The sequence below is a fragment of the Hemitrygon akajei genome, chromosome 19 (genome assembly GCF_048418815.1).
Source record: "Hemitrygon akajei chromosome 19, sHemAka1.3, whole genome shotgun sequence".
NCBI classification, from domain to species: Eukaryota; Metazoa; Chordata; class Chondrichthyes; order Myliobatiformes; family Dasyatidae; genus Hemitrygon; species Hemitrygon akajei.
The window spans coordinates 61,889,943-62,466,658 of record NC_133142.1 but is presented as its reverse complement, the minus strand read 5'-3'; the positions used below and the strand labels follow the sequence as shown (position 1 = coordinate 62,466,658).

The 576,716-nt window shown below is 41.3% G+C and overlaps 1 protein-coding gene and 1 pseudogene across 1 annotated transcript; one reads left to right on the top strand and one right to left on the bottom strand.

The window, feature by feature from the left end:
* Nucleotides 1-225,762: 225,762 nt before the first annotated feature.
* On the bottom strand, nt 225,763-534,838 carry LOC140742090 (FYVE, RhoGEF and PH domain-containing protein 5-like). Its single transcript, XM_073072916.1, has 22 exons — nt 534,580-534,838; nt 527,354-530,516; nt 480,081-480,180; nt 479,564-479,622; nt 462,887-462,917; nt 436,773-436,927; nt 436,103-436,262; nt 422,631-422,715; nt 402,988-403,038; nt 384,129-384,187; nt 379,790-379,861; nt 378,344-378,412; nt 376,033-376,116; nt 375,558-375,637; nt 313,930-313,998; nt 298,798-298,897; nt 295,336-295,461; nt 265,240-265,342; nt 240,375-240,505; nt 235,299-235,427; nt 230,836-230,990; nt 225,763-226,993 (listed from the first exon to the last, which is right to left on the bottom strand). Exons 1-22 carry the CDS (start codon nt 534,836-534,838, stop codon nt 226,957-226,959), a joined length of 5,277 nt encoding a protein of 1,758 aa, XP_072929017.1. The 3' UTR covers nt 225,763-226,956.
* LOC140742139 (uncharacterized) lies at nt 321,216-341,835 on the top strand (annotated as a pseudogene).
* Nucleotides 534,839-576,716: the final 41,878 nt, after the last annotated feature.

Below are 576,716 nucleotides of genomic sequence, written 5' to 3'. Positions count from 1 at the left end.
GGGAAATGCATGTTAGTAGGGAAGTGGTGTTAGGTAAATTGAAGAGATTAAAGGCAGATAAATCCCCAGGGCCAGATGGTCTGCATCCCAGAGTGCTTAAGGAAGTAGCCCAAGAAATAGTGGATGCATTAGTGATAATTTTTCAAAACTCCTTAGATTCTGGATTAGTTCCTGAGGATTGGAGGGTGGCTAATGTAACCCCACTTTTTAAAAAAGGAGGGAGAGAAAAACTGGGGAATTATAGACCAGTTAGTCTGACATTGGTGGTGGGGAAAATGCTAGAGTCGGTTATCAAAGATGTGATAACAGCACACTTAGAAAGAGGTGAAATCATCAGACAAAGTCAGCATGGATTTGTGAAAGGAAAATCATGTCTGACGAATCTTATAGAATTTTTTGAAGATGTAACTAGTAGAGTGGATAGGGGAGAGCCAGTGGATGTGGTATATTTAGATTTTCAAAAGGCTTTTGACAAGGTCCCACACAGGAGATTAGTATGCAAACTTAAAGCACACGGTATTGGGGGTATGGTATTGATGTGGATAGAGAATTGGTTGGCAGACAGGAAGCAAAGAGTGGGAGTAAACAGGACCTTTTCAGAATGGCAGGCAGTGACTAGTGGGGTACCGCAAGGCTCAGTGCAGGGATCCCAGTTGTTTACAATATATATTAATGATTTAGACGAGGGAATTAAATGCAGCATCTCCAAGTTTGCGGATGACACGAAGCTGGGCGGCGGTGTTAGCTGTGAGGAGGATGCTAAGAGGATGCAGGGTGACTTGGATAGGTTAGGTGAGTGGGCAAATTCATGGCAGATGCAATTTAATGTGGATAAATGTGAGGTTATCCACTTTGGTTGCAAGAACAGGAAAACAGATTATTATCTGAACGGTGGCCGATTAGGAAAAGGGGAGATGCAACGAGACCTGGGTGTCATTGTACACCAGTCATTGAAGGTGGGCATGCAGGTACAGCAGGCGGTGAAAAAGGCAAATGGTATGTTGGCATTCATAGCAAAAGGATTTGAGTACAGGAGCAGGGAGGTTCTACTGCAGTTGTACAAGGCCTTGGTGAGACCGCACCTAGAGTATTGTGTGCAGTTTTGGTCCCCTAATCTGAGGAAAGAAATTCTTGCCATAGAGGGAGTACAGAGAAGGTTCACCAGATTGATTCCTGGGATGGCAGGACTTTCATATGAAGAAAGACTGGATCGACTAGGCTTATACTCACTGGAATTTAGAAGATTGAGGGGGGATCTTATTGAAACATTTAAAATTCTAAAGGGATTGGACAGGCTAGATGGTGGAAGATTGTTTCCGATGTTGGGGAAGTCCAGAACGAGGGGTCACAGTTTAAGGATAAAGGGGAAGCCTTTTAGGACCGAGATGAGGAAAAACTTCTTCACACAGAGAGTGGTGAATCTGTGGAATTCTCTGCCACAGGAAACAGTTGAGGCCGGTTCATTGGCTATATTTAAGAGGAAGTTAGATATGGCCCTTGTGGCTAAAGGGATCAGGGGGTATGGAGAGAAAGCAGGTACAGGGTTCTGAGTTGGATGATCAGCCATGATCATACTGAATGACGGTGCAGACTCGAAGGGCCAAGCAGCCTACTCCTGCACTTATTTTCTATGTTTCTATCTCTCAGCATCCCAAGATTGCTTTGATATCAAATATCACTGCAATACCTTAAAAGTGATTACTTTTCAGAAATAGCCCCCTTTGGCCTGAATTACAACATGATGTTTTAATTTCCATTTCATTGTATCCTGTATAGTTTATCTAATTTAATTTCTGAATAGGAGAATGGATGGATTAAAAAAAACATACAATACAAAATTTACAGTTTCCCTATTTTAATATGGCAATCTTCTAAAGTTTCTTTTTTCAAGTGTAATGATATGAATTATTTTAGTAAAGTCCGATATAATGTCATCAAATCTTCAGACTTTGTTTGTAACACTAGTTTTTGCATGAAATCCCTTTGGAAATCTCAACTAACAAGGAAGGCTTACTGCTAACATATGTCAAAGATAACTACAGTATGACACCAGGGAGGCACCTCAACTCAATTCCTCACTGCAATTAATGTAAAAAGAAATTCAGTGGTGTAACGTGACTAATGAAAACTTTTATTTTATGCAATAAATAATTAATATTCAAACTGCCTGCACAAGAACATTGATCTTGTTTTATGATGGTTGAATTAATCAATTAAAATCTTTCAATTAATTTACAAAATCAATTTACAATTGACACTGATGGTTCTTGATTTGTTACATTAGGCACTGTAGAGATACAGAAGTGTGGAATCACAAAAGCTCAATGATGATTCCAGTGGTTGGCACCAGCACCGTAACTGATATTTGCACAAAAGAATACAGGAAAGAGCAACATTTTGTATCGAGAGCATGCCACAGTGTTTAGTGTCTGTTTGTCAGTATTGTGGGTAGCAATGAAAGATCTGCACTATTTCAAAAACAGCAAGTGTATCTTGGATTAGCAATTCTCCCTTAACTGGAGATAGAATTGTTTGGTAGAAAAATCCTTAAAAAATTAATGTATCTGAGTTCAATAGCTAACTAATAGATGATGTTCTGAAAAGCACAAAGGGGATCTCAACCTCTTTTTTGTTACTTAAGACATTTTATAAATGACAATTTAGATTATATCAAAAGTCATTTATGTCAAATGAGATAGTCAAATCATGCTATCTAATCTAGTTCTCCATGACCACATCAGGCATAAGTGCATCTCTGCAAAATGGATGAGACCTTTTAAGTAAATGAAGGTACTGCAGAATCAGCCAACAACACTTTTTATTTTTTAAGCAAATAATGCTAGCTATAGATTGGTAGTTAAACATTCCGGTAACTTTAAATATGGAGACCCACGTAAAATCTACATACTTCTTACCTTGAAACTATCAGAAATAATCAAGACAAGTATTGTTATTGAAAAACTTTATTAAACACACAATGAAAAGTAACTTTTCAGGAAAATGAGTGTGTCTGCAAAATAATATGCAGATAGCTTCTGAGAACAGGGTTATTAAATATGGGAGTCCTGTGTTTAAATATAGTGGATATAAAAACAGTTGTAAACTAGTCACTGAAAAAGTCAAAATTTCACGTGATCAATCTCGTTATAATAGTAGACATTCAACCAGTTAGTTATCATTGATTTTAAATAATTTATCTTTTGGAGGCCCTATAACTGAAATGTGTTCACAATTTTATTCATAAAATGTGGAATATAGGCAGTCCCCGGGTTACGTATGAGTTCCGTTCCTGAGTCCGTCTTTACGTTGGATTTGTACGGAAGTCGGAACAAATACATCCGGTATTATTTAGCGTCAGTTAGTCAAACGTTTGTCTTAGTATATAGTATATATTTTACCTTTCTATGCACACTTAAGAAACGTATGTATTCCAATAATTAAACCACTACGTTGCTTAGTAATAATTGTAGCTTTCATCAGGGCAGGGCTTTTCACATGCTCTATTATTCTCACTTTATCCGTTATCCTTTAAAATTGTTCCGAACGTTGACCGACTGTAGCCTAACGCTTTTCTAATGACCGATGGTGTTTCACCTCTTTCCAAACGCTTTATTATTTCCACTTCATTTTCAATCATGATCGCTTCCCGTCAATGGAACAGAAACACTGCGGGCGGCGGGTCCCGACCTCCGCTGGCTCCCAAGGTCCGCTGTGTCCTAACGACCACCGCACTGAGACAGGTTGAATGGGACAAGTGGGGGCTGTGCTGGGTTTGAGTATTTGATCATACACAATATTCCGCGTGGGAATTTAAAGTGGAGGTGGCAGTGTTTTTTTTTACGAGGTCGAGTTGCGAGCTCGATATCAACCCGGCACGGATGGTACGGGAGTCACTGGATCGACATCAACCCAGCATGGGAGCAGTCTGTCACTGGATCAAATTCGGAAACCTCCGTTTTCCAGCCCGGCGCTGATCTCACTGCGCCACCAGCCGACCGGAACGGGGGTGTGGGGGGGGGGCTGGGTCAGGGTGAATCTTACTAAGAAATATTTAAGCCAAATACAAAGTTAAACACTCAACACAGTGTCAACGGCAACGACTTAAAAATGGTGGACAGCATCACGATCAGACTTAAAATGGCGGACGGCATTCTCCTTCCTCGGTTCGTAAGTACGAGTTGTCCGTAAGTCGGACGTTCGTAACTCGAGGACTACCTGTAGTGTGTCCATGTAACTATTTACCAAATTGGAAGAATAACTGTCCTAGTAGCGAAAGTGGTACTGCACCTCCAGCAATTCCTAGAGCATAGAGCAAATTGAAACATGCTTTAGTTACATTTATGCAGATAATCAGAAAGAGCTGTCCTAAGATGTTGACAACAGCTGTTCTCCAGTGCACTTCCCATGTGGCCATTTGTCATGAGCCCTTTTCAGTCGATCATGTATTCTTAGTCTTTTGAGTTGTTATGAAATGATCATTTGCCAAAACAAAATTCAAAAAGGAGCCATCTTTTTCACTATAAGTCTCCAGACATCTCCTTCGTCCTGGAATGAAAAGCCTCATCCTGAGAGCAGATGCGGCGGAGATGGAGGAATTGTGAGAAGGGGATAGCCAGGACAAAGGAGATGTCTTCCTTTTTTAAACAAAGGGGCTTCCCTTCATCCACCATCAACTCTGCTCTCAAACGCATCTCTCCCATTTCCTGCACATCTGCCCTCACCCCATCCACCTGCCACCCCACTCGGGAAAGGGTTCCCCTTGTCCTTACCTACCACCCCACCAGCCTCCAGGTCCAACGTATAATTCTCCGTAACTTCCGCCACCTCCAACGGGATCCCACTACCAAACACATTTTTCCCTCCCCGCTCTTTCTGCTTTTTGCAGGGATCGCTCCCTACGCGACTCTCTTGTCCACTCGTCCCCCCCATCCCTTCCCACCGATCTCCCTCCTGGCACTTATCCTTGTAAATGGAACAAGTGCTACACCTGCCCTTACACTTCCTCCCTCACCACCATTCAGGGCCCCAGACAGTCCTTCCAGATGAGGCGACACCTCACCTGTGAGTCGGCTTGTGTGGTATACTGCGTCCGGTGTTCCCGGTGTGGCCTTTTATACATTGGTGAGACCCGACGCACACTGGGAGACCGTTTCGCTGAACACCTACGCTCAGTCCACCAGAAAAAGCAGGATCTCCCAGTGGCCGCACATTTTAATTCCACGTCCCATTCCCATTCTGATATGTCTATCCATGGCCTCCTCTATTATCAAAATGAATTCAAACTCAGGTTGGAGGAACAACATCTTATATATCGGCTGGGTAGCCTCCAACCTGATGGCATAACCATTGACTTCTCTAACTTCCGTTAATGCCCTTCCTCCCCTTCTTACCCCATCCCTGACATATTTAGTTGTTTGCCTGTTCTCCATCTCCCTCTGGTGCTCCCCCCCTCCTTTCTTTCTCCTGAGGCCTCCCGTCCCATGATCCTTTCCCTTCTCCAGCTCTATATCAGCTTTTAGCTTCATCCCACGCCCTCCGGTCTTTTCCTATCATTTCCCATTTCCCCCTCCCCCCACTACTTTCAAATCTCTTACTATCTTTCCTTTCGGTTAGTCCTGACGAAGGCCCGAAATGTCGACAGCACTTCTCCCTATAGATGCTGCCTGGCCTGCTGTGTTCCACCAGCATTTTGTGTGTGTTGTTGTTTGAGTTTGACTGCAGGGTGCAAGCAACGGAATTTATGGGCAGTCCAATTAAGGTGGCCTGTTGCCCTTATAGAAGTTTAGCCCTTGCTTACATAGGGTGAAACATTAAAGTGTGTTAGCCAAGGCCTTAGATGGTCTTTAAAAACAGAAACAGTCAGCCATCATGATGGATTTAAACCTAACAAGTTCAGGAAATTGAAATGAATATTTTGTTGCAGTTTGTTTTATACATGGTGTTTCCAATCTAGTCAAACTGCAAGAGAAATATTAGGAAGCTATTTTCAATCAGCTCCATTTTGATTGGGACATTCACTTATATACTCACAAAGAACAGATTAAGGCAGTGACCTTAAAATACTTTCTTGCAACTATCCTGCTCTGTAATCAAAATAACTTATTGCAGGATGATGCACCATCAATAACTCTCAGAGACGGGAGGCGAACAATAGGCTTTCATTAGCAGCAAAACGGAGCACAGCATCTCGGAGACTGAGGGGGGGGGAGCAGTGCCTCCAATCGCCTTTATGCAGGGGTCTGTGGGAGGAGCCACAGGAGCAGTCAGCAGAGGGGCATGTCCAGACATAGTTTACCACACAGGAAGTCAAAAAGAATCTCAAGACTGGTAAAACTGAGATTAATGGAAATATAAATAGAATTTTCTTGACTCAGTTGTGTTATGTTTTATAACTCTCAAACATCCAAAGAAAAACATGGGAGTCCGAGGGATGCATGTAAACTTTGTTTTTATTTTAGTGAGGTGTGCACTTACGACATGGTGATGTGATGATGTATGCCACTCATGTACATTAACACATAGGTAGTGTAGAGGCATCAACACTGGATTTCGAGGTGAGTGGTCCCGAGTTTGAATCTGGCCAGCTCCTTGCATGCTTTTCATCCATGCTGGGTTGAGCATTGAGCTAACAACTTGGCCTCATAAAAAACAGACAAAATGCTTAAGAAACAGAAAGGTTGCTGAACGATGTGCCATAAGGCATGGAGAGGAATAACACATAGCACTCTTTTACGTATAACCAGCAATGTATTATGTAAAAATAAGGAATGATTAATCAAGCAATATATTTACAATATATCAGCATCTGGTATGAAGATAAGACTGACAGGTGTGCTGCTTGTGGTGAGAAGGAAACTTCAGCATATTTTGAGTACATGCAGAGTCAATCTTTCCAGCGGCATGTATACTTGGAGACATAACAACGTTCTCAAAGTTGTAACAGAAGCGGTTCAGCAGAGAGTACTGCAGCACAACTTATCTCATGCCCCATGCTGCACAGAACATCGCATATCATTTGTGAAAGAAGGCTCCAAGTCAAGGGTGTACAGTGTAGGCCCACAATCAAGCATACTTTCTTCAACCAATGATTGGTGCATCAAGGCCGACCTGGATGGGAAAGACAGTTTCCCGGATGCAAATAGTTTTCACCACATTGCGTCCAGATATAATTGTCTGGTCTGACACTACTGGAGTATAAATTTGCATTGTTTGCTGTGTAGCCAAAACTATGTAGTCAGCTTTGAGTTTGCTATTTGCTATGCATGTATCCAATTTAGTAGGAGAATGAAATCTTAAGAATGTAGAAGATAATGGGGTGTTAATGAGATGTGTTAATGACTGGCTGATTACTACTCAGAACCATGGAATACTCAAGTGCTAGCTGAATTGAGGAACCTACTACATAGCATTTACATCGCAACTTCCAATATCTTTCTTTAGCTGTGGAATTGCCTGTTTTCTACTCTGTACAATGGCTGATATAACCTGAAGAAACTTCTATAGGATTAGTAGTCCACTCATTAAATTGGTTGCTGACAACTCTAAATCAAATGGTTAGTAAAATTAAATGGTTTACATCAAGTTACCATATAGTGGTTTCCTCCAAAATTCAAATCTGCACTTTAACGAGGAGTAAGCATTACATTCTATTCTATGCATTTGATGTTAAGTATGTGTTCATAACTACTTGGCTTGAGTTGGAACTGCATTTGAACTGGGTGAATACTACTCAGAGCCATGGAATACTCAAGTGCTATGTGAATTGAGGAACCTACCACATAGCATTTACTTCGGAAGTTCCAATTACTTTATTTTGCTGTGCAATTGAAAGTGTTCTAATATGTACAATGGATGATATAACCTAAAGTAACCTCTATAGGATTAGTCGTCCACTCTTTAAATTGGTTACTGACAACTGTAAATCAAATGGTTAGTAAAATTAAATGGTTTACATCTAGTTACCACATAGTGGTTTTCTTCAAAATTCAACTCTGCACTATAACGAGAGGAAATCTTTACATTCTATTCTATGAATTTCATGTTAAGTATGTGTTCATAACTACTTGGCTTGGCTGGGAACTGCAGATGAACTGGCTGATTAGTACTCAGAGCCATTGAATACCCAAGTGCTAGCTGAATTGAAGAACCTACTACATAGCATTTACATCGGAACTTCCAATATCTTTCTTTAGCTGTGGAATTGCCTGTTTTCTACTCTGTACAATGGGTGATATAACCTAAAGTAGCTTCTATAGGATTAGTAGTCCACTCATTAAATTGGTTGCTGACAACTCTAAATCAAATGGTTCGTAAAATTAAATGGTTTACATCAAGTTACCATATAGTGGTTTTCTCCAAAATTCAAATCTGCACTTTAACGAGCAGTTAGCATTACATTCTATTATATGCATTTGATGTTAAGTATGTGTTCATAACTACTTGGCTTGAGTTGGAACTGCCTTTGAACTGGGTGAATTCTACACTGAGCTATGGAATATTCAAATGCTATCTGAATTGAGGAACCTACCACATAGCATTTACTTCGGAAGATCCAATATCTTTCTTTAGCTTTGGAGTTGCCAGTGTTCTACTATGTAGAATGGGTGATATAACCTTAATTAAATTTTATGTTTAGTAGCTCTCTCATAAAATTGGTTGATGGGTTTACATCATGTAAGCAGATAGTGGTTTTCTCCAAAATTCAAATCTGCACTGTAACGAACAGTAAGCATTACATTCTATCATATGCATTTAATGTTAACTATGTGTTCATAACTACTTGGCTTGAGTTGGAACTGCATTTGAACTGGGTGAATACTACTCAGAGCCATGGAATACTCAAGTGGTAGCTGAATTGAGGAACCTACCACATAGCATTTACTTCGGAAGTTCCAATATCTTTCTTTAGCTTTGGGGTTGCCACTGTTCTACTATGTAGAATGGGTGATATAACCTTAAGTAAATTCTATGTTTAGTAGCTCTCTCATAAAATTGGTTTCTGACAACGCTAAATCAAATAGTAAGTAAAATTAAAAGCTTTACATCAAGTTACCACATAGTGGTTTTCTCCAAAATTCAACTCTGCACTATAATGAGAGGAAATCTTTACATTCTATTCTATGAATTTCATGTTAAGTATGTGTTCATAACTACTTGGCTTGGCTGGGAACTGCAGATGAACTGGCTGATTAGTACTCAGAGCCATTGAATACCCAAGTGCTAGCTGAATTGAGGAACCTAGTACATAGCATTTACATCGGAACTTCCAATATCTTTCTTTAGCTGTGGAATTGCCTGTTTTCTACTCTGTACAATGGGTGATATAACCTAAAGTAGCTTCTATAGGATTAGTAGTCCACTCATTAAATTGGTTGCTGACAACTCTAAATCAAATGGTTCATAAAATTAAATGGTTTACATCAAGTTACCATATAGTGGTTTTCTCCAAAATTCAAATCTGCACTTTAACGAGGAGTAAGCATTACATTCTATTCTATGCATTTGATGTTAAGTATGTGTTCATAACTACTTGGCTTGAGTTGGAACTGCATTTGAACTGGGTGAATACTACTCAGAGCCATGGAATACTCAAGTGCTATGTGAATTGAGGAACCTACCACATAGCATTTACTTCGGAAGTTCCAATTACTTTATTTTGCTGTGCAATTGAAAGTGTTCTAATATGTACAATGGATGATATAACCTAAAGTAACCTCTATAGGATTAGTCGTCCACTCTTTAAATTGGTTACTGACAACTGTAAATCAAATGGTTAGTAAAATTAAATGGTTTACATCTAGTTACCACATAGTGGTTTTCTTCAAAATTCAACTCTGCACTATAACGAGAGGAAATCTTTACATTCTATTCTATGAATTTCATGTTAAGTATGTGTTCATAACTTCTTGGCTTGGCTGGGAACTGCAGATGAACTGGCTGATTAGTACTCAGAGCCATTGAATACCCAAGTGCTAGCTGAATTGAGGAACCTACTACATAGCATTTACATCGGAACTTCCAATATCTTTCTTTAGCTGTGGAATTGCCTGTTTTCTACTCTGTACAATGGGTGATATAACCTAAAGTAGCTTCTATAGGATTAGTAGTCCACTCATTAAATTGGTTGCTGACAACTCTAAATCAAATGGTTCGTAAAATTAAATGGTTTACATCAAGTTACCATATAGTGGTTTTCTCCAAAATTCAAATCTGCACTTTAACGAGCAGTTAGCATTACATTCTATTATATGCATTTGATGTTAAGTATGTGTTCATAACTACTTGGCTTGAGTTGGAACTGCCTTTGAACTGGGTGAATTCTACACTGAGCTATGGAATATTCAAATGCTATCTGAATTCAGGAACCTACCACATAGCATTTACTTCGGAAGATCCAATATCTTTCTTTAGCTTTGGAGTTGCCAGTGTTCTACTATGTAGAATGGGTGATATAACTTTAATTAAATTTTATGTTTAGTAGCTCTCTCATAAAATTGGTTGATGGGTTTACATCATGTAAGCAGATAGTGGTTTTCTCCAAAATTCAAATCTGCACTGTAACGAACAGTAAGCATTACATTCTATCATATGCATTTAATGTTAACTATGTGTTCATAACTACTTGGCTTGAGTTGGAACTGCATTTGAACTGGGTGAATACTACTCAGAGCCATGGAATACTCAAGTGGTAGCTGAATTGAGGAACCTACCACATAGCATTTACTTCGGAAGTTCCAATATCTTTCTTTAGCTTTGGGGTTGCCACTGTTCTACAATGTAGAATGGGTGATATAACCTTAAGTAAATTCTATGTTTAGTAGCTCTCTCATAAAATTGGTTTCTGACAACGCTAAATCAAATAGTAAGTAAAATTAAAAGCTTTACATCAAGTTACCACATAGTGGTTTTCTCCAAAATTCAACTCTGCACTATAATGAGAGGAAATCTTTACATTCTATTCTATGAATTTCATGTTAAGTATGTGTTCATAACTACTTGGCTTGGCTGGGAACTGCAGATGAACTGGCTGATTAGTACTCAGAGTCATTGAATACCCAAGTGCTAGCTGAATTGAGGAACCTAGTACATAGCATTTACATCGGAACTTCCAATATCTTTCTTTAGCTGTGGAATTGCCTGTTTTCTACTCTGTACAATGGGTGATATAACCTAAAGTAGCTTCTATAGGATTAGTAGTCCACTCATTAAATTGGTTGCTGACAACTCTAAATCAAATGGTTCGTAAAATTAAATGGTTTACATCAAGTTACCATATAGTGGTTTTCTCCAAAATTCAAATCTGCACTTTAACGAGCAGTTAGCATTACATTCTATTATATGCATTTGATGTTAAGTATGTGTTCATAACTACTTGGCTTGAGTTGGAACTGCATTTGAACTGGGTGAATACTACTCAGAGCCATGGAATACTCAAGTGGTAGCTGAATTGAGGAACCTACCACATAGCATTTACTTCGGAAGTTCCAATATCTTTCTTTAGCTTTGGGGTTGCCAGTGTTCTACTATGTAGAATGGGTGATATAACCTTAAGTAAATTCTATGTTTAGTAGCTCTCTCATAAAATTGGTTGCTGACAACGCTAAATCAAATAGTAAGAAAAATTAAAAGGTTTACATCAAGTTACCACATAGTTGTTTTCAGCAAAATTCAAATCTGCACTATAAGTAGCTGAAAGTATAACATTCTGCTCTATGCACTTCATGTTAAGTATGTGTTCATAACTACGACTTGAGTTGGAACTGCATATGAACTGGATGAATACTACTCAGAGCCATGGGATACTCAAATGCTAGCTGAATACAGAAAACTGACACATTACATTTGCAAAGGAATTTGCAATTACTTTCTTTTGCTGTGCAATTGAAAGTGTTGTAATATGTACAATGGCTGATATAAACAAAAGTAACTTCTATAGGATTATTAGTCCACTCATTAAATTGGTTGCTGACAACGCTAAATCAAATAGTAAGAAAAATTAAAAGCTTTACATCAAGTTACCACATAGTGGTTTTCTCCAAAATTCAACTCTGCACTATAATGAGAGGAAATCTTTACATTCTATTCTATGAATTTCATGTTAAGTATGTGTTCATAACTACTTGGCTTGGCTGGGAACTGCAGATGAACTGGCTGATTACTACTCAGAACCATGGAATACTCAAGTGCTAGCTGAATTGAGGAACCTACTACATAGCATTTACATCGCAACTTCCAATATCTTTCTTTAGCTGTGGAATTGCCTGTTTTCTACTCTGTACAATGGCTGATATAACCTGAAGAAACTTCTATAGGATTAGTAGTCCACTCATTAAATTGGTTGCTGACAACTCTAAATCAAATGGTTAGTAAAATTAAATGGTTTACATCAAGTTACCACATAGTGGTTTCCTCCAAAATTCAAATCTGCACTTTAACGAGGAGTAAGCATTACATTCTATTCTATGCATTTGATGTTAAGTATGTGTTCATAACTACTTGGCTTGAGTTGGAACTGCATTTGAACTGGGTGAATACTACTCAGAGCCATGGAATACTCAAGTGCTATGTGAATTGAGGAACCTACCACATAGCATTTACTTCGGAAGTTCCAATTACTTTATTTTGCTGTGCAATTGAAAGTGTTCTAATATGTACAATGGATAATATAACCTAAAGTAACCTCTATAGGATTAGTCGTCCACTCTTTAAATTGGTTACTGACAACTGTAAATCATATGGTTAGTAAAATTAAATGGTTTACATCAAGTTACCACATAGTGGTTTTCTTCAAAATTCAACTCTGCACTATAACGAGAGGAAATCTTTACATTCTATTCTATGAATTTCATGTTCAGTATGTGTTCATAACTACTTGGCTTGGCTGGGAACTGCAGATGAACTGGCTGATTAGTACTCAGAGCCATTGAATACCCAAGTGCTAGCTGAATTGAGGAACCTACTACATAGCATTTACATCGGAACTTCCAATATCTTTCTTTAGCTGTGGAATTGTCTGTTTTCTACTCTGTACAATGGGTGATATAACCTAAAGTAGCTTCTATAGGATTAGTAGTCCACTCATTAAATTGGTTGCTGACAACTCTAAATCAAATGGTTAGTAAAATTAAATGGTTTACATCAAGTTACCATATAGTGGTTTTCTCCAAAATTCAAATCTGCACTTTAACGAGCAGTTAGCATTACATTCTATTATATTCATTTGATGTTCAGTATGTGTTCATAACTACTTGGCTTGAGTTGGAACTGCCTTTGAACTGGGTGAATTCTACACTGAGCTATGGAATATTCAAATGCTATCTGAATTCAGGAACCTACCACATAGCATTTACTTCGGAAGATCCAATATCTTTCTTTAGCTTTGGAGTTGCCAGTGTTCTACTATGTAGAATGGGTGATATAACCTTAATTAAATTTTATGTTTAGTAGCTCTCTCATAAAATTGGTTGATGGGTTTACATCATGTATGCAGATAGTGGTTTTCTCCAAAATTCAAATCTGCACTGTAACGAGCAGTAAGCATTACATTCTATCATATGCATTTGATGTTAACTATGTGTTCATAACTACTTGGCTTGAGTTGGAACTGCATTTGAACTGGGTGAATACTACTCAGAGCCATGGAATACTCAAGTGGTAGCTGAAAAGAGGAACCTACCACATAGCATTTACTTCGGAAGTTCCAATATCTTTCTTTTGCTGTGCAATTGAAAGTGTTCTAATATGTACAATGGCTGATATAAACTAAAGTAACTTCTATAGGATTATTAGTCCACTCATTAAATTGGTTGCTGACAACTCTAAATCAAATGGTTAGTAAAATTAAATGGTTTACATCAAGTTACCACATAGTGGTTTCCTCCAAAATTCAAATCTGCACTTTAACGAGGAGTAAGCATTACATTCTATTCTATGCATTTGATGTTAAGTATGTGTTCATAACTACTTGGCTTGAGTTGGAACTGCATTTGAACTGGGTGAATACTACTCAGAGCCATGGAATACTCAAGTGCTATGTGAATTGAGGAACCTACCACATAGCATTTACTTCGGAAGTTCCAATTACTTTATTTTGCTGTGCAATTGAAAGTGTTCTAATATGTACAATGGATGATATAACCTAAAGTAACCTCTATAGGATTAGTCGTCCACTCTTTAAATTGGTTACTGACAACTGTAAATCAAATGGTTAGTAAAATTAAATGGTTTACATCTAGTTACCACATAGTGGTTTTCTTCAAAATTCAACTCTGCACTATAACGAGAGGAAATCTTTACATTCTATTCTATGAATTTCATGTTATGTGTTCATAACTACTTGGCTTGGCTGGGAACTGCAGATGAACTGGCTGATTAGTACTCAGAGCCATTGAATACCCAAGTGCTAGCTGAATTGAGGAACCTACTACATAGCATTTACATCGGAACTTCCAATATCTTTCTTTAGCTGTGGAATTGCCTGTTTTCTACTCTGTACAATGGGTGATATAACCTAAAGTAGCTTCTATAGGATTAGTAGTCCACTCATTAAATTGGTTGCTGACAACTCTAAATCAAATGGTTCGTAAAATTAAATGGTTTACATCAAGTTACCATATAGTGGTTTTCTCCAAAATTCAAATCTGCACTTTAACGAGCAGTTAGCATTACATTCTATTATATGCATTTGATGTTAAGTATGTGTTCATAACTACTTGGCTTGAGTTGGAACTGCCTTTGAACTGGGTGAATTCTACACTGAGCTATGGAATATTCAAATGCTATCTGAATTCAGGAACCTACCACATAGCATTTACTTCGGAAGATCCAATATCTTTCTTTAGCTTTGGAGTTGCCAGTGTTCTACTATGTAGAATGGGTGATATAACCTTAATTAAATTTTATGTTTAGTAGCTCTCTCATAAAATTGGTTGATGGGTTTACATCATGTAAGCAGATAGTGGTTTTCTCCAAAATTCAAATCTGCACTGTAACGAACAGTAAGCATTACATTCTATCATATGCATTTAATGTTAACTATGTGTTCATAACTACTTGGCTTGAGTTGGAACTGCATTTGAACTGGGTGAATACTACTCAGAGCCATGGAATACTCAAGTGGTAGCTGAATTGAGGAACCTACCACATAGCATTTACTTCGGAAGTTCCAATATCTTTCTTTAGCTTTGGGGTTGCCACTGTTCTACTATGTAGAATGGGTGATATAACCTTAAGTAAATTCTATGTTTAGTAGCTCTCTCATAAAATTGGTTTCTGACAACGCTAAATCAAATAGTAAGTAAAATTAAAAGCTTTACATCAAGTTACCACATAGTGGTTTTCTCCAAAATTCAACTCTGCACTATAATGAGAGGAAATCTTTACATTCTATTCTATGAATTTCATGTTAAGTATGTGTTCATAACTACTTGGCTTGGCTGGGAACTGCAGATGAACTGGCTGATTAGTACTCAGAGCCATTGAATACCCAAGTGCTAGCTGAATTGAGGAACCTATTACATAGCATTTACATCGGAACTTCCAATATCTTTCTTTAGCTGTGGAATTGCCTGTTTTCTACTCTGTACAATGGGTGATATAACCTAAAGTAGCTTCTATAGGATTAGTAGTCCACTCATTAAATTGGTTGCTGACAACTCTAAATCAAATGGTTCATAAAATTAAATGGTTTACATCAAGTTACCATATAGTGGTTTTCTCCAAAATTCAAATCTGCACTTTAACGAGGAGTAAGCATTACATTCTATTCTATGCATTTGATGTTAAGTATGTGTTCATAACTACTTGGCTTGAGTTGGAACTGCATTTGAACTGGGTGAATACTACTCAGAGCCATGGAATACTCAAGTGCTATGTGAATTGAGGAACCTACCACATAGCATTTACTTCGGAAGTTCCAATTACTTTATTTTGCTGTGCAATTGAAAGTGTTCTAATATGTACAATGGATGATATAACCTAAAGTAACCTCTATAGGATTAGTCGTCCACTCTTTAAATTGGTTACTGACAACTGTAAATCAAATGGTTAGTAAAATTAAATGGTTTACATCTAGTTACCACATAGTGGTTTTCTTCAAAATTCAACTCTGCACTATAACGAGAGGAAATCTTTACATTCTATTCTATGAATTTCATGTTAAGTATGTGTTCATAACTACTTGGCTTGGCTGGGAACTGCAGATGAACTGGCTGATTAGTACTCAGAGCCATTGAATACCCAAGTGCTAGCTGAATTGAGGAACCTACTACATAGCATTTACATCGGAACTTCCAATATCTTTCTTTAGCTGTGGAATTGCCTGTTTTCTACTCTGTACAATGGGTGATATAACCTAAAGTAGCTTCTATAGGATTAGTAGTCCACTCATTAAATTGGTTGCTGACAACTCTAAATCAAATGGTTCGTAAAATTAAATGGTTTACATCAAGTTACCATATAGTGGTTTTCTCCAAAATTCAAATCTGCACTTTAACGAGCAGTTAGCATTACATTCTATTATATGCATTTGATGTTAAGTATGTGTTCATAACTACTTGGCTTGAGTTGGAACTGCCTTTGAACTGGGTGAATTCTACACTGAGCTATGGAATATTCAAATGCTATCTGAATTGAGGAACCTACCACATAGCATTTACTTCGGAAGATCCAATATCTTTCTTTAGCTTTGGAGTTGCCAGTGTTCTACTATGTAGAATGGGTGATATAACCTTAATTAAATTTTATGTTTAGTAGCTCTCTCATAAAATTGGTTGATGGGTTTACATCATGTAAGCAGATAGTGGTTTTCTCCAAAATTCAAATCTGCACTGTAACGAACAGTAAGCATTACATTCTATCATATGCATTTAATGTTAACTATGTGTTCATAACTACTTGGCTTGAGTTGGAACTGCATTTGAACTGGGTGAATACTACTCAGAGCCATGGAATACTCAAGTGGTAGCTGAATTGAGGAACCTACCACATAGCATTTACTTCGGAAGTTCCAATATCTTTCTTTAGCTTTGGGGTTGCCACTGTTCTCCTATGTAGAATGGGTGATATAACCTTAAGTAAATTCTATGTTTAGTAGCTCTCTCATAAAATTGGTTTCTGACAACGCTAAATCAAATAGTAAGTAAAATTAAAAGCTTTACATCAAGTTACCACATAGTGGTTTTCTCCAAAATTCAACTCTGCACTATAATGAGAGGAAATCTTTACATTCTATTCTATGAATTTCATGTTAAGTATGTGTTCATAACTACTTGGCTTGGCTGGGAACTGCAGATGAACTGGCTGATTAGTACTCAGAGCCATTGAATACCCAAGTGCTAGCTGAATTGAGGAACCTATTACATAGCATTTACATCGGAACTTCCAATATCTTTCTTTAGCTGTGGAATTGCCTGTTTTCTACTCTGTACAATGGGTGATATAACCTAAAGTAGCTTCTATAGGATTAGTAGTCCACTCATTAAATTGGTTGCTGACAACTCTAAATCAAATGGTTCATAAAATTAAATGGTTTACATCAAGTTACCATATAGTGGTTTTCTCCAAAATTCAAATCTGCACTTTAACGAGGAGTAAGCATTACATTCTATTCTATGCATTTGATGTTAAGTATGTGTTCATAACTACTTGGCTTGAGTTGGAACTGCATTTGAACTGGGTGAATACTACTCAGAGCCATGGAATACTCAAGTGCTATGGGAATTGAGGAACCTACCACATAGCATTTACTTCGGAAGTTCCAATTACTTTATTTTGCTGTGCAATTGAAAGTGTTCTAATATGTACAATGGATGATATAACCTAAAGTAACCTCTATAGGATTAGTCGTCCACTCTTTAAATTGGTTACTGACAACTGTAAATCAAATGGTTAGTAAAATTAAATGGTTTACATCTAGTTACCACATAGTGGTTTTCTTCAAAATTCAACTCTGCACTATAACGAGAGGAAATCTTTACATTCTATTCTATGAATTTCATGTTAAGTATGTGTTCATAACTACTTGGCTTGGCTGGGAACTGCAGATGAACTGGCTGATTAGTACTCAGAGCCATTGAATACCCAAGTGCTAGCTGAATTGAGGAACTACTACATAGCATTTACATCGGAACTTCCAATATCTTTCTTTAGCTGTGGAATTGCCTGTTTTCTACTCTGTACAATGGGTGATATAACCTAAAGTAGCTTCTATAGGATTAGTAGTCCACTCATTAAATTGGTTGCTGACAACTCTAAATCAAATGGTTCGTAAAATTAAATGGTTTACATCAAGTTACCATATAGTGGTTTTCTCCAAAATTCAAATCTGCACTTTAACGAGCAGTTAGCATTACATTCTATTATATGCATTTGATGTTAAGTATGTGTTCATAACTACTTGGCTTGAGTTGGAACTGCCTTTGAACTGGGTGAATTCTACACTGAGCTATGGAATATTCAAATGCTATCTGAATTCAGGAACCTACCACATAGCATTTACTTCGGAAGATCCAATATCTTTCTTTAGCTTTGGAGTTGCCAGTGTTCTACTATGTAGAATGGGTGATATAACCTTAATTAAATTTTATGTTTAGTAGCTCTCTCATAAAATTGGTTGATGGGTTTACATCATGTAAGCAGATAGTGGTTTTCTCCAAAATTCAAATCTGCACTGTAACGAACAGTAAGCATTACATTCTATCATATGCATTTAATGTTAACTATGTGTTCATAACTACTTGGCTTGAGTTGGAACTGCATTTGAACTGGGTGAATACTACTCAGAGCCATGGAATACTCAAGTGGTAGCTGAATTGAGGAACCTACCACATAGCATTTACTTCGGAAGTTCCAATATCTTTCTTTAGCTTTGGGGTTGCCACTGTTCTACTATGTAGAATGGGTGATATAACCTTAAGTAAATTCTATGTTTAGTAGCTCTCTCATAAAATTGGTTTCTGACAACGCTAAATCAAATAGTAAGTAAAATTAAAAGCTTTACATCAAGTTACCACATAGTGGTTTTCTCCAAAATTCAACTCTGCACTATAATGAGAGGAAATCTTTACATTCTATTCTATGAATTTCATGTTAAGTATGTGTTCATAACTACTTGGCTTGGCTGGGAACTGCAGATGAACTGGCTGATTAGTACTCAGAGCCATTGAATACCCAAGTGCTAGCTGAATTGAGGAACCTAGTACATAGCATTTACATCGGAACTTCCAATATCTTTCTTTAGCTGTGGAATTGCCTGTTTTCTACTCTGTACAATGGGTGATATAACCTAAAGTAGCTTCTATAGGATTAGTAGTCCACTCATTAAATTGGTTGCTGACAACTCTAAATCAAATGGTTCGTAAAATTAAATGGTTTACATCAAGTTACCATATAGTGGTTTTCTCCAAAATTCAAATCTGCACTTTAACGAGCAGTTAGCATTACATTCTATTATATGCATTTGATGTTAAGTATGTGTTCATAACTACTTGGCTTGAGTTGGAACTGCCTTTGAACTGGGTGAATTCTACACTGAGCTATGGAATATTCAAATGCTATCTGAATTGAGGAACCTACCACATAGCATTTACTTCGGAAGATCCAATATCTTTCTTTAGCTTTGGAGTTGCCAGTGTTCTACTATGTAGAATGGGTGATATAACCTTAATTAAATTTTATGTTTAGTAGCTCTCTCATAAAATTGGTTGATGGGTTTACATCATGTAAGCAGATAGTGGTTTTCTCCAAAATTCAAATCTGCACTGTAACGAGCAGTAAGCATTACATTCTATCATATGCATTTGATGTTAACTATGTGTTCATAACTACTTGGCTTGAGTTGGAACTGCATTTGAACTGGGTGAATACTACTCAGAGCCATGGAATACTCAAGTGGTAGCTGAATTGAGGAACCTACCACATAGCATTTACTTCGGAAGTTCCAATATCTTTCTTTAGCTTTGGGGTTGCCACTGTTCTACTATGTAGAATGGGTGATATAACCTTAAGTAAATTCTATGTTTAGTAGCTCTCTCATAAAATTGGTTTCTGACAACGCTAAATCAAATAGTAAGTAAAATTAAAAGCTTTACATCAAGTTACCACATAGTGGTTTTCTCCAAAATTCAACTCTGCACTATAATGAGAGGAAATCTTTACATTGTATTCTATGAATTTCATGTTAAGTATGTGTTCATAACTACTTGGCTTGGCTGGGAACTGCAGATGAACTGGCTGATTAGTACTCAGAGCCATTGAATACCCAAGTGCTAGCTGAATTGAGGAACCTATTACATAGCATTTACATCGGAACTTCCAATATCTTTCTTTAGCTGTGGAATTGCCTGTTTTCTACTCTGTACAATGGGTGATATAACCTAAAGTAGCTTCTATAGGATTAGTAGTCCACTCATTAAATTGGTTGCTGACAACTCTAAATCAAATGGTTCATAAAATTAAATGGTTTACATCAAGTTACCATATAGTGGTTTTCTCCAAAATTCAAATCTGCACTTTAACGAGGAGTAAGCATTACATTCTATTCTATGCATTTGATGTTAAGTATGTGTTCATAACTACTTGGCTTGAGTTGGAACTGCATTTGAACTGGGTGAATACTACTCAGAGCCATGGAATACTCAAGTGCTATGGGAATTGAGGAACCTACCACATAGCATTTACTTCGGAAGTTCCAATTACTTTATTTTGCTGTGCAATTGAAAGTGTTCTAATATGTACAATGGATGATATAACCTAAAGTAACCTCTATAGGATTAGTCGTCCACTCTTTAAATTGGTTACTGACAACTGTAAATCAAATGGTTAGTAAAATTAAATGGTTTACATCTAGTTACCACATAGTGGTTTTCTTCAAAATTCAACTCTGCACTATAACGAGAGGAAATCTTTACATTCTATTCTATGAATTTCATGTTAAGTATGTGTTCATAACTACTTGGCTTGGCTGGGAACTGCAGATGAACTGGCTGATTAGTACTCAGAGCCATTGAATACCCAAGTGCTAGCTGAATTGAGGAACCTACTACATAGCATTTACATCGGAACTTCCAATATCTTTCTTTAGCTGTGGAATTGCCTGTTTTCTACTCTGTACAATGGGTGATATAACCTAAAGTAGCTTCTATAGGATTAGTAGTCCACTCATTAAATTGGTTGCTGACAACTCTAAATCAAATGGTTCGTAAAATTAAATGGTTTACATCAAGTTACCATATAGTGGTTTTCTCCAAAATTCAAATCTGCACTTTAACGAGCAGTTAGCATTACATTCTATTATATGCATTTGATGTTAAGTATGTGTTCATAACTACTTGGCTTGAGTTGGAACTGCCTTTGAACTGGGTGAATTCTACACTGAGCTATGGAATATTCAAATGCTATCTGAATTCAGGAACCTACCACATAGCATTTACTTCGGAAGATCCAATATCTTTCTTTAGCTTTGGAGTTGCCAGTGTTCTACTATGTAGAATGGGTGATATAACCTTAATTAAATTTTATGTTTAGTAGCTCTCTCATAAAATTGGTTGATGGGTTTACATCATGTAAGCAGATAGTGGTTTTCTCCAAAATTCAAATCTGCACTGTAACGAACAGTAAGCATTACATTCTATCATATGCATTTAATGTTAACTATGTGTTCATAACTACTTGGCTTGAGTTGGAACTGCATTTGAACTGGGTGAATACTACTCAGAGCCATGGAATACTCAAGTGGTAGCTGAATTGAGGAACCTACCACATAGCATTTACTTCGGAAGTTCCAATATCTTTCTTTAGCTTTGGGGTTGCCACTGTTCTACTATGTAGAATGGGTGATATAACCTTAAGTAAATTCTATGTTTAGTAGCTCTCTCATAAAATTGGTTTCTGACAACGCTAAATCAAATAGTAAGTAAAATTAAAAGCTTTACATCAAGTTACCACATAGTGGTTTTCTCCAAAATTCAACTCTGCACTATAATGAGAGGAAATCTTTACATTCTATTCTATGAATTTCATGTTAAGTATGTGTTCATAACTACTTGGCTTGGCTGGGAACTGCAGATGAACTGGCTGATTAGTACTCAGAGCCATTGAATACCCAAGTGCTAGCTGAATTGAGGAACCTAGTACATAGCATTTACATCGGAACTTCCAATATCTTTCTTTAGCTGTGGAATTGCCTGTTTTCTACTCTGTACAATGGGTGATATAACCTAAAGTAGCTTCTATAGGATTAGTAGTCCACTCATTAAATTGGTTGCTGACAACTCTAAATCAAATGGTTCGTAAAATTAAATGGTTTACATCAAGTTACCATATAGTGGTTTTCTCCAAAATTCAAATCTGCACTTTAACGAGCAGTTAGCATTACATTCTATTATATGCATTTGATGTTAAGTATGTGTTCATAACTACTTGGCTTGAGTTGGAACTGCCTTTGAACTGGGTGAATTCTACACTGAGCTATGGAATATTCAAATGCTATCTGAATTGAGGAACCTACCACATAGCATTTACTTCGGAAGATCCAATATCTTTCTTTAGCTTTGGAGTTGCCAGTGTTCTACTATGTAGAATGGGTGATATAACCTTAATTAAATTTTATGTTTAGTAGCTCTCTCATAAAATTGGTTGATGGGTTTACATCATGTAAGCAGATAGTGGTTTTCTCCAAAATTCAAATCTGCACTGTAACGAGCAGTAAGCATTACATTCTATCATATGCATTTGATGTTAACTATGTGTTCATAACTACTTGGCTTGAGTTGGAACTGCATTTGAACTGGGTGAATACTACTCAGAGCCATGGAATACTCAAGTGGTAGCTGAATTGAGGAACCTACCACATAGCATTTACTTCGGAAGTTCCAATATCTTTCTTTAGCTTTGGGGTTGCCAGTGTTCTACTATGTAGAATGGGTGATATAACCTTAAGTAAATTCTATGTTTAGTAGCTCTCTCATAAAATTGGTTGCTGACAACGCTAAATCAAATAGTAAGAAAAATTAAAAGGTTTACATCAAGTTACCACATAGTTGTTTTCAGCAAAATTCAAATCTGCACTATAAGTAGCTGAAAGTATAACATTCTGCTCTATGCACTTCATGTTAAGTATGTGTTCATATCTACGACTTGAGTTGGAACTGCATATGAACTGGATGAATACTACTCAGAGCCATGGGATACTCAAATGCTAGCTGAATACAGAAAACTGACACATTACATTTGCAAAGGAATTTGCAATTACTTTCTTTTGCTGTGCAATTGAAAGTGTTGTAATATGTACAATGGCTGATATAAACTAAAGTAACTTCTATAGGATTATTAGTCCACTCATTAAATTGGTTGCTGACAACTCTAAATGAAATGGTTTGTAAAATTAAATGGTTTAAATCAACTTACCACATAGTGGTTTCATCCAAAATTCAAATGTGCACTTTAACGAGTAGTAAGCATTACATTCTATTCTACGCATTTGATTTAAGTATGTGTTCATAACTACTTGGCTTGAGTTGGAACTGCATTTGAACTGGGTGAATACTACTCAGAGCCATGGAATACTCAAATGCTATGTGAATTGAGGAACCTACCACATAGCATTTACTTCGGAAGTTCCAATTACTTTATTTTGCTGTGCAATTGAAAGTGTTCTAATATGTACAATGGATGATATAACCTAAAGTAACCTCTATAGGATTAGTCGTCCACTCATTAAATTGGTTACTGACAACTGTAAATCAAATGGTTAGTAAAATTAAATGGTTTACATCAAGTTACCACATAGTGGTTTTCTTCAAAATTCTACTCTGCACTATAACGAGAGGAAATCTTTACATTCTATTCTATGAATTTCATGTTAAGTATGTGTTCATAACTACTTGGCTTGGCTGGGAACTGCAGATGAACTGGCTGATTAGTACTCAGAGCCATTGAATACCCAAGTGGTAGCTGAATTGGGGAACCTACTACATAGCATTTACATCGGAACTTCCAATATCTTTCTTTAGCTGTGGAATTGCCTGTTTTCTACTCTGTACAATGGGTGATATAACCTAAAGTAGCTTCTATAGGATTAGTAGTCCACTCATTAAATTGGTTGCTGACAACTCTAAATCAAATGGTTCGTAAAATTAAATGGTTTACATCAAGTTACCATATAGTGGTTTTCTCCAAAATTCAAATCTGCACTTTAACGAGCAGTTAGCATTACATTCTATTATATGCATTTGATGTTAAGTATGTGTTCATAACTACTTGGCTTGAGTTGGAACTGCCTTTGAACTGGGTGAATTCTACACTGAGCTATGGAATATTCAAATGCTATCTGAATTCAGGAACCTACCACATAGCATTTACTTCTGAAGATCCAATATCTTTCTTTAGCTTTGGAGTTGCCAGTGTTCTACTATGTAGAATGGGTGATATAACCTTAATTAAATTTTATGTTTAGTAGCTCTCTCATAAAATTGGTTGATGGGTTTACATCATGTAAGCAGATAGTGGTTTTCTCCAAAATTCAAATCTGCAATGTAACGAACAGTAAGCATTACATTCTATCATATGCATTTAATGTTAACTATGTGTTCATAACTACTTGGATTGAGTTGGAACTGCATTTGAACTGGGTGAATACTATTCAGAGCAATGGAATACTCAAGTGGTAGCTGAATTGAGGAACCTACCACATAGCATTTACTTCGGAAGTTCCAATATCTTTCTTTAGCTTTGGGGTTGCCAGTGTTCTACTATGTAGAATGGGTGATATAACCTTAAGTAAATTCTATGTTTAGTAGCTCTCTCATAAAATTGGTTTCTGACAACGCTAAATCAAATAGTAAGTAAAATTAAAAGCTTTGCATCAAGTTACCACATAGTGGTTTTCTCCAAAATTCAACTCTGCACTATAATGAGAGGAAATCTTTACATTCTATTCTATGAATTTCATGTTAAGTATGTGTTCATAACTACTTGGCTTGGCTGGGAACTGCAGATGAACTGGCTCATTAGTACTCAGAGCCATTGAATACCCAAGTGCTAGCTGAATTGAGGAACCTACTACATAGCATTTACATCGGAACTTCCAATATCTTTCTTTAGCTGTGGAATTGCCTGTTTTCTACTCTGTACAATGGGTGATATAACCTAAAGTAGCTTCTATAGGATTAGTAGTCCACTCATTAAATTGGTTGCTGACAACTCTAAATCAAATGCTTAGTAAAATTAAATGGTTTACATCAAGTTACCATATAGTGGTTTTCTCCAAAATTCAAATCTGCACTTTAACGAGCAGTTAGCATTACATTCTATTATATGCATTTGATGTTAAGTATGTGTTCATAACTACTTGGCTTGAGTTGGAACTGCCTTTGAACTGGGTGAATTCTACACTGAGCTATGGAATATTCAAATGCTATCTGAATTCAGGAACCTACCACATAGCATTTACTTTGGAAGATCCAATATCTTTCTTTAGCTTTGGAGTTGCCAGTGTTCTACTATGTAGAATGGGTGATATAACCTTAATTAAATTTTATGTTTAGTAGCTCTCTCATAAAATTGGTTGATGGGTTTACATCATGTAAGCAGATAGTGGTTTTCTCCAAAATTCAAATCTGCAATGTAACGAACAGTAAGCATTACATTCTATCATATGCATTTAATGTTAACTATGTGTTCATAACTACTTGGCTTGAGTTGGAACTGCATTTGAACTGGGTGAATACTACTCAGAGCCATGGAATACTCAAGTGGTAGCTGAATTGAGGAACCTACCACATAGCATTTACTTCGGAAGTTCCAATATCTTTCTTTAGCTTTGGGGTTGCCAGTGTTCTACTATGTAGAATGGGTGATATAACCTTAAGTAAATTCTATGTTTATTAGCTCTCTCATAAAATTGGTTTCTGACAACGCTAAATCAAATAGTAAGTAAAATTAAAAGCTTTACATCAAGTTACCACATAGCGGTTTTCTCCAAAATTCAACTCTGCACTATAATGTGAGGAAATCTTTTACATTCTATTCTATGAATTTCATGTTAAGTATGTGTTCATAACTACTTGGCTTGGCTGGGAACTGCAGATGAACTGGCTGATTAGTACTCAGAGCCATTGAATACCCAAGTGCTAGCTGAATTGAGGAACCTAGTACATAGCATTTACATCGGAACTTCCAATATCTTTCTTTAGCTGTGGAATTGCCTGTTTTCTACTCTGTACAATGGGTGATATAACCTAAAGTAGCTTCTATAGGATTAGTAGTCCACTCATTAAATTGGTTGCTGACAACTCTAAATCAAATGGTTCGTAAAATTAAATGGTTTACATCAAGTTACCATATAGTGGTTTTCTCCAAAATTCAAATCTGCACTTTAACGAGCAGTTAGCATTACATTCTATTATATGCATTTGATGTTAAGTATGTGTTCATAACTACTTGGCTTGAGTTGGAACTGCCTTTGAACTGGGTGAATTCTACACTGAGCTATGGAATATTCAAATGCTATCTGAATTCAGGAACCTACCACATAGCATTTACTTCGGAAGATCCAATATCTTTCTTTAGCTTTGGAGTTGCCAGTGTTCTACTATGTAGAATGGGTGATATAACCTTAATTAAATTTTATGTTTAGTAGCTCTCTCATAAAATTGGTTGATGGGTTTACATCATGTAAGCAGATAGTGGTTTTCTCCAAAATTCAAATCTGCACTGTAACGAGCAGTAAGCATTACATTCTATCATATGCATTTGATGTTAACTATGTGTTCATAACTACTTGGCTTGAGTTGGAACTGCATTTGAACTGGGTGAATACTACTCAGAGCCATGGAATACTCAAGTGGTAGCTGAATTGAGGAACCTACCACATAGCATTTACTTCGGAAGTTCCAATATCTTTCTTTAGCTTTGGGGTTGCCAGTGTTCTACTATGTAGAATGGGTGATATAACCTTAAGTAAATTCTATGTTTAGTAGCTCTCTCATAAAATTGGTTGCTGACAACGCTAAATCAAATAGTAAGAAAAATTAAAAGGTTTACATCAAGTTACCACATAGTTGTTTTCAGCAAAATTCAAATCTGCACTATAAGTAGCTGAAAGTATAACATTCTGCTCTATGCACTTCATGTTAAGTATGTGTTCATAACTACGACTTGAGTTGGAACTGCATATGAACTGGATGAATACTACTCAGAGCCATGGGATACTCAAATGCTAGCTGAATACAGAAAACTGACACATTACATTTGCAAAGGAATTTGCAATTACTTTCTTTTGCTGTGCAATTGAAAGTGTTGTAATATGTACAATGGCTGATATAAACTAAAGTAACTTCTATAGGATTATTAGTCCACTCATTAAATTGGTTGCTGACAACTCTAAATGAAATGGTTTGTAAAATTAAATGGTTTACATCAACTTACCACATAGTGGTTTCATCCAAAATTCAAATGTGCACTTTAACGAGTAGTAAGCATTACATTCTATTCTATGCATTTGATTTAAGTATGTGTTCATAACTACTTGGCTTGAGTTGGAACTGCATTTGAACTGGGTGAATACTACTCAGAGCCATGGAATACTCAAGTGCTATGGGAATTGAGGAACCTACCACATAGCATTTACTTCGGAAGTTCCAATTACTTTATTTTGCTGTGCAATTGAAAGTGTTCTAATATGTACAATGGATGATATAACCTAAAGTAACCTCTATAGGATTAGTCGTCCACTCTTTAAATTGGTTACTGACAACTGTAAATCAAATGGTTAGTAAAATTAAATGGTTTACATCTAGTTACCACATAGTGGTTTTCTTCAAAATTCAACTCTGCACTATAACGAGAGGAAATCTTTACATTCTATTCTATGAATTTCATGTTAAGTATGTGTTCATAACTACTTGGCTTGGCTGGGAACTGCAGATGAACTGGCTGATTAGTACTCAGAGCCATTGAATACCCAAGTGCTAGCTGAATTGAGGAACTACTACATAGCATTTACATCGGAACTTCCAATATCTTTCTTTAGCTGTGGAATTGCCTGTTTTCTACTCTGTACAATGGGTGATATAACCTAAAGTAGCTTCTATAGGATTAGTAGTCCACTCATTAAATTGGTTGCTGACAACTCTAAATCAAATGGTTCGTAAAATTAAATGGTTTACATCAAGTTACCATATAGTGGTTTTCTCCAAAATTCAAATCTGCACTTTAACGAGCAGTTAGCATTACATTCTATTATATGCATTTGATGTTAAGTATGTGTTCATAACTACTTGGCTTGAGTTGGAACTGCCTTTGAACTGGGTGAATTCTACACTGAGCTATGGAATATTCAAATGCTATCTGAATTCAGGAACCTACCACATAGCATTTACTTCGGAAGATCCAATATCTTTCTTTAGCTTTGGAGTTGCCAGTGTTCTACTATGTAGAATGGGTGATATAACCTTAATTAAATTTTATGTTTAGTAGCTCTCTCATAAAATTGGTTGATGGGTTTACATCATGTAAGCAGATAGTGGTTTTCTCCAAAATTCAAATCTGCAATGTAACGAACAGTAAGCATTACATTCTATCATATGCATTTAATGTTAACTATGTGTTCATAACTACTTGGCTTGAGTTGGAACTGCATTTGAACTGGGTGAATACTACTCAGAGCCATGGAATACTCAAGTGGTAGCTGAATTGAGGAACCTACCACATAGCATTTACTTCGGAAGTTCCAATATCTTTCTTTAGCTTTGGGGTTGCCACTGTTCTACTATGTAGAATGGGTGATATAACCTTAAGTAAATTCTATGTTTAGTAGCTCTCTCATAAAATTGGTTTCTGACAACGCTAAATCAAATAGTAAGTAAAATTAAAAGCTTTACATCAAGTTACCACATAGTGGTTTTCTCCAAAATTCAACTCTGCACTATAATGAGAGGAAATCTTTACATTCTATTCTATGAATTTCATGTTAAGTATGTGTTCATAACTACTTGGCTTGGCTGGGAACTGCAGATGAACTGGCTGATTAGTACTCAGAGCCATTGAATACCCAAGTGCTAGCTGAATTGAGGAACCTAGTACATAGCATTTACATCGGAACTTCCAATATCTTTCTTTAGCTGTGGAATTGCCTGTTTTCTACTCTGTACAATGGGTGATATAACCTAAAGTAGCTTCTATAGGATTAGTAGTCCACTCATTAAATTGGTTGCTGACAACTCTAAATCAAATGGTTCGTAAAATTAAATGGTTTACATCAAGTTACCATATAGTGGTTTTCTCCAAAATTCAAATCTGCACTTTAACGAGCAGTTAGCATTACATTCTATTATATGCATTTGATGTTAAGTATGTGTTCATAACTACTTGGCTTGAGTTGGAACTGCCTTTGAACTGGGTGAATTCTACACTGAGCTATGGAATATTCAAATGCTATCTGAATTCAGGAACCTACCACATAGCATTTACTTCGGAAGATCCAATATCTTTCTTTAGCTTTGGAGTTGCCAGTGTTCTACTATGTAGAATGGGTGATATAACCTTAATTAAATTTTATGTTTAGTAGCTCTCTCATAAAATTGGTTGATGGGTTTACATCATGTAAGCAGATAGTGGTTTTCTCCAAAATTCAAATCTGCACTGTAACGAGCAGTAAGCATTACATTCTATCATATGCATTTGATGTTAACTATGTGTTCATAACTACTTGGCTTGAGTTGGAACTGCATTTGAACTGGGTGAATACTACTCAGAGCCATGGAATACTCAAGTGGTAGCTGAATTGAGGAACCTACCACATAGCATTTACTTCGGAAGTTCCAATATCTTTCTTTAGCTTTGGGGTTGCCACTGTTCTACTATGTAGAATGGGTGATATAACCTTAAGTAAATTCTATGTTTAGTAGCTCTCTCATAAAATTGGTTTCTGACAACGCTAAATCAAATAGTAAGTAAAATTAAAAGCTTTACATCAAGTTACCACATAGTGGTTTTCTCCAAAATTCAACTCTGCACTATAATGAGAGGAAATCTTTACATTGTATTCTATGAATTTCATGTTAAGTATGTGTTCATAACTACTTGGCTTGGCTGGGAACTGCAGATGAACTGGCTGATTAGTACTCAGAGCCATTGAATACCCAAGTGCTAGCTGAATTGAGGAACCTATTACATAGCATTTACATCGGAACTTCCAATATCTTTCTTTAGCTGTGGAATTGCCTGTTTTCTACTCTGTACAATGGGTGATATAACCTAAAGTAGCTTCTATAGGATTAGTAGTCCACTCATTAAATTGGTTGCTGACAACTCTAAATCAAATGGTTCATAAAATTAAATGGTTTACATCAAGTTACCATATAGTGGTTTTCTCCAAAATTCAAATCTGCACTTTAACGAGGAGTAAGCATTACATTCTATTCTATGCATTTGATGTTAAGTATGTGTTCATAACTACTTGGCTTGAGTTGGAACTGCATTTGAACTGGGTGAATACTACTCAGAGCCATGGAATACTCAAGTGCTATGGGAATTGAGGAACCTACCACATAGCATTTACTTCGGAAGTTCCAATTACTTTATTTTGCTGTGCAATTGAAAGTGTTCTAATATGTACAATGGATGATATAACCTAAAGTAACCTCTATAGGATTAGTCGTCCACTCTTTAAATTGGTTACTGACAACTGTAAATCAAATGGTTAGTAAAATTAAATGGTTTACATCTAGTTACCACATAGTGGTTTTCTTCAAAATTCAACTCTGCACTATAACGAGAGGAAATCTTTACATTCTATTCTATGAATTTCATGTTAAGTATGTGTTCATAACTACTTGGCTTGGCTGGGAACTGCAGATGAACTGGCTGATTAGTACTCAGAGCCATTGAATACCCAAGTGCTAGCTGAATTGAGGAACCTACTACATAGCATTTACATCGGAACTTCCAATATCTTTCTTTAGCTGTGGAATTGCCTGTTTTCTACTCTGTACAATGGGTGATATAACCTAAAGTAGCTTCTATAGGATTAGTAGTCCACTCATTAAATTGGTTGCTGACAACTCTAAATCAAATGGTTCGTAAAATTAAATGGTTTACATCAAGTTACCATATAGTGGTTTTCTCCAAAATTCAAATCTGCACTTTAACGAGCAGTTAGCATTACATTCTATTATATGCATTTGATGTTAAGTATGTGTTCATAACTACTTGGCTTGAGTTGGAACTGCCTTTGAACTGGGTGAATTCTACACTGAGCTATGGAATATTCAAATGCTATCTGAATTCAGGAACCTACCACATAGCATTTACTTCGGAAGATCCAATATCTTTCTTTAGCTTTGGAGTTGCCAGTGTTCTACTATGTAGAATGGGTGATATAACCTTAATTAAATTTTATGTTTAGTAGCTCTCTCATAAAATTGGTTGATGGGTTTACATCATGTAAGCAGATAGTGGTTTTCTCCAAAATTCAAATCTGCACTGTAACGAACAGTAAGCATTACATTCTATCATATGCATTTAATGTTAACTATGTGTTCATAACTACTTGGCTTGAGTTGGAACTGCATTTGAACTGGGTGAATACTACTCAGAGCCATGGAATACTCAAGTGGTAGCTGAATTGAGGAACCTACCACATAGCATTTACTTCGGAAGTTCCAATATCTTTCTTTAGCTTTGGGGTTGCCACTGTTCTACTATGTAGAATGGGTGATATAACCTTAAGTAAATTCTATGTTTAGTAGCTCTCTCATAAAATTGGTTTCTGACAACGCTAAATCAAATAGTAAGTAAAATTAAAAGCTTTACATCAAGTTACCACATAGTGGTTTTCTCCAAAATTCAACTCTGCACTATAATGAGAGGAAATCTTTACATTCTATTCTATGAATTTCATGTTAAGTATGTGTTCATAACTACTTGGCTTGGCTGGGAACTGCAGATGAACTGGCTGATTAGTACTCAGAGCCATTGAATACCCAAGTGCTAGCTGAATTGAGGAACCTAGTACATAGCATTTACATCGGAACTTCCAATATCTTTCTTTAGCTGTGGAATTGCCTGTTTTCTACTCTGTACAATGGGTGATATAACCTAAAGTAGCTTCTATAGGATTAGTAGTCCACTCATTAAATTGGTTGCTGACAACTCTAAATCAAATGGTTCGTAAAATTAAATGGTTTACATCAAGTTACCATATAGTGGTTTTCTCCAAAATTCAAATCTGCACTTTAACGAGCAGTTAGCATTACATTCTATTATATGCATTTGATGTTAAGTATGTGTTCATAACTACTTGGCTTGAGTTGGAACTGCCTTTGAACTGGGTGAATTCTACACTGAGCTATGGAATATTCAAATGCTATCTGAATTGAGGAACCTACCACATAGCATTTACTTCGGAAGATCCAATATCTTTCTTTAGCTTTGGAGTTGCCAGTGTTCTACTATGTAGAATGGGTGATATAACCTTAATTAAATTTTATGTTTAGTAGCTCTCTCATAAAATTGGTTGATGGGTTTACATCATGTAAGCAGATAGTGGTTTTCTCCAAAATTCAAATCTGCACTGTAACGAGCAGTAAGCATTACATTCTATCATATGCATTTGATGTTAACTATGTGTTCATAACTACTTGGCTTGAGTTGGAACTGCATTTGAACTGGGTGAATACTACTCAGAGCCATGGAATACTCAAGTGGTAGCTGAATTGAGGAACCTACCACATAGCATTTACTTCGGAAGTTCCAATATCTTTCTTTAGCTTTGGGGTTGCCAGTGTTCTACTATGTAGAATGGGTGATATAACCTTAAGTAAATTCTATGTTTAGTAGCTCTCTCATAAAATTGGTTGCTGACAACGCTAAATCAAATAGTAAGAAAAATTAAAAGGTTTACATCAAGTTACCACATAGTTGTTTTCAGCAAAATTCAAATCTGCACTATAAGTAGCTGAAAGTATAACATTCTGCTCTATGCACTTCATGTTAAGTATGTGTTCATATCTACGACTTGAGTTGGAACTGCATATGAACTGGATGAATACTACTCAGAGCCATGGGATACTCAAATGCTAGCTGAATACAGAAAACTGACACATTACATTTGCAAAGGAATTTGCAATTACTTTCTTTTGCTGTGCAATTGAAAGTGTTGTAATATGTACAATGGCTGATATAAACTAAAGTAACTTCTATAGGATTATTAGTCCACTCATTAAATTGGTTGCTGACAACTCTAAATGAAATGGTTTGTAAAATTAAATGGTTTAAATCAACTTACCACATAGTGGTTTCATCCAAAATTCAAATGTGCACTTTAACGAGTAGTAAGCATTACATTCTATTCTACGCATTTGATTTAAGTATGTGTTCATAACTACTTGGCTTGAGTTGGAACTGCATTTGAACTGGGTGAATACTACTCAGAGCCATGGAATACTCAAATGCTATGTGAATTGAGGAACCTACCACATAGCATTTACTTCGGAAGTTCCAATTACTTTATTTTGCTGTGCAATTGAAAGTGTTCTAATATGTACAATGGATGATATAACCTAAAGTAACCTCTATAGGATTAGTCGTCCACTCTTTAAATTGGTTACTGACAACTGTAAATCAAATGGTTAGTAAAATTAAATGGTTTACATCTAGTTACCACATAGTGGTTTTCTTCAAAATTCAACTCTGCACTATAACGAGAGGAAATCTTTACATTCTATTCTATGAATTTCATGTTAAGTATGTGTTCATAACTACTTGGCTTGGCTGGGAACTGCAGATGAACTGGCTGATTAGTACTCAGAGCCATTGAATACCCAAGTGCTAGCTGAATTGAGGAACTACTACATAGCATTTACATCGGAACTTCCAATATCTTTCTTTAGCTGTGGAATTGCCTGTTTTCTACTCTGTACAATGGGTGATATAACCTAAAGTAGCTTCTATAGGATTAGTAGTCCACTCATTAAATTGGTTGCTGACAACTCTAAATCAAATGGTTCGTAAAATTAAATGGTTTACATCAAGTTACCATATAGTGGTTTTCTCCAAAATTCAAATCTGCACTTTAACGAGCAGTTAGCATTACATTCTATTATATGCATTTGATGTTAAGTATGTGTTCATAACTACTTGGCTTGAGTTGGAACTGCCTTTGAACTGGGTGAATTCTACACTGAGCTATGGAATATTCAAATGCTATCTGAATTCAGGAACCTACCACATAGCATTTACTTCGGAAGATCCAATATCTTTCTTTAGCTTTGGAGTTGCCAGTGTTCTACTATGTAGAATGGGTGATATAACCTTAATTAAATTTTATGTTTAGTAGCTCTCTCATAAAATTGGTTGATGGGTTTACATCATGTAAGCAGATAGTGGTTTTCTCCAAAATTCAAATCTGCAATGTAACGAACAGTAAGCATTACATTCTATCATATGCATTTAATGTTAACTATGTGTTCATAACTACTTGGCTTGAGTTGGAACTGCATTTGAACTGGGTGAATACTACTCAGAGCCATGGAATACTCAAGTGGTAGCTGAATTGAGGAACCTACCACATAGCATTTACTTCGGAAGTTCCAATATCTTTCTTTAGCTTTGGGGTTGCCACTGTTCTACTATGTAGAATGGGTGATATAACCTTAAGTAAATTCTATGTTTAGTAGCTCTCTCATAAAATTGGTTTCTGACAACGCTAAATCAAATAGTAAGTAAAATTAAAAGCTTTACATCAAGTTACCACATAGTGGTTTTCTCCAAAATTCAACTCTGCACTATAATGAGAGGAAATCTTTACATTCTATTCTATGAATTTCATGTTAAGTATGTGTTCATAACTACTTGGCTTGGCTGGGAACTGCAGATGAACTGGCTGATTAGTACTCAGAGCCATTGAATACCCAAGTGCTAGCTGAATTGAGGAACCTAGTACATAGCATTTACATCGGAACTTCCAATATCTTTCTTTAGCTGTGGAATTGCCTGTTTTCTACTCTGTACAATGGGTGATATAACCTAAAGTAGCTTCTATAGGATTAGTAGTCCACTCATTAAATTGGTTGCTGACAACTCTAAATCAAATGGTTCGTAAAATTAAATGGTTTACATCAAGTTACCATATAGTGGTTTTCTCCAAAATTCAAATCTGCACTTTAACGAGCAGTTAGCATTACATTCTATTATATGCATTTGATGTTAAGTATGTGTTCATAACTACTTGGCTTGAGTTGGAACTGCCTTTGAACTGGGTGAATTCTACACTGAGCTATGGAATATTCAAATGCTATCTGAATTCAGGAACCTACCACATAGCATTTACTTCGGAAGATCCAATATCTTTCTTTAGCTTTGGAGTTGCCAGTGTTCTACTATGTAGAATGGGTGATATAACCTTAATTAAATTTTATGTTTAGTAGCTCTCTCATAAAATTGGTTGATGGGTTTACATCATGTAAGCAGATAGTGGTTTTCTCCAAAATTCAAATCTGCACTGTAACGAGCAGTAAGCATTACATTCTATCATATGCATTTGATGTTAACTATGTGTTCATAACTACTTGGCTTGAGTTGGAACTGCATTTGAACTGGGTGAATACTACTCAGAGCCATGGAATACTCAAGTGGTAGCTGAATTGAGGAACCTACCACATAGCATTTACTTCGGAAGTTCCAATATCTTTCTTTAGCTTTGGGGTTGCCACTGTTCTACTATGTAGAATGGGTGATATAACCTTAAGTAAATTCTATGTTTAGTAGCTCTCTCATAAAATTGGTTTCTGACAACGCTAAATCAAATAGTAAGTAAAATTAAAAGCTTTACATCAAGTTACCACATAGTGGTTTTCTCCAAAATTCAACTCTGCACTATAATGAGAGGAAATCTTTACATTGTATTCTATGAATTTCATGTTAAGTATGTGTTCATAACTACTTGGCTTGGCTGGGAACTGCAGATGAACTGGCTGATTAGTACTCAGAGCCATTGAATACCCAAGTGCTAGCTGAATTGAGGAACCTATTACATAGCATTTACATCGGAACTTCCAATATCTTTCTTTAGCTGTGGAATTGCCTGTTTTCTACTCTGTACAATGGGTGATATAACCTAAAGTAGCTTCTATAGGATTAGTAGTCCACTCATTAAATTGGTTGCTGACAACTCTAAATCAAATGGTTCATAAAATTAAATGGTTTACATCAAGTTACCATATAGTGGTTTTCTCCAAAATTCAAATCTGCACTTTAACGAGGAGTAAGCATTACATTCTATTCTATGCATTTGATGTTAAGTATGTGTTCATAACTACTTGGCTTGAGTTGGAACTGCATTTGAACTGGGTGAATACTACTCAGAGCCATGGAATACTCAAGTGCTATGGGAATTGAGGAACCTACCACATAGCATTTACTTCGGAAGTTCCAATTACTTTATTTTGCTGTGCAATTGAAAGTGTTCTAATATGTACAATGGATGATATAACCTAAAGTAACCTCTATAGGATTAGTCGTCCACTCTTTAAATTGGTTACTGACAACTGTAAATCAAATGGTTAGTAAAATTAAATGGTTTACATCTAGTTACCACATAGTGGTTTTCTTCAAAATTCAACTCTGCACTATAACGAGAGGAAATCTTTACATTCTATTCTATGAATTTCATGTTAAGTATGTGTTCATAACTACTTGGCTTGGCTGGGAACTGCAGATGAACTGGCTGATTAGTACTCAGAGCCATTGAATACCCAAGTGCTAGCTGAATTGAGGAACCTACTACATAGCATTTACATCGGAACTTCCAATATCTTTCTTTAGCTGTGGAATTGCCTGTTTTCTACTCTGTACAATGGGTGATATAACCTAAAGTAGCTTCTATAGGATTAGTAGTCCACTCATTAAATTGGTTGCTGACAACTCTAAATCAAATGGTTCGTAAAATTAAATGGTTTACATCAAGTTACCATATAGTGGTTTTCTCCAAAATTCAAATCTGCACTTTAACGAGCAGTTAGCATTACATTCTATTATATGCATTTGATGTTAAGTATGTGTTCATAACTACTTGGCTTGAGTTGGAACTGCCTTTGAACTGGGTGAATTCTACACTGAGCTATGGAATATTCAAATGCTATCTGAATTCAGGAACCTACCACATAGCATTTACTTCGGAAGATCCAATATCTTTCTTTAGCTTTGGAGTTGCCAGTGTTCTACTATGTAGAATGGGTGATATAACCTTAATTAAATTTTATGTTTAGTAGCTCTCTCATAAAATTGGTTGATGGGTTTACATCATGTAAGCAGATAGTGGTTTTCTCCAAAATTCAAATCTGCACTGTAACGAACAGTAAGCATTACATTCTATCATATGCATTTAATGTTAACTATGTGTTCATAACTACTTGGCTTGAGTTGGAACTGCATTTGAACTGGGTGAATACTACTCAGAGCCATGGAATACTCAAGTGGTAGCTGAATTGAGGAACCTACCACATAGCATTTACTTCGGAAGTTCCAATATCTTTCTTTAGCTTTGGGGTTGCCACTGTTCTACTATGTAGAATGGGTGATATAACCTTAAGTAAATTCTATGTTTAGTAGCTCTCTCATAAAATTGGTTTCTGACAACGCTAAATCAAATAGTAAGTAAAATTAAAAGCTTTACATCAAGTTACCACATAGTGGTTTTCTCCAAAATTCAACTCTGCACTATAATGAGAGGAAATCTTTACATTCTATTCTATGAATTTCATGTTAAGTATGTGTTCATAACTACTTGGCTTGGCTGGGAACTGCAGATGAACTGGCTGATTAGTACTCAGAGCCATTGAATACCCAAGTGCTAGCTGAATTGAGGAACCTAGTACATAGCATTTACATCGGAACTTCCAATATCTTTCTTTAGCTGTGGAATTGCCTGTTTTCTACTCTGTACAATGGGTGATATAACCTAAAGTAGCTTCTATAGGATTAGTAGTCCACTCATTAAATTGGTTGCTGACAACTCTAAATCAAATGGTTCGTAAAATTAAATGGTTTACATCAAGTTACCATATAGTGGTTTTCTCCAAAATTCAAATCTGCACTTTAACGAGCAGTTAGCATTACATTCTATTATATGCATTTGATGTTAAGTATGTGTTCATAACTACTTGGCTTGAGTTGGAACTGCCTTTGAACTGGGTGAATTCTACACTGAGCTATGGAATATTCAAATGCTATCTGAATTGAGGAACCTACCACATAGCATTTACTTCGGAAGATCCAATATCTTTCTTTAGCTTTGGAGTTGCCAGTGTTCTACTATGTAGAATGGGTGATATAACCTTAATTAAATTTTATGTTTAGTAGCTCTCTCATAAAATTGGTTGATGGGTTTACATCATGTAAGCAGATAGTGGTTTTCTCCAAAATTCAAATCTGCACTGTAACGAGCAGTAAGCATTACATTCTATCATATGCATTTGATGTTAACTATGTGTTCATAACTACTTGGCTTGAGTTGGAACTGCATTTGAACTGGGTGAATACTACTCAGAGCCATGGAATACTCAAGTGGTAGCTGAATTGAGGAACCTACCACATAGCATTTACTTCGGAAGTTCCAATATCTTTCTTTAGCTTTGGGGTTGCCAGTGTTCTACTATGTAGAATGGGTGATATAACCTTAAGTAAATTCTATGTTTAGTAGCTCTCTCATAAAATTGGTTGCTGACAACGCTAAATCAAATAGTAAGAAAAATTAAAAGGTTTACATCAAGTTACCACATAGTTGTTTTCAGCAAAATTCAAATCTGCACTATAAGTAGCTGAAAGTATAACATTCTGCTCTATGCACTTCATGTTAAGTATGTGTTCATATCTACGACTTGAGTTGGAACTGCATATGAACTGGATGAATACTACTCAGAGCCATGGGATACTCAAATGCTAGCTGAATACAGAAAACTGACACATTACATTTGCAAAGGAATTTGCAATTACTTTCTTTTGCTGTGCAATTGAAAGTGTTGTAATATGTACAATGGCTGATATAAACTAAAGTAACTTCTATAGGATTATTAGTCCACTCATTAAATTGGTTGCTGACAACTCTAAATGAAATGGTTTGTAAAATTAAATGGTTTAAATCAACTTACCACATAGTGGTTTCATCCAAAATTCAAATGTGCACTTTAACGAGTAGTAAGCATTACATTCTATTCTACGCATTTGATTTAAGTATGTGTTCATAACTACTTGGCTTGAGTTGGAACTGCATTTGAACTGGGTGAATACTACTCAGAGCCATGGAATACTCAAATGCTATGTGAATTGAGGAACCTACCACATAGCATTTACTTCGGAAGTTCCAATTACTTTATTTTGCTGTGCAATTGAAAGTGTTCTAATATGTACAATGGATGATATAACCTAAAGTAACCTCTATAGGATTAGTCGTCCACTCATTAAATTGGTTACTGACAACTGTAAATCAAATGGTTAGTAAAATTAAATGGTTTACATCAAGTTACCACATAGTGGTTTTCTTCAAAATTCTACTCTGCACTATAACGAGAGGAAATCTTTACATTCTATTCTATGAATTTCATGTTAAGTATGTGTTCATAACTACTTGGCTTGGCTGGGAACTGCAGATGAACTGGCTGATTAGTACTCAGAGCCATTGAATACCCAAGTGGTAGCTGAATTGGGGAACCTACTACATAGCATTTACATCGGAACTTCCAATATCTTTCTTTAGCTGTGGAATTGCCTGTTTTCTACTCTGTACAATGGGTGATATAACCTAAAGTAGCTTCTATAGGATTAGTAGTCCACTCATTAAATTGGTTGCTGACAACTCTAAATCAAATGGTTCGTAAAATTAAATGGTTTACATCAAGTTACCATATAGTGGTTTTCTCCAAAATTCAAATCTGCACTTTAACGAGCAGTTAGCATTACATTCTATTATATGCATTTGATGTTAAGTATGTGTTCATAACTACTTGGCTTGAGTTGGAACTGCCTTTGAACTGGGTGAATTCTACACTGAGCTATGGAATATTCAAATGCTATCTGAATTCAGGAACCTACCACATAGCATTTACTTCTGAAGATCCAATATCTTTCTTTAGCTTTGGAGTTGCCAGTGTTCTACTATGTAGAATGGGTGATATAACCTTAATTAAATTTTATGTTTAGTAGCTCTCTCATAAAATTGGTTGATGGGTTTACATCATGTAAGCAGATAGTGGTTTTCTCCAAAATCCAAATCTGCAATGTAACGAACAGTAAGCATTACATTCTATCATATGCATTTAATGTTAACTATGTGTTCATAACTACTTGGATTGAGTTGGAACTGCATTTGAACTGGGTGAATACTATTCAGAGCAATGGAATACTCAAGTGGTAGCTGAATTGAGGAACCTACCACATAGCATTTACTTCGGAAGTTCCAATATCTTTCTTTAGCTTTGGGGTTGCCAGTGTTCTACTATGTAGAATGGGTGATATAACCTTAAGTAAATTCTATGTTTAGTAGCTCTCTCATAAAATTGGTTTCTGACAACGCTAAATCAAATAGTAAGTAAAATTAAAAGCTTTGCATCAAGTTACCACATAGTGGTTTTCTCCAAAATTCAACTCTGCACTATAATGAGAGGAAATCTTTACATTCTATTCTATGAATTTCATGTTAAGTATGTGTTCATAACTACTTGGCTTGGCTGGGAACTGCAGATGAACTGGCTCATTAGTACTCAGAGCCATTGAATACCCAAGTGCTAGCTGAATTGAGGAACCTACTACATAGCATTTACATCGGAACTTCCAATATCTTTCTTTAGCTGTGGAATTGCCTGTTTTCTACTCTGTACAATGGGTGATATAACCTAAAGTAGCTTCTATAGGATTAGTAGTCCACTCATTAAATTGGTTGCTGACAACTCTAAATCAAATGCTTAGTAAAATTAAATGGTTTACATCAAGTTACCATATAGTGGTTTTCTCCAAAATTCAAATCTGCACTTTAACGAGCAGTTAGCATTACATTCTATTATATGCATTTGATGTTAAGTATGTGTTCATAACTACTTGGCTTGAGTTGGAACTGCCTTTGAACTGGGTGAATTCTACACTGAGCTATGGAATATTCAAATGCTATCTGAATTCAGGAACCTACCACATAGCATTTACTTTGGAAGATCCAATATCTTTCTTTAGCTTTGGAGTTGCCAGTGTTCTACTATGTAGAATGGGTGATATAACCTTAATTAAATTTTATGTTTAGTAGCTCTCTCATAAAATTGGTTGATGGGTTTACATCATGTAAGCAGATAGTGGTTTTCTCCAAAATTCAAATCTGCAATGTAACGAACAGTAAGCATTACATTCTATCATATGCATTTAATGTTAACTATGTGTTCATAACTACTTGGCTTGAGTTGGAACTGCATTTGAACTGGGTGAATACTACTCAGAGCCATGGAATACTCAAGTGGTAGCTGAATTGAGGAACCTACCACATAGCATTTACTTCGGAAGTTCCAATATCTTTCTTTAGCTTTGGGGTTGCCAGTGTTCTACTATGTAGAATGGGTGATATAACCTTAAGTAAATTCTATGTTTATTAGCTCTCTCATAAAATTGGTTTCTGACAACGCTAAATCAAATAGTAAGTAAAATTAAAAGCTTTACATCAAGTTACCACATAGCGGTTTTCTCCAAAATTCAACTCTGCACTATAATGTGAGGAAATCTTTTACATTCTATTCTATGAATTTCATGTTAAGTATGTGTTCATAACTACTTGGCTTGGCTGGGAACTGCAGATGAACTGGCTGATTAGTACTCAGAGCCATTGAATACCCAAGTGCTAGCTGAATTGAGGAACCTAGTACATAGCATTTACATCGGAACTTCCAATATCTTTCTTTAGCTGTGGAATTGCCTGTTTTCTACTCTGTACAATGGGTGATATAACCTAAAGTAGCTTCTATAGGATTAGTAGTCCACTCATTAAATTGGTTGCTGACAACTCTAAATCAAATGGTTCGTAAAATTAAATGGTTTACATCAAGTTACCATATAGTGGTTTTCTCCAAAATTCAAATCTGCACTTTAACGAGCAGTTAGCATTACATTCTATTATATGCATTTGATGTTAAGTATGTGTTCATAACTACTTGGCTTGAGTTGGAACTGCCTTTGAACTGGGTGAATTCTACACTGAGCTATGGAATATTCAAATGCTATCTGAATTCAGGAACCTACCACATAGCATTTACTTCGGAAGATCCAATATCTTTCTTTAGCTTTGGAGTTGCCAGTGTTCTACTATGTAGAATGGGTGATATAACCTTAATTAAATTTTATGTTTAGTAGCTCTCTCATAAAATTGGTTGATGGGTTTACATCATGTAAGCAGATAGTGGTTTTCTCCAAAATTCAAATCTGCACTGTAACGAGCAGTAAGCATTACATTCTATCATATGCATTTGATGTTAACTATGTGTTCATAACTACTTGGCTTGAGTTGGAACTGCATTTGAACTGGGTGAATACTACTCAGAGCCATGGAATACTCAAGTGGTAGCTGAATTGAGGAACCTACCACATAGCATTTACTTCGGAAGTTCCAATATCTTTCTTTAGCTTTGGGGTTGCCAGTGTTCTACTATGTAGAATGGGTGATATAACCTTAAGTAAATTCTATGTTTAGTAGCTCTCTCATAAAATTGGTTGCTGACAACGCTAAATCAAATAGTAAGAAAAATTAAAAGGTTTACATCAAGTTACCACATAGTTGTTTTCAGCAAAATTCAAATCTGCACTATAAGTAGCTGAAAGTATAACATTCTGCTCTATGCACTTCATGTTAAGTATGTGTTCATAACTACGACTTGAGTTGGAACTGCATATGAACTGGATGAATACTACTCAGAGCCATGGGATACTCAAATGCTAGCTGAATACAGAAAACTGACACATTACATTTGCAAAGGAATTTGCAATTACTTTCTTTTGCTGTGCAATTGAAAGTGTTGTAATATGTACAATGGCTGATATAAACTAAAGTAACTTCTATAGGATTATTAGTCCACTCATTAAATTGGTTGCTGACAACTCTAAATGAAATGGTTTGTAAAATTAAATGGTTTACATCAACTTACCACATAGTGGTTTCATCCAAAATTCAAATGTGCACTTTAACGAGTAGTAAGCATTACATTCTATTCTATGCATTTGATTTAAGTATGTGTTCATAACTACTTGGCTTGAGTTGGAACTGCATTTGAACTGGGTGAATACTACTCAGAGCCATGGAATACTCAAATGCTATGTGAATTGAGGAACCTACCACATAGCATTTACTTCGGAAGTTCCAATTACTTTATTTTGCTGTGCAATTGAAAGTGTTCTAATATGTACAATGGATGATATAACCTAAAGTAACCTCTATAGGATTAGTCGTCCACTCATTAAATTGGTTACTGACAACTGTAAATCAAATGGTTAGTAAAATTAAATGGTTTACATCAAGTTACCACATAGTGGTTTTCTTCAAAATTCAACTCTGCACTATAACGAGAGGAAATCTTTACATTCTATTCTATGAATTTCATGTTAAGTATGTGTTCATAACTACTTGGCTTGGCTGGGAACTGCAGATGAACTGGCTGATTAGTACTCAGAGCCATTGAATACCCAAGTGGTAGCTGAATTGGGGAACCTACTACATAGCATTTACATCGGAACTTCCAATATCTTTCTTTACCTGTGGAATTGCCTGTTTTCTACTCTGTACAATGGGTGATATAACCTAAAGTAGCTTCTATAGGATTAGTAGTCCACTCATTAAATTGGTTGCTGACAACTCTAAATCAAATGGTTCGTAAAATTAAATGGTTTACATCAAGTTACCATATAGTGGTTTTCTCCAAAATTCAAATCTGCACTTTAACGAGCAGTTAGCATTACATTCTATTATATGCATTTGATGTTAAGTATGTGTTCATAACTACTTGGCTTGAGTTGGAACTGCCTTTGAACTGGGTGAATTCTACACTGAGCTATGGAATATTCAAATGCTATCTGAATTCAGGAACCTACCACATAGCATTTACTTCTGAAGATCCAATATCTTTCTTTAGCTTTGGAGTTGCCAGTGTTCTACTATGTAGAATGGGTGATATAACCTTAATTAAATTTTATGTTTAGTAGCTCTCTCATAAAATTGGTTGATGGGTTTACATCATGTAAGCAGATAGTGGTTTTCTCCAAAATTCAAATCTGCAATGTAACGAACAGTAAGCATTACATTCTATCATATGCATTTAATGTTAACTATGTGTTCATAACTACTTGGATTGAGTTGGAACTGCATTTGAACTGGGTGAATACTATTCAGAGCAATGGAATACTCAAGTGGTAGCTGAATTGAGGAACCTACCACATAGCATTTACTTCGGAAGTTCCAATATCTTTCTTTAGCTTTGGGGTTGCCAGTGTTCTACTATGTAGAATGGGTGATATAACCTAAAGTAGCTTCTATAGGATTAGTAGTCCACTCATTAAATTGGTTACGGACAACTGTAAATCAAATGGTTAGTAAAATTAAATGGTTTACATCAAGTTACCACATAGTGGTTTTCTCCAAAATTCAACTCTGCACTATAACGAGAGGAAAGCTTTACATTCTATTCTATCAATTTCATGTTAAGTATGTGTTCATAACAACTTGGCTTGGCTGGGACCTGCAGATGAACTGGCTGATTAGTACTCAGAACCATGGAGTACTCAAGTGCTAGCTGAATTCAGGAACCTACTACATAGCATTTACATCGGAACTTCCAATATCTTTCTTTAGCTGTGGAATTGCCTGTTTTCTACTCTGTACAATGGGTGATATAACCTGAAGATACTTCTATAGGATTAGTAGTCCACTCATTAAATTGGTTGCTGACAACTCTAAATCAAATGGTTAGTAAAATTAAATGGTTTACATCAAGTTACCAGATAGTGGTTTCCTCCAAAATTCAAATCTGCACTTTAACGAGGAGTAAGCATTACATTCTATTCTATGCATTTGATGTTAAGTATGTGTTCATAACTACTTGGCTTGAGTTGGAACTGCCTTTGAACTGGGTGAATTCTACACTGAGCTATGGAATATTCAAATGCTATCTGAATTCAGGAACCTACCACATAGCATTTACTTCGGAAGATCCAATATCTTTCTTTAGCTTTGGAGTTGCCAGTGTTCTACTATGTAGAATGGGTGATATAACCTTAATTAAATTTTATGTTTAGTAGCTCTCTCATAAAATTGGTTGATGGGTTTACATCATGTAAGCAGATAGTGGTTTTCTCCAAAATTCAAATCTGCACTGTAACGAGCAGTAAGCATTACATTCTATCATATGCATTTGATGTTAACTATGTGTTCATAACAACTTGACTTGAGTTGGAACTGCATTTGAACTGGGTGAATACTACTCAGTGCCTTGGAATACTCAAGTGGTAGCTGAATTGAGGAACCTACCACATAGCATTTACTTCGGAAGTTCCAATATCTTTCTTTAGCTTTGGGGTTGCCAGTGTTCTACTATGTAGAATGGGTGATATAACCTTAAGTAAATTCTATGTTTAGTAGCTCTCTCATAAAATTGGTTGCTGACAACGCTAAATCAAATAGTAAGAAAAATTAAAAGGTTTACATCAAGTTACCACATAGTTGTTTTCAGCAAAATTCAAATCTGCACTATAAGTAGCTGAAAGTATAACATTCTGCTCTATGCACTTCATGTTAAGTATGTGTTCATAACTACGACTTGAGTTGGAACTGCATATGAACTGGATGAATACTACTCAGAGCCATGGGATACTCAAATGCTAGCTGAATACAGAAAACTGACACATTACATTTGCAAAGGAATTTGCAATTACTTTCTTTTGCTGTGCAATTGAAAGTGTTGTAATATGTACAATGGCTGATATAAACTAAAGTAACTTCTATAGGATTATTAGTCCACTCATTAAATTGGTTGCTGACAACGCTAAATCAAATAGTAAGAAAAATTAAAAGCTTTACATCAAGTTACCACATAGTGGTTTTCTCCAAAATTCAACTCTGCACTATAATGAGAGGAAATCTTTACATTCTATTCTATGAATTTCATGTTAAGTATGTGTTCATAACTACTTGGCTTGGCTGGGAACTGCAGATGAACTGGCTGATTACTACTCAGAACCATGGAATACTCAAGTGCTAGCTGAATTGAGGAACCTACTACATAGCATTTACATCGCAACTTCCAATATCTTTCATTAGCTGTGGAATTGCCTCTTTTCTACTCTGTACAATGGCTGATATAACCTGAAGAAACTTCAATAGGATTAGTAGTCCACTCATTAAATTGGTTGCTGACAACTCTAAATCAAATGGTTAGTAAAATTAAATGGTTTACATCAAGTTACCACATAGTGGTTTCCTCCAAAATTCAAATCTGCACTTTAACGAGGAGTAAGCATTACATTCTATTCTATGCATTTGATGTTAAGTATGTGTTCATAACTACTTGGCTTGAGTTGGAACTGCATTTGAACTGGGTGAATACTACTCAGAGCCATGGAATACTCAAGTGCTATGTGAATTGAGGAACCTACCACATAGCATTTACTTCGGAAGTTCCAATTACTTTATTTTGCTGTGCAATTGAAAGTGTTCTAATATGTACAATGGATGATATAACCTAAAGTAACCTCTATAGGATTAGTCGTCCACTCTTTAAATTGGTTACTGACAACTGTAAATCATATGGTTAGTAAAATTAAATGGTTTACATCAAGTTACCACATAGTGGTTTTCTTCAAAATTCAACTCTGCACTATAACGAGAGGAAATCTTTACATTCTATTCTATGAATTTCATGTTAAGTATGTGTTCATAACTACTTGGCTTGGCTGGGAACTGCAGATGAACTGGCTGATTAGTACTCAGAGCCATTGAATACCCAAGTGGTAGCTGAATTGGGGAACCTACTACATAGCATTTACATCGGAACTTCCAATATCTTTCTTTACCTGTGGAATTGCCTGTTTTCTACTCTGTACAATGGGTGATATAACCTAAAGTAGCTTCTATAGGATTAGTAGTCCACTCATTAAATTGGTTGCTGACAACTCTAAATCAAATGGTTCGTAAAATTAAATGGTTTACATCAAGTTACCATATAGTGGTTTTCTCCAAAATTCAAATCTGCACTTTAACGAGCAGTTAGCATTACATTCTATTATATGCATTTGATGTTAAGTATGTGTTCATAACTACTTGGCTTGAGTTGGAACTGCCTTTGAACTGGGTGAATTCTACACTGAGCTATGGAATATTCAAATGCTATCTGAATTCAGGAACCTACCACATAGCATTTACTTCTGAAGATCCAATATCTTTCTTTAGCTTTGGAGTTGCCAGTGTTCTACTATGTAGAATGGGTGATATAACCTTAATTAAATTTTATGTTTAGTAGCTCTCTCATAAAATTGGTTGATGGGTTTACATCATGTAAGCAGATAGTGGTTTTCTCCAAAATTCAAATCTGCAATGTAACGAACAGTAAGCATTACATTCTATCATATGCATTTAATGTTAACTATGTGTTCATAACTACTTGGATTGAGTTGGAACTGCATTTGAACTGGGTGAATACTATTCAGAGCAATGGAATACTCAAGTGGTAGCTGAATTGAGGAACCTACCACATAGCATTTACTTCGGAAGTTCCAATATCTTTCTTTAGCTTTGGGGTTGCCAGTGTTCTACTATGTAGAATGGGTGATATAACCTAAAGTAGCTTCTATAGGATTAGTAGTCCACTCATTAAATTGGTTACGGACAACTGTAAATCAAATGGTTAGTAAAATTAAATGGTTTACATCAAGTTACCACATAGTGGTTTTCTCCAAAATTCAACTCTGCACTATAACGAGAGGAAAGCTTTACATTCTATTCTATCAATTTCATGTTAAGTATGTGTTCATAACAACTTGGCTTGGCTGGGACCTGCAGATGAACTGGCTGATTAGTACTCAGAACCATGGAGTACTCAAGTGCTAGCTGAATTCAGGAACCTACTACATAGCATTTACATCGGAACTTCCAATATCTTTCTTTAGCTGTGGAATTGCCTGTTTTCTACTCTGTACAATGGGTGATATAACCTGAAGATACTTCTATAGGATTAGTAGTCCACTCATTAAATTGGTTGCTGACAACTCTAAATCAAATGGTTAGTAAAATTAAATGGTTTACATCAAGTTACCAGATAGTGGTTTCCTCCAAAATTCAAATCTGCACTTTAACGAGGAGTAAGCATTACATTCTATTCTATGCATTTGATGTTAAGTATGTGTTCATAACTACTTGGCTTGAGTTGGAACTGCCTTTGAACTGGGTGAATTCTACACTGAGCTATGGAATATTCAAATGCTATCTGAATTCAGGAACCTACCACATAGCATTTACTTCGGAAGATCCAATATCTTTCTTTAGCTTTGGAGTTGCCAGTGTTCTACTATGTAGAATGGGTGATATAACCTTAATTAAATTTTATGTTTAGTAGCTCTCTCATAAAATTGGTTGATGGGTTTACATCATGTAAGCAGATAGTGGTTTTCTCCAAAATTCAAATCTGCACTGTAACGAGCAGTAAGCATTACATTCTATCATATGCATTTGATGTTAACTATGTGTTCATAACAACTTGACTTGAGTTGGAACTGCATTTGAACTGGGTGAATACTACTCAGTGCCTTGGAATACTCAAGTGGTAGCTGAATTGAGGAACCTACCACATAGCATTTACTTCGGAAGTTCCAATATCTTTCTTTAGCTTTGGGGTTGCCAGTGTTCTACTATGTAGAATGGGTGATATAACCTTAAGTAAATTCTATGTTTAGTAGCTCTCTCATAAAATTGGTTGCTGACAACGCTAAATCAAATAGTAAGAAAAATTAAAAGGTTTACATCAAGTTACCACATAGTTGTTTTCAGCAAAATTCAAATCTGCACTATAAGTAGCTGAAAGTATAACATTCTGCTCTATGCACTTCATGTTAAGTATGTGTTCATAACTACGACTTGAGTTGGAACTGCATATGAACTGGATGAATACTACTCAGAGCCATGGGATACTCAAATGCTAGCTGAATACAGAAAACTGACACATTACATTTGCAAAGGAATTTGCAATTACTTTCTTTTGCTGTGCAATTGAAAGTGTTGTAATATGTACAATGGCTGATATAAACTAAAGTAACTTCTATAGGATTATTAGTCCACTCATTAAATTGGTTGCTGACAACGCTAAATCAAATAGTAAGAAAAATTAAAAGCTTTACATCAAGTTACCACATAGTGGTTTTCTCCAAAATTCAACTCTGCACTATAATGAGAGGAAATCTTTACATTCTATTCTATGAATTTCATGTTAAGTATGTGTTCATAACTACTTGGCTTGGCTGGGAACTGCAGAAGAACTGGCTGATTACTACTCAGAACCATGGAATACTCAAGTGCTAGCTGAATTGAGGAACCTACTACATAGCATTTACATCGCAACTTCCAATATCTTTCATTAGCTGTGGAATTGCCTCTTTTCTACTCTGTACAATGGCTGATATAACCTGAAGAAACTTCAATAGGATTAGTAGTCCACTCATTAAATTGGTTGCTGACAACTCTAAATCAAATGGTTAGTAAAATTAAATGGTTTACATCAAGTTACCACATAGTGGTTTCCTCCAAAATTCAAATCTGCACTTTAACGAGGAGTAAGCATTACATTCTATTCTATGCATTTGATGTTAAGTATGTGTTCATAACTACTTGGCTTGAGTTGGAACTGCATTTGAACTGGGTGAATACTACTCAGAGCCATGGAATACTCAAGTGCTATGTGAATTGAGGAACCTACCACATAGCATTTACTTCGGAAGTTCCAATTACTTTATTTTGCTGTGCAATTGAAAGTGTTCTAATATGTACAATGGATGATATAACCTAAAGTAACCTCTATAGGATTAGTCGTCCACTCTTTAAATTGGTTACTGACAACTGTAAATCATATGGTTAGTAAAATTAAATGGTTTACATCAAGTTACCACATAGTGGTTTTCTTCAAAATTCAACTCTGCACTATAACGAGAGGAAATCTTTACATTCTATTCTATGAATTTCATGTTCAGTATGTGTTCATAACTACTTGGCTTGGCTGGGAACTGCAGATGAACTGGCTGATTAGTACTCAGAGCCATTGAATACCCAAGTGCTAGCTGAATTGAGGAACCTACTACATAGCATTTACATCGGAACTTCCAATATCTTTCTTTAGCTGTGGAATTGTCTGTTTTCTAGTCTGTACAATGGGTGATATAACCTAAAGTAGCTTCTATAGGATTAGTAGTCCACTCATTAAATTGGTTGCTGACAACTCTAAATCAAATGGTTAGTAAAATTAAATGGTTTACATCAAGTTACCATATAGTGGTTTTCTCCAAAATTCAAATCTGCACTTTAACGAGCATTTAGCATTACATTCTATTATATTCATTTGATGTTCAGTATGTGTTCATAACTACTTGGCTTGAGTTGGAACTGCCTTTGAACTGGGTGAATTCTACACTGAGCTATGGAATATTCAAATGCTATCTGAATTCAGGAACCTACCACATAGCATTTACTTCGGAAGATCCAATATCTTTCTATAGCTTTGGAGTTGCCAGTGTTCTACTATGTAGAATGGGTGATATAACCTTAATTAAATTTTATGTTTAGTAGCTCTCTCATAAAATTGGTTGATGGGTTTACATCATGTAAGCAGATAGTGGTTTTCTCCTAAATTCAAATCTGCACTGTAACGAGCAGTAAGCATTACATTCTATCATATGCATTTGATGTTAACTATGTGTTCATAACTACTTGGCTTGAGTTGGAACTGACTTTGAACTGGGTGAATACTACTCAGAGCCATGGAATACTCAAGTGGTAGCTGAATTGAGGAACCTACCACATAGCATTTACTTCGGAAGTTCCAATATCTTTCTTTAGCTTTGGGGTTGCCAGTGTTCTACTATGTACAATGCGTGATATAACCTTAAGTAAATTCTATGTTTAGTAGCTCTCTCATAAAATTGGTTGCTGACAACGCTAAATCAAATAGTAAGAAAAATTAAAAGGTTTACATCAAGTTACCACATAGTTGTTTTCAGCAAAATTCAAATCTGCACTATAAGTAGCTGAAAGTATAACATTCTGCTCTATGCACTTCATGTTAAATATGTGTTCATAACTACGACTTGAGTTGGAACTGCATATGAACTGGATGAATACTACTCAGAGCCATGGGATACTCAAATGCTAGCTGAATACAGAAAACTGACACATTACATTTGCAAAGGAATTTGCAATTACTTTCTTTTGCTGTGCAATTGAAAGTGTTCTAATATGTACAATGGCTGATATAAACTAAAGTAACTTCTATAGGATTATTAGTCCACTCATTAAATTGGTTGCTGACAACTCTAAATGAAATGGTTTGTAAAATTAAATGGTTTACATCAACTTACAACATAGTGGTTTCATCCAAAATTCAAATCTGCACTTTAACGAGTAGTAAGCATTACATTCTATTCTATGCATTTGATGTTAAGTATGTGCTCATAACTATGACTTGAGCTGTAACTGCATATGAACTGGATGAATACTTCTCAGAGCCATGGGATACTCAAATGCTAGCTGAATACAGAAAACTGCCACATTACATTTGCAAAGGAATTTCCAATTACTTTCTTTTGCTGTGCAATTGAAAGTGTTCTAATATGTACAATGGCTGATATAACCTAAAGTAACTTCTATAGGATTAGTAGTCCACTCATTAAATTGGTTACTGACAACTGTAAATCAAATGGTTAGTAAAATTAAATGGTTTACATCAAGTTACCACATAGTGGTTTTCTCCAAAATTCAACCCTGCACTATAACGAGAGGAAAGCTTTACATTCTATTCTATGAATTTCATGTTAAGTATGTGTTCATAACAACTTGGCTTGGCTGGGACCTGCAGATGAACTGGCTGATTAGTACTCAGAACCATGGAGTACTCAAGTGCTAGCTGAATTGAGGAACCTACTACATAGCATTTACATCGCAACTTCCAATATCTTTCTTTAGCTGTGGAATTGCCTGTTTTCTACTCTGTACAATGGCTGATATAACCTGAAGAAACTTCTATAGGATTAGTAGTCCACTCATTAAATTGGTTGCTGACAACTCTAAATCAAATGGTTAGTAAAATTAAATGGTTTACATCAAGTTACCACATAGTGGTTTCCTCCAAAATTCAAATCTGCACTTTAACGAGGAGTAAGCATTACATTCTATTCTATGCATTTGATGTTAAGTATGTGTTCATAACTACTTGGCTTGAGTTGGAACTGCATTTGAACTGGGTGAATACTACTCAGAGCCATGGAATACTCAAGTGCTAGCCGAATTGAGGAAACTACCACATAGCATTTACTTCGGTAGTTCCAATTACATTCTTTTGCTGTGCAATTGAAAGTGTTCAAATATGCACAATGGCTGATATAACCTAAAGTAACTTCTATAGGATTAGTAGTCCACTCCTTAAATTGGTTGCTGACAACTCTAAATCAAATGGTTAGTAAAATTAAATGGTTTACATCAAGTTAGCACATAGTGGTTTTCTTCGAAATTCAACTCTGCACTATAACGAGAGGAAATCTTTACATTCTATTCTATGAATTTCATGTTAAGTATGTGTTCATAACTACTTGGCTTGGCTGGGAACTGCAGATGAACTGGCTGATTAGCACTCAGAGCCATGGAATACCCAAGTGCTAGCTGAATTGAGGAACCTACTACATAGCATTTACATGGGAACTTCCAATATCTTTCTTTAGCTGTGGAATTGCCTGTTTTCTAATCTGTACAATGGGTGATATAACCTAAAGTAACTTCTATAGGATTAGTAGTCCACTCATTAAATTGGTTGATGACAACTCTAAATCAAATGGTTAGTAAAATTACATGGTTTACATCAAGTTACCATATAGTGGTTTTCTCCAAAATTCAAATCTGCACTTTAATGAGCAGTAAGCATTACATTCTATTATATGCATTTGATGTTAAGTATGTGTTCATAACTACTTGGCTTAAGTTGGAACTGCCTTTGAACTGGGTGAATTCTACACTGAGCTATGGAATATTCAAATGCTATCTGAATTCAGGAACCTACCACATAGCATTTACTTCGGAAGATCCAATATCTTTCTTTAGCTTTGGAGTTGCCAGTGTTCTACTATGTAGAATGGGTGATATAACGTTAATTAAATTCTATGTTTAGTAGCTCTCTCATAAAATTGGTTGATGGCAACGTTAAATCAAATAGTAAGTAAAATTAAAGGGTTTACATCAAGTTGTTTTCATCAAAATTCAAATCTGCACTATAAGGAGCTGAAAGTATAACATTCTGCTCTATGCACTTCATGTTAAGTATGTGCTCATAACTATGACTTGAGCTGGAACTGCATATGAACTGGATGAATACTTCTCAGAGCCATGGGATACTCAAATGCTAGCTGAATACAGAAAACTGCCACATTACATTTGCAAAGGAATTTCCAATTACTTTCTTTTGCTGTGCAATTGAAAGTGTTCTAATATGTACAATGGCTGATATAACCTAAAGTAACTTCTATAGGATTAGTAGTCCACTCATTAAATTGGTTACTGACAACTGTAAATCAAATGGTTAGTAAAATTAAATGGTTTACATCAAGTTACCACATAGTGGTTTTCTCCAAAATTCAACTCTGCACTATAACGAGAGGAAAGCTTTACATTCTATTCTATGAATTTCATGTTAAGTATGTGTTCATAACAACTTGGCTTGGCTGGGACCTGCAGATGAACTGGCTGATTAGTACTCAGAACCATGGAGTACTCAAGTGCTAGCTGAATTGAGGAACCTACTACATAGCATTTACATCGCAACTTCCAATATCTTTCTTTAGCTGTGGAATTGCCTGTTTTCTACTCTGTACAATGGCTGATATAACCTGAAGAAACTTCTATAGGATTAGTAGTCCACTCATTTAATTGGTTGCTGACAACTCTAAATCAAATGGTTAGTAAAATTAAATGGTTTACATCAAGTTACCACATAGTGGTTTCCTCCAAAATTCAAATCTGCACTTTAACGAGGAGTAAGCATTACATTCTATTCTATGCATTTGATGTTAAGTATGTGTTCATAACTCCTTGGCTTGAGTTGGAACTGCATTTGAACTGGGTGAATACTACTCAGAGCCATGGAATACTCAAGTGCTAGCCGAATTGAGGAAACTACCACATAGCATTTACTTCGGTAGTTCCAATTACTTTCTTTTGCTGTGCAATTGAAAGTGTTCAAATATGCACAATGGTTGATATAACCTATAGTAACTTCTATAGGATTAGTAGTCCACTCCTTAAATTGGTTGCTGACAACTCTAAATCAAATGGTTAGTAAAATTAAATGGTTTACATCAAGTTAGCACATAGTGGTTTTCTTCAAAATTCAACTCTGCACTATAACGAGAGGAAATCTTTACATTCTATTCTATGAATTTCATGTTAAGTATGTGTTCATAACTACTTGGCTTGGCTGGGAACTGCAGATGAACTGGCTGATTAGTACTCAGAGCCATGGAATACCCAAGTGCTAGCTGAATTGAGGAACCTACTACATAGCATTTACATGGGAACTTCCAGTATCTTTCTTTAGCTGTGGAATTGCCTGTTTTCTAATCTGTACAATGGGTGATATAACCTAAAGTAACTTCTATAGGATTAGTAGTCCACTCATTAAATTGGTTGATGACAACTCTAAATCAAATGGTTAGTAAAATTACATGGTTTACATCAAGTTACCATATAGTGGTTTTCTCCAAAATTCAAATCTGCACTTTAATGAGCAGTAAGCATTACATTCTATTATATGCATTTGATGTTAAGTATGTGTTCATAACTACTTGGCTTGAGTTGGAACTGCCTTTGAACTGGGTGAATTCTACACTGAGCTATGGAATATTCAAATGCTATCTGAATTCAGGAACCTACCACATAGCATTTACTTCGGAAGATCCAATATCTTTCTTTAGCTTTGGAGTTGCCAAGTGTTCTACTATGTAGAATGGGTGATATAACCTTAATTAAATTCTATGTTTAGTAGCTCTCTCATAAATTTGGTTGATGGCAACGCTAAATCAAATAGTAAGTAAAATTAAAGGGTTTACATCAAGTTATCACATAGTTGTTTTCAGCAAAATTCAAATCTGCACTATAAGGAGCTGAAAGTATAACATTCTGCTCTATGCACTTCATGTTAAGTATGTGTTCATAACTACGACTTGAGTTGGAACTGCATATGAAATGGATGAATACTACTCAGAGCCATGGGATACTCAAATGCTAGCTGAATACAGAAAACTGACACATTACATTTGCAAAGGAATTTGCAATTACTTTCTTTTGCTGTGCAATTGAAAGTGTTCTAATATGTACAATGGCTGATATAAACTAAAGTAACTTCTATAGGATTATTAGTCCACTCATTAAATTGGTTGCTGACAACTCTAAATGAAATGGTTTGTAAAATTAAATGGTTTACATCAACTTACCACATAGTGGTTTTCTTCAAAATTCAACTCTGCACTATAACGAGAGGAAAGCTTTACATTCTATTCTATGAATTTCATGTTAAGTATGTGTTCATAACAACTTGGCTTGGCTGGGACCTGCAGATGAACTGGCTGATTAGTACTCAGAACCATGGAGTACTCAAGTGCTAGCTGAATTCAGGAACCTACTACATAGCATTTACATCGCAACTTCCAATATCTTTCTTTAGCTGTGGAATTGCCTGTTTTCTACTCTGTACAATGGCTGATATAACCTGAAGAAACTTCTATAGGATTAGTAGTCCACTGATTAAATTGGTTACTGACAACTCTAAATCAAATGGTTAGTAAAATTAAATGGTTTACATCAAGTTACCACATAGTGGTTTCCTCCAAAATTCAAATCTGCACTTTAACGAGGAGTAAGCATTACATTCTATTCTATGCATTTGATGTTAAGTATGTGTTCATAACTCCTTGGCTTGAGTTGGAACTGCATTTGAACTGGGTGAATACTACTCAGAGCCATGGAATACTCAAGTGCTAGCCGAATTGAGGAAACTACCACATAGCATTTACTTCGGTAGTTCCAATTACTTTCTTTTGCTGTGCAATTGAAAGTGTTCAAATATGCACAATGGTTGATATAACCTAAAGTAACTTCTATAGGATTAGTAGTCCACTCCTTAAATTGGTTGCTGACAACTCTAAATCAAATGGTTAGTAAAATTAAATGGTTTACATCAAGTTAGCACATAGTGGTTTTCTTCAAAATTCAACTCTGCACTATAACGAGAGGAAATCTTTACATTCTATTCTATGAATTTCATGTTAAGTATGTGTTCATAACTACTTGGCTTGGCTGGGAACTGCAGATGAACTGGCTGATTAGTACTCAGAGCCATGGAATACCCAAGTGCTAGCTGAATTGAGGAACCTACTACATAGCATTTACATGGGAACTTCCAGTATCTTTCTTTAGCTGTGGAATTGCCTGTTTTCTAATCTGTATAATGGGTGATATAACCTAAAGTAACTTCTATAGGATTAGTAGTCCACTCATTAAATTGGTTGATGACAACTCTAAATCAAATGGTTAGTAAAATTACATGGTTTACATCAAGTTACCATATAGTGGTTTTCTCCAAAATTCAAATCTGCACTTTAATGAGCAGTAAGCATTACATTCTATTATATGCATTTGATGTTAAGTATGTGTTCATAACTACTTGGCTTAAGTTGGAACTGCCTTTGAACTGGGTGAATTCTACACTGAGCTATGGAATATTCAAATGCTATCTGAATTCAGGAACCTACCACATAGCATTTACTTCGGAAGATCCAATATCTTTCTTTAGCTTTGGAGTTGCCAGTGTTCTACTATGTAGAATGGGTGATATAACGTTAATTAAATTCTATGTTTAGTAGCTCTCTCATAAAATTGGTTGATGGCAACGTTAAATCAAATAGTAAGTAAAATTAAAGGGTTTACATCAAGTTGTTTTCATCAAAATTCAAATCTGCACTATAAGGAGCTGAAAGTATAACATTCTGCTCTATGCACTTCATGTTAAGTATGTGCTCATAACTATGACTTGAGCTGGAACTGCATATGAACTGGATGAATACTTCTCAGAGCCATGGGATACTCAAATGCTAGCTGAATACAGAAAACTGCCACATTACATTTGCAAAGGAATTTCCAATTACTTTCTTTTGCTGTGCAATTGAAAGTGTTCTAATATGTACAATGGCTGATATAACCTAAAGTAACTTCTATAGGATTAGTAGTCCACTCATTAAATTGGTTACTGACAACTGTAAATCAAATGGTTAGTAAAATTAAATGGTTTACATCAAGTTACCACATAGTGGTTTTCTCCAAAATTCAACTCTGCACTATAACGAGAGGAAAGCTTTACATTCTATTCTATGAATTTCATGTTAAGTATGTGTTCATAACAACTTGGCTTGGCTGGGACCTGCAGATGAACTGGCTGATTAGTACTCAGAACCATGGAGTACTCAAGTGCTAGCTGAATTCAGGAACCTACTACATAGCATTTACATCGCAACTTCCAATATCTTTCTTTAGCTGTGGAATTGCCTGTTTTCTACTCTGTACAATGGCTGATATAACCTGAAGAAACTTCTATAGGATTAGTAGTCCACTCATTTAATTGGTTGCTGACAACTCTAAATCAAATGGTTAGTAAAATTAAATGGTTTACATCAAGTTACCACATAGTGGTTTCCTCCAAAATTCAAATCTGCACTTTAACGAGGAGTAAGCATTACATTCTATTCTATGCATTTGATGTTAAGTATGTGTTCATAACTCCTTGGCTTGAGTTGGAACTGCATTTGAACTGGGTGAATACTACTCAGAGCCATGGAATACTCAAGTGCTAGCCGAATTGAGGAAACTACCACATAGCATTTACTTCGGTAGTTCCAATTACTTTCTTTTGCTGTGCAATTGAAAGTGTTCAAATATGCACAATGGTTGATATAACCTATAGTAACTTCTATAGGATTAGTAGTCCACTCCTTAAATTGGTTGCTGACAACTCTAAATCAAATGGTTAGTAAAATTAAATGGTTTACATCAAGTTAGCACATAGTGGTTTTCTTCAAAATTCAACTCTGCACTATAACGAGAGGAAATCTTTACATTCTATTCTATGAATTTCATGTTAAGTATGTGTTCATAACTACTTGGCTTGGCTGGGAACTGCAGATGAACTGGCTGATTAGTACTCAGAGCCATGGAATACCCAAGTGCTAGCTGAATTGAGGAACCTACTACATAGCATTTACATGGGAACTTCCAGTATCTTTCTTTAGCTGTGGAATTGCCTGTTTTCTAATCTGTACAATGGGTGATATAACCTAAAGTAACTTCTATAGGATTAGTAGTCCACTCATTAAATTGGTTGATGACAACTCTAAATCAAATGGTTAGTAAAATTACATGGTTTACATCAAGTTACCATATAGTGGTTTTCTCCAAAATTCAAATCTGCACTTTAATGAGCAGTAAGCATTACATTCTATTATATGCATTTGATGTTAAGTATGTGTTCATAACTACTTGGCTTGAGTTGGAACTGCCTTTGAACTGGGTGAATTCTACACTGAGCTATGGAATATTCAAATGCTATCTGAATTCAGGAACCTACCACATAGCATTTACTTCGGAAGATCCAATATCTTTCTTTAGCTTTGGAGTTGCCAAGTGTTCTACTATGTAGAATGGGTGATATAACCTTAATTAAATTCTATGTTTAGTAGCTCTCTCATAAATTTGGTTGATGGCAACGCTAAATCAAATAGTAAGTAAAATTAAAGGGTTTACATCAAGTTATCACATAGTTGTTTTCAGCAAAATTCAAATCTGCACTATAAGGAGCTGAAAGTATAACATTCTGCTCTATGCACTTCATGTTAAGTATGTGTTCATAACTACGACTTGAGTTGGAACTGCATATGAAATGGATGAATACTACTCAGAGCCATGGGATACTCAAATGCTAGCTGAATACAGAAAACTGACACATTACATTTGCAAAGGAATTTGCAATTACTTTCTTTTGCTGTGCAATTGAAAGTGTTCTAATATGTACAATGGCTGATATAAACTAAAGTAACTTCTATAGGATTATTAGTCCACTCATTAAATTGGTTGCTGACAACTCTAAATGAAATGGTTTGTAAAATTAAATGGTTTACATCAACTTACCACATAGTGGTTTTCTTCAAAATTCAACTCTGCATGAGAGGAAAGCTTTACATTCTATTCTATGAATTTCATGTTAAGTATGTGTTCATAACAACTTGGCTTGGCTGGGACCTGCAGATGAACTGGCTGATTAGTACTCAGAACCATGGAGTACTCAAGTGCTAGCTGAATTCAGGAACCTACTACATAGCATTTACATCGCAACTTCCAATATCTTTCTTTAGCTGTGGAATTGCCTGTTTTCTACTCTGTACAATGGCTGATATAACCTGAAGAAACTTCTATAGGATTAGTAGTCCACTGATTAAATTGGTTACTGACAACTCTAAATCAAATGGTTAGTAAAATTAAATGGTTTACATCAAGTTACCACATAGTGGTTTCCTCCAAAATTCAAATCTGCACTTTAACGAGGAGTAAGCATTACATTCTATTCTATGCATTTGATGTTAAGTATGTGTTCATAACTCCTTGGCTTGAGTTGGAACTGCATTTGAACTGGGTGAATACTACTCAGAGCCATGGAATACTCAAGTGCTAGCCGAATTGAGGAAACTACCACATAGCATTTACTTCGGTAGTTCCAATTACTTTCTTTTGCTGTGCAATTGAAAGTGTTCAAATATGCACAATGGTTGATATAACCTAAAGTAACTTCTATAGGATTAGTAGTCCACTCCTTAAATTGGTTGCTGACAACTCTAAATCAAATGGTTAGTAAAATTAAATGGTTTACATCAAGTTAGCACATAGTGGTTTTCTTCAAAATTCAACTCTGCACTATAACGAGAGGAAATCTTTACATTCTATTCTATGAATTTCATGTTAAGTATGTGTTCATAACTACTTGGCTTGGCTGGGAACTGCAGATGAACTGGCTGATTAGTACTCAGAGCCATGGAATACCCAAGTGCTAGCTGAATTGAGGAACCTACTACATAGCATTTACATGGGAACTTCCAGTATCTTTCTTTAGCTGTGGAATTGCCTGTTTTCTAATCTGTATAATGGGTGATATAACCTAAAGTAACTTCTATAGGATTAGTAGTCCACTCATTAAATTGGTTGATGACAACTCTAAATCAAATGGTTAGTAAAATTACATGGTTTACATCAAGTTACCATATAGTGGTTTTCTCCAAAATTCAAATCTGCACTTTAATGAGCAGTAAGCATTACATTCTATTATATGCATTTGATGTTAAGTATGTGTTCATAACTACTTGGCTTAAGTTGGAACTGCCTTTGAACTGGGTGAATTCTACACTGAGCTATGGAATATTCAAATGCTATCTGAATTCAGGAACCTACCACATAGCATTTACTTCGGAAGATCCAATATCTTTCTTTAGCTTTGGAGTTGCCAGTGTTCTACTATGTAGAATGGGTGATATAACGTTAATTAAATTCTATGTTTAGTAGCTCTCTCATAAAATTGGTTGATGGCAACGTTAAATCAAATAGTAAGTAAAATTAAAGGGTTTACATCAAGTTGTTTTCATCAAAATTCAAATCTGCACTATAAGGAGCTGAAAGTATAACATTCTGCTCTATGCACTTCATGTTAAGTATGTGCTCATAACTATGACTTGAGCTGGAACTGCATATGAACTGGATGAATACTTCTCAGAGCCATGGGATACTCAAATGCTAGCTGAATACAGAAAACTGCCACATTACATTTGCAAAGGAATTTCCAATTACTTTCTTTTGCTGTGCAATTGAAAGTGTTCTAATATGTACAATGGCTGATATAACCTAAAGTAACTTCTATAGGATTAGTAGTCCACTCATTAAATTGGTTACTGACAACTGTAAATCAAATGGTTAGTAAAATTAAATGGTTTACATCAAGTTACCACATAGTGGTTTTCTCCAAAATTCAACTCTGCACTATAACGAGAGGAAAGCTTTACATTCTATTCTATGAATTTCATGTTAAGTATGTGTTCATAACAACTTGGCTTGGCTGGGACCTGCAGATGAACTGGCTGATTAGTACTCAGAACCATGGAGTACTCAAGTGCTAGCTGAATTCAGGAACCTACTACATAGCATTTACATCGCAACTTCCAATATCTTTCTTTAGCTGTGGAATTGCCTGTTTTCTACTCTGTACAATGGCTGATATAACCTGAAGAAACTTCTATAGGATTAGTAGTCCACTCATTAAATTGGTTGCTGACAACTCTAAATCAAATGGTTAGTAAAATTAAATGGTTTACATCAAGTTACCACATAGTGGTTTCCTCCAAACTTCAAATCTGCACTTTAACGAGGAGTAAGCATTACATTCTATTCTATGCATTTGATGTTAAGTATGTGTTCATAACTCCTTGGCTTGAGTTGGAACTGCATTTGAACTGGGTGAATACTACTCAGAGCCATGGAATACTCAAGTGCTAGCCGAATTGAGGAAACTACCACATAGCATTTACTTCGGTAGTTCCAATTACTTTCTTTTGCTGTGCAATTGAAAGTGTTCAAATATGCACAATGGTTGATATAACCTATAGTAACTTCTATAGGATTAGTAGTCCACTCCTTAAATTGGTTGCTGACAACTCTAAATCAAATGGTTAGTAAAATTAAATGGTTTACATCAAGTTAGCACATAGTGGTTTTCTTCAAAATTCAACTCTGCACTATAACGAGAGGAAATCTTTACATTCTATTCTATGAATTTCATGTTAAGTATGTGTTCATAACTACTTGGCTTGGCTGGGAACTGCAGATGAACTGGCTGATTAGTACTCAGAGCCATGGAATACCCAAGTGCTAGCTGAATTGAGGAACCTACTACATAGCATTTACATGGGAACTTCCAGTATCTTTCTTTAGCTGTGGAATTGCCTGTTTTCTAATCTGTACAATGGGTGATATAACCTAAAGTAACTTCTATAGGATTAGTAGTCCACTCATTAAATTGGTTGATGACAACTCTAAATCAAATGGTTAGTAAAATTACATGGTTTACATCAAGTTACCATATAGTGGTTTTCTCCAAAATTCAAATCTGCACTTTAATGAGCAGTAAGCATTACATTCTATTATATGCATTTGATGTTAAGTATGTGTTCATAACTACTTGGCTTGAGTTGGAACTGCCTTTGAACTGGGTGAATTCTACACTGAGCTATGGAATATTCAAATGCTATCTGAATTCAGGAACCTACCACATAGCATTTACTTCGGAAGATCCAATATCTTTCTTTAGCTTTGGAGTTGCCAAGTGTTCTACTATGTAGAATGGGTGATATAACCTTAATTAAATTCTATGTTTAGTAGCTCTCTCATAAATTTGGTTGATGGCAACGCTAAATCAAATAGTAAGTAAAATTAAAGGGTTTACATCAAGTTATCACATAGTTGTTTTCAGCAAAATTCAAATCTGCACTATAAGGAGCTGAAAGTATAACATTCTGCTCTATGCACTTCATGTTAAGTATGTGTTCATAACTACGACTTGAGTTGGAACTGCATATGAAATGGATGAATACTACTCAGAGCCATGGGATACTCAAATGCTAGCTGAATACAGAAAACTGACACATTACATTTGCAAAGGAATTTGCAATTACTTTCTTTTGCTGTGCAATTGAAAGTGTTCTAATATGTACAATGGCTGATATAAACTAAAGTAACTTCTATAGGATTATTAGTCCACTCATTAAATTGGTTGCTGACAACTCTAAATGAAATGGTTTGTAAAATTAAATGGTTTACATCAACTTACCACATAGTGGTTTTCTTCAAAATTCAACTCTGCACTATAACGAGAGGAAAGCTTTACATTCTATTCTATGAATTTCATGTTAAGTATGTGTTCATAACAACTTGGCTTGGCTGGGACCTGCAGATGAACTGGCTGATTAGTACTCAGAACCATGGAGTACTCAAGTGCTAGCTGAATTGAGGAACCTACTACATAGCATTTACATCGCAACTTCCAATATCTTTCTTTAGCTGTGGAATTGCCTGTTTTCTACTCTGTACAATGGCTGATATAACCTGAAGAAACTTCTATAGGATTAGTAGTCCACTGATTAAATTGGTTACTGACAACTCTAAATCAAATGGTTAGTAAAATTAAATGGTTTACATCAAGTTACCACATAGTGGTTTCCTCCAAAATTCAAATCTGCACTTTAACGAGGAGTAAGCATTACATTCTATTCTATGCATTTGATGTTAAGTATGTGTTCATAACTCCTTGGCTTGAGTTGGAACTGCATTTGAACTGGGTGAATACTACTCAGAGCCATGGAATACTCAAGTGCTAGCCGAATTGAGGAAACTACCACATAGCATTTACTTCGGTAGTTCCAATTACTTTCTTTTGCTGTGCAATTGAAAGTGTTCAAATATGCACAATGGTTGATATAACCTAAAGTAACTTCTATAGGATTAGTAGTCCACTCCTTAAATTGGTTGCTGACAACTCTAAATCAAATGGTTAGTAAAATTAAATGGTTTACATCAAGTTAGCACATAGTGGTTTTCTTCAAAATTCAACTCTGCACTATAACGAGAGGAAATCTTTACATTCTATTCTATGAATTTCATGTTAAGTATGTGTTCATAACTACTTGGCTTGGCTGGGAACTGCAGATGAACTGGCTGATTAGTACTCAGAGCCATGGAATACCCAAGTGCTAGCTGAATTGAGGAACCTACTACATAGCATTTACATGGGAACTTCCAGTATCTTTCTTTAGCTGTGGAATTGCCTGTTTTCTAATCTGTATAATGGGTGATATAACCTAAAGTAACTTCTATAGGATTAGTAGTCCACTCATTAAATTGGTTGATGACAACTCTAAATCAAATGGTTAGTAAAATTACATGGTTTACATCAAGTTACCATATAGTGGTTTTCTCCAAAATTCAAATCTGCACTTTAATGAGCAGTAAGCATTACATTCTATTATATGCATTTGATGTTAAGTATGTGTTCATAACTACTTGGCTTAAGTTGGAACTGCCTTTGAACTGGGTGAATTCTACACTGAGCTATGGAATATTCAAATGCTATCTGAATTCAGGAACCTACCACATAGCATTTACTTCGGAAGATCCAATATCTTTCTTTAGCTTTGGAGTTGCCAGTGTTCTACTATGTAGAATGGGTGATATAACGTTAATTAAATTCTATGTTTAGTAGCTCTCTCATAAAATTGGTTGATGGCAACGTTAAATCAAATAGTAAGTAAAATTAAAGGGTTTACATCAAGTTGTTTTCATCAAAATTCAAATCTGCACTATAAGGAGCTGAAAGTATAACATTCTGCTCTATGCACTTCATGTTAAGTATGTGCTCATAACTATGACTTGAGCTGGAACTGCATATGAACTGGATGAATACTTCTCAGAGCCATGGGATACTCAAATGCTAGCTGAATACAGAAAACTGCCACATTACATTTGCAAAGGAATTTCCAATTACTTTCTTTTGCTGTGCAATTGAAAGTGTTCTAATATGTACAATGGCTGATATAACCTAAAGTAACTTCTATAGGATTAGTAGTCCACTCATTAAATTGGTTACTGACAACTGTAAATCAAATGGTTATAAAATTAAATGGTTTACATCAAGTTACCACATAGTGGTTTTCTCCAAAATTCAACTCTGCACTATAACGAGAGGAAAGCTTTACATTCTATTCTATGAATTTCATGTTAAGTATGTGTTCATAACAACTTGGCTTGGCTGGGACCTGCAGATGAACTGGCTGATTAGTACTCAGAACCATGGAGTACTCAAGTGCTAGCTGAATTCAGGAACCTACTACATAGCATTTACATCGCAACTTCCAATATCTTTCTTTAGCTGTGGAATTGCCTTTCTACTCTGTACAATGGCTGATATAACCTGAAGAAACTTCTATAGGATTAGTAGTCCACTCATTAAATTGGTTGCTGACAACTCTAAATCAAATGGTTAGTAAAATTAAATGGTTTACATCAAGTTACCACATAGTGGTTTCCTCCAAACTTCAAATCTGCACTTTAACGAGGAGTAAGCATTACATTCTATTCTATGCATTTGATGTTAAGTATGTGTTCATAACTACTTGGCTTGAGTTGGAACTGCATTTGAACTGGGTGAATACTACTCAGAGCCATGGAATACTCAAGTGCTAGCCGAATTGAGGAAACTACCACATAGCATTTACTTCGGTAGTTCCAATTACTTTCTTTTGCTGTGCAATTGAAAGTGTTCAAATATGCACAATGGCTGATATAACCTAAAGTAACTACTATAGGATTAGTAGTCCACTCCTTAAATTGGTTGCTGACAACTCTAAATCAAATGGTTAGTAAAATTAACTGGTTTACATCAAGTTAGCACATAGTGGTTTTCTTCAAAATTCAACTATGCACTATAACGAGAGGAAATCTTTACATTCTATTCTATGAATTTCATGTTAAGTATGTGTTCATAACTACTTGGCTTGAGTTGGAACTGCCTTTGAACTGGGTGAATTCTACACTGAGCTATGGAATATTCAAATGCTATCTGAATTCAGGAACCTACTACATAGCATTTACATGGGAACTTCCAATATCTTTCTTTAGCTTTGGAGTTGCCAGTGTTCTACTATGTAGAATGGGTGATATAACCTTAATTAAATTCTATGTTTAGTAGCTCTCTCATAAAATTGGTTGATGGCAACGCTAAATCAAATAGTAAGTAAAATTAAAGGGTTTACATCAAGTTATCACATAGTTGTTTTCAGCAAAATTCAAATCTGCACTATAAGGAGCTGAAAGTATAACATTCTGCTCTATGCACTTCATGTTAAGTATGTGCTCATAACTATGACTTGAGCTGGAACTGCATATGAACTGGATGAATACTTCTCAGAGCCATGGGATACTCAAATGCTAGCTGAATACAGAAAACTGCCACATTACATTTGCAAAGGAATTTCCAATTACTTTCTTTTGCTGTGCAATTGAAAGTGTTCTAATATGTACAATGGCTGATATAACCTAAAGTAACTTCTATAGGATTAGTAGTCCACTCATTAAATTGGTTACTGACAACTGTAAATCAAATGGTTAGTAAAATTAAATGGTTTACATCAAGTTACCACATAGTGGTTTTCTCCAAAATTCAACTCTGCAGTATAACGAGAGGAAAGCTTTACATTCTATTCTATGAATTTCATGTTAAGTATGTGTTCATAACAACTTGGCTTGGCTGGGACCTGCAGATGAACTGGCTGATTAGTACTCAGAACCATGGAGTACTCAAGTGCTAGCTGAATTGAGGAACCTACTACATAGCATTTACATCGCAACTTCCAATATCTTTCTTTAGCTGTGGAATTGCCTGTTTTCTACTCTGTACAATGGCTGATATAACCTGAAGAAACTTCTATAGGATTAGTAGTCCACTCATTTAATTGGTTGCTGACAACTCTAAATCAAATGGTTAGTAAAATTAAATGGTTTACATCAAGTTACCACATAGTGGTTTCCTCCAAAATTCAAATCTGCACTTTAACGAGGAGTAAGCATTACATTCTATTCTATGCATTTGATGTTAAGTATGTGTTCATAACTCCTTGGCTTGAGTTGGAACTGCATTTGAACTGGGTGAATACTACTCAGAGCCATGGAATACTCAAGTGCTAGCCGAATTGAGGAAACTACCACATAGCATTTACTTCGGTAGTTCCAATTACTTTCTTTTGCTGTGCAATTGAAAGTGTTCAAATATGCACAATGGTTGATATAACCTATAGTAACTTCTATAGGATTAGTAGTCCACTCCTTAAATTGGTTGCTGACAACTCTAAATCAAATGGTTAGTAAAATTAAATGGTTTACATCAAGTTAGCACATAGTGGTTTTCTTCAAAATTCAACTCTGCACTATAACGAGAGGAAATCTTTACATTCTATTCTATGAATTTCATGTTAAGTATGTGTTCATAACTACTTGGCTTGGCTGGGAACTGCAGATGAACTGGCTGATTAGTACTCAGAGCCATGGAATACCCAAGTGCTAGCTGAATTGAGGAACCTACTACATAGCATTTACATGGGAACTTCCAGTATCTTTCTTTAGCTGTGGAATTGCCTGTTTTCTAATCTGTATAAAGGGTGATATAACCTAAAGTAACTTCTATAGGATTAGTAGTCCACTCATTAAATTGGTTGATGACAACTCTAAATCAAATGGTTAGTAAAATTACATGGTTTACATCAAGTTACCATATAGTGGTTTTCTCCAAAATTCAAATCTGCACTTTAATGAGCAGTAAGCATTACATTCTATTATATGCATTTGATGTTAAGTATGTGTTCATAACTACTTGGCTTGAGTTGGAACTGCCTTTGAACTGGGTGAATTCTACACTGAGCTATGGAATATTCAAATGCTATCTGAATTCAGGAACCTACCACATAGCATTTACTTCGGAAGATCCAATATCTTTCTTTAGCTTTGGAGTTGCCAAGTGTTCTACTATGTAGAATGGGTGATATAACCTTAATTAAATTCTATGTTTAGTAGCTCTCTCATAATATTGGTTGATGGCAACGCTAAATCAAATAGTAAGTAAAATTAAAGGGTTTACATCAAGTTATCACATAGTTGTTTTCAGCAAAATTCAAATCTGCACTATAAGGAGCTGAAAGTATAACATTCTGCTCTATGCACTTCATGTTAAGTATGTGCTCATAACTATGACTTGAGCTGGAACTGCATATGAACTGGATGAATACTTCTCAGAGCCATGGGATACTCAAATGCTAGCTGAATACAGAAAACTGCCACATTACATTTGCAAAGGAATTTCCAATTACTTTCTTTTGCTGTGCAATTGAAAGTGTTCTAATATGTACAATGGCTGATATAACCTAAAGTAACTTCTATAGGATTAGTAGTCCACTCATTAAATTGGTTACTGACAACTGTAAATCAAATGGTTAGTAAAATTAAATGGTTTACATCAAGTTACCACATAGTGGTTTTCTCCAAAATTCAACTCTGCACTATAACGAGAGGAAAGCTTTACATTCTATTCTATGAATTTCATGTTAAGTATGTGTTCATAACAACTTGGCTTGGCTGGGACCTGCAGATGAACTGGCTGATTAGTACTCAGAACCATGGAGTACTCAAGTGCTAGCTGAATTGAGGAACCTACTACATAGCATTTACATCGCAACTTCCAATATCTTTCTTTAGCTGTGGAATTGCCTGTTTTCTACTCTGTACAATGGCTGATATAACCTGAAGAAACTTCTATAGGATTAGTAGTCCACTCATTTAATTGGTTGCTGACAACTCTAAATCAAATGGTTAGTAAAATTAAATGGTTTACATCAAGTTACCACATAGTGGTTTCCTCCAAAATTCAAATCTGCACTTTAACGAGGAGTAAGCATTACATTCTATTCTATGCATTTGATGTTAAGTATGTGTTCATAACTCCTTGGCTTGAGTTGGAACTGCATTTGAACTGGGTGAATACTACTCAGAGCCATGGAATACTCAAGTGCTAGCCGAATTGAGGAAACTACCACATAGCATTTACTTCGGTAGTTCCAATTACTTTCTTTTGCTGTGCAATTGAAAGTGTTCAAATATGCACAATGGTTGATATAACCTATAGTAACTTCTATAGGATTAGTAGTCCACTCCTTAAATTGGTTGCTGACAACTCTAAATCAAATGGTTAGTAAAATTAAATGGTTTACATCAAGTTAGCACATAGTGGTTTTCTTCAAAATTCAACTCTGCACTATAACGAGAGGAAATCTTTACATTCTATTCTATGAATTTCATGTTAAGTATGTGTTCATAACTACTTGGCTTGGCTGGGAACTGCAGATGAACTGGCTGATTAGTACTCAGAGCCATGGAATACCCAAGTGCTAGCTGAATTGAGGAACCTACTACATAGCATTTACATGGGAACTTCCAGTATCTTTCTTTAGCTGTGGAATTGCCTGTTTTCTAATCTGTATAATGGGTGATATAACCTAAAGTAACTTCTATAGGATTAGTAGTCCACTCATTAAATTGGTTGATGACAACTCTAAATCAAATGGTTAGTAAAATTACATGGTTTACATCAAGTTACCATATAGTGGTTTTCTCCAAAATTCAAATCTGCACTTTAATGAGCAGTAAGCATTACATTCTATTATATGCATTTGATGTTAAGTATGTGTTCATAACTACTTGGCTTGAGTTGGAACTGCCTTTGAACTGGGTGAATTCTACACTGAGCTATGGAATATTCAAATGCTATCTGAATTCAGGAACCTACCACATAGCATTTACTTCGGAAGATCCAATATCTTTCTTTAGCTTTGGAGTTGCCAAGTGTTCTACTATGTAGAATGGGTGATATAACCTTAATTAAATTCTATGTTTAGTAGCTCTCTCATAAATTTGGTTGATGGCAACGCTAAATCAAATAGTAAGTAAAATTAAAGGGTTTACATCAAGTTATCACATAGTTGTTTTCAGCAAAATTCAAATCTGCACTATAAGGAGCTGAAAGTATAACATTCTGCTCTATGCACTTCATGTTAAGTATGTGTTCATAACTACGACTTGAGTTGGAACTGCATATGAACTGGATGAATACTACTCAGAGCCATGGGATACTCAAATGCTAGCTGAATACGGAAAACTGACACATTACATTTGCAAAGGAATTTGCAATTACTTTCTTTTGCTGTGCAATTGAAAGTGTTCTAATATGTACAATGGCTGATATAACCTAAAGTAACTTCTATAGGATTAGTAGTCCACTCATTAAATTGGTTACTGACAACTGTAAATCAAATGGTTAGTAAAATTAAATGGTTTACATCAAGTTACCACATAGTGGTTTTCTCCAAAATTCAACTCTGCACTATAACGAGAGGAAAGCTTTACATTCTATTCTATGAATTTCATGTTAAGTATGTGTTCATAACAACTTGGCTTGGCTGGGACCTGCAGATGAACTGGCTGATTAGTACTCAGAACCATGGAGTACTCAAGTGCTAGCTGAATTCAGGAACCTACTACATAGCATTTACATCGCAACTTCCAATATCTTTCTTTAGCTGTGGAATTGCCTGTTTTCTACTCTGTACAATGGCTGATATAACCTGAAGAAACTTCTATAGGATTAGTAGTCCACTCATTAAATTGGTTGCTGACAACTCTAAATCAAATGGTTAGTAAAATTAAATGGTTTACATCAAGTTACCACATAGTGGTTTCCTCCAAACTTCAAATCTGCACTTTAACGAGGAGTAAGCATTACATTCTATTCTATGCATTTGATGTTAAGTATGTGTTCATAACTACTTGGCTTGAGTTGGAACTGCATTTGAACTGGGTGAATACTACTCAGAGCCATGGAATACTCAAGTGCTAGCCGAATTGAGGAAACTACCACATAGCATTTACTTCGGTAGTTCCAATTACTTTCTTTTGCTGTGCAATTGAAAGTGTTCAAATATGCACAATGGCTGATATAACCTAAAGTAACTTCTATAGGATTAGTAGTCCACTCCTTAAATTGGTTGCTGACAACTCTAAATCAAATGGTTAGTAAAATTAAATGGTTTACATCAAGTTAGCACATAGTGGTTTTCTTCAAAATTCAACTCTGCACTATAACGAGAGGAAATCTTTACATTCTATTCTATGAATTTCATGTTAAGTATGTGTTCATAACTACTTGGCTTGGCTGGGAACTGCAGATGAACTGGCTGATTAGTACTCAGAGCCATGGAATACCCAAGTGCTAGCTGAATTGAGGAACCTACTACATAGCATTTACATGGGAACTTCCAATATCTTTCTTTAGCTGTGGAATTGCCTGTTTTCTAATCTGTACAATGGGTGATATAACCTAAAGTAACTTCTATAGGATTAGTAGTCCACTCATTAAATTGGTTGATGACAACTCTAAATCAAATGGTTAGTAAAATTACATGGTTTACATCAAGTTACCATATAGTGGTTTTCTCCAAAATTCAAATCTGCACTTTAATGAGCAGTAAGCATTACATTCTATTATATGCATTTGATGTTAAGTATGTGTTCATAACTACTTGGCTTGAGTTGGAACTGCCTTTGAACTGGGTGAATTCTACACTGAGCTATGGAATATTCAAATGCTATCTGAATTCAGGAACCTACCACATAGCATTTACTTCGGAAGATCCAATATCTTTCTTTAGCTTTGGAGTTGCCAGTGTTCTACTATGTAGAATGGGTGATATAACCTTAATTAAATTCTATGTTTAGTAGCTCTCTCATAAAATTGGTTGATGGCAACGCTAAATCAAATAGTAAGTAAAATTAAAGGGTTTACATCAAGTTATCACATAGTTGTTTTCAGCAAAATTCAAATCTGCACTATAAGGAGCTGAAAGTATAACATTCTGCTCTATGCACTTCATGTTAAGTATGTGCTCATAACTATGACTTGAGCTGGAACTGCATATGAACTGGATGAATACTTCTCAGAGCCATGGGATACTCAAATGCTAGCTGAATACAGAAAACTGCCACATTACATTTGCAAAGGAATTTCCAATTACTTTCTTTTGCTGTGCAATTGAAAGTGTTCTAATATGTACAATGGCTGATATAACCTAAAGTAACTTCTATAGGATTAGTAGTCCACTCATTAAATTGGTTACTGACAACTGTAAATCAAATGGTTAGTAAAATTAAATGGTTTACATCAAGTTACCACATAGTGGTTTTCTCCAAAATTCAACTCTGCACTATAACGAGAGGAAAGCTTTACATTCTATTCTATGAATTTCATGTTAAGTATGTGTTCATAACAACTTGGCTTGGCTGGGACCTGCAGATGAACTGGCTGATTAGTACTCAGAACCATGGAGTACTCAAGTGCTAGCTGAATTGAGGAACCTACTACATAGCATTTACATCGCAACTTCCAATATCTTTCTTTAGCTGTGGAATTGCCTGTTTTCTACTCTGTACAATGGCTGATATAACCTGAAGAAACTTCTATAGGATTAGTAGTCCACTCATTTAATTGGTTGCTGACAACTCTAAATCAAATGGTTAGTAAAATTAAATGGTTTACATCAAGTTACCACATAGTGGTTTCCTCCAAAATTCAAATCTGCACTTTAACGAGGAGTAAGCATTACATTCTATTCTATGCATTTGATGTTAAGTATGTGTTCATAACTCCTTGGCTTGAGTTGGAACTGCATTTGAACTGGGTGAATACTACTCAGAGCCATGGAATACTCAAGTGCTAGCCGAATTGAGGAAACTACCACATAGCATTTACTTCGGTAGTTCCAATTACTTTCTTTTGCTGTGCAATTGAAAGTGTTCAAATATGCACAATGGTTGATATAACCTATAGTAACTTCTATAGGATTAGTAGTCCACTCCTTAAATTGGTTGCTGACAACTCTAAATCAAATGGTTAGTAAAATTAAATGGTTTACATCAAGTTAGCACATAGTGGTTTTCTTCAAAATTCAACTCTGCACTATAACGAGAGGAAATCTTTACATTCTATTCTATGAATTTCATGTTAAGTATGTGTTCATAACTACTTGGCTTGGCTGGGAACTGCAGATGAACTGGCTGATTAGTACTCAGAGCCATGGAATACCCAAGTGCTAGCTGAATTGAGGAACCTACTACATAGCATTTACATGGGAACTTCCAGTATCTTTCTTTAGCTGTGGAATTGCCTGTTTTCTAATCTGTATAATGGGTGATATAACCTAAAGTAACTTCTATAGGATTAGTAGTCCACTCATTAAATTGGTTGATGACAACTCTAAATCAAATGGTTAGTAAAATTACATGGTTTACATCAAGTTACCATATAGTGGTTTTCTCCAAAATTCAAATCTGCACTTTAATGAGCAGTAAGCATTACATTCTATTATATGCATTTGATGTTAAGTATGTGTTCATAACTACTTGGCTTGAGTTGGAACTGCCTTTGAACTGGGTGAATTCTACACTGAGCTATGGAATATTCAAATGCTATCTGAATTCAGGAACCTACCACATAGCATTTACTTCGGAAGATCCAATATCTTTCTTTAGCTTTGGAGTTGCCAAGTGTTCTACTATGTAGAATGGGTGATATAACCTTAATTAAATTCTATGTTTAGTAGCTCTCTCATAAATTTGGTTGATGGCAACGCTAAATCAAATAGTAAGTAAAATTAAAGGGTTTACATCAAGTTATCACATAGTTGTTTTCAGCAAAATTCAAATCTGCACTATAAGGAGCTGAAAGTATAACATTCTGCTCTATGCACTTCATGTTAAGTATGTGTTCATAACTACGACTTGAGTTGGAACTGCATATGAAATGGATGAATATTACTCAGAGCCATGGGATACTCAAATGCTAGCTGAATACAGAAAACTGACACATTACATTTGCAAAGGAATTTGCAATTACTTTCTTTTGCTGTGCAATTGAAAGTGTTCTAATATGTACAATGGCTGATATAAACTAAAGTAACTTCTATAGGATTATTAGTCCACTCATTAAATTGGTTGCTGACAACTCTAAATGAAATGGTTTGTAAAATTAAATGGTTTACATCAACTTACCACATAGTGGTTTTCTTCAAAATTCAACTCTTCACTATAACGAGAGGAAAGCTTTACATTCTATTCTATGAATTTCATGTTAAGTATGTGTTCATAACAACTTGGCTTGGCTGGGACCTGCAGATGAACTGGCTGATTAGTACTCAGAACCATGGAGTACTCAAGTGCTAGCTGAATTGAGGAACCTACTACATAGCATTTACATCGCAACTTCCAATATCTTTCTTTAGCTGTGGAATTGCCTGTTTTCTACTCTGTACAATGGCTGATATAACCTGAAGAAACTTCTATAGGATTAGTAGTCCACTGATTAAATTGGTTACTGACAACTCTAAATCAAATGGTTAGTAAAATTAAATGGTTTACATCAAGTTACCACATAGTGGTTTCCTCCAAAATTCAAATCTGCACTTTAACGAGGAGTAAGCATTACATTCTATTCTATGCATTTGATGTTAAGTATGTGTTCATAACTCCTTGGCTTGAGTTGGAACTGCATTTGAACTGGGTGAATACTACTCAGAGCCATGGAATACTCAAGTGCTAGCCGAATTGAGGAAACTACCACATAGCATTTACTTCGGTAGTTCCAATTACTTTCTTTTGCTGTGCAATTGAAAGTGTTCAAATATGCACAATGGTTGATATAACCTAAAGTAACTTCTATAGGATTAGTAGTCCACTCCTTAAATTGGTTGCTGACAACTCTAAATCAAATGGTTAGTAAAATTAAATGGTTTACATCAAGTTAGCACATAGTGGTTTTCTTCAAAATTCAACTCTGCACTATAACGAGAGGAAATCTTTACATTCTATTCTATGAATTTCATGTTAAGTATGTGTTCATAACTACTTGGCTTGAGTTGGAACTGCCTTTGAACTGGGTGAATTCTACACTGAGCTATGGAATATTCAAATGCTATCTGAATTCAGGAACCTACTACATAGCATTTACATGGGAACTTCCAATATCTTTCTTTAGCTTTGGAGTTGCCAGTGTTCTACTATGTAGAATGGGTGATATAACCTTAATTAAATTCTATGTTTAGTAGCTCTCTCATAAAATTGGTTGATGGCAACGCTAAATCAAATAGTAAGTAAAATTAAAGGGTTTACATCAAGTTATCACATAGTTGTTTTCAGCAAAATTCAAATCTGCACTATAAGGAGCTGAAAGTATAACATTCTGCTCTATGCACTTCATGTTAAGTATGTGCTCATAACTATGACTTGAGCTGGAACTGCATATGAACTGGATGAATACTTCTCAGAGCCATGGGATACTCAAATGCTAGCTGAATACAGAAAACTGCCACATTACATTTGCAAAGGAATTTCCAATTACTTTCTTTTGCTGTGCAATTGAAAGTGTTCTAATATGTACAATGGCTGATATAACCTAAAGTAACTTCTATAGGATTAGTAGTCCACTCATTAAATTGGTTACTGACAACTGTAAATCAAATGGTTAGTAAAATTAAATGGTTTACATCAAGTTACCACATAGTGGTTTTCTCCAAAATTCAACTCTGCAGTATAACGAGAGGAAAGCTTTACATTCTATTCTATGAATTTCATGTTAAGTATGTGTTCATAACAACTTGGCTTGGCTGGGACCTGCAGATGAACTGGCTGATTAGTACTCAGAACCATGGAGTACTCAAGTGCTAGCTGAATTGAGGAACCTACTACATAGCATTTACATCGCAACTTCCAATATCTTTCTTTAGCTGTGGAATTGCCTGTTTTCTACTCTGTACAATGGCTGATATAACCTGAAGAAACTTCTATAGGATTAGTAGTCCACTCATTTAATTGGTTGCTGACAACTCTAAATCAAATGGTTAGTAAAATTAAATGGTTTACATCAAGTTACCACATAGTGGTTTCCTCCAAAATTCAAATCTGCACTTTAACGAGGAGTAAGCATTACATTCTATTCTATGCATTTGATGTTAAGTATGTGTTCATAACTCCTTGGCTTGAGTTGGAACTGCATTTGAACTGGGTGAATACTACTCAGAGCCATGGAATACTCAAGTGCTAGCCGAATTGAGGAAACTACCACATAGCATTTACTTCGGTAGTTCCAATTACTTTCTTTTGCTGTGCAATTGAAAGTGTTCAAATATGCACAATGGTTGATATAACCTATAGTAACTTCTATAGGATTAGTAGTCCACTCCTTAAATTGGTTGCTGACAACTCTAAATCAAATGGTTAGTAAAATTAAATGGTTTACATCAAGTTAGCACATAGTGGTTTTCTTCAAAATTCAACTCTGCACTATAACGAGAGGAAATCTTTACATTCTATTCTATGAATTTCATGTTAAGTATGTGTTCATAACTACTTGGCTTGGCTGGGAACTGCAGATGAACTGGCTGATTAGTACTCAGAGCCATGGAATACCCAAGTGCTAGCTGAATTGAGGAACCTACTACATAGCATTTACATGGGAACTTCCAGTATCTTTCTTTAGCTGTGGAATTGCCTGTTTTCTAATCTGTATAAAGGGTGATATAACCTAAAGTAACTTCTATAGGATTAGTAGTCCACTCATTAAATTGGTTGATGACAACTCTAAATCAAATGGTTAGTAAAATTACATGGTTTACATCAAGTTACCATATAGTGGTTTTCTCCAAAATTCAAATCTGCACTTTAATGAGCAGTAAGCATTACATTCTATTATATGCATTTGATGTTAAGTATGTGTTCATAACTACTTGGCTTGAGTTGGAACTGCCTTTGAACTGGGTGAATTCTACACTGAGCTATGGAATATTCAAATGCTATCTGAATTCAGGAACCTACCACATAGCATTTACTTCGGAAGATCCAATATCTTTCTTTAGCTTTGGAGTTGCCAAGTGTTCTACTATGTAGAATGGGTGATATAACCTTAATTAAATTCTATGTTTAGTAGCTCTCTCATAAAATTGGTTGATGGCAACGCTAAATCAAATAGTAAGTAAAATTAAAGGGTTTACATCAAGTTATCACATAGTTGTTTTCAGCAAAATTCAAATCTGCACTATAAGGAGCTGAAAGTATAACATTCTGCTCTATGCACTTCATGTTAAGTATGTGCTCATAACTATGACTTGAGCTGGAACTGCATATGAACTGGATGAATACTTCTCAGAGCCATGGGATACTCAAATGCTAGCTGAATACAGAAAACTGCCACATTACATTTGCAAAGGAATTTCCAATTACTTTCTTTTGCTGTGCAATTGAAAGTGTTCTAATATGTACAATGGCTGATATAACCTAAAGTAACTTCTATAGGATTAGTAGTCCACTCATTAAATTGGTTACTGACAACTGTAAATCAAATGGTTAGTAAAATTAAATGGTTTACATCAAGTTACCACATAGTGGTTTTCTCCAAAATTCAACTCTGCACTATAACGAGAGGAAAGCTTTACATTCTATTCTATGAATTTCATGTTAAGTATGTGTTCATAACAACTTGGCTTGGCTGGGACCTGCAGATGAACTGGCTGATTAGTACTCAGAACCATGGAGTACTCAAGTGCTAGCTGAATTGAGGAACCTACTACATAGCATTTACATCGCAACTTCCAATATCTTTCTTTAGCTGTGGAATTGCCTGTTTTCTACTCTGTACAATGGCTGATATAACCTGAAGAAACTTCTATAGGATTAGTAGTCCACTCATTTAATTGGTTGCTGACAACTCTAAATCAAATGGTTAGTAAAATTAAATGGTTTACATCAAGTTACCACATAGTGGTTTCCTCCAAAATTCAAATCTGCACTTTAACGAGGAGTAAGCATTACATTCTATTCTATGCATTTGATGTTAAGTATGTGTTCATAACTCCTTGGCTTGAGTTGGAACTGCATTTGAACTGGGTGAATACTACTCAGAGCCATGGAATACTCAAGTGCTAGCCGAATTGAGGAAACTACCACATAGCATTTACTTCGGTAGTTCCAATTACTTTCTTTTGCTGTGCAATTGAAAGTGTTCAAATATGCACAATGGTTGATATAACCTATAGTAACTTCTATAGGATTAGTAGTCCACTCCTTAAATTGGTTGCTGACAACTCTAAATCAAATGGTTAGTAAAATTAAATGGTTTACATCAAGTTAGCACATAGTGGTTTTCTTCAAAATTCAACTCTGCACTATAACGAGAGGAAATCTTTACATTCTATTCTATGAATTTCATGTTAAGTATGTGTTCATAACTACTTGGCTTGGCTGGGAACTGCAGATGAACTGGCTGATTAGTACTCAGAGCCATGGAATACCCAAGTGCTAGCTGAATTGAGGAACCTACTACATAGCATTTACATGGGAACTTCCAGTATCTTTCTTTAGCTGTGGAATTGCCTGTTTTCTAATCTGTATAATGGGTGATATAACCTAAAGTAACTTCTATAGGATTAGTAGTCCACTCATTAAATTGGTTGATGACAACTCTAAATCAAATGGTTAGTAAAATTACATGGTTTACATCAAGTTACCATATAGTGGTTTTCTCCAAAATTCAAATCTGCACTTTAATGAGCAGTAAGCATTACATTCTATTATATGCATTTGATGTTAAGTATGTGTTCATAACTACTTGGCTTGAGTTGGAACTGCCTTTGAACTGGGTGAATTCTACACTGAGCTATGGAATATTCAAATGCTATCTGAATTCAGGAACCTACCACATAGCATTTACTTCGGAAGATCCAATATCTTTCTTTAGCTTTGGAGTTGCCAAGTGTTCTACTATGTAGAATGGGTGATATAACCTTAATTAAATTCTATGTTTAGTAGCTCTCTCATAAATTTGGTTGATGGCAACGCTAAATCAAATAGTAAGTAAAATTAAAGGGTTTACATCAAGTTATCACATAGTTGTTTTCAGCAAAATTCAAATCTGCACTATAAGGAGCTGAAAGTATAACATTCTGCTCTATGCACTTCATGTTAAGTATGTGTTCATAACTACGACTTGAGTTGGAACTGCATATGAACTGGATGAATACTACTCAGAGCCATGGGATACTCAAATGCTAGCTGAATACGGAAAACTGACACATTACATTTGCAAAGGAATTTGCAATTACTTTCTTTTGCTGTGCAATTGAAAGTGTTCTAATATGTACAATGGCTGATATAACCTAAAGTAACTTCTATAGGATTAGTAGTCCACTCATTAAATTGGTTACTGACAACTGTAAATCAAATGGTTAGTAAAATTAAATGGTTTACATCAAGTTACCACATAGTGGTTTTCTCCAAAATTCAACTCTGCACTATAACGAGAGGAAAGCTTTACATTCTATTCTATGAATTTCATGTTAAGTATGTGTTCATAACAACTTGGCTTGGCTGGGACCTGCAGATGAACTGGCTGATTAGTACTCAGAACCATGGAGTACTCAAGTGCTAGCTGAATTCAGGAACCTACTACATAGCATTTACATCGCAACTTCTAATATCTTTCTTTAGCTGTGGAATTGCCTGTTTTCTACTCTGTACAATGGCTGATATAACCTGAAGAAACTTCTATAGGATTAGTAGTCCACTCATTAAATTGGTTGCTGACAACTCTAAATCAAATGGTTAGTAAAATTAAATGGTTTACATCAAGTTACCACATAGTGGTTTCCTCCAAACTTCAAATCTGCACTTTAACGAGGAGTAAGCATTACATTCTATTCTATGCATTTGATGTTAAGTATGTGTTCATAACTACTTGGCTTGAGTTGGAACTGCATTTGAACTGGGTGAATACTACTCAGAGCCATGGAATACTCAAGTGCTAGCCGAATTGAGGAAACTACCACATAGCATTTACTTCGGTAGTTCCAATTACTTTCTTTTGCTGTGCAATTGAAAGTGTTCAAATATGCACAATGGCTGATATAACCTAAAGTAACTTCTATAGGATTAGTAGTCCACTCCTTAAATTGGTTGCTGACAACTCTAAATCAAATGGTTAGTAAAATTAAATGGTTTACATCAAGTTAGCACATAGTGGTTTTCTTCAAAATTCAACTCTGCACTATAACGAGAGGAAATCTTTACATTCTATTCTATGAATTTCATGTTAAGTATGTGTTCATAACTACTTGGCTTGGCTGGGAACTGCAGATGAACTGGCTGATTAGTACTCAGAGCCATGGAATACCCAAGTGCTAGCTGAATTGAGGAACCTACTACATAGCATTTACATGGGAACTTCCAATATCTTTCTTTAGCTGTGGAATTGCCTGTTTTCTAATCTGTACAATGGGTGATATAACCTAAAGTAACTTCTATAGGATTAGTAGTCCACTCATTAAATTGGTTGATGACAACTCTAAATCAAATGGTTAGTAAAATTACATGGTTTACATCAAGTTACCATATAGTGGTTTTCTCCAAAATTCAAATCTGCACTTTAATGAGCAGTAAGCATTACATTCTATTATATGCATTTGATGTTAAGTATGTGTTCATAACTACTTGGCTTGAGTTGGAACTGCCTTTGAACTGGGTGAATTCTACACTGAGCTATGGAATATTCAAATGCTATCTGAATTCAGGAACCTACCACATAGCATTTACTTCGGAAGATCCAATATCTTTCTTTAGCTTTGGAGTTGCCAGTGTTCTACTATGTAGAATGGGTGATATAACCTTAATTAAATTCTATGTTTAGTAGCTCTCTCATAAAATTGGTTGATGGCAACGCTAAATCAAATAGTAAGTAAAATTAAAGGGTTTACATCAAGTTATCACATAGTTGTTTTCAGCAAAATTCAAATCTGCACTATAAGGAGCTGAAAGTATAACATTCTGCTCTATGCACTTCATGTTAAGTATGTGCTCATAACTATGACTTGAGCTGGAACTGCATATGAACTGGATGAATACTTCTCAGAGCCATGGGATACTCAAATGCTAGCTGAATACAGAAAACTGCCACATTACATTTGCAAAGGAATTTCCAATTACTTTCTTTTGCTGTGCAATTGAAAGTGTTCTAATATGTACAATGGCTGATATAACCTAAAGTAACTTCTATAGGATTAGTAGTCCACTCATTAAATTGGTTACTGACAACTGTAAATCAAATGGTTAGTAAAATTAAATGGTTTACATCAAGTTACCACATAGTGGTTTTCTCCAAAATTCAACTCTGCACTATAACGAGAGGAAAGCTTTACATTCTATTCTATGAATTTCATGTTAAGTATGTGTTCATAACAACTTGGCTTGGCTGGGACCTGCAGATGAACTGGCTGATTAGTACTCAGAACCATGGAGTACTCAAGTGCTAGCTGAATTGAGGAACCTACTACATAGCATTTACATCGCAACTTCCAATATCTTTCTTTAGCTGTGGAATTGCCTGTTTTCTACTCTGTACAATGGCTGATATAACCTGAAGAAACTTCTATAGGATTAGTAGTCCACTCATTTAATTGGTTGCTGACAACTCTAAATCAAATGGTTAGTAAAATTAAATGGTTTACATCAAGTTACCACATAGTGGTTTCCTCCAAAATTCAAATCTGCACTTTAACGAGGAGTAAGCATTACATTCTATTCTATGCATTTGATGTTAAGTATGTGTTCATAACTCCTTGGCTTGAGTTGGAACTGCATTTGAACTGGGTGAATACTACTCAGAGCCATGGAATACTCAAGTGCTAGCCGAATTGAGGAAACTACCACATAGCATTTACTTCGGTAGTTCCAATTACTTTCTTTTGCTGTGCAATTGAAAGTGTTCAAATATGCACAATGGTTGATATAACCTATAGTAACTTCTATAGGATTAGTAGTCCACTCCTTAAATTGGTTGCTGACAACTCTAAATCAAATGGTTAGTAAAATTAAATGGTTTACATCAAGTTAGCACATAGTGGTTTTCTTCAAAATTCAACTCTGCACTATAACGAGAGGAAATCTTTACATTCTATTCTATGAATTTCATGTTAAGTATGTGTTCATAACTACTTGGCTTGGCTGGGAACTGCAGATGAACTGGCTGATTAGTACTCAGAGCCATGGAATACCCAAGTGCTAGCTGAATTGAGGAACCTACTACATAGCATTTACATGGGAACTTCCAGTATCTTTCTTTAGCTGTGGAATTGCCTGTTTTCTAATCTGTATAATGGGTGATATAACCTAAAGTAACTTCTATAGGATTAGTAGTCCACTCATTAAATTGGTTGATGACAACTCTAAATCAAATGGTTAGTAAAATTACATGGTTTACATCAAGTTACCATATAGTGGTTTTCTCCAAAATTCAAATCTGCACTTTAATGAGCAGTAAGCATTACATTCTATTATATGCATTTGATGTTAAGTATGTGTTCATAACTACTTGGCTTGAGTTGGAACTGCCTTTGAACTGGGTGAATTCTACACTGAGCTATGGAATATTCAAATGCTATCTGAATTCAGGAACCTACCACATAGCATTTACTTCGGAAGATCCAATATCTTTCTTTAGCTTTGGAGTTGCCAAGTGTTCTACTATGTAGAATGGGTGATATAACCTTAATTAAATTCTATGTTTAGTAGCTCTCTCATAAATTTGGTTGATGGCAACGCTAAATCAAATAGTAAGTAAAATTAAAGGGTTTACATCAAGTTATCACATAGTTGTTTTCAGCAAAATTCAAATCTGCACTATAAGGAGCTGAAAGTATAACATTCTGCTCTATGCACTTCATGTTAAGTATGTGTTCATAACTACGACTTGAGTTGGAACTGCATATGAAATGGATGAATACTACTCAGAGCCATGGGATACTCAAATGCTAGCTGAATACAGAAAACTGACACATTACATTTGCAAAGGAATTTGCAATTACTTTCTTTTGCTGTGCAATTGAAAGTGTTCTAATATGTACAATGGCTGATATAAACTAAAGTAACTTCTATAGGATTATTAGTCCACTCATTAAATTGGTTGCTGACAACTCTAAATGAAATGGTTTGTAAAATTAAATGGTTTACATCAACTTACCACATAGTGGTTTTCTTCAAAATTCAACTCTGCACTATAACGAGAGGAAAGCTTTACATTCTATTCTATGAATTTCATGTTAAGTATGTGTTCATAACAACTTGGCTTGGCTGGGACCTGCAGATGAACTGGCTGATTAGTACTCAGAACCATGGAGTACTCAAGTGCTAGCTGAATTGAGGAACCTACTACATAGCATTTACATCGCAACTTCCAATATCTTTCTTTAGCTGTGGAATTGCCTGTTTTCTACTCTGTACAATGGCTGATATAACCTGAAGAAACTTCTATAGGATTAGTAGTCCACTGATTAAATTGGTTACTGACAACTCTAAATCAAATGGTTAGTAAAATTAAATGGTTTACATCAAGTTACCACATAGTGGTTTCCTCCAAAATTCAAATCTGCACTTTAACGAGGAGTAAGCATTACATTCTATTCTATGCATTTGATGTTAAGTATGTGTTCATAACTCCTTGGCTTGAGTTGGAACTGCATTTGAACTGGGTGAATACTACTCAGAGCCATGGAATACTCAAGTGCTAGCCGAATTGAGGAAACTACCACATAGCATTTACTTCGGTAGTTCCAATTACTTTCTTTTGCTGTGCAATTGAAAGTGTTCAAATATGCACAATGGTTGATATAACCTAAAGTAACTTCTATAGGATTAGTAGTCCACTCCTTAAATTGGTTGCTGACAACTCTAAATCAAATGGTTAGTAAAATTAAATGGTTTACATCAAGTTAGCACATAGTGGTTTTCTTCAAAATTCAACTCTGCACTATAACGAGAGGAAATCTTTACATTCTATTCTATGAATTTCATGTTAAGTATGTGTTCATAACTACTTGGCTTGAGTTGGAACTGCCTTTGAACTGGGTGAATTCTACACTGAGCTATGGAATATTCAAATGCTATCTGAATTCAGGAACCTACTACATAGCATTTACATGGGAACTTCCAATATCTTTCTTTAGCTTTGGAGTTGCCAGTGTTCTACTATGTAGAATGGGTGATATAACCTTAATTAAATTCTATGTTTAGTAGCTCTCTCATAAAATTGGTTGATGGCAACGCTAAATCAAATAGTAAGTAAAATTAAAGGGTTTACATCAAGTTATCACATAGTTGTTTTCAGCAAAATTCAAATCTGCACTATAAGGAGCTGAAAGTATAACATTCTGCTCTATGCACTTCATGTTAAGTATGTGCTCATAACTATGACTTGAGCTGGAACTGCATATGAACTGGATGAATACTTCTCAGAGCCATGGGATACTCAAATGCTAGCTGAATACAGAAAACTGCCACATTACATTTGCAAAGGAATTTCCAATTACTTTCTTTTGCTGTGCAATTGAAAGTGTTCTAATATGTACAATGGCTGATATAACCTAAAGTAACTTCTATAGGATTAGTAGTCCACTCATTAAATTGGTTACTGACAACTGTAAATCAAATGGTTAGTAAAATTAAATGGTTTACATCAAGTTACCACATAGTGGTTTTCTCCAAAATTCAACTCTGCACTATAACGAGAGGAAAGCTTTACATTCTATTCTATGAATTTCATGTTAAGTATGTGTTCATAACAACTTGGCTTGGCTGGGACCTGCAGATGAACTGGCTGATTAGTACTCAGAACCATGGAGTACTCAAGTGCTAGCTGAATTCAGGAACCTACTACATAGCATTTACATCGCAACTTCCAATATCTTTCTTTAGCTGTGGAATTGCCTGTTTTCTACTCTGTACAATGGCTGATATAACCTGAAGAAACTTCTATAGGATTAGTAGTCCACTCATTAAATTGGTTGCTGACAACTCTAAATCAAATGGTTAGTAAAATTAAATGGTTTACATCAAGTTACCACATAGTGGTTTCCTCCAAACTTCAAATCTGCACTTTAACGAGGAGTAAGCATTACATTCTATTCTATGCATTTGATGTTAAGTATGTGTTCATAACTACTTGGCTTGAGTTGGAACTGCATTTGAACTGGGTGAATACTACTCAGAGCCATGGAATACTCAAGTGCTAGCCGAATTGAGGAAACTACCACATAGCATTTACTTCGGTAGTTCCAATTACTTTCTTTTGCTGTGCAATTGAAAGTGTTCAAATATGCACAATGGCTGATATAACCTAAAGTAACTTCTATAGGATTAGTAGTCCACTCCTTAAATTGGTTGCTGACAACTCTAAATCAAATGGTTAGTAAAATTAAATGGTTTACATCAAGTTAGCACATAGTGGTTTTCTTCAAAATTCAACTCTGCACTATAACGAGAGGAAATCTTTACATTCTATTCTATGAATTTCATGTTAAGTATGTGTTCATAACTACTTGGCTTGGCTGGGAACTGCAGATGAACTGGCTGATTAGTACTCAGAGCCATGGAATACCCAAGTGCTAGCTGAATTGAGGAACCTACTACATAGCATTTACATGGGAACTTCCAATATCTTTCTTTAGCTGTGGAATTGCCTGTTTTCTAATCTGTACAATGGGTGATATAACCTAAAGTAACTTCTATAGGATTAGTAGTCCACTCATTAAATTGGTTGATGACAACTCTAAATCAAATGGTTAGTAAAATTACATGGTTTACATCAAGTTACCATATAGTGGTTTTCTCCAAAATTCAAATCTGCACTTTAATGAGCAGTAAGCATTACATTCTATTATATGCATTTGATGTTAAGTATGTGTTCATAACTACTTGGCTTGAGTTGGAACTGCCTTTGAACTGGGTGAATTCTACACTGAGCTATGGAATATTCAAATGCTATCTGAATTCAGGAACCTACCACATAGCATTTACTTCGGAAGATCCAATATCTTTCTTTAGCTTTGGAGTTGCCAGTGTTCTACTATGTAGAATGGGTGATATAACCTTAATTAAATTCTATGTTTAGTAGCTCTCTCATAAAATTGGTTGATGGCAACGCTAAATCAAATAGTAAGTAAAATTAAAGGGTTTACATCAAGTTATCACATAGTTGTTTTCAGCAAAATTCAAATCTGCACTATAAGGAGCTGAAAGTATAACATTCTGCTCTATGCACTTCATGTTAAGTATGTGCTCATAACTATGACTTGAGCTGGAACTGCATATGAACTGGATGAATACTTCTCAGAGCCATGGGATACTCAAATGCTAGCTGAATACAGAAAACTGCCACATTACATTTGCAAAGGAATTTCCAATTACTTTCTTTTGCTGTGCAATTGAAAGTGTTCTAATATGTACAATGGCTGATATAACCTAAAGTAACTTCTATAGGATTAGTAGTCCACTCATTAAATTGGTTACTGACAACTGTAAATCAAATGGTTAGTAAAATTAAATGGTTTACATCAAGTTACCACATAGTGGTTTTCTCCAAAATTCAACTCTGCACTATAACGAGAGGAAAGCTTTACATTCTATTCTATGAATTTCATGTTAAGTATGTGTTCATAACAACTTGGCTTGGCTGGGACCTGCAGATGAACTGGCTGATTAGTACTCAGAACCATGGAGTACTCAAGTGCTAGCTGAATTGAGGAACCTACTACATAGCATTTACATCGCAACTTCCAATATCTTTCTTTAGCTGTGGAATTGCCTGTTTTCTACTCTGTACAATGGCTGATATAACCTGAAGAAACTTCTATAGGATTAGTAGTCCACTCATTTAATTGGTTGCTGACAACTCTAAATCAAATGGTTAGTAAAATTAAATGGTTTACATCAAGTTACCACATAGTGGTTTCCTCCAAAATTCAAATCTGCACTTTAACGAGGAGTAAGCATTACATTCTATTCTATGCATTTGATGTTAAGTATGTGTTCATAACTCCTTGGCTTGAGTTGGAACTGCATTTGAACTGGGTGAATACTACTCAGAGCCATGGAATACTCAAGTGCTAGCCGAATTGAGGAAACTACCACATAGCATTTACTTCGGTAGTTCCAATTACTTTCTTTTGCTGTGCAATTGAAAGTGTTCAAATATGCACAATGGTTGATATAACCTATAGTAACTTCTATAGGATTAGTAGTCCACTCCTTAAATTGGTTGCTGACAACTCTAAATCAAATGGTTAGTAAAATTAAATGGTTTACATCAAGTTAGCACATAGTGGTTTTCTTCAAAATTCAACTCTGCACTATAACGAGAGGAAATCTTTACATTCTATTCTATGAATTTCATGTTAAGTATGTGTTCATAACTACTTGGCTTGGCTGGGAACTGCAGATGAACTGGCTGATTAGTACTCAGAGCCATGGAATACCCAAGTGCTAGCTGAATTGAGGAACCTACTACATAGCATTTACATGGGAACTTCCAGTATCTTTCTTTAGCTGTGGAATTGCCTGTTTTCTAATCTGTATAATGGGTGATATAACCTAAAGTAACTTCTATAGGATTAGTAGTCCACTCATTAAATTGGTTGATGACAACTCTAAATCAAATGGTTAGTAAAATTACATGGTTTACATCAAGTTACCATATAGTGGTTTTCTCCAAAATTCAAATCTGCACTTTAATGAGCAGTAAGCATTACATTCTATTATATGCATTTGATGTTAAGTATGTGTTCATAACTACTTGGCTTGAGTTGGAACTGCCTTTGAACTGGGTGAATTCTACACTGAGCTATGGAATATTCAAATGCTATCTGAATTCAGGAACCTACCACATAGCATTTACTTCGGAAGATCCAATATCTTTCTTTAGCTTTGGAGTTGCCAAGTGTTCTACTATGTAGAATGGGTGATATAACCTTAATTAAATTCTATGTTTAGTAGCTCTCTCATAAATTTGGTTGATGGCAACGCTAAATCAAATAGTAAGTAAAATTAAAGGGTTTACATCAAGTTATCACATAGTTGTTTTCAGCAAAATTCAAATCTGCACTATAAGGAGCTGAAAGTATAACATTCTGCTCTATGCACTTCATGTTAAGTATGTGTTCATAACTACGACTTGAGTTGGAACTGCATATGAAATGGATGAATATTACTCAGAGCCATGGGATACTCAAATGCTAGCTGAATACAGAAAACTGACACATTACATTTGCAAAGGAATTTGCAATTACTTTCTTTTGCTGTGCAATTGAAAGTGTTCTAATATGTACAATGGCTGATATAAACTAAAGTAACTTCTATAGGATTATTAGTCCACTCATTAAATTGGTTGCTGACAACTCTAAATGAAATGGTTTGTAAAATTAAATGGTTTACATCAACTTACCACATAGTGGTTTTCTTCAAAATTCAACTCTTCACTATAACGAGAGGAAAGCTTTACATTCTATTCTATGAATTTCATGTTAAGTATGTGTTCATAACAACTTGGCTTGGCTGGGACCTGCAGATGAACTGGCTGATTAGTACTCAGAACCATGGAGTACTCAAGTGCTAGCTGAATTGAGGAACCTACTACATAGCATTTACATCGCAACTTCCAATATCTTTCTTTAGCTGTGGAATTGCCTGTTTTCTACTCTGTACAATGGCTGATATAACCTGAAGAAACTTCTATAGGATTAGTAGTCCACTGATTAAATTGGTTACTGACAACTCTAAATCAAATGGTTAGTAAAATTAAATGGTTTACATCAAGTTACCACATAGTGGTTTCCTCCAAAATTCAAATCTGCACTTTAACGAGGAGTAAGCATTACATTCTATTCTATGCATTTGATGTTAAGTATGTGTTCATAACTCCTTGGCTTGAGTTGGAACTGCATTTGAACTGGGTGAATACTACTCAGAGCCATGGAATACTCAAGTGCTAGCCGAATTGAGGAAACTACCACATAGCATTTACTTCGGTAGTTCCAATTACTTTCTTTTGCTGTGCAATTGAAAGTGTTCAAATATGCACAATGGTTGATATAACCTAAAGTAACTTCTATAGGATTAGTAGTCCACTCCTTAAATTGGTTGCTGACAACTCTAAATCAAATGGTTAGTAAAATTAAATGGTTTACATCAAGTTAGCACATAGTGGTTTTCTTCAAAATTCAACTCTGCACTATAACGAGAGGAAATCTTTACATTCTATTCTATGAATTTCATGTTAAGTATGTGTTCATAACTACTTGGCTTGAGTTGGAACTGCCTTTGAACTGGGTGAATTCTACACTGAGCTATGGAATATTCAAATGCTATCTGAATTCAGGAACCTACTACATAGCATTTACATGGGAACTTCCAATATCTTTCTTTAGCTTTGGAGTTGCCAGTGTTCTACTATGTAGAATGGGTGATATAACCTTAATTAAATTCTATGTTTAGTAGCTCTCTCATAAAATTGGTTGATGGCAACGCTAAATCAAATAGTAAGTAAAATTAAAGGGTTTACATCAAGTTATCACATAGTTGTTTTCAGCAAAATTCAAATCTGCACTATAAGGAGCTGAAAGTATAACATTCTGCTCTATGCACTTCATGTTAAGTATGTGCTCATAACTATGACTTGAGCTGGAACTGCATATGAACTGGATGAATACTTCTCAGAGCCATGGGATACTCAAATGCTAGCTGAATACAGAAAACTGCCACATTACATTTGCAAAGGAATTTCCAATTACTTTCTTTTGCTGTGCAATTGAAAGTGTTCTAATATGTACAATGGCTGATATAACCTAAAGTAACTTCTATAGGATTAGTAGTCCACTCATTAAATTGGTTACTGACAACTGTAAATCAAATGGTTAGTAAAATTAAATGGTTTACATCAAGTTACCACATAGTGGTTTTCTCCAAAATTCAACTCTGCAGTATAACGAGAGGAAAGCTTTACATTCTATTCTATGAATTTCATGTTAAGTATGTGTTCATAACAACTTGGCTTGGCTGGGACCTGCAGATGAACTGGCTGATTAGTACTCAGAACCATGGAGTACTCAAGTGCTAGCTGAATTGAGGAACCTACTACATAGCATTTACATCGCAACTTCCAATATCTTTCTTTAGCTGTGGAATTGCCTGTTTTCTACTCTGTACAATGGCTGATATAACCTGAAGAAACTTCTATAGGATTAGTAGTCCACTCATTTAATTGGTTGCTGACAACTCTAAATCAAATGGTTAGTAAAATTAAATGGTTTACATCAAGTTACCACATAGTGGTTTCCTCCAAAATTCAAATCTGCACTTTAACGAGGAGTAAGCATTACATTCTATTCTATGCATTTGATGTTAAGTATGTGTTCATAACTCCTTGGCTTGAGTTGGAACTGCATTTGAACTGGGTGAATACTACTCAGAGCCATGGAATACTCAAGTGCTAGCCGAATTGAGGAAACTACCACATAGCATTTACTTCGGTAGTTCCAATTACTTTCTTTTGCTGTGCAATTGAAAGTGTTCAAATATGCACAATGGTTGATATAACCTATAGTAACTTCTATAGGATTAGTAGTCCACTCCTTAAATTGGTTGCTGACAACTCTAAATCAAATGGTTAGTAAAATTAAATGGTTTACATCAAGTTAGCACATAGTGGTTTTCTTCAAAATTCAACTCTGCACTATAACGAGAGGAAATCTTTACATTCTATTCTATGAATTTCATGTTAAGTATGTGTTCATAACTACTTGGCTTGGCTGGGAACTGCAGATGAACTGGCTGATTAGTACTCAGAGCCATGGAATACCCAAGTGCTAGCTGAATTGAGGAACCTACTACATAGCATTTACATGGGAACTTCCAGTATCTTTCTTTAGCTGTGGAATTGCCTGTTTTCTAATCTGTATAAAGGGTGATATAACCTAAAGTAACTTCTATAGGATTAGTAGTCCACTCATTAAATTGGTTGATGACAACTCTAAATCAAATGGTTAGTAAAATTACATGGTTTACATCAAGTTACCATATAGTGGTTTTCTCCAAAATTCAAATCTGCACTTTAATGAGCAGTAAGCATTACATTCTATTATATGCATTTGATGTTAAGTATGTGTTCATAACTACTTGGCTTGAGTTGGAACTGCCTTTGAACTGGGTGAATTCTACACTGAGCTATGGAATATTCAAATGCTATCTGAATTCAGGAACCTACCACATAGCATTTACTTCGGAAGATCCAATATCTTTCTTTAGCTTTGGAGTTGCCAAGTGTTCTACTATGTAGAATGGGTGATATAACCTTAATTAAATTCTATGTTTAGTAGCTCTCTCATAAAATTGGTTGATGGCAACGCTAAATCAAATAGTAAGTAAAATTAAAGGGTTTACATCAAGTTATCACATAGTTGTTTTCAGCAAAATTCAAATCTGCACTATAAGGAGCTGAAAGTATAACATTCTGCTCTATGCACTTCATGTTAAGTATGTGCTCATAACTATGACTTGAGCTGGAACTGCATATGAACTGGATGAATACTTCTCAGAGCCATGGGATACTCAAATGCTAGCTGAATACAGAAAACTGCCACATTACATTTGCAAAGGAATTTCCAATTACTTTCTTTTGCTGTGCAATTGAAAGTGTTCTAATATGTACAATGGCTGATATAACCTAAAGTAACTTCTATAGGATTAGTAGTCCACTCATTAAATTGGTTACTGACAACTGTAAATCAAATGGTTAGTAAAATTAAATGGTTTACATCAAGTTACCACATAGTGGTTTTCTCCAAAATTCAACTCTGCACTATAACGAGAGGAAAGCTTTACATTCTATTCTATGAATTTCATGTTAAGTATGTGTTCATAACAACTTGGCTTGGCTGGGACCTGCAGATGAACTGGCTGATTAGTACTCAGAACCATGGAGTACTCAAGTGCTAGCTGAATTGAGGAACCTACTACATAGCATTTACATCGCAACTTCCAATATCTTTCTTTAGCTGTGGAATTGCCTGTTTTCTACTCTGTACAATGGCTGATATAACCTGAAGAAACTTCTATAGGATTAGTAGTCCACTCATTTAATTGGTTGCTGACAACTCTAAATCAAATGGTTAGTAAAATTAAATGGTTTACATCAAGTTACCACATAGTGGTTTCCTCCAAAATTCAAATCTGCACTTTAACGAGGAGTAAGCATTACATTCTATTCTATGCATTTGATGTTAAGTATGTGTTCATAACTCCTTGGCTTGAGTTGGAACTGCATTTGAACTGGGTGAATACTACTCAGAGCCATGGAATACTCAAGTGCTAGCCGAATTGAGGAAACTACCACATAGCATTTACTTCGGTAGTTCCAATTACTTTCTTTTGCTGTGCAATTGAAAGTGTTCAAATATGCACAATGGTTGATATAACCTATAGTAACTTCTATAGGATTAGTAGTCCACTCCTTAAATTGGTTGCTGACAACTCTAAATCAAATGGTTAGTAAAATTAAATGGTTTACATCAAGTTAGCACATAGTGGTTTTCTTCAAAATTCAACTCTGCACTATAACGAGAGGAAATCTTTACATTCTATTCTATGAATTTCATGTTAAGTATGTGTTCATAACTACTTGGCTTGGCTGGGAACTGCAGATGAACTGGCTGATTAGTACTCAGAGCCATGGAATACCCAAGTGCTAGCTGAATTGAGGAACCTACTACATAGCATTTACATGGGAACTTCCAGTATCTTTCTTTAGCTGTGGAATTGCCTGTTTTCTAATCTGTATAATGGGTGATATAACCTAAAGTAACTTCTATAGGATTAGTAGTCCACTCATTAAATTGGTTGATGACAACTCTAAATCAAATGGTTAGTAAAATTACATGGTTTACATCAAGTTACCATATAGTGGTTTTCTCCAAAATTCAAATCTGCACTTTAATGAGCAGTAAGCATTACATTCTATTATATGCATTTGATGTTAAGTATGTGTTCATAACTACTTGGCTTGAGTTGGAACTGCCTTTGAACTGGGTGAATTCTACACTGAGCTATGGAATATTCAAATGCTATCTGAATTCAGGAACCTACCACATAGCATTTACTTCGGAAGATCCAATATCTTTCTTTAGCTTTGGAGTTGCCAAGTGTTCTACTATGTAGAATGGGTGATATAACCTTAATTAAATTCTATGTTTAGTAGCTCTCTCATAAATTTGGTTGATGGCAACGCTAAATCAAATAGTAAGTAAAATTAAAGGGTTTACATCAAGTTATCACATAGTTGTTTTCAGCAAAATTCAAATCTGCACTATAAGGAGCTGAAAGTATAACATTCTGCTCTATGCACTTCATGTTAAGTATGTGTTCATAACTACGACTTGAGTTGGAACTGCATATGAACTGGATGAATACTACTCAGAGCCATGGGATACTCAAATGCTAGCTGAATACGGAAAACTGACACATTACATTTGCAAAGGAATTTGCAATTACTTTCTTTTGCTGTGCAATTGAAAGTGTTCTAATATGTACAATGGCTGATATAACCTAAAGTAACTTCTATAGGATTAGTAGTCCACTCATTAAATTGGTTACTGACAACTGTAAATCAAATGGTTAGTAAAATTAAATGGTTTACATCAAGTTACCACATAGTGGTTTTCTCCAAAATTCAACTCTGCACTATAACGAGAGGAAAGCTTTACATTCTATTCTATGAATTTCATGTTAAGTATGTGTTCATAACAACTTGGCTTGGCTGGGACCTGCAGATGAACTGGCTGATTAGTACTCAGAACCATGGAGTACTCAAGTGCTAGCTGAATTCAGGAACCTACTACATAGCATTTACATCGCAACTTCTAATATCTTTCTTTAGCTGTGGAATTGCCTGTTTTCTACTCTGTACAATGGCTGATATAACCTGAAGAAACTTCTATAGGATTAGTAGTCCACTCATTAAATTGGTTGCTGACAACTCTAAATCAAATGGTTAGTAAAATTAAATGGTTTACATCAAGTTACCACATAGTGGTTTCCTCCAAACTTCAAATCTGCACTTTAACGAGGAGTAAGCATTACATTCTATTCTATGCATTTGATGTTAAGTATGTGTTCATAACTACTTGGCTTGAGTTGGAACTGCATTTGAACTGGGTGAATACTACTCAGAGCCATGGAATACTCAAGTGCTAGCCGAATTGAGGAAACTACCACATAGCATTTACTTCGGTAGTTCCAATTACTTTCTTTTGCTGTGCAATTGAAAGTGTTCAAATATGCACAATGGCTGATATAACCTAAAGTAACTTCTATAGGATTAGTAGTCCACTCCTTAAATTGGTTGCTGACAACTCTAAATCAAATGGTTAGTAAAATTAAATGGTTTACATCAAGTTAGCACATAGTGGTTTTCTTCAAAATTCAACTCTGCACTATAACGAGAGGAAATCTTTACATTCTATTCTATGAATTTCATGTTAAGTATGTGTTCATAACTACTTGGCTTGGCTGGGAACTGCAGATGAACTGGCTGATTAGTACTCAGAGCCATGGAATACCCAAGTGCTAGCTGAATTGAGGAACCTACTACATAGCATTTACATGGGAACTTCCAATATCTTTCTTTAGCTGTGGAATTGCCTGTTTTCTAATCTGTACAATGGGTGATATAACCTAAAGTAACTTCTATAGGATTAGTAGTCCACTCATTAAATTGGTTGATGACAACTCTAAATCAAATGGTTAGTAAAATTACATGGTTTACATCAAGTTACCATATAGTGGTTTTCTCCAAAATTCAAATCTGCACTTTAATGAGCAGTAAGCATTACATTCTATTATATGCATTTGATGTTAAGTATGTGTTCATAACTACTTGGCTTGAGTTGGAACTGCCTTTGAACTGGGTGAATTCTACACTGAGCTATGGAATATTCAAATGCTATCTGAATTCAGGAACCTACCACATAGCATTTACTTCGGAAGATCCAATATCTTTCTTTAGCTTTGGAGTTGCCAGTGTTCTACTATGTAGAATGGGTGATATAACCTTAATTAAATTCTATGTTTAGTAGCTCTCTCATAAAATTGGTTGATGGCAACGCTAAATCAAATAGTAAGTAAAATTAAAGGGTTTACATCAAGTTATCACATAGTTGTTTTCAGCAAAATTCAAATCTGCACTATAAGGAGCTGAAAGTATAACATTCTGCTCTATGCACTTCATGTTAAGTATGTGCTCATAACTATGACTTGAGCTGGAACTGCATATGAACTGGATGAATACTTCTCAGAGCCATGGGATACTCAAATGCTAGCTGAATACAGAAAACTGCCACATTACATTTGCAAAGGAATTTCCAATTACTTTCTTTTGCTGTGCAATTGAAAGTGTTCTAATATGTACAATGGCTGATATAACCTAAAGTAACTTCTATAGGATTAGTAGTCCACTCATTAAATTGGTTACTGACAACTGTAAATCAAATGGTTAGTAAAATTAAATGGTTTACATCAAGTTACCACATAGTGGTTTTCTCCAAAATTCAACTCTGCACTATAACGAGAGGAAAGCTTTACATTCTATTCTATGAATTTCATGTTAAGTATGTGTTCATAACAACTTGGCTTGGCTGGGACCTGCAGATGAACTGGCTGATTAGTACTCAGAACCATGGAGTACTCAAGTGCTAGCTGAATTGAGGAACCTACTACATAGCATTTACATCGCAACTTCCAATATCTTTCTTTAGCTGTGGAATTGCCTGTTTTCTACTCTGTACAATGGCTGATATAACCTGAAGAAACTTCTATAGGATTAGTAGTCCACTCATTTAATTGGTTGCTGACAACTCTAAATCAAATGGTTAGTAAAATTAAATGGTTTACATCAAGTTACCACATAGTGGTTTCCTCCAAAATTCAAATCTGCACTTTAACGAGGAGTAAGCATTACATTCTATTCTATGCATTTGATGTTAAGTATGTGTTCATAACTCCTTGGCTTGAGTTGGAACTGCATTTGAACTGGGTGAATACTACTCAGAGCCATGGAATACTCAAGTGCTAGCCGAATTGAGGAAACTACCACATAGCATTTACTTCGGTAGTTCCAATTACTTTCTTTTGCTGTGCAATTGAAAGTGTTCAAATATGCACAATGGTTGATATAACCTATAGTAACTTCTATAGGATTAGTAGTCCACTCCTTAAATTGGTTGCTGACAACTCTAAATCAAATGGTTAGTAAAATTAAATGGTTTACATCAAGTTAGCACATAGTGGTTTTCTTCAAAATTCAACTCTGCACTATAACGAGAGGAAATCTTTACATTCTATTCTATGAATTTCATGTTAAGTATGTGTTCATAACTACTTGGCTTGGCTGGGAACTGCAGATGAACTGGCTGATTAGTACTCAGAGCCATGGAATACCCAAGTGCTAGCTGAATTGAGGAACCTACTACATAGCATTTACATGGGAACTTCCAGTATCTTTCTTTAGCTGTGGAATTGCCTGTTTTCTAATCTGTATAATGGGTGATATAACCTAAAGTAACTTCTATAGGATTAGTAGTCCACTCATTAAATTGGTTGATGACAACTCTAAATCAAATGGTTAGTAAAATTACATGGTTTACATCAAGTTACCATATAGTGGTTTTCTCCAAAATTCAAATCTGCACTTTAATGAGCAGTAAGCATTACATTCTATTATATGCATTTGATGTTAAGTATGTGTTCATAACTACTTGGCTTGAGTTGGAACTGCCTTTGAACTGGGTGAATTCTACACTGAGCTATGGAATATTCAAATGCTATCTGAATTCAGGAACCTACCACATAGCATTTACTTCGGAAGATCCAATATCTTTCTTTAGCTTTGGAGTTGCCAAGTGTTCTACTATGTAGAATGGGTGATATAACCTTAATTAAATTCTATGTTTAGTAGCTCTCTCATAAATTTGGTTGATGGCAACGCTAAATCAAATAGTAAGTAAAATTAAAGGGTTTACATCAAGTTATCACATAGTTGTTTTCAGCAAAATTCAAATCTGCACTATAAGGAGCTGAAAGTATAACATTCTGCTCTATGCACTTCATGTTAAGTATGTGTTCATAACTACGACTTGAGTTGGAACTGCATATGAAATGGATGAATACTACTCAGAGCCATGGGATACTCAAATGCTAGCTGAATACAGAAAACTGACACATTACATTTGCAAAGGAATTTGCAATTACTTTCTTTTGCTGTGCAATTGAAAGTGTTCTAATATGTACAATGGCTGATATAAACTAAAGTAACTTCTATAGGATTATTAGTCCACTCATTAAATTGGTTGCTGACAACTCTAAATGAAATGGTTTGTAAAATTAAATGGTTTACATCAACTTACCACATAGTGGTTTTCTTCAAAATTCAACTCTGCACTATAACGAGAGGAAAGCTTTACATTCTATTCTATGAATTTCATGTTAAGTATGTGTTCATAACAACTTGGCTTGGCTGGGACCTGCAGATGAACTGGCTGATTAGTACTCAGAACCATGGAGTACTCAAGTGCTAGCTGAATTGAGGAACCTACTACATAGCATTTACATCGCAACTTCCAATATCTTTCTTTAGCTGTGGAATTGCCTGTTTTCTACTCTGTACAATGGCTGATATAACCTGAAGAAACTTCTATAGGATTAGTAGTCCACTGATTAAATTGGTTACTGACAACTCTAAATCAAATGGTTAGTAAAATTAAATGGTTTACATCAAGTTACCACATAGTGGTTTCCTCCAAAATTCAAATCTGCACTTTAACGAGGAGTAAGCATTACATTCTATTCTATGCATTTGATGTTAAGTATGTGTTCATAACTCCTTGGCTTGAGTTGGAACTGCATTTGAACTGGGTGAATACTACTCAGAGCCATGGAATACTCAAGTGCTAGCCGAATTGAGGAAACTACCACATAGCATTTACTTCGGTAGTTCCAATTACTTTCTTTTGCTGTGCAATTGAAAGTGTTCAAATATGCACAATGGTTGATATAACCTAAAGTAACTTCTATAGGATTAGTAGTCCACTCCTTAAATTGGTTGCTGACAACTCTAAATCAAATGGTTAGTAAAATTAAATGGTTTACATCAAGTTAGCACATAGTGGTTTTCTTCAAAATTCAACTCTGCACTATAACGAGAGGAAATCTTTACATTCTATTCTATGAATTTCATGTTAAGTATGTGTTCATAACTACTTGGCTTGAGTTGGAACTGCCTTTGAACTGGGTGAATTCTACACTGAGCTATGGAATATTCAAATGCTATCTGAATTCAGGAACCTACTACATAGCATTTACATGGGAACTTCCAATATCTTTCTTTAGCTTTGGAGTTGCCAGTGTTCTACTATGTAGAATGGGTGATATAACCTTAATTAAATTCTATGTTTAGTAGCTCTCTCATAAAATTGGTTGATGGCAACGCTAAATCAAATAGTAAGTAAAATTAAAGGGTTTACATCAAGTTATCACATAGTTGTTTTCAGCAAAATTCAAATCTGCACTATAAGGAGCTGAAAGTATAACATTCTGCTCTATGCACTTCATGTTAAGTATGTGCTCATAACTATGACTTGAGCTGGAACTGCATATGAACTGGATGAATACTTCTCAGAGCCATGGGATACTCAAATGCTAGCTGAATACAGAAAACTGCCACATTACATTTGCAAAGGAATTTCCAATTACTTTCTTTTGCTGTGCAATTGAAAGTGTTCTAATATGTACAATGGCTGATATAACCTAAAGTAACTTCTATAGGATTAGTAGTCCACTCATTAAATTGGTTACTGACAACTGTAAATCAAATGGTTAGTAAAATTAAATGGTTTACATCAAGTTACCACATAGTGGTTTTCTCCAAAATTCAACTCTGCAGTATAACGAGAGGAAAGCTTTACATTCTATTCTATGAATTTCATGTTAAGTATGTGTTCATAACAACTTGGCTTGGCTGGGACCTGCAGATGAACTGGCTGATTAGTACTCAGAACCATGGAGTACTCAAGTGCTAGCTGAATTGAGGAACCTACTACATAGCATTTACATCGCAACTTCCAATATCTTTCTTTAGCTGTGGAATTGCCTGTTTTCTACTCTGTACAATGGCTGATATAACCTGAAGAAACTTCTATAGGATTAGTAGTCCACTCATTTAATTGGTTGCTGACAACTCTAAATCAAATGGTTAGTAAAATTAAATGGTTTACATCAAGTTACCACATAGTGGTTTCCTCCAAAATTCAAATCTGCACTTTAACGAGGAGTAAGCATTACATTCTATTCTATGCATTTGATGTTAAGTATGTGTTCATAACTCCTTGGCTTGAGTTGGAACTGCATTTGAACTGGGTGAATACTACTCAGAGCCATGGAATACTCAAGTGCTAGCCGAATTGAGGAAACTACCACATAGCATTTACTTCGGTAGTTCCAATTACTTTCTTTTGCTGTGCAATTGAAAGTGTTCAAATATGCACAATGGTTGATATAACCTATAGTAACTTCTATAGGATTAGTAGTCCACTCCTTAAATTGGTTGCTGACAACTCTAAATCAAATGGTTAGTAAAATTAAATGGTTTACATCAAGTTAGCACATAGTGGTTTTCTTCAAAATTCAACTCTGCACTATAACGAGAGGAAATCTTTACATTCTATTCTATGAATTTCATGTTAAGTATGTGTTCATAACTACTTGGCTTGGCTGGGAACTGCAGATGAACTGGCTGATTAGTACTCAGAGCCATGGAATACCCAAGTGCTAGCTGAATTGAGGAACCTACTACATAGCATTTACATGGGAACTTCCAGTATCTTTCTTTAGCTGTGGAATTGCCTGTTTTCTAATCTGTATAATGGGTGATATAACCTAAAGTAACTTCTATAGGATTAGTAGTCCACTCATTAAATTGGTTGATGACAACTCTAAATCAAATGGTTAGTAAAATTACATGGTTTACATCAAGTTACCATATAGTGGTTTTCTCCAAAATTCAAATCTGCACTTTAATGAGCAGTAAGCATTACATTCTATTATATGCATTTGATGTTAAGTATGTGTTCATAACTACTTGGCTTGAGTTGGAACTGCCTTTGAACTGGGTGAATTCTACACTGAGCTATGGAATATTCAAATGCTATCTGAATTCAGGAACCTACCACATAGCATTTACTTCGGAAGATCCAATATCTTTCTTTAGCTTTGGAGTTGCCAAGTGTTCTACTATGTAGAATGGGTGATATAACCTTAATTAAACTCTATGTTTAGTAGCTCTCTCATAAATTTGGTTGATGGCAACGCTAAATCAAATAGTAAGTAAAATTAAAGGGTTTACATCAAGTTATCACATAGTTGTTTTCAGCAAAATTCAAATCTGCACTATAAGGAGCTGAAAGTATAACATTCTGCTCTATGCACTTCATGTTAAGTATGTGTTCATAACTACGACTTGAGTTGGAACTGCATATGAACTGGATGAATACTACTCAGAGCCATGGGATACTCAAATGCTAGCTGAATACGGAAAACTGACACATTACATTTGCAAAGGAATTTGCAATTACTTTCTTTTGCTGTGCAATTGAAAGTGTTCTAATATGTACAATGGCTGATATAACCTAAAGTAACTTCTATAGGATTAGTAGTCCACTCATTAAATTGGTTACTGACAACTGTAAATCAAATGGTTAGTAAAATTAAATGGTTTACATCAAGTTACCACATAGTGGTTTTCTCCAAAATTCAACTCTGCACTATAACGAGAGGAAAGCTTTACATTCTATTCTATGAATTTCATGTTAAGTATGTGTTCATAACAACTTGGCTTGGCTGGGACCTGCAGATGAACTGGCTGATTAGTACTCAGAACCATGGAGTACTCAAGTGCTAGCTGAATTCAGGAACCTACTACATAGCATTTACATCGCAACTTCCAATATCTTTCTTTAGCTGTGGAATTGCCTGTTTTCTACTCTGTACAATGGCTGATATAACCTGAAGAAACTTCTATAGGATTAGTAGTCCACTCATTAAATTGGTTGCTGACAACTCTAAATCAAATGGTTAGTAAAATTAAATGGTTTACATCAAGTTACCACATAGTGGTTTCCTCCAAACTTCAAATCTGCACTTTAACGAGGAGTAAGCATTACATTCTATTCTATGCATTTGATGTTAAGTATGTGTTCATAACTACTTGGCTTGAGTTGGAACTGCATTTGAACTGGGTGAATACTACTCAGAGCCATGGAATACTCAAGTGCTAGCCGAATTGAGGAAACTACCACATAGCATTTACTTCGGTAGTTCCAATTACTTTCTTTTGCTGTGCAATTGAAAGTGTTCAAATATGCACAATGGCTGATATAACCTAAAGTAACTTCTATAGGATTAGTAGTCCACTCCTTAAATTGGTTGCTGACAACTCTAAATCAAATGGTTAGTAAAATTAAATGGTTTACATCAAGTTAGCACATAGTGGTTTTCTTCAAAATTCAACTCTGCACTATAACGAGAGGAAATCTTTACATTCTATTCTATGAATTTCATGTTAAGTATGTGTTCATAACTACTTGGCTTGGCTGGGAACTGCAGATGAACTGGCTGATTAGTACTCAGAGCCATGGAATACCCAAGTGCTAGCTGAATTGAGGAACCTACTACATAGCATTTACATGGGAACTTCCAATATCTTTCTTTAGCTGTGGAATTGCCTGTTTTCTAATCTGTACAATGGGTGATATAACCTAAAGTAACTTCTATAGGATTAGTAGTCCACTCATTAAATTGGTTGATGACAACTCTAAATCAAATGGTTAGTAAAATTACATGGTTTACATCAAGTTACCATATAGTGGTTTTCTCCAAAATTCAAATCTGCACTTTAATGAGCAGTAAGCATTACATTCTATTATATGCATTTGATGTTAAGTATGTGTTCATAACTACTTGGCTTGAGTTGGAACTGCCTTTGAACTGGGTGAATTCTACACTGAGCTATGGAATATTCAAATGCTATCTGAATTCAGGAACCTACCACATAGCATTTACTTCGGAAGATCCAATATCTTTCTTTAGCTTTGGAGTTGCCAGTGTTCTACTATGTAGAATGGGTGATATAACCTTAATTAAATTCTATGTTTAGTAGCTCTCTCATAAAATTGGTTGATGGCAACGCTAAATCAAATAGTAAGTAAAATTAAAGGGTTTACATCAAGTTATCACATAGTTGTTTTCAGCAAAATTCAAATCTGCACTATAAGGAGCTGAAAGTATAACATTCTGCTCTATGCACTTCATGTTAAGTATGTGCTCATAACTATGACTTGAGCTGGAACTGCATATGAACTGGATGAATACTTCTCAGAGCCATGGGATACTCAAATGCTAGCTGAATACAGAAAACTGCCACATTACATTTGCAAAGGAATTTCCAATTACTTTCTTTTGCTGTGCAATTGAAAGTGTTCTAATATGTACAATGGCTGATATAACCTAAAGTAACTTCTATAGGATTAGTAGTCCACTCATTAAATTGGTTACTGACAACTGTAAATCAAATGGTTAGTAAAATTAAATGGTTTACATCAAGTTACCACATAGTGGTTTTCTCCAAAATTCAACTCTGCAGTATAACGAGAGGAAAGCTTTACATTCTATTCTATGAATTTCATGTTAAGTATGTGTTCATAACAACTTGGCTTGGCTGGGACCTGCAGATGAACTGGCTGATTAGTACTCAGAACCATGGAGTACTCAAGTGCTAGCTGAATTGAGGAACCTACTACATAGCATTTACATCGCAACTTCCAATATCTTTCTTTAGCTGTGGAATTGCCTGTTTTCTACTCTGTACAATGGCTGATATAACCTGAAGAAACTTCTATAGGATTAGTAGTCCACTCATTTAATTGGTTGCTGACAACTCTAAATCAAATGGTTAGTAAAATTAAATGGTTTACATCAAGTTACCACATAGTGGTTTCCTCCAAAATTCAAATCTGCACTTTAACGAGGAGTAAGCATTACATTCTATTCTATGCATTTGATGTTAAGTATGTGTTCATAACTCCTTGGCTTGAGTTGGAACTGCATTTGAACTGGGTGAATACTACTCAGAGCCATGGAATACTCAAGTGCTAGCCGAATTGAGGAAACTACCACATAGCATTTACTTCGGTAGTTCCAATTACTTTCTTTTGCTGTGCAATTGAAAGTGTTCAAATATGCACAATGGTTGATATAACCTATAGTAACTTCTATAGGATTAGTAGTCCACTCCTTAAATTGGTTGCTGACAACTCTAAATCAAATGGTTAGTAAAATTAAATGGTTTACATCAAGTTAGCACATAGTGGTTTTCTTCAAAATTCAACTCTGCACTATAACGAGAGGAAATCTTTACATTCTATTCTATGAATTTCATGTTAAGTATGTGTTCATAACTACTTGGCTTGGCTGGGAACTGCAGATGAACTGGCTGATTAGTACTCAGAGCCATGGAATACCCAAGTGCTAGCTGAATTGAGGAACCTACTACATAGCATTTACATGGGAACTTCCAGTATCTTTCTTTAGCTGTGGAATTGCCTGTTTTCTAATCTGTATAATGGGTGATATAACCTAAAGTAACTTCTATAGGATTAGTAGTCCACTCATTAAATTGGTTGATGACAACTCTAAATCAAATGGTTAGTAAAATTACATGGTTTACATCAAGTTACCATATAGTGGTTTTCTCCAAAATTCAAATCTGCACTTTAATGAGCAGTAAGCATTACATTCTATTATATGCATTTGATGTTAAGTATGTGTTCATAACTACTTGGCTTGAGTTGGAACTGCCTTTGAACTGGGTGAATTCTACACTGAGCTATGGAATATTCAAATGCTATCTGAATTCAGGAACCTACCACATAGCATTTACATGGGAACTTCCAATATCTTTCTTTAGCTTTGGAGTTGCCAGTGTTCTACTATGTAGAATGGGTGATATAACCTTAATTAAATTCTATGTTTAGTAGCTCTCTCATAAAATTGGTTGATGGCAACGCTAAATCAAATAGTAAGTAAAATTAAAGGGTTTACATCAAGTTATCACATAGTTGTTTTCAGCAAAATTCAAATCTGCACTATAAGGAGCTGAAAGTATAACATTCTGCTCTATGCACTTCATGTTAAGTATGTGCTCATAACTATGACTTGAGCTGGAACTGCATATGAACTGGATGAATACTTCTCAGAGCCATGGGATACTCAAATGCTAGCTGAATACAGAAAACTGCCACATTACATTTGCAAAGGAATTTCCAATTACTTTCTTTTGCTGTGCAATTGAAAGTGTTCTAATATGTACAATGGCTGATATAACCTAAAGTAACTTCTATAGGATTAGTAGTCCACTCATTAAATTGGTTACTGACAACTGTAAATCAAATGGTTAGTAAAATTAAATGGTTTACATCAAGTTACCACATAGTGGTTTTCTCCAAAATTCAACTCTGCAGTATAACGAGAGGAAAGCTTTACATTCTATTCTATGAATTTCATGTTAAGTATGTGTTCATAACAACTTGGCTTGGCTGGGACCTGCAGATGAACTGGCTGATTAGTACTCAGAACCATGGAGTACTCAAGTGCTAGCTGAATTGAGGAACCTACTACATAGCATTTACATCGCAACTTCCAATATCTTTCTTTAGCTGTGGAATTGCCTGTTTTCTACTCTGTACAATGGCTGATATAACCTGAAGAAACTTCTATAGGATTAGTAGTCCACTCATTTAATTGGTTGCTGACAACTCTAAATCAAATGGTTAGTAAAATTAAATGGTTTACATCAAGTTACCACATAGTGGTTTCCTCCAAAATTCAAATCTGCACTTTAACGAGGAGTAAGCATTACATTCTATTCTATGCATTTGATGTTAAGTATGTGTTCATAACTCCTTGGCTTGAGTTGGAACTGCATTTGAACTGGGTGAATACTACTCAGAGCCATGGAATACTCAAGTGCTAGCCGAATTGAGGAAACTACCACATAGCATTTACTTCGGTAGTTCCAATTACTTTCTTTTGCTGTGCAATTGAAAGTGTTCAAATATGCACAATGGTTGATATAACCTATAGTAACTTCTATAGGATTAGTAGTCCACTCCTTAAATTGGTTGCTGACAACTCTAAATCAAATGGTTAGTAAAATTAAATGGTTTACATCAAGTTAGCACATAGTGGTTTTCTTCAAAATTCAACTCTGCACTATAACGAGAGGAAATCTTTACATTCTATTCTATGAATTTCATGTTAAGTATGTGTTCATAACTACTTGGCTTGGCTGGGAACTGCAGATGAACTGGCTGATTAGTACTCAGAGCCATGGAATACCCAAGTGCTAGCTGAATTGAGGAACCTACTACATAGCATTTACATGGGAACTTCCAGTATCTTTCTTTAGCTGTGGAATTGCCTGTTTTCTAATCTGTATAATGGGTGATATAACCTAAAGTAACTTCTATAGGATTAGTAGTCCACTCATTAAATTGGTTGATGACAACTCTAAATCAAATGGTTAGTAAAATTACATGGTTTACATCAAGTTACCATATAGTGGTTTTCTCCAAAATTCAAATCTGCACTTTAATGAGCAGTAAGCATTACATTCTATTATATGCATTTGATGTTAAGTATGTGTTCATAACTACTTGGCTTGAGTTGGAACTGCCTTTGAACTGGGTGAATTCTACACTGAGCTATGGAATATTCAAATGCTATCTGAATTCAGGAACCTACCACATAGCATTTACTTCGGAAGATCCAATATCTTTCTTTAGCTTTGGAGTTGCCAAGTGTTCTACTATGTAGAATGGGTGATATAACCTTAATTAAACTCTATGTTTAGTAGCTCTCTCATAAATTTGGTTGATGGCAACGCTAAATCAAATAGTAAGTAAAATTAAAGGGTTTACATCAAGTTATCACATAGTTGTTTTCAGCAAAATTCAAATCTGCACTATAAGGAGCTGAAAGTATAACATTCTGCTCTATGCACTTCATGTTAAGTATGTGTTCATAACTACGACTTGAGTTGGAACTGCATATGAACTGGATGAATACTACTCAGAGCCATGGGATACTCAAATGCTAGCTGAATACGGAAAACTGACACATTACATTTGCAAAGGAATTTGCAATTACTTTCTTTTGCTGTGCAATTGAAAGTGTTCTAATATGTACAATGGCTGATATAACCTAAAGTAACTTCTATAGGATTAGTAGTCCACTCATTAAATTGGTTACTGACAACTGTAAATCAAATGGTTAGTAAAATTAAATGGTTTACATCAAGTTACCACATAGTGGTTTTCTCCAAAATTCAACTCTGCACTATAACGAGAGGAAAGCTTTACATTCTATTCTATGAATTTCATGTTAAGTATGTGTTCATAACAACTTGGCTTGGCTGGGACCTGCAGATGAACTGGCTGATTAGTACTCAGAACCATGGAGTACTCAAGTGCTAGCTGAATTCAGGAACCTACTACATAGCATTTACATCGCAACTTCCAATATCTTTCTTTAGCTGTGGAATTGCCTGTTTTCTACTCTGTACAATGGCTGATATAACCTGAAGAAACTTCTATAGGATTAGTAGTCCACTCATTAAATTGGTTGCTGACAACTCTAAATCAAATGGTTAGTAAAATTAAATGGTTTACATCAAGTTACCACATAGTGGTTTCCTCCAAACTTCAAATCTGCACTTTAACGAGGAGTAAGCATTACATTCTATTCTATGCATTTGATGTTAAGTATGTGTTCATAACTACTTGGCTTGAGTTGGAACTGCATTTGAACTGGGTGAATACTACTCAGAGCCATGGAATACTCAAGTGCTAGCCGAATTGAGGAAACTACCACATAGCATTTACTTCGGTAGTTCCAATTACTTTCTTTTGCTGTGCAATTGAAAGTGTTCAAATATGCACAATGGCTGATATAACCTAAAGTAACTTCTATAGGATTAGTAGTCCACTCCTTAAATTGGTTGCTGACAACTCTAAATCAAATGGTTAGTAAAATTAAATGGTTTACATCAAGTTAGCACATAGTGGTTTTCTTCAAAATTCAACTCTGCACTATAACGAGAGGAAATCTTTACATTCTATTCTATGAATTTCATGTTAAGTATGTGTTCATAACTACTTGGCTTGGCTGGGAACTGCAGATGAACTGGCTGATTAGTACTCAGAGCCATGGAATACCCAAGTGCTAGCTGAATTGAGGAACCTACTACATAGCATTTACATGGGAACTTCCAATATCTTTCTTTAGCTGTGGAATTGCCTGTTTTCTAATCTGTACAATGGGTGATATAACCTAAAGTAACTTCTATAGGATTAGTAGTCCACTCATTAAATTGGTTGATGACAACTCTAAATCAAATGGTTAGTAAAATTACATGGTTTACATCAAGTTACCATATAGTGGTTTTCTCCAAAATTCAAATCTGCACTTTAATGAGCAGTAAGCATTACATTCTATTATATGCATTTGATGTTAAGTATGTGTTCATAACTACTTGGCTTGAGTTGGAACTGCCTTTGAACTGGGTGAATTCTACACTGAGCTATGGAATATTCAAATGCTATCTGAATTCAGGAACCTACCACATAGCATTTACTTCGGAAGATCCAATATCTTTCTTTAGCTTTGGAGTTGCCAGTGTTCTACTATGTAGAATGGGTGATATAACCTTAATTAAATTCTATGTTTAGTAGCTCTCTCATAAAATTGGTTGATGGCAACGCTAAATCAAATAGTAAGTAAAATTAAAGGGTTTACATCAAGTTATCACATAGTTGTTTTCAGCAAAATTCAAATCTGCACTATAAGGAGCTGAAAGTATAACATTCTGCTCTATGCACTTCATGTTAAGTATGTGCTCATAACTATGACTTGAGCTGGAACTGCATATGAACTGGATGAATACTTCTCAGAGCCATGGGATACTCAAATGCTAGCTGAATACAGAAAACTGCCACATTACATTTGCAAAGGAATTTCCAATTACTTTCTTTTGCTGTGCAATTGAAAGTGTTCTAATATGTACAATGGCTGATATAACCTAAAGTAACTTCTATAGGATTAGTAGTCCACTCATTAAATTGGTTACTGACAACTGTAAATCAAATGGTTAGTAAAATTAAATGGTTTACATCAAGTTACCACATAGTGGTTTTCTCCAAAATTCAACTCTGCAGTATAACGAGAGGAAAGCTTTACATTCTATTCTATGAATTTCATGTTAAGTATGTGTTCATAACAACTTGGCTTGGCTGGGACCTGCAGATGAACTGGCTGATTAGTACTCAGAACCATGGAGTACTCAAGTGCTAGCTGAATTGAGGAACCTACTACATAGCATTTACATCGCAACTTCCAATATCTTTCTTTAGCTGTGGAATTGCCTGTTTTCTACTCTGTACAATGGCTGATATAACCTGAAGAAACTTCTATAGGATTAGTAGTCCACTCATTTAATTGGTTGCTGACAACTCTAAATCAAATGGTTAGTAAAATTAAATGGTTTACATCAAGTTACCACATAGTGGTTTCCTCCAAAATTCAAATCTGCACTTTAACGAGGAGTAAGCATTACATTCTATTCTATGCATTTGATGTTAAGTATGTGTTCATAACTCCTTGGCTTGAGTTGGAACTGCATTTGAACTGGGTGAATACTACTCAGAGCCATGGAATACTCAAGTGCTAGCCGAATTGAGGAAACTACCACATAGCATTTACTTCGGTAGTTCCAATTACTTTCTTTTGCTGTGCAATTGAAAGTGTTCAAATATGCACAATGGTTGATATAACCTATAGTAACTTCTATAGGATTAGTAGTCCACTCCTTAAATTGGTTGCTGACAACTCTAAATCAAATGGTTAGTAAAATTAAATGGTTTACATCAAGTTAGCACATAGTGGTTTTCTTCAAAATTCAACTCTGCACTATAACGAGAGGAAATCTTTACATTCTATTCTATGAATTTCATGTTAAGTATGTGTTCATAACTACTTGGCTTGGCTGGGAACTGCAGATGAACTGGCTGATTAGTACTCAGAGCCATGGAATACCCAAGTGCTAGCTGAATTGAGGAACCTACTACATAGCATTTACATGGGAACTTCCAGTATCTTTCTTTAGCTGTGGAATTGCCTGTTTTCTAATCTGTATAATGGGTGATATAACCTAAAGTAACTTCTATAGGATTAGTAGTCCACTCATTAAATTGGTTGATGACAACTCTAAATCAAATGGTTAGTAAAATTACATGGTTTACATCAAGTTACCATATAGTGGTTTTCTCCAAAATTCAAATCTGCACTTTAATGAGCAGTAAGCATTACATTCTATTATATGCATTTGATGTTAAGTATGTGTTCATAACTACTTGGCTTGAGTTGGAACTGCCTTTGAACTGGGTGAATTCTACACTGAGCTATGGAATATTCAAATGCTATCTGAATTCAGGAACCTACCACATAGCATTTACTTCGGAAGATCCAATATCTTTCTTTAGCTTTGGAGTTGCCAAGTGTTCTACTATGTAGAATGGGTGATATAACCTTAATTAAATTCTATGTTTAGTAGCTCTCTCATAAATTTGGTTGATGGCAACGCTAAATCAAATAGTAAGTAAAATTAAAGGGTTTACATCAAGTTATCACATAGTTGTTTTCAGCAAAATTCAAATCTGCACTATAAGGAGCTGAAAGTATAACATTCTGCTCTATGCACTTCATGTTAAGTATGTGTTCATAACTACGACTTGAGTTGGAACTGCATATGAACTGGATGAATACTACTCAGAGCCATGGGATACTCAAATGCTAGCTGAATACGGAAAACTGACACATTACATTTGCAAAGGAATTTGCAATTACTTTCTTTTGCTGTGCAATTGAAAGTGTTCTAATATGTACAATGGCTGATATAACCTAAAGTAACTTCTATAGGATTAGTAGTCCACTCATTAAATTGGTTACTGACAACTGTAAATCAAATGGTTAGTAAAATTAAATGGTTTACATCAAGTTACCACATAGTGGTTTTCTCCAAAATTCAACTCTGCACTATAACGAGAGGAAAGCTTTACATTCTATTCTATGAATTTCATGTTAAGTATGTGTTCATAACAACTTGGCTTGGCTGGGACCTGCAGATGAACTGGCTGATTAGTACTCAGAACCATGGAGTACTCAAGTGCTAGCTGAATTCAGGAACCTACTACATAGCATTTACATCGCAACTTCCAATATCTTTCTTTAGCTGTGGAATTGCCTGTTTTCTACTCTGTACAATGGCTGATATAACCTGAAGAAACTTCTATAGGATTAGTAGTCCACTCATTAAATTGGTTGCTGACAACTCTAAATCAAATGGTTAGTAAAATTAAATGGTTTACATCAAGTTACCACATAGTGGTTTCCTCCAAACTTCAAATCTGCACTTTAACGAGGAGTAAGCATTACATTCTATTCTATGCATTTGATGTTAAGTATGTGTTCATAACTACTTGGCTTGAGTTGGAACTGCATTTGAACTGGGTGAATACTACTCAGAGCCATGGAATACTCAAGTGCTAGCCGAATTGAGGAAACTACCACATAGCATTTACTTCGGTAGTTCCAATTACTTTCTTTTGCTGTGCAATTGAAAGTGTTCAAATATGCACAATGGCTGATATAACCTAAAGTAACTTCTATAGGATTAGTAGTCCACTCCTTAAATTGGTTGCTGACAACTCTAAATCAAATGGTTAGTAAAATTAAATGGTTTACATCAAGTTAGCACATAGTGGTTTTCTTCAAAATTCAACTCTGCACTATAACGAGAGGAAATCTTTACATTCTATTCTATGAATTTCATGTTAAGTATGTGTTCATAACTACTTGGCTTGGCTGGGAACTGCAGATGAACTGGCTGATTAGTACTCAGAGCCATGGAATACCCAAGTGCTAGCTGAATTGAGGAACCTACTACATAGCATTTACATGGGAACTTCCAATATCTTTCTTTAGCTGTGGAATTGCCTGTTTTCTAATCTGTACAATGGGTGATATAACCTAAAGTAACTTCTATAGGATTAGTAGTCCACTCATTAAATTGGTTGATGACAACTCTAAATCAAATGGTTAGTAAAATTACATGGTTTACATCAAGTTACCATATAGTGGTTTTCTCCAAAATTCAAATCTGCACTTTAATGAGCAGTAAGCATTACATTCTATTATATGCATTTGATGTTAAGTATGTGTTCATAACTACTTGGCTTGAGTTGGAACTGCCTTTGAACTGGGTGAATTCTACACTGAGCTATGGAATATTCAAATGCTATCTGAATTCAGGAACCTACCACATAGCATTTACTTCGGAAGATCCAATATCTTTCTTTAGCTTTGGAGTTGCCAGTGTTCTACTATGTAGAATGGGTGATATAACCTTAATTAAATTCTATGTTTAGTAGCTCTCTCATAAAATTGGTTGATGGCAACGCTAAATCAAATAGTAAGTAAAATTAAAGGGTTTACATCAAGTTATCACATAGTTGTTTTCAGCAAAATTCAAATCTGCACTATAAGGAGCTGAAAGTATAACATTCTGCTCTATGCACTTCATGTTAAGTATGTGCTCATAACTATGACTTGAGCTGGAACTGCATATGAACTGGATGAATACTTCTCAGAGCCATGGGATACTCAAATGCTAGCTGAATACAGAAAACTGCCACATTACATTTGCAAAGGAATTTCCAATTACTTTCTTTTGCTGTGCAATTGAAAGTGTTCTAATATGTACAATGGCTGATATAACCTAAAGTAACTTCTATAGGATTAGTAGTCCACTCATTAAATTGGTTACTGACAACTGTAAATCAAATGGTTAGTAAAATTAAATGGTTTACATCAAGTTACCACATAGTGGTTTTCTCCAAAATTCAACTCTGCACTATAACGAGAGGAAAGCTTTACATTCTATTCTATGAATTTCATGTTAAGTATGTGTTCATAACAACTTGGCTTGGCTGGGACCTGCAGATGAACTGGCTGATTAGTACTCAGAACCATGGAGTACTCAAGTGCTAGCTGAATTGAGGAACCTACTACATAGCATTTACATCGCAACTTCCAATATCTTTCTTTAGCTGTGGAATTGCCTGTTTTCTACTCTGTACAATGGCTGATATAACCTGAAGAAACTTCTATAGGATTAGTAGTCCACTCATTTAATTGGTTGCTGACAACTCTAAATCAAATGGTTAGTAAAATTAAATGGTTTACATCAAGTTACCACATAGTGGTTTCCTCCAAAATTCAAATCTGCACTTTAACGAGGAGTAAGCATTACATTCTATTCTATGCATTTGATGTTAAGTATGTGTTCATAACTCCTTGGCTTGAGTTGGAACTGCATTTGAACTGGGTGAATACTACTCAGAGCCATGGAATACTCAAGTGCTAGCCGAATTGAGGAAACTACCACATAGCATTTACTTCGGTAGTTCCAATTACTTTCTTTTGCTGTGCAATTGAAAGTGTTCAAATATGCACAATGGTTGATATAACCTATAGTAACTTCTATAGGATTAGTAGTCCACTCCTTAAATTGGTTGCTGACAACTCTAAATCAAATGGTTAGTAAAATTAAATGGTTTACATCAAGTTAGCACATAGTGGTTTTCTTCAAAATTCAACTCTGCACTATAACGAGAGGAAATCTTTACATTCTATTCTATGAATTTCATGTTAAGTATGTGTTCATAACTACTTGGCTTGGCTGGGAACTGCAGATGAACTGGCTGATTAGTACTCAGAGCCATGGAATACCCAAGTGCTAGCTGAATTGAGGAACCTACTACATAGCATTTACATGGGAACTTCCAGTATCTTTCTTTAGCTGTGGAATTGCCTGTTTTCTAATCTGTATAATGGGTGATATAACCTAAAGTAACTTCTATAGGATTAGTAGTCCACTCATTAAATTGGTTGATGACAACTCTAAATCAAATGGTTAGTAAAATTACATGGTTTACATCAAGTTACCATATAGTGGTTTTCTCCAAAATTCAAATCTGCACTTTAATGAGCAGTAAGCATTACATTCTATTATATGCATTTGATGTTAAGTATGTGTTCATAACTACTTGGCTTGAGTTGGAACTGCCTTTGAACTGGGTGAATTCTACACTGAGCTATGGAATATTCAAATGCTATCTGAATTCAGGAACCTACCACATAGCATTTACTTCGGAAGATCCAATATCTTTCTTTAGCTTTGGAGTTGCCAAGTGTTCTACTATGTAGAATGGGTGATATAACCTTAATTAAATTCTATGTTTAGTAGCTCTCTCATAAAATTGGTTGATGGCAACGCTAAATCAAATAGTAAGTAAAATTAAAGGGTTTACATCAAGTTATCACATAGTTGTTTTCAGCAAAATTCAAATCTGCACTATAAGGAGCTGAAAGTATAACATTCTGCTCTATGCACTTCATGTTAAGTATGTGCTCATAACTATGACTTGAGCTGGAACTGCATATGAACTGGATGAATACTTCTCAGAGCCATGGGATACTCAAATGCTAGCTGAATACAGAAAACTGCCACATTACATTTGCAAAGGAATTTCCAATTACTTTCTTTTGCTGTGCAATTGAAAGTGTTCTAATATGTACAATGGCTGATATAACCTAAAGTAACTTCTATAGGATTAGTAGTCCACTCATTAAATTGGTTACTGACAACTGTAAATCAAATGGTTAGTAAAATTAAATGGTTTACATCAAGTTACCACATAGTGGTTTTCTCCAAAATTCAACTCTGCACTATAACGAGAGGAAAGCTTTACATTCTATTCTATGAATTTCATGTTAAGTATGTGTTCATAACAACTTGGCTTGGCTGGGACCTGCAGATGAACTGGCTGATTAGTACTCAGAACCATGGAGTACTCAAGTGCTAGCTGAATTGAGGAACCTACTACATAGCATTTACATCGCAACTTCCAATATCTTTCTTTAGCTGTGGAATTGCCTGTTTTCTACTCTGTACAATGGCTGATATAACCTGAAGAAACTTCTATAGGATTAGTAGTCCACTGATTAAATTGGTTACTGACAACTCTAAATCAAATGGTTAGTAAAATTAAATGGTTTACATCAAGTTACCACATAGTGGTTTCCTCCAAAATTCAAATCTGCACTTTAACGAGGAGTAAGCATTACATTCTATTCTATGCATTTGATGTTAAGTATGTGTTCATAACTCCTTGGCTTGAGTTGGAACTGCATTTGAACTGGGTGAATACTACTCAGAGCCATGGAATACTCAAGTGCTAGCCGAATTGAGGAAACTACCACATAGCATTTACTTCGGTAGTTCCAATTACTTTCTTTTGCTGTGCAATTGAAAGTGTTCAAATATGCACAATGGTTGATATAACCTAAAGTAACTTCTATAGGATTAGTAGTCCACTCCTTAAATTGGTTGCTGACAACTCTAAATCAAATGGTTAGTAAAATTAAATGGTTTACATCAAGTTAGCACATAGTGGTTTTCTTCAAAATTCAACTCTGCACTATAACGAGAGGAAATCTTTACATTCTATTCTATGAATTTCATGTTAAGTATGTGTTCATAACTACGACTTGAGTTGGAACTGCATATGAAATGGATGAATACTACTCAGAGCCATGGGATACTCAAATGCTAGCTGAATACAGAAAACTGACACATTACATTTGCAAAGGAATTTGCAATTACTTTCTTTTGCTGTGCAATTGAAAGTGTTCTAATATGTACAATGGCTGATATAAACTAAAGTAACTTCTATAGGATTATTAGTCCACTCATTAAATTGGTTGCTGACAACTCTAAATGAAATGGTTTGTAAAATTAAATGGTTTACATCAACTTACCACATAGTGGTTTTCTTCAAAATTCAACTCTGCACTATAACGAGAGGAAAGCTTTACATTCTATTCTATGAATTTCATGTTAAGTATGTGTTCATAACAACTTGGCTTGGCTGGGACCTGCAGATGAACTGGCTGATTAGTACTCAGAACCATGGAGTACTCAAGTGCTAGCTGAATTGAGGAACCTACTACATAGCATTTACATCGCAACTTCCAATATCTTTCTTTAGCTGTGGAATTGCCTGTTTTCTACTCTGTACAATGGCTGATATAACCTGAAGAAACTTCTATAGGATTAGTAGTCCACTGATTAAATTGGTTACTGACAACTCTAAATCAAATGGTTAGTAAAATTAAATGGTTTACATCAAGTTACCACATAGTGGTTTCCTCCAAAATTCAAATCTGCACTTTAACGAGGAGTAAGCATTACATTCTATTCTATGCATTTGATGTTAAGTATGTGTTCATAACTCCTTGGCTTGAGTTGGAACTGCATTTGAACTGGGTGAATACTACTCAGAGCCATGGAATACTCAAGTGCTAGCCGAATTGAGGAAACTACCACATAGCATTTACTTCGGTAGTTCCAATTACTTTCTTTTGCTGTGCAATTGAAAGTGTTCAAATATGCACAATGGTTGATATAACCTAAAGTAACTTCTATAGGATTAGTAGTCCACTCCTTAAATTGGTTGCTGACAACTCTAAATCAAATGGTTAGTAAAATTAAATGGTTTACATCAAGTTAGCACATAGTGGTTTTCTTCAAAATTCAACTCTGCACTATAACGAGAGGAAATCTTTACATTCTATTCTATGAATTTCATGTTAAGTATGTGTTCATAACTACTTGGCTTGAGTTGGAACTGCCTTTGAACTGGGTGAATTCTACACTGAGCTATGGAATATTCAAATGCTATCTGAATTCAGGAACCTACTACATAGCATTTACATGGGAACTTCCAATATCTTTCTTTAGCTTTGGAGTTGCCAGTGTTCTACTATGTAGAATGGGTGATATAACCTTAATTAAATTCTATGTTTAGTAGCTCTCTCATAAAATTGGTTGATGGCAACGCTAAATCAAATAGTAAGTAAAATTAAAGGGTTTACATCAAGTTATCACATAGTTGTTTTCAGCAAAATTCAAATCTGCACTATAAGGAGCTGAAAGTATAACATTCTGCTCTATGCACTTCATGTTAAGTATGTGCTCATAACTATGACTTGAGCTGGAACTGCATATGAACTGGATGAATACTTCTCAGAGCCATGGGATACTCAAATGCTAGCTGAATACAGAAAACTGCCACATTACATTTGCAAAGGAATTTCCAATTACTTTCTTTTGCTGTGCAATTGAAAGTGTTCTAATATGTACAATGGCTGATATAACCTAAAGTAACTTCTATAGGATTAGTAGTCCACTCATTAAATTGGTTACTGACAACTGTAAATCAAATGGTTAGTAAAATTAAATGGTTTACATCAAGTTACCACATAGTGGTTTTCTCCAAAATTCAACTCTGCAGTATAACGAGAGGAAAGCTTTACATTCTATTCTATGAATTTCATGTTAAGTATGTGTTCATAACAACTTGGCTTGGCTGGGACCTGCAGATGAACTGGCTGATTAGTACTCAGAACCATGGAGTACTCAAGTGCTAGCTGAATTGAGGAACCTACTACATAGCATTTACATCGCAACTTCCAATATCTTTCTTTAGCTGTGGAATTGCCTGTTTTCTACTCTGTACAATGGCTGATATAACCTGAAGAAACTTCTATAGGATTAGTAGTCCACTCATTTAATTGGTTGCTGACAACTCTAAATCAAATGGTTAGTAAAATTAAATGGTTTACATCAAGTTACCACATAGTGGTTTCCTCCAAAATTCAAATCTGCACTTTAACGAGGAGTAAGCATTACATTCTATTCTATGCATTTGATGTTAAGTATGTGTTCATAACTCCTTGGCTTGAGTTGGAACTGCATTTGAACTGGGTGAATACTACTCAGAGCCATGGAATACTCAAGTGCTAGCCGAATTGAGGAAACTACCACATAGCATTTACTTCGGTAGTTCCAATTACTTTCTTTTGCTGTGCAATTGAAAGTGTTCAAATATGCACAATGGTTGATATAACCTATAGTAACTTCTATAGGATTAGTAGTCCACTCCTTAAATTGGTTGCTGACAACTCTAAATCAAATGGTTAGTAAAATTAAATGGTTTACATCAAGTTAGCACATAGTGGTTTTCTTCAAAATTCAACTCTGCACTATAACGAGAGGAAATCTTTACATTCTATTCTATGAATTTCATGTTAAGTATGTGTTCATAACTACTTGGCTTGGCTGGGAACTGCAGATGAACTGGCTGATTAGTACTCAGAGCCATGGAATACCCAAGTGCTAGCTGAATTGAGGAACCTACTACATAGCATTTACATGGGAACTTCCAGTATCTTTCTTTAGCTGTGGAATTGCCTGTTTTCTAATCTGTATAATGGGTGATATAACCTAAAGTAACTTCTATAGGATTAGTAGTCCACTCATTAAATTGGTTGATGACAACTCTAAATCAAATGGTTAGTAAAATTACATGGTTTACATCAAGTTACCATATAGTGGTTTTCTCCAAAATTCAAATCTGCACTTTAATGAGCAGTAAGCATTACATTCTATTATATGCATTTGATGTTAAGTATGTGTTCATAACTACTTGGCTTGAGTTGGAACTGCCTTTGAACTGGGTGAATTCTACACTGAGCTATGGAATATTCAAATGCTATCTGAATTCAGGAACCTACCACATAGCATTTACTTCGGAAGATCCAATATCTTTCTTTAGCTTTGGAGTTGCCAAGTGTTCTACTATGTAGAATGGGTGATATAACCTTAATTAAATTCTATGTTTAGTAGCTCTCTCATAAAATTGGTTGATGGCAACGCTAAATCAAATAGTAAGTAAAATTAAAGGGTTTACATCAAGTTATCACATAGTTGTTTTCAGCAAAATTCAAATCTGCACTATAAGGAGCTGAAAGTATAACATTCTGCTCTATGCACTTCATGTTAAGTATGTGCTCATAACTATGACTTGAGCTGGAACTGCATATGAACTGGATGAATACTTCTCAGAGCCATGGGATACTCAAATGCTAGCTGAATACAGAAAACTGCCACATTACATTTGCAAAGGAATTTCCAATTACTTTCTTTTGCTGTGCAATTGAAAGTGTTCTAATATGTACAATGGCTGATATAACCTAAAGTAACTTCTATAGGATTAGTAGTCCACTCATTAAATTGGTTACTGACAACTGTAAATCAAATGGTTAGTAAAATTAAATGGTTTACATCAAGTTACCACATAGTGGTTTTCTCCAAAATTCAACTCTGCACTATAACGAGAGGAAAGCTTTACATTCTATTCTATGAATTTCATGTTAAGTATGTGTTCATAACAACTTGGCTTGGCTGGGACCTGCAGATGAACTGGCTGATTAGTACTCAGAACCATGGAGTACTCAAGTGCTAGCTGAATTGAGGAACCTACTACATAGCATTTACATCGCAACTTCCAATATCTTTCTTTAGCTGTGGAATTGCCTGTTTTCTACTCTGTACAATGGCTGATATAACCTGAAGAAACTTCTATAGGATTAGTAGTCCACTCATTTAATTGGTTGCTGACAACTCTAAATCAAATGGTTAGTAAAATTAAATGGTTTACATCAAGTTACCACATAGTGGTTTCCTCCAAAATTCAAATCTGCACTTTAACGAGGAGTAAGCATTACATTCTATTCTATGCATTTGATGTTAAGTATGTGTTCATAACTCCTTGGCTTGAGTTGGAACTGCATTTGAACTGGGTGAATACTACTCAGAGCCATGGAATACTCAAGTGCTAGCCGAATTGAGGAAACTACCACATAGCATTTACTTCGGTAGTTCCAATTACTTTCTTTTGCTGTGCAATTGAAAGTGTTCAAATATGCACAATGGTTGATATAACCTATAGTAACTTCTATAGGATTAGTAGTCCACTCCTTAAATTGGTTGCTGACAACTCTAAATCAAATGGTTAGTAAAATTAAATGGTTTACATCAAGTTAGCACATAGTGGTTTTCTTCAAAATTCAACTCTGCACTATAACGAGAGGAAATCTTTACATTCTATTCTATGAATTTCATGTTAAGTATGTGTTCATAACTACTTGGCTTGGCTGGGAACTGCAGATGAACTGGCTGATTAGTACTCAGAGCCATGGAATACCCAAGTGCTAGCTGAATTGAGGAACCTACTACATAGCATTTACATGGGAACTTCCAGTATCTTTCTTTAGCTGTGGAATTGCCTGTTTTCTAATCTGTATAATGGGTGATATAACCTAAAGTAACTTCTATAGGATTAGTAGTCCACTCATTAAATTGGTTGATGACAACTCTAAATCAAATGGTTAGTAAAATTACATGGTTTACATCAAGTTACCATATAGTGGTTTTCTCCAAAATTCAAATCTGCACTTTAATGAGCAGTAAGCATTACATTCTATTATATGCATTTGATGTTAAGTATGTGTTCATAACTACTTGGCTTGAGTTGGAACTGCCTTTGAACTGGGTGAATTCTACACTGAGCTATGGAATATTCAAATGCTATCTGAATTCAGGAACCTACCACATAGCATTTACTTCGGAAGATCCAATATCTTTCTTTAGCTTTGGAGTTGCCAAGTGTTCTACTATGTAGAATGGGTGATATAACCTTAATTAAATTCTATGTTTAGTAGCTCTCTCATAAATTTGGTTGATGGCAACGCTAAATCAAATAGTAAGTAAAATTAAAGGGTTTACATCAAGTTATCACATAGTTGTTTTCAGCAAAATTCAAATCTGCACTATAAGGAGCTGAAAGTATAACATTCTGCTCTATGCACTTCATGTTAAGTATGTGTTCATAACTACGACTTGAGTTGGAACTGCATATGAACTGGATGAATACTACTCAGAGCCATGGGATACTCAAATGCTAGCTGAATACAGAAAACTGACACATTACATTTGCAAAGGAATTTGCAATTACTTTCTTTTGCTGTGCAATTGAAAGTGTTCTAATATGTACAATGGCTGATATAACCTAAAGTAACTTCTATAGGATTAGTAGTCCACTCATTAAATTGGTTACTGACAACTGTAAATCAAATGGTTAGTAAAATTAAATGGTTTACATCAAGTTACCACATAGTGGTTTTCTCCAAAATTCAACTCTGCACTATAACGAGAGGAAAGCTTTACATTCTATTCTATGAATTTCATGTTAAGTATGTGTTCATAACAACTTGGCTTGGCTGGGACCTGCAGATGAACTGGCTGATTAGTACTCAGAACCATGGAGTACTCAAGTGCTAGCTGAATTCAGGAACCTACTACATAGCATTTACATCGCAACTTCCAATATCTTTCTTTAGCTGTGGAATTGCCTGTTTTCTACTCTGTACAATGGCTGATATAACCTGAAGAAACTTCTATAGGATTAGTAGTCCACTCATTAAATTGGTTGCTGACAACTCTAAATCAAATGGTTAGTAAAATTAAATGGTTTACATCAAGTTACCACATAGTGGTTTCCTCCAAACTTCAAATCTGCACTTTAACGAGGAGTAAGCATTACATTCTATTCTATGCATTTGATGTTAAGTATGTGTTCATAACTACTTGGCTTGAGTTGGAACTGCATTTGAACTGGGTGAATACTACTCAGAGCCATGGAATACTCAAGTGCTAGCCGAATTGAGGAAACTACCACATAGCATTTACTTCGGTAGTTCCAATTACTTTCTTTTGCTGTGCAATTGAAAGTGTTCAAATATGCACAATGGCTGATATAACCTAAAGTAACTTCTATAGGATTAGTAGTCCACTCCTTAAATTGGTTGCTGACAACTCTAAATCAAATGGTTAGTAAAATTAAATGGTTTACATCAAGTTAGCACATAGTGGTTTTCTTCAAAATTCAACTCTGCACTATAACGAGAGGAAATCTTTACATTCTATTCTATGAATTTCATGTTAAGTATGTGTTCATAACTACTTGGCTTGGCTGGGAACTGCAGATGAACTGGCTGATTAGTACTCAGAGCCATGGAATACCCAAGTGCTAGCTGAATTGAGGAACCTACTACATAGCATTTACATGGGAACTTCCAATATCTTTCTTTAGCTGTGGAATTGCCTGTTTTCTAATCTGTACAATGGGTGATATAACCTAAAGTAACTTCTATAGGATTAGTAGTCCACTCATTAAATTGGTTGATGACAACTCTAAATCAAATGGTTAGTAAAATTACATGGTTTACATCAAGTTACCATATAGTGGTTTTCTCCAAAATTCAAATCTGCACTTTAATGAGCAGTAAGCATTACATTCTATTATATGCATTTGATGTTAAGTATGTGTTCATAACTACTTGGCTTGAGTTGGAACTGCCTTTGAACTGGGTGAATTCTACACTGAGCTATGGAATATTCAAATGCTATCTGAATTCAGGAACCTACCACATAGCATTTACTTCGGAAGATCCAATATCTTTCTTTAGCTTTGGAGTTGCCAGTGTTCTACTATGTAGAATGGGTGATATAACCTTAATTAAATTCTATGTTTAGTAGCTCTCTCATAAAATTGGTTGATGGCAACGCTAAATCAAATAGTAAGTAAAATTAAAGGGTTTACATCAAGTTATCACATAGTTGTTTTCAGCAAAATTCAAATCTGCACTATAAGGAGCTGAAAGTATAACATTCTGCTCTATGCACTTCATGTTAAGTATGTGCTCATAACTATGACTTGAGCTGGAACTGCATATGAACTGGATGAATACTTCTCAGAGCCATGGGATACTCAAATGCTAGCTGAATACAGAAAACTGCCACATTACATTTGCAAAGGAATTTCCAATTACTTTCTTTTGCTGTGCAATTGAAAGTGTTCTAATATGTACAATGGCTGATATAACCTAAAGTAACTTCTATAGGATTAGTAGTCCACTCATTAAATTGGTTACTGACAACTGTAAATCAAATGGTTAGTAAAATTAAATGGTTTACATCAAGTTACCACATAGTGGTTTTCTCCAAAATTCAACTCTGCACTATAACGAGAGGAAAGCTTTACATTCTATTCTATGAATTTCATGTTAAGTATGTGTTCATAACAACTTGGCTTGGCTGGGACCTGCAGATGAACTGGCTGATTAGTACTCAGAACCATGGAGTACTCAAGTGCTAGCTGAATTGAGGAACCTACTACATAGCATTTACATCGCAACTTCCAATATCTTTCTTTAGCTGTGGAATTGCCTGTTTTCTACTCTGTACAATGGCTGATATAACCTGAAGAAACTTCTATAGGATTAGTAGTCCACTGATTAAATTGGTTACTGACAACTCTAAATCAAATGGTTAGTAAAATTAAATGGTTTACATCAAGTTACCACATAGTGGTTTCCTCCAAAATTCAAATCTGCACTTTAACGAGGAGTAAGCATTACATTCTATTCTATGCATTTGATGTTAAGTATGTGTTCATAACTCCTTGGCTTGAGTTGGAACTGCATTTGAACTGGGTGAATACTACTCAGAGCCATGGAATACTCAAGTGCTAGCCGAATTGAGGAAACTACCACATAGCATTTACTTCGGTAGTTCCAATTACTTTCTTTTGCTGTGCAATTGAAAGTGTTCAAATATGCACAATGGTTGATATAACCTAAAGTAACTTCTATAGGATTAGTAGTCCACTCCTTAAATTGGTTGCTGACAACTCTAAATCAAATGGTTAGTAAAATTAAATGGTTTACATCAAGTTAGCACATAGTGGTTTTCTTCAAAATTCAACTCTGCATTATAACGAGAGGAAATCTTTACATTCTATTCTATGAATTTCATGTTAAGTATGTGTTCATAACTACTTGGCTTGAGTTGGAACTGCCTTTGAACTGGGTGAATTCTACACTGAGCTATGGAATATTCAAATGCTATCTGAATTCAGGAACCTACTACATAGCATTTACATGGGAACTTCCAATATCTTTCTTTAGCTTTGGAGTTGCCAGTGTTCTACTATGTAGAATGGGTGATATAACCTTAATTAAATTCTATGTTTAGTAGCTCTCTCATAAAATTGGTTGATGGCAACGCTAAATCAAATAGTAAGTAAAATTAAAGGGTTTACATCAAGTTATCACATAGTTGTTTTCAGCAAAATTCAAATCTGCACTATAAGGAGCTGAAAGTATAACATTCTGCTCTATGCACTTCATGTTAAGTATGTGCTCATAACTATGACTTGAGCTGGAACTGCATATGAACTGGATGAATACTTCTCAGAGCCATGGGATACTCAAATGCTAGCTGAATACAGAAAACTGCCACATTACATTTGCAAAGGAATTTCCAATTACTTTCTTTTGCTGTGCAATTGAAAGTGTTCTAATATGTACAATGGCTGATATAACCTAAAGTAACTTCTATAGGATTAGTAGTCCACTCATTAAATTGGTTACTGACAACTGTAAATCAAATGGTTAGTAAAATTAAATGGTTTACATCAAGTTACCACATAGTGGTTTTCTCCAAAATTCAACTCTGCACTATAACGAGAGGAAAGCTTTACATTCTATTCTATGAATTTCATGTTAAGTATGTGTTCATAACAACTTGGCTTGGCTGGGACCTGCAGATGAACTGGCTGATTAGTACTCAGAACCATGGAGTACTCAAGTGCTAGCTGAATTGAGGAACCTACTACATAGCATTTACATCGCAACTTCCAATATCTTTCTTTAGCTGTGGAATTGCCTGTTTTCTACTCTGTACAATGGCTGATATAACCTGAAGAAACTTCTATAGGATTAGTAGTCCACTCATTTAATTGGTTGCTGACAACTCTAAATCAAATGGTTAGTAAAATTAAATGGTTTACATCAAGTTACCACATAGTGGTTTCCTCCAAAATTCAAATCTGCACTTTAACGAGGAGTAAGCATTACATTCTATTCTATGCATTTGATGTTAAGTATGTGTTCATAACTCCTTGGCTTGAGTTGGAACTGCATTTGAACTGGGTGAATACTACTCAGAGCCATGGAATACTCAAGTGCTAGCCGAATTGAGGAAACTACCACATAGCATTTACTTCGGTAGTTCCAATTACTTTCTTTTGCTGTGCAATTGAAAGTGTTCAAATATGCACAATGGTTGATATAACCTATAGTAACTTCTATAGGATTAGTAGTCCACTCCTTAAATTGGTTGCTGACAACTCTAAATCAAATGGTTAGTAAAATTAAATGGTTTACATCAAGTTAGCACATAGTGGTTTTCTTCAAAATTCAACTCTGCACTATAACGAGAGGAAATCTTTACATTCTATTCTATGAATTTCATGTTAAGTATGTGTTCATAACTACTTGGCTTGGCTGGGAACTGCAGATGAACTGGCTGATTAGTACTCAGAGCCATGGAATACCCAAGTGCTAGCTGAATTGAGGAACCTACTACATAGCATTTACATGGGAACTTCCAGTATCTTTCTTTAGCTGTGGAATTGCCTGTTTTCTAATCTGTATAATGGGTGATATAACCTAAAGTAACTTCTATAGGATTAGTAGTCCACTCATTAAATTGGTTGATGACAACTCTAAATCAAATGGTTAGTAAAATTACATGGTTTACATCAAGTTACCATATAGTGGTTTTCTCCAAAATTCAAATCTGCACTTTAATGAGCAGTAAGCATTACATTCTATTATATGCATTTGATGTTAAGTATGTGTTCATAACTACTTGGCTTGAGTTGGAACTGCCTTTGAACTGGGTGAATTCTACACTGAGCTATGGAATATTCAAATGCTATCTGAATTCAGGAACCTACCACATAGCATTTACTTCGGAAGATCCAATATCTTTCTTTAGCTTTGGAGTTGCCAAGTGTTCTACTATGTAGAATGGGTGATATAACCTTAATTAAATTCTATGTTTAGTAGCTCTCTCATAAAATTGGTTGATGGCAACGCTAAATCAAATAGTAAGTAAAATTAAAGGGTTTACATCAAGTTATCACATAGTTGTTTTCAGCAAAATTCAAATCTGCACTATAAGGAGCTGAAAGTATAACATTCTGCTCTATGCACTTCATGTTAAGTATGTGCTCATAACTATGACTTGAGCTGGAACTGCATATGAACTGGATGAATACTTCTCAGAGCCATGGGATACTCAAATGCTAGCTGAATACAGAAAACTGCCACATTACATTTGCAAAGGAATTTCCAATTACTTTCTTTTGCTGTGCAATTGAAAGTGTTCTAATATGTACAATGGCTGATATAACCTAAAGTAACTTCTATAGGATTAGTAGTCCACTCATTTAATTGGTTGCTGACAACTCTAAATCAAATGGTTAGTAAAATTAAATGGTTTACATCAAGTTACCACATAGTGGTTTCCTCCAAAATTCAAATCTGCACTTTAACGAGGAGTAAGCATTACATTCTATTCTATGCATTTGATGTTAAGTATGTGTTCATAACTCCTTGGCTTGAGTTGGAACTGCATTTGAACTGGGTGAATACTACTCAGAGCCATGGAATACTCAAGTGCTAGCCGAATTGAGGAAACTACCACATAGCATTTACTTCGGTAGTTCCAATTACTTTCTTTTGCTGTGCAATTGAAAGTGTTCAAATATGCACAATGGTTGATATAACCTATAGTAACTTCTATAGGATTAGTAGTCCACTCCTTAAATTGGTTGCTGACAACTCTAAATCAAATGGTTAGTAAAATTAAATGGTTTACATCAAGTTAGCACATAGTGGTTTTCTTCAAAATTCAACTCTGCACTATAACGAGAGGAAATCTTTACATTCTATTCTATGAATTTCATGTTAAGTATGTGTTCATAACTACTTGGCTTGGCTGGGAACTGCAGATGAACTGGCTGATTAGTACTCAGAGCCATGGAATACCCAAGTGCTAGCTGAATTGAGGAACCTACTACATAGCATTTACATGGGAACTTCCAGTATCTTTCTTTAGCTGTGGAATTGCCTGTTTTCTAATCTGTATAATGGGTGATATAACCTAAAGTAACTTCTATAGGATTAGTAGTCCACTCATTAAATTGGTTGATGACAACTCTAAATCAAATGGTTAGTAAAATTACATGGTTTACATCAAGTTACCATATAGTGGTTTTCTCCAAAATTCAAATCTGCACTTTAATGAGCAGTAAGCATTACATTCTATTATATGCATTTGATGTTAAGTATGTGTTCATAACTACTTGGCTTGAGTTGGAACTGCCTTTGAACTGGGTGAATTCTACACTGAGCTATGGAATATTCAAATGCTATCTGAATTCAGGAACCTACCACATAGCATTTACTTCGGAAGATCCAATATCTTTCTTTAGCTTTGGAGTTGCCAAGTGTTCTACTATGTAGAATGGGTGATATAACCTTAATTAAATTCTATGTTTAGTAGCTCTCTCATAAATTTGGTTGATGGCAACGCTAAATCAAATAGTAAGTAAAATTAAAGGGTTTACATCAAGTTATCACATAGTTGTTTTCAGCAAAATTCAAATCTGCACTATAAGGAGCTGAAAGTATAACATTCTGCTCTATGCACTTCATGTTAAGTATGTGTTCATAACTACGACTTGAGTTGGAACTGCATATGAACTGGATGAATACTACTCAGAGCCATGGGATACTCAAATGCTAGCTGAATACAGAAAACTGACACATTACATTTGCAAAGGAATTTGCAATTACTTTCTTTTGCTGTGCAATTGAAAGTGTTCTAATATGTACAATGGCTGATATAACCTAAAGTAACTTCTATAGGATTAGTAGTCCACTCATTAAATTGGTTACTGACAACTGTAAATCAAATGGTTAGTAAAATTAAATGGTTTACATCAAGTTACCACATAGTGGTTTTCTCCAAAATTCAACTCTGCACTATAACGAGAGGAAAGCTTTACATTCTATTCTATGAATTTCATGTTAAGTATGTGTTCATAACAACTTGGCTTGGCTGGGACCTGCAGATGAACTGGCTGATTAGTACTCAGAACCATGGAGTACTCAAGTGCTAGCTGAATTCAGGAACCTACTACATAGCATTTACATCGCAACTTCCAATATCTTTCTTTAGCTGTGGAATTGCCTGTTTTCTACTCTGTACAATGGCTGATATAACCTGAAGAAACTTCTATAGGATTAGTAGTCCACTCATTAAATTGGTTGCTGACAACTCTAAATCAAATGGTTAGTAAAATTAAATGGTTTACATCAAGTTACCACATAGTGGTTTCCTCCAAACTTCAAATCTGCACTTTAACGAGGAGTAAGCATTACATTCTATTCTATGCATTTGATGTTAAGTATGTGTTCATAACTACTTGGCTTGAGTTGGAACTGCATTTGAACTGGGTGAATACTACTCAGAGCCATGGAATACTCAAGTGCTAGCCGAATTGAGGAAACTACCACATAGCATTTACTTCGGTAGTTCCAATTACTTTCTTTTGCTGTGCAATTGAAAGTGTTCAAATATGCACAATGGCTGATATAACCTAAAGTAACTTCTATAGGATTAGTAGTCCACTCCTTAAATTGGTTGCTGACAACTCTAAATCAAATGGTTAGTAAAATTAAATGGTTTACATCAAGTTAGCACATAGTGGTTTTCTTCAAAATTCAACTCTGCACTATAACGAGAGGAAATCTTTACATTCTATTCTATGAATTTCATGTTAAGTATGTGTTCATAACTACTTGGCTTGGCTGGGAACTGCAGATGAACTGGCTGATTAGTACTCAGAGCCATGGAATACCCAAGTGCTAGCTGAATTGAGGAACCTACTACATAGCATTTACATGGGAACTTCCAATATCTTTCTTTAGCTGTGGAATTGCCTGTTTTCTAATCTGTACAATGGGTGATATAACCTAAAGTAACTTCTATAGGATTAGTAGTCCACTCATTAAATTGGTTGATGACAACTCTAAATCAAATGGTTAGTAAAATTACATGGTTTACATCAAGTTACCATATAGTGGTTTTCTCCAAAATTCAAATCTGCACTTTAATGAGCAGTAAGCATTACATTCTATTATATGCATTTGATGTTAAGTATGTGTTCATAACTACTTGGCTTGAGTTGGAACTGCCTTTGAACTGGGTGAATTCTACACTGAGCTATGGAATATTCAAATGCTATCTGAATTCAGGAACCTACCACATAGCATTTACTTCGGAAGATCCAATATCTTTCTTTAGCTTTGGAGTTGCCAGTGTTCTACTATGTAGAATGGGTGATATAACCTTAATTAAATTCTATGTTTAGTAGCTCTCTCATAAAATTGGTTGATGGCAACGCTAAATCAAATAGTAAGTAAAATTAAAGGGTTTACATCAAGTTATCACATAGTTGTTTTCAGCAAAATTCAAATCTGCACTATAAGGAGCTGAAAGTATAACATTCTGCTCTATGCACTTCATGTTAAGTATGTGCTCATAACTATGACTTGAGCTGGAACTGCATATGAACTGGATGAATACTTCTCAGAGCCATGGGATACTCAAATGCTAGCTGAATACAGAAAACTGCCACATTACATTTGCAAAGGAATTTCCAATTACTTTCTTTTGCTGTGCAATTGAAAGTGTTCTAATATGTACAATGGCTGATATAACCTAAAGTAACTTCTATAGGATTAGTAGTCCACTCATTAAATTGGTTACTGACAACTGTAAATCAAATGGTTAGTAAAATTAAATGGTTTACATCAAGTTACCACATAGTGGTTTTCTCCAAAATTCAACTCTGCACTATAACGAGAGGAAAGCTTTACATTCTATTCTATGAATTTCATGTTAAGTATGTGTTCATAACAACTTGGCTTGGCTGGGACCTGCAGATGAACTGGCTGATTAGTACTCAGAACCATGGAGTACTCAAGTGCTAGCTGAATTGAGGAACCTACTACATAGCATTTACATCGCAACTTCCAATATCTTTCTTTAGCTGTGGAATTGCCTGTTTTCTACTCTGTACAATGGCTGATATAACCTGAAGAAACTTCTATAGGATTAGTAGTCCACTGATTAAATTGGTTACTGACAACTCTAAATCAAATGGTTAGTAAAATTAAATGGTTTACATCAAGTTACCACATAGTGGTTTCCTCCAAAATTCAAATCTGCACTTTAACGAGGAGTAAGCATTACATTCTATTCTATGCATTTGATGTTAAGTATGTGTTCATAACTCCTTGGCTTGAGTTGGAACTGCATTTGAACTGGGTGAATACTACTCAGAGCCATGGAATACTCAAGTGCTAGCCGAATTGAGGAAACTACCACATAGCATTTACTTCGGTAGTTCCAATTACTTTCTTTTGCTGTGCAATTGAAAGTGTTCAAATATGCACAATGGTTGATATAACCTAAAGTAACTTCTATAGGATTAGTAGTCCACTCCTTAAATTGGTTGCTGACAACTCTAAATCAAATGGTTAGTAAAATTAAATGGTTTACATCAAGTTAGCACATAGTGGTTTTCTTCAAAATTCAACTCTGCATTATAACGAGAGGAAATCTTTACATTCTATTCTATGAATTTCATGTTAAGTATGTGTTCATAACTACTTGGCTTGAGTTGGAACTGCCTTTGAACTGGGTGAATTCTACACTGAGCTATGGAATATTCAAATGCTATCTGAATTCAGGAACCTACTACATAGCATTTACATGGGAACTTCCAATATCTTTCTTTAGCTTTGGAGTTGCCAGTGTTCTACTATGTAGAATGGGTGATATAACCTTAATTAAATTCTATGTTTAGTAGCTCTCTCATAAAATTGGTTGATGGCAACGCTAAATCAAATAGTAAGTAAAATTAAAGGGTTTACATCAAGTTATCACATAGTTGTTTTCAGCAAAATTCAAATCTGCACTATAAGGAGCTGAAAGTATAACATTCTGCTCTATGCACTTCATGTTAAGTATGTGCTCATAACTATGACTTGAGCTGGAACTGCATATGAACTGGATGAATACTTCTCAGAGCCATGGGATACTCAAATGCTAGCTGAATACAGAAAACTGCCACATTACATTTGCAAAGGAATTTCCAATTACTTTCTTTTGCTGTGCAATTGAAAGTGTTCTAATATGTACAATGGCTGATATAACCTAAAGTAACTTCTATAGGATTAGTAGTCCACTCATTAAATTGGTTACTGACAACTGTAAATCAAATGGTTAGTAAAATTAAATGGTTTACATCAAGTTACCACATAGTGGTTTTCTCCAAAATTCAACTCTGCACTATAACGAGAGGAAAGCTTTACATTCTATTCTATGAATTTCATGTTAAGTATGTGTTCATAACAACTTGGCTTGGCTGGGACCTGCAGATGAACTGGCTGATTAGTACTCAGAACCATGGAGTACTCAAGTGCTAGCTGAATTGAGGAACCTACTACATAGCATTTACATCGCAACTTCCAATATCTTTCTTTAGCTGTGGAATTGCCTGTTTTCTACTCTGTACAATGGCTGATATAACCTGAAGAAACTTCTATAGGATTAGTAGTCCACTCATTTAATTGGTTGCTGACAACTCTAAATCAAATGGTTAGTAAAATTAAATGGTTTACATCAAGTTACCACATAGTGGTTTCCTCCAAAATTCAAATCTGCACTTTAACGAGGAGTAAGCATTACATTCTATTCTATGCATTTGATGTTAAGTATGTGTTCATAACTCCTTGGCTTGAGTTGGAACTGCATTTGAACTGGGTGAATACTACTCAGAGCCATGGAATACTCAAGTGCTAGCCGAATTGAGGAAACTACCACATAGCATTTACTTCGGTAGTTCCAATTACTTTCTTTTGCTGTGCAATTGAAAGTGTTCAAATATGCACAATGGTTGATATAACCTATAGTAACTTCTATAGGATTAGTAGTCCACTCCTTAAATTGGTTGCTGACAACTCTAAATCAAATGGTTAGTAAAATTAAATGGTTTACATCAAGTTAGCACATAGTGGTTTTCTTCAAAATTCAACTCTGCACTATAACGAGAGGAAATCTTTACATTCTATTCTATGAATTTCATGTTAAGTATGTGTTCATAACTACTTGGCTTGGCTGGGAACTGCAGATGAACTGGCTGATTAGTACTCAGAGCCATGGAATACCCAAGTGCTAGCTGAATTGAGGAACCTACTACATAGCATTTACATGGGAACTTCCAGTATCTTTCTTTAGCTGTGGAATTGCCTGTTTTCTAATCTGTATAATGGGTGATATAACCTAAAGTAACTTCTATAGGATTAGTAGTCCACTCATTAAATTGGTTGATGACAACTCTAAATCAAATGGTTAGTAAAATTACATGGTTTACATCAAGTTACCATATAGTGGTTTTCTCCAAAATTCAAATCTGCACTTTAATGAGCAGTAAGCATTACATTCTATTATATGCATTTGATGTTAAGTATGTGTTCATAACTACTTGGCTTGAGTTGGAACTGCCTTTGAACTGGGTGAATTCTACACTGAGCTATGGAATATTCAAATGCTATCTGAATTCAGGAACCTACCACATAGCATTTACTTCGGAAGATCCAATATCTTTCTTTAGCTTTGGAGTTGCCAAGTGTTCTACTATGTAGAATGGGTGATATAACCTTAATTAAATTCTATGTTTAGTAGCTCTCTCATAAAATTGGTTGATGGCAACGCTAAATCAAATAGTAAGTAAAATTAAAGGGTTTACATCAAGTTATCACATAGTTGTTTTCAGCAAAATTCAAATCTGCACTATAAGGAGCTGAAAGTATAACATTCTGCTCTATGCACTTCATGTTAAGTATGTGCTCATAACTATGACTTGAGCTGGAACTGCATATGAACTGGATGAATACTTCTCAGAGCCATGGGATACTCAAATGCTAGCTGAATACAGAAAACTGCCACATTACATTTGCAAAGGAATTTCCAATTACTTTCTTTTGCTGTGCAATTGAAAGTGTTCTAATATGTACAATGGCTGATATAACCTAAAGTAACTTCTATAGGATTAGTAGTCCACTCATTAAATTGGTTACTGACAACTGTAAATCAAATGGTTAGTAAAATTAAATGGTTTACATCAAGTTACCACATAGTGGTTTTCTCCAAAATTCAACTCTGCACTATAACGAGAGGAAAGCTTTACATTCTATTCTATGAATTTCATGTTAAGTATGTGTTCATAACAACTTGGCTTGGCTGGGACCTGCAGATGAACTGGCTGATTAGTACTCAGAACCATGGAGTACTCAAGTGCTAGCTGAATTGAGGAACCTACTACATAGCATTTACATCGCAACTTCCAATATCTTTCTTTAGCTGTGGAATTGCCTGTTTTCTACTCTGTACAATGGCTGATATAACCTGAAGAAACTTCTATAGGATTAGTAGTCCACTGATTAAATTGGTTACTGACAACTCTAAATCAAATGGTTAGTAAAATTAAATGGTTTACATCAAGTTACCACATAGTGGTTTCCTCCAAAATTCAAATCTGCACTTTAACGAGGAGTAAGCATTACATTCTATTCTATGCATTTGATGTTAAGTATGTGTTCATAACTCCTTGGCTTGAGTTGGAACTGCATTTGAACTGGGTGAATACTACTCAGAGCCATGGAATACTCAAGTGCTAGCCGAATTGAGGAAACTACCACATAGCATTTACTTCGGTAGTTCCAATTACTTTCTTTTGCTGTGCAATTGAAAGTGTTCAAATATGCACAATGGTTGATATAACCTAAAGTAACTTCTATAGGATTAGTAGTCCACTCCTTAAATTGGTTGCTGACAACTCTAAATCAAATGGTTAGTAAAATTAAATGGTTTACATCAAGTTAGCACATAGTGGTTTTCTTCAAAATTCAACTCTGCACTATAACGAGAGGAAATCTTTACATTCTATTCTATGAATTTCATGTTAAGTATGTGTTCATAACTACGACTTGAGTTGGAACTGCATATGAAATGGATGAATACTACTCAGAGCCATGGGATACTCAAATGCTAGCTGAATACAGAAAACTGACACATTACATTTGCAAAGGAATTTGCAATTACTTTCTTTTGCTGTGCAATTGAAAGTGTTCTAATATGTACAATGGCTGATATAAACTAAAGTAACTTCTATAGGATTATTAGTCCACTCATTAAATTGGTTGCTGACAACTCTAAATGAAATGGTTTGTAAAATTAAATGGTTTACATCAACTTACCACATAGTGGTTTTCTTCAAAATTCAACTCTGCACTATAACGAGAGGAAAGCTTTACATTCTATTCTATGAATTTCATGTTAAGTATGTGTTCATAACAACTTGGCTTGGCTGGGACCTGCAGATGAACTGGCTGATTAGTACTCAGAACCATGGAGTACTCAAGTGCTAGCTGAATTGAGGAACCTACTACATAGCATTTACATCGCAACTTCCAATATCTTTCTTTAGCTGTGGAATTGCCTGTTTTCTACTCTGTACAATGGCTGATATAACCTGAAGAAACTTCTATAGGATTAGTAGTCCACTGATTAAATTGGTTACTGACAACTCTAAATCAAATGGTTAGTAAAATTAAATGGTTTACATCAAGTTACCACATAGTGGTTTCCTCCAAAATTCAAATCTGCACTTTAACGAGGAGTAAGCATTACATTCTATTCTATGCATTTGATGTTAAGTATGTGTTCATAACTCCTTGGCTTGAGTTGGAACTGCATTTGAACTGGGTGAATACTACTCAGAGCCATGGAATACTCAAGTGCTAGCCGAATTGAGGAAACTACCACATAGCATTTACTTCGGTAGTTCCAATTACTTTCTTTTGCTGTGCAATTGAAAGTGTTCAAATATGCACAATGGTTGATATAACCTAAAGTAACTTCTATAGGATTAGTAGTCCACTCCTTAAATTGGTTGCTGACAACTCTAAATCAAATGGTTAGTAAAATTAAATGGTTTACATCAAGTTAGCACATAGTGGTTTTCTTCAAAATTCAACTCTGCACTATAACGAGAGGAAATCTTTACATTCTATTCTATGAATTTCATGTTAAGTATGTGTTCATAACTACTTGGCTTGAGTTGGAACTGCCTTTGAACTGGGTGAATTCTACACTGAGCTATGGAATATTCAAATGCTATCTGAATTCAGGAACCTACTACATAGCATTTACATGGGAACTTCCAATATCTTTCTTTAGCTTTGGAGTTGCCAGTGTTCTACTATGTAGAATGGGTGATATAACCTTAATTAAATTCTATGTTTAGTAGCTCTCTCATAAAATTGGTTGATGGCAACGCTAAATCAAATAGTAAGTAAAATTAAAGGGTTTACATCAAGTTATCACATAGTTGTTTTCAGCAAAATTCAAATCTGCACTATAAGGAGCTGAAAGTATAACATTCTGCTCTATGCACTTCATGTTAAGTATGTGCTCATAACTATGACTTGAGCTGGAACTGCATATGAACTGGATGAATACTTCTCAGAGCCATGGGATACTCAAATGCTAGCTGAATACAGAAAACTGCCACATTACATTTGCAAAGGAATTTCCAATTACTTTCTTTTGCTGTGCAATTGAAAGTGTTCTAATATGTACAATGGCTGATATAACCTAAAGTAACTTCTATAGGATTAGTAGTCCACTCATTAAATTGGTTACTGACAACTGTAAATCAAATGGTTAGTAAAATTAAATGGTTTACATCAAGTTACCACATAGTGGTTTTCTCCAAAATTCAACTCTGCAGTATAACGAGAGGAAAGCTTTACATTCTATTCTATGAATTTCATGTTAAGTATGTGTTCATAACAACTTGGCTTGGCTGGGACCTGCAGATGAACTGGCTGATTAGTACTCAGAACCATGGAGTACTCAAGTGCTAGCTGAATTGAGGAACCTACTACATAGCATTTACATCGCAACTTCCAATATCTTTCTTTAGCTGTGGAATTGCCTGTTTTCTACTCTGTACAATGGCTGATATAACCTGAAGAAACTTCTATAGGATTAGTAGTCCACTCATTTAATTGGTTGCTGACAACTCTAAATCAAATGGTTAGTAAAATTAAATGGTTTACATCAAGTTACCACATAGTGGTTTCCTCCAAAATTCAAATCTGCACTTTAACGAGGAGTAAGCATTACATTCTATTCTATGCATTTGATGTTAAGTATGTGTTCATAACTCCTTGGCTTGAGTTGGAACTGCATTTGAACTGGGTGAATACTACTCAGAGCCATGGAATACTCAAGTGCTAGCCGAATTGAGGAAACTACCACATAGCATTTACTTCGGTAGTTCCAATTACTTTCTTTTGCTGTGCAATTGAAAGTGTTCAAATATGCACAATGGTTGATATAACCTATAGTAACTTCTATAGGATTAGTAGTCCACTCCTTAAATTGGTTGCTGACAACTCTAAATCAAATGGTTAGTAAAATTAAATGGTTTACATCAAGTTAGCACATAGTGGTTTTCTTCAAAATTCAACTCTGCACTATAACGAGAGGAAATCTTTACATTCTATTCTATGAATTTCATGTTAAGTATGTGTTCATAACTACTTGGCTTGGCTGGGAACTGCAGATGAACTGGCTGATTAGTACTCAGAGCCATGGAATACCCAAGTGCTAGCTGAATTGAGGAACCTACTACATAGCATTTACATGGGAACTTCCAGTATCTTTCTTTAGCTGTGGAATTGCCTGTTTTCTAATCTGTATAATGGGTGATATAACCTAAAGTAACTTCTATAGGATTAGTAGTCCACTCATTAAATTGGTTGATGACAACTCTAAATCAAATGGTTAGTAAAATTACATGGTTTACATCAAGTTACCATATAGTGGTTTTCTCCAAAATTCAAATCTGCACTTTAATGAGCAGTAAGCATTACATTCTATTATATGCATTTGATGTTAAGTATGTGTTCATAACTACTTGGCTTGAGTTGGAACTGCCTTTGAACTGGGTGAATTCTACACTGAGCTATGGAATATTCAAATGCTATCTGAATTCAGGAACCTACCACATAGCATTTACTTCGGAAGATCCAATATCTTTCTTTAGCTTTGGAGTTGCCAAGTGTTCTACTATGTAGAATGGGTGATATAACCTTAATTAAATTCTATGTTTAGTAGCTCTCTCATAAAATTGGTTGATGGCAACGCTAAATCAAATAGTAAGTAAAATTAAAGGGTTTACATCAAGTTATCACATAGTTGTTTTCAGCAAAATTCAAATCTGCACTATAAGGAGCTGAAAGTATAACATTCTGCTCTATGCACTTCATGTTAAGTATGTGCTCATAACTATGACTTGAGCTGGAACTGCATATGAACTGGATGAATACTTCTCAGAGCCATGGGATACTCAAATGCTAGCTGAATACAGAAAACTGCCACATTACATTTGCAAAGGAATTTCCAATTACTTTCTTTTGCTGTGCAATTGAAAGTGTTCTAATATGTACAATGGCTGATATAACCTAAAGTAACTTCTATAGGATTAGTAGTCCACTCATTAAATTGGTTACTGACAACTGTAAATCAAATGGTTAGTAAAATTAAATGGTTTACATCAAGTTACCACATAGTGGTTTTCTCCAAAATTCAACTCTGCACTATAACGAGAGGAAAGCTTTACATTCTATTCTATGAATTTCATGTTAAGTATGTGTTCATAACAACTTGGCTTGGCTGGGACCTGCAGATGAACTGGCTGATTAGTACTCAGAACCATGGAGTACTCAAGTGCTAGCTGAATTGAGGAACCTACTACATAGCATTTACATCGCAACTTCCAATATCTTTCTTTAGCTGTGGAATTGCCTGTTTTCTACTCTGTACAATGGCTGATATAACCTGAAGAAACTTCTATAGGATTAGTAGTCCACTCATTTAATTGGTTGCTGACAACTCTAAATCAAATGGTTAGTAAAATTAAATGGTTTACATCAAGTTACCACATAGTGGTTTCCTCCAAAATTCAAATCTGCACTTTAACGAGGAGTAAGCATTACATTCTATTCTATGCATTTGATGTTAAGTATGTGTTCATAACTCCTTGGCTTGAGTTGGAACTGCATTTGAACTGGGTGAATACTACTCAGAGCCATGGAATACTCAAGTGCTAGCCGAATTGAGGAAACTACCACATAGCATTTACTTCGGTAGTTCCAATTACTTTCTTTTGCTGTGCAATTGAAAGTGTTCAAATATGCACAATGGTTGATATAACCTATAGTAACTTCTATAGGATTAGTAGTCCACTCCTTAAATTGGTTGCTGACAACTCTAAATCAAATGGTTAGTAAAATTAAATGGTTTACATCAAGTTAGCACATAGTGGTTTTCTTCAAAATTCAACTCTGCACTATAACGAGAGGAAATCTTTACATTCTATTCTATGAATTTCATGTTAAGTATGTGTTCATAACTACTTGGCTTGGCTGGGAACTGCAGATGAACTGGCTGATTAGTACTCAGAGCCATGGAATACCCAAGTGCTAGCTGAATTGAGGAACCTACTACATAGCATTTACATGGGAACTTCCAGTATCTTTCTTTAGCTGTGGAATTGCCTGTTTTCTAATCTGTATAATGGGTGATATAACCTAAAGTAACTTCTATAGGATTAGTAGTCCACTCATTAAATTGGTTGATGACAACTCTAAATCAAATGGTTAGTAAAATTACATGGTTTACATCAAGTTACCATATAGTGGTTTTCTCCAAAATTCAAATCTGCACTTTAATGAGCAGTAAGCATTACATTCTATTATATGCATTTGATGTTAAGTATGTGTTCATAACTACTTGGCTTGAGTTGGAACTGCCTTTGAACTGGGTGAATTCTACACTGAGCTATGGAATATTCAAATGCTATCTGAATTCAGGAACCTACCACATAGCATTTACTTCGGAAGATCCAATATCTTTCTTTAGCTTTGGAGTTGCCAAGTGTTCTACTATGTAGAATGGGTGATATAACCTTAATTAAATTCTATGTTTAGTAGCTCTCTCATAAATTTGGTTGATGGCAACGCTAAATCAAATAGTAAGTAAAATTAAAGGGTTTACATCAAGTTATCACATAGTTGTTTTCAGCAAAATTCAAATCTGCACTATAAGGAGCTGAAAGTATAACATTCTGCTCTATGCACATCATGTTAAGTATGTGTTCATAACTACGACTTGAGTTGGAACTGCATATGAACTGGATGAATACTACTCAGAGCCATGGGATACTCAAATGCTAGCTGAATACAGAAAACTGACACATTACATTTGCAAAGGAATTTGCAATTACTTTCTTTTGCTGTGCAATTGAAAGTGTTCTAATATGTACAATGGCTGATATAACCTAAAGTAACTTCTATAGGATTAGTAGTCCACTCATTAAATTGGTTACTGACAACTGTAAATCAAATGGTTAGTAAAATTAAATGGTTTACATCAAGTTACCACATAGTGGTTTTCTCCAAAATTCAACTCTGCACTATAACGAGAGGAAAGCTTTACATTCTATTCTATGAATTTCATGTTAAGTATGTGTTCATAACAACTTGGCTTGGCTGGGACCTGCAGATGAACTGGCTGATTAGTACTCAGAACCATGGAGTACTCAAGTGCTAGCTGAATTCAGGAACCTACTACATAGCATTTACATCGCAACTTCCAATATCTTTCTTTAGCTGTGGAATTGCCTGTTTTCTACTCTGTACAATGGCTGATATAACCTGAAGAAACTTCTATAGGATTAGTAGTCCACTCATTAAATTGGTTGCTGACAACTCTAAATCAAATGGTTAGTAAAATTAAATGGTTTACATCAAGTTACCACATAGTGGTTTCCTCCAAACTTCAAATCTGCACTTTAACGAGGAGTAAGCATTACATTCTATTCTATGCATTTGATGTTAAGTATGTGTTCATAACTACTTGGCTTGAGTTGGAACTGCATTTGAACTGGGTGAATACTACTCAGAGCCATGGAATACTCAAGTGCTAGCCGAATTGAGGAAACTACCACATAGCATTTACTTCGGTAGTTCCAATTACTTTCTTTTGCTGTGCAATTGAAAGTGTTCAAATATGCACAATGGCTGATATAACCTAAAGTAACTTCTATAGGATTAGTAGTCCACTCCTTAAATTGGTTGCTGACAACTCTAAATCAAATGGTTAGTAAAATTAAATGGTTTACATCAAGTTAGCACATAGTGGTTTTCTTCAAAATTCAACTCTGCACTATAACGAGAGGAAATCTTTACATTCTATTCTATGAATTTCATGTTAAGTATGTGTTCATAACTACTTGGCTTGGCTGGGAACTGCAGATGAACTGGCTGATTAGTACTCAGAGCCATGGAATACCCAAGTGCTAGCTGAATTGAGGAACCTACTACATAGCATTTACATGGGAACTTCCAATATCTTTCTTTAGCTGTGGAATTGCCTGTTTTCTAATCTGTACAATGGGTGATATAACCTAAAGTAACTTCTATAGGATTAGTAGTCCACTCATTAAATTGGTTGATGACAACTCTAAATCAAATGGTTAGTAAAATTACATGGTTTACATCAAGTTACCATATAGTGGTTTTCTCCAAAATTCAAATCTGCACTTTAATGAGCAGTAAGCATTACATTCTATTATATGCATTTGATGTTAAGTATGTGTTCATAACTACTTGGCTTGAGTTGGAACTGCCTTTGAACTGGGTGAATTCTACACTGAGCTATGGAATATTCAAATGCTATCTGAATTCAGGAACCTACCACATAGCATTTACTTCGGAAGATCCAATATCTTTCTTTAGCTTTGGAGTTGCCAGTGTTCTACTATGTAGAATGGGTGATATAACCTTAATTAAATTCTATGTTTAGTAGCTCTCTCATAAAATTGGTTGATGGCAACGCTAAATCAAATAGTAAGTAAAATTAAAGGGTTTACATCAAGTTATCACATAGTTGTTTTCAGCAAAATTCAAATCTGCACTATAAGGAGCTGAAAGTATAACATTCTGCTCTATGCACTTCATGTTAAGTATGTGCTCATAACTATGACTTGAGCTGGAACTGCATATGAACTGGATGAATACTTCTCAGAGCCATGGGATACTCAAATGCTAGCTGAATACAGAAAACTGCCACATTACATTTGCAAAGGAATTTCCAATTACTTTCTTTTGCTGTGCAATTGAAAGTGTTCTAATATGTACAATGGCTGATATAACCTAAAGTAACTTCTATAGGATTAGTAGTCCACTCATTAAATTGGTTACTGACAACTGTAAATCAAATGGTTAGTAAAATTAAATGGTTTACATCAAGTTACCACATAGTGGTTTTCTCCAAAATTCAACTCTGCACTATAACGAGAGGAAAGCTTTACATTCTATTCTATGAATTTCATGTTAAGTATGTGTTCATAACAACTTGGCTTGGCTGGGACCTGCAGATGAACTGGCTGATTAGTACTCAGAACCATGGAGTACTCAAGTGCTAGCTGAATTGAGGAACCTACTACATAGCATTTACATCGCAACTTCCAATATCTTTCTTTAGCTGTGGAATTGCCTGTTTTCTACTCTGTACAATGGCTGATATAACCTGAAGAAACTTCTATAGGATTAGTAGTCCACTCATTTAATTGGTTGCTGACAACTCTAAATCAAATGGTTAGTAAAATTAAATGGTTTACATCAAGTTACCACATAGTGGTTTCCTCCAAAATTCAAATCTGCACTTTAACGAGGAGTAAGCATTACATTCTATTCTATGCATTTGATGTTAAGTATGTGTTCATAACTCCTTGGCTTGAGTTGGAACTGCATTTGAACTGGGTGAATACTACTCAGAGCCATGGAATACTCAAGTGCTAGCCGAATTGAGGAAACTACCACATAGCATTTACTTCGGTAGTTCCAATTACTTTCTTTTGCTGTGCAATTGAAAGTGTTCAAATATGCACAATGGTTGATATAACCTATAGTAACTTCTATAGGATTAGTAGTCCACTCCTTAAATTGGTTGCTGACAACTCTAAATCAAATGGTTAGTAAAATTAAATGGTTTACATCAAGTTAGCACATAGTGGTTTTCTTCAAAATTCAACTCTGCACTATAACGAGAGGAAATCTTTACATTCTATTCTATGAATTTCATGTTAAGTATGTGTTCATAACTACTTGGCTTGGCTGGGAACTGCAGATGAACTGGCTGATTAGTACTCAGAGCCATGGAATACCCAAGTGCTAGCTGAATTGAGGAACCTACTACATAGCATTTACATGGGAACTTCCAGTATCTTTCTTTAGCTGTGGAATTGCCTGTTTTCTAATCTGTATAATGGGTGATATAACCTAAAGTAACTTCTATAGGATTAGTAGTCCACTCATTAAATTGGTTGATGACAACTCTAAATCAAATGGTTAGTAAAATTACATGGTTTACATCAAGTTACCATATAGTGGTTTTCTCCAAAATTCAAATCTGCACTTTAATGAGCAGTAAGCATTACATTCTATTATATGCATTTGATGTTAAGTATGTGTTCATAACTACTTGGCTTGAGTTGGAACTGCCTTTGAACTGGGTGAATTCTACACTGAGCTATGGAATATTCAAATGCTATCTGAATTCAGGAACCTACCACATAGCATTTACTTCGGAAGATCCAATATCTTTCTTTAGCTTTGGAGTTGCCAAGTGTTCTACTATGTAGAATGGGTGATATAACCTTAATTAAATTCTATGTTTAGTAGCTCTCTCATAAATTTGGTTGATGGCAACGCTAAATCAAATAGTAAGTAAAATTAAAGGGTTTACATCAAGTTATCACATAGTTGTTTTCAGCAAAATTCAAATCTGCACTATAAGGAGCTGAAAGTATAACATTCTGCTCTATGCACTTCATGTTAAGTATGTGTTCATAACTACGACTTGAGTTGGAACTGCATATGAACTGGATGAATACTACTCAGAGCCATGGGATACTCAAATGCTAGCTGAATACAGAAAACTGACACATTACATTTGCAAAGGAATTTGCAATTACTTTCTTTTGCTGTGCAATTGAAAGTGTTCTAATATGTACAATGGCTGATATAAACTAAAGTAACTTCTATAGGATTATTAGTCCACTCATTAAATTGGTTGCTGACAACTCTAAATGAAATGGTTTGTAAAATTAAATGGTTTACATCAACTTACCACATAGTGGTTTTCTTCAAAATTCAACTCTGCACTATAACGAGAGGAAAGCTTTACATTCTATTCTATGAATTTCATGTTAAGTATGTGTTCATAACAACTTGGCTTGGCTGGGACCTGCAGATGAACTGGCTGATTAGTACTCAGAACCATGGAGTACTCAAGTGCTAGCTGAATTGAGGAACCTACTACATAGCATTTACATCGCAACTTCCAATATCTTTCTTTAGCTGTGGAATTGCCTGTTTTCTACTCTGTACAATGGCTGATATAACCTGAAGAAACTTCTATAGGATTAGTAGTCCACTCATTTAATTGGTTGCTGACAACTCTAAATCAAATGGTTAGTAAAATTAAATGGTTTACATCAAGTTACCACATAGTGGTTTCCTCCAAAATTCAAATCTGCACTTTAACGAGGAGTAAGCATTACATTCTATTCTATGCATTTGATGTTAAGTATGTGTTCATAACTCCTTGGCTTGAGTTGGAACTGCATTTGAACTGGGTGAATACTACTCAGAGCCATGGAATACTCAAGTGCTAGCCGAATTGAGGAAACTACCACATAGCATTTACTTCGGTAGTTCCAATTACTTTCTTTTGCTGTGCAATTGAAAGTGTTCAAATATGCACAATGGTTGATATAACCTAAAGTAACTTCTATAGGATTAGTAGTCCACTCCTTAAATTGGTTGCTGACAACTCTAAATCAAATGGTTAGTAAAATTAAATGGTTTACATCAAGTTAGCACATAGTGGTTTTCTTCAAAATTCAACTCTGCACTATAACGAGAGGAAATCTTTACATTCTATTCTATGAATTTCATGTTAAGTATGTGTTCATAACTACTTGGCTTGGCTGGGAACTGCAGATGAACTGGCTGATTAGTACTCAGAGCCATGGAATACCCAAGTGCTAGCTGAATTGAGGAACCTACTACATAGCATTTACATGGGAACTTCCAGTATCTTTCTTTAGCTGTGGAATTGCCTGTTTTCTAATCTGTATAATGGGTGATATAACCTAAAGTAACTTCTATAGGATTAGTAGTCCACTCATTAAATTGGTTGATGACAACTCTAAATCAAATGGTTAGTAAAATTACATGGTTTACATCAAGTTACCATATAGTGGTTTTCTCCAAAATTCAAATCTGCACTTTAATGAGCAGTAAGCATTACATTCTATTATATGCATTTGATGTTAAGTATGTGTTCATAACTACTTGGCTTGAGTTGGAACTGCCTTTGAACTGGGTGAATTCTACACTGAGCTATGGAATATTCAAATGCTATCTGAATTCAGGAACCTACCACATAGCATTTACTTCGGAAGATCCAATATCTTTCTTTAGCTTTGGAGTTGCCAAGTGTTCTACTATGTAGAATGGGTGATATAACCTTAATTAAATTCTATGTTTAGTAGCTCTCTCATAAATTTGGTTGATGGCAACGCTAAATCAAATAGTAAGTAAAATTAAAGGGTTTACATCAAGTTATCACATAGTTGTTTTCAGCAAAATTCAAATCTGCACTATAAGGAGCTGAAAGTATAACATTCTGCTCTATGCACTTCATGTTAAGTATGTGTTCATAACTACGACTTGAGTTGGAACTGCATATGAACTGGATGAATACTACTCAGAGCCATGGGATACTCAAATGCTAGCTGAATACAGAAAACTGACACATTACATTTGCAAAGGAATTTGCAATTACTTTCTTTTGCTGTGCAATTGAAAGTGTTCTAATATGTACAATGGCTGATATAACCTAAAGTAACTTCTATAGGATTAGTAGTCCACTCATTAAATTGGTTACTGACAACTGTAAATCAAATGGTTAGTAAAATTAAATGGTTTACATCAAGTTACCACATAGTGGTTTTCTCCAAAATTCAACTCTGCACTATAACGAGAGGAAAGCTTTACATTCTATTCTATGAATTTCATGTTAAGTATGTGTTCATAACAACTTGGCTTGGCTGGGACCTGCAGATGAACTGGCTGATTAGTACTCAGAACCATGGAGTACTCAAGTGCTAGCTGAATTCAGGAACCTACTACATAGCATTTACATCGCAACTTCCAATATCTTTCTTTAGCTGTGGAATTGCCTGTTTTCTACTCTGTACAATGGCTGATATAACCTGAAGAAACTTCTATAGGATTAGTAGTCCACTCATTAAATTGGTTGCTGACAACTCTAAATCAAATGGTTAGTAAAATTAAATGGTTTACATCAAGTTACCACATAGTGGTTTCCTCCAAACTTCAAATCTGCACTTTAACGAGGAGTAAGCATTACATTCTATTCTATGCATTTGATGTTAAGTATGTGTTCATAACTACTTGGCTTGAGTTGGAACTGCATTTGAACTGGGTGAATACTACTCAGAGCCATGGAATACTCAAGTGCTAGCCGAATTGAGGAAACTACCACATAGCATTTACTTCGGTAGTTCCAATTACTTTCTTTTGCTGTGCAATTGAAAGTGTTCAAATATGCACAATGGCTGATATAACCTAAAGTAACTTCTATAGGATTAGTAGTCCACTCCTTAAATTGGTTGCTGACAACTCTAAATCAAATGGTTAGTAAAATTAAATGGTTTACATCAAGTTAGCACATAGTGGTTTTCTTCAAAATTCAACTCTGCACTATAACGAGAGGAAATCTTTACATTCTATTCTATGAATTTCATGTTAAGTATGTGTTCATAACTACTTGGCTTGGCTGGGAACTGCAGATGAACTGGCTGATTAGTACTCAGAGCCATGGAATACCCAAGTGCTAGCTGAATTGAGGAACCTACTACATAGCATTTACATGGGAACTTCCAATATCTTTCTTTAGCTGTGGAATTGCCTGTTTTCTAATCTGTACAATGGGTGATATAACCTAAAGTAACTTCTATAGGATTAGTAGTCCACTCATTAAATTGGTTGATGACAACTCTAAATCAAATGGTTAGTAAAATTACATGGTTTACATCAAGTTACCATATAGTGGTTTTCTCCAAAATTCAAATCTGCACTTTAATGAGCAGTAAGCATTACATTCTATTATATGCATTTGATGTTAAGTATGTGTTCATAACTACTTGGCTTGAGTTGGAACTGCCTTTGAACTGGGTGAATTCTACACTGAGCTATGGAATATTCAAATGCTATCTGAATTCAGGAACCTACCACATAGCATTTACTTCGGAAGATCCAATATCTTTCTTTAGCTTTGGAGTTGCCAGTGTTCTACTATGTAGAATGGGTGATATAACCTTAATTAAATTCTATGTTTAGTAGCTCTCTCATAAAATTGGTTGATGGCAACGCTAAATCAAATAGTAAGTAAAATTAAAGGGTTTACATCAAGTTATCACATAGTTGTTTTCAGCAAAATTCAAATCTGCACTATAAGGAGCTGAAAGTATAACATTCTGCTCTATGCACTTCATGTTAAGTATGTGCTCATAACTATGACTTGAGCTGGAACTGCATATGAACTGGATGAATACTTCTCAGAGCCATGGGATACTCAAATGCTAGCTGAATACAGAAAACTGCCACATTACATTTGCAAAGGAATTTCCAATTACTTTCTTTTGCTGTGCAATTGAAAGTGTTCTAATATGTACAATGGCTGATATAACCTAAAGTAACTTCTATAGGATTAGTAGTCCACTCATTAAATTGGTTACTGACAACTGTAAATCAAATGGTTAGTAAAATTAAATGGTTTACATCAAGTTACCACATAGTGGTTTTCTCCAAAATTCAACTCTGCACTATAACGAGAGGAAAGCTTTACATTCTATTCTATGAATTTCATGTTAAGTATGTGTTCATAACAACTTGGCTTGGCTGGGACCTGCAGATGAACTGGCTGATTAGTACTCAGAACCATGGAGTACTCAAGTGCTAGCTGAATTGAGGAACCTACTACATAGCATTTACATCGCAACTTCCAATATCTTTCTTTAGCTGTGGAATTGCCTGTTTTCTACTCTGTACAATGGCTGATATAACCTGAAGAAACTTCTATAGGATTAGTAGTCCACTCATTTAATTGGTTGCTGACAACTCTAAATCAAATGGTTAGTAAAATTAAATGGTTTACATCAAGTTACCACATAGTGGTTTCCTCCAAAATTCAAATCTGCACTTTAACGAGGAGTAAGCATTACATTCTATTCTATGCATTTGATGTTAAGTATGTGTTCATAACTCCTTGGCTTGAGTTGGAACTGCATTTGAACTGGGTGAATACTACTCAGAGCCATGGAATACTCAAGTGCTAGCCGAATTGAGGAAACTACCACATAGCATTTACTTCGGTAGTTCCAATTACTTTCTTTTGCTGTGCAATTGAAAGTGTTCAAATATGCACAATGGTTGATATAACCTATAGTAACTTCTATAGGATTAGTAGTCCACTCCTTAAATTGGTTGCTGACAACTCTAAATCAAATGGTTAGTAAAATTAAATGGTTTACATCAAGTTAGCACATAGTGGTTTTCTTCAAAATTCAACTCTGCACTATAACGAGAGGAAATCTTTACATTCTATTCTATGAATTTCATGTTAAGTATGTGTTCATAACTACTTGGCTTGGCTGGGAACTGCAGATGAACTGGCTGATTAGTACTCAGAGCCATGGAATACCCAAGTGCTAGCTGAATTGAGGAACCTACTACATAGCATTTACATGGGAACTTCCAGTATCTTTCTTTAGCTGTGGAATTGCCTGTTTTCTAATCTGTATAATGGGTGATATAACCTAAAGTAACTTCTATAGGATTAGTAGTCCACTCATTAAATTGGTTGATGACAACTCTAAATCAAATGGTTAGTAAAATTACATGGTTTACATCAAGTTACCATATAGTGGTTTTCTCCAAAATTCAAATCTGCACTTTAATGAGCAGTAAGCATTACATTCTATTATATGCATTTGATGTTAAGTATGTGTTCATAACTACTTGGCTTGAGTTGGAACTGCCTTTGAACTGGGTGAATTCTACACTGAGCTATGGAATATTCAAATGCTATCTGAATTCAGGAACCTACCACATAGCATTTACTTCGGAAGATCCAATATCTTTCTTTAGCTTTGGAGTTGCCAAGTGTTCTACTATGTAGAATGGGTGATATAACCTTAATTAAATTCTATGTTTAGTAGCTCTCTCATAAATTTGGTTGATGGCAACGCTAAATCAAATAGTAAGTAAAATTAAAGGGTTTACATCAAGTTATCACATAGTTGTTTTCAGCAAAATTCAAATCTGCACTATAAGGAGCTGAAAGTATAACATTCTGCTCTATGCACTTCATGTTAAGTATGTGTTCATAACTACGACTTGAGTTGGAACTGCATATGAACTGGATGAATCCTACTCAGAGCCATGGGATACTCAAATGCTAGCTGAATACAGAAAACTGACACATTACATTTGCAAAGGAATTTGCAATTACTTTCTTTTGCTGTGCAATTGAAAGTGTTCTAATATGTACAATGGCTGATATAAACTAAAGTAACTTCTATAGGATTATTAGTCCACTCATTAAATTGGTTGCTGACAACTCTAAATGAAATGGTTTGTAAAATTAAATGGTTTACATCAACTTACCACATAGTGGTTTTCTTCAAAATTCAACTCTGCACTATAACGAGAGGAAAGCTTTACATTCTATTCTATGAATTTCATGTTAAGTATGTGTTCATAACAACTTGGCTTGGCTGGGACCTGCAGATGAACTGGCTGATTAGTACTCAGAACCATGGAGTACTCAAGTGCTAGCTGAATTGAGGAACCTACTACATAGCATTTACATCGCAACTTCCAATATCTTTCTTTAGCTGTGGAATTGCCTGTTTTCTACTCTGTACAATGGCTGATATAACCTGAAGAAACTTCTATAGGATTAGTAGTCCACTCATTTAATTGGTTGCTGACAACTCTAAATCAAATGGTTAGTAAAATTAAATGGTTTACATCAAGTTACCACATAGTGGTTTCCTCCAAAATTCAAATCTGCACTTTAACGAGGAGTAAGCATTACATTCTATTCTATGCATTTGATGTTAAGTATGTGTTCATAACTCCTTGGCTTGAGTTGGAACTGCATTTGAACTGGGTGAATACTACTCAGAGCCATGGAATACTCAAGTGCTAGCCGAATTGAGGAAACTACCACATAGCATTTACTTCGGTAGTTCCAATTACTTTCTTTTGCTGTGCAATTGAAAGTGTTCAAATATGCACAATGGTTGATATAACCTAAAGTAACTTCTATAGGATTAGTAGTCCACTCCTTAAATTGGTTGCTGACAACTCTAAATCAAATGGTTAGTAAAATTAAATGGTTTACATCAAGTTAGCACATAGTGGTTTTCTTCAAAATTCAACTCTGCACTATAACGAGAGGAAATCTTTACATTCTATTCTATGAATTTCATGTTAAGTATGTGTTCATAACTACTTGGCTTGGCTGGGAACTGCAGATGAACTGGCTGATTAGTACTCAGAGCCATGGAATACCCAAGTGCTAGCTGAATTGAGGAACCTACTACATAGCATTTACATGGGAACTTCCAGTATCTTTCTTTAGCTGTGGAATTGCCTGTTTTCTAATCTGTATAATGGGTGATATAACCTAAAGTAACTTCTATAGGATTAGTAGTCCACTCATTAAATTGGTTGATGACAACTCTAAATCAAATGGTTAGTAAAATTACATGGTTTACATCAAGTTACCATATAGTGGTTTTCTCCAAAATTCAAATCTGCACTTTAATGAGCAGTAAGCATTACATTCTATTATATGCATTTGATGTTAAGTATGTGTTCATAACTACTTGGCTTAAGTTGGAACTGCCTTTGAACTGGGTGAATTCTACACTGAGCTATGGAATATTCAAATGCTATCTGAATTCAGGAACCTACCACATAGCATTTACTTCGGAAGATCCAATATCTTTCTTTAGCTTTGGAGTTGCCAGTGTTCTACTATGTAGAATGGGTGATATAACGTTAATTAAATTCTATGTTTAGTAGCTCTCTCATAAAATTGGTTGATGGCAACGTTAAATCAAATAGTAAGTAAAATTAAAGGGTTTACATCAAGTTGTTTTCATCAAAATTCAAATCTGCACTATAAGGAGCTGAAAGTATAACATTCTGCTCTATGCACTTCATGTTAAGTATGTGTTCATAACTACGACTTGAGTTGGAACTGCATATGAACTGGATGAATACTACTCAGAGCCATGGGATACTCAAATGCTAGCTGAATACAGAAAACTGACACATTACATTTGCAAAGGAATTTGCAATTACTTTCTTTTGCTGTGCAATTGAAAGTGTTCTAATATGTACAATGGCTGATATAACCTAAAGTAACTTCTATAGGATTAGTAGTCCACTCATTAAATTGGTTACTGACAACTGTAAATCAAATGGTTAGTAAAATTAAATGGTTTACATCAAGTTACCACATAGTGGTTTTCTCCAAAATTCAACTCTGCACTATAACGAGAGGAAAGCTTTACATTCTATTCTATGAATTTCATGTTAAGTATGTGTTCATAACAACTTGGCTTGGCTGGGACCTGCAGATGAACTGGCTGATTAGTACTCAGAACCATGGAGTACTCAAGTGCTAGCTGAATTGAGGAACCTACTACATAGCATTTACATCGCAACTTCCAATATCTTTCTTTAGCTGTGGAATTGCCTGTTTTCTACTCTGTACAATGGCTGATATAACCTGAAGAAACTTCTATAGGATTAGTAGTCCACTCATTTAATTGGTTGCTGACAACTCTAAATCAAATGGTTAGTAAAATTAAATGGTTTACATCAAGTTACCACATAGTGGTTTCCTCCAAAATTCAAATCTGCACTTTAACGAGGAGTAAGCATTACATTCTATTCTATGCATTTGATGTTAAGTATGTGTTCATAACTCCTTGGCTTGAGTTGGAACTGCATTTGAACTGGGTGAATACTACTCAGAGCCATGGAATACTCAAGTGCTAGCCGAATTGAGGAAACTACCACATAGCATTTACTTCGGTAGTTCCAATTACTTTCTTTTGCTGTGCAATTGAAAGTGTTCAAATATGCACAATGGTTGATATAACCTATAGTAACTTCTATAGGATTAGTAGTCCACTCCTTAAATTGGTTGCTGACAACTCTAAATCAAATGGTTAGTAAAATTAAATGGTTTACATCAAGTTAGCACATAGTGGTTTTCTTCAAAATTCAACTCTGCACTATAACGAGAGGAAATCTTTACATTCTATTCTATGAATTTCATGTTAAGTATGTGTTCATAACTACTTGGCTTGGCTGGGAACTGCAGATGAACTGGCTGATTAGTACTCAGAGCCATGGAATACCCAAGTGCTAGCTGAATTGAGGAACCTACTACATAGCATTTACATGGGAACTTCCAGTATCTTTCTTTAGCTGTGGAATTGCCTGTTTTCTAATCTGTATAATGGGTGATATAACCTAAAGTAACTTCTATAGGATTAGTAGTCCACTCATTAAATTGGTTGATGACAACTCTAAATCAAATGGTTAGTAAAATTACATGGTTTACATCAAGTTACCATATAGTGGTTTTCTCCAAAATTCAAATCTGCACTTTAATGAGCAGTAAGCATTACATTCTATTATATGCATTTGATGTTAAGTATGTGTTCATAACTACTTGGCTTGAGTTGGAACTGCCTTTGAACTGGGTGAATTCTACACTGAGCTATGGAATATTCAAATGCTATCTGAATTCAGGAACCTACCACATAGCATTTACTTCGGAAGATCCAATATCTTTCTTTAGCTTTGGAGTTGCCAAGTGTTCTACTATGTAGAATGGGTGATATAACCTTAATTAAATTCTATGTTTAGTAGCTCTCTCATAAATTTGGTTGATGGCAACGCTAAATCAAATAGTAAGTAAAATTAAAGGGTTTACATCAAGTTATCACATAGTTGTTTTCAGCAAAATTCAAATCTGCACTATAAGGAGCTGAAAGTATAACATTCTGCTCTATGCACTTCATGTTAAGTATGTGTTCATAACTACGACTTGAGTTGGAACTGCATATGAACTGGATGAATACTACTCAGAGCCATGGGATACTCAAATGCTAGCTGAATACAGAAAACTGACACATTACATTTGCAAAGGAATTTGCAATTACTTTCTTTTGCTGTGCAATTGAAAGTGTTCTAATATGTACAATGGCTGATATAAACTAAAGTAACTTCTATAGGATTATTAGTCCACTCATTAAATTGGTTGCTGACAACTCTAAATGAAATGGTTTGTAAAATTAAATGGTTTACATCAACTTACCACATAGTGGTTTTCTTCAAAATTCAACTCTGCACTATAACGAGAGGAAAGCTTTACATTCTATTCTATGAATTTCATGTTAAGTATGTGTTCATAACAACTTGGCTTGGCTGGGACCTGCAGATGAACTGGCTGATTAGTACTCAGAACCATGGAGTACTCAAGTGCTAGCTGAATTGAGGAACCTACTACATAGCATTTACATCGCAACTTCCAATATCTTTCTTTAGCTGTGGAATTGCCTGTTTTCTACTCTGTACAATGGCTGATATAACCTGAAGAAACTTCTATAGGATTAGTAGTCCACTCATTTAATTGGTTGCTGACAACTCTAAATCAAATGGTTAGTAAAATTAAATGGTTTACATCAAGTTACCACATAGTGGTTTCCTCCAAAATTCAAATCTGCACTTTAACGAGGAGTAAGCATTACATTCTATTCTATGCATTTGATGTTAAGTATGTGTTCATAACTCCTTGGCTTGAGTTGGAACTGCATTTGAACTGGGTGAATACTACTCAGAGCCATGGAATACTCAAGTGCTAGCCGAATTGAGGAAACTACCACATAGCATTTACTTCGGTAGTTCCAATTACTTTCTTTTGCTGTGCAATTGAAAGTGTTCAAATATGCACAATGGCTGATATAACCTAAAGTAACTTCTATAGGATTAGTAGTCCACTCCTTAAATTGGTTGCTGACAACTCTAAATCAAATGGTTAGTAAAATTAAATGGTTTACATCAAGTTAGCACATAGTGGTTTTCTTCAAAATTCAACTCTGCACTATAACGAGAGGAAATCTTTACATTCTATTCTATGAATTTCATGTTAAGTATGTGTTCATAACTACTTGGCTTGGCTGGGAACTGCAGATGAACTGGCTGATTAGTACTCAGAGCCATGGAATACCCAAGTGCTAGCTGAATTGAGGAACCTACTACATAGCATTTACATGGGAACTTCCAATATCTTTCTTTAGCTGTGGAATTGCCTGTTTTCTAATCTGTACAATGGGTGATATAACCTAAAGTAACTTCTATAGGATTAGTAGTCCACTCATTAAATTGGTTGATGACAACTCTAAATCAAATGGTTAGTAAAATTACATGGTTTACATCAAGTTACCATATAGTGGTTTTCTCCAAAATTCAAATCTGCACTTTAATGAGCAGTAAGCATTACATTCTATTATATGCATTTGATGTTAAGTATGTGTTCATAACTACTTGGCTTGAGCTGGAACTGCCTTTGAACTGGGTGAATTCTACACTGAGCTATGGAATATTCAAATGCTATCTGAATTCAGGAACCTACCACATAGCATTTACTTCGGAAGATCCAATATCTTTCTTTAGCTTTGGAGTTGCCAGTGTTCTACTATGTAGAATGGGTGATATAACCTTAATTAAATTCTATGTTTAGTAGCTCTCTCATAAAATTGGTTGATGGCAACGCTAAATCAAATAGTAAGTAAAATTAAAGGGTTTACATCAAGTTATCACATAGTTGTTTTCAGCAAAATTCAAATCTGCACTATAAGGAGCTGAAAGTATAACATTCTGCTCTATGCACTTCATGTTAAGTATGTGCTCATAACTATGACTTGAGCTGGAACTGCATATGAACTGGATGAATACTTCTCAGAGCCATGGGATACTCAAATGCTAGCTGAATACAGAAAACTGCCACATTACATTTGCAAAGGAATTTCCAATTACTTTCTTTTGCTGTGCAATTGAAAGTGTTCTAATATGTACAATGGCTGATATAACCTAAAGTAACTTCTATAGGATTAGTAGTCCACTCATTAAATTGGTTACTGACAACTGTAAATCAAATGGTTAGTAAAATTAAATGGTTTACATCAAGTTACCACATAGTGGTTTTCTCCAAAATTCAACTCTGCACTATAACGAGAGGAAAGCTTCACATTCTATTCTATCAATTTCATGTTAAGTATGTGTTCATAACAACTTGGCTTGGCTGGGACCTGCAGATGAACTGGCTGATTAGTACTCAGAACCATGGAGTTCTCAAGTGCTAGCTGAATTGAGGAACCTACTACATAGCATTTACATCGCAACTTCCAATATCTTTCTTTAGCTGTGGAATTGCCTGTTTTCTACTCTGTACAATGGCTGATATAACCTGAAGAAACTTCTATAGGATTAGTAGTCCACTCATTTAATTGGTTGCTGACAACTCTAAATCAAATGGTTAGTAAAATTAAATGGTTTACATCAAGTTACCACATAGTGGTTTCCTCCAAAATTCAAATCTGCACTTTAACGAGGAGTAAGCATTACATTCTATTCTATGCATTTGATGTTAAGTATGTGTTCATAACTCCTTGGCTTGAGTTGGAACTGCATTTGAACTGGGTGAATACTACTCAGAGCCATGGAATACTCAAGTGCTAGCCGAATTGAGGAAACTACCACATAGCATTTACTTCGGTAGTTCCAATTACTTTCTTTTGCTGTGCAATTGAAAGTGTTCAAATATGCACAATGGTTGATATAACCTAAAGTAACTTCTATAGGATTAGTAGTCCACTCCTTAAATTGGTTGCTGACAACTCTAAATCAAATGGTAAGTAAAATTAAAAGGTTTACATCATGTAAGCAGATAGTGGTTTTCTCCAAAATTCAAATCTGCACTTTAACGAGCAGTAAGCATTACATTCTATTATATGTATTTGATGTTAAGTATGTGTTCATAACTACTTGGCTTGAGTTGGAACTGACTTTGAACTGGGTGAGTTCTACACTGAGCTATGGAATACTCAAATCCTATCTGAATTCAGGAACCTACCACATAGCATTTACTTCGGAAGTTCCAATATCTTTCTTTAGCTTTGGAGTTGCCAGTGTTCTACTATGTAGAATGGGTGATATAACCTTAAGTAAATTCTATGTTTAGTAGCTCTCTCATAAAATTGGTTGCTGACAATGCTAAATCAAATAGTAAGAAAAATTAAAAGGTTTACATCAAGTTACCACATAGTTGTTTTCAGCAAAATTCAAATCTGCACTATAAGTAGCTGAAAGTATAACATTCTGCTCTATGCACTTCATGTTAAGTATGTGTTCATAACTATGACTTGAGTTGGAACTGCATATGAACTGGATGAATACTACTCAGAGCCTTGGGATACTCAAATGCTAGCTGAATACAGAAAACTGACACATTACATTTGCAAAGGAATTTGCAATTACTTTCTTTTGCTGTGCAATTGAAAGTGTTCTAATATGTACAATGGCTGATATAAACTAAAGTAACTTCTATAGGATTATTAGTCCACTCATTAAATTGGTTGCTGACAACTCTAAATGAAATGGTTTGTAAAATTAAATGGTTTACATCAACTTACCACATAGTGGTTTCATCCAAAATTCAAATCTGCACTTTAACGAGTAGTAAGCATTACATTCTATTCTATTCATTTGATGTTAAGTATGTGTTCATAACTACTTGGCTTGAGTTGGAACTGCATTTGAACTGGGTGAATACTACTCAGAGCCATGGAATACTCAAGTGCTATGTGAATTGAGGAACCTACTACATAGCATTTACATCGCAACTTCCAATATCTTTCTTTAGCTGTGGAATTGCCTGTTTTCTACTCTGTACAATGGGTGATATAACCTAAAGTAGCTTCTATAGGATTAGTAGTCCACTCATTAAATTGGTTTCTGACAACTCTAAATCAAATGGTTAGTAAAATTAAATAGTTTACATCAAGTTACCATATAGTGGTTTTCTCCAAAATTCAAATCTGCACTTTAACGAGCAGTTAGCATTACATTCTATTATATGCATTTGATGTTAAGTATGTGTTCATAACTACTTGGCTTGAGTTGGAACTGCCTTTGAATTGGGTGAATTCTACACTGAGCTATGGAATATTCAAGTGGTAGCTGAATTGAGGAACCTACCACATAGCATTTACTTCGGAAGTTCCAATATCTTTCTTTAGCTTTGGGGTTGCCAGTGTTCTACTATGTAGAATGGGTGATATAACCTTAATTAAATTTTATGTTTAGTAGCTCTCTCATAAAATTGGTTGTTGGGTTTACATCATGTAAGCAGATAGTGGTTTTCTCCAAAATTCAAATCTGCACTGTAACGAGCAGTAAGCATTACATTCTATCATATGCATTTGATGTTAACTATGTGTTCATAACTACTTGGCTTGAGTTGGAACTGCATTTGAACTCGGTGAATACTACTCAGAGCCATGGAATACTCAAGTGGTAGCTGAATTGAGGAACCTACCACATAGCATTTACTTCGGAAGTTCCAATATCTTTCTTTAGCTTTGGGGTTGCCAGTGTTCTACTATGTAGAATGGGTGATATAACCTTAAGTAAATTCTATGTTTAGTAGCTCTCTCATAAAATTGGTCTCTGACAACGCTAAATCAAATAGTAAGTAAAATTAAAAGCTTTACATCAAGTTACCACATAGTGGTTTTCTCCAAAATTCAACTCTGCACTATAATGAGAGGAAATCTTTACATTCTATTCTATGAATTTCATGTTAAGTATGTGTTCATAACTACTTGGCTTGGCTGGGAACTGCAGATGAACTGGCTGATTACTACTCAGAACCATGGAATACTCAAGTGCTAGCTGAATTGAGGAACCTACTACATAGCATTTACATCGCAACTTCCAATATCTTTCTTTAGCTGTGGAATTGCCTGTTTTCTACTCTGTACAATGGCTGATATAACCTGAAGAAACTTCTATAGGATTAGTAGTCCACTCATTAAATTGGTTGCTGACAACTCTAAATCAAATGGTTAGTAAAATTAAATAGTTTACATCAAGTTACCAGATAGTGGTTTCCTCCAAAATTCAAATCTGCACTTTAACGAGGAGTAAGCATTACATTCTATTCTATGCATTTGAATAGTTATGTGTTCATAACTACTTGGCTTGAGTTGGAACTGCATTTGAACTGGGTGAATACTACTCAGAGCCATGGAATACTCAAGTGCTAGCCGAATTGAGGAAACTACCACATAGCATTTACTTCGGTAGTTCCAATTACTTTCTTTTGCTGTGCAATTGAAAGTGTTCAAATATGCACAATGGCTGATATAACCTAAAGTAACTTCTATAGGATTAGTAGTCCACTCCTTAAATTGGTTGCTGACAACTCTAAATCAAATGGTTAGTAAAATTAAATGGTTTACATCAAGTTAGCACATAGTGGTTTTCTTCAAAATTCAACTCTGCACTATAACGAGAGGAAATCTTTACATTCTATTCTATGAATTTCATGTTAAGTATGTGTTCATAACAACTTGGCTTGGCTGGGACCTGCAGATGAACTGGCTGATTAGTACTCAGAACCATGGAGTACTCAAGTGCTAGCTGAATTGAGGAACCTACTACATAGCATTTACATCGGAACTTCCAGTATCTTTCTTTAGCTGTGGAATTGCCTGTTTTCTACTATGTACAATGGGTGATATAACCTGAAGTAACTTCTATAGGTTTAGTACACACTCATAAAATTCGTTGTTGGCAACTCTAAATCAAATGGTAAGTAAAATTAAAAGGTTTACATCATGTAAGCAGATAGTGGTTTTCTCCAAAATTCAAATCTGCACTTTAACGAGCAGTAAGCATTACATTCTATTATATGTATTTGATGTTAAGTATGTGTTCATAACTACTTGGCTTGAGTTGGAACTGACTTTGAACTGGGTGAGTTCTACACTGAGCTATGGAATACTCAAATGCTATCTGAATTCAGGAACCTACCACATAGCATTTACTTCGGAAGTTCCAATATCTTTCTTTAGCTTTGGAGTTGCCAGTGTTCTACTATGTAGAATGGGTGATATAACCTTAAGTAAATTCTATGTTTAGTAGCTCTCTCATAAAATTGGTTGCTGATAATGCTAAATCAAATAGTAAGAAAAATTAAAAGGTTTACATCAAGTTACCACATAGTTGTTTTCAGCAAAATTCAAATCTGCACTATAAGGAGCTGAAAGTATAACATTCTGCTCTATGCACTTCATGTTAAGTATGTGTTCATAACTACGACTTGAGTTGGAACTGCATATGAACTGGATGAATACTACTCAGAGCCATGGGATACTCAAATGCTAGCTGAATACAGAAAACTGACACATTAAATTTGCAAAGGAATTTGCAATTACTTTCTTTTGCTGTGCAATTGAAAGTGTTCTAATATGTACAATGGCTGATATAAACTAAAGTAACTTCTATAGGATTATTAGTCCACTCATTAAATTGGTTGCTGACAACTCTAACTGAAATGGTTTGTAAAATTAAATGGTTTACATCAACTTACCACATAGTGGTTTTCTTCAAAATTCAACTCTGCACTTTAACGAGGAGTAAGCATTACATTCTATTCTATGCATTTGATGTTAAGTATGTGTTCATAACTACTTGGCTTGAGTTGGAACTGCATTTGAACTGGGTGAATACTACTCAGAGCCATGGAATACTCAAGTGCTAGCCGAATTGAGGAAACTACCACATAGCATTTACTTCGGTAGTTCCAATTACTTTCTTTTGCTGTGCAATTGAAAGTGTTCAAATATGCACAATGGCTGATATAACCTAAAGTAACTTCTTTAGGATTAGTAGTGCACTCCTTAAATTGGTTGCTGACAACTCTAAATCAAATGGTTAGTAAAATTAAATGGTTTACATCAAGTTAGCACATAGTGGTTTTCTTCAAAATTCAACTCTGCACTATAACGAGAGGAAATCTTTACATTCTATTCTATGAATTTCATGTTAAGTATGTGTTCATAACTACTTGGCTTGGCTGGGAACTGCAGATGAACTGGCTGATTAGTACTCAGAGCCATGGAATGCCCAAGTGCTAGCTGAATTGAGGAACCTACTACACAGCATTTACATGGGAACTTCCAATATCTTTCTTTAGCTGTGGAATTGCCTGTTTTCTAATCTGTACAATGGGTGATATAACCTAAAGTAACTTCTATAGGATTAGTAGTCCACTCATTAAATTGGTTGATGACAACTCTAAATCAAATGGTTAGTAAAATTAAAAGGTTTACATCATGTAAGCAGATAGTGGTTTTCTCCAAAATTCAAATCTGCACTTTAACGAGCAGTAAGCATTACATTCTATTATATGTATTTGATGTTAAGTATGTGTTCATAACTACTTGGCTTGAGTTGGAACTGACTTTGAACTGGGTGAGTTCTACACTGAGCTATGGAATACTCAAATGCTATCTGAATTCAGGAACCTACCACATAGCATTTACTTCGGAAGTTCCAATATCTTTCTTTAGCTTTGGAGTTGCCAGTGTTCTACTATGTAGAATGGGTGATATAACCTTAAGTAAATTCTATGTTTAGTAGCTCTCTCATAAAATTGGTTGCTGATAATGCTAAATCAAATAGTAAGAAAAATTAAAAGGTTTACATCAAGTTACCACATAGTTGTTTTCAGCAAAATTCAAATCTGCACTATAAGGAGCTGAAAGTATAACATTCTGCTCTATGCACTTCATGTTAAGTATGTGTTCATAACTACGACTTGAGTTGGAACTGCATATGAACTGGATGAATACTACTCAGAGCCATGGGATACTCAAATGCTAGCTGAATACAGAAAACTGACACATTAAATTTGCAAAGGAATTTGCAATTACTTTCTTTTGCTGTGCAATTGAAAGTGTTCTAATATGTACAATGGCTGATATAAACTAAAGTAACTTCTATAGGATTATTAGTCCACTCATTAAATTGGTTGCTGACAACTCTAAATGAAATGGTTTGTAAAATTAAATGGTTTACATCAACTTACCACATAGTGGTTTTCTTCAAAATTCAACTCTGCACTTTAACGAGGAGTAAGCATTACATTCTATTCTATGCATTTGATGTTAAGTATGTGTTCATAACTACTTGGCTTGAGTTGGAACTGCATTTGAACTGGGTGAATACTACTCAGAGCCATGGAATACTCAAGTGCTAGCCGAATTGAGGAAACTACCACATAGCATTTACTTCGGTAGTTCCAATTACTTTCTTTTGCTGTGCAATTGAAAGTGTTCAAATATGCACAATGGCTGATATAACCTAAAGTAACTTCTTTAGGATTAGTAGTGCACTCCTTAAATTGGTTGCTGACAACTCTAAATCAAATGGTTAGTAAAATTAAATGGTTTACATCAAGTTAGCACATAGTGGTTTTCTTCAAAATTCAACTCTGCACTATAACGAGAGGAAATCTTTACATTCTATTCTATGAATTTCATGTTAAGTATGTGTTCATAACTACTTGGCTTGGCTGGGAACTGCAGATGAACTGGCTGATTAGTACTCAGAGCCATGGAATGCCCAAGTGCTAGCTGAATTGAGGAACCTACTACACAGCATTTACATGGGAACTTCCAATATCTTTCTTTAGCTGTGGAATTGCCTGTTTTCTAATCTGTACAATGGGTGATATAACCTAAAGTAACTTCTATAGGATTAGTAGTCCACTCATTAAATTGGTTGATGACAACTCTAAATCAAATGGTTAGTAAAATTACATGGTTTACATCAAGTTACCATATAGTGGTTTTCTCCAAAATTCAAATCTGCACTTTAATGAGCAGTAAGCATTACATTCTATTATATGCATTTGATGTTAAGTATGTGTTCATAACTACTTGGCTTGAGTTGGAACTGCCTTTGAACTGGGTGAATTCTACACTGAGCTATGGAATATTCAAATGCTATCTGAATTCAGGAACCTACCACATAGCATTTACTTCGGAAGATCCAATATCTTTCTTTAGCTTTGGAGTTGCCAGTGTTCTACTATGTAGAATGGGTGATATAACCTTAATTAAATTTTATGTTTAGTAGCTCTCTCATAAAATTGGTTGATGGCAACGCTAAATCAAATAGTAAGTAAAATTAAAGGGTTTACATCAAGTTATCACATAGTTGTTTTCAGCAAAATTCAAATCTGCACTATAAGGAGCTGAAAGTATAACATTCTGCTCTATGCACTTCATGTTAAGTATGTGCTCATAACTATGACTTGAGCTGGAACTGCATATGAACTGGATGAATACTATTCAGAGCCATGGGATACTCAAATGCTAGCTGAATACAGAAAACTGACACATTACATTTGCAAAGGAATTTGCAATTACTTTCTTTTGCTGTGCAATTGAAAGTGTTCTAATATGTACAATGGCTGATATAAACTAAAGTAACTTCTATAGGATTATTAGTCCACTCATTAAATTGGTTACTGACAACTGTAAATCAAATGGTTAGTAAAATTAAATGGTTTACATCAAGTTACCACATAGTGGTTTTCTCCAAAATTCAACTCTACACTATAACGAGAGGAAATCTTTACATTCTATTCTATGAATTTCATGTTAAGTATGTGTTCATAACAACTTGGCTTGGCTGGGACCTGCAGATAAACTGGCTGATTAGTACTCAGAACCATGGAGTACTCAAGTGCTAGCTGAATTGAGGAACCTACTACATAGCATTTACATCGGAACTTCCAGTATCTTTCTTTAGCTGTGGAATTGCCTGTTTTCTACTATGTACAATGGGTGATATAACCTGAAGTAACTTCTATAGGTTTAGTACCCACTCATAAAATTCGTTGTTGGCAACTCTAAATCAAATGGTAAGTAAAATTAAAAGGTTTACATCATGTAAGCAGATAGTGGTTTTCTCCAAAATTCAAATCTGCACTTTAACATTGTAAGCAATACATTCTATTATATGTATTTGATGTTAAGTATGTGTTCATAACTACTTGGCTTGAGTTGGAACTGACTTTGAACTGGGTGAGTTCTATACTGAGCTATGGAATACTCAAATGCTATCTGAATTCAGGAACCTACCACATGGCATTTACTTCGGAAGTTCCAATATCTTTCTTTAGCTTTGGAGTTGCCAGTGTTCTACTATGTAGAATGGGTGATATAACCTTAAGTAAATTCTATGTTTAGTAGCTCTCTCATAAAATTGGTTGCTGACAATGCTAAATCAAATAGTAAGAAAAATTAAAAGGTTTACATCAAGTTACCACATAGTTGTTTTCAGCAAAATTCAAATCTGCACTATAAGTAGCTGAAAGTATAACATTCTGCTCTATGCACTTCATGTTAAGTATGTGTTCATAACTACGACTTGAGTTGGAACTGCATATGAACTGGATGAATACTACTCAGAGCCATGGGATACTCAAATGCTAGCTGAATACAGAAAACTGACACATTACATTTGCAAAGGAATTTGCAATTACTTTCTTTTGCTGTGCAATTGAAAGTGTTCTAATATGTACAATGGCTGATATAAACTAAAGTAACTTCTATAGGATTATTAGTCCACTCATTAAATTGGTTGCTGACAACTCTAAATGAAATGGTTTGTAAAATTAAATGGTTTACATCAACTTACCACATAGTGGTTTCATCCAAAATTCAAATCTGCACTTTAACGAGTAGTAAGCATTACATTCTATTCTATGCATTTGATGTTAAGTATGTGTTCATAACTACTTGGCTTGAGTTGGAACTGCATTTGAACTGGGTGAATACTACTCAGAGCCATGGAATACTCAAGTGCTATGTGAATTGAGGAACCTACCACATAGCATTTACTTCGGAAGTTCCAATTACTTTATTTTGCTGTGCAATTGAAAGTGTTCTAATATGTACAATGGATGATATAACCTAAAGTAACCTCTATAGGATTAGTCGTCCACTCATTAAATTGGTTACTGACAACTGTAAATCAAATGGTTAGTAAAATTAAATGGTTTACATCAAGTTACCACATAGTGGTTTTCTTCAAAATTCAACTCTGCACTATAACGAGAGGAAATCTTTACATTCTATTCTATGAATTTCATGTTAAGTATGTGTTCATAACTACGACTTGAGTTGGAACTGCATATGAACTGGATGAATACTACTCAGAGCCATGGGATACTCAAATGCTAGCTGAATACAGAAAACTGACACATTACATTTGCAAAGGAATTTGCAATTACTTTCTTTTGCTGTGCAATTGAAAGTGTTCTAATATGTACAATGGCTGATATAAACTAAAGTAACTTCTATAGGATTATTAGTCCACTCATTAAATTGGTTACTGACAACTGTAAATCAAATGGTTAGTAAAATTAAATGGTTTACATCAAGTTACCACATAGTGGTTTTCTCCAAAATTCAACTCTGCACTATAACGAGAGGAAAGCTTTACATTCTATTCTATGAATTTCATGTTAAGTATGTGTTCATAACAACTTGGCTTGGCTGGGAACTGCAGATGAACTGGCTGATTAGTACTCAGAGCCATTGAATACCCAAGTGCTAGCTGAATTGAGGAACCTACTACATAGCATTTACATCGGAACTTCCAATATCTTTCTTTAGCTGTGGAATTGCCTGTTTTCTACTCTGTACAATGGGTGATATAACCTAAAGTAGCTTCTATTGGATTAGTAGTCCACTCATTAAATTGGTTGCTGACAACTCTAAATCAAATGGTTAGTAAAATTAAATGGTTTACATCAAGTTACCATATAGTGGTTTTCTCCAAAATTCAAATCTGCACTTTAACGAGCAGTTAGCATTACATTCTATTATATGCATTTGATGTTAAGTATGTGTTCATAACTACTTGGCTTGAGTTGGAACTGCCTTTGAACTGGGTGAATTCTACACTGAGCTATGGAATATTCAAATGCTATCTGAATTCAGGAACCTACCACATAGCATTTACTTCGGAAGATCCAATATCTTTCTTTAGCTTTGGAGTTGCCAGTGTTCTACTATGTAGAATGGGTGATATAACCTTAATTAAATTTTATGTTTAGTAGCTCTCTCATAAAATTGGTTGATGGCAACGCTAAATCAAATAGTAAGTAAAATTAAAGGGTTTACATCAAGTTATCACATAGTTGTTTTCAGCAAAATTCAAATCTGCACTATAAGGAGCTGAAAGTATAACATTCTGCTCTATGCACTTCATGTTAAGTATGTGCTCATAACTATGACTTGAGCTGGAACTGCATATGAACTGGATGAATACTATTCAGAGCCATGGGATACTCAAATGCTAGCTGAATACAGAAAACTGACACATTACATTTGCAAAGGAATTTGCAATTACTTTCTTTTGCTGTGCAATTGAAAGTGTTCTAATATGTACAATGGCTGATATAAACTAAAGTAACTTCTATAGGATTATTAGTCCACTCATTAAATTGGTTACTGACAACTGTAAATCAAATGGTTAGTAAAATTAAATGGTTTACATCAAGTTACCACATAGTGGTTTTCTCCAAAATTCAACTCTACACTATAACGAGAGGAAAGCTTTACATTCTATTCTATGAATTTCATGTTAAGTATGTGTTCATAACAACTTGGCTTGGCTGGGACCTGCAGATAAACTGGCTGATTAGTACTCAGAACCATGGAGTACTCAAGTGCTAGCTGAATTGAGGAACCTACTACATAGCATTTACATCGGAACTTCCAGTATCTTTCTTTAGCTGTGGAATTGCCTGTTTTCTACTATGTACAATGGGTGATATAACCTGAAGTAACTTCTATAGGTTTAGTACCCACTCATAAAATTCGTTGTTGGCAACTCTAAATCAAATGGTAAGTAAAATTAAAAGGTTTACATCATGTAAGCAGATAGTGGTTTTCTCCAAAATTCAAATCTGCACTTTAACGAGCAGTAAGCATTACATTCTATTATATGTATTTGATGTTAAGTATGTGTTCATAACTACTTGGCTTGAGTTGGAACTGACTTTGAACTGGGTGAGTTCTATACTGAGCTATGGAATACTCAAATGCTATCTGAATTCAGGAACCTACCACATGGCATTTACTTCGGAAGTTCCAATATCTTTCTTTAGCTTTGGAGTTGCCAGTGTTCTACTATGTAGAATGGGTGATATAACCTTAAGTAAATTCTATGTTTAGTAGCTCTCTCATAAAATTGGTTGCTGACAATGCTAAATCAAATAGTAAGAAAAATTAAAAGGTTTACATCAAGTTACCACATAGTTGTTTTCAGCAAAATTCAAATCTGCACTATAAGTAGCTGAAAGTATAACATTCTGCTCTATGCACTTCATGTTAAGTATGTGTTCATAACTACGACTTGAGTTGGAACTGCATATGAACTGGATGAATACTACTCAGAGCCATGGGATACTCAAATGCTAGCTGAATACAGAAAACTGACACATTACATTTGCAAAGGAATTTGCAATTACTTTCTTTTGCTGTGCAATTGAAAGTGTTCTAATATGTACAATGGCTGATATAAACTAAAGTAACTTCTATAGGATTATTAGTCCACTCATTAAATTGGTTGCTGACAACTCTAAATGAAATGGTTTGTAAAATTAAATGGTTTACATCAACTTACCACATAGTGGTTTTCTTCAAAATTCAACTCTGCACTTTAACGAGGAGTAAGCATTACATTCTATTCTATGCATTTGATGTTAAGTATGTGTTCATAACTACTTGGCTTGAGTTGGAACTGCATTTGAACTGGGTGAATACTACTCAGAGCCATGGAATACTCAAGTGCTAGCCGAATTGAGGAAACTACCACATAGCATTTACTTCGGTAGTTCCAATTACTTTCTTTTGCTGTGCAATTGAAAGTGTTCAAATATGCACAATGGCTGATATAACCTAAAGTAACTTCTTTAGGATTAGTAGTGCACTCCTTAAATTGGTTGCTGACAACTCTAAATCAAATGGTTAGTAAAATTAAATGGTTTACATCAAGTTAGCACATAGTGGTTTTCTTCAAAATTCAACTCTGCACTATAACGAGAGGAAATCTTTACATTCTATTCTATGAATTTCATGTTAAGTATGTGTTCATAACTACTTGGCTTGGCTGGGAACTGCAGATGAACTGGCTGATTAGTACTCAGAGCCATGGAATGCCCAAGTGCTAGCTGAATTGAGGAACCTACTACACAGCATTTACATGGGAACTTCCAATATCTTTCTTTAGCTGTGGAATTGCCTGTTTTCTAATCTGTACAATGGGTGATATAACCTAAAGTAACTTCTATAGGATTAGTAGTCCACTCATTAAATTGGTTGATGACAACTCTAAATCAAATGGTTAGTAAAATTACATGGTTTACATCAAGTTACCATATAGTGGTTTTCTCCAAAATTCAAATCTGCACTTTAATGAGCAGTAAGCATTACATTCTATTATATGCATTTGATGTTAAGTATGTGTTCATAACTACTTGGCTTGAGTTGGAACTGCCTTTGAACTGGGTGAATTCTACACTGAGCTATGGAATATTCAAATGCTATCTGAATTCAGGAACCTACCACATAGCATTTACTTCGGAAGATCCAATATCTTTCTTTAGCTTTGGAGTTGCCAGTGTTCTACTATGTAGAATGGGTGATATAACCTTAATTAAATTTTATGTTTAGTAGCTCTCTCATAAAATTGGTTGATGGCAACGCTAAATCAAATAGTAAGTAAAATTAAAGGGTTTACATCAAGTTATCACATAGTTGTTTTCAGCAAAATTCAAATCTGCACTATAAGGAGCTGAAAGTATAACATTCTGCTCTATGCACTTCATGTTAAGTATGTGCTCATAACTATGACTTGAGCTGGAACTGCATATGAACTGGATGAATACTATTCAGAGCCATGGGATACTCAAATGCTAGCTGAATACAGAAAACTGACACATTACATTTGCAAAGGAATTTGCAATTACTTTCTTTTGCTGTGCAATTGAAAGTGTTCTAATATGTACAATGGCTGATATAAACTAAAGTAACTTCTATAGGATTATTAGTCCACTCATTAAATTGGTTACTGACAACTGTAAATCAAATGGTTAGTAAAATTAAATGGTTTACATCAAGTTACCACATAGTGGTTTTCTCCAAAATTCAACTCTACACTATAACGAGAGGAAATCTTTACATTCTATTCTATGAATTTCATGTTAAGTATGTGTTCATAACAACTTGGCTTGGCTGGGACCTGCAGATAAACTGGCTGATTAGTACTCAGAACCATGGAGTACTCAAGTGCTAGCTGAATTGAGGAACCTACTACATAGCATTTACATCGGAACTTCCAGTATCTTTCTTTAGCTGTGGAATTGCCTGTTTTCTACTATGTACAATGGGTGATATAACCTGAAGTAACTTCTATAGGTTTAGTACCCACTCATAAAATTCGTTGTTGGCAACTCTAAATCAAATGGTAAGTAAAATTAAAAGGTTTACATCATGTAAGCAGATAGTGGTTTTCTCCAAAATTCAAATCTGCACTTTAACATTGTAAGCAATACATTCTATTATATGTATTTGATGTTAAGTATGTGTTCATAACTACTTGGCTTGAGTTGGAACTGACTTTGAACTGGGTGAGTTCTATACTGAGCTATGGAATACTCAAATGCTATCTGAATTCAGGAACCTACCACATGGCATTTACTTCGGAAGTTCCAATATCTTTCTTTAGCTTTGGAGTTGCCAGTGTTCTACTATGTAGAATGGGTGATATAACCTTAAGTAAATTCTATGTTTAGTAGCTCTCTCATAAAATTGGTTGCTGACAATGCTAAATCAAATAGTAAGAAAAATTAAAAGGTTTACATCAAGTTACCACATAGTTGTTTTCAGCAAAATTCAAATCTGCACTATAAGTAGCTGAAAGTATAACATTCTGCTCTATGCACTTCATGTTAAGTATGTGTTCATAACTACGACTTGAGTTGGAACTGCATATGAACTGGATGAATACTACTCAGAGCCATGGGATACTCAAATGCTAGCTGAATACAGAAAACTGACACATTACATTTGCAAAGGAATTTGCAATTACTTTCTTTTGCTGTGCAATTGAAAGTGTTCTAATATGTACAATGGCTGATATAAACTAAAGTAACTTCTATAGGATTATTAGTCCACTCATTAAATTGGTTGCTGACAACTCTAAATGAAATGGTTTGTAAAATTAAATGGTTTACATCAACTTACCACATAGTGGTTTCATCCAAAATTCAAATCTGCACTTTAACGAGTAGTAAGCATTACATTCTATTCTATGCATTTGATGTTAAGTATGTGTTCATAACTACTTGGCTTGAGTTGGAACTGCATTTGAACTGGGTGAATACTACTCAGAGCCATGGAATACTCAAGTGCTATGTGAATTGAGGAACCTACCACATAGCATTTACTTCGGAAGTTCCAATTACTTTATTTTGCTGTGCAATTGAAAGTGTTCTAATATGTACAATGGATGATATAACCTAAAGTAACCTCTATAGGATTAGTCGTCCACTCATTAAATTGGTTACTGACAACTGTAAATCAAATGGTTAGTAAAATTAAATGGTTTACATCAAGTTACCACATAGTGGTTTTCTTCAAAATTCAACTCTGCACTATAACGAGAGGAAATCTTTACATTCTATTCTATGAATTTCATGTTAAGTATGTGTTCATAACTACGACTTGAGTTGGAACTGCATATGAACTGGATGAATACTACTCAGAGCCATGGGATACTCAAATGCTAGCTGAATACAGAAAACTGACACATTACATTTGCAAAGGAATTTGCAATTACTTTCTTTTGCTGTGCAATTGAAAGTGTTCTAATATGTACAATGGCTGATATAAACTAAAGTAACTTCTATAGGATTATTAGTCCACTCATTAAATTGGTTACTGACAACTGTAAATCAAATGGTTAGTAAAATTAAATGGTTTACATCAAGTTACCACATAGTGGTTTTCTCCAAAATTCAACTCTGCACTATAACGAGAGGAAAGCTTTACATTCTATTCTATGAATTTCATGTTAAGTATGTGTTCATAACAACTTGGCTTGGCTGGGAACTGCAGATGAACTGGCTGATTAGTACTCAGAGCCATTGAATACCCAAGTGCTAGCTGAATTGAGGAACCTACTACATAGCATTTACATCGGAACTTCCAATATCTTTCTTTAGCTGTGGAATTGCCTGTTTTCTACTCTGTACAATGGGTGATATAACCTAAAGTAGCTTCTATTGGATTAGTAGTCCACTCATTAAATTGGTTGCTGACAACTCTAAATCAAATGGTTAGTAAAATTAAATGGTTTACATCAAGTTACCATATAGTGGTTTTCTCCAAAATTCAAATCTGCACTTTAACGAGCAGTTAGCATTACATTCTATTATATGCATTTGATGTTAAGTATGTGTTCATAACTACTTGGCTTGAGTTGGAACTGCCTTTGAACTGGGTGAATTCTACACTGAGCTATGGAATATTCAAATGCTATCTGAATTCAGGAACCTACCACATAGCATTTACTTCGGAAGATCCAATATCTTTCTTTAGCTTTGGAGTTGCCAGTGTTCTACTATGTAGAATGGGTGATATAACCTTAATTAAATTTTATGTTTAGTAGCTCTCTCATAAAATTGGTTGATGGCAACGCTAAATCAAATAGTAAGTAAAATTAAAGGGTTTACATCAAGTTATCACATAGTTGTTTTCAGCAAAATTCAAATCTGCACTATAAGGAGCTGAAAGTATAACATTCTGCTCTATGCACTTCATGTTAAGTATGTGCTCATAACTATGACTTGAGCTGGAACTGCATATGAACTGGATGAATACTATTCAGAGCCATGGGATACTCAAATGCTAGCTGAATACAGAAAACTGACACATTACATTTGCAAAGGAATTTGCAATTACTTTCTTTTGCTGTGCAATTGAAAGTGTTCTAATATGTACAATGGCTGATATAAACTAAAGTAACTTCTATAGGATTATTAGTCCACTCATTAAATTGGTTACTGACAACTGTAAATCAAATGGTTAGTAAAATTAAATGGTTTACATCAAGTTACCACATAGTGGTTTTCTCCAAAATTCAACTCTACACTATAACGAGAGGAAAGCTTTACATTCTATTCTATGAATTTCATGTTAAGTATGTGTTCATAACAACTTGGCTTGGCTGGGACCTGCAGATAAACTGGCTGATTAGTACTCAGAACCATGGAGTACTCAAGTGCTAGCTGAATTGAGGAACCTACTACATAGCATTTACATCGGAACTTCCAGTATCTTTCTTTAGCTGTGGAATTGCCTGTTTTCTACTATGTACAATGGGTGATATAACCTGAAGTAACTTCTATAGGTTTAGTACCCACTCATAAAATTCGTTGTTGGCAACTCTAAATCAAATGGTAAGTAAAATTAAAAGGTTTACATCATGTAAGCAGATAGTGGTTTTCTCCAAAATTCAAATCTGCACTTTAACGAGCAGTAAGCATTACATTCTATTATATGTATTTGATGTTAAGTATGTGTTCATAACTACTTGGCTTGAGTTGGAACTGACTTTGAACTGGGTGAGTTCTATACTGAGCTATGGAATACTCAAATGCTATCTGAATTCAGGAACCTACCACATGGCATTTACTTCGGAAGTTCCAATATCTTTCTTTAGCTTTGGAGTTGCCAGTGTTCTACTATGTAGAATGGGTGATATAACCTTAAGTAAATTCTATGTTTAGTAGCTCTCTCATAAAATTGGTTGCTGACAATGCTAAATCAAATAGTAAGAAAAATTAAAAGGTTTACATCAAGTTACCACATAGTTGTTTTCAGCAAAATTCAAATCTGCACTATAAGTAGCTGAAAGTATAACATTCTGCTCTATGCACTTCATGTTAAGTATGTGTTCATAACTACGACTTGAGTTGGAACTGCATATGAACTGGATGAATACTACTCAGAGCCATGGGATACTCAAATGCTAGCTGAATACAGAAAACTGACACATTACATTTGCAAAGGAATTTGCAATTACTTTCTTTTGCTGTGCAATTGAAAGTGTTCTAATATGTACAATGGCTGATATAAACTAAAGTAACTTCTATAGGATTATTAGTCCACTCATTAAATTGGTTGCTGACAACTCTAAATGAAATGGTTTGTAAAATTAAATGGTTTACATCAACTTACCACATAGTGGTTTCATCCAAAATTCAAATCTGCACTTTAACGAGTAGTAAGCATTACATTCTATTCTATGCATTTGATGTTAAGTATGTGTTCATAACTACTTGGCTTGAGTTGGAACTGCATTTGAACTGGGTGAATACTACTCAGAGCCATGGAATACTCAAGTGCTATGTGAATTGAGGAACCTACCACATAGCATTTACTTCGGAAGTTCCAATTACTTTATTTTGCTGTGCAATTGAAAGTGTTCTAATATGTACAATGGATGATATAACCTAAAGTAACCTCTATAGGATTAGTCGTCCACTCATTAAATTGGTTACTGACAACTGTAAATCAAATGGTTAGTAAAATTAAATGGTTTACATCAAGTTACCACATAGTGGTTTTCTTCAAAATTCAACTCTGCACTATAACGAGAGGAAATCTTTACATTCTATTCTATGAATTTCATGTTAAGTATGTGTTCATAACTACGACTTGAGTTGGAACTGCATATGAACTGGATGAATACTACTCAGAGCCATGGGATACTCAAATGCTAGCTGAATACAGAAAACTGACACATTACATTTGCAAAGGAATTTGCAATTACTTTCTTTTGCTGTGCAATTGAAAGTGTTCTAATATGTACAATGGCTGATATAAACTAAAGTAACTTCTATAGGATTATTAGTCCACTCATTAAATTGGTTACTGACAACTGTAAATCAAATGGTTAGTAAAATTAAATGGTTTACATCAAGTTACCACATAGTGGTTTTCTCCAAAATTCAACTCTGCACTATAACGAGAGGAAAGCTTTACATTCTATTCTATGAATTTCATGTTAAGTATGTGTTCATAACAACTTGGCTTGGCTGGGAACTGCAGATGAACTGGCTGATTAGTACTCAGAGCCATTGAATACCCAAGTGCTAGCTGAATTGAGGAACCTACTACATAGCATTTACATCGGAACTTCCAATATCTTTCTTTAGCTGTGGAATTGCCTGTTTTCTACTCTGTACAATGGGTGATATAACCTAAAGTAGCTTCTATAGGATTAGTAGTCCACTCATTAAATTGGTTGCTGACAACTCTAAATCAAATGGTTAGTAAAATTAAATGGTTTACATCAAGTTACCATATAGTGGTTTTCTCCAAAATTCAAATCTGCACTTTAACGAGCAGTTAGCATTACATTCTATTATATGCATTTGATGTTAAGTATGTGTTCATAACTACTTGGCTTGAGTTGGAACTGCCTTTGAACTGGGTGAATTCTACACTGAGCTATGGAATATTCAAATGCTATCTGAATTCAGGAACCTACCACATAGCATTTACTTCGGAAGATCCAATATCTTTCTTTAGCTTTGGAGTTGCCAGTGTTCTACTATGTAGAATGGGTGATATAACCTTAATTAAATTTTATGTTTAGTAGCTCTCTCATAAAATTGGTTGATGGGTTTACATCATGTAAGCAGATAGTGGTTTTCTCCAAAATTCAAATCTGCACTGTAACGAGCAGTAAGCATTACATTCTATCATATGCATTTGATGTTAACTATGTGTTCATAACTACTTGGCTTGAGTTGGAACTGCATTTGAACTGGGTGAATACTACTCAGAGCCATGGAATACTCAAGTGGTAGCTGAATTGAGGAACCTACCACATAGCATTTACTTCGGAAGTTCCAATATCTTTCTTTAGCTTTGGGGTTGCCAGTGTTCTACTATGTAGAATGGGTGATATAACCTTAAGTAAATTCTATGTTTAGTAGCTCTCTCATAAAATTGGTTTCTGACAATGCTAAATCAAATAGTAAGTAAAATTAAAAGCTTTACATCAAGTTACCACATAGTGGTTTTCTCCAAAATTCAATTCTGCACTATAATGAGAGGAAATCTTTACATTCTATTCTATGAATTTCATGTTAAGTATGTGTTCATAACTACTTGGCTTGGCTGGGAACTGCAGATGAACTGGCTGATTACTACTCAGAACCATGGAATACTCAAGTGCTAGCTGAATTGAGGAACCTACTACATAGCATTTACATCGCAACTTCCAATATCTTTCTTTAGCTGTGGAATTGCCTGTTTTCTACTCTGTACAATGGCTGATATAACCTGAAGAAACTTCTATAGGATTAGTAGTCCACTCATTAAATTGGTTGCTGACAACTCTAAATCAAATGGTTAGTAAAATTAAATGGTTTACATCAAGTTACCACATAGTGGTTTCCTCCAAAATTCAAATCTGCACTTTAACGAGGAGTAAGCATTACATTCTATTCTATGCATTTGATGTTAAGTATGTGTTCATAACTACTTGGCTTGAGTTGGAACTGCATTTGAACTGGGTGAATACTACTCAGAGCCATGGAATACTCAAGTGCTAGCCGAATTGAGGAAACTACCACATAGCATTTACTTCGGTAGTTCCAATTACTTTCTTTTGCTGTGCAATTGAAAGTGTTCAAATATGCACAATGGCTGATATAACCTAAAGTAACTTCTATAGGATTAGTAGTCCACTCCTTAAATTGGTTGCTGACAACTCTAAATCAAATGGTTAGTAAAATTAAATGGTTTACATCAAGTTAGCACATAGTGGTTTTCTTCAAAATTCAACTCTGCACTATAACGAGAGGAAATCTTTACATTCTATTCTATGAATTTCATGTTAAGTATGTGTTCATAACTACTTGGCTTGGCTGGGAACTGCAGATGAACTGGCTGATTAGTACTCAGAGCCATGGAATACCCAAGTGCTAGCTGAATTGAGGAACCTACTACATAGCATTTACATCGGAACTTCCAATATCTTTCTTTAGCTGTGGAATTGCCTGTTTTCTAATCTGTACAATGGGTGATATAACCTAAAGTAACTTCTATAGGATTAGTAGTCCACTCATTAAATTGGTTGATGACAACTCTAAATCAAATGGTTAGTAAAATTACATGGTTTACATCAAGTTACCATATAGTGGTTTTCTCCAAAATTCAAATCTGCACTTTAATGAGCAGTAAGCATTACATTCTATTATATGCATTTGATGTTAAGTATGTGTTCATAACTACTTGGCTTGAGTTGGAACTGCCTTTGAACTGGGTGAATTCTACACTGAGCTATGGAATATTCAAATGCTATCTGAATTCAGGAACCTACCACATAGCATTTACTTCGGAAGATCCAATATCTTTCTTTAGCTTTGGAGTTGCCAAGTGTTCTACTATGTAGAATGGGTGATATAACCTTAATTAAATTCTATGTTTAGTAGCTCTCTCATAAATTTGGTTGATGGCAACGCTAAATCAAATAGTAAGTAAAATTAAAGGGTTTACATCAAGTTATCACATAGTTGTTTTCAGCAAAATTCAAATCTGCACTATAAGGAGCTGAAAGTATAACATTCTGCTCTATGCACTTCATGTTAAGTATGTGTTCATAACTACGACTTGAGTTGGAACTGCATATGAACTGGATGAATACTACTCAGAGCCATGGGATACTCAAATGCTAGCTGAATACAGAAAACTGACACATTACATTTGCAAAGGAATTTGCAATTACTTTCTTTTGCTGTGCAATTGAAAGTGTTCAAATATGCACAATGGCTGATATAACCTAAAGTAACTTCTATAGGATTAGTAGTCCACTCCTTAAATTGGTTGCTGACAACTCTAAATCAAATGGTTAGTAAAATTAAATGGTTTACATCAAGTTAGCACATAGTGGTTTTCTTCAAAATTCAACTCTGCACTATAACGAGAGGAAATCTTTACATTCTATTCTATGAATTTCATGTTAAGTATGTGTTCATAACTACTTGGCTTGGCTGGGAACTGCAGATGAACTGGCTGATTAGTACTCAGAGCCATGGAATACCCAAGTGCTAGCTGAATTGAGGAACCTACTACATAGCATTTACATCGGAACTTCCAATATCTTTCTTTAGCTGTGGAATTGCCTGTTTTCTAATCTGTACAATGGGTGATATAACCTAAAGTAACTTCTATAGGATTAGTAGTCCACTCATTAAATTGGTTGATGACAACTCTAAATCAAATGGTTAGTAAAATTACATGGTTTACATCAAGTTACCATAGAGTGGTTTTCTCCAAAATTCAAATCTGCACTTTAATGAGCAGTAAGCATTACATTCTATTATATGCATTTGATGTTAAGTATGTGTTCATAACTACTTGGCTTTGCTGCGAATGTCGTGGTTTTTCGTGCTTTTCAAATGACCAGGAGACGCAGAAGATTCTTCAAGAAGGGTTAAACTTTAATTTGCAAATCAAAGCTGAGACAGTCATTGAGCTGGTCGCTGACTGCCTCCCAATTCTCGGATACAGCCGCTTTTTAAAGCAAACCTGGTTTAGCTGCATTAACATATCCAAGCGGTGCATATCACAGTTACTATTGTTTTTACCTATTGACTTATTTGTTCTAGTCGACTATATAGTTTTAATTACACAGCAGACATGTTCAAAGCAAAATATCCCTACATATTGTCTCTACATTGCTTTAGTTACACAGCCGACAAGTTCAAAGCAAAATATCCCTACATATTGTCTCTACATTGCTTTAGTTACACAGCCGACATGTTCAAAGATCCCTGAGTTACTGTTCATTAACACATATTGTCTCTACATTCAATTGGATACCTGATTAGCATATATTGACACATCATTGTCCTTTAGCATTTCACAGTTTTGGTTACACAGCAACTTCACAGCTGGCGACCGCTCCCAGCCACCTCTCCCTAGCATATACCAACACACCATAGTTTTTAGCATTAAGTTTTATACTCCATAAAGTTTTATACTCCATAATATTCATATTCTCCAATATATTCCCCCTTTGAGACCCCTCTGGGTCTCACACTCACAGAGAGAGAAGACTAAGAGTCTGCGCACAAAAGCCCCAATAAACTCAAGCACTTATTCCCAAATCTCGGGTTAAACTAAAATTTCCTGCGCCAAGACCTCAAAGTATTCTCTCCCTGTTACCCTGGGCCGCTGAGCCAAAAACCTGTCCCTTTGTACCTGAGACAGGGAAAAAGATTCAAAAGCCCTTACAATCTACTCCCACACTGTCGTTCTGCTCCTGTTCATCCTGCAGGTGTTGTAGGCTGTAACGATACATTTCCGGTGTTTCTGTCTCCACTACGCCAGCTTCAGCAATCGTCACGAGCATCGGAAACTGTTTGGTTGCAGCACGCACTACAAAAGATTTGAGACAAGGAAGAAAACAGCACAGCACAAGCACACAGCTCAACAACACAATACTGACAGTTATTGCTACTTTAGTCATCCATGCTCCCCATCCTCCGAGTCTACTTTCTAACCAATCAAAGAACTGATGTCCGAACCCTGCATTCTGTTTGACCTCCGTCCGCAGATTCCTTAACTTATCCATTGCTCGGGTGAAAGACTCTTCTGGGCTAGTATTGTTCGGTATGAAAGTGCAGCATTGGTCTCCAAACATTACACACTGTGGTGAACTAGATATACCTGTCTGACTGCTCCTGTGGCTCCTCCCAAGACCCTGCTGACTACCCCTGTGGCTCCTCCCACAGACCCCTGTATAAAGGCGACTGTGGCCTGCTGCTCTCCCTCATTTTCCCCAGGATGTAGTGTTGTTCTTCAGTCAATAAAAGCCGATATCTCACTTCCTAAGTCTCGGCGTGAGTTATTGATGGTGCATCAATTTTATTGACTGAAAGTTACAACATGGAAACCGCTTTACGCCCAGAACGCCTAGACTTGGACCCCCGAGACCCTGGAGCAGCTCTTGCCTTTGAACACTGGCTGGTGTGCTTCCAATCGTACTTAGAGGAGGTTCGTGCCACCGACTCGGCTGTTCGGCACAAACTTCTCTTCTCGAGGGTCGCCCCAAAAGTTTATTCGTTCATCAGGGACATATCCACCTACGAGGAGGCGCTTGCCGCCCTCTGAAGACAGTACCTGCAGCCAGTAAATCCAGTTTATGCACGGCACCGCTTGGCAACGCGAAAACAGCGGCCTACGGAGTCGACTGCTGAATTTCTTCGCGAGTTACAGACACTCGCGCGGGCCTGTGACTGCCAAGCGCTCACAGCGGAACAGCATAAGGAACTCTTGGTCCGAGACGCTTTTGTGACTGGGGTTCGGTCAGTGTGTATCCGCCAGCGGCTGCTGGAAAAAGCTGATCTTACCTTACGCTCCGCGATAGAGACGGCCGATTCGATAGAGGCTGCGCAGTTGTACGCCGAAGAAGTCCAGCCGAGCGATTCCCCGGTTCCGAGCGAATTCGCCAACGCCGCTGCCAGTCGCGGTATCTCAAACCCCACGAATTCGCCAGGTATGAAACTCTGTTACTTTTGTGGGCTTCGGAAACATGCCAGGGACAGCTGCCCGGCGCGCGAAGCGACGTGTTCCAGCTGCGGGAAGAAGGGCCATTTCGCCAAGGTCTGTAAATCTAAACCGCGCCCGGGGTCGAGCAGCGCTGCGTCTGAGACCTGGGGGCCGCCATTTTGCATGACCGGATGTGGACTACCATCTTTGCCGGCGTCACCAGGCCCCGCCCCCGCCTCGCCATCTTGCATGCCCGGATGTGAGCGGCCAACTTTGCCGGCGTCACCAGGCCCCGCCCCCGACACGCCCCGTTCAACGCTGACTTCCGTGACCCTCGATCAAAGCGCTCTGCACCAGCTCGCAAGGTCGATGATGGACATCCTGGTGGAGGGGCACAGGACTAGCTGCCTGTTTGACACGGGCAGCACTGAGAGTTTTATTGACCCGGCCACAGTGAAACGCTGCGGACTCGTGACACGGCCGGTCCGTCAGAAGATCACCTTGGCTTCAGGGTCGCATTCCACAGACATCCGGGTGGGTTGTGTAGCGACATTGGTGGTGCAGGGCACAGAGTATCGGAACTTTGCGTTCCTGGTCATGCCTCGGCTGTGCGCACCTGTGCTATTGGGGCTGGACTTCCAGAGCCATCTCGAAAGTGTGACTATGGCATATGACGGGCCCCACCCACCACTCACTGTCAGGAATCCTCAGTTTGGTGGGACTTCGCCATATACTCCGTTACCACACGCACATACACCCCGAACCCCACATCCCGCCCAGCACCATGTCGATAGCTGTGCTGCTGACACTATTTGCAACCTCTCCACCCTCAAGATCCCTCCCCCATCGCTGTTCACCAACCTGACCCCCGACTGTAAACCTGTGGCAACTAAAAGTCGGAGGTACAGTGCGGGGGACAGGGCCTTTATTCATTCAGAGGTGCAGCGGCTGTTCAGGGAGGGGATCATTGAGCCAAGCACAAGCCCATGGCGGTCCCAGGTGGTCGTTGTTCGGACTGGGCAGAAAAATAGGATGGTTGTGGACTACAGCCAGACCATCAATAGATACACGCAGCTTGACGCGTACCCCCTACCCCGCATCGCGGATATGGTCAACCAGATAGCTCAGTACAAGGTGTACTCGACAATTGATCTGAAATCCGCTTATCACCAGCTCCCCATCCACCCAGAGGACCGCCCCTACACCGCCTTCGAGGCGGGTGGCAGGCTCTATCACTTTCTGCGCGTCCCGTTTGATGTCACAAATGGGGTCTCGGTCTTCCAGAGGGAGATGGACCGGATGGTGGACCAGTACAAACTGACGGCCACATTTCCCTATCTAGATAACATCACCATCTGTGGTCGCGACTGGTCGGACCATGACGCCAACCTCCAACGTTTTTTCCAGGTGGCCGATGCTTTGAACCTCACTTATAACAAGGACAAGTGTGTGTTCAGAACCACACGGCTCGCTATCCTTGGGTATGTCGTGGAGAACGGGATCATTGGCCCTGACCCCGACCGTATGCGCCCCCTGTTAGAACTCCCTCTTCCCACTACTCTCAAGGCCCTCCGGCGGTGCCTGGGTTTTTTTTCCTATTACGCCCAATGGGTTCCCCATTACGCAGACAAGGCCCGCCCCCTGGTCAAGTCTACCACCTTTCCCCTCTCTGCCGAGGCCCGCGCGGCCTTCAGCTGCATTAAAGGGGACATTGCCAAAGCAACGATGCATGCGGTAGACGAGACCATTCCCTTCCAAGTAGAGAGTGACGCCTCTGACGTCGCGCTGGCTGCTACCCTCAATCAGGAAGGCAGGCCAGTGGCGTTTTTTTCTCGTACCCTTCAAGGCTCTGAACTTCGGCACTCCACGGTGGAGAAAGAAGCCCAAGCCATAGTGGAAGCTATTCGGCACTGGAGGCACTATCTCGCCGGCAGAAGGTTCACCTTGCTGACCGACCAGCTCTCGGTTGCGTTCATGTTCAGCAGCCAACAGCGGGGCAAAATCAAAAATGATAAAATTTTGTGATGGAGAATGGAACTCTCCACCTATACTTACGATATCCTGTACCGGCCTGGCAGGCTCAATGAACCGTCTGATGCCCTATCCCGGGGACCGTGTGCTAGTGCCCAGCTCGACCAGCTGTATGCCCTTCATGCCCAACTTTGCCACCCGGGGGTCACCCAGTTTTATCACTTCATTAAAGCCCGGAACCTGCCGTACTCCCTGGAGGACATCAGGACGATGACCAGGGACTGCCAGATCTGCGCTGAGTGCAAACCGCACTTCTACCGTCCTGACACCCGCCCTTTTGAGCGACTGAGTATTGACTTTAAGGGCCCCCTTCCCTCCACTGACCGCAATGTCTACTTTCTCAGTATTATTGACGAGTACTCGCGATTCCCCTTTGCCGTTCCCTGCCCCGACACTACTACCACGTCGGTCATCAAAGTCCTGCGCCAGCTCTTCACACTGTTCGGATATCCCTGCTATGTCCACAGTGATAGAGGGTCCTCCTTTATGAGTGACGAGTTGCGCCGGTTCCTGCTTGCTAGGGGCATAGCTACTAGTCGCACCACGAGTTATAATCCCCGGGGGAATGGCCAGGTGGAGAGGGAGAATGCCACAGTGTGGAAGGCCATACTTTTAGCCCTTAAGTCACAAGGGTTGCCGGTCTCCCGATGGCAGGAGGTCCTCCCTGAGGCACTCCACTCTATCCGCTCCCTGTTGTGTACGTCCACTAATGCCACCCCTCACGAACGCTTATTCTCTTTTCCCAGGAAGTCTGTCACTGGGACCACCCTGCCAGTTTGGCTGACGTCCCCGGGGCCAGTGCTGCTGCGTAAACATGCGAGGAGTACTCACCACTGGTCGAGAAGGTTCACCTCCTGCATGCTAATCCCCAGTATGCCTACGTGGTCTTGCCTGATGGGCGGGAGGACACGGTCTCTGTCCGCGACCTGGCGCCCGCCGGAGCAGCAGACCACTACCCCGAGCACTCCACGGTAACTTTGCACCCTGTACCCGAAGTGACTCCGCGCGCACCGTGCCCCACACAGACTCCGTATGCGTCTGTTCCAGGGCCCTCGCTCACACGCGAGGGATCCCTGACACCTCCTGTTGGGACAGAATTAACCCACTCTCCGCCTTCGGAGCACACACCACCTCCGGCACCTGTGCCGTCATCACCTCCGGCTCCTGTGTAATTGCAGCCGGAGCTACGTAGATCGCAGCGAACGATTCGACCACCTGATCGACTTAACCTGTAAATATGCTTGGGAATTTTTTTAAACAAAGGGGGGGTGAATGTGGTGAACTAGATATACCTGTCTGACTGCTCCTGTGGCTCCTCCCAAGACCCTGCTGACTACCCCTGTGGCTCCTCCCACAGACTCCTGTATAAAGGCGACTGTGACCTGCTGCTCTCCCTCATTTTCCCCAGGATGTAGTGTTGTTCTTCAGTCAATAAAAGCCGATATCTCACTTCCTAAGTCTCGGCGTGAGTTATTGATGGTGCATCACACACACACCCCCTTTCTCTGCCAAAAGCCAAACCAGTACCTGTTTTGCCACGCCACCCTGCTAGTTGCAGCTAGCTGTTGCCTTAAGGCCTCCAGTGCATCATCGGTGTAGTTGATGAACCTCTGTTGATTATAGTATATATAGTTTATCCATTCAACAGTTTTGCTTACCCCTATCACAGGTATGATAGCTTCCCAGTGAGCATCTCGTGCGGTGTCAGGCATGTTATTCGATTGGTTTGCATGCAGTAACTCATCAATGCTAACGGTAAAGCATCGACCCAATTAAGTTTAGTATCTGCACAAATTTTGTTTAATTTGGCTTTCAGGGTTCCATTAATTCTCTCTACCATGCCCTGCGACTGAGGGTGGTATACACATCCAAACCTTTGCTTTATCCTCAGCGCCTGTAGTACCAGTTTGACCACTTTCTGGATAAAAGCTGAACCATTGTCTGAGCTAACTTCTGTAGGTATTCCAAACCTGGGGATTACTTCATTTGTCAGGAATTTCACCACTGTCTTTATCATGTCTACGTAATCGATCATTAAATGTTTAAATGGTCCTTCAGGTACGGGAATGTGGCCTATTGGGGTTGTAATTCCCTTCCGAACATTATTTTGTGCACATACCTCGCACCGTGATAAGACAAAGTCCATTGAAGCCTGTAAATAAGGTGACCAAAAACCATCCTTTTTTATTTTCCTTATCACTTCCCCCTTTGCACAATGGTCAATCCCATGCGCTTCTGAAATCAGAATCGTCAGTAGAGGGGTGGGCGCTACCAACAAGCCGTCTTCCGTGCTCCACAAGCCTTCCGGGTTCTGCTTGGCCCCCCTTTTTCTCCACATTGTCTGTTCTGCCAAAGTTGCCTTACCTTGTATTTCAATTAGGTCCTCCACGTCAGGTTCTGGAGTTAGGCTTACCTGGGGGGCAATGACGGCTGACATACATCCAGACGCTTTTCTAGCTGCCTCGTCTGCAGCTTGATTTCCCTTTGTTATTACATCGTTTCCCTTTTTATGTGCCTGGCATTTGACCACAGCCAATGCTTTAGGTTTCATTATGGCTTTTATTAAGTCTAGAATTTGCTGACAATGTTGTATGGGAGCTCCGCTACTTTTTTTTTTAAAAACCTCTCTGCGTCCACACTGCCCCGAACAAATGGCATACTCCGTGAGCATATGCTGAATCAGTATAGGTGTCTACTTTCTCACCTTCCATCATTTCACACGCAGCTGTCAGAGCTTTGAGTTCTGCTAGTTGGGCGGAACACGGTTGGGGTCAGGACTCCATCCTAATAATCTTATAGCTCGACTGATCCTGTTGCACCACTGAGAATCCTGCGTGATTTCCATCATAGTCCCTATAACAAGAGCCGTCTACGAACAGAACCTGTTTATCTATCTCCTCTAGTGGTTCTGACCGTAAGTCTGCTCTCAATTTGGCAAATGCCATCGTCTTCCCTACTCAATCATGGGGTTCTCCTTCATAGTCTAAAGGGACAAAATCGGCTATATTACTGGTAGTGCATCTCTGTATAGTTATGTCAGGAAATGTCAATAGCATCTGATACGCTGCTATCCTGGCTGGTGTCAACACAAATTTCCCTTTTTCCAGCAGTTCTGCTACTTTGTGGTGCTGACTGCAATTCCTGCTTAATAGTACTGAAAGCTATCTCCGCCTCTCCATTCCACTGTAAGCCGTTCTTTAAATTAGTATGTCCTGCTTCTTTCATTATCTTTCTTAAAGGTGCCACAATCTCAGCATATTCTCCTATCCAATCTGAGCTGTACCCTGCCATTCCCAAAAATGTCATCATCTGCCCTACAGTCTGGGGTTTTGGGGCCTTAGCTATTGCCTCAATCTGATCTGGTGCTATCGCCTTCACTCCCTTGGATATTACCCTGCCTAAGTACTCCACTTGCTGCGTGCAGAATTGCAGTTTCTTTTTGGATACTTTATGTCCTCCGTGCGCTAGCTTCTCTAACAGAGTTACAGTGTCCTGCTTACACTGTTCCTCGCTGTGGGAGCAAATCAACAGGTCATCCACATATTGTAACAATGTACTTCCCAACGGCATGCCCTCTAGGTCTGCCTTCAATACCTGATTAAAAATGTGTGGTGAATGTTTAAATCCTTGCGGCATTCTGGTATAGGTATACTGGGCGCCTCTGTAGGTAAATGCAAACAAATACTAAGCACTCCTATTTAAGCAACCCCTGCACTGTCGACGCTATTCCTTCTTTATTTTCTGGTCTTAGTGGGTATCGTGGTCTCCTGGGTGGAATTGCTCCTCTCTTTAGCTTTATTTCCACCGGACTAGCTGTTTTTATTTTCCCTACGTCCGCGTCATGCTGTGACCACAGAATAGGCGGCAACTCATCTAACCTTTTATCTTTCTGCTGGCCTCTTTCCTTTCCCAGCAAGGGCATGTGTGGTTGGGGAGTTATTTCGACCTCTCTCACTGTCCCTACCATATCTACACTTACCATTATTTTAATACAATTGTTGTCTTCTGATATCCACACCTCTGGCGTGATTTTCCTCCACACTGTTACGGTTTCAGCACTCTTAACTAAAGGTCCTAAGTCTTTAGACTGATATCCCTTATTTATCACCAACGTTACGTGGGGCGCAGCCTCCGGTATCCTGTACCATTTTTCTAAAAAGGTGTTCCACTTAACTTGTAGAGCTGCCCCTTGCTTTCCAATCATCACAGCCTCCCCTTCCAGGTGCTGCTGGGTACATACCTCTAGGTGCCACCGCTCCTCTAACTCCCTGTTCTGAGTCTCGTCAAAAATCACTGTACAATGTAGCTCAGATTTGGGCACTACAGCCCTAGGTAATACAGCCTGCACGCCCTTTTTCCATTTTTCCCAGGTTTCCTGAATCTGATCTGCAATGTCTCCTATCCAAAAGGCATTAGCCTTCTTGTCTTCTTGCACTATCAATTGAACCCCTGCTCTTTTCACACTCAGCCCATTTCTGGTGCATTCTAATTTTAATTCCAGTTTCAACAAGGCATCTCTGCCTAACAAATTAATCGGAGTTCCTTTAAGTACTAGCACCGGCAAAACAATTTCTTTACTTCCCATTCTCAACCGCACTGGAGCCGTGCACTGTGTTAACTGTGTTTTCCCGATAACCCTACCGTCTTAATAAACTTTCCTGACATGGGAAGGTGAAGGGCATACTGTGGCTGGCTGATTACATTCCCAGCACAATCTCTCTACCTCTCTTTCCCACTGTCTTCTCACTGGTCTCCTTTGCCCATAGCTCCTCTGTCCCCCTCCTTGGGACTTCCAGTCCTGTCTGGGCTGTTTGAATTTAGTTTGTTCCTGATAGAACATTTGTGGGGATGCTCCCTCAAAGTTAATTATTGGCATGGGGTTTTCCAGCCCTTGTCTTACAGCAGTGTTTTGTCCAGTTCGATGGCTGTACTCGAACCGGTGGTTGTTGGCAGCATCTTTTTATTTTTCTCTTTTTCCTTCTTTTTGAGTTCTTCGAGCTGCATTTGTGTTAACTTTCTTTGCACCTCTTCCTGCTGCTCAGTCAACCTTCGTTTGTCTTTCCGGTATTTCTCAACGGCATGGACTACGTGGTCTCTAAATTCTTGTGGGGTCTTTGACGTTAGCCCAACCACCTCCTCCAGTTTGGATTTTACTTGTGGCGGCATTGCATCCAAAATGCTATGTCGGAACAGTGAGGTCATAAATAAGCTATTCTCCACCTCTTGCTCAGTCTCCAGTCTCCACCTTTTCAACTGGTTTTCTACGTAGGCTGCTGGGTTTTCAGTGTCTCCCAGTGGATCCCCTTTTAAGGCTTTGGGGTCCACTTTGGGCGGATAAAGCTTTCTGAGGGCCTGCCATACCCTCTGCCTCACTCTGTCAAACCCGTCTCCATCAGTTCTTGGGTCGTTCGAGTTTACTATGCCAGCCATTTCCATTAGTTCGTTAAATTTGGAGGTTCCCATCAACCTTATCAACAGTGCCTTCAAATCTCCCATAGCCAATAATCGTCCTGCTGTTTCTTCCTCAAAGGCTCTCATCCATTTCCCTGCTCCTTCATGTAAATTGGGCAGAGTGTTTTTCAGCCCTTCTAGGTCCTGGGATCCCCAAGGGATATACTGCACTTGTCCTGATCCTTTAACTAACAATGGCATCATTCTTCCTCCTCCTTCCCACCTGCCCTGGCTTTCCTCCTCCCCTGACTCCCCATCTGTCTCTGGGTATGTCTTTACTGCCTCCCACACAAATGTCTCCGGGGTTCTGCTCTTCCCTCGGTCTCCCTGTGGAGTCCTTCCTTTCTGTCTTGATTCAATGCCTGGTGGACCCCTTGAATATTTTTCACATCTCTCCTGGTAATCCCATTTTTGTAACTTATCTGACTCTCTCTCTACTTCCGCAAGCCGCTCCCCTACTGCCTCCTTCTGTCCTTCTAGGCTTCTGCCCTCTACCTCTTCCCCATAAATTCTCACACCCTCTCTCTCTCTCCACTTAACTCTTGCTCCTCAAATGAGTCACCTTCTCTAGTCTGTTTATTCCTATGGTATAATCGGTACTCCTCATATTCCTTCGCCTCCCTCAAGTATATCATCCGTTCAATCTGTTCTTGCATTTCTCTCTGTACCTGTTCTATCTTTATCTTTTCTGCCTGCATCTCCTGCCATATCGCCGCTTTTTCCTTCTCATATTGTTTTTTCTCCTCCTCATTATCCCAAACCTGTACTTCTCCCTGCATGTTTACTGTTCCCGTTAGCAGGGGGCACTGCTTAGGGGTTCCTTCCTCATTATAGGGAGGGGGGTTTTCTGTTGCCAGCCTCTCACTGTACCTTTCTTTCTCACACACACACACACACACACACACACACACACACACACACACACACACACACACACACACACACACACACACACACACACACACACACACACACACACACACACACACACACACACACACACACACACACACACACACACACACACACTGTTTCTCCAGCACCTCTGTATCTTTCTCACTTGCAATCAATATTCTACCTGTCCTCCTCAGCCTTTCTCCCTCCGTTCTAAAGAGTTTTAGCACTTCCATTTCTTGTTCTCTTTTTTGCTCCCTTTTCTTAGATTTATCTTTTGATTTGTACTTTTTAGTTAGTTCCTCCATTTCTTCGCACAAACTTACATCAAATGTTCCTTCTTTTGGCCACTTTGTGACCAGGTTTTTGGTTATTTTTTCCCATTTTTCTGAAGTTTTTGTGATCTCATTTTGAAAAAATGGGAATTTTTTGCTCAGAATCTCTACTGCTGTTCCTTTACCTGTCATGTTATTCTCTCTTGTTAATGTACTTTTTTCCCCTAATTCTATTCTAACACCTCGCCCGAGCAGACCCTTCTCGCAAGGCGGTAACCGCGAGGACTTTTTTCCCTAATTCTATTCTAACACCTCGCCCGAGCAGACCCTTCTCTCAAGGCGGTAACCGCGAGGACTTTTTTCCCTAATTCTATTCTAACACCTCGCCCGAGCAGACCCTTCTCTCAAGGCGGTAACCGCGAGGACTTTTTTCCCTAACTCTATTCTAACACCTCGCCTGAGCAGACCCTTCTCTCAAGGCGGTAACCGCGAGGACTTTTTCTTAACGTATTAACTTATTTGTACTTACCCTCACTGCGGTGTTCTTGAGCAATCCTCTGAGCCTCCTCCGTTAACCCCCAATTCTGCCAGATTCTTTGGACCGGAGAGACCCTTTGGCAGCGGTTCCACACTTCCGAGACTCCAAGACCTCCTCAAAGCCAACAGAATTCTTAGTCCAAATTGTCGCAAAAAAGCGCTTTCCTTTTGTTTTGGGTGCACCCATAATTCTGTTAGCCTTGTGGGGGTCCCTAGAGGACCGGGAAGCGTTCCCAATCTGCCGTTTCCCTTCCGCGGGTCTCTGCCCGATCCTGCCGACTGACGCCAATTATGTCGTGGTTTTTCGTGCTTTTCAAATGACCAGGAGACGCAGAAGATTCTTCAAGAAGGGTTAAACTTTAATTTGCAAATCAAAGCTGAGACAGTCATTGAGCTGGTCACTGACTGCCTCCCAATTCTCGGATACAGCCGCTTTTTAAAGCAAACCTGGTTTAGCTGCATTAACATATCCAAGCGGTGCATATCACAGTTACTATTGTTTTTACCTATTGACTTATTTGTTCTAGTCGACTATATAGTTTTAATTACACAGCAGACATGTTCAAAGCAAAATATCCCTACATATTGTCTCTACATTGCTTTAGTTACACAGCCGACAAGTTCAAAGCAAAATATCCCTACATATTGTCTCTACATTGCTTTAGTTACACAGCCGACATGTTCAAAGATCCCTGAGTTACTGTTCATTAACACATATTGTCTCTACATTCAATTGGATACCTGATTAGCATATATTGACACATCATTGTCCTTTAGCATTTCACACAGTTTTGGTTACACAGCAACTTCACAGCTGGCGACCGCTCCCAGCCACCTCTCCCTAGCATATACCAACACACCATAGTTTTTAGCATTAAGTTTTATACTCCATAAAGTTTTATACTCCATAATATTCATATTCTCCAATACGAACTGCAGATGAACTGGCTGATTACTACTCAGAGCCATGGAATACTCAAGTGCTAGATGAATTCAGGAACCTACCACATAGCTTTTACATCGGAACTTCCAATATCTTTCTGTAGCTTTGGAATTGCCAGTTTTCTACTCTGTACAATGGGTGATATAACCTGAAGTAACTTCTATAAGTTTAGCACCCACTCATAAAATTGGTTGCTGACAACTCTAAATCAAATGGTAAGTAAAATTAAAAGGTTTACATCATGTTAGCAGATAGTGGTTTTCTCCAAAATTCAAATCTGCAGTATAACGAGCTGAAAGCATTACATTCTATTCTAGGCATTTGATGTTAAGTATGTGTTCATAACTACTTGGCTTGAGTTGGAACTACATTTGAACTGGGTGCATACTGCTCAGAGCCATGCAGTACTCAAATGCTAGCTGAATTCAGGAACCTACCACATAGCGTTTGCAATGGAACTTACAATATCTTTCTTTAGCTTTGGAATTGCCAGTTTTCTACTATGTAGAATGGGAGATATAACCTGAAGTACCTTCTATAGGTTTACTACCCACTCATAAAACTGGTTGCTGTCAACTCAAAATCAAATGGTAAGTAAAATTGAAAGGTTTACATCATGTTTAGTAGCTCTCTCATAAACTTGGTTGTTGACAACGCTAAATCAAATAGTAAGTAAAATTAAAAGGTTTACATCAAGTTATCACATAGTTGTTTTCAGCAAAATTCAAATCTGCACTATAAGGAGCTGAAAGTATAACATTCTGTTCTATGCACTTCATGTTAAGTATGTGTTCATAACTACGACTTCAGTTGGAACTGCATATGAACTGGATGAATACTACTCAGAGCCATGGAATACTCAAATGCTAGATGAATACAGGAAACTACCACATAACATTTGCAATGGAATTTCCAATTACTTTCTTTTGCTGTGCAATTGAAAGTGTTCTAATATGTACAATGGCTGATATAACCTAAAGTAACTTCTATAGGATTAGTAGTCCACTCATTAAATTGGTTGCTGCCAACTCTAAATCAAATGGTTAGTATAACTAAATGGTTTACATCAAGGTACCACATAGTGGTTTTCTCCAAAATTCAAATCTGCACTATAACGAGATGAAAGCTTTACATTCTATTCTATGAATTTCATCTTAAGTATTACGTTGGAACATGATCTTCAAGTAAAGCAGCTAGAAGCAGCTGCAAAGGAAAAGGCTGAGGAATGGGCTGCAAAGGAAAAGGAACGGGCTGAGGAACGGGCTGCAAAGGAAAAGGCTGAGGAAAGGGAGCAGGTGTTCAAACTAAAGGAATTAGAGATGAAACGGGGTCATGAGCTCCAGCTAAAGCATCTAGAAGCAGAAGCAGAAGAGAAAGAGAAACAAAGGAGCCATGAATTGGAGCTGGACAGGCGAAAGCAAGAGCGAAGAGCTCAAGGGCAAGAGAGAGAGGAGGGGTTTGATGTTAGTCAGGCGTTGAGGTTGGTCCCCCCCTTCGAGGAGACGGATGTTGATAGTTATTTCTTGCTTTTTGAGAAGGTGGCAGTGAATCAGAAGTGGCCCAGAGAGCAGTGGGTGGCGTTGTTACAAAGTGTGTTACGAGGGAAAGCACAGCGGGTATATGCCGCGCTGCCCCCAGAAGGGGAAGAGAATTATGACCAAGTAAAGGAGGCCATTCTCTGAGGTTACGAGTTAGTACCTGAGGCGTATAGACAAAGGTTCCGAAATTTAAGGAAAGGGTGGAATCAAATGTATACCGAGCTAGCCCACGAGAAGGGTGTGCTCTTGGACTGTTGGTGCACCACGGAAAAGGTGGCCGAGAATTATGGGCGTCTCAGGGAGTTATTTTTGATTGAGGAATTTAAAGGTCGTGTTCCGGAAGAGATCCGAATGTATTTAAATGAGAGGACAAATCAGTCCATCTCAGAAATGGCTAGGTTCGCAGATGAATATGCCCTAACCCACAAGACAAAGTTTTCCTCGCCAAAAAGTTACCCGAGAGACCGTCGGAATGGTAGGGAAAGCCCGCCGGCTGAGGCGGAGATCCCGCCGGGAGCTAGTAGGAAAAGTGAGGATAACAGGCAGGAAACCTGGAGATTTCCTGGTTTAACCTGTTTTAATTGTGGAAAGGTGGGTCATATTGCATCTAAATGCTTTGCTCCGAGAAAGGAGCCAGAGAGAGAGAGAGCAGCGATCCCTATCGGGCGTGCAGTGGTAATCAGAAAATCGGCAAGAGGGTCCCAGGGGAGCAGAGAGCGCGAGGGGTCAGAGATTTATCTGTCACCCGGAACTGTGTCTGTGAGGAAGGGGGACCCGCCCATCCCCGTACGGATTTGGAGAGACATGGGGGTGGAGCTATCATTAATTAGCCGTAACGTATTACCATTCGGACCTCCGACGGGCGAGGTAGCCCTGAGAGGCATAGGAAACTGGACCGAGGTAGTGCCTTTGCATAGGGTCCTTCTAGATTGTGAGTTGGTGTCGGGACCAGTGGAAATGGGGGTCCTGCCGGAGTTGCCGGGGGAAGGCGTGGACGTCCTTCTGGGTAACGACCTAGCGGGTGGGAAGATTGGAGCAGCCGTGAAGCTAAAAACCCAGCCCGTGAGAGTTGAGGCCCCGCCCATAGAGTCCCCGAGCTATCCCGCATGCGTGGACACTAGCAGCCTGTCGAGAGCGGCAGCTGAGAAAGCGAGCAGTTTAAAATTGGCTCAGACGTTTTTACCGACCCTGTGCCACGAGGGTTTCGAGGGTGGTAAAATGAGGAATAGTAACGTAAAAGGGGATAAAGGAGAGAAAGGAGAGAAGGTAGATCTTCCTTTAGCGAAGAAAAAGGTCCTAGAGGTAGGAAATAAAGATGAGAAACAGATAAAGCTGTTAAAAGGTCCAGGATTGGACCTGGATGAGTCTAAAGGTGTTCCCGATAATGAAATGAGGGCAGTCCTCGATGAAAAGGATGCCATTACCTTGAAGAAGTCTGCTGGATTGGCAGATGAGGTTGTTCCAGCCCAAGGGGTTGAGTTTACTTCGGAAGTGAGTTGCCCAGAGAGTAACTGGGAGTATCAGAGGAAGTTAGAATTTGAAAAGGGTATGGGGATTGAAAGCCTGGAAGAGGCCAATGCCCCGTTTGAGTGTGTCCAAGATTCACGGGGAGGCCCGTGGTCCTAAACCTAGTCACGGAGCTCAGAAAAAGTCTGAGGTATTTGACTCGGCTGGACGAGACGGCCGTCCTTTTGGATCAGATAGACTTGGTTCGGGGAAGAAAGGGTTAACCTTGGGAAGTGTGAGTTCCCAGATGGTTGTGCTGAAGGGGGTGTTCAGAGTTAATGTGGAGTTTATGAATGGGGAGATAACTGTTGTTGTGGAGGAGAACGGTAAATCTGTAGTTCCCAAATCGAAGGAAAAAAAGTTAAAGTCCAGATTGATGCCTGCGCATCGATTACAGGTTGATTTGGAATGTAAAGGGGCCTCACACGCTATTGTTATTCAAGGAAGCACTGTGAGGAAGCCGAAATTTAAATGTGGCCGGGGAAAAAGGTTCAAACTGAAACCCATCAGCCTGCATGGTTTTGACAAAAGGGTTAACTACCTGTGTAGCATTAAAGAATTGGGTGGAAATTCTCATGATGGACTACGTTGGAGACACGGAGTTAAAAGAATAACCCTTGTGGAAAGGAAAGGTGGGAGAGTACCTCGCCAAATTACTCAAGTTCCCCACGGGGGGACTCACTGGAAAAGGCGATGGTTAATAGAAATGCCATTTTTAAACAGCAACACCGGTTGTACGGGTTTGCGCCAAAGCCTGTGAAATATAAAGACAACCCCTTTGGAGACCTACCAGTGAAATAACACAACTGAAACGATTAGTATTTGTATAAACTTTTGTAGATGCACCTAAGCTAAGATCACACCTCCTTAGTTGTGTGGCTGAAGAAAATAAATAAAAATAGGTGGTTATTGAGCTGAAGTTTGATGCTACCAGACTTTAGTACGGTACGTGAGGTTAAGATATTAAAGAAAGGCGCACTGTAATTGTTACCTGTTTTGATACTGACTGGAATGTATAACGGTAGTACTCTGTGAAGAGAAAACCTTGTGTAGTATGTTAGAGTCCAGAAAAAAATATCCTGAACCAACCTGTTTTTAACCGCTGGTAAAAAACTTTTAAGAGGGGAGGTGTTATGACCTCAGCCCCCTCCTTTGTGAGAATCGCAAGAGCCCTAGTCAAGGGGGGGGTCAACTGACCCAAGAGGGGGAGAGACGTGCTGAATAGACACAGGAAATGGGAGAGAGAGAGGGAGACGTGCGGAAGACCACGTTCTCCCGAGAAGCAGAATAAAGTGACTCTGACTATTGTCTCATGAAGACCACGTGGGCTGGGTGATGGGGGAAAGATTGCCTCACCCCCCCACCCTGATTTACATCTACAACCCTGCCAGTCCAGATAAAAGGTGGGCTGCCGAGGCGGGGCCTGAGACGCACCAGAAGACACGCTAGAAATCCTGTGACAGAGTTTTGATAGCGACAGCCGGTGGTGGGGTTCATGTGCGTCTTTTCCTTGCCTGGGATTGGCGACCCCACAACGGAAGAACGGCTTAGCTACAGGGGAGGCCACAGATGAGCGTTCATTCCCCCAACGAGGCTCCGACAAACCGAACTCCTCCAGGTTGGAAAACCGGTCAGGTAACTGTTTCATCCCATCTCTCTCTCTTTTTTTTAACAAAAGTGCACCAACGCGACACCACAACCGACGGCAGCTGGTGGAACTGCAGTGACCGCAAAAGACTTTTAGATATCCAGCAAACAATATATATCTGCATTACCCCTAGACAACGATAGAGCTTATTTCTGATTGATTATTACTATACCTGTGCTTTAGATTGAGTTGTCACGACGTATATGATCTGAATGTTTTGTATTAACCATACGTTTGTGCCCCTTTATAAATAAAAACGTTTGAAAATAGTAGCACCAGGCTTCAGCGGACCTCTCTATCTTTGCTGGTAAGTCACCCGGTTACTGGGGAACGTAACAGTACCAACACATAAAATTGGTTGCTGTCAACTCTAAATCAAATGCTAAGTAAAATTAAAAGGTTTACATCATGTTAGCAGATAGTGGTTTTCCCCAAAATTCAAATCTGCACTTTAACGAGCTGTAAGCATTACATTCTATTCTATGCATTTCATGTTAAGTATGTGTTCATAACTACTTGGCTTGGCTGGGAACTGCAGATGAACTGGCTGATTACTACTCAGAGCCATGTAATAATCAAGTGCTAGCTGAATTGAGGAACCTACCACATAGCGTTTGCAATGGAACTTCCAATATCTTTCTTTAGCTTTGGAATCGCCTGTGTTCTGATATGTAAAATGGGTAACATAACCTAAAGTAAATTCTATAAGTTTAGTAGCCCACTCATAAAATTGGTTGGCTGACAACCAGAAATCAAATGGTAAGTAAAATTAAAAGGTTTACATCAAGTTAGCACATTGTGGTTTTCAGTAATTCAAAACTGCACTATAACGAGTTGAAAGCATTACATACTATTCTATGCATTTCATGTTAAGTATGTGTTCATAACTACTTGGCTTGGGTGTGAACTGCAAATGATCTGAATGAATACTACTCAGCACCGTGGAATACTCAAATGCTAGCTGAATTCAGGAACCTACCATATAGCATTTACTTCCAATATCATTCTTTAGCTTTGGAATTGCCAGTGTTCTACTATGTAGAATGGGTGATATAACCTAAAATAACTTCTATAAGTTTAGAAGACCACTCATAAAATTCATTGCTGACAACTCTAAATCAAATGGTAAGGAAAATTAAAAAGTGCACATCAAGTTAGCACATAGTGGTTTTCAGCAAAATTCAAATCTGCACTATAACGAGCTGAAAGCATTACATTCTATTCTATGCATTTCATGTTAAGTATGTGTTCATAACTACTTGGCTTGAGTTGGAACTGCATTTGAACTGGGTGAATACTACACAGAGCCATGGAATACTCAAATGCTAGCTGAATACAGGAACCTACCACATAGCATTTACTTCCAATATCATCCTTTAGCTTTGGAATTGCCAGTGTTCTACTATGTAGAATGGGTGACATAACCTAAAGGAAATTCTATAAGTTTAGTAGCCCACTCATAAAATTGGTTGGCTGACTACCAGAAATCAAATGGTAAGTAAAATTAAAAGGTTTACATCCATTTGCCAGAGAGTGGTTTTCAGCAAAATTCAAATCTACTCTATATCTAGTTGAAAGCATTACATTCTATTCTATGCATTTCATGTTAAGTATGTGTTCATAACTACTTGGCTTGGGTGCGAACTGCAAATGAACTGAATGAATACTACACAGAGCTATGGAATACTCAAATGCTAGCTGAATTCAGGAACCTACCACATAGCATTTACATTGGAAATTCCAATATCTTTCTTTAGCTTTGGAATTGCCAGTGTTCTACTATGTAGAATGGGTAATATAACCTAAAATAACTTCTATAAGTTTAGAAGCCCACTCATAAAATTCATTGCTGACAACTCTAAATCAAATGGTAAGGAAAATTAAAAGGTTTACATCATGTTAGCAGATAGTGGTTTTCCCCAAAATTCAAATCTGCACTTTAACGAGCTGTAAGCATTACATTCTATTCTATGCATTTCATGTTAAGTATGTGTTCATAACTACTTGGCTTGGCTGGGAACTGCAGATGAACTGGCTGATTACTACTCAGAGCCATGTAATAATCAAGTGCTAGCTGAATTGAGGAACCTACCACATAGCGTTTGCAATGGAACTTCCAATATCTTTCTTTAGCTTTGGAATCGCCTGTGTTCTGATATGTAAAATGGGTAACATAACCTAAAGTAAATTCTATAAGTTTAGTAGCCCACTCATAAAATTGGTTGGCTGACAACCAGAAATCAAATGGTAAGTAAAATTAAAAGGTTTACATCAAGTTAGCACATTGTGGTTTTCAGTAATTCAAAACTGCACTATAACGAGTTGAAAGCATTACATACTATTCTATGCATTTCATGTTAAGTATGTGTTCATAACTACTTGGCTTGGGTGTGAACTGCAAATGATCTGAATGAATACTACTCAGCACCGTGGAATACTCAAATGCTAGCTGAATTCAGGAACCTACCATATAGCATTTACTTCCAATATCATTCTTTAGCTTTGGAATTGCCAGTGTTCTACTATGTAGAATGGGTGATATAACCTAAAATAACTTCTATAAGTTTAGAAGACCACTCATAAAATTCATTGCTGACAACTCTAAATCAAATGGTAAGGAAAATTAAAAAGTGCACATCAAGTTAGCACATAGTGGTTTTCAGCAAAATTCAAATCTGCACTATAACGAGCTGAAAGCATTACATTCTATTCTATGCATTTCATGTTAAGTATGTGTTCATAACTACTTGGCTTGAGTTGGAACTGCATTTGAACTGGGTGAATACTACACAGAGCCATGGAATACTCAAATGCTAGCTGAATACAGGAACCTACCACATAGCATTTACATTGGAAGGTCCAATATCTTTCTTTAGCTTTGGAGTTGCCAGTGTTCTACTATGTACAATGGGTGATATAACCTTAAGTAAATTCTATGTTTAGTAGCCCTCTCATAAAATTGGTTGCTGACAACGCTAAATCAAATGGTAAGTAAAATATAAAGGTTTACATCAAGTTATCACATAGTTGTTTCCAGCAAAATTCAAATCTGCACTATAAGGAGCTGAAAGTATTACATTCTGTTCTATGCACTTCATGTTAAGTATGTGTTCATAACTACTTGGCTTGGGTGCGAACTGCAAATGAACTGAATGAATACTACACAGAGCTATGGAATACTCAAATGCTAGCTGAATTCAGGAACCTACCACATAGCATTTACTTCCAATATCATTCTTTAGCTTTGGAATTGCCAGTGTTCTACTATGTAGAATGGGTGACATAACCTAAAGGAAATTCTATAAGTTTAGTAGCCCACTCATAAAATTGGTTGGCTGACTACCAGAAATCAAATGGTAAGTAAAATTAAAAGGTTTACATCCATTTGCCAGAGAGTGGTTTTCAGCAAAATTCAAATCTACTCTATATCTAGTTGAAAGCATTACATTCTATTCTATGCATTTCATGTTAAGTATGTGTTCATAACTACTTGGCTTGGGTGCGAACTGCAAATGAACTGAATGAATACTACACAGAGCTATGGAATACTCAAATGCTAGCTGAATTCAGGAACCTACCACATAGCATTTACATTGGAAATTCCAATATCTTTCTTTAGCTTTGGAATTGCCAGTGTTCTACTATGTAGAATGGGTAATATAACCTAAAATAACTTCTATAAGTTTAGAAGCCCACTCATAAAATTCATTGCTGACAACTCTAAATCAAATGGTAAGGAAAATTAAAAGGTTTACATCCAGTTAGCACAGAGTGGTTTTCAGCAAAATTCAAATCTACACTATATCTATCTGAAAGTATTACATTCTATTCTCTGCATTCCATGTTAAGTATGTGTTCATAACTACTTGGCTTGGCTGGGAACTGCAGATGAACTGGCTGATTACTACTCAGAGCCATGTAATAATCAAGTGCTAGCTGAATTGAGGAACCTACCACATAGCGTTTGCAATGGAACTTACAATATGTTTCTTTAGCTTTGGAATCGCCTGTGTTCTGATATGTAGAATGGGTGACATAACCTAAAGTAAATTCTATAAGTTTGGTAGCCCACTCATAAAATTGGTTGGCTGACAACCAGAAATCAAATGGTAAGTAAAATTAAAAGGTTTACATCAAGTTAGCACATTGTGGTTTTCAGTAATTCAAAACTGCACTATAACGAGTTGAAAGCATTACATACTATTCTATGCATTTCATGTTAAGTATGTGCTCATAACTACTTGGCTTGGGTGTGAACTGCAAATGAATTGAATGAATACTACACAGAGCTATGGAATACTCAAATGCTAGCTGAATTCAGGAACCTACCACATAGCATTTACTTCCAATATCATTCTATAGCTTTGGAATTGCCAGTGTTCTACTATGTAGAATGGGTAATATAACCTAAAATAACTTCTATAAGTTTAGAAGCCCACTCATAAAATTCATTGCTGACAATTCTAAATCAAATGATAAAGAAAATTAAAAGGTGCACATCAAGTTAGCACATAGTGGTTTTCAGCAAAATTCAAATCTGCACTATAACGAGCTGAAAGCATTACATTCTATTCTATGGATTTCATGTTAAGTATGTGTTCATAACTACTTAGATTGAGTTGGAACTGCATTTGAACTGGGTGAATACTACACAGAGCCATGGAATACTCAAATACTAGCTGAATTCAGGAACCTCCCACATAGCATTTACATCCGAAGGTCCAATATCTCTCTTTAACTTTGGAGTTGCCAGTGTTCTACTATGTACAATGGGTGATATAACCTTAAGTAAATTCTGTGTTTAGTAGCCCTCTCATAAAATTGGTTGCTGACAACGCAAAATCAAATGGTAAGTAAAATTAAAAGGTTTACATCAAGTTATCACATAGTTGTTTCCAGCAAAATTCAAATCTGCACTATAAGGAGCTGAAAGTATTACATTCTGTTCTATGCACTTCATGTTAAGTATGTGTTCATAACTACGACTTGAGTTGGAACTGCATATGAACTGGATGCATACTACTCAGAGCCATGGAATACTCAAATGCTAGCTGAATACAGGAAACTACCACATAACATTTGCAATGGAATTTCCAATTACTTTCTTTTGCTGTGCAATTGACAGTGTTCTAATATGTACAATGGCTGATATAACCTAAAGTAACTTCTATAGGATTAGTAGTCCACTCATTAAATTGCTTGCTGACAACTCTAAATCAAATGGTAAGTAAAATTCAAAGGTTTACATCCAGTTAGCACAGAGTGGTTTTCAGCAAAATTCAAATCTACACGATATCTAGCTGAAAGTATTACATTCTATTCTCTGCATTTCATGTTAAGTATGTGTTCATAACTACTGGGCTTGGCTGGGAACTGCAGATGAACTGGCTGATTAGTACTCAGAGCCATGGAATACTCAAGTGCTAGCTCAATTCAGGAACCTACCACATAGCATTTGCAATGGAACTTCCAATATCTTTCTTTAGCTTTCGAATTGCCAGTTTTCTACTATGTAGAATGGGTGATTTCATCTGAAGTAACTTCTATAGGTTTAGTACTGTCATGACCCCAGCCCCCTCCTTTGTGAGAATCGCAAGAGCCCTAGTCAAGGGGGGGTCAAATGACCCAAGAGGGGGAGAGACGCACCAGAAGACACGCTAGAAATCCTGTGACAGCGTTTTGATAGCGACAGCCGGTGGTGGGGTTCGTTTGCGTATTTTCCTTGCCTGGGATTGACGACCCCACAACGGAAGAACGGCTTAGCTACAGGGGAGGCCACAGATAAGCGTTCATTCCCCCAACGAGGCTCCGACAAACCGAACTCCCAGGTTGGAAAACCGGTCGGGTAACTGTTTCATCCCATCTCTCTCTCTCTTTCTAGCAAAAGTGCACCAACGCGACACCACAACGACGGCAGCTGGTGTAACTGCAGTGACTGCAAAAGACTTTTAGATATCCAGTAAACAATATATATCTACATTACCCCTAGACAACGAAAGAGCTTATTTCTGATTGATTATTACTATACCTGTGCTTTAGATTGAGTTGTGACGACGTATATGATCTGAATGTTTTGTATTAACCATACGTTTGTGCCCCTTTATAAATAAAAACGTTTGAAAATAGTAGCACCAGGCTTCAGCTGACCCATCTATCTTTGCTGGTAAATTACCCGGTTACTGGGGAACGTAACAAGTGGGTTGCTCGTCCCGGATTTGAAACCAAAGGGGAGGGTCAGTGAATCGGGCTGTAAGTCCAAACTTAAATCTGGTTACGCAGGTAGCCAGACAGGAAACCAGCACAGATGGATGTGGGTGAATTTATGAGAAACCCGACTGTAGAGGCGCTAGGGACGGCTACCAAATCAGACTTGGTAAATCTGGCAAAGGGGTTAGGCCTGGCAGAGGTGAGGTCATCAATGAAAAAGCAGGAAGTGCGAGGGGTCATAAATCAGTATTACATTGGGAAGGAGGTGTTTGCAGCTGAGGATTTGGAAAATATCCCCGAAAAGAGATTAGCGAGTGGGACAGATCAGGTAGAGTTGGAGAAAGTAAGGTTGGAACATGATCTTCAAGTAAAGCAGCTAGAAGCAGCTGCAAAGGAAAAGGCTGAGAAACGAGCTGCAAAGGAAAAGTAACGGGCTGAGGAACAAGCTCATTAGCTCCAGCTAAAGCAGCTAGAAGCAGAAGCAGTAGAGAAAGAGAAACAAAGGAGCCATGAATTGGAGCTGGACAGGCGAAAGCAAGAGCGAAGAGCTCAAGGGCAAGAGAGAGAGGAGGGGTTTGATGTTAGTCGGGCATTGAGGTTGGTCCCCCCCTTCGAGGAGACGGATGTTGATAGTTATTTCTTGCTTTTTGAGAAGGTGGCAGTGAATCAGAAGTGGCCCAGAGAGCAGTGGGTGGCGTTGTTACAAAGTGTGTTACGAGGGAAAGCACAGCGGGCATATGCCGCATTGCCCCCAGAAGGGGAAGGGAATTATGATCAAGTAAAGGAGGCCATTCTCCGAGGTTACGAGTTAGTACCTGAGGCGTATAGACAAAGGTTCCGAAATTTAAGAAAAGGATGGAATCAAACGTATACCAAGCTAGCCCATGAGAAGGGTGTGCTCTTGGACCATTGGTGCACCGCGGAAAAGGTGGCCGAGAATTATGGGCATCTCAGGGAGTTATTTTTGATTGAGGAATTTAAAGGTTGTGTTCCGGAAGAGATCCGAATGTATTTAAATGAGAGGACGAATCAGTCCATCTCAGAAATTGCTAGGTTCGCAGATGAATATGCCCTAACCCACAAGACAAAGTTTTCCTCGCCAAAAAGTTACCCGAGAGACCGTCGGAATGGTAGGGAAAGTCCGCCGGCTAAGGGAGAAACTCCGCCGGGAGCTAGCAGAAAAAGTAAGGATAACAGGCAGGAAACCTGGAGATTTCCTGGTTTAACCTGTTTTAATTGTGGAAAGGTGGGACATATTGCATCAAAATGCCCTGCTCCGAGGAAGGAGCTGGAAAGAGGGAAAGCAGCTATTCCAATAGGCTGTGTTGCGTCGATCAGAAAATCGACAAGAAGGCCCCAGGTAGATGGAATACAGGAGGGGTGGGAGACATTTAGGTCCGAAGGAACCGTGTCTGTGAAGAAGGGGGACCCACCTATCCCCGTACGAATTTGGAGAGACATGGGGGCGGAGCTATCATTAATTAGCCGTAACGTATTACAATTTGGACCTCGGACGGGAGAGGTAGCCCTGAGAGGCATAGGAAACCGGACCGAGGTAGTGCCTTTGCATAGGGTCCTTCTAGATTGTGAGTTGGTGTCGGGACCAGTGGAACTGGGGGTCCTGCCGGAGTTGCCGAAGGAAGGCGTGGACGTCCTTCTGGGTAACGACCTAGCGGGTGGGAAGATGGGTGCCGCCGTGAAGCTGACCACCCAGCCCGTGAGAGTTGAGGACCCTCCCTCAGATAAAAAAATCTATCCCGCATGTGCGGTCACTCGCAGCATGTCGGAAAGGACAGATGAGACCGAGAGCGGTTTGAATCTGGCCAGTTTTGATTTGGCCGAGACGTTTTTACCGACTCTGTACCAGCGAGAGTCAGAGGAAGGTAAACTGGAGAGTAGGGAGGAAAGAGAGAGTAATCGGGAAGAGGTAGACTTGTCCTTAGCAAGAAGACATTTAGGTCCGAAGGAACCGTGTCTGTGAAGAAGGGGGACCCTTAGCAAGAAGAGCGGAAACAGAAAGTTGACGAGGAGCTGTTAGCCTTGAGAGAGTCGGTTCTCTCTGAGACTGAACTGGAGGCAGAGCCAGAGGGTTATTATCTCCAGGAGGGGGTGTTGATGAGGAAGTGGAGACCCCCCGCGGTGCCGGCCGATGAGGACTGGGCGGTGATACATCAGATAGTAGTCCCGAAAGTATATCGGGACAAAATTCTTGACTTAGCCCATAAGGGACCTTTAGGTGGGCATTTAGGAATAAAGAAGACAGTGGAGCGGGTTCAGAGAGAGTTCTATTGGCCAAACCTGAGAAAAGATATTACTGAGTATTGTAAAAGATGTCATACATGCCAGGTGGTGGGTAAGCCGAATCAAGTTATCCCTAAGGCCCCCCTCCGACTTATCCCCGCATGTGAGGAGCCTTTCTCCCGAGTCATTGTGGATTTTGTGGGACCCTTACCTAAAACTGCGAGTGGGCGGCAGTATATCATGACCCTGATGTGTGCCGCTACACGATTTCCCGAGGCCGTGCCTCTGGGTAATATTAGGATCTCTGCGGTGGTGAAGGCCCTTATTAAATTCTTTACCACCGTGGGGCTGCCCAAGGGGATACAATCAGACCAGGGAAGTACATTCACGTCTAGCACATTTCGGCAGCTGATGACCCAACTAGGGGTAAGGCAGATTCTGGCCTCTGCGTATCACCCGGAGTCACAGGGAGCGTTGGAAAGGTTCCACGCTACCCTAAAGACCATACTTAAAGCTTATTGTCAGGAGAACGTTCGAGACTGGGATGAGGCTTTACCCCTTTTGTTATTTGCCGTAAGAGGTACAGTCCAGTGCTCCCTGGGGTTCAGTCCGTTCGAGCTGGTTTTCAGTCACAGGCCCAGGGGACCCCTAACCCTACTGAAAGAAAAGTGGTCTAGCCCGACCGTCCAAGTCAGTGTGATCGACTATGTGCTGAAATTCCGGGAAAGGCTGCATAAAGTATGCGCCTTGGCAAAAGAAAACCTTAAAGCCTCCCAGGAAAAAATGAGTCAGTGGGCTCAAAAATGACCTGAGAGCGAGAGAACGAGAGTTTCACGTGGGCGACCGGGTCTTGGTCCTATTCCCGGTAGCTACCCACCCCCTTAGGGCGAGGTTTCAAGGACCATATACAGTGCGTAAGAAAATAGACTCGCTGAATTACGTGATCGAAACCCCCGACCGGCGAAAGCCGACCCAGTTAGTTCACGTGAACATGATGAAAGGGTATCATGAACCCACCCCCGCGGTGGTTGGTGCGGCCATGAAAGCCGGTGAGGTAGAGGGGGATGGTAAGGAGGGACCAGAACGGTTTGACAAGATAGGTATAGTCCCCACCAGATTAGAGAACTCTATCGTATTGGCGAGCCTTGCGGATAAAGTTGGCCACTTAAAGCCTGAACAGCGGGAGCAGGTAATACAGCTCGTTAACCGGCATGCAGACTTATGTCCAGATGTTCCCCTAAGGTGTAGTGGGACGCAACATGATGTGATAGTTACCTCAACCCAACCTATTAAACAAGCCCCTTATCGGATGAATTCTGAAAAAAGCCAGCTAGTAGAGAAGGAGATTGAATATATGCTAGCTGCTGGCATAATCCGCGAATCCTCTTCCGCGTGGGCTTCTCCTTGCGTGGTTGTCCCAAAGCCGGACGGGACCATAAGATTCTGTACCGATTACCGGAAGGTCAACGCGGTTACCCAGACCGATGCTTACCCTATTCCCCGGGTGGATGATTGCATTGATCAAGTGGGGAAGGCAAAGTACATCACAAAAATTGATTTGTTAAAGGGGTACTGGTGCGTTCCTTTAACGGACAGGGCTCGAGAGATTTCAGCCTTTGTCACCCCGTCCGGGTTGTACGAGTACAACGTTATGCCGTTTGGGATGAAAAATGCCCCAGGGACATTTCAGCGGATGATAGACGCTGTGATAAAGGGGTTAACCCACACCAAGGCTTATCTTGCCGATGTGGTAGTTTGGAATGACACCTGGGAGGAGCATCTGGGGGCTGTAGAAAGTTTGTTTACCCGAATGTCGGCAGCCCACCTTACAGTAAACCTCGCCAAGAGTGAATTTGGTCATGCCACGATCACCTATCTGGGGTATGTGGTGGAAGACGGGCAGTTGGCCCCTGTGAATTTCAGCAAAATTCAGATCTACTCTATATCTAGTTGAAAGCATTACATTCTACACATAGCATTTACTTCCAATATCATTCTTTAGCTTTGGAATTGCCAGTGTTCTACTATGTAGAATGGGTAATATAACCTAAAATAACTTCTATAAGTTTAGAAGCCCACTCATAAAATTCATTGCTGACAACTCTAAATCAAATGGTAAGGAAAATTAAAAGGTGCACATCAAGTTAGCACATAGTGGTTTTCAGCAAAATTCAAATCTGCACTATAACGAGCTGAAAGCATTACATTCTATTCTATGCATTTCATGTTAAGTATGTGTTCATAACTACTTGGCTTGAGTTGGAACTGCATTTGAACTGGGTGAATACTACTCAGAGTCATGGAATACTCAAATGCGAGCTGAATTCAGGAACCTACCACATAGCATTTACATTGGAAATTCCAATATCTTTCTTTAGCTTTGGAGTTGCCAGTGTTCTATTATGTACAATGGGTGATATAACCTTAAGTAAATTCTATGTTTAGTAGCCCTCTCATAAAATTGGTTGCTGACAACGCTAAATCAGATGGTAAGTAAAATTAAAAGGTTTACATCAAGTTATCACATAGTTCTTTTCAGCAAAATTCAAATCTGCACTATAAGGAGCTGAAAGTATAACATTCTGCTCTATGCACTTCATGTTAAGTATGAGTTCATAACTACGACTTGAGTTGGAACTGCATATAAAATGGATGAGTACTACTCAGAGCCACGGAATACTCAAATGCTAGCTGAATACAGGAAACTACCACATAACATTTGCAATGGAATTTCCAATTACTTTCTTTTGCTGTGCAATTGACAGTGTTCTGCTGTGTAGAATGGTTGATATAACCTGAAGTAACTTCTATAAGTTTAGTACCCACTCATAAAATTGGTTGCTGACAACTCTAAATCATATGGTAAGTAAAATTAAAGGGTTTACATCATATTAGCAGATAGTGGTTTTCTCCAAAATTCAAATCTGCACTATAACGAGCTGAAAGCATTACATTCTATTCTATGCATTTCATGTTAAGTATGTGTTCATAACTACTTGACTTGAGTTGGGAACTGCATATGAACTGGCTGACTACTGCTCAGAGCCATGGAATACTCAAATGCTGGATGAATTCATGAACCTACCACATAGCATTTACATTGGAACTTCCAATATCATTCTTTAGCTTTGGAATTGCCAGTTTTCTACTATGTAGAATGGGTGATATAACCTAAAGTAAGTTCTATAAGTTTAGTACCCACTCATAAAATTGGTTGCTAACAACTCTAAATCATATGGTAAGTAAAATTAAAGGGTTTACATCCAGTTGTCAGAGAGTGGTTTTCAGCAAAATTCAAATCTACTCCAGATCTAGTTGAAAGCATTACATCCTATTCTATGCATTTCATGATAAGTATGTGTTCATAACTATTTGGCTTGGCTGGGAACTGCAGATGAACTGGCTGAATACTACACAGAGCTATGGAATACTCAAATGCTAGCTGAATTCAGGAACCTACCACATAGCATTTACAATGGAATTTCCAATATCTTTCTTTAGCTTTGGACTTGCCAGTGTTCTACTATGTAGAATGGGTGATATAACCTAAAGTAGCTTCTATAAGTTTAGAAGCCCACTCATAAAATTGGTTGCTGACAACTCTAAATCAAATGGTAAGGAACATTAAAAGTTGCACATCAAGTTAGCACATAGTGGTTTTCAGCAAATTTCAAATCTGCACTATAATGAGCTGAAAGCATTACATTTTATTCTTTGCATTTCATGTTAAGTATGTGCTCATAACAATAGACAATAGGTGCAGAAGTAGACCATTCGGCCCTTCGAGCTTGCACTGCAATTTTGAGATCATGGCTGATCATCTCCTATCAATACCCGGTTCCTGCCTTGTCCCCATATCCCTTGATTCCCCTATCCGTAAGATACCTATCTAGCTCCTTCTTGAAAGCATCCAGAGAATTGGCCTCCACTACCTTCCGAGGCAGTCCATTCCAGACCCCCACAACTCTCTGGGAGAAGAAGTTTTTCCTTATCTCTGTCCTAAATGTCCTACCCCTTATTCTCAAACCATACCCTCTTGTACTGGTCTCTCCCAGCATCTGGAACATATTTCCTGCCACTATCTTGTCCAATCCCTTAATAATCTTATATGTTGCAATCAGATCCCCTCTCAATCTCCTTAATTCCAGCGTGTACAAGCCTAATCTCTAACCTCTCTGCGTACGACAGTTCTGACATCCCAGGAATTAACCTTGTGAATCTACGCTGCACTTCCTCTACAGCCAGGATGTCCTTCCATAACCCTGGAGACCAAAACTGTACACAATACACCAGGTGTGGTCTCACCAGGGCCCTGTACAAATATAAGAGGATTTCCTTGCTCTTTTACTCAATTCCCTTTGTAATAAAGGCCAACATACCATTAGCCTTCTTCACTGCCTGCTGCACTTGCTCATTCACCTTCAGCGACTCAGGAACAAGGACTCATATATCTCTTCGTATTTCTCCCTTACCTAACTTTACACCATTCAGATAATAATCTGCCTTCCTGTTCTTACTCCCAAAGTGGATAACCTCACATTTATTCACATTAAACGTCATCTGCCAAGTATCTGCCCACACACCCAGCCTATCCAAGTCACCCTGAATTCTCCTAACATCCTCATCACATGTCACCCTTCCACCCAGCTTAGTATCATCAGCAAACTTGCTGATGCTATTCTCAATGCCTTCATCTAAATCGTTGACGTAAATTGTAAACAGCTGTGGTCCCAGTACCGAGCCCTATAGTCACCACCTGCCATTCCAAGAAACACCCATTCCCCACTACCCTTTGCTTTCTATCTGCCAACCAGTTTTCTATCCATGTCAATGCCTTCCCCCCAATGCTATAGGAGATTGATTTAACCCACCAATCTCCTATGTGGGACCTTATCAAATGCCTTCTGAAAATCGAGGTACACTACATCCACTGGATCTCCCTTGTCTAACTTCCTGGTTACATCCTCGAAAAACTCCAATAGATTAGTCAAGCATGATTTATCCTTGGTAAATCCATGCTGGCTCAGCCCAATCCTATTACTGCTATCTAGATATGCCACTATTTCATCTTTAATAATGGACTCTAGCATCTAGAGAAAGCAATGCATTCAGCTCGTAAGGGTTTGCACTTCACGTTTGCTCAAAAGTACTAGGTGCTAACTTGATATTAAAATTTTAATTTTACTGAACATATGATTCAGGGTTCTCTGCAACTAATTTTCTGAGAGTAGTTTTAAGGTTGGGAATGTTACTTCAATTAATATCAGCATCTGCACTGAATGGGATTTTAGCGTTTTCAAAGTAAAAGAAAGCTAATGGCAGTTCCAATGTAAATGCTATGTGGTAGGTTCCTGAATTCAGCTTTATTTTGAGTATTCCATGGTTCTGAGTAGTATTCATTCAGTTTTTATATATATAAACCTCAATCTGAATAGTTATGCAGACATACATAACACAAAATGCACAGAATAGGAAGTATTGCTTTGAGCTCATAAGAATCTACACATCACGTTTGCTCAAAACTACTACGTGCTAACTTGATGTTAACATTTTAATTTTACTTAACATATAATTTAGAGTTGTCTGCAACAAATTTAATAAGTGTGCTATTAAAGTTAGAGATGGTACTTTAACTAATATCACATTTTGCACTGAATGCAAAATTTAGCGTTTTCAAAGTAAAAGAAAGCTAATGGTAGTTCCAATGTAAATGCTATGTGGTAGGTTCCTGAATTCAGCTTTATTTTGAGTATTCCATGGTTCTGAGTAGTATTCATGCAGTTTCTATACAGATACACCTCAACCCGAGTAGTTATGTGCAGATATATAACAGAAAATGCACAGAATAGAAAGCAATGCATTCAGCTCATAAGAGTATACACTTCTAGTTTGCTCAGAAGTACTAGGTGCTAACTTGATGTTAACATTTTAATTTTACTTACCATATGATTTAGAGTTGTCTGCAACCAATTTTCTGAGAGTGCTACTAAACTTTGAGAAGTTACTTTAACTAATATCAATATTTGCACTAAATGGGACTTTAGCGTTTACTAAGGAAAAGAAAGCTAATTGCAGTTCCAATGTAAATGTTTTGTGGTATGTTCCTGAACTCAGCTTTATTTTGAATATTCCATGGTTCTGAGTAGTATTTATGCCGTTTCTACACATTTCCACCTCAAGCTGAATAGTTATGCAGACATACATAACACAAAATGCACAGAATAGAAAGTAATGCATTTAGCCCATAAGTGTGTACACTTAAAGTTTGCTGAAACGCTCTAGTTGCTAACTTGATGTATACATTTAAATATACTGACAATATGATTTACAGTTGTCTACAACCAATTTTCTGAGAGCGCTATTAATGTTAGAGAAGTTAGTTTAACTAATATCACAACTTGCACTGAATGGGACTTTAGCGTTTCAAAGAAAAAGAAAGCTAATGGCAGTTGCAATTTAATTGCTTTGTGGTGGGTTCTGGAATTCAGCTTTATTTTGAGTATTCCATGATTCTGAGTAATATTCATGCAGTTTCTATATAGCTACACCTCTACCTGAGTAGCTATGAGCACATACTTTTAAAATGCATAAAATGGAAAGTAACGCATTGAGCTCATAAGAGTGCATACATCACGTTTTCTGAAAAGTACTAGGTGCTAACTTGATATTAACATCTTAATTTTATTTACCATATGATATGGAGTTTTCTACAACCAATTTTATGTGTGTGCTATTAAGGTGAGAGAAGAGACTTTGACTAATATCAACATTTGAACTGAATGGGACTTTAGCGTATACAGAGAAAAGGAAAGCGAATGGCAGTTTCAATGTAAATGCTATGTGGTAGGTTCCTGAATTCAGCTTTATTTTTGAGTATTCCGTGGATCTGAGTAGTATTCATGCCGTTTTTATATATTAAAAACCTCAATCTGTATAGTTATGCAGACATACATAACACAGAATGCACAGAATAGGAAGTAATGCTTTGAGGTCATAAGAGTCTACACATCAAGTTTGCTCAAATGTATTACATGCTAACTTGATGTTAACATTTTAATTTTACTTACCATATAATTTAGAGTTGTCTGCAACAAATTTAATAAGTGTGCTACTAAAGTTAGAGATGTTACTTTAACTAATATCACATTTTGCACTGAATAGTACTTCAGTGTTTTCAAAGGAAAAGAAAACTAATGGCAGTTCCAAGTACACTTCAAGTTAATGGCAGTTCCAAGTACACTTCAAGTTTGCTCAAAAGTACTAGGTGCTATCTTGATGTTGACATTTTTATTTTACTTACCATATGATTAAATGTATTACATGCTAACTTGATGTGAACATTTTAATTTTACTCATCATATAATTTAGAGTTGTCTGCAACAAATTTAATAAGTGTGCTACTAAACTTAGACATGTTACTTTAACTAATATCACCAATTGCACTGAATGGGACTTTAGCGTTTACTAAGGAAAAGAAAGCTAATGGCAGTTCCAATGTAAATGTTACGTTGTACGTTCCAGAACTCAGCTTTATTTTGAATATTCCATGGTTCTGAGTAGTATTTATGCTGTTTCTACACATTTACACCTCAAACTGAATAGTTATGCAGACATACATAACACAAAATGCACATAATAGAAATTAATGCATTTAGCCCATAAGTGTGTATACATAAAGTTTGCGGAAACTTACTAGTTGCTAACTTGATGTATACATTTAAATATACTTACAACATGGCTTTGTCAAGGCAGTCGTCCCTTACAAGTCTGATTGAATTTTTTCAGGATGTGATTAAACACATTGATGAAGGAAGAGTAGTAGATGTAGTTTATATGGATTTCAGCAATGCATTTGATAAGGTACCCTATGCAAGGCTTATTGAGAAAGTAAGGAAGAATGGGATCCAAGGGGACATTGCTTTGTGGATCCAGAACTGGCTTGCCCACAGAAGGCAAAGAGTGGTTTGTAGATGGTCATATTCTGCATAGAGGTAGGTGACCAATGGTGTGCCTCAGGGATCTGATCTGGAACCCTTACTCTTTATGATGTTTCTAAATGAGCAGGATGAGGAAGTGGAGGGATGGATTACTAAATTTATTGATGATACAAAGGTTGGAGGTGTTGTGGATAGTGTGGAGAGCTGTCAGAGTTTACAGCGAGACATTGATAGGATGCAAAATTGGGCTGAGAGGTGGCAGATGGGGTTCAACCCAAATAAGTGTGACGTGATTCATTTTGGTAGGTCAAATATGGTGGCAGAATATAGTACTAATTCTTGGCAGTGTGGAGGATCAGAAGGATCTTGGGGTCCAAGTCCATAGGATGCTCCAAGCAGCTGCACAGGTTGACTCTGTGGTTAAGAAGGCATATGGTGTATTGGCCTTTGTCAATCATGGAATTGAATTTAGGAGCCGACAGGTAATGTTGCAGCTATATAGGACCCTGGTCAGATCCCACTTGGAGTATTGTGCTCAGTTCTGTTTGCCTCAATACAGGAAGGATGTGGAAGCCATAGAAAGGGTGCAGAGGATATTTACAAGGATGTTGCCTGGATTGGGGAGCATGCCTTATGAAAACAGGTTGAGTGAATTCGGCCTTTTCTTCTTGGAGCAACGGAGGATAAGAGGTCATCTGATAGAGGTGATAAGATGATGTGTGGATAGAACATGGCACATAGAACATAGAACAATACAGCACAGTCCAGGCCCATCGGTCCACAATGTTGTTGCGACCCTTAAACTCTGCCTCCACCTTAAATTCCTCCATATACTTGACTAGTAGTCTCTTAAATTTCACTCACGCATCTGCCTCCACCACTGACTCAGGCAATGCATTCCATACACCAACCACTCTCTGAGTAAAAATCCTTCCTCTAAAATCCCCCTTGAACTTTCCACCCCTTACCTTAAAGCCATTCCTCTTAATATTTTGTATACCTCTATCATGTCTCCTCTCATCCTCCTCCTCTCCAGAGAGTAAAGCCCTAGCTTCGTTAATCTCTCATCATAATGCACACTCTCTAAACCAGGCAGCATCCTGGTAAATCTCCTCTGTACCCTTTTCATTGCTTCCACATCCTTCCTATAGTGAGGTGACCAGAACTGGACACAGTAATCCAAGTGTGGCCTAACCAGAATTTTATAGAGTTGCATCATTACCTCATGACTCTTAAACTCTATCCCTCGACATGAAAGCTAACACTCCATAAGCTTTCTTAACTACCCTATCTACCTGTGAGGCAACTTTCAGGGATCTGTGGACATGTACCCCCAGATCCTTCTGCTCCTCCACACTCCCAAGTAACCTGCCATTTACTTTGTACTCTGCCTTGGAGTTCGTCCTTCCAAAGTGTACCACCTCACACTTCTCCGGATTGAACTCCATCTGCCACTTCTCAGCCCACTTCTGCATCCTATCAGTGTCTTTCTGCAATCTTCGACAATCCTCAACACTATCCACAACACCACCAAACTTTGTGTCATCTGCAAACCTGCCAAGCCACACTTCTACCCGCACATCCAGGTCATTAATAAAAATCATGAAAAGTAGAGGTCCCAGAACCAATCCTTGTGGGACACCACTAGCCACAACCCTCCAAGTCTGAATGTACTCCCTCTGCCATGACCCTCTGCTTTTTGCAGGCAACCCAATTCTGAATCCACCTGGCCAAACTTCCCTGGAACCCATGCCTTCTGACTTTCTGAATAAGCCTACCGTGTGGTACCTTGTCAAATGCCTTACTAAAATCCAATTAGATCACATCCACTGCACTACCCTCATCTATATGCCTGGTCACCTCCTCAAAGAACTCTATCAGGCTTGTTAGACATGATCTGCCCTTCACAAAACCATGCTGACTGTCCCTAATCAGACCATGATTCTCTAAATGCCCATAGATTCTATCTCTAAGAATCTTTTCCAACAACTTTCCCACCACAGACGTAAGGCTCACTGGTCTATAATTACTTGGACTATCCCTACTACCTTTTTTGAATAAGTGGACAACATTCACCTCTCTCCAATCCTCCAATACCATTCCCATGGACAATGAGGACATAAAGATCCTAGACAGAGGCTCAGCAATTTCTTCCCTCGACTCATGGAGCAGCCTGGGGAATATTCAGTCAGGCCGCAGAGACTTATCCATCCTAATGTATTTTACCATCTCCAACACCACTTTTCCCTTAATATCAGCATGCTCCAGAACATCAACTTCATTCATATTGTCCTCACCATAATCAAGTTCCCTCTCATTGGTGAATACCGAAGAGAAGCATTCATTGAGGACCTTGCTCACTTCCACAGCTTCCAGGCAATTCTTCCCACCTTTATCTCTAATCGGTCCTATCTTCACTCCTATCAACCTTTTGTTTTTCACATAATTGAAGAATGCCTTGGGGTTTTCCTTTACCCTACTCGCCAAGGCCTTCTCATGCCCCCTTCTTGCTCTCCTCACCCCTTCTTAAAATCCTTTCTTGCTACCATATATTCCTCAATAGACTCATCTGATTTTTGCTTCCTAAACCTCACGTCTGCTGCCTTCTTCCATCTGACTAGGTTCTCCACCTCACTTGTCACCCATGGTTCCTTCACCCTACCATTTTTTTTATCTTCCTCACTGGGACAAATTTATCCCTAACATCCTGCAAGAGATCCCTAAACATCGACCACATGTCAATAGAATATTTCCCTGCAAAAACATCATCCCAATTCACACCCGCAAGTTCTAGCCTCAGAGCCTCATAATTTGCCCTTCCCCAATTAAAAATTTTCCTGTCCTCTCTGATTCCATCCTTCTTCATGATAATGTTTAAGGCCAGGGAGCGGTGGTCACTGTCCCCCAGATGCTCACCCACTGAGAGATCTGTGACCTGAACCAATTCGCTACCTCATACTAGATCTAGTATAGCATTCCCCCTAGTCGGCCTGTCAACATACTGTGACAGGAATCTGTTCTGGATGCACTTCACAAACTCTGCCCCATCTAAACCATTGGAACTAATCAGGTGCCAATCAATATATGGGAAGTTAAATTCAGTCATGATAACAACCCTGTTATTTTTGCACCTTTCCAAAATCTGCCTCCCAATCTGCTCCTCGGTATCTCTGCTACTACCAGGGGGTCTACAAAATACCGCCAGTAGAGTAACTGCTCCCTTCCTGTTCCTGACTTCTATGCACACTGACTCAAAAGGGGATCCTGCTGCATTACCCACCCCTTCTGTAGCTGTAGTAGTATCTTTGACCAGTAATGCCACCCTCCTCCCCTTTTCCCCGCTGTCTATCCCTTTTAAAGCACTGAAATCCAGGAATATTGGGAATCCATTCCTGGCCTGGTGCCAGCCAAGTCTCTGTAATGGTCACTACATCATAATTCCATGTATGTATCCAAGCTCTCAGTTTGTCACCTTTGTTCCTGATCCTTCTTGCATTGAAGTACACGCACTTTAGCCCTTCTACCTTCCTAACTTTACACTCTTTATTCTGTTTCTCTTTCCTCAAAGCCTCTTCATATGTTAGATCTGGCTTTAGTCCATAGACCATACTTGCAGCTCTCGCATGACTTTATCCTCTTCCACCTCACTATCTGCTCTAGCATTTTGGTTCCCCTCTCCCTGCAATTCTAGTTTAAACCTGTCGGGTTCTGTTGGGTTATGGTGGGACTCAAGTGCAGACCAATGAATGCTCTTTTACCAGGATTTATTAGGGAGCACAAAGGCAACAGTCTTTCAAAAAAACAGGAGGCAGGCACGAATCCGAAATGGCAGTCAGAGGTCTTACCCAGGAAAGGCAGTCCGACGAGGGCAGACGATCCAGAGCGCACAGGCAAATATCAGGTCCCAGAACAGGCAAAATCCAAAAACACAGAATCAGGCAAAATCGGTTGGCAGCAGTCGCAATGACAGGCTAGAACGACACAGGTTTGAGCTGGGATGAACTGGCAGAGAATGCGAGTCAAGGCAGGGTTTCAATGGACAGGGTAATGAGTGAAAATAGAAACAGGTGGGTGCAAGTGAGGAGACAAGCAGTTAATTGGAGAAAGTCCAATAAGGAAGGGGGCTGGGCCAAAACCCACATGGCCAGGTGAAAGAAAGCAGAAATTAAAGACTGTCGTGGTCCAGAGCTACCAGCAGAGGCCCTTCGACCTAGTGTTCAGGCCGGATCCTTAACCAAACCCTTCGGAGCAGCACTAGCAAACCTTCCCACAAGGATGTTAGTCCCCCTCCAGTTCAGGTACAACCCATCCTGTCAGAACAGGTCCCACCTTCCCTGGAACAAGGCCCAATTGTCCAGAAACATGAAGCCCTCCCTCCTGCACCAACTCCTTAGCCACGAATTTAGCTGCATTATCTTCCTATTTCTAGCCTCACTAGCACATGGCACGGGTAGCAATCCTGAGATTGCAACCTAGGAGGTCCTGTCCTTCAACTTTGCACCTAACTCCCTAAATTCTCTTTGTAGGACCTCCTCCTTCTTCCTATCCACGTCATTGGTCCCTACGTGGACCACGACATCTGGCTGCTCACCTTCCCTCTTGAGAATACTGAGAACTTGATCCGAGATATGGTGGACCCTGGCACCAGGGAGGCAACAGACCATGCGGGATTCTCAATCTCTTCCACAGTACCTCTTACCTGTCCCCCTAACTATCAAATCCCTTATCACTACTGCTCTCCTCTTTTCCCTCCTTCCTTTCTGAGCTGAGGGTCCAATCTCGGTGCCAGAGACATAACCACTGTAACTTGTCCCTGGTAGGTCGTCCCCACCAACAGTATACTTATTATTGATGGGAATAGCCACAGGGATGCTCTGCTCATTCTGTCTATTCTGCTTCCCTCTCCTGACAGTCACCCAGCTACCTGCATCCTGACTTTTAGGGGTGACTATCTCCCTGTAACTCCTGTTTATTTCTGCCTCTGCCTCATGAATGATCTGAAGTTCATCCAGCTCCAGCTCCAGTTCCCTAAATCGGTTTGTCAGGAGCTGCAGCTGGATGCACCTTTTACAGGTGTAGTCAACAGGAACAATTGTGCTCGCCCTGACTTCCCACATACTGCAAATGGAGCACTCGATTGCCCTAACTGCTGTCTCCATTACCTACTCCTAAGTTAATTAGAGTTATTTAAAGGAGCTGACCCGGCCTTACCTCACCGGGAGCAAGCTCGTCCTCAGCCTCTGCTCGCTGAAGTCTCTCAAGCCAAAGCCTTCCTACTCTGTCTCCCACTACTCCGTTGCCCGCTCTGTTAATCTGCTCACTTTTTAAACTCTCCCGCTGCGTCACAGGCCGACTTTTACTCACTTGCGCAGACGTGCCCTGTTCACACTGCCGAAGATAATTCAGAGGCTTTTTCCCAGGGCTGAAATGGTTGCTACAAGAGGACACAGGTTTAAGGTGCTGGGGAGTAGGTACAGAGGAGATGTCAGGGGTAAGTTTTTTCATGCAGAGAGTGGTGAGTGCGTGGAATGGGCTGCCAGCAACGGTGGTGGAGGTGGATACGATAGGGTCTTTTAAGAGACTTTTGGATAGGTACATGGTGCTTAGAAAAATAGAAGGCTATGGGTAAGCTTAGTAATTTTTAAGGTAGGGACATGTTCGGCATGTAGGGACATGAAGGGCCTGTATTGTGCTGTAGGTTTTCTATGTTCCTATGTTCTATGGTCTGTGCGCTATAGTCTATGCTCTCTGCTCTATGGTCTTTGCTCTATGTTCTATGTTGTCTGCTCTACGTTCTGTGGTCTATGCTCAATGCTCTATGCTCTGTGAAGTATGCCACATGGTCTATGCTCTATGTCCTATGCTGTATGGTGAATGCTCTTTGATATTTGCTCTATGGTCTATGCTCTATGGTTTATGTTATATGGTCAATGTTCCCTGCTTTATGTTCCATATTCAATGCTCTATGGTGTATAGTCTATGGCTGATGTTCTCTGCTCTATGCTCTGTGGTCTGTGCGTTATGATCTCTGATCTATGTTCTATGAGCATTGCTCTATGTTCTGTTCTCTATGCTGTATGGTCTGTGGTCTATGCTCTATGCTCTGTGGTCTACGCTCTATGGTCTGCGCTCTGTGTTCTATGCTCTACACCTCATGGTCTCAGGTCTATGCTCTATTGTCTATGCTCTATTTTGTATGCTATATGCTCTATGCCTGATAGTCTATGCTCTCTGCCTTATGTTCTGTGTTCTATGTTCTATGATCTGTGCTCTATGGTGTGTGCTCTCTGTTCTATGTTCTGTGATCTATGCTCTGTGCGCTATCATCAATACTCCATGCTCCATGGTCTATGCATTATGATTTATGTTGTATGGTCTGTGTACTTTGCTCTACAGTCTATGCTGTCTGCTCTATGTCCTGTAGTCTATATGTGCTATGCAATGTGACCTATGCTCTGTGTTCTATGCTCTATGGTTTATGGTCTATGATCTATGCTCTACCCTTTATGAACTATGTTCGCTGCTCTATGTTCTGTGGTCTATCCTCTGCAGTCTTTGGTCTGTGGGCTATGGTCTATGATCTGTGTTCTATGGTCCATGAGCTATTGTCTATGCACTCTGCGCTATGTTCTGTCATCTATGCTCTTTGTTCTATGGTCAATGCTCTATGCACTATAGTCTATCATCTGTGCTTCATGCTCTATGCTCTATGCTCTCTGCTCTATGTTCTTTGGTCTATGCTCTATATGAGCTTTATGTTGAATATGCAATGCTGTATGCTCTGTGGTCTATGTTCTATGCTTTGTTGTCTGTTCTCTATGCTCTAAGGTCTAAGCTCTACGTTCTATGCTCTGTGCTTTGTGTCCTATGGTCTGTGCTCTATGTTTTCAGCTCTATGCTCTATCGTTTATGCACTATGGCATGTGCTCTCTGCTCTCTGGTTTATTTCCTATGGTCTATGCTCTATGCTCCATGGTTGATTATCTCTGCTCTATATTCTGTGGTCAGTGTTCTATGCTCTATGGTCTATGACTTCTGCTCTATGTTTTGTGGTCTATGCTCTCTGCTGCATGCTCTCTACTCCATTCTCTATGCTCTATGTTCTATGGTCTATGTTCTCTGCTCTAAGTTCTGAGGTCGATGCTCTATGCTCTATAGAGTATGGCACATGGTCAATAGTCTATGCTCTATGAGCTTTCCTCTATATTCTATACTCTGTGCTGTATGGTCTGTGGTCTATGCCCTATTCTCTATTTTCACTGCTCTATGTTCTGAGGTCTATGTTCTCTGCTCTAATTTCTGTGGTCTATGCTCTATGCTGTAAGAAGTATGACACATGTGGTCTGTGCTGTATGTTCTATTTTCTATGGTTTATGGTCTATGATCAATACTCCAGGCTCTCTGCTGTACGGTCTATGGTCTATGCTCTATGCCCCATGGCCTATGCTCTGCTCTATGTTCTATGCTATATGTTCTAAGGTCTATGTACTCTGCTCTAATTTGAGATCTATGCTCTATGCTGTAAGAAGTATGACACATGTGGTCTGTGCTGTATGTTCTATTTTCTATGGTTTATGGTCTATGATCAATACTCCAGGCTCTCTGCTGTATGGTCTATGGTCTATGCTCTATGCCCCATGGCCTATGCTCTGCTCTATGTTCTATGCTATATGTTCTAAGGTCTATGTACTCTGCTCTAATTTGAGATCTATGCTCTATGCTGTATGGAGTATGCCACGTGGTCTGTGCTCTCTGGTCTATTCTCTATGGTGTATGGTCTATGATCAATGTTCCATGCTCTATGCTCTATTGTCTATGCTCTAGGCTCTATGATCTATGTTCCATGGACAATTCCCTTTTCTCTACGGGCTATGCTCTGTGGTCTACACTCTTTGCTCTATGCTTTATGGTCTATGGTCTATGCTCTATGGAGTTTGCTATCTGCTCTATGGTCTATGCTCTATGTTCTCTGCTCTAACATCTATGGTCAATGCTCAACGTTGTATGGTGTATGCCACCTGGTCTATTGCCTCTTGTCTATGTTCTATGCTCTAGGCTCTGTGCTCCATGGTCTATCGTCAATGTTCTATGGTCTATGCTCTGTGCTCTATGCAGTGTGGCCTAGGTTTAATGGTCAGTGCTCTGTGGTCTATGCTCTCTGCTCCATGGTCTATCTTCTATGTTCTATGTTCTCTGCTCGAAGTTCAGAGGTTGATGCCCTATGTTCTATAGAGTATAGCACATAGTCTAATGTCTATGCAATATGTTCTATGAGCATTCCTCTATATTCAATATTCTAAGCTGTATGCTCTGTGGTCTATGCTCTATTCTCTATGAATTGAGAATTAGACCCATGTTCTAAGGTCTATGTTCTCTGATCTAATTTCTGTGGTCTATGCTCTATGCATGTGGAGTATGCATAAGAACATAAGAAATAGGAGCAGGAGTAGGCCATCCAGCCCATTGAGCTTGCCCTGCCATTTTATAAGATCATGGCTAATCAGCTCCATCTACCTGCCTTTTCCACCATAACCCTTAATTCCCCTACGATGTAAAAATCTAGCTAACTATATCTTAAATATATTTAGTGAAAAAGCCTCAACTGCTTCCCTAGGCAGAGAATTCCATAGATTCACCACTCTCTGGGAAAAAGTTTCTCCTCATCTCTGTCCTAAATCTCCTCCCCTGAATCTTGAGGCAATGTCCCCTAATCCTAGTCTCACCTACCTATGGAAAAAACTTTTCTACTTCTATCTTATCTAGTCTTTCAAAATTTTGTATGTTTCTATAAGATCCCCTCTCATTCTTCTGAATTCCAGAGAGTATAGTCCCAGGCGACTCAATCTCTCCTCATAGGTTAACCGCTTCATCTCTGGAATCAACCTGGTGTACCTCCTCTGCACTGTCTCCAAAGCCAGGATATCCTTCCTCAAGTATGGAGACCAGAACTGCACACAGTACCCTGTATAGTTGCAGCATGACCTCCCTGCTCTTCAATTGAATCCCTCTAGCATTAAGAGCCAACATTCCTTTTGCCTTCTTAATAAACTGTTGCACCTGCAAGCCAACTTATTGTGATTCATGCACAAGCACTCCCAAGTCCCCCTGCACAACAGCATGCTGCAATCTTTCACCATTTAAATAATAATCTGCTCCTCTATTATTCCTTCTGAAGTGAATGATCTCGCATCTTGCAAAGTGTATGACACATGGTCTATGGTTAATACTCTAGGCTCCATGCTGTATGGTCTATCATCTATGTTCTATGGTCTATGCTCTATGCTCTGTCCTCTATTGTTATGCTCTATGGACTGTGCTCTATGCTCTATGCTGAATGGTCAATGATCTCTCTTCTATGTTTTGTGGTCAATGATCTCTATGGTCTACGACCTTTTCTCTATGTTCTGTGATCTGTGCACTATGCTCTACTGTCTATACTCTGTGGTCTAAACTTTGTGCTCTTTTTCAATATTTTTACTAATATTATATAAATTGCATGAAAAAAAACATAAGGATACAAGTAATACAAATTACATTACATTTAAATCACAGTATCCCATATTCAAAATCAATCATGTAGAAAAGAAGATTGAATTATGAAATGGAATGAAATAAAAGAATTGTATTTTATTTTAAAAAATCTACCCCGACTACCAAAATGAGCTAGTTGTTGAAAAAAAGAGAAAAACTACCTTACCATATAATATATTAATAATGGCTCAGATCCATACTTTAATAACAGTTCAAAGATTATGAATGTAACTCAGAAAGGGTCCCCATAACATTAGAAAATCATGTTTAGAATCAGAAATCTAACAACGAATCTTCCCTAGATCAAGGCACAACATAATTTCAGATAGCTATTGAACATGAGTGGGCGGGGCAGCATCCTTCAATTTGAGCAAGATCGCCCTCCTGGCCATAAGAGACATAAAGGCCAATACCTGCAAATTAGAAGGCTTCAGTTTTGTAATACTATCAACAATACCAAACATGCAGTCAAGGGATTGGGCTTAAAACTAATATTGAAAAGTACAGAAAAAGTTTGAAATACATTAATCCAAAACATATAAATTTATGTGGCCACTCCATTAGTGCACCTATCACAATAGGGGGAAATAGCTGCGCAGAAATGAGAGAGCTTTAGACATATGAACTCTAAGTACCACTTTGAATTGTAATAAAGAATGACGAACACATAATGATGAAGAATTAATCAATTTTAAAATACTCTTCCAGCTCTCTTCAGATATGAAAATCCTTCTCCCAGTCTCCTTTAATTTTATCTAAAGAAGCCTTTTTCAGTCCCTACAGCAGACCATAAATATAAGATTGTTAGACTGTTGTCAAAGGGTTTCAGATTAAAAATTTTATCTATGATATTCTTATCTGGACTTGTAGGAAATGTATGTAGTTGGGATCTTAAAAAATCTCTAATCTGTAAGTATTGAGAAAAGTGAGTATTGGAAAGGTTAAATTTTGTTGAAAGTTGCACAAAAGAAGACAGATTCCCTCCATCAAACAAATCCTGAAATTGTTTAATACCTAATCTATTCTATTCTTTAAAAGATAGGTCAATTAAAGATGGTCTTAAAAAAAACAATTAGAAAAGATGGGACTTGAGAGGGAGAATCTCAGTAAACCAAAATGTTTTCTAAACTGTAACCAAATCCTCAAAGTATGTTTGACCACCACATTCTCAGTTAGTTTATTTAAAGATAAAGGAAGCGAGGATCCAAGTAAAGAAATAATGGAAAATTTCATACCAGAGTTGACTTCCAAAGAAACCTATTTAGGGCAAATGTCATGGTTAATGTAATATATCCAGAACATAATATTTCATATACTAACTGCCCAATAATGTAATCTAAAATTGGGTAAGGCAAAGCCTCCATTCTGTTTGGTTTTTTGAAGGCGAGCTTTATTTATTCGAGGTTTTTTTATTCCTCCATATATAGGAAGAAAGAATTGAATCCAAAGAGTCAAAATAAAAGATTTAGGAATAAAAACAGGCACAGCTTGAAAAAGGTATATAAATTTAGGTAAGATATTTATTTTAATAGAATTAATTCGGCTGATCAGTGATAAATTAGAAAGTGTTTTTAACATAATTCATTAAAGTTAAAAAAAATTCCTTAAATAAATCTTTATAATTCTTAGTAATTGTTACTCCTAAATACGTAAATTGTTTTCTTAAAATTTTAAAAGGAAGGTTAATATCAGTTGGTATTAAATTGTTTAAAGGAAACAGTTCACTCTTATGTAAATTTAATTTATATCCTGAGAACTGACTAAAATTAGTCAGTAGACGGAACACAAATGGTAAAGAGGTTGTAACATTAGATATAAAAAGCAATAAGTCATCAGCATAGAGCGACACTTTATGGATAGTACCTCTCCTTAAAATACCAGTAATCTCTTTAGACTCTCGAAAAGCAATTACTAAGGGTTCTATTGCCAAATCAAAATGCAGAGGGCTCAAAGGACAACCTTGTCTATTTCCACGTTGGAGTTTAAAGGGTTTAGAATTCTGAAGATTAGTAAGAACCTTCAAGATTAGTAAGAGTGGAGGGAAATAAATAAAGTAATTTAATCTGATGAATAAAATTAGGTCCAAAATTAAATTTTTCTAAGGATGTAATGTTCCATACCCCGTGGGTATTCTTGTAACTGTCTTATGACCACGATGTAATTGAGTATCTGGTGAGCATGATGTAATGGTCTTGTGATGGTGGGGTGATGTAATTTCCCACCAGTGAGAGGTCATGAGATGGCCTGTTTCAACAGGCATACAATGGGAAAGCCTTGTTGTGATGCAGGTCAGTTCATTGTTTAATTTGTCAGTTACTCCGTTATGCTGCGTATTCATCTCATGACGCAGTTTTGTTTTAAAGTGGAGTTTTATTTTCTGTCTTAAGTCTCAAAGGTTATTGCCAGCAGTCTCACCAAATGCTGCCAGTTATGGTTTCTACCTTTGCAGTCCAGTCGGAAAGTGAAGAAATTACCGAAGTATGGAAAACCCGAAGGATTGAGTAAAGTTGGTATTGTCGGCGGTAAAGCAGGATTGACCTTATTGAACCCTCGTTCAAAGAGATAGTAACATACATCCGAAATAATCCCTGCTATAACAGCAGGAAGTATTGGACACAGTGTTATTCGCCACAGGAAAGGTCTGTTCCTTTAGGCCGTTTTTATTTCCTTTGTTGTAAATCCTTCAGGCAAGGCATATTTCCACTGGGATCAGCAGTAACTTCATATTGTCGAGGAATTCATTACTTCAGGAAAGTCTCTCCTAATTGACTGTCTAAATCACTTGGACTTTTACATTTATCACTTTAAGACTGTGTTCGCATTTATCGCTTTAAGAACTGTTCAACTGTTCAAGTTGCCCTGTAGCAGTTAACTTCTGGTTAAGTTAGTCATTTGTTTACTTTTCATTTGTTGTTGAGCTGAGTTTAAATAAATGTTTAATTTGTTTATAAAAAACCAGTCTCAATTCTATATTCATTGTTGCCGTACCATAACAGTAAAAAAATAATTCCATTCAACTGTGTCAAAGGCCTTCTCCATATCCAAAGATATCACACATTCTGATATTTCCTTAGATTGAGAATGCATAAAATTTAACAAACACCATATATTAAAATGGGAATATCGATTTTTAATAAATCCTGTCTGATCATCTGAAACTATAGAAGATATAATATTTTAAGTCTACGAGCCAATACTAAAGATAAAATTTTAGTTTCAAAATTGAGTAAAGAGATAGGTCTATATGAAGAGCATTCAGTAGGATTCTTAATCTTTTTGAGAATAAGTGATATGGAAGCTTTGTAAAAAGACTGCGATAATCTTCCTACCTTGAAGGAATCTGTAAGGGTAGAACATAAGTGTGGTATAAGCAAGGAGGAGAAAGCCTTATAAAACTCTCTTGAGAATCCATCAGGTCCTGGGGATTTCCCAGAATGCAATTCTCGAATAGCCTGAGCAATTTCCTCTTGGGAAATGGGTAGATCCAATTGTCTATGATCATCTATCGAAAGACTAGGAATATTTAATTGATCTAAAAAATTATTCATTGCAATATTATCATTAACAGAGTCAGAACTATACAATTTGGAATAAAATTCCCTAAAAGTGTCATTAATTTCAAAGTGATCAGTTGTCATATCCCCATTAATTTTACGTATTTATTTAATTTGTTGCTTGGCTATAAATGGTTTCAATTGATTAGCCAATAGCTTACCAGTTTTATCTCCATGAATATAAAATTGACTTCTATCTTTTAATAACTGGCTTTCAATTGGATACGTTAAAAGATCATATTTAGTTTGGTTTCAATACGTCTCTTATATGTTTCAGGATCAAGTACCGAAGCACATTTATGATCCAGTTGTTTTAACTGATTAGCTAGTTCATTTCTCTCTTTGTTAGCTTTTTTTAATAATTGCAGTATCAGAAATAATTTGACCCCAGATATATGCTTTAAAAGTATCCCATATAATAAGACTAGACATCTCTTCCAACGTGTTTTCTTCAAAAAAAAAGAGTAATTTGATTTTTCATAAATTTTTAAAAGTCCTTATCGGATAACAGAGTTAAATTAAATCACCAAAATCTACTCATAGGGATAGGACCAGGAAGATTTAGAGATAGAAGTACAGGAGCGTGGTCAGAAATAGCAATCTCTTTATATTTGATCAATCAAATCAATGGAATCATTTGACTGTCAATAAAAAAATAATCAATCCTGGTATAAGAATGATGGACATGAGAGAAAAAAGAATACTCCCTGTCTGTCGGATGATGAAAATGCCAAGCATCAACTATACCACATTTAGTTGGAACAGACTGGATAAACAAAGCTGATTTATTAAGTGTGGCTGGTTTGACAGATAAGCGATCTAATACTGGAACTAATCAGCAGTTAAAATCTCCTCCCATTATAAGAGAGTAAGTACATAAATCTGGCAAAAACGAAAATAGGTGTTCAAAAAATCCTGGATTGTCTACGTTGGGGGCATATACATTAGCAAAAATAATCAATTTATTGTCTGAACTCCCTGATACAATGACACATCGACCATTAGGATCTGAAATAACTTTATGCTGAACAAAGGAAACCGTATTATCTACAAAAATCAAAACTCCACGTGATTTTGCATTAAACGAAGAATGGAATTGCATACCTTTCCACCGAGTAAAAAAAAAGGTAAACTATCACAGCTGCGTATATGTGTTTCTTGTAAGAAAATAATGGGTGCTTTAAATTTTTTAATATAAGCAAACTCTTTGTCCGGTTTAATGGGGTGATTCAGCCCTTTCACATTCAAACTAAATAAGTTAATATTTCAACCATTTTAAATACAAATCATTATGCAATTAAAAGATCTGGCCATAAGCTATTAAAACTAGAAAGCAAATCGTCACGTAAGGTAGTCAAACAGGCAATCAGATAATCAACCCAACACAGCTCCCAGAAAGATATAGGCCCTAGCCCCTCCTCCACCCAAAGCCAGAAGGCTGACCAATAGACAGTCAGCGAGCTAACAACTAAGTTCCCTCCCCAAAAAATCCTGCTGACAGAAACTCTGGTCCTTCAAGGTCAATTATGTCCCTATCAAGCCACAACATAAAAAGAAAAATAACTCAGTATTCAAAAATATAAAAGGGTCAATTTAAACAAATTCAAAGAAAACTATGTTAAAATAAAGCCTCAAAATGGGATATAAGTATCAAAAAATATATAACAAAAAACAGTATATGAACAGCCAAAACATAAGCTTATTGAAACCTTATTTCAAATTCATATTAACAGAAGAAAAAATTGATCAGATATGAAGTATAAGTTTTAGACTTCAGCCTTCAGAAACTCTTTTGCGCCTTCAACCAACTTTATTCTTCTTTGCAATCCGTTCTTCAGAACAATACTCAGACGGGCAGGAAACTGAAGGGATGGTTTAAATCCTTTATTGTAAAGTTCCGACATAACTTCTTAATATTTCGTACATTCAGCCATAACTTCAGGCGAATAGTCTTCCACAAATCTGACCTTGTAGCCATGGAAATCAATCATTCCTAGTCAACGGGTATGGCGAATTAAAAGGTCCTTAATACGAAATTCATGAAAACTTAGAATGACCGACCTGGGTCTCACTGCTGACGACAAAGGCTTCAAAGTCGGCGAGCGATATGCTCGATTGAGCTTTGGCTCAGAAATGAATAAAACAGGGAATAACTGTTTCAGAAAGTTTCCAAAGAACTTCGTAGGGTCAGTGCCTTCAATTGATTCTTCAGGACCCAGAATTCGCAAGTTATTTCTCCTGTTTCTATTTTCTAGACTGATAATCCTTTTCATCATTTTTTCATTGGCTAAGGATAACTCTTTGTAGAGTTTAATTATATCTTCAACATCCGCTTCAAGTGTCACAAACTTTGCAGTATTTTCCTGAATTCGGTTCTCATGCTCAGTTAGTTTGTTGGATTGTATCCAATTTGCCATTAAGTCTTTGAAACTCCTCAGAAAATTCCGATTTTTGCCATTTAAGGAAGTCAATGATTGAATCCAAAGTGACTGGGGATGTATCTTCTGTTTCTCTTCTGTGTTCTAAAGCTTTTGTTCTTTTCCCAGCCATAGTCGAACAGTATTAAAGTATTATAATAAGGTTTCAAAAAAAAAAAACCTGGTAGGAGACAAAAAAGTAAGTAGGGTAGGAGCAATCTAAAATGATGTTTTTCTATCGGCTGCCAACAGGGCTCTGAACATTGTGCTCTTTATCCATTTTTCTATGCTCTATGCACTATGGTATACGGTCTATGGTTTATGCTCTCTTCTCTATGTTGTGTGGTCTATCCTCTGCAGTCTGTGGGCTATAGTCTATGCTCCATGTTCCATTGACTATGCTCTCTACTCTGTCATCTGAGGTCTGTAGTCTAGGCTCTGTGCTCTATGTTCTATGGCCAATGTGCCATGCTCTATGTTCTGTAATCTATTGAGTATGGTTTATTCCCTATGGTCCATGATCTATGCTCTCTACTCTGTGTTTTGTGTTCTGTGGTCTATGGTCTGTGGCCTGTGATCTATCCTCTGTGGTCCATGCTCTATCACCTGTGCTCTGTGGTCTATATTCTATGGTCCTTCCTCTGTATTCTGTGGTCTATGCTCTATCATCTACACTCTATGTTCTATGGTCAGTTCTCTGTGCTCTGTGATTTATGGTCCATGTTCTATAATCTAAGCACAATGGTGTGTATGGTGCTAAAATATTCACATTCGACCTAATTTGGGCTCAGGGTTTTGTAAGTAGCAGAGCAGCTACCTCGCTGCGACCTACTGAAAGTCATCCCTTGAGCAAAACTTTTGTTGGCCAATAAATCCTACCTAACTACAAGGAGGGCGGGCACCCCCTCAGGGTTTTGCTTTGGCAGCTTGAGTCCAAGCACCCTGCACTTAGAGACAAACCTGCTGAGTTTCATGGCTTTGGAGGTGGGCAGACTCAATGGTGGTGCTGCTGCAGGAAACTGGTTTGTATTGGATGCACATGGAAGATCAAAGGCAGCGAGCTGACTGCTGGCTGTGTGCCCAGAGACCTGAGTTCTTTGGACAGAGAGCTCAGAAAAAGTGATACAACAGGCTTATAACATCGTAAATCAGCAAGTTGTTTGCTATGTCCCCCCTTTTGCTGTGAAATGGTGACACCTTTTTCCTTTAGTAGGGAGAGAGAGAGCCTGTGGTACATCGAATTACCAGGTGAATGAGTGGTCTTTGGGGTACTGCAAGTCTGTATCTGCATGCTTGAGTGCTTGGTGGGGTTGCCATTGCTTTTTTACTGATGGAAGGGGGGGGGGATCGTTGCTTTGCTGCTGCTTATACATGGGTGGGGGAAGCTGGGGCTAACATTTAATTGTCATTCATTTTTGGGGTACTCCTCTGTTTTCATGGATGTTTGTGAAGAAAAAGAATTTCAGGATGTATATTGTATACATTTCTCTGACATTAAGTGTACCTTTAAACTTTTTAAAGTACTGAACCACTTGAATGTTTTATTAGAAAGAAGTAAGAACTTTTTGAAGATGCCCTGCATTATATTATTATTCAATAAATTGGTAAAATAATCAACTCTTCACTGAGAAGTGGTGGAAGGTTACCCCTGCATTCCTAGAGGAGCCTGGAAAATTTAGCAGTGTCTACATATGAGAGTAGCATGTCATGGTGACTTTCCTGCACCATGGAACCCTGCTCTCAACGATTGTTAGACTGAAGGGAGAGGATGTAAGGCAATGGTTTTAAATGAAAGCTCATATTGAGACTCAGAGTGTGGCAGATGTTTGCTGATAAAAGGAAGATCACTTATCAACTTATATGATGCCAAAATGCTATTCATTGAATAAATTACACTGGTTTTCAAATGTTTATTAATACCTCATACTTTTCACTCAAACTTTCTTTGGCTTCCTTCACCATCAGGCATCAACTTCAGCCTGTGTATGATTGTGTAACATAAATAGAATGGATTATTATCCAGATGGATTTCTACTCAGCACATAGTACATATAATTTGTTTTCTGTGACATTCATTCCATCTTCAGGGTCTCTGCAAGTTTACATTCAGGCAGAAAATCTGTAAAATGATTTCTATCTTGTTCACTAGCACACAAGCAACTTCTACAGCTAAGCTCAGCTTCTACTCCTCATCTTCTACCTCATCTCCACCCTCACCTTTTCCAAAAGACCCTGATCTACAGCCATCTCACCAGTCTGGCCCACCTTTAATTTCCAATTGAGTGTTGTAGGTTTGCAAACTGTGTTGCTGTGAGTCAATATGAGGTTGTTGTCAAGCATGTTGTCTTACTTCTGGCAACAGGATTTCACTTCAGATTTCCATTGGTTCACAAATGAGACAGACACACACACACAAACACTGAGTTTATACATAGATTTCCATTAAGTTGCATTTATCTCAAATAATTCTCATCAAATGCTCCACTAGAAAATGTAGGAGTGAAAGACAGTGCTCCCAAATAATGACACCAACTGAAAAGTCCCAATCCATGCACAACACTGGGCTGAAAATCACTAGAAAGCATCCACTCTCCTTGGGATTAATCAAAAATGATAATCCCAGTTTGACCTTCTATTTCTGAACATGAATAATGCAGATCTTTAATCTATTCTTGCTCAGCACACCTTCACAATATAGCGTTTTTCTGTTGAGGACGTCAAGTAGCCTGTAGGGACATTTAAAATCAGACCTCGAGGGTTTACAGTACTTCATAAATTGATCTACTCAGGGATCTGTGTCGATACCATCATCGCCTACTCCACAAGATAACCCAGCTCAGGATAGCTGATATTCAATCAGAAAAGCAGCAAAATGTTAAAATGGTCCTGTAGTTGACAGGCTGTGTGGAACGCTGGACATCAGCAGATGTACACAACTCCAATCATTCTCCATCAGATACATTCAATGAAGAATCATCTTGAGATGTAAAGATACTCGAGCACATCAGTGGATCACAGTGGTCCCATTGCACTGCTACTGATGGATCAAACAAGTAAGGAGTGTTTCAATGTGAGGAGGCACCTTGGCTGCTATAACACAGATGCATCAAGCATGGCTTCAATCCACCTGCAATACAGAACACAAACAGCAGCAGTTAGTAATGTAACAGCAAACAGTGAAAAATGTGGCAGAAGCACATTAATGTGCAATGAATGGATGGATATGAACTTGTGTAGGCAGAAGAATTTAATTACTACCTTGATTTCTTTGGTACAACATCATAAAACAAGGGTCTTATCCTGTTCTATGTTCACTGTTCCTATGGTAGGGTAGTCAGAAACATGAGGGCTTAGGTTTAGGGATGTTTTAAATGAAATTAAAAAGTTTCTAAACCTCGACTGATGGTGCAATGACATCAGTGCCGGACTCCAGAATGGAGGTTCCCAGGTTCGAATTCAGTTCCTGAGTAAGCTTTCCATTGTGCCAGGTTGAGTGTTGAGCTCACAACTTGACCTCGTAGAATAAAGAAAAATACTGCGAAATGTCTGCGCCTTGTAAGGCATGAAAAGGCCCGACGCTGGCCTCTCAGGCCTGAGTCAATGTCATCATCAGTTCTATTAGACAGGCAATGGTTGGAGTTCACAAATGATTGTATATGAGAGGAAATCATGATGCTTAAGAGGCATTTAGATAGGCACATAGAAAGATAAAGACTTAATTCTGTTGATTCTATAATAGTGCAGTGGAACAATGCACCATTTTTGAATGAATCAGGAAAACACTAAGTCTGCATTTCATAGATTAGGAAAAAACAGTCTATAATCTATATATTGGGAGCAGACTCCATCAACTGAGATCACCACAGTCCTTATTTCATGAACTGGGACACACACAGACTACATTCCACAAAGAGGGATGCATAGTCAGTGTTCCAGAAACTGAGAAAAAAGACATACTGTATTCTATAAACTAGGAACAGGCTCGGTCTGCATTCCATAAACTGGCAACAGATATACTCTGTAGGAACTGACAACAGATTTTACTAGAAGAACTGGCAACAGATACAATTGGCCTGCCAAAAAACTGGGTCATACACAGAACAAGGGGACCAATATCCTGGTAGGCAGATTTGCTAGAATTACTGGGGAGAGTTTCAACTAGTTTGGCAGGGGAATGGGAACCAGAGTGATGTCAGATTAATAGGGCAGTATAGTATAGAGGTAGGTGCAATGTGTAGAGAGACTGTGAAGAAGGAAATGTGTAAAAATAACAGGATTGTTGATGTGGGAGATTTCAACATCCCTAATATAAACCAGGATCTTAGTGTTTAGATGCAACATAATTTAAGTATATCCAGGTAGTCTTTAAGATCAATAAGTAGATGGTCCAACAAGAGGAGGGGTCATACCGGACCTGGAGTTGGGTAATAAGCCTGGATGAGTGGGTGAAAAATTAGGGAACAGTGACCTTAACTCCTTAACTTTCTTCATTAGTCAGGCAATTCAGTTTAAGAGCCACAAGGTAATGTTACATACAGCTCTATAAAACACTGGTTAAACCACACTTGCAATATTGTGCTCAGCTCTGGTTGCCTCAATATAGGTAGGACCTGGAAGATTTAGAGAGGATGTAGAGGAGATTTACCAGAATGCCACTTGAATTCAAGGGCATGTCGAAAGCTAGGGCTTTTTCCTGTAGAGTGAAGGAGGATGAGAGGTGACTTGATAAAGGTGTACAAGATGATGAGGATAGAGTGGATAGCCAGAGATTTTTTTTCCCCAGAACAGAATACAAGGGGAATTGATTGGAGGAAAGTATAGGGGCGATATCAGGGGTATGTTCTTTACCCAGAGAGTGGTGGGTGCATGGAAAGCTCTGCCAGGGGTGATGATAGAGGCAGATAATTAAGGACATTTAAAAATCTCTTAGATAGGCATATGAATGACAGAAAAACAAGGGAAGAGCTAGATTGATCTTAAAATAGGTTAAAGGTTCAGAACAACAATGTGGACCGAAGAGCTTGTACTGTGTTGTAACATTATATGCTCTGTTTTTTATACACCAATGATCTGGATGACAGAACTGTTGGCTTTGTGGCCAGGTTTGCATTCGATTGAGAAATATATGGAGAGGTAGGTAGTTTGGAGGAGGCAAGTAAGCTGCAGTAGGACTTGACCAGACTAGGAGACTGGGCAAAGAAACGGCAGATGGATTGTATTGTAAGGGAGTGTTGGATCATGCGCTTTGGTAGAAGGAATAAAGGCATAGATTATTTTCTAAATGAGGAGTGAATTCAGAAATTGGATATGCAAATAGACTTCAGAATCCAAGAGCAAGATTCTATAAAAGTTAACTTGCAGGTTGAGTCAATAGTAAGGAAAGGAGGTGTTAGCATGCATTTCAAGAGAATTAGAATATTAAAGCAAAAATGTAATGCTGAGGCTTTATAGGGCAATGGTTAGACCACACGGAGTATAATGAACAGCTTTGAGCCCAATTTATAAGAAAGGATGTTCTGGCATTGGTGAAGGTCTGTCCTTATCAAGGGATCAGAGGTAGAGTGTCAGTAACTTTAAATTCCTCAGCGTAATCATTTCAGAAGATTAGTCTTGATAAAAGGTCTCGGCCCAAAATGCCAACTGTTTATTCTTTTCCATAGATGCTGTCTGGCCTGCTGAGTTCCTCCACCATTTTGTATGTGTTGCTTGGAAAACTATGTACAATTTTGGACACCCTGTTTTAGAAAAGAATGGTTAAACTGTGTAGAGTGCCGAGAAGGTTTAGCAATACTGGTGGACTGGAGGTTGGCCAAACCAGGTTGTTCTCCTTGAACATAGGAGAATAAGAAAAGACCCTCGAGAGGTGTTTAAAATTATGATGCAGTGATGAGTGTGTGGAATGAAGTTCCAGAGGAAGTGGTTGAGGCAGGTAGGCTTAGAGATTTTAGGGCTGAATACAGGAAATTGGGACTAGCTGGGTGGGCGTGTTGGCATGGACTGTTTGGGATGAAGGGCTTACCTTCATTCTGTATTGTTCTATGACTCTAAATGTTTACTGTCTAACATTATATCAGCAGGAATGACTTTCATGCTAACAAATAAAAAGCAACAATATCTAAACAAAATGACATGTAAATCTACAATCATCTGCCTGTGAGGCTGCAATATCAGTACTGAGTAAAGAGAAAACTCATACGTAGTGTGGAGGCCAGGTAAACAAAGCAGATATACTAAGTAAACTGAATCTAGGGAAGATGGTGCTCTGTCTGTAGCAGGTAACTAAGGGTATGTAATTTGTCTGCTACGGATTGTAATAGTTCATACAACCCCATGCTGGTCATATCCACATTACACCATTGCGCACATGTCTGTATCCTAATGCCAACCTGCATACTGCTTTGGCTGGGACCAATGTTACCAACATCTCAGCCTTTAAAACTAGATTACCATTAGGAATTCTACTCCTCTCATCCCTTATGGTGATGGGATTGAGAGTAAAGTTATATCTGTAGATCAGCAAACACCATGAGCTCAGCTCCCCAGACATTAAAACCAGAATAGCATAAGAGCAGAATTAAGTCATTTTGCCCATCAAGTCTGCTCCGCCATTCTATCATGGTTGGTTTACTGTCCTTCTCAACCACATTTTCCTGCCTTCTCCATGTAACCTTTGGTGCCTTTACTAATCAAGAACCTATCAACTACCACTTTAAATATACGAAATGACTTGGCCTCCACTGTCATTGCCAGCTGTCTGTGGCAATGAATTCCACAGATTCACTACCGTCTAGCTCAAGAAATTCCTCTATATCCCTGTTCTGAAGGGAGTCCCTCTATGCTGAGACTGTGCCTTCTGGTTCCAGACTCCCCCACTGGTTTTCACATCCACTGCATTTAAGTTTGTCAATATTTGATAAGTTATTGATGATTAGCCACAGCTGTGTGCTGTGGCGATGGTTTCTTTCTTACCTCTGTGCTGTGTGGATATCCTCAGCTTTGAAAGAATAGTAAAGGCTGGTCTTATGGTAGAGCTGGAACTCTGCACTGGGTGCACAGGACTCCCCATCCTTCCATTGTTTGATGGTGAAGCCCAGGAGAGGCAAAGTCTCTGCAGCAACTTTGTCCTGTCACAAAACAAAGACTGCTTAAGCTTTAGCCTTTAATCTGAATTGGTCCATTCCCGAACACCAACAAATCCACCTTAAAATTCTGACCACTCTGAATCCTCCTGGGCTTTAGTTTCTCCCCTAAAATCTATTTGGATTGTTGTCTATTTGGACTTTAGCAAGGTCCTGCATGGCTGGTTGGTCTGGAAGGCTATGTCCCCTGGAATCCAGGGAAAGCTGTTAGGTGGATACAACATTGGCTTTGGAGGTAGGAAGCAGAGCTGGTTAAAGGTTGTTTCTCAGAATGGAGACCAGTGACTGGTGCATTATTCTTTATGCAAGTACACAGAGCTTGATTAATAAGTTTGTAGATGATATGAAACTAGATGTCATTAAAGGTTAATATAAATAACAGAAGGATCTTAACCTATTAAGGAAGTGGACTGAGGAGAGGCAATTGGATTTTAATAAACATTACTGTAAGGTTATATGTTTTGGAAAGACAAACCAGAGTAGGATCTATACTGTGAAGGACACTAAGGAGTGTAATGGAACAGCGGAACTTAAGAGTACAAGTGCATACTTTGTTGAAATCTCCAACACAGATAGTATTGTAAAAAAGGCATTTGGCAACCTGGCCTTTAACAGTCCAGGCATTGAGTACAAGAGTTGGGACATGATGCTACAATTATGTAAGTCATTGGTTAGGCCACACTGGAGTACTGTGTACAGTTTTGGTCACCTTATTATAGGAAAGAGTTCAGAGAAAATATATAAGGATGTTGCTAGGACTTCAAGGCCTCAGTTATCCGGAGGGTTTGACCAGGTTAGGTCTTTACTTCTTGGAACACAGAGAATGAGGGGCGACTAATAGAAATGCTTAAAATTATGAGAAGCAAACATAAAGGTGGGTGGTAAAACTCTTTTCCTATAGGTAATGGAATCCAAACTAGAAGGCATAGGTTTAGGATGAAGGAGAAGTCTTTAAAAGAGTCCTGAGGGGCAACTTTTTCATGCAGAAGGCAGTAAGTGTATAGAGGGAGCTGCCAGAGGAAATGGTTCAGGCAAGTACAGTAGTACAATTTAAGAAGCACTTGGATAGGTACAGGGTGGGGTGGAGCTTGGTGGAACATAGGCTGAACACAAGAAATTGGGACAAGTTGGGTGGTCACCATGATTGGCATGGACTGTTTGGGCCAAATGGCCTTATACATATTGTATTGTTCTATTAATCTAATCTTCTCATAATGGATTCTTGGCCTAAACCATTGACCCTGCTCCTCCAGGTGTGGACTGACAGTGAATGAAATGTACAGAGTTTGGAGAAGAGATTCACCAGGTTGTTGCCTGGAATGGATAAGTCTAGAACTGGAGGGTACAGGTTTAAGGTGAGAAGAGAGAAATTTAGAGCAGAGGCCTGTTTCTATGTTGTAATGTTCTATGGTTCTATGTGGTTATTTGGACTGGAAAGATTAAATGTGATTAGAGTAAGTAGTATCATAGTCAGCATGGATGAGGTGGGCTGTAGAGGCCTGTTTCTAATCCATATTATTATGTTTTAAAACTGAAAAACAACACATACAGTAACTCCCCCATGGCATCCTCAAAGGACTGAAACAAATTAGTTGAATGTGATCTTCCTTCATAAATCCATACTAACTCTATTGAATCCTCTCCAGCACTGGCAACGTTTTGATTGGAGTAAGGGTAACTATGAGGCTATCAGGCAGGAACTTGGAAGGATAAATTGGAAACATATGTTATCAGGGAAAAGTATGGAAGAAATGTGGCTTATGTTCAGGGGATATTTGTGTGGGGTTCTGAGTAGGTACATTCCAATGAGACATGGAAAGGATGCTAGGGTACAAGATCCGTGGTGTACAATGGCTACTGTAAATCTAGTCAAGAAGAAAAGAAAAGCTTAAAAAGGTTCAAAAAACAAGGTAATGATATGAATCTAGAAGATTATAAGGCTAGCAGGAAGGAGCTTAAGAATGAAATTAGGAGAGCCAGAATGGGCCATGAGAAGGCCTTGCGGACAGGATTAAGGACAACCCCAAAGGCATTCTACAAACATGTGAAGAGCAAGAGGATATGACATGAGAGAATAGGACCAATCAAGTTTGACAATGGAAAAGTTTGTACGGAACCGGAGGAAATAGTGGAGGTACACATGAATACTTTGCTTCAGTATTCAGTACGGAAAAGGATCTTGGAGATTGTAGGGATGACTTGCAGTGGACTGAAAAGCTTCAGAATGCAGATAGTAAGAAAGAGGATGTGCTGGAGCTTTTGGAAAGCATCAAGTTGGATAAGTCACTGGGACTGGACAAGATGTACCCCAAGCTACTGTGGGAAGCGAGGGAGGAGATTGCTGAGCCTCTGGCAATGATCTTTGCATCATCAATGAGGACTGGAGAGGCTCTGGAGGATTGGAGGGTTGCGGATGTTGTTCCCTAATTCAAGAAAGGGAGTAGGGATAGCCCAGCTAATTATAGGCCAGTGAGTATTACTTCAGTGGTTGGTATGCTGATGAAGAAGATCCTGACAGGAAGGATTTATGAACATTTGGAGAGGCATAATATGATTAGGAATATTCAGCATGGCTTTGTCAAAGGCAGATCGTGCCTTACGAGCATGACTGAATTTTTTGAGGATGTGACTAAACATACTGATGAAGGTAGAGCAGATGTAGTGTGTATGGATTTTAGCAAGGCATTTGAAAACGTACCCCATGCAAGGCTTATTGAGAAGGTAAGGAGGCATGGAATCCAAGCGGACATAGCTTTGTGGATCCAGAACTGGCTTGCTCACAGAAGGCAAAGATTGGTTGTAGACAGGTCATATTCTGCGTGGAAGCCAGTGACTAGTGGTGTGCCTCAGCGATCTGTTCTGGGACCCCTACTCTTTGTGATTTTTATAAATCACCTGGATGAGGAGGTGGAGAGATGGGTTAGTAAATTTGCTGATGACACTAAGGTTGGGAGTGTTGTTGATAGTGTGGAAGGCTGAAAGAGGTTACATCAGGACATTGATAGGATGCAAAACTGGGCTGAGAAGTGGCATATGGAGTTCAACCCAGATAAGTGTGATGTGGTTCATTTTGGTAGGTTAAATATGATGGCAGAATATAGCATTAATGATAAGACTCTTGGTAGTCTGGTGGATCAGAGGGATCTTGGGGTCCGAGTCCATTGGACATTCAAAGCTGCTACGCAGGTTGACTCTGTGGTTAAGAAGGCATACGGTGCATTGGCCTTCATCAATTGTGGGATTGAGTTTAAGAGCCAAGAGGTAATGTTGCAGCTATACAGGACCCTGATCAGACACCACTTGGAGAAATGTGCTCAATTCTGCTCAAATGTGCCTCACTATAGGAAGGATGTGGAAACCATAGAAAGGGTGCAGAGGAGATTTACAAGGATGTTGTCTGATTGGGGAGCATGCCTTATGAGAATAGGATGAGTGAACTCAGCCTTTTCTCCTTGGAGTGACGGAGGAAGAGAGGTGTCATGATAGAGGTGTACAACATAATGAGAGGCATTGATCGTGTGGATCGTCAGAGCCTTTTCCCCAGGCCTGAAATGGCTAGCATGAGAGTACGTAGTCTTAAGGTGCTTGAAAGTAGATACAGAGGAAATGTCAGGGGTAAGTTTTTTTTACGCAGAGAATAGTGAATGCATGGAATGGGCTGCCAGCGGCAGTGGTGGAGGCAGAAACAATAGGGTCTTTTAAGAGACTCCTGGATGGCTACATGGAGATTCGAAAAATGGAGGGCTATGGGTAAAGCCTAGGTAGTTCTAAGGTAGGAACATGTTCGGCACAGTTTTGTGGGCCGAAGGGCCTGTATTGTGCTGAATGTTTTCTGTGTTACTATGTTTCACACAGTGATTGCAGTGTGCATCATCACAAGTTCCCCAGCGGCAATTTAGCCCAATAACTATTGGCACCAACATCACAGCAGGGTCAAAGGTCACATCTAGTGTTGGTAATTGGATGGGCTGAAGTTTGGCAGTACTGCCAATAGGAAACCAACTGATTCCAACAACACAAACTGAGAAAAACAAAACCTCTCCAGTATTTTAACATCAGATGGGTGTGTAGTCGAGGGGATGTATGTGTTTTTGGGCTGCTTGGGGCAGCGGCGAGAATTGTGGGGACACAGCAAACATGGATATCACAAGCTGCTGGGGTGAACAAGGATTGGTGGCCCTAGTCATGAGTCAGTTATTGGTTTACATGGGTTACGTTGAGGGTGGGAGACAGTTCAGAGGAAGACCTGGTACAGTAAAACCAGTTACATGCAGTGTGATGGGGTACTCTCACCTCTCTACTCCTGTACGTGTACAAAACTTTATCATGTATGACAAACCAAAGCTTCTTCCATTGCCGTCTACTTGCTTTCCGTCTCTGAAGATCGCCGCTCATTGACACCCCTTCATGTGAGCTTGCTGTCTGGAAGTACAGTCAAAACGTGAGAATTGAAGATGGCCCAACTTTTCATCAACCAAAAATGAGGAGTCCCAGGGTCAGAGTCACTCCCAGAGCTAGACTTCAGCTTAATTTTGCTAAAATTGGAGGAATGGTGGAGAATGAAAAATGTTGTCTAAGGTGGGGGAGTCTGAGAGCAGAGGACAGACACAGCCTCAAAATAGAGGTGCGATCATTTAGAATAGAGATGAGGAGAAATTTCTTTAGTCACAGAGTGGTGAATCTGGAATTTGTTGCCACAGGCAGCTGTGGAGGCCAAGTCAGTGGGTATACAATGCCTACAAAAAGTATTCACCCCTTTGGAAGATTTCGTGTTTTATTATTTTACAACATTGAATAATAATTTATGAATAATTTTTAGTACAGCACATTACAGGCCCTTCGGCCCACAATGTTGTGACAACCCTCAAACACTGCCTCCCATATAACCCCCCACCTTAAATTCTTCCATATACCTGTCTAGTAGTCTCTTAAATTTCACTAGTGTATCTGCCTCCACCACTGATTCAAGCAGTGGATTCCACGCACCAACCACTCTCTGAGTGAAAAACCTTCCTCTAATATCCCCCTTGAATTGCCTTCCCCTTACCTTAAAGCCATGTCCTCTTGTACTGAGCAGTAGTGCCCTGGGGAAGAAGCGCTGGCTGTCCACTCTGTCTATTCCTCTTAATATCTTGTACACCTCTATCATGTCTTCTCTCATCCTCCTTCTCTCCAAAGAGTAAAGCCCTAGCTCACATTGTATCAATGTGGATTTAATTTGGCTTTTTTGACACTGGTCAACAGAAAAAGAGTTTTTCATATCAAAGTGAAAACAGATCTCTACAAAGTTATCTAAATTAATTACAAATATAAAATACAAAGTAATTGACAATAGACAATAGACAATAGGTGCAGAAGTAGACCATTCGGCCCTTCGAGCCTGCACTGCCATTTTGAGATCATGGCTGATCAATTCCTATCAATACCCGGTTCCTGCCTTGTCCCCATATCCCTTGATTCCCCTATCCATAAGATACCTATCTAGCTCCTTCTTGAAAGCATCCAGAGAATTGGCCTCCACTACCTTCTGAGGCAGTGCATTCCAGACCCCCACAACTCTCTGGGAGAAGAAGTTTTTCCTTAACTCTGTCCTAAATGACCTACCCCTTATTCTCAAACCATGCCCTCTGGTACTGGACTCTCCCAGCATCTGGAACATATTTCCTGCCTCTATCTTGTCCAATCCCTTAATAATCTTATATGTTTCAATCAGATCCCCTCTCAATCTCCTTAATTCCAGCGTGTACAAGCCCAGTCTCTCTAACCTCTCTGCGTAAGACAGTCCAGACATCCCAGGAATTAACCTTGTGAATCTACGCTGCACTTCCTCTACAGCCAGGATGTCCTTCCTTAACCCTGGAGACCAAAACTGTACACAATACTCCAGGTGTGGTCTCACCAGGGCTCTGTACAAATGCAAGAGGATTTCCTTGCTCTTGTACTCAATTCCCTTTGTAATAAAGGCCAACATTCCATTAGCCTTCTTCACTGCCTGCTGCACTTGCTCATTCACCTTCAGTGACTGATGAACAAGGACTCCGAGATCTCTTTGTATTACTCCCTTACCCAACTCTATACCGTTCAGATAATAATCTGCCTTCCTGTTCTTACTCCCAAAGTGGATAACCTCACACTTATTCACATTAAACGCCATCTGCCAAGTATCTGCCCACTCACCCAGCCTATCCAAGTCACCCTGAATTCTCCTAACATCCTCATCACATGTCACACTGCCACCCAGCTTAGTATCATCAGCAAATTTGCTGATGTTATTTTCTATGCCTTCACCCAAATCGTTAACGTAAATGGTAAACAGCTGTGGTCCCAATACCGAGCCCTGTGGCACCCCACTAGTCATCACCTGCCATTCCGAGGAACACCCATTCACCGCTACCCTTCAAGTCAGTAATTAGTAGATGCACCTTTGGCAGCAATTATAGCCTTGAGTCTGTGTGAATAGTCTCTAACAGCTTTGCACATCTGAACACTGCAATTTTTCCCCACTGTTCTTTACAAAACTGCTCAAGCTCTGTCAGATTGCATAGGGATCGTAAGTGAACAACCCTTTTCAAGTCCAGCCACAAATTCTCAATAGGTTTGAGTTCTGGAAATATATATAGCTTGACCACTCCAGGATATGAACTTGGTTGTATTTAAGCCATACTCGTGTAGCTTTGTCTTTTTCTGTCAATCAGTGTCAAAAAAGCCAAATTAAATCCACTTTGATTCAAAGTTGTAAAGCAATAAAACATGAAAACTTCCAAGGCACTATGCTTAAGGCAGTGGTTGATAGATTCTTAATTAGATAGAGTATGAAGGGAAAGGGAAAGAAGGCGGGAGATTAGAGCTGAGAGGGAAATGGATCAGCCAAATGGACTAATTCTGCTCCTATATTTTATGGCTAGAATTGATTCCAGATCATCTGGGGAAGTGGCAAAGGAATGGCAGATGGGTCCACAAATACAAGAAAATCTGCAGACACTGGAAATCCAAGGCAACACATACAAAATGCTGGAGGAATTCAGCAGGCCAGGCAGCACCTATGGAAAGGAATAAACACTCGAATTTTCGGCTGAGACCCTTCATCAGGACTGGGAAAAAAAGATGAGAAGTCAGAATAAGAAGGTGGGGGGAGCGGAAGAAGAGTAAAGGTTTTAGGTGATGGTGAAACTAGGAGAGAGGTAAAGTAAAGAGCAGGAAGTTGATTGCTGAAAGATATAAAGGGCTGGAGAAGGGAGAATCTGATGAGAGAGTAGAAGACCATGGAGGAAAGGGAAGGAGGCAGAGCACCAGAGGGGCAGGTAAGGATCAAGGTAAGAGAGGGAAACAGGATTGGGGAATGGTGAAGTGGTGCGGGTGGGGGAGGGCGGCAATTTTCAGGAGTTCGAGAAATCAATGTTCATGCCATCAGATTGGAGGCTACTCAGACAAAATATAAGGTGTTGCTCCTCCAACCTGGGTGTGGCCTCAATGCGGCAGTAGAGGAGGCCATGGACTGACATGTTGGAATGGGAATGGGAAGTAGAATTGAAATGGGAGATCTTGCTTTTTCTGGCAGATGGAGCATAGGTACTTGGCGAAGCAGTCTCCCAATCTATGTCAGGTCTCACTGATATACACGAGGCCATACTGAGTGCATCGGATATATTTGATGACACAACAGATACACAGGTAAAATGTCGCCTCACCTGGAATGAGTGTGTGGGGCCCTGAATGGTAGTGAGAGGGGAGGTTTAGAAGCAGGTGTAGCACTTGTTTTGCTTGTACAGGTAAGTACCAGGAGGGAGATCAATGGGGAGAAACAAGTGGACAAGGGAGTTGCGTAGAGAGACTAATGGGATGACCCACCAAGCATTTTGCTTTCTGTTTTCCCCTACACGACACCTCTAGGGAGTGCTGTACAGAGTTTAATGAAAGCAGCAAGGCATGTGCACAGGGTGGTGAAGAAGGTTTATGGCTGAGAGTACTAACGTTGAATGTCATGTTACAGTGCTACCAAATGCTGGTTAGAGTTCTGTGTGCAGTTCTGGTCACCGTACTACTGAAGGATATGATTAGGCTAGAGAAGCTACAGAAAACATTCACAAAGACATTGCTGGGATTGGAGGGCTTGAGTTAGAAAGAGGGGCTGGACAGACTGAGTCTGTTTTCTCTGGAAGTTACTTAAGGGCTTAAGTAACTACGCTGACTTTTTTTTCCACAGGGTAGGGGAATCTGAAACTAGAGGGCATAGGCTTAAAGTGAGTGGAGAAAAATCTGCGAACCTGAGGGGCAAATAAAAAATCAAGATGGCGGCGCGACACAGCTTGTAGCGGCCACTCCGGAGCAGATATGTTATTTGTTAAGCGCGGGTGCCTTGCGCAATCCTAATCTAATGAAAAACGGACGTGGGAGCACAGAGCACCATCTGGAAATCTCCAGGGAGGCCCTCTTCGTTGCTGCTGCTGCTGTGAGGTCCGGGTCTCCGCTGAGAAGAACAGGCCCCCAGTCCTTGGGGTCACGTTGCCAGTGGTCTTAATACGCTCGGCAGAAGATGGTGCTCAGAGAAACTGTGCTGGAGGGGATGGTCAGAAGCTCGGAGGTTCGACAGACTCGGAGTCCACTGCGGTCAGGTCACTTTCAGTGTGTGCTGTGTCTGCGAGGCTGGGTTCGACGGAGCTTTCACTGTGTGCTGTGTCTGTGAGGCTGAGTCGGGTGGTGCCGTGGAAGTCCATAGCGGGGGTATTCCCTTCTGTCGCCGGCTTGGGATGACGAGTCTATCGGGACCCCGAGGACTTGTGGAAACTGTGTGGTGGTTTCTTTCAAACTTATAGTCTTTTAATATCTTTGGACTATTTTTACCATGCCCATGGTCTGTTTATTTTAATCAATTATGCTATTGTTTGCACTGTTGTAACTATGTGGTTTTGTGCAAGTCTTGTAGCTTTAGTTTTTGATCTTGTTTTGTCTGGTGGGTGTGGAACTCCTTTCCGGTGAATGTGCTAAGACGGTAGCGCGATATTAATACGGCAGCCTCTCCGGACTCTGGATTGGGGATTGCCAAACGTTATGTAGATTTTCTGGTGTAGTCTGTTTTGTCATGTGCTTTTGTGATATCATTCTGGAGGAACGTTGTCTCATTTTTTAACTGCCTTGCATTTGTGGTTTTTAAATGACAATAAACTGAATCTGAATCTGAATATTAGTGGCTGGAATCTAGAAAAAGCTGCCAGAGGAAGTGGGCACAATTACAACATTTAAAAGACTTTGGGATTAGTACATAGATAGGAAGGGTTGAGACTAACTTTGGTAGACAAGATGAATTTGGGTTGAAGGGCAAATTCCCATGCTGCAAATGTCAGTTATGATCGCTCCTGGAGTGATCCTTACCTCTAGCCAAGCCACTTGTTTTGTCCTCTGTTTGCCACTGTGTGGTGTGTGAAGAATGTTGAACATGGAGGAGAAGCGTTTGGTGGGTGAGTGAGCCAGTGGTGGCTGAAGGACCTCTTCCTTCCGGGAGCCTGCAGAAGAAGCATGGAGAATAAAAGATTAGTTGACAGACCAGAGGGAAGGATTGAGATCCATCTTTGGATCTCAGTGGAAAAGGAAATTTGTTTCTGGATTCCAGGAGAAAGGAACTGTAATCCCAGATCCTGTTGGAAGGAAAATCATTTGATAGATAGATAGATAGATACTTTATTCATCCCCATGGGGAAATTCAACATTTTTTCCAATGTCCCATACACTTCTTGTAGCAAAACTAATTACATACAATACTTAACTCAGTAAAAATATGATATGCATCTAAATCACTCTCTCAAAAAGCATTAATAATAGCTTTTAAAAAGTTCTTAAGTAGTTTACTTAAATACATTAAATACAATCAACCCGGCACTTTAACATATCTTACTCCTGGCGGTTGAATTGTAAAGCCTAATGGCATTGGGGAGTATTGACCTCTTCATCCTGTCTGAGGAGCATTGCATCGATAGCAACCTGTCGCTGAAACTGCTTCTCTGTCTCTGGATGGTGCTATGTAGAGGATGTTCAGGGTTTTCCATAATTGACCGTAGCCTACTCAGCGCCCTTCGCTCAGCTACCGATGTTATACTCTCCAGTACTTTGCCCACGACAGAGCCCGCCTTCCTTACCAGCTTATTAAGACGTGAGGCGTCCCTCTTCTTAATGCTGCCTCCCCAACACGCCACCACAAAGAAGAGGGCGCTCTCCACAACTGACCTATAGAACATCTTCAGCATCTCACTACAGACATTGAATGACGCCAACCTTCTAAGGAAGTACAGTTGACTCTGTGCCTTCCTGCACAAGGCATCTGTGTTGGCAGTCCAGTCTAGCTTCTCGTCTAACTGTACTCCCAGATACTTGTAGGTCTTAACCTGCTCCACACATTCTCCATTAATGATCACTGGCTCCATATGAGGCCTAGATCTCCTACAGTCCACCACCATCTCCTTGATGTAACCTTTTTTTTTAGGAATTTGTTCAGTCTAAGAAACAGACAGCAGAAGAACAAGCCTTTCAGCCCAATAGATCCATACCTACAGCATAGAACATAGACCAGAGATCACAGAAGAATACAGCACAGGAACAGGCCATTTGGCCCACAGTGTTACTCTGAATGAGCTAAAAAGCCAATCAAAAAACACCCAAACACTGATCCCTCCTATCTACACTATGTCCATATCCCTCCATCTTCCATGTGCCTATTAAAACATCTCTTAAAAGCCTCTAATAGGTTTGTGTCTACCACAATATCAGGCAGCCCATTCCAGGCATCCACCACTCTCTGAGTAAAATACTTACCCCTAACATCTCCCTTGAACCTGACCCCTCTCACCTTCAATGCATGCCCTCTGGTATTAGGTATTTCAACTGTAGGAAACAGATGTTCTCTGTCCACTCTCTTTGCCTCTCATAATCTTGGAAACATAGAAAACCGACAGCACAATACAGGCCCTTTGGCCCACAAAGCTGTGCCGAACATGTCCCTACCTTAGAACTACCTAGGCTTTACCCATAGCTCTCTGTTTTTCTAAGTTCCACGTAGCCATCCAGGAGTCTCTTAAAAAACCCTATCATTTCTGCCTCCACCACCGGCAGGCCATTCCACGCACTCACCATTCTCTGCGTAAAGAACTTACCCCTGACATCTCCTCTGTACCTACTTCCAAGCACCTTGAAACTATGCCCTCTCGTGCTAGTCGTTTCAGCCATGTGGAAAAGCCTCTGACTATCCACACGATCAATGCCTCTCATTATCTTGTACATCTCTATCAGGTCACTTCTCATCCTCCGTCGCTCCAAGGAGAAAAGGCCAAATTCACTCAACATATTCTCATAAGGCATACTCCCCAATCCAGGCAACATCCTTGTAAATCTCCTCTTCACCCTTTCTGTGGTTTCCACGCACTTCCTGTAGTGAAGTGAACAGAATTGAGCACGGTACTCCAAGTGGGGTCTGACCAGGGTCCTATATAGCTGCAACATTACCTCTCGGCTCTTAAACTCAATCCCACGATTGATGAAGGCCAATACACCATACGCCTTCTTAACCACAGAGTCAACTTGTGCAGCTGCTTTGAGTGTGCTATGAACTCGGTCCCCAAGATCCCTCTGATCCTCCACACTGCCAAGAGTCTTACCATTAATGCTATATTCTGCCATCATATTTGACCGACCAAAATGAACCACGTCACACTTATCTGGGTTGAACTCCATCTGCCACTTCTCAGCCCAGTTTTGCATTCTATCAATGTCCTGATGTAACCTCTTTCAGCTCTCACACTATCAACAACACTCCCAACCTTTGTGTCATCAGCAAATTTACTAACCCATCACTCCACTTCCTCATCCAAGTCATTTATAAAAATCACAAAGAGTAGGGGTCCCCGAACAGATCACTGAGGCACACCACTGGTCACCAACCTCAATGCAGAATATGACCCGTCTACAACCAGTCCTTGCCTTCTGTGGGCAAGCCAGTTCTGGATCCACAAAGCAATGCCCCCCTTGGATCCCATTCCTCTTTACTTTCTCAATAAGCCTTGCATGGGGTACCTTTTCAAATGCCTTGCTAAAATCCAAATACACTATATCTACTGCTCTACCTTCATCAATGTATTTAGTCACATCCTCAAAAAAATTCAGTCAGGCTCGTAAGGCACAACCTGCCTTTCACAAAGCCATGCTGACTATTCCTAATCATATCACGCCTCTCCAAATGTTCTTAAATCCTGCCTGTCAGGATTTTCTCCATCAATTTACCAACCGCTGAAGTAAGACTCACTGGCCTATAACTTACTGGGCTATCCCTATTCCCTTTCTTGAATAAGGGAACAACATCTGCAACCCTCCAATCCTCCAGAACCTCTCCCGTCCTCATTGATGATGCAAAGATCATTGCCGGAGGCTCAGCAATCTCCTCCCTCACCTCCCACAGTAGGCTCGGGTACATCTTGTCCAGTCCCATTGACTGATCCAACTTGATGCTTTCCAAAAGCTCCAGCACATCCTCTTAATATCTACATGCTCAAGCTTTTCAGAACGCTGTAAGTCTTCCCTACAATCGCCAAGATCCTTTTCTTTGGTGAATACTGAAGCAAAGTACTCATTAAGTACCTCTGCCATTTCCTCTAGTTCCATACATACTTTTCCACTGTCACACTTGATTGGTCCTATTCTCTCACGTCTTATCCTCTTGCTCTTCACATACTTGTAGAATGCCTTGGGGTTTTACTTAATCCTGTCCATCAAGGCCTTCTCATCACACCTTCTGGCTCTCCTAATTTTTTTTAATCACTAATTTGTATTGCAACACCAACAAATTACATCCAGTACAACCAGCTGCTGATTACATTTTGACTGTTTAAGCCTGCCAACCCACAACCCTCATCCCCACCCACCCCTCCACCAACCAACTGAATAGTAGTGCATACACAGACAGACCATTCCTATTTTAACAGAAGATCTTTAAAGTTAGATATCACATTTGTCCACATTAAGATTGTGTTTGGTCGTGCATCATTTTCTCTTGCTGATGATAATTCCAGGTAAGAAATGTCCAAAAAGCACCGAAGCCAGTGAGTACTTCATGAGGAGGTTTTAAATGCTGGACTACAATCTTCTTAGCTGCAGTCAAGCCTGCCAGCCAGATTTTGCGTGTGTTTTCCGTAAGGGAAAGGTGGGAGTCATCATTTAGAAGAGGTACAGCGGGGTCCATTGATAATTGTATCCCTGTTAGTTCCATAAGAGTACTGATAACCTTCTCCCACAAACCAAAAACCCCTGGACATTCCCATACAACATGTATAAAAGAGCCAGTGGTTCCGTGGGGGCAAAATGAGCAATATGGGTCAGGAACCAGTCCCATTTGATGTCTAATTCTCAGTGTTAGATATGCTCTATGACAAAATTTCAAGTGTATATACCGATAATTTGGGTTTTTCAAAGCACTGGCAGCGTTATCCCAAATTGCATCCCAGTCTAAGTTTTGTCCCAATTCAGATATGTCCCTGTCCCAGGCTTTCATTCCTGATGTGGGCATACATTTCTGGGAGTCTAATTTATCATACATAAATGACACTATCTGTCTTGGAGCACTCTGAATCCAATTTAAAATGGGATGGTCCTTTAAATCTGACCCCCAGGGAACCCTGTAGGCTTTACAAGCTGATCTTACTCTAAAGTAGAAGAAAAGAGAGTGTTTATCAATATTATATTGAGATACCAGTTCTTGAAAGCTAAGGATAGTACTTGCCCCATTAATATCTTGAAGAGTATTAACACTTTTGTCTTCCCAAGTTCTGTTACTGAATGGTTTCCCCCCCAGATAGAAAATTATTATTGTTTCATAATGGAGATGATTTGCACCATATTCTTTTAAATTTTAGGAATTTTTCTGCTGCTTAACACTTGTAGCATATGGGTTAAAATTGGACCATAATACAAATCACATTTTTTGGTAGACATACCTATAAGGAGAAAGTCCTTCAACCTTATTGGTGCTATTAGCTCTTGTTCTATATTTTTCCATGATGAAACTTTATCCTCCTTCATCCAATAGCTAAGACTTTTTAATACAAATGCCCAGTGATACAGTTTAAAATTTGGACTTGCCAATCCCCCATCCGACTTTTTGAATTGTAAAGCTGACCACTTTATATTGGGTTGTTTACCGTTCCAACATAGCATTGTAGTAAGGAGTCCAGTTTTTGCCAATATCCTGCTGGAGGTGCAAGTGGGATCATTGAGCTTATAAAATTAATGTAGGGTAAGATGTTTATTTTAATGACCAATATACGGGCTGGGACTGATGCTGGCAGGTGTCTCCATCTATTAATATCTTCTATTTTTTTCAAAATTAAAGAGTAATTTGCTTTAGCCACAGACGATAGGGAAGTATTAACTTTAATACCCAAGTAGAGGACCTCATTTGTAACATTAATCTGGGGAGGGAGTTACACCTTATTTTTATCTGTATTAATCAGCATCAGTGCTAATTTTGACAAATTACCTTTGTATCCTGAAAGAAAACCAAATTGCTTCAGTGTTTTTAAAACATAGGGGAGAGTTTGTTGAACATTTGCCATATAAACTAATGTGTCATCTGCGTAAAGTGATATCGAATGTGATGTTGTACTTATTGTAATAGGGGAGATCTGAGGAGAGTTTCTAATTAAATGTGCAAGTGGTTCAATAGATATAGTAAAAATTAAAGGAGACAGAGGGCCCCCTTGTCGTGTGCCCCGTCCTATGTCAAATAACTCTGAGAAACCTCCTCCCACACATACCCGGGCTGAAGGATTAGCATACACTGTTTGAATCATATTGATAAATTTATCGCCAAACTTAAATTCTTTTAGAACTCTCCAAAGAAATGACCACTCAAGGTGATCAAATGCTTTTTCAGCATCTAGAAATAGCAGGCCACAGGCAGGCGGGATTTTATGTGTTGCACTCAGTATGTGTAAGAGCTGGTGAATATTATCAGATGCGAGACGTCCCCTGATAAAGCCTGTTTGATCTGGGCTAATTATTTTCCCAACTACTGTCTCAGACTCTGGAAAATACTTTGAGGTCAGCATTATCAAGGAGATTGGACGGTGATTGGCACACTCCAAGGGGTCCTTACCGGGCTTAGGTATAACTGTGATCAGGGCTGTGTTTAGATCTCTATGGAAAGCGCCATTTCAAATAGCATAATTTAATGTTTCTAACCATACTGGACCAAGAATATCCCAAAGTGCTATGTAAAGTTTCACAGGTATGCCGTCTATATCTGGCGTATTTGTAGCTTTGACTGCCTTGAGTAGCTCATCCAGTGTATTAGGAGAGTCTAGAGTTTTGGTGTCCTCTAATGACAATGTAGGGAGTTCTAAACCACTAAAAAAATCGGTGAAGTCATTCACAGAAGGAACTGAGCCACTTGTATACACTTCTTTAAAGTAATTCTTAAAGGTCTCGTTTATTTCCTCTGTTGAAGATACTACTCCATGTTTAGCACATCTAATCACTGGTATAGACCCTTTAGCTTCCTGTTGTTTGAGCGTTAGTGCCAAAAGATGGCTCAGTCTGCTGCCTTCTGCATAATACTTAACATTTGGTTATATGGATCATATATTCTGCTCTGCTTCTTAATAAATCATCTAATCCTGCTTGTTTTGTTTTGAACTCGTTTTCTTTTGTTATGGTGCATCTCCTTTTGAGATCATTCTCCAAAACCTTACATTGTTCTTCTAGGGTGGAAATCTTTTGAAGCCAGCTTTTATGTAGGTGGGAACTGAACCATATGGTGTTATTTCATAAGAAACCCTTGATGGAGGCCCAAATCACTGTCACATCCAAGACACGATTTTTATTTAAATTTATAAATTCCATCAGTTTTGTTCTCAGTTGTATTTGAAATTTGTCGTTTTTTAGAAGGGTGAAGTTAAACCTCCACCTAGTAGCCTTATTTTTGATATTGCCATAATTAAAAGCAGATATAACTGGGTTGTGATCAGATAGATGTCTGGGCAAAAATCATATTGAGTGTACCAAAGGCAGCAAACTAGAGGATATAAGAATGTAATCTATCCGAGAGAAAGTTTTATGTCTTGTGGAGAAGAAGGTATAGTCTTTAGCAGATGGATTATGCACCCTCCACACATCAGTTAAATTTAAATCTGTTAGAAAGAGGTTAAGTGCTTTGGAAGCAGATTCTTGAGAGCTTGATATAGTTGAGGAAGATTTATCAAGGTTATTGTTTACCAAACCATTCATGTCAAACCAACATATAGTTGGTAGTCAGTTAACTTCAGTAATTGTGAGGTAATTGAGGGAAAAAATTCAGCCTCGAATATAGTTGGGGCATATAGGCTAATGAATGCAACTTTTTTATTCTGAATGGATGTACAGCAAAAAGCTAGACGTCCTTCATTGTTGGAGCCAGTCCTTTCAATTGATACATTAATATCATAACTCCTTTCGTACGAGTACCATCAGCTGATGCCACAACGGGTTTATAAAAGCAGTTTTGAACCCTGGGAATGTCATTAGGTTTAAGATGTGTTTCCTGTAACAGCGCGATATCTATTTTCTTTCTGAGTAAGAAATCTAAAACCTTTGAACGTTTGTAGGGAGAGTTTAATCCTCTAACATTAAGTGATACAATAGTAAGATTTTCTAATTTATCTGTGTTGCTCATCTTCCTGGATCTGATGTTGTAAGTTGGTGTTGGAGCCCTGAGTTACACTCCCCCTCCCATCACCCCTCACATTCAACCCTTTACTTTGTAACATCTGTGAGTGTCACTTAGCAATGTCAGACATTGAACATTAACCGCCCCCCTCCAGCACCAACAAATTAGAAAGGCAAAGCTGTTCTCATAGACAATCATATCAAAGAGACAAGAAAAAACCTGGTCAAACCCATTAACCTATATAATTAAAACCATTCCTGTCTCAAATATAGTTTAACACATAATCAAGACCCCCAACAGAGCTCTTGCAGGAGACTGTTGCTTTAATAGACTGTCGCTCAGCGATGACGCCAGTGACGCCTTACCTGGTGCCCAAGAACGTAAACAAGTCTACTGGAGCCATAACCCGAAATGAACATGTAGAACTAAGGTTATTTAGAACCTTAGAAGCTTAGAAGCTTCATTCTTGAAGAAGTATGATATTTGGGTGTGTTGAATATTATCTTAGAAAGTAAAAGATAAAAAGCATATACTAGGTGGATTTATATCACATTACCATGTTATCCTTGTACTAACAAGTTAACTGAGCCATTGCCTTAAAACTCTGACCTGCAATACTCAGAAACAAACTGGCCCCTTAATTAACTAAATACAAAAGTGCATCGAATGACTTTCCAATAAAAGAATAACCAGAAAACAGCACACCTAGGACACTAACTTGCCCGTGCCTATTAGAATGCGCATACAGGCTGGTCCGAGCTCTTAATGCAGTTCCATCTCCTCCTGAGGGGCGTGTGGACTTTGTCCAGAGTCTTCTTCCATATCTCCCAGCACCAATGATTTCAGGGCTTCTTTTGCTTCCTCTGCCGAGTTAAACGACATCTTCATGCCCTTGATATTCACTCTCAAAATCGCCGGGTATATGAGGAACGAGTCAATCCCCTTCTGTCGAAGCTTAGCGTGGATCTCCTTGTATCCCTGCCGTTCCTGCATCGTGTCGGGGCTGTAATCGATGAAGAACTGCAGCTGGGTGCCATCAGGGAAAGTAGGTTTGGCTTTTCTCACGCTCTCCAGGATAGCCTGCCGGTCGGTGTACAGTAGAAGCCTAAAGACAATGGTCCACGGTCTTGAGATGTTGTTGGAAAAGATCCTACGTGCTCTATCGATCTCCAATGGAATGCTGTAGGAATTCTTGAGCACTGGAATCCAATTAGGCAGCATCTCCTGGAGGTAGCCTCTTGGATCGTCACTCTCAGCGCCTGTCGGTAAGTTGACCAGCCGTACATTGTTTCTTCTGGATCTATCCTCCAGGTCATTTAACTTCTTCCGTATCTTAGTAACCTCCGCGAGACAGGAGCTAGTATCTTTTTCATTCTTGTGTAAGCTAACCTGAATGTTGTCTGTTTTGTTGAAGACTGTACTATTTATTTATTTATTTATTTATTTATTTAAGCATGAATGTCTGCTTGCTCTTTTAACGACCGGAGAATGTTGCCATTCTCTGCCATATGCTTCTGTATGGGGTTGAAAGCCTTTTCCAGCAATTTCTTTAGCAAGTTTCTTGCTGTGATTCTGTCTCCATTGCCATTGTTTGCTTAATTAGCATAGCTATTTCCTCAGATGAATCACTAGCTTGGTGTTGTCTGCTGGTATCTTGTTTCTTGGTTGAATTTCAATCTTTTTTTTGAGGTCATGTCTTTAGTTAGATCTTTATCCAACTCAAACTGTATTAAGACCGCCTATGAACTCTAAGGAACGTGAAAAAAGAGGGTTATATGTCAGTGCTCAGTGCTGTGCTGCCTTCTTGCCTCGTGCCTCACCGGAAGTCCCTGGCTCTTCTAATTTCATTCTTAAACTCCTTCCTGCTAACCTTATAATCTTCTAGATTCCTATCATTACCTAGTTATTTTGAACCATTCATAAGCTCTTCTTTCTTCTTGACTAGATTTACAATGGCCTTTGTACACCGCGGTTCCTGTACCCTAACATCCTTTCCATGTTCCATTGGAACATACCTACTCTCAGAACCACACACGAATATCCCTCTAAACATTTGCCACATTTCTTCCGTACATTTTCCCTGAGAACATCTGTTTCCAATTTATGCTTCCAAGTTCCTGCATGGTATTTCCCCTTACTCCAATTAAACATTTCCCTAACATGTCTGTTCCTATCCCTCTTCAATGCTATGGTAAAGGAGATAGAATTGTGGTCACTATCTCCAAAATGCTCTCCCACTGATAGACATGACATCTTACCAGGTTCATTTCCCAATACCAGATCAACTACAGCCTCTCCTCTTGTAGGCTTATCTACATATTGTGTCAAGAAATCTTCCTGAACTCACCTAACAAACACTGCTCCATCTAAACCTCTCACTCTAGGGAGATGCCAATCAATATCTGGGAAATTAAAATCTCCCACCACAACCACCCTGTTATTATTACTCCTTTCCAGAACCTGTCTCCCTATCTGCTCCTCTATGTCCCTGTTACTATTGGGTGGTCTATAAAAACACCCAGTAGGTTTATTGACCCCTTCCTATTCCTAACTTCTACCCACACAGACTTTGTAGACAACCTCTCCTTTTCTGCAGCCATGACACTATCTCTGATCAACACTGCCACGCCCCCACCTCTTTTGCCTCCCTCCCTGTCCTTTCTGAAACATCTAAAGCCAGACACTTGAAGTAGCCATTCCTGCCTGTGCACCATCCAAGCCACAACATCATAGCTCCAAGTGCTGATCCACGCTCTAAGCTCATCCGCTTTATTCATAACACGCCTCACATTAAAATAGACACATATCAAACCATAGGTCTGAGCGTGTCCCTTCTCAATCACTTGCGTATCCTCCCTTTTGCACTGCCTCTAAGCTTTTCTATTTGTGAGCCAACCTCCCTTTCCACCATCATTTCAGTTCGGTTCCCATCCCCCATCAGTTCTAGATTAAACTCTCCCCAACAGCCCTAGCAAACCTCCCCACCAGGATATTGGTCCCTCTCAGATTCAAGTGCAACCCATCCTTTATGTACAGTCACATCTGCCCTAGAAGAGGTCCCAATGATCCAGAAATCTGAATCCCTGCCCCCCCCCCAATCCCTCAGCCATGCATTTATCCTCCACCTCATTCTATTCCTACATCACTGTTGCGTGGCACAGGCAGCAAATCCAAGATTACTACCTTTGAAGTTCTGCTTCTCAACTTCTTTCCTAACTCCCTGTAGTCTGTTTTCAGGACTTCCTCTCTTTTCCTACCTATGTTGTTGGTACCAATATGTACCACAAGCTCTGGCTGTTCTTCCCATTTGAAGATATTGAGGACGCGATCAGAAACATCACAGACCCTGGCAACTGGGAGGCAAACTACCATCCGTGTTTCTTCCCTGCATCCAGAGAATCACCTATCTGACCCCCGAACTATAGAGTCCCCAATCACTGCTGCAATCTTGTAAACCTCTATCAGATCTCCCCTCAGCCTCTGACATCCCAGAGAAAACAATGAGTAGAGCATGGGAAATGGGGTGCTTCAGGGATCTGTTCTGGGACCCTTACTTTTCGTGATTTTCATAAATGACCTGGATGAGGAAGTGGAGGGATGGGTTAGTAAGTTTGCTGATGACACAAAGTTTGGAGGTGTTGTGGACAGTGTGGAGGGCTGTCAGAAGTTACAACAGGACATTGATAGGATGCAAAACTGGGCTGAGAAGTGGCAGATGGAGTTCAATCCAGATAAATGTGAGGTAATTCATTTTGGTAGGTCAAATATGATGGCAGAATATAGTATTAATGGTAAGACTCTTGGCAGTGTGGAGGATCAGAGGGACCTTGGGGTTCAAGTCCATAAGATGCTCAAAGCAGTTGTACAGGTTGACTCTGTGGTTAAGATATGGTGTATTGGCCTTCATCAATCGTGGAATTGAATTTAGGAGCCAAGAGGTAATGTTGCAGCTATATAGGACCCTGGTCAGACTCCACTTGGAGTACTGTGCTCAGTTCTGGTCGCCTCAATACAGGAAGGATGTGGAAGCCATAGAAAGGGTGCAGAGGAGATTTACAAGTATGTTGCCTGGATTGGGGAGCATGCCTCAGCCTTTTCTCCGTGGATTGACAGAGGGTGAGAGGTGACTTGATGGAGGTGTATAAGATGATGAGAGGCATTGATTGTGTGGATAGTCAGAGGCTTTTTCTGGGCTGCAATGACTAGCACAAGAGGACACAATATTAAGATGCTTGGAAGTAGGTACAGAGAAGATGTCAGGGATAAGTTTTTTACACAGAGAGTAATGAGTGCTTGGAATGGGCTGCCGGTGACAGTGGTGGAGGTGGATATGATTGGGTCTTTTAAGAGACTCCTGGATAGGTACATGGAGCTAAGAGAAATCAAGGGCTATGGGTAACCCTAGGTAATTTCTAAGGTAAGGACATGTTCGGCACAGCTTTGTGGGCTGAAGGACCAGTATTGTGCTGTAGGTTTTCAATGTTTCTATGTATGTGACACAAAGTGGGACAAGACTGGAAGACCTCTAGTGAATGGTAGGGTCAGAGGCCTTCTTATGAGACACTGGAGGATCCCGAACCACCATCATCACCACCTATGTAACTAATGCAAATTGGGAAATACGAGGCAAAATTACCTTAAGTAAAGGACAGGACATTCACAAGTGGGACATGTGAATGCACCCTTAGAAGTTAGAATAGGATACATAGCATTAGCACATTCTATAGTGCTAGTTGAATTACCCTGGGAGCAGGAACATATACTGGGGAGTGATTACATGGTCAAAGCAGTGCTGTATGATTTGGTTACCCAGTTAACTGTATGATTTGGTGAATGCCAACTGGTACGAATGACATATGTCACAGACAGTAAGTGAATATCAGGATATAATATGAATAATAAGTGAAATGTGGATAAAACCGGAGGAGATAAGCAACGATCACATGGTACAGCAAATCATTGCACAGAACTCGGTCATTTGCATGGTACAAGCATGACTGCGGAAAAATGGCTGGCCCAGACCCCAAACCACAGAGGCAATATGGGTTTCCAAAAAAAGCTGAGGAAAATGCATAAGATAATACAGAATTTGGTACAACAAGGGGTACTGAGGCCAGTAGCCTCCACTAATAACTAACCCATATGGCTAGTGAGGAAACCAGATGGTAGTTGGAAGCTGACAATAGACTATCAAGAGCTGAATAAAGTAATCCCCTTAACAGCCCCAACTGTAGCAACTAACCTGGAGACAGTGGTCAAACGAATGAAAGAGAGAAATGGTTCACAGTTTTAGATATAAACAATGGATTTTGGTCTATCCCACTAGAAACAGAGTGTTAATACAAGTTTGCATTTACATTCCAGGGTCAGCAGTATACAGGGACTGCCCTACCACAAGGATTCCATAAGTCCCCATCTATATTTCACCAGTATTTAGGGGAAGGGCTGAGATGGTTCTGAAAGCCTGAATGCTTGGTCCAATATGTAGATGATCTACTCTTGCAGACTGAAACTAAGCAGGAACATTATCAGGTATTGACAGAACTGCTGCAATTAGTACATGCATTGGGACTAAAGGTAAACCCTAAAAAAGCACAGGTAATGAAGCAAGAAGTTAGTTATTTGGGAATGACCTTGACACTGGGAAAAAGAAACATTGATAAGCAAAGAGTAGAATTGGTTATGAAACTGCCTATTCCCCAAGATGTGAAAGGGCTGAGGTCCTTTCTGGAGCTGGTAGGATACTGTAGGGATCATATTGATGGATTTTCCACTAAGGCAGCTCCTTTAATGGAATTACTGAAAAAGAATGTGGTGTAGGAATGGAAATCAGAACACATCCAGGCCATCACAGTGGCAAGCACTGGCCACTGTGCCTGCTCTAAAAACCCCAAATCTAAATGAGCCATTCTCATTGGAGGTTGTGACAACTGACACCACCCTCTTAGCAATGCTATTACAGGAGACACATGCAGAGTTAAGACCAGTAGCATATGCTCTCACCAGTAGAAGGGGTATACTGTATGTGAAAAACACTTGATAGCAATTTTCTGGGCAGTACAACATTTTGCCTACATGTTGGATTTAATCCAATTACAATACTGACAGAACATACCCCCACACAACTGTCCACAGGAGGATGTAGAATACAGGGAGAGTAGAATGGAAAGGACACTAAGGGACATAGGTAAGTTTCTGTCAGGTTCTTTCAGGGTTTTCAAAACTAACAGGAAATTGATCACTCCAGAACCCCAATTAACTAAAACTACACCAGAGCCTGAATGTAGTGAGACGTCATGTAATACAAATATGGTAGGATTAGTGTTAGAAGATATAGGGGAATTTGTCACTTTGGTACTATGATACCAGCAAGTGCAGGTAATTTTTAATTTAACTGAAATAATGGTGCCTGAATGGTGCTCATCTACAACAAGACGATTATTTACTCACCATTTTGGGAGACAACTAAGCAGGAGTGAGTTTAGGTCAATCAAAAATAGAAAGAAAAGAGGACTATTGGAATTAGTGAGAGCAGGTTACGCATCAGGGGTAGCAACAGTCAATACCTTAGATATAGCAGAATTGGACTATCAGATACAGTCTCCTCAGCTAAAAATGTGGGATATTACTGGAGGAAATTATTGGGATTAGATGCAAACTAGTCAGATTGGCCGGAGTGCATCGCAGGTAACACTGGATTCACTTAAATTTCTGAAAACTCTTCAGGATACAACAAATTTGATAAATGACCGCATAGACCTCCTATCTAAAGGAACACATAGATCTGTGGTACCTATACTAGTTGATTACTTGCCACGGTTGATATGAATTTTTTACAACTTGATGCACATCAAGTACCAAATTGGATATCAGATGAGCAATTAATAGAATGGGTTGGAGAAGAGGTTCCCTTATGTCGTATTAGAAGTCTTACACTATCCAATAGAGTTCTAGATACTTGTGATGATGGTAAAGGGAGGTTTTATTTTGGTGCAGTATTTCACATTCCGTCATGGAAATAATTTTGAACTTACTCATTGAAAAGGGTTCACACTGTGGGTAAATATTATGAGAATATTTGGATATCCTTAAGTAACCCACCAAAACATGCTATTGTTATGAATGGTATTGGAAGAGGGTTAGATTTATCGAAATGTCATCGAGGCGGAAGCCACTGGGCTTGTCCAGAAGAGATGACAAGACAGAAATTTGTGGATTGTGGTTTCAATACTTATGAGAATTGTTCATTGTCTATTTTGCCTGTGAATGATTCTTTCCTGCAGTATGCACTGGTGGGTCGAACATATTATATAGCAACATCAGCCATGAGTTAGTTATACTAAGGGATGGAAGGAGTATCCTTTGGAAAGTTACAATATTGTGATGTGACTTTAAATTTGACTATTGGAGGATAAACTTTGCCTCAACCAGCAGTGGAGAAGGTGGTGGAGGAAAAGCTTGCAATCCAATGAACTGATAAGGATTGATATTGGTGGGACTATGTTGTAACTGAGTTGCCACCAATACCTTATTTGACTGCAGACTGGACACAAATTGTGGAAGAGGCAAAGGAGATAATTCATCAATGGACTGAATATACAGAAGTTATTAAGACACATGCTAATGTGTGGAGCCGAAAGAGATGGGGGAGATTTTGAACAATTTCTTTTCTTCGGTATTCACTAAGGAGAAGGATATTGAATTGTGTAAGGTAAGGGAAACAAGTAGGGGAGTCATGGAAACTATGACAATTAAAGAGGAGGAAGTACTGGCGCTTTTAAGGAATATAAAAGTGGATAAATCTCTGGGTCCTGACAAGATATTTCCTAGGACCTTGAGGGAGGTTAGTGTAGAAATAGCAGGGGCACTGACAGAAATATTTCAAATGTCATTAGAAATGGGGATGGTGCCGGAGGATTGGCGTATTGCTCATGTGGTTCCATTGTTTAAAAAGGGTTCTAAGAGTAAACCTAGCAATTATAGGCCTGTCAGTTTGATGTCTGTGGTGGGTAAATTAATGGAAAGTATTCTTAGAGATGGTATGTATAATTATCTGGGTAGACAGGGTCTGATTAGGAACAGTCACAGTGGTGTGGGGATAGTTGTCCAAATGAGTTTCAGGGTATAGTTGTGATGGAGGTCCTAGAGAGTTTCAGGGTAGTGTGGTGATCATGGCCCAGGTGATTTTCAGGGCAGTGTGAGGACAGTGGTCCCAGTGAGTTTCAGGTTATCATATAATCATATAACAATCTCAGCACGGAAACAGGCCATCTCGGCCCTCCTAGTCCATGCCGAACTCTTAATCTCACCTAGTCCCACCTACCCGCACTCAGCCCATAACCCTCCACTCCTTTTCTGTCCATATACCTATCCAATTTTACCTTAAATGACACAACTGAACTGGCCTCTACTACTTCTACAGGAAGCTCATTTCACACAGCTATCACTCTCTGAGAAAAGAAATACCCCCTCGTGTTTCCCTTAAACTTTTGCCCTCTAACTCTCAAATCATGTCCTCTCGTTTGAATCTCCCCTACTCTCAATGGAAACAGCCTATTCACGTCAACTCTATCTATCCCTCTCAAAATTTTAAATACCTCGATCAAATTCCCCTTCAACCTTCTACGCTCCAATGAATAGAGACCTAACCTGTTCAACCTTTCTCTGTAACTTAAGTGCTGAAACCCAGGTAACATCCTAGTAAATCGTCTCTGCACTCTCTCTAATTTATTGATATCTTTCCTATAATTCGAGAGAATAATTGAGAGGATAGTGGTCGTGATGAGTTCCAGGATAGTGTGGGGATAGTGGTCACAGTGAGTTTCAGGGCAATGTGGGAATAGCAGACCCTGTGAGCTTCAGGATGGTGTGGGGATAGTTGTCCAAATGAGTTTCAGGGTATAGTTGTGATGGAGGTCCTAGAGAGTTTCAGGATAGTGTGGTGATCGTGGCCCAGGTGATTTTCAGGGTAGTGTGAGGTCAGTGGTCCCAGTGAGTTTCAGGTTATTGAGAGGATAGTGGTCGTGATGAGTTCCAGGATAGTGTGGGGATAGTGGTCACAGTGAGTTTCAGGGAAATGTGGGAATAGTAGTCCCAGTGAGTTTCAGTGATGTGTGGAGATGGTGGTCACAGTGAGTTTCAGGGAGGTGAGGGGATAGTGGTCACAGTCAGTTTCATTGCAATGTGGGAATATTGTTTCAGGGTGGTGTGGGGATAGGTCAAGGTCCTAGGGATATTCCCTAGGAACTTGAGGGAGGTTAGTGTAGAAATAGCAGGGGCTCTGACAGAAATATTTCAAATGTCATTAGAAACGGGGATGGTGCTGGAGGATTGGCGTATTGCTCATGTGGTTCCATTGTTTAAAAAGGTTTCTAAGAGTAAACCTAGCAATTATAGGCCTGTCAGTTTGACGTCAGTGGTGGGTAAATTAATGGAAAGTATTCTTAGAGATGGTATATATAATTATCTGGATAGACAGGGTCTGATTAGGAACAGTCAACATGGATTTGTGCATGGAAGGTCATGTTTGACAAATCTTATTGGATTTTTTGAAGAGGTTACGAGGCAAGTTGATGAGGGTAAAGCAGTGGATGTTGTCTATATGGACTTCAGTAAGGCCTTTGACAAGGTTCCGCATAGAAGGTTAGTTAGGAAGGTTCAATTGTTAGGTATTAATATTGAAGTAGTAAAATGGATTCAACAGTGGCTGGATGGGAGATACCAGAGAGTAGTGGTGGATAACTGTTTGTCAGGTTGGAGGACGGTAACTAGTGGTGTGCCTCAGGGATCTGTACTGGGTCCAATGTTGTTTGTCATATATATTAATGATCTGGAAGATGGGGTGGTAAATTGGATAATGAAGTAGGTTTTCAAAGTTTGCAGAGAGATTTAGGCCAGTTAGAAGAGTGGGCTGAGCGATGGCAGATGGAGTTTAATGCTGATAAGTATGAGGTGCTACATTTTGGTAGGAATAATCCAAATAGGACATACATGATAAATGGTAGGGCATTGAAGAATGCAGTAGAACAGAGTGATCTAGGAATAATGGTATATAGTTCCCTGAAGGTGGAATCTCATGTGGATAGGGTGGTGAAGAAAGCTTTTGGTATGTTGGCCATTATAAATCAGAGCATTGAGTGTAGGAGTTGGGATGTAATGTTAAAATTGTACAAGGCACTGGTAAGGCTGAATTTGGAGTATTGTGTACAGTTCTGGTCACTGAATTATAGGAAAGATGTCAACAAAATAGAGAGAGTACACAGAAGATTTACTAGAATGTTACCTGGGTTTCAGCACCTAAGTTACTGAGAAAGATTGAACAAGTTAGGTCTTTATTCTTTGGAGCGTAGAAGGTTGAGGGGGGACTTGATAGAGGTATTTAAAATTATGAGGGGGATAGATAGAGTTGATGTGGATAGGCTTTTTCCATTGAGAGCAGGGGAGATTCAAACAAGAGGACATGAGTTGAGACTTAGGGGGCAAAAGTTTAAGGGTAACATGAGGGGGAATTTCTTTACTCAGAGAGTGGTAGCTGTGTGGAATGAGCTTCCAGTAGAAGTGGTAGAGACAGTTTTGGTATTGTCATTTAAAGCAAAATTGGATAGGTATATGGACAGGAAAGGAATGGAGGGTTATGGGCTGAGTGTGGGTCAGTGGGATTAGGTGAGAGTAAGCATTCGGCACAGACTAGAAGGGCCAAAGGGCCTGTTTCCATGCTGTATTGGTTATAATAAGGCAAATAAAATATTGAGTGACTCAACCTTATGGGATAAGATTTGGAATTGGGGCTCAAATGTTCAAATACATCCATGGGTAAGAATAATCTCTCATGCTTCTGTAATATTAATTTTATGTACAGTGATAGTTGTATGGTTTAATGTGTATATTGTATCAACTTAGAAGATGGAAGGCTGAAATTATGCAAAAGGTAGAGGGTGATGATTTTGCAATACTGAGAAAATGATGACTGGTATAAAAATTGTATGAATTTAGTAAGTAAATGTTATAATGTAAGTGCAGCACTCCTGCTGGGGATCCATGGCAATCCAATGGATAGTCAACAGAGTAGTGGAGGATAGTGATCCTAAGATAAATATCTTTGGATCAAGAGGAGGAAGATGTTGGCCAGAAAGAACAACAACTTACAAATCAGTGAATTCAAATGAATCAAGGACAGTGGAAGCAGACAAATTGTCTTTGTTCTTGCCATACGCTTGGAGATGGAAGCTGCCATTTTGTGAAGACACTCTATTTTCCATTTTGTGAGCTTGACATGCTGGGATTGATCAATGTTTTAAAAGAAGACACAATGATACTTCAAGTAATCTGCTGGACTGGAGATCATTTCCAAATAAGAAGCTATTTGTGAGATGTTATTTGGGTGGCTATAAAATCCAGGTTTGTGAATGTTGGGGTAGATGCTTGCCTGAAGTGATTCGAGCTCATTGCTGATTGAGAACAAACAGCTATAAATTATCAATTGTCACTTGATTGGAGAGGGCAATAAATGGATGCTGGCTTGAAGCAGAGTCAATAACAAGTTTTTAAAGGACAGACACATGACCTGTGCCCAATGACACTGGAATGCAATATTTGAATTGATAAGGAATGGATATAAAAGTGGATGCTTCGTGTGTGCTTGTAGCAGTAACTTTGAAGAATAACCATCACAGATACAAGCATGAGCAACCCTCTGTGAAACAAGTGGCGAGTGCATCTGAACAATGAGGAACACCGGGCCAGAGTAAACTCCTTTGCCCGGGTAACACCTTTGCTATTCTTTGATTATTCAGGGAGAGTCAGAGACTTGGAGTTGGCTGTGGTCGGAGCTCCCAAAGTGCTGTATCGGCAAGCTGCGGCACTGGAGGTTCATGGCAGGAAGAGTTTTTCTTCCTTCTACCGTCTGTGTGAGATGATGGGCTGTCAGGACTTTGAGACTTTCTTTTAAACCGTGCATGGACTGCTCTTACGGTATTGTTTTGCACTGTTGAAACTATGTGTTATAATTATGTGGTCTTTGTCAGTTAGTCTTTTATCAATTATGGTATTGTCTGCACTGTTGAAACTATATGTTAACTATAACTACATGTAACTATGTGGTTTTGTGTATGTCTTGTAGCTTTAGGTTTGTCTGATGGGTTCCCCTTTCTGGGGAACGTGCTAAGACGGTAGCGCGATATCAATATGCAGCAGCCTCTCCGGACTCTGGATTGGGGATTACCAAACGTTATGTGGTTTTTCTTGTGTGGTCTGTTTTGCGCTTTTTCATGATATTATTCCGGAGAACGTTGTCTCATTTTTTAACTGCATTGTATTTGTGGTTTATTAATGACAATAAACTGAATCTGAATCTGACTTAGCAGGTGTGCACACAAGGTATTTAGTGTATGAATTCATGTACTTGTTAGTTTAAACAATAAAGGTAGTTGACAGTAAATACAGATCTCTCTGTGCCTCACTAATCATCATTATAAGTAGTATTTTTTACAACAGTCCATACAGTTTATATATATATATAAGCAGTTACTTCTACATTGTGTTTTATAGGATTGCTTTTATATTTATATTTTATTTTTGTTTCTTTAATGTGTTCTTTATGCCCATTGTGTATTTTATGCCAAATTATTTTGTTCTTTACACTCAGACGCTGGAGATATTGTAATGAGAGATGCAGAGATGGCAAAGGAACTGATTGCGTATTTTGCATCAGTCTTCATAGTGGAAGATATCTGCAGTATACTGGACATTCAAGAGTATCAGAGAAGTGAAGTATATGCAGTGAAAATTATGACTGAGAAGGTGCTCAGGAATCTTAATCTCCTGGACCTGATGGAATGCACCTCGGGTTCTGAAGGAAGTAGTTGGAGAGACTGTGGAGACATTAACGATGATCTTTCAAGAATCAATATATTCTAGATGACTGGAAAATTGCCAATGTTACTCCACTATTTAATAAGTGTGGGAGGCAGCAGAAAGACCTATTAGCCTGACATCAATGGTTGGGAAGTTGTTGGAATTGATTGTTAAGGATGAAACTACGGAGTACCCGGAGGCACATGACAAGATAGGCCAAAGCCAGCATGGTTTCATGAAGGAAAATCCTGCCTGACAATTCTACGCAACCCTGTAAGACCCCATGGAATTACAGGGAAGTTACTAGCATGGGTGGAGCATTGGCTGGTTGGCAGAAAACAGAGAGTGGGAATAAAGAGATCCTATTCTGGCTGACTGCCAATTACCAGTGGAGTTCCACAGGGGTCAGTGTTGGGACTACTGTTTTTTTTACAACATATGTCAATGATTTGGACTATGGTATTAATGAATTTGTGGCTAAATTTGCTGATGATACAAAGACAGGTGGAAGAGCGGGTAGTGTTGAGGAAACAGAGAGCCTGTAGAGAGACTTTTCTAAGCAGTGGTGAAAATCCATCAACTTGCAATTAGTGGGAACTACTCCAGAGTCCAACAGATTCTGTATCCCCAGGGCCAGAAGGAATATACCTCAGGTTATTACAGAAAGTAAGGGAGAATATTTGCATCCTCACTGGCCACAGGACTAGCAACAGGGTTCATGTTATTCCTTTGCTCAAGTAAGGGAGGAGAGATAACTCTGGGAATGATAGACCAGTGGGCAAATTATTGGATAAGATTCTTGGAGACAGGATATATGAGCATATGGAGAAGCATAATCTAATTAGGAATAGTCAGCATAGTTTAGTGATACTTCATGAGCCTGACTGAATTTGTTGAGGATGTTCAAAGAATATACTGAGGAAGGTAGATCAGTAGACGTGGTGTATATGGATTTCAGTAAGTTAGGAAGCATGGAATCCAGGGAAACTTGGCAGTGCAGATTCTGCATTGGTTTGACTATATAAGTCAGAGTGTGATTGTAGATGGAGTGCTTTCTGCCTGGAGGTCAGTGACCAGTGGTGCTTCACAGGGATCTGTTCTGGGACACCTGCTTTATGATATTTTTAGAAATTACTTGGATGAGGAAGTGGAAGACACACAAAATGCTGAAGGAATTCAATAGGTCAAGTGACATCTGTGGAAAGAAATAAACTGTCAATGTTTCAGGGTGAGGACCTACATCAGGACTGGAAAGGAAGGACGGAAAAGCCAGAATAAGAAGTTGGGGGGGGGGGGGGGGGAGAGGGCTCAGGAGAAAGAGTACAGCTTGTAGGTGATAGGTTAAACCAAAGTGATTAGGAGGAATTAAGTAAGAAGTTAGGAGGTGGAAAAGAATAAGAGCTAAGAAGAAGGAATCTGATAGGATAGGAGAGTGGACCATTGGAGAAAGGGAAGGAAGAGTGCACCAGGGAGGAGAGATAGGCAGGCAAGGCAAAGAGAAGTTGTAAGAGAAGAGATCCAGAGTGGGGAATGGAAGATGAGGGAAAGGGGAGGAGTAAAAAATTACCACAAATTAGAGAAATTGAAGTTCATACCATTGGAGGCTACCCAGGTGGAATATGAAGTGGTGCTCCTCAAAGCTGAGAGTCACCTCATCGTTACGGTAGAGGAGGACATGAAGGGTCTTGGCCTGAAACATCGACTGTTTACTCCTTTCCATAGATACTACCTGACCTGCTGAGTTCTTCCAGCATTTTGTGTATGTTCCTCTGGATTTCCAGCATGCAGAGCTGGGGTTAAGAAATGGCAGAAGGAGTTCAATCTGGAAATGTGTGACGTGATTCATTTTTGATGGTCGAATTTGAAGACAAAATACAGTATCCATGTCACTAGATCCCTCAAAGGTGCCGCACAGTTGATAAGGTTGTTAAAAAGGTGCATGGTGTGCTGGTTTTCATTAGTTGAGGTTTGAGTTCAGTAACTGATAAGACCACACTTGGAATATTGTATTCATTTCTGGTTGACTCATTATAGGAAGGATGTGGAAGCTTTAGAGATGTTGCAGAGGATATTACCATGATACTGCCTAGATTAGAGAGCATGTCTTATGAGGATAGGTTGGGCGAGCTAGCGTTTCGCTTTGGAACAAAGGAGGTTGAGAGGTGACTTGATAGAAGTGGACAAGATGTTAAGTGGAGTAGATCAAGTGGATTGCTGCAGACATTTTCCCAGGGCAGAAATGGCTTATATGAGGAGTATAATTTTAAGGTGATTGGATGAAAGTATGGGGTGCTTGTATCAATGGTAAGAACATCATACATAAAGTAATAGGTGCATCAAATGCCATGCCAGTGGTGGTGGCAGAGGCAGATACATTAGGGACACTTATGAAACTCTTAGGTGCAGTAGGTATGTACTGTAGATGAAAGAAATACAGAAACACAGAAAACCTACAGCACAATACAGGCCCTTCAGGCCATAATGCTGCGCTGAAAATTTACTTACTTTAGAAATTATCTAGAATTACCAATAGCCCTCTAAGTTTCTAAGCTCCACGTACGTATCCAGGAGTCTCTTAGAAGACCCGATTGTATCCGATATGGATATGTAGGAGGAAAATAGGAAAGGGTTGGATTCATCTTAGAACAGGTTAAAGAGTCAGCACATTGTGGACCAAAGTGACTGTAATGTTCTGCTTTCTATATTCTTTGTACAAAGGCCACAAATCAATAACCTATTATTGACTACTTCCAATAATAGCCAGAGGTCATGGTACATGTTGGTACAAATGACGTAGGCAGGAGAAGGGTAGAGGTCCTGCGCAGTAAGGTTAGGAAGGAGGTTGAAGAGTAGGTGGTAATCTCCAGATAACTCCCAGTGCCACGAGCCAATGAAGATCAGAACAAGAAGATAGTGCAGATGAATGAGTGGCTGAGGAGATGGTGCAGGGGGCAGGATTTCACGTTCTTGAATTATTAGAACTTTTTTTGGGGAAAGGGTGACTTGTACAATTGGGATGGGTTGCACCTGAACTGAAGGGGAACCAATATCCTGGGATGGAGGTTTGCTAATACTATTGGGGAGGGTTTAAACTAGATTTGCAGGGGGGTGGGAACAGAAGTGAAGAGGCAGAGGATGGGGCGGTTGGCGCATAAGTAGTGACAGCTTATAGGGAGTTTATGAGAAAGAATAGGCAAATGATAGAGCAAAGAAACACTCGGCCAGATGGCTTGAGATGTGTCTATTTTAATGCAAGGAGTATCATAAGCAAGGTGGATGAACTTAGAGTGTGGATCAATACGTGCAACTATGATGTTGCGGCCATTACAGAGACTTGGGATGACTCAAGGGCAGGAATGGCTGCTGAGTGTGCCAGGCTTCAGCTGTTTTAAAACAGACAAAGAGGGAGGAAAAAGAGGAGGGGGAGTGTCATTGCTAATGAGGGATTGTATCATGGCTGTAGAAAAGCAAGAAGTCACGGAGGGATTGTCTACTGAGTCAGTGTGGGTGGAAGTCAGAAACAGGAAGGAAGCAATAACTCTACTGGGTATTTTTATTGACCCCACCCCCCAAATAGTGACAGAGAATCGAGGATGCAGATTTTGGAAAGATGCAATAATAATAGGGGAATTGTGATGGGTGATATTAACATTCTTAACATTGCTGCCTCCATGGAGCAAGGGGTTCAGATATGATGGAGTTTGTTAGGTGTGTTCCGGAAGGTTTCCTGATGCAATAAGTAGATAAGCCAACTAGTGGAGAGGCTTGATCTGGTATTGGGAAATTAAGCAAGCCAAGTGTCAGTGGGAGAGCATTTTGGAGATAGTGATCACAACTCTATCTCCTTTACCATCACGCTGAGGAGGGATAGGAGCAGACAATTTGGGAAAACAGTTAATTGGGGTGGAGGAAATATGATGCTATTAGGCAGGAGCTTGGAAACATAAATTGGGAGCAGATGTTCTCAGAGAAATACACAGCAGAAATGTGGTAAATGTTAATTAGACCCCACTTGGCATACTGTGTTCAGTTCTGGTCACATCATTAAAGAAAGGAAGGGGATGGTCTAGAAAGAGTACAGAGGAGATTTACAAGGATGTTGCCTGGATTGGAGTGCATGCCTTATGAGAATATGTTGAGTGAATTTGGCCGTTTCTCCTTGGAGCGACGGAGGATGAGAGGTGACCTGATAGAGGTGTATGAGGCATCAATCGTGTAGATAGCAGAGGCTTTTTCCCAGGGTTGAAATGGCTAACACAAGAATCCAGCAGGCAAGCAATCTTTCTCATACTATATTTAAAATTACTTTTATTTATTGAGATACAGTGTGGAATAGGCCCTTCTGGCTCTTTGAGCTGTACTGCTCAGAAATCCACCAATTTAATTCTAGCCTAAACACGGGATAATTTACAATGACCAATTAACGTACCAACTGGTACATCTTCGGGCTGTGGGAGGAAGCCAGAGCAGATGGAGGAAACACATACAAGCATGCGGGGAATGAACAAGCTCCTTATGGCAGCGGCAGGAATTAAACCCGGGTCGCCTGTACTGTAAAGAGTAGTCCTAATTACTACACTAACTGCCACCCGCTATGTTGTGCTCTACAACAGTCACAGGAGGGGGAATGGAGAAGGAAGTGAGAAGTGGAGAATGAAGACAGATCAAAGGGCAGTAATCTCTGCTGTGGAACATGTTCATTACCTGTCCTCTGCAGCTGTTTGTGACACTGATCACATACCCGAGCCAGCCTGCCCTTCAGATAGCCAAGTGGATATTTGTTCCTGCAGCATGTTCGACAAACAACCTGAGAGACAAAGGTACAAGTAAGTGGGTGCCACTATCCTCTCAATTTTGCACCATTCATTGATTCCCAGCTCCAAACATCCAGCCCATGGATGTCAGTCATCTCTTTACTCCATGATCAAAGTTACAGCAACTTTGTTTCAGTATTCACTATGGAAAAGGATCTTGGCAATTGTTGGGATGTCTTGCAGTGGACAGAAAAGCTTGAGAACATAGATATTAAGGAAGAGTATGTGCAGGAGCTTTTGGAAAGCATCAAGTTAGATAAATCACTGGGACCGGACAGGATGTACCCCAGGCTACTGTGGGAAGCGAGGGAGGAGATTGCTGAGCCTCTTACAATGATCTTTGCATCATCAATGAGGACCAGAGAGGCTTCGGAGGATTGGAGGGTTGCGGATGTTGTTCCCTTATTCAAGAAAGGGAGTAGGGATAGCCCAAGAAATTATAGGCCAGTGAGTCTTACTGCAGTGGTTGGAAAGTTGATGGAGAAGATCCTGAGAGGCAGTATTTATGAACATTTGGAGAGGTATAATATGATTAGGAATAGTCAGTATGACATTGTGAAAGGCAGGTCGTACCTTACAAACCTGATTGAATTTTTTGAGGGTGTGATGAAGGTAGAGTAGTAGATGTAGTGTATATGGATTTTAGCAAGGCATTTGATAAGGTACCCCATGCAAGGCTTATTGAGAAGGTAAGGAGGCATGGGATCCAAGGGGACGTTGCTTTGTGGATCCAGAACTGGCTTGCCCACAGAAGGCAAAGAGTGGTTGTAGACAGGTCATATTCTGCATGGAGGCCGGTGACCAGTGGTAGGGATCTGTTCTGGGACCCCCACTCTTTGTGATTTTTATAAATGACCTGGATGAGGAAGTGGAGGGATGTGTTAGTAAATTTGCTGATGACATAAAGGTTGGGGGTGTTGTGGATGGTGTGGAGGGCTGTCAGAGGTTACAGCGGGACATTGATAGGATGCAAAACTGGGCTGAGACGTAGCAGATGGAGTTCAACCCAGATAAGTGTGACGTGGTTCATTTTGGTCAAATATATTATGGCAGAATATAGCATTAATGGTAGGACTCTAGGCAGTGTGGAGGATCAGATGGATCTTGGGGTCCAACTCCATAAGATGTTCAAAGCAGCTGTGCAGGTTGACTCTGTGGTTAAGAAGCCTATGGTGTATTGGCCTTCATCAATCGTGGGATTGAGTTTAAGAGCCGAGAGGTAATATTGCAGCTATATAGGACCCTGATCAGACCCCACCTGGAGTACTGTACTCAATTCTGGTCGCCTCACTACAGGAAGGACGTAGAAACCACAGAAAGGGTGCAGAGGAGATTTACAAGGAGGTTGCCTGGATTGGGGAGCATGCCTTATGAGAATAGGTTGAATGAACTCGGCCTTTTCTCCTTGGAGCGATGGAGGATAAAAGGTGACCTGATAGAGATGTACAAGATAATGAGGGGCATTGATTGTGTGGATAGTCAGAGGCTCTTCCTCAGGGCTGAAATGGCTAGCACGAGAGGGCATAGTTTTAAGGTGCTTGGAAGTGGGTAGAGGAGATGTCAGGGGTAAGTTTTTTACACAAAGAGTGGTGAATGCGTGGAATGGGCTGCTGGTGGTGGCGGAAATGAGAGGGTCTTTTAAGAGACTCCTGAACGGCTGCATAGAGCTCAGAAAAATAGAGGGCTATGGGTAAAGACTAGGTAATTCTAAGGTAGGGACATGTTTGGCATAGCTTTGTGGGTCGAAGGGCCTCTATTGTGCACTATGTTTTCTATGTTTCTTGGAAACCCTCAAAAGGTTTCAGAGATATAATGATGGATCTGGACATGTTCTTGAATGAGCAAGGCTTAAAGGGATATGAAATAAATGCAGGCTAGTAGGATTAGTGTAGATAGGATATGGAGGCAGAATTGGGCCAGTTGGCCCATTGAGTTTGCTCTGCCTCATGGCTAATCCAATTTTCCTGTCAGCTCTGATCTCCTGCTTTCTCCCTGTATCCCCTTCTTGCTTTGACCAATCAAGAATCTATTAACCTCTGACAAATAAACATAGACTTGGCCTCCACGGCTGCCTGTGACAAAGAATTCCACAGATTCGCTACTTTCTGGTTAAAGAAATTCCTCTTCATTTTCATTCTAAAAGGACATATCTCTATTCTGAGGTTGTGTCCTCTGATCTTAGATTCTCCCACTAGAGGAATGAATATCCTGGGAGGGAGATATACTAATGCTGTTGAGGAGGGTTTAAATTAGATTTGCAGGGAGGGTAAGAATGGAAGTGAAGAGGCAGAGGATGAGGTGGTTGGCACACAAGTAGAGTCAGCTTGAGAGGAAGGATAAGCAGATGATAGAGCAAAGATGCACTCAGCCAGATGGTTTGAGATGTGTCTATTTTAATGCAATGAAATGAGTATCATAAGCAAGGTGGATAAACTTAAGAGTGTGGATCGATAGGTGGAACTATGACGCTGTGGCCATTACAGAGACTTGGATGACTCTGGGTAGGAATGGCTGCTGAGTGTGCTGGGCTATAGATGTTTCAAAAAGGACAGGAAGGGAGGCAAAAGAGGTGGGGGAGTGGCACTGCTGATCAGGGATAGTATCACAGCTGCAGAAAAGGAGGAAGGCATGAAGGGATTGCCTACTGAGTCATTGTGGGTAGAAGTCAGAAACAGGATGGGTGCAATAACTCCCCCCAATAGTAACAGAGACTGGAATGGTGCAATAATAATGGGGTTGTTGTGATGGATGATTTTAACTTTTCTAAGGCATCTCCTTAGAGCAATAGGTTTAGATGGAGTGGAGTTTATTAGCTGTTTTCAGGAAGATTTCCTGACACAATACATAGATAAGCCAACTGGAGGAGAGGCTGTACTTGATCTGGTATTGGAAAATGAACCTGGTCAGGTGACAGATCTCTTGGTGGGAGAATCTATCTCTTTTACCATGGCAATGGAGAGGGATAGGAGCAGACAATTTGGGAAAACATTTAATTGGGGTAGGGGGAAATACAAACATTTGTATGATGCTATTAGGCAAGAACTTGGAAACATAACTTGGGAGCAGATGTTCACAGGGAAATGCATGGTAGAAATGTGGTAAATGTTTAGCAAACATGTGCAGGGCATTCTGCATAGGTATATTCCAATGAGGCAGGGAAAGCATGGTAGGGTAAAAGAACTATGGTGTACAAAGGATGCAGAAAATCTAGTTAAGAAGAAAAGAAAAACTTAGAAAAGATTCAAGAACCCTGTTTGACTTCTAGAAAGCTGTTAGAGCTCTAGAAAATTACAAGGGTGCTAGGAAGGAGCTCGAGAATGAAATTAAGAGAGGTGGAAGGAGCCATGAGAGGCCTTGGTGAGCAAGACTAAGGAAGCCCCAAGGCATTCTACAAGTATGTGAAGAGAATGAACTGTGTGTGATTAGGATCAATCTGGAGTGACAGTGGAAATATGTGCATGGAGTCAGAGGAGGTAGCAAAGGTACTTGATGAATACTTTGTTTCAGTATTTACCAGTGAAAAGGACCTTGGTAATTGTAGTGATGACTTACAGTGAATTGAAACGCCTGAGCATATAGACATTAAGAAAGAGGATGTGCTGGAGCTATTGTAAGGTATTAAGTTAGATAAGTCACTGGGACCAGATGAGATATAACCCAGGCTACTGTGGGAATCAAGGGAGGAGACTGCTGAGCCTCTGGCAATGATCTTTGCATCTTCAATAGGGATGGAAGAAGCCCAGAGGATTGGAGGGTTGCAATTGTTGCTCCATTGTTCAACAAAGGGAGTAGAGATAACCCAGGAAATTATAGACCAGTGAGTCTTACTTCAGTGGTGGGCAAGTTGTTGGAGAAGATGCTAAGAGGCAGGATTTATGAGCATTTGGAGAGACATACTCTGACGAAGAGTAGTCTTTGTCAAGGGCAGGTCGTACCTTACGAGCCTGATTGAATTCTTTGAGGAGGTAACAAAACACATTAATGAAGGTAGAACAGTGGATGTAGTGTATATGGATTTCAGTAAGACATTTGATAAGGTTCCCATGCAAGGCTCATTCAGAAAGTGATGAGGCATGGGATCCAAGGAGACCTTAATTATAGATCCAGAAGTGGCATGCCCACAGATGGCAAAAGGGTGGTTGTGGATGGTTCATATTCTTCATGGAGGACAGTGGTTCTGTTCTGTTCTGTTCTGTTCTGGGACCCCTCCTCTTTATAAATGACCTGGATTAAGAAGTAGAAGGGTGGGTTAGTAAGTTTGCTGATGACACAAAAGTTGGGGGTGTTGTGAAGGGGTTACAGCAGGACATTGTTAGGATGCAGAACTGGGCTGAGAAGTGGCAGATGGAGTTCAACCCAGATATTTGTGAAGTAGTTCATTTTTCTGTCAAATTTGAAGACAGAATATAATATTAATGGTAAGACTCTTAGCAGTGTGGAGGATCAGCAAGATTTTGGGGTCTGTGTCCGTAGGACACTTAAATCTGCTCTGCAGATTGACAGTGTTGTTAAGAAGACATTCATAACATCTATCAACAGTGGGATTGAGTTCAAGAGCAGGGAGGATATATAAAACCTTAGTTAGACACCATTTGGAGTACTATGTTCAGTTCTGGTCACATCATTACAGGAAGGATGTGGATACTATAGAAGGTGTGCAAAGATTTACAAGGATGTTGACAGCATGCTTTATGAGAATAGTTTGAGTTGTTAGGTACCCCTAGGGTTCATATTTTCTGTGGACAACCACTTTAAAATGGCGGGAGAATGATACTGGCTTTTGGACACTGTTTGAGCTGCTAATGAGAGAGAGAGAGAAGAGGAGGAAGGGGCACCCAGCGCAGATGTGAAAGAGAGAGACAAAGATTTAAAGTTATGGCTCCATGGCTGATTATTTACTTTTGCTCCAAGGACACTTTATTTGTCTGCTTGTAAAATTCTTGCTGAGACAGCAAGGCAGGACCAGGTGATGGACATGATGGATGGCTGGTACCCCGGCAGGGCAGAGAAAAGACGAGTCTGCTGAGACACAGGGAGACACGCCACAGGACACTGAAGGAGCATTGTGCACCCACACGAAGGTGGGGGCTTGAAGGATCGATTCGGGGGAATCGATCAGAGGCTCACAGTGTGTGAAGGCAGACTGGTGGGGGCTTGTGTGTGTGTCCACCCTCACCTGGGTAATGGGCTCACCACTGAAGAACGGTCTGGCCGGGAACGGAGGGGTCACAGTCGGTGACCACAACAGCACAACAGGACAAGAAGACAACGGAAGGTTTGCCTGCTGCAACTGCTCATCTCTCACTCTCTCTCTCTCCCCAACGGTACAATGGCAACTACCTCGACCTAAACTAAACTGAACTAAACTCTGCACCATCATAAGACTATTCATTTACCCCTAGACATTGATAGAGCTTGGTTTTGATTTCTATTTCTACACTTCTGTATATATCATTGCTAACCTGTTTTATATGTATATTTGCATTTTATTGTACTGTATTACTTAGTTTACTAATAAACACCTTTAGTTACAGTACCACCAGACTCCAACGTATTATTCCATTCTGCTGGTTTGGTAACCCGTCACGGGGTACGTGACAGAGTGAACTTGGCTTTTTCTCCTTGAAGCAATGGTGAGAGACATTGATCATGTGGATAGCCAGAGGCTTTTTCCCAAATGGCTAACATGAGGGGACAAAGTTTTAAGGTTTTTTGAAGTAGGTACAAGGGGGATGTCAGAGGCAAGTTTTTCACACGGAAAGTGATGAGTGCATGGAATGCACTACTAGTGATGGAGGTAGAAGTGGGTACAATAGGGTCATTTAAGAGACTCTTACATAGGCACTTAGAAAAAATAGTTCTATGCAGTAGGGAAATTCTAGGCAGTTTCTAGAGTAGGTTACATAGTTGGCACAATGCTGTGGGACAAAGGGCCTGTAATGTGCTGTAGATTTCTATGTTCTATCCTCTCCACATCCACTCTCTCAAGGGCTTTCATGATTCAATAAGTTTCAATGAGGTCACCCTTCATTCTTCTGAATACCAGTGAATACAGACCCAGAGCCATCAAACGCTCTTCATATGACAAGCCATTCAATCCTGGAATCATTTTTGTAAATCTCCTTTAAACCTTCTCCAGTTTCAGCACATCCTTTCTAAGATAAGGGGCTCAAAACTGTTCACAATATTCCAAGTGATCAAAACAAGAGGGCACAACTGAGAGGATGGAATATGTGGGGTAAGTTTTTTTTATTTTGAGAGTGGTTGCTATCTGGGACACACTACCAGAGCAGGTGGTCAAATAAGATGCAATCAGTATGTATGAGAGGCATTTAGACAAGCACTTAAATAGGCAGGTCCCTGAGTGAACAAATGGGATTGGTATAGATGGCAAAATATCGACATGGACATGGTGGGCCAAAGGGCCTGTTTCTGGCTCATAATGTCTAGGTTGGATTTTGCCTGGAACATTAATCTCCAGACCTTAGTACAGACTTGGCCAACATGGAGAAATGACCTAATCAAGAGGTGAGGTAAGAGTGGCAGCTCGTAATATCAAGATGAAATTTGATATCAAATAACCCAGGTGAAACTGAAGTCAGTAAGTGTTGTAGGGGAAAGAATAGTGAAGGGTCATAAATAGTAAACAGCCATATGAATCCTGTAGCTCCAAAACAGCTCAGAGGCTGTTTGGTGTGGTGAGAAACTCATCTCCCAACACCCCAAGACCTTTCGGCAATGCCAAGGATCAAGGCCTTGCACAGCAGACCCCATAGTGCCTAGGGTCATTGAATAATAGAGACATGCAGCACAGAAACAGTTGCTTTGCCCCACTACACTGTGCTACCCTCATGTTCTACACTGTTCTACTCTGTACGATACTGTACTGCTCCACACTGTTCTACATCACACTGTACACCACACTGTATTATACTTTTTCACTGTACTACTTCACACTACATCACACTGTGCTGCTACACACTGTATTACACTGTTCTATACTGTGCTACTCCACACTGTATTACTGTTCTACACTGTGCTACTCCACACCGTACTATACCACAGTGTACTACACTGATTGGCCTAATTTCAAACAATAACGAGATGGTCAACAAAGAAGAAGTCATCACCCTGACATAGTGGTGTCAAGCGAACAACCTCTCCCTCGATGTCGTAAAAACAAAGGAGCTGGTTGTGGACTACAGGAGGAATGGAGGGGGCTAACCTCTATTGACATCAATGGATCTGGTGATGAGAGGGTAAACAGCTTTAAGTTCCTCGGCATACACATCACCAATGATCTCATATGGTCTTTATATACCAGCTGTGTGGTGAAAAAGGCACAACAGCGCCTCTTTCACCTCAGAGTTGTCTACGGTTGTATGGGCCCTGAAATCCTAAGGACTTTCTGCAGGGGCACAACTGAGAACATCGTGACTGGTTGCATCACTGTATAGTATGGGAACCATACTTCCCTCAATCTCAGGACTCTGCAGAGAGTGGTGCGGACAGCCCAGCGCATCTGTAGATGTGAACCTCCCACTATTCAGGACATTTACAGAGACAAGTGTGCAAAAAGGGCCCAAAGGATCATTGGGGACTCGTGTCACAAACTGTTCCAGCTGTTACCCTCTGGGAAATGGTACCGCAGCATAAAAGCCAGGACCAACAGGTTCCGGACAGCTTCTTCCACCAGGCCATCAGACTGATGCAACTACCGTATATTTCTATGTTATACTGACTATCCTGTTGTACATAATACTTATTATAAATTACTACAATTGCACATTGCACATTTAGGTGGAGACATAACGTAAAGATTCCTACTCCTCATGTATATGATGGATGTAAGTAATAATGTCAATTCAATTCTATGTCCATGCTGACCATCCATAGTAGTCTCATTTACTCGCACTTGATCCATAGTCTTTTATGCCCTGGCAGTTCAAGTGCTTAGACAGATACTTCCCTCAATTCAACAAATCCAACCTGTCCAGTCTCTCCAGAAAACTAAAACACTTTATGCTAGCCAACATCCTGGTCAAGCTCCAGTATTTCCTTCTGACACAATGTTCAGATATGGCCCAGGTGGGGGAGGGGGAGACAGGGAGAGAGAGGGAGACTGGCTGAAGTGGATCAACAGTGTACTGACTACCATCAGTGGCTGGAATCTCTTCTGGCATTCAAAGGGGGACATGCCACTGGAGGATGACTGGATGCTATTGTGCACAGTCTCTGCCCAAACCAATTGGGAGCTCCAGGATGTGGGATTGGATGAAGGAAGGCAGTGCAAGGTTGTCTCCAACTCCTGATTCAGTCTGGCTGTTAAATTGGAAATGGAAACCAGATGAGAAGCTGGTTGTGGCTCCCACAAGAAAACAGCAAGCCTTTCAAAAGAAGGATATGAACTATGGTGCTCAATCAGACATTATGTCCTGAGGGAAGCAGGGCAGCCTGAACACATGCTGAACCAGGAGGGTGGCAGTCTCACAAATCAACAGGAGCTTAGGGAGAGCAATAAAGTGGATAGCCTTGGAGAATTGACCCACAATGACCAGAATGGTAGCGTTTCCATTAGACAGGTGCAGACCAGTGAAGAAATCCACAGAGAGCTGGGACCAAGTGCAATGGGGCACAGGCAGTGGACATAGCAGACCCACAAAGTGCTAGCATGATATCTTGTTTTGAGCATGTGGGGCAGGCAGAGATGAAGTCGTGGACATCCTGGGACATAGATGGTCACAAAAATTGTCCCTTGATGAACTCCCAGGTCCACTGAATTCAGGATGGTCAACTAGACAAAAGGTGTGACACCATTCCAACACTTTGGAGTGCACCTTAGAGGGGACAAACAGTCAGTTGGAGGTCCCCCACCTGGGCCTGGATCCAACTGTTGGGTGGCCTTCATCTCCACTTCCATTCCCTAAATCACCAGAGCAGCAATGCACAAGTGAGGAAGTATGGGCTCTGGACTGTCTTTGTCCTTAGACCCATCTAACTGCCAGAAGAGAGTACCAACCTTGCTGGAGATAGGTGAGGATGAAATTAAACCAGGTGAAGAAGAGGACATAACATGCTTGATGGGCGTTGAATCTCTTAGTGTCCCAAACGTAGGAGATATACTTGCAATCTATCCAAATCAAAAAATCAAATCAAATCTGCCCCTACAGCTAATGTCGCCATTCTTCCAGAGCCTCCTTGTTAGCCAGAAGTTCTCATTTCTTAACATCGTAGTTACTCTTGGCTAGAGTTAAGGAAGGGCACAAGTGTGCAGCCAACTATCTGCAGACAGGCCTGAGAGAGTACAGCTCCTATGCTGACATCTGATGCATCAACCTTAACAATGAATGGCCGGGATGTGTCTGGGTGTTTGCAACAATGGGGCAGTGGTGAAGCACTGCTTTAGTTCTGAGAATACTTGGTCTGCTTCATTTGTCCAATTAAATCCTATAGAGGTCACCTGGTGAGTGCATTTATGGAGGCCGCATAGAGCTGAAAGTTCGGATTAAGCGGTGATAAAAGTTTGCTAACCCCATGAAGCGCCACACCTATTTGAGATAGGCATTGGCTCCCACATGCATTGGCTCCACTGTGGACTTGGTGCTGGGAATTCAGATGCTGATCTAAAGAGTAGGAAGCTCAAGATTCAAAGATTCAAAAATTCAAAGTATGTTTATTATCAAAGTATGCATGCACTCTACAACCTTGAGATTCATCTTCCCAGACAGTCACAAAACAAAGAAAACCCTGGAACTCATTCAAAGAAAAGCAGCCAACCACCCCTTCCACACACACAACCCCGACACGCAAATAAGTTTTAAAACAAGTGAAAAACAGTATAAAACACAAAAATCAGAAGAGTCAGGCATATTCAGTTCATCTGAGTTCATTTCAATTTAGCTCTTTGTCATTTGTTATCTGCAGGCCACCCCATTCAAAATCACCCAAAATGGCAACAAAAAAAGGAACAACTAGAAAGACATTATAATATGTACTAAAGAATCCAATCCACAAACTGCATTGATTAAACCTTGTCCAAGACCCAGGACTCCAGCACAATCCTGTGGCAGCATTGAGTGAGAGGGAGAGACGGATCATTAAAATGTAGGGATATCTTCCTCTAGGAGCAGCAAGTGAGAGGGAGAGAGATGGTGCTGAACACCCGCTCTCCTTCCATTCAAACCTTGTTGATTGCAATCTTCCTCAATACTTCAATTGGCAAGACTGACAAGAAATTGAGTTGATCATGGGCTTGCGCCGCATTCTAGACTTCTTGGCCTCAAGGCCACACACTTCACCTGAAGCCTCAACAAAACACTCAAAGATAGCAAAGTGCCAGATCACTCAATTGGCTCGAAACTGCTCCACCAAAATGTATATCACAGGCTCCAAAAGTAGCAGAACACATTTGAAAGAAAAAAAATGCAAAAGAAGCAAAGGAGGTAGTTTGCGAACAGTCTGGAGGATGTTGCCCTTGATTGCATCATTCGCTGGCACTATTTTCTTCTGGCCAGGGACTTTCTTTCTCTGTGCCACTCAGTTACCTGCTGTTTTACTCGAATAGCTAGATTAATCACATCATCCAAACTGTCCTGCTCATCACAGAGTGCAATCTCATGTCAGACCCCTGCGTTTAGTCTGCGCTGCAAGGCTGTGATGAGGAATCTCGCATTTCATCCTGTCTCCACTGCACGTGTGCCGAATTTAACTCACCATCCCTCTACCTTGGCACACTGGATCAGCAGGCAGCCTCCTGATCCAGTACTAGATGGTCAAAAGCTCTCCTTAACTTTACAACAAAATGTTGAAATGAATGGGCAGTGAGTGAGCCTTACTCCCGTAGAGCGTTAAACGGGCTGAGTGGACCTCTATACAGGAGATTTACCACTTACGCTAATTTATGCACATCATAAGCAAACTAACCAGGCTGGGCTTGGAAAGTCAGCTCACACTGGGTAATGAAATTCCTGCAGTCACCAGGGTATCTGTCCAGACAGACAGACAGACATACTTTATTGATCCTGAGGGAAATTGGGTTTCATTACAGTTGCACCAACCAAGAATAGTGTAGAAATACAGCAATATAAAACCATAAATAATTAAATAATAATAAGTAAATTACGCCAAGTAGAAATAAGTCCAGGACCAGCCTATTGGCTCAGGGTGTCTGACACTCCGAGGGAGGAGTTGTAAAGTTTGATGGCCACACGCAGGAATGACTTCCTATGATGCTCAGTGTTGCATCTCGGTGGAATGAGTCCAGTGGAGGAATACACTGGAAAAAATGTTGAATTTCCCCATGGGGATGAATAAAGTATCTATCTATCTATCTATCTACCTGATTCTGCTATGGTCACAGGATTCAGGGAATTATGGCTGATGTTGTTAGGCCAGCAGAACAAGAGGATCTCCAAGAGCTGGGAGTGGGACTGATGTGGCCTAAGGCTGCTGAATTGTACTTGTCTGAGTGCTAATGGCTGTCAACTGACACTGGCTGTCGGCTGTAAGCTCATGGACCATGTCTGTGAGAGCAGAGATGGCTGCCACCTGATTCTCATTATCTGTGGTGAGCTGCGGAACTGTTGCTATGATGGATGACATCTATTTCTCCACCTCAGACTGGGCTCGCTGAATTGAAATTATCTGTCGCATTGCTTCAGTCACTTCCCCCAACATAGATTGGATTGCCTGGAACTTCTCCCTTACCTGGCTAATAAACCTTGGGACCACGGTCAGCTGTTCTGTCTCTGCTGGGTCCACTTTCTTGATTGAGATTTGCCGACACAATGTTTGGATATGGTTGAAGTGCAGAGAAAGAGTGAGACACTAAAGCAAGTTAAGTTCACTGACTTCAATGAGAACTGTTGCAGAATTTAAAAGAAAGCAATAAACACTGGTCCACAGGGCAGTTAACTAAAACCCTCTAACTGAAAGTTAAATGCTAACACTGTGGCTGGAAACAATAACTAAATACCACTCCTTTACAGTGTCTGTCAAAATGGTAGTCCTCTTTCCAGACAAAAAACGAGGGTAAGCAGGGAGCATAAAAGTTGCTGTGCTTTTAGTCAACTCAACAACACTAGAATGAAAAGAGGGGAGTTAAGTACCATCATAATTAAACAGTGATTAGCTGGAATGTACACAGCCACGAGTGAGCTTGCCAACCCTTTTCTTCAGCCTACCTGCACAGGTGCGTAAATCTCACAGCAAAATCCAGGTTGTGACGCTTTCCAACTATGTGGTGACCAGAATTGTACACTCCATTTGTGATCCAAGCAATATCTTATGAAGTTGTCCCATAACACCCCTGCTGTTGTATTCTATGGCCTGTCTCATGAAGGAGTAGACATTCCGCATGCTGCTTTCACCATCAATTTTGTTATTGCTGCCACTTTCCTGATTCTTCAACTTGTGTAGCAAGATCCCTCTATTTCTCAATGCTCCCTAAGGACTCTATAGGTCACTTGTTGAGTCTGATCATTATTTGTCCACCCAATGTGCATCACCTCACCCTTATAAAGATTAAGTTCCATCTACCCATATTACCAACTGATCACTCTCATCCCATACCTAACTTTGTCCTTATTATCCACACCACCAATTTTTGTGTAATCTGCAAACATACTAATCATAAAATCTACATTCATATACACACTCATTGGCCACTTCGTTATATATACCTGGCCATTAATAAAAAATTCTAATTAGCATATCATGAAGCATAAAAGCACGCAGACATGGTCAAGAGGTTCAGTTGTGTTTAGTCAAACTATCAGAATGGGGAAGAAATGTGATCTAGGTGACTTTGACTGTGGAAATTATGGAATGATTATTAGTGCCAGTCAGGGTGGTTTGAGCATGGATAGAGTGGATAGCTAGCACTTTTCCCCCAGGGTGGAAATAAGTAATATGAGAGGACATACTGCTCCTGTAAGATGTGGCAGCTTCACAGTCTCACTGATGATGATATCTTTGGGAAGTGCACCTAGCTGTAAATCCTGACAAACTGGAGCATGAATTGGAGGTTCTCAAGATCCAATGGGTACCTGAGGGCTTCATTGATGAGATGTTTATAAAGGCGGCCATGCCTAAGGTCCAGGCTTCAGATAAATGACTGACCATCAGGGGAGTAAGGGCAGTGGGCAGACAGAGCAAGATTCCCCTGTGGCTATTCCCCTCATTTAACAGATACACCTTTTTAGATACTGTTGAAGGCAATGCTCTTTTAGGGGCTAGCAGCATCAGTCAGGTCTCTGGTACTGTGATTGGCTACAAGGCTCAGAGATAAAGCTGCAGTCAGACAAGGCAATAATGATTGGAGACCATTGTGAGAGGGACAGACAGGAGATTCTGTGGGTGCAGAAAACATAACAAGATGGTGTATTGCTTCCTGTGTGCCCAGGTAAAGGATATCTTTCAGTGGCTACAAAGAATTATCGGACTCCGCCTTCCACATACGGACATGTAAGACATATTCTCTTTATGTCCGCCTTTAATCTCTCCCTTTTCCCACTTAAACTTTGAAATTTCAACTTTACTCAGTCGGATCTGTAGAGGCACAGTTATAATTATGGCTACTCTCAGAAGCACCAAAATAAATCTGGTCCGGGCAATGGGAAGCCCAAAACAGCTGACAAATTCTCAGAGGAACCCCCCTCCCCCCGGGTGAAGAGACTGGAGTCTCAAATCAGCAGTATCGGCATTGAAATAACTCAATTAAAAGAGAAATTTGAAGGAAAAGTTGACTCTCTGAGCCTTGATCTTAAAGAAGTTAGTCGAAATGCTGCCAACCTTTCTTCTCGTTTGGAAAAAGCCCAACAAGGGATTATCGATCTCGAAGCTCGATCACGTTGGAATAATATTTGAATTGTTTTGTTAATAGAGAAATCAGAATCGGCCGACACACTGGATTATTTCGCAAAAATGTTTCAGTCTTTATTTCTGGAGGTTTGTTTACAGCCTTCAGATATCGAAATGGCTCATTAGAATAGGCACTTTAAAATCCCTGGATCAAGGTAAAAACAGACACATTGTTGTGCGTTTTCTCCGTTTCAGAGACAAAGTCCGTATTATTAAACTTGCGAGAAAAAAAAGCCTATTTCAGTATCAAGATTCAGAGATTCATTTTTTTGAAGATTTTCCACGCGAAATTGCTAAGAAGCATGCTGGATTTGCATCGGTTATGAAACTAGCATATCAAAAAAAGCTTTTTCCACTGCTTCAGTACCCAGCTAAATTAAGGCTTTTTGTCAAAAAGTCTGGCGCTCATATTTTTGATGATCTGGCCGAAGCATTGCGTTTTATTAACTCTTTACCTGATGGATCTGATGACAACTCTGAAGCCTGAATGATATATAATGGCTTGATTGTCGTGCGGTGTAAAGAGTGATGATGAGATTGGAAGATTTGATGGTTACAGAACGTCTTTACTTTAAAATGCATTTTTATCTCTGAAAAAGACTGGTTTGGATGGCTTTAACCTCAGAAGACATAGCGGGAGAACTGTTGATAGACTGTAGATAAGTCTGAACCATTTAGAATTTTTTCTCTGCAGCATTTAAATGAATTAATTGTTTTGTTTTTGTATCGTATGCTTTTGTAAAGATGTTTTAAGTAATTATTTGGATTTCCTTATGTTTTAAAGATAGATTGGACAATTTAAAGATGGCAATTGTTTTTCTTTTGTGCAAATATTTCAAGAATTGTTTTGGATGTGTTTTTCTTCCCTTATCTAATATTATGAAGGTTACTTTCAAATTGAAGGTCATTTTGTTTTACAAGAAAAACACTTTACTTCCAAGTTAATTATATTGAGATATATGCTGACTGTATTGACTGTTCGGTAGAGGGAGACAGAGATTACTTTTTTCACTTTAATTTTACTTAGGTAGGCGGAGTTTGTATTTGCATCTATGCTTTTCTTGGGGCTTGCACCGATTGATATTGACTTGTTTCTGGGCTTTGTACTTTGGGTGGGTTTTTTTTCTTTTTTATCCCCATTATGAAATCCCGGAGCATACGCCAATTATTTTAATTGTTGTTCATCTCCACCATTTTCGCCTACCTTATCCTGACATGCGTCTAACTACTCTTTTTAGATACAAAGTTCCATGATAATATCTAAATATTTAAACGTTTTAACTTGGAATGTTTCTGGTTGGAATCATCCTACGTAAGAAAACATTTAAAGTAATTAACCAATTCCAGCTTGATATAATCTTTGCTCAAGAGACGCATTTCAGGTTATGTGATAAAAATCAATTTTTTAAATTTTGGAAGGTCCTCAGTTTCATGCAAACTCCCAGAGTAAAACTAGAGGTGTCTCTATTTTTATTGATTCCAATATTCCTTTTAATCAGGAGGATATTATAGCCGATATTAATGGTAGATTTTTGATTGTTAAAGGAATAATTTGTAATAGAAAAATGGTTTTGGTTAATATTTATGGACCAAATGTTGCTGATCCCTCATTTTTAAAGCTCTCATTGCTCTATTACCTGATTTAAATGAACATATATTATTAATGGGTGGTGATTTTAATACTTGTTTAAATGCTTTAATGGATAAGTCATCATCCAAACATCAACTCCCTAATCGTTCTGCATCACTTATTAATTATTTTTAATTGATTATGGTTTAATTGAGATCTGGAGACATATGCACCCTAGTGATAGAGAATACTCTTTTTTCTCACATGTTCATAATAAATATTCAAGAATCAACTATTTTATAGTTGACCCTCGACTTTTATTTAATGTTCAGAAATGTGAGTATGATGCGATTGCTATCTCTGATCATGCTCCTTTAAACTTAATATTTGAACTGAAAGATGTTGTTTCTACCAGACCATTTCATTTTGGTGTTTTCCAGAACATTTATTACAAAGTTCAGAATTTGTTGAGTTTATTGAAGCTCAGATAAAAGAGTTTTTTTCTTTAATAATATAAGAAACATCTCAAAGTTAGCAATTTGGGATACATTAAAAGCTTATTTACGTGGTCAAATTATTTTGTATATAGCTAAACTGAAGAAACAAACAAGAATGGAATTAGATAAAATCTCTAAACAAATTAAAGAATTAGATAACATCAATGCAATCTCTCCAAATGTTTCATTTAAAAGAGTAGAATTACAATCACAGTATAATTTATTACTAACATATCCTATTGAAGGATATTTGCTTAAATTGAAAAGTCAATTTTATATTTTGGGGATAAAAACTATAAGCTCTTAGCTTCCCAATTAAGAGCAGCCAGAGCTAAAAGACAAATTTTAAAGATTTGTAAAAATAATGGAGATATAGCAAGTAACCATGAGGAAAGTAATAATATTTTTAAAGATTTTTACTCTGATCTTCATAGATCTCAATTTCCTGCAGATTCCTCCAAAATGAAGTCTTTTTTACATAAGATTAAATTTCCACAAATTTCTGTTGCAGATCAACAGATGCTTGAGCATGAAATTCAGAAAGCAATTTTATCAATGAGGTCAGGTAAAGCTCCTGGACTTGATGGTTATTTAGTGGGATTTTATAAAAAATTTGAAAGATTACTTTCTCAGTATCTTTTGGAAATATTTCATGAATCCTTTGAGAAGGGTAATTTGCCAACTTTTTATGAAGCAACTATTTCCTTAATTCTTAAAAAAGATAAAGATCTTGTTGAATGTTCATCATATAGACCTATTTCGCTATTAAATGTGGATGCAAAAATTCTCTCTAAAATAATGGCCTCGCTTGGAAAATATTTTAACTAAAATCATATCTGTGGATCAAACGGGCTTTTTTAAAGGCCGTTACTCTTTCTCTAATGGTCAAAGATTGATGAACATTATATATTCATCAATATCTAAGCAACCTCAATGTGTTATCTCTCTCGATGCAAAAAAGGCTTTTGATAGAGTTGAGTGGCCATATTTGTTTAAAGTATTAGTATTACAAAGTATTAGAAAAATTATAAAGTATTATAAGTATTTAGAAAAGTATTAAAATATTAGAAAAATTTGGTTTTTGTAATAATTTCAATAGGTGGATTCAAATGATTTATAAGAATCCTATTGCCACGGTCATTACTAATAACTGTAGGTCTCCTTTTTTCTCACTTTCTCGTGGTACTAAACAGGGATGTCCATTAAGCCCTTTATTATTTAATTTTGTATTGGAGCCTTTAGCTATAACATTATGTGAAGCTAAAAATATTCATGGTATCTCTATGAATGGAACCATGCATAAGACTTCTCTTTATGCAGATTATCTTTTGGTTTTTATTTTGAATCTTGAGGAATCAATTCCTAATCATTTGGAAACACTTAAGGATTTTAGTAAATTTTCAGGATATAAACTTAACATGAATAAAAGTGAATTGTTTCCAGTAACTGTCCATGTTAGTATATATAATGATATTCCTTTTAGAATTGTTAATACATTTAGATACTTAGGTATTATAATTACTAAAAAATATAAAGATCTTTACAAAGCTAATATAGTTCCTTTAATGGACTCCATGAAACAACTATTTTCTAGATGGAATCCACTTACTCTTTCTTTAATAGGTCATATCCATGCTGTGAAAATGATGATTTTACTTAGATTTTTATATATTTTCCACAATATATCTTTTTAATTAAAAAATTTTTTGATCAAATTGACTCTCTTATTTCTTCCTTTATTTGGAACAATAAGAGACCACAAATTTACAAGTATCATTTACAAAACTCGAAAAAAGATGGTGGACTTGCTCTTCCTAATTTAAGACTATTATTGGGCTGTAAATATGAGACAATTATGTTTTTGGTTATACTGGCTTGATAAGAACCAAAAACCATTATGGATTGATTTGGAATTAAAAGCTGTTAAACAATTTCATTTAACTTCAGTATTAGGAGCTCTATTACCTTTACAGCTCTCTAAAATTCCAAATTTAATTCTTTACCCAGTTATTAAACAAGCTTTACGGATTTGTGTTCAGTTTCGTAATTTAAAAAATTTTTAAACAATTTAAATTGTCTAGTTTTTTATATCAAAACTTTTCATTTAAACCTTCAATAACTGACCCCATTTTTCTCCTATGGAGAAATAAAGGGATCCGTTTTACAGATTTATTTTGTGATGGTCGTTTGATGACTTTTGAAGCGTTAATTAACAAATATTCTCTCGCTCATACAGATTTTTTTGCAATATTTTCAGGTTAGACATTTTTTACAACAATATTTACCTAAGTTTCCATTTTTATAAGAATCTGATTTGTTGGATACCATTTTGAAGTTGAATCCTTTAGTGAGAGGTTCCATTAGCAGAATTTATAATTTATTTTTGTCACAAAAAGAGAACCTACCACTAAAGATTAAACAAGATTGGGAGAGAGAACTTAGTATGACCTTTGTAAATGAAGATTGGCTTCAAGTTTTGAAAAACGTAAATTCGTCTTCTATATATGCCAACCACTGTTTAATTCAATTTAAAATTGTTCACCATTATTATTTAACAAAGGAGAGACTATCTAAAGTACCTAGTATAGACAACTACTGCGATAGATGTAAAACTGAAGTAGCTACTCTGTCACAAATGTTCTGGTCATGTTCTTCATTAAAATTGTTTTGGAAATCTTTATTTTCTACTATTTCTAAAGCTCTGAAAATTAATTTACAACCTAATACAAACCCCATTTCCAGAAAAGTTGGGATGTTTTCCAAAATGCAATAAAAACAAAAATCTATGATATGTTAATTCACGTGAACCTTTATTTAACTGACAAAAGTACAAAGAAAAGATTTTCAATAGTTTTACTGACCAACTTAATTGTATTTTGTAAATATACACAAATTTAGAATTTGATGGCTGCAACACACTCAACAAAAGTTGGGACAGAGTTAAAATAAGATTGAAAAGTGCACAGAATATTCAAGTAACACCGGTTTGGAAGACTCCACATTAAGCAGGCTAATTGGTAGAAGGTGAGGTATCATGACTGGGTATAAAAGTAGCGTCCATCAAAGGCTCAGTCTTTGCAAGCAAGGATGGGTCGTGGCTCACCGCTTTGTGCCAAAATTCGTGAGAGAATTGTTAGTCAGTTCAAAAGGAACATTTCCCAATGCAAGATTGCAGAGAATTTAGGTCTTTCAACATCTACAGTACATAATATTGTGAAAGGATTCAGAGAATTCAGAGACATTTCAGTGCATAAAGGGCAAGGTCGGAAACCACTGTTGAATGTGTGTGATCTTCGAGCACTCAGGTGGCACTGCCTAAGAAACCGTCATGCTACTGTGACAATTATAGCCACCTGGGCTCGGGGGCACTTCGGAAAACCATTGTCACTTAACACAGTCCGTCGCTGCATCTAGAAATACAACTTGAAACTGTATTACGCAAGGAAGAAGCCATACATCAACTCTATGCAGAAACGCCGGCAAATTCTCTGGGCCCGAGCTCATCTCAGATGGACCAAAAGACTATGGAACCGTGTGCTGTGGTCAGATGAGTCCACATTTTAGCTAGTTTTCGGAAAAAATGGGCGTCGAGTTCTCCATGCCAAAGATGAAAACGACCATCCTGATTGTTATCAGCGAAAGGTACAAAAGCCAGCATCTGTGATGGTATGGGTGTGCATCAATGCCCACGACATGGGTGAGTTGCATGTATGTGAAGGTACCATTGACTCTGAGGTGTATATTAGGATTTTAGAGAGACATATGTTGCCATCAAGGCGACGTCGCTTCCCGGGACGTCCATGCTTATTTCAGCAGGACAATGCCAGACCACATTCTGCCTGGGCTACACAGCGTGGCTTTGTAGACACAGAGTGCGTGTGCTTGTCTGGCCTGCTGCCAGTCCAGATCTATCTCCTATTGAAAATGTATGGCGCATCATGAAGAGGAGAATCAGACAACGGAGACCACGGACTGTTGAGCAGCTGAAGTCTTATATCAAGCAAGAATGGACAAAATTTCCAATTGCAAATCTACTATAATTAGCATCCTCAGTTCCAAAACGATTAATAAGTGTTATTAAAGGTGATGTAACACAATGGTAAACATGCCTCTGTCCCAACTTTTGTTGAGTGTGTTGCAGCCATCAAATTCCAAATTTGTGTATATTTACAAAATACAATTAAGTTGGTCAGTAAAACTATTGAAAATCTTTTCTTTGTACTTTTGTCAGTTAAATAAAGTTTCACGTGAATTAACATATCACAGATTTTTGTTTTTATTGCATTTTGGAAAATATCCCAACTTTTCTGGAAATGGGGTTTGTAGATTGACTGTTCTATTTGTAATAGTTCCGCATCATATTCATGGTATTTCATCTTCAGATCAATATGTTATTGCATTTGTTACACTACTGGCAAGAAGGGCTATTTTATTAAAATGGAAAGATATCTCTTCCCCTACATTAATTGAATGGTTCTCTCAAGTAATGTTATGTCTCAGTTTGAAAAAAATTAGAAGTAGAATTTTTGATCCTTGATTCGATTTTGAGAGAAGGTGGGGTTCTTTTGCCAAATATTATCATTTAATTTGAATTATTCTATATGGTTTCCTTCCAATTTTATATTTTTTATAAATATGAATTGGCGGTTGATGACTCTTTTTTAAATATATTTAGATGATGGTCAAACGTATTGCTCCGGGGGGTTGATTCCTAATGGGGTTTTTTTGTAGTCAGTGGGGTTTTTTTCTAGTTAGACATGGTTCCCAATGTGAATCAAATTGTTCCAACTTATGATTAACAGATGTTGTTATCTTCTCCATTTTATAAATGTCCATTGTAATTTCCATCATGCATTTAAGGTTGGGCTCTCCTGTGATAACCATTTCCTAGTAAGAGTCTTTTTACCCACCACCAGCAGTATTTTCATTAAATATTTATCTCTTTTCAACCTTTCTTGAGGTATATACCCAAAATATATGGTCTTACTTTCTAAGGGTATTTCACATTTAAAGATGTCTTGTAGGGCATTGTCTATCCCACTCCAATCGTCTTTGATAACAGGGCGTTCCCAGAAAATATGATAATGGTTTGTATTTTGATTTCCACAATTTCTCCAGCAAACTGGGAGGTTACAATCATAATGGGATTTCTGAGAGGGTGTAATAAAAATAACTTATCAAATTTTTCCATCCGAACTCCCTCCATTTCTGTGAACTGGTACACTTCCATTGATACCTCCATATTGTTGTCCATTCTTCCTCAGATGTAATTATCCCTCCTTCCTTCTCCCATTTTGTTTTAATGTATGAAGTCTAATGTGCTTTAAGATTTGACAAACCCTTATACTTGCTTGAAATGATTCTACTACCATTATCTGAATTATATGCTTTACTAAATAGCTCTATCAAACATGTTCTTGCCTTGGTTACATTTTTAACTGTCCTATTAACATATTGTCGCATCTGTAAATATGGATAAAAGTCTTGTTTTTCTAGTAAGTGTTTCTCTTCAAGCATTTCAAAACTGAACAGTGTTCCTTTTCTCATTATATTGCAAAGAACTGTTATTCCTTTAGCTGTCCAGTCCTTAAATCTAGCATCCAGTTTATTCGGCATAAAATCCGAGTCATACAGTATGCACACCATTTAAGAATTGTAATATCTCCCTCCTGTTTATATTCTTTTATAATAGTTTGCCCTCAAGTTTTCTTATATACATGAGGAATCAGAAGGACGAGCGTGGTTCTGAGTTGTGTAAATTTGAATGCAAGGAATATTGTAGGACAGAAGGTAGGGTGAAGATACATCTCTACTAAGGGAGGTGTAAGGCACCCCTTCACTCTGCTAGCCTGCAGGTTACCTTTGGGCAAGGTGTAGCATCTGCTTAGGCACACCCCCTCCCCAGTCAGAGTCATATAAAGCCATGGAGGCAGCTGGTGGATGGTCATATAAACAGCTACTACTTATCATGTCCTGATTATGCAAACACTGATGCCAGGCAGATAATCTCTGAAGAGTATTGATAATGGCTGGGGATACCCATCTTGTAAAGACACTGCCCAGAAAAAGGCAATGGCAAACTACTTCTGTAATACAAATTGCCCAGGATAATCATGATCATAAAAAGACCACGATCAACCGCATCATACGACATGGCACATAACGAATAAGCAATTCTAAGGAAGGCAGATGAGCTTAGGGCATAGATCAGCATGTGGAATTATGACATTGTAGCCATTAGTGAGACTTGCTTGCAGGAGAGGCAGGACCTGTAGTACAATGTTGCGGGTTTCCATTGTTTTAGACGTGATAGCATAGGAGGAATTAAAGGGGCATTACTAGTCGGAAAATGTCAAGGCAGTGCTTAGTCAGGACAGACTGGAGAACTCGTCTAGTGAGGCTTTATGGGTAGAACTGAGGAATAAGAAAGATATGACTACGTTAATTGGATTATATTATAGACCACCCAACACTCCAAGGGATTTAGAAGAACAAATCTGTAGAGAGATTGCAAGCTGTTGCAAGAAACATAAAGTTGTGATAGTAGATGATTTTAATGTTCTGCACATTGACTGAGATTCCCACACTGTAAAAGGGTTGGATATGAAAGAGTTTGACAAATATGTTCAGGAATATTTTCTTAATAAGTACACAGAAGTCCCAACCAGAGGGAGCGTGATACTGGATCTCCTGTTATGGAAATGAGACAGGGCAGATGATAGAGATTTGTGTGTGGGGGGGGGGGGGGGGGAGACACTTTGCACCTGGTGATCATGCCATTTGTTTCAAGGTAATTATAGAAAAGGATAGATGAAAATTCTAAATTCAAGAAAAGCCTTTTTTGATGGTAGCAGAAAGGATCCAGCAAGTGTGGAACGGGACAGATTAGTTTTCTGGCAAAGGTGTACTTGGTAAGTGGAAGGCCTTCAAAAGTGAAATTTTGAGAGTGGAGTTTTGCATGTTCCTGTCAGAATAAAAGACAAGGATAACAGGTTTAGGGAATCTTATTTCCAAGAGATATTGAGACTCTAGTTGAGAAAAAAAAGTAAGCGCATAGTAGTATAGATAGGTAGGAAGAAATGAGGTACTTGAAGAGTATAAGAAATGCAAGAGAACACTTAAGAAGGAAATCAGGAAGGCTAAAAGAAGGCATAAGGTTGCTCTTGCAGACAAGGTGAAGGAGAATATTAAGAGCTAAAGGATAGTAAAGGACAAAATATAAAATTGATCCTCTGGAAGATCAGAATGAGATGGGGGAGATCTTCTTTGCATCTGTATTTACTTGGGAGATGGACACAGAGTATATAGATTTAAGTCAATGCAGCTGCAAGGATGTCTGGGGCAAATTATTGTGAATAAATCCCCAGTGCCTGACAATGTTCCCTCAGACCCTCTGTAAGACTAGAGCAGAAATTGCAGGGGCCCTAGCAGAGATATTTAAAACATCCTTAGCCATGGCTCAGGTGCCTGAGCACTAGAGGATAACTAATGTTGTTCCATTGCTTAAGGAAGGCTCTAAAAATAAAGCAGGAAACTATAGGCTGGGGAGCCTGACATCAGCAGTACGGAAGTTCTTGGAAGGCATTTTAAGGACCGGATATATATGTATTTGGATACACAAGGATTGATTAGGGATGGTCAATATGGTTTTGTACATGCTAAGGCGTGTCTAACCAATCTTATAGAGTTTTTCAAGGAAGTTACTAGGAAAGTTAATGAAGGCAAGGCAATGGCTGTTTTCTACATGGACTTCAGCAAGGCCTTTGACAAGGTCCCGTATGGAAGGATGGCCAAGAAGGTTCAGTCATTTGGCATTCACGATGAGGCAGTAAATTGGATTAGACATAAGCTTCACAGAAGAAGCCAGAGAGTAGTTGCCTCTTTTACTGGAGGCCTGTGATTAATGTTGTGCCACAGTGATTTTTAAGCTGGACAAAAGATTTCAAAAATACCAGATGCAAATGAATGGAGTCAAGTGTGAGATATTGCAGTGTGAGAGGACCAGCCAGGATAGATCTTACACAGTGAGTGGTAGTACATTGAGAAGTGCAGTAGAACAAAGGGATCTGGGTATACAGATGCACAACTCTTTGAAAGTGTGCCCCAGGTATTTAGGGTGATAAAGAAATCTTTTGGCACATTAACCTTTATAAATCAATGTATTGAGTACAGGAGTTGGGATGTTATGTTGAAATTGTATAAGGTGTTGGTGAGGCCTAATATGGAAAATTGTTCCGGTTTTGGTCACTTATCTACAGGAAAGATGTAAATAAGTTTGAAAGAGTGTAGAGAAAATTTACAAGGAGTTTGCTGAGGCTTGAGGATCTGAGTTCTAGGGAAAGGTTAAATAGGTTAGGACTCTATTCCCTAAAACGTAAAAGATGGAGCAGAGATAGTGATTGTGATATACAAAATTATGAGGGGTAGAGATAGGATAAATGCAAACAGGCTTTTTCCACTGAGGTCATGGGTTAAGGGTGAAAGGTGAAATAATTAAGGGGACCATGAGGGGGAACTTCTTTATTCAGTGGTTGGTGAAAGTGTGGAATGAGCTGTCAGCACAAGTGCTGGATGTGGGGTTGATTTCAATATTTAAGAGAAATTTGGATAGATACTTAGATGGGAGGGGTATGGAGGACTATGGTCAGTGGAGGTTGATGGACCTAGGCAGATGAATGGTTCAGCACAGACAAGACGGACCGATGGGGTCTGTTTTTCTGCTGTAGTGTAGTATGATTCTATGTGCTTATTAAGTCTCTTAAATGTTCCTAAGGTATCTGCTCTACCACAACCCTCAGCAGTGTTGTGTGTGTGTGTGCGTGTGCGTGCGTGCGTGTGTGTGTGTGTGTGTGTGTGTAAAAAACTTGGAATGAAGTCTCTAGCTATCCACTCTGTCTATCCCTCATATCACCTACACACCTCTATTGATATCTCTCATTCTCCTTTATTCCAAAGAAAAAATCCCTAACTCACTCAACCCATCCTCATAAGATATGCTCTCTAATTTAGGCAGGATTCTGGTAAATCTCCTCCACACCCTCTCCAAAGCTTTTGCATCCTTAATGGCAACCATAAATGAACACAGTACTCCCCATGTGGTCTAACCAGGTTATGGAGTTGCAGTAGCCAGAGGTTGTTGTATACCTTGATACAATTGATACACTGTAAGTAGACATGGGATGAAAACCTACAGAATGATTACAGGTGAGTTGGATAAAAATTTAAAATGCAGGACCTCGAGGTGCTACAAGGCTTCTCACAGGTTGGCGATGCTTGCTTAAAAGGAGAGCTTTGCAGGTGTTCGGGCTTTTTCCGGTGGCCCAATCAGAGGCAGGAGCAGGCCACAGCAATGAGGTTTCTTGCAAACTGGCAATGCTTGTTTAAAAGTACAGAAAGCCATTGTTAGGAGCAGGCCAGTGGTCTCTGACTTTGGCTCAAAGGAGGATTCAGCTCAAAAGAGGCATTGGCTCTAGGTAAGCTTCTTTATTTTTCTCTTACTGTACCTGGTGTAATAAATGGCTGTTGCATGCCGGATGTTGGAATCCAGAGTCACCCAGGGAACTACATCTGTGTGAAGTGCATCCAGCTGCAGCTCCTTGAAGACCGTGTTAGGGATCTGGAGCAACAGCTGGTGACCTTTGGCTTGTATGGGAGAGAGAGGAGATAATCGATCATAGATACAGGGAAGTAGTCACCCCAAAGCTGCAGGAGGCAAGTAGCTGGATGACTGTCAGGAGAACTGGAAATATGAATAGGCAGTTAGCACAGAGCTCTCCTGTGGCCATTCCCTCAAAAATAAGTATGCTGCTTTGGATACTGTTGTGGGGGATGACATCCAGGGAGTGCCATGGAGATAGGGTTACTGGCATTGAGCACAGGTCCATGGTGCAGAAGGGAAAGAAGGAGAAGAGGGGAGCAGTAGAGATAGGGGACTCAATAGTCAGGGGAATGGACAGGAGATTCTGTGGATGTGAATGGGACACACGAATTATATGTTGCCTCCCAGGTGCCAGGATCAGAGGATCAGTGACACCTCAGACTGCGTCCACAGCATTTTGAAGAGGGATGGAAAGCAACCAAATGTCTTGGTCCATGTAGGAAAAGAAAAGAGGTCCTGAAAAGAGAATTTAGAGAGCTGGGTAGAAAGCTGAGAAGCAGGACCTCCAGGATAGTAATTTCTAGATTGCTGCCTTTCCCATGCACCAGTGAGGGTAGAAACAGGATGATATGGCAGATTGAAGCATGGCGGAGAAGCTGGTGCAGGGGGCAGGGCTTCAGGTTCTTGGATCATTGGAATCTCTTTTGGGGAAGGTATGACAAAAATGACAGGTTGCACTGAACGCAAGAGGGCCGATATTCTTGTGGGCCGGCTTGTTAGAACTTTTGGGAAGGGTTTAAACTAATATGGCAGGGGTGCAGGAGGCAGACTAATGGATGGTTAAAAAAAAAACAAAGATAGCCTGTAGTCAGACTGTCAGGAAGGGCAGGCAAATGATAGGACATAATTGCAGGCAACAGGGTGAGTATCAGTGCATTAGGGGTGCAGAATCAAAAAGGGTAGAAGATATAATTATCAAAATGTTATACAAGGAGTGATTGATAAGTTTGTGGCCTAAGGTAGAAGGAGATGAATTATATGCACTGCAGGTCAACTCTTTGAGTGATTATGCAGTAAGTTTGAAGTTAATAATGCATCTCATTCTACCTTAGGCCACAAACTTATCAATCACCCCGATGAATTATTAATTAATGAGTTATTAACTTCAAACTTTCTGCATAATCACTCAAAGAGTTGACCTGCAGTGCATGTAACGAGAGCTGTATAACTCATCTCCTTCTACTTTAGGCCAACAAACTTATCAATCACCCCTGCTGTGGACACTTTCTGGAGGTCCAAGATCCATATGCTCCACGACTGTTGGACTAAGTGTGTAAATGTAGGAGGGGACTATGTTGAAAAATAAATATGCTAGGTTTTCAAAATTTGACTCCTTCTACCTTAGGCCACAAACTTATCAATCACCCCTTGTATCTCAATACATGGAGTACAAAAAGTAAGGTGGATGATCTTGTTGCACAATTACAGACTGTCTGATATGATGCTATGGCCATCACTGAATTGTAGCTGAATGATGGTTGTAGCTTGGGGCTGAATGTCCAAGGTTACGGGTTGTATCAGTGGGAAAGGAAGGTAGTCAGAGGGGGTGGCATGGCTCTGCTGGTAAAGAAAGGCATCAAATCAGTAGAAAGGTGTTACATAGGATCAGAAAATGTTGAGTCCTTGTGGGTTGAATTAAGCAACTGCAAGGGTAAAAGGACCCTGATGGCAGTTATATACAGGCCTCCCAACAGTAGCTGGGATGTGGACCACAGATTACAACAGGAAATAGAAAAGACGTGTCAAAGGGGCAATGTTATGATAGTCATGGGAGATTCTTAACATGCAGGTCAATTGGGAAAATCAGGTTGGTAATGGATCTCAAGAGAGTGAGTTTGTTCAGCACCTATAAGATGGCTTCTTAGAGCAGTTTGTTGTTTAGCCTACGAGAGGATCAGCTATTCTGAATTGGATGTACTGTCATGAACCAGATGTGATTCGGGAGCTTAAAGCAAAAGAACCCTTAGGAGGCAGTGATCACAATATGACTGAGTTCAACTTGAAATTTGATAGGGAGAAAGTAAAGGCTGAAGTAGCTGTATTTCAGTGGAGTAAAAAAAAAATTACAGTGGTATGAGAGAGGAGTCAGCCAAAGTAAATTGGAAGGAAATGTTGACAGGGATGGCAGCAGAGCAGTAATGGCATGAGTTTCTGTGGGAAAATGAGGAAGGTGTAGGATAAATGTATTCCAAAAACAAAGAAATACCCAAATGGCAAAATAGTACAACCACAGCTGACAAAGGAAGTCAAAGCTTCCTTTGAGCAAAGTAAGAGCAAAAGGGAGCAAAAATTAGCAGGAAGACAGGATTGGGAAGCTTTTAAAAACCTACAGAGAGCAAGTACAATAGTCATTAGGAGGGAAAAAAATGAAATATGGAAGTAAGCTAGCAAACAATATCAAAGTGGATAGTAAAAGTTTTATGAAGTATGTAAAAATTAAAAGAGAGATGAGAATAAATATAGGCCCACTAGAAAATTAGGTTGAAGAAATAATAATGGGGGACAAGGAGATGGCAGATGAACTAAATGAGTACTTTGTATCTGTCTTCACTGTGGAAAATACTGGCAGTATGCCAGATGTGGAAAGATGTGAAGGAATAGAATTGGGTGCAGTTACTATTACAAGGGAGAAAGTGCTCAAAAAGATGAAAAACCTCAGGGTACATACATCACCCAGACCAGATGAACTGTGCCCTCAGGTTCTGAAAGAGGTAGCGGTAGAGATTGTGGTGACATTAGAAATTATCTTTAAAAAATCATTGGATTCCAGTCATGCCAGCAGACTGGAAAATTGAAAATGTCACTCCATTCTTTAAGAAAGGAGGAAGGCAATAGAAAGGAAATTATAGACCAGTTAGCCTGACCTCAGTGGTTGGGAAGATGTTAAGAGTCAATTGTTAAGGATGAGGTTATGGAGTACTTTGTGACACAGGACAAGATAGGACAAAGTCAGCATGGTTTTCTTAAGGGAAAATCTTGCCTGATGAACCTGTTGGAATTCTTTGAGGAGATTACCAGTAGGATAGATGAAGAGGATGCAGTGGATGTTGTATATTTGGATTTTCAGAAGACCTTTGACAAGGTACAACACATGAGGCTGCTTACCAAGTTAAGAGCCCATGGTATTTTAGTAGAGTTACTAGCATGGTTAAACTTTATAAGGATCATATCATGAGACCAGGGGCAACATGTTTCTGTTAGTGTGAAGTCTAGACAAAGCATGTGCAGGGAACCTTATCTCCAAGAGATATTGAAGCTCTGGTTAGGAAAATGAAGGAAGTATACATGCTTTTAGCTAGCTAGGTATGAATAAACATTACAGCACAATGGAGGTCCTTTGTATTATGATGAAGATAACCCACTCTAAGATCAATTTAAACCACAATTTTTCTATCATCTATGTGTCAATCTAAGAGTTTCACAAATGCCTTTAATTTATCTGCCTCTACTGCCTACCCTGACAGCATGTTTCATGCACCCACCAATCTCTGTGTGTAAAACAGTACCTCTGACATCTCTCATAGTTCCCTCCAATCACCTTAAAATTATCTGCACTCATAGTAGCCATTTCCACACTGGAAAAAAGTCTCTGGCTACCCACTTGATCCATGTCTCTTATCATCTTGTATACCTATATCGTCACCTCTCATCCTCTGTCTCTCCAAACAGAAAAACTCATAAAATATGCTCTCTCATTCAGGTAGCATCCTGGTAAATGTCCTCTGCACCCTCTATAATGAGACAACTAAAAGTGAACATAATATTTTAAGTGTGGTCTAACCAGGGTTTAATAGAGTCGTAACATTGCCTCATGGCTCCTGAACTCAATAAACATAAAATGTTTAAGAATAGGTTAAGACGAAAATCAAGGCAAAAAGAGAATATGAGGTTGACTTGGCTGGCAGAATTAAGGCAAATCACAAGAAGTTCTTCAATTATATTGACAGTTAAAGAGAGACTAAGTCCTCTTAAAGACTATTCAGGCTGCCTATGTGTAGATCTACAGGAGATTACCAAATATTTTAGTGTCTATTTCTCTTCACTGTTTACGAAGGAGAATATCATAGACTTCAAAGAAATGAGGGTATAATAGTGAGGACATATTACAGGAAGGAGAAATTGTAGCTTGAAGCACATTACGATTGGCACATCTTCAATACTGACCATGTGCACGGCTGGACCTTATGGGGAAGAAACTGCAGAAGTCCTCAGAGACTTTTTGTGCTGTGTGTGATTATGTCATTCTCTGTCAGTGTGTTGAGGGTGAGGACTAGATATGTGAAGGGTTACAGGTTAGAACTTGCATTCCCATGATATACGTAAGGACTTGGTTGTAAGAGATGGACTTGCCTTCCCACACGTATTACACATGAGGACTGGGGTTCTGACAGATGGACATACCTTCCCACAAGTGTTACAATGCAGGCGACTCCATGGGAGGGTGAAACCAACTGTGCACAGCATACACATCAGCACATGGGAAGCAGGGATGAGCACAGGCACTGTGCTTCCCAGGCAACTGTTCACCTACACAAGGAGAAAGACAAACACAAGTACAAAGATGACATATAATGTTGCAATTTTGAGACTCCCCATCACACACCATTTCTGCCACAGGACTTTTCTCTTTGGAGCGTAGAAGAATGAGAGGGGACTTGATAGAGGTCTACAAAATTATGAGAGGCACAGATAGGGTGGATAGTCAGTACCTGTTTCCCAGGGCACCAATAGCAAACACCAGAGGGCATATGTACAAAATTAAGGGAGGGAAGTTTAGGGGAGACATCAGGGGTAAGTTTTTTTACACAGAGGATTGTGAGTGCTTGGAATGACTTGCCAGGGATGGTGGTGGAGGCCAAAACATTAGGGGTATTTAAGAGCCTCTTGGACAGGCACATGGATGAAAGAAAAATGGAGGGTTATGGGGTAGTGTGGGTTTAGTACGTTTTTTTAAAGGATTATATGGGTCAGCACAACATGGAGGGCTGAAGGGCCTGTACTGTGCCGTAATGTTCTATGGTTCTAGGAGGCATGCTACCTGTGTACATTCACTTTGAATACCTCTGCTCCTGTTCCAGATGTGGGAATGACCAGTGAGAGATGCAGGCTTCTTGTCTTCCCTACACTGACATCCAAACAAGCTCTGCACATCTGTAGGTCTGTGGTTATTTAGTTGTGTCTCTGTGGTCATGTGGTTTGGTGTGCATGGGGGCTGGGTGAGTGTCTTTATGGGGCCAAGGGCATATGGTTCTGCCTGTTCCTCCAGAGGTAAGGACGTGTGCATGGGTCTGTCTGTGTTTCTATGGGAGTGTAGGTATGTGGGGGTCAGCTCAGCTTTGTGTGCAGATATGTATATGGGTGTGTGAGTGAGTGTGTGTGTTTGCATGTATGTCTGTGTGCTTGTGGTCTGTGTCTGGTTGCATGGCTCTTTAAATCTACGGAGTGTGAGTATCGGTTTGTAGCTCTGTAGAAATATGGATATCTAGGTGTCGGGGGGGGGTTATCTGTGTGTATCTGTGGCTGTGATCTCAAGGTCTGCAGTAGTTGAGGGTCTGTGAGTCTCTGGTTGTATGTGTATATGTGGATCAGTTGTCTGTGAAATGTGTCTGTGGTAGTTTGGGTCTTTGAGTGTGCTCTGTGGGTTTGAGGGAATATGGGTGGGTGGGTGTGGGATTATGTGGGTCAATGGTCTGTGTGTGTCTGTGGTCGTTTGACTCTTAGTGGTGTGTGTATGTGAATTTGTAGGTCTGTAGACATATGAGTATCTGGGGGGGGGGGGGGTGTGTGTGTGTGTGTGTGTGTGTGTGTGTGTGTGTGTGTGTGTGTGTGTGTGTGTGTGTGTGTGTGTGTGTGTGTGTGTGTGTGTGTGTGTGTGTGTGTGTGTGTTTGTTTCTAGGACGGTGGTCTGTATGTGTGCTTGTGCTGCTTTGGCTGTTTAGAGTTGGATGTGTGTGAATCTGTAGGCCTGTGGAAATTTATATGAGTAGTCTCTTTCTGCACTTGTATGCATTCTGAGTCTGTGGGTTTATGTGGGTGTAGCAGTAAATGGGGCTGTACCTGTTTGGGTGTGTGTTTCTGTGGGAGGGAGTGTGGAGATATCTGTGTCAGTGGCTATGTATGAACCTGGGCTGCTGGGTGTGGGGATCTGAGTTTCTATTGTTTTGTGGATGTCTATGTTTGTGTGTCCATGAGTGAGTGTATTTGTAGGTGGTCTGCCACTCTGTGAGGGTTTGTAGAGTCTGTGGGTGGAGATCTCTGACACTGTGGGTGTGTATATGTTTGTTGGTATCACAGAGTCTGGTCTGGACCTATGGGATGTGTGGGCTTGTGGTTCAGTTGTGGGTTCCCTGTGTGTCTGGCTAGGTGTGTGGGCTGTGGGTGGTCTGTGGCTGTGTTCGCATATTGTCATTGGCGGGCACTTGTATTGTGCCCAAGTCTGTGGGTGTGTGCCCAAGTCTGCACACAGGTCTGCTAGTGTTTGCTGTGAGCCTGCTGGAGTTTGGAAAAGTGGATGTGTGGTTCTGTGGGTGTGTATACCTATGGATTCTGGGAGTGTGGCTGTGTTAGAGTGTCTGTGGGGAAATGTGTGCACGTGGGGAAGTGCTAGCCAATGTGACTCAGGCAGTGCATGGTAATGCAAGCAGGAACAGGGGATTGAGGGACTGTGGTTCTGGGAACGCGACAGGGCAGGGTACATGAGTGTATGACTAACGTCTGGGAGTTCTGTGACCGTGGGTGTCTGTGTGTGTTTGCGTGTCTATTTCTGGAGTATCTGTGTATTTCTGTGTGCGAGTGTGAGTATATGTGTGTATGTATTTGTGGAGTGTGTGTCTCTGTGAGTGCATATATATGTATTTGTGAGATTTGCGGGTATGTATGTGCCTTTATCAAGTGCGTGTGTGTGTATTTGTGCAGTGTGCATTTGTAAGTGTGGGGAACCTTATCAAATGCCTTACTGAAATCCATATACACTATATCCACTGCTCTACCTTCATCAATGTGTATTGTTACATCCTCAAAGAATTCAATAGGGCTCGTAAGACACGACCTACCCTTGACAAAGCCAAGCTCACTATCCCTAATCAGACTATGCCTCTCCAAATTCTCATAAATCCTGCCTCTGGGGATCTTTTTCAAAATCTTACCCACAACTGAAGTAAGACTCACTAGTCTATAATTTCCTGGGTTCTATTTACTCCCTTTCTTGAACAAGGGAACAACATTGACAACCTTCTAATCCTCTGGTACTTCTTCCATCCGTATTGATGTAAAGATCATCGCCAGAGGCTCAGCAACCTCTTCCCTTACTTCCCACAGTAGCCTGTGGTATATCTCATCTGGTCCTGGTGACGTATTTAACTTAATGCTTTTCAAAAGATCTAGCACATCTTCTTTCTTAATATCTATATGCTCAAGTGTTTCAGTCTGATGTTAGTCATCCTGGAAGTATTTGTGGAGCATATGTGTGTGTATGTTTATTTGTGGAGTGAGAGTGTGTGTGCGCGCACACATGCGTGTGTGTGTGAGATCCATGTGTCTGGGGCTGAGCGTTGGCTGCATGCAATGGTGGGTCTCTCAATCAGTTATGTCCTGCTGCTGTTGTTTGCTGTTACATACCACACTATGGAGCAGAGGTAGTGCTGCGCCTGTCAGGAACCTGAGCCCGATCCTTCCACCAGTGGGACCCAAATTTCCCTACACCTGAGTGGCTATTCTGAGACCAGTATTCAGGTGTGTGTGTGTGTTTGAACCATGGCTATATGGGATGTACACTTGTCTTTGGGTGATGGATATATATGGACCACAAGAAGTGGCAAGCAAAGAATGGACCACAGTGGGAAGTGGAGGCTATCAGACACCAACCTCGGGCTCCTCTGGTAAGGCCAGCGCAAGTTGTACAATCCGTAGATGCTCCACGGCTGTGCTGAGTGCAGACACCCAATTGTCGCAGTCTTGAGCAGAGCTGACAAGGAAGGAAGACATGAAGCCATGACATGGTCCATCTCAGCTGATAAGACCAGTTCCAGTGACAAATCTTTCCTAACTTTTCAACATGTTTATTTGCTGCTTCATCACATTAAGAAGATTGAAATGCATCTGCCACAGTTAGATCTCTACCACTGGACAAAATAACCATATAACCATATAACAATTACAGCACGGAAACAGGCCATCTGGGCCCTTCTAGTCCGTGCCAACGCTTACACTCACCTAGTCCCACTGGCCCGCATTCAGCCCATAACCCTCCATTTCTTTCCTGTCCATATACCTATCCAGTTTTACTTTAAATGACAATACCGAACCTGCCTCTACCACTTCTACTGGAAGCTCATTCCACACAGCTACCACTCTCTGAGTAAAGAAATTCCCCCTTGTGTTACCCTTAAACTTTTGCCCCCAACTCTCAAATCATATCCTCTTGCTTGAATTGCCCCTACTCTCAATGGAAAAAGCCTATCCACGTCAGCTCGATCTATCCCTCTCATTATTTTAAATACCTCCATCAAGTCCCCCCTCAACCTTCTACGCTCCAAAGAATAAAGACCTAACTTGTTCAGCCTTTCCCTGTAACTTAGGTGCTGAAACCCAGGTAACATTCTAGTAAATCTTCTCTGTACTCTCTATTTTGTTGATATCTTTCCTATAATTTGGTGACCAGAACTGTATACAATACTCCAAATTCAGCCTTACTAATGCCTTGTACAATTTCAACATTACATCCCAACTCCTATACTCAATGCTCTGATTTATAAAGGCCAGCACACCAAAAGCTTTCTTCACCACCCTATCCACATGAGATTCCACCTTCAGGGAACTATACACTATTATTCCTAGATCACTCTGTTCTACTGCATTCTTCAATGCCCTACCATTTACCATGTATGTCCTATTTTGATTAGTCCTACCAAAATGTAGCACCTCACACTTATCAGCATTAAACTCCATCTGCCATCATTCAGCCCACTCTTCTAACTGGCCTAAATCTCTCTGCAAAGTTTAAAAACCTACTTCATTATCCACAACGCCACCTACCTTAGTATCATCTGCATACTTACTAATCCAATTTACCACCCCATCATCCAGATCATTGATGTATATGACAAACAACATTGGACCCAGATCCCTGAGGCACACCACTAGTCACCGGCCTCCAACCTGACAAACAGTTATCCACCAATACTCTCTGGTATCTCCCATCTAGTAGTAAAATCCATTTTACTACTTCAATATTAATACCTAACAATTGAACCTTCCTAACTAACCTTCCGTGCGGAACCTTGTCAAAGGTTTGTCAAATTCAGACAAAACTACCAGCTTTTAGACATAGACTGAAAAAGGTGCCCTGGGAATAGTGGAGATACATAGGAGATTCCCCGGGATGCTGCCTGGGATCAAGCTTTTCAGTTACAAGGGGTGACTGTAGTGACTGGTTAACAAAGTTCATGACATAATCCAGTGATATTAAAACCAAATTTCTAATTAGAGTCATAGAAAAGTACAGCACAGAAACAGGTCCTTCAGCCCATCTAGTCCATGCCAAAACCATTTGAACTGCCTACTCCCATTAACCTGCACTGGGACCATGTCCCTCCATATCCCTACAATCCACGCACCTATACAAACTTTGCTTAAACAATGAATTTGAGCTCACATGCTTTACTTGTGCTGACAGTTCATTCATCACTCTCACCACCTCTCATGTTCCCCTTAAACTTTTCACCTGTCACACTTAATCCATGGCTTCTGGTTGTAGTCCCACCAAACCTCAGTGGAAAAAAACCTTGCTTGCATATAACTATTTATACCTCTTATAATTTTGTATACCTCTATCAAACTTCTGTACTCCAAGAAATAAGAGCTGACCTATTCAATCTTTCCTTATAACTCAGGTTCTTCAGACCCAGCAATATCCTTTCAACCTTATTAACATCATTTCTGTGACTCCCAAATTAGGTCTCACCAACGCCTTCAACAATATTCCATCTCCTGTATTCAATACTTCAATTTATGAAGGCCAATGTGGCAAAAGCTTTCATTATAACCCTATCTACCTGTAACACCACTTTCAACGAACTATGGACATGTATTCACAGATTCCATTGTTCCACCACACTCCTCAGTGCTCTACCGTTCACTGTGTAAGACCTACCAAGTTTGGTGCTACCAAATTGCAACACCTCGCACTTGTCTGCAAAAAATTCCACCTACCATTTTTCAGCCTATTTTTCCAGCTGATCCAAATCCCTCTGCAAGCTAGGATGGCTTTCCTTGCTATCCAATGCCCTCTCAATCTTGGTATCATCTGCAAATTTGCTGATCTAGTTAACTACTTTATCATCTATATCACTGATACAGATGACAAACAACAATGGACCCAGCACTAATCCTGCAGCACTCCACTAGTCACAGGTCTCTAATCAAAGAGGCAACCATCTACTACCATTCTCTGGCTTCTCCCACAAAGCCAATGTCTAATCCAATTTACTTTTGCATCTTGAATGCTGAGTGACTAAACCTTCTTGACCAATCTCCCATGTGGGACCTTGTCAAATGCCCACATATGCAACATCCACTGCCTGGTAACTTCCTCGAAAAACTTTATAAATTTGATTAGACATGACCTACAATGCATGAAGTCATGGTGACTATCATTAATCAATCCATGTCTATCCAAATGCTTAATTATCCAGTCCGTTAGAATACCTTCCATTAGCTTTCTCACAACTCAAATTCACCATCCTATAGTTTCCTGGTTTATGTTTAGAGCCTTTTTATAAAAATAGAAAAACACTGGCAATACTCCAATCCTCTATTACCTTCCCTGTCACTATGATGACAGGGACCCCCATCTCTGTTGGGGCCCCAGCAATTTCTACACTTGCCCTCTTAGGATCTGAGGGAACAACTTGTCAGGCCCTGGGGATTTATCCATCCTGATTTGCCTCAGCATAGCAAACACCACCTCCTCTGTAACCTGTATAGGGTCCATGAAGTTGATGCTGGTTTACCTCACTTCTATAGACCCTGTCTGTCTTCTGAGTAAATATAGATGCAAAAAATGTATGTAAGATCTCTCCCATCTCTTTTGACTCCACAAATGGATTATCATTTTGATCTTCCAGAGGACCAACTTTGTCCCTTTGTATAGCCTTTGTACACCACGGTTCCTGTACCCTACCATCCTTTCCCTGTTTCATTTGAACGTACCTATGCAGAACACAACACAAATATCCCCTGAACATTTGACACATTTCTGCCGTGCGTTTCACTGAGAACATCTGTTCTCAATTTATGATTCCAAGTTCCTGTCTGATAGTTTCATATTTTCCCCTTACTCCAATTAAACGTTTCCCTAACTTGTCTGTTCCTATCCCTCTCCAACACTATGGTAAAGGAGAGAGAATTTGATCACTATCTCCAAAATGCTCTCCCACTGAGAGACCTGACACCCGACCAGGTTCATTTCTCAATACCAGATCAAGTACATCTCTCCTCTTGTAGGCTTATCTACATATTGTGTTAAGAAACCTTCCTGAACACACCTGACAAACTCCACCCCATCTAAACCACAGTCTAATAAGATGCCAATCAATATTGGGGAAATTAAAATCTCCCACCATGACAACTTTGTTATTATTACACCTATCCAGAACCTGTCTTCCTATCTGCTCCTCGATGTCCCTGTTACTATTGGGTGGTCCATAAAAAACACCCAGTAGAGTTATTGACCCCTTCCAGTTTCTAACTTCTACCCACAGAGACTCAGTAGATAAACCCCTCTTTTCTGCAGCCGTGACACTATCTCTGATCAGCAGTGCCACACCCCTACTTTTTTTGCCTCCCTCCTTGTCCTTTCTGAAACCTCTAAAGCCTGGCACTCTAAGTAACCATTCCTGCCCCTGAGCCAATCAAAGTCTCTGTAATGGCCACAACATCATAGCTCCAAGTACTGATCCATGCTCTAAGCTCATCTGCTTTGTTCATAATGCTTCTTGCGTTAAAATAGACACATCTCAAACCATCAGTCTGAACATATCCCTTCTCCATCACCTGCCAATCCTCCCTCTCGCACTGTCTCCAAGCTTTCTCTATTTGTGAGCCAACCACCCCTTCCTCCATCTCTGCAGTTCGGTTCCCACTCCCCAGCAATTCTAGTTTAAACTCTCCCTAATAGCCTTAGCAAATGTCCCCACCAGGATATTGGTCCCCCTCGTATTCAAGTGCAACCCATCCTTTTTGTACAGGTCACGCCTGCCCCAAAAGAGGTCCCAATGATCCAGAAATCTGAATCCCTGACCACTGCTCCAGTCTCTCAGCTATGCATTTATTCTCCACCTCACTCTATTCCTATACTCACTGTCGTGTGGCACAAGTAGTAATCCTGAGATTACTACCTTTGAGGTCCTGCTTCTCAATTTCCTTCCTAACTCCCTGTAGTCTTTTTTCAGGACCTCCTCCCTTTTCCTATCTATGTCGTTGGTACCAATATGTACCACGACCTCTGGCTGTTCACCTTCCCACTTCAGGATATCGTGGACGCAATCAGAAATATTCTGGACCCTGGCACCTGAGAGGCAAACTACCATCCACATTTCTTTCCTGCATCCACAGAATCGCCTGTATGACCCCTCCCTAACTATAGAGTCCCCTATTACTGCTGCCATCCTCTTCCTTTCCCTATTCTTCTGAGCCACAGGGCCAGACTCTGTGCCAGAGATGCAGCCACTGTTGCTTCCCCCAGATAGGCTACCCCCCACCTCCCCACCAACAGTACAATCATAGAACCATAGAACATTACAGCACAGAAACAGGCCTTTTGGCCCTTCTTGGCTGTGCCGAACCACTTTGCTGCCTAGTCCCACTGACCTGCACCTGGACCATATCCCTCCATACACCTCTTATCCATGTACCTGTCCAAGTTTTTCTTAAATGTTAAAAGTGAGCCCGCATTTACCACTTCATGTGGCAGCTCATTCCACACTCCCACCACTCTCTGTGTGAAGAAGCCTCACCTAATGTTCCCTTTAAACTTTTACAGTCTGTGGTCTCTCAACAAATTTGTTCCTCTAAATCCTGTAGAATGTTGGGTGGTGTGGAATATACTCCTATTAACGTGGTCATACCTTTTGTATTTTTCATTTCCACCCAGAACGCCTCACTAGATGAGTTCTCCAGCCTGTCCTGACGGAGCACTATTGTGACATTTTCCATGATTAGTAACACCATCTCTCCTTCTTTGGAATACCGGAACATTGAGTTGCCAGTCCTGCCCCTCTTACAATGAAGTCTCGCTAATGGCTACAATATCATAATTATAGGTGTTGATCCCTGTCCTGAGCTCTTCTACCTTTCGTACAATATCTCTTGCATTGAAATATTCATAGCTCAGGAAACTAGTTGCACCATGCTCAACCTTATAATTCCCGACTTAGTCTGAGGTCTTACCAAAATCCGTCTTCACAGCCTCTCCACTAACTGTTCTGGCACTCTGGTTGCCATCCCCTGAAACTGTAGCTTAAACTCCACTGTGCAGAATTAGTCCTCTCCAATTCAGGTGTAACCTATCCCTTCTGAACAGGTCCTACCTTCTCTGGAAAAGAGACCAATGCCAGGGTCCCTCTTATACCAACTCTTTAGCCACGTGTTAAACTGTATAATCTTCCTATTTCTGGTCTCGCTTGCAGGTGGCACAGGTAGCAATCCTGGGATGACAACTCTGGAGGTTCTGCCCTTTAACTTAGCACCTAACTTCCTGAACTCACTTTGCAGAACCTCATCACTCTTCCCATCCGTTATTGGTACCTGCTTCTGTTTTCTCTGGTACAGACACAGCTGAGTAGGAAACTTGATAGAGGTGCATGAAATCTTAAAGGACATAAATAGAATAGGTAGTAATAAACTTTTCCTAATGGCAAAGGTTTAAATAACCAGAGGTGTGGGTTTATTATTTCAAAGTGAGAAATTCTCAATTTTTTTTTTTAACCCAGGGTGTGGTTGGAATCTGGAATATGAAGCCTGTGGTTGTGGTGGGAGCAGGTGTTGTCACAAGATTTAATTATTGTCTAGTTGAGCACTTAATCACAAAGGTATAGAAGGCTCACCAAACGCTCAGTGAATGTTGGAGCCAGAGCCAGCAATTAAGAGGCAAACATTCAGGGAACAGTCATTTTGCAGCAACCATTTCTGAGTGTGGCCATACATAAGTTATTGGCCATATTCCAACTGAGTGAAAGAATTAGAGCTAGAGCTGGACATACTTGGGGTTATCTGGGATGCTGAGAACATCATAAAAGTTATAGTGAGGTAGTAACACCTACTAAGACACAGGTAGCAGATAGTTGAGAAACAAATGGGAAAAGTAGAGGGAGCAAGCAGACCATTAAAATATACCCCTGAGAGGACTAGAATATAAAAGCAAAGACACAATGTTAAGGCTTTATAAGGTATTGGTCAGATCATATTTGGAGAATTGTGAACAATTTTGAGCCCCATATCTAAGGAACAATGTGCAGGTGTTGGAGAGGTTCTACAGGAAGCCTACAATAAAGATTCTTGTGGTGAAAGGGTTAATGCATATGGAGCGTTTGCTGTCTCTGAGCCTAGACTTACTGGAGTTCAAAAGAATGAGGGGGCTCTCAATGAAACTTACTGAATATTGAAAGAACTGGATTGAGTTGACATGTAAAGGATGGTTTCACCAGTGGGAGAGTCTAGGTTCAGAAGGTTCTGCCTCAGAATACATGTATATCCCTTCAGAACAGTATTTCTTTAGTCAGAGTGTGGTGGATTCTTTACCAGAGATGGCTGTGGGGCCAAATGATTAGATATATTTAAAACAGTAGTTAATAGGTTCCTGATTTGTAAGGGTATCAAAGATTATGGGGAAAGCCATGATCAGGAGGTTGACAAAGAATAATAAATCAGCCATGATGGAATGGCTGAGTAGATACAATGGGCCAAATAGCCTGATTCTGCTCCTAATCTTATGGAGCACAAGTCCTAAAGCAATATATTTGGATACCTCTTGGGAGAGGATTGGGGAGAGGGATGAGACATTATGCACCCTGATTTGTGGCAGCAGGCCTGTCTTTCGGCCTCAATTGGAGCGGTAAAAGCTGATAGGACCATAGTAATAGGAAACTTAATAATTAAAGAATTAGGCAGGAGATTCAGTGGCCACAAAAGGGATTAGGATGGTTTGTTTCCTCCATAGTGCCAGGGTCAGGTTGTCTCAGTGACTGCAAAACATTTCCAGTGGGGGAAGAGGAACAGTCAGAAGTTATTGCGTGCATTGGGTAGGGAAAGGAATGATGTCCTTCAGACAATACAGAAAGTAGGGCCTCAGAGGTAATAATCTCTGGATTATTTCTAGTGCTACACGCTAGTGAGGGTAACAACAGGAAGGTATGGCAGATAAATGTGTGGTTGAAGTGTTGTTGCAGTGGGCAGGATTTCAGATCTGTGACCAGTTGGGATCCCTTCTACAGTAGAGGTGATCTGTACAAGCGGGACAGTTTTCAGCTGAATTCAAGAGGCCCCAATATCCCAGCAGGGATATTTCCTGGTGCTACCATAGAGGGTTTAAATTGGGTTGCAAGGGAGTAGAATCCAAAGCAGAAGTGAGACAAATGGGAGGCTGCAGGTTGAGATAGAATTCAATGACAATGCAGTTAGTCATCAAGACAGGCAGCAGCAGCATGGCAGGGAACAAAGAAAGAGTTGGATTAAGCTGTATTTATTTCAGTGCAAGAAGCCTGACAGGGAAGGCATATGGACTCAGGGCATGGATGGGGATTACAGAAATATTGCTAAGACAGGAATGACATTTGAATATTCTAGAGTACAGGTGATTTGGGGAGGATAGAGGAGTGGGAGTGCATTTCTGATTAAAGAGAACATCACAGCAGTAGTCAGAGATGAAATTACTGGAAGATCATCTAGTAACACTTTATGGGTGGAGCTGAGAAATAAGAAGGAGGTGATCACGTTGTTGGGATTGTAACATAGGCCACCTAACAGCCAATGGGAATTAGAACAATAAAATGCAGGGAGTTTGCAGAAAGTTGCAAGAATAATAGGATTATCATAGTAGGGTATTTTAACTTCACCAAAATAGACACGGTGCTAAGGCTTAGAAAGGGTAGAATGTGTTAGTGTTCAGGAAAGTTCCCTTGCGCAAAATATCAAAGGCCCTATGAGGGAGAGGACAAAGGTTGACCTATTCTTTGGAAAAGGTGCTTTGGGACAAGAGATTCTGCAGATGTTGTAAATCTTGAGGAACACACACAAATGGTGGAACAACTCTAAGTCAGGCCGCATCTGTGGACAGGAATAAATGCTTAAGACCCTTAATCAGGATTGGAAAGGAAGGCAGCAGAAGTCTGAACGAGAAGGTGGGGAAAGGGGTGGAGTACAAATTGATATGTGATGGGTGAGACCAGGAGAGGGGGAAGGTGGGATGAAGTAAGAAACTGGGAAGTGATAGGTGGAAGGGGTAAAAGGCCAAAGATGGAAACAGATAGGAGAAGACAGTGAACCAAGGAAGAAAGGGGAGGAGGTGATGGACAGGTGAGGAGAATAGAAGGGGTGAGAGGAGAACCAGAATAGAGAATAGAAAAAAAGAGAAGGGGTGGGGAGAGAAATTACAAAAGTTAGTGAAATTGATGTTTTTGCCATTAGGTCGGAGGCTACCCAGATGGAATATGGGGTGTACTACTCCAGCCTGAGTGTGGTCTCGCCATAACTGTGAAGGAAGCCATGGACTGACAGGTCCAAATGGCAATGGGAAGTCAAATTGAAATAGGTAGCCACTGGGAAACCATGCCTTCAGTGGCAGATGGAGTAAAGGTGCTCAATGAAGTCGTCTCCCACTCTACATCAGCTCTCATCATCATAGTGGAAGCCAAACTGGGAGTACCGGTTACAGTAGATGACCCTGACAGATTTGCTGGTGAAGTGTCACCTCACCTAGAAGGACTGCTTGGGGGCCTGAATGGTAATGAGGGTGGAGGTGTCCATAAGTGTCCGGAGGCAGATCAATAGGGAAGATCAAGTGGACACGGGAGTTGTGTAAAGAAAGATCCCTATGTAAAGTGTGGGGGATGGGAAGCGAAAGATGTGCTTATTAGTAGGGTCTCATTTTAGATGGCTGAGGTTATGGAGAATGATGTGCTGGATATAGAGGCTAATGGGTAAAGACAAAGTGAACTGAATCTCCCTATTATGGTAGTGGGCAAGAGAATGAGACAGCAAGGACAGATGTGAGGGAAATGGAGGAGATGTGGGTGACGGCATCTATAGTGGTGGAAAGAAAACCATGTTCTTTGAAGGAGGAGGACATCTTAGAAGTTCTGGAATGGAAAGCCTCATCCTGAGAACAGATGCAGTAGAGGTAGGAACTAAGAAAAGGTTATACTGTTTTTTTTACAAGCAACAGGGTGGGCAGAGGTACAGTCAAGATAATGAGAAACAGTAGGTATATAAAAATATATCATTAGACAGATGTATCAGAGATGGAGACAAAGGAATTGAGCAAGGGGAGAGAAGAGTCAGAGATGAACCAAGTACATTTGAGGGCAGGGTGGAGCAGTTCTACTTGTTTTAAATTAGTGAAGAAATGAGTCCTGGTCCACTGGTTAATGTTTGAAATTGGATCAAGGCAAATTTTGATGCCATTAAACCACAACTTGCAGAAGTTGGGAATGGAATTGAGAGTTGGGCTGATTTCTCTTGCTCTCCCCTGAATGTTCATACTTTCTCTGCAGCTCCAAGGTTATGAAATGATCTGGCTACCGTACATTTTTGCCCTGCTGGTGTGATGAACTGGGACCGAGATTTGCATAATTTGTGTTTTTTTTCTCTCTCTCTTTCTCTGCACGGTAGTTTTGGGTCTTTCGTTTTTTATAAATTGGGTTATTAGGGTTTCTTGCTTCCTGGCTGCCTGTAAGCAGACAAATCTCAAGATGTATAATTTATACATTCCTTAATAATAAATGTGCCTTGAATCTTTGAAGTTAGCTGGACCATAAAAGACTATAAGATATAAAAGCAGAACTAGACATTTGGCCCATCGAGTCTGTTGCACAATTAAAGCGTGGCTGATTTATTATCCCACTCAATCCCATTCCCCTGCCTTCTCCCTCTGAAAGTGGATCCTTGTCTTCCTCACGGGAAACTACAAACAAAGTGGATTGGAAATAACATATCTTTGCTGACGTTCAACACTCAATAATGTGTTTAGTCCACTGCTCTACTCTCAATTTGTTGATGACAGAACTATTGTTGGCAGAATTTCAGACAGTGGTGTGGAACTGTTCAGGAGTGAGAATAATCAGCTGGTTGAGTGATAACTTTGCACTCAACATCAGTAAGACCAAGAAATTGATTGTGGACTTCAGGAAGGGAAAGTCAAGAGGTCTTCATCAAGGGAAGAGGAGTGAAAAAGGACACCAAGTTACTGAGTATCAATGTCTCTGAAGAACTGTTGTGAGCCCAACATGTGATGCAAAGAAGGCACAATAGAGGCTATGCTTCACTTGGAGTTTGAGGAGACTTGGTATGTCACCAAAGACTCTTACAAATTTCTACAGATATGCCATGGAGAGTATTGTAACTGGTTACATTCCCATCTGGTATGTAAGGACCACTGCATAGGATTGGAAAAAGTGCAGAAATTTGCAATTCAGCTATCTCCATCGTGGACACCAGCCTTCTCAGCATCGAGGATGCCTTCAAAAGGTGATGCCTCAAAAGACAGCATCCATCATTAAAGATCCTCATCACCCAGGACTTGCCCTTTTCTTACTGCTACCATCAAGCAGGAGGTACAGGACCCTGATGACACACACTCAATGCTTCAGAAACAGCTTCTTCCCCTCTGCCATCAGATTTCTGATGGGGCAATGAACGCATATACACTTCCTGACTATTTTTTTCCTCTTTTTGTTCTTTTTGAACAACTTAATTTAATTATATGTATTTCTTAATGTAATTTATGTTTTTATTATTATGCATTGCAATATATGTCTGCCGCAAGACAAATTTCACTGCATATGCCAGTAATGTTAAACCTGGTTCTGATACTGAACATTTGATGCCCTTACTAATCAAGAACCTATCAACATCCACTTTAAATATACCCAATGACTTGGTCTCCACATGCGTATGTGGCAATGAATTCCGCAGATTCACCATCTTCTGGCTAAAGAAATTCCTCCTTATCTCTATCCTAAAGTTGGATTGGATTACATTGTTCATAAGCAAAGTGGAAAACTGTTAAAAGTGAGATATCTAGTATTCAAAGTCTGCATATTCCTGTTAGAGTGAAGAACAAGGCTGATGCGTAAGCAGAGCTATTAAGGCTTCAGTCAGGATGAAGAAGTGGGCAAGTACAGGCAGCTGGGATCAAGAGAATCCCAGGAGGAATCCTAGAGATGTTGTAGTATAATTAAAAAGGAAATCAGAGTACACAAAGGGGGCATAAGCTTTGACAGATGATTAAGCAGAATCCAAAGAGATTTTATAATTGTAAATTGTATTAAGGGGAACAATGTAATGAGAGAGAACAAAGACCAAAGTACATATTTGAATGGAGCCATTGGAGATGGCTGGGATCCTCAAAGGTAATTTTGTGTTTTACCGTGGAGAAAGACATAGTGCCATAGAACACTACAGCACAGAAACAGGTTCTTTGGCTCATCTAGTCCATGCTAAACCATTAATTGACATACTCATATTAACCTGCACTTGGGCTATAGCCCTCCATTTCACTCCTTTCAGTGTATCTATCCAAATTTCTCTTAAATGTTGAAATTGAACCTGCATCACACTCATACCACCCTCTGAGTGAAAAAGCTTCCCCTCATGTTCCCCCTCAATATTTTACCTTTCACCCTTAACCCATGACCTCTAGTACTTTTCGCACCAACCTCAGTGGAAAAAGGCTGTTTGCATTTACCCTATCTATGCCCCTCATAACTTTGTGTACCTCTATCAAATCTCCCCTCAATCTTCAGTGTTCTAGGGAATAGAGTACTACTCTATTAAACTATTCCCTATAACTCTCTGCACTCTTTCAATCTTATTTGCATCTTTCTTGTAGTTAGTTGACTAAAACTGCTCACAATACTCCAAATTAAGCCTCACCAGCATCTTATACACCTTCAACATCGCATCCTAACTTCTGTACTGAATAAATTGATTTATGAAGGCCAATGTGCCAAGAGCTTTCCTTACAACCCTATCTTCCCTTGATGCCAATTTCAATGAATTATGGATCTGTATTCCCAGATCCTTCTGTCCTACTGCACTCGTTAATGCCCTGCCACTTGCTCCAATGGGTGGTCCTTCCAAAGTGTAACACTTCATACTTATCTGTATTGAATTACATCTGACATTTTTCAGCCTGTTTTTCCAGCTGGTCCAGATCCTGCCTGCAAGCTTTAATGTAGATGACAAACAATGGATTCAGCACTGAACCCACCAGTCAGAAACCTCCAGTCAGAGAGACAATCATCTATAACCACTGTCTGGGTTCTCCCACGAAACCCATGTCTAATCTAATTTACTACCTCATCTTGAATGGCAAGCAAGTGAACCTTCATGATCAACCTCTCATGCAGGATCTTGTCAAATACCTTGCTAAATTCATTGTAGGCAACATCAACTACCTTGCCTTCATCAAATTTTCTGGTAACATCCTTAAAAACTCTATAAGACCAGTTAGACACAACTTACCATGCACAAAGCCATAACCAGTCCCTAAGAATACCTTCCAATAATTTTCCAATTACTGATGTCAAGTTCACTGGCCTATAACTTCTTGGCTTATTCTTAGAGCCTTTCTTAAACAGCGGAACAACATTCCAATGTTCTGGAATCTCATGAGTGGTTAAAAATGTGTTAAATATCTCTGCTAGGGCCCCTGCAATTTCTACATGAGTCTTTCACACAGTCTGAGGGATACCTTGTCAGGTTCTGGGGATGTATCCACTCCAATTTGCCTCTAGACAGCACACACCTCCTCTTCTGTAATTTGTACAGGGTCCATATACTCACGACTGCTTTGCCTCACTTTTATAGACCTGAGACAGTTAATGGAGAGGTTTTGGGGACAGTCTGCTTTACAGACTACATTTGGGGAACGGACAAGGATGGCAGTGGTAATAGGGATCTCTATAGTTAGGAGAACAGATGGGTGATTCTGTGGACGCGAAAAAGAAACGAGGATGGTAGTGTGTCTCCTAGGTGCCAGGGTTCGTGATATTTCTGAACACCTCCACAATATCCTGAAATGGGAGGGTGAGCACCAGAGGTCATGATACATATTGGTAACAATAACATAGGCAGAAAAAGGGTGGATGTCCTAAAAGCAGAATAAAGGGAGTTAGGAAGGAAGCTGAGAAGCAGGACCTCAAGGGTGGTGGACTACAAATTACAACAGGAAATAGAAAAGGCTTGCAAGAAGTGCAGTGTTATGATAATTGTAGGGGATTTTAACATGCGAGTGGATTGGGAAAATCAGGTCGGCACTGGATCTCAAGAGAGGGAATTTGTAGAATGTCTACGAGATGGCTTTTTAGAACAGTTTGTTGTTGAGCCCACTAGGGGATCGGCTGTACTGGATTGGGTATTGTGTAATGAACCAGAGGTGACTAGAGAGATGGAAGTGGAGGAATCTTTAGGAGGCAGTGATCACAACATGATTGAGTTCACTGTGAAATTTGAGAAAGAGAAGCCGAAATCCGATTTGTCGGTATTTCAGTAGAGTAAAGGAAATTACAGTGGCATGAGAGAGGAACTGGCCAAGGTTGACTGGAAAGGGACACTAGCGGGAAGGACGGCAGAGCAGCAGTGGCTGAAGTTTATGCGAGAAGTGAGGAAGGTGCAAGACAGATATATTCCAAAGAAGAAGAAATTTTCGAAAGGAAAAAGGATGCAACCTTGGCTGACAAGAGAAGTCAAAGCCAAAGTAAAAGCAAAGCAGAGGGCATACAAGGAAGCAAAAATTAGTGGGAAGACAGAGGATTGGGAAGGTCATTATGAGGGAAAAGATGAACTATGAAAGGAAGCTAGCAAATAATATCAAAGAGGATACTAAAAGCTTTTTTAAGTATATAAAGCATATATGTCAAACTCAAGGCCCGCTGGCCAAATCCGGCCCGCGGTGGAATTATCTTTGGCCCGCGAGATAATATCTAATTACTATTAAAGCTGGCCCCAGTAATCGAAGCGCCTATGGCGCATGATATGGCTAATGCTGAGTTTATTCAGGTACCAGGTTTTCAGGGTTTTTAGTGTTTATTCGGCAGTCTTGCTCGGCAGTCTTCTTCATAAGAAACGGAATTTGTAAAGTGAAACACTTTGTAGTTATAGCAGAGACTGAGACACATGAGAGCAGGCTGAAAAAACGGAGGCAACGAAAGCTGCGTTCGCACGCGTCCGACTGATCCGGCCCGCATGAAGCTGCATTTTGCTCAATCCGGCCCGTGACTTAAAATGAGTTTGACATCCCTGATATAAAGAGTAGATATACAGGCTCTATAAGGCACTGATAAGACCTCACTTGGAATACTGTGTGCAGTAGACAGCTAAGAGTAGATATAGGACCAATAGAAAATGATGCTGGAGAAATTATAATGGGAGATAAGGAGATGGCAGAGGAACTGAACGAGTATTTTGCATCAGTCTTCACTGAGGAAGACATCAGCAATATACCGGACATTCAAGGGTGTCAAGGAAGAGAAATATGCGCAGTCACAATTACGACAGAGAAAGTACTCAGGAAGCTGAATAGTCTAAGGGTAGATAAATCTCCTGGACCAGATGGAATGCACCCTCGTGTTCTCAAGGAAGTAGCCGTGGAGATTGCAGAGGCATTAGCAATGATCTTTCAAAAGTTGATAGATTCTGGCCTGGTTCCGGAGGACTGGAAGATTGCAAATGTCACTCCGCTATTTAAGAAGGGGGCAAGGAAGCAAAAAGGAAATTATAGACCTGTTAGCTTGACATCGGTGGTTGGGAAGTTGTTGGTAGTCGATTGTCAAGGATGAGGTTACGGAGTACCTGGAGGCATATGACAAGATAGGCAGAACTCAGCATGGTTTCCTTAAAGGAAAATCCTGCCTGACAAACCTAGTGCAATTTTTTGAGGAAATTACAAGTAGGCTAGACAAGGGAGATGCAGTGGATGTTGTGTATTTGGATTTTCAGAAGGCCTTTGACAAGGTGCCGCACATGAGGCTGCTAAACAAGATAAGAGCCCGTGGAATTACGGGAAAGTTACATACGTGGATAGAACGTTGGTTGATTGGCAGGAAACAGAGAGTGGAAATAAAGGGATCCCATTCTGGTTGGCTGCCAGTTACCAGTGGTGTTTCACAGGGGTCTGTGTTGGGACCGCTTCTTTTTATTTTGTATATTAACGATTTGGATTATGATTATAGATGGCTTTGTGGCTAAGTTTACTGATGATACAAAGATAGGTGGAGGGGCCGGTAGTGCTGAGGAAACAGAGAGTCTGCAGAGAAACTTGGATAGATTGGGGGAATAGGCAAAGAAGTGGCAAATGAATTACAATATCAGAAAATGTACGGTCATGCACTTTGGTAGAAGAAATACAACAGGCAGACTATTATTTAAATGGTGAGAGAATTCAAAGTTCTGAGATGCAACAGGACTTTGGAGTCCTCGTGCAGGATACCCTTAAGGTTAACCTCCAGGTTGAGTCGGTGGTGAAGAAAGCGAATGCAATGTTGGCATTCATTTCTAGAGGAATAGAGTATAGGAGCAAGGATGTGATGTTGAGGCTCTATAAGGCACTGGTAAGACCTCACTTGGAATACTGTGTGCAGTTTTGGGCTCCTTATATAAGAAACGATGTGCTGGCATTGGAGAGGGTTCAGAGAAGATTCACTAGAATGATTCCGGGAATGAGAGGGTTAACATATGAGAAATGTTTGACTGCTCTTGGACTGTACTCCTTGCAGTTTAGAAGAATGAGGGGGGACCTCATAGAAACATTACGAATGTTGAAAGGCATGGACAGAGTGGATGTGGCAAAGTTGTTTCCCATGGTGGGGGAGTCTAGTACGAGAGGACATGACTTGAGGATTGCAGGGCACCCATTCAGAACAGAGATGTGAAAAAATTCTTTTAGCCAGAGGGTGGTGAATCTATGGAATTTGTTGCCACGGGCGACAGTGGAGGCTAAGTCATTGGGTGTATTTAAGGCAGAGATTGATAGGTATCCGAGTAGTCAGGGCATCAAAGGTTATGGTGAGAAGGCGGGGGAATGGGACTAAAGGGGAGATTGGATCAGCTCATGATGAAATGGGCTGAATGGCCGACTTCTGCTCCTTTGTCTTATGGTCTTATGGTAATCTTGGGATTGCTGCCTGTGCCATGCAACAGTGAGTATGGGAATAGAATGAGGTGGAGGATAAATGTCTGGCTGTAGGATTGGAGCGGGGGCAGGGTTTCAGAGTTTTGGATCATTGGGACCTTTTCTGCGGCAGGCGTGACCTGTAGAGAAAGGACGGGTTGCACTTGAATCCGAGGGGGACCAATATCCTGGCAGGGAGGTTTTGCTAATGCTATTGGGAAGGGCTTAAACTAGATTTGCAGGGGGGTGGGAACTGAAGTGAAGAGTCACAGGATGGGAAGGTTGGAGTACAAGTAGAGACAACTTGTTGGGAGTCTGTGAGGAAGAATAGGCAGATGGTTTGAGATGTGTCTATTTTAATGCAAGGAGTATCATAAACAAGGCGGATGAACTTGGAGCGTGGATCAATATGTGGAACTATGATGTCGTGGCCATTACAGAGACTTGGATGTCTCAGGAGCAGGAATGGCTGCTGAGTGTGCCAGGCTTCAGATGTTTCAAAAAGAACAGAGAGGGAGGCAAAAGAGGTGGGGGCATGGCATTGCTAATTAGAGATAGTGTCATGGCTGTAGAAAAGGAGGAAATCACAGAGGGATGGTCTACTGAGTCAGTGTGGGTGCAAGTCAGAAACAGGAAAACGGGCAGTAACTCTACTGGGTGTTTTAATAACCTCCCGCCAATAGTAACAGACATATTGAGGAGTAGATAGAGAGGCAGATTCTGGATAAGAGCAATAATAATAGGGTTGTTGTGATGGAAGATTTTAACTTTACTAATATTGACTGGCATCTCTTTAGCACAAGAGGTTTAGATGGGGTGGAGTTTGTTAGGTGTGTTAGGTGTGTTGAAGGTTTCCTGCCACAATATGTAGATAAGCTAACTAGAGGGGAGGCTGTACTTGATCTGGTATTGGGAAATGAACCCGGTTAGGTGTCAGATCTCTCGGTAGGAGAGCATTTTGGAGGGAGTGACCACAACACTATCTCCTTTACCATAGTGCTGGAGAGGGATAGGAGCAGATACTTTGGGAAAACATTTAATTGGGGTAGAGGGAAATATGATGCTATTAGACAGGAACTTGGGTGCATAAATTGGGAGCAGACGCTCAGGGAAATGCACGGCAGAATTATGGCAAATGTTCAGAGAACGTTTGCATGGAGTCATGCATAGGTATGTTTCATTGAGCCACGGAAAGGATGGTAGGGTAAAAGAACCATGATGTACAAAGGATATAGAAAATCTAGCTAAGAAGAAAAGAAAGGCTTACAGAAGGTTTAAGAAACTAGGTACTGTTAGAGCTCTAGAAAATTACAAAGTTGATAGGAAGGCACTTAAGAATGGAATGAGCAGAGCCATAAGAGGCCATGAGAAGGCCTTGGTGAGCAGGATTAAGGAAAATCACAAGGCATTTTACAAGTATGTGAAGAGCAAGAGGATATGCCATGTGAGAATAGGACCAATCAGGTGCACTAGTGGAAACGTGTGCATTGAGTTGGAGAAGGTAGCAGAGGTATTTAAAGGATATATAATTATAATTATATATAATATAATGGTATATACAATTATCTGGATAGACAGGGTCTGATCAGGAACAGTCAACACGGATTTGTGCGTGGAAGGTCATGTTTGACAAATCTTATTGAATTTTTTGAAGAGGTTACGAGGGAAGTTGACGAGGGTAAAGCAGTGGATGTTGTCTATATGGACTTCAGTAAGGCCTTTGACAAGGTTCCACAGTGAAGGTTAGTTAGGAAGGTTCAATTGTTAGGTATTAATATTGAAGTAGTAAAATGGATTCAACAGTGGTTGGATGGGAGATGCCAGAGAGTAGTGGTGGATAACTGTTTGTCAGGTTGGAAGCCGGTGACTAGTGGTGTGCCTCAGGGATCTGTACTGGGTCCAATATTGTTTGTCATATACATTAATGATCTGGATGATGGGGTGGTAAATTGGATTAGTAAGTATGCAGATGATACTAAGGTAGGTGGCGTTGTGGATAATGAAGTAGGTTTTTAAACTTTTTAAACTTGCAGAGAGATTTAGGCCAGTTAGAAGAGTGGGCTGAACGATGGCAGATGGAGCTTAATGCTGATAAGTGTGAGGTGCTACATTTTAGTAGGAATAATCCAAATAGGACATACATGGTAAATGGTAGGGCATTGAAGAATGCAGTAGAACAGAGTGATCTAGGAATAATAGTGTATAGTTCCCTGAAGGTGGAATCTCATGTGGATAGGGTGGTGAAGAAAGCTTTTGGTATGTTGACCTTTATAAATCAGAGCATTGAGTATAGGAGTTGGGATGTAATGTTAAAATTGTACAAGGCATTGGTGAGGCCAAATTTGGAGTATTGTGTACAGTTCTGGTCACCGAATTATAGGAAAGATGTCAACAAAATAGAGAGAGTACAGAGAAGATTTACTAGAATGTTACCTGGGTTTCAGCACCTAAGTTACAGGGAAAGATTGAACAAGTTGGTCTTTATTCTTTGGAGCATAGAAGGTTGAGGGGGGACTTGATAGAGGTATTTAAAATTATGAGGGAGATAGATAGAGTTGACATGGATAGGCTTTTTCCATTAAGAATAGGGGAGATTCAAACAAGAGGACATGAGTTAAGAGTTAGGGGGCAAAAGTTTAAGGGTAACACAAGGGACAATTTCTTTACTCAGAGAGTGGTAGCTGTGTGGAACGAGCTTCTAGTAGAAGTGGTAGAGGCAGGTTCAGTATTGTCATTTAAAGTAAAATTGGTTCGGTATATGGACAGGAAAGGAATGGAGGGTTATGAGCTGAGAGCGGGTGAGTGGGACTAGGTGGCCTGCTTCCATTCTGTAATTGTTATATTGTATATGGTTAATACTTTGCTTCAGTATTCACCAGGAAAAAAGTCCTTGGCAATTGTGGGGATGATTGAAAAGCTTGAGAATATAGACATTAAGAAAGAGGATGTGCTGGAGCTTTTGAAAAGCATTGTTAAATAAGTCACCAGGACCAGATGAGATATAACGCAGGCTACCATGGGAAGTGAGGGAGGCGACTGTTGAGCCTCTTGCAATGATCTTTGCATCATCAATAGGGACAGAAGAAGTACCAGACGATGGAGGGTTGCAAATGTTATTCCATTGTTCAAGAAAGGGAGTAGGGGTAATCCATGAAATTATAGACCGGTGAAGACGATGAAGACAAAGACGACGAAGACAAAGACGACGAAGACGAAGAAGACGAAGATAATTAAGACAAAGACAATGAAGATAAAAAGACAAAGACGAAGATGATGAAAACAAAGATATAGACGAAGACGATGAAGATGAAGAAAATGACGAAGATGAAGAAAATGAAAATGAACAGGAGGAGTTAGGAGGAGAAGATGGAGGGGGGAGAAGGTGGAGGGGGGGAGAAGGTGGAGGGGGGGAGAAGGTGGAGGGGGAGAAGGTGGAGGGGGGAGAAGGTGGAGGGGGGAGAAGGTGGAGGGGGAGAAGGTGGAGGGGGGAGAAGGTGGAGGGGGAGAAGGTGGAGGAGAAAGAGAAGAGGAAGGAGGAGAAAGAGAAGAGGAAGAAGGTAGGGAGGAGGATGAGAAGGGTAAGACTGAGGAGGAGATGATGAAGATGAAGACAAAGATGAAGAGAATGAAGATGAAGAACATGATGAAGATGAAGAAAATGAAGCTGTAGAATAGGAGGAGGAGTAGAAGGAGAAGATGAAAGAGGAGGAGGAGAAGGAAGAGATGAAGGAGAGGAGGAGATGAAGGATGAGGAGGATGAGAAGATTAAAGAGGAGGAGATGAACGAGTAGGAGGAGACGATGAAGGCGGAGGAAGAGGAGATGATGGAGGAAGAGAAAATGGAGAAGAGGAAAGAGAAGATGAAGGCAGAGGAGATGAAGATGAAGACAAAGACGAAGCCAAAAAAAAAACAAAAATGAAGATGAAGAAAATGAAGACAGACAATGAAGATAAAAAGATGAAGATGAAAACAAAGATGAAGACGAAGACGATGAAGAACATGAAGATGAATAGGAGTTAGGAGGAAAAGATAGAGGAGCAGTAAGGAGGGGGAGAAGATGGAGGGGGGAGAAGGTGGAGGGGGGAGAAGGTGGAGGGGGGAGAAGGTGGAGGGGGGAGAAGGTGGAGGAAGAGAAGAAGATGGAGGAAAAGAGGAGGAAGGAGTAAGAGAGGAGGAAGGAGAAGGTGGGGAGGAGAAGATGGAGGGGAGGTGATGGAAAAGATGGAAGAGAAGATGGAGGAGATGAAAGAGGAAGATGAGAAGGTGGAGGAGGATGAGAAGATGATGCTGAAGATGACAACGAAGATGAAGATGAAAACGAAAGCAAAAAGATGAAGGCAAAGAAGACGAAAATGAAGATAAAGAAGACGAAGATGAAAAACATGAAGATGTAAAAGATGATGAGAATGAGAAGTAGGAGTAGAAGATGGAGGAGGAGGAGGAGAAAATAGATGGAGAAGGAGAAGAAGATGAAGGAGGAGGGGGAGGAGATGGAGAATGAGGAGGAGGTGCACATGAAGAAGGAGAGGGAGGAGGAGGAGGAGAAGGACCAGGACAAGATGAAGGAGGAGGAGGAGGGGAAGATGAAAGAGGAGGAGAAGGAGAATGAGGAGGTGCAGATGAAGGAGAAGAAGGGAGAAGATGGAGGAGACAACATGAAGGAGAAGGAGAAGATAAGGGAGGAGAGGAGGAGGAGGACAGGAAGGAAAAGATGGAGGAGGAGGACCAGGACAAGATGGAGAAGGAGGAGAGGGAGGGGGAGCAGGAGCAGAGGGGGGGGGAGCGGAGCAGATGGGGGGGGAGCGGAGGAGAAGGTGGAGGGGAGGAGAAGGAGACCATGGAAGAGGACATGAAGGTGAAGGATGATGAAGAGTAGGAGAAAATGGAGGAGTAAAAGAAGATAGAGGAGGAGTTGAAGGAGGATGAGGAGGTGGAGGAGATGAAAGAGAGGAGGAAATGGAGGAGAAGATGAAGTAGGAGGAGGAGAAAATGAAAGAGGAGCAGGAGAAAATGAAAGAGGAGCAGGAGAAGGAACAGATGAAGCAGAGGAGAAAGAGATAAAGGAAAAGATGGAGCAGGAGCAGAAGATGGAGGGGGAGGAGAAGATCAAAGAGGATAAGGAGGAGAAGATGAAGGGTAGGAGGTGGAGGAGATGGAGGGGATGGAAAGATTGAGGAGAATGTGGAGGGGGAGATGGAGGAGGAGGAGATGGAGTAGGGGAGGTGGAGGAAAACATGGAGGAGAAGATGGAGGAAGAGAAGATTGAAAAGAAGATGGAGGAGAAGGATGAGAAGATGGAGCAGGAAATGAAGATGGATGAAGACAATAATGAAGATGATCAAGATGAAAACGAAGACTAAGAAGATGAAAACAATAAATACAAATGAGGAAAATGAAGATGAAGACAAAGACGAAGATGAAAACGAAGACGAAGATTAAGAAAATGAAGACGATGAAGACGAAGACGATGAAGATAAAGAAAATGACGAAGATAAAGAAAATGAAAATGAATAGGAGGAGTTAGGAGGAGGAGTTAGGAGGAGGGGGAGGAGGGGGAGGAGATGGAGAAGGAGAAGAAGATGGAGGAGTGGAGGAGATGGAGAATGAGGGGGAGGTGCACATGGAGGAGAGGGAGGAGGAGGAGAAGGACCAGGACAAGATGGAGAAGGAGGAGGAGAGAAAGATGAAAGAGGATGAGAAAGAGAAGATGGAGGAGGAGAAGAAGGAGAATGAGGAGGAGGTGCAGATGAAAGAGAAGGAGGACGGAAAAGCAGAAGATGGAGGAGACAACATGAAGGAGGAGGAGGACAGGAAGGAAAAGATGGAGGAGGAGGACAAGATAGAGAAGGAGGAGGAGGAGATGGGAGAGAGGGAGGAGGAGCAGGAGCAGCAGAAAAGATGGAGAAGGAGGAGGAGGAGGGGAAGATGGAGGAGAAAGAGAAGAGGAAGGAGGAGAAAGAGAAGAGGAAGGAGGAGAAAGAGAAGAGGAAGAAGGTAGGGAGGAGGATGAGAAGGGTAAGACTGAGAAGGAGGAGATGATGAAGATGAAGACAAAGATGAAGAGAATGAAGATGAAGAAAATGAAGCTGTAGAATAGGAGGAGTAGAAGGAGAAGATGAAAGAGGTGGAGGAGAAGGAAGAGATGAAGGAGAGGAGGAGCAGGAGGTGGAGATGGAGGGGGAGGAGGGGGAGGAGGGGGGGAGGAGGGGTAGAGATGGAGGGGGGGGGAGGAGGGGTAGAGATGGAGGAGGGGGAGGAGGGGTAGAGATGGAGGAGGGGAGGAGGGTGAGGGGGAGGAGTGTCAGGAGGGTGAGGAGGGTGAGGAGGGAGAGGAGGGTGAGGAGGGAGAGATGGAGGAGGCAGAGGAGATGGAGGAGATGAAAGAGGAAGAGGAGAAGGTGGAGGAGGAGGAGAAAATAGATGGAGAAGGAGAAGAAGATGGAGGAGGAGGGGGAGGAGATGGAGAATGAGGAGGAGGTGCACATGGAGGAGAGGGAGGAGGAGGAGAAGGACCAGGACAAGATGGAGAAGGAGGAGAGAAAGATGAAAGTGGATGAGAAAGAGAAGATGGAGGAGAAGAAGGAGAATGAGGAGGAGGTGCAGATGAAAGAGAAGGAGGACGGAAAAGCAGAAGATGGAGGACACAACATGAAGGAGGAGAAGATAAAGGAAGAGAGGAGGAGGAGGACAGGAAGGAAAAGATGGAGGAGGAGGACCAGGACAAGATAAAGAAGGAGGAGGTGGAGATGGAAGAGAGGGAGGAGGAGCAGGAGCAGCAGAAAAGATGGAGAAGGAGGAGGAGGAGGGGAAGATGGAGGAGAAAGAGAAGAGGAAGGAGGAGAAAGAGAAGAGGAAGAAGGTAGGGAGGAGGATGAGAAGGGTAAGACTGAGAAGGAGGAGATGATGAAGATGAAGACAAAGATGAAGAGAATGAAGATGAAGAAAATGAAGCTGTAGAATAGGAGGAGTAGAAGGAGAAGATGAAAGAGGAGGAGGAGAAGGAAGAGATGAAGGAGAGGAGGAGCAGGAGGAGGAGATGGAGAGGAGGGGGAGGAGATGGAGGAGGGGGGGAGGAGCGGTAGAGATGGAGGAGGGGGAGGAGGGGTAGAGATGGAGGAGGGGAGGGGGGGAGGAGGGGAGGGGGGAGAAGGTGGAGGGGGGGAGAAGGTGGAGGGGGGGAGGTGGAGGGGGGGGAGAAGGTGGAGTGGGGGGAGAAGGTGGAGGGGGGGGAGAAGGTGGAGGGGGGGAGAAGGTGGAGGGGGGAGAAGGTGGAGGGGGGAGAAGGTGGAGGGGGGGAGAAGGTGGAGGGGGGAGAAGGTGGAGGGGGGAGAAGGTGGAGGGGGGGGAGAAGGTGGAGGGGGGAGAAGGTGGAGGGGGGGGGAGAAGGTGGAGGGGGGGGAGAAGGTGGAGGGGGGAGAAGGTGGAGGGGGGGAGAAGGTGGAGGGGGGGGGAGAAGGTGGAGGGGGGGGAGAAGGTGGAGGGGGGGAGAAGGTGGAGGGGGGAGAAGGTGGAGGGGGGAGAAGGTGGAGGAAGAGAAGAAGATGGAGGAAAAGAGGAGGAAGGAGGAGAAGGTGGGGAGGAGAAGATGGAGGGGAGGTGATGGAAAAGATGGAAGAGAAGATGGAGGAGATGAAAGAGGAAGAGGAGAAGGTGGAGGAGGATGAGAAGATGATGCTGAAGATGACAACGAAGATGAAGATGAAAACGAAAGCAAAAAGATGAAGGCAAAGAAGACGAAAATGAAGATAAAGACGAAGATGAAAAACATGAAGATGTAAAAGATGATGAGAATGAGAAGTAGAAGTAGAAGATGGAGGAGGAGGAGGAGAAAATAGATGGAGAAGGAGAAGAAGATGAAGGAGGAGGGGGAGGAGATGGAGAATGAGGAGGAGGTGCACATGAAGGAGGAGAGGGAGGAGGAGGAGAAGGACCAGGACAAGATGAAGGAGGAGGAGGAGGAGGGGAAGATGAAAGAGGAGAAGGAGAATGAGGAGGTGCAGATGAAGGAGAAGAAGGACAGAAAGGGAGAAGATGGAGGAGACAACATGAAGGAGAAGGAGAAGATAAAGGAGGAGAGGAGGAGGAGGACAGGAAGGAAAAGATGGAGGAGGAGGACCAGGACAAGATGGAGAACGAGGAGAGGGAGGGGGAGCAGGAGCAGGGGGGGGGGGAGCATAGCAGATGGGAGGGGGGAGCGGAGGAGAAGGTGGAGGGGAGGAGACGGAGAAGGAGACCATGGAAGAGGACATGAAGGTGGATGATGAAGAGTAGGAGAAAATGGAGGAGTAAAAGAAGATAGAGGAGGAGTTGAAGGAGGATGAGGAGGTGGAGGAGATGAAAGAGAGGAGGAAATGGAGGAGAAGATGAAGTAGGAGGAGGAGAAAATGAAAGAGGAGCAGGAGAAGGAACAGATGAAGCAGAGGAGAAAGAGATAAAGGAAAAGATGGAGCAGGAGCAGAAGATGGAGGGGGAGGAGAAGATCAAAGAGGATAAGGAGGAGAAGATGAAGGGTAGGAGGTGGAGGAGGTGGAGGGGATGGAAAGATTGAGGAGAAAGTGGAGGGGAGATGGAGGAGGAGGAGATGGAGTAGGGGAGGTGGAGGAAAACATGGAGGAGAAGATGGAGCAGGAAACGAAGATGGATGAAGACAATAATGAAGATGATCAAGATGAAAACGAAGACTAAGATGAAAACAATAAATACAAATGAGGAAAATGAAGATGAAGACAAAGACGAAGATGAAAACGAAGACTAAGAAGATGAAAACAATAAATACAAATGAGGAAAATGAAGATGAAGACGATGAAGATGACCAAGACGATGAAGACAAAGACGACGAAGACGATGAAGACGAAGATAATTAAGACAAAGACAATGAAGATAAAAAGACAAAGACGAAGATGAAGATGAAAACAGACAAAGATATAGACAAAGACGATGAAGATGAAGAACATGACGAAGATGAAGAAAATGAAAATGAACAGGAGGAGTTAGGAGGAGAAGGTGGAGGGGGGGAGAAGGTGGAGGGGGGAGAAGGTGGAGGGGGGAAGAAAGTGGAGGGGGGAAGAAAGTGGAGGGGGGAAGAAAGTGGAGGGGGGGAAGAAAGTGGAGGGGGGAAGAAAGTGGAGGGGGGAAGAAAGTGGAGTGGGGAAGAAAGTGGAGGGCGAAGAAAGTGGAGGGGGGAAGAAAGTGGAGGGGGAGAAGGTGGAGGGGGAGAAGGTGGAGGGGGAGAAGGTGGAGGGGGGAGAAGGTGGAGGGGGGAGAAGGTGGAGGGGGAGAAGGTGGAGGGGGAGAAGGTGGAGGGGGGAGAAGGTGGAGGGGGGAGAAGGTGGAGGGGGGGAGAAGGTGGAGGGGGAGAAGGTGGAGGGGGAAGAAGGTGGAGGGGGAGAAGGTGGAGGGGGAGAAGGTGGAGGGGGAGAAGGTGGAGGGGGAGAAGGTGGAGGGGGGAGAAGGTGGAGGGGGGAGAAGGTGGAGGGGGGAGAAGGTGGAGGGGGAGAAGGTGGAGGGGGGAGAAGGTGGAGGAAGAGAAGAAGATGGAGGAAAAGAGGAGGAAGGAGGAGAAGGTGGAGGAGGATGAGAAGATGATGCTGAAGATGACAACGAAGATGAAGATAAAAACGAAAGCAAAAAGATGAAGGCAAAGAAGACGAAAATGAAGATAAAGAAGACGAAGATGAAAAACATGAAGATGTAAAAGATGATGAGAATGAGAAGTAGGAGTAGAAGATGGAGGAGGAGGAGGAGAAAATAGATGGAGAAGGAGAAGAAGATGAAGGAGGAGAGGGAGGAGGAGGAGAAGGACCAGGACAAGATGAAGGAGGAGGAGGAGGGGAAGATGAAAGAGGAGAAGGAGAATGAGGAGGTGCAGATGAAGGAGAAGAAGGACAGAAAGGGAGAAGATGGAGGAGACAACATGAAGGAGAAGGAGAAGGTAAAGGAGGAGAGGAGGAGGAGGACAGGAAGGAAAAGATGGAGGAGGAGGACCAGGACAAGATGGAGAAGGAGGAGAGGGAGGGGGAGCAGGAGCAAAGGGGGGGGGGGAGCATAGCAGATGGGAGGGGGGAGCGGAGGAGAAGGTGGAGGGGAGGAGACGGAGAAGGAGACCATGGAAGAGGACATGAAGGTGAAGGATGATGAAGAGTAGGAGAAAATGGAGGAGTAAAAGAAGATAGAGGAGGAGTTGAAGGAGGATGAGGAGGGTAAGACTGAGAAGGAGGAGATGATGAAGATGAAGACAAAGATGAAGAGAATGAAGATGAAGAAAATGAAGCTGTAGAATAGGAGGAGTAGAAGGAGAAGATGAAAGAGGAGGAGGAGAAGGAAGAGATGAAGGAGAGGAGGAGCAGGAGGAGGAGATGGAGAGGAGGGGGAGGAGATGGAGGAGGGGGGGAGGAGCGGTAGAGATGGAGGAGGGGGAGGAGGGGTAGAGATGGAGGAGGGGAGGGGGGGGGAGGAGGGGAGGGGGGGAGGAGGGGAGGGGGGAGAAGGTGGAGGGGGGGAGGTGGAGGGGGGGGGAGAAGGTGGAGTGGGGGGAGAAGGTGGAGGGGGGGAGAAGGTGGAGGGGGGGAGAAGGTGGAGGGGGGGAGAAGGTGGAGGGGGGAGAAGGTGGAGGGGGGGGAGAAGGTGGAGGGGGGGGAGAAGGTGGAGGGGGGGAGAAGGTGGAGGGGGGGAGAAGGTGGAGGGGGGGGAGAAGGTGGAGGGGGGAGAAGGTGGGGGGGGAGAAGGTGGAGGGGGGGAGAAGGTGGAGGGGGGAGAAGGTGGAGGGGGGGAGAAGGTGGAGGGGGGGGAGAAGGTGGAGGGGGGAGAAGGTGGAGGGGGGGGAGAAGGTGGAGGGGGGGAGAAGGTGGAGGGGGGAGAAGGTGGAGGGGGGGGAGAAGGTGGAGGGGGGGAGAAGGTGGAGGGGGGGAGAAGGTGGAGGGGGGGAGAAGGTGGAGGGGGGAGAAGGTGGAGGGGGGAGAAGGTGGAGGAAGAGAAGAAGATGGAGGAAAAGAGGAGGAAGGAGGAGAAGGTGGGGAGGAGAAGATGGAGGGGAGGTGATGGAAAAGATGGAAGAGAAGATGGAGGAGATGAAAGAGGAAGAGGAGAAGGTGGAGGAGGATGAGAAGATGATGCTGAAGATGACAACGAAGATGAAGATGAAAACGAAAGCAAAAAGATGAAGGCAAAGAAGACGAAAATGAAGATAAAGACGAAGATGAAAAACATGAAGATGTAAAAGATGATGAGAATGAGAAGTAGAAGTAGAAGATGGAGGAGGAGGAGGAGAAAATAGATGGAGAAGGAGAAGAAGATGAAGGAGGAGGGGGAGGAGATGGAGAATGAGGAGGAGGTGCACATGAAGGAGGAGAGGGAGGAGGAGGAGAAGGACCAGGACAAGATGAAGGAGGAGGAGGAGGAGGGGAAGATGAAAGAGGAGAAGGAGAATGAGGAGGTGCAGATGAAGGAGAAGAAGGACAGAAAGGGAGAAGATGGAGGAGACAACATGAAGGAGAAGGAGAAGATAAAGGAGGAGAGGAGGAGGAGGACAGGAAGGAAAAGATGGAGGAGGAGGACCAGGACAAGATGGAGAACGAGGAGAGGGAGGGGGAGCAGGAGCAGATGGGAGGGGGGAGCGGAGGAGAAGGTGGAGGGGAGGAGACGGAGAAGGAGAACATGGAAGAGGACATGAAGGTGGATGATGAAGAGTAGGAGAAAATGGAGGAGTAAAAGAAGATAGAGGAGGAGTTGAAGGAGGATGAGGAGGCGGAGGAGATGAAAGAGAGGAGGAAATGGAGGAGAAGATGAAGTAGGAGGAGGAGAAAATGAAAGAGGAGCAGGAGAAGGAAAAGATGAAGCAGAGGAGAAAGAGATAAAGGAAAAGATGGAGCAGGAGCAGAAGATGGAGGGGGAGGAGAAGATCAAAGAGGATAAGGAGGAGAAGATGAAGGGTAGGAGGTGGAGGAGGTGGAGGGGATGGAAAGATTGAGGAGAAAGTGGAGGGGAGATGGAGGAGGAGGAGATGGAGTAGCGGAGGTGGAGGAAAACATGGAGGAGAAGATGGAGCAGGAAACGAAGATGGATGAAGACAATAATGAAGATGATCAAGATGAAAACGAAGACTAAGATGAAAACAATAAATACAAATGAGGAAAATGAAGATGAAGACAAAGACGAAGATGAAAATGAAGACTAAGAAGATGAAAACAATAAATACAAATGAGGAAAATGAAGATGAAGACAAAGACGAAGATGAAAACGAAGAGGAAGATTAAGAAAATGAAGACGATGAAGACGAAGACGATGAAGATAATGAAGACAATGAAGACGAAGACGATGAAGATAATGAAGACAATGAAGACAAAGACGATGAAGACAAAGACGACGAAGACGATGAAGACGAAGATAATTAAGACAAAGACAATGATAAAAAGACAAAGACGAAGATGAAGATGAAAACAGACAAAGATATAGACAAAGACGATGAAGATGAAGAACATGACGAAGATGAAGAAAATGAAAATGAACAGGAGGAGTTAGGAGGAGAAGGTGGAGGGGGGGAGAAGGTGGAGGGGGGAGAAGGTGGAGGGGGGAAGAAAGTGGAGGGGGAAGAAAGTGGAGGGGGGAAGAAAGTGGAGGGGGGAAGAAAGTGGAGGGGGGGAAGAAAGTGGAGGGGGGAAGAAAGTGGAGGGCGAAGAAAGTGGAGGGGGGAAGAAAGTGGAGGGGGGAAGAAAGTGGAGGGGGAGAAGGTGGAGGGGGAGAAGGTGGAGGGGGAGAAGGTGGAGGGGGAGAAGGTGGAGGGGGGAGAAGGTGGAGGGGGAGAAGGTGGAGGGGGAGAAGGTGGAGGGGGAGAAGGTGGAGGGGGAGAAGGTGGAGGGGGGAGAAGGTGGAGGGGGGAGAAGGTGGAGGGGGGAGAAGGTGGAGGGGGGAGAAGGTGGAGGGGGAGAAGGTGGAGGGGGGAGAAGGTGGAGGGGGGAGAAGGTGGAGGGGGGAGAAGGTGGAGGGGGGAGAAGGTGGAGGGGGGAGAAGGTGGAGGGGGAGAAGGTGGAGGGGGAGAAGGTGGAGGGGGAGAAGGTGGAGGGGGGAGAAGGTGGAGGAAGAGAAGAAGATGGAGGAAAAGAGGAGGAAGGAGGAGAAGGTGGGGAGGAGAAGATGGAGGGGAGGTGATGGAAAAGATGGAAGAGAAGATGGAGGAGATGAAAAAGGAAGAGGAGAAGGTGGAGGAGGATGAGAAGATGATGCTGAAGATGACAACGAAGATGAAGATGAAAACGAAAGCAAAAAGATGAAGGCAAAGAAGACGAAAATGAAGATAAAGAAGACGAAGATGAAAAACATGAAGATGTAAAAGATGATGAGAATGAGAAGTAGGAGTAGAAGATGGAGGAGGAGGAGGAGAAAATAGATGGAGAAGGAGAAGAAGATGAAGGAGGAGGGGGAGGAGATGGAGAATGAGGAGGAGGTGCACATGAAGGAGGAGAGGGAGGAGGAGGAGAAGGACCAGGACAAGATGAAGGAGGAGGAGGAGGGGAAGATGAAAGAGGAGAAGGAGAATGAGGTGCAGATGAAGGAGAAGAAGGACAGAAAGGGAGAAGATGGAGGAGACAACATGAAGGAGAAGGAGAAGATAAAGGAGGAGAGGAGGAGGAGGACAGGAAGGAAAAGATGGAGGAGGAGGACCAGGACAAGATGGAGAAGGAGGAGAGGGAGGGGGAGCAGGAGCAGAGGGGGGGGGAGCAGAGCAGATGGGAGGGGGGAGCGGAGGAGAAGGTGGAGGGGAGGAGACGGAGAAGGAGACCATGGAAGTGGACATGAAGGTGAAGGATGATGAAGAGTAGGAGAAAATGGAGGAGTAAAAGAAGATAGAGGAGGAGTTGAAGGAGGATGAGGAGGCGGAGGAGATGAAAGAGAGGAGGAAATGGAGGAGAAGGAAGTAGGAGGAGGAGAAAATGAAAGAGGAGCAGGAGAAGGAACAGATGAAGCAGAGGAGAAAGAGATAAAGGAAAAGATGGAGCAGGAGCAGAAGATGGAGGGGGAGGAGAAGATCAAAGAGGATAAGGAGGAGAAGATGAAGGGTAGGAGGTGGAGGAGGTGGAGGGGATGGAAAGATTGAGGAGAAAGTGGAGGGGAGATGGAGGAGGAGGAGATGGAGTAGGGGAGGTGGAGGAAAACATGGAGGAGAAGATGGAGCAGGAAACGAAGATGGATGAAGACAATAATGAAGATGATCAAGATGAAAACGAAGACTAAGAAGATGAAAACAATAAATACAAATGAGGAAAATGAAGATGAAGACAAAGACGAAGATGAAAACGAAGACTAAGAAGATGAAAACAATAAATACAAATGAGGAAAATGAAGATGAAGACAAAGACAAAGATGAAAACGAAGACGAAGATTAAGAAAATGAAGACGATGAAGACGAAGACGATGAAGATAATGAAGGCAATGAAGACGAAGACGATGAAGATAATGAAGACAATGAAGACGTAGACGATGAAGACAAAGACGATGAAGACGAAGACGACGAAAACGAAGACGATGAAGACGAAGATAATTAAGACAAAGACAACGAAGATAAAAAGACAAAGACGAAGATGAAGATGAAAACAGACAAAGATATAGACGAAGACGATGAAGATGAAGAACATGACGAAGATGAAGAAAATGAAAATGAACAGGAGGAGTTAGGAGGAGAAGATGGAGGGGGGGAGAAGGTGGAGGGGGGGAGAAGGTGGAGGGGCGGAGAAGGTGGAGGGGGGGAGAAGGTGGAGGGGGGAGAAGGTGGAGGGGGGAGAAGGTGGAGGGGGGAGAAGGTGGAGGAAGAGAAGGTGGAGGAAGAGAAGAAGATGGAGGAAAAGAGGAGGAAGGAGGAGAAGGTGGGGGAGGAGAAGATGGAGGGGAGGTGATGGAAAAGATGGAAGAGAAGATGGAGGAGATGAAAGAGGAAGAGGAGAAGGTGGAGGAGGATGAGAAGATGATGCTGAAGATGACAACGAAGATGAAGATGAAAACGAAAGCAAAAAGATGAAGGCAAAGAAGACGAAGATGAAAAACATGAAGATGTAAAAGATGATGAGAATGAGAAGTAGGAGTAGAAGATGGAGGAGGAGGAGGAGAAAATAGATGTAGAAGGAGAAGAAGATGAAGGAGGAGGGGGAGGAGATGGAGAATGAGGAGGAGGTGCACATGAAGGAGGAGAGGGAGGAGGAGGAGAAGGACCAGGACAAGATGAAGGAGGAGGATGAGGGGAAGTTGAAAGAGGAGAAGGAGAATGAGGAGGTGCAGATGAAGGAGAAGAAGGACAGGAATGAAAAGATGGAGGAGGAGGAGAGGGAGGGGGAGCAGGAGCAGAGGGGGGGGGAGCATTGCAGATGGGAGGGGGGAGCGGAGGAGAAGGTGGAGGGGAGGAGACGGAGAAGGAGACCATGGAAGAGGACATGAAGGTGAAGGATGATGAAGAGTAGGAGAAAATGGAGGAGTAAAAGAAGATAGAGGAGGAGTTGAAGGAGGATGAGAAGGCGGAGGTGATGAAAGAGAGGAGGAAATGGAGGAGAAGATGAAGTAGGAGGAGGAGAAAATGAAAGAGGAGCAGGAGAAGGAACAGATGAAGCAGAGGAGAAAGAGATAAAGGAAAAGATGGAGCAGGAGCAGAAGATGGAGGGGGAGGAGAAGATCAAAGAGGATAAGGAGGAGAAGATGAAGGGTAGGAGGTGGAGGAGGTGGAGGGGATGGAAAGATTGAGGAGAAAGTGGAGGGGAGATGGAGGAGGAGGAGATGGAGTAGGGGAGGTGGAGGAAAACATGGAGGAGAAGATGGAGCAGGAAACGAAGATGGATGAAGACAATAATGAAGATGATCAAGATGAAAACGAAGACTAAGAAGATGAAAACAATAAATACAAATGAGGAAAATGAAGATGAAGACAAAGACAAAGATGAAAACGAAAACGAAGATTAAGAAAATGAAGACGATGAAGACGAAGACTATGAAGATAATGAAGACAATGAAGAAGAAGACAATGAAGATAATGAAGACAATGAAGACGAAGACGATGAAGACAAAGACGACGAAGACGATGAAGACTAAGATAATTAAGACAAAGACAATGAAGATAAAGACAAAGACGAAGATGAAGATGAAAACAGACAAAGATATAGACAAAGACGATGAAGATGAAGAACATGACGAAGATGAAGAAAATGAAAATGAACAGGAGGAGTTAGGAGGAGAAGATGGAGGGGGGGAGAAGGTGGAGGGGGGGAGAAGGTGGAGGGGGGGAGAAGGTGGAGGGGGGAGAAGGTGGAGGGGGGAGAAGGTGGAGGGGAAGAAGGTGGGGGGAGAAGGTGGAGGGGGGAGAAGGTGGAGGGGGGAGAAGGTGGAGGGGGGAGAAGGTGGAGGGGGGAGAAGGTGGAGGGGGGAGCAGGTGGAGGGGGGAGAAGGTGGAGGGGGGAGAAGGTGGAGGAAGAGAAGAAGATGGAGGAAAAGAGGAGGAAGGAGGAGAAGGTGGGGAGGAGAAGATGGAGGGGAGGTGATGGAAAAGATGGAAGATTAGATGGAGGAGATGAAAGAGGAAGAGGAGAAGGTGGAGGAGGATGAGAAGATGATGCTGAAGATGACAACGAAGATGAAGATGAAAACGAAAGCAAAAAGATGAAGGCAAAGAAGACGAAAATGAAGATAAAGAAGACGAAGATGAAAAACATGAAGATGTAAAAGATGATGAGAATGAGAAGTAGGAGTAGAAGATGGAGGAGGAGGAGGAGAAAATAGATGGAGAAGGAGAAGAAGATGAAGGAGGAGGGGGAGGAGATGGAGAATGAGGAGGTGCAGATGAAGGAGAAGAAGGACAGAAAGGGAGAAGATGGAGGAGACAACATGAAGGAGAAGGAGAAGATAAAGGAGGAGAGGAGGAGGAGGACAGGAAGGAAAAGATGGAGGAGGAGGACCAGGACAAGATGGAGAAGGAGGAGAGGGAGGGGGAGCAGGAGCAGAGGGGGGGGGGGAGCATAGCAGATGGGAGGGGGGAGCGGAGGAGAAGGTGGAGGGGAGGAGACGGAGAATGAGACCATGGAAGAGGACATGAAGGTGAAGGATGATGAAGAGTAGGAGAAAATGGAGGAGTAAAAGAAGATAGAGGAGAAGATGAAGTAGGAGGAGGAGAAAATGAAAGAGGAGCAGGAGAAAATGAAAGAGGAGCAGGAGAAGGAACAGATGAAGCAGAGGAGAAAGAGATAAAGGAAAAGATGGAGCAGGAGCAGAAGATGGAGGGGGAGGAGAAGATCAAAGAGGATAAGGAGGAGAAGATGAAGGGTAGGAGGTGGAGGAGGTGGAGGGGATGGAAAGATTGAGGAGAAAGTGGAGGGGAGATGGAGGAGGAGGAGATGGAGTAGGGGAGGTGGAGGAAAACATGGAGGAGAAGATGGAGCAGGAAACGAAGATGGATGAGGACAATAATGAAGATGATCAAGATGAAAACGAAGACTAAGAAGATGAAAACAATAAATACAAATGAGGAAAATGAAGATGAAGACAAAGACGAAGATGAAAACGAAGACTAAGAAGATGAAAACAATAAATACAAATGAGGAAAATGAAGATGAAGACAAAGACGAAGATGAAAATGAAGACGAAGATTAAGAAAATGAAGACAATGAAGACGAAGACGATGAAGACAAAGACGATGAAGACGAAGACGATGAAGATAATGAAGACAATGAAGACGAAGACGATGAAGATAATGAAGACAATGAAGACGAAGACGATGAAGACAAAGACGATGAAGACGAAGACGAAGACGATGAAGACGATGAAGACGAAGACGATGAAGACGAAGATAATTAAGACAAAGACAATGAAGATAAAAAGACAAAGACGAAGATGAAGATGAAAACAGACAAAGATATAGACGAAGACGATGAAGATGAAGAACATGACGAAGATGAAGAAAATGAAAATGAACAGGAGGAGTTAGGAGGAGAAGATGGAGGGGGGGAGAAGGTGGAGGGGGGAGAAGGTGGAGGGGGGAGAAGGTGGAGGGGGGAGAAGGTGGAGGGGGGAGAAGGTGGAGGGGGAGAAGGTGGAGGGGGGAGAAGGTGGAGGGGGAGAAGGTGGAGGAAGAGAAGAAGATGGAGGAAAAGAGGAGGAAGGAGGAGAAGGTGGGGAGGAGAAGATGGAGGGGAGGTGATGGAAAAGATGGAAGAGAAGATGGAGGAGATGAAAGAGGAAGAGGAGAAGGTGGAGGAGGATGAGAAGATGATGCTGAAGATGACAACGAAGATGAAGATGAAAACGAAAGCAAAAAGATGAAGGCAAAGAAGACGAAAATGAAGATAAAGAAGACGAAGATGAAAAACATGAAGATGTAAAAGATGATGAGAATGAGAAGTAGGAGTAGAAGATGGAGGAGGAGGAGATGGAGTAGGGGAGGTGGAGGAAAACATGGAGGAGAAGATGGAGCAGGAAACGAAGATGGATGAAGACAATAATGAAGATGATCAAGATGAAAACGAAGACTAAGAAGATGAAAACAATAAATACAAATGAGGAAAATGAAGATGAAGACAAAGACGAAGATGAAAACGAAGACTAAGAAGATGAAAACAATAAATACAAATGAGGAAAATGAAGATGAAGACAAAGACGAAGATGAAAACGAAGACGAAGATTAAGAAAATGAAGACGATGAAGACGAAGACGATGAAGATAATGAAGACAATGAAGACGAAGACGATGAAGACAAAGACGACGAAGACGATGAAGACGAAGATAATTAAGACAAAGACAATGAAGATAAAAAGACAAAGACGAAGATGAAGATGAAAACAGACAAAGATATAGACGAAGACGATGAAGATGAAGAACATGACGAAGATGAAGAAAATGAAAATGAACAGGAGGAGTTAGGAGGAGAAGATGGAGGGGGGGAGAAGGTGGAGGGGGAGAAGGTGGAGGGGGAGAAGGTGGAGGGGGGAGAAGGTGGAGGGGGGAGAAGGTGGAGGGGGAGAAGGTGGAGGGGGGAGAAGGTGGAGGGGGGAGAAGGTGGAGGGGGGAGAAGGTGGAGGGGGAGAAGGTGGAGGGGGGAGAAGGTGGAGGGGGGAGAAGGTGGAGGGGGGAGAAGGTGGAGGGGGAGAAGGTGGAGGGGGAGAACGTGGAGGGTGGGGAAGGTGGAGGAAGAGAAGAAGATGGAGGAAAAGAGGAGGAAGGAGGAGAAGGTGGGGAGGAGAAGATGGAGGGGAGGTGATGGAAAAGATGGAAGATGGAGGAGATGAAAGAGGAAGAGGAGAAGGTGGAGGAGGATGAGAAGATGATGCTGAAGATGACAATGAAGACGAAGACGATGAAGACGAAGATAATTAAGACAAAGACAATGAAGATAAAAAGACAAAGACGAAGATGAAGATGAAAACAGACAAAGATATAGACGAAGACGATGAAGATGAAGAACATGACGAAGATGAAGAAAATGAAAATGAACAGGAGAAGTTAGGGGGAGAAGATGGAGGGGGGAGAAGGTGGAGGGGGAGAAGGTGGAGGGGGGGAAGGTGGAGGGGGGGAAGGTGGAGGGGGAGAAGGTGGAGGGGAGAAGGTGGAGGGGGAGAAGGTGGAGGGGGGAGAAGGTGGAGGGGGGAGAAGGTGGAGGGGGGAGAAGGTGGAGGGGGGAGAAGGTGGAGGGGGAGAAGGTGGAGGGGGGAGAAGGTGGAGGGGGGAGAAGGTGGAGGGGGGAGAAGGTGGAGGGGGGAGAAGGTGGAGGGGGGAGAAGGTGGAGGGGGAGAAGGTGGAGGGGGAGAAGGTGGAGGGGGAGAAGGTGGAGGGGGGAGAAGGTGGAGGGGGGAGAAGGTGGAGGGGGGAGAAGGTGGAGGAAGAGAAGAAGATGGAGGAAAAGAGGAGGAAGGAGGAGAAGGTGGGGAGGAGAAGATGGAGGGGAGGTGATGGAAAAGATGGAAGAGAAGATGGAGGAGATGAAAGAGGAAGAGGAGAAGGTGGAGGAGGATGAGAAGATGATGCTGAAGATGACAACGAAGATGAAGATGAAAACGAAAGCAAAAAGATGAAGGCAAAGAAGACGAAAATGAAGATAAAGAAGACGAAGATGAAAAACATGAAGATGTAAAAGATGATGAGAATGAGAAGTAGGAGTAGAAGATGGAGGAGGAGGAGGAGAAAATAGATGGAGAAGGAGAAGAAGATGAAGGAGGAGGGGGAGGAGATGGAGTATGAGGAGGAGGTGCACATGAAGGAGGAGAGGGAGGAGGAGGAGAAGGACCAGGACAAGATGAAGGAGGAGGAGGAGGGGAAGATGAAAGAGGAGAAGGAGAATGAGGAGGTGCAGATGAAGGAGAAGAAGGACAGAAAGGGAGAAGATGGAGGAGACAACATGAAGGAGAAGGAGAAGATAAAGGAGGAGAGGAGGAGGAGGACAGGAAGGAAAAGATGGAGGAGGAGGACCAGGACAAGATGGAGAAGGAGGAGAGGGAGGGGGAGCAGGAGCAGAGGGGGGGGGAGCAGAGCAGATGGGAGGGGGGAGCGGAGGAGAAGGTGGAGGGGAGGAGACGGAGAAGGAGACCATGGAAGAGGACATGAAGGTGAAGGATGATGAAGAGTAGGAGAAAATGGAGGAGTAAAAGAAGATAGAGGAGGAGTTGAAGGAGGATGAGGAGGCGGAGGAGATGAAAGAGAGGAGGAAATGGAGGAGAAGGAAGTAGGAGGAGGAGAAAATGAAAGAGGAGCAGGAGAAGGAACAGATGAAGCAGAGGAGAAAGAGATAAAGGAAAAGATGGAGCAGGAGCAGAAGATGGAGGGGGAGGAGAAGATCAAAGAGGATAAGGAGGAGAAGATGAAGGTGGATGAGGTGGAGGGGATGGAAAGATTGAGGAGAAAGTGGAGGGGAGATGGAGGAGGAGGAGATGGAGTAGGGGAGGTGGAGGAAAACATGGAGGAGAAGATGGAGCAGGAAACGAAGATGGATGAAGACAATAATGAAGATGATCAAGATGAAAACGAAGACTAAGAAGATGAAAACAATAAATACAAATGAGGAAAATGAAGATGAAGACAAAGACGAAGATGAAAACGAAGACTAAGAAGATGAAAACAATAAATACAAATGAGGAAAATGAAGATGAAGACAAAGACAAAGATGAAAACGAAGACGAAGATTAAGAAAATGAAGACGATGAAGACGAAGACGATGAAGATAATGAAGGCAATGAAGACGAAGACGATGAAGATAATGAAGACAATGAAGACGAAGACGATGAAGACAAAGACGATGAAGACGAAGACGACGAAAACGAAGACGATGAAGACGAAGACGATGAAGACGAAGATAATTAAGACAAAGACAATGAAGATAAAAAGACAAAGACGAAGATGAAGATGAAAACAGACAAAGATATAGACGAAGACGATGAAGATGAAGAACATGACGAAGATGAAGAAAATGAAAATGAACAGGAGGAGTTAGGGGGAGAAGGTGGAGGGGGGAGAAGGTGGAGGGGGGAGAAGGTGGAGGAAGAGAAGATGGAGGAAAAGAGGAGGAAGGAGGAGAAGGTGGGGAGGAGAAGATGGAGGGGAGGTGATGGAAAAGATGGAAGAGAAGATGGAGGAGATGAAAGAGGAAGAGGAGAAGTTGGAGGAGGATGAGAAGATGATGCTGAAGATGACAACGAAGATGAAGATGAAAACGAAAGCAAAAAGATGAAGGCAAAGAAGACGAAAATGAAGATAAAGAAGACGAAGATGAAAAACATGAAGATGTAAAAGATGATGAGAATGAGAAGTAGGAGTAGAAGATGGAGGAGGAGGAGGAGAAAATAGATGGAGAAGGAGAAGAAGATGAAGGAGGAGGGGGAGGAGATGGAGAATGAGGAGGAGGTGCACATGAAAGAGGAGAGGGAGGAGGAGGAGAAGGACCAGGACAAGATGAAGGAGGAGGAGGAGGGGAAGATGAAAGAGGAGAAGGAGAATGAGGAGGTGCAGATGTAGGAGAAGAAGGACAGAAATGGAGATGGCGGAGACAACATGAAGGAGAAGGAGAAGATAAAGGAGGAGAGGAGGAGGAGGACAGGAAGGAAAAGATGGAGGAGGAGGACCAGGACAAGATGGAGAACGAGGAGAGGGAGGGGAAGCAGGAGCAGAGGGGGGGGGGGGAGCATAGCAGATGGGAGGGGGGAGCGGAGGAGAAGGTGGAGGGGAGGAGACGGAGAAGGAGACCATGGAAGAGGACATGAAGGTGAAGGATGATGAAGAGTAGGAGAAAATGGAGGAGTAAAAGAAGATAGAGGAGGAGTAGAAGGAGGATGAGGAGGCGGAGGAGATGAAAGAGAGGAGGAAATGGAGGAGAAGATGAAGTAGGAGGAGGAGAAAATGAAAGAGGAGCAGGAGAAGGAACAGATGAAGCAGAGGAGAAAGAGATAAAGGAAAAGATGGAGAAGGAGCAGAAGATGGAGGGGGAGGAGAAGATCAAAGAGGATAAGGAGGAGAAGATGAAGGGTAGGAGGTGGAGGAGGTGGAGGGGATGGAAAGATTGAGGAGAAAGTGGAGGGGAGATGGAGGAGGAGGAGATGGAGTAGGGGAGGTGGAGGAAAACATGGAGGAGAAGATGGAGCAGGAAACGAAGATGGATGAAGACAATAATGAAGATGATCAAGATGAAAACGAAGACTAAGAAGATGAAAACAATAAATACAAATGAGGAAAATGAAGATGAAGACAAAGACGAAGATGAAACCGAAGACTAAGAAGATGAAAACAATAAATACAAATGAGGAAAATGAAGATGAAGACAAAGACGAAGATGAAAATGAAGACGAAGATTAAGAAAATGAAGACGATGAAGACGAAGACGATGAAGATAATGAAGACAATGAAGACGAAGACGATGAAGACAAAGACGACGAAGACGATGAAGACGAAGATAATTAAGACAAAGACAATGAAGATAAAAAGACAAAGACGAAGATGAAGATGAAAACAGACAAAGATATAGACGAAGACGATGAAGATGAAGAACATGACGAAGATGAAGAAAATGAAAATGAACAGGAGGAGTTAGGAGGAGAAGATGGAGGGGGGGAGAAGGTGGAGGGGGGGAGAAGGTGGAGGGGGGGAGAAGGTGGAGGGGGGGAGAAGGTGGAGGGGGGAGAAGGTGGAGGGGGAGAAGGTGGAGGGGGGAGAAGGTGGAGGGGGGAGAAGGTGGAGGGGGGAGAAGGTGGAGGGGGAGAAGGTGGAGGGGGAGAAGGTGGAGGGGGGAGAAGGTGGAGGGGGGAGAAGGTGGAGGGGGGAGAAGGTGGAGGGGGAGAAGGTGGAGGGGGAGAAGGTGGAGGGGGGAGAAGGTGGAGGGGGGAGAAGGTGGAGGGGGAGAAGGTGGAGGGGCAGAAGGTGGAGGAAGAGAAGAAGATGGAGGAAAAGAGGAGGAAGGAGGAGAAGGTGGGGAGGAGAAGATGGAGGGGAGGTGATGGAAAAGATGGAAGATTAGATGGAGGAGATGAAAGAGGAAGAGGAGAAGGTGGAGGAGGATGAGAAGATGATGCTGAAGATGACAACGAAGATGAAGATGAAAACGAAAGCAAAAAGATGAAGGCAAAGAAGACGAAAATGAAGATAAAGAAGACGAAGATGAAAAACATGAAGATGTAAAAGATGATGAGAATGAGAAGTAGGAGTAGAAGATGGAGGAGGAGGAGGAGAAAATAGATGGAGAAGGAGAAGAAGATGAAGGAGGAGGGGGAGGAGATGGAGAATGAGGAGGAGGTGCACATGAAGGAGGAGAGGGAGGAGGAGGAGAAGGACCAGGACAAGATGAAGGAGGAGGATGAGGGGAAGATGAAAGAGGAGAAGGAGAATGAGGAGGTGCAGATGAAGGAGAAGAAGGACAGAAAGGGAGAAGATGGAGGAGACAACATGAAGGAGAAGGAGAAGATAAAGGAGGAGAGGAGGAGGAGGACAGGAAGGAAAAGATGGAGGAGGAGGACCAGGACAAGATGGAGAAGGAGGAGAGGGAGGGGGAGCAGGAGCAGAGGGGGGGGGGAGCATAGCAGATGGGAGGGGGGAGCGGAGGAGAAGGTGGAGGGGAGGAGACGGAGAATGAGACCATGGAAGAGGACATGAAGGTGAAGGATGATGAAGAGTAGGAGAAAATGGAGGAGTAAAAGAAGATAGAGGAGGAGTTGAAGGAGGATGAGGAGGCGGAGGTGATGAAAGAGAGGAGGAAATGGAGGAGAAGATGAAGTAGGAGGAGGAGAAAATGAAAGAGGAGCAGGAGAAGGAACAGATGAAGCAGAGGAGAAAGAGATAAAGGAAAAGATGGAGCAGGAGCAGAAGATGGAGGGGGAGGAGAAGATCAAAGAGGATAAGGAGGAGAAGATGAAGGGTAGGAGGTGGAGGAGGTGGAGGGGATGGACAGATTGAGGAGAAAGTGGAGGGGAGATGGAGGAGGAGGAGATGGAGTAGGGGAGGTGGAGGAAAACATGGAGAAGATGGAGCAGGAAACGAAGATGGATGAGGACAATAATGAAGATGATCAAGATGAAAACGAAGACTAAGAAGATGAAAACAATAAATACAAATGAGGAAAATGAAGATGAAGACAAAGACGAAGATGAAAACGAAGACTAAGAAGATGAAAACAATAAATACAAATGAGGAAAATGAAGATGAAGACAAAGACGAAGATGAAAATGAAGACGAAGATTAAGAAAATGAAGACGATGAAGACGAAGACGATGAAGATAATGAAGACGAAGACGATGAAGACAAAGACGATGAAGACGAAGACGATGAAGATAATGAAGACAATGAAGACGAAGACGATGAAGACGAAGACGAAGACGATGAAGACGAAGACGATGAAGACGAAGATAATTAAGACAAAGACAATGAAGATAAAAAGACAAAGACGAAGATGAAGATGAAAACAGACAAAGATATAGACGAAGACGATGAAGATGAAGAACATGACGAAGATGAAGAAAATGAAAATGAACAGGAGGAGTTAGGAGGAGAAGATGGAGGGGTGGAGAAGGTGGAGGGGTGGAGAAGGTGGAGGGGGGGAGAAGGTGGAGGGGGGAGAAGGTGGAGGGGGAGAAGGTGGAGGGGGGAGAAGGTGGAGGGGGGAGAAGGTGGAGGGGGAGAAGGTGGAGGGGGAGAAGGTGGAGGGGGAGAAGGTGGAGGGGGAGAAGGTGGAGGAAGAGAAGGTGGAGGGGGAGAAGGTGGAGGAAGAGAAGAAGATGGAGGAAAAGAGGAGGAAGGAGGAGAAGGTGGGGAGGAGAAGATGGAGGGGAGGTGATGGAAAAGATGGAAGAGAAGATGGAGGAGATGAAAGAGGAAGAGGAGAAGGTGGAGGAGGATGAGAAGATGATGCTGAAGATGACAACGAAGATGAAGATGAAAACGAAAGCAAAAAGATGAAGGCAAAGAAGACGAAAATGAAGATAAAGAAGACGAAGATGAAAAACATGAAGATGTAAAAGATGATGAGAATGAGAAGTAGGAGTAGAAGATGGAGGAAGAGGAGATGGAGTAGTGGAGGTGGAGGAAAACATGGAGGAGAAGATGGAGCAGGAAACGAAGATGGATGAAGACAATAATGAAGATGATCAAGATGAAAACGAAGACTAAGAAGATGAAAACAATAAATACAAATGAGGAAAATGAAGATGAAGACAAAGACGAAGATGAAAACGAAGACTAAGAAGATGAAAACAATAAATACAAATGAGGAAAATGAAGATGAAGACAAAGACGAAGATGAAAATGAAGACGAAGATTAAGAAAATGAAGACGATGAAGACGAAGACGATGAAGACAAAGACGATGAAGACGAAGACGATGAAGATAATGAAGACAATGAAGACGAAGACGATGAAGACGAAGACGATGAAGACGAAGACGAAGACGATGAAGACGAAGACGAAGACGATGAAGACGAAGACGAAGACGATGAAGACGAAGACAATTAAGACAAAGACAATGAAGATAAAAAGACAAAGACGAAGATGAAGATGAAAACAGACAAAGATATAGACGAAGACGATGAAGATGAAGAACATGACGAAGATGAAGAAAATGAAAATGAACAGGAGGAGTTAGGAGGAGAAGATGGAGGGGGGGAGAAGGTGGAGGGGGGGAGAAGGCGGAGGGGGGGAGAAGGCGGAGGGGGGGAGAAGGCGGAGGGGGGGAGAAGGCGGAGGGGGGAGAAGGCGGAGGGGGGAGAAGGCGGAGGGGGGACAAGGCGGAGGGGGGACAAGGCGGAGGGGGGACAAGGCGGAGGGGGAGAAGGCGGAGGGGGAGAAGGCGGAGGGGGGAGAAGGCGGAGGGGGGAGAAGGTGGAGGGGGGAGAAGGTGGAGGAAGAGAAGAAGATGGAGGAAAAGAGGAGGAAGGAGGAGAAGGTGGGGAGGAGAAGATGGAGGGGAGGTGATGGAAAAGATGGAAGAGAAGATGGAGGAGATGAAAGAGGAAGAGGAGAAGGTGGAGGAGGATGAGAAGATGATGCTGAAGATGACAACGAAGATGAAGATGAAAACGAAAGCAAAAAGATGAAGGCAAAGAAGACGAAAATGAAGATAAAGAAGACGAAGATGAAAAACATGAAGATGTAAAAGATGATGAGAATGAGAAGTAGGAGTAGAAGATGGAGGAGGAGGAGGAGAAAATAGATGGAGAAGGAGAAGAAGATGAAGGAGGAGGGGGAGGAGATGGAGAATGAGGAGGAGGTGCACATGAAGGAGGAGAGGGAGGAGGAGGAGAAGGACCAGGACAAGATGAAGGAGGAGGAGGAGGGGAAGATGAAAGAGGAGAAGGAGAATGAGGAGGTGCAGATGAAGGAGAAGAAGGACAGAAAGGGAGAAGATGGAGGAGACAACATGAAGGAGAAGGAGAAGATAAAGGAGGAGAGGAGGAGGAGGACAGGAAGGAAAAGATGGAGGAGGAGGACCAGGACAAGATGGAGAAGGAGGAGAGGGAGGGGGAGCAGGAGCAGAGGGGGGGGGGAGCAGAGCAGATGGGAGGGGGGAGCGGAGGAGAAGGTGGAGGGGAGGAGACGGAGAAGGAGACCATGGAAGAGGACATGAAGGTGAAGGATGATGAAGAGTAGGAGAAAATGGAGGAGTAAAAGAAGATAGAGGAGGAGTTGAAGGAACATGAGGAGGCGGAGGAGATGAAAGAGAGGAGGAAATGGAGGAGAAGGAAGTAGGAGGAGGAGAAAATGAAAGAGGAGCAGGAGAAGGAACAGATGAAGCAGAGGAGAAAGAGATAAAGGAAAAGATGGAGCAGGAGCAGAAGATGGAGGGGGAGGAGAAGATCAAAGAGGATAAGGAGGAGAAGATGAAGGGTAGGAGGTGGAGGAGGTGGAGGGGATGGAAAGATTGAGGAGAAAGTGGAGGGGAGATGGAGGAGGAGGAGATGGAGTAGGGGAGGTGGAGGAAAACATGGAGGAGAAGATGGAGCAGGAAACGAAGATGGATGAAGACAATAATGAAGATGATCAAGATGAAAACGAAGACTAAGATGAAAACAATAAATACAAATGAGGAAAATGAAGATGAAGACAAAGACGAAGATGAAAATGAAGACTAAGAAGATGAAAACAATAAATACAAATGAGGAAAATGAAGATGAAGACAAAGACGAAGATGAAAACGAAGAGGAAGATTAAGAAAATGAAGACGATGAAGACGAAGACGATGAAGATAATGAAGACGAAGATAATTAAGACAAAGACAATGAAGATAAAAAGACAAAGACGAAGATGAAGATGAAAACAGACAAAGATATAGACGAAGACGATGAAGATGAAGAACATGACGAAGATGAAGAAAATGAAAATGAACAGGAGGAGTTAGGAGGAGAAGATGGAGGGGGGGGAGAAGGTGGAGGGGGGGAGAAGGTGGAGGGGGGGAGAAGGTGGAGGGGGGGAGAAGGTGGAGGGGGGGAGAAGGTGGAGGGGGGAGAAGGTGGAGGGGGGAGAAGGTGGAGGAAGAGAAGAAGATGGAGGAAAAGAGGAGGAAGGAGGAGAAGGTGGGGAGGAGAAGATGGAGGGGAGGTGATGGAAAAGATGGAAGAGAAGATGGAGGAGAAGAAAGAGGAAGAGGAGAAGGTGGAGGAGGATGAGAAGATGATGCTGAAGATGACAACGAAGATGAAGATGAAAACGAAAGCAAAAAGATGAAGGCAAAGAAGACGAAGATGAAAAACATGAAGATGTAAAAGATGATGAGAATGAGAAGTAGGAGTAGAAGATGGAGGAGGAGGAGGAGAAAATAGATGTAGAAGGAGAAGAAGATGAAGGAGGAGGGGGAGGAGATGGAGAATGAGGAGGAGGTGCACATGGAGGAGAGGGAGGAGGAGGAGAAGGACCAGGACAAGATGGAGGAGGATGAGGGGAAGTTGAAAGAGGAGAAGGAGAATGAGGAGGTGCAGATGAAGGAGAAGAAGGACAGAAAGGGAGAAGATGGAGGAGACAACATGAAGGAGAAGGAAAAGATAAAGGAGGAGAGGAGGAGGAGGACAGGAAGGAAAAGATGGAGGAGGAGGACCAAGACAAGATGGAGAAGGAGGAGAGGGAGGGGGAGCAGGAGCAGAGGGGGGGGGGAGCATTGCAGATGGGAGGGGGGAGCGGAGGAGAAGGTGGAGGGGAGGAGACGGAGAAGGAGACCATGGAAGAGGACATGAAGGTGAAGGATGATGAAGAGTAGGAGAAAATGGAGGAGTAAAAGAAGATAGAGGAGGAGTTGAAGGAGGATGAGGAGGCGGAGGTGATGAAAGAGAGGAGGAAATGGAGGAGAAGATGAAGTAGGAGGAGGAGAAAATGAAAGAGGAGCAGGAGAAGGAACAGATGAAGCAGAGGAGAAAGAGATAAAGGAAAAGATGGAGCAGGAGCAGAAGATGGAGGGGGAGGAGAAGATCAAAGAGGATAAGGAGGAGAAGATGAAGGGTAGGAGGTGGAGGAGGTGGAGGGGATGGAAAGATTGAGGAGAAAGTGGAGGGGAGATGGAGGAGGAGGAGATGGAGTAAGGGAGGTGGAGGAAAACATGGAGGAGAAGATGGAGCAGGAAACGAAGATGGATGAAGACAATAATGAAGATGATCAAGATGAAAACGAAGACTAAGAAGATGAAAACAATAAATACAAATGAGGAAAATGAAGATGAAGACAAAGACAAAGATGAAAACGAAGACGAAGATTAAGAAAATGAAGACGATGAAGACGAAGACGATGAAGATAATGAAGACAATGAAGACGAAGACGATGAAGATAATGAAGACAATGAAGACGAAGACGATGAAGACAAAGACGACGAAGACGATGAAGACGAAGATAATTAAGACAAAGACAATGAAGATAAAGACAAAGACGAAGATGAAGATGAAAACAGACAAAGATATAGACAAAGACGATGAAGATGAAGAACATGACGAAGATGAAGAAAATGAAAATGAACAGGAGGAGTTAGGAGGAGAAGATGGAGGGGGGGAGAAGGTGGAGGGGGGGAGAAGGTGGAGGGGGGGAGAAGGTGGAGGGGGGAGAAGGTGGAGGGGGAGAAGGTGGAGGGGGGAGAAGGTGTAGGGGGGAGAAGGTGGAGGGGGGAGAAGGTGGAGGGGGGAGAAGGTGGAGGGGGAGAAGGTGGAGGGGGAGAAGGTGGAGGGGGGAGAAGGTGGAGGGGGGAGAAGGTGGAGGGGGGAGAAGGTGGAGGGGGAGAAGGTGGAGGGGGAGAAGGTGGAGGGGGAGAAGGTGGAGGGGGAGAAGGTGGAGGGGGGAGAAGGTGGAGGGGGGAGAAGGTGGAGGGGGGAGAAGGTGGAGGGGGGAGAAGGTGGAGGGGGGAGAAGGTGGAGGGGGGAGAAGGTGGAGGGGGAGAAGGTGGAGGGGGAGAAGGTGGAGGGGGGAGAAGGTGGAGGGGGAGAAGGTGGAGGAAGAGAAGAAGATGGAGGAAAAGAGGAGGAAGGAGGAGAAGGTGGGGAGGAGAAGATGGAGGGGAGGTGATGGAAAAGATGGAAGATTAGATGGAGGAGATGAAAGAGGAAGAGGAGAAGGTGGAGGAGGATGAGAAGATGATGCTGAAGATGACAACGAAGATGAAGATGAAAACGAAAGCAAAAAGAAGACGAAAATGAAGATAAAAAAGACGAAGATGAAAAACATGAAGATGTAAAAGATGATGAGAATGAGAAGTAGGAGTAGAAGATGGAGGAGGAGGAGAAAATAGATGGAGAAGGAGAAGAAGATGAAGGAGGAGGGGGAGGAGATGGAGAATGAGGAGGAGGTGCACATGAAGGAGGAGAGGGAGGAGGAGGAGAAGGACCAGGACAAGATGAAGGAGGAGGATGAGGGGAAGATGAAAGAGGAGAAGGAGAATGAGGAGGTGCAGATGAAGGAGAAGAAGGACAGAAAGGGAGAAGATGGAGGAGACAACATGAAGGAGAAGGAGAAGATAAAGGAGGAGAGGAGGAGGAGGACAGGAAGGAAAAGATGGAGGAGGAGGACCAGGACAAGATGGAGAAGGAGGAGAGGGAGGGGGAGCAGGAGCAGAGGGGGGGGGGAGCATAGCAGATGGGAGGGGGGAGCGGAGGAGAAGGTGGAGGGGAGGAGACGGAGAATGAGACCATGGAAGAGGACATGAAGGTGAAGGATGATGAAGAGTAGGAGAAAATGGAGGAGTAAAAGAAGATAGAGGAGGAGTTGAAGGAGGATGAGGAGGCGGAGGTGATGAAAGAGAGGAGGAAATGGAGGAGAAGATGAAGTAGGAGGAGGAGAAAATGAAAGAGGAGCAGGAGAAGGAACAGATGAAGCAGAGGAGAAAGAGATAAAGGAAAAGATGGAGCAGGAGCAGAAGATGGAGGGGGAGGAGAAGATCAAAGAGGATAAGGAGGAGAAGATGAAGGGTAGGAGGTGGAGGAGGTGGAGGGGATGGACAGATTGAGGAGAAAGTGGAGGGGAGATGGAGGAGGAGGAGATGGAGTAGGGGAGGTGGAGGAAAACATGGAGAAGATGGAGCAGGAAACGAAGATGGATGAGGACAATAATGAAGATGATCAAGATGAAAACGAAGACTAAGAAGATGAAAACAATAAATACAAATGAGGAAAATGAAGATGAAGACAAAGACGAAGATGAAAACGAAGACTAAGAAGATGAAAACAATAAATACAAATGAGGAAAATGAAGATGAAGACAAAGACGAAGATGAAAATGAAGACGAAGATTAAGAAAATGAAGACGATGAAGACGAAGACGATGAAGATAATGAAGACGAAGACGATGAAGACAAAGACGATGAAGACGAAGACGATGAAGATAATGAAGACAATGAAGACGAAGACGATGAAGATAATGAAGACAATGAAGACGAAGACGATGAAGACGAAGACGAAGACGATGAAGACGAAGACGATGAAGACGAAGATAATTAAGACAAAGACAATGAAGATAAAAAGACAAAGACGAAGATGAAGATGAAAACAGACAAAGATATAGACGAAGACGATGAAGATGAAGAACATGACGAAGATGAAGAAAATGAAAATGAACAGGAGGAGTTAGGAGGAGAAGATGGAGGGGTGGAGAAGGTGGAGGGGGGGAGAAGGTGGAGGGGGGAGAAGGTGGAGGGGGGAGAAGGTGGAGGGGGGAGAAGGTGGAGGGGGGAGAAGGTGGAGGGGGAGAAGGTGGAGGGGGAGAATGTGGAGGAAGAGAAGGTGGAGGAAGAGAAGGTGGAGGGGGAGAAGGTGGAGGAAGAGAAGAAGATGGAGGAAAAGAGGAGGAAGGAGGAGAAGGTGGGGAGGAGAAGATGGAGGGGAGGTGATGGAAAAGATGGAAGATTAGATGGAGGAGATGAAAGAGGAAGAGAAGGTGGAGGAGGATGAGAAGATGATGCTGAAGATGACAACGAAGATGAAGATGAAAACGAAAGCAAAAAGATGAAGGCAAAGAAGACGAAAATGAAGATAAAGAAGACGAAGATGAAAAACATGAAGATGTAAAAGATGATGAGAATGAGAAGTAGGAGTAGAAGATGGAGGAGGAGGAGATGGAGTAGTGGAGGTGGAGGAAAACATGGAGGAGAAGATGGAGCAGGAAACGAAGATGGATGAAGACAATAATGAAGATGATCAAGATGAAAACGAAGACTAAGAAGATGAAAACAATAAATACAAATGAGGAAAATGAAGATGAAGACAAAGACGAAGATGAAAACGAAGACTAAGAAGATGAAAACAATAAATACAAATGAGGAAAATGAAGATGAAGACAAAGACGAAGATGAAAATGAAGACGAAGATTAAGAAAATGAAGACGATGAAGACGAAGACGATGAAGACAAAGACGATGAAGACGAAGACGATGAAGACAAAGACGATGAAGACGAAGACGATGAAGATAATGAAGACAATGAAGACGAAGACGATGAAGATAATGAAGACAATGAAGACGAAGACGATGAAGACGAAGACGATGAAGACGAAGACGATGAAGACGAAGACGAAGACGATGAAGACGAAGACGAAGACGATGAAGACGAAGACAATTAAGACAAAGACAATGAAGATAAAAAGACAAAGACGAAGATGAAGATGAAAACAGACAAAGATATAGACGAAGACGATGAAGATGAAGAACATGACGAAGATGAAGAAAATGAAAATGAACAGGAGGAGTTAGGAGGAGAAGATGGAGGGGGGGAGAAGGTGGAGGGGGGGAGAAGGCGGAGGGGGGAGAAGGCGGAGGGGGGAGAAGGCGGAGGGGGGACAAGGCGGAGGGGGGACAAGGCGGAGGGGGGACAAGGCGGAGGGGGGACAAGGCGGAGGGGGGCAAGGCGGAGGGGGGACAAGGCGGAGGGGGGACAAGGCGGAGGGGGGACAAGGCGGAGGGGGGACAAGGCGGAGGGGGAGAAGGCGGAGGGGGGAGAAGGTGGAGGGGGGAGAAGGTGGAGGGGGGAGAAGGTGGAGGAAGAGAAGAAGATGGAGGAAAAGAGGAGGAAGGAGGAGAAGGTGGGGAGGAGAAGATGGAGGGGAGGTGATGGAAAAGATGGAAGAGAAGATGGAGGAGATGAAAGAGGAAGAGGAGAAGGTGGAGGAGGATGAGAAGATGATGCTGAAGATGACAACGAAGATGAAGATGAAAACGAAAGCAAAAAGATGAAGGCAAAGAAGACGAAAATGAAGATAAAGAAGACGAAGATGAAAAACATGAAGATGTAAAAGATGATGAGAATGAGAAGTAGGAGTAGAAGATGGAGGAGGAGGAGAAAATAGATGGAGAAGGAGAAGAAGATGAAGGAGGAGGGGGAGGAGATGGAGAATGAGGAGGAGGTGCACATGAAGGAGGAGAGGGAGGAGGAGGAGAAGGACCAGGACAAGATGAAGGAGGAGGAGGAGGGGAAGATGAAAGAGGAGAAGGAGAATGAGGAGGTGCAGATGAAGGAGAAGAAGGACAGAAAGGGAGAAGATGGAGGAGACAACATGAAGGAGAAGGAGAAGATAAAGGAGGAGAGGAGGAGGAGGACAGGAAGGAAAAGATGGAGGAGGAGGACCAGGACAAGATGGAGAAGGAGGAGAGGGAGGGGGAGCAGGAGCAGAGGGGGGGGGAGCAGAGCAGATGGGAGGGGGGAGCGGAGGAGAAGGTGGAGGGGAGGAGACGGAGAAGGAGACCATGGAAGAGGACATGAAGGTGAAGGATGATGAAGAGTAGGAGAAAATGGAGGAGTAAAAGAAGATAGAGGAGGAGTTGAAGGAACATGAGGAGGCGGAGGAGATGAAAGAGAGGAGGAAATGGAGGAGAAGGAAGTAGGAGGAGGAGAAAATGAAAGAGGAGCAGGAGAAGGAACAGATGAAGCAGAGGAGAAAGAGATAAAGGAAAAGATGGAGCAGGAGCAGAAGATGGAGGGGGAGGAGAAGATCAAAGAGGATAAGGAGGAGAAGATGAAGGGTAGGAGGTGGAGGGGATGGAAAGATTGAGGAGAAAGTGGAGGGGAGATGGAGGAGGAGGAGATGGAGTAGGGGAGGTGGAGGAAAACATGGAGGAGAAGATGGAGCAGGAAACGAAGATGGATGAAGACAATAATGAAGATGATCAAGATGAAAACGAAGACTAAGAAGATGAAAACAATAAATACAAATGAGGAAAATGAAGATGAAGACAAAGACGAAGATGAAAACGAAGACTAAGAAGATGAAAACAATAAATACAAATGAGGAAAATGAAGATGAAGACAAAGACAAAGATGAAAACGAAGACGAAGATTAAGAAAATGAAGACGATGAAGACGAAGACGATGAAGATAATGAAGACAATGAAGACGAAGACGATGAAGACAAAGACGACGAAGACGATGAAGACGAAGATAATTAAGACAAAGACAATGAAGATAAAAAGACAAAGACGAAGATGAAGATGAAAACAGACAAAGATATAGACGAAGACGATGAAGATGAAGAACATGACGAAGATGAAGAAAATGAAAATGAACAGGAGGAGTTAGGAGGAGAAGATGGAGGGGGGGAGAAGGTGGAGGGGGGGAGAAGGTGGAGGGGGGGAGAAGGTGGAGGGGGGAGAAGGTGGAGGGGGGAGAAGGTGGAGGGGGGAGATGGTGGAGGAAGAGAAGAAGATGGAGGAAAAGAGGAGGAAGGAGGAGAAGGTGGGGAGGAGAAGATGGAGGGGAGGTGATGGAAAAGATGGAAGAGAAGATGGAGGAGAAGAAAGAGGAAGAGGAGAAGGTGGAGGAGGATGAGAAGATGATGCTGAAGATGACAACGAAGATGAAGATGAAAACGAAAGCAAAAAGATGAAGGCAAAGAAGACGAAGATGAAAAACATGAAGATGTAAAAGATGATGAGAATGAGAAGTAGGAGTAGAAGATGGAGGAGGAGGAGGAGAAAATAGATGTAGAAGGAGAAGAAGATGAAGGAGGAGGGGGAGGAGATGGAGAATGAGGAGGAGGTGCACATGAAGGAGGAGAGGGAGGAGGAGGAGAAGGACCAGGACAAGATGAAGGAGGAGGATGAGGGGAAGTTGAAAGAGGAGAAGGAGAATGAGGAGGTGTAGATGAAGGAGAAGAAGGACAAAAAGGGAGAAGATGGAGGAGACAACATGAAGGAGAAGGAAAAGATAAAGGAGGAGAGGAGGAGGAGGACAGGAAGGAAAAGATGGAGGAGGAGGACCAGGACAAGATGGAGAAGGAGGAGAGGGAGGGGGAGCAGGAGCAGAGGGGGGGGGGAGCATTGCAGATGGGAGGGGGGAGCGGAGGAGGTGGAGGGGAGGAGACGGAGAAGGAGACCATGGAAGAGGACATGAAGGTGAAGGATGATGAAGAGTAGGAGAAAATGGAGGAGTAAAAGAAGATAGAGGAGGAGTTGAAGGAGGATGAGGAGGCGGAGGTGATGAAAGAGAGGAGGAAATGGAGGAGAAGATGAAGTAGGAGGAGGAGAAAATGAAAGAGGAGCAGGAGAAGGAACAGATGAAGCAGAGGAGAAAGAGATAAAGGAAAAGATGGAGCAGGAGCAGAAGATGGAGGGGGAGGAGAAGATCAAAGAGGATAAGGAGGAGAAGATGAAGGAGGAGGGGGAGGAGATGGAGAATGAGGAGGAGGTGCACATGAAGGAGGAGAGGGAGGAGGAGGAGAAGGACCAGGACAAGATGAAGGAGGAGGATGAGGGGAAGTTGAAAGAGGAGAAGGAGAATGAGGAGGTGTAGATGAAGGAGAAGAAGGACAAAAAGGGAGAAGATGGAGGAGACAACATGAAGGAGAAGGAAAAGATAAAGGAGGAGAGGAGGAGGAGGACAGGAAGGAAAAGATGGAGGAGGAGGACCAGGACAAGATGGAGAAGGAGGAGAGGGAGGGGGAGCAGGAGCAGAGGGGGGGGGGGAGCATTGCAGATGGGAGGGGGGAGCGGAGGAGGTGGAGGGGAGGAGACGGAGAAGGAGACCATGGAAGAGGACATGAAGGTGAAGGATGATGAAGAGTAGGAGAAAATGGAGGAGTAAAAGAAGATAGAGGAGGAGTAGAAGGAGGATGAGGAGGCGGAGGAGATGAAAGAGAGGAGGAAATGGAGGAGAAGATGAAGTAGGAGGAGGAGAAAATGAAAGAGGAGCAGGAGAAGGAAAAGATGAAGCAGAGGAGAAAGAGATAAAGGAAAAGATGGAGCAGGAGCAGAAGATGGAGGGGGAGGAGAAGATCAAAGAGGATAAGGAGGAGAAGATGAAGGGTAGGAGGTGGAGGAGGTGGAGGGGATGGAAAGATTGAGGAGAAAGTGGAGGGGAGATGGAGGAGGAGGAGATGGAGTAGGGGAGGTGGAGGAAAACATGGAGGAGAAGATGGAGCAGGAAACGAAGATGGATGAAGACAATAATGAAGATGATCAAGATGAAAACGAAGACTAAGATGAAAACAATAAATACAAATGAGGAAAATGAAGATGAAGACAAAGACGAAGATGAAAATGAAGACTAAGAAGATGAAAACAATAAATACAAATGAGGAAAATGAAGATGAAGACAAAGACGAAGATGAAAACGAAGAGGAAGATTAAGAAAATGAAGACGATGAAGACGAAGACGATGAAGATAATGAAGACAATGAAGACGAAGACGATGAAGATAATGAAGACAATGAAGACAAAGACGATGAAGACAAAGACGACGAAGACGATGAAGACGAAGATAATTAAGACAAAGACAATGATAAAAAGACAAAGACGAAGATGAAGATGAAAACAGACAAAGATATAGACAAAGACGATGAAGATGAAGAACATGACGAAGATGAAGAAAATGAAAATGAACAGGAGGAGTTAGGAGGAGAAGGTGGAGGGGGGGAGAAGGTGGAGGGGGGAGAAGGTGGAGGGGGGAAGAAAGTGGAGGGGGAAGAAAGTGGAGGGGGGAAGAAAGTGGAGGGGGGAAGAAAGTGGAGGGGGGGAAGAAAGTGGAGGGGGGAAGAAAGTGGAGGGCGAAGAAAGTGGAGGGGGGAAGAAAGTGGAGGGGGGAAGAAAGTGGAGGGGGAGAAGGTGGAGGGGGAGAAGGTGGAGGGGGAGAAGGTGGAGGGGGAGAAGGTGGAGGGGGAGAAGGTGGAGGGGGGAGAAGGTGGAGGGGGAGAAGGTGGAGGGGGAGAAGGTGGAGGGGGAGAAGGTGGAGGGGGGAGAAGGTGGAGGGGGGAGAAGGTGGAGGGGGGAGAAGGTGGAGGGGGAGAAGGTGGAGGGGGGAGAAGGTGGAGGGGGGAGAAGGTGGAGGGGGGAGAAGGTGGAGGGGGGAGAAGGTGGAGGGGGGAGAAGGTGGAGGGGGAGAAGGTGGAGGGGGAGAAGGTGGAGGGGGAGAAGGTGGAGGGGGAGAAGGTGGAGGGGGGAGAAGGTGGAGGAAGAGAAGAAGATGGAGGAAAAGAGGAGGAAGGAGGAGAAGGTGGGGAGGAGAAGATGGAGGGGAGGTGATGGAAAAGATGGAAGAGAAGATGGAGGAGATGAAAAAGGAAGAGGAGAAGGTGGAGGAGGATGAGAAGATGATGCTGAAGATGACAACGAAGATGAAGATGAAAACAGACAAAGATATAGACGAAGACGATGAAGATGAAGAACATGACGAAGATGAAGAAAATGAAAATGAACAGGAGGAGTTAGGGGGAGAAGGTGGAGGGGGGAGAAGGTGGAGGGGGGAGAAGGTGGAGGGGGGAGAAGGTGGAGGAAGAGAAGATGGAGGAAAAGAGGAGGAAGGAGGAGAAGGTGGGGAGGAGAAGATGGAGGGGAGGTGATGGAAAAGATGGAAGAGAAGATGGAGGAGATGAAAGAGGAAGAGGAGAAGTTGGAGGAGGATGAGAAGATGATGCTGAAGATGACAACGAAGATGAAGATGAAAACGAAAGCAAAAAGATGAAGGCAAAGAAGACGAAAATGAAGATAAAGAAGACGAAGATGAAAAACATGAAGATGTAAAAGATGATGAGAATGAGAAGTAGGAGTAGAAGATGGAGGAGGAGGAGGAGAAAATAGATGGAGAAGGAGAAGAAGATGAAGGAGGAGGGGGAGGAGATGGAGAATGAGGAGGAGGTGCACATGAAAGAGGAGAGGGAGGAGGAGGAGAAGGACCAGGACAAGATGAAGGAGGAGGAGGAGGGGAAGATGAAAGAGGAGAAGGAGAATGAGGAGGTGCAGATGTAGGAGAAGAAGGACAGAAATGGAGATGGCGGAGACAACATGAAGGAGAAGGAGAAGATAAAGGAGGAGAGGAGGAGGAGGACAGGAAGGAAAAGATGGAGGAGGAGGACCAGGACAAGATGGAGAACGAGGAGAGGGAGGGGGAGCAGGAGCAGAGGGGGGGGGGGAGCATAGCAGATGGGAGGGGGGAGCGGAGGAGAAGGTGGAGGGGAGGAGACGGAGAAGGAGACCATGGAAGAGGACATGAAGGTGAAGGATGATGAAGAGTAGGAGAAAATGGAGGAGTAAAAGAAGATAGAGGAGGAGTTGAAGGAGGATGAGGAGGCGGAGGAGATGAAAGAGAGGAGGAAATGGAGGAGAAGATGAAGTAGGAGGAGGAGAAAATGAAAGAGGAGCAGGAGAAGGAACAGATGAAGCAGAGGAGAAAGAGATAAAGGAAAAGATGGAGCAGGAGCAGAAGATGGAGGGGGAGGAGAAGATCAAAGAGGATAAGGAGGAGAAGATGAAGGGTAGGAGGTGGAGGAGGTGGAGGGGATGGAAAGATTGAGGAGAAAGTGGAGGGGAGATGGAGGAGGAGGAGATGGAGTAGGGGAGGTGGAGGAAAACATGGAGGAGAAGATGGAGCAGGAAACGAAGATGGATGAGGACAATAATGAAGATTATCAAGATGAAAACGAAGACTAAGAAGATGAAAACAATAAATACAAATGAGGAAAATGAAGATGAAGACAAAGACGAAGATGAAAACGAAGACGAAGATTAAGAAAATGAAGACGATGAAGACGAAGACGATGAAGATAATGAAGACAATGAAGACGAAGACGATGAAGACAAAGACGACGAAGACGATGAAGACAAAGATAATTAAGACAAAGACAATGAAGATAAAAAGACAAAGACGAAGATGAAGATGAAAACAGACAAAGATATAGACGAAGACGATGAAGATGAAGAACATGACGAAGATGAAGAAAATGAAAATGAACAGGAGGAGTTAGGAGGAGAAGATGGAGGGGGGGAGAAGGTGGAGAGGGGGAGAAGGTGGAGGGGGGAGAAGGTGGAGGGGGGAGAAGGTGGAGGGGGGGAGAAGGTGGAGGGGGGAGATGGTGGAGGAAGAGAAGAAGATGGAGGAAAAGAGGAGGAAGGAGGAGAAGGTGGGGAGGAGAAGATGGAGGGGAGGTGATGGAAAAGATGGAAGAGAAGATGGAGGAGAAGAAAGAGGAGGAGGAGAAGAAAGAGGAAGAGGAGAAGGTGGAGGAGGATGAGAAGATGATGCTGAAGATGACAACGAAGATGAAGATGAAAACGAAAGCAAAAAGATGAAGGCAAAGAAGACGAAGATGAAAAACATGAAGATGTAAAAGATGATGAGAATGAGAAGTAGGAGTAGAAGATGGAGGAGGAGGAGGAGAAAATAGATGTAGAAGGAGAAGAAGATGAAGGAGGAGGGGGAGGAGATGGAGAATGAGGAGGAGGTGCACATGAAGGAGGAGAGGGAGGAGGAGGAGAAGGACCAGGACAAGATGAAGGAGGAGGATGAGGGGAAGTTGAAAGAGGAGAAGGAGAATGAGGAGGTGTAGATGAAGGAGAAGAAGGACAGAAAGGGAGAAGATGGAGGAGACAACATGAAGGAGAAGGAAAAGATAAAGGAGGAGAGGAGGAGGAGGACAGGAAGGAAAAGATGGAGGAGGAGGACCAGGACAAGATGGAGAAGGAGGAGAGGGAGGGGGAGCAGGAGCAGAGGGGGGGGGGGAGCATTGCAGATGGGAGGGGGGAGCGGAGGAGGTGGAGGGGAGGAGACGGAGAAGGAGACCATGGAAGAGGACATGAAGGTGAAGGATGATGAAGAGTAGGAGAAAATGGAGGAGTAAAAGAAGATAGAGGAGGAGTTGAAGGAGGATGAGGAGGCGGAGGTGATGAAAGAGAGGAGGAAATGGAGGAGAAGATGAAGTAGGAGGAGGAGAAAATGAAAGAGGAGCAGGAGAAGGAACAGATGAAGCAGAGGAGAAAGAGATAAAGGAAAAGATGGAGCAGGAGCAGAAGATGGAGGGGGAGGAGAAGATCAAAGAGGATAAGGAACAGAAGATGAAGGGTAGGAGGTGGAGGAGGTGGAGGGGATGGAAAGATTGAGGAGAAAGTGGAGGGGAGATGGAGGAGGAGGAGATGGAGTAGGGGAGGTGGAGGAAAACATGGAGGAGAAGATGGAGCAGGAAACGAAGATGGATGAAGACAATAATGAAGATGATCAAGATGAAAACGAAGACTAAGAAGATGAAAACAATAAATACAAATGAGGAAAATGAAGATGAAGACAAAGACAAAGATGAAAACGAAGACGAAGATTAAGAAAATGAAGACGATGAAGACGAAGACGATGAAGATAATGAAGACAATGAAGACGAAGACGATGAAGATAATGAAGACAATGAAGACGAAGACGATGAAGACAAAGACGACGAAAACGATGAAGACGAAGATAATTAAGACAAAGACAATGAAGATAAAGACAAAGACGAAGATGAAGATGAAAACAGACAAAGATATAGACAAAGACGATGAAGATGAAGAACATGACGAAGATGAAGAAAATGAAAATGAACAGGAGAAGTTAGGAGGAGAAGATGGAGGGGGGGAGAAGGTGGAGGGGGGGGAGAAGGTGGAGGGGGGGAGAAGGTGGAGGGGGGAGAAGGTGGAGGGGGGAGAAGGTGGAGGGGGGAGAAGGTGGAGGGGGAGAAGGTGGAGGGGGGAGAAGGAGGAGTGGGGAGAAGGTGGAGTGGGGAGAAGGTGGAGGGGGAGAAGGTGGAGGGGGGAGAAGGTGGAGGGGGAGAAGGTGGAGGGGGGAGAAGGTGGAGGGGGAGAAGGTGGAGGGGGAGAAGGTGGAGGGGGAGAAGGTGGAGGGGGAGGTGGAGGGGGGAGAAGGTGGAGGGGGGAGAAGGTGGAGGGGGGAGAAGGTGGAGGGGGGAGAAGGTGGAGGGGGGAGAAGGTGGAGGGGGGAGAAGGTGGAGGGGGAGAAGGTGGAGGGGGGAGAAGGTGGAGGGGGGAGAAGGTGGAGGGGGGAGAAGGTGGAGGGGGAGAAGGTGGAGGAGGGAGAAGGTGGAGGAGGGAGAAGGTGGAGGGGGGAGAAGGTGGAGGGGGGAGAAGGTGGAGGGGGGAGAAGGTGGAGGGGGGAGAAGGTGGAGGGGGGAGAAGGTGGAGGGGGGAGAAGGTGGAGGGGGGAGAAGGTGGAGGGGGAGAAGGTGGAGGGGGAGAAGGTGGAGGAAGAGAAGAAGATGGAGGAAAAGAGGAGGAAGGAGGAGAAGGTGGGGAGGAGAAGATGGAGGGGAGGTGATGGAAAAGATGGAAGATTAGATGGAGGAGATGAAAGAGGAAGAGGAGAAGGTGGAGGAGGATGAGAAGATGATGCTGAAGATGACAGCGAAGATGAAGATGAAAACGAAAGCAAAAAGATGAAGGCAAAGAAGACGAAAATGAAGATAAAGAAGACGAAGATGAAAAACATGAAGATGTAAAAGATGATGAGAATGAGAAGTAGGAGTAGAAGATGGAGGAGGAGGAGGAGAAAATAGATGGAGAAGGAGAAGAAGATGAAGGAGGAGGGGGAGGAGATGGAGAATGAGGAGGAGGTGCACATGAAGGAGGAGAGGGAGGAGGAGGAGAAGGACCAGGACAAGATGAAGGAGGAGGATGAGGGGAAGATGAAAGAGGAGAAGGAGAATGTGGAGGTGCAGATGAAGGAGAAGAAGGACAGAAAGGGAGAAGATGGAGGAGACAACATGAAGGAGAAGGAGAAGATAAAGGAGGAGAGGAGGAGGAGGACAGGAAGGAAAAGGTGGAGGAGGAGGACCAGGACAAGATGGAGAAGGAGGAGAGGGAGGGGGAGCAGGAGCAGAGGGGGGGGGGGAGCATAGCAGATGGGAGGGGGGAGCGGAGGAGAAGGTGGAGGGGAGGAGACGGAGAAGGAGACCATGGAAGAGGACATGAAGGTGAAGGATGATGAAGAGTAGGAGAAAATGGAGGAGTAAAAGAAGATAGAGGAGGAGTTGAAGGAACATGAGGAGGCGGAGGAGATGAAAGAGAGGAGGAAATGGAGGAGAAGGAAGTAGGAGGAGGAGAAAATGAAAGAGGAGCAGGAGAAGGAACAGATGAAGCAGAGGAGAAAGAGATAAAGGAAAAGATGGAGCAGGAGCAGAAGATGGAGGGGGAGGAGAAGATCAAAGAGGATAAGGAGGAGAAGATGAAGGGTAGGAGGTGGAGGGGATGGAAAGATTGAGGAGAAAGTGGAGGGGAGATGGAGGAGGAGGAGATGGAGTAGGGGAGGTGGAGGAAAACATGGAGGAGAAGATGGAGCAGGAAACGAAGATGGATGAAGACAATAATGAAGATGATCAAGATGAAAACGAAGACTAAGAAGATGAAAACAATAAATACAAATGAGGAAAATGAAGATGAAGACAAAGACGAAGATGAAAACGAAGACTAAGAAGATGAAAACAATAAATACAAATGAGGAAAATGAAGATGAAGACAAAGACAAAGATGAAAACGAAGACGAAGATTAAGAAAATGAAGACGATGAAGACGAAGACGATGAAGATAATGAAGACAATGAAGACGAAGACGATGAAGACAAAGACGACGAAGACGATGAAGACGAAGATAATTAAGACAAAGACAATGAAGATAAAAAGACAAAGACGAAGATGAAGATGAAAACAGACAAAGATATAGACGAAGACGATGAAGATGAAGAACATGACGAAGATGAAGAAAATGAAAATGAACAGGAGGAGTTAGGAGGAGAAGATGGAGGGGGGGAGAAGGTGGAGGGGGGGAGAAGGTGGAGGGGGGGAGAAGGTGGAGGGGGGAGAAGGTGGAGGGGGGAGAAGGTGGAGGGGGGAGATGGTGGAGGAAGAGAAGAAGATGGAGGAAAAGAGGAGGAAGGAGGAGAAGGTGGGGAGGAGAAGATGGAGGGGAGGTGATGGAAAAGATGGAAGAGAAGATGGAGGAGAAGAAAGAGGAAGAGGAGAAGGTGGAGGAGGATGAGAAGATGATGCTGAAGATGACAACGAAGATGAAGATGAAAACGAAAGCAAAAAGATGAAGGCAAAGAAGACGAAGATGAAAAACATGAAGATGTAAAAGATGATGAGAATGAGAAGTAGGAGTAGAAGATGGAGGAGGAGGAGGAGAAAATAGATGTAGAAGGAGAAGAAGATGAAGGAGGAGGGGGAGGAGATGGAGAATGAGGAGGAGGTGCACATGAAGGAGGAGAGGGAGGAGGAGGAGAAGGACCAGGACAAGATGAAGGAGGAGGATGAGGGGAAGTTGAAAGAGGAGAAGGAGAATGAGGAGGTGTAGATGAAGGAGAAGAAGGACAAAAAGGGAGAAGATGGAGGAGACAACATGAAGGAGAAGGAAAAGATAAAGGAGGAGAGGAGGAGGAGGACAGGAAGGAAAAGATGGAGGAGGAGGACCAGGACAAGATGGAGAAGGAGGAGAGGGAGGGGGAGCAGGAGCAGAGGGGGGGGGGGAGCATTGCAGATGGGAGGGGGGAGCGGAGGAGGTGGAGGGGAGGAGACGGAGAAGGAGACCATGGAAGAGGACATGAAGGTGAAGGATGATGAAGAGTAGGAGAAAATGGAGGAGTAAAAGAAGATAGAGGAGGAGTTGAAGGAGGATGAGGAGGCGGAGGTGATGAAAGAGAGGAGGAAATGGAGGAGAAGATGAAGTAGGAGGAGGAGAAAATGAAAGAGGAGCAGGAGAAGGAACAGATGAAGCAGAGGAGAAAGAGATAAAGGAAAAGATGGAGCAGGAGCAGAAGATGGAGGGGGAGGAGAAGATCAAAGAGGATAAGGAGGAGAAGATGAAGGGTAGGAGGTGGAGGAGGTGGAGGGAATGGAAAGATTGAGGAGAAAGTGGAGGGGAGATGGAGGAGGAGGAGATGGAGTAGGGGAGGTGGAGGAAAACATGGAGGAGAAGATGGAGCAGGAAACGAAGATGGATGAAGACAATAATAAAGATGATCAAGATGAAAACGAAGACTAAGAAGATGAAAACAATAAATACAAATGAGGAAAATGAAGATGAAGACAAAGACAAAGATGAAAACGAAGACGAAGATTAAGAAAATGAAGACGATGAAGACGAAGACGATGAAGATAATGAAGACAATGAAGACGAAGACGATGAAGATAATGAAGACAATGAAGACGAAGACGATGAAGACAAAGACGACGAAGACGATGAAGACGAAGATAATTAAGACAAAGACAATGAAGATAAAGACAAAGACGAAGATGAAGATGAAAACAGACAAAGATATAGACAAAGACGATGAAGATGAAGAACATGACGAAGATGAAGAAAATGAAAATGAACAGGAGGAGTTAGGAGGAGAAGATGGAGGGGGGGAGAAGGTGGAGGGGGGGGAGAAGGTGGAGGGGGGAGAAGGTGGAGGGGGGGAGAAGGTGGAGGGGGGAGAAGGTGGAGGGGGGAGAAGGTGGAGGGGGAGAAGGTGGAGGGGAGAAGGTGGAGGGGGGAGAAGGTGGAGTGGGGAGAAGGTGGAGGGGGAGAAGGTGGAGGGGGAGAAGGTGGAGGGGGGAGAAGGTGGAGGGGGAGAAGGTGGAGGGGGGAGAAGGTGGAGGGGGGAGAAGGTGGAGGGGGGAGAAGGTGGAGGGGGAGAAGGTGGAGGGGGAGAAGGTGGAGGGGGAGAAGGTGGAGGGGGAGAAGGTGGAGGGGGAGAAGGTGGAGGGGGGAGAAGGTGGAGGGGGGAGAAGGTGGAGGGGGGAGAAGGTGGAGGGGGGAGAAGGTGGAGGGGGGAGAAGGTGGAGGGGGGAGAAGGTGGAGGGGGAGAAGGTGGAGGGGGGAGAAGGTGGAGGGGGGAGAAGGTGGAGGGGGGAGAAGGTGGAGGGGGAGAAGGTGGAGGAGGGAGAAGGTGGAGGGGGGAGAAGGTGGAGGGGGGAGAAGGTGGAGGGGGGAGAAGGTGGAGGGGGGAGAAGGTGGAGGGGGGAGAAGGTGGAGGGGGAGAAGGTGGAGGAAGAGAAGAAGATGGAGGAAAAGAGGAGGAAGGAGGAGAAGGTGGGGAGGAGAAGATGGAGGGGAGGTGATGGAAAAGATGGAAGATTAGATGGAGGAGATGAAAGAGGAAGAGGAGAAGGTGGAGGAGGATGAGAAGATGATGCTGAAGATGACAGCGAAGATGAAGATGAAAACGAAAGCAAAAAGATGAAGGCAAAGAAGACGAAAATGAAGATAAAGAAGACGAAGATGAAAAACATGAAGATGTAAAAGATGATGAGAATGAGAAGTAGGAGTAGAAGATGGAGGAGGAGGAGGAGAAAATAGATGGAGAAGGAGAAGAAGATGAAGGAGGAGGGGGAGGAGATGGAGAATGAGGAGGAGGTGCACATGAAGGAGGAGAGGGAGGAGGAGGAGAAGGACCAGGACAAGATGAAGGAGGAGGATGAGGGGAAGATGAAAGAGGAGAAGGAGAATGAGGAGGTGCAGATGAAGGAGAAGAAGGACAGAAAGGGAGAAGATGGAGGAGACAACATGAAGGAGAAGGAGAAGATAAAGGAGGAGAGGAGGAGGACAGGAAGGAAAAGGTGGAGGAGGAGGACCAGGACAAGATGGAGAAGGAGGAGAGGGAGGGGGAGCAGGAGCAGAGGGGGGGAGCATAGCAGATGGGAGGGGGGAGCGGAGGAGAAGGTGGAGGGGAGGAGACGGAGAATGAGACCATGGAAGAGGACATGAAGGTGAAGGATGATGAAGAGTAGGAGAAAATGGAGGAGTAAAAGAAGATAGAGGAGGAGTTGAAGGAGGATGAGGAGGCGGAGGTGATGAAAGAGAGGAGGAAATGGAGGAGAAGATGAAGTAGGAGGAGGAGAAAATGAAAGAGGAGCAGGAGAAGGAACAGATGAAGCAGAGGAGAAAGAGATAAAGGAAAAGATGGAGCAGGAGCAGAAGATGGAGGGGGAGGAGAAGATCAAAGAGGATAAGGAGGAGAAGATGAAGGGTAGGAGGTGGAGGAGGTGGAGGGGATGGACAGATTGAGGAGAAAGTGGAGGGGAGATGGAGGAGGAGATGGAGTAGGGGAGGTGGAGGAAAACATGGAGAAGATGGAGCAGGAAACGAAGATGGATGAGGACAATAATGAAGATGATCAAGATGAAAACGAAGACTAAGAAGATGAAAACAATAAATACAAATGAGGAAAATGAAGATGAAGACAAAGACGAAGATGAAAACGAAGACTAAGAAGATGAAAACAATAAATACAAATGAGGAAAATGAAGATGAAGACAAAGATGAAGATGAAAATGAAGACGAAGATTAAGAAAATGAAGACGATGAAGATGAAGACGATAAAGACGAAGACGATGAAGATAATGAAGACGAAGACGATGAAGACAAAGACGATGAAGACGAAGACGATGAAGATAATGAAGACAATGAAGACGAAGACGATGAAGACGAAGACGATGAAGACGAAGACGATGAAGACGAAGACGATGAAGACGAAGACGATGAAGACGAAGATAATTAAGACAAAAACAATGAAGATAAAAAGACAAAGACGAAGATGAAGATGAAAACAGACAAAGATATAGACGAAGACGATGAAGATGAAGAACATGACGAAGATGAAGAAAATGAAAATGAACAGGAGGAGTTAGGAGGAGAAGATGGAGGGGGGGAGAAGGTGGAGGGGGGGAGAAGGTGGAGGGGGGAGAAGGTGGAGGGGGGAGAAGGTGGAGGGGGAGAAGGTGGAGGGGGAGAAGGTGGAGGAAGAGAAGGTGGAGGGGGAGAAGGTGGAGGAAGAGAAGAAGATGGAGGAAAAGAGGAGGAAGGAGAAGGTGGGGAGGAGAAGATGGAGGGGAGGTGATGGAAAAGATGGAAGAGAAGATGGAGGAGATGAAAGAGGAAGAGGAGAAGGTGGAGGAGGATGAGAAGATGATGCTGAAGATGACAACGAAGATGAAGATGAAAACGAAAGCAAAAAGATGAAGGCAAAGAAGACGAAAATGAAGATAAAGAAGACGAAGATGAAAAACATGAAGATGTAAAAGATGATGAGAATGAGAAGTAGGAGTAGAAGATGGAGGAGGAGATGGAGTAGTGGAGGTGGAGGAAAACATGGAGGAGAAGATGGAGCAGGAAACGAAGATGGATGAAGACAATAATGAAGATGATCAAGATGAAAACGAAGACTAAGAAGATGAAAACAATAAATACAAATGAGGAAAATGAAGATGAAGACAAAGACGAAGATGAAAACGAAGACTAAGAAGATGAAAACAATAAATACAAATGAGGAAAATGAAGATGAAGACAAAGACGAAGATGAAAATGAAGACGAAGATTAAGAAAATGAAGACGATGAAGACGAAGACGATGAAGACAAAGACGATGAAGACGAAGACGATGAAGATAATGAAGACAATGAAGACGAAGACGATGAAGACGAAGACGATGAAGACGAAGACGAAGACGATGAAGACGAAGACGAAGACGATGAAGACGAAGACAATTAAGACAAAGACAATGAAGATAAAAAGACAAAGACGAAGATGAAGATGAAAACAGACAAAGATATAGACGAAGACGATGAAGATGAAGAACATGACGAAGATGAAGAAAATGAAAATGAACAGGAGGAGTTAGGAGGAGAAGATGGAGGGGGGGAGAAGGTGGAGGGGGGGAGAAGGCGGAGGGGGGGAGAAGGCGGAGGGGGGGAGAAGGCGGAGGGGGGGAGAAGGCGGAGGGGGGACAAGGCGGAGGGGGGACAAGGCGGAGGGGGAGAAGGCGGAGGGGGAGAAGGCGGAGGGGGGAGAAGGTGGAGGGGGGAGAAGGTGGAGGGGGGAGAAGGTGGAGGAAGAGAAGAAGATGGAGGAAAAGAGGAGGAAGGAGGAGAAGGTGGGGAGGAGAAGATGGAGGGGAGGTGATGGAAAAGATGGAAGAGAAGATGGAGGAGATGAAAGAGGAAGAGGAGAAGGTGGAGGAGGATGAGAAGATGATGCTGAAGATGACAACGAAGATGAAGATGAAAACGAAAGCAAAAAGATGAAGGCAAAGAAGACGAAAATGAAGATAAAGAAGACGAAGATGAAAAACATGAAGATGTAAAAGATGATGAGAATGAGAAGTAGGAGTAGAAGATGGAGGAGGAGGAGGAGAAAATAGATGGAGAAGGAGAAGAAGATGAAGGAGGAGGGGGAGGAGATGGAGAATGAGGAGGAGGTGCACATGAAGGAGGAGAGGGAGGAGGAGGAGAAGGACCAGGACAAGATGAAGGAGGAGGAGGAGGGGAAGATGAAAGAGGAGAAGGAGAATGAGGAGGTGCAGATGAAGGAGAAGAAGGACAGAAAGGGAGAAGATGGAGGAGACAACATGAAGGAGAAGGAGAAGATAAAGGAGGAGAGGAGGAGGAGGACAGGAAGGAAAAGATGGAGGAGGAGGACCAGGACAAGATGGAGAAGGAGGAGAGGGAGGGGGAGCAGGAGCAGAGGGGGGGGGAGCAGAGCAGATGGGAGGGGGGAGCGGAGGAGAAGGTGGAGGGGAGGAGACGGAGAAGGAGACCATGGAAGAGGACATGAAGGTGAAGGATGATGAAGAGTAGGAGAAAATGGAGGAGTAAAAGAAGATAGAGGAGGAGTTGAAGGAACATGAGGAGGCGGAGGAGATGAAAGAGAGGAGGAAATGGAGGAGAAGGAAGTAGGAGGAGGAGAAAATGAAAGAGGAGCAGGAGAAGGAACAGATGAAGCAGAGGAGAAAGAGATAAAGGAAAAGATGGAGCAGGAGCAGAAGATGGAGGGGGAGGAGAAGATCAAAGAGGATAAGGAGGAGAAGATGAAGGGTAGGAGGTGGAGGGGATGGAAAGATTGAGGAGAAAGTGGAGGGGAGATGGAGGAGGAGGAGATGGAGTAGGGGAGGTGGAGGAAAACATGGAGGAGAAGATGGAGCAGGAAACGAAGATGGATGAAGACAATAATGAAGATGATCAAGATGAAAACGAAGACTAAGAAGATGAAAACAATAAATACAAATGAGGAAAATGAAGATGAAGACAAAGACGAAGATGAAAACGAAGACTAAGAAGATGAAAACAATAAATACAAATGAGGAAAATGAAGATGAAGACAAAGACAAAGATGAAAACGAAGACGAAGATTAAGAAAATGAAGACGATGAAGACGAAGACGATGAAGATAATGAAGGCAATGAAGACGAAGACGATGAAGATAATGAAGACAATGAAGACGAAGACGATGAAGACAAAGACGATGAAGACGAAGACGACGAAAACGAAGACGATGAAGACGAAGACGATGAAGACGAAGATAATTAAGACAAAGACAATGAAGATAAAAAGACAAAGACGAAGATGAAGATGAAAACAGACAAAGATATAGACGAAGACGATGAAGATGAAGAACATGACGAAGATGAAGAAAATGAAAATGAACAGGAGGAGTTAGGGGGAGAAGGTGGAGGGGGGAGAAGGTGGAGGGGGGAGAAGGTGGAGGGGGGAGAAGGTGGAGGAAGAGAAGATGGAGGAAAAGAGGAGGAAGGAGGAGAAGGTGGGGAGGAGAAGATGGAGGGGAGGTGATGGAAAAGATGGAAGAGAAGATGGAGGAGATGAAAGAGGAAGAGGAGAAGTTGGAGGAGGATGAGAAGATGATGCTGAAGATGACAACGAAGATGAAGATGAAAACGAAAGCAAAAAGATGAAGGCAAAGAAGACGAAAATGAAGATAAAGAAGACGAAGATGAAAAACATGAAGATGTAAAAGATGATGAGAATGAGAAGTAGGAGTAGAAGATGGAGGAGGAGGAGGAGAAAATAGATGGAGAAGGAGAAGAAGATGAAGGAGGAGGGGGAGGAGATGGAGAATGAGGAGGAGGTGCACATGAAAGAGGAGAGGGAGGAGGAGGAGAAGGACCAGGACAAGATGAAGGAGGAGGAGGAGGGGAAGATGAAAGAGGAGAAGGAGAATGAGGAGGTGCAGATGTAGGAGAAGAAGGACAGAAATGGAGATGGCGGAGACAACATGAAGGAGAAGGAGAAGATAAAGGAGGAGAGGAGGAGGAGGACAGGAAGGAAAAGATGGAGGAGGAGGACCAGGACAAGATGGAGAACGAGGAGAGGGAGGGGGAGCAGGAGCAGAGGGGGGGGGGGAGCATAGCAGATGGGAGGGGGGAGCGGAGGAGAAGGTGGAGGGGAGGAGACGGAGAAGGAGACCATGGAAGAGGACATGAAGGTGAAGGATGATGAAGAGTAGGAGAAAATGGAGAAGTAAAAGAAGATAGAGGAGGAGTTGAAGGAGGATGAGGAGGCGGAGGAGATGAAAGAGGGGAGGAAATGGAGGAGAAGATGAAGTAGGAGGAGGAGAAAATGAAAGAGGAGCAGGAGAAGGAACAGATGAAGCAGAGGAGAAAGAGATAAAGGAAAAGATGGAGCAGGAGCAGAAGATGGAGGGGGAGGAGAAGATCAAAGAGGATAAGGAGGAGAAGATGAAGGGTAGGAGGTGGAGGAGGTGGAGGGGATGGAAAGATTGAGGAGAAAGTGGAGGGGAGATGGAGGAGGAGGAGATGGAGTAGGGGAGGTGGAGGAAAACATGGAGGAGAAGATGGAGCAGGAAACGAAGATGGATGAGGACAATAATGAAGATGATCAAGATGAAAACGAAGACTAAGAAGATGAAAACAATAAATACAAATGAGGAAAATGAAGATGAAGACAAAGACGAAGATGAAAACGAAGACGAAGATTAAGAAAATGAAGACGATGAAGACGAAGACGATGAAGATAATGAAGACAATGAAGACGAAGACGATGAAGACAAAGACGACGAAGACGATGAAGACAAAGATAATTAAGACAAAGACAATGAAGATAAAAAGACAAAGACGAAGATGAAGATGAAAACAGACAAAGATATAGACGAAGACGATGAAGATGAAGAACATGACGAAGATGAAGAAAATGAAAATGAACAGGAGGAGTTCGGAGGAGAAGATGGAGGGGGGGAGAAGGTGGAGAGGGGGAGAAGGTGGAGGGGGGGAGAAGGTGGAGGGGGGAGAAGGTGGAGGGGGGAGAAGGTGGAGGGGGGAGAAGGTGGAGGGGGGAGAAGGTGGAGGGGGGAGATGGTGGAGGAAGAGAAGAAGATGGAGGAAAAGAGGAGGAAGGAGGAGAAGGTGGGGAGGAGAAGATGGAGGGGAGGTGATGGAAAAGATGGAAGAGAAGATGGAGGAGAAGAAAGAGGAGGAGGAGAAGAAAGAGGAAGAGGAGAAGGTGGAGGAGGATGAGAAGATGATGCTGAAGATGACAACGAAGATGAAGATGAAAACGAAAGCAAAAAGATGAAGGCAAAGAAGACGAAGATGAAAAACATGAAGATGTAAAAGATGATGAGAATGAGAAGTAGGAGTAGAAGATGGAGGAGGAGGAGGAGAAAATAGATGTAGAAGGAGAAGAAGATGAAGGAGGAGGGGGAGGAGATGGAGAATGAGGAGGAGGTGCACATGAAGGAGGAGAGGGAGGAGGAGGAGAAGGACCAGGACAAGATGAAGGAGGAGGATGAGGGGAAGTTGAAAGAGGAGAAGGAGAATGAGGAGGTGTAGATGAAGGAGAAGAAGGACAGAAAGGGAGAAGATGGAGGAGACAACATGAAGGAGAAGGAAAAGATAAAGGAGGAGAGGAGGAGGAGGACAGGAAGGAAAAGATGGAGGAGGAGGACCAGGACAAGATGGAGAAGGAGGAGAGGGAGGGGGAGCAGGAGCAGAGGGGGGGGGGGAGCATTGCAGATGGGAGGGGGGAGCGGAGGAGGTGGAGGGGAGGAGACGGAGAAGGAGACCATGGAAGAGGACATGAAGGTGAAGGATGATGAAGAGTAGGAGAAAATGGAGGAGTAAAAGAAGATAGAGGAGGAGTTGAAGGAGGATGAGGAGGCGGAGGTGATGAAAGAGAGGAGGAAATGGAGGAGAAGATGAAGTAGGAGGAGGAGAAAATGAAAGAGGAGCAGGAGAAGGAACAGATGAAGCAGAGGAGAAAGAGATAAAGGAAAAGATGGAGCAGGAGCAGAAGATGGAGGGGGAGGAGAAGATCAAAGAGGATAAGGAGGAGAAGATGAAGGGTAGGAGGTGGAGGAGGTGGAGGGGATGGAAAGATTGAGGAGAAAGTGGAGGGGAGATGGAGGAGGAGGAGATGGAGTAGGGGAGGTGGAGGAAAACATGGAGGAGAAGATGGAGCAGGAAACGAAGATGGATGAAGACAATAATGAAGATGATCAAGATGAAAACGAAGACTAAGAAGATGAAAACAATAAATACAAATGAGGAAAATGAAGATGAAGACAAAGACGAAGATGAAACCGAAGACTAAGAAGATGAAAACAATAAATACAAATGAGGAAAATGAAGATGAAGACAAAGACGAAGATGAAAACGAAGACGAAGATTAAGAAAATGAAGACGATGAAGACGAAGACGATGAAGATAATGAAGACAATGAAGACGAAGACGATGAAGACAAAGACGACGAAGACGATGAAGACGAAGATAATTAAGACAAAGACAATGAAGATAAAAAGACAAAGACGAAGATGAAGATGAAAACAGACAAAGATATAGACGAAGACGATGAAGATGAAGAACATGACGAAGATGAAGAAAATGAAAATGAACAGGAGGAGTTAGGAGGAGAAGATGGAGGGGGGGAGAAGGTGGAGGGGGGGAGAAGGTGGAGGGGGGGAGAAGGTGGAGGGGGGGAGAAGGTGGAGGGGGGGAGAAGGTGGAGGGGGGGAGAAGGTGGAGGGGGGAGAAGGTGGAGGGGGGAGAAGGTGGAGGGGGGAGAAGGTGGAGGGGGGAGAAGGTGGAGGAAGAGAAGAAGATGGAGGAAAAGAGGAGGAAGGAGGAGAAGGTGGGGAGGAGAAGATGGAGGGGAGGTGATGGAAAAGATGGAAGAGAAGATGGAGGAGAAGAAAGAGGAAGAGGAGAAGGTGGAGGAGGATGAGAAGATGATGCTGAAGATGACAACGAAGATGAAGATGAAAACGAAAGCAAAAAGATGAAGGCAAAGAAGACGAAGATGAAAAACATGAAGATGTAAAAGATGATGAGAATGAGAAGTAGGAGTAGAAGATGGAGGAGGAGGAGGAGAAAATAGATGTAGAAGGAGAAGAAGATGAAGGAGGAGGGGGAGGAGATGGAGAATGAGGAGGAGGTGCACATGGAGGAGAGGGAGGAGGAGGAGAAGGACCAGGACAAGATGGAGGAGGATGAGGGGAAGTTGAAAGAGGAGAAGGAGAATGAGGAGGTGCAGATGAAGGAGAAGAAGGACAGAAAGGGAGAAGATGGAGGAGACAACATGAAGGAGAAGGAAAAGATAAAGGAGGAGAGGAGGAGGAGGACAGGAAGGAAAAGATGGAGGAGGAGGACCAAGACAAGATGGAGAAGGAGGAGAGGGAGGGGGAGCAGGAGCAGAGGGGGGGGGGAGCATTGCAGATGGGAGGGGGGAGCGGAGGAGAAGGTGGAGGGGAGGAGACGGAGAAGGAGACCATGGAAGAGGACATGAAGGTGAAGGATGATGAAGAGTAGGAGAAAATGGAGGAGTAAAAGAAGATAGAGGAGGAGTTGAAGGAGGATGAGGAGGCGGAGGTGATGAAAGAGAGGAGGAAATGGAGGAGAAGATGAAGTAGGAGGAGGAGAAAATGAAAGAGGAGCAGGAGAAGGAACAGATGAAGCAGAGGAGAAAGAGATAAAGGAAAAGATGGAGCAGGAGCAGAAGATGGAGGGGGAGGAGAAGATCAAAGAGGATAAGGAGGAGAAGATGAAGGGTAGGAGGTGGAGGAGGTGGAGGGGATGGAAAGATTGAGGAGAAAGTGGAGGGGAGATGGAGGAGGAGGAGATGGAGTAAGGGAGGTGGAGGAAAACATGGAGGAGAAGATGGAGCAGGAAACGAAGATGGATGAAGACAATAATGAAGATGATCAAGATGAAAACGAAGACTAAGAAGATGAAAACAATAAATACAAATGAGGAAAATGAAGATGAAGACAAAGACAAAGATGAAAACGAAGACGAAGATTAAGAAAATGAAGACGATGAAGACGAAGACGATGAAGATAATGAAGACAATGAAGACGAAGACGATGAAGATAATGAAGACAATGAAGACGAAGACGATGAAGACAAAGACGACGAAGACGATGAAGACGAAGATAATTAAGACAAAGACAATGAAGATAAAGACAAAGACGAAGATGAAGATGAAAACAGACAAAGATATAGACAAAGACGATGAAGATGAAGAACATGACGAAGATGAAGAAAATGAAAATGAACAGGAGGAGTTAGGAGGAGAAGATGGAGGGGGGGAGAAGGTGGAGGGGGGGAGAAGGTGGAGGGGGGGAGAAGGTGGAGGGGGGAGAAGGTGGAGGGGGGAGAAGGTGGAGGGGGAGAAGGTGGAGGGGGAGAAGGTGGAGGGGGGAGAAGGTGGAGGGGGGAGAAGGTGGAGGGGGGAGAAGGTGGAGGGGGGAGAAGGTGGAGGGGGGAGAAGGTGGAGGGGGGAGAAGGTGGAGGGGGAGAAGGTGGAGGGGGAGAAGGAGGGGGGAGAAGGTGGAGGGGGGAGAAGGTGGAGGGGGAGAAGGTGGAGGGGGAGAAGGTGGAGGGGGAGAAGGTGGAGGGGGGAGAAGGTGGAGGGGGGAGAAGGTGGAGGGGGGAGAAGGTGGAGGGGGAGAAGGTGGAGGGGGGAGAAGGTGGAGGGGGAGAAGGTGGAGGGGGAGAAGGTGGAGGGGGGAGAAGGTGGAGGGGGGAGAAGGTGGAGGGGGAGAAGGTGGAGGAAGAGAAGAAGATGGAGGAAAAGAGGAGGAAGGAGGAGAAGGTGGGGAGGAGAAGATGGAGGGGAGGTGATGGAAAAGATGGAAGATTAGATGGAGGAGATGAAAGAGGAAGAGGAGAAGGTGGAGGAGGATGAGAAGATGATGCTGAAGATGACAACGAAGATGAAGATGAAAACGAAAGCAAAAAGATGAAGGCAAAGAAGACGAAAATGAAGATAAAAAAGACGAAGATGAAAAACATGAAGATGTAAAAGATGATGAGAATGAGAAGTAGGAGTAGAAGATGGAGGAGGAGGAGAAAATAGATGGAGAAGGAGAAGAAGATGAAGGAGGAGGGGGAGGAGATGGAGAATGAGGAGGAGGTGCACATGAAGGAGGAGAGGGAGGAGGAGGAGAAGGACCAGGACAAGATGAAGGAGGAGGATGAGGGGAAGATGAAAGAGGAGAAGGAGAATGAGGAGGTGCAGATGAAGGAGAAGAAGGACAGAAAGGGAGAAGATGGAGGAGACAACATGAAGGAGAAGGAGAAGATAAAGGAGGAGAGGAGGAGGAGGACAGGAAGGAAAAGATGGAGGAGGAGGACCAGGACAAGATGGAGAAGGAGGAGAGGGAGGGGGAGCAGGAGCAGAGGGGGGGGGAGCATAGCAGATGGGAGGGGGGAGCGGAGGAGAAGGTGGAGGGGAGGAGACGGAGAATGAGACCATGGAAGAGGACATGAAGGTGAAGGATGATGAAGAGTAGGAGAAAATGGAGGAGTAAAAGAAGATAGAGGAGGAGTTGAAGGAGGATGAGGAGGCGGAGGTGATGAAAGAGAGGAGGAAATGGAGGAGAAGATGAAGTAGGAGGAGGAGAAAATGAAAGAGGAGCAGGAGAAGGAACAGATGAAGCAGAGGAGAAAGAGATAAAGGAAAAGATGGAGCAGGAGCAGAAGATGGAGGGGGAGGAGAAGATCAAAGAGGATAAGGAGGAGAAGATGAAGGGTAGGAGGTGGAGGAGGTGGAGGGGATGGACAGATTGAGGAGAAAGTGGAGGGGAGATGGAGGAGGAGGAGATGGAGTAGGGGAGGTGGAGGAAAACATGGAGAAGATGGAGCAGGAAACGAAGATGGATGAGGACAATAATGAAGATGATCAAGATGAAAACGAAGACTAAGAAGATGAAAACAATAAATACAAATGAGGAAAATGAAGATGAAGACAAAGACGAAGATGAAAACGAAGACTAAGAAGATGAAAACAATAAATACAAATGAGGAAAATGAAGATGAAGACAAAGACGAAGATGAAAATGAAGACGAAGATTAAGAAAATGAAGACGATGAAGACGAAGACGATGAAGATAATGAAGACGAAGACGATGAAGACAAAGACGATGAAGACGAAGACGATGAAGATAATGAAGACAATGAAGACGAAGACGATGAAGATAATGAAGACAATGAAGACGAAGACGATGAAGACGAAGACGAAGACGATGAAGACGAAGACGATGAAGACGAAGATAATTAAGACAAAGACAATGAAGATAAAAAGACAAAGACGAAGATGAAGATGAAAACAGACAAAGATATAGACGAAGACGATGAAGATGAAGAACATGACGAAGATGAAGAAAATGAAAATGAACAGGAGGAGTTAGGAGGAGAAGATGGAGGGGTGGAGAAGGTGGAGGGGGGGAGAAGGTGGAGGGGGGAGAAGGTGGAGGGGGGAGAAGGTGGAGGGGGGAGAAGGTGGAGGGGGAGAAGGTGGAGGGGGAGAATGTGGAGGAAGAGAAGGTGGAGGAAGAGAAGGTGGAGGGGGAGAAGGTGGAGGAAGAGAAGAAGATGGAGGAAAAGAGGAGGAAGGAGGAGAAGGTGGGGAGGAGAAGATGGAGGGGAGGTGATGGAAAAGATGGAAGATTAGATGGAGGAGATGAAAGAGGAAGAGAAGGTGGAGGAGGATGAGAAGATGATGCTGAAGATGACAACGAAGATGAAGATGAAAACGAAAGCAAAAAGATGAAGGCAAAGAAGACGAAAATGAAGATAAAGAAGACGAAGATGAAAAACATGAAGATGTAAAAGATGATGAGAATGAGAAGTAGGAGTAGAAGATGGAGGAGGAGGAGATGGAGTAGTGGAGGTGGAGGAAAACATGGAGGAGAAGATGGAGCAGGAAACGAAGATGGATGAAGACAATAATGGTGGGCAAGTTGTTGGAGAAGATCCTGAGAGGCAGAATTTATGAGCATTTGGAGAGACATAATCTGATTAGGGATAGTCAGCATGGCTTTGTCAAGGGCAGGCTGTGCCTTATGAGCCTGACTGAGTTCTTTAATTATGTAACACAACACATTGATGAAGTCTGTATAGTGTATATGGATTTCAGTAGGCACTTGTTAAGGTTCCCCATGCAAGGCTCCTTCAGAAAGTAAGGAGGCATGAGATCCAAGGAGATCTTGCTTTGTGGATCCAGAATTTGCTTGCCCACAGAAGGCAAAGAGTGGTTATAGATGGGTCATATTCTGCATGGAGGCTGGTGACCAGTGGTGATCTGGGACCCCTCCATTTTGTGACTTTTATAAATGACCTGGATGAAGTAGAAGGGTGGGTTAGTAACTCTGCCGATGACACAAAAGTTGGGGGTGTTGTGGAGAGTCTGGAGGGTTGTCAGAGGTTACAGCGGGACATCGATATATTGCAGAACTGGGCTGAGAAGAGACAAATGGACTTCAACTCAGAAAAGTATGAAGTGGTTCATTTTGGAATGTCAAATTTGAAGACAGAATACTATATTGATGGTAAGATTCTTGGTAGTGTGGAGAATCAGTAAGATCTTGGAGTCTTTGTCAACAGGACACTCAAATCTGCTGCGCAGGTTGACAGTGTTGTTAAGAAGGCATATGGTGTGTTGGCATCCATCAACTATGGGATTGAGTTCAAGAGCCATGAGGTAATGTTACAGCTATATAAGACCTTATTTAGACCCCACTTGGAGTACTGTGTTCAGCTCTGGTCACCTCACTACAGGAAGGATGTGGATACTATAGAAAGAGAACAGAGGAGATTTACAAGGACGTTGCCTGGATTTAGAGCATGTCTTATGAGAGTAGGTTGAGTGAACTTGGCCTTTTCTCCTTGGAGCGATGGAGGATGAGAGGTGACCTGATAGAGGTATATAAGATGATGAGGGGCATTAATCATGTGGACAGACAGAGTCTTTTTCCCAAGGCTGAAATGGCTAACATGAGGGGCATAGTTTTAAGGTGTTTGGAAATAGGTACCAATGGGATATCAAGGGTAAATGTTTTGCACAGATGCGTGCATAGAATGCACTGCTGGTGGCGGTGGTGGAAGTGGATACAATAGGGTCTTTTAACATTGTAGGCCAAAGGGCCTGTATTGTGCTGTAGATTTCTATGTTCTATGTACAGGAGAAGAGGCAGTGGATCTGTTAAAACATAGGTAAATCTTGATGGCCTGACCAGGTACATCCCAAGAATGCAGTGGGAAGCTAGAAAACAAATTGAGGGAATCTGGCAGAGATATATATATATCATCATTAGTGGAAAGTGAAGTGTCAGAAGACTGGAGGGTGGCCAATGTGCCTAAATTTAAAAAGGACTGTTAAGAAAAATTAGACCAGTAAATGGTAAATGGTAGGTAAATTAGCGGAGGGAATTCTGAGGGATAAGATGAACAAGCATTTGGAAAGATAGGGGTTGATTATGGACAGTCAGCACAGCTTTGTATGTTGCATATCATGTCTCTGGAATTTGATTTTGCTTTGATATTGTGACTGAGAAGATTCATGAGGGCAGGACAGTAGATGTGGTCTATATAGATTCAGTAAGGCCTTTATAGGGTACTATTGAAAGTTAGCCACCATGGGATCCAGGGAGAGTTAGTGAATTAAATAGGGAATTGGCCTGATAATAGGAAGCAGGGTGATGGTGAAAGGCCTGAGAATCAAGGTATGCCTTATGGCTTGTTGCTTGGTATTGAGAAACTACACAGCATGATTAGTAAATTTGCTGATGACAATAACATAGGTGGTGTCACTGAAAGTAAAGGTGGAGAAAGGTTGGGGCATTTTTTTCCACTGGAGTGTAGAAAACTGAGGGGTGATCTTATAGAGATGTATAAAAACGAGAGCCACAGTTAGGATAAGGGAATTGAGATCTAGGGGACTTGTTTAAAAGAGAGCGGTGAGAATTAACAAGGACCAAAGGTGGTGTGTGTTTATGGATTGCACAGCCAAAGGAAGTGGTGAGGTACTGCATTAACAACATTTATAAGGTACTTAGACACATACATGGATAGGAAAGCTGAGAGCAGGGATTCCTAACCTGGAGTCCTCAGGCCCCTCAGTTGATGTTAAGGCTCAATGGCATAATAAAATGTTGGGAACCCTTGGGCTAGAGGGATGTGGACCAAATGCAGACAAATGGGTCAAGCTTAGATGGGAATCTTGGTGAGACTGCTTCCATGCCCTATAACCTTAAAATGGCAAGGGGCAAACTATGAGGGTATTAGACAGGAACTAGGGAACAACTGTTGCTGAATGAATGCATATCTGAGACATAAAGGGTGTTTAAAGACTAACTGTGCAGAATAGGTATATCCCAGTCACAGTAAAGACAAGAATGGCAAGGTAGAGAAATTTTCATTAAGATTTAGGCAGTGAATTTATCCAAGAAGGAAAAGATGAAATAAGGCTTAGGAAGCAAAGATGAAATGGGGCTCTTGAAGATTATAAAAAAGCTGGAAAAGAACTCAACAGAGGAATTAGAGCCAGGAGAAGCCAGGAAAAGTCAAACTGAGGGGAAGGACCTGGTAGAAGTTTGTAAGACTGAATGACATAGATAAAATAGACAGCCAATGTTTTCTTCCCCCAACCACCCCTAGGTTAAAATGTCTTATAGAAGAGAGCATGTGAGAAGGATAAGTTCAAAAATGTGTGGAGCAAGCTGTTGGTTTACACAGTGGTCAGTGCCTGGACTGCACTGCAATGGTGGTGATACAAGCAAATATGACTTGAACTTAAGAGGTCTTAGATAGGAACGAACATGGTAGTAGAAGATGTCATTGCCACCTTACACCCACCCATTGCAATATGAATACACTGTGGAGAGTATTTGAACATCACCAACCCCCAATTTCCCCATGAATATAGAGAGGGGGTGTTTGAACATCACTGCCCAATCCCCCACTATCACCAGTATTCACCATTGACCACTGTAAGACAGGAATATACCCACCCTGACACTGACCCTCACCCTAGGAGGGATAAGCTGAAGCATAGCACTGGTACCTTGCACAGAGGGTGAGCGATCCATGTACACCTTGGATCCTGAGCACATTCTCCACCGTGTCAGCACAGAGCTTCCTCACCTGACAATGGAATGCAGCAAAGAATGAGCAGGAGACTCAGGGTCACATCCATGGTGAGGGACAGGCAGGTGGGGCATTGCAGGTCTTTATGGACAGTAGGTAAATACATAAGTGCAGTGTGCGAACACTGACAGTGTGTAAGGAAGGTCCAGACTGAATCATCTTGACACAGGCGGATTTTGGCCAAGGGTTCACACATGGGGTTAAGATGAAGGGTGCCCACCACTGTGGATGTTGGGCTAAATGGACTATTCCTGCATTGTGTGAGTGGATGTCTTCAACACTCCCCCTTCGCAGACCAAAGTGGTGGAGGAATGCCTTGCACAGGTGGGGAGTGGGAAGGGGCATCCCAACACCCCCTCCACAAATACTTTCACACCCACCCCACTATTTACCTTTAGGGTTTCCAGCGGCAGGACCTTCCGTAGCTGACATTTGCCACCACGTCTTGGCACCGTATACAGCAACATATCACTCAGCTGTGGAGACAATGATAATTTACTAAGTCATTTATCCTGTGAGCCTCATCTACCGTCTGATCTCATACTTCCTGTAATGTCAGGAGCTGAGAGAAGTTGTGGACACAATCTCAAGGTCTTGTAAAATCATGAGGGACATTCAGGAGGTGAATCGTCACAATCCCTTATCTCAGGGTATGGGAGTCTAAAACTAGAGAAAATAGGTTTAATGGGAGTGATTTAAAGGTGATCTAAGAGGCAAATTATTCATAATGTGATGGTATATGGAAACTGATGGAGGAAGTGGTAGAGGTAGGTACAGTAGGATTAAAGAGATATGGGACTAACTCTGTTAGAGAGATTGGCTGGAATGGACAAGTTGAATCAAAGGGCCTGTTTCTCTCCTATGACTCTATGTACTTACTTATATGGTCATAAGGCTAATAATAAACAGAACTGTATGAATTGCTACACCTTGGATTATGCAATTCAAATATTCATGGGATCTAAATGTAGCAAATTATGAAAGAGCACAGTAAATATGCAAACATGTTAACATACAGCAAACAGTAGCCCAGAATAATAAATGAAATATAAAGCAAGAACGAGAAAAATCAAACACAAGGAAATCTGCAGATGCTGGAAATTCAAACAACACACACAAGATGTTGGTGGAACACAGCAGGCCAGGCAGCATCTATAAGGAGAAGCACTGTCGACGTTTTGGGCCGAGGCCCTACGTCAGGACTAACTGAAAGGAAAGATAGTAAGAGATTTGAAAGTAGTGGGGGGAGGGGGAATGCGAAATGGTAGGAGAAGACCGGAGGGGGTGGAATGAAGCTAAGAGCTGGAGAGGTGATTGGCGAAAGTGATACAGAGCTGGAAAGGTGATTGGCGAAAGTGATACAGAGCTGGAGAAGGGAAAGGATCATGGGACGGGAGGCCTAGGGAGAAAGAAATGGGGGGAAGCACCAGAGGGAGATGGAGAACAGGCAGAGTGATGGGCAGAGAGAGAGAAAAAAAACAAACAACTAAATATGTCAGGAGGGGTATTAATGGAAGTTAGAGAAGACAATGTTCACGCCATCAGGTTGGAGGCTACCCAGCCGGTATATAAGGTGTTGTTCATGCCATCAGGTTGGAGGCTGGTGTGGTATACTGCGTCCAGTGTTCCCGGTGTGGCCTTTTATAACTTATCCTTGTAAGCGGAACAAGTGGTACACCTATCCTTACACTTCCTCCCTCACCACCATTCAGGGCCCCAGACAGTCCTTCCAGGTGAGGCAACACTTCACCTGTGAGTCGGCTGGTGTGGTATATTGCATCCGATGCTCCCGGTGTGGCCTTTTATATATTGGTGAGACCCGACGCAGACTGGGAGACCATTTCGCTGAACATCTACGCTTGGTCCGCCAGAGAAAGCAGGATCTCCCAGTGGCCACACATTATAATTCCATGTCCCATTCCCATTCTGATATGTCTATCCATGGCCTCCTCTACTGTCAAAATGAATCCAAACTCAGGTTGGAGGAACAACACCTTATATACCGGCTGGGTAGCCTCCAACCTGATGGCATGAACAGTGACTTCTCTAACTTCTGTTAATGCCCCTCCTCCCCTTCTTACCCCATCCCTGACTTATTTAGTTGTTTGTTTCTTTTCTCTCTCTCTCTGCCCATCGCTCTGCCTGTTCTCCATCTCCCTCTGGTGCTTCCCCCACTCCCCGCCCCCCCACCTTTCTTTCTCCCTAGGCCACCCGTCCCATGATCCTTTCCCTTCTCCAGCTCTGTATCACTTTCGCCAATCACCTTTCCAGCTCTTGGCTTCATCCCACCCCATCCGGTCTTCTCCTATCATTTCGCATTTCCCCCCCTCCCCCCACTACTTTCAAATCTCTTACTATCTTTTCTTTCAGTTAGTCCTGACGAAGGGTCTCAGCCCGAAACGTCGACAGTGCTTCTCCTTATAGATGCTGCCTGGCCAAGTCTTTATGCATATTTAAGGCAGAGGTTGATAGATTCTTGATTGGTCTGGGTATGAAGGGATATGGGGGGGGAAGGCTGGAGAATGGGGCTGAGAAGAAAACTGGGTAAGCCATGATGAAATGGCGGAGCAGACTCGATGGGCCAAATGGCCTAATTCTGCTCCTATATCTTATGGTATTATGGTGAATATTCATTGATAACATTTACACCATGCAGGCAAGTTAGGCCCTAATATAAGTTCAAATAAAGCAAGTGTATATTACCAGGAAGCAGTATCGAGGCTGCATGGCTCCATCAGTCAGTCTCAGTAGACGTCCCTCTTTGATAAACATCTGCAGCAACAAAGTGGCAGGTAAATGGATGCTCCAAAGTGCTGCTCAAAAACCACACTCCTCCCCATATCTCCTGTCACTCAACAATGAAGGGTATAATGCTCCAAAACACAAAATGTTATTCTTTTTTAACCCTGGGATGTCCAGAATGGTTATGTCAGCACTGCCCTTTGCCCGGCGTAGTGTGACAATCTGTTGAGGATTGTGAGCTACAGATTGTGAGAGGACATTGATCCAATAACTAGTAGTTGCTCCCCCCCCCCATACTGATACGAGCTAATCTTCCACCACTCTGTGGACCACTCAGCCACAAACGTAATCCCTTTTCTCCCTGGATCTCACGCCCAGACCACTTGGGATTCCCCTCATTTCCATACAGAGCAGCATACCCATTCGCTGAGGACTCTACTTCACTGACACTGAATTCCCATTCCATATAGTCTTGCTTCTGCACTGAATGGTATCCAGTCCTCCAACTCTCCACTCTTGTTTTGGATTATATTCTGATTTATTGCATCTGGCTTTATTCTCATTAATTGTGTCTCTGGTCTAGTATTGGACAAGATTCCCAATCCTTGAGGTCTCCACCCATGTACTGCCAATATTTCCATTACCTTTACTTCTGCATCAGATTATTCAATTCCAACTGCTCCCCACTCTCCCATTTCTTATGCTCCCAAATTCTGCATAAAACTGCATTCCCATTCTCTATAATCCCTGCTCCTGCACTAGATGACATTCCTATTCTATACCATTTGTCACTTATTCACTGTACAGAATTCCCATTGCTTATGTCCCCTTTTCTGTTCTGGATGGGTTTCCTGTTCCCAGTACTGCATTGGAAGATATTCCCATTCCATGTCATTCCCTGTGCTCCCCATTCCTGTACTGGATAGTATTTCCATTCTCTATGCTCCTGCAGTGAACATTATTCCCGTTCACAGAGATTCCCCACTTGTATTGGATAATACTCCTATCCTGATGAGCCTCCCACTGCTGCACTGAACGTTATCCAAATTCTATAACATACTTCTATATTTCAGTGGCTCTATTGTCTGTGGTCCCTACACTGTCACTAGAAGGATGGTCATTTCTGCACTGGACTAGATTTCTATTCCTGCTGCTCCCCACTCCTGCATTGGACATTATTCCCAATCTGTCCGTTCCCCACTCCAGTTATGGCTGTTGTAAGGGTCTGTACTCTTACAAACATGGTCTGTTCTAACCTCTAATATTGCTGTCCCTGCTACACCCAATCTTAATGACAGCCCCAGTCTGGCTGCAGGCACCAGGGCTGCCACCACAGACACTGGCTGTCAGTGCAAGAAGAGAAGTACAGTAAATGGTAGGTTGAGAGCCAGGAAAGAATATACTCACCCTATCGGACTGGAAACCCTGATGGAAGCCCTTCACTCGGTACTCAATGTCAAGCAGTTTCTGAAAGCTCTCCTGTTTGAAGACGAAAATAAGAATCATCAAGGGAATTGGCAAGTAGATAGTCAGAGATGGAGAGAGTGCAAAACAGACAGTAGAACAGAGATGAATGGAGGGATTGGGATGGAAGGTGAAGGAGGTATGAGAGAAAGGGTAATAAGTAATCTTGGGATTACTACCTGTGCCACGTGACAGTGAGAATAGGATGAGGTGAAGGATGAATGCGTGGCTGAGGGATTGGAGCAGGGTGCAGCGATTCAGATTTCTGGATCATTGGGACCTCTTTTGGGGCAGGAGTGACCTGTATGAAAAGGACTTGAATCCCGGGGGACCAATATCCTGGCAGGGAGGTTTGCTAAGGCTACTGCGGAGAGTTTAAACTGGAATTGTTGGGGGAGGGAACCCAACTGAAGAGACTGGGGAAGAGGAGGTTAGTTCACAAATAGAGAAAGCTTGTAGACAGTGCGAAAGGGAGGATAGGCAGGTGATAGAGAAGGGGTCCACTCAGACCGAAGGCTTGAGATGTGTCTATTTTACTGCAAGGAGTGTTGTGAACAAAGCGGATGAGCTTAGAGCATGGATCAGTACTTGGAGATATGATGTGGTGGCCATCACAGAGACTTGGATGGCTCAGGGACAGGATTGGTTACTTCATGTGCCCGTTTTAGATGTTTCAAGAAGGACAGGGAGGGAGACAAAAGAGGTGGGGGTGTGGCACTGTTGATCAGAGATAGTGTCACAGCTGCAGAAAAGGTGGACGCCATGGAAGGATTGTCTACGGCGTCTCTGTGGGTGGAGGTTAGAAACAGAAAGGGGTCAATAACTTTACTGGGTGTTTTTTATAGGCCACCTAATAATAACAGGAATATTAAGGAACAGATAGGGAAACAGATCCTGGAAAGGTGTAATAATAACAGAGTTGTCATGATGGTAGATTTTAATTTCCCAAATATCGATTGGCATCTCCCTAGAGTGAGGGGTTTAGATGGGGTGGAGTTTGTTAGGTGTGTTCAGGAAGGTTTCTTGACAGTATGTAGATAAGCCTACAAGAGGAGAGGCTGTACTTGATCTGGTATTGGGAAATGAACCTGGTCAGGTGTCAGATCTCTCAGTGGGAGAGCATTTTGGAGATAGCGATCATAATTCTATCTGCTTTACAATAGCATTGGAGAGAGATAGAAAGAGACAAGGTAGAAAGGCGTTTAACTGGAGTAAGGGGAATTATGAGGCTATCAGGCAGGAAATTGCAGGCTTAAACTGGAAACAGATGTTCTCAGGGAAAAGTACAGAAGAAATGTGGCAAATATTCAGGAGATATTTGTGTAGAGCTCTGTATAGGTATGTTCCAATGAGACAGGGAAGTTATGGTAGGCTACAGGAACCGTGGTGTACAAAGGCTGTAATAAGTCTAGTCAAGAAGAAAAGCTTACAAAAGGTTTAGAGAGCTAGGTAATGTTAGAGATCTAGAAGATTATAAAGCTAACAGGAAGGAGCTTAAGAAGGAAATTAGGAGAGCCAGAAGGGGCCATGAGAAGGCCTTGGTGGGCAGGATTAAGGAAAACCCCAAGGCATTCTACGAGTACATGAAGAGCAAGAGGATAAGACGTGAAAGAATGGGACCTATTAACTGTGACAGTGGGAAAGTGTGTATGGAACCGGAGGAAATAGCAGAGGTAATGAATACTTTATTTCAGTATTCACTAAGGAAAAGGATCTTAGTGATTGTAGTGATGACTTGCAGTGGACTGAAAAGCTTGAGCATGTAGATATTAAGAAAGAGGATGTGCTGGAGCTTTTGGAAAGCATCAAGTTGGATAAGTCGCCGGGACCGGACAAAATGTACCCCAGGCTACTGTGGGAGGCAAGAGAGGAGATTGTTGAGCCTCTGGTGATAATCTTTGCATCATCAATGGGGATGGGAGAGGTTCCCGAGGATTGGAGGGTTGCAGATGTTGTTCCTTTATTCAAGAAAGGGAGTAGAGATAGCCCAGGAAATTATAGACCAGTGAGTTTTACCTCAGTGGGTAAGTTGATGGAGAAGATCCTGAGAGGCAGGACTTATGAACATTTGGAGAGGTGTAATATGATTAGGAGTAGTCAGCATGGCTTTGTAAAGGAAAGGCAATTTTTTGAGCATGTGACTAAAGACATTGATGAAGGAAGAGCAGTAGATAGGCTTTTTCCATTGAGAGTAGCGGAGATTCAAACAAGAGGACATGATTAGAGAGTTCGGGGGCAAATGTTCAGGGATAACATGAGGGGGAACTTCTTTACTCAGAGGGTGGTAGCTGTATGGAATGAGCTTCCAGTAGAAGTGGAAGCAGGTTTGATTTTGTCATTTAAAAAAAAAATTGGATAGGTATATGGACAGGAAAGGAATGGAGGGTTATGGGCTGATGCAGGTAGGTGGGACTAGGTGAGAGCAACCATTTGGCACGGACTAGAAGGGCCGAGATGGCCTGTTTCCATACTGTAATTGTTATATGGTAATAGATGTAGTGTATATGGATTTCAGCAAGGCATTTCATAAGGTGCCCCATGCAAGGCTTATTGAGAAAGTAAGGAGGCATGGGATCCAAGGGGACATTGCTTTGTGGATCCAGAACTGGCTTGCCCACAGAAGGCAAAGTGTGGTTGTAGATGAGTCATGTTCTGCATGGAGGTTGGTCACCAGTGGAGTGCCTCAGGGATCTGTTCTGGGTTAGTAAGTTTGCTGATGACATAAAGGTTGGAGGTGTTGTGGACAGTGTGGAGGGCTGTCAGAGGTTACAGCAGGACATTGATAGGATGCAAAACTGAGCTGAGAAGTGGCAGTTGGAGTTCAACCCAGATAAGCGTGAAGTTGTTCATTTTGGTAGGTCAAATATGATGGCAGAATAGTGTATTAATGGTAAGACTCTTGGCAGTGTGGAGGAACAGAGGGATCTTGGGGTCCGAGTCCATAGGTCGCTCAAAGCAGCTGCGCAGGGTGACTCTGTGGTTAAGAAGGCGTGTGGTGTATTGGCCTTCATCAATCGTAGAATTGAATTTAGGAGCCAAGAGGTAATGTTGCAGCTATATCGGACCCTGCTCAGACCCCACCTGGAGTACTGTGCTCAGTTCTGGTCGCCTCACTACAGGAAGGATGTGGAAGCCATAGAAAGGGTGCAGAGGAGATTTACAAGGATGTTGCCTGGATTGGGGAGCGTGCCTTTTGAGAATAGGTTGAGTGAACTCAGCCTTTTCTCCTTGGAGTGACAGAGGACGAGAGGTGACCTGATAAAGGTGTGCAAGGTGATGAGAGACTTTGATCATGTGGATAGTCAGAGGCTTTTTCCCAGGGCTGAAATGGTTGCCACAAGAGGACACAGGTTTAAGGTGCTGGGGAGTAGGTATAGAGGAGATGTCAGGGGTATGTTTTTTACTCAGAGAGTGGTGAGTGCGTGAAATGGGCTGCTGGCAACGGTGGTGGAGGCGGATACGATAGGGTCTTTTAAGAGGCTTTTAGATAGGTACATGGAGCTTAGTAAAATAGAGGGCTATAGGTAAGTCTAGTAATTTCTAAGGTAGTGACATGTTTGGCACAACTTTGTGGGCTGAAGAGCCTGTATTGTGCTGTAGGTTTTCTATGTTTCTGTGTTTAAGTGGGGTTAGGGAAGGAAAAGGGGAGGAGTGTGGAGAGAAGGAGGGAGGAGCAGGAAAATAGGGCAGAAGAGGAAGTGGGGTAGAAAGCAGGGTGGAGAGAGAGAGAAAAGTAGAAGGATGAAGGTAACAGGAAAGGTGGTAAGTGGAAGAGGGTGGGAGATGGGAAGAGGGAAGTGGTAGAAAGGTGTGGAGGTGGGAATGGGTGGGGTGAGAATATGCCTATGGTGTGTAGGTGTGAGCATGTGTTCATTTGCTGTGGAGGAGGGTGTTTGCATTCCAGGCAATGGAAACTACTCCATCCCTCTCCTAACATGCCTTGTAGATGGTGGGATGATGATGATTCTGGAATCACATCAGCCTGATGCCCTCCTTCCTCAAAAATTAATTTAAAGGAATCTATTCCTTTTGTTTGCCTGCTGATTTTCCAATGTACTGATGGCCCTGGTGTGATTTACAGTGTGGTTCCCCAATTACCTGTTTGGTGATTTAATTATGCCACTGTGTTCCTGTGTGGGCTCAAACTGCACTGGTCTCAGTTTGTCCCTCTCTGTCTCTGTACCTGTCCCAGTTTCACCCTGACCTAGTCTCTACCAGTCCTTGTCCCAACCCATCCCATCCCTATCCTGGGACATTCCGATAGCAAACTATGAATCCTTACTCCGTGTTTCACACTCAGCCGGACCTGGTCACAGACTTCATCCACGACAACCAGCACAGCTGCAAAGCGAAGAAAAGGTTATCATCAATGAAGGGCTGAGAACTGAGGTCATCCCTACACCACCGACTGCAACAGAGGTTTCTAGGTCAGTGAGAGAGACCAGACTGTGCATGAGGAAATGTCCTGTGCTGAACGGAAAAGCAGATGACTGGCCAGACCTACCACTTCTGAGGGCTGGGGACCAGAACAACAGGCTTTAATCACATTGTAGCTCACCCACAGTAAAGAACACATCCAGTGCTCAGTACAGAAGGCTAAGGAGGTGTAGGCTCCAATACTGCCATGTGGCATCAAATGGTGAGGAAGCAAACTACCCATCCCTCCGCCTCCTGGCTACCTATTACTTCCACCCCACCCACAACCATCCACCCCATCCCTCACCCTCCCTTCTTCCCCTTGCATCCCTCCCCCTACTCCATTTCTGACCCACTCTGCCAAATTTACTGTGCACCTCGAGCACATTCCTCCTTTTTCTTGGCCCTTCACACTACAACCATTGACATATGTGACCATCAGTGTGCTGCACACATGCGGTGAGACCTACAACTATGAGAACACTCCTATTCTCCACTGTCCCTCCACATCTCCCACTACTGTCAGTGTTGGTCAAAGTCCACGGTGGTGGTCACTGCTGTCTGTCCCGTTTCAGCAACGTTCTAGTTAAATATTCAGCAGGTCAGGCAGCATCTGCAGAGAGCAAAACAAATGTTCATGGGAAAAAACCCTTATAGTATTCAGAAATAAGACCTGGCAAGTGATGAATTTGATGTTGCTAACTAGGTGAAGCAAGAACCAAATCGTATGAATGATAGAATAGATCTATTTAGGGAGCTAAACACACAAATTGCTGGAGGAACTCAGCAGGCCCAAGCAGCATCTTTCGAAAAAAGTACAGTTGATGTTTTGGGCCGTGACCCTTTGGCAGGGTTCACTACTTGGATTTCCAGCATCTGCAGATTTTCTCTTGTTTGCTATTTAGGGAACCGGCAACTTTACAACTAGATTAATGTCAGGCTTGTTTACAGTATATTCCATATTGTTTTACTGCAGGTATGGGAGCACAATGTTGCAAGTGAAGCATTGTAGGATTAATGCCTCTGCCTTGTGCTAGTGAAGGTAAGAATTAGAAGGGTATGGCAGATAGCTGGAGTTCAGAGATTCAAATTCGTGGATCATTAGAATTTTTTCTAGGACAGAGGAAACCTAGACAAAATTTAAAAAATCATGGATCAGCACTTTATTTACTAGATACATTTACGTGAATTAAAAATTCATTGTGATGTGTTGGTCAGGGTGAAATATGCAACAAAACAATGTTCAACCATTATAAAGAATCATATTAAAAAGGTTAGAGGCTAAAGTACTGGTATGGAGTAAAATGCATAAATACCAGCATTTATTTACATATTATAAAAAGTGTTTTAAAGTGCAGTGCAGTGACAGGGGTAATAGTTGGAACAGGGGCAAACTAGAATAGTTGATCAGGTTAACAGCCTGGGGCAAGAAGTTTTTAAGATGTTATGAAGTTTTTTGTTTTAATAGCCCTGGAGCACTTTCCAGAAGGGAGCTTTGAAAAAGGCAGTCTGCAAGTGGATAGTATCAGCAATGATTTTTCTTGCCTGCTTCTTTGACCTGGACACATACAAGCTCTGTGTGATGGCAGACAGCAGCAAATGACCTATTCTGCTGACCTGACAGTTTGCTGGAGTTTTTGTACATTGTGAAAGGATGCTGCACCAGAGTAATGGCTGATGTGAGGATGACGGCAATGTCAAATTATATCAGTATGTTCTGCGGAAGATGGAATTTTACTAACTGCAGCAAGAAGTACATTGTCTGCACAGCTTTTTTCTTAATAAAGGAGAAATGATTCTACCACAAGAAGATGGGAAGCACCTGAACTGGAGAGTCCAATATGCTGTCTGATGGATTTGTCAATGCATTAGATGTGGGAGGAGTGGAATCTAAAAATGGCAATGATGTAGATGGGAAGCTGCAAAGTGACAGCAAGTTGAAAAGACAAAACGGACACTAGCACACCAGGGAGTAGGGAAAGTCTATGGGATAAAATCGTGTTTCAATGACAGGTAAAGTTCAGATGGTTACATGAGATTGGGATATGTTACCCATTACAGCAGTATGGCAATGGGAGGGACTGTTGGCAGCTAGATGTTCCGGGGTAGAAGTGCTATAGGCAGGATTGAAGTGGAGGTGATTTGCATTTTTTATTAAAGTGAGCATCATGTAGAAGTTCAAAAGTTACTCCTGTCGTTAGTCATGAAATTATTCATGTAATTTATAACCATATGTCCCCTCAGACTTCTGAATGGTCCATGAAACCATGACACTACCTCATTATTTATCTTTTGCACTATTTATTTCTTTTTGTAACTTATAGTAACTTTTACTATAATTTCTAATGAAATTTCTCCACATCTCTGTTTTAAATGAATGCTCCTCTATCCTGAGGCTGTGCCCTTTTGTCCTAGACTCCACCACAATGGGAAACATCCTTTTCACATCTACTCTGTCTAGGCCTTTCAACATTCAGAAGGTTTCAATGAGATCCCCCCTCATCCTTCTAAATTCCAACTAGTACAGACCCATAGCTATCAAACATTCCTCGTATGATAACCCTTTCTTTCCCAGAATCACCTTTGTGAACCTCCTCTTAACCCTCTCCAATGCCAGCACTTATTTTCTCATGATACTCAAGGTGAGGCCTTACCAGTGCCTTATAAAGCCTCAGCATCACATCCTTGCTCTTATATTCTAGACCTCTTGAAATGAATGCTAACATTGCAGTTGCCTTCCTCACCACCTGCAAGTTTTAACCTTTAGGATGTTCTGCACAAGGACTCCCAAGTCCCTTTGCATCTCAGAATTTTGGATTTTCTCCCCACTTAGAAAATAGTCTGCACATCTATTTCTACTATCAAAGTACATGACCATGCATTTTCCAACACTGTATTTCATTTGCCACTCTCTTCCCATTCTCCTAATCTAAGTCCTTCTGCAGCCTACCTGTTTCTTCAACACTACCTGGCCCTCCACCAATCTGCAAACTTGACAACAAAGCCATCTATTTCATCATCTAAATCATTTATATAAAGCATAAAAAGAAACGGTCATAACACCAGCCCCTGTGCAACACCACTAGTCACTGGTTCAATCATATTACGATCACTGCCTACTAAGGGTTCCTTTACATTAAGTTGCCAAATAAGATCTGGGTTATTACACAATACCCAATCTAAGATAGCCTTTCCTCGAGTAGTGTCAAGCACAAGTAGCTCTAAAACATCATCTTGTAGGTATTCAAGACATTCCTTGCAATCCGACACCAACCTGATTTTCCCAATCCCCTTGCATATTGAAGTCCCTCATTACAGTTGTATCATTACCCTTATTACATGCCCTTTCCAGCTCCCTTTGCAATCTCAACCCTACATCTTAGCTACTATTTGGAGACTTACATATGACTCCCATAATGATTTTCTTACCCTTGCAGCTTCTTAACTCCACCCACAGAGATTTGATATTCTCTAATTCTATGTTACCTCTTTCTAAAGATGTAATTCCATCTCTTATCAATAAAGCCACATCACCGCCTATGCCTTCCTCCCTATCCTTTTGATACAAAATAAATCCTTTGATGTTAAATTCCCACTGTGGCCTTCTTTCAGCCATGACTCAGTGATGTCCACAATGTCATACCAACCAATCTGTAATTGTGCCACAAGCTCGGCCACCTTATTCTGAATGCTACATGCATTTAAATAAAGCACCTTCAGTCCTGCATTCTTGATAATAAACCTGATTCTGATTCTGATCTTAGGTTATGTACTGCAGTGCTGCCGCAAAACATCAAATTTCACAGCATGTCAGTGATAATAAACCAGATTTGGATTTTGAGAAGCTATTACCATCGGTGGCAAAGCAGGTAATAGGGTAGAATAGGTGACTGAGGTGACAGTGGGGTCAGTGACTATTGTTCTATAAATTTTAATTGTTATAGAAAGGGACATAACTAGTCCACAGGTTCAAGTTCTAAATTGGAGCAAGGTGAATTTTGATGGTATTACACATGCTTATGGGATATCTGGCAAGCGGGAGGCTTCTAAAAATAAAATGAAGCTCATAGTTTGCATGTCCCTGTTAGAGTGAAGGGTCAGACTGGCAGGAGTAAGGAACCCTGGATGATGTGGAACACTAATGTTCTGGTCAGGAGAACAATAGAGGAATGGGTTAGGTATAGGCAGCGTGAATCAAGCAAAGCTCTGGAGGAATATAGGGAACACAGAAGTATACTCCAGAAGGAAATCAAGAGGACAAAAGGGGAGGCATGAGATATCATTGACAGAAAATATAAAGGAGAATCCAAATAGATTTTATACTTTATTTAGAATCAGAATCAGGTTTACTTGCACTGACATAAGTTATGAAATTTGTTGTTTTGTGGCAGCAGTACAGTGTAGGCATAGCAAATTACTATAAGTTCCAATAATTAAAAAATAAATAAGTAGTGCAAAAGAGGAATAGCAAGGTAGTGTTCACAAGTTCATGGACTGTTCAGAAATTTGGATAGCAGAGGCGACAAAACTGCTCATAAAATATTAAGATTGGGTCTTCGGGCTCTTGTAGCTCCCCGTTGATGGTGGTAATGACTAAGAGGGCATGTCCCATATTGTGAGGGTCATTCGTGATCAATGCTACCTGCTTCAGACACCATCTTTTAAAAATGTCCTTTAGTGTGGAGGCTTATGCCTGTGATAGAGCTGGCTGAGTCTGCAGCCCTCTGAAGCCTCTTAAGATCCCGCGTACCTCCGTACTAGACGATGATACAACCAGTCAGAATGCTCTCCAAAGTACATAGGTAGAAATTTGCTAGTGTCTTTGGAAACATACCAAATTTCATCAAACTCCTAATGAAATATAGCCACTAGCATGCCGTTTTTACAATTGTATCAATATGTTGGGCCCAGGTTAGATCTGAGATGTAGATGTTCAAGAACTTTCCACCACTGACACCTCAGTGAGAGTTGGTGTATGTTCACCCAACTTATCCATCCTGAAGTATACAATTTCATTTTTGGTCTTTCTGACATTAAATGCAAAATTGTTATTGATACACCACTCTACCAGCCAATCCATTTTACTCCTCTATACCTCCTCATTTCCAACTGAGATTCTGCCAACATCAGTAGTGTCATTAGCAAATTTATAGATGGTGCTTGAGCTGTGTTTAACCAAACAGTCATGAATGTAGAGGGGCAGAGCAGTGGACTATGCATACATCTTTGAGGTGCACCTGTGTTGATTGTTAGCGAAGAGGAGATGTTACCACTAATCTCCCAATGAGAAAGCCATGAATCTAATTGCAAAGGGAGTTACAGAGGCCCAGGTGTTGAAGCTTTTTGGTTAGTATTGATTGAATGATGGTGCTAAATGCTGCACTGCAATCAATAAACAGCAGCTTGACACATTGCTGCTCTCCAGGTTGTCCAAGGCCAAGTGAAAAGCCTGTGTGACTGCATCTGCTGTAGACCAGCTGTGGTGGTAGGTAAATTGCAGCGGGTTCAGGTACTTGGTCATGCAGAAGTAATAAGGAGTACTTCTAGAGTCACAAGAGAGAGAATTAGGCCTCTCAAACACCTAAGTAGATACCTTTGTGTGGAGATGTCTGGAATATGGAAGACAGGGGGACCTCCACGGCCCCTTGATGACTACACTTGCAAGAAGTGCATCCAACTGCAGTTTCTTACAAATCATGTTAGAGAACTGGAGCTGGAGCTGGGTAAACTCTGGATCATTTGGAATGAGGTTGATTGACAGCAGATACAAGGAGATAGATACATTAAAGGTGCATGACAGAGGTAACTGGGTTACCATCAGGAGGGATAAAGGGGATATGCAGCAAATGAAGGATACCCCTGTGGCTATTCACCTCAATGGGGGCAGGGACCCAGCAGAAGAAAGCCTCAGCAGTCAGGCCTGTAGAAATGAGTCTGGCTCAGTGGCTCATAAGTTAAGAGGGAAAGTGGAGAGAAGATGAAAACAATTGGGATAGTGGATTCAGTGGTCAGAGGAACAAACAGGAGATTTGTGGATGTGACAGAGTCCCCCAGATGGTATGTTGCCTCCCAGGTGCCAGGGTCAGAGATGTCTCAGATTGGGTCGACAGCAATCTTAAGGAGGAGTGTAAGGAGCTAGAAATTGTGGTACATATTGGTAGCAACAACATAGCTTGGAAAAGGGACGAGATCCTTAAGAGAAAATGTGTGGAGCTAGGTAGAAAGGTGAAATTCAGTACCTCAAGGGTGGTAATCTCTGAACTTCTGCCTGTGTCACACAATAGTGAGGGAAAGAGGGTGATCTGATATATGAATATGTGACTGAGGAATTGGTGCAGGTGGCAGGTTTCAAATTTGTGGGTAATTGGAATTTCTTCTAGTGAAGGTATTTCCTATACAAAAGTGATGGGTAACACCTGAACTTTAGGGAGAACCAATATCTTTATGGAGAGGTTTGCTAGAGCTGTTGTAGAGGACTTAAACTAGTTTGGCAGAGGGTGGAACTGCAGTGATAGGTCAGAGGATGGGACAGTTGGTGCAAAAGAAGATGCAGTATGTAGAGACAATGAGGAAAGAATAGGCAGTGGAAAGGGGATAATTACAGTTATGGTAACTGTTATGGGATGAAATGTGTCTATTTTAATGTGAGTAGTAGCAACAAGAGCAGTGATCATAGAACATGGGAGAGGATTCTTAGAGACAGGATTTAAGGGCATTTGGAGAAGAGTACTATGATTAGGGTTAGTCAACATTGTTTTGTGATATAAAGATTGGTGGTGTTGTGAACTAAGTAGAAGGTTGTTGTTGGTTACAACAGGATATTGATAAAATGCAGAGCCAGGCTTTAGAAGTGGCAGATAGAGTTCAACCCAGAAAAGTGTGAAGTGATTCATTTTGGAAATGATTCACCCTTGTAAGTAAATTACAGGGTTAATGGCAGGATTCTTAGCCGTGTGGAGGAACAGAGTGATCTTGAATCCTTAAAGTTGCTGTGCAAGTTGATATCATTGTTAAGACGGTGTATGGTGTATTGACTTTCATTAGTTCTTGGACTGATTTCAAGAGCCATGATGTAATATCGCTGCTCTATAAGACCCTAGTTAGATCACACTTGGAATATTGTGTTCAGTTCTGGTCACCTCATTTTAGAAAGGATTTGGAAGCTTTATAGAGGGTGCAGAGGAGATTTACCAGGCTGCTCCCTGGATTGGAGAGTATATTTTAATAGGATAGTTTGAGCAAGCTAGGGCTTTTCTCTTTGGGAAGGGGAAGGATGAGAGTTGACTTGATAGAGGTGTACAATATCATAAGGGACTAACAGCTTATGGATAGCTAGAGACTTTTACCCAGAGCAGAAATGGCTAACATAAGGGGCCTAATTTTAAGATGTTTGGGGAAATGTCAAAGATCTTTTTTTTACACAGTGAGTGGCAGGTTAATGCAACATACTGCCAGGGGTGGTGGTAGAGATAGACATTCTTAGCTAGGCATGTGGATCAAAGAAAAAATCGTGAGTTAAATGAGAGGGAAGGGAAGGGTTTGATTGATCTTGGAGTAGGTAAATGGTTGGCACAAAATTGTGGGCTGAAGGTTCTGAACTGGACTGTACTATTATCTTCTATTTTCTATGTGAGAAGGTAGACAGATTTCCAAGGTGTGATCAGGTTCACGTACACCTGGGGAAATCCCTGCAGCATCTGGTGACACGGAGATCTGTGTCTTAGAGGCCACTGTCAGAACATCTATCAAGAGGGTGAAGACACACAAGGCCCTGATGGTGTACACTGAAAACCTGTGCCAAATTATTGGCAGGACTGCTCAAGGGCATCTTCAATCTTTCACTGTTGCAGTCAGAATTTCCCACCTGCTTCAAAATATCAAAAATCATACCAATGCCCAAGAACAGCAGGGTAAGCTGCATCAAGGACCATCGCCCAGATGCACTCCCATCTATTATGATGAAGTGTTTTGAGAGGTTGGTCAACTCCTGCCTAAGCAAGTACTTGAACCTGCTGAAATTTGAAATAGGTCTACAGAGGATGCAATCTCACTAGCTCTCCACTGGGTCTTGGATCACCTGGACAATAGTAATACTTATGTCAGGCTAGTATTTATTAATTACGGCTCAGCGTTCAACATAATCATACCCTCAGTTCTAATCAATAAGCTCCAAAACATGGGCCTCTATACCTCCCTCTGCAACTGGATTCTTGACTTACTCATCGATAGAGCACAGTCAATGCAGATTGGAAATAATATTTTCTACTTACTGACAATCAACACTGGTGTATCTCAAGGATGAGTGTTTAACCCACTGCTTTACTCTCTCTACACTCACAAATGTGTGGTTAGGTGCAGCTCAAACACCATTTATAAATTTGCTGATGACACAAATTTTTTTGGCAGAATTTCAGATGGCAACAAGGAGGTGTGCAGGAGTGAGATGGTTCAGCTGATTGATTGGTGCTATAACAACAGCCTTGCACTCAACATTAGTAAGAAGAAGGATTAATTGTGGACTTCAGGAAGGGGCAGTCAAGGGGACACACACCAGTCTTCATTGAGAGATCAGAAGTGGAAAGGGTGAGCAGTTTCAAATTCCTGGATGTCAATATCTCCGCAGGCATGACAGCAGCTATATTTCATTAGGAGTTTGAGGAGACTTAGTATGTCAACAAAGATTCTAACAAAATTCCTATAGCTGTATCGTGGAGAGCATCATTATAGGTTGCATCACTGTCTGGTATGGAGGACCACTGCACAGGATCAGAAAAAGCTGCAGAAAGTTGTAAGATCAACGAGCTCTACCATGGGCAATAGTGGCCCCAGCATCAAAAAGACCTTCAACATGTGATGGCTCAAAAAGGTGGCATCCATCATTAGCAACACCCCCATCACCCACAACATGCCCTCTTCTCATTGCTACCATCAAGGAAGAGGTAAAGAAGCTTGAAGGCAAACACTCAACACTTCAGAAACTACTTCCGAATGGATAACGAACCTATGTACACTACCTCACTACTTTTTTGTTTCCTCTTTGCACTACTTATTTAATTTAATTTAATCTATGTTGTAATTTATAGTTTTTTATCATGTATTGCAATGTACTGCTGCCACAAAACAACATATTTCACAACATATGCCAGTGATAATGAGTGGAGAGCTAGTTAGATGTTTCAGAAAGGACAGGGAGGGAGGCAAAAGAGGTGGGGGCGTGTCACTGTTGATCAGAGATAATGTCACAGCTGCAGAAAAGGTGGATGTCATGGAGGCATTGTCTACGGAGTCTCTGTGGGTGGAGGTTAGGAACAGGAAGAGGTCAATAACTCTACTGGGTGTTCTTTATGGGCCGCCCAATAGTAACATGGATATCAAAAAGCAAAAAGGGAAACTGATCCTGGAAAGGTGTAATAATAACAGAGTTGTCATGGTGGGAGATTTTAATTCCCCAAATATTGATTGGCATCTCCCTAGAGCAGGGGTTTAGACAGGGTGGAGTTTGTTAGGTGAGTTCATGAAGGTTTCTTGACAAAATATCTAGATAAGCCTACAAGAGGAGAGACAGCACTTGATTTGGAATTGGGAAATGAACCTGGTCAGGTGTCAGATCTCTCAGTGGGAGAGCATTTTGGAGATCGTGATCATAATTCTATCTCCTCTACAATAGCATTGGAGAGAGATAGGAACAGACAAGTTAGAAAAGCATTTAATTGGAGTAAGGGGAATTATGAGGCTATCAGGCAGGAAATTGCAGGCTTAAATTGGAAACAGATGTTCTCAGGGAAAAGTACGGACGAAATGTGGCAAATATTCAGGGGATATTTGTGTAGAGCTCTGTATAGGTACGTTCCAGTGAGGCAGGGAAGTTATGGTAGGGTACAGGAACCGTGGTGTACAAAGGCTGTAATAAATCTAGTCAAGAAGAAAAGTTTACAAAAGGTTTAGAGAGCTAGGTAATGTTAGAGATCTAGAAGATTATAAAGCTAACAGGAAGGAGCTTAAGAAGGAAATTAGGAGAGCCAGAAGGGGCCATGAGAAGGCCTTGGCGGGCAGGATTAAGGAAATCCCCAAGGCATTCTACAAATATGTGAAGAGCAAAAGGATAAGACATGAAAGAACAGGACCTATCAAGTGTGACAGTGGGAAAGTGTGTATGGAACTGGAGGAAATAGCAGAGGTACTTAATGAATACCTTACTTCAGTATTCACTATGGAAAAGGATCTTGGTGATTGTAGTGCTGACTTGCAGCAGACTGAAAAGCTTGAGCATGTAGATATTAAGAAAGAGGATGTGCTGGAGCTTTTGGAAAGCATCAAGTTGGATAAGTCACTGGGACGGATGAGATGTACCCCAGGCTACAGTGGGAGGTGAGGGAGGAGATTGCTGAGACTCTGGAGATGATCTTTGCATCATCAATGGGGACAGGAGCAGTTCCGGAGGATTGAAGGGTTGCGGATGTTCTTCCCTTATTCAAGTAAGGGAGTAGAGATATCCCAGGTAATTATAGACTAGTGAGTGTTACTTCAGGAGTTGGTAAGTTGATGGAGAAGAACCTGAGAGGCAGGATTTATGAGCATATGGAGAGGTATAACATGATTTGGAGAATCAATTTGGAGAAGGAAGTCTGAGAATTGGAGTGGGAGAGCAGCGGGAGCCATTTTGATTTTTTCTTCTTCTCATTGGAGTTAAGAGAGGCGGGACTGCGCAGGAGTGTGATGTCGGGCAGTGAAGCACATTAGATCTAAAAGGATCACAGCTTTATACAGCGGGAGGTGTCGTTTTGTGGGCAGCGGAGTGAGCCGGGAGCAGAGTGAAGGCTTAAGGGCTTGGGCTCAACGAGCTTAGGTGGAAACGAGCGAGGCAAGGTAGGTTTAGGTTTCACTTTTTCCTGTTATTGAGGAAAAGGGGAAGTATGAGTGTGAAGGCAGCTTGTTGTTCTTGGTGTTGGATGTGGGAGGTCCTGGAGTCTCCTAGCCTCCCGGACGTCCACATCTGCGCCAGGTGCACCGAGCAGCAGCTCCTAAGGGACTGTGTTAGGGAACTGGAGCTGCAGCTTGATGATCTTCGTCTGGTCAGGGAGAGTGAGAGGAGAGAGAGGAGTTACAGGCAGGTGGTCACACCGGGGACACGGAAGGTAGACAAGTGGGTCATGGTTAGGAGAGGGAAGAGGAAAGAGTCAGGTACTAGAGAGTACCCCAGTGGCTGTACCCCTTGACGATAAGTACTCCTGCTTGAGTACTGTTGGGGGTGACAGCCTACCTGGGGGAAGGAACAATGGCTGTGCCTCCGTCACAGAGTCCGGCCCTGTAGCTCAGAAGGGTAGGGAAAGGAAGAGTAAGGTAGTAGTAATAGGGGACTCGATAGTTAGGGGGTCAGATAGGCAATTTTGTTCACGCTGTCAGGAGAGCCGGATGGTAGTTTGCCTCCCTGGTGCCAGCGTCCAGGATGTTTCTGATTGTATCCAAGATATCCTGAAGTGGGGGGGTGAGGAGCCAGAGGTCGTGGTACATATAGGTACTAATGACATAGGTAGGGAAAAGGAAGAGGTCCTGAAAGGAGGATATAGGGAGTTAGGAAGGGAGTTGAGAAGAAGGACCGCAAAGGTAGTAATCTCGGGATTACTGCCTGTGCCACACGACAGTGAGAGTAGGAATGGAATGAGGTGGAGGATAAATGTGTGGCTGAGGGATTGGAGCTTGGGGCAGGGATTCAAGTTTCTGGATCATTGGGACCTCTTTTGGGGCAGGTGTGACCTGTACAAAAAGGACGGGTTGCACTTGAATCCTAGGTGGACCAATATCTTGCGGGGAGATTTGCAAAGGCTACTGGGGAGACATTAAACTAGATTGGATGGGGGGTGGGAATCAAATTGAAGAGACTAGGAGAGAGGAGGTTAGTTCACAAATAGAGAAAGCTAGTAGACAGTGTGTGAGGGAGGATAGGCAGCTGACAGAGAAGGGGAGCACTCAGACCGAAGGTGTAGGGGAGAAAGAAAAAAAAGATAATAAAGTTATTTGCACCGTTAGGGATAAACAGAGAGTAAGAGGTGGAGAATTTCTTAAATTCATCTATTTTAATGCTAGGAGCATTGTAAGAAAGGTGGATGAGCTTAGAGCATGGTGTGATACCTGGAAATATGATGTTGTAGCTATTAGTGAAAATTGGTTGCAGGAGGGGTATGATTGGCAACTAAATACTCCTGGATTTCATTGCTTCAGGGCTGATAGAATCAGAGAGACAGAGGGGGAGGTGTTGCATTGCTTGTCGGAGATAATACTACAGCGGTGCTTTGGCAGGATAGATTAGAGGGCTCGTCTAGGGAGGCTATTTGGATGGAATTCAGGAATGGGAAAGGTGTAGTAGCACTTATAGGGGTGTATTATAGACCACCTAATGGGGAGTGAGAATTGGAGGAGCAATTTTGTAAGGAGATAGCAGATATTTGTAGTAAGCACAAGGTTGTGATTGTGGGAGATTTTAATTTTCCACACATAGACTGGGAAGCCCATACTGTAAAAGGGATGGATGGTTTGGAGTTTGTAAAATGTGTGCAGGATAGTTTTTTGCAGCAATACAAAGAGGTACCAACTAGAGAAGGGGCAGTGTTGGATCTCCTGTTAGGGAATGAGATAGGTCAGGTGACGGAGGTATGTGTTGGGGAGCACTTTGGGTCCAGTGATCACAATGTCATTAGTTTCAATATAATTATGGAGAAGGATAGGACTGGACCCAGGTTTGAGATTTTTGATCGGAGAAAGGCTAACTTTGAGAAGATGTGAAAGGATTTAGAAGGAGTGGATTGGGACAATTTGTTTCATGAGAAGGATGTAATGGAGAAATGGAGGTGAAATTTTGAGGGTACAGAATCTTTATGTTCCTGTTAGGTTGAAAGGAAAGGTTAAAAGTTTGAGAGAACCATGGTTTGCAAGGGATATTGGAAACTTGGTTTGGAAAAAGAGAGAGATCTACAATAAATATAGGCAGCATGGAGTAAATGAGGTACTCAAGGAATATAAAGAATGTAAAAAGAATCTTAAGAAAGAAATTAGAAAAGCTAAAGGAAGATATGAGGTTGCTTTGGCAAGTAAGGTGAAAATAAATTCAAAGGGTTTCTACAGTTATATTAATAGCAAAAGGATAGTGAGGGATAAAATTGGACCCTTAAAGAATCAGAGTCAACAGCTTTGTGTGGAGCCAAAAGAGATGGAGGAGATTTTGAACAATTTCTTTTCGTCTGTATACACTAAGGAGAAGGATATTGAATTGGGTAAGGCAGGGGAAACAAGTAGGGTAATTATGGAAACTATGATTATTAAAGAAGAGAAAGTATTAGTGCTTTTAAAGAATATCAAAGTGGATAAGTCTCCAGATCTTGACAGGATATTCCCTAGGACCTTGAGGGAGGTTAGTGTAGAAATAGCAGGGGCTCTGACAGAAATATTTCAAATGTCATTAGAAACGGGGATGGTGCCGGAGGATTGGTGTATTGCTCATGTGGTTCCATTGTTTAAAAAGGGTTCTAAGAGTAAACGTAGCAATTGTCTGCCTGTAAGTTTGACGTCAGTGGTGAGTAAATTAATGGAAAGTATTCTTAGAGATGGTATATATAATTATCTGGATAGACAGCGTCTGATTAGGAACAGTCAACATGGATTTGTGAGTGGAAGGTCATGTTTGACAAATCTTACTGAATTTTTTGAAGAGGTTACTAGAGAGGTTGACAAGGGTAAAGGATGTTGTCTATATGGACTTCAGTAAGGCCTCTGACAAGGTTCCACACGGAAGGTTAGTTAAGAATTAATATTGAAATAGTAAAATGGATTCAACAGTGGCTGGATGGGAGATGCCAGAGAGTAGTGGTGGATAACTGTTTGTCCAGTTGGAGGCCGGTGACTAGTGGTGTGCCTCAGGGATCTGTACTGGGTCCAATGTTGTTTATCATATACGTTAATGATCTGGATGATGGGGTGGTAAATTGGATTAGTAAGTATGCAGATGGTACTAAGATAGGTGGCGTTGTGGATAATGAAGTAGGTTTTCAAAGCTTGCAGAGAGATTTAGGCCAGTCAGAAGAGTGGGCTGAAAGATGGCAGACGGAGTTTAATGCTGGTAAGTGTGAGGTGCTACATTTTGGTAGGACTAATCAAAATAGGACATATATGGTAAATGGTAGGACATTGAGGAATGCAGTAGAACAGAGTGATCTAGATAATGGTGCATAGTTCCCTGAAGGTGGAATCTCATGTGGATAGGGTGGTGAAGAAAGCTTTTGGTATGCTGGCCTTTATAAATCAGAGCATTGAGTATAGGAGTTGGGATGTAATGTTAAAATTGTACAAGGCATTGGTGAGGCCAAATTTGGAGTATCGTGTACAGTTCTGGTCACCAAATTTTGGAAAGATGTCAGCAAAATAGAGAGAGTACAGAGAAGATTTACCAGAATGTTACCTGGGTTTCAGCACCTAAGTTACAGAGAAAGATTGAGCAAGTTAGCTCTTTATTCTTTGGAGCATAGAAGATTGAGTTGGGACTTGATAGAGGTATTTACAATTATGAGGGGGATAGATAGAGTTGATGTGGATAGGCTTTTTCCATTGAGAGTAACGGAGATTCAAGCAAGATACATGAGTTGAGAGTTAAGGAGCAAACGTTTAGGGGTAACATGATGGGGAACTTCTTTACTCAGAGAGTGGTAGCTATGTGGAACGAGCTTCCAGTAGAAGTGGTAGAGGCAGGTTCGATTTTGTCATTTGAAAAAAAATTGGATAGGTATCTGGACAGGAAAGGAATGGAAGGTTATGGGCTGAGTGCAGGTAGGTGGGACTAGGTGAGAGTAAGCATTCAGCACGGACTAGAAGGGCCGAGATCGCCTGTTTCCGTGCTGTAATTGTGAAATGGTAATATGGTTATATTAGGAATATTCAGCATGGCTTTATCAAGAGCAGGTCATGCCTTATGAGCCTGATTGAATTTTTTTAAGGATGTTACTAAACACATTGGTGAAGGTAGAGCAGTAGATGTAGTGCATCTGGATTTCAGCAAGGCATTTGATAAGGTGCCCCATGCAAGGCTTATTGAGAAAGTAAGGAGGCATGGGATCTAAGGGGACATTGCTTTGTGGGTCCAGAACTGGATAGCCCACAGAAGGCAAAGAGTGGGTGTAGACGGGTCATATTCTGCACCAGTGGTGTGCCTCAGGGATCTGTTCTGGGACCCTCACTCTTCCTGATTTTTATAAATGATCTGGATGAGGAAGTGGAGGGATGGGTTAGTAAGTTTGCTGATGACACAAAAGTTGGGGGTGTTGAGGATAGCGTGGAGGGCTGTCAGAGGTTACAGCGGGACATTGATAGGATGCAAAACTGGGCTGAGAAGTGGCAGATGGAGTTCAGCCCAGATAAGTGTGAAGTGGTTCCTTTTGGTAGGTCAAATATGATGGCAGAATATAGTATTAATGATAAGACTCTTGGCAGTGTGGAGGATCAGAGGGATCTTGAGGTCCAAGTCCATAGGACGCTCAAAGCAGCTGTGCAGGTTGACTCTGTGGTTAAGAAGGCATACGGTGTATTGGCCTTCATCAATCGTGAAATTGAATTTAGTGGTAATTTTGCAGCTATATAGGACCCTGGTCAGTCCCCATTTGGAATACTGTGCTCATTTCTGGTTGCCTCACTACAGGAAGGATGCCGAAACCATAGAAAGGGTGCAGAGCAGATTTACAAGGTTGTTGCCTGGATTGGGGAACATGCCTTATAAAAAAAGTTGAGTGAACTCAGCCTTTTCTCCTTGGAGTGACAGAGGATGAGAGGTGACCTGATAAAGATGGACACTATAAAATGATGAGAGGCATTGATCGTGTGGGTTGTCAGAGGCTATTTTCCCAGGGCTGAAATGGTTTGCCACAAGAGGGCACAGGTTTAAGGTGCTTGCGAGTAGGTACAGAGGAGATGTCAATGCTAAGTTTTTTTACCCCAGAGAGTGATGACTGCATAGAATGGGCTGCCAGCAACGGTGGTGGAGGCGGATACGATAGGGTCTTTCAAGAGACTTTTGGATAGGTACATGGAGCTTAGAAAAATAGAGGGCTATGGATAAGCCTAGTAATTTCTAAGGTCGGGACATGTTCAGCACAACTTTGTGGGCCGAAGGGCCTGTATTGTGCTGTAGGTGTTCTATGTTTCTATGTTCTACGATATTAAACCAGATTCCAGTTCTGATTCTGGTTTATCCTAGAACAAGGTGAGAGTCTGTAGAATAAGTTGCAGGAACCGTAGCTGAAATATTGATCATTATTAGTGATGAGTGAAGTGTCGAAAGACTGGAGGGTTGCTAATATTGTACCTTAATTTATTAGGGCTGCAAAGAAATATCTGGAAACTGTAGAGCAGAAAACCTAAAGTCTGTGGTAGGTAAGTTACTGGAGAGGATTCTGAGGGATCAGATGCATCTTGAAAGACAGGGTAATTAGGGATAGTTTGCATGGCTTCGTGCATGGGAAATCATGTTTTATGAACTTGATGAAGTTTTTGAAGAAGTGATCATGGAAATTGATGAAGGCAGAGTAGTAGCATGGTCATATTGGCTTCATGAAGGCCTTTGATAAAGTTCCATAAGGCAAGTTGCTCAGAAAGGTTGGATCCAGGGGGAGTTGACTAATTTGAGGCATGAAGAAATACAAGAGATTCTGCAGATGCTGGATATCTTGAGCAGCAAACACAAAATGTTGGAGAAACTCAGTCGCTCAGGCAGAATTATGGAGAGGAATAAACAGTCAATGTTTCAGGCCAAGATCCTACATACAGTTGAATTGATAGTAGGAAACAAAGGGTGATGGTAGAAGCTTGTTTCCTGGATGCGAGACCTGTGACTAGTGGTGTGCTTCAAGAGTCAGAACTTGGCCCATTGTTCTTTGTTATCAATGTCAGCAATTTGGATACGAATGTATAAACATTGTTAGTAAGTTTGCAAATGACACAAAAATATGTGGTATAGTGGACAGTGAAGAAGGTTATCAACAAGACAGAGGCATCTTGATCAGCTAGAGGTGGATGGTGGCACTCCGACCAACCACCAAACCAAAGCACATGCATTCTTCTTTTCAACCTTTCATCACCATGTGAAATCCTGTCCAGCAGGTAAGTGACATAGATTTAAGAAACAGCAAACTCAGTTCCAAATTACCCAATATCAGTAAAGTTTTCATGCATTAATATTTCCATGCATAAGAACTCTACCTCTGTCAGTACAGAGAATTTACCATCTATCTGTGTTGACCAGAGGAGAGGTCTCCATAGACTTTCCCTGCTCCCTGCAGAAAGTGGACAGAGGAATGGCAAATGGAGTTAAGTCAGGTAAGTGTTAAGTATTGCAGTTTGGAATGTCACATTTAGGTAGCATCTCACAGTTCCTCCTGATTCCTGATGTGAGTCCTATTGTAGAATCAAGAAATTTCAAATACATGAAGTACATGGACCCCAGAAGGTGTAGACAGAGTGGAAGAAAGGCATCCTGTCCTTCAAAAGTCAGGGCATTAGGAGTTAGGGTGTTATAAGGTGGTTATAAGATGTAGTTGAGGCAGCACTTCGAGTATTGTTTTCAGTTTCTGGTTACCCTGCTGTACACAGGAACAAGTCCAAAAAATATTTATAAGGATTAAAGAAGCTGAGTTAAGAGAGAAGCTGGAGAAGCAAGGACTTTTTTCCTTTCAGCACAGAAGACCAAGATTTTAAAGAGGTACATACATAAAATAATAAAAGGCATAGGCAGAGTGAATGCACTCAATCATTTTCCCAGAGCTGCAGGGTATGTATAAAGTAAAAGGCAAAAGATTTAATAGAAACTATTTAATATTTAAAAGATTTAATAGGAACAAGGGCAACAGTTTCCATGCAGAGAGAATGAGCTGCCAGAAGAAGTGGTTGAACCAATATATCAACAATATTTAAAAGGCCTTGGACAGTTACATGGATAGAGAAGGTTTACACGGTTATGCCCAAACAGGACATGAGTAAATGGCACTAGCTTGGATAGGCATCTTGGTCAGCATGGATCAGTTGGGCTGTAACACCTGTTTCCCTGCTGTATGACTCCAGGACTCTCTAATGAGTGTTGCAAGGACAGTGTTAAAGTACTGAAATTGGAAGTTGTTAATCCCAGAATGGAGGCAGCAGGCAAACAGCACATTCGGCCAATTTAGAGTGTTGCAGTTCCATTCATACTATGCTGAGTTATGGTCACTGTGCCCACTTCCACATACAAGATGCAGCCCTCAGGATTTCAACACCTTCATAATCAGTCAAGCAGATCACTGCCACTCAACTGATAGCAGCTGTCCCATCCGTGGTTGAATCTTACCCCTCCTGCCCAATCACACATCACCCCTTCAACTGACAGGCCCTCCTGCCCAATCACACACCTAACCTATCAAATGATGGACCATCTCACCCAGTCACATACCCCCCCCCCCCCCCATCAGTGGGTGAACCGTTTTGTCCAGTTACATACCTCTCCCATCATCAGACAGGCCATCCTGCCCAATCACACACCTCTCCCATCAGCTTTCCGGCTCCCCAGACCAACCACATGTTTGTTGAATCTACTTTCATAGACAATTCATTAGAACTACAGGTAGCGGAGTAGAGCGGAGTTTCTTTTTGATTCGATGCCAACTGCAGTACATTTGAAGTTTTGTAATGATGTTTTGTGATTATAATTCTAGAATTACCTTTCGTGTCTTCATATTCAGTAGTGTCTGGACACAAATACTTTAAATAATCTGGAAAATAAGCAAATAGAGGTGAGATAAGAGCATGCTGCACCCATGATATTCAGGATCTGCACCCAAGATGTATTCCTTTCTTTTTTCTTTTCAAATCTTTTTATTAATTTTTAAGAAAAACATAAGAAAAATATTAGTACAAAACATTTGAGAGTACATAATAGATTAATTAACAATCAAATATGTATTAATCAATACATAGAGTCTCTCAAACTCATAGTATAATGTAAAGGAATTAAGAGAAAAAAAAAAGAAAACCCCCCCAAAAAAAAAACAACAACTAAAAAAAAACACTAAAAAAAAACTAACCAACATGGGCAATCGCATAATGTTAAATACATACAGTAGTGCCAATGACTCCCAACCTCCATCCACACAATTCAGGATAGTAGCAATAAGGTTCAGGATCAGACCATTTAATTCATATGAAAATGTTGAATAAATGATCTCCAAGTTTCCTCAAATTTAACTGAAGAATCAAAAACCACACTTCTAATTTTTTCTAAACTCAAACAGGAAATAGTTTGAGAAAACCACTGAAATACAGTTGGAGGGTTAATTTCTGTCCAATTCAGTAAAATAGATCTTCTAGCCATTAGTGTAACAAATGCAATCATTCGTTGGGATGAAGCGGATAAACACTTATTATCTATCATTGGTAGACCAAAAATTGCGGTAAAAGGATGTGGTTGGAGATTAATATTTAAGACTCTTGAAATAATATTAAAAATATCTTTCCAATAGTTTTGTAAACAAGGACAAGACCAAAACATATGAGTCAACGAAGCTATATCAGAATGACATCTATCACAGGTTGGATTAACATAAGAATAAAATCGAGCAAGTTTATCTTTAGACATGTGAGCTCTATGTACAACCTTAAATTGTATTAGAGCATGTTTAACACAGATAGAGGATGAGTTTACCAATAATAAAATTTTTTCCCATTGCTCAATAGATATAGGGCAATGCAGTTCTTCCTGCCATTCCTTCTTAATTTTTTCTGATATATCTGGTTGTACATTCATAATCATATTATAAATGATAGCTACTAAGCCCTTTTGACAAGGATTAAGAGCTAAAATTCTTTCTGTAATGTCCAATGGACATTCTTTCGAAAAAGACTTTAGTTCATTATATAAAAAATTTCTAACTTGTAGATATCTAAAAAAATGGGTTTTAGATAAATTATATTTATTAGATAACTGTTCAAAGGACATAATGTTATCATCCAAAAACAGATCACGAAAACATGTTATACCTTTTGTTTTCCATAAAAAAAAGGCTTGATCTATAGATGATGGTCGAAAAAAGTAATTAGATGTTATAGGACTTGACAGCATAAACTTATTCAAACCAAAAAATTTACGAAATTGAAACCAGATTCGTAATGTATACTTGACTATAGGATTAGGTAGTTATCTGTTTATTCGTTTTGAATAACGAAAAAGGAAGTGAAGATCCTAAGATTGAGATCAATGAGAAATCTTGCACAGATTTACATTCCAAATTTACCCATTGTGGGCCAGCAACTGTAGTCGATTCTTGTATCCAAAATATCAAATACCGTATATTAACTGCCCAATAGTAAAATCTTAAATTTGGTAGAGCCAAACCGCCCTCCTTCTTAGGCTTCTGTAAATATTTTTTAACTAACCTAGGATTTTTGTTCTGCCACAAATACGAAGATATTTTAGAATCAACTATATCAAAAAAAGATTTAGGAATAAAAATTGGTAATGCTTGAAATAGATATAGAAATTTAGGTAGTATCATCATCTTAATGGCATTAATTCTACCTACCAAAGACAAAGATAGTGGGGACCACCTATTAGCAAGTTGCTTAATTTGATCTATTAAAGGCAAAAAATTAGTTTTAAATAAATCTTTATGTTTTTTAGTAATTTTAATACCTAAATAAGTAAAATAGTCTGTAACAATTCTATATGGTACCTGATTATAAATTGAAGTATGCATATTTAATGGAAAAAATTCACTCTTATTAAAATTCAATTTATATCCAGAAAAATTACTAAATTGAGCAAGCAAAGAAGAAATAGCAGGAATAGATCTTTCAGGGTCAGATATATATAATAACAAATCATCTGCATATAATGATACCTTATACATCGTCTCCCCACGGGTAATACCTAAAATATTGGGTGATTCACGAATAGCTATAGCCAAGGGTTCCAAAGCAATGTCAAATAATAAAGGGCTTAAAGGACAACCTTGCCTTGTACCCCGAAATAACTGAAAAAAAGGGGATCTTTGATTATTAGTGAAGACCGAAGCTAAAGGTTTCTGATATATTAATTTAATCCATGATATAAATTTTGAACTAAAATTAAAATGTTGCAAAGTATTAAATAAATATGACCATTCGACTCTATCAAATGCTTTTTCGGCATCTAAGGAAATGACACATTCTGGGATTTTAGATGAAGAGGTATAAGCAATATTAATTAATTTTCTAATGTTAAAAGATGAATAGCGATTTTTAATAAATCCAGTCTGATCCTCAGAAATAATCCGAGGCAATATATTTTCTAATCTAATAGCCAAAATTTTACTAAAAATCTTAAAATCCGTATTCAGCAAAGATATAGGCCGATAGGATGCACATTCAGTGGGGTCTTTATCTTTTTTAAGAATTAAGGAAATAGAAGCTTCATAAAAAGATTGTGGTAGTTTACCTATACTTAATGCATCTTTAAGAATTTTACAAAGCCAAGGAGAAAGTATAGAAGAAAAGGATTTAAAAAATTCTGCAGAAAAACCATCTGGACCTGAAGCTTTACCCGAGTTCATTAAGAAAATAGCCTTTTCTATTTCAGACTCCGTAATAGGTGTGTCCAAAAATACACTATCCTCAACAGTTACTTTTGGAATATTCAATTTCCTTAAGAATTCACTCATTATAGAAGAGTCTTTAGTACATTCTGATTGATATAAAGAATTATAAAAATCTTGGAAGGCTTTATTTATCTCTTTATGATCAATCGTCAAAGTACCATCTTGTTTGCGAATCTTAGTAATTTGTCGCTTATCCGAAACAATTTTCAATTGGTTAGCTAGTAGTTTACCAGACTTATCTCCATATGTATAAAATTGAGCTTTCGATTTAATTAACTGACTTTCAATCGAGGAGGTTAATAATAAACTATGCTCCATTTGAAGTTCCACCCTTTCTTTATAAAGTTCTTTACTAGGGGTCAATGAGTAAATCTTATCAATTGCCTTAATTTTATCAACTAATGTTAATATTTTAGAATTAGTTTGTTTCCTAACTCTGGCAGAATATGAAATAATCTGTCCACGAATATATGCCTTAAAAGTATCCCACAGAATTCCACTAGAGATGTCTGCTGTAGAATTTATTGAGAAAAACAAATCAATTTGCTGTTTAATAAAGTTAACAAAGTCAGAGTCCTGCAGTAAAACAGGATTAAACCTCCAACCTTTAGTACTAATATATGAATCCGTCACCTTAATAGATAACTTCAAAGGTGCATGATCAGATATAGCAATAGAGTCATATTTGCAATCCATAACGTCTATAAGTAAATGCTGATCAATGAAAAAGTAATCAATTCTTGAGTAATTATGATGCACATGGGAAAAGTATGAGAACTCTTTGTCATTAGGGTGTAGAAAACGCCAAATTTCACAAATAGCTGAATCAATCATAAAAGAATTAATAAGAGAAGCCGATTTGTTCGGAAAAGTTTGAATGGGCTTGGATCTATCCATCAAAGGGTTTAGACAACAATTAAAATCCCCGCCCATTATCAATCTATATTGATTCAGATTAGGAAAGGATGTAAATAAGCATTTAAAAAATTCAGGACAGTCAATATTTGGAGCATAAACATTAACTAAAACAACTTTTTGATTAAAAAGTAAACCAGTAATAAGCAAAAATCTACCTTGCGGATCTGAAATTGTTTCATGATGTATAAAAGCAGTTGATGAGTCTATAAAAATAGAAACACCTCTCACTTTGGCTTGCGAATTTGAGTGATACTGTTGGCCCTTCCAAAACCTAAACAACCTCTGACTATCCACCTTCCTTACATGAGTCTCTTGTACAAAAATAACATTAGCATTCATTCTATGGAATACTTTGAATACTTTTTTCCGTTTGATCGGATGATTTAAACCATTAGTATTCCAAGAAACAAAGTTAATAGTCTTATCCATATTGACAATATATATTACAGTTAACATATAGGTTTGAAAGAAAAGTGAACTCATGAACCCGGAAGAGGGAAGTAAGTTCAAAGGGAAACCGGAAGTCACAGCACTGCAGCCATTTTTGTAGTTTCATATAAGCCCATGAAATAAAACTAAGCAAAAAGCAAGCAAAAAAAAGAAAAAAAAGAAAAATCCCCCTCCCACCACCCTCAAAACCCCAGGAAAAAAGCCAAACAGAGGCAAGCAAGCGATCTAATACTAAAATTACCCCCTTGTCTCAAGACGGCAACTCAAACGTAACAAAGTTAAAAAAAATACAAACAACCCACATTATAAAAAAGGGTTGATATAGCAAAAGTTAAAATATAAAATTAATGTTATAAATGTATATAAACAAAAGGGTTAAAAAAAATTAAAACAATAAATGAAAGTTTAAAACTTTCAAACACATCAAAACAGTTATGACGCTACAAACACTGGAATCTGTCGAGAAGAAGAAACGCCATTTTATTTTTTCCCAATCTTAATATTCAAATGCTAAGTGTAAAAAAAGAGCGTATATCGATTTAAAAAAGAAAAAAAAATAACCCTAATAGGTCATTTTCAACGCTAATCGATTAATAATATATAAAAATATAAAATCAGAATAAGCCCAGTAAAAAAAAAGAGCTTTAACCGTATGTAAGAAATACATGTGAACCGTATCAAAAAAACAACCCCAAGCGTCAATCTATAACAGATCCAAATCTATAGGCTAAATTACATTGGTCAGCCCGATCAAATGTCATTGTTCCAGGAAACCTTGAGCATCCGCTGGCGATTTAAACAGCCGAAAAGATCCATCTTGAAGGGTGACTCTCAGGTGTGCTGGAAACAGCAACGCTTGCTTGTAGCCTTTCTGGTGAAAATTCGACATAACCGATCTGAAAGCCAGCCTAGCCCGTAATACCTCCGGGCTATAGTCCTCCAGAATGCGAAAATTAAAATTTTGATAGGTTATCATACCTTTTTTACGAGCCGCACGAATCAGACGTTCTTTGATATGAGGATAATGGATTCTAAGAATTACGTGCCACGGTTTCAGACTTGAATCTGCCTGAAATCTGGACACCCGATGAGCCCGATCGATTATCGGGGGATTATCCAGGACTTCTGCGCCCAGGACATCCACTAGAAATTTAGAGAAGAAAACGGTCAGATCACCGCTTTCAAATTTTTCCGGGATCCCAATTAACCGAAGATTTTGTCTTCGAGAACGATTTTCCAAATCAGTAATTTTAACTTTATAACGATCCATCTGTTGGATCATCGGTTTGCTCTTCTTGCATTTTTTCGATTATACGATCCTTCTTACGAGCGGCTTCTTCAAGAACCAAAATGCTTGCTTGTTGTTCTTTTGATTCCCGTGAAAGGGTCAGGAACTTTTCTTCGAGTGATTTCAAACGTTTGTCATACTGTGAAAATCTTCCAAGTAATTTTTTCTCCAGATCTTCAAATTTAGCTTCTATAAACTTCACAACAACTTCTAAAGTTAACGGTTCTTTCGTCTGTTTCGGTTCTTTTGCTTTAGACATTTCAGCAAGTTGAGAATAATTCAAATAGTTTAAAAAGAAAAATTCTATATGTTTAGACCCCTTTAAAATAAGTTTAAGGGGTGTTTGTAGGTTAAAAAAACGTAAAAGGTTTGGAGCAAAGCCTAGATGCGGTTTACTCCATGAGCGCCATCTTGAGACCTGGAGATGTATTCCTAGTACTTTACAGTGTTGACTTCCAGAGGATTTGCTGGCACTTCTGGACTGAGTTTGTTGCTTCTCAAATCCATGTCACTAATCATTCGAGGCCTTAGAATTCCATCTCTCATCCAATGGGCACCTCATCCAGAATATGGCCTCCCACAACCCTTCTTCAAGAAGCTGGTACTCAGAGTCACCACCAATCCCAAGCATACACAGCATATTGTCCTCTCCTGCCTTTCATCATCTTGTGAAATCCCTCCCTAGTGGTTAGTGACATTGATTCGAGATGTAGCAACCAAGGTCTTAATTACCAGAAAATTCATCTCAGTAGTATCTCACTAACATTTCTCTGTCCATTCTGGGACATGAAGCCAAGCTTTTCCATCTACCCATGCTGAACAGAGGAGAGCTTCTCAGCCCAATCCCACCCACCTGCAGGCACTGCTCTATTTCACATTCTGTTTAATGTGACGAGAGCAACCATTTTCTACACTGCCTCTGGGTGAAATCAATGGTGCTTGTCTCCCTCCCCACCCCCTAGCCCTCTGCCAATCACTTTAATTTACCGTTGCCTAGTTATTGACCTGTCACTAAGAGAAATAGACCATAAGACCATGACCGAGAAAAAAGATTAGGCCATTAGGCCCATCGAGTCTACTCCACCATTTGATCATGGCTAATTTATTTTCTTCTCAACTACATTCTCTCTCTACAACACACACAAAATGCTGGTGGAACACAGCAGGCCAGGCAGTATCTATAGGGAGAAGCGCTGTCAACGTTTCGGGCTGAGACCCTTCGCCAGTCCTGACGAATGGTCTCGGCCCAAAATGTCGACAGCACTTCTCCCTATAGATGCTGCCTGGCCTGCTGTGTTCCACCAGCATTTTGTGTGTGTTGTTGTTTGAATTTCCAGCATCTGCAGATTTCCTTGTGTTTACATTCTCTGTCTGTAGCCTTTGACACTCTTACTAATCAGGAAGCTATCAATCTCTGCTTTAAATATACCAAATGATTTTGCCTCCAGTCATCTGTGGCAATGAATTTCACAGATTTCTCTGGCTAAAGAAATTCATCCTCAGCTCTATCCTAGACTCCCCCACAATTTGAAATATCTTCCCTACATCCATTTCAATATTTGGTTTATGTATATTCCGTATACTTACTGTATATGTTGCCACCTTGAGACTCACTTCTTCCAGACAATTACAGGGAAAATAAAATGCAATAGAATTTTACAAGAACAGCAGGAACTAGTGATACAATCAACACCGACTACATGGCTCACAGGGCATCAGGCCAGAAGTTGATGCAGGGTAAATTCAGCCACTGTCATCCCATCACTTTAATAGCAAGATAGTGTAGCTAGGACGTAGATCCCTTTATCTGATGCACCAAATCATTCAGGTCAGTTATAACACAGATGAACTGTAGAATAAACATCCCTTCTGCATTGCCTAGTTCTTTTTGAAGAACTTTGTGTCCTTTACCTCGCTATCAAATTACTGTTTATTTCTTACTCCTGTTTAACTTCTCAAAATGCATCACCTTGAATTTGTTGCAATTGTACGTGGCCTATCAGCGGCATCAACAGAGCTTTACCAAGAGGCATTTTCCGCAGGTCAGCGGCGGTTGTTTAAAAAGGGAGCTTCAAGTGTGTTTGTCAATTATACATGGCCTATCAGCGGCTATAACTGGAGCACTAGCCATGAGTTAGATAGCAGGGAAGGTTCAGGCATAAAAAGGAGACACTGCATAATGGAGTGGCCTGAGGCAGAGTGGTAGGGCTTTGGCTCATTCGGGCTTCAGCAAGGTAAGTGGTGAGTGGACTTCATTTTTTTTCTTTCCATTTTTTTTTTTAAGAGGGATAAAGAGCATGTCTGTAGGGCTAGTACTTTCCTCTGGGTGTCAAGATATGGGAATACTGTCTCCCACATGGCCACATCTGCACCAGGTGCATTGAGATGCTGCTTCTGAGAGACCGTCTTAGGGATCTGGAGCTGCAGCTTTATGGCCTGCAGCTTATTAGAGAAAGTGAGCAGGAGATAGATAGGAGCTACAAGGAGTTAGTCACCCTGAGGATGCAGGAGGTAGATAAGTGGGTGACTGTCAGGGAAGGGATGGGAAGAGCTCAGATAGTAGATAGCACCCCTGTGGCCATCCCCCTCAGTAATCATTATCTCATTTTGGATGCTGTTGAGGGGGGTAACCTGACAGAGGACAACCATGGCGATCGGGTCTCTGGCACTGAGCCTGGTTTCATGGTGCAAAAGGGAGAGAAGAAGATGAGGAACGTGGTAGTCATAGGGTATTCCATAGTGAGAGAAACAGGAATTTCTGTCAGCCTGACAGAGATACCAGCATGGTGTGTTGCCTCCCACGTGCCAAGGTACAGGATGTCTCCAATCAGGTGCAGAGTATTCTGGTGAGAGGGTGAACAGCCAGAAGTCTTGGTACACGTTGATACCAATGACACAGGTAGAAAAAGGGAGGATGTCCTGAACAGGGAGTTGGGTAGGAAGCTGAAAAGCAGGACCTCCAGGGTAGTAATTTTGGGATTGCTGCCTGTGCCACATACTAACAAGCACAGGAATAGCAAGATCAGGCATATTAATGCATGGCTGAGAGACTGGTGTAGGGGGCAGGGCTTCAGGTTCCTGGATCATTGGGGCATTTTCTGGGGGAGGTACAACCTGTACAAAATCCTAGCAGGCAGGTTTAATAGGGCTGTTAGGGAGGGTTTAAACTTATTTGATGGGGGGGGTGGGAACCGGAGTGATCAGGCTGAGGAAGAGGAAGGCAGAAATAGATCAAAGATAGCATGCAACAGAGATGATAGAAAGGACAGACAGTGGGATGAGTTACAGGGCATTAGAGGCATGGTGCAGTTAAAACACAAAGCAACAAATACTGGACTGAAAGTGTTGTATCCGATTGCACGCAGCATAAGAAATAAATTGGATGATCTTAAAATACAGCTACAGATTGGCAAGTATGACATTGTGGCCATCTCTGAAACTTGGCTAAAGAATGGCTGCCATTGGGGGTTGAACATCCAAGGATATACATATATCGGAAAGATAGGTTAGTAGGCAGATGGGGCAGTGGCCCTGTGTATAAGAAACGATATTAAATCATTAGACAGGGATGACATAGGATCGGTAGGTGTAGAGTCTCTATGGATTGAGTTAAGAAATGGCAAGGGTGAAAGGGCCCTAATGGCAGTTGTATACAGGCCTCCAAACAGCAGCCGGGATGTGAATTATAAATTATAGCAGGAGACAGGAAAGGCATGGCAGAAGGGTAATGTCATGATAATCATTGGGAATTTTAACATGAAAGTGGATTGGGAAAACTAGGCCAATACAAGACCACAAGAGAGAGAATTTGTAGAAAGTCTAAGGAATGGCTTTTTAGAACAGCTTGTTGTTGAGCCCATAGCAGATCCTAGAACATAGAACGATACAGCACAGTACAGGCCCTTCGGCCCACAATGTTGTGCCAACCTTTAGATCCTGCCCCCCATATAACCCTCCACCTTAAATTCCTCCATATACCTGTCTAGTAGTCTCTTAAATTTCACTACTGTATCTGCCTCAGGCAGTGTATTCCATGCACCAACCACTCTCTGAGTAAAAAACCTTCTTCTAATATCCCCCTTGAACTTCCCACCCCTTACGTTAAAGCCATGTCCTCTTGTATTGAGCACTGGTGCCCTGGGGAAGAGGTGCTGGCTGTCCACTCTATCTATTCCTCTTAATATCTTGTATAGCTCTATCATGTCTCCTCTCATCCTCCTTCTCTCTAGAGAGTAAAGCCCTAGCTCCCTTAATTTCTGATCATAATGCGTACTCTCTAAACCAGGCAGCATCCTGGTAAATCTCCTCTGTACCTTTTCCAATGCTTCCACATCCTTCCCATAGTGAGGCGACCAGAAGTGGACATAGTACTCCAAATGTGGCCTAACCAGAGTTTTATAGAGATGCATCATTACCCTGCGACTCTTAAACTCTATCCCTCGACTTAGGAAAGCTAACACTCCATAAGCTTTCTTAACTACCCTATCTACCTGTGAGGCAACTTTCAGGGATCTGTGGACATGTACCCCCAGATCCCTCTGCTCCTCCACACTTCCATGTATCTTGCCATTTACTTTGTACTCTGCCTTGGAGTTTGTCCTTCCAAAGTGTACCACCTCACACTTCTCTGGGTTGAACTCCATCTGCCACTTCTCAGCCCACTTCTGCATCCTATCAATATCTCTCTGCAATCTTCAACAATCCTCTACACTATCCACAACACCACCAACCTTTGTGTCACCTGCAAACTTGCCAACCCACCCTCTACCCTGACACCCAAGTTGTTAATAAAAATCATGAAAAGTAGAGGTCCCAGAACCGATCTTTGTGGGACACCACTAGTCACAACCCTCCAATCTGAATGTATTCCCTCCACCATGACCCTCTGCTTTCTGCAGGCAAGCCAATTCTGAATCCACCTGACCAAACTTCCCTGGATCCCATGCAGTTTGGGAAGTCAAAGCTTGTATGTGTTTGTGACAAGATCTGAAGGATTGTTCTAAAGTGGACTGTTCCTTTAAGAGAGAGAGGGAGAGAGGGAGCGAACAGCTCGTGTACTAATTCAACAGCAGGGACAGAGAGAAAGTCTGTGAGTTGCCTTGGAAACTGGAGCTATATGATGGACAGCTCGTGTTCAGCACTTGGAGCAAGTGCTCGTGTTCAGCATGCAAGGTCAGTCGACTTTTTAATCAGACACACGACGCCAGAGGCAAGGAGGACACTGGTGAGCTTTGTGTGCCACGACAAGGGTGGGGTTTTTGCTCACAGTGTGGACAAAGTGGTGACCGGTGGGGAGCTATCGGTGTGTTTAACTCTGGTTTGGGTTGATAACTCCACCACAGAAGACGGCATCCTCTTTTTGTGGTCCCAGTTGGTGACTGTAAGTTTCGGGAGCGGGAGGATGACGTGAAGGATCGGCATCGGCATCAGGAAAACAAACCAACTCTCTTTCTGTCTCTCTCCAACTCTACTCAAATCAAATTCCAGAACTGAACTGATTACTTACCATACCACCGTAAGACTGTATCACCTAATCACCTGAGCTGGGGAAGCTTGGGAACCTTATTTACTCACCTATATATATGCATATACTCTGCTAACCTGTTTACCTTATCTTGTTTTATATTACTTTATTCACGTAGTTACTAATAAAATAGAGTTTATAACTAAAGACTCAGACTCCAGGTGTGTCCATTTCTGCTGGTTCTTTTTAACCTGTCACGGGATACGTAACAGTGTCTGTCACCATAAAAGGTGTAAGGACCTTGAATAACAAGTGTAGGGAACCTCGCATTTCAAGAGATATTGAGGACTGGTAAAGAAAAAAAAGGAGGTGCATAGCAAGTATAGGCAGGTAGGAACAAATGAGGTGCTTATTGAGTAAAAGAAATGCAAAAAACACTTAAGAAAGAAATCAAGTGGGATAAAAAAAAGGGATATGGATGCCCTAGCAGACAAGGTAAAAGGAGAATCCTAAGGGATTCTACAGATATGCAATAGTGAAAGGATTGCAAGGGAGAAAATTGGTCTTCTGCAAGATCAGAATGGTAAGCTATGTGTGGAGCCAAAAGATGTGAGAGGTCTTAAATAATTTTTTTCCTTATGCTTTTATTCAGGAGACAGGCACAGAGTGTATAGAAGTGAGGCAAAGCAACAGGAACTTCATGGACCCTATACAGATTACAGAGCAGGAGGTGTTTGCTTTCGAGGCAAACCAGGGTGGATAAATCCCTAGGGCCTGACAAGGTCTTCCCTTGGACTCTATGGGAGGCAAATGTACAAACTGCCGTGGCCCTAGCAAAGATATTTCAATAATCCTGAGTGACAGAAGAGATACCAGAGGATTGGAGGATAGCCAATGTTACTCCACTGTTTACATGGACTGATTAAGGATAGTCAGCATGGTTTTGTGTGTGTTAGGTCATGTCTAAACAATCTTATAGAGTGTTCTGAGGAGGCTACCATGAAAGTGGGTGAAGGCAAGCCAGTGGATATTGTCTACATGGATTTTTGCAAGGCATTTGATAAGGTTCCAAATGGGAGGCTAGTCAAGAAAGTTCAGCCACTCAGCATTTTACATGAGGTAGTAAACTGGATTAGACATAGGCTTTGTAGGAAAAGCCAAAGAAGCCAGGTAGTACATGGTTGCCTCTCTGACTAGATGCCTATGACTAGTTGAGTACCACAGGAATCAGTGCCATTGTTGTGTCATCTATATCAACAATTTGGATGATAATGCGGTTAATTGGCTTCAGCAAATTTGCAGATGACACCAAGATTGGGGGTGTAGTGGACAGCAAGGAAGGCTATCATGGCTTGCAGAGGCATTTGAATTAGCTGGAAAAATGGCATGAAAAATGGTAGATGAAATTTACTGGAGACAAATGAGAGGTGTTGCACTTCAGTAGGACCAACCAGGGTAGTTCTTAAACAGTGAACACTAAGGCACTGAAGAGTGTGGTAGAGCAAAGGGATCTAAGAATACAGGTCCACAATTCATTGAAAATAGTGTCACAAGTGGATAGAATCGTAAAGACAGCTTTTGAAACATTGGCCTTCATGAATAAAAGTATTGAGTACAGGAGGTGAGATGTTATGTTGAAGTATAAGACATTGGTGAGGCCTAATTTGAAGTATTGTGTAGAGTTTTGATCACCTATTTACAGGAAAGTTGTAAATAGGGTTGAAAGAATGCAGCAAAAATTTACAGGGATGTTGCTGGGACTGGAGGGCCTAAGTTATAAGGAAAGATTGAATAGGCTAGGGCTTTATTCCTTAGAATGTAGAAGATTGAGAGATTTGACAGAGTTATACAAAATTATGAGGGGTATTGATACTGTAAATACAATAGGCATTTTCCACTGAGGCTGGGTGGGACTACAACCAGAAGTCATGTGGTAAGGGTGAAAGGTGAAAAGTTTAAGAGGAACATGATGAGAAACTTCTTCATACCAACTGATGAGCTGCCTTAATAACTGTTGTCCAGTAGCACTCACAGTTACAGTGGTGAAATGCTTTGAGAGATTGGTCATAACTAGAACCTACTCCTGCCTCACCAAGGCCTGGGCCCACTGCCATTTGCCTATCACAACAATAGGTCTATGGCAAATGCAGTCTCAAAGGCACTTCACATGGCCCTAGATCACCTGGACAATACAAACACCTATATCAGGATGCTGTTCATTTACTAGAGCTCAGCATTTAACAACCTTCATTCCCACAGTCCAGATTAATAAGCTACAGAACATGGGCCTTTGTACCTCCCTCTGCAACTGGATTCTCTACTTCCTAACCAGAAGATCACAATCTCTGCGGATTGGAAATAACATCTTCTCCTCATTGACAATCAACACTGGTGCACATCAGGGGTGTGGCTTAGCCCACTGCTCTACTCTGTCTATACCCATGACTGTGTGGCTAGGCATAGCTCAAATATCATCTATAAATTTGTTGGTAGAAACTCAGATGAAAATGAGAGAGCGTACAGAAGCAAGATATACCAGCTAGTTGATGCAGCACTAACCATGCACTCAACGTAAGACGAAAGAGCTGATTGTGGACCAGTAAGGGTAAGATGAGGGAATATGAACTAACTCAAACTACCTGCGTCTCAATATCACCAAGACCAAGGAGATGGTGGTGGACTTTAGGAGATCTAGGCCTCATATGGAGCCAGTGATCATTAATGGAGAATGTGTGGAGCAGGTTAAGACCTACAAGTATCTGGGAGTACAGTTAGACGAGAAGCTAGACTGGACTGCCAACACAGATGCCTTGTGCAGGAAGGCACAGAGTCGAATGTACTTCCTTAGAAGGTTGGCATCATTCAATGTCTGTAGTGAGATGCTGAAGATGTTCTATAGGTCAGTTGTGGAGAGCGCCCTCTTCTTTGTGGTGGCGTGTTGGGGAGGAAGCATTAAGAAGAGGGACGCCTCACGTCTTAATAAGCTGGTAAGGAAGGCGGGCTCTGTCGTGGGCAAAGTACTGGAGAGTTTAACATCGGTAGCTGAGCGAAGGGCGCTGAGTAGGCTACGGTCAATTATGGATAACTCTGAACATCCTCTACATAGCACCATCCAGAGACAGAGAAGCAGTTTCAGCGACAGGTTACTATCGATGCAATGCTCCTCAGACAGGATGAAGAGGTCAATACTCCCCAATGCCATTAGGCTTTACAATTCTACCGCCAGGACTTAAGAACTTTTTAAAGCTATTATTAATGCTTTTTGAGATGGTGATTTAGATGCATATCATATTTTTTTTTTACTGAGTTAAGTATTGTATGTAATTAGTTTTGCTACAACAAGTGTATGGGACATTGGAAAAAAGTTGAATTTCCCCATGGGGATGAATAAAGTATCTATCTATCTATCTATCTATCTAATCCTCATAAAGGGATCATAAGTAGGGAGAGTGAGTAATTTCCTGGGTGTCAAGATCACTGAGGATCTAACCTGGTCCCAACATGTCAATGCAGCTATAAACAAAGGCAATACAGCAGCCATATTTCATATTATCCAGTTTGGATAAGTACGTCAATGGTAGAGATATGGAGGGCTATGATCCTGGTACAAGTCAATGGGAGTAGGCAGTTTCGGTTGTTTTTGCATGGACTGGATGGGCCAAAGGACTGTTCCTGTGCTGTATTTTTCTATGACTCTGTAACTGTAGCTAAACTTGTAGCACAGTTGCAGATTGGCAGGTATGATGTTGTGGGCATCACTGAATTGTAGCTGAAAGAAGATTATAGCTGGGAGCTTAATGTCCAAGGACTCACATTGTATCGAAAGGACAGGCAAGTAGGCAGAGGGGGTGTGTTGGCTCTGTTGGTATAATATTAAATTAGATTGTTAGAAAAGTAAATCAATTGCAGTAAGTTTATATATGTATATTAAATAGTGCAAAAACATAAATAGGATCAGAAGGTGTTGAATCATTGTGGCGAGAGCTAAGAAACTGCAAAGGTAAAAAGACACTGATGGAAGTTATAAACAGAGCCCCAAACAGTAGTAAGGATGTGGTCTACAAATTACAATGAGAGATACAAAATCACAATGTTGCCATAGTCTTGGGGGGGGGGGGGGGGTTTCAATATACAGGTAGATGGGAAAATTAGGTTGGTGCTGGATCCCAAGATGGGGAATTTCTAGGACGCCTACAAGATGTCTTTTTAAAACAGCTCATGGTTGAGCTCACTAGGGGATCAGCTATTCTGGATTGGGCATTGTGCAATAAACCAGAGGAAAGCTTGAGGTGAAGGAACCCTTAGGAGCCAGTGATCATGATAGAATTCACCCTGAAATTTGAGAAGGAGAAGTTAAAATCAGATGTATCAGTATTACAGTGGAATAAAAGGAGTTACAGAGCCATGAGAGAGGAAATTGACTGGAAAGGAACACTGACAGGGATGATGGCAGAGCAGCAATAGCTGGAATTTTTGGGAGCTATTTGCAAGGTACAGGATATATACATTCCAAAGAAAAAGAAGTATTCTAAAAACAGGATGACACAACAAGAGAAGTCAAAACTTATGTTATGGCTTGTTATGGCTAACAAGAGAAGTCAAAACTAACACAAAAGCCAACGAGAAGGCATATAGTAGATCAAAAGTTAGTGGGAAGTTGGAGGATTGACAAGCTTTTAAAAAACAACAGAAGGTAACTAAAAAGGTCATAAAAAAGTAAGCTAGCCAATAATATTAAAAAGGATACAAAAGCTTCTTCAGATATATAAGTTGTAAAAGAAAGGTGATAGTAGATATTGGACTACTGGAAAATGATGCTAGAGAGGTAGTAATGAGAGATAAGGAAATGGCAGACAAACTGAATAATTAACAAGAGAAAATCTGCAGATGCTGTAAATCCAAACAACACACACACACAATGCTGGAGGAACTCAGCAGGCCAGGCAGCATCTATGGACAAGAGTATAGATGACGTTTCGGGCCAAGACCCCCATCAAGATTGGAGAAGAAAAGATGAGGGGCCAGAGTAAAAAGTTTGGGGGAGGGGAGGAAGAACGCAAAGTGATGGATGAAACCAGGAGGGGAGAAGGATGAGCTGAAGAGTTGGGAAGTTGACTGGAGAAAGAGATACAGGGTTGGAGAAGGGGGAAGCTGATAGGAGAGGACAGAAGGCCATGGAGGAAAGAAAAGAAGGAGCTTCAGAGAGAGGTGATGGGCAGGTAAGGATATAAGGTGAGAAAGGGAAATGGGAATGAGGAATGGTGAAGGAGAAGGGTTGAGGCATTACCGAAAGTTCGAGAAATCAATGTTCATGCCATCAGGTTGGAGACTACCCAAATGGAATATAACGTGTTGCTCTTCCATGCCAAGTGCGGCCTCATTGCAAAAGTAGAGGAGGCCATGGACTGACATGGAGGAATAGGAATGGGAAATGGAATTAAAATGGGTGGTTACTGGGAGATCTGGCTTTTTCTGGTGGATGGAGCATAGGTGCTTGGCAAAGTGGTCTGTCAATCTACATCAGGTCTCACTGATATTCAGAAGGCCAACTGGGAGCACCGGACATGACCCCAACAGACTCACAGGTGAAGTATCACCTCATCTGGAAGGACTGTTTGGGGCCCTGAATGGTAATGAGGGAGGAGATGTAAGGGTAGGTGTAGCACTTGTTCTGTTTGCAAGAGTAAGTGCCAGGAGGGAGATCAGTGGGGAGGAAAGAATGGACAAGGGAGTCGCATAGGGAACGATCCCCGCAGAAAACAAGAAGTGTGGGGGGGGGGTGGGAGGGAAAAATGTACTTGGTGGTGGGATCCCACTGAATATGGCAGAAGTTACAGAGAATTATGCTGAATGCAGAATAAGTATTTTGCAGAAGTATTTTGCATCAGCCTTCATTATGGAGGACACCAGCAGTATGCCAGATGTTCAAGAGTGTCAGGGGGCAGAAGTGTGAAGTTCTGTCACTTCTCACTTCTGCCCCCTGAACAACGTTCTTGGGAAAATGAAAGGTCTGAATGTAAATAAGTCACCTGGACCAGATGGTGTACACCCCTAGGGTTCTGAAAGAGGTGGCTAAAGGGGTTGTGGAGGCATTAGTAATAACATTTCAAGAATTAATTGATTCCAGCATGCTTCAGAAGGTATGGAAAATTGCAAATGTCACTCCACAGATAAAAGAAAGGAAATTATAGGCCAGTTAATCTCACCTAGGTAGTTAGGAAGATGTTGAAGTTATTTGTTAAGGATGTGGTTTTGGGGTACATGATAAAATAGGCCATAGGCCATGGTTTCCTTAAGGGAAAATCTTGCCTGTGGAATTCTTTGACGATATAACCAGCAGGATAGACAAAGTGGATGTTGTGTACTTAGATTTCCAGAAGGTGCCACACATGAAGCTGCTTAACAAGAGCCCATGGTATTATAGGAAAGATACTAGCATGAATAGAGCTTTTGCTGATTAGCAGGAGGCAAAGAGTGGGAATAAAGGGAGCCTTTTCTATTTGGCTGCCAGTGACTAGTGGTGTTCCGCAGGGACAGTGTTGGGATGCTTCTTTTTGAGTTATGTGTCAATGATTTGGACAATGGAATTGATGGCTTTGTGATCAAGTTTGTGAATAATATGAAGACAGGTGGAGGAGCAGGTAGTTTTAAGTAAGCTGAGAGGCTGCAGAAGGACTTAGACAGATTAGGAAAATGGACCAAAAATGGCAGATGGAATACAGTGTCAGGAAGTGTACATTCGTGCAATTTTGTAGAAGAAATAAAAGTGTAGACTATTTTCTACATGAAAAGAGAATTCAAAAATTTGAGGTGCAAAGGGACTTGGGAGTTCTCCTGCAGAATTCTCTAAAGGTTAATTTGCAGTTTGAGTCAGTGATTAGGAAAGCAAATGTGATGCTAGAAATATAGAAACATAGAAAACCTACAGCACAATACAGGCCCTTCACAATACAAAGATGTGACGAACATGTCCCTACCTTAGAACTACCTAGGGTTACCCTTAGCCCTCTATCTTTCTAAGTTCCATGTAGCCATTCAGGAGTCTCTTAAAAGACCCTATCGTTTCCGCTTCCACCACCGCCGCCAGCAGCCCATTCCACGCACTCACTACTGCCTGCATAAAAAACTTACCCAACATCTCCTCTGTACCTACTTCCAAGCACCTTAAAACTATGCCCTCTCGTGCTAGCCATTTCAGCCCTGGGGAAAAGCTTCTGACTAGCCACACAATCAATGCCTCTCATTATCTTGTAACACCTCTATCAGGTCACCTCTCATCCTCCATTGCTCCACGGAGAAAAGGCCGAGTTCATGCAACCTATTCTCACTCTCATAAGGCACGCTCTCCAACACAGGCAACATCCCTGTAAATCTCTTCTGCACTCTTTCTATGGTTTCCACGTTCTTCCTGTAGTGAAGCAACCAGAATATTTAGCAATCATTTGAAGAGGACTCGAATATAAAAGCAAAGATGTAATGATAGGGCTTTATAAAGCACTGGTGAGGCCTCATTAAAGTATTGTAGACAGTTTTGGGCCCCTTATTTAAGAAAGGATGAGCTGACATTGGAGAGGTTTCAAAGGATGTTCATGAAAATGAACCTGGGATTGAAAGGCTTGTCACATATGTGGAGTGTTTGATGGCTCTAGGCCTGTACTCACAGGAATTCAGAAGAATGAAACCTACTGAGTGTCGAAATGCCTCGATAAGATGGATGTGGAAAGGATGTTTCCTTTAATGGGTGAGTCTACACCTGAGGATACAGCCTCAAAACAGTGGGACGTCCATTTAGAACAAAGATAAAGAAGAATTTCCATAGCCAGAGAGTGGTGAATCTGTGGAATTTGTTGCCACGGGTGATTGTGGAGGCCAAGTCTTGGGGTACATTTAAGGCAGAGGTTATAGGTGTTTAATTCGTCAGGGCATAGGGGATATGAGGGAAGGCAGGAGATTGGTGCTGAGTGGGAAAATGGATCACGCAGGATAAAATGGCAGAGCAGACTCGATGTGTGTGTGTGTGTGTGTGTGTGTGTGTGTGTGCGTGCGTGCGTGCATGCGTGCGTGCAAGGATCCCAGAATGTGACAGCATGGATCATGGCTAGATAAGGTAATGAAGGAAACATACCTCCAGGGTGGTAAGGGTGAGGAACAAGCTAGTGGAAGTTCAATTGCAACACTTAACAGAAGAATGGATAGGTACATGAATGAGAAGGGTATGAAGAACTATGGTCTGGGTGCAGGTACATTGGCATGGACAAGATGGGCCAAATAGCCTATCCCCGTGCTATAATGTTCTATTGCGTCATTAGCTGAGGACATAGAAAATGAGAGCAGTATAGGTTCAAATGCATAGAACATTCATTAGGCAACACCACACTATGAGAAGGGCATGAATGCACAGAGAAAGATTGGGTAAGATCCACTAGGATATTGCCTGGGATGGAATGTCTCAGTATGACGAAAGACTGAATAAGCTGGATCTGTATTCCTTGGAGAAGAAAAAGCTGAAGGAGGACCTCGCAGAGTTATACAGGATGATGAGCAGTACAGAGTACGAACCTCCCAACCACACAGCACGGGTTCAGGGTAAGGAGCAGATACGGGTCCCCCTACCTGTTAGGTGATGATGGTAGAGTGACACTTGCCGGAGGGTCCTGAAGAGCTGCTGCTTCACACGGGCACACTCTGAGACAGGCACCTGGAAAACCAGGAAGACAAATATAAAAATCTCCATTCCAAGCAAATCATACAATTCACTACAAAGTCTGACCCAGGAATGGCGTGTAACAAAGTACTGAACACACAGGACATCCAAAATATTCACACACAGAATCAAAGATAGGGTACACCGTCTCTCAGCAGGAAGGAACATGCAGAGACAAATGGAGAGTGCTAAAAGTCAGGATGAAGTTCAAGGAATCTTCAGCAGTTGTCCAGACCAATAAAGGCCTGTATTATAGAACAAATAATGATACACTACAGAACAAGTCATGATGTTGTGCCAACCTTTGAACTTACTCTAAGATCAATCTGACCCTTCCCTCCAATATAACCTATTTTTCTAACATCCATGCGTCTATCTAAATGTTTTTAAATTACATGTATAGGAAACAGGGAGCAAATAAGGTACTTGAGGAGTATAAAAAATGCAAAAAAAATTTAAGAAAGAAATCAGGAGGGCTAAAAGACATAAGCTTGCTTTGGCAGTCAAGGTGAAGGATAATCCAAAGAGCTTCTACAGGTATATTAATAGCAATAGGATAGTAAGGGATAAAATTGGTCCTCTTGAAGTGGTCCTCTTGGAGTGGTCGGCTATGTATGGAACCAAAAGAAATGGGGGAGATCTCAAATGATTTTTTTGCTTCTGTATTTACGAAGGAAACTGGCTTGGAGTCAATATAAATACGGCAAACAAGTAGTGAGGTCATGGAACCTATACAGATTGAAGAGGATGAGGTGCTTGTCATCCTGAGGTAGATCAGAGTAGATAAATCCCCAGGACCTGACAGGGTATTCCCTCGGAACTTGAAGGAGACTAGTGTTGAAATTGCAGGGGCCCTGGCAGGTATATTTAAAATGTCCGTATCTACAGGTCAGGTGCCAGAAGATTGGAAGATAGCTCAAGTTGTTCTGTTGTTTAAAAAAGGCTCTAAAAGTAATCCGGGAAATTATAGGCCGGTAAGTTTGACATCAGTAGTAGGTAAATTATTGGAAGGAGTACTAAGAGATAGGATCTACAAGTATTTGGATAGACATGGTCTTATTAGGGAGAGTCAACATGGCTTTGTTCGTGGTAGGTCATGTTTAACAAATCTATTAGAGTTTTTCAAGGAGGTTACCAGGAAAGTGGATGAAGGGAAGGCAGTGGATGTTGTCTACATGGACTTCAGTAAGGTCTTTGACAAGGTCCTGCATGGGAGGTTAGTTAGGAAGATTCAGTTGCCAGGTATACATAGTGAGGTAGTAAATTGGATTAGACATTGGCTCAATGGGAGAAGTCAGAGAGTGGTAGTGGAGGATTGCTTCTCTGAGTGGAAGCCAATGACTAGTGGTTTGCCACAGGGATCGGTGCTGGATCCATTGTTATTTGTCATCCATATCAATGATCTGGTTGATAATGTGGTAAATTGGATAAGCAAATTTGCTGATGATACAAAGATTGGAGGTGTAGTGGACAGTGAGGAAGGTTTTCAAAGCTTACAGAGGGATTTGGACCAGCTGGAAAAATGGGCTGAAAAATGGCAGATGGAGTTTAATACAGACAAGTGTGAGGTATTGCACTTTGGAAGGACAAACCAGAGTAGAACATGCAAGGTAAATGGTAGGGCACTGAGGAGTGCAGTAGAACAGAGGGATCTGGGAATACAGATACAAAATTCCCTAAAAGTGGCGTCACAGGTAGATAGGGTAGTAAAGAGAGCTTTTGGTGCATTGGCCTTTATAAATCAAAGTATTGAGTTTGAGTTGGAATGTTATGGTGAGGTTGTATAAGGCATTAGTGAGGCCAAATTTGGAGTATTGTGTGCAGTTTTGGTCACCGAATTACAGGAAGGATATTAATAAGGTAGAAAGAGTGAAGAGAAGGTTTACAAGGTTGTTGCTGGGACTTGAGAAACTGAGTTACAGAAAAAGGTTGAATAGGTTAGGAATTTATTCCCTGTAGCGTAGAAGAACGAGGGGAGATTTGATAGAGGCATATAAAATTATGAATGGGTATAGATAGAGTGAATGCAAACAGGCTTTTTCCACTGAGGCTAGGGGAGAAAAAACCAGAGGACATGGGTTAAGAGTGAAGGGGGAGAAGTTTAAAGGGAACATTAGAGGGGGCTTCTTCACACAGAGAGTGGTGGGAGTGTGGAATGAGCTGACAGATGAAGTATAAATGTGGGCTCACTTTTAACATTTAAGAACAGCTTGGACAGGTACATGGATGAGAGGTGTATCGAGGGATATGTTCCAGGTGCAGGTCAGTGGGACTAGGCAGAAAAATGGTATGGAACATCCAAGAAGGGCCAAAAGGCCTGTTTCTGTACTGTAATGTTCTATGGTTCTAAAGTTGTGCCGAGCATGTCCCTACCTTAGAAATTACTAGGCTTACCTGTAGCCCTCTAGTTTTCTAAGCTCCATGTACCTATACAAAAGTCTCTTAAAAGACCCTATTGTAGCCACCTCCACCACCGTTGCCGGCAGCCCATTCCATGCACTCACCACTCTCTGAGTAAAAAACTTACCCCTGACATCTCCTCTGTACCTACTCCCAAGCACCTTAAATCTGTGACCTCTTGTGGCAACCATTTCAGCCCTGGGAAAAAGCCTCTGACTATCCACACGATCAATGCCTCTCATCATCTAATACACCTCTATCAGGTCACCTCTCATCCTCTGTCGCTCCAAGGAGAAAAGGCCGAGTTCACTCAACCTATTCTCATAAGGCATGCTCCCCAATCCAGGCAACATCCTTGTAAATCTCCTCTGCACACTTTCCATTGCTTTCACATCCTTCCTATAGTGAGGTGACCAGAACTGAGCACAGTACTCCAAGTGGGGTCTGACTACTTAGCTGCAACATTACCTCTCAGCTCCTGAATTTAATTCCACGATTGATGAAGGCCAATATACAGTACACTGTCTTAACCACAGAGTCAACCTGCGCAGCTGCTCTGAGCGTCCTGTGGACTCGAACCCCAAGATCCCTCTGATCCTCCACACTGCCAAGAGTCTTATCATTAATACTATATTCTGCCATCATATTTAACCTACCAAAAGGAACCACTTCACACTTATCTGGGTTGAACTCCATCTGCCACTTCTCAGCCCAGTTTTACATCCTATCAATGTCCTACTGTAATCTCTGACAGCCTCCACACTATCCACGACACCTCCAACCTTTATGTCATCAGCAAACTTACTAACTAATCCCTCCACTTCCTCATCCAGGTCATTTGTAAAAATCACAAAGAGTAAGGGTCCCAGAACAGATCCCTAAGGCACTCCACTGGTGACCAACCTCCATGCAGAATATGACCCCTCTACAACCACACTTAGCCTTCTATGGGCAAGCCAGTTCTGTATCAACAAAGCAATGTCCCCTTAGATCCCATGCCTCCTTACTTTCTCAATAAGCCTTGTATGGGGTATCTTATCAAATGCCTTGCTGAAATCCATATACACTACATCTACTGCTCTTCCTTCATCAATGTGTTTAGTCACATCCTCAAAAATTCAATCAGGCTCGTAAGACCTGCCCTTGACAAAGCCATGCTAACTATTCCTAATCATATTATACCTCTCCAAATGTTCATAAATCCTGCCTCTCAGGATCTTCTCCATCAACTTAACAACCACTGAGGTAAGACTCACTGGTCTATAATTTCCTGGGCTATCTCTACTCCCTTTCTTGAATAACGGAACAACATCCGCAACCGCAATCCACAATTGTGTTCAATTCTGGTCACCTCATTATAGGAAGGATATGGAAGCTATGGAGAGGGTGCAGAGGAGATTTACCAGGATGTTGCCTGCTTTGGAGAACAAGTCATATGAAGCTAGGTTAGCAGAGCTGGGACTTTTCTCTTTGGAATGTAGAAGAATGAGAGGGGACTTGATAGAGGTCTACAAGATTATGAGAGGCACAGATAGGGTGGATAGTCAGCACCTGTTTCCCAGGGCACCAACAGCAAACACCAGAGGGCATATGTACAAAATTAAGGGAGGGAAGTTTAGGGAAGACATCAGGGGTAAGTTTTTTTACACAGAGGGTTGTGAGTGCCTGGAATGACTTGCCAGGGATGGTGGTGGAGGCTAAGACATTAGGGGTATTTAAGAGCCTCTTGGACAGGCGCATGGATGAAAGAAAAATAGAGGGTTATGGGGTAGTGTGGGTTTAGTACTTTTTTTAAAGGATTATATGGGTCGGCACAACATGGAGGGCTGAAGGGCCTGTACTGTGCTGTAGTGTTCTATGGTTCTATGGCTTAAACCTCCAATCCTCCAGAACCCTTCCCATTACCATTGATGATGCAAAGATTATTGCCAGAGGCTCAGCAATCTCCTCCCTCGTCTCCCACTGTAGCCTAGGGTACAACTCATCCGGTCCCAGCAATTTATCCAACTTGATGCTTTCCAAAAGATCCAGCACATCCTCTTTCTTAATATCTACATGCTTAAGCTTTTCAGTCTGCTGCAATTGATCACTACTCTCACGAAGATCCTTTTCCATAGTGAATACTGAAGTAAAGTATTCATTAAGTACCTCTGCTATTTCCTCCGGTTCCATACAAACTTCCCCACTGTCACACTTGATAGGTCCTATTCTTTCACGTTTTATCCTCTTGCTCTTCACATACTTGTAGAATGCCTTGGGGTTTTCCTTAATCCTGCCTGCCAAGGCCTTCTCATGGCCCCTTCTAGCTCTCCTAATTTCCTTAAGCTCCTTCCTGTTAACCTTAAAATCTTCTAGATCTCTAACATTACCTAGCTCTCTGAACCTTTTGTAAGCTTTTCTTTTCTTCTTGACTAGACTTATTACAGCCTATGTACACCACAGTTCCTGTATATTACCATAACTTCCCTGTCTCTTTGGAATGTACCTATGCAGAACTCCACACAAATATTAACCATATAACCATATAACAATTACAGTACGGAAACAGGCCACCTCGGCCCTTCTAGTCCGTGCTGAATGCTTACTCTCACCTAGTCCCACCTACCTGCACTCAGCCCATAACCCTCCATTCCTTTCCTGTCCATATGCCTATCCAATTTTTTTAAATGACAAAATCGAACCTGCCTCTACCACTTCTACTGGAAGTTCGTTCCACACAGCTACCACCCTCTGAGTAAAGAAGTTCCCCCTCATGTTACCCCTAAACTTTTGCCCCTTAAATCTCAACTCATGTCCTCTTGTTTGAATCTCTCCTACTCTCAATGGAAAAAGCCTATCCACACCAACTCTATCTATCCCCCTCATAATTGTAAATACCTCTATCAAATCCCCCCTCAACCTTCTATGCTCCAAAGAATAAAGACTTAACTCGTTCAACCTTTCCCTGTAACTTAGGTGCTGAAACCCAGGTAACATTCTAGTTAGATGTATATTCCCCGAACATTTACTGCATTTCTTCCATACTTTTCCCTGGGAACATCTGTTTCCAATTTAAGCTTCCAATTTCCTGCCTGATAGCCTCATAATTCCCCTTACTCCAATTAAACACTTTTCTAACTTGTCTGTTCCTATCTCTCTCCAATGCTATTGTAAAGCAGATAGAATTATGATCACTATCTCCAAAATGCTCTCCCACTGAGAGATCTGACACCTGACCAGGTTCATTTCTCAATTCCAAATCATGTACAGTTCTCCTCTTGTAGGCTTATCTACATATTGTGTCAAGAAACCTTCCTGAACCCACCTAACAAACTCCACTCTATCTAAACCCCTTGCTCTAGGGAGATGCCAATCGATATTTGGGAGATTAAAAACTCCCATCACAACAACTCTGTTAGTATTACACCTTTCCAGGATATGTTTCCCTATCTGCTCCTCGATATCCCTGTTACTATTGGGCGACCTAGAAAAATCACCCTGTAAAGTTATCGACCCCTTCCTGTTCCTAATCTCCACCCAGAGACTCCGTAGACAATCCCTCCATGACGTCCACCTTTTCTGCAGCCGTGACATCATCTCTGATCAACAGTGCCACACCTCCACCTCTTTTGCCTCCCTCCCTGCCCTTTCTGAAACATCTAAAACCTGGCACTTGAAGTAACCATTCCTGTCTCTGAGCCATCCAACTCTCTGTAATGGCCACCACATCATATCTCCAAGTACTGATCCACGCTCTAACCTTATCTGCTTTATTCACAATACTCACTTTAAAATAGATACATCTCAAATCTTCGGTTTGAGTGAGCCAGCCGCCTCTTCCCCAGTCTCTTCAGTTTGGTTCCCACTTCCCAACAATTCCAGTTTAAATTTTCACCAGAAGCCTTAGCAAACCTCCCCACCAGGATATTGGTCCCCCTGGGATTCAAGTGCAACCCGTCCTTTTTGTACAGGTCACACCTGCCCCAAAAGAGGTCCTAATGATCCAGAAATCTGAATCCCTGCCTCCTGCTCCAATCCCTCAGCCACGCATTAATCCTCCACCTCATTCTATTCCTATTCTCACTGTCGCGTGGGACAGGCAATAATCCCGAGATTACTACCTTTGCAATCCTGTTTCTCAACTGCCTTCCTAACTCCCTGTAGTCTTTTTTCAGGACCTCTTCCATTTTCCTACCTATATCAATGGTACCAATATGTACCACGACCTCTAGCTGTTCTCTCTCCCACTGCAGGATATCTTGGACGCAATCTGAAACATCCCAGACCCTGGCACCTGGGAGGCAAACTACCATCCAATTTTCTTTCCTGCGTCCACAGAATCGCCTGACTGACCCCTTAACTATAGAGTCCCCTATCACTACTGCTTTCTTCTTTCTTTCCCTACCCGTCCTTATCAAATACCTTACTAAGATCCATATACATCACATTCACTGCTCTACCTTTATCAATGTACTTTGTCACATCGTCATAGATTTCAATCAGGCTCGTGAGGCATGACCATCCCTCACAAAGCCATACTAACTATCCCTATTCAGATTATGCTTCTCCAATTGTTCATAAATCCTGTCTCTATGAATCCTCCCCAAAACTTTGCTCACCACTGACATAAAACGCATTGGTCCATAACTCCCAGTGTTATTCCTACTTCCTTTCCTGAACAAAGGAATAACTTTTGCCACCCTCCATTCATCCAGTACAGCTCCTGTGGCTAGTGAAGACGCAAAGATCATCACCAAAGGCACAGCAATCTCTTCCCTCAAATCTCGTAGTATCTTATGAATCCTAATATTTTTCAAACTTTCTAACACATCCTCTTTCTTAACATCAATATGTTCAACCATATCTGACTGTTTTACATTGAGCTCACAATCATCAAGGTTCCTCTCAGGTTGAACATGGGCAAGGAACCCCCTCCTGAGTACTATCTACTGTCCTCCCTCAGGACAGTATGCTTCAACATGATGAACAGTTGGAATGGGTACAGAAAGCAGTGTTAGAACAGTGACATCTACCCAACCACATGGAACATTGTCTCATTCACAACAAGCAGGATAAACCCAATACACCGACCTGCCCAATTAGTGCATGCTCAACCATCAGGGAAGTGAAGGCAGTGATGTCAATAGCCTGCTCATAATGTCCAGTTTGGGATTCTCCATCTCAACCCAGGTTCCAGACATCATCTCAGCCTTGGTCCAAACAAGAGCCTTGAGCCTATCTTGAAGGAAGAGTTAAAGCAGCTGACCTCCAGCACAGCAGTTGCTTTTGAGTATTCTGTGAATAGCTGTGTTTGAGGTGTCAGTGCTGAGGATTTGTCTCAAGAGGCTTTGGCCCAGGGCTGAGCAATCTGTGGTCTTGGTGTTTAATGATGGTAGTCACATACTCCTCCTGCAGGATGTGGGAGGTCAGAGACACTTCCGGTGTCCGTGATAATTATAGCTGTGGATAGCTGCAGTTCCTGACTGACCACATCGAGCAGATGGAGCTTTGTTTGGACTCCAGGATGCTGAAAACATCATAGATAGCAGCTTTAGTGACATAATCACCCAGTGGATACAGGTAGGAAAGATGGAGGGATCAGGCAGACAGTCCCTCAGCCAGGGCTGCCTCTGATGTACAAAAGGCTGGGGCGGAGACAAGGAAAGAGATATAGTGATAGAAGACTTGATTATCATGGGGACAAACTGGTGAACCAGTGGCCATGAACAGGACTCCAGGATGGTGCATTACCAGGATCAAAGATGTTCTTTTCAAGGTTGAGAGTGCAGTAGCAAATGAAGGTCATAGTGCACAATGGCAGAAAAGGAATCGGATCCTGCATAGTGAATCTGGGGTGTTAGGCAGAAGGTTACTAAGTAGGATCTTCAAGAATTGTAAGCTCTGGATGCCACGTGCTAAGTGATGATAGGAATAAGCGGATAGGAGATGTGAATATGTGAGTGAGGACGTGGTGCAGGAGGGAGGGATTCATGTTCTTGGATCATTGAGGTCTCTTCTAGAGCAGTGGAGTGATGCATTTTGGGAAGTTAAGGCAGGGCAGGACATATACAGTGAATGGCAGAGTCTTGGGGACTGTTGTAAAACAGAGAGGCCTAGTACTACAAGTATGTAGTTCCCTGAAAATGGTGAGAATAATAAGTGCTGTGCCTCTGTTCAAGAAAGGAAGTAAAGATAATCCAGGTAATTTAGGCCAGTGAACATTAGGTCAGTGGTAGGGAACCTATTGATGAGAATACCTAAGAATACGATTAATGTGCATTTGGTCTACTTAGGGACAATCAACAAGACATTGTGAAAGGCAAGCAAAGCTATACAAACTTGATAGAGCATTTTAATGAGGTGACAAAGAAACTTGGATGAAAATAAGACAGTGAGTATTATGTACATGGACTGTAGAAAGGTATTTGAAAAGGTTCCATGTGGTAGGTTGTTACAAAAAATAAAGATCCACGGGAGGGTGAGTTGCAAGTTTGGTTTCAGAACTGGTTTGCCATTAGAAGGCAGAGAGCAGAGGTGGAAGGCTGTGATATTCTGGCTATAGGTCCATGACCAGTTGTGTTCTTCAAGAATCAGTTTTGGGATTTCTTTTGTTTGTCAGAATCAGAATCAGCATCAGGTTTATTATCACTGCCTGTGTTGTGAAATTTGTTAACTTAGCAGCAGCAATTCAATGCAACACATAATATAGAAGAAAAAAGCAAAAATAAAGTATATGAATATTGCATAAAGTAAAATTACTGTATATGAATATTGAATAGATTAAAAATTGTGCAAAAACAAAAATAATATATATTAAAAAGTGAGGTAGTGTTCAAGGATTCAATGTCCATTTAGGAATCGGATGGCAGAGGGGAAGAATCTGTTCCTGAATCACTGAGTGTGTACCTTCAAGCTGCTGTACCTCCTACCTGATGGTAACAATGAGAAAAAGGGCATGCCCTGGGTGCTAGGGGTCCTTAATAATAGACTTTCTGAGACACCACTCCTTGCTGATGTCCTGGGTACTTTGTAGGCTAGTACACAAGATGGAGCTGAGTAAATTTATGACCCTCTGTAGCTTCTTTCGGTCCTGTGCAGTAGCCACCCATACCAGACAATGAGGCAGCCAGTCAGAATGCTCTCCACAGTACACCTGTAGAGTCTTTGAGTGTTTTTGTTGACATACCAAATCTCTTCAAACTTCTAATGAAGTATAGTCACTGTTTTGCCTTCTTTAAAGCTACATCAATGTTTTGGGACCAGGTTAGATACTCAGAGATCTTGACACCCAGGAACTTGAAACTCTCTCCACTTCTGATCCTTCTATTGGTATGTGTTCCTTCATCTTATCCTTCCTGAATTCCACAATCAGCTCTTCATCTTAATGATGAGTGCAAGATTGTTGCTGTGACACCACTCTACTAGCTTCTCACTTCTGTAGGCCTTCTCATCTCCATCTGAGGTTCTATCAACAATGGTTGTTTCATTAGCAAATTTAAAGATGGTCTTTGAGCTGTGCCTAGCCACACAGTCATGTTTATACAGAGAGTAGAACAGTGAGCTAAGCACACACTCCTGAGGTGTACCAGTTTTGATCTTCAGCGAGAAGGAGATATTATTACCAATCCGCACAAATTGTGGTCTTCTGGTTAGGAAGTTGGGGATCCAATTGCAGAGGGAGGTACAGAGGCCCACGATCTATAACTTATCAATTAGGATTGCGGGAATGACGGTGTTAAATGCTGAGCTATAGTCGATGAACAGCATCCTGACATAGGTGTTCGTATTGTCCAGGTGGTCTAAGGCTATGTAAAGAACCATTGAGATTGCATCTGCCATTGGCCTATTGTGGAGATAGGCAAATTGCAGTAGGTCCAGATCTTTGCTGAGGCAGTTCAGTCTAGTCATGACCAACCTCTCAAAGCATTTCATTAATGTAGATGTGAACGCTACTGGGCAACAGTTATTAAGACAGCTCACATTATTCTTCTTAAACACTGGTATAATTGCTGCTTTTTTAAAGCAAGTGGGAACTTCCACCCATAGCAGTAAGAGGTTGAAAAAGTCCTTGAATACTCCCGCCAGTTGGTTGGCAGAAGTTTTCAGAGCCTAACCAGGTACTCCATCGGGGCCTTCCGCCTTGCAAGGGTTCACCCTCTTTAAGAACACCCTAACATTGGCCTCTGAGACAAAGATTACAGGGTCACCAGGTACAGCAGGGACCTTCACAGCTGTAGTTATATTCTCCCTTTCAAAGTGGGTATAGAAGGTTCATCTGGTATTGAAGAATCAATGCCATTCATGCTATTGGGTTTCGCTTTGTAGGAAGCAATGTCTTGCAAACCCTGCCAGAGTTGCTGTGCATCTGATGTCACTTCCAACCGCAATCAAAATTAACTCTTTGCCCTTGAAATCGCCCTCCGCAAATTATACCTGGTTTTCTGGTACAAACCTGAGTCAACAGACTTGAATATCACAGATCTAGCCTTCAGCAGACAATGTACCTCCTGGTTCATCCATGGCTTTCGGTTTGGGAATGTACAGCAAGTCTTTGTAGGCACACACTCATCCACACAGGTTTTAATGAAGTCTGTAACAACTGCAGCATATTCATCCAGATTCAAAAATGAATTCCTGAATACAGTCCAGTCCACCGACTCAAAGCAGTCTTGTAGGCTCTTCTGTGCTTCCCTTGTCCATACCTTCTTGGTCCTCACTATTGGTGCTGCAGTCTTCAGTCTCGGCCTGTACTCAGGGAGTAGAAGTATAGCCAGGTGATCAGACTTCCTGAAGTGAGGGCATTGAATAGCACGGTAGTGGTGTAACAATGGTCATTAAAACCTGTGTGGATGAGTTTCTTCTGGTATTGCAAGTGATCCATTGATGGTAATTGTTTAGTGATTTTTTTTTTCAGACTGGCCTGGTTAAAATCCCCCAAAATGAGGGTGAAGGCATCAGGGTACGCTGTTTTGTGCATATTGATCCCATTTCTCAGATCAACTAAAGCCTGATTGACATTGGCCTGAGGTGAAATCAAGGTGCACTGGCCTTCATCAATCGTGGGATTGAGTTTAAGAACCAAAAGGTAATATTGCAGCTACATAGGACCCTGGTCAGACCCCACTTGGAGTACTGTGCTCAGTTCTGGTCGCCTCACTGCAGGAAGGATGTACTACATAGAAAGGCAGCAGAGGAGATTTACAAGGATGTTGCCTGAATTGGGGAGCTGCCTTATGAGAATAGGTTGAGTGAACTCGGTCTTTTCTCCTTGGAACAACGGAGGATGAGAGGTGACCTGATAGAGGTGTTTAAGATGATGAGTGGCATTAATTGTGTGGATAGTCAGAGGCTTTTTCCCAGGGTTGAAATGGTTGCCACAAGAGGACACAGGTTTAAGGTGCTGGGGAGTAGCTACAGAGGAGATGTCAGGGGTAAGTTTTTTACTCAGAGAGTGGTGAGTGCGTGGAATGGTCTGCCAGCGATGGTGGTGGAGGCAGAAATGATAGGGTCTTTTAGAGACTCCTGGATGGCTACATGTAGTTTAGAAAAATAGAGGGCTATGGGTAAGGTAGGGACATGTTCAGCATAGCTTTGTGGGCCGAAGGGCTTGTATTGTGCTGTAGGTTTTCTATGTTTCTATGTTATACCACTACCACAATGATCACAGAAATTTCACGTGGTAGGTAAAATGCTAGATATAACTGCTAGATATTCCAGGTCTAGTGAGCAGAATTGGGACAGCGCTGATATACTTGTGCACCAAGAGGAGTTGATCATGAGGCATTCTCCTCCACCTCTGCTTTTGAGAGACTCTATAGATCTCTCCTGATATTTGTGATACATATGAATGATTTGGATGGATTAGCAAGATTTGTGGAGTTGTGGACAGTGTAATGGATAGTCAAGAAATACAGCGGGATATTGTTCAGGTATAGAGGTAAGTGGCAGATGGACCAGTTTAATCTGGGCAAGTGTGAAATGTTGTAATTTGGGAAGTCAAATGAAAAGAGAAAACATCTGATGAATGATATTCATCTTAATATCATTGAGGTATGAGCTATCTTGAAGGTCCAGTTCCATAGTTCACTGAAAATAGCTGGGGAAGTGGATAAGGTGGTTAGGAAGCTGTATGGCATTCTTGCTTTCATTGGTAGGGGTAGTGAGTAAAGAAGTCATGCTGCACCTATATGAAACTTTAGTAGACAGTACTTGGCGTATTGTGTGTCATTCTAATCACCTCATTATAGGAAGGATGTGGAGTGGGCGCATAAGAGGATGCAGCCTGTGTTAGAGGGCATTAGTTATAAGGAAATGTTCAAACTTTGGTTGTTCTCCCTAGAGAGTTAGAGGCTGTGTTTTTAAAGCTATTTAAATATTGAATTTTATTATATGTTATAGCCAAATAATAAAAAATCACTTTTTAAAATTATGAGAAGCATAGATAGGGTAGACAGTCAGAATCTGTTTTGGTAGAAATGTCAAATTCCTGAGGTTAGAGTAAGGGAGGTTTACAGGCAACAGAAGGGGCATTTTATTTTGGCAGATAGTGGTAGGTGTCTGGAATGGGTTGCCAAAGGTATTTGTGGAATCAGGCCATTTCAGGTAGACACATGAACATGAGTTTATCTAAAATGGCCTTTGAACATGATTATGAGTCTATCCAAAAGGGTGCTTTTAGGTAGGCACACGAATATGATGGGAATGTATATGGATGATACATAAGGAGAACCTTTATTATAAATTGGCATCAATATCAAATGGCCTGTCCAATGCTGTACTGTTCAATGTTCTATAGGCCAAATAATACAGAAACAGGAGATGCAGTTAGTTCTTTGGAAGATAAAAGGAATTTGAAATTTTACAGAGAAGTTGAGCAATAAATGTGATTTAATGCCATTTAGAATGAGGTGGTTGCATTTGGTGAAACAACCAAATTATTATTTGTTTAGCAAAGTTATAAATATCATTCCTATTTGTATGAGAACAATTTGGAAAGAGTTACCTCAGACTGCAGGGGAGCAGTGGAGATTCCAGGTGCCTTCCAGCAGCTCTCTTCCAGAAAGGCAATACTGCTGTCAAACTGCTCAATATATGTGAAGTATATGCTCAGTCTTAGTCCATATTTTGACAATGCACAACCCAAACTCGGCCCAGTCTGATCCCTGGCAGCAAAACAGACAGAAGTCATTCAGGCAGGTACATTCCCTGTCATCCATGTTGGAGTATCCAGCTACATGGCTCTTCACTCGTGGTACTCTGAAACACCAACACCCCAAACCCCTGAGACGTCATGCATCCCCAAAACATGGAAGCACAGAAAGGGCCTAACAACCAACTCACGGGAGCCTGCTCCTGGCCAAGGAATCACTTTCAGTGTTATGATGTCCTTAGTTGTTTCCAGATTAACTAAGTGACCTTTTACCTTTAGTTGGTGCCTTCCATCAACCCTGGGCCCCTGCAGTGGGACAAATGACTTCAGCCCAGCTGAGGCAGAGTCGGTGACTCTACACTAATCAACCACCTCTGAACCCAAAGTATTATCTTTGATCCATAGGACAGGCTAAGGAGAAGAGTCACAAGTTAGCCGTGATCTGCTACAATGCTGCTAAACAGTCTCCATCCACACTCAGCAACCCCGCCCCCCCCTTGTTACGGAAATGCTATGCAGGTACCACTCCAGGATGCTTCGTTCCAGCTCTCTCAGTATCTCATGGTGAACTGTGCGTAACTCATTGATGAGGTGTAGGGTATGGGTCACTCCTTCTTGGTCAACAACCAGCTGTCCATTACTATCATCCATGATCCTTGTGACCATCTCTCTGAAGTTCTGTTGAAACAGAAATGTCCAAAACTGTAAAACTAAAAACACAGTACATGGCATTCCATATTTGACTTTCTATGGCAGTACCCCCACCTCCCAAGCCTAGACAATAACAACCTTGTCCAATCACACAACTCCCACCTTGACCCACTACGCCTACAATTTCTCTCCATTAACACAGAGGGGACAAGGAACAAGAGCTGCATAATTCTGATTCTGGTTTCAGACAGTTGTACTGAACTTCGATGAGGCCACACTTTTCATTGCTCTGTCATATGAAAAGCATCATTAAGCTTGAGAAAGTGCAATAAATATTTATGAGAATGTTATAGCGTCATGGAGCATCATTGTTCTACATACGTAATTGGAATTGGTTTATTATTTTTCACATGTGAAAAGCTTACCTTGCACTATTATTCATACCGAGCAAATATTACCTCGTGCATGGAGATAGTGCAATGTAAAACCGAATGCAGAATAAAGTACAGGATAAATTTTGTAGCTGTTACACTTTATTTCTGCATTCTTTTGTTGTCTTACCATGTTCTAGCTCAATACACTATGCTGTGATTTGATATGCAGTAAGCTTTTCACTGTATCTTGTTACAAGTGATAATAATAAACCAATTCCAATATAGTTGGCCCTCCTTATCCGCAGCTTCCGCATGTGTGAGTTCAACCAACTGCAAATTGCGAAAACCCGGAAGTGCTCTTCCAGCACTTGTTTGAGCATGTACAGACTTTTTTCTTGTCATTATTCCCTAAACAATACAGTATAACAACCATTTTACATAGCATTTACATTGTATTAGGTATTATAAGTAATCTAGAGATGATTTAAAGTATACGGGAGGATGTGTGTGGATTATCGTGCATCGGGATCAAAAAAATCGGAAGTTCTCTTACTAAGTAAGTCGGAACAGGTACATCCAGTATTATTTAGCATCAATTAGTCAAATGTTTGTCTTAGTATATAGTATATATTTTACCTTTCTATGCATATAAAACACTTAAGAACATATGTTTCAGCGCCGGGCTCGAGAATGGAATTTTCCGAGTTTGATCCAGTGACAGACCACTTCTGAAAAGCCCAAAACCCCAAAACCCAATAATTAAACCACTGCGTTGCTTAGTAATAATTGCAGCTTTCATTGGGGCACAGCCTTTCTCACTTTGTCCTTTAAAATTGTTCCGATCGTTGACCAACTGTAGCCTAACGCTTTTACAATGACCGAAGGCGTTTCACCTCTTTCCGATCGCTTTATTATTTCCACTTTATTTTCAATAGTGATCGTGATTATTTTCGTGAACAGAAACACTGCGGATTCAGAGCTCTGGCGTGGGTCCTAATGTCCACTGCACTAAGACAGGTTAAATAAGGTCTGGGGTTCCGCTGGGTCCTAAGGTCCAATGCATAAAGACAGGCTGAATATGGGACTTGAGCATCCGCGAATTTGGTATCCGCGAGGGGTCCTGGAACCAATCCCCCGCGGATAAGGAGGGCTGACTGTACCAGCTAAGTGGTGGTAGTAAAGTACAGGTGCAGTACAGTTAGACAATAGATGCAACATCATAACAAAGTAGATTGTGAGGTCAAGAATAACATACTGGAGGAACGCAGCAGGTCAGACTGTATCTATGGAGTGAAATAAAAAGTTAACATTTCGGGCTGAGATTATGAGGTCAAGAGCTCAAGTTATCATATTAGGAAACCAGTCTATTATAACAGTGGCATAGAAGTTGTCCTTGAACCTGGAGCAGCATACTTTCAAGCTTTTCTGCCCAATGGGATAGATTATCTGGGGTGGGTGGGGTTTTTGATTACGATGGCTGCTTTATTGAGATAGCAAGAGGCATAGAGAGGATGTGCTGAGCTATGCTCATAACTCTGTGCAGTTTCTTGTGGTCATGGGAAGAGCAGTTCCAAATCAAGCCATAATGCATTCAGGTAGGATGCTTTCTATGGTGCAGTGATAAAAATTTATAAGGGTCAACAGGAGCATACTGGATTTCTTTAACCTCCTGAGGAAGTAGAGGCATTTCCTTGATCATCATGTTTATATGGTTAAGTAGCACAAGCTCTCACAACCCCCCCCCCCATCAGAAACGTCCATCGGGGGAGTAGAGCCCCCAGTCTGCGTGGCTTGCCTGGGTGGCCAGCCTTGCCGGCGAGGTGCGGGTACCCTCACTGGTTGCTCACTGTCCAAGTGCGCTGGTTTGAGGTGGTCCACTGTAAAAGTCTCTTCCCGGCCACCCACCTCCATGACACACGTGGTTCCGTTGTGCCGGATCACCTTGAAGGGTCCCTCTTACAGCCGCTGTAGAGGTGACCTGCGCATGCCCCTGCGAATAAAAACATACTCACAGTCTTGGAGGTCTTTAGGGGTGAAGGATGGCGTGGGACCATGCCTGGAGATTGGGACCGGTGCCAGGGTCCCTACCTTGTCCCGCAGCCTCGTTACCAGCGCTGCTGGAGTTTCTTCCGAACCTCGTGCCTCTGGTATGAACTTGCCTGGGACCGTTGGGGGGGCACCATAGACCAATTCCACCGAGAAGGTGTCCAGGTCCTCCTTGGGGGCTGTGTGGATGCCCGGTAGGACCCAGGGAAGCTCGTCTGTCCAGCTGGGGCCCTTGAGGCACGCCATCAGGGCTGACTTGAGATGCCAGTGGAATCGTTCTACCAAACCGTTGGAATGGGGATGGTACGCTGTGGTTTGATGCAGCTGGGTGCCCAGGAGCTGCACCAGTGCTGTCCACAAACCAGACGTGAACTGTGCCCCTCTGTCGGAGGTGATGATCGTTGGGAGGCCGAACCTGGTGATCCAGTTTGCAATGAGCGTCCTGGCACAGGACTCAGTGAATGTGTCTGCGAGCGGTACGGCTACTGGCCATCTGGTGAACCTTTCTACCATGGTAAACATATACCTGAGTCTAGCAGGGGGCCAACAATATCCACATGGATGTGTTGGAACCTCCTTTGCGTTGGCTGGAACTGCTGGAGGGGAGCCTTCACGTGCCACAGGACTTTGACGGTCTGGCAGTGTACAGTGTCCGACCTGTTTGCGCAAACCATGCCAGATGAATTTGTCCGCTACCAGATTGATGGACGCCCAGATGGACGTGTGGGCCAGGTCGTGCAGCGTGTCGAACACCCGGCGCTTCCATGCCGCTGGTACCACGGGTCGGGGTTTGCCGGTAGACACGTCACACAAGAGTCGATCCGCTGCCGGGCCGATGGAGACGTCCTCCAACTGGAGCCCCGAAATGGCGGTGCGGTAAGCCGGGATCTCGGCGTCTGACCGTTGTGCTTCCACCAGTGCTGCATAGTCTATTCCTGAGGACAATATGTCTACTGAGTGGAGGCAGGGGCGAGACAGTGTGTCGGCGATGACGTTGTTCTTCCCTGCAATGTGGCAGACGTCCGTGGTGAATTCTGAAATAAAGGACAGGTGCCTCTGCTGCTGAGCCGACCATGGGTCCGATACCTTGGCCAGTGCGAAGGTGAGGGGCTTGTGGTCCGTATATGCGGTGAACTCCCTTCCCTCGAGGAAATACCGGAAATGCCGGACAGTCAGGTAGAGTGCTAGCAACTCTCTGTCGAAAGCCTCTGGTGGCCATAGAAAGCGAGTGGTCGCCACTGGTCCTCGACAAGCTGCTCCAGGACTCCGCCAACTGCCGTGTCGGAAGCGTCTACTGTGAGTGCCATGGGTACATCGACACTCCGGTGCACTAGGAGGGCTGCCTTCGCTAGCTCAAACGCCTCCGTGGACTCCATGTACCATGCCACTTCTTTGGCCTTGCTGGCCATCAGGCTGAACAAGGGTCTCATGATGCAGGTCGCCGCCAGCACGAACCGATGATAAAAGTTGTCCATCCCTACGAACTCCTGCAGGCCCTTGACCGTGCTGGGCTTGGGGAACTGGCGGATGGCCTGGACCTTGTCCGGTAGGGGAACTGCGCCATGTCGGTTGACTCTATGGCCCAAGAAGTCGATCTCAGTCAGCCCGAACTGGCACTTCGCTGGATTGATTGTCAGTCCGTGGTCGCTCAGGCGTTGGCAGAGCTGGCGCAAATGTGCCACGTGCTCTTGGTGTGAACTGCTGGCCACCAGGGTATCATCTAAGTAAATGAAAACAAAATCCAGGCCGCATCCCACCGAGTCCATGAGCCTTTGGAAAGTTTGGGCTGCATTCTTGAGACCGAAAGGCATCCTCAGGAATTCGAACAAGCCGAACGGGGTGATGAGGGCACATCGTCAGGGTGCACTGGGATCTGATGGTATAGGGGATACCAGGTTGATTTAGGAGAAGATGGTTCGCAGGTTCGCCGTGAAGTCCTGGATGTGGAGTACCGGGTATCTGTCAGCGGTTGTGGCATCGTTGAGCCTCTGTAGTCTCCGCAGGGCCTCCATCCTCCTGCGGACTTAGGCACCATGTGCAGCGGGGATGCCCACGGGCTGTCTGAGCGGCATACGATTCCCATCTCTTCCATCTTACGGAACTCCTCCTTGGCGAGGTGGAGCTTTTCGGGTGGGAGCCTGCGAGCTTGGGCGTGCAGCGGCGGTCCTTGCGTGGGGATGTGGTGCTGCATGCTGTGCTTGGGGTCGGCCATGGAGAACTGTGGGGTGACTATGGAGGGGAATTCCACCAACACCCTGGCGAATTCGTTATCCGAGAGGGTCACGGAATCCAGGTGGAAGGCCGGTAGCTTGGCTTCTCTGAGCTGGAAAGTCTGGAACATCTCGATGTGGACCAAACGCCGGCCTTTTAGGTGAACCAGAAAGCAGTTGGCCCATAGGAAATCTGCCCCTAGTAGTGGCTGTGACACCGCTGCCAACGTGAAAGTCCAAGTGAAACGGCTGGACCCAAAATGCAGTGAGATAGTTTGTGGGCTGTACATCCGAATACTGATGCCATTTGCAGCAGTGAGTTTTGGGCCTGGGACCGTGTTACGAGTGTCCCTGTTCAAGGGGGGGGGGGGGAGTACGCTGACCCTGCGTGGGTCGCTAAAATCCTCACTCGCGAGGAGGAGGCGAATGTCCTCTGGCATTTGCTCAAGGAACAACTGTTCAAATAAAAGGCACGGCTTATGGCCATCCATGAGCGCCAGCATATCGTTCATGAGCTCGGATGGCGTGCGGTCACCCAGGCGGTCCATGTGTAGGAGCCCGTTCGCGGCAGGAGAGTCCGAAGGTACGGATCAGGAGCGCATTAAGCTTAGTGTACCTGTCCTCCGTTGGTGGCTGGCGTAGGAAGTCGATGATCAGCCTGCCGACTCCTGGTCAAGCGTGCTGACCATGGCGTTGGCTATAATGTCTCTGATATTGAACTGGGCCTCAGCCTGCTCGAACCAAATGTGGGGCTGAGTGGCCCAGAAAGTTGGGAGCTTCAGAGAGACCGCGCTGTGCAAGTTGCTCGAACTCATGGCTGGTCGCTGAGTCACCAGCTCCAGATGTCGTCTGGAATGTCGGGGTCACCAATGTAGTCACACGCAACGCGCTACTAAAGAAACGCACAGAGGCAGAGAGAGCTGAACTCAGAATGCCTTTACTGATTCAAAATCGCGCACTTAAATCTCCCCTCCCATGGGCCTCTGTGACCCGTGGGTTGGATGTGGCATCAGACTGTCCCCAGAAGGTCCGCCCCAAGCGGGTAGTTCCAAACGTGTTACCACGTGTCTGCCCGCGGCTCCCGATGGCGGTTCGAGTCCCGTGTGTGCAGGACGCCACACTAAACTATAACCATATAACCATATAACAATCACAGCATGGAAACAGGCCATTCCGGCCCTCCTAGTCCGTGCCGAACTCTTAATCTCACCTAGTCCCACCTACCCGCACTCAGCCCATAACCCTCCACTCCTTTCCTGTCCATATACCTATCCAATTTTACCTTAAATGACACAACTGAACTGGCCTCTACTACTTCTACAGGAAGCTCATTCCACACAGCTATCACTCTCTGAGTAAAGAAATACCCCCTCGTGTTTCCCTTAAACTTTTGCCCCCTAACTCTCAAATCATGTCCTCTCGTTTGAATCTCCCCTACTCTCAATGGAAACAGCCTATTCACGTCAACTCTATCTATCCCTCTCAACATTTTAAATACCTCGATCAAATCCCCCCTCAACCTTCTACGCTCCAATGAATAGAGACCTAACTTGTTCAACCTTTCTCTGTAACTTAAGTGCTGAAACCCAGGTAACATCCTAGTAAATCGTCTCTGCACTCTCTCTAATTTATTGATATCTTTCCTATAATTCGGTGACCAGAACTGTACACAATATTCCAAATTTGGCCTTACCAATGCCATGTACAATTTTAACATTACATCCCAACTTCTGTACTCAGTGCTCTGATTTATAAAGGCCAGCATTCCAAAAGCCTTCTTCACCACCCTATCTACATGAGACTCCACCTTCAGGGAACTTTGCACTGTTATTCCTAGATCTCTCTGTTCCACTGCATTCCTCAATGCCCTACCATTTACCCTGTATGTTCTATTTGGATTATTCCTGCCAAAATGTAGAACCTCACACTTCTCAGCATTAAACTCCATCTGCCAACGTTCAGCCCATTCTTCTAACCGGCATAAATCTCCCTGCAAGCTTTGAAAACCCACCTCATTATCCACAACACCTCCTACCTTAGTATCATCAGTATACTTACTAATCCAATTTACCACCCCATCATCCAGATCATTTATGTATATTACAAACAACATTGGGCCCAAAACAGATCCCTGAAGCACCCCGCTAGTCACCGGCCTCCATCCCGATAAACAATTATCCACCACTACTCTCTGGCATCTCCCATCTAGCCACTGTTGAATCCATTTTATTACTCCAGCATTAATACCTAACGACTGAACCTTCTTAACTAACCTTCCATGTGGAACTTTGTCAAAGGCCTTGCTGAAGTCCATATAGACTACATCCACTGCCTTACCCTCGTCAACATTCCTCGTAACTACTTCAAAAAATTCAATAAGGTTTGTCAAACATGACCTTCCACGCACAAATCCATGCTGGCTACTCCTAATCAGATCCTGTCTATCCAGATAATTATAAATACTATCTCTAAGAATACTTTCCATTAATTTACCCACCACTGATGTCAAACTGACAGGTCTATAATTGCCAGGCTTACTTCTAGAACCCTTTTTAAACAATGGAACCACATGAGCAATACGCCAATCCTCCGGCACAATCCCCGTTTCTAATGACATCTGAAAGATCTCCGTCAGAGCTCCTGCTATCTCTACACAAACTTCCCTCAAGGTCCTGGGGAATATCCTGTCAGGACCCGGAGATTTATCCACTTTTAAATTTCTTAAAAGCGCCAGTACTCGTCATAGGTTCCTTACTTGTTTCCCACACCTTACTCCATTCAATATCCTTCTCCTTAGTGAATCCCGAAGAGAAGAAATCGTTCAAAATCTCTCCCATCTCCCTCGGCTCCACACATAGCTGACCACCCTAATTCTCTAAGGGACCAATTTTATCCCTCACTATCCTCTTGCTTTTAATATAACTGTAGAAGCCTTTCGGATTTACTTCCACCTTATTTGCCAAACCAAACTCGTAACTTCTTTTAGCTTTTCTAATCTCTTTCTTAAGTTTCCTTTTACATTCTTTATATTCCTCGAGCAATTCCTTTACTCCATGCTGCCTATATCTATTGTAGACATCCCTCTTTTTTTGAACCAAGTTTCTAATATCCCTTGAAAACCATGGCGCTTTCAAACCTTTAACCTTTCCTTTCAACCGAACAGGAACATAAAGATTCTGTACCCTCATAATTTCACCCTTAAATGACCTCCATTTCTCTATTACATCCTTCCCATAAAACAACTTGACCCAATCCACTCTCTCTAAATCCCTACGCATCTCCTCAAAGTTAGCCTTTCTCCAATCAAAAATCTCAACTCTAGGTCCAGTCCTGTCCTTCTCCATAATTATATTGAAGCTAATGCTATTGTGATCACTGGACCCGAAGTGCTCCCCAACACATACATCTGTCAGCTGACCTAGAAGTGCTAGAAGTGTTGCTTCACCAACAACTCATACAATTGCAACAGAATGTTCCTACTCCATAGCAACGCTCTTTCTGATGTAAGTCAGTGTGGCAAGGTGGCACAGATGAACCATGGCAACTTGTGCAGGCAGCTGCAAAACTTCTAAATGTTCTACTGAACTACTCTCACTGAAATCTGCAGCCTGTAATTTCCCCGTAAGTAACGTACTTTTGAACTGTCTTAATTAACTAGTAATTTCACAATCTTCTGAAGGACTCAGTGGACTTAACTCTCAAGTATACAGGTACGGTAACTTTAAACAGATGAAGGTACATTGCTATGGCTGAGAGAACTGGAGGATGGGAGGATTCCAAGATAGACTGAAATGCAGAAGAATGAAACTTCCAATACTCAACATCTTGCTAGTAAATGTAGTCACTGGAGAACAAGATTGACGACCCCTGGGGAAGATTACTGTATCGGAGGGAAATGTGAAATTGCTGTGTTTAGAGGTTCATGGAGACATGTCTCACTCTAGACACACTTGATACATCAATAAGTTCCAAGGGCTTCTCAAAACGGCAGATGGACCAGACAGCTGGTTTGGAGAAGGAAAAAAGTTGGAGAGGTCTGTGTTTCATGATAAACTCTACAGTGTTTGGACACCGTGGTCTTGTCACATTCTTGTTCCTTTGACATGGAATATCTAACGATTAAGTGCCGACCATTCTACTTACCAAGAGAGTTTTCCTCCCTGATCTTGACTACAGTTTACATACTATCAAGGGCAGTTGTTAAACAGACTCTCAAAGTACTGCCATCAGCAAACAAGAGGCAACATATCCTGATGCCTTTCAAACCATTGTCAGAGACTTCAATCAAGCTTGTTTGAAGGAATTACTGCCCTTTATCATCAACATATAACCTGCAGCACCAGTGGTCCCAACACATTCAACCACTGCGACTATGATTAAGAATGCAGACTGTTCCATTGCTAGACCACATTTTGGGACACTTGGCTGTCCTCCTCCTACCTGTATTCAGGCAGAGGCTAAACAGCAAAGCTCTAGAGATAAGGACAACAGAACGATGGTTGGGGGGCAGAGAAGTGGCTAAGGGATTGCTTTGAGTCGATGCACTGTGCCCTGTTTAAGGACTCATCACAAGATCTGAACAGATATACCAAAGTTGTAACAGACTTCATAGAAACAGTCATAAAGAGAGTGTCTTCCCCAACCAGAAACTCCAAATGATCTATGAGATGTGCAATCTGTAAGGGCCAGATCAATGGGATTCAGGTCTGGTGACCAAGTAAGATGCAAGTATAATCTCTGGAAAGCCATCTCACATGCAAAGTGGCAAGTCTGAACCAAACTTGAATCACTGAAGGATGCTCAATAGCTGTGACAGGGTTTGAATAATAGGGTTCCACAAAGTGAAACCAAGTGACATAGGTGACAACAAGCCTTCGCTCCCAGATGAGCTCAATGCCATCTATCCTCACCATGACCACCAAAACACAGAGGAACCTGCACAAGTTCCCATAGCCCCGATGACCCTGTGATTTCAGTTTCTGAGGTTGACTTGAAAGCGTTGTCCAGGAGGTGAACTCACAGAAAGCATCCAGCCCAGATGGGGTATTTGGCCATGTACTAAAGACCTGTGCTGATCAACTGGCTAGAATTCAGTTTTGGTCTCCAAATTTGAGGAAGGACATTCTTGCTATTGAGGGAGTGCAGCATAGGTTCACGAGGTTAATTCCCGGGATGGCGGGACTGTCATATGTTAAAAGATTGGAGCGACTGGGCTTGTATACACTGGAATTTAGAAGGATGAGAGGGGATCTGATTGAAACATATAAGATTATTAAGGGATTGGACATGCTAGAGGCAGGAAAAATGTTCCCGATGTTGGGGGAGTCCAGAACCAGAGGCCACAGTTTAAGAATAAGGGGTAGGCCATTTAGAACACAGTTGAGGAAAAACCTTTGCACCCAGAGAGCTGTGGATCTATGGAATGCTCTGCCTCAGAGGGCAGTGGAGGCCAATTCTCTGGATGCTTTCAAGAAAGAGTTAGATAGAGCTCTTAAAGACAGCAGAGTCAAGGGATATGGGGAGAAGGCAGGAACAGGGTACTGATTGTGGATGATCAGCCATGATCACATTCAATGGTGGTGCTGGCTCGAAGGGCTGAATGGCCTACTCCTGTACCTATTGTCTATTGTCTAATGTTTGCCAATACCTTTTATCTCTCATTTCAGCAGTCCGGGGTACCCATCTGCTTCAAGCAGGCTTCAGTTATACCAGTGCCTAAGAACAATTTGCCTCAATGACAATTGTCTAGTAGAATTTACATTCACTATGATGAGGTACTTTGAGAGATTGGTGATGAAACATATCAACTCCTGCCTGAGAGGCAACTTGGATCCACTCCAGTTTTCCTACTCTCACAATGTCCACAGCAGATGCTACTTCATTAGCTCTTCACTCAACCCTGAAATATCTGATCAGAAAAGGATGCTCTTCATTAACAACAGCTCAACATTCAATACAATCACCCACACAAAACTAATCAATAAACTTCAAGACTTTGGCCTCAATATCTCTTACACAATCTTCATCAGCACAGTGTACTACAAGGCTGTGTGCTAAGCCTCCTGCTCCACTTGCTTTACACTTATGACAGTGAGGCTAAGCGCTGATTCAATGTCACATTTAAGTTTGCTGATGACACCACTGTTGCTGGCCAAATCAAAGGTGGTGATGAATCAGCATATAGGAGGGACATTGAAAATTTGGCTGAGTGATGCCACAACAACAACCCCTCACTCAATGTCAGCAAGACCAAGAAGCTGATTATTGACTTCAGGAGGAAGAAAATGGAGGTCCATGAGACCTCCATTTCTTATTGGGGGATCAGAGGTGGAGAAGGTCATTAACTTTAAATTCCTCAGTGTTACCATTTCAGAGGATCTGTCCTCAGTCCAGTGGGTAAATGCCATTATGAAGAAAGCACCGCAGGCCTCTATTTCCTTAGAAGTTTGTGAAGATTTGGAATGAGAAGTCTTTGCCAAACTCTGTAGATGTTCAAAGGTCCAATTTAATGTCAGAGGAATGTATATAATATACGTCCTGAAATGCTTTTGATGTGTGGTGAAGAGTATATTGACTAGTTGCATCACAGCCTGGAAAGGAAATACCAGTGCCCTTGAACAAAAAGAGTGGATCGGCTAGTCCATCACAGGTAAAGCCCTACCTACCATTGAACACATCTACACAGAGCGCTGTCACAGGAAAGCAGTATCCATCATCAAAGCCCCCACCATCCAGATCATGCTCTCTTCTCACTGCTGCCATCAGGAGGAAGGTATAGGAACCTCAGGACCCATACCAGCAGGTTCAGGAATTGTAATTACTCCTCAACCATCAGCCTCTTGAACCATAGAATCATAGAACATTACAGCACAGAAACAGGCCTTTTGGCCCTTCTTGGCTGTGCCGAACCATTTTTTTTTGCCTAGTCCCACTGACCCGCACCTTGGCCATATCCCTCCAAACCCCTCTCATCCATATATCTGTCCAAGATTTTCTTCATCTGGCAGCTCATTCCACACTCCCAGCACTCTCTGCGTGAAGAAGCCCCCCCAATGTTCCCTTTAAACTTTTCCCCCTTCACCCTTAACCCATGACCTCTGGTTTTTTTCTCCCCTGGCCTCAGTGGAAAAAGCCTGCTTGCATTCACTCTATCTATACCCATCATAATTTTATACACCTCTATCAAATCACCCCTCATTCTCCTATGCTCCAGGGAATAAAGTCCTAACTTATTCAACCTTACTCTGTAACTCAGTTTCTCAAGTCCCGGCAACATCCTTGTAAACCTTCTCTGCACTCTTTCAACCTTACTAATATCCTTCCTGTAATTAGGACCAAAACTGCACACAATACTCCAAATTCGGTCTCACCAATGTCTTATACAACCTCACCATTACATTCCAACTCTTATACTCAATACTTTGATTTATAAAGGCCAATATACCAAAAGTTCTCTTTACAACCCTATCTACTTGTGATGCCACTTTTAGGGAATTATGTATCTGTATTCCCAGATCCCTCTGTTCTACTGCACTCCTCAGTGTCCTACCATTTACCTTGTATGTTCTACCTTTGTTTGTCCTTCAAAGTGCAATACCTCACACTTGTCCACATTGAACTCCATCTGCCATTTTTCAGCCCATTCCTTCAACTGGTCCAAATCCCTCTGCAAGCTTTGAAAACCTTCCTCACTGTCCACAACACCTCCAATCTTCGTATCATCAGCATATCTGTGGATTAAATTTGCCACATTATCATCCAGATCATTGATATAGATGACAAATAACAATGGACCCAGCACTGATCCCTGTGGCACACCACTAGTCACAGGCCTCCACTCAGAGTAGCAATCCTCCACTACCACTCTCTGGCTTCTTCCATTGAGCCACTGTCTAATCCAATTTACTATATCTCCATGAATACCTAGCAACTGAATCTTCCTAACTAACCTCCCATGAGGGACCTTGTCCTTACTGAAGTCCATGTATACAACATCCACTGCCTTCCCTTCATCCGCTTTCCTGGTAACTTCCTCGAAAAACTCTGATAGATTGGTTAAACATGACCGACCATGCACAAAGCCATGCTGACTGTTTCTAATAAGTCCCAGTCTATCCAAATATTTGTAGATCCTATCTCTTAGTATTCCCTCCAATAATTTACCTACTACCGATGTCAAACTTACCGGCCTATAATTTCCCGGCTTTCTTTTTGAGCCTTTTTTAAACAACGGAACTACATGAGCTATCCTCCAATCCTCCGGCACCTGACCCGTGGATATCGACATTTTAAATATTTCTGCCAGGGCCCCTGCAATTTCAACACTAGTCTCCTTCAAGGTCCAAGGGAATACCCTGTCATGTCCTGGGGATTTATCTACTCTGATTTGCCTCAAGACAGCAAGTACCTCCTCCTCGTTAATCTGTTTAAGTTCCATGACCTCCCTACTTGTTTGCCTAGTTTCCATAGACTCCATTCCAGTTTCCTTAGTAAATACAGATGCAAAAAAACCTTTTAATATCTCTCCCATTTCTTTTGGTTCCATACATAGCCGACCACTCTGATCCTCAAAAGGACCAATTTTATCCCTTACTATCCTTTTGCTCTTAACATACCTGTAGAAGCTCTTGGGATTATCCTTCACCCTGACTGCCAAAGCAACCTCATGTCTTCTTTTTGCCCTCCTGATTTCTTTCTTAAGTATTTTCTTACTCTCTTTATACTCCGCAAGCATCTTATTTCCTCCCTGTTGCCTATACATATTGTACATCTCTCTTCTTCTTTATCAGAGGTCCAATATCCCTCGAGAACCAAGGTTCCTTATTCTTATTCGTTTTGCCTGACAGGAACATACAAACTCTGCACTCTCAAAATTTCTCCTTTGAAGGCCTCCCACTTACCAATCACATCCTTGCCAGAGAACAACCTGTCCTAATCTACACTTCTTAGATCCTTTCTCATTTCTTCAAATTTGGCCTTTTTCCAGTTTAGAACTTCAACTCGAGGACCAGATCTATCTTTATCCATGATCAAGTTGAAACTAATGACATTATGATCACTGGAACCAAAGTGTTCCCCTACACACACTTCCGTCACCTGCCCTAACTCATTTCCTAAAAGGAGATCTAATATTGCATCTTCCCTAGTTGGTACATCTATATATTGATTTAGAAAACCTTCCTGAACACATTTCACAAACTCTAACCCATCTAGACCTTTAATAGTATGGGAGTCCCAATCAATGTGTGGAAAATTAAAATCCCCAATAATCACAACTTTCTGTCTCCTGCAATTGTCTGTTATCTCTCTGCAGATTTGCTCCTCCAATTCTTGCTGACTATTGGGTGGTCTATAATACAACCCTATTAATGTGGTCATACCTTTCCTGTTTCTCAGCTCCACCCATATGGCCTCAGTAGACAAGCCCTCTAATCTTTCCTGCCGAAGCACTGCTGTAATATTTTCCATGACTAGCTGAGCCACCCCCCCCCCCCCCCCACCCTTCATCCCTCTGCCTCTATCACGTCTGAAACATCGGAACCCTGGAACATTGAGCTTGCCAGTCCTGCCCCTCCTGTAGCCAAGTTTCAGTTATGGCTATGGTGCCATAATTCCACGTGTCAATCCAGGTCCTCAGCTCATCTGCCTTTCCCACAATACTCCTCGCATTGAAATATACACACCTCAGAAGATTGTTACCACCACATACAACCTTACTATTTATGACTTTGCATGAACTACTAACATCATTTATTTTTACCCCTGTTCCACTATCTACTCTGGCACTCTGGTTCCCATACCCCTGCATATCTAGTTTAAACCCTCCCCAATAACACTAGCAAACCTTCCTGTAAGGATATTGGTCCCCTTGTAGTTCAGGTGTAACCCGTCTCTCTTGTACAGGTCCCACCTGCCCCAGAAGAAGTCCCAATGATCTAGAAATCTGAAACCCTGCCCCCTACACCAGTTTCTCAGCCACGTGTTCATCTGCCAGAGCATCCTACTCTTACCCTCACTGGCACGTGGCACAGGCAGCAATCCGGAGATTACTACCCTCGAGGTCCTTTCTTTCAACTTCCTACCAAGCTCTCTGTACTCACTCTTCAGGACCTCCTGACTCTTTCTGCCTATGTCATTGGTACCAATGTGTACCACAACATCTGACTGATCACCCTCCCATTTCAGGACGCTGTGCACATGATCAGAGACATCCCTGATCCTTGCACCTGGGATAACTAGAGCAGAGAATTTCACTCACCCCATCATGGACACTTTCCCGCTCCTATGACCTCACTTTCAAAGACATAAGAGACTCTTAAAAACCTTATTGTATCCACCACCACCACTGTCGCACTCCACAAACCCATCATTCTCTGTGAAAAACATACCCCTGACATAATCTCTGTATCTACTTCCAAGCACTTTAAAACCATTATACCTCATATTAGCCATTTCAGCCCTGGAAAAAAGCCTCTGGTTATCCACATGATCGATGCCTCTTATCATCTTATACACCTCTATCAGCCTCTGTCACTCCAAGGAGAAAAGGCAAAGTTCACTCAACCTATTCTCATAAGGCAAGCTCTCCAATCCAGGCAACATCCTTGTAAACCTCCTCTGCAATCTCTCAATTGTATCCACATCCTTCCTGTAGTGAGGAAACCAGAACTGAACACAGTGGGGTCTGACCAAGGTCTTATGTAGCTGTAACATTACATTATGGCTCTTGAACTCAATCCCATGGTTGATGAATGTCAACACAACATACACCCTCTTAACAACATTGTCAACCTGCGCAGCAGCTTTGGGTGTCCTATGGGCACGGACCCAAGATCTCACTGATCATCCACATTGTCAAGAGTCTTACCATTAATATTACATTCTTACTTCAAATTTGACCTTCCAAAATGAACCACTTCATACTTATCTGGGTTGAACTCCATCTGCCACTTCTCAGCCCAGTTCTGCATCCTATCAATGTCCCACTGTAACCTCTGACAACCCTCTAGATTATCCACAACACCTCCAACCTTTGGATGGGGAACCTCATCAAATGCCTTACTGAAATCCATATACACTACATCCACTGCTGTACTTTCATCAATGTCTTTTGTTATATCCTCAAAGAATTCAATTAGGCACGACCTGTCCTTGACAAAACCATGCTGACGATCCTAATCAGATTATGTCTCTCGAAATACTCATAAATCCTGCCTCTCAGAATTTTCTCCAACAACTTGCTGAACTATAATTTCCTGGGTTATCTCTGCACCCTTTCTTGAACAAGGGAACAACACTTGCAACTTTCCAATCCTCTGGTACTTCTCCCATCCCTATTGATGCAAAGATCATTGCTAGAGGCTCAGTAACCTCTTTCCTCGCTTTCTAGTGTAGCCTGGGGTATATCTCATCCACTCCTGGTGACTTACCTAACTTAATGCTTTTCAAAAGCTACAGCACATTCTCTTTCTTAATATCTATATGCTCAAGCATTTCAGTCCACTGTAAGTCATCCCACAATTACCATGGTCCTTTCCCCTGGTGAATACTAAAGCAAAGAATTCATTAAGTACCTCCACTAACTCCTCTGACTCTTCACTATCGTACCTGGTTTGTCCTATTCTCACAGGGCTCATTCTCTTGCTCTTCCTATATGTGTAGAATGCCTTGGGGTTTGCCTTAATTCTGCTCACCAAGGCCTGCTCATTGCCCCTTCTAGCTCTCCTAATATCAATCTTTCAGCTCCTTCCTGGCAACCTTGTAATTTTCTAGAATTTTATTAGTACCTAGCTTCTTGAACCTTTTGTCAGCTTTTCTTTTCTTAACTAGATTTTCCACATCCTTTGTACACCATGGTCTGTTACCCTACCATCCTTGCCCTGCTTCAATAGAACATGCCTATGCAGAACGCCATTCAAATGTTCCCTGAAATTTGCCACATTTCCACTGAGAACATCTGCTTCCAATTTATGCTCCTAAGTTCCTGCCTAATAGCATCATATTTTCCCCTACACCAAATGTTTTTTTTCCCAAATTGTCTACTCCTATCCCTCTTCAGCAGTATGATAAAGGAGATCAAGTTGTGATCACTACCTCTAAAATGCTCCCCCACCAAGAGATCTGACACCTAAAACCTGGCACACTCAGCAGCCATTCCTGCCCCTGAGCCAAGTCTCTGTAATGGCCAGAGACCATTGTTGTTATTTTTCCTTTTGTATTTGCACAGATTGTTGTCTTTTGTATGTTGGTTGTTTGTCCATCCTGTTGAATGTGGCCTTTCATTGATTTTATTAATTTCTTGGATTTAAATGTGTAGGCCCGCAAGAAAATGGAAAATGAATATGGTGACATATAAATACTTTGATAATAAATTTAACTTTGAACTGCAGCTTTTCTTTTTTTTTATTGGTTTTTTTATGCATTTTCTACATCACCACAGATAGAAAAAAACCCCAAACCAAAATGAAGAAAATTAATACAGTGCAAAAATAAACATACAATAATAATATAATACAAAAAAGATAATTGAGAAAGCACCCAAATTGAAGTCATGTAAAGTTAGTATCCTCCCCAAGCCCCGCAACAAAAAAAACTCCAGACCAACCACAACACAATATAGAGAATATAAATCAGGACATTCAAACCCCCAAAACTGTAAATACACTTGAAAACAGAAGATAATAATGCCTACTACCAAAAAAAAAAGAGCTGAAAGCAAGGGACCAAAAAAAAACCTTAATTAGGAGGAAGGTAATGAAAGTACTCAATAAAAGGTCCCCAGACCTTATGGAACTTTATATCCGAATTAAGAACTGAATAATGAATTTTTTCAAGGTCTAAGCAGGACATAATATCATTAAGCCATTGAGCATGTGTGGGCGGGGCAACATCTCTCCATCTAAGGAGGATTAAACGTCTAGCCAGGACAGAAGCAAAAGATAATATTGTACACTTAGTCGAACTCAAACGTATATCTGTCTCACCCAAAAAACCAAACAAAGCAATTAAAGGGTTAGGTTCTAAGTGGTGATTCAGAATATAGGATAAAGTTATGAAGACATCTTTCCAAAATTTCTCTAAGCTAGGACAGGACCAGTACATATGAATAAGAGAGGCCTCGCCCCTTTTGCATTTATCACAAAGAGGACTAATATTTGGGTAAAATCGAGATAATTTAGATGAACAATCTTAAGTTGTAAAAGGCAATGGTGAGCACAAAGAGAGGTTGAAGTAACCGATTTGAGAATCGAGTCCCAAGTCTCATCAGATAAAGAGATACTTAAATCATGCTCCCAAGCCATTCTAATTTTATCCACAGGGGCACGCCGTAAGAATGCTAATTTATCACGAATAAATGATATTAAACCTTTACCCACTGGATTAATAGAAAGAAAGAAATCCATAACATTTTTCTCAGGCATTTCAGGGAAGTTAGGAATTAAAGGATTAATAAAGTGTCTAATTTGGAGATATCTAAAAAAATGGGCATTAGGCAGATTGAACTTAACAGAGAGCTGTTGAAAAGATGCGAAGCGATTATCACTAAAAAGATCTTCAAAATGTCTAATGCCCTTCCTATACCAATCATGGAATGTTGAATCATACATAGTAGGTAAAAAAAAAAGGTGATTATGTAAGATAGGACTAGAAGAGGAAAAACCATAGAAACCATAAAATTTCCTAAACTGAGCCCATATTCGCAAAGTGTGTCTAACAAGAGGATTAACAATTAATCTAGACAAACTACTAGGGAGTACAGAGCCAAGAAGTGCAGAAATAGATAAATCTTTAGTGGAACTCAACTCCATTGCCACCCAATTAGGGCACTCGGGTTGGCTATGGAAAAAAGACCAAAAGGTAGCACAACGAATATTGGCTGCCCAATAATATAAACGAAAGTTAGGTAAGGCCATGCCACCCTCTTTTTTAGATTTTTGGAGATAAACTTTATTAATTCTGGAACGCTTATTCTTCCACAGATATGACAAAATAATAGAGTCTGAGGAATCAAAAAATGTTTTAGGAATAAAAATTGGGATTGATTGAAATAAATATAAAAATTTAGGGAGAACATACATTTTAACAACATTAATACGACCTACCAAAGACATAGATAGAGGTGACCATTGTGACAGACTCTGTTTTGTAGTATATAAAAGATTGGCAACATTTTCACGAAAAAGATCTTTAAACTTCCTTGTAACTGTAATCCCTAGATAAGTAAATTGATTATGAACTACTTTAAAAGGGAGGTCACGAAATGCTAATTCTTGTGCTTCTTTATTAATTGGGAAAAGTTCACTCTTATGTAAATTAAGTTTATAGCCAAAAAACTGGCTAAACTGATCAAGAAGTGAGAACATTGGAGGTAAGGATGTAGACGGATTTGAAAGAAAAAGTAATAAGTCATCAGCATAAAGAGAAACTTTATGCTCAACACCCCCCCTCCAAATTCCGGTCAATTCAGGACAGCTTCGAAATGCTATCGCCAAAGGTTCTATAGCCAAATCAAAGAGAAAGGGACTTAAAGGGCATCCTTGATGGGTGCCACGTTTGAGGTTAAATAACTGGGATTTCTGAAAATTAGTCAAAACAGAGGCAGTAGGACACAGATACAGCAATTTGATCCAAGAGATAAAACTTTGACCCAAGTCAAATTTTTCTAAAACTGCAAAAAGGTAGTTCCACTCTATACGATCAAATGCTTTCTCCACATCGAGGGAAATAACACATTCAGGAATCCCAGTTGAAGGTGAATATAAAATGTTAAATAAACACCAAATATTAAAAAAAGGAAGACGGTTTTTAATAAAACCAGTTTGATCATCAGAAATAATAGAGGAAATAACAGTTTCTAATCTATAAGCCAAAACTTTGGCTTAGATTTTAACATCAACACTAAGCAAAGAAATCGGCCTGTACGAGGAACACTCTGTTGGGTCTTTACCCTTTTTTAATAAAAAAATAATAGATGCCTCATTAAAAGAGGGTGGCAATTTACCATAATTAAACGAGTCAGATAGTACTGAGAGTAACTGAGAAGAAAGAAGTGAAGAGAATGATTTATAAAATTCTACGGGGAACCCATCAGGTCCAGGAGATTTCCCTGAAGACAATGCAGAAATTGCAAAAGATATTTCTTCTGATGATATAGGCGCATTAAGTTTGGCTTTAAAATCAGATGAAAGCGAAGGAATATTCAGATTATTTAAAAAAAGATCAACAGAAATATTCTCATTCAGAGATTCAGAGGAATAAAGTTGAGAGTAAAAATTTTTAAATACGTCATTGATTTCTAAGTGATCCGATGTAAAGTCTCCATTTTCCTTCCGGATCTTTGTAATATGTTGTTTAGCTTTAGAATGCCTCAGCTGATTAACTAGAAATTTACCAGATTTGTCACCATGAATATAAAAGCGACTCTTACTTTCAAGAAGTTGGCATTCTACAGGTTGAGTAGACAGAAGATTAAATTTAGTTTTAAGTTCTACACACTTCTTGTATAATTCAGGATTCTTAGTTTGAGCATACAGTTGATCTAATTCTTTAATCTGATTAATGAGGTCTAATCGATCTGTACAGGACTTTCTATTAAGATTTGCTGTATAGGAAATTATTTGACCCCTCAAATATGCTTTCATGGCATCCCAGACAATCTGGGATGACATTTCAGATGACGTATTGGTGTTAAAATAAAAGGTTATCTGATCCTTAATAAATTTTAGAAAATCATCATCCGATAATAAAGTCGAGTCAAGATGCCAGTGTTTATTCCTCTGAGGGAGACCAGGAAAATTTAAAGACAAAGTAATTGGGACATGGTCAGAAATCAGTATACTCTGATAATCACAAGAATAGACAAATGGAATAAGTTGATTATCAAGTAAAAAATAGTCAATTCTAGTAAAGGTATGGTGAACATGTGAAAAAAAAGAATAATCTCTCTCAGTGGGATGAAGGAAACGTCATATATCTGAGATACCATAATTAGAAAGAAAAGAGTGAATAGCTAAAGCAGATTTAGTAGGTGATCTAGTAACAGAGGACGATCGATCCAAATTAGGATCTAACCAACAATTAAAATCGCCACCCAGTATAAGAGAATATGAGTTTAAATCTGGTAGTGAGGAGAAAAACGTTCAAAAAAATTAACATCATCAGAATTGGGAGCATACAGGTTTGCTAGTACAACTTTAGTATTATGTAATTTACCAGAAACAATAATAAAATGGTCATTTGTATCAAATATCTTATTATGGAGTTGAAAAGGAATATTTGAATTAATAAGGATGGAAACCCCCTTAGCTTTGGCGGCAAAGGATGAATGAAAATGCTGACCCGCCCACTTTGACAAAAGCCGAGAATTATCAAAACTATGAATATGAGTTTCTTGAAGGAAAGCAATGTCAGCTTTGAGTTGTTTAATATGAGAGAAGACCTTCCTTCTTTTAACAGGATGATTCAATCCCTTTACATTCCAGCTCACAAATTTAAGTGTATTAACCATTATCGATTGTTAGTGCATAGAAGGTAGCAGGCATATAAAAAATCAAGCAGTACAGTAACAGTCTGGGAGCAAAAATGTAAACATAGATCAGTAGAATCAAAACAGAGTCATGTCCTGAATAACAAGGGAAAACAAAAGAAACAGTGAGTAGTGTTGGAACTGGAGAATCCACCCCACCCTCGCAACCCAAAACTAGATGGCTACCCGAAAAAGCAGCTAGCTCTACAAAAAAAAATTAACCCAAAAATGACTTCCAGTTCCGTTTCGTTAACAAAAGTTCCGTATAAATAATATAGCAAATAATAGCTAATTTATGCACTAGAGAACAGAATTACAAATAGGAACAACTTCAACAGAAAAAGTATAAAATTTAATACAAAAAAAATCAGAAAAGAAAACTAAAACTAACCTACCCGCGAAAAATTATAAAAGATTGAAAGAAAAAAAAGGGGGGGAAAGGGGGAAATTATAAATTTTTCACCGGTTTTTCACCAGCCTGTCTACCTGTGATGCCATTCTCAACGAAATATGCACCTGTGCTCCTAGTTTCCACTGTTTCTGAGTGCTCTACATTCATAGTACAATTCCCACACCAGTTTAACTTTCCAAAATGCATCACCTCACACTTAACTGTATTGAAATTCATTTGCCACTCTTCACGCACTTCCATAATTGATGAAGGTCCCTCTGTAATCGACAATAACTTCCTAAATCAACAACCACCTCCTGAAAGTCATCCGCAAAGTTGCTGATCAAGTTTTAAACATTCGCATCCGAATAATTTATATAAATAGCAAATAACAGTGTTAACACCAACTCCTGCAGCACACTACCCCTCAATGGCCTATGTTCTGCAAAACAACCTTCAACCACCAGCCCCTGCTTCCAACCAAAATTTTCAAAGCAAATTTTGAATCTAGGTAACTAAGTTTCCTGAATTCCATGGGACCTAAACCTCAAGACCAACTTACCATACAGGACCTTTTCAAAGGTCTTGCTACAATCCAAATGGTCATATCACAGCTTTACCCTCACCTACCCTTACTCTTTAAAATTGGACTTGAGTTATAAGGAGAGGCTGAGCAGGCCAGTTCTTTTTTTCCCTTGGATCAGAGGAGACACAAGACTGACCTTATAGAGGTATATAAAATCTGAGTGGCGTTGATAGGGTGAACTCATGTAATCTCTTTACAAAGAAAGAAAATCAAAAACTCATGTGTATTCTTTAAGATGAGAGGGGAAATATTTCAAAGAGGTCAAAGCGGCAACTTTTATATGCAGAGGGAGTTGGTGAGGTAAGTACAATAATAACTTTCAAAAGACATTTGCACAATGCTGTAGTAATTTTATGTACTGCACTATACTGCTACTGCAAAAAAAAACAAATTTTATGATATATGTGAGTGATGAGAAACCTGATTCTGATATCTCTATTATAGCCATATAATAATTACAGCACGGAAACAGGCCATCTCGTCCCTTCTAGTCTGTGCCGAACGCTTACTCTCACCTAGTCCCACTGACCCACACTCAGCCCATAACCCTCCATTCCTTTCCTGTCCATATACCTATCCAATTTTACTTTAAATGACAATACCGAACCTGCCTCTACCACTTCTACTGGAAGCTCGTTCCACACAGCTACCAGTCTCTGAGTAAAGAAATTTCCCCTCGTGTTACCCTTAAACTTTTGCCCCCTAACTCTCAACTCATGTCCTCTTGTTTGAATCTCCCCTACTCTCAATGGAAAAAGCCTATCCACGTCAACTCTATCTATCCCCCTCATTATTGTGAATACCTCTATCAAGTGCCCCCTCAACCTTTTACGTTCCAAAGAATAAAGACCTGTAACCTTTCCCTGTAACTTAGGTTCTGAAACACAGGTAACATTCTAGTAAATCTTCTCTGTACTCTCTCTATTTTGTTGACATCTTTCCCATAATTCGGTGACCAGAACTGTACACAATACTCCAAATTGTGAACTGAGAGTGGAAAGGGGGCAGGGAGAGGGGAATCATGGTTGGGAAAAGGGGAAGGGAGAGGGGAGGGTGTGGGAAACACCAGAGAGACATTCTGTAATGATCAATAAACCAAATGTTTGGAGTCAAATTTCCCTACCTGGTGTCTCAGCACTGGGTGTGCCTGCATCTGAGCCATCTCACACCACCCCACCCTGGCAATCTTTCTCCCCACCTATCCCACACTCTTCCTGCGGTGCTCCACCTCACCATTCCCAACATCTTTTGGTCCCACCAGTCTTAGAAACTCACTCTCTACTCCATGTTGACAATTACCCTAGCTTGTGTGCCTAAAACTTACGCATGACTAGTACTGTACATGAATAGGAAAGGTTGAGAAGCATGTGGGTTAAATGTGAGCAAATAGGATGATCTTTGATGGGAATGTTGGTCAGCATGGACCAGTTGATTGAAAAGATCTGTTTCTGCATTGTATGAATCTCTGACTCTATATGACCCCATGACATACAAATCAGGATCATGGGTCAAACAGTCTCAGCAGAAACTGAGAAATTAGTTAAGTACTTTGATATGGATTCTGTTATGTTTTGTAACTTCAAAATATTAAACTAAACTAATTCAAAGAAACTCACAGGAGTCTGAAATATAGCCGTATACTTTGAGTTTACTTTAAGCGAGGCATGCACATATCACGATGATGTACGCAATTAATGTACTTGACACTTCACCCATAATTATTTAAACGAAAAAGGATGTTTAATCAAACATATATTCAAGATTACTCAAATATAATTGAAATATAAAATACATAAGCTCCTCCAAACTCCACCTCAATATAGAATGCAGACATCCACAGCATCGTAAATTTTAAATTATTCCAGTCAGGCTTAAAGATTCACTGTGAAGAATTTCTTACTATAGTGGGATAATGCCTTTTCTGACAAGGGGGATCGCTCTGCTGAGCATGTGAGACTTGTGGCTGTGAAACAATCTCAGGTACTGGGGCATCCTCCATGGTGGTTACAGGAGTTGACTCTGGGACTGCAGGAAGATATTCTGATGGCTCTGGACACCTTCTTCCTTTTTCTTCTTCTAGTTTATGCATCTTGATTTTGGGAAAGTGCATTCAGCTCACTGGAGTATTTTCTTATTAATCCTTCATTTGCTCCTTTTACAATCTGAGCTCTCCTCTTGGCTTCCTCATCCACAACATCTGACTAATACTCTGTTTCCATATCTCCATTGACTCCTTTCTTTTTGGCCTTCCATTCATCCAGCTGGGCTTTGGTCTTTGCATCTATTTTACAAGCAGTTTTTTGTCTCCCAGTTAAGTTTTTGCAACAACCTTAATATATGCAGAGTAGATTCTGGTTCTTTATACTCACAAAAGCCGAATGTTTACAATTTTCCTAAAACTCCTTGAACTCTCTTCCAGCTCAAAACTAAGCCACATTTTGCAAGTAACTGTCTGATTAACGTATCAGAAGCTTACAATCTGATCCCAGATATGTTGCCTACGAAAACTGTTGTAGTCAAATCAGAGCTTTCGTCACTTTCACAATTCTTCTGACCAGCCTGGTCTTTCCCTGGTCCAATATGCTTTCCAACCAAAGGCACAGAGGTTGTCACGAACATTTGTTTGCATTCTGTTGGGCAACAATTCATAGTGTTTGGCATGGAGACAGTTGTGGCATTATCCAGTATCTTTCTAAATTCGCTTTCAGATAGATAGCTTCATTGCAGGGGATTTGGCATGCATATTGTGGATGGTCTCCAATCAAGTTTTAGTTGGTTCAGCCAGTCACACCCTCTTGATGCTGGTCCTTCTGTTTTTACCACATACTGGCTTGTTGGTTGTTGTATTTTACAGTTATGAATATCATTCCAACAGGAGTTATCTTTTCTCCAGTATAAGGTCTTAGACCATAAGACCAGGACTCCTTTTCTTTTTGATTCCATTTATGAAGTCTAAAGCATTCTGCAATCAACAATGGCTTTGGTTCTCAGTGTTCCTGCATTACTATGACAAGCTCATTTCTACAGGTTTCATTGAAGTAGTCAAACTTCAAAGCAAACTGAATGGCTTTAACCCGAATGCACTCAGCAAAATTGACACTTGTTTCTCATTGGTTATTTTATTTGCTTGAAAATACTTTGCGAATAGTTCATGATACACAAGCCAGTTGCCTGTTGTGCAATCAAACTCATCAATATTTCCAATGTAATCGGATTAGTATCACCCGGTGCTCATAGTTTATGAACTCTGAATTCTTCCACTTACTGCCTTAATAAAAACTCAGTTGTGTCTTCCCTTCCAAAGAGCATGTACTGGTTGCTCTTGTTTTAAACTTGACCATCTCTCCACATGTTAGGGTGCCTTTTTTTAAACACACTGATGCTCTCGCAGTGTTTTATTTTATTTTGAACATCTCGCTGCATTTAACAGGTTGGCAACCGTGTCGGGTTCGTTTTAAAAATACATCATCACCAATTTTATGTTTTGTAACTTCAAAACATTAAACTAATTCAAAGAAACTCACAGGAGTCCAAAAATATGGGTGTATACTTTGAGCTTACTTTAAGCGAGGTGCACATGTATCACATAGTAATGTGATTACGTATGCAATTCATGTATTTTACATTTAACCTGTAATTATTTAAATGACCAAGAATGCTTCATCAAACCATATACAAGATTACTCAAATATTATTGAAATATTAAATACACTACAGATTCTTCCTCAGAAGTTGTTTCCTGCAGTTCATTCTCATCCTAACATCTGAAGAAACCATCATCACAGACATTTGAAGATCCACAGCACATCTTGCACTGACATCCCCAGGAACGTTAAGTAAACACTGCTACTCACCAAATGTAGGTCCTGAAGAAGATTCACAAACCTGTGTAAGGGAGACAAATGGAGAGGTACTTAGTAAACATGGAGGGGTAGAGAAGAGTATAAAATATACAGCTGGATAGTAGAGGAACAGGCCCTTCAGGCCAATATGTCTGTGCTGATCATGATGCCAACATACACACTCGCTCTCTAGATAAGTAGGTGTACCTTCACTCCCTGTCATTGGGGAAATGTACTTACACAATCTCTGGACATGTATAGATGGTGTACAGTTAGGGAGATGTACATACAGTAATTCAGGGCATGAATCTACACTCTCTCTGACTTTGGGGACTTGCACCTATGCTGTCTCTGTATTCACGGTCAGCACCTATACTAGCGATAATTAACTGCAGTGCCTGCAGTTAGAAACATTTACGTACACTCTCTCTTTATCAGGAATATGTTCCGTCCGATGCTGTCTCTGTAATTAGGGACCTACACTCTCTCATTAGTTAGTGACATGTACCAATACTGCGTCTGTAGTCAGAGACATGTGTCTAATTTCGCTCTACAGTTTGAACGTGTTCCTGCACTGTCTGTGTAGAGAGGGGCATGCAACTATAGTGAGGAATATGTAATACAGTGGTATGCAAAAGTTTGGGCACCCCTGGTCAAAATTTCTGTTACTGTGAATAGCTAAGCAAGTAAAAGATTACCTCATTTCCAAAAGGCATAAAGTTAAAGATGACACATTTCTTGAATATTTTAAGCAAGAAAACTTTTGTATTTCCATCCTTTACAGTTTCAAAATAACAAAAAAAGGAAAAGGGCCCGAAGCAAAAGTTTAGACACCCTGCGTGGTCAGTACTTAGTAACACTCCCTTTGGCAAGTATCACAGCTTGTAAATGCTTTCTGTAGCCAGCTAAGAGTCTTTCAATTCTTGTTTGGGGGATTTTCACCCATTCTTCCTTGCAAAAGGCTTCTAGTTCTGTGAGATTCTTGGGCCGTCTTGCATGCACTGCTCTTTTGTGGTCTAGCCACAGATTTTCGATGACGTTTAGGTCGGGTGACTGTGAGGGCCATGGCAAAACCTTTAGCTTGCACCTCTTTGAGGAAGCCCATTGTGGATTTTAAGGTGTGTTTAGGATCATTATCCTGTTGTAGAAGCCATCCTCTTTTCATCTTCAGCTTTTTTAGACAGCGTGATGTTTGCTTCCAGAATTTGCTGGTATTTAATTGAATTCATTCTTCCCTCTAACAGTGAAATGTTCCCCACGTGCCCAAAGCACAAGCCCAAAGCATGATCGATCCACCCTCGTGCTTTACAGTTAGCGAGGTGTTCTTTTCATGAAATTCTGCACCTTTTTTTCTACAAACATACCTTTGCTCATTGCGGCCATAAAGTTCTATTTTAACTTATCAGTCCACAGGACTTGTTTCCAAAATGCATCAGGCTTGTTTAGATGTTCCTTTGCAAACTTCTGATGCTGAATTTTGTGGTGAGAATGCAGAAAAGGTTTTCTTCTGATGACTCTTCCATGAAGGTCATATTCATGCAGGTGTCGCTGCACAGTAGAACAGTGCGCCACCACTCCAGAGTCTCCTAAATCTTCCTGAAGGTCTTTTGCTGTCAAACAGGGGTTTTGATTTGCCTTTCTAGCAATCCTACAAGCAGTTCTCTCAGAAAGTTTTCTTGGTCTTCCAGACCTCAACTTAATCTCCATCATTCCTATTAACTGCCATTTCTTAATTACATTATGAACTGAGGAAACAGTTACCTGAAAACACTTTGCTATCTTCTTATAGCCTTCTCCTACATACTTTAATTTTCAAAGTGCTAGGCAGCTGCTTAGAGGAGACCACAGCTGCTTATTGTTGGAGCAAGGTTTGAGGAGTCAGGGTTTGAAATTTAAAGCTTTGAAATTTGCATCACCTGGCCTTTCCTAACGATGACTGTGAACAAGCCATAGCCCTAACAAGCTAATTATGGTCTGAGACCTTGGTAAAAGTTATCTGAGAGCTCAAATCTCTTGGGGTGCCCAAACTTTTGCATGGTCCTCCTTTCCTTTCTTTCACTCTAAAATTGTACAAAACAAAAATAATACACTAACCTTGCCTAAAATGTTGAAAAGAATGTTTCATCTTTAACTTTATGACTTTTGGAGATCAGTTTATCTTCTACTCATTTAACTATTCACAGTAATACAAATTTTGACCAGGTGCGCCCAAACTTTTGCATGCCACTGCACGTTCTTTGTAGTTAAAGACAGAGACATTCTCTGTGTTGTGGATAGTGTGGAGGGCTATCAGAGGTTACAACGGGATGCCGATAGGATGCAAAACTTGGCTGAGAAGAGGCAGATGGAGTTCAACCCATATAAGTGTGATGTGGTTCATTTTGGTAGATCAAATGTGATGGCAGAATATAGTATTAATGGTAAGACTCTTGGCAGTGTGGAGGATCAGAGGTATCTTGGGGTCCGAGTCCATAGAAAATTCAAGGCTGCTGCAGGTTGACTCTGTTGTAAAGAAAGCATACAGTGCATTGGCCTTCAACAATCAGGGAATTGAGTTTAGGGGCTGAGAGGTAATGTTAACCCTGGTCAGACCCCACTTGGAGTACTGTGCTCAGTTCTGGTCGCCCCACTACAGGAAGGATGTGGAAACCATAGAAAGGGTGCAGAGGAGATTTACAAGGACGTTGCCTGGATTGGGGAACATGCCTTATGAGAATAGGTTGAGTGAACTCGTCCTTTTTTCCTTGGAGTGACGGAGGATAAGAGGTGACCTGATAGATAGTCGAAGACTTTTTCTCAGGACTGAAATGGCTAGCTCGAGAGGGCACAGTTTTAAGGTATTTGGAAGTAGGTATGGGGAGATATCAGAGGTAAGTCTTTTACGCAGAGAGTGGTGAGTGCGTGGAATGGGTTGCAGGTGATTGTGGTGGAGGTGGATGAGACAGGATCTTCTAAGAGACTCCTGGACAGGTACATTAAGCTCAGAAAAACAGAGGGCTATGTGTAACCCTAGGTAACTTCTCAGGTAAGGACATGTTTGGCACAGCTTTGTGGGCCGAAGGGCCTGTATTGTGCTGTAGGTTTTATATGTTTCTAATGACTGACTGGCAAGAGACAGTGAGTGGGAATAAAGAGGACCTTTTCTGGGTGGCTGCCAGTGACTAGTGGTGTTCCTCGGGGCCAGTTACTTTTCACATTGTTTGACAATGATTTGCATAATGGAATTGATGGATTTGTGGCAAAGTTTGCGGATGATACGAAGATGGGTGGAAGGGTAGGTTGTGCTGAGGAAGTAATGCGATTGCAGCAGGACTTAGACAAATTGGAAGAATGGGCAAAAAAGTGGCAGATGGAATACAGTGTTGGGAAATGTATGATAATGCATTTTGGTAAAAGGAACAAAAGTGCAAACTGTTTTCTAAATGGGGAGAAAATTCAAATGGGGTGCAAAGCAACTTAGGAGTCCTTGTACAAGATTCCCAGAAGGTTAATTCACAGGTTGAGTCAGTGGTAAAGAAGACAAATGTGATGTTGGCATTCATTTCAAGGGTAACAGAATATAAAAACAAAGAGATAATGCTGAGGCTTTATAAGACACTAGACAGGCTGCACTTGGAGTTTTTGGCCCATATCTCAGAAAGGATGTGTTGTCATTGGAAAGAGTCCAGAGGAGGTTAATGAAGATGATTCCAGGAATGAAGTAGTTAATATATGAGGAGTGTTTGGGCAGCTTTGAGCCTGTACTCACTGGAATTTAAAACCTACTGAATGTTGAAAGGATGTGGAGAGGATGTTTCCTCTGGTGGGTGTGCTGAGAACAACAGGGCACAGCCTCAAAATTGACGGGTGATCATTTAGAACAGAGGTAAGGAGGAATTTTTTAAGCCAGAGAGTAGTGAAATCTGTGGAATGTTCTGCCATAGATAGCTGTGGAGGCCAAGACCATGGCTTTATTTAAAATGAAAATTGATCGTTTCCTGATTGGTCAGGACATCAAATGTTATGGCGAGATTACAGGTATGGGGGGGTTTAGTGAGATTTGGGATCAGCCATGATGGAATGGTAGAGTAGACTTGATAGGCTGACAGGCCTAATTCTGCTCCTATATCTACTGCTCCTATATTACACTTGAACTGGAGGGAAGCCAATATTCTATTGGGCAGATTTGCTAGTGAAAATTTAAACTAAATTAACAGGGTTTGTGATCCAAACCTGAAGTGAGATAAATGAAAGATTGTAAGTTCAGATAGAATTCAACAATAAAAATTTCAATAGACAAGACTGACAGGAATATGGCTGAGAGAAACGCAAGAATAAATTGCATTAATTTCAATGCAAGAAGCTGGGCAGGTAGCTATTTCGGATTGGGATATTATAACCATTTCCATAGGCTAAAGGAGGGACAGGACTGATAGCAAGGACTGGTCCCACACCAACATGTTCAGCAACCATCAGCTCTTGAACAGGCATGGATAACTTCATTCACCACTACTCTGAACTGATTTTATGATCTACAGACTCACTTTCAAGGACTCTTTACAATTTACGTTCTCAGTATCGCTTTTATTTGCACAGTTTGAACTCTTTGGCAGAATAGAATTGAACCTCCTCAGTGAAAGAGATTTAGAAGGGGCAGAATTTGTTAGGTGCATCCAGGAGTATTAAACTAACATGTAGATAGTCCGATAAGAGAGCAGTCATACTGGGTGTGATGTTAAGAAATAACCCAGCCAGGTGACTGACATTCCAGTGGGAGAACAGTTATGGAACAGTAATACATCTCTTTAAGTTTTAAGGTAGCTATAGATAAAGATAAGTATGGAACTTGTAGGAGAGTATTATGTTGGAGCTGGGCAGATTCCGAGAGCATTAGGCAGAAACAAAATCATTGTCAGTTGTTAATAGGGACCAGCTGTTTCTGAGCAAGTCCACATCTGACATTTGAAGGAGGCATTAGAAGGCCTTGGTGAGTAGGATTAAAGAAAACCCCAAGATGTTCTACACATTTGTCTAGAGTGAGGATAGGACTGATCAGGGATAGAAGAGGAAATATGTGTGGAGACAGAGAAGGTCAGTGAGGTCCTTGAACAATATTTTGCTTCAGGATTCACCAGTGAGAGGGACTTTGACATTTGTGAGGACAGCATAAAACAGGCTGATGTAGTAGATCATGTTAATGTTAAGAAAGAGAATGTGCTGGAAACTTTAAAAATATAAGGCTAGATAAGTCTCCAAGGCTGGACAGAATATACCCCGAGTTACTACAGGAAGCAAGGAAAGAGATAGTTGTGCCTTTGGCAATTATCTTTGTGTCTTCACTGGCTACAGGAATAGTACCAGATGATACGAAAGCAGCAAATGTAGGTTCAAGAAAGGGAGCAGAACTGTGAGTATTACCTCAGTGGTGCAAATTACTGGGGATGATACTTAGAGACAGAATTTATGAGCATTTCAGGAAGCACAGTTGGCCAAGTTATGCCTCATGAGTCCAACTGGATTCTTTGAGGATGCGACAAAGCACGTAGATGAAGAAGGTAGAGCAGTAGATGAAGGGTTCTGATAAAGTTCCCCATAATAGGCTCATTCAGAAAGTCAGGAGGCATGGGATCCAGGGAAACTTGGCTGAGTTTTCATAGTAGGAAAGGCAACTGAGCTCGGAACATGGATTAACACATGGAATTATGATATTGTAGCCATTAATGAGATGATTACAGGAGGGGCAGGACTGGCAGCTGAATATTCTGGGGCTTTGTTGTTTTATATGTCATAAAGTGGATGGGTTAAAGGGGAAGGGGTAGCACTAGTAGTCAGGGAAAATGTCATGGCAGTGCTCAGTCAGGACAGACTGGAGAACTCGCTTAGTGAGGCTTCATGGGTAAAACTGAGGAGTAAGAAAGGTATGGTCACATTAATGGGATTACATTATAAACTCCCCTCCCCCAACCGTCCGTGGGATTTAGAGAAGCAAATTTGCAGAGAGATAGCAGACTGTTGCAAAAATGTAAGTCTGTGATAGGTGATTTAAACTTTCCATATATTGACTGGACCTCCCATATTTTAAGGGGCCTTGGAGGGAAAAAGAATTTTTCAGATGTTTCTTTAATCCCAAATAAAGAAGTCCCAAATAAAGAGAGTGCAATACTAGATCTCCTATTAGGGAATGAGTTAGAGCAGGTAAGTGGGAGGCCTTCAAAAGTGTAATTTTGAGAATACAGTGTTTGTATGTTCCATCCAGTCAGAGTAAAAGGTAAGGATAACAGATTTAATGAACCTTGGTTTTTGAGAGATATTGAGGGCCTGTTTAAGAAAAAGAAGGCAGGAGCAAATGAGGTACTTGAGGAGTATAAGAAATGTAAGAGAACGTTTAAGAAGGAAATCAAGAAGGCTAAAAGAAGACATCAGGTTGCTCCAGGAGTCAAGGTGAAAGAGATTCTTAAGGTCTTCTACACATTAAGAGCATATTAAGAGCAAAAGGATAAGGAGGAACAAAATTGGTCCGCTCAAAGATCTGAGAGGTAATTTATGCGTGAAGCCAAATGAGATGGTGGAGATCTTAAATGGAGTTTTTGCAGCTGTATTTACTCAGGAGATAGACACAGAGTCTATAGATGTGAGGCAAAGCAGGAACGAGGTCATGGACTCTATACAGATTTCAAAAGAGGAGATGTCTGCTGTCATGAGGCAAATTAGGGTGGCTAAATCCCCAAGGCCTGAAAATGTGTTTCCTCATACCCTGTGGGAGGCTAGTGCAGGAATTGCAGTGGCCCTGGCAGAGATATTTAAAGCATCATTGTGACAAGTGAGATGCTGGATCCATTGGAGGATAGCAAATGTTGTTCCATTGTTTAAGAAAGGCTCTAAGAGTAATCCGGGAAATTATAGGCCTCTGAGCCTGACATCATAGAAACATAGAAAATCTATAGCACGTTACAGGTGTAAAGGGTTTCTTATGTTACTGCGTATAGTAATCAAAATGGCTTCTTTGTTAAGTAAAAGTAGGGATGCTTCTTTGTTATGGCAACTTTGTTATGAGCTGTGGTTTTGTGGGCTTTTGGGAAGCTGGAGAGGAGATCGCGAGGAAGGTGGACGGTGCTGGAGGCACTCTGGTTGATCATTGAGGGTGGTCCCAGGAGCGCGGGTCGTGGAGGTCGAAGAAGATCGAATAGTGGACTGAAGATTTCGATAGTTGAGCTCCAATGACTGTGCACTAATTGACTGAACCCTGATAAGTTCTGGCGCATTTTCTTTCCTTTCTTTTCTTTCATATATATTGTATCGCTATTAATCACTTAGTTCTAGAAAGATTTATAAAGTGTATTCAGTAAACGTACATGGTATGTGGTTTGATATTGTGTGTGCGAGTTTGTATTAGTGTGCATTTCACAGCATCCACTTATACAGGAGACACGGTTTGGTGGGTGGACGAATTTTCCCCTAGACATACACCAGCCGATTGCGTGAGCATTACATTTATGGGGTGCTTGTCCCGGATTGAATTTTCGACAAGCTGTGTAAATCGCCACATTCAGTAGTGCGGTGATGGATCGAGATAAGATTGTAAACTGGTGTGAGTTAGAGGACGTACCGGTGAATTATGCGTGTGTGTTAAGCAGGGTGGATTTCCACATTTCGGAAGGTGCATTAGTGCAGGGGTAGAGTTTGGTCAAAGGTATGGGGCAGATAGAACTGGCGGCTAGAAGGTTCGATAAAGAGGTGGAGGTTAACTGGGTGTTGGTTCGTATGAGTGCTGACGTCATGACGTTGGAACTGCCAGTGACGGTTAGCGTCCCGGGGGGAGGCTCCACACCCTCCCAGAGGACGAAGGTGAGGAGACACCAGAGGAGGAGCTAGATGTGACCCCAGGGGAGGTGACAGTAACCAGTAAGGGCGGGTCAAAGTGGGAAGGCTTGGCCAGACTCTGCCCCCCCCCCCCCCCCCCCCAGCTAGAGGGGAGGCCTCCGAGCTTCAGACGCCCTTAACTCCCTGGTGGGAGTGGCCGAGAGGCCACAGCCGAAGCTGGGGGTTTTCTCAGGAGCCACACCTACTCCGGACGGGGAGGTTGGCTATGATACCTGGATCGAAAACACGTCCCTGTTATTAGAGGCATGGCCAGGCTCAGATGAGGAAAAGAGACAGCGATTGATGGGAAGTTTGAGGGGTGCGACGGCCAGAGTAGTCCGGGAGCTGAAAGCTGAACAGCCCTCGGCTTCATCGGCGGAGTATTTAGAAGCTTTGGAGGGAGCGTTTGGGATGTCAGGGCTGCTTTTAGCGGAGTTTCACCACATGGACCAATGGAGGGGGGGAAAGCTCTCAGAATACATATTTCGGCTGGAGAGAATGCCTACTGGGTTGCGGCGCCGGGGGGTAGTGAAGGCAGATGAAGTGACGAGAGTGAAGATAAGTCAGATACTTAGCGGTTCCCTAGAGGAGGACAAGGTGGCTTGGAGTCTCCGGCAGTCCTATAAAAAGAGCCCCCCTCCATCACTCGGGCAGCAGATTAGAGAGTTGCGGGAGGAAGAGAACGCGTTGGGCCGAAAAAGGGGCTCGGGCCACCGGAAGCGATCCTCAGCGATACAGAAAGTGGTGGCTGGGTTAAGGTCCGAGAAACCCAAGAGGAGTAGGGATGGACAGGGAGAGTACCCCCTTCAGGGGACGACCCATGCAGTGGGCTGGGAGAGGTGGCGTCCCGGGAGAGGAGGGGCGGCAGGTAGTGTGTGCTATAACTGTGGGAAAGGGGGGCATTTCCAGCGGGAATGTGAGCGGCCAGGGGTGTGCTACAGCTGTGGGGAAGAGGGACATTTTCGGAGTGATTGTGAGAGACAAGGCATCCAGCGAAGGGCAAGCCCCTGGGCACCTAAGAAGGGAGAGGTGTTGGGAAACTTAGCAGAGACTCAGTCAGGGAACGAACTGGAGTCTCTGGAGGAACATGTTCCCAGTAATCAGCCAGGGGACCGCTGAAAGCCCAAGCCTTTATTCCGGCTGGGCTGGTGGGACCCTGTTCCAGTGTGTGCCTACGGATAGAGGAAATTTATGCAAAAGCCATCCTCGACACATGATCGCAGGTTATCTTATTGTACCGGTCGTTCTACAACAAATATCTAAAGCACTTGCCAGTAAACCCATTTGACACACTTGAGATTTGGGGTGTGAGCGAGGGTGATTATCCATACGATGGGTACCTGTCAGTGAGATTGGAATACACGGAGGGCGATGTGGGAGTGTCTGAAGCTATTGAGACATTGGTGTTGGTTTGTCCAGACCCGGTGGAAACCGGTGGCACTGCCCTTCTGGTGGGGACTAACTCCCCCCTTGTGAGACGGCTCCTGGGAGCCAGTAAGGAGAAGGTGGGGCAGAACTTTCTGGAGACCCTCTCGGTACACCCAGTGTTTTGAGCAGTGTTCGAAAAAGTGGGTGACACCCCCAAGGGCTGGATCCTGAGTGCAAACAAGGGAGGGTGTGGTGTACGCAGGCGAAGCCTAAAGTGATATAGCCAAGGGAGGTGGCACTCAGGATGGGGACCTCCAGATTCCCTGGAGTGCCAGCGGGCGAAGCCCTGTTAGTAGACGCCCCGGACGATCTTGAGGGGGAGACACGATTTCCAGCGGGGGTGCTGGTGAGGCCCGAAGTGCAGAGGCCAGTGGTGGTACATGCGAGGCGGATTGCCTTGAGTGTCAGGAACACTACGGCAAGAGAAATCACCTTTAAGAGAGGGATGCTGCTGGCATATTTGTTCCCAGTGATGGTAATGTCTAGCACACCAGTGAGGCCCACTAAAGGGGAAGGATTGGAAAACAGAGGAAAGCTGACCACCGAGGCCTTTAACTTTGGGGATTCTCCTGTGTCACCGGAGTGGAAATGCAGGCTGGTGGAGAAGATGTTGAAGCTGGAAGATGTTTTTTCTCTTGGCGAGTTTGATGTGGGCTCCCCACTCCCCGTACCATCCGAGAGACTGAGGACACCCCGTTCAGAGAGAGGTCACGGCGACTGGCCCCTGCAAATGTGGAAGACGTGCGGCAGCACTTGTGAAAGTTGAAGGAAGCTGGGATCATCACTGAGTCCCGAAGCCCCTATATGTCCCCAATAATAGTGGCCCGGAAGAACAGAAGGGTACACGTGTGTGGACTACAGGACTTTGAATCGGCGAACTGTCCCTGACCAGTATACCGTCCCAAAGGTCGAAGACACGCTGGCCTGCCTGAGTGGAGCGAAGTGGTTTCGTGTGCTGGACTTGAGGAGTGGATATTACCAGATCCCGATGAGTGAAGCTGATAGAGAGAAGACAGCCTTTATCTTCCCACTGGGGTTCTTTCAGTTCGAACAAATGCCCCAAGGCATATCGGGGGCCCCAGCCACCATCCAGAGGCTCATGGAGAGAACTGTGGGGGATATGAATCTGCTCGAGGTGCTGGTGTATCTGGATGATCTGATAGTGTTTGGATCTACTTTGGAGAAACATGAGGAGAGGCTGCTGAAGGTGTTAAGCTGGCTTAAGGAGGAAGGGTTGAAACTTTCCCTGGACAAATGCCAGTTCTGTAAGCAGTCGGTCGGCTATGTTGGCCACATAATTTCGCAAGAAGAAGTGGCTACTGATCCAGCTAAGATAGACGCAGTAACCACCTGGCCGAGACCCCAGAAGGTGAACGCCCTACACTCGTTTTTGGGGGTACTATGAGTATTACCGGCGATTCGTGAAAGGATACGCTAAAATGAGTCACCCGTTGACCCAGCTATTGTGTAGCTATTCACCCATGGGGAAGAAAAGGAAGGGGGACCGAGGGCAAGAAGCAGGATGATACTGGAACCCGGCAGAGCCTTTTGGATCGAGATGGGATGATCAATGTGAGGAGGCGATCCAGTCTCTGAAAAGGGCGCTGACACAGGCCCCGGTGTTGGCTTTTGCCGATCCCCAGAAGCCCTATGCGCTGCACACTGATGCCAGCCGAGAGGGTCTAGGGGCTGTCCTGTACCAGGAACAGGGCAATGCGTTGAGACGGGTGGCATTTGTCAGTTGAAGTTTGTCGCCATCTGAGAGAAACTATCCCACTCACAAGTTGAAGTTCCTGGCGCTGAAATGGGCAGTGGTGGACTATCTATACAGGGCCAAGTTTGAGGTGAGAACGGATAACAATCTTCTCACTTACATCCTGACTTCGGCGAAATTGGATGCCACAGGTGGTTGGCAGCTTTATCGGTATATGATTTCAGCCTTTAGTACCAGCCGGGAAGCAGGAATGTCGATGCGGATGCTTTGTCACGGCGGGAGCATGAGGAACCGGAGACGGACGGGAGTGGGAGAGCATTCATGCCCCTGGAGTGAAAACCATGTTTATCAGTTTGCTATCACCGTGAAGGCTGAGGAAAAGGGGAGGCTGGAGCGAGCAATGGACCCATTGGGGGCTTCTGATGATGCTCTGCCCCCGGTTTACTGTGACCTGACTGCACTGAAGACTGAACAGTTGCCGGAACTAAGTCCGGGGGAAGTGGCAGCTGCTCAGAGAAATGACCTGGGCATTGGCACTGTGTGGAGCGCAGTGGAGAAGGGGGATGTGGCGTGGGCAGAGAGGACAAAACACGGTTCAGTGCCTCCGTTATTGAAGGAATGGCCTCGGTTAAAGTTGATGAACCAAGTCTTGTACCAGGCCACATTGCCCCCAGACTACCCCCGGCATTGGCAGCTGGTCATGCCTGAGAAATATCAGAAGCCTGCTCCAGGCACTGCATGATGATTCCAGGCACTTGGGGGTGGAAAAGACCAATGGATTACTCAAGGACCAGTTTTACTGGCCCCGGATGAGGGGGGAGGTTGAAGAATACTGTAAGAAGTGCAGTCGTTGCATCAGGAGGAAGACCCTGCCTGACTCTGTCACACTTGCAGAGTGTGGGACCCCTGGACCTGGTGTGTATGGATTTCCTGTCTATTGAGCCAGACACCAGCAACACCACAAATGTCTTAGTTATCACGGATCACTACACTCAATATGCTCATGTGTTTCCCACTAAGGATCAGAAAGTGACTACAGTGGCAAAGGTGTAATGGGAGAAGTACTTTGTTCATTATGGCCTTCCCAGGCGGATCCATAGTGATCAGGGACGGGACTTCGAGAGCCGGCTTATCCATGAATTACTGGGTATGCTTGGGGTTGAGAAATCCAGGACCACACCCTATCACCCACAGGGTGATCCTCAGCCTGAGAGGTTTAACCGGACCCTGTTGGATAAGCTCAGGACTCTGGAGATTGGTCAGAAAAGTAAGTGGAGTCAGCACATCGGGCATTTGGTTCACTGTTACAACTGTATTCGCAATGACGCTACAGGGTACTCACCTTATTATCTGATGTTCGGGCGGGAAGTGAGGTTGCCCATTGACTTGTGTTTTGGGACTGAGGCGGGTGAATTACCTTCGAAGCCATATCTGAAGTATGTTTTCAATATGAGGAGAGAGCTGAGAAGGGCGTACGAGTTGGCTGAGGCAGCGGCCACCAAGCAGAATCAGAGGAATAAGAGGACGTATGATCAGAAAATAAAGTTCACTCAACTATTGCCGGGAGACTTGGTCCTTATACAGAATTTAGGACTACCTGGTAAGCACAAGCTGAGAGCCAGATGCCGAATCTACCTGTTTACCGGGTGAAACCCGAGGATGGGAAGGGGCCTGTCAAGGTACTCCATCAGAATCACCTGTTGCCCCTGGGTCAAGAAGTGCAGGTGGATCAAGAGTCTGAGTGGGAGGTTACGCCTAGTAGGAGGACTCTGCAAGGGCACGGGGTGAGGAAAGAGCCTGCTGCGGAAGAGACGGGACCAGTCCTCACCCCAGAAAGGGATATTGCTTCGGAAGACGATGATTCAGATGTGTGGCATCTGTTTCTGTTCGTTAATTCCCCAGTACTGGAAGAAGAGGCTCCTGGCCCTTCCCCCACTGAGATAGGTGAGAGGAGGGAGGGTGTTGAGGGGCAGATTGAGATACAGCTGGCATTGGGGGGAGAGAGGGTGGAACCTGAACACGAGACAGAGGGCTCTCAGGTGAAGAGGGATCTCAGCGAGGGAGAGGGTGAGGGTCCAACAGGTAGATCTGGGGTGTCCCCCGTGGTGTCTGAGCTGGAAGGGTCAGCAGAGGAGGTACGGCGGTCTCAGAGAAGTAGGCACCCCCCGGAGCGATTGACATATGCAGCGCAGGGAGAACCGAGTGTGATCTCTACTGCCCTGGAAAGTTTTGTCACTGCTTTCTGCACCTGGGTTGGGTTTTGTGTTTTGCAAGAAGCATTGGGGAACTCTGTTAGTGTCATGAGGGCGTGCCTTTTGTTGGTGGGGAGAGAGTGTAAAGAATTTCTTATGTTACTGCGTATGTTAATCAAAATGGCTTCTTTGTTAAGTAAAAGTAGGGATGCTTCTTTGTTATGGTAACTGGTGAGAGAGTGCTTTCTCTTGCAGCTTGTTTGGGTTATGATTACTGATAATGAGAATTGTATCAATTTGTTAACCAATTGGGATAGGTGTTATTCTTTCTTGTGGTTCTGTGAGCTGTGGTTTTGTGGGCTTTGGGGAGTTGGAGAGGAGATCGCAAGGAAAGTGGACGGTGCTGGAGGCACTCTGGTCAATCACCGAGGGTGGTCCTAGGCGCGCGGGTTGTGGAGGTCGGAGAAGATCAAATAGTGGACCGAAAACTTCGATGGTTGAGCTCCAATGATTGTGCACTAATTGACTGAACCCTGATAAGTTCTGGCACCTTTTCTTCCCTTTCTTTTCTTTCATAAATATTGTATTGCTATTAATCACTTAGTTCTATAACCATATAACAATTACAGCACGGAAACAGGCCATTTCGGCCCTTCTAGTCCATGCCGCATGCTTACTCTCACCTAGTCCCACTGGCCCGCACTCAGCCCATAACCCTCCATTCCTTTCCTGTCCATATACCTATCCAATTTTACTTTAAATGACAATACCGAACCTGCCTCTACCACTTCTACTGGAAGCACGTTCCACTCATTCTAGTAAGATTTATAAAGTGTATTCTGTAAACGTACATGGTGTGCGGTTTGATATTGTGTGTGCGAGTTTGTATTAGTGTGCATTTCACAGCATCCATGTATATGGGAGGCACAGTTTGGCAGGTGGACGAATTTTCCCCTAGACATACACCAGCCGATCGCGTGAGCATTACACAGGCCCTTCAACCCACAACATCGTGCTGTCCATGTAACCTACTCTAGAAGCTGCCTAGAATTTCCCTACCACACAGCCCTCTATTTTTCTAAGCTCCATGTACCTATCCAGGAGTCTCTTAAAAGACTCTATCATATCAGCCTCCACCACCATCCCCAGGAACAGACTGTGTACTTACTTTGTCCTAATTACAGAGACAACGTAAGTGCATGTTCAGAAAGCACACAGAGAAGGTATGTGCATGCCCTAACAACAGAGAGTTTACGTACATGCCAAGGTGTATGTTATTGTACAGAGAGTGTACGTACATGCTCCAACAGCAGAAGTAATGCAGGTATGTACATATCTCTAACTATTGGTACATAATGTGTACAGAGTGTGTGGGTGCCCATCCCTTTCTGCAGGCAGTGTCAGTTCATGTCCATATCTACAGAGACAATGTAGTTAGAAACACAGAAAACCTACAGTACAATACAAGCCCTTTGGCGCATGATGCTGTGCTGAACATGTACTTATTTTAGAAATGACCTAAGGTTACCCATAGCCCTCTATTTTTCTAAGCTCTATGTACCTTTCCAGGAGTCTCTTAAACGACTCTATCATATCAGCCTCCACCACCATCGCTGGCAGCCCATTCCATGCCCTCACCACACTCTGCATAAAAAATTTGCCCTGACATTCCTCAGCACCTACTTCCAAGCACCTTAAAACTGTGCCCTCTCGTGCTAACCATTTCAGCCCTGGGAAAAAACCTCTGACTATCCACGCGATCAAAGCCTCTCATCATCTTATACACCTCTATCAGGTCACCTCTCATCCTCTGTCGCTCCAAGGAGAAAAGGCCGAGTTCACTCAACCTATTCTCACAAGGCATGCTCCCCAATCCAGGCAAAATCCCTGTAAATCTCCTCTGCACCCTTTCTATACTTTCCACATCCTTCCTGTAGTGAGGTGACCAGAACTGACCACAGTACTCCAAGTGGGGTCTGACTAGTCACTAAGTACCTCTGCTATCTCCTCCAGTTCCATACACACTTTTCCACTGTCACACTTGACTGATCCTATTCTCTCATGTGTATCCTCTTGCTCTTCACATACTTGTTGAATGCCTTGGGGTTCTCCTATTCATGTCAGTATCTTTTGTGTAACGCCATAGGATTTCATCTTGTTAAGAAACCTCATGTGTGGCACCTTGTCAAATGCCTTCTGAAAATTCAAGTAAATGATATCCACTGCCTTTCCTTTGTTACTTTCCCTGCTTGTTACTTCCTTGAAGAATTCTAACAGATTTGTCAGGCAAGAATTCCCCTCACAGAAACCATGCTGACTTTGATTTATCTTATCATTAGTCTCCAAGTTCCTCAAAACCTCAACCACTGAGGCTACCTGACCTATAATCTCCTTTCCTTTGCCTTCTTCCTTTTTAAAGAATAGAGCGACATTTACAATTTTCCAGTCCTCTGGAACAATGCCAGAATTAAGTGATTCTTGGAAGATCATAACCAATGCACCTATTATCTTTTCATCAACCTCTTACAGAAGTCAGGGGTGTAGTCCATCTGGTCCAAGTGACTTATCCAGCTTAAGACCTTTCAGTTTGCCTAGCACTTTTACCTTCATAATAACAATGGCATTCATTCCTGCTACCTGACACTCACGGACCTCTGGCATGCTGCTAGTGTCTTCCACAGTGAAGCCTGATGTGGTATTTATTAAGTTTATTTCCCATTTCTTTGTCCCCCATTACTACCCCACCAGCAACATTTTCTAGTGGTCTGATATCAATTCTTAACATCCTTTTACTCGTTATATAACTGAAAAAACTTACAGTATCCTGCCTTATATTATATTATCTTTTCCCTTCTTGTAGCTTTTTTGGTTGCCTTTTGTTGGATTTTTAAAACTTCTCAATCATCCATGATTCATCTGCCATATTCTCCTATTCTTACCCTCATTAGCCATGGCTCTGGGAGTAATCCAGAGATACCATCTTCAAGGTCCTGATTTTTAACTTCTTTCCTAACTCTGTAAGACCTCACCCCATTCTCTACCCATGTCATTTGTGCCAATGTACATGCTTCCAATTGCTCACAATCTCCTTTGTGAATTTTCTGCTTATGTTGGCTCTTATCCCTGCTCACCCTCTTCGTGGGTAGCTCAGCCAAATCCTCAGTATGTTGTCCTCAAGAGGGCCACTCCACTAAAAGCAGGTGAGGTGGTGCAAGCAGATATGATATACAAATGGCAGCATTTACCTACATTCATTTATTTTCTCCATCTCCCTCTGTCTCTCTCCCCCTGCCCCATCCCTTTCTCTCACTGCAGTTAGAGACGTATACACAGTTACCCTCTGCACTTAGGGACATGTATCTCTCCCTCTCGCTCTCTTTAGCACTCTTCGTAGTTGCTGGCATAAACAGAGGCATACCCACTATATCTGGCAGTGTACACTGACACACACTCTCTCACACAAGCACATGCACACACTCATTCATTCTCTCTCTCTTGTTCAGGAGACACACTTACGCTCTCTCTGAAGCGGTCATCATTTTTGCAATGCGATATCCTTTAATTTCTGTGTTACTCTACAAGGAAGTAAAGAAACATGGAGACATTTATTGACATATCCAAGTATCATATCATTCCCAAAGTGTAGCCATAACATGTAAAAACAAAAAAGAATCAGCCAGACCTTTGCTGATTAAAATGGAGAGCCATTATATACTGTTGCAAACAATGAACTCTGCAGAAACTAGCTGAAGGCTGGGTCCCAGCCATTAACAGCTGATGTATTTCAATCACTGCCAGTTCAGCCCTGATTGTGCTGTGTTTGTGGACTTTGCATGATTTCACTCTGTGCAGGTGTTCCACTTTTCTCCCACATCCAACTAACATCCCACCATCAACTGCCACCTATGAAGTTAATGTCAGAAAAGAATTGCTGGGTGTGTGTAAGAGTGAAGTTATTAAAGGAAAGTAGGAGCCAGAACGCACATAGTAGGCATCATAACTTCTGTGTTTCATTAGGTATGGAATGGTCTACCTGTGTAGTCAGCTCCTCCGACTCGGAACTGTTTCCCGTCTGCTCACTGGAGGCCATCTCCTCATGGGACTGATGCACTGCCAGGACCTCACTGTCCACACTAGAACGACAAACACTGAGGTCAACTATGCTGCTCAATACTAGACTGGGACTTTCTTGCCCACCAGCTCATGATAACTGAGAAAAGACACTCTTCTGGGCAAGAGACTAAAATAGGATCAAAGGTGATGCAAAGAATTTGGATGCAGGGAATAATGGGGACTTAACACCACTCCTCTTAGTCACAGTTAATTATACACTTCAGAGCACCCTCCACCTTCTCCCCATATCTTTCTGGCATTCTGGACTATCTTCCTCCTCCTGGAGTATGGTTTTGCAACTCTGACTTCTCTTGCCAAGGGGGCAGAGAATTCCACAGACTTACTCCCTCCGAGAAATAGAACTTCTCCTGACCTCATTGCCAGTCGGCAATATCCGAACTCCGAAGCCATGTTTCCAGATTCTGGAACCTCCACCACAGGGAACACCCTCCCTGCATTCAGCCCATCCAATCCGATCAGAACAGTATGTTTCTATGAGACCCCTTCTGATTATTCGATCTTCCAGGGAATAACAGCCTAACCCCCATCCAACACCAACTTCATCTTAACATTAAGATTTAAGATTGCTATGGAGAAGAATAAGTACAGACCTGGCAGAAGTGCATTAAATTGGGGCAGGGCAAATTATGAGAGTACAGCTGCTTTTGGGCAAGACAATAGGGAAATCAGGAGGGCAGAAGGAGGTATCACATTGATTTGGTAGCAGGGTTAAAGAGGTTTTTCAATTACAATACAAAGTAAAAGGACGATTAGCAAGAGAGACTAGTACTCTGTGCTCCAATTTATCTTTGGCGTGCAGTAATTTCTTTGGATGCCAATGAGATTAGGGTAATAGGCAATAATGCTTTGGATCATATACATGTACATTGAAATATTGAAATATACAATGAGATGCACAGTTTGCCTCAAATAAGTGAGGAATGTCTGAGCAGCCCACAAATATCACCATGCTTCTAACATCAACATAACACGCCCACTACAGGCAGTCCCCGGGTTACGTACGAGTTCCATTCCTGAGTCCATCTTTAAGTTGGATTTGTACGTAAGTCGGAACAAGTACATCCGCTATTATTTAGCGTCAGTTAGTCAAATATTTGTCTTAGTATATAGTATATATTTTACCTTTCTATACATATAAAACACTTAAGAAACGTATGTATTCCAATAATTAAACCACTGCGTTGCTTAGTAATAATTGTAGCTTTCATCGGGGCAGGGCCTTTCACATGCTCCATTATTCTTACTTTATCCGTTATCCTTTAAAATTGTTCTGATCGTTGACCAACGCTTTTCTAATGACTGATGGCGTTTCACCTCTTTCCAAACGCTTTATTATTTCCACTTTATTTTCAATCACGATCGCTTCCCGTCAATGGAACAGAAACACTGCGGGTGGCAGGTCCCGACCTCTGCCGATTCCCAAGGTCCGCTGGGTCCTAAGGACCACCGCACAGAGACAGGCTATATGGGACAAGTGGAGGCTGTGCTTGGTTTGGGTATTTGATCATCCACAATATTCCATGTGGGAATTTAAACTGGAGGTGGCAGTGTTTTTTTTAACAAGGTCGAGTTGCGAGCTCGACATCAACCCAGCAGGGATGGTACAGGAGTCACTGGATCGACATCAACCCAGCACGGGAGCAGTCTGTCACTAGATCGAACTTGGAAACCTCCATTCTCCAGCCTGGCGCTGATCTCACTGTGCCACCAGCTGACCGGAATAGGCGGGGTCAGGGTGAATCTTACTAAGAAAAATTTAAGTGAAATACAAAGTTAAAAACTCAACACAGTGTCAACGGCAACGACCAATCCGACTTAAAATGGCGGACGGTGTCGCGATCTGACTTAAAATGGCAGACGGCGTTCTCCTTCCTTGGTTCGTAAGTACGAGTTGTCCGTAAGTCGAATGTTCGTAACTCGGGGACTACCTGTATTCATTAACTCTAACTGTACATCTTTGGAACTTGGGTAAAAACCAGAGCACCCGGAGAAAACCCAAGCATGGGGAGAAAATACAAACTAACAAGCAGAGGCAGGAATTTAACTGCAATTGTTGATCACTGTAAAGCAATTGCACTCACCACTATACTGCAATGAAGAAGGAATTTGTAGCCTTGAAGCACATTAAGGAGGGCAAATCTCCAGCACCTGAGCAAATGTATCCAAGACTTTATGGGGGGGGGGGGGGGGGGGTGAGGATGACATCACAGAGGCCCTTGTAGAGATAAGTACTTCGTCGTTAGCCACTGAAGAATTTCCAGGAGACTGAAGTGTGGCTAATATTGTTCCATTATTTCAGAAGGGTAACAAAGACAGGCCAAGGAACTACAGGCCAGTGAGTCTGACTTCAGTTACTAGAAGGAATTCTGAGGGACAAGACCTACAATCACCTGGATAGTCAAGGCCTGATCATGAATAATTAGCATGATTTTTCGTATAAGGTCATGTCTTACAAATCTTTAGGAGTCTTTAGAAGAGGTAACTCAGGGAGAAGATGAAGTGGATGTTCTCAAGGTCCCAAATGCAAAGCTAATTTGTAAGGTTAGATTGCAAGGGGATTCAGAATTGACTCAGTGTTAGGAAGCAAAGAGTTACAGTTGAAGGTCAATTCTCCAACTAGAGGCCTCCCAAGGTCAGTATTATTTACTGAAATTATGTGGATAAGAATGTACATCACATGATTAGCAAATTTGCTGATACTAATTTACGGAGTCTTTTTGATAGTGAAACAAGTTACAATGAATTGCAAAGAAATCTTAATCAGACATGGAGATAGGCTGAGGATTAACAAATAGATTTCAATTTACATAAATGTAAAATGATGCATTTTGGGTGGGGTAGTACTTGTACAGTGCACAGCAGAGCACTTGCTGAGTGATGTGGAACAGAAGACCCTGGGAGTATACAGTTCACTGTAAGTGGCTGCGCAAGTAGACAGGGTGATGAAGAAGGCAATCAGCATGCTGGTATCGAGGCTAAATGCAGACATATTATGTTGTAGTTATGTATGTAAGTAATTGGTTAGGCTGCACTTGGGGTATTGTGTGCAGTTTTGGTCATCTGTTAAAGGAAGCTGGAGAAGGTACAGAAGGGATTTATGGAGATGCTTCCTGGTCTCCAGGGCTTGAGTTATAGCGAGTGATTGTCCATTCTGGATCTTCATTTCATGGAGCACAGGAGAATGAGGGGTGATCTCAATAAAGTCATGATCAATATGGATAAGACCTTCCCCTAGGATTGGGAGACCAAAACTAAAGGACACAAATCCAAGATAAGAGGGGAGAATTAAAAAGAAACCTGAAAGTTAACTTCTTTACACAGAGGGTAGTGAGTACACAGATTAGCTGCCAGAAGAAGTTGTTGAGGCAGGTATAATTACAAGATTCAAAAGACATTTGGATCGTTACATAGAAGGTGGGGCTTGGAGATGGGGTGTGGTCAACTGAGATGAGTAGGAAGGATGTTGTGGTCAGCATGGAATCAGTTGGGCAGAGGGACCTGCTTCTGAGCTGTATTATTCTTATGACTCTAAATCCATACCTGATATGTGAAGGGAATTTAAAGACCTACACAAGGATGGCAAGGTAAAGGGAAACTTGGATCACAAGAGAGGTGATGAATTTAGTCAAAAAGAAAAATAAAGCATTTGTAAGGTTTAAGGAAGTTAAAATAAAATTCAGCCCTTGAGAAGAAAGAAAATAACTCAATGAAAGAATCAGGAGAGCCAGAAGGAACCGTGTAAAGACCTAGTCATGTAGGATTAAAGTGATCCCCAAGGTATTCTATACATATGTCGAGCAAGAGGATAACTAGGAAGAAGATGGCACAAGGATAAAGGAGGAGCTTGCTTGGAGGCAGAAGATGTGGGTGAGATTGTAAATGAGTACTTTGTAACAGTATTTGCCAAGGAGAAGGGTGTGAAGGATAGAGAGATCAGTGTGAGCTGTAGTAATAAGCTAGAGCATTTTGAGATAAAGAAAAAGGTTCTGTTGGGTCTCTTGAAAATAATTAAGTTGGGTATGTCCCAGGTGGGTTATAGCTGAGTTTATTAAGAGAAGCAAGAGGACAGATTGCTAAGGCCCTGGCCTAGATATTCAGGTCCTCTGCAGCCAGAGGCAAGGGCCCAGAGGACTGGCAAATAGTTAGTGTTATGAACTCAGCAGGTCGGGCAGCATCCGTTGAAAGAAGCAGTCAACGTTTCGGGTCGAGACCCTTCGTCAGGACTAAAGAAGGAGGGGGCAGGGGCCCTATAAAGAAGGTGGGGGAGGGTGGAAAACCAATCAGAGGAAAGATCAAGGGGTGGGGGAGGGGAAGCAGGGAGGGGATAGGCAGGAGAGGTGAAGAAGGAATCTAAGGGGAATGCACTATGGGTAGTAGAAGAAGGCAGAATCATGAGAGGTGATAGGCAGCTGGAAGAGGAGACAGAGTGAAGGTGGGATGGGGGAAGGGAGAGGGAGGGAATTACCGGAAGTTGGAGAATTCGATGTTCATACCAAATGGCTGGAGACTACCCAGACGGTATATGAGATGTTGTTCCTACAGCCGAAGTTTGGCCTCAACATGGCAGTAGAGGAGGCCATGTATGGACATATCTGAATGGGAATGTGAAGGAGAGTTGAAGTGAGTGGCAACTGGGAGATCCTGTCTGTTGTGGCAGACGGAGCGTAGGTGCTTGACGAAGCAGTCCCCCAATCTGCGTCGGGTCTCGCTGATGTAGAGGAGGCTGCACCGGGAGCACCAGGTGGAATAGATTACCCCAACAGACTCACAAGTGAAGTGTTGCCTCACCTGGAAGGACTGTTTGAGACCCTGAATGGTGGTAAGAGAGGAGATGTAGGGACAGGTGTAGCACATCTCATATACCATCTGGGTAGTCTCCAACCCCTTGGTATGAACATCGAATTCTCCAACTTCTGGTAATTCCCTCCCTCTCCCTTCCCCCATCCCACCTTCACTCTGTCTCCTCTTCCAGCTGCCTATCACCTCTCATGACTCTGCCTTCTTCTACTACCCATAGTGCTTTCTCCTTAGGTTCTTTTTTCACCTCTCCTGTCTATCCCCTCCCTGCTTCCCCTCCCCCACCCCTTGATCTTTCCTCTGATTGGTTTTCCACCCTCCCCCCACCTTCTTTATAGGGCTCTTGCCCCCTCCTTCTTTAGTCCTGACGAAGGGTCTCGACCCAAAACGTTGACTGCTTCTTTCAATGGATGCTGCCCGACCTGCTGAGTTCATCCAGCTCTTTTGTACGTCTTGATTTGACCACAGCATCTGCAGTGTACTTTGTGTTTAAGTAGTTAGTGTTGTTCTGTTATTCAAAAAAGAAAACTAGGATAATCTTGGATGCGATAAACCAGTGAATTGAATTGATGAAATATGAAGGTAAATTAGCCAATAATATCAAAGAGGATACCAAAAGATTTTTCAGATATATTAAGAGTACATGAGAGGCGAGAGTAGGTATCGGACTGCTGGAAAAAGATGCTGGAGAGGTGATAAAGGGAGACAAGGAAATGACAGATAAACTGAATAAGTATTTTGGATCAAACCTCACTGTGGAAGACATTAGTAGTCCGAAAGTTCAAGAATGCCAGGGTGCGGAAGTGAGCGTACTTGCTATTACTAGGGAAAAGTTGCTTGGGACGCTGAAAGATCTGAAGGTAGATAAGTGACCTGGAGCAGATGAACTGCATCCCTGGGTTCTGGTTAGTCAATATAACATAGAAATACAATTGTGTCAGCATGAATTAAGCAGTCTGATGGCCTGGTGGAAGAAGCTGCACCCCTAGGTTCTGAGTAGATTGTGGAAGCATTACTAATGATCCTTCAGGAATTGAATTGACTTTATTACTTACATCATATACATGAGGAGTAAAAGTCTTTACATTGTGTCTCTGTCTAAATGTGCAATGTTCATTTTATAGTAATTTATAATAAATAGTATGTACAACAGGATAGTCAATATAACATAGAAATACAATTGTATCAGCATGAATTAATCAGTCTGATGGCCTGGTGGAAGAAGCTGTCCCGGAGCCTGTTGGTCCTGTTGGTTTTTATGCTGCAGTATCGATTCCCGGGTGGTAGCAGCTGGAACAGTTTGTAGTTGGGGTAACTCGGGTCCTCAATCATCCTTTGGGCCCTTTTTATGCACTTGACTTTGTAAATGTCCTGAATAGTGAGAAGTTCACATCCACAGATGCGCTGGGCTGTCCGCACCATTCTCTGCAGAGTCCTGCAACTGAGGGAAGTAAAGTTCCCAGATCAGGCAGTGATGCAGCCAGTTAGGATGCTCTCAATTGTACCCCTGTAGAAAGTTCTTAGGAATTGGGGGCCCATACCAAACTTCTTCAACCGTCTGAGGTGAAAGAGGCACTGTCATGCTATTTTCACCACACAGTCGGTTTGTACAGACCACATGAGATCCTTCGTAATGTGCTTGCCAAGGAACTTAAAGTTGTTCACTCTCTCAACTCCAGATCCATTGATGTCAATAGGAGTTAGCCTGTCTCCATTCCTCCTGCAGTCCATAACCAACTCAGGCAGGGTGAAGGCCAAGGTCTCTGTGGTGTTGAATGCTGAACTGTAGTCCAAGAACAGCATTCTCACAAAAGCATCCTTCTTTTCCAGATGTGCAAGGACACAGCATACAGCTGTGACTATTGCATCATCTGTCAACCAATTGTGTCAGTAGGTGAATTGTAGGGGTTCAGTGTGGGTGGCAGCATGCTGCAGATGTAGTCCTTGACCAGCCTCTCAAAGCATTTGCTAATTATTGAGGTGAGTGCAACAGGATACCAGTCATTCAGACGTTACCTTGGTCTATTTATATATAGAAACAATGGTGGATGTTTTGAAGCAGGAGGGCACTCTACACTGGGTAAGGGAGAGATTAAATGTGTCTACAAACACACCTGCCAGTTGTGCCACACACATCCTGAGTACCCGCCCCAGGATGCAGTCCGGTTCAGCAGCCTTGCGACTGTCCACTCTTTGGAAACACCTGTGTACTTCAGCCTTAGAAATTACCAAACTGCAGGTCTCTTCAGAGGCTCTCCTCAGAGGCTCAGTGTTGACGACATCGAATCGAGTGTAAAAATCTGGAAGAAAGGCAATGATGTTGGAAACACCACTGCATTTAGCTTTGAAGTTTGCAAAGGTGTGCAGACCTTGCCATAAGCTGCGTGTGTTGTTGGCGGAGAGCTGAATCTGGATCTTGTCCCTGTATTGCTGTTTCGCTGGCTTCATGACTTCGTGCAGATATTAACTGCATTTCTTGAGTTCCTGTTGGTCACCGGCAACATAAGCTCTGTGTCACGCAGTAAGTGCTGCACACGCGGAACTATTGCTCTAGGGTTTCTGGTTTGGATACACCCTGACCAATCGCTGGGGGACAACATCCTTGATGCACTTCTGAAAGAAGCTCGTGACCCCTTCCACGAACCAGAAGACATCCTCATCATGAAAGACATTCCAGTTGACATCATCAAAGCAGTTCTATAGTGTGGAGGCTGACTGGTTGGACCAACAATGGACAGTTTTAATTATGGCCGCCTCTTGTTCCAGCTTCTGCCTATTCCTTGGCAGCAGCAAGATAGAGGACTGATTCGATTTTCCAAATGGCGGGCGAAGGTAGGCATTGCGGAAGGGAGAGTACCAGTGGTCAAGTGTGTTATCTCCATGAGTGCTCACTTGGATGTGCTGACAAAACTTCAGAGAGACTTTAGTCAGCGACGCTCAATTAAAATCACCAGCCACGATGAAGGCAGACTCTCTATGTGCAGTCTCCAAGGTGCTGATGGTCTCGTACAGTTCCTTGAGAGCCAGGTCAGTACCAGCCTGCAGCAGAATAGACACAGCTGTGATAATAACAGCCATGAACTCCCGAAGCAGCCAAAAAGGTCATAAGCAAAAGCCACAGTAGTGCAAGGTACTCCAGGTCAGCTGAACAAAAGGATTTGGGGGCATGCACATTCCAGGGTTTGCACCAAGCATTATTGACCATGAAGTATACCCCACCTCCTTTACTCTTCAGTGAATCTCACAAATACAGTAGGGAAGCTATTGCAGAAGATTTGGGAGAGGATTTATGAACATTTAGAAAACCATGGTCTAATTAGCAACAGTCAAATGACTTTGGGTGGGGCAAGTTCTGTCTTGCTAAAGATTGAATTTTTGAAGAAGGTGACAGTGATTTGTGAAAGTAGATCATAAGACCACAAAACATAGACGCAGAATTATGCTATTCGACCCATTGAGTCTGCTCTTTTGAACCTCCTTTGAACCATCTCCAATGTTAGTACATCCTTTCTTAGATAAGGGACCCAAAACTGCTCAAAATACTCCAAATGAGGCCTCACCAGTGACTTATAAAGCCTTAACATTACATCTTTCTTTGCTTTTCTATTCTAGTGAATAGAAAAGAATAGTGAACGCTGACATCACATTTGCCTTCCTCACCACTGACTCAACCAGCAAGTTAACAAATCCTGCTTGAGGACTCCCAAGTCCCTTTGTACCTCTGATTTTTGAATCTTCTCCCCATTTAAAAAGAAGTCTACATTTTTATTTCTTCTCCAAAAGTGCATGACCATACACTTCCCAACACTGTATTCCATCTGCCAATTCTTTGACCATTTTCCTAATCTACTTAAGTGCTTCTGCAGCTTCCCTGCTTCCTCAAAACAACCTACCCTTCCACCTTTATTTGTATCTTCTACAAATTTGGCCATGAAGACATCAATTTGATGGAAATCATTGACATAACCTTCAAAAAGAAGCGGTCCCAACACCAACCACTGCAGAACCCCATCAATCACTGGCAACCAACTAGCAAAGGCTCCCTTTATTCCCACTCTTTGCCTCCTATCAACCAGTCAATCCTCTATCCGTGTCACTATCTTTCGTGGAATACCATGGACTTTTATTTTGCTAAGCAGCGTCATGTGTGGCACCTTGTCAAATGCCTTCTGAAAATCCAAGTATGCAACAACCACTGATTCTCCTTTGTCTATCCTGCTTGTAATCTCCTCAAAGAATTCCAACAGATTTGTCAGGCAAGGTTTTCCCCTTAAGGAAACCATGCTGACTTTAGTCTATTTTATCATGTGCCTCCAAGTACCCTGTATCCTCATCCATAACAATCGACTCCAACATCTTCCATACCACTGAGGTCAGACTAATACCTATAATTTCCTTTCTTCTGAAGGAAAAAAGTGGTGTTGGAGGTGAAAGAGAAGAGCCGGCATCCTGGTGAGGTTGGGACAGCGTGCTAATCAGCTGCCACACCCTAGCAAACTGCTGACTAACGTTCAGTCCCTGGACAATATGCTGTGCGAACTGAGAGCCAGAATCTCCTATCGGCAGGAAACAAAGTAATGTAACATTTTGTGCTTCTTGAAGACCAGGCTGACAGAGGAGATACTGTATCGCGCCATCAAGCCCTCTGGGTTCTCCCTGTTCTGGGTGGACAGGTCTAAAAACCTCTCTGGGAAGAGTAAAGGAGGTGGGGCATGCTTAATGGTCAAAAATGCTTGGTGCAACCCCTGGAATGTGCATGCCCTCAAATCATTTTGTTCCCTAGATCTGGAGTACCTGGTGCTGCAGTGTAGGCCTCTCTAGTTGCCTATGGAGTTCATGCCTGTTATTATCACAGCTGTGTCTATTCCACTGGAGGCTGATACTGACCTGGCTCTCAAGGAACTGTACGACACCATCAGCACCCTGGCGACTTTACACCCAGAGGCTGCCTTCATCATCGCTTAATAGAATGTCACTGTCTGAAGTTTCTCCAAAGTTTTGCCAACACATCCAGGTGAGCACATGGGGAGATAGCATACTCAACCACTGCTACTCTCCCTTCCGCAATGCGCTCCTTCGGCCACTGTTGGAAATTGGATCATTCCTGTCTTCTATAATGAGGATGTCTCTGAGTTCACGGAAGGGGTCACGAGTGTAACACTTATGCGACAGGCAGGTATATGTCTAGGGGGAAAATTCCAGGCACCCACCAAACCCCGCCTCCCGTATACGCAGATGCTGTGGAATACACGTTAATGCAACGTCACACACACAATATCAAGCTCACACCAGGTACGGTTACAGAATACACTTTATGAATCTTACTAGAACTAAGTGATTAATAACGATACAATATATATGAAGGAAAAGAAAATAAAGAAAAGTCGCCAAAACTTATCAGAGTTCAGTCAATTTAGTGCACATTGTTGGAGCTCAACCACCGAACTCTTCGCTCTCCTCCGACCTCCACGACCCCGCACCTAGGACCACCCAAAGTGATCAACCGAGCAATGCAACACGCGTCCACCTTCTTCGCTGTGTTCTCCCCGACTCCCGAAAAGACCACAAAATCCCAGCTCCCAGACCCACAAAAGAAAATAACATCCAACCCAATTGGTTAACAAATGGGTTGTTATCAGCAATTTTCACCTAAACAAGCTGCGAGAAGCTTCGAGAATGCTCTGCAAGAAAACACTTCCTCACCAGTTAGCATAACAAAGAAGCAGTTTTACTTTTAACAAACATACGCAGTACATTCTCCCCCCCCACCAACAAAAAGTCATGCCCTCATGACATTACCAGAGTTCCCCAATGCTTCTTGCAAAACACAAAACCCAACCCAGGTGCAGAAAGCAGCGACATAACTTCCCAGGGCAGTAGAGATCACACTCGGTTCTCCTGGCACTGCAAATGTCAACCACTCCAGGCGGTGGTTGACTTCTTGAGATCTCTGAAGGAAAAGTCTTTTCGGGAGACAGGGAGAAGACGGCGAAAAAGGTGGACATGTGCCACACTGCTCGGTTGATCACTTCGGGTGGTCCCAGGTGCGGGGTCGTGGAGGTCGGAGGAGAGCGAAGAGGGGTCGAATGGTTCGATGGTTGAGCTCCAACGATGTGCACTAAATTGACTGCACGCTGATAGGATCTGGCGCCTTTTCTTTATTGTCTTTTCCTTTACTTCTCTGAGATCTCCGTACCCCTTCTACTGACCCTTCCGCCTCAGACACCACGGGGGACACCCCAGGTCTACCTGTCGGACCCCACCCTCTCCCACACTGGGCTCTCTCTTCACCTGAAAACCCTCTGGCTCGCGTTCGGGTTCCACCCTCTCTCCCCCCAATGCCGGCTACCTCTCAGTCTGCCCATCAACACCCTCCCTCCTCTCACCTAACTCAGTAGGGGAAGGGCCAGGAGGCTCCTCCTCTGGTACTGAAGCGCTAGCGAATAGGGCCACACATCTGAATCATCGTCTTCCGAATCGGTATCTCTTCCCAGGGTAAGGACTGGTCCCGCCTCTTCCGCAGTGGGCTCTTCCCTCGCCCCGCGCCCTCACAGAGTCCTTGTACTAGGCGTAACCTCCCACTAGCTCTTTATCCACCTGCACTGCTTGACCCAGGGGCAGCAGGTGATTCTGATGGAGTACCTTGACAGGCCCCTTCCCATCCTCGAGTTTCACCCGGTAAATCGGTAGATTCAGTATCTAGCTCTCTATCACATAGGGGGTGGCAGCCCATCAATCTGCCAACTTGTGCTTACCGGGGAGTCCTAAATTCCGTATAAGGACCCGGTCTCCCAGCAATAGTTGGACGAACTTCACTTTCTGATCATATCTTCTCTTATTCCTCTGATTCTGCTTGGTGGCCAACGCCTCAGCCAACTCGTACACCCTTCTCAACTCTCTCCTCATATCCGACACATACTTCAGATAGAGCTTTGCAGGTAATTCACCCGCCTCAGCCCCAAAACACAAGTCCCGCCCGAACATTAGATAATAAGGCGAGTACCCTGTAGCATCATTGTGAGTACAATTGTAACAGTGAACCAAATGCCCGAAGTGCCGATTGGACTTACTTTTCTGTCCAATCTCCAGCATATCCAACAGGGTCCGGTTAAATCTCTTGGGCTGAGGATCACCCTGCGGGTAGTCCTGGATTTCTCAACCCCAAGTATAGTCAGTAATTCATGGATAAGCCAGCTCACAAAGTCCCGTCCCTGATCACTATGGATCCGCCTGGGGAGGCCATAATGAACAAAGTGTTTCTCCCATAACACCTTCGCCACTGTAGTCGCTTTCTGATCCTTAGTGGGAAACACCTGAGCATATGGAGTGTAATGACCCATGATGATTAAGACATTCACAGTGTTGCTTGTGTCCGGCTCAATCGACAGGAAATCCATACGCACCAGGTCCAAGGGTCCCACACTCTGCTAGTGTGACAGAGTCAGGCAGGGTCTTCCTCCTGATGCAACGACTGCACTTTCTACAATATTCTTCAACCTCCCCCCTCATCCGGGGCCAGTAGAACTGGTCCTTGAGTAATCCATAGGTCTTTTCCACCCCCAAATGCCTGGAATCATCATGCAAAGCCTGGAGTACAGTCTGCCGATACTTCTCCAGCATGACCAGCTGCCAACGGCGGGGTTGGTCCGGAGGCGCCGTGACCCGGTACAAGACTTGGTTCTTTAATTTTAACCGAGGCCATTTCTTCAATAACAGAGGCGCTGAAGCATGTTTCACCTTCTCTGCCCACGCCACATCCCCCTTCTCCACCGCCCTCCACACAATGCCAAGACCCAGGTCATTTCGCTGAGCAGCTGCCACTTCCCCCGGACTTAGTTTCGGCAACTGTTTAGTCCTCAGTGCAGTCAGGTCACAGTAAACTTGGGGCAGGGCGTCACCAAAAGCCCCCAAGAGGTCCACTGCTTGCTCCGGCCTTCCTCTTCCCTCAGCCTTCGAGGTGATAGCAAACTGACACATGGCTTTCACTCCAGGGGCAGGAATGCTCTCCCACTCCTCGTTGATCTCCGGTTCCCCAGGCTCCCGACGTGACAAAGCATCCGCATCGACATTCTTGTCTTCCCGGCCGGTACTTCAGGCTGAAATCATGTACCGACGAAGCCGCCAACCACCGATGTCCTGCGGCATCCAGTTTCACTGAAGTCAGGATATAAGTGAGAGGATTGTTATCCATTCTCACCTCAAACTTGGTTCCGTATAGGTAATCGCTCAACTTGTCCACCACCGCCCATTTCAGCACCAGGAACTCCAATTTGTGAGTGGGATAGTTTCTCTCAGATGGCGACAAGCTTTGGCTGACAAATGCCATCAGTCTCAATGTGTTGCCCTGTTCCTGGTACAGGACAGCCCCTAGACCCTCTCAGTGTGCAGTACATAGGGCTTCTAGGCATCGGCAAAAGCCAACACCGGGGCCTGGGTCAGCGCCCTTTTCAAAGATCGGAACGCCTCTTCACATCGATCATCCCATCTCGAGCCAAAAGGTCCCACCGGGTTCCAGTATCCTCCAGTGTCTTGCCTTCAGTTTCTCTTCCTCTTCTTCCCCACCGGGGGACAGCCACACAACAACTGAGTCAACGGGTGACACCTTTTAGCGTATCCTTTCGTGAATCACCGGTAATACCCACAGAACCCCAAAAACAAGCGTAGAACGCTCACCTTTTGGGGTCACAGCCAGGTGGTCACGGCGTCTATCTTAGCTGGATCAGTAGCCACTTCTTCTTGCGAAATTATGTGGCCAACATAGCCGACCGACTGCTTACAGAACTGGCATTTGTCCAGGGAAAGTTTCAACCCTTCCTCCTTAAGCCGGCTTAACACCTTCAGCAGCCTCTCCTCATGTGTCTCCAAAGTAGATCCAAACACTATCAGATCATCCAGATACACCAGCACCTCGAGCAGATTCATATCCCCCACAGTTCTCTCCATGAGCCTCTGGAAGGTGGCTGGGGCCCCCGATATGCCTTGGGCCATTCGTTTGAACTGAAAGAACCCCAGCGGGCAGATAAAGGCCATCTTCTCTTTATCGGCCTCACTCATCGGGATCTGGTAATATCCACTTCTTAAGTCCGGCACACTAAACCACTTCGCTCCACTCAGGCAGGCCAGCATGTCTTCAACCCTTGGGACGGTATATTGATCAGGGACAGTTCGCCGATTCAAAGTCCTATAGTCCACACACATGCGTACCCTTCCGTTCTTCTTCCGGGCCACTATTATTGGGGACGCATAGGGGCTTCGGGATTCAGTGATGATTCCAGCTTCTTTCAGCCAGCACAAGCTCACACGTCTTCCACATCTGCCGGGGCCAGTTGCCGTGACCTCTCTCTGAACGGGGTGACCTCAGTCACTCGGATGGTATGGCAGGTGCTTTTGGAGCAACCCACATCAAACTCGCCCTGAGAAAAGACATCTTCCAACTTCAACATCTTCTCCACTAGCCTGCGTTTCCATTCCAGCGACACAGGAGAAACCCCGAAGTTAAAAGCCTCGGTGGTCAGCTCCCCTCGGTTTTCCAATCCTTCCCCTTTAGTGGGCCTCACTGGTGTGCTAGACATTACCATCACCGGGAACAGATGTGCCAGCGGCATCCCTCTCTTAAAGGTGATTTCTCTTGCCGTAGTGTTCCTGACACTCACGGCTATCCGCCTCGCATGTACCACCACTGGCCTCTGCACTTCGGGCCTCATCAGCTGGAAATTGTGTCTTCCCCTCAAGATCATCCGGGGCATCTAATAACAGGGCTTCGCCCGCCGGCACTCCGGGGAATCTGGGGGTCCCCATCATGTTACACCTGTGCCCCCCCTCCTTTTTGAGAATCGCAAGATCGCTATTAAGTCAGGTCAGGAGACCCAGGAAATGAGAGAGAGACGTTTGGAATGTCCTGACCCCGGCGATACAAAGCCACGGAACAGGTCTTTTCCGTCTTTTGGAGACGGAATTGTGTATTGAGTACTGTACTTCATGGAAAGCCCTCAGGCAACGTGGGCTGGTTGGGGGGATGGCATCATTCCACCCTGATTGACATCTGAGACCCTGTGAGTCAGGATAAAAGAGGGACTGGGGCACAGCTCTACACACGCACCAGGAGAAACGCTAGAAGTTCCGTGACAGCGTTTAATAGCAATAGATAGATAGATAGATACTTTATTCATCCCCCATGGGGAAATTCAACTTTTTTCCAATGTCCCATACACTTGTTGTAGCAAAACTAATTACATACAATACTTAACTCAGTAAAAAATATGATATGCATCTAAATCACTATCTCAAAAAGCATTAATAATAGCTTTTAAAAAGTTCTTAAGTCCTGGCGGTAGAATTGTAAAGCCTAATGGCATTGGGGAGTATTGACCTCTTCATCCTGTCTGAGGAGCATTGCATCGATAGTAACCTGTCGCTGAAACTGCTTCTCTGTCTCTGGATGGTGCTATGTAGAGGATGTTCAGAGTTATCCATAATTGACCGTAGCCTACTCAGCGCCCTTCGCTCAGCTACCGATGTTAAACTCTCCAGTACTTTGCCCACGACAGAGCCCGCCTTCCTTACCAGCTTATTAAGACGTGAGGCGTCCCTCTTCTTAATGCTTCCTCCCCAACACGCCACCACAAAGAAGAGGGCGCTCTCCACAACTGACCTATAGAACATCTTCAGCATCTCACTACAGACATTGAATGACGCCAACCTTCTAAGGAAGTACAGTCGACTCTGTGCCTTCCTGCACAAGGCATCTGTGTTGGCAGTCCAGTCTAGCTTCTCGTCTAACTGTACTCCCAGATACTTGTAGGTCTTAACCTGCTCCACACATTCTCCATTAATGATCACTGGCTCCATATGAGGCCTAGATCTCCTAAAGTCCACCACCATCTCCTTGGTCTTGGTGATATTGAGACGCAGGTAGTTTGAGTTGCACCATATCACAAAGTCCTGTATCAGTTTCCTATACTCCTCCTCCTGTCCATTCCTGACACACCCCACTATGGCCGTGTCGTCAGCGAACTTCTGCACATGGCAGGACTCCGAGTTATATTGGAAGTCTGATGTGTACAGGGTGAACAGGACCAGAGAGAGTACGGTTCCCTGCGGCACTCCTGTGCTGCTGACCACCGTGTCAGACCTACAGTCTCCCAACCGCACATACTGAGGTCTATCTGTCAAGTAGTCCACTATCCAATCCACCACGTGAGAGTCTACTCCCATCTCCGTTAGTTTGTGCCTTAAGATCTTGGGCTGGATGGTGTTAAAGGCACTAGAGAAGTCAAGGAATGTAATAGCCGGTGGAGGGTCCACGTGTGTCCTTTCCCGTTGCCCCGGGATTGAGGCCCTACCACGGAAGGCAGCTTAGCTAAGGAAGAGATCACCACCGACACCATTTCGAAGGATTGACATCATAAAACGGAAAACCGGGCAAGTTCTAAACCTCCGTCTCTCTCTCCAACCAAAAGCTGCAGCTTGAATGAACTTGAGTGACTTTTATATTTCCATCAGACAATACATTATCCCCTAGACAACGATAGAGCTATTTCTTATTTATTATTATACCCGTGCTTTTAGATTTAGTATTGACGACGTATATTATCTGTATGTTTGCATTGATATTATTTTTTGTGTATTTCATCAATAAATACTGTTAAAAATAGTACAATCAGACTTCAACGGACCTCTCTATCTTTGCTGGTAAGTGACCCAGTTACGGGGTACGTAACAATTGGGGTTCTCGTCTCGGGATTTGACACCAAATTGGGAGGCCAGTGAATCGGGCTTGTAAGTCCAAACTTGGATCTGGTTATGCGGGTAGCCAGACGGGAAACCAGCAAACATGGACGTGGATGAATTTATAGAAAACCCGACTCTAGAGGCGCTAGAGGCGGCCACTAAATCAGGCTTGATAAATATGGCGAAGGGGCTAAACCTCGCAGAGGTGAGGTTGTCAATGAAAAAGCGGGAGGTGCAAAGGGCCATAACTCAGTATTATACTGAGAAGAATGTGTTTGCAGCTGAGGTATTGGAAAATATCCCTGAAAAGGTACCAGCTAGTGGGACGGCTCAGTTAGAGTTGGAGAAGTTAAGGTTGGAACATGCAATTAAGTTAAAGCAGCTGGAAGCAGCTGAGAAGGAGAAAGAAAGAGCCGAGAAAGAGAAAGAGAAAGAAAGGGCCGAGAGACAAAGGGAGCATGAGCTCCAGCTAAAGGAGTTGGAGGTGAAAAGGGAGCAGGACAGGGCTGAGAAACAAAGGGAGCATGAAATTCAGTTAAAACAGCTGGAAGCAGCTGAAAAAGAGAGAGAGAGGGCCGAGAAGGAGAGGGAAAGAGCCGAGAAAGAGAGAGAGTATGAGGAGGCAGAGAAACAGAGGAAACATGACTTGGAGATGGAGAAGTTAAGGCAAGAGCGAAGAGATCAAGGGTCAGACCGAGAGGAGCGGTTTAATGTTAGTCGGGAGTTGAGGTTAGTACCTCCGTTCGAGGAGACGGATGTTGATAGTTATTTCTTGCTTGTTGAGAAGGTGGCAGTGAATCAGAAGTGGCCCAGAGATCAGTGGGTGGCGCTGTTACAAAGTGTGTTAAAAGGGAAGGCACAACGAGCATATACGGCGTTGTCCATGGAGGAGGAAGAGGCGGAGAGTTATGACAAAGTAAAAGCCGCCATTCTCCAGACTTATGAATTGGTACCTGAAGCGTATAGACAAAAGTTCAGAAATTTAAAGAAAGGGTGGAATCAGACGTATACCCAGTTTGCCTATGAGAAGGGTGTGCTCTTGGACCATTGGTGTACAGCAGAAATAGTGGAAGAGGATTTTTGACATCTCAGGGAGTTAATTCTGATTGAGGAATTTAAAGGTTGTGTTTCGGAGGATATCCGGATGTATTTGAATGAGAAGCCGAATAAGTCCATCTCAGACTTTGCTAGGTTCGCAGATGAATATGCCCTAACCCACAAGACAAAGTTTTCCTCAAATAAAAGTTACCAGAGAGATCGTGGGAATGATAGAGAAAGCCCACCGGCTGAGGCAGAGGTCCCGCCGGGAGCTAGTGGTAAGATTGAGGAGAGGCAAGACGGAAAGGGATTTCCGGGCTTGACCTGTTTTAATTGTGGAAAGGGGGGACATATTGCATCTAGGTGCTTTGCTCCGAGGAAGGAGACAGGAAAATGGAAAGCAGCCGTCCCTATAGGATGTGCCGTGGTAATCAGTAAATCGACAAGAGAGCCCCGGGTAGACAGAGTACGAGAAGGGTCTGAGACTTGTATGTCAAATGGAACCGTTTCTGTGAGGGAGGGAGACACACCAGTTCCAGTACGGATCTGGAGAGACACGGGAGCTGAACTATCATTGATCAGCAGTAAGGTACTAGATTTTGGTCGCAAGACGGGAATGGTAGCTGTGAAAGGAATAGGAAAAGGAACGGAAATGGTGCCCTTGCATAGGATCATTATGAATTGTGAGCTAGTCTCTGGACCAGTTGAAATGGGGGTGCGATCAGAATTCCCGAGAACTGACGCGGACGTCCTTCTGGGTAATGATTTAGCCAGTGGTAAGGTTTGGTCAGCAATGACGCTGATGAGACAGCCGGTGAGTGTTGCTGTCCCGCCCCTAGATTCCAAGATCTATCCCGCATGCGCGATCACTCGCAGCATGTCGAGAAAGGCAGCTGAGAACGAGAGCAGTTTAAATCCAGCCAGTATCAATTTGGCTGAGACGTTTTACCCACCCTGTACCACGAGGGTTTAGAGGGTGGTAAAACTAAGAGTAGTAAAGTGAAAGAGAGCAAGGGAGAGGAGGTAGACCTTCCCTTAGCGAGGAGAAAAGTTCTAGAGGCACGAAATAAAGATGAGAAACAGAAAAAGCTGTTAAAAGGTCCAGAGTTGGACATGGATGATCTGTCTGGTTTGGCAGAACTGTTTGAAGAAGTTGAAAATTCTAAAGGTGTTCCCGATAATGAAATGAGGGCAGTCCTAGATGAAAAGGATGCCATTACCTTGAAGAAGTCTGCTGGGTTGGCAGATGAGGTTGTTTCAGCCCGCGGGGTTGAGTTTACTCCGGAAGGGAGTTGCCCAGAGAGTAGCTGGGAGAGTCAGGGGAATTTAGAATTTGGACCGGGTATGGGTATTGAAAGCCTGGAAGGGGCAAATGTCCCGTTTGAGTGTGTCCAAGATGTGGATGCACGTGGTACTGAACCTAGTAATGGAGCTCAGAAAAAGTCTGAGGTATTTGATTCAGTTGAAAAGGAATGCAGTCCTTGTGGGTCAGATAGACTTGGTTCAGTGAAGAAAGGGTTAACCTTGGTAATAGTGGGAAGTGAGAGTTCCCAGGTGTTTGTGCTCGAAGGTGTGTTAAAAGTTAGTGAGGAGATCAAAAGTGGGGAGATGAATATTATTATTGAAAGAGAAGGGAAATATGTAGTTCCCAAATTGAATGAAGAAAATTTAAAGGCTGGACTGATATCAAAAGCAGCAATCAGGCTACAGAGACAATGGCATGGTACCACAAAGCCTGTGAATCAATTACAAGTTGAGTTGGGAGGTAACAGGGCCCCACACGCTATTGTTATTCCAGAGTGTGGTGTGAAAAGGCAGAATTTGAAATGATGTTTGAACAAAGAATTTGAACTGAAAACTAATAGCCTGAAGGATCCTGAAGAGAAAACTAGCAACTTGCGTAAAATTAAAGAATTGGGTGGAAATTCAGAAGATGGTCTAAGTTTGGGACACATTGTTGATAAAATAACTCCTATGGAAGGAGCGGACGAAAGCTTATTTCGCCAGGGTGCACAAGCTCCCCATGTGGGAATTAACCGGAAAAGAGGCGAGGGTTAATGGGGACGCCATTTTTAAATAGCAAAAGCCGGTTTTAAGGGATTTCGACAAAGCATGTGAATAATAAAAGACAACCCCCATGGAAGCCTGCCTGTTAAGTTTGAAAGCAACATAATGATTAGTATTTGCATGAACTTTTGTAGTATACCCATAAGCTAAGATCACAACTCTTTAGTTTTTGTTGGCTAAAGAAAAATAAGACCTAAAAATAGGTGGTTATTAAATTGGAGTCTGATGCTACAAGACTTCAGTAAGGTACAAGATGTTAAGATATTAAAGGAAGTGACAATGTAATCGGTAACCATCTAGATACTGAATTGAATGTATAACTGTATTACCCTGTAGAAAAAAAAACTTTTGTATGGTGTTAGATTCTAAAATCCTGTAAGACTCTGTATTACTTGGTTTTTTTCCGATGGTAAAAAACGCATTGAAGGGGGTGTTACACCTGTGCCCCCCCTCCTTTTTGAGAATCGCAAGATTGCTATTAAGTCAGGTCAGGAGACCCAGGAAATGAGAGAGAGACGTTTGGAATGTCCTGGCCCCGGCGATACAAAGCCACGGAACAGGTCATTGTCTCTTGGAGACGGAATTGTGTATTGAGTACTGTACTTCATGGAAGCCCTCAGGCAACGTGGGCTGGTTGGGGGATGGCATCATTCCACCCTGATTGACATCTGAGACCCTGTGAGTCAGGATAAAAGAGGGTCTGGGGAACAGCCCTACACACGCACCAGGAGAAACGCTAGAAGTTCCGTGACAACGTTTAATAGCGATAGCCGGTGGAGGGCCCACGTGTATCCTTTCCCATTGCCCCGAGATTGAGGCCCTACCACGGAAGGCGGCTTAGCTAAGGAAGAGATCACCACCGACACCATTTCGAAGGATTGACATCATAAAACGGAAAACCGGGCAAGTTCTAAACCTCCGTCTCTCTCTCCAACCAAAAGCTGCAGCTTGAATGAACTTGAGTGACTTTTATATTTCCATCGGACAATACATTATCCCCTAGACAACGATAGAGCTATTTCTTATTGATTACTATTATACCCGCACTTTTAGATTTAGTATTGACGACGTATATTATCTGTATGTTTGCATTGATATTATTTTTGTGTATTTCATCAATAAATGCTGTTAAAAATAGTACCATCAGACTTCAATGGACCTCTCTATCTTTGCTGGTAAGTGACCCAGTTATGGGGTACATAACAATCACAAGTGCCACCTCCCCTGGTCGGATCACCTTAGGCCTCATCTGCGTACACCACACCGTCCCTCATTTATACTCCGGGTCCAGCCCTTGGGGGGCACCCCCTTCTTCGAATACCACCCAAAACACTGGATGCACCGAGAGGGTCTCCATGAAGTTCTCCCTCCCCCTTCTCCTTACAGGCTCCCAGGAGCTGTCGCACAACGGGGGAATTAGTCCCCACCCAGGAGGGCAACACCACCGGTTTCCACCGGGTCCGGACACACCAACACCAACGTCTCAATAGCTTCGGACACTCCCTCATCGCCCTCCGAGAACTCCAATCTCACTGACGGGTACTCATCATACGGGTAATCACCCTTGCTCACACCCCAAATCTCCAGTGCGTCAAATGGGGTTACGGGCAAGTGCTTTAGATATTTGTTGTAGAATGACTGGTACAATAAGGTCACCTGCGATCCTGTATTGGGAATGGCTTTTGCATAAACTCCCTCTATCCGTAGGCACACACTGGAACAGGGTCCTACCAACCCATCCGGAATAAAGGCTTGGGCTCCCAGATGGCTCCTCCTCTCCTGGGATGGCCGCCACTCCCAGCCCATTGCACGAGCTGCCCCCTGGAGGGGGTACTTTCCCTGTCCTTCCCCTCAAGTGGGGGGTCCCTACCGCCTTGGGACCCCTTGGGTTTCTCGGTCCTCCACCCAGCCACCACTTCCTGTATCGCTGAGGATCGCTCCCGGTGGCCCGCGCCCCTTTTCCGTCCCAATGCTCTCTCTTCCTCCTGCACCTCTCTAATCAGCTGCCTGAATGATGGAGGGGGGCCCTTTCTATAAGCCTGCCGGATACTCCACGCCACCTTGTCCTCCTCCAGAGAACCACTGAATATCTGACTCATCCTCACTCTCGCCACTTCGTCTGCCTTCAATACCCCCCGGCGCCACAACCCCATAAGCATTCTCTCCACCGAAATATGTACTCGGAGAGCTTCTCCCCCCCTCCATTGGTCCATGTGGTGAAACTCCGCTAAAAGCAGCCAGGGATCCCCCGACAACCCAAATGCTCCCTCCAAAACTTCTATACACTCCTCCACTGAAGCCCCGGGCTTTTCAGCTTTCAACTACCAGACTGCTATGGCTGCCGAACCCCTCAAACTTCCCACCAATCGCTGTCTCTTCTCCTCATCCAAGCCCGGCCACTCCTCTAACATCAGGGACGTATGCTTTAACCAGGTCTCATAGTCCACCTCCCCATCCGGAGTAGGCTTGGCTCCGGAGAAAACCCCCAGCTTCTGCCGTGGTCTCTCAGCCACTCCCACCAGGGAGTTAAGGGCGGCTGCCAGCTCGGAGGCCTCCACCCTATCTGGGGGGCGGGGCCTGGCCACGCCTTCCCACTACGACCCCCCTTTACTGGTGATGGGCACCTCCCCAGGGGTCAATCTAGCTCCTTCTCCGGTGTCTCCTCACCGTCGTCCTCAGAGAGCCCGCCTCCCCCGGACGCTGACTGTCGCTGGCAGTTCCAACGTCCTGACGTACAAACCAACACCCAGCTTCTCTCCATCTCTTTACCACACCTCCGTGCTACCTGTTCTATCAACCCCATACCTTTGACCAAATTCAACCCCCGCACTAACGCACCATCCGAAACCCGAAAATGCTCACCACATACACATAATGCACCGGTACATCTTCTAAATCACACCAGCTTACAATCTTATCTCTGTCCATCTCCGCACTACTGGGCATGCGCGATTCCACAGCTAATGAAAATCCAATCCCGGACACGAGCACCCCACAAACGTAACACTTACGCGACAGGCTGGTATATGTCTAAGGGGAAAATTCCAGCCACCCACCAAACCCCGCCTCCCGTATACGCAGATGCTGTGGAATACACGTTAATGCAATGTCACACACACAATATCAAGCTCACACCAGGTACAGTTACAGAATACACTTTATGAATCTTACTAGAACTAAGTGATTAATAACGATACAATATATATGAAGGAAAAGAAAATAAAGAAAAGGCGCCAAAACTTATCAGAGTTCAGTCAATTTAGTGCACATAGTTGGAGCTCAACAATCAAACCGTTTGACCCCTCTTCGCTCTCCTCTGACCTCCACGACCCCACACCTGGGACCACCCAAAATGATCAACCGAGCAGTGCAGCACCCGTCCACCTTCTTCGCCGTCTTCTCCCCAACTCCCAAAAAGACCACAAAATCCCAGCTCCCAGACCCACAATAGAAAATAACATCCAACCCAATTGGTTAACAAATGAATACAATCCCCATTATCAGCAATTTTAACCTAAATAAGCTGCGAGAAGCTTCGAGAATGCTCTGCAAGAAAATACTCCCTCACCAGTTAGCATAACAAAGAAGCAGTTTTACTTTTAATAAACAAAGAAGCCATTTTGATTAACATGCGCAGCACGAGCTACTTCCGGAAGTGCATTGAGGATTTTGGCTCCCAAAAATCGGTCAGTGTGTATCCAAACCAGAAACGCTGATCAACAGTTTTGTGTGTGCAGCAGTTACTGCGCGACACAGAGCTTATGTTGCTGGTAACCACAGAAACTCAAGAAATGCAGCTACGATCTGTGCAAAGTCATCAAGGCAGCGAAACAACAATACAGAGACAAGGTCCAGACACAGCTCTCCACCAACAACACATGCAATTCATGGCAAGATCTACACACCATCACAGACTTCAAAGCTAAACGCAATGATGCTGCCAACATTACTGCCTCTTTCCCGGATGAGCTAAAACTTTTTTATGCTCGGTTCAATGTTGCCAATACTGAGCCCCTGAGGAGAACTGCCAAAGAGACCTACACCTTGATCACCTCTGAGGCTGAAGCACCAGGTGTTTCCAGCGAAGGGACAATTGCAAGGATGCAAGACCGGACGGCATCCAAGGGAGGGCAGTCAGAATGTACCTGGCACAACTGGCAGGTGTGATTACAGACATTTTTAATCTCTCCCTCACCCAGTGTAGAGTGCCCTCCTGCTTCAAAATATCCATCATTGTTCCTTTATCTAAAAAGACCAAAGTAACATGTCAGAATGACTGGCGTCCTGTCACATTCGCCTCAATAATAAGCAAATGATCTGAGAGGCTGGTCAAGGACTACATCTGCAGCATGCTACCACTCACACTGGACCCCATAAAAATTCACCTCCCAACACAACCAATTGGTAGATGACACAATGGCCACAGCTCTACACACAGTCCTTACACATCTGAAAAAGGATGCTTATGTGAGAATGCTGTTCTTAGACTACAGTTCAGCATTCAACACTGTTATTCCCTTCAGGCTCAACAAGAAGCTTAGAGACCTTGGCCTTCACCCTGCCTTGTGTAGCTGGATCCTGGACTTCCTGTCAGATTGCCGGCAGGAGTGGGCTCCCTCACCTCTGCCCCTCTGACCCCTCTGTCCCAAGCAACTTCCTTTACCCTCAATATATCCATATCTGTGTCACCACCCACAGCTCCAATCTGCTATTTAAATTTGCCAATGACACTACATTGATTGGCTTAATCTCAAATAATAATGAGGCAGCCTAGAGAGAAGAAGTCATCACCTTGACACAGTGGTGTCAAGAAAACAACCTCTCCCTCAATGTCACAAAAACAAAGGAGCTGGTTGTGGACTACAGGAAGAATGGAGACAGGCTAACCCCTATTGATATCAATGGATCTGGGCAAGGCAGCGGCTAGGAGTTTGAAGAGATTTGGCATATCAACAAATACACTCAAAAACTTCAATAATTGTACCGTGGAGAGCATTCTGACAGGCTGCATCACTGTCTGGTAAGGAGGGGCTACTGCACAGGACCGAAAGAAGCTGCAGAAGGTTGTAAATCTAGTCAGTTCCATCTTAGGTACTAGCCTACAAAGTGCCCAGGACATTTCCAGGGAGCAGTGTATCAGGAAGGCAGCATCCATTATTAAGGACCTCCAGTACCCAGGGCATGCCCTTTTCTCACTGTTACCATCAGACAGGAGGTACAGAAACCAGAAGGCACACACTCAGTGATTCAGGAACAGCTTCTTCCCTCTGCCATCCAATTCCTAAATGGACATTGTATCTTTGGACACTACATCACTTTTTTAAAATATACAGTATTTCTGTTTTTGCACATTTTTTAATCTATTCAATATACGTAATTGATTTACTTGTCTATTTATTATTTTATTATTATTTTTTTTCCCTGCTAGATTCTGTATTGAATTGAACTGCTGCTGCTAAGTTAACAAATTTCATGTCACATGCTGGTGATAATAAACCTGATTCTGATCTGAGAGGGTGAACAGCTTTAAGTTCTTTGGCATACACATCATCAAAGATCTCACATGGTCTGTACATACCAGCTGTGTGGTGAAAAAAAGCACAACAGCGTTTCTTTCACCTCAGATGGTTGAAGAAGTTTGGTATGGGCCCCCAGATCCTAAGGACTTGCTACAGGGGCACAATTGAGACCATCCTGACTGGCTGCATCACAACCTGGTATCAGAATTGTACTTCCTTCAATCGCAGGACTCTGCAGAGAGTACTGCAGACAGCTCAGTGCATCTGTAGATGAGAACTTCCCACTATTCAGGACATTTACAAAGACAAGTGTGTAAAAAGGGCCCGAAGGATCATTAGGGACCCGAGTCACCTCAACCACAAACTGTTCCAGCTGCTACCAACCAGGAAATGATACCACAGCATAAAAGCCAGGACCGACAGGTTCCGGGACAGCTTCTTCCACCAGGCCATCAGACTGCTTAATTCATGCTGACACAATTGTATTTCTACGTTATATTGACTAGCCAGAACCCAGGGGTGAAGTTCATCTGGTCCAGGTCACTATCTACTTTCAGATCTTTCAGCGTCCCAAGCATCTTTTCACAAGTAAAAGCAAATGCACTCACTTCTGCACCCTGGCATTCTTGAACTTCTGGACTACTAATGTCTTCCACAGTGAGGATTGATACAAAATACTTATTCAGTTTATCTGTCATTTCCTTGTCTCCCTTTATCACCTCTCCAGCATCTTTTTCCAGCAGTCCGATACCTACTCTCGCCTCTCATGTACTCTTTATGTATCTGAAAAAAATCTTTTGGTATCCTTTTTGATATTATTGGCTAATTTACCTTCATATTTTATCTTTCCCCTCCTTATTTTAGTGACTTCTGTTGATTTTTAAAAGCTTTCAAGTAGAGCTGTAGATTATAGTATGACATTTGACAAAATCCTTCAAGTTCCACTAATCCTCAAGATAAGATGCATGGGATCTACGGTGACTTGCCTGCTCAGGTTCAGAATTGATTGCCCATAGAAGACAGAGGCTAGTAATTGATCCATGACGAGTGGAGTTCCACAGGGATCTGTATGGGGACTTAAGGCATTTTACTTATAAATAACCTAGATAAAAATGTACAAACTTATTAAAGTTTGCAGACTATTCAATAATTGTTGGTGTGGGTAGCACAGAAGAGTGCTAAAGGAGACAGCGAGATACAGATCAGTTGCACCTATTGAGTTGAGTCGAGTTGAGTTGCTTTTATTGTCATTTCAACCATAAGTGCTGGTACAGTACACAGTAAAAACAAAACAACATTCCTCCAGGACCATGGTGCTACATGAAAGAAGACAAAACTACACTGGACTACCTGAAACAACACAAAACTACATTCAGACCTACATGGGACTACATAAAGTGCACAAGACAGTACAATAATTAATAAAAAAGACAACAGGCACAGTAAAGCGCAAATTACAATGTAATAGTAAAAAATGTAAATGTAAACAATGTTTTAGCAGGTATTTAGAAGGAAATGAGCAAAAATTGCAAAAGGAGTGGAGTGCTGTTCAGGGTGTGTGTGTGTGTGTGTGTGTGTGTGTGTGTGTGTGTGTGTGTGTGTGTGTGTGTGTGTGTGTGTGTGTGTGTGTGTGTGTGTGTGTGTGTGTGTGTGTGTGTGTGTGTGTGTGTGTGTGTGTGTGTGTGTGTGTGTGTGTGTGTGTGTGTGTGTGTGTGTGTGTGTGTGTGTGTGTGTCAGACTAGACTCTGGGAATGGAGGAGTCTAATGGCTTGGGGGAGAAAACTGTTACACAGTCTGGTCGTGACAGCCCGAATGCTTCGGTACCTTTTGGCAGAGAAATGACAGATGATGTTTCTTTTGTTTAAATGTAAGCTGGTGCTCTTTGGGAAATCAAACGTAAAGGTGCAATACACTGTAACGGCAGAACTAAAACTGTTGATGTACAAAGGAATCTTAGTGTCCAAGTCCATAGCTCCCTGAAGGTGGCCGCACAGGTTGATTGGGTGGTAAACATGAGGAAATCTGCAGATGCTGGTAATTCAAGCAACACATACAAAATGCTGGTAAAATGCTGGTGGAACACAGCAGGCCAAGCAGCATCTATAGAGAGAAGCACTGTCAACGTTTCGGGCCGAGATCCTTCGTCCTACTTTGGTTCTGTCTTCACTAAGGAGGACATAAGTAATCTTCCGGAAATAGTAAGGGACCGGGGGTCTAGTGAGATGAAGGAACTGAGGGAAATACATGTTAGTAGGGAAGTGGTGTTAGGTAAATTGAAGGGATTAAAGGCAGATAAATCCCCAGGGCCAGATGGTCTGCATCCCAGAGTGCTTAAGGAAGTAGCCCAAGAAATAGTGGATGCATTAGTGATAATTTTTCAAAACTCCTTAGATTCTGGATTAGTTCCTGAGGATTGGAGGGTGGCTAATGTAACACCACTTTTAAAAAAAGGAGGGAAAGAGAAACCGGGGAATTATAGACCGGTTAGTCTGACATCGGTGGTGGGGAAAATGCTAGAGTCGGTTATCAAAGATGTGATAACAGCACATTTGGAAAGAGGTGAAATCATCAGACAAAGTCAGCATGGATTTGTGAAAGGAAAATCATGTCTGATGAATCTTATAGAATTTTTTGAAGATGTAACTAGTAGAGTGGATAGGGGAGAGCCAGTGGATGTGGTATATTTAGATTTTCAAAAGGCTTTTGACAAGGTCCCACACAGGAGATTAGTGTGCAAACTTAAAGCACACGGTATTGGGGGGTATGGTATTGATGTGGATAGAGAATTGGTTGGCAGACAGGAAGCAAAGAGTGGGAGTAAACGGGACCTTTTCAGAATGGCAGGCAGTGACTAGTGGGGTACCGCAAGGCTCAGTGCTGGGACCCCAGTTGTTTACAATATATATTAATGATTTAGACAAGGGAATTAAATGCAGCATCTCCAAGTTTGCGGATGATACGAAGCTGGGAGGCGGTGTTAGCTGTGAGGAGGATGCTAAGAGGATGCAGGGTGACTTGGATAGGTTAGGTGAGTGGGCAAATTCATGGCAGATGCAATTTAATATGGATAAATGTGAGGTTATCCACTTTGGTTGCAAGAACAGGAAAACAGATTATTATCTGAATGGTGGCCGATTAGGAAAAGGGGAGGTGCAACGAGACCTGGGTGTCATTGTACACCAGTCATTGAAGGCGGGCATGCAGGTACAGCAGCCGGTGAAAAAGGCAAATGGTATGTTGGCATTCATAGCAAAAGAATTTGAGTACAGGAGCAGGGAGGTTCTACTGCAGTTGTACAAGGCTCTAGAATATTGTGTGCAGTTTTGGTCCCCTAATCTGAGGAAAGACATTCTTGCCATAGAGGGAGTACAGAGAAGGTTCACCAGATTGATTCCTGGGATGGCAGGACTTTCATATGAAGAAAGACTGGATCGACTAGGCTTATACTCACTGGAATTTAGAAGATTGAGGGGGGATCTTATTGAAACGTATAAAATTCTAAAGGGATTGGACAGGCTAGATGCAGGAAGATTGTTTCCGATGTTGGGGAAGTCCAGAACAAGGGGTCACAGTTTAAGGATAAAGGGGAAGCCTTTTAGGACCGAGATGAGGAAAAACTTCTTCACACAGAGTGGTGAATCTGTGGAATTCTCTGCCACAGGAAACAGTTGAGGCCGGTTCATTGGCTATATTTAAGAGGAAGTTAGATATGGCCCTTGTGGCTAAAGGGATCAGGGGGTATGGAGAGAAAGCAGGTACAGGGTTTTGAGTTGGATGATCAGCCATGATCATACTGAATGGCGGTGCAGGCTCGAAGGGCCGAATGGCCTACTCCCGCACCTATTTTCTATGTTTCTATGTCAGGACTAACTGAAAGGAAAGATAGTAAAAGAGATTTGAAAGTAGGACGGGGAGGGGGAAATGCAAAATGATAGGAGAAGACCGGAGGGGGTGGGGTGAAGCTGAGAGCTGGAAAGGTGATTGGCAATAGGGATACAGAGCTAGAGAAGGGAAAGGATCATGGGATGGGAGGCCTAAGGAGAAAGAAAGAGGGAGGGGAGCACCAGAGGGAGATGGAGAACAGGCAGAGTGTGGGCAGAAAGAGAGAAAAAAAAAGGAGGGGGGAAAAACTAAATATATCAGGGATGGGGTAAGAAGGGGAGGAGGGGCATTAACAGAAGTTAGAGAAGTCAATGTTCATGCCATCAGGTTGGAGGCTACCCAGACGGTATATAAGGTGTTGTTCCTCCAACCTGAGTGTGGCTTCATCTTGACAGTAGAGGCCACTTCCGGTAAGATGGCGATCGCTTAGCTGCTCCGAACTTTTGTTCCGTTACTGTCGCTACCTTTGCACTAAATGTCTCCATTTTATAAAGCTTAGTTAGGAATTATTTCGGTATCTCTTACTTGCCTGTGAATATATCTAACCTACAATGTCTAGCAAGAGTTCTAAATCCGGGAGAAAAGAAACTACGACCTCGTTGGACGTGACGATGGAGGCGCTTGAAAATCTCCGAGACGAAATCTTAAAGCAAATTAAAACCGCTTTCAAACAGTTAGAAGACAAACTGGATCGGATGAACGATAAAGTGGACAAACATGCTGAACACTTATCTCGCATCGATTCGACTTCTGAAGCTTTAGAAAGTCGTGTTCGATACTGGGAGACTCTCTGTTCCAGCTTAGAGGAAAAATCTAATAAACTTCTTTCCAAAATGGTGGATCTCGAAAATCGCAGCAGACGCTGCAACATCAGAATTCTGGGATTACCAGAGGCAACTGAGAAGGGGTCAACCGTGAAGTTTTTCGCCGAGTTTCTCTGTGAGATATTCGGGAAGGATCTGCTTCCAAACCCGCCCGAGCTGGAACGGGCACACAGAGTTAACGTCCCCCCCCGGAATTCTGGGCACCCGTCCGCGACCAGTAATCTTGTGTTTCCATCAATACCAGGTAAAACACAGTCTGATTGTGGAGGCACGTCGCAGAGGCTCTTTTTCTTTCCAGGATACAACCATTCGCTTTGTGGAAGATTTTGCACCCCAGACCTTAAAGAAGCGAAGCCCCTTTGATTAAAACAGGAAGACATCTCCTTCATCCTGGAATGAAAAGCCTCATCCTGAGAGCAGATGCGGCGGACACGGGGGAATTGCAAGAAGGGGATAGCATTTTTGCAAGAGACAGGGTGGGAACAGGAATAGTCCAGGTAGCTGTGAGAGTCTGTAGGCTTATAGTAGACATCAGTAGATAAGCCGTCTCCAGAGATGGAGACAGAAAGATCAAAAAAGGGGAGGGAGGTGTTGGAAATGGACCAGGTAAATTTGAGGGCAGGGTGAAAGTTGGAGGCAAAGTTAATGAAGTCAACGAGCTCAGTATGCGTGCAGGAGGCAGCGCCAATGCAGTCGTTGATGTAGTGAAGGAAAAGAGGGGGACGGATATCCATATAGGCTTGGAACATGGACCTCTTTTCCTTCGCTACATTGACCACCCTCTTTTCCTTCGCTACATCAACGACTGCATTGGCGCTGCCTCCTGCACGCTTTGCTGAGCTCATCTATCCATGGCCTCCTCTACTGTCAAAATGAATCCAACCTCAGGTTGGAGGAACAATACCTTATATACCGGCAGGGTAGCCTCCAACCTGATGGCATGAACATTGACTTCTCTAACTTCCGTTAATGTCCCTCCTCCCCTTTTTACCCCATCCCTGATATATTTAGTTTCTTTTCCCCCTCCTCTTTTTTTTTCTCTCTCTCTGCCCATCACTCTGCCTGTTCTCCATCTCCCTCTAGCGCTCCCCTCCCCCTTTCTTTCTCCATAAGCCTCCCGTCCCATGATCCTTTCCCTTCTCCAGCTCTGTATCCCTTTTGCCAATCACCTTTCCAGCTCTCAGCTTCACCTCACCCCCTCCGGTCTTCTCCTATCATTTCACATTTCCCCCTCCCCTTCCCCCTCCTACTTTCAAATCTCTTACTATCTTTCCTTTCAGTTAGTCCTGACGAAGGGTCTTGGCCCGAAATATCGACAGTGCTTCTTCCTATAGATGCTGCCTGGCCTGCTGCGTTCCACCAGCATTTTGTGTGTGTTGCTTGATTGGGTGGTATGTCATTCTTAAGTGATTGAGTTCAAGAGTTGGGAAGCTATATTGCAGTTTTATAAAACTTTAGTTAGGCTGCATGGGGAGTTTTGAATTCAGTTCTGGTTGCCTCATTATAGGAAGGATGTTAAGGCTTTGGAGAGGGTGCAGAAGAGATTTCACCAAGATGCTGCCTGATTAAGGCATGTGCTAAAAGAAGACCACAGTAGCATAGTGGTTAGCACAATGTTATTACAGCTCGGAGCATCAGAATTCAGAGTTCAATCCCGACGTCCTTGATAAGGAATCTGTACGTCCTTTCCATGGAATGCGTGTGTTTTCTCTGGGTCATCCAGTTTCCTCCCACAGTCCAAAGATGTGCGGGGTAGGTTAATTGGCCATTACAAATTGTCCCATGATAAGGTTAAATCGAGGTTGTCAGGAGTTGCTGGGGCAGCACAGTTTGAAGGGCCGGAAAGACCTACTCCACACTGTATCACTAAATAAATAAGGCACTGGACATACTCGAGTTGTTTTCTCTTGAGCAGTAGAGGCTGAAGGGAGGCCTAGTGGATATTTATAAGATTATGAGAGGGATAGATAGATAATATTGATATGTCTAATATAAAGGGCATCTAAGGTGAGAGGGAGAAAAGTTCAAAGGAAACGTGTGGTAAAGTTCTTTTAACATAGTTCTTGGTGCCTGAAACATGAACATGAGGTAACAGTAGATTTGCAATTAAGAGGCTCTACGAGGCACATGTACTTGCAGAGAATCGGGACAATGGAGATTGGGATATGATAGAAGGGATTATCTTAGTTAGGCATTTAACTACTAATTTAATTAGTTCAGCACAAATAAGAAGGGAACGATCACTTTATTGTGATGGTGCTACAGGTCCTCTAACCGTCAATGGAAATTAGAGAAACAAATTTGTATGGAGAGGGGAGGAGTCAGCACCATTTAAATGCTCTTTTGTAGGTATCAAACACCTGCAAATGTTAATGCAGCAGCCAGTTTGGAGTGGCAGTGTCTCAGCTGTAAGCACTGAAGCTTTGGCTCAACAGTGAAGAGGCTGAGCAGAACAGATAGGAGCAGCGTACACAAAATGCTGGAGAAACTCGGCAGGTCAGGAAGCATCTATGGAAATGAATAAACAGACGACGTTTTGAGCCGAGACTCTTCTTCAAGACTGGAAAGGAAGGGGGAAATATGCAAGAATAAAAAAGTTGAGGGGGGATAGCTGGAAGGTGATAGGTGCAGCCAGTAGATGGGAAAAGTAAAGGGCTGGAGAGGAAGGAGTCTGAGAGGAGAGGAGAGTGGACCATGGAAGAAAGGGAAGATGGAGGGGCACCAAGGGGAGGTGATAGCTGAGGAGAAGAGGTAAGAGGGCAGAGTGGGGAACAGATGAAGAGGGAAGGTGAAGGGAAAATTACCAGAAGGAGAAATCGATGTTCATGATATCAGGTTGCAGGCTGCCCAAACTTAGGTGTTGCTACTCCACCATAATGGCCTCATCATGGCACAAGAGGAGGCCATGGTCTGACATGTTGGAATGGGAATAGGAATAGGAATGAAATGGTTGCCACCAGGAAATTCCACCTTTGGCAGAGGACCAGTTCAGGAAGTAAAGCAACTCAGGCGGATGGTTAATCACAACCATAAGACCATAAGACATAGGAGCAGAATTAGGCCATTTGGCCCATCGAGTCTGCTCTACCAGTCAATCATGGCTGATCCTTATTTCTATCTCCTCCTCAACCCCAGTTCCCAGCCTTCTCCCCATAACCTTTGATGCCATGTACAATTAAAAACCTATCAATCTCTGCCTTAAATACACCCAATGACCTGGCCTCCACAGCCGTATGTGGCAACAATTTCCACAAATTCACCACCCTTTGGCTGAAGAAATTTCTCCGCATCTCTGTTTTGAAAGGGCGCCCCTCTATCCTGATGCTGTGCCCCCTTGTCCTAGACTCTCCCACCATGGGAAACATCATTTGCACAACTGCTCTGTCTATGCCTTTCAACATTCAAAAGGTTTCAATGACATCCCTCCTCATACTTCTGGATTCCAGCGAGTACAGACCCAGAGCCATGAAACGTTTCTCGTAAGAAAAACCTTTCATTCCTGGAATCATCCTTGTGAACCTCCTCTGGACCCTCTCCAATGCCAGCACCTCTTTTCTAAGATGAGGGGCCCAAAACTGTTCACAATACTCAAGGTGAGGCGTCATCAGTGCCTTATAAAGCCTCAGCATCACATCCTTGCTCTTGTATTCTAGACCCCTTAAAATGAATGCTAACACGGCATTTGCCTTCCTCACCAACTCAACCTGCAACTTAACCTTCAGGGTGCACTGCACAAGGACTCCCAAGGTCCTCTGCATTTCAGATTCCTACATTTTCTCCCCGTTTAGAAAATAGTCCGCACATTTATTTCTACTACCAAAGTGTATGACCATGCATTTTCCAACATTGTATTTCATTTGCCACTTTCTTGCCCATTTTCCTAATCTGTTTAAGTCTTTCTGCATCCTACCTGTTTCCTCAATACTACCTGCCCCTCCACCAATCTTCATATTAACTACAAACTTGGTAACAAAGCCATCATCTAAATCATTTATATACTGCATAAAAAGAAGTGGTCCAAACACCAACCCCTGCAGAACATCACTAGTCACTGGCAGCCAACCAGAAAAGGATCCTTTTATTCCCACTCACAGTCTCCTACCAATCAGCTAATTCTCTAACCATGTTAGTAACTTTTCTATAATACCATGGGTTCTTAACTTGGTTAGCAGCCTCATGTGCGGCACCTTGTCAAAGGCCCTCTGAAAGTCCAAATATACAACATCCACTACATTCCCTTTATCTATCCTACTTGTAATCTCCTCAAAGAATTCCAACAGACTCGTCAGGCAGGTTTTTCCCTTAAGGAAACCATGCAGACTTTATACTATCTTGTCCTGTGTCACCAAGTACTCTATCACAACATCCTTAAGAACTGACTCTTAACATTATCCATTGAGGTCAGGCTAACCAGTCTATAACTTCCTTTCTGCTGCCGTCCTCCTTTCTTAAAAAGTGGAGTAACATTTGCAGTTTTCCAGTCCTCTGGCACCATGCCAGAGTCCAATGATTTTTGAAAGATCATTTCTAATGCCACCACAATCTCTAATGCTACCTCTTTCAGAACCCTAGGCTGCAGCTTAACTAGTCCAGCTGACTTATATCCCTTTCAGCTTTTTGAGCACCTTCTCTCTTGTAACAATAACTGCATCCATTTCTCTTCCTTAACACACAACAACATCAGGCATACTACTAGTGTCTTCCACAGTGAAGAATGATGCAAAATACTTACTTAGTCACAGAAAGTCATAGAAGATTACAGCACAGAAACAGGCCCTTCAGCCCATCTAGTCTATGCCAAACCATTCAAACTGCCTACTCCCATTGTCCTGCACCAGACCATAACCTTCCATGCCTCTACCATTCATGTATCAATCCAAACTTCTCTTAAACATGCATGCTTGCAATGCACCACATGCGCTGGCAGTTTGTTCCACTCTCTGAGTGAAGAAGATTCTCTTTGTGTTCCCTTTGAAACTTTCACCTTTCAACCTTAATCCATGACCTCTAGTTGTAGTCTCACCCAACCTCAGTGAAAAAAAGCCTGCTTGTATTTACCCTATACCACTCATCATTTTATATACCTCTATCAAATCTCCTCTCAATCTCCTACATTCCAAGGAATAACATTCAAACCTTTTTAGTTTTTCTTTATGACTTAGATAATTTAAATATCTCTACCTGAGCCCAATAAATTTCTGCACCTATCTCCCACAGGGTCTGAGAGAACACCTTGTCAGGCGCTGGGGATTTATCCACCCTAACTTAATAGAAATATAGAAAACCTACTGCACAATACAGGTCCTTCAGCGCACAAAGTTGTGCCGAACATGTCCCTACCTTAGAAATTACTAGGCTTACCTATAGCCCTCCATTTTACTAAGCTCCATGTACCTATCTAAAAGTCTTTTAAAAGATCCTATCATATCCGCCTCCACCACCGTTGCCGGCAGCCCATTCCACACACTCACCACTCTCTGAGTAAAAAACTTAACCCTGACATCTCCTCTGTACTCCCCAGCACCTTAAACCTGTGTCCTCTTGTGGCAACCATTTCAGCCCTGGGAAAAAGCCTCTGACTATCCACGCAATTAATGCCTCTCATCATCTTATACACCTCTATCAGGTCACCTCTCATCCTCCGTCGCTCCAAGGAGAAAAGGCCGAGTTCCCTCAACCTATTCTCATAAGGCATGCTCCCCAAACCAGGCAACATCCTTGTAGATCTCTTCTGCACCCTTTCTATAGCTTCCACATCTTTCCTGTAGTAAGGCAACCAGAGCTGAGCACAGTACTCCAAGTGGGGTCTGACTAGGGTTCTATATAACTTGCCTCAAGATAGTAAACATCTCTTCCTGTGTAATCTGTATAGGGTCCTTGGCCTTGCTGCTGCTTTGCCACACTTTTATGGACTCTGTGTCCATCTCCTGAGTAAACAAAAACGCAAAAAACCCATTTAAGATCACCCCCATCTCTTTTGGCTCCACACATAGATGACCATTCTTCTCCTCCAGATCAATATTGTCCCTTACAATCCTTTTATTCTTAACATAGTTGTAGAATTTCTCAAGAGTCTCCTTCAGCTTGTCTGCTAGTACAACCTCATGCCTTCTTTTAGTTCTCCTGATATCTTTGTACAGTGGTCTTTTGCATTTCTTATACTTCATTAATCCCTTGTTTATTCATACCTGCATATTCTTGCTATGCAACCTCCTTTATTTCTTAACAAGGGCCTCAATATCTCTTGAAAACCCAAGGTTCCCTAAACTATTAACTTTACCTTTTATTCACAGGCACGTACAAGCTTTGTACTCTCAAAAATTCACTTTTTAAGGCCTCCCCACCTACCAAGCACACCATTGTGAGAAAATAGCCTGCCTGATCTCTGCTGGGTCCATTCCGATTCCATCAAAATTGGCCTTTCTCCTATTTATATACTCAACCCAAAGACAAAACACATCTTTTTCCATGTTTACTTTGAAACCAGTGGCATTATGATCACTAGATCCAAAGTGCTCCCCTACGCAAACTTCTGTCAGCTGCCCTGCCTTATTTCCTAATAATAGATCAAGAATCAAGTTTAGTTCATCAGCTATCTCCTTGTCCCCGTTATTATTTCTCCTGCCTCATTTTCTAGAAGTCCTATATCCACTCTTATTTCTCTTTTATTTTTAACATACTTGAAAAAAACTTCTGATATCCACCTTAATATCATTTGCTAGCTTGCTTTCATATTTCTTTTCCCTTCTAATGATTTTTTAGTTGCTCTCTGTAGGTTTTTAAAAGCTTCCCAATCCTCTATCTTCCCACTAATTTTTGCTTTGTTGTATGCCCTTTCTTTTGCTTTTACAATAGTTTTGACTTCCCTTGTCATCCATGGCTATACTATTTTACCATTTGAGTATTTCTTCATTTTTGGAATACAAATGTCCTGTACCTTCCTCATTTTTCCCAGAAACGCATGCCATTGCTGCTCTGCTGACATCCCTGCCAGCAGCTCCTTCCAATTTACTTTGGCCAATTCCTCTCTCATACCACTGTAATTTCCCTAATTCCACTGAAATACTGCTACATTGGACTTTACTTTCTCCCTATCAAATTTCAAGTTGAACACAATCATATTGTGATCACAGGTTCCTAAGGGTTCTTTTACCTTAAGCTCCCTAATCAGCTATGGTTCATTACATAACACCCAATTCAGTATAGCTGATTCCCTAGTAGGCTCAATGATAAATTGCTCTAAAAAAGCTATCTCTTAGGCATTCAACAAACTCGCTTTGAGATCCACTACCAACCTGATTTTCCCAAACGACCTGCATGTTAAAATCTCCCATGACTACCAGAACATTGCCCTTTTGACTCGCCTTTTCTATTTCCTGTTGTAACATGTGGTCCTCCTCTCAGCCACTGTTGGGAGGCCTGGATATAATTGCCATCAGTGTCCTTTTACCCTTGCAGTTTCTTAATTCAACACACAAGGATGCAACATCTTCCCATCCTATGTCACATCTTTCTACTGATTTGATGCCATTTTTTACCAGTAGAGCCACACTACCCCCTCTACCTACCTTCCTATCCCTTCCATATAACTTGTAACCTTGGACATTCAGCTCCCAACTACAACCATCCTTCAGCCACGATTCAATGATAACCACAACATCGTACCTGGCAATCTGTAATATTGCAACAAGATTATCCACCTTATTTTTTATAATGTGTGCATTTAGATACAGCTCCTTGAGTACCATATTTGCTATCCTTTCTGACTCTGCATCCCTAATGATTTGACACTCATCCTGTTGGCTGCAACTAAGTCCCATCACCTGCCTGCCATTCCTGACAATCTGACTGCGCACTATCTTCACTCTTTTACCATCCTTCCTTTCCTGAGTCTCTTCACTCCGTTACCACCCCAGTGGTTAGGGGAGGGGAAGGAGTACAACCTGGAGGGTACTAATATGCTGGAGCATTTAGAGATAAGGAAGGAGACAGTGTTGGGTTTCTTAAAGGACATTAAGGTGGGTAAGTCCACAGGGCTTGATAGAATATACCCCAGGTTATTGAAAGGTAAGAGATGAGATTGCTGGTGGCATGACAATCTTCGTGTCCTCTCTAGCTATAGGCTTGGTTCCACAGGGATGGCAAGCAATTAATGCTTCCCACTATTCAAGAAGAAAAGTAGGAATAAACCAAGAAACTATAAACCATTGAATCTCATGTCAGTTTCAGGGAAGGTACTGGAGAAGATTTTTAGGGATAAGATTTATGATCATTTGGAAAACGGTGGACTAATTGAGGATAGTCTTTCTGTATGGTAGGTCAGGTCTAACCAACCTTATAAAGTTTTTGAGGTGTTTACCAAGCAAGTTGATGAAGGAAAGGTGGTGGATGGATCCATATAAACCTTTGGCAAAGTTTTATATGGATGCCTGATCCAGAAGGTTCAGTTACTTGGCATTCAGGATGAAGCAGCGAGCTGCATCCATTATTGACTGAGAGGGAGAAGCAAAAGAGTGGTGGTAGATGGTTGTCTCTCTGACTGGAGAATTGTGAATAGTGGAATGGTCCAGGAATTAGTACTCAGTCAGATGTTGTTTATCATCTGTTTTAATGATAGCAATGATAATGTGCTAAAAAGGATCAGCAAATTTGCAGATGGTACCATGACTGGGGGTGTACTGGACTATTGAAGCTTGCAATGGGATCTGGACCAGCTGGGAAAATGAGCTGATGAATGGCAGATGGAATTTAATGCAAACAAGTGTGAGGTATTGAAATTTGGGAGGACAAACCAGGGTAGGACTTAAACAATAAATGGTAGGGCTCCAAGGTGTGCCACAGAACAGAAGGGAATACAGTCCAGGAATCTGAAGGACAATCAGAGGATGCTCAGAATATTTTATGAAAGTGGCATCACGGGTAGATAGGGTTCTAAGAAGAGCTTTTGAAGAAGAACCTACTTCATTATCCACAACGCCACCTATCTTAGTATCATCTGCATACTTACTAATTCAATTTACCACCCCATCATCCAGATCATTAATGTATATGACAAACAACATTGGACCCAGTACAAGTCACTGACCTCCAACCTGACAAACAGTTATCCACCACTACTCTCTGGCATCTCCCCTCCAGCCACTGCTGAATCCATTTTACTGCTTCAATATTAATACCTAAAGATTGGACCTTCCTAACTAACCTTCCGTGCGGGACCTTGTCAAAGGCCTTACTGAACTCCATATAGACAACATTCACTGCTTTACCCTCATCAACTTTCCTAGTAACCTCTTCAAAAAATGTAATAAGATTTGTCAAACATGACCTTCCACGCACCAATCCATGTTGACTGTTCCTAATCAGACCCCGTTTCTCCAGATAATTATATATACCATCTCTAAGAATACTTTCCATTAATTTACCCACCACTGATGTCAAACTTACAGGCCTATAATTGCTAGGTTTACTCTTCGAACCCTATTTAAACAATGGAACAACATGAGCAATACGCCAATCCTCCGGCACCATCCTTTTATATTCCTTAAAAGCGCCAGTACTTCCTCCTCTTTAATCGTCATAGTTTCCATAACCTCCCTACTTGTTTTCCTTACCTTATGCAATTCAATATCCTTCTCCTTAGTGAATACCGAAGAAAAGAAATAGTTCAAAATCTCCCCCATCTCTTTTGGCTCCACACATATTTTCATCTTACTTGCCAAAGCAACCTCATATCTTCTTTTAGCTTTTCTAATTTCTTTCTTATGATTCTTTTTGCATTCTTTATATTCCTCGAGCTCCTCATTTACTCCATGCTGCCTTTTTTATTGTAGATCTCTTTTTTTCCAAACCAAGTTTCCAATATCCCTTGAAAACCATGGCTCTCTCAAACTTTTAACCTTTCCTTTCAACCTAACAAGAACATAAAGATTCTGTACCCTCAAAATTTCACCTTTAAATTACCTCCATTTCTCTATTACATCCTTCTCATAAAACAAATTGTCCCAATCCACTCCTAAATCCTTTTGCAACTCCTCAAAGTTAGCCTTTCTCTAATCAAAAATCTCAACCCTGGGTCCAGTCCTATCCTTTTCCATAATTATATTGAAACTAATGGCATTGTGATCACTAGACCCGAAGTGCTCCCCAACACATACCTCCGTCATCTGACCTATCTCATTCCCTAACAGGAGATCCAACACTACTCCTTCTCTAGTTGGTACCTCTATGTATTGCTGCAAAAAACTACCCTGCACACATTTTACAAACTCCAAACCATCCATCCCTTTTACAGTATGGGCTTCCCAGTCTATGTGTGGAAAATTAAAATCTCCCACAATCACAACCCTGTGCTTACTACAAATATCTACTATCTCCTTCCATATTCCAGAGCGATCCACACTGGGACCTTTGCTGTTTGTGATATACATGACTGACTTGGATAAAAATGTGGACAGGCGGGTTACTGAGCTTGCAAGCAAGACAAAGATTGATGGCATTGTAGACAGTGTAGAAGATTGAAATGGATACATTGGGATATAGATCAGCTGAAGATATGGGCAGATAGAGTTTAAGCTGGGAAAGAGTGATGTTTTACACTTTGGGAGGTCAATTGAAAAAAGAAAGTACAGAGTTAATGATAGACCTCTTAAAGGCACTGAGGTACATTGTGTACTTGGGACCCTGGTCCTTTAAGTGGTTATACAAGTGCATAAGGTAGTAAAGGAGGCATATGGCCTGCTTACAGAGCAAACTCAATAGGCTGAATGGCCTAATCCTGCTCCTATGTCTTATATCTTATGGTCTTGCTTTCATTAATGGTGGTGTTAAGAGCAAAGAAGGCATGCTACAACTACAGTATATAAAACTTTTGGTCAGACTGCACTTGGAATATTGCATGCAATTCTGGCTGCTGCATTACAGGAAGGATATAGAGTCTGCAGAGAGGGTGTAGAGGAGGTTTACCAGGATGCCGCCTGGATTAGAGGGCATGAGCAAAAGGGAAAGATTTGACAAGCTTGTGGCTTGTTCTCTTTATACAGTGTCACAGGCAGAAGGGAGACATTTTTTAATTATGAGAGACTTCGATAGGGTAGGTGGTCAGCAATAAGGAACCCAGTGGGTGAGATATTGAGGCTTTAGTCAAGAAATAGGAGGTATGGGTCAGGTCAGGCAGCTGGAATTCCTGGAAGAGTAAGACATATGTTTAGATAGACAGGGATAGTCAGCACAACTTTGTTGTTAGAAATTTGTGGTTGTGATCAACTGGATAAATGGGTTGAGGAATGGAAAATGGAACTTAATTTGGATAGGTGTGAAGTGTTGCACTTTGAGAAGGCAAATGAGAGCAGGATTTTCACAGTGAATGGTAGAATCCTAGGGAGTGTTGTAGAAGAGGAACCAAAAAGTACAAATACACAGCTTCACAAAATTGGTGTCACAGGTAAACAGGGTGATGAAGAAGACTTTTGGTACACCATCAATCAGTCAGGGCACTGAGCATAGAAGTTGGGATGTTATGTTGCAATTATTCAAGATGCTGGTGAGGCCATATTTGGAATATAGTCTTCAGCTTTAGTCACCCTGCTATCGGAAAAATGTCATTAAGCTGGAAAGACTTCAAAGAAAATTTGAGGATGTTGTCAAGATAGCATGAATTGCATTGTAGAGAGAGATCTGACAGACTAGAATCTTATTCCTTGATATGTAGGAATCTGAGGTATATAAAATCATGAGGACATGGAGTGGGTGAATGGCCATAGTCTTTTCCCCTCAGGCTTGGAAAATTGAATATGAATGATTTAAAGTTAGAGAGGAAAGATGAACCCAAGTGGCAACTTTTTCCACACAGAGGGTAGTGTATCTAAGGTACAAGCTGCCAGAGGAAGTTGTTGAGGTTGGTACAATAGCAGTATTTAAAAGAAATCCGGACAGGTACATGGATAGAAAAGCTTTAGAGTGATATTTTTCACATTTACTGTCCTATATACAAGTTACACATGTGTAATGAAAAACTCAATTGCAGCAGCATCACAGGCACATAGCAACAAAGATGTGACATTTACAAACTAAACCATGAGAAGGGGCCATGAGAAGGCTTTGGCGAGCAGGAGTAAGGAAAACCCCAAGGCATTCTACAAGTATGTGAAGAGCAAGAGGATAAGACCTGAGAGAATAGGACCAATCATGTGTGACAGTGGAAAAGTTTGTATGGAACTGGAGGAGATAGCTGAGGTACTTAATGAGTACTTTGCTTCAGTATTCTATACGGAAAAGGATCTTGGTGATTGAAGGGGTGATTTACAGTGGATTAAAAAGCTTGAGCATATAGACATTAAGAAAGAGGATGTGCTGGAACTTTTGGAAAGCATCAAGTTGGATAAGTCACTGGGACCAGACGAGATATACCCAGGCTACTGTGGGATTCCACAGGGAATTGTAATGGGACTTCTGCTGTGGTGATATGTATAAAGGACCTGGATAAAAATGTAAATGTGTGGATTAGTAATTCACAGATGATACAAAGACTGAAGGTGATGTGGATCATGTCAAAGATAGAGCAGTTACTAAACTCTAGTTAAGTCACATTTGGAGTATTGCATTCAAATTTGATCACCACTTTACAGGAAGGATCTGGAGGCTTTGGAGAGGCTGCAGGGAAGGTTTACCAGGATGCTACTTGGATTACAGGGCCTGTAATGGAAAAAAAGGTTGCAAAAAAACCTGTGTTGTTTTCTCTGGAGACTGAGGGGGGTTCATATAGGTACTTAGACTAATATAAGGCATTAGAACATTTGGTTCATCAAGTTTGCTTCACCATTCTCAGTTAAACTGACCAAAATCCCTGGTTGTAATACTCATTTATGTTGAACAAAGAGTTGGGGCTGAATACCTTTTCAAAATTCCGTATAATGTGAAAAGAAGTGGTCCCATCACCAAACCCTGTGGAGCACCAATACTCACCAGCAGCCAATCAAAGAAGGGCTTCTTTATTCCCATTCTTTGCCTCCTGCCAGTCAGCCAATCATCAATGCTAGTAACTTTCCACTAATACCATGGGTTTTAATTAGCAGCATCATGTGCAAACCCTTATCAAAGAAGTTCTGAAAATCCAAGTAAACAACATCCACTGACTCTCCTTCATCTATCTTGCCTGTTATTTCCTCAAAAAATTCCAACAGATTTGTCAGGCGAGATTTCCTCTTTAGAAAATCATGCTGACTTTGGCCCATTTTAGCATGTGTTTTCAAGTACCCCCGAAACCTCATTCTTAATAATGGATTCCAATATCTTGCTAACCTCTGAATTCAGGTTAACTAGCCTATAATTTCCTGTTGTTTTCCTCCCTCCCTTCTTAACATTTGGAGTGGCATTTGCAATTTTCCAGTCCTCTGGAACCATTCCAGAATCTAGTGATTCTTGAAAGAACATCACTAATACCTTCATAATCTCTTCAGCTGCATCTTTCAGGGCCCCAGGGTGTAGCCCATCAGGTCCAGATGACTTATCTACCTTCAGACATTTCAGCTTCCCATGCACCTTCACCTTTGTAACAGCACATCTACTTCTACCCCAACACTCTCCATTTTCACCCTCCACCTGGCCCTAACCCACCTGGACAAAAAAGACACATACGTTTGAATGCTGTTCATAGACTTCAGTTCAGCATTCAACACAATCATCCCTCAGAAACTGATTGGAAAGCTGAGCCTACTGGGCCTGAACTCCCTCTGCAACTGGATCCTAGACTTCCTGACTGGGAGACCTCAGTCAGTCCGGATCGGGAGCAGCATCTCCAACACCATCACACTGAGCATGGGGGCCCCCCAGGGCTGTGTGTTCAGTCCACTGCTGTTCACTCTGCTGACCCACGACTGTACTGCTACACACAGCTCGAACCATATCATCAAGTTTGCGGATGACACGACCGTGGTGGGTCTCAACAGCAAGAATGTTGAGTCAGCTTACAGAGAGGAGGTGCAGCGGCTAACGGACTGGTGCAGAGCCAACAACCTGTCTCTTAATGTGAACAAAACAAAAGAGATGGTTGTTGACTTCAGGAGGGCACGGAGCAACCACTCCCCACTGAACATTGACGGCTCCTCGGTGGAGATCGTAAACAGCACCAAGTTTCTTGGTGTTCACCTGACGGAGAATCTCACCTGGCCCCTCAGCTCCACAGCAAAGAAAGCCCAGCAATGTCTCTACTTTCTGCAAAGGCTGAGGAAAGTCCGTCTCCCACCCTCCATCCTCATCACATTCTACAGGGGTTGTATTGAGAGCATCCTGAGTAGCTGCATCACTGCCTGGTTTGGAAATTGCACCATCTCAGATCGCAAGACCCTACAGTGGATAGTGAGGTCAGCTGAGAAGAGCATCGGGGTCTCTCTTCCCGCCATCACAGACATTTTCACTACACGCTGCATCCGCAAAGCAAACAGCATTATGAAGGACCCCACACACCCCTCATACAATCTCTTTTCCCTCCTGCCATCTGGGAAAAGGCTCCGAAGCATTCGGGCTCTCATGACCAGATTATGTAACAGTTTCTTCCCCCAAGCTATCAGACTCCTCAATACCCGAAGCCTGGACTGACACCTTGCCCTATTGTCCTGTTTATTATTTATTGTAATGCCTGCACTGTTTTTGTGCACTTTATGCAGTCCTGTGTAGGTCTGTAGTCTAGTGTAGCTTTCTCTGTGTTTTTTTTTTACGTAGTTCAGTCTAGTTTTTGTACTGTGTCATGTAACACCACGGTCCTGAAAAATGTTGTCTCATTTTTACTATGTACTGTACCAGCAGTTATGGTTGAAATGACAATAAAAGTGACTTGACTTCTGGCATAGTGCTGCTGTCTTCCACAGTGATGAATGATGCAAAATACTCATTGAGTTCGTCTGCCATTACTTTGTCCTCCATTACTACTTCTCCAATGTAATTTTCAAAAGCTCTAATATCTATTCTTGCCTGTCTTGTACTCTTTATAAGATCATGAGAGGCATAAGTAAAGCTGACACACATTATCAATTTCACAGGATCATAATGTCTAATAATAGAGTGCATGGATCTAAGTGGAGGTGGAGTAAATTCAAATAAGATGGTTTTTTTCTGCACGGTATTGTGCCTGAAATGCACTTCCTGTGTTGGAGATGGAGGGAAATACAGAAGATTCTTTAGAGAATCTCTTGGATAGGCACAGGACCATGCAGGGAATGAGAGGATAGGAATATTGTGCGGGCATATGGATTTAGTTTAGTTCGGCTTTTAATTACCAGCTTAATTAGTTTGGCACAAGATTGTGGACCTGTTCCTGTGCCGTACTGCTGTGCATTCATTTTCCATCCACAACGCGACTAATCTTTGAGTTGTCCGTAAAGTAACAGCAGATCCAAATTAACCTGACCCCAATTAACCTAACCAGTGAACCTCACCCCAATTAACCTGACTCCAGTGAATCCGGCCTCAATTAATCTGACCCCAATTAACGTGACCACAGTTAATCTGATCCCAATGAATCTGACCCCAGTTAACCTGACCCCAGTGAACCTGACCTTAATTAACCTGACCTCAAGTAACGTGACCCCAGTTAACCTGACGACAGTGAATTTTAATTTATTCATTTACAGGATGTGGGCATCACCAGTTAAGCCAGCATTTATTGCCCATCCCTCGTTGCCTTTGAGAAGGTGGTGATGAGCTGCCTTTTTGAACCGCTGCAGTCCCTGAGCAGTTAGTGAGGGAATTCCATGCTTTTGTCTCAGCGACAATGAAGGAATGGCGATATGTTTCCAAGTCAGGATAGTGAGTGACTTGGGGGGGTGTAGATTCCCAAGTAGTGGTATTCCCAGTTATCTGTTGTTCTCATCCTTCTAGATGGTAATAGTTGTGGGTCTGACAGGTGTTGCCTTAGGAACTTCGTTGTGTTGCTGCAGTGGATTCTGTAGAAAGTACACAATGCTGCAACTGTTCGTCGATGGTGGAGGGACTGGATGCTTGTGGAAGGGGTGCCAATCAAGTGAGCTGCCCTGTACTGGATGGGTCTAACTTCTTGAGTGTTGATGAAGCTGCACTCATCCAAGCGAGTGGCAAGTATTCCATTACACTCACTCCTGACCTGAGCCTTGTAGATGGTGGACAGGCTTTGGGGAGTCAGGAGGTGAGTTACTCGCTGCAGGATTCCTAGCCTTTGACCTCCTCTAGTAGCCATGGTGTTTGTATGGTTAGACCAGTTCAGTTTCCTGTCAATGGTAACCCCCAGGATGTTGATAGTAGGAGATTCAGTGATGGTGATGCCACTGAATGTCAAGGGACGATGGTTAGAGCCTGTCTTGTTAGAGATGGTCATTGCCTGGCACTTGTGTGGCTCAAATGTTACTTGCGTCGTCACCCCAAGCCTGGATATTGTCCAGGTCCTGCTGCATTTGGGTATGAATTGCTTCACTATCTGAGGAGTCATGAATGGTGCAGAACATCATGCAGTCTGACCTCAATTATCCTGACCCCAGTGAATCTAACCCTAATTAACCTGACCACAGGTAAACATCAAGGTAACAAAAGGTCCTAGAAGATTCCTGAGAGAAGTGAGCTGCTCCTCCTCTGACCTGATGATAATGTTTGAACATCATAGAGAATCTCTCAGGACAGATCTAAGGTGCCAAGTGTCAGACTTTGTCTAGGTAGTTCAGTCTAAGCATCTTTCCGCTTACATAAGTTAAAATAGCCTCCAAGTTGTTGCTATTATTATTCAGTGACTACGTGAGATGTATATTCCTCAATTTGGCTGCCATTCCTTCACCAGTTCCAACATTACCAATAAACACCTACTATGACTTAAATTTCCTAATCACTCCATCACCACCCATCCACCCCAACACTATGTCCAACCTATGCACGGCTGGAAAAATGGGACAACACATGCAGACACAGAACCCCCCCCCCCCCATACACACCCACAATACACACTAACCACTCCACAAAGACCGCAACCCAGACTGATCAACCCCCACACAATCCCCCCCCCCCCCCACACACACCCACACAGACCCACGGATAGACATCTTCCACCACTGACACTCACATTCTAAATATAAGCATACATACTCCCCCCCACATACGGACTCACAGACCCCAATACAGAGAACCAGACACACATTCATTCCCTTTCACATACATATACACACAGACACAAACACACCACTGTTTCTTGTAGCTGACATAAATATCATTTCTATCACAACTGCATCTCAATGGGGTTTGCCTGCCTGCTCTGGAGATCTTGAAGAGAGTAGGAACAAGCAGTGTTAGAGTACAAAGCTTACCTCTCCAGCTCCTGCTCTGATGTCTGCCTGTTGTCCAATGGAGTAAAGCTGCTCATGTCTACATAACCATCATTTTCACACGCCGAAGAGAAATTTCTCCTGGGATCTTCAAAGAAATCTGTGACAGTCCCTAAATGGCCAATCCTGTTGGGAGGGATTTGTATATTTTCATAATCTGAGCTCACAACCGGAATGTTCTCATAATCAGAGGAGTCTGTGTTGGGGAAGGAAATGGATCTGGGCTTGGTCAGAGGAAGTGATGTGTATGAGTGTCGAGATCTGTCTTCAAAAGATTCGACTCTGGACACACTTCTGCTAAAGGGTCTGGGCATTCCTTTTCCTTTGCCGTCCTTGTAAAATAAAAAGGCGGATGAAGAATCTGATTTACGCATCTTTCCAGATCGAGCTTTTAATTGTGGCGAGTTTCCCAAACTCCTCCTGTCAAAATCCAAGGCTCTGGCTGCCTCAGACATAGACTTGCAGACATTAACCTCAACTGTAATCCTGTTTTCAATCTTCTTCTTAAGTGACAGCTTAATTGGTAAAAAACGCTTGAAAGATGACTTTTTCTTTGTACTCTGCTTAAAGTATTTATCCGGAGAGTCCGTTTCAACTAGAACTGATGGTGAACTTTTGGTGATGGGCTTTTTGGTGATGCTTGCCAGTTGGAAAGGAGCGGGGATGTCCAGCATTGAACTGGGTGGAGAAGCACCAGAGGTGGCAATGTGCCTCTGGTCATATACAGCAACACTTGGTAGAGACAGGTTGTCTTCCTTCCTGTTCAATCTGCTGTCTTCTAAAAGTGACCCCTCCATTTCCCGGTCAGCACAAACAGGAAGTTCTCGGCCTGTGACAGAGTACGAGCGGGGATAGAACATGAAATACTTGTGGCTGGCGGCAAACATTGTATTTTCAAATGGCTCCTGCCTTTTCTCAGAGCTCTGCCCTTCCACAGGTATTAGATCTGTCTCCTCAGGAACTGTCTCAGGCACCTGTGCACTCAGTGACTGTGTTCTGGTTCTTGCTTTTTTCCATTCTGTAACAGCTTTCCCAGCCAGGTCACCAACCAGACTCAGATCGTCACCTGCTAATGTGTCTGCCTCTGTATCTCGCCTCAGTGTGGCTCCACATTTAACTCGTGAAGTGAACCCTATCGCACGGTGAGCTATAGAAGAAATGTCCTCTGCACTGACATCAGTGAGGACCCTTCTCTCAACTCCCTCCTCATCGCCTTCAGTTTCTAAGATCCAGCCCTCCACCCCTGGGACACATCCAACCAATTCCTGCTCTGATTTATGGGCAACAGCAGACATCTTGTCCTCCTCACTAACACAAGACGCTTCCTCACCAATAGCAGACCCCTTGGCTTTGTCACCAACTCTGCACCTCCCTTCACCACTCACTATCACAGGAGATCCCACTAACTCTCTCACCCACTCCAGATTGCCTGTACAGCTGGCTGTGGCATCCAGACTGTTTGGTGCAGCAGGCCTATAGGCACTTGGTAACAACGCTTCATAAATAAGCATGTCAGTTTCATCTGGGGAGCTATCTGCCTCCTCCTCCTCCTGTCTATTTGAGGCAATGTCTGCCCACTCATTCCATTCATCTGCCCCCACCTCTTGTCTGTTTACCCCCTCTTCTAGCCAGTCTGGGGAGCCGTCTGCTCCCTTCTCTTGTTTATCTGTCCTCTCCTCTTCCTGCCTGTCTGCCTCGTCATCCTGTCTGTCTGGCGGCTCTGGCTCAGGCTTCTCCTCCTCTTGACCATCTGGCCATTTCTCCTCCTCTTCCTGTTTGCCTGCCCCGTCCTCCTCCTCTTCCTGTCTGTCTGGCCCCTCCTGTCCATCTTGCCCCTCCCCATTCTCCTCCTGTCTGCTTGCCCCCTCTCCTGGCCCATCTGGGGAACTGTCTGTCCCTTCCATCTGCCCATACAGCCCCTCCTTCAGTATGTCTGAGTGACTGTCTGCCCCTTCCTTCTGCCCGTCCACCCCCTCCTGCAGCCTATCTGTCCCCTCTTCCAGCCTATCTGGTATGCTGTCTGCCCCCTCCTCCTCCTGTCTGTCTATCTCCTTTTCCAGTGAACTGTCTAATTCTTCCTTCTGCCCAACCATCCCCTCCTTTAGCATGTCTGAGGAACTGTCTGCCCCCTCCTCCTGTCCATCTGTCCCCTCCTCCAGCTTGTCTGCCTCCTTCCCCTCCTCCTGCCCATCCACCCCTTCCTTCAGCACATCTAAGGGACTGTCTGCCCTTTCCTCCTGCCCATTTGCCCCTTCCTTCAGCACGTCTGTGGGACTGCCTTCATCCTCTTTCAGCATGTCTGAGGGATAATCTGGCCCCTCCCCTTGCCCGTCCACACCCTCCATCAGCCATTCTGAGGGAAGGTCTACCCCTTCCTCCTGCCCATCTGCCCCTTTTTTCTGACCATTCTTTTTCTCATCCAGTCCTTCTACCTCACCAGATGCTGGTGTGAGTGATAGATGCCATTCGTCTCCTGCTCCCAGGCCAGAACTGTCTGCAACGTCACTGACATCCTGGGAATGCCAGTCGCTCCATTCTGTATTGTCCGTGGTTTCTCCACTGCCCTTGTATAGAAGTTCATCTTTCAGACACAGGCAATCATCAAGTTTATTGGGAATAGCTCCTCCAGCAATTGCCTGAACTCTGAAGTTTCCTAAATCCTTTCCGGGCATCGCACTGCTAAAGCCACAGATGTCAACATTTGATAAGTCTCTGTCTTGTGACATTACAGCACTGGCATCCTGTGGAACTATTTGGTCTTCATAACCATCAGGCATTGGAGACCCATTTTCATGGCACAGTGTAGCTGCTGCTTCCAGAGTGCTCCTGTCATCGGCAGCTGGGAAGAAGTTACAGGCTGCTGAATCTTTTGTCTGACCCAAACTTTTATAAGTTGGGTCTTCAACCCCCTTAGCCAGGACAGGATTGGTTGCCAAAAAGCTCCCGTTAGAGTACGTGCTTAAAATCCCCTTCCGTGCATTCAGGTTTGCCTCTGGCACTTCATTGTAAAGGTTTGGTTTTGGAGCAATTGGTGGCTTCAGGGCCTTGGGAGCAGACAGTAGAAGCAGAGGAACCGTTGGAACAGTGACTAAGGGCTGTGAATCTGGGGGCCTGGGCTTTGGCGCCAAGGGAGGTTTCTTTAGATCTAAAATGAGAAAATTTGAAATTAGCCATCATACTGGCGTAGAATTTTATGTGGTCAGCAACATTTGGATCTGGAACCCAGGGACGTGAGGGATTTAAGATTCACAATTGTTTAACAACATTTCCAGTACACAAGTGTAAAAAAGTATGAAATAATTGTTACTCTGTATCTGATGAAGCACAAAAAAACACAATAAATATAAATACATAAAATAGCTTATGTACATAGATTGATTGAAAGTGACACACAGGAGTGTCTGTGAATAAGGGGACTGATAAGAAATGATAAAGTGTGGTAGTGGGATGTGAATGGATGGAGGTGTTGATCAGCTTTACATCTTGGGGAAAGTAACTGTTTTTGAGTTTGGTGGTCCTGGCGTGGATACTATACAGCCTTGTCCCTGATGGGAGTGGGACAAACAGTCCATAAGCAGTGTGGGTGGGATCCTTCATGATACTGCTGGTACCTTTCTGACTACCCATTGTAGAACCTTCCTGTCTGCTGCAATGCAGTTTCTGTACTATGCAGTGGTGCAGCTTGTTAGGATGCTCTCTACTGCGCTTCTATACAAAGTCTGAGTATTAATGTGCAAAGTTCAGCTCTCTTCAGCCTCCTCAGAAAGTAGAGGCATTAGTGAGCTTTGTTGTTTGTGTATGATGTGTTCTGGGACCATGAGAGAGTCTGTAAGATGTGCACTCCCAGAATTTGAAACTGCTCATATTTTCCACTGCTGAAGCAAAAAGCTACTCACTGGTCTTCTTCAAGTGGGAATACAAGCAGCAGATCAAGAATTGATTTGTAATATGGAGCAAATTAAAATTAAGGAAAGATGGGTGTACAGGGTCAGATAACAACAGAGGCTGAGCAAGGGAGTGGTTGAGTTGAGGATGGACAGCAGAAGATCAGAAGAAAGAGAGAGAAGAACAAAGAGACAAAAATCGGCAGTGAAACATATTAGACCATGCCACAAATTCCCACGCTAATGGAGGCAGAGCGTAATGCTGCAAGATGTGTTTCTAATTGGAAGTCTGTGACTAGTGCCCCCTGTGACCACTAGGTCATTGACTTTTAGAAATGGGAACAAGTAAAGCAAATAGGATTAGTGTAGATGGGTAAAGAAGTCAACCTGAATATGGTGCACTGAAATTTCAAAATCCTAGGTGTCAATATCTCTGAAGACCTAACCTGGATGCAACATATCAATGCAGCAGCTATATTTCATTTGGAATTTGAGGAGATTAGATTTGTCAACTAAAACACTCCAAAAACTCTACAATTTTACCTTGGACAGCATTCTGACTGGCTGCATCGCCATCTGGTATGGGGGGGTGGGGGGGGGCTTCTGCACAATCAAGATAAGTTGCAGAAGCTTGTAAAATCAGTCAGCTCCATCATGAGTACTAGCCTCTGCAGTATCTAAAACATCTTCTCGGAGCGGTGCCTTAAGAAGACAGCATCCATCATTAAGTATCCCCACCACCCAAGACATGCTCTCTTCACACTGTCACACTGGAGGTATAGAAGCCTGAAGGCACACACTCAGTAATTCAGGAACAGCTTCTTCCCCTCTGCTATCCAGAGTCTAAATGGACATTAAACTCTTCAACACAATCTCACTACATTTTTATTTGTTTTTTTACACTACTTAAATAGAACATAGAAACCTACAGCATATCACAGGCCCTTCTGCCCAAAATATTGTACCAATCATGTAACCTACTCTAGAAACTGCCTAGAATTCCCCTAGCGTATAGCCCCCTAATTTTCTAAGTTCCATGTACCTATCTAAGAGTCTCTTAAAAGACCCTATTGTATCCTCTTGCACCACTGTTGCTGACAGTGCATTCCACGCACGCATCTGTGTAAAAAGCTTACCCCTGACATCCCCTTGGTACCTATTTCCAAACATCTTAAAACTATGCCTTCCTCATGTTAGCCATTTCAGTCCTGGGGAAAAGCCTCTGGCTATCCACACAATCAATGTCCCTCATCATCTTATACACCTCTATTAGGTCACCTCTCATCCTCTGTCGTTCCAAGGAGAAAAAGCCAAGTTCACTCAACCTATTCTCATAAGGTACGCCCTCCAATTCAGGCAACATCCTTTATTTTAACTTAATTATTTAATAGAGATATATATATTTAATGTAACTCACTTTTTCCTCCATATTTATTTATCATGTATTTCATTGTACTGCTGCCATAAAACAACAAATTTCATGACTATGTCAGTGATATTAATTCTGATTCTGAAGGGCCTGGTACTGTGATGTACAACGTTATTACTCTAAGCCACAAATTCCATGTCATACAATCCAATGCTGTTTACAAAACCATTGCTAAGGACGTTATTTTGTTGTCTGAAACTTCAAAAATTTGTATTCTTTCTCTGCCTGAACTCCCGGGTATGACTACCATCATTCATGGGACATGATGTGAATAGAAATGGTTCAGTTCTGCCGTAACCTTTGGAGATAGTTCTCAGTAACTGTTACGCAATGATCTGCCGTGTGACCAAGCTGTAATATAAGACTCTGTTTAACTCCAACTCCTTTCCTGCCTCTTCTGAATCCACGCCACACATTAGGAGTTTGTTGACTTGCTTCTTATGAAGTCTCTTTTCTCCTCTTTGATCCCTCATCAAAAACCCTAGACTTCTCCAGAATGATCCAGCTCTGGATCTGATTTGCATCTTTCTCTAATTTATTTTCTATCACCCTCTTCAAGTTTATCCATACCTCTTGCAACTTTCATCCCAGTTCCACTAAAATGACAACACGATTTCCAAGTTGAAAATTCTCCTTTATCCTTAAAACCATTATCCAAAACTAAATTATTTTTTCTTTCATAAAGCCCTTGATTGTTTTCTGCCAGATGATTAAGTAGTTCTAACTAAAGACATTAGTATCATCCCTCCTGAAGGGGGAGAGGACATTTTATACTCTCCTTGATTTTCCTTCCATCCTTCTCCAGCACTCCTCACCACTCAATGGCCTCTGTTCTATTCACTTACACAACTGATGTTGCAGCTGTAAAAGACCTTTGGTTAGGTCTATTTGTAGAATTGTGTGCAATCCTGATCTCTGCTGTACACCAAGGATATAGACAGAGTCTTGGGACAGGGTACTGAAGATGTTCACCCAGTTGTAGCTTAAATTAGAGAATATTAAATATAGGAAGAGTTTGAACAAACTTGTGTTGTTTTCTCTGGAGTGCCAGAGGCCAAGGGTGCCTGACAGAAGTTTATAAATTTAAGAGACATAGACAAAGTTGACAGTTAGAGTCTTCCCCAGGGTGGAAATGTCAAATATCAAAAGGCATCATAAGCTTGAGATGAGAGGGGGGAAAGTTTGAAGAAGATTTGTGGAGCAAATATATATATATTCAGGAAATGGTGGGTGCCAGAGGTAGAGGAAGCAAATGTGATAGCAACATTAAGTGGTATAACCAGACATGAGACAGAGGGATACAGGCCATATGCAGGTAGTGGGATTAGTTCAATTTGTCATTTTGTTCCACACAGCATAATGGACTGAAGGGCCTGTTTGTGCTGTTCTCCTTGTTCCATGTTTAGAACTTCTCCTCCAAAGCCACATTTCCTCCTGAAGGAGCTACAGTATCTTCGACCATCCTGTTTCTCATCTACATACTGCCACAGCAACCTCATCTAAAAATACTCCTCACCCCACAACCACCAATACCTTTTATCACACTTCAGACTCCCTCTTTGCCTCCAAGTTTTTAACTCAATTTGTATCCATTCAACCAAGGTTCCTCCGACTAAAGGTAGGGAAGCCCAGTTCTACCGGAACTGTCCTCTCGCAAACTCGCCCAGCCCATTGACTCCATCCCATCAGGCCGTTCCCCTTAGCCGACAACAATCCCCAGTTCCATTTAGGATAGTCCAGCCCTGCCCATAGAGGAGAAAACATGACAAAGAATGGAAAGGCTGCGTATGAATCGTGAGATAATCCTATATCAATGGAGCTATCAGGGACTCTCCCCTTTCCGGATCCCAGATCCCGGATCGCAGGTTCCCCTCCCCCTTCCCTCCCGCTCTCACCGGGCTCCATGCTGCGGCCTTTCTTTTGCTCCCGGTCTGAATCCCGACGCACTGGTCCCTTCCCTTGGACTCCCGCAGCCTCTCCCGAGGAGAGCTGCTCGCCGCCAGCCGATGATGGTGAACAGGTCGGAGTCAGGCTCCGGGAGCGTTCGGCTCCGGACTTGGACTGGGCGGCCGCTTCACAACAGGATGTCGAAGTTCCGCCGCTGGGCCGGTCCCAGTCCCAGTACCAATACCAGTGCAGGCGCCTCATCCGCATCCTTGACCTGATCCCAAACCCTGCGCCTGCTCCTTATCCTGAAGTCATTTCTCGATTCTGCTTCTGCTCCCAACCACCCCGTTCCCTAATCCTGAACCCCTAACACATCCCTTGATCCAATTCCTAGCTCCTGATATCTGTCCCCATTCACTGATCCTGACGCCCATTCCTTGTTCCAGATCTCACTTTCCACCCATAGCTGGACAACCCCTGACCCAGCAGCCCTCCCCATATCATCAATCAGAGATGACATGAGGCAACACAGGAGACATTCCAAAAAGCTGAGAGTGGCAGGATTCATAGGAGGATAAGAGAGGAATGCTGGCGTAGGACATTAGATTCTCACCCTGGTACTGGGCACCTCACATTGGACCCTGAATGCCAGGCACCAGACCTCATATAATTACTTCTGGACCTAGGACACCAACAACCCAACAGTGGGCAGTGTGTATTGGAGAGTGGATAGTGGACAGTTGGCAGTCAGTGCTTCCAACTACATTCTCCAGGGAAGGGACAGCTCCTCGCCACACTCACACACAGCAAAATACCATTGAAACTGGAATAAGTGTGAATACTGAGGTCAGGCCACATCTGTGCAAGGTCATGGGATTGAAATGTTAACTATTTATCTGCCAAACTCTCACGCTTGGATTATCTTCAGGTTATCTTCAAGATCAGTCGAAAATGCTCAGTTAAAGAATCAGGCCAATTCAAAGCTCAGAGGCCTCCACCAATCTGTCATGCCAATGGGATGAGACAAAGTTTATTTATTTATTAATTGGTTGACATACAGCATGGAATATGCCCTTGCAGTGCTTCAAACTGCACTGCCCAGAAACCCCTGATTTAACCATAGCCATCACAGAACAATTTAGAATGACCAATTAACCTACCAACTGGGGTATCTTTGGACTGTGGAAGGAAACTGAATCACACAGAGGCAACCCACATGGTTATAGGGAGAACATACAGACAGCAGCGGGAATTGAACCCAGATAGCTGGTCCTGTAAAGTGTTGTGCTAACCACTAAGCTACCATGTTGCCCCCATGTAGGGATTTAGGGATTGTGATGGAGGAACATGAGACATCATCTGTAAGGTCTGATTCTGTGAAGAATGCTTGCCCAACTATGGAATAGCTCTCCCAGTTCTAGACACAGGTCTCTCTCTCTCTCTCTCTCTCTCTCTCTCTCTCTCTCTCTCTCTCTCTCTCTCGCTCTCTCGCTCTCTCTCTCGCTCTCTCCCTCTCTCTCTCCCTCTCTCCCTCTCCCTCTCCCTCTCCCCCTCTCCCCCTCCCACCCCTGTGACATTACCCTCCCAACACACCAATAAACACCACTAGAACTTTGTTTCCAGTGAACCCTCTTCTTCCGCATTCTGTTGCCTCTTTAGTAGGTATCACCCACCCCCGCCATCATTCCTTCTGCCACCAATGGTACATGCTTTCCTGTAACTACGGCCTCCTTTCCCATCACTCAAGTGAAATCTGCTCTCTGGACCACCCCAATCCAGTAAAGACCCTCTTTCCTTCCTTATAATGAACACCCCCCTCCATATAGTGAGTACCTCGCTTTTCCTGTCTCACTCCAGCACAACCCCTCCCTCTCTTCCCTGGAACACCCTCTTTTTTCCTTGAAAGAAGGCTCTTCTATCCCAGATGTCCTTCATTTTTCAATTATCTCACAGTCATCTCCTCATGTCTCACTTATCCAGGTACAAATATGTACTTGGTTGGCAATGTGATATATGAAATTCTTCCCAGTATTTCCCCTTTATAGGTCACATTTGCTAATAACTAACAGTTTCTCTGCTCAACATTCATAGTCACTGACACTCAGGGACAGGCTGTTGGTAGACTCCACATTGAACAGTTGTTAAATGGTGTTCTGCTAGTCACTGAGTGAAGAATCCTTCTCTGCCCAGCCTACTGGCTTCACTTGTATGCTGAAGAGTGTTGGCAGACTTTCCCCAGCTTTTCTCCATGCTCCATCCCATCCAAATTCAGCAGATGCTTTAAGTTTAGCAGGTCTAATGTTGCTGGACATTCTGAAGGTGGGTGAGAGGGTGCCTAGCCGAGGTTGGAGAATGGCTCCTACTCAGCCCAATGAACAATAGTCAGTCTCCCGCCCTCCTGATTAACATTTCCTGTCTATAATTGTTTGAGGAGGGCAGGGAGCTACACCCAGCTCTCACATCTCTGTTCAGGCCCGGACAGGATTTAAATTATGTCATCCGTGTGGGTGGAAGTGAAGGCTGTGTACTCCAATAGAGAATAATTCCTGTCTCTAAAACAAACTACAACAGACTCTAAACACTGTACTTTAATACAGAGGAAGTTGCCGTCAGAGACCCTGCATTAAAACACTCTCCACAGTCACAGAAAACAAAATGGATGAAATGAATATTGGCTTTATATAGCATACTAAACAGGCAGCAATTACTCTGGTACTAAGATTGTTGTTCAGTACATTTTGCTGCTGCAAAGAGTCAGCTGTCCTACCTTTTAAAAGTTCTCAAATTGAGAACTGTTCCTTCAGATCGCAAAGTTATACTCAATTGAGTCTGCTACTTGAAAACCAAAGCTCAAAAACTGAGATTATGTGAAAACCAACGGGGTTTAAAGTCAAATGTGAAACCACTGAATACTTCAAAGTGGGAATAGATTTGTAAAGGCAGATCTGCCAGATGCACCTGATTGAAGTTTAAAGTGGCTCATCTAGTGGACAGTACGAAGTTGGTATATTCATACATTGTTACCGAAGGCCAGGCATGAAATTACATTTTTGACCATGAATTGAGTGGCAGGAGACAGAATTAGGGACAATGGGGAAATAATTTATAACTATGCAGCCTTTTGCTCACCCATGTTTCATTAATGACTTTATTAAAAACAAGTGTGTATACACAAAGAATTCTGAGTCCACCAAATCAGAAGCCTTGATAAACCCAGAGATTCATAATCTACTGTGGTGTTTATGACAGGTGATTTGAAGTCAGACTAAAAGTTTAGGTATGTCTTTAGGAAGGCTGTTGCTATGCTGTGCTTTTGGTTATTAGCCACTCTGTGCAAATTTTTCATTGTTCTCAATTCCCTCGGCTTCCAAAATTTATTCCGCTCCACTTTAATGCCTCAATGATCCAGCCTCCACAACCCTCCAGAATAGAGAATTCCAGAGCTTCACAACCCAACCATCTGTGAGAGGTTCATAGGAAGAGAGATTGAGTTGATCAGATTTTTAAAAGCAATTTCTATTTGAATGCAGAGGGCTTGGCCAAGTTGCTAAATGAGAAGATGCTGCTGGAGCTTTGGAAAGGCATGATGTAGTTGAGGACCTGGGTGGGCTACGTTGCAAAAGAGGAAATAATACAAATACTTAATATGGATAAATCACCTGGTCCAGATGAAAGGCATCAAAAGTCACTGAAAACCTGCAGAAATGCTGGCTAATATCTTTCAAATGTCTGGAATTCAGGGGTATTGCTTGAGGGCTGGAAAACTGCAAATGTTACACCTTTTTTAAGAAAAAGGTAAGGAATTCAGTTCATAATTGGTGGTGGGGTAAGCTGTAGAAACAATAATTGGTGATAGAATTAGACATGATTTTGACAAGTAAGGGTTGATTAGACAGCCATTAAGGATGTATCAAAGGCAAACCACATCTATCTCACTGACTTCACTAAGTTATTGGTGAAGATTTTTGACCAACAGAGGGTGTTGATGAAGGACGTCCAGTTGATGGTGTCTCTCTATATTTATATAGGTTTCCAGTAAGTCTTTGATAAAAAGGTGCATGATATGTGGCACCTGATAGGCTTATCATGGAAATGATAGACCATGGAGTAAAAGGGGATGAAAACTATCAAATTGGATAGAACTTGTCAAAAGAAGCAATGGAGAGAATTTGTTGATTGGACAAGTGCCCAGTGGATTTCCACAACAGTTGCTGCTAGGATCACTGCTTCCTTAATAGTTGCAGTTCTGTGATCTGTACTTGGGTTGTGGGGCACATTTACAACCATGGTCATATCGTGATGGTAGTGGAATCCTCCAAATCTTGGCTGGCCATTTTAAGGCGATCTACGGAAATACATTCAGGTTTACCTCTCTTATTTAGGTGAGAGATACTGCGGGAGAGGGTTTCTTTTACACCCTCAAGCAGTGTATTTCAAACTCCAAATATCCTCTGGATTTAAAAGGTGTAAATCTTCCTTTTACACCCTCTAAGCCTCAAACCTCAAAAGACAGCTCTATTATAGAATATAGAACATAGAAATCTACAGCACATTACAGGCCCTTCAGCCCACAATGTTCTGCTAGCCATGTAACCTACTCTGGAATCTGCCTAGAATTTCCCTACTGCATAGCTCTCTATTTTTCTAAACTCCATGTACCTACCTAAGAGTCTCTTAAAAGACCCTATTGTATCCACCTCTACCACTGTCACTGGCAGTGTAATCCATGCACCCATCACTCTCTGCGTGAAAAACTTACCTCTGACATCCCCCTTGTACCTACTTCCAAGCACCTTAAAATTATGTCCCCTCGTGCGAGCCATTTCAGCTCCGGAAAGAAATCTCTGTCTATCCACTAAATCAATGCCTCTCATCATCTTATACATCAATATCAAGTCACTTCTCAACCTCCGTCACACCAAGGAGGAAAGTCCAAGTTCACTCAACCATTTCTCGTAAGACATGCTCTCCAATCCAGGAAACATCCTTGTAGATCTCCTCTGCACTCTCTCAATAGTACCTATATCCTTTCGGTGCTGAAGTGACTAGAACGGAACACAGTATTCCAAGTGGGGTCTAACTAAGATCTTGTATAGCTTTAACATTACTTCATTGCTCTTGAACTCAATCCCATGGTTGATCAAGGCCATCACACTATACCCTTCTTAACAACACTGTCAACCTGCACAGCAGCTTTGAGTTTCCTATGGATATGGACCTCAAGATCTCACTGATCCTCCACATTGCCAAGAGTCTTTCCATTAAAATTATATTCTGTCTCCAAATTTGACCTACCAAAATGAACAACTTCACACTTATCTGGGTTGAACTCCATCTGTCACTTCTCAGCCCAGTTCTGCATCCCATTGATGTCCCACTGTAATCTCTGACAACCCTCCACACTATCCACAACACCCCCAACTTCTGTGTCATCAGCAAACTTATTAACCTACACTTCTACTTCTTCATCCAGGTCGTCAATAAAAATCACAAAGAGGAGGACTCGCAGAACAGATCCCTGTGGAACACCATTGGTCACCGACTCCATGCAGAATACAAGCTATCTACAACCACCCTTTGCCTTCTGTGAGCAAGCCAATTCTGGGACCATAAAGCAAAGTTTCCTTTGATCCCATGTCTCATTACTTTCTGAATGAGCCTTGCATGGGGAACGTTATCAAATGCCTTACTGAAATCCATATACACTACATCCACTGCTCTAACTTCATCAATGTGTTTTGGTACATCCTCAAAGAATTCAATCAGGCTCATAAGGCATGACTTGCCCTTGACAATACCATATTGACTATCCCTAGCCAGATAAAGTCACTCCAAATATTCATTAATCCTGCCTCTCAGGATCTTCTTCAACAACGTGTCCACCACTGAAGTAAGAGTCCATAATTTCCTGGGTTATCTCTACTCCCTTTCTTGAACAAGGGGACAACATTTGCAACCTTCCAATCCTCTGGTATTTCTCCTGCCCCTACTGATGATGCAAAGATCATTGCCAGAGGCTTAGCAATCTCCTCTCTCAGTTCCCACAGTAGCCTGGGGTATATCTCACTTATCTAACTTACATAAGTATTCATTAAGTACCTCCTCCAACTCCATGCACACATTTCCACTATCACCCCTGATTGGTCCTATTCTCACATGACTCATCCTCTTGCTCCTCACATACTTGTAGAATGCCTTGGGGTTTTCCTTAATCCTGCTCACCAAGGCCTTCTCATGGCCCCTTCTTGCTCTCCTAATTTCATTCTTGAGTTCATTATGGAGAAAAGTTTACAACTGCAAGCTTTTATGACATGCACATGGGCATGTAATGATGTAGGGGGTATAGTAGTGGAGCTATCCAGGTCTTTGTGGGCTGGTTTAAGGCAATCTACAGAAATATTTTCAGGTTTACTCTTCCTATCTACAATAAAAGTCTTTTTGACTTCTCGCAAAACATGGAACAGGCCATTGTAAGGAGGCCTAAGGGGATATTGGTGTGCATCATGGCAGATGAAACAAATGAGGTGGAATGTAGAGGTCAACAGGAACTCAAGACTACTGATGGGAGGTAGAAATAGGTGAAAAAGAACTGAATTTACTAAGGAGTGTGGAACGCTGTTGAGGGGCTGACCAGGGTCGTGACATGAGGAATAAAATACCAACGCGGATTGTGGGTGCAACGCCATGCTGAGATGCAATTTAATGCTGAAGATCTGTGCCATAGCAGCCCAGAGATCTGCCATGAACTTGGGACTGCGGTTGGAAGAAATATCAGATGGGGTATGGAACCAAGCAAACCAGGTGTTGATCAATGCCTGAGCCACATCTGCAGCCATCGTTGACTCAAGAGGGACAACCTCTGGCCACCTAGTTGTATAGTCTACCTTGGTGAGGAGATGTGTGGAAGTGCAGGTGGTGGTGGGATAGCAGGTCCACGTTGACATGATCAAACTGTTGCCGAGGGACCTTGAAAGGTGCCAGTGGTGTCTGAACATGACATTAATTTTCTCCCTTTGGCATACAGTATAGGCACCCAGTCTCACATATCATTCTTCAGCCCATGCCACACAAACTTTAAAGCAACCAATTTCTGTGAAGCCTTTCCGCCCGGCTGCAAGGAGCCCGTGACATATGAGGTGAGGTTGACCGGTTGAAACATCGCATAGAAGAAAGATCCCAATATGTGTGGCATCGATGGTTGGCCATGACTGGCAATCAGCCACACCATTATTTTTCCCTTTGATGTGCTGTATGTCAGTAGTGAATTCTGAAATTAGGCCAGATAGTGTTGCTGCGGTGCAGACTAATGATCTAACACTTTGGCCATCATATGCATGAGAGGTTTGTGGTCAATGAACGCTGTGAAATGCCAACCCTCCGGGAGAAAATGAAACTGGTGGACAGCCAGATAGAGAGCAAGAAGCTCAAGGTCAAACATGTTACACTTCCTCAGGGGAGAGGGGGGTGTCAGAGTTGTGGGTTCAAGGCAAGCGGCTGCCACATGCCTCCAACCAATTGTTAGTTTCACTGCATACACAGCACAGTCTGAGACATCAGTAGTGATGACTAAAAGTATGCTGGAGAGTGCGTGGGTCAGTAGGGTTACATTTGAAAGAGCTAGTTTGATGTCATCAAATGCTTTGGGCATGTCCACTGACCACTCAAGCAGGTGATTAGGAGCACTGCCTTTAAGGGAACTATGCAAGGGAACATTGCACCTCTGCCTGGCTGAGTGTAGACAATCAGCCATTTTAGCAAGCTCCCTATTGTGCTTCATGGGTGTATTAGCAAGGGCTGTGCAAACTTGGTTCAGCATTTGTTGCATAAAGAGTTTTAAAAAAATAAAACAAGGATGGTAATTTCCCAGGAGAGATTTCACGCGGTCCATTAGATGTGAAGGCCAAGCAACAAGAGTAACTGTTTGATGCGCTCAGACTCAGTCCAAAAGTCTGTAACAGATGAGTTTTCAGAGTGATAAATATATCACATGCAGGCGGGTTTTCTAGTAGACTCACCACTCTGTTTGCAGTGTAACTACATAGCAATGCTACAACGTGGTAAAATTTGGTATTGTCTGCAGTGATTTCTTACACTGCAAACTGGACTTGTGCAAGCCACCCGGTGGCATGCTGCTCCCAAAACTGCAGTAGCTTCAAAGTGACTGTGTTGGTTGACATGTTGTTGAGTGACCCTGTAATCAGCTGAGAGCGCTGGGGTGAATAAAACATGCCAGAGTTGTTTTATGCGCTTAACAAATATTCGCAGCCCTTTGCTTCCAAAAAAAGCAATCGCTTTACACTGACATCATTGTCTCATAAAGTAATCACAACTCAGTGACAGTGTTTGTGAATTATATAGAACAGTTTCTCCTATGAACAATATGTGTCATTTGTCACCCATTATATTACCCTACACTACTGTCTTACTATGGTGCAGAAAGTATTTGACATGCTTGCCTTCATCAGTCTGAATAAGGCTGACAAAGGAAGTCAAAGACAGCATAAAAGAAAAAGAGAGGCATATAATGTAGGAAGAATTAGTGGGAAGTTAGAGGATTGGGAAGCTCCTAAACACTAATAGAAGACAACTAAAGAAGCCATAAGAGAGAAAAGATGAAACATGAAGATAAGCGAGCCAATAATATAACAGTGGATACCAACATGTAAGTACATATTCAGCACAACATTGTGGGCCAAAGGGCCTGTACTGTGCTGTAGGTTTTCTATGTTCCTAACTTATTTTCAGATATATAAGGAATAAAAAAAGGTGAAAGTGGATATTAGATCACAGGACAATGACAGAAGTGAGGTAGTAATGAGGAACAAAGAAATGGCAGATGAACTTAATATGTATTTTGCGCCAGTCTTCACTGTGGAAGACACTAGCACTATGCCATTAATTTAAGAGTGTCAGGAGTCAGAAGTTAGTGTAGTTGCTACTATTAAGGAGAAGGTGCTTGGGAAGCTGAAAGGTCTGAAGATAGATAGGTCACCTGGACCAGATGAACTATACTCCAGTCAACGTTTCGGGCCGAGACCCTTCGTCAGGACTGAAGAAGGAGGGGACAGGGGCCCTAAAAAGATGGGGGGGAGGGTGGAAGGTGCCAGGTGAAAAACCAATCAGAGGAAAGATCAAGAGGTGGGGGAGGGGAAGCAGGGAGGAGATAGGTAGGAAAGGTGAAGAAGGAATGTAAGGGGAAAGCATTATGAGTAGTAGAAGAAGGCAGAATCATGAGAGAGGTGATAGGCAGCTAGAAGAGGAGGCAGAGTGAAGGTGGGATGGGGGAAGGGAGAAGTTGGAGAATTCGATGTTCACACCAAGGGACTGGAGACCCAGACGGTATATGAGGTATTGTTCCTCCAACTTGAGTTTGGCCTCGTCATGGCAATAGAGGAGGTCATGTATGGATTCTTAATGAGATTGTGAAGGTATTAATAATGATCTTTCAAAACCCACTAGATTCTGGAAAAGTTCTGGAGAACAGGAAAATTGCAAATCTCACTCAACTTTTTAAGAAGGAAGGAAGGCAGAAGCCTGACTTTTGTGGTTGTTAAGGATATTAAGGATGAAACTTTGGGTACTAGGAGGACATAATAAAATAGGCCAAAGTCAGCATGGTTTCCTTAAGGGGAAGTTTTCCTTGGTAAACATGTTGGAATTCTTTGAGGAAATAACACAGGAGAGATAAAAGGAGAGTCTGTCAATGTGATATACTCAGATTTTCAAAAGGCTTTAGATAAGTTGCCACGTATGAGCTGCTTAACAAGGTAAGACTCATGGTATTACAGGAAAGATACTAGCATGAATAGAAGACTGGCTGACTGGCAGGAGGCAAAGAGTGGGGATAAATGGGTCTATTCTGGTTAGTTGCCAGTGACTAGTGGTGTTCCGCAGGTGTTCTTTTCATCTTGTATGGTCAATAATTTGGATGACAAAGTTAATAGCTTTGTGGCCAGCTTTACAGATGATATGATGATAGGTGGAGGGGCAGATATTGTTAAGGAAGTAGTAAGTCTGCAGAAGGACTTAAATAGACTGGAAGAATGGGGAAAGGTGTGGCAGATGATGGAATAGCAGAGGAGATTTGACGGGCTGAATGTGCTAATTCTGCTCCTCTGTCTTGTGGTCTTATGGAATATTAAGTATAGGAATTGGGGTATCATTTTACAGTTGTACATGACATACTGAGGCCACAGTTGGAGTACTGCATACAGTTCTGGTAACTCTATAGAAAGAACTTCATTAAATTGGAGAGGACACAAAAAAGGTTCATGATGATTTATAAAAAATCATCAGTTAGGCTGGAACTTTTTATCCCTGGAGCAAAGGAGGCTGAGGGTGAGCTTCTGGAGGTTTATAAATTTATGAGTGAAATAGATAAGGTGAATAGTCACAGTCTTCTCTGCAGGGTCCGAGAATCCAAAATCTTAACCTGTCATGGTCCCTTCTGGCAATCCCCCACCTGGCTATTTACCTCAGGAATTGGGCCTCAATCCCCTTGTTTAGTTCCAATCATTCCCAGGTTTCACTAACTACACACACCTGCTTTCCATCAGCAAATGCAGTATAAAAACCCTGTGATCACAACAAGGAGCTGCCAGTCTGTTGGTTGACTCCAGTGTGAGTAACCTTGTTTCATGGTTCTTAGGACTGCCAGTTCTAAGTCTAGCTTTGCTCCATGCTTGCTATGTCAAGATCACCTCCCGACTCTGCCTCTGCACCTGTGTCCTACATTTGCAATCATCCTCAGACTCATTCTTGCAACAGAATGAACTAACCATAATGAACCCAGTGGACACGGATCCCGTACAACAGGTCCTCGCCAGTCAGGGCTACCTACTGGGCGCCCACAACCAACTACTTAGGGAGGTCATGGAAAACCTTTGAATGCTGTCCACAAATGTACGGAAGGTCAGTGAGCAGGCAGATCGAGTTTTGGCTTTCCTTTCTCTGTCCCCTCCAAGAACCCCGACTACCCAAACTGTACTGCTTGGGATAGCGTCGCCCCTGGGATCAGCAACACAATCCCCTCGAGAGCCATACGTCCCCGAGCCCGAACCCTACACTAGGGAGGTGTTCTTCCTTCCCCTCCTTTGTTGCTGAAATGAGGAAGGTCTTGGAACAACCCATTTGCGGTAAGGATGCCACCAAACGCCTGCTGACTCTTTGTCAGGGTTTGTGAAGTGTAGCAAGGTATTCCATCGAGTTCCGAACCTTAGCCGCTGACTCAGAGTGGAATGATGAGGCCTTGCGGGAGGTGTTTCGACAGGGCCTCTCAGACAAGATAAAGGATGAACTGGCAGCAAGGGATGACACGGACTGTCTAGACTATCTGATCTCGCTAGGCACTAGATTCGATAATCGACTTCAAGAGCGGCTGAGAGAAAGAACCAGTCGGGGAAGCCCACAGTCCACCTTATCCGTCCCAGCCAGCCTGCCTTCCCCAGCCACTCGAAGTGTAGCTCCTGCTAGGATCGTCCCCACCACCCTGGGGGAGGAACTGATGCAGCTGGGATGGGACCAGCTCTCCCCGGCCGACCGACTTCGGAGGTGGAGAGCTGGGGATTGTTTCTATTGTGGTCAGCCAGGACATTTCAGGGATACCTTCCCTCAGCGGCCAAAAGGGAGGGCACTAGTGAAAAAAGGAGGGCAACTGGTGGGCCGGACAATACTCCCTTCAGCCCCCCAGACTCGGATGCAGATCCCGGCTACCATGAATTACCAACGACAGTCTCTGTCCCTATCCACTCTGGTGGATTCTGGCACCGAGGGCAATCTGCTGGACAAAGACATAGCCTCCCAGGCTGGAATACCTCAGCCCCATCTCCCAGGGAAGCTACCACAACTCCACCTGTCCCGGAACCCCTCGATTTGTCCCGAGTCCCCACATAGTATCATGACCTGGGACCGGTATTCAGTAAACAGCAGGCCCTTTCCCTGCCCATGTGATTGTGCCATCGACCTTCTCCCCGGGGTCTCACTACCCACCAGTCACCTTTTTAACCTTTCCCAACCGGAGAGAGATGCCATGGAGAAGTACATCAGCAAGTCCCAGGGGGTGGGCATTATCAGACCTTCATCTTCTACGGTAGGCGCCGGTTTCTTCTTTGTAGAAAAGAAGGATGGGTCACTTCGTCCTTGTATTGATTAGAGGCCTGAACAGTATAACAGTTAAGAATAAGTACCCTTTACCCCTCATTAGTTCGGCTTTTGGACCACTGCATGGAGCCACCACTTTCTCAAAGCTGGACCTTCGGAACACATACCATCTAGTCAGGGTGAGGGAGGGGGATGAGTGGAAGACAGCCGTTAATACACCTCTGGGCCACTTCGATTATTTGGTCATGCCATTTGCCCCCCCCCCCCCCCCAATGCTCCTGCCGTTATTCAAGCCCTCATTAATGACATACTGAGGGACTTTATTAATCGGTTCGTATTCGTTTACCTTGATGATATCCTGATATTTTCTAGCACCCACCAAGAACATGTTCACCATGTCCGTCAAGTCCTCCAGAGACTGTGGGAAAACCAATTATTTGTGAAGGCGGAGAAATGTGAGTTCCACGTTCCTTCGGTCAGCTTCCTGGGTTATATCATCGAGAGCAGGCAGGTGAGAGCAGACCCTGAGAATATCCGGGCAGTGGAAGAATGGCCTAGGCCCAAGACCCGCAAACAACTTCAAAGATTCCTGGGGTTAGCAAACTTCTACCACTGATTTATCAGAGACTACAGTTGAGTGGCACCCCCCACCCCTTACCCGGCTTACCTCGCGTAGTACCCCCTTCTGGACCCAGCCCATCAATTAATTGTTGAGGTGGACACCTCTGACTCCAAGATAGGAGCAGTCCTGTCCCAACGATCAAGTTCAGATGAAAAGCTTCACCCCTGCGCCTTCTATTCTCGCTGACTGTCCTCCGCCAAGCAGAATTACGATGTGGAGAATCGGGAACTCCTGGCGGTCAAACTAGCATTGGAAGAATGGAGGCACTGGCTGGTGGGGGCAGAACAACCGTTTATGGTATGGACTGATCATAAAAACCTGGGATATATTCAGACCGCCAAACATTTGAACTCCTGTCAGGCCCTTTGGGTGTTATTTTTTTTGGACGGTTCAAGTTTTCCCTCACGTACTGTCTGGGGTCCAAGAACAGGAAGCCAGACGCGCTCTCCCACCAATACAACCCCAAGGAGGGCACTTCCAGCCCAGGGACTATCCTCCCGCCATCCTGCGTGGTTGCCACCCTCACTTGGGAGATTGAATCCAAAGTAAAAGAAGCCCAATGGGATGACCCCGACCCCGGCAATGGACCTGGCAATCGCCTGCATGTGCCTGTTTCATCAGGCTTTGGGTTCTCCAATGGGGGCACACGCCTCGGTTCGCCTGCCATCCTGGGAGTGATCGGACCCTAGCGCTCCTGAAAAGACACCTTTGGTGGCCGTCCATGGAGGCGGATACCCGTTCCTATGTCTCGCAATGTTCCATCTGTGCCCGGCGAAAAGCCTCTCCTCGGCCACCTACGGGGTTACTTCGTCCTCCACCTGTCCCTGGTCACACATCGCACTGGACTTGATCACCAGTCTACCCCCTTCACATGGGAACACCACCATACTCACCATGGTAGACCGGTTCTCCGAGGTGATGCACTTCGTAGCCCTCCCTAAACTCCCTTCCTCTCAAGAAACTGCAGATCTTCTCATCCACCACGTCTTCCGCCTCCACGGAATCCTCGCAGACATCGTCCCCAATCGAGGTCCCCAGTTCATCTCACTGGTATGGAAGGCCTTCTGTCAAGCCTTGGGTGCATTGGTCAGCCTGTCATCTGGCTTCCACCCCCAGACGAACGGTCAGATGGAACGAGTCAACCAAGACCTGGAGGTGACGCTACGTTGTGTAACAGCAAACAACCCATCGACCTGGATCAACCACCTCCTGTGGGTTGAGTACGCCCACAACTCTCTGGTGAGCTCTGCCATTGGGAGGTCTCCATTCGAGTGTTCCCTGGGGTACCAACCCCCGCTGTTCCCCATGCAAGAAGAGGAGATTGCGGTACCGTCGGTTCAGGACCATATCGATCGGTGCCTGAAGGTTTGGGAGGAGACATGCACAGCCCTACTCAGATCAGCAAAACACAATAAGAAGCAGGCCAACTGACACCGGACTCCGGCGCCTCAGTACCAGCCGGGGCAGATGGTGTGGCTTGCATCCAAGGACATCCCGCTCAAGAATGAGCAAAGGAAACTCACCCCTCGCTTCCTGGGACCATTCAAGGTCGAAACTGTTATCAATCCTGCAGCGGTCCGCCTAAAACTGCCAAGATCTATGCACATCCACCTGACTTTTCATGTTTCCCAGTTAAAGCCTGTCTCTGTCAGCCCCTTGTGTCCCCAGCTGAGACTCCCCCACCTGCCCATATCATCGACAACCATCTGGCATACACCGTCAGAAGTCTACTGGATATGCGCCGTAGGGGTAGGGGTTTCCAATACTTGGTAGATTGGGAAGGGTACGGTCCAGAAGAGCATTCCTGGGTCCACTGCTCCTTCATCCTAGACTCTTCCCTCATCCAGGATTTTCATCAGGACCATCCAGACAGGCCCGGAGGATCGCCGAGAGGCTCCTGTTGAGGGAGGGGTACTGTCATGGTCCCCTCTGGCAATCCCCCACCTGCCTATTTACCTCAGGAGTTGGGCCTCAATCCTCTCGTTTAGTTTCCAATCTTCCCAGGTTCCACTAACTACACACACCTGCTTTCCATCAGCAAATGCAGTATAAAAACCCTGTGATCACAACAGGGAGCTGCCATATCTTATCCACCTCCACCACCGTTGTCGGCAGCCCGTTCCAAGCATTCACCACTTTCTGCGTATATATAAAAAATTACTTACCGCTGACATCTCCTCTGAGCCTACTTCCAAGCACCTTAAAACTGTGCCTTCTCATGTTAGCCATTTCAGCCCTGCGCAGCTGCTCTGAGTGTCCTATAGACTCAAACCCCAAGATCCTCTGATCCTCCACACTGCCAAGAATCTTACCATTAATATTATATTCTGTCATCATATTTGACCTACCAAAATGAACCACCTCACACTTACCTGGGTTGAATTCCATCTGCCACTTCTCAGCCCAGTTCTGCATCCTATCAATGTCTCGCTGTAAACTCTGACAGCCCTCCACACTATCCACAACACCCCCAACCTTTGTGTTACCAGCAAATTTACTAACCCATCCCTCCACTTCCTCATCCAGGTCATTTATATGAATCACAAAGCGAAAGGGTCCCAGAACAGATTCCTGAGGCACACCACTCCGGTGATCAGCCTCTATGCAGAATATGACTCGTCTACAACCACGTTTTGCCTTCTGTAGGCAAAGTGTAGGGGAACACTTTGAATCTATTGATCATAATTCTGTCATCACCTGGATTCTCAACACTTGCACTCATTCCTCAATCACACCCTATTTACTTACTGTATGCACAAGTTGAACAGCATGGTCTCTGTCACCACACTACTCTGAACAGAGAAGTGCCATTTTTGTACAGAATAGACTAACAGTGACAGATAATGACCATTTGATAATCATAAGACACTGAAGAAGAATTAAGCCATTCAGCCCATCAAGTCTGCTCCGCCATTCCATCATGGCTGATTTATTATCCCTCTCAACTCCATTCTCCTTTCTTCTCCTTGTAACTTTTTACACCCTGACTAAACAGGTCACTTTAAGTATACCCAATGACTTGGTCTCCACAGCCATCTGTGGCAATGAATTCCATACTACTCCTTGGCTAGAGAATTTTCTCCTCACCTCAGTTACAAATGGACATCCCTCTATTCTGAGGCTATGCCTTTTGCTCCTAGACTCCCCCACTATAGGAAACATCCTCTGAACATCCACTCTATCTAGGCCTTTCAATATTCGATAGGTTTCCATAAGATGCACCCCACCTCCACTCTTCTAAACTCCAGTGAGTACAGGTGCAGAGCTATCAAATGCTCCTCATAATTAACCTTTTCATTCATGGAATCATTCTTGTGAACCTCCTCTGGATCCTCTCTGATGCTAACACATCTTTTCTTTGATAAGGAACCCAAAAATGCTCACAACACACCAAGCGCAGTCTGTCCACTGCCCTATAAAGCCTCAACATTACATCCTTACTTTTATGTATTGTCATCCTCTTGAAACGAATGCTAATAATTTGCTGTCTTTACCACTCACTCAGTCTGCAAGTTAACCTTTAGGGAATCCTGCACCTTGTGTATGTGTAAAGTCCTTCCTCGCAAGAACAATTGCCATTCACAACAGAAGTCAATTAATGTAAAATAAAGATTAAATGTTAAATCTCAACAGAAATACAAGCTGACAACTGATGATACTTTGTAGTTAGTTGTTGTGTATTCCTTGAATCACTTTCCTCATCTCCAGATCCTGGTGTGCAAAGGGAAACTATGCACTTCAAAGACATTTCTTGTCTTGGATGTAATCTATTCTTGACTGGACATACAGTTTGTTAACTTTTGCCTTGCCACGACTTCCACAGTCCCATTAGATTCAGGATAATTATGGACAAGGATAGGACTGGTCCTCTGCTTAAAATTCTAAATAGGAGAAAGGCTGGTTTTGATTGCAGCAGAAAGGAACTGGCAGGTGTGGATTGGAACAGGTTGTTTGTTTTCTGACAAAGAGCTGCTTGGTAAATAAGAGGCTTTCACAAATGAAATAACAAGACGACAGAATTTGTATGCTCCTGTTAGAATAAAAGGTAGTCTAACAATTTTCAGGAACATAGAACAGTACAGCACAGCACAGTACAGGCCCTTTGGCCCACTATTTTATGCTGACCTTTCAGAATATAGAACAGTAAATATTACAGGCTCATCAGACAATGATGCTGTGATGAACTTTTAACCTATTCTCTAAGATCAATGTAACCCTTCCCTACTGCATAACCCTCCAATTTTCTATTATCCATGTGCCTTTCTAAGACTTTCTTAAAACCCCCTAATGTATCTACCTCCAGCACCACTCCTGGCAAGGTGTTTCACACACCCACCACTCACTGTGTGAAGAACTTACCTCTGACACCTCCCCCTCCCACCCTGTATTTTCCTCCAATTGCCATAAATTTATTTCCCCTTGTATGAGCCATTTCCACCCTGGAAAAAGTCTCTGGTTATCCATTTAGTCTATGCCTGTTATCATCTTGTATCAAGTCACCTCTAATCCTTCTTTGTTCCAAAGAGAAAAACTCCAACTCACCCAACCTATCTTCCTATCAACCTATGATCTCTACTCCAGGCAGCATTCTGTTAAATCTCCTCATATTCTCACTAAAACTTTGACTTCCTTCCTGTAATGAGGTGACCAGAACTGAATAATATTGTAACTGTGGTCCAGCTAGTGTTTTGTAGAGCTTTAAGAGTACTACGTAGTCCTGAACTCAATCTCCCTGACTAATGAAGGCCAACACACAATCCATCTTCTTAACAGCCCAAAGTTGCACGGCAATTTTGATACATATATTGATATCAATCACAAGGTCTCTCTGTTCCTCCACTCTGCTAAGAATCCTGGTAATAACCCTATATTCTGCTGTCAAATTTGACCTTCCAAAATGAATCATTATTAAATTAACCAAAATGAATCACACTTCTCCGGTTGAACTCAATCTGCCACTTGTCAGCCTAGTCAATGTCCCTTGCAACCTACAACAATTCCCAATACTATGCATAACTCCAACAACCTTCATATCATCTGCAAATTTTCTAATCCACTCTTGCACTTCTTTTTCCAAGACATTAAAAAAATCACAAAGAGCAGGGGTCCTAGAACACCACTGATCACCAACCTTCAGGCAAAATGCTCTCCATCTACTACCATCTTCTGCTTTCTATAGGCTAACCAATTCTGTATCCACAGAGCCAAGTTTCCCTGGATCCCATGCCTGCTTACCTTCTGAATGAACCTATCAAGGGGAACATTATCAAATGCTTTAGTGAAATCCACTGCTCTACCTTCATCAATGTGCTTTGTCACATCCTCAAAGAATTCATTCAGGCTTATGAGACTTGACCTGCTCCTTCACCAGTAATTTGCTCACCACTGAAGTAAGACTCACTGCTCTGTAATTCCCAGAGTTATCCCTACTCCCTTTCTAGAACAAAGGAATAGCAGTTGCCACCTTCCAATAATCTGGTACTACTCCTGTGGCCAGTGGGAACACACAGATCTGCTCCAAGAGTGCAGCAATCTCTTCCCTTGCTTTTCATAGTAATCTGTGGTATCTTTCATCCAGCCCTGGGACTTATCCATCCAAATGTTTTGAAAAAGTTCTAGTGCATTCTCTTTCTTAACATTGACATGTTCAAGCACATCAGCCTGTTTTACATTGTCTTCACAAATGTCAAGTTCCCTCCCACTGATGAATACTGAAGCAAAGTATTCATTAAGGACCAGCTTTACCTCCTCCTACTCTTCTACATTCTCTGATTGGTCTTGCCCTCACTCTAGTCATCCTCTTGTTCTGTATATATGTGTAGACCTCTTTGGGGTTTTCCTTAATCCTACACACCAAGGCCTTTTCATGTCTGTCTCCCCGCCGCCCCCGCTAGTGTTCTTAAGTCCATTATGGCTACCCAGGAACTCTCTAGAGCCCTGTCTGATCCTTGCTTCCTAAACCTTAAGAAACATCTTGATAAGGTGTTCCACATCTATTGCCAACCTTGGCTCCTTCACCCTACCCTCCTTACACTGTCTCAATAGGTCAAACTTATTAGAAACCCCAGCAAGTGCGCACTAAACAACATCCACCCTTTCTTGACAATAGACCTCACCAGTTCCCCACCACCACCACACTCCTCCGGTTGGCGGAACTGGTACTCACATTTAATAACTTCTCTTTTGGCTCCTCCCACTTTCTTCAGACAAAGGGTGTAGCTATGGGCACTTGCATGGGTCTCAGCTATGCCTGCCTCTTCATTGATTATGTGGAACAGTCTATGCTCCAAATCTATACTGATACTGCTCCCCAACTTTTCCTTCGCTACATTGACAACTACATTGGTGCTGTTTCCTGCACCCATGCTGAGCTTGTCAATTTCATCGACTTTGCCTCTAACTTCCACCCAACCCTCAAATTCACTTGGTCCATTTCGGACACTTCTCTCCCCTTTCTTGATCTCTCAGTCTCCATCTTTAGAGACAGACTGTCCACTGACATCTTCTATAAACCCACTGACTCTCATAACTACCTCAACTATACCTCTTCCCACCCTGCCAAATGCAAAAATGCTATTCCCTATTCCCATTTCCTCCATCTCCGCCGCATCTGCTCCCAGGATGAGGCTTTCCGCTCAAGGACATCTCAAATATCCTCTTTCTTTAAGGATCGTGGTTTCCCTTCTGCCATCATCAATGATGCCCTCATCCGCATCTCTTCCATTTCCCGCACTTCAGTCCTCACCCCATCCTCCCGTCACCACAACAGGGACTGAGTTCCCCTTGTCCTCACCTACCACCCCACCAGCCTCCAGATCCAGCATATTATCCTCAGCAACTTCTGCCACCTTCAACAGGACCCCACCACTAAGCACATCTTTCCCTCTCTACCCCTCTCTGCTTTCAGCAGGGATCATTCCCTCTGCGACTCCCTGGTCCACATGTCCCTCCCCACGGATCTCCCACCGGCACTTATCCCTGCAAGTGTAATCTGTCCCTACACCTCCTCTCTTACCACCATTCAGGGACCCAAACAGCCCTTCACTTGTGAGTCTGTTGGGGTCATCTATTGCATCCGGTGCTCCTGGTGCGGCCTCCTCTACATCGGTGAGACCCAACGCAGATTGGGGGACCGCTTCGTCGAGCACCTCCGCTCCATCCACCTCGACAGGCAGGATCTCCCGGTTGCCACCCACTTCAACTCTCCTTCACATTCCCATTTGGATATGTCCATACATGGCCTCCTCTACTGCCATGATGAGACCAAACTCAGGTTGGAGGAGCAACACCTCATATACCATCTGGGTAGTCTCCAGCCCTTTGGCATGAACATTGAATTCTCCAACTTTCAGTAATTCCCTCCCTCTCCCTTCACTCATCCCAGTTTCACTCTGCCTCCTCCTCCTCCAGCTGCCTATCACCTCTCTCATGACTCTGCCTTCTTCTATTACACAGTGCTTTCACCTTACATTCCTTCTTCACCTTTCCTGCCTATCCCCCACCCCTCGATCTTTCCTCTGATTGGTTTTTAACCTGACACCCACCAGCCTTCTTCCCACCCTCCCCCCACCTTCTTTATAGGACCCCTGCCCCCTCCCTTCAGTCCTGATGAAGGGTCTCGGCCCAAAACTTTGACTGTTCATTTCCACAGATGTTGCCCGACCTGCTGAGTTCCTCCAGCTTGTTGTACGTGTTGACTTGACCCCACCATCTGCAATGTACTTTGTGTTTACATCCACACTTCGGTGCGCATTTCCTGAGAACATCCATTCCCAATTTATGCTCCCCAGTCCCTGACTAATAGTAGTATTATTCACCCTCCCCCAATTAAATACTTCCCCATACCTATTCCTCCAAAGGTTAGGGAGTTGTGTTCACTGTCTATGAAGTGCTCTCCCATTGAGAGATCTGACAACTGACCTGTTCCATTGCCTAGCACCACATCCAACATGGCCTCTCCTCTGATAGCTCTGTCCACATATTGAATCAAGAATCCTTCTTAGACAACACTTAACAAATTCTACTCCATCCAAACTTTTGCACAAAGGAGGTGCAAATGATTTTGGTAAAGTTTATATAGAGATACAGAATAGAACAGGCCCTTCCAGCCCAACAGGCAGCATCACCCAGCAAAACAACAATTTAACCCCAGTCTAATCACAGGATAATTTACATTGACCAATTAACCTACTAACCAGTACACTGTGGAAGGAAACCAGAGCACCTGAAGGAAATCCTCATGGGCATGGGAAGAACTTACAAATTCTTTAAAGACAGCAACAGATTTGAACTTCAAACTCCAAAATGCCCTAAGCTGTAATAGTGTTGCACTAGCCACTACGCTACCATAACATCCAAAAAGTTGAAGTCCCCCATGACAACAACCCTGTTACTTTTGCATCTATCCTAACTCAGTCTCCTGATCTGTTCTTCGGTGTCTCTATTGCTATTGGGTTGTCTATCAAATACTCCCAATAGCATGATTGTTCCCTTCCTCTTTCTGACGTCCACCCACAATGAATCAGTAGACAATTCCTCCATGATGTCCTCCCTTTTTGCAGCTATGATACTATTCCTGGTTAAAAATGCCATTCCCCTCCCTTTTTTAACCTCCTCTGTTCCTTTTGAAACATCTAAATCCTAGAACATCCAACAGCCATCGTTGCCCTTGTGACAGCCAAGTCTCCATAATGCCCACAGTATCGCAATTTCACATACTGACCCATGCTTGACATTCATCATCCTTGTTCCTAATTCTCTTGCATTACAATAGACACATCCTACTGATTGCAATTTTGCTCTTTCAACTTCCTACCCTTCAACACAGTCTCTCTACATACTTCATCTACATGTATATCAGCTGCCCCATTCTCTGACCTATCCCTCTTTTAAACTAATTTAAAGCCCCAGCAACAGCTCTAGCAAATCTGTCAAAGGATACTGGTCCTCCTCAGGTTCAGACTATCCTTTTTGTACAGGTCCTACCTTCCCCATAAGAGATCCCAATCATACAGAAACCTGAAACCCTGCCCTTGCACTATTTACTCAACCACACATTCATCTGCCAGATAATCCTATTGTTGCCCTCACTGGTGTGTGGTACAGGCAGCAATTCAGAGATTACTACCCTTGAAGCCCTGCTTTTTGGCTTTCTATCTAGCTCCTATATTCTCTCTTCAGGACTTCATCCTATCTTCTGGCTGTTCACGATTTCCCTTTGAAATGCTGTGGAACCAATTCAAGCCATTCCTGACCCTGGCACCTGGGAGGCAATATGCCATCTCGGTGTCTCTTTCACATCCACAGAATCCACTGTCCTCTAATTTTGGAACTATATCACCACTGCGGCTACTTCTCTTCTCTTCTCTTCAGAGCCACAGAACCAGACTCAATGCCAGAGACCTTGTCGGGGTAGCTTCACCTGGTAGATCACCAACCATCCCACAATAGTATCTAAAGTAGTATACCTGTTATTGAAGGGAATGACCACAAGAGTACTCTGCTTTATCTGCCTATTCCTTTCCCCTCTTCTGACAGTCACCCAGCTAACTGTGTCTTGAAGCTTAGGGGTGATGATGTACCTCCTTGTAGCTCCCATCACCTTCTCATTCTTCTGTACAAGCCAAAAGTCAATCAGCTGCAGCTCCAATTCTCTAACCCTGTTTGGGGGAGGGGGAGTGGCTGCTGGATACACTTCATGCAGCTGTGCTTATCAGGGAGACTGGAGGTTTCCCAGAATTCCTACATCTGATATGAAGAACACACCACTGACCCTGGATCCCTTCTCAGTGCATGAGCTATACACTAATAAAGGAAGAAAGAAAGAAAGAAACTTACCTCTGCTTTCACCTTTTCTCACCTAAGCCTCTCAAGCCAAAGCTCAAACCTTCCACTTTAACACAGGTCCACTCCAACAATGGCTAATCTGCTTAAACCTAACTTCTTTTAAAAAAAATTTCATCATCATCAAACATTTCCACAAAATGTATTTCAGATATTGTACATAAATATCATATATGCCACAAATCTCCACATAATATTAATCTGAAGTATACTCTTACAGAAAAGAGAGGAAAGAAACAACAAGTGAAAGGAGAAAACTATGTACAAGTAGGGAGTGATTTTTTAACAACATATTCATTGATTTGTCGGAATAAAATCAGGCCTATGAGGTGTTATGTAGTTGCTGTTTTTTCCCAGTATAAATCAAATTGTTCCAACTTATGATTAACAGATGCTGTTATCTTCTCCATTTTGTAAATGTCCATTGTAATTTCCATCCATGCATTTAAGGTTGGGCTCTCCTGTGATAACCATTTCCTAGTAAGAGTCTTTTTACCAGCCACCAGCAGTATATTCATTAAATATTTATCTGTTTTCAACCATTCTTGAGGTATATATCCAAAATATATGGTCTTACTCTCTAAGGGTATTTCACATTTAAAGATGTCTTGTAGGGCATTGTGTATCACACTCCAATAGTCTTTGATAACAGGGCATTCCCAGAAAATATGATAATGGTTTGCATTTTGATTTCCACAATTTCTCCAGCAAACAGGAAGGTTACTATCATAATGGGATTTCTGAGAGGGCGTAATGAAATATTTTATCAAGTTTTTCCATCCGAACTCCCTCCATTTCTATAAACTGGTACACTTCCATTGATACCTCCATGTTATTGTCCATTCTTCCTCAGATATAAATATCCCTCCTTACTTCTCCCATTTTGTTTTAATGCATGAAGTCGAATGTGTTTTAAGATTTGACAAACCCTTATACATGCTTGAAGTGATTGTACCACCATTATCTGAATTACATGCTTTTCTAAATAACTCTATCAAACATGTACTTGCCTTGGTTACATTTTTAACGGTCCTATTAACATATTGTCGCATCTGTAAATACCGATAAAAGTCTTGTTTTTCTAATAAGTGTTTCTCTTTAAGCATTTCAAAACTGAACAGTGTTCCTTCTTTCATTATATTGCAAAGAACTGTTATTCCTTTAGCTGTCCAGTCCTTAAATCTAGCATCCAGTTTATTCGGCGTAAAATCTGAGTAATATGCTCAGCATTTAAGAATTGATATATGTCCCTCTAGATTATATTCTTTTATAGTAGTTTTCCATATTTTAAGAGTCCATTTCACTCATGGGTTATCAATAGTATTTATGTACCTTTGTAGGTTGTTGTCAGCCAAAATTGCCTGTATGGGGATGGGAAGTATCTGCTCCTCAATGTTTTTCCATTGAGTGTCATAAGATGGGTTGCACCAATATATCACAGCTCTCAACTGTGCTGCAAAATAATAATCTGTAAGAGGAGGTAGGCCCCATCCCCCCTTTTCCTTGGCTAATTGCAAAGTTTTGAGATGAACTCTAGGCCTTTTACCTTGCCAAATATATCTTGATAACAATAGACAATAGGTGCAGAAGTAGACCATTCGGCCCTTTGAGCCTGCACCACCATTTTGAGATCATGGCTGATCAATTCCTATCAATACCTGGTTCCTGCCTTGTCCCCATATCCCTTGATTCCCCTATCCATAAGATACCTATCTAGCTCCTTCTTGAAAGCATCCAGAGAATTGGCCTCCACTACCTTCCGAGGCAGTACATTCCACACCCCCACAACTCTCTGGGAGAAGAAGTTTTTCCTTAACTCTGTCCTAAATGACCTACCCCTTATTCTCAAACCATGCCCTCTGGTACTGGACTCTCCCAGCATCTGGAACATATTTCCTGCCTCTATCTTGTCCAATCCCTTAATAATCTTATATGTTTCAATCAGATCCCTTCTCAATCTCCTTAATTCCAGTGTGTACAAGCCCAGTCTCTCTAACCTCTCTGCGTAAGACAGTCCAGACATCCCAGGAATTAACCTCGTGAATCTATGCTGCACTTCCTCTACAGCCAGGATGTCCTTCCTTAACCCTGGAGACCAAAACTGTACACAATACTCCAGGTGTGGTCTCACCAGGGCTCTGTACAAATGCAAGAGGATTTCCTTGCTCTTGTACTCAATTCCCTTTGTAATAAAGGCCAACATTCCATTAGCCTTCTTCACTGCCTGCTGCACTTGCTCATTCACCTTCAGTGACTGATGAACAAGGACTCCGAGATCTCTTTGTATTACTCCCTTACCCAACTCTATACCGTTCAGATAATAATCTGCCTTCCTGTTCTTACTCCCAAAGTGGATAACCTCACATTTATTCACATTAAACGCCATCTGCCAAGTATCTGCCCACTCACCCAGCCTATCCAAGTCACCCTGAATTCTCCTAACATCCTCATCACATGTCACACTGCCACCCAGCTTAGTATCATCAGCAAATTTGCTGATGTTATTTTCTATGCCTTCATCCAAATCGTTAACGTAAATGGTAAACAACTGTGGTCCCAATACCGAGCCCTGTGGCACCCCACTAGTCACCACCTGCCATTCCGAGAAACACCCATTCACCGCTACCCTTTGCTTTCTATCTGCCAACCAGTTTTCTATCCATGTCAATGCCTTCCCCCCGATGCCCTGAGCTTTGATTTTACCCACCAATCTTCTATGTGGGACCTTATCAAATGCCTTCTGAAAATCGAGGTACACTACATCCACTGGATCTCCCCCGTCTAACTTCCTGGTTACATCCTCGAAAAACTCCAACAGATTAGTCAAGCATGATTTACCCTTGGTAAATCCATGCTGGCTCGGCCCAATCCTATCACTGCTATCTAGATATGCCACTATTTCATCCTTAATAATGGACTCTAGCATCTTTCCCACCACCGATGTCAGGCTGACAGGTCGATAGTTCTCTGTTTTCTCTCTCCCTCCTTTCTTAAAAAGTGGGATAACATTAGCCATTCCCCAATCCTCAGGGACTGATCCTGAATCTAAGGAACATTGGAAAATGATTACCAATGCAGCCACAATTTCCAGGGCCACCTCCTTTAGTACCCTAGGGTGCAGACCATCTGGACCTGGGGATTTGTCAGCCTTCAGTCCCATCAGTCTTCTCATCACCGTTTCCTTCCGAATGTCAATCTGTTTCATTTCCTCTGTTACCCTATGTCCTTGGCCCATCCATACATCTGGGAGATTGCTTGTGTCTTCCTTAGTGAAGACAGATCTAGAGTACTCATTAAATTCTTCTGCCATTTCTCTGTTTCCCATAACAATTTCACCCAATTCATTCTTCAAGGGCCCAATGTTGTTCTTAACTATCTTCTTTCTCTTCACATACCTAAAAAAGCTTTTGCTATCTTCCTTTATATTCCTGGCTAGCTTGCATTCGTACCTCATTTTTTCTCCCCGTATTGTCTTTTTAGTTAAGTTCTGTTGTTCCTTAAACACTTCCCAATCATCTGTCCTCCCACTCACCTTAGCTCTGTCATATTTCCTTTTTTTTAATGCTATGCAATCTCTGACTTCCTTTGTCAACCACTGTGGCCCCTTTCCCCCCTTTGAATCCTTCCTTCTCTGGGGGATGAACTGATTTTGCACCTTGTGCATTATTCCCAAGAATACCTGCCATTGCTGTTCCACTGTCTTTTCTGCTAGGCTAACCGTCCAGTCAACTTTGGCCAGCTCCTCCCTCATGGCTCCATAGTTTCCCCTGTTCATCTGCAACACTGACACCTCCGAGCTGCACTTATCCTTCTCAAATTGCAGATAAAAGCTTATCATATTGTGATCACTACCTCCTAATGGCTCCTTTACTGCAAGATTGCTTATCAAATCCTGTTCATTACATAACACTAAATCCAGAATAGTCTTGTCCCTGGTCGGCTCTCGTACAAGCTGTTCCAAGAATGCATCCCGTAGGCACTCTACAAACTCCCTATCCTGTGGTCCAGCACCAACCTGATTCTCCCAGTTCACCTGCATGTTGAAATCCCCCATAACTACTGTGACATTACCTTTGTCACATGCCAATGTTAACTCCCTATTCAACTTGCACCCAATATCCATGCTACTGTTTGGTGGCCTGTAGACAACACCCATTTGGGTCCTTTTGCCCTTACTGTTCCTCAGTTCTATCCACACAGACTACTTCTCCTGACCCTTTGTCCCCTCTTGCAAAGGACTGAATCTCATTCCTCACCAACAGGGCCACCCCACCCCTTCTGCCCACATTTCTGTCCCTACGATAGCACGTATACTCTTGTACATTCATTTCCCAGGTCTGATCTCCCTGCAGCCATGTCTCTGTTATCCCAACAACATCATAGTTACCCATTCGCACCTGGGCTTCAAGCTCATCTGCCTTATTTCTGACACTTGGTGCATTCAGATTTAGAATTTTTAGCCCATTTCTCCTCTCTCTGTTTGAATCGCTGCCTATTGTGCTTAACCTAGCTCCCCGAACTCCCATCAGGCTATACGCCCCTAGAATTTTGTTGTCCTTCCTAAATTTACTTATTCTTTCAACACATTTAACTCCATGTTCCGTCAGACCATCCCTCTGTACATGAGTCCTCCTTATCACTTGTTCCATTCATTGAATTGATTTTGGTTAATCTCTATTGGTAGGGTCTGAAAGAGATATAATAGTCTGGGCAGTATATTCATTTTAGTAGATTCAATCCTTGAACTGAGACTAAAAAAAGGAATTGGGTTCCATCTTGTTATATCTTCCTTAATTTTTTTATATATAGGCTGATAATTGCATTCTGATAATTTTGCCAAATCTTTTGGCATAATAATGCCCAAATATTTGAAAGACTCTGTTTGCCATGCCCAGGGATATCTAATTTCAATTTCTTTTGGTGAGCTATAGTTATATGAAAGTAATTGGGTTTTATCTATATCGATCTTGTATCCTGATAATTGACCATAGTGTTCAAAGGATTGCATCAGTTTAGGTAAAGAGTATGTTGGTTGCCCTATATAGATCAAAATGTCATCCGCGTAACAGGCCAATTTATGCTCTGTCCCTTTAGTAGTAATTCCCCTGATATCTTCATTTTGTCTGATGTATTGAGCAAATGGTTCCAGATATAATGCAAAAAGTAGCGGTGACCATGCACAGCCCTGTCTCGTGCCCCTTCCTAGGGTAAAACTATTTGATAAATATCCTTGATTTTAATCCTAGCAATAGGGTTGTCATATGTGTCCATATAGTTTTAATAATTATGTCATGGAAACCAAAACTATGTAAAACATTGTAAAGAAAATTCCAATTAACCGAATCAAATGTCTTTTCAGCATCCATGCTTATCACTATTGCTTCGATTTTATTTTTTGTATATGACCCATAATGTGAGTGTCCTTCGTATACTGTCTTGTGTCTGGCGTTGTCGTATAAAACCTGTCTGATCGTTACATATCGGTATGGGTAGAAATTCCTCTAATCGTTTGGCCATGATGGAGGTAAATAATCTATAATCTACATTAAGAACTGATATTGGTCTAAATGACCCACATTCCATTTTATACTTGCCTTCTTTTGGTATAGCTGAGATTACGGCTTCCTTCCAGCTGGGTGGTATTTGTGCCTTTTTTAGAGCCCAGTTCAGTGTGGGGAGTAAGACAGGAATTAACTCATTTTTAAATACTTTGTACCACTCTGCAGTATACTCATCTGTTCTTGGTGTGTTACTTAATTTAAGCCTACTAATTACAGCTTTTAGTTCAACTTCAGTTATGTCAGCAGTCATCGTTCTATTTTGTTCTTCGCTTAAAGTGGGTAACTCTAGAGAATTCAGGAAGGTGTCAATTTGGGTTATGCTTCCCCCTGGAACTTTGGAATATAAAGCTTCTTGAATTTCACTTAGCTTATTTTTTTTATCATTTTTGTCCTTGGATCCCTAATTCTATGAATTGTATTTTCTGCTATCTTTTTTTTTCAGTTTCCACGCTAGTATTTTCATAGACTTAGATCCACTTTCATAATGTCTCTGTTTCAGAAACATTAATTTTTTTCCTGATTTCTTGCATAGCCAAACTATTAATTTTATTCTTAATTTTTTTAAAATTTCCTGTAATGTATCCTGTGTGTTTTTTTCTAGTTCCTTCAGCTTATTTTGTAATTCCTCTAATGTTTTATTCCTTTTTTTTCTTATATGAAAATATCGCTAAATTTTCCCTCTTAAAACAGCCTTCAGAGTATCCCATAGAATGGGAGGTGAAACCTCTCCATTATCATTGAATTCTAAGTAAAGACCAATTTCTTTTTTAATTTGTTCCTTAAAGTAGGGATCATTGAGTAGACTTGAATTTAGTTTCCAAATAGTATTCTTTGGTCGTAGGTTAAAATCAACAGATAAAATATATAGGTGCATGGTCACTTACATCTATCGTCCCAATTCCACAGGTGTTTATTTTGTCTTTGTCTTTTCCAAATGTTATGAAATAGTCTATTCTTGTATATACAGAATGGGGGGCAGAATAATGAGTGTAATCCCTTCTGTTGGGGAAAAGGTCTCTCCATATACCAATTAGACCAGCACCCTCAAAAAATGTATTAACTTTCTTATGTAAGGATTTTGTTTCATAGGTTTTTTCTATTGACAGAGTCTAACTTTGGTTGTAATTGTAAATTTAAGTCTCGCACACATCAGGAGACCTTCTGTTTCCATTACCATAATATTAGTAATTATCTGAAAGAAACCAATATCACTTCCTGGGGGTGCATATATATTCAATAGAGTAACTGAATTTCCATCTATATTCCCCCTTACCAGAATATATCTGTCCTCCTTATCTCCCATTTCAAATACTTTTTCAAAATTTAGCTTGTTTGAAATAAGAATAGCAACTCTTCTCCTATGTCCTGATTTATATGAGAAAAACAAATTAGTGAAGCCCATTCTCTTTAGTTTTCCATGCTCATTATCACAAGTGAGTTTCCTGTAAATATACTACATGGGCTTGTTTTTTTTCCATTTTGGCTAGAATTTTACTGCATTTGATTGGATTTAACAGCCCATTGACATTAAAAGAAATGAATTTTACTTTGTCCTTAGCCATGTGTATTTATCTGTCAATATATCATTGAAATTAGCAGAATAAAACTTAATCGATCTACTCCCTGAACAAATAAGAACCAAGAAACGCAAATAATTTAAAAAAAGCAAATGAAGGTGTGATTCCAAGGCTGAGGTCTCTAGTAGATGACCCTGGTTTGAGGTAGAGGAAATGTCTAGCTGTGGGAGATAGCCCCTCCTACCTGTGAGTTGAGGGCCCCCATTGCAGTACCCATAAAAGTAAGTGAACAAATCTATGTCCATTACACAGAAAAGATTTCCCTGTGTATTCCTCCCATATATATATTCTCATTTAGGTGGGAGAAAAGGAGTGAATGAATGAATAAAAAGGAATAATTGAGTAATATAAAATCCACATTATAATAAGTATTTCTTCAGATAGGCATAGCACTGTCTATTTTTGCTTCTGTTTAGCATTTCAACATTTTTAAAGTTAGCCAAACCTTATGGCTCTTCTGGAGGGGGTGAGGGCTGTCTTTGGAAAATTCACAGCCTTTTCCAGATATACTTCTCACCCTCCTCCCGTCCCCTGGTTTCTCGATTCTCTCACTATTTCCCAAGCAGAGCGGGATAACTGCTCAGCCGGGCTTTCCCTCGGTTTGATCACACTGACGAGCAACCCTCTGGCCTTCATGTCTGTAGTCGCCACTTCCATTGTCTGATACTGTTGCATCCCATCTTTATAAGACACTCAAAGTTTAGCAGGGAATGGAGTTTGGAATCTAATCTTTCCTTGCTTTAATATTTGCTTTACTTCAGAGTATTCTTTACATTTCTGCAGGACCACTGGGGTTAATCTTGATCGAAATATATTAATTTCCCATCCAAAAATACCCTCTTCTTTCCCCAGGCCCTTTGTAGAATCTCCGCCTTGGTATTGTATCGAAGGAATCTAATTACTATTGAGTGGCTTATCTTCTCTGTCTCCGGTAGGCCTCAGACTGAGTGCACAATGCGCCCTCTCAATTTCAAGTTCCACAGTCGAAGGAATCTCCAGTGCATCCCGCAGCAACTTTCATACAAACTCCATCATAGACAAACCCTCCACTCCTTCAGGAACATTGTATATCCTGATATCTTTCCGTGGTGATCTTCCCTCCTGGTCAAGCAGTTTACTTTCTTGTTAATTTAATATTTTTATCATCTTACTTAGTATCCGTTCCACATTTTGAACACGATCTTCCACCTTCTCAATTCCTGTCTCTGCCACCGTTATTTTTTGATTGACTTTGGCGAGCTCTGACTTGATATCATTTAGTTGCTGTTTTATATCCCTGTATCTCTTCCAGAATTCTTATCGTATTTGCCACTCCGCCTGAACGAGGCCCATCGTCAGCCTTGTTACCACGCGTTCCGGCAGGAGAGCCCGAAAAATTTGCTTTCAAGAAGGAGCTAGATAGGTATCTTATGGATAAGGGAATCAAGGGATATGGGGACAAGGCAGGAACCGGGTATTGATAGTAGATGATCAGCCATGATCTCAGAATGGCGGTGCAGGCTTGAAGGGCTAAATGGTCTACTTCTGCACCTATTGTCTATTGAGAGCCGCTCGCTGCACCCCTCTCATCCATAGGCTCCGCAGTGATGCTTTTTTTATCTCCATTCTTCTTCCCTGTTCTTGCCCCCCTTATCAATTCAGATATTTTTGAAAGATCTTGTATTTGATGGATTAATGGGGCAAAATATGCATTTTTCCGGAGAAGCTATTGACTTAAGCTGCCATTCTGGACAATGACGTCACCAGAACCATCTAAAAATGTCTTAATTGCCTCTAATATATCTGCCTCTAACACCAGCCCTGGCAACGTGTCCCATGCACTTACACTCTGTGTAAGAACGCTACCTCTGACTTCACACCTAACCTTTCCTACAAACATCTTAAAAGTATGTCCCCTCATATTAGCCATTGCCACCCTAGGGAAAACATACTGGACATCTATTCTATTTACACCCCTTTTCATCTTGTACATTTCTATTAAGTTATTTCTCATCCTTCTTCGCTCCAAAGAGAGCGGCTTTAGCTCACTCAGAGGTTTCTCATAATGCATACTCTGTAATCTTGGCAGCATCCTGGTAAATCTCCTCTGCACCCCCTCTAAGGCTTCCACATCCTTCCTATAATGAGGTAACCAGAACTTAGCACAAGTGTGGTCTAATTGGACTTTTATACAGCTGCAATGTTGGTTATCAGGGATATTGATGTCCTGGTAAAGAAGCGAAACTACCATAGAACCATAGAACACTACAGCACAGTACAGGCCCTTCAGCCCTCCATGTTGTGCTGACCCATATAATCCTTAAAAAAAAGTACTAAACCCACACTACCTTATAACCCTCCATTTTTCTTTCATCCATGTGCCTGTCCAAGAGGCTCTTAAATACCCCTAATGTTTTAGCCTCCACCACCATCCCTGGCAAGTCATTCCAGGCACTCACAACCCTCTGTGTAAAAAACTTACTCCTAATGTCTCCCCTAAACTTCTCTCCCTTAATTTTGTACATATACTCTCTGGTGTTTGCTATTGCTGCCCTTGGAAACAGGTACTGACCATCCACCCTAACTATGCCTCTCATAATCTTGTAGACCTCTATCAAGTCCCCTCTCATTCTTCTATGCACCAAAGAGAAAAGTCCCAGCTCTGCTTCATATGACTTGTTCTCCAATCCAGGCAATATCCTGGTAAGTCTCCTCGTACCCTCTCCATAGCTTCTACATCCTTCCTATAATGAGGTGACCAGAACTGAACACAATACTCTAAGTGCAGTCTCACCAGAGAATTGTAGAGTTGCAACATGACCTCTCTACTCTTGAACTCAGTCCCCCAATAATGAAGCCGAGCATCCCATAGGCCTTCTTAACTACCCTATCAACCTGTGCAGCGACCTTGAGGGATGTATGGATTTGAACCCCAAGGTCCCTTTGTTCATCCACACTATTAAGTAGCTGACCATTAATCCTGTACTCAGTCTTCTGATTTGTCCTTCCAAAATGCATCACCTCACTCTTGTCCGGATTGAACTCCATCTGCCATTTTTCTGCCCAACTCTGCAGCCTGTCTATATCCTCTTGTAACCTTCAACCACCTATAGTTCCATCCACAACTCCTCCAATCTTTGTGTCATCCGCAAACTTACTCACCCATCCTTCCACCTCTACATCCAGGTCATTTATAAAAATCACAAATAGCAGGGGTCCCAGGACAGATCCCTCTGGCACTCCACTAGTCACCGACCTCCAGGCAGAATACTTTCCTTCCACAACTACCCTTTGCTTTCTTCCTTTAAGCCAATTTTTTATCCAAACAGCCAAGGTTCCACTTATCCCATGCCTCATGACTTTCTGGATGAGTCTCTCATGAGGGACCTTGTCAAATGCTTTGCTAAAGTCCATGTAGACCACATCCACTGCCCTACCCTCATCAATTTCTTTTGTTACCTCTTCAAGAAACTCAATCAGGCTCGTGAGGCACGATCTTCCCTTCACAAAGCCATGTTGACTATTCATGAGTAGACTGTACTTCTTCAAATGCTCATAGATCCTATCCTTAAGAATCCTTTCCAGTAGTTTGCATACCACTGACTTAAGACTCACCGGTCTATAGTTCCCAGGTTTCTCCCTATTACCTTTTTTAAACAAGGGAACTACGTTTGCCATTCTCCAGTCCTCGGGCACTTCCCTTGCAGTCAAAGAGGATTCAAAGATCATGGCTAATGCTCCTGCGATCTCTTCTCTCAATTCCCACAACAACCTGGGGTGTATCATATCAGGCCCTGGGGATTTACCAATCTTAATGTTTTTAAGATCCAGCACTTCTTCTTCCCTAATCTCCACATTGTCCAGCACACTGGCCCGCTCTACTTCGACCTCATCCTGATCAAGATCCTTTTAACTTGTGAATACTAAAGCAAAGTATTCATTTAGGACCTCCCCAACCTCCTCCACCCTGTTCTGGGACCCCTACTCTTTGTGATTTTTATAAATGACCTGGATCAGGAAGTGGAGGGATGGGTTAGTAAATTTGCTGATGACACAAAGGTTGGGGGTGTTGTGGATAGTGTGGAGGGCTATCAGAGGTTACAATGGAACATTGATAGGATGCAAAACTGGGCTGAGAAGTGGCAGATGGAGTTCAAACCAGATAAGTGTGAAGTGGTTCATTTTGGTAGATCCAATATGATGGCAGAATATAGCATTAATGGTAAGACTCTTGGCAGTGTGGAGGATCAGAGGGAACTTGGGGTTCAAGTCCATAGGACACTAAAAGCTGCTATGCAGGTTGACTGTGTGGTTAAGAAAGCATACAGTGTATTGGCCTGCATCAATCGTGGAATTAAATTTAGGAGCCGAGAGGTAATAGGACCCTGGTCAGACCCCATCTAGAGTACTGTGCTCAATTCTGGTCACCTCACCAGGATGTGGAAACCATAGAAAGGGTGCAGATGAGATTTACAAGCATGTTGCCTGGATTGGGGAGCATCCCTTATGAGAATAAGTTGAGTGAACTCGGCCTTTTCTCCATGGAGCAACGTAGGAAGAGAGGTGACCTGATAGAGGTGTACAAGATAATGAGAGGCATTGATCGTGTGGATAGTCAGAGGGTTTTCCCCAGGACTGAAATGGCTAGCATGAGAGGGCATAGTTTTAAGGAGTGGTGAGTGTATGGAATGGGCTGCCAGTTGCAGTGGTGGAGGAGGAAACGATAGGGTATTTTATGAGACTCCTGGATGGCTACCTGGAACTTAGAAAAATAGAGGGCTATTAGTAAAGTCTAGGTAGTGGGCCAAAGGGCCTAAATTGTGCTGTAGGTTTTCTATTTTTCTATATACTACACCCCCCTTTCCTCATCCTCTGAATCCATATCCCATTCCGGGTTGGGGGCTGGTCTAATCTCACCTGCTGTTGGTCCTGCAGTCATCCCCGTCACTGCAGAGTCCTCTTACTAGGTGTAGTCTCCAGGTAGGGCTCTGGGTCAACCCGCACCTCTTGTCCCAGAAGCAGTAGGTGGTTCCGATGGAGGATCTTGACAAGCCCATTCCCATCCTCTGGTTTCACCCAGAAAACTGGTACATTTGGCATCTGACTCTCCACCACATACGGTGTAGCTGCCCAGCATTCAGCCAACTTATGCTTCCCATGTAGCCCCAAATTCCTTATGAGGACACGGTCTCGGCATGAATTAGGAGAACCTAACCTTTTTATCATACCTCCGCTTATTTCCTTGGTTCTGTTTGGCAGCCGAGACCTCAACTAATTCATCAGCCTTTTTCAGCTCCCTTCTCACATCAGACACATACAGTACTTCAGATAAGTCTTCAGTGGTAGGTCTTCCTCGCCAGTCCCAAAACAAAGGTCAATGGGCAACCTCGCCTCACACCCAAACATCAGATAATATGGCGAGTACCCACTAGCTTCATTTCATGTACAGTTGTAGCAGAGGACCCCAAACTTTTCAACTCCAAATGTCCAGAATCATCATGAAGTGACTTCAGCACAATCCTCCGATACTTCTCAGGTAGAACCAGCTGGGAACACCGAAGCTGGTCTGGAGGTGATGTGACCCAGTTAGGATCTGGTTCCTTAACTCCAACTGGGCCATTCTCTCAGTAATGGAGGCATCACAGCACGTTTTGTCTTCTCCGCTTGGGCCACATCTCACTTTTCGACCACTGACCAAATGGCACTGATGCCTGGGTCATCTCGCTGAGCAGCTACCTCTTCCCCAGGACTCAATTCTGGTAACTGGTTGGGCTTCAGTGCAGTCAGGTTACAGCAAATTTGTGGAATGGCACCATCAGAAGCTCCTAATTGATCTAGCTCTTGGTCCTGCCCTTGCCTTCCCTCTGCCTTCACCATGATGGAAAACTGGCACAAGGCTTTCAGTCCCGGGGCAGGAACGCTCTCCCACTCTTCATCCCTGTCCAGCTCTTCATGCACATATTTGGACAAAGCATCAGCATCATTGTTCCTGCTTCCCAGTCAGTACTTCAGGCTGAAATCATAGGCAGACAACGCTGCCAACCACTGATGCATTTTTGCATCCCACCTCAATCCAAAAAGTCCGAAGGGATAAGATACTCTTTACCCTCCTCTCCTTTTGTCCTCCTCCCTTTCTTCCCCAAGGGAGGGTAACCATACAGAAGCTGATTTAAAGGGTGACTCACTTTCATGTACCCCTTCATGAACCTCCAATTGTACCCACAGAACCCAAGGAACAAGCATAAAGTGCTCACAATCTGAGGCCTTGGCCATGTGTTCACCTGCTCTATCTTAGATAGATCTATAGCTACTCCATTCCGTGAGACTATGTGCCCAACATAGCTGACAGATGTCTTACAGAACTGGCACTTATCCAGGGAAAGGTTTAACCCTTCAGCTTTCAAGCAACCCAACACCTTTAGCAGCTTTGCTTCATGTTCTTCCAAGGTGGATCCAAACAATATGAGGTCATCCAGATACACCAATACCTCAAGCAAGTTCATATCCCCCAACGTCTTCTCTATGACCTGCCGTAAGGTTGCAGGGGCTCCCAATATGCCCTGGGGCATACTTTTGAACTGGAAGAATCCCCAGTGGACATATAAATGCCCTCTTTTCTTTGTCAGTCTCACTCATGAGGATCTGGTAATATCCATTCCTCAAGTCCACCACACTGAACCACTTTACACCACTCAGACAGGCCAGCGCATCTTCAAACCTCGTGACCATATACTGGTCAGGGACAGTATGCCTGTTCAGAGACCTATAGTCCACACACATCTGTACCTTCCCATTCTTTTCCTGGGCACTACTATTGGGGACGCAAAGGGGCTTCGGGACTCAGTGATGATCCCAGCTTCCTTCAACTTACACAAATGCTGCCGAATGTCTTCCACCTCTGCAGGGTCCAGTTGCCGCATCTTTCTCTGAACGGGGTGTCCTCGGTCACCCAGATAGTGGCGAGTGCTCTTAGAACAACCCACACCAAACTTGTCAGCAGAAAAGACACCTTCCAGATTCAACATTTTTTCTATCAACCTCCTCTTCCAACCTGCAGATACGAGAGACTCCCCAAAGTTGAATGACTCAGCAGTCAACTTTCCCTTTCTCGAAGAGTGTTCCTCCCTGGCTTGTCTCATAGGGACACCAGGCATTACCTTCACCAGGAAAAGATGCGCTGGGGCAACCCCCACTTGAAGGTGACATCCCTCTTCGTAGTGTTCCTGACAGTCACTGACATCCTGTTCGCCTGTACAACCGAGGGCTTCTGCAGTTCAGATCTCATCAGTGCCCCAGCAGGTAAACCCGACTCCTCCTCGTGGTCTTCCGGAGCATCCACCAAGAGGGCCTCATCCTCAGGCATTCCAGGAAATTTCCCAACACTCTTGCTACTTCTCCAGGCAGTAACATGATTGGCTTTGACTGGGTGAACCACACAAACCCTTGTCTAAACTCATTATCCAGTCCAATGCAGCCACGCACTTCCTCAAAAGCAGTTCAAAATACCGGGTGAACGGACAATGTTCTCATGAAGCTCTCTCCAGCTTTCTCCTTGCAGGCTCCCAAGAGCCTCCTCACAATAGGAGTGTTGGTCTCCACAAGAATTGATATGCTGCCCTTCCGGACAAATTAGCGCTAATGTATCAAGGACCTCAGACATTCCCACATCGGCCTCCAAAAACTCCAGCTTCACTGACAAATAACCATCATATGGATAATCACCCCAGATCGCTAAGACCCCAGATCTCTGGTGCACTGAGAGGCATCAAAGGCAAATGCGTCAGATACAGTTTGTAAAATTAATAGTATAGCAAAGTGACCTGTGACCCTGTGTCGAGTATGGCTCTAACATAAATACCCTCTATCCGTAGCGATACACTAGAGCTTGGCCACACTAAGCCTTCAGGAATAGGGTTTTTTGCTCTAGGGTGCTCCTTGATATATTGCTGGGAACGTGTTCCCACTGAGGCGTCAGGCCGTCCCCTCACTGGGTCTCTTTTAAGTTTTTCCAAAGATTCTCTCTGCTTAGGTACCCGGGGGCTCATTCTCCGAGAGGTTTCCCATCATTCACATTCCCGCCTGAAGTGTCCCTCTTCACCACAGTTATAACAGACAATACCAGTTGCTCCACTTTAGAGGGTCTGTCTTCCTATCAGCCCCATCATATGGGGTGAGGGGGAAAGGGTCACACCTACTGAAAACAATTGGGGCAAGCTATCTGTGGTCACTTTGCTGCAGGGGACCACTACAGAGGGTTGTACCCTGCTGACGGAGGCCTCCCGCGCCTCCAAAACATTCTCCTCCTCTCGTACTCCTCTGATCAGTTCATCAAATGAGGGAGAGGCCGCATCTTATGAGACAGTCAGTGATCAGGTTCTGGGACTGGGCACTTTTCTCTATTTGGTTCATTCTTAACTGATCCACCTCAGTCATCTGAATGGCCCCTCTACACCACAAGCAATTTAGCTGCCTCTCTAGCCAAAAAATGTAGGCAGAAAGCTCCCCTTTTTCATGACACATGTTCTGAAACCCTGTCATGAGCACCACTGGACTTCCCTTTGTGCCAGACACCTTTTCTCGTGCTTGCATATTGACCACAGAAGTAGTAAGGGGGTTCTGTTCTTTTATAGCTCTCACTACATCAGCAGCCTGCCCACTCAAACTTTTAACCAATCGCTGTCGTTTTACAGCATCAGAGCACTGCCGCTCATCTACTAACTGAGAGATCTACTCTGCCCAAATCTTATACTCCTCTTTCAGCACAGACTTAAACACACAACACACTGGGTCAATGCTCAGGGCAATCACACAGCATCCAATAAAATTGATCCCAGATGAGCCCCACAATTGTAACAACCTGGTTCCATCAGCTGCGTAAGTCTAGGGAAGACAATCTCTGGCCCTGCCAAACATGGGAGATTAAAGTTCAAGTCCACCCCAAATCCTCCTGTTAGTGCGGATGTTGTGTGATTTGTTCCCGTTACAAATAAATACCATGAAATAACAAACAGTACACCACATAGAGTAAAAGATTTAGCTTTATAATTCTTAATTTGACCAAAGGGTTAGTAAAGAAAATAAAATGAAAAGGGCCCATTTGAATGAAACAGTCTGATGTGCACAAGTTGGAGCTCATGGTTTCCCCTTCGCCGATCCTCCCTCGATCTCCCCGGGCTTCGTTGAATCATGGCCCTGCTCCAGGTCGAGTCCTACGACCTCTTCTCCCTGGCGTTTTCTCCTTTCATTTCCCACTGAACCAGAGACCCAGCTCATACCAGTGTCAGGTATACAACACAGAAAACACACTCCCTTCATTGGACAGTTCACATTCCAAAGCATCTGTTATCTCTAACCATAACCCAAACACTGCTTCTACAGAAAGACCATTACGTCAGCAGTGAAATCTTTCCAGGGGTGTTACACTTCCAACATTCGGTAGGTTTCAATCAGATTCCCCCCCCCCCCCACATTCTTCTAAAATCCAGCGAGCACAGGCCCAAAGCTGCCAAACGCTCCTCATATGTTAACCCCTTCATTTCCAGAATCATCCTTGTGAATTTGCTCTGGACTCTCTCCAATGACAGCACATGCTTTCTAAGATATAGGGCCCAAAGCTGTTGACAATACTATAAGTGTGACCTGACTAGTGTCTTATAAACACTCAGCATGATCTCCTTGCTTTTATCTATTCCCTTGAAATAAATGTCACCATTGCATTTGCCTTCTTTACCAGAGACTAAACCTGTAAATTAAACTTCTGGGAGTCTTGCACAAGGGCTCTTAAGTTCCTCTGTACCTCTGATATTTGAACCTTCTCCCTATTTAGATAATAGTCTGCACTATTGCTACTTCTGCCAAAATGCATTATCATACATTTCCCAACACTGTATTCCATCTGCCACTTTTTTGCCATTCTTCCAATTTGTCTAGGTCCTGCTGCAATCACATTGGTTCCTCAGCACTACCTATCCCTCCAGGTATCTTTTTATCATCCACAAGCTTTGTCACAAAGCCATCAATTCCAATATCCAGATTATTGACAAATAACGTGAGAAGTAGCAGTCCCAATACTGACTCCTGATGAACACACTAGTCACAGGCAGCCAACCAGAAAAGGCCCCATTTGTTCCCACTTGCTATCTACAGACTATCAGCCATTCCTCTATCCATGCCAGTATCCTTCCTGTAATGCCATATGATTTTATCTTGTTAAGCAGCCTCTTGTGTGGCACCTTGTCAAAGGCCTTTTGAAAATCCAAGTAAATGACATCCACTGTTCTCCTTTATCCACACTGCTTGCTACTTTCTCAAAGAACTCTAACATGTCAGGCAAGATTTCACTTTACAGAAACCATACTGATTTTGGCTCATTCATCATTAGTCTCCAAGTACCCCAAAACCTCATCCTTAATAATAGATTCCAACACTTCCCAATTGCTAAGGTTAGGCTAACTGGCCTATAATTTCCTTTCTTGCCCTCCTCCCTTCTTAAAGAGTGAGTGACATTTGGAATCTTCCAGTCCTTCGGGACCATGCCAGAATCAAGAGATTATTGTAAGATCAAGACCAATGCATCCATTATCTCTTCAGCAACCTCTCTCAGGACTCTGGGATGTAGTCCATCTGGCCCAGGTGACATCCACCTGAAGACCTTTTGAATTTGCCTAGCACTTTTTCCTTTGTAATAAAAATGGCACTCACTCCTGCTCCCAGATACTCACAGACCTCTGGCACACTGCTAGTGTCTTTCATAGAGAAGGTTGATGCAAAGTACTGATTAAGTTCATCTGCCATTTCTTTGTTCCACCATTACTACCAGCATCATTTCCCAATGGTCCAATATCAACTCTCACTTTCTGTCAGACATTTTTATAATGTTTTAAATAAATGAAAATATCTTTTAGTACCCTGGTTTATTTTATGGCTAGTTTTCCCCTCATAGTTCATCTTTTCCCTTCTTATAGCTTTTTTAGTTGCCTTTTGTTGGATTTTAAAAGCTTCCCAATCATCCAACTTCCCACTCACTTTTGCTACCTTATATGCATTTTCCTTGGCTTTTATATAGTCCATAACTTCCTTTGTCAGCCATGGTTGTCTACCCCTGCCATTTGAGAACAACTTTTTCTATAGGACTTATCTATCCTGTCCCATCTATCTATCTGTGAACTTTACCCCGAAACTTTAGTCATCTCTGCTCTGCCATCATCCCAGAAATTCCCTTTATTTGACTGCAATACTGATACATGTGACTTATGTTTCTCCTCTCACATTGCAGTATGAATTCAATAATATTATGATCACTGCTTCATAAGGATTCCTTTACATTAAGCTCCCTAATAAGATCTGGGTCATTACACAACACCCAATTTAAGAAAGCCTTTCCCTGAATAGGCTCAAGCAGAAGCTGCTCTAAGGAGCCATCTCATAGGCATTCATCAAATTCCCTCTCTTGCGATCTGATGACATGCTTTTATTACATGCCTTTTCCAGCTCCATGGTGTGACCAACGGTTTGTGGGGGGGAACACATCAGCTGTAGTGAGGATTAGGCCTCATGCTATGGTTTTGCCTGTTGCAGCTGTCCAGGAAGAGACACACTGGAGGCAGTGACGTCCCTGCTGTCCTCCAATGTTTGCTTGGTGGAAGACAAGCTGGATTGCATGGCTGTGTGCAGATTTTTTTGCGGACTGCTGAGAACTGCTTGTTCTTGCTAGCAACACCCATGTGCCATCAACTTACAGGACATGTCACACAGGAACTTGGGCTATATAATGTTTGTGTGTCTATATGTTTACTGCTATCATATATATGCTCTTTGTGCCTTGTACTGTGTGTGACTGTTGGTACTGTGTTTTGCACCTTGGCCCCAGAGTAACACTGTTTCACTTGGGTGTATTCATGGATATATTTGTATCATTGAATGATAATTAACCTTGAACTTGAGCCTAATTTCGCCTTACAATCTTAGCCCTCCATTTCAGGGAACATACTGGATTTTCCTTCATCTCCTTCTCCAAGATTCTAGAGTCAAAGAGTGATACAGCCTTTTGGCCCATACTTGTCGATGCTGAACAAGTCAGCATATATAATTCTCAGTGGCTACTTTATTAGGTAAACCTGTCTGTCTGGTTGTTAATGCAAATATCTAACCAGCCAATTATGTGGAAGCAACCCAATGCATATAAGCATGCAGACATGGTCAAGAGGTTGAGCTGTTGTTCAGACCAAACATCAGAATGAGGAAGAAATGAAATGACTTTGTGTATATTAAAAAAAGTTGATCTCCAAGGATTTTCATGCACAACCATCTCTAGAGTTTACAGAGAATGGTGTGAAAAACAAAAGAATACACCTTGTTAATGAGAGAGGTCACAGGAAAATGGCCAGATGAGTTCAAGCTGACAGAAAGAGCATAGCACCCCAAGTAACAATGCATTACAATGATATGGAGAAGAGCCTCTCTGA

Bases quoted from the DNA above. Each gene is read 5' to 3' on its own strand.
- LOC140742090 (XM_073072916.1), bottom strand. From the start codon at position 534,838: ATGCGGATGAGGCGCCTGCACTGGTATTGGTACTGGGACTGGGACCGG. The intron at 530,517-534,579 runs GTGAGAGCGGGA...TTCTCATTTTAG, and splicing joins AGGCCGCAGCATGGAGCCCG to ATCTAAAGAAACCTCCCTTG. The intron at 462,918-479,563 runs GTAAGTGTGTCT...TCCCTTACACAG, and splicing joins ATGACCGCTTCAGAGAGAGC to GTTTGTGAATCTTCTTCAGG.